The sequence below is a fragment of the Pipra filicauda genome, unplaced genomic scaffold (genome assembly GCF_003945595.2).
Source record: "Pipra filicauda isolate LSUMZ 115617 unplaced genomic scaffold, ASM394559v2 scaffold169_size1572857_pilon, whole genome shotgun sequence".
Taxonomy (NCBI): Eukaryota; Metazoa; Chordata; class Aves; order Passeriformes; family Pipridae; genus Pipra; species Pipra filicauda.
This window is the reverse complement of record NW_024104206.1, coordinates 530,117-1,106,832: the sequence shown is the minus strand read 5'-3', so window position 1 is coordinate 1,106,832 and position 576,716 is coordinate 530,117. Positions and strand designations below refer to the sequence as shown.

The following is a 576,716-nucleotide window of genomic DNA, read 5'->3' as shown; positions in this document are numbered from 1 at the left end:
GCTGGTTCTTCTACCTCTGATTGGTTGCCTTTTAGTGTTTGAAAGAATTAAATCTACCATCACTCGTCCTCTTCCTCTTTATTGTGCCTGTCCTTCATCCCATGTGCTGCTTGGCAAGGAGGCATTCCCCACTGAGCCTTTCTGCATTCTGCAGCTGCAGAGCAGCACCACTACCTGACCTGCTCCATGTGCTTGGACTTGCCAAGCTTTGCATCACATGCTTTAACACACCTCTTGCCACTGTGAATAGAGGGTAGCCCAGCTCCCAGAATCAGAATATAACGCACCACCAGTAGTTCATTCTGGTATTTGAAGGCAAGAACCATCCTCTGGCTTTTTCCAAAGTAACAGCTTCCTTTTTTGTTTTTATTTTCCTTTTCTTTTTTTGTCTGTTGAGGTGGAACCAGTATTGTCCTCATATGTTAAACTGTTCCCATTATATTCTCAGATGGATGTTCAATGCACTTGGCTTAGCTCAAGCCTACACCTTTTACATCCCTGACTTTATATGGTTGCTATTTATCTTGTTTGGTCAATTCTTGTCCTGGCATTAGCTGGCATTTTTCAAAATCCTGTCTCACATACCCAACCCACACTCCTGGGGTGAATTGTCTGGGAGAGCCATGGACTGATCTGCTGGATCTGGGGATTCAGGAGAGGAAAGCCTCTCCAATCTGGATTTTTATCATTGTGAACTAGTCCTTCAATTGGGCCCTGCTCAAAGGCAGATTCACAAAATAAAGTCAGATAGAAAAAGGGCCCACCTAGAGTCAAAAGGCAGAAAGAAAAATAAAATATAAAGAGGAGAAAGATACAATGCAAAAAAATTTGGAAAAATTAGAGTAGATTCATTGTAAAGAGGGAGGGGAAGGGAAAGGGAAGGTGAAAGGGAAAATTACTCAGTAGGCTAATAAATAGTATGTTCTCAGGTTCTAGTTGTCCTTCAGTTAAACTTTTATGATTTTATTTAGAGTTAAGAGAAGGAAGGTGGACTTGTCGGCACATAACAAGCTACCTTTTTGGATCACAGTGACTTCCTTAGATCTTGCAGCCCTAGGGATAATATTTTCTGTATTACTTCTGGGCTATCTCTGTAGCACTCAATTCTGATGTAGCTATGCCACAGCATGCAAAATCTTTAATAACTCCTGTTTCAAAAGGAAGGATTGAAACCTTGGCCTTTCTAAGGTCAATGAAAAAACTCTATTTCACTTCAGTGAGAATTCAGGATTTCATCTCAGACATGGAGTTTGTTCAATACTGAGAGCTCTGTGAACCTCAGGTCATCGCCAAAGCCAAATCTTGGGATTCAGGTGTTTTTTCCCTAGAAACTAATGTAAGTTGGCAGGAGTTTCTCCCATTTCTTATAAGTGGAGAGGCTGCTCCAGGGTTAGTATAAAATAAGCCGCAATTCTTTTTACTTTGAAGAAGAATTTCTCTGTGTGGTGTAGCAGGGGCAGGTTTCACAAAGGTGATTAGAAAACAAGGATTTGTATACAGGACTTTCAATGAGGACGTTATCTCCTCTAATCCGAGAATTCTCTCTTTTTTCCTGGCTTGGGGTGCACAGTGCTTTACAGACAAACACAAAGGCAAAACAGCCATGTGCTCTGAATAACTTACATTCAAATTAGATTGACAACATAATGAAAGCTGAATAATGTTATATTTGGAAGTCATTGATAGAAATCATCCTCAGCTCGTATCTTGAAAGGATAGTAGGATGAGTGGTTATCTATGCCTCTGCTACTCTGCTTCTTTCACAGTCATTTTCTTTTCTCATCTTGCCTGGCACTCTTCAAAAATAGCCTCTTTAAGATATGAAATTTATCTTTATTCTTCAAAAAAAAAATCCTCCTAACTTTCTGGATGGACTCTTATAATGCTCTGATAATGTTTTAGAGTTGGTGTACTCAAATCCTCACTGATTTCCAGGATGGGTCTTAAATCACACATTATATACCCTTATCCACCAATACTCTGCTTTGGATACCCTTATCCACCAATACTCTGCTTTGGATTTACAGTTCCAGTTAAAGTTAGATCTGTGAAGGAAGATGACATCTTGCTGCTGCCCATCCTTTTAAAACACCAAATCGATTTAAGGTTTTAACTTATTGTTATAGTTTATCCTGAACCTTCTGAATCAGTTCATTGAATTTTAGCTGTAGCTATATAAAATTCTATATAGTGAAATTGTTTGGCCATACTGAGAATGTCTATGTCATGATCCATCACTGACACTGACTGCCAGCAATAAAGAAATCCTCCTTTATTCTCCATTCATTTAAGTGGCTCTCTAATACTACTATTGAATACCAGGAGTATATCTTACTAGGTTTTAATTTTTTTATTCTTCTTTTAAGGAGCACTTAATATTTACCTGAGATGCACTTCATTGTTGAGTGTCTTCTGTAGCTGCCAAAAAGAGGCACTGGAAACACCCAACGAAATACAGACTTGTAAGACTGACTGTAGTGGTGAGCAAGATAATGGAAACATTTATAAGGGAGATTACAATTCAGTTAGAAATGTGATTTAGTAAAGGGAAAGCTGCATGGTTCTACTAAAGAAGATCATGTATGACAAATGTATTAGGGTCATTTCAAGGCATCGCTGAATTGATAAATATGAAATCGTTGACATAATTCATCCAGATTTCAGGAAAGTATTTGTTACAGACTGTACAGGAGATCGATTTACAAGGTCAGAAAGCTGAGCATAGGGGACAATGGAATACAAATTGGTTGAGGCACAAGAAACAGATGGTGTCAGTAAAATGAAACAATTCAGGGTGCGATGAGGTACGGATATGCCTGAATACTGAATACCACATGATTCAGGTCCCAAATCATTTGTTGCACTAGGAATGTGGGCATGGGCAGGTCTTCAATGCTTTGCAATGAAGAGATTTGCAAACCTCTCTGGGGTGATTGATTGAAAACAACCGTGAAAATGCAAATCATCGTGGAGAAACACATGCAGTAAATGCACTTCTGAAGTCCTCTATGGACAGCAGAAAAATGCCTAAAATTCACAGGTGATTAACCACTTCTACCTGCTTTTTAACACCATCTGTGCACCTTGTTAAAAACAAAATTGAAACAGATATATTTTCCTAGTGTCAGAATCTGCCCAACCACTGAAGTTGAAAGAAATGACATTGTGCTGTTAGTAAAACCCATGCAAAGCGCACCAGTGTTCTGGGGCTGGAGAGCACACTCTCCATCAGCAGAATGTCCGAGGAAGTGCTTAATAACCAGGCTTGGACTTCTTTGTTCTTACTGTGTGGACTTTTTGTTTCTGGAACAGACTGAGAAACAGAGTAGAACTGAGCACAAAAATGACTGAGCACAGCAAGCTCATAGAAAGGTCCTAAAAACTATCAATGTTCCACCAAAATCTCATTATTTGTGTACACAAATTGGCTCAAACACGAAAAAGCAAGAGGCCACATTACTCATAATACTCCAATAGATGATTGTGTTATTGCTTCTTTTAAAGCAGAAAGGCTAGACATATTAAAGTCTCGATGGGAATTGGGCTCCTCATAGCATTTAAAGTTCCACCATCATCTTCTAGCACTGAAGTTGCTTAAAGCAAGTGATCCTTTTGGACTCCACCTCCAGTGATGAAAGCACCAATTAATTTTATTTATTCTAGTCTTTAAATGTATGTATTTCTGTAAAGCAAAGATGCTTCTACTTAGCAAGAATCATGATATAAAACCTTTCAGTCCACGATGGAGATAATCCTTCATGGAGGAAATAATTCTGACAAAAACACCTATTCAAGGTGAGATATTCAGCTGAGATGTGAGTATTTTTGGCTCCTTATCTTTGGATACAGGTAACCACACCAAATTACTAGTGCACACCCTCAAAACTACACCTTGTGCTCTGACGGTAGGTTTCAGGAATCTAACTTGCAAAAGCAAGTAGATGTAAAACAGGTGGCTAAAGAAACTACCATAGGTACACATAGCATATACAAATTAATTGAAATCCATTTTCATTCATTTCAGTACAGTTGGCTTAAAATTGTGATTCAGAAGCTGTTTCATAATTTTTATTTGTCCCTACCAGCTGCCTCTAGAGGACAAGGCAAGGGCCAGGGAGAGTACACACGTCAGCCTGTGATTTCTGCCCAGTGCTGAATACAAGTCAGAGCCCCCAGCCCTTATTTGATCTAGTTTTATGGAATTGTGCTTGGTACTGACTGTTTGGTGCTTCCACCATTTGTCAGAGCAAATAAATAAACTTACTATCCACATATGACCTCTCACTAGGAGCAGGAGATTATATTTTAAATTGATTCAGTGACCAATAATCACGAAGAAAAAACACCTTTCTTGGTGAAAGGAGCTTATTTTAAAAATAAACAGTAATGAACCAAAAATAAAATAAAAAGGTATGAAATTCAAAGGTAAAACAAGCAGTAACTAATAAATTAAAGGTATAAACCTACTTTCACTGGAATACTAACTTAAAAGATCATAATCTAATCAGTTATATGTATAATCCAAGTGAAATTCTGGAATAACCTTACAATGGTAATAATGACAGAGTTGTTGGTTTGATCCCCATACAGGCTATTCACTTAAGAGTTGGATTCAATGATCTTTTTGGGTCCCTTCCAACTCAGAATATTGTGTAATTCTGTGATTCTGTAATATCTACACCTTGTCCAAAGTAGTTTAAGGGGAAGAATATATTTGCAAAGTGCTCCTAAGCATCCTGGTAGTACTAGATATAAGATCATGTAACATTGAACAATTAGAAGTCACACAAGAAAAGAAGCAGGTGTTGTCTCCAATACAAGAAATCAGCAGAGAAAAAGAAAAGAGACAGTCCCTCTAGGACAGTACCTACTTCAGTGGCTCCTGTGATAATTACAGAGTTCAGTTTCTTTCCATTTGATTCAAACCCAAAGCATAGAAACAGATGCATAAATTTTTTCTTGTTGTACTTTTGTAACTCGGCATTTATGTGAAGAGGGGGAGGTTATATCCTTTCCGCTACAGTCTTATCTGGGATGTGGAAGTAAAGCTTCAGCTCCTTGATCCAGATGCTTTTACCAACTGGAAAAGTTTCTAGGTGAGCCTTCTTTTATCTCCTAAACTTCACTTAGAAAAGGCTGAGGTTGTAGCCCAAAAGTCTGCATAATTTGAGCATAAAACAGAGAAACTTCAGTTCAATGTCTCTGTATGGTGCCAGTGCCCATTCTAAAGCATGCACTCCAGATTTGATGAGAAATTTCCTCATGAATCCAGAAAAATTGCACACCAAAGCTGTATCTACCATCCAACCCATTTTGTTTTTTTCCAGACTGACATTTTCAAATGGAAAATTATTTTCGTATGATATTCTCAACAAGTTCTGTTTCAATTTCATTTTTTTGCTCTTCATCAGTGGGCTTTCTTTCTTTACACCCTCTAAATTGACTAGAAAGCAGAGGATCAAGGTGGCTGTACTTTACGTTCCCCATCTCGTCCTTTTTTTACAGTCTGCTGAGTGTTGACCACATATGTAAAGTGATGGTCTTTGTGCTGAACAGTCTGCTATCGTCACAGCAATAAATGTCTTTGCAATGGTCTGACCGTTTTCGGGGATTTGACATACCCCACCAGTTGAAAAATGAACTTACAAGTCTGAAAAACCACTCATATGTCAAATCTGATGACAGTACTAGGTCACTCTTCAATTTCATAGTAGCAGAAAGTAATCTGAGTACCCCAGCTGGATTTTTTAGTAAAATTAACTACTTTTTATATTTTTCTAGTGCACTCAGAGGAACAGAAATTGAAGTACATGTTTCCTTAATATCCATCAGTTGTGCCTGTCTGAGCCACTTGACAAAATATTTTCTCTGACCTTATATTGGATTTTTAGTTACCTCAATAGCAAGAAAATTTTAAGAAAAATAATAATGATGCAGGAGGGCCATGAGAGGCTTTCCAGTGTCTTGAGAGACTATCTTGACAGGAGGAGTTTGATGCCTCTGGGAAAACAGAATTCATTTACACTAATTCTATATATATAACTGTAATGATAAGGCCTTGAAACAGTCTTTGAGATGTTGCACTTGCTTTCTTTACTGCTGTCTTTTAGTTCCTACTGAGTTGTTCTTATTCTTAGGTTATGGGGAAGAGCCACAGATTCTGCTGGTGAACATTATTCATAATCCCTACACAGTTATCTACTATCTCTATCAGAGACAACAGAGCCAAACTTTTCCAATATAGTCTAGATCAAACCAATTAATTTTATAGATGCTTTTAGAGAACTTAAAGACTTCTTATCCAAGTTGGATTTGAACTGTCCCCAGCATCTTCTGGAGCCTCATCCAGCCTGGTGTCCCTGGGGGACTTCACTGAAGACCATGCTTGGTGTCAGGCTAAGTATGTCCAGAAAAGAGAGTGTTTGAACTGAATAGTTCTGTATAATTGGTGTTTGCTAGCAATATCTGAGGGTTGGTTACCTGCTCTAACACCTGTATCTTCCATCCAACCCATTTTTTGAGCATTTCAGCCCTAAGCAAGCTAGGAAGAACCCAATCAGCTGTTTTCCAATGAAGATTTCTCTATTGCCTGAGGCTAAAGATTTCTCTACGCAGACATATGCCTAAGAGTTAGATGCTGCAACACTACAGGATTTTGGAGAAACCAGGCTTTAAAACAATATTATTCAAAGCACTTGCATACAATGTTATGCATAATATATTACTCCCAGAAAATCTATGCAACAGAACACTCCTGACTTTGGATTTTCAATCACTCAGAAAACCTCAGAGTTAGGAGAGGTTTTTTTTGTTATATGTGTTCACTCATTTAAAAATGATTTTGTTTTCAAACTTGTAGTCTCCCTCTGCCCCACCAATTTACAGCTTTCCCCCCAGTGCTTTCCATGAGCATCCCACCCACCCACTCACTGCACTCCCTCCTCTTGACTGCTGCTTTCCTTTGGTTTTAACCTCCTTTGGCCAGACCTCACTACCAAGCTCCATCCCAGAGCTGGTTTGTGCAGATCACAGTCTGTTCCTGTCTCTTACCCCAAATTCTCTTTTTTCCACTCTCTCTCTATAAGAGAGACTCTACTCTGACCTCCAGTGTTCGGTTGCACCAGCCAAGTTATAAAATAGCTTTAAAAAACAAAAAGAAAAAGAAAATAAAGACTGTCCCCGATTTTAATATTACAGGCAGCATCTAATACACAAAGGAAAGCAATACATTGAAGGTCCAAACCGTTTGGAGAGGAAAAGAGAAACACCATCACTTTAACGATCTTTGTTGATTGCCTAAGATGTGTCCTTCACGGACTTGACTGGCCATGTTGATTGCCTAAGATGTGTCCTTCACGGACTTGACTGGCCACAAAAGGATTCAACATAAGTGAATAACTGCTAAACTGCTTCTGATCTGCAGATCATATTGTCCTGCTGACAGACCATGCATGTGAAGTAGAAGAGCTGATACAGGATAGTGAAACCAGCAATGAACCTGAGAAAATTGAGAAGGCGCGGCTGGAATATAAATGGACAAAAAGCAGCCTCTAAAAAAGGAAAGGCAAAAGCAAAGGATAGAAAACAAATAGGGGAACAGATAAAAGCTAAAAGTAATGGTATCCTCAACAAGCATAGTATACTTCCTCCAAAATGTGTGCATGAGGGTTTGAATGTGTGTTTATCATCAGATTAGCAACAACATAAAATAGAATAATGCTAATATAAATTACCAGAAGTACTCAAATGGATGTGTTATGTATGATAGGTTATATCCTCATTCAGAGGTATTCCTTGATTAAATGGAACCCCGAAACATCCGTAGAGAGTCAGACTGAATCATCCTTCAGTGGACAAGCATTACATGTTTTCATTATATTTCAATTATACAGCCTGTCCAGATCTTAACGATTTACACTGGCTTTTTACTCTTACATTTCTTTAGAGTTAGACATGGATGTAATGATGAAGTTAGTGCAGTAGACAGATGTTGACAAAAATAAGGAGCAAAATTTGCAGTGATCCATTCAGTGGCTTACCTATGGATACAAACTGAGGTTGTTTTCTTTCTTAATGTATGACAAAGACACTGATTTCTAAAAGCTGTGTTTTAAAACTATTGATTAAATCTCTTGCAATTGAAAACTGTTGCTTAAATCTCCTACATATGTCTACCTGAGTAGTTGTATCAACAAGCCACAGTAGCTTGGATCTGACTCTGAATGCATAATTGTCTAGGCCAAAAAAAATGTTTTTTAGAAAGTCTGAATCCTTCTTAATGAAATGTAGAAAATGCTTAGAGAAGTGGAGGGTAGTCTGGTGAAAAGACAGAACTCAAGATACCAAGGAAAAGATTGATCACAAAGCAGAATTGCAGAGAAGGAAGATGAAACACTAGAAGTAGATAACTTTATCTAGTGAACATATAGAGGAAGAAAGCAAAGATAACAGATCTAGAGACAAAGAGAACGGGATGGTAGCTGGAGAGGAAGGTTGAGATTTTTTTGTCTCAGATGTTCAATGACAATACTGTACTCTTCTGATAATGGCAAGGTGATGGTGCAAAAGAAGTTACTGCAGCAGGTAGGAACAGAGCCAAGACATCCTGTTAGTTTTGCAATTAAAACAGTCGACTGGTAGTCCTGAAACCTGCAATTTCGCTCCCTGGTTATGTTTGTAACTTCAGCTTTCCTAGGCAAGTTTCTATCTATAAACTAGGGTGATAGTACTTATTTTCTATCATCTTCTTTACTTGTTTGAGTTATGACAGTAACTGTATCTCAGTACGTTCCTGCCTAGAGGCTGACAGAGTAACCCGGTCCGGACTGGGACCCTTACACAGGAGCACCTCAGGAACCACTGGTAAGTGAGGCAGAGAGGACCAGGAAAGATGATGAAGCTGCCAAAAGTCTTGATATCAGGCACTAGAAGTGATTACTTAAAAATACATATTTGGGTCCTTTTGTTTCCCTTCTGATCGTATCAAGTGTACTCAAGGCACATTTCAGCTTATTTTTCATTTATTCCCTTGAATCTTTCTTTTACTTCAAAAGAAAGTGGTTATTCTCATCCAACAGCTTGGGCTTTCTGAAAAACACCAGCTCTTATCAACCTTTTGATAAAATCATAAGAACTGGAAACATTGAGAGTTCCTTTTGTTTTAATAACCTCTCTTTCATGAATATTTACTTCTCATTTGAATACTTATCATCAATAAAAATTAAAACCTTATGTTTGTGAGGAGGGCGAGCAGATTTGGGATTAAAATGACTGACATGCCTCAATAATATGAGCTGTTTCTGCAAGAGCATTCTGAGTCCAGAGTGCTACACGACCGAAAAAACAGAGGAGAGAAATTCTGCAAATGAGAAACTAGGAAAAAGATTCTGTTTGGTTCATCTACACTACCAGTTGTATAGCTCTAACTATTAACAACACTAAGAAAATGATTGAGTTTCTAAGATCACTAACAATCCTTTTAATCAATGGTTTAAATTATAGTTCTTGTTAATTTTAATTATTTGCTATTTACCTCTGCAAACATGATGCCGTTTTCAGAAATGGTGTTCTGTGAGGACATGCAGGATTGTGATATATCACACATGTGACAACATAAACCACAAAACATATGAACAAAGAGGAAAGACAAATGTACTCTCTATAGCATTAAAGTTACAGAATGCCTAGAGATGAGGAACAGCTAATATAGGAGGATATGGGCTACAAACTGGAGCAAATGTCTATGTTTGATTTATAATTTGCAGATAAAATGTATAAACTTTCTAATTATCAAATTGAAGTTCCATACTAAAGCTAGCTGCTATCCTGGACTTTTTTTTTTTGGTGTTGTTGGTTTTTTGTTTTAATATGGACATAACCATAGGCATTTATTAAACGTGATAATCTTCCATTCAAAGAGACCTCCTACTGAGTTCAGATGTGACCTATGTTTCTTCCCATATAAGCCGTCAAGTAAGCACCGGGAACAGAAAAGTTGTCAGTGGCGAGGCCAACATCCCTTGCTCAAAGGGATGCGAAGTTGTCAAAGGAGGCTCTCGAAGCCAGTTTAGAAAACAAAAGGACACTGTGCCTAGATGCCAGAGCACAAACAAATCTTAACAGTGGGTAAATTGTGGTGAACAATGAGGCATGCATATTTTAACGTGTTGTCTTGTGCTGTTTGTGCTGTTATTTAAAACAAAGAGTACTTGTGAGTTAAACTGCTCAAATGCTCCATGCAATTACACTTTCACTCTGCCTGGAAAACATAAGTCCTGGGGACACTCGCCGTGTTAGGAGTACAATAAAGATCACCTGTTATGTGCCTCAGGGTAGATCTAGTCCATGGGGATGGACGTTGCTTCAGCTCTGGCTGCAGAGGGTATGGCTTGAGCAGAGGGATCAGGAAGGGGGAAGAGCGCCCTGTGGGTGCCGTGCTTCGGTTTTAGTGCTGATGGGAAGTGAATGTCTGTGGTAGTGGGGTGAAAAGGAAGCTAGATCAAGTCCTGGGTCATTACGTTACTTACACCTCCGCGAACTGAGTGAGAACAAAGATCTGTGCCCAACGTGGCCAGTGTTCCACCATCATATTTTGAGAAAATGGTTTTCTATCTCCTTGTCCTGCTGCTATGTCTTACCTTACACACGCAACACAAGCGTGTACATAACTTGCAAGGGGTTTGTTACACATATATAGGAATACAGTCTCCCTGATGTCCGCCGCCTCATCGACCAGTCCTGACGGAGGCCTGGCTGTCCAGAGCCTGGGACGGCAGCAGTGCCCAGCTGTTACACTGGAGGAGCACGTCAGGAGAGGAGGGCCCTTCTCTGGGACACGCACCCGGACGCTCCCGCACAGCCCTCGGCAGGTGCCGCTCGGGCCCCGCCGCTCTGCCCCGCGGACCGGCCTCCCTGCCCGGGCACCAGGGCCCGGCGCTGCCGGCGCTCGGCCGTGCGGAGCTCGGTCCCGGCGGGTCCCGGCGGGCAGGGCCGGTCGCACGGGCGGCCGCAGGCCCCGCCTCTCCCGCGGGCTGCTCGGGAAGGCCGGGGCGGGCGGAGCCGGTCGCCGCCGCGGGCCGCCGGAGCCATGAGCTCCCAGCGCAGCGAGAGCGACTGGCAGGGGCTGCTGAGCGAGGTGAGGCGGCGGGGCGGCCGCGGGCCGGGGTAGAGCGGCGGCAGGGCCCCGTTGCTCCCCGCGCCTCGGGGGAACTGCCGGGCCTCGGGGCTCAGCGGCCGGGAGGGGACCGGCCCGGGCCCAGGGGCGGTGACGGGGGGAGCGGCGGGCGGGAGGCACTGGGCTGTGCCGGGCACGGCTGCCGCTGGCCCTGCCCTGCTGCCGTCCCCGCCCCGCACGGCTGTGAGCGCCGGGAGCAAGGGCCTGAGAACCTCTCCGTGTGTTCCCAGCCCTGGGTCTGCGGAGAGCAGGTTTCAGGCGCTGAGGCTGCTGCTGGCTTGAAATCGCCGAGGATTCACTGACCGAGGCCTCGGGCCGGCGCTGCCGCCAGCCCGGGGGAGCAGCGCAGCCCCGGTGCGGCAGCCAGGCCGGGTGACCGGGCTGTGCCCAGTGCCGTGTGCTCGTGCTTTACTTGAATCGCGTGTGGAAGGGTTCTGAGAGCCACGGGGGACGTTTATAAAACGGGACAAAAGAATGTGATAGTACAGTAGCCATGAGCTTCAACAGGTGGAGGATTTTCAGATTACAAGAATAGAAACTTTATTGTCAAAAGGTAATAAAGATTACCAGGTGTTTAACGGGTACACATTTTCATGTAGGATAAGTTACCAAACTCGAAACCGTTTGAGGTCAGTATAATTTAAAGAAGTGTCACCAAAGTCAAGTCTGTTTAGTAGGAAAACTCATGAAATAGGTTACTGTGCTGATTTTTACATGGCATGTTGCATTTCATTGATTTTGCATTACTATAAAAATAGTATTTTTGTGTTTATATTAGCAAACAAAACTTTTGTGCCAACAGCATGGGCCTAGATAAACCTGACTGTCTGCTGTCCTAGAGACGCAGGTGAATTCCTGTTTTCAGGAGGGCTTTGCCTCCCTTATATTATGTGAGCATAAGGCTTAAGGCCCTGACCAGTCAGAAAGATGTTTGAGTTTAGGGTCTTGAATCTGTCACCTGTCCTGATGATTTCAGTGGGAGTTTGTGTAGGCCCAGATCTGTGCTAGTACACTGCATCTAGCACTGGAGGCTGCTTATGCAAACACACAAAATGATTCAGAAGAAAGTGAAAGGTGCACTCTTAGCCGTATCCTGATCGTGCAGTGTTGCATTTGATGTCTCATTTCTCAAATGGAGTTTTATTTGGGGGTGAGGGTGGTTTCACGTGGCAGTGAAGGGTAAGAGATAAAAGACTTTTTATATAGTTCAACTTAAAAACTTCATCCTGAAATTGAACACTTAGTTTAGGGCTTCCTAATTGTAGCAAAGTTTAATGATTGTGCTAAGCTACAGTATTCTCTCAGATACTTAAGCATACATATAATTTCTTTTTATCTGGAACAATTAGAGGCCTAGTGCTTTATATTCCATTTTTCTGCCCTTTCTCTCTGTTCCCACAGCAGGTTTACAGCCTGTTTTTCTGCTGCTGTCAGATATAGGCTTCTCTCTTTTGCCTTCCTCTTCCCTTGGCTGTTAGTGATTCACTCCATGCAATTTACCCATTAACTCCAACATCCTGATGGGTCTGTGGCTCAAACTTCTGAAGTAACTTGGAATGAGTTTTTCAAATTTTCCATATCCCTGAGCGGTACAGAGCTTCTCAAGACCTCTTAGCTTCAGTGTCTGCTAGGTAATTTTAAGTTTTTTTTCCCTGTGTATTTCATAAACATATTGAAATGCTTTCAAAATACAAGATAACACAGACGAGAAAAGACATGGTAGCTCTAAACAAACCCTCTTCCATTGCTGATGCTGGACAACTAAAACATAAGATGGGGTTAAAAATCTTGGTGTAAAAGGCCAGCAGCTGGTGAGTTCAGATCTGTGGTCACATTCTTTTTCGTTTACACAAGCCCAGTCCTCCAAGTTTGAAAGGTAGGAGTAATTTAAATACTTGTCAAAACAACTGTAATTTTTAAAAGTCTGGTATTGCAGGTGTTAAGAAAAATGGTAGGATGTGGTTTTGGTACTTATATCTACTTGCACAAACACTTATACACACAGCATATATTTTTGTAGGTTGTCTTTTCATTTTTCATTAGATAAAAAGAATACCTTTTTTTTGGTCTGTTGCAGTCTTTTTCTATATTTACTCTTCCTTTTGAGTTTTGTTCCATTTCAGTGCTTTTTGATCTGTACCCTTTCATATGTCTTTCTCTGCTTTTATTATGCTCACCACTATCTTCTTGCTTGTTCTTTTGCCTCCATGTTTCTGTATTTTTCCACTTACTGTGCAGCCACACACATTTCAGGCCTAGTGTGCACCTGGTACTCTGAAAAATCTTTGTACCACATGTACCTTGAACATTCTTTAAACTAACTCTGAATAGGATGGCGTAGGAAGGAATACTGGGACAAAGCCAACTTAGCAAATACTGAAGGACCAGAAAGAGTCATTGTTTCCACTGATCATTTCACAAACTGGGTGCAAAAGAACAGGCTTTAAGAGCAAGAACCCACATAAATTTTACCCGTTCTTTAGGTGAATTCATGTATTGGTGATGGATGGATATATATAAAACGTGAAGTACTCTCTTGGGACACCAGGTAATTTTTTGCTTGGACTTTGGGTTTTTATGTAACATTTATGTCACTGAATGACCCGTGTTTAGGGTATTTCAAAGGTGATGTAAAGTTGCAGGATGAAGACCTGGTCAATAACTGCTTGTTTGACACGAAAGAAACTTGAGTCGTAGCATTTGGAAAAGGAAATGGAAATGCTGAAAGAGTTGACACTGTGACTTACTGCACTCCAGAATTCTCAGGAGCTGTGAGAGAGGTGCTGTGAAGACCTGCATGCTGGGCTTTTGGGCAAAAAAACCAAGTGTTTGCTTTTCATGTTGCCATGTTTCGGTTTGGACTAAGATACTCACAGGAACTCACAACTCTCTGTGTTGTGGAACAAACACAGAGAAATTAATGTAATCCAATGCACAGCATAAAAAACTTTTAAGGGCTGGGCCACATCAGAAAGTAGTGTTATTTTAAACAGTAAATTACAGTAATTCCTACATGACCAGTGAAGATGATGTGGTGTAATATTGTCATCAGGGTAAGACATGGTGTTCTGAGGAGCTGCTTATATCATCAGTGAACGATACCATCCTGCTTCGTGTTTGAGCAGCTGGGAGGCAGCTAGTGAAGCAAGAGCTGGGCAGCAGGAAAAGCAGAGTTGATATGGTGGGATAGAACCAAGGTCACTGCATTTTTCTCAGGTTTTATCAGAGATGAGGACATAAAATGGCAGACAAATGGCCAGCAATTGTGTATTTCTCTGGGTTTGAATGCTTGACTTTCAGATAAGTTGAACAGTTTAATCAGAAGTCAAGGGGAGCAACATTACTGAAACACAATCAACAAACATCCCAAATAATGAGATTGCAATACATTTTGAGACTTTGCAGTTTCCACAACAAAATTGCCTCCAAGAGTATAATGAGGAGAAATTTGATAAAACTTCAGACAATTCAGTAGCAGTTGGATCTCTTGTCCAAAAGGTGGTGAGTAGAGTTTTCCTGGTTTCTCAGCATGGTGGATGATAGGTTTCAAGGCCCAGTGTGGTAGCCCTTCATCATTTAGGAGGACACAAGGCCCTGGAGCGTCAAGAGAACACAGAATATGATCCACAGTGATACTTTTAGTCTCAGAAAATTAGATATTTTCCTTGACATTAATTGCCATTAAATACCAAAGTATAGGGCAGTAATTTGTACAAATTAAAAAACAAAATTCTGATAGGTATTCAGTCTGTTTGTTGGTTTAAAAAAAGAAAGTCTAAAACCTTGACAGTGTTCCAGCCTCATCAGATTATTAGACCATGTCTACAACGTCATTAATGAGATCTACCCAGATTTGTCACTAAAAATAGCAATGGACAAATAGTAAGTGTTCAGTGTAGAGGGTCACCTTGGAGCAGTTACACTCTCCTGTAATGTCAGTCTCTTTTTACTCAATTTCACTAAAGTAGGCTGTAAAGCAGTCCAGGCAGTAATGTAGGATGTCATATATATTCCTTTAATTATTATGATCTTCCTCGTAGCAATTATAATTTGCTTTATTGCAGATAACAGCAAATTGGTAGATGAAAGTCACTAGACTGATATGAAAAGTTGTCTATTGTAGCTTTTAGATTGAAAGTATAGCAGCTGGTTCTTGTTTAACCTTGCTTTTTAAATTCATAGATTATTTTGTAACATTAGTTAAAAAGAAATAAAAGACCATTAGAATGTTTCATAGTAACTATAATGCATAACAGAATTCACTAGTTTGTCCGACTGATAGACAGCATGTGAGAGGTAGGCTTTCCTTCGGTTGCAGAAGAAGAAATCTCTATATGAATGAATGCCAGCAGCATCTACTGAATACTTTTTTCAGACTATTTGAGAAAATTTGCCTTATTCCTTGCATTGCTCCAAAAAGACTGTCACGCTCCTATATTCCTTTTGACAGCATACCAATTGTGTTGCACTTAGTTGTCCATATAAAGGAAATTGTGTATGGGACTCAGTTGTTTTCCATTTCTGGTGTACAGTCATTAGGTTGGTTTATTGCTATGGTTAGGGCCATTATTGCTACATTTTTTTTTAATACTCAGAAACATACATATTGAATAACCTCTGAGGTCTGTCTTTGTAAAATTTGTTTTTCCTTCAAAAATGGTAAGGGGAACTGCAAACATAGCTCTGTTGAATAACCAAGTTCCACAGACATGCATTGGCTTTGTTGTTTTTTGTACCATAAGCCCATGGAAAAAAATTATTACAATATTACTGCATTTATTTGAGAAAATCAGTATATGCAAAAGGCAAAAATGGCTTCCAAAAGTCTTCTACGTGGTCATTTTTATAGTAAAATGCAAACAGTACATTGATGGGAGATGCCAAACCCCTTCTGTCTGTATAGCACATCATCAGTATATAATTCATCAAGTTAAAATATAATTTGAACAAGGAGGACATAATTATTCCTTTTCATTTAGACCCTGAATGCAATTGCCCTCACAATCCTCATATAGTTTGTTATCCACAGCCTAGCAGATAATGGAGAATTCCCTTGGCCCCACCAGTGCTGCTGTGAAAGGTGAAGTGTTCTTTTATGCTCTGAATGTGTCTGTTGTGGAGGGCTGTGACTCATGGCAGAAACAAGACTTGTTTGGTGCTAGGTCTGTATTTCTTGTCTCATAAGTACTGGGTTTTGTAGTCTTATCCACATGCTGTAGTTCACTTGCAACTGTCATACACTCCTTCATACACCAGCAATGGAGGCAATGCTCGGAGGCACCTGCTGGTGCTGTGGGTGTATTAAGGTGACATGTTTGGCTTCTTTCCACTCCCATTGTGTACATTGCATAGGTGTTGGCTGATAGGCCAGCTGCATTCTTCCTGCTGGTTAAAGGAACAGGACAGGCTACTTGGTTCAGGGCTTTAGGCTGTTGGGTTTTTTTGAAGTGATTGTGGGGTTTGCTTTTACTTATTTTTATTTGCAATTACTCTATCAGATTGTTAGTATTTTAAAACAATTTAGTGAAGGCATACTTTAGAATTACTAAGACATTGGATGAAACTGGAAATAGAAGAAGAGAGATTGTCAGAGGTAAATATTTCACTGTAAGGGAAGGAATTATTTTATCAAGTTCGAAGCAGTTTACCATGTCACTATATTCACTTGCTGACAATATTAAAGTTTAGCTTCTGATACCTTTCAGTGCTTTATCAGGGGATTTGACATTTGTGTAAGGTATCAGTAAGGACATAAGTACATAGGTACAGTTGCCTTTGTTGATGCCAAGGCATCATAATCCAGAAAATTTATGGCAGGATTTCAACTTCAGTATTGCCAGAAATAAACTTAAGCCAAGGTGGAAGTGTCCTTTTTGAGAGTTCAAATCCTTCTTGGAATTGCTTTTCTCATTCCCTTCCCACTTTTTTGCAACTAAGCATTTACCATTTTTGGAAAAGGTTGGCTGTACTAATATACCAAACTCACTTTTCCCTTTCTCATTGACTTGAAATGGAGGTTAACAAAGTTAATTCCAAGCAAGTAGTACATACAAATAATGATTTCTGTCCCAAAGAACAGCACTGACTTGAAAGTACGGAAGTGCTGATGCTCTTGCTTTGTGCAAGAGCCCATAATGACAAAGTATTCTTGTCAGAGGATATAATGAAACTATAAATTGTTTTCATGACTGCTGTGGTATTTGGTCTCTTGCAGAGCACATTCAGAAAGTATTTAGTGCCACGTTGTATGTCAGTAACATCAGAAATAGAAATAAATGCTTTAGCGTGAGCAGTGTCCAGTGATGGGTGAGAATAATCTGCTGATTGAACATCACGTTAAGGGAAAGAAGTTACCTGAAAGTTCTGATAGGTAGCATTGAGGATGACATACACGTTACTCTCTTCCTCTCGATGGGGAAAGGCAGCGAAGCACGTCGGACTAATGCAGAACACCTTAGATTTGCAAGTTCTGCTCTGCTTTGTGCATGAGCCCTGCACATGAAAGGCGGTGGCTGGAGGAGAAGGTTCACCTCTCCCTTCCCTCCCCATTTAGGTGTTTGCAGCATTCTTCTGTTGTTTCCTATTCTTTTGCCTCAACAAGCACATGCCTGTAGTATCACACAGTAATTAAGTTTCTTTTACCTGTGTCAATAGGGTGTCACACTGTAATCATTTCAGACTCAAGGTAAATTTGGTTAATGCTCAAGCTACCCCTTCTCCTGTAACATGGTCCCATTTCAGTGTTCAGAGCCCCAAGGACACTGCTGGTAGTGAGGAAGAGGAGGGCAGTGGGAAGTGAAGTGGGAAGGGCTGGTTGCTGCCTGAGAGCTGGGTATTGTGAACACAAGTAGAAAAGGGAGTTTGCAAGTGCTTCTTCCTTCTGGCAGCCTTCCCAGGGCTGCTGGTGAAATTGCAAGGTTCCTCATACTACTGCATGTGAGGAAAAAGAGGAGAAACTCGAATTGCAAAGTTTTTCTAACTCACAGTGGTCAGGTGAATGTGTAGCCTTACAAATTATTTCAGGCTTCCAATATAACAGATATCTTTCCCGTGATTATTGTTAATAAGCTGACTTGTGGCAGACTTTGATCTTGTGCGGAGTCTTCCTCCATTCTTTTAAGAGAACTTGAGCCTCTTGTATGCAGTACTGGCTGGGGTAGAAATGGCTTGTTACATTTATGTTTTTTTTCTCTTTTGCAGTATCTGGTGTGCAAAAGGAAGCTCGAAAGTAAAAAGGAGGCATTGCTAATCCTTTCCAAAGAGCTAGACACCTGTCAACAGGAAAGAGACCAGTACAAGCTTATGGCCAACCAGTTGCGGGAACGACACCAGTCTCTGAAAAAGAAGTATCGGGAGCTGATTGTAGGTTGTTCTTTATGAACACTGTATAATTGGGGGACAAAGTTGAACCTCAAAAAAATGGAAAGAAGTCCATAATAATTGCTGCAAAAATTGTTTAGGTACTTGTTTACAGTAGCCCTGCAGCTGTACAGCCCTGATCATATTATTACTCATTTGTTCTGCATTGATGAGGTAGTGCTTATTATTATATAAGATACAAAAAGACAGTGCGTGCTCTGAAGAAATTACTTTCAGTCATAATTCTATTTAAAAACTGACTGCAGTATTATTATTCCACAGCAACTTAATGTACCATTATGAAAAATAGTTCAACATCAGTTGGTAATGACCTGCTGTTCTAGAAATGTAAACGAATCCTCAACCTTAGAAATCTTTTGGAGTTGAAGTTAGTATTACTGGTATTCATCAGTAGTATTTTAGAAACAATTTTGATAGCATTTTAGTTAAAATACATGTTTTAAAATTTGATCCACAGAGTTAATATAGTTGCTGGTTTGAGAAATAAGTTGCCAATAGAATATGTCCATTTATTTGTAGGATGGGGATCCATCGCTTCCGCCTGAAAAGAGGAAACAGGTAAGATTTATTTTTCAGTTGATGTTATTTATCTGCTACAAAAGTACTTCGCAAAAGAGTAAAAATATTAACTAAGAAATCTGGTAAATCTGGTAATCTGTCTATTGAAAAGCTTAGTCTTTAAGCTGTGACTTCTATTTTCTCTTCATGTTTCACTCTGAAATACCTGAACTATCATTAATTAGAATATATGTCTATTGCTTTCATGTTCACCTGAGACTGAAATTGGTCAGTGTACAGAGATTGCTCTCCTTGTTTTTTATCCTTCTGTATTGAGTCCTAAAATGGATTTGTGACAGGACTTTTCATACTGAAAAGTAATCTGGGAATGCATTGTCTGCATTCCATAATTGTTAATTTATTGTTGTGAGTGCTGTTTTCCATTAAGTATTCTCCCAGGCCACTTGGACTCTATGAGTTATAAATGCTAAAACAATGATAATTGCATTTTATGGTTCCCCTGAAAAACTTTTTGCCTGCTCACATGCATTTTTGTTCCTTGATATTCATGCAGTGTGTCCCTGTTGTGGAATGTTGGTTGTCACACTCTTAAAATCGTCTTAATTTTTAGAGAAAAACACAATGTGTGGAGCAGGGAGATGAGGACAATCTAAAAGAACAAAAGTTGTTGCTGTAATTGCTAGTCCTGAAAGTCTTCTAACTATGTTTAAAACATGGTTATTACATTCTCTTAATGGATCAGTAGCTTTACTTATCATCCTTTTCCTGGGAGTTTGCATACAGTTCTTGCTATTTTCTTAAAATTTAGGGCTTAGGGCTTTGGTTGGTTTAAACTAAACTTCCAGAGGCAATATAATTACTCCTTCAGGCACTTAAACAAATAGCTGCCAAAGAAGTCAGTGGCTCAGTGTAGAATCATTTAACTTCCTCATTATTTAGCATAATTTATTTGCAATTCTGGTATTTCAACAGAATTCTAATAAAAGTTTATGACTAGATATGTTTGTGCATTCTAAGTGTTGCTGAGGAATGTACAACTGAAAGGAAGAAAACCAAGGCACTATATGGATCATTACAGAGACAAGTAGGAAGGGAGATTTGCCATTCCATAGATGTTGTTCTAATTAATCTTTCATCTTCCAAAACAAATAAAACTGACACTTGTTTCTAAAATACGAGCCAGATTCGTTCTAAGTTCAGAAGCTGCAATTATATTAAGTGTTGGAAATTTGGTTTACCATGGCGAGTGCCTGGAAAGCGATTTAATAACCTACCTAGGAGTTTTGGTGGTTTTTTTTCTGAGGAAGTTATGTATTCATGCTAGATAGCAGTGAAAGGAAGAAAATCTTGTCTTCAAATGGGGTCATTGATAGGTTTCCCCCAGGAACAATATATGCTTTAGGTTGTACAGTAATAGACTGTTAGTGCACTTCCTGAGTTTTCATTTTCCTGAGAAGTGTGTCTGTAGCATACAAGGTGGGTAACCTAGAGTAGTTAGGTCAACTCTTTTGAAGAAGAGTATAGTTTTGCTTTGAGAAATGCATCAGAGAATAATAAAAGAAAGTTATGAATATTTTTCCATTATTACCGTACATACATTTTTTTAACATTTTCTCACCTAAGAAAGAGTGAAGTCCTCTTTGCCCTTTTGTTCTTCTTTCATCCCCTTCTTGCCCAGAACCCTAGCTTCCTGCTGGGAGACGTTTGTCATCTCAGTCAGTTTATGACAAGAGATATTGATCCTCCAGTGAATTTTGTGTGACACAAAGGTGCATGTTTTCATGGTCAGGAATGAGAGGAAAACATAATATGCTGACCAATTTGCTATGTGTTGTGTTTGTTTGCCACAGCTGAGAAATTATTGCTGAAATTTCAATCTAGAACTTAAATGTAATAGGTGGGTTGGAATTGCTACTGCCTTCTCCTTCTTGTTTTTATATTTCACCTTTATTGTCAATTATGCTTTGTGACTGCTTAAAGTGTCTTGTTTTCCACACTGTGCTTTCTCATCCTGTTTTGCAACACAGAATCTTCATCTTTTTTGTGAAAATATCATGTAACCAGGCATTTTCTGTTGGCAAGCACCAAACTCAAAATTGTTACTTAAAGGTATCTTAATATGCAGTGCTCTGCAGTGTTTTCCCTCTCAAAGTTGTATTTGCATCTCTGATCTTTTCCAACCTAAACAACTCTATGATTCTGTAGTGATTCTATCCAAAGACTGCTCTGTGTGTATTGCCTTCTGCCAACCAGCAAAGAAAATGAGAAACTGTGCTACTGAAATCTCTTTTCCTACAGTAGGTGTTTAACCATTACTGTTTTTACCACAGCTTGTAAACTGTCAGTGCTTTCCTAGCCCCTTGTGCCAAACACTCTCAATTAAATGCTGTGGTTGAAGGTAGTTTTTTATGTCTTGTGGTGTCAGGTGTAGGGTAATTTTTTGATAAGTAGTGGAGAGGTGAAATGTTTCAGAAAGACAGGAATAACGAAGAGTGTTTTTATGTTAAAATTCACCAGAGATGGTAAGCAACAGACACTCCCCATTTTGAAAGACATGTTAAAATATTGTTCTGTCTACATAGCCTCTGTTGAGCATCCTATATAAATAGAAATTCTGCCATTTTACCATTCTGCAGTGATATATATTTATATGCATTAGCTGTGATTCAGGACATTTTATTTGCAATTTACTAGATGTCTGTTGGCCAGTGTTGCCACACTGGGAAACTTAAAGAAAAAACACATAGTTAAGATTTCTAACTTGATATATATTGCCTATTATTTTCATCTACATTGCTTAAATTTTCAATATACCTTCAGTTTGGGAGAAGCTTTGCCTTTGGAATAACAGATCAGTGAACCTTTGACCTTCTATATGAAATGGAAGTTCTTTTAATACAAATGAGATCTTCTGGATAAACAAAGGTGAAATAAAATGCCTGTTTAGGAAAATGACTGTGCTGGGCCACAGTCCTAAATATGCTTTGCTTAATTTGATCTCAGTGAGACCACTCAGTTGGAGAAAATGGGTTTGCACTGGGCCTGTGTGTCAAGAATAAAGCTGTAATGTATATGTTCACTGGTGAGGCCTTATATTTGTATTTTAAATGTATAAGGAATCAAATTAAATAGAACTAAACATTTCAAGACCACAGAGTGGTTGAGGTGGGAAAGCAGCTCTTGAGATTAACTAGTCAAATCCTCTTGCTCAAACAGTGCCACCTAGAGCAGATTGCCCTGGACCATTTTCAGTCTGGTTTTGATTATCTGCAAGGATGGAGACTCTACAGCCTCCCTGAGCAACCTGTTCCAGCATTTGAGCACTCTCACAGAAAAAAGAGGGAGGGGACGGTGTTCAGATACCTGCAGGTATTGAAGTAGCTAAAATCGCTCTTGAGGACCAGAGCCTGTGAATGTGAAGCTTCTTCCAGTTGTGTAAAGAAGGCCTTATCTACTGCTTCCTGATCTAGAGCAGATACCCAGTACAACAGCATATTGATCTGCCCACAAATCTTGACCCAAAAGCTCTCAGCTGACTTCTGACTTGTCCAAAGGCAGGGCTTCATGCATTCCAGCTACTCTCTCAATAAAGGGCAACACCCTTTCTCACCTTCGTGCTAAAGAGTCTGTATCCCTCCATCACAGCACTCCAGTTTTGTGAGCTGTCGCACCATTACTGCATGATCCCAATGAGGTTGTAACTCTGTAACTGCACACAGTCTTCCCCATGCTGCATGCATTAGAGACCTCTGAGGGCCATCCAAGTGTGCTGGTTCTGTGCTGCTTGAGAGCTTTCCCACAAGGCTGTTCTATGGGAACTTCCTTCTCTACATGCCTATGGTCAAAGGAATTACACTTCAGCTCAGTTTCTTTGTGAATTACTATATCCCTTCTCTTCCCATCGTCCCAGCCTCTTGATTTGTCTACCCTATCCCAAGTTTCCTTATTCCCTCCCACATAATTTCTAGAGTAAAGCTCTCCATATGAAGTTGGTCAGCTTATTGGCAAAGATCCTTTTGCCTCATGTAGTGAAGTGGATCCTGTGTCTCCCAAGCAGCTGTTGAGCCTTAGAGGGGTCCCATGGTCGTAGAACCATCTTTGAGGCTTCTAGTACTGAGTCTCATAACATAATGATGACATAGTCCTAGTACAGAGCACAGCTGGATAACTAATCTCTGGTGAGGCAAAAAGTCTCACCAGAGAACCTACATGCATCGTTCCTGAAGGTCACGATCCTTAATGCTATAGTTATCCATGGGTGTCCCAAGAGGATTCATTCAAAACCAAGACTCTGACTGCTTCGAGGGGCATTGATATCAGAGCAGCATGGTACCCACTCGCTGAGATGTTGGTCAGACAGTTTGTCTACTGCTAATGAGTAAGTCCACGAGCATGACTTTTTGGGGCAAGCGCAACATCAGAAGGACCAGAGGTTCCAGACAGGAGTATGTTATGACATACCATAAACTGACCCATTTTGATCCTTTTCACTTCCAGATTCTAAATCACTGTACTCAGCTGTCACAATTCACTTCTAAAACAAACTTCAGGGATTAATTTATCACTTTTCTTTCTTCCTTTTCTTTTTCTTTCTATCACATCATCATAAAAAATTACTAGTGTGACCATTTCTTGTTAATTAATGAATTCAGGAAGTTTTGCTAGCCTTGTGCTAAGGTGCAAAAGCTGCATTCAGAGTTGTATGAGATAAAATTTTCAGATAAAATACACTACAGGGTAAGCAATCATTTTGTATTTATCTCACAGTTGTGCTGTGATGATTAATGTGATTTCCTCCTCTCTTCAGAGGGATTGAAGATGAAAAACGTTATGCATGTGCCCAGCTTAGGCCTGTGAGCTTTACTCTGGTTTATAGGTGCATGTGTTTGACTCCCATAGTGAGCAGTTGGAAAACAGACATATTGTTTACCCTTGCAACACATAGAGCAATATTCTCATGGATTTCAAAATGTGCCTGCTCCAAAAGCATAGCCGGTAGAGAGAGTTTGTTTTCTGAACACTGAAATTTTCTGTTCCATTGATCAGAGCAGGTGGCAGTACACAAAACCTAGAACTTGTTAGCTATGCTAGCAGTCAGGCTTTGTGAAGTGACACTGTTGTTTCTTCAACAGATAGGTTTTACAGTAAACAGAGAATCATAGAATCATTTAGATTGCAAAAGATCTCCTAAGACCATTGAGTCCGACCATTAACCTAACACTGCCAAGTCCATCACTAAAGTCCAGGAGAGAAAGTTAGGAGAGAAGAAGTGCTTATCCTCATAGATGTGATAGTTCCTCGTCAAAATTTGGAGTGCTGTTCAGACCTGATGTGTACAACAACCTCTCCTCTGGTTGCTGGGTCTTATCTTAATGGACTAGAGAGACACTTTTTCACACCCCTACACCTGAGTACTCTCGACAAATATCCTGTTAATTAATCATTCAGAATGTTTAAGGAATTTTGATTCTTTTTGTGCATTATCTCAAAGTTTAAGGTGCCCTGAGGATCTCAAAGCAGCTAAAATATCTCTGATAAAACAAGCCAATGATGCAATCTTTTCTTCTATTCTACTGCAGTCTTTTTGTAAGCACAAATTAATAATTTCTCTTTGATCGTGTTTGTCTGCCGTCAACAAAAACTTGATGACTATATGGAGTATGAGGGGACAGAAGTATGTTTTTGAACATTCATAGTGAAGGAGCTTCTGCCAGTTTCTCATGACACTGGTGATTCATACTGACAGCGTGGGTTGCCACTTATGTGTATTAACAAGTTGTTTTGCAAAAACTGGCCTCGTAAAGGAGTGTGCAGTTGATGTTATCTTTATTAGGTTTGTCAGGCTCCAGCAAATAGGTCTGTATAGGCAGTGTTTGGCCTTATACAGCACTATCCTAATCTAACACAGTGAAGACTGGTTGAAAAGGAGGGGGAAAGTATTTATTTTATGTGTACTCCTAAAATGGTTATTTGGTTCTATTAATTGGCTCTACAAAAATTCCAGTTGCTGAGTTTCTCGAATATATGTGAGTGTGAGGAAGTCCTTCTTGTTTTGCAGAGCCTTATCAAGTTTTGACTGATGTATTTCTATAGAATCATAGAATCATAGAATCAGTTGGGTTGGAAAAGACCTCCGAGATCATCGAGTCCAACCCTTGGTCCAAATCCAGTCCATTTACTAGATCATGGCACTCAGTGCCACGTCCAATCTGCGTTTAAAAATCTCCAGGGATGGTGAATCCACCACCTCTCTGGGCAGCCCATTCCAATGCCTGATTACTCTCTCTATGGTAGTATTTCTGCCTGGTTCTCAGAGCAGCAGATACTCAGAAGAGTGACTGCTTGGCAAGGCTTTGATTTTTTGCTGTTGTTTTTTGGTGGGAAAATATGAGCCATATCAAGTGTGTTTTGTTTTGTATGCCCAGGACCTGTAATTTCAAAAGTCTTCTTTATGTGGTTTTTCAACTTAAAGAGAAAAATACAACAATTTTGGGATTTTATTGCAAGGAAGCTAGTGCTAGGGCATGTCATCAGTTCCTCTGTCTTGAACAGTTGTAGTTGGTAAGCAAAGCAAGCTTTTCTGTGTTAATTCAGCCATTGCAGTCATATAAATGCATTGGAGGAGAAGCTGCACTTAAATTTGCAATAAGCAACACCCATCAGGTATGCTTAATGTTTCATCAAACTTTTTTTTCTGTCAGCCCTGTAATTCAGTGTTCTTCTTTGTTTGGAGGTGTGGCTGAAACAAACAGAGAAGACTGTAAACTGCAGTATAGGAATGCTTGTTTATATTTAAAAATACTTTTAAACTGTAAAGGTTGGAAGGTTCCCCCTCTTCCTTCCCCCTTGCCAAATTGCTTTTTCAGGCAGTGCCCTATGGGCAAAAAGTCCTTTTTTTTTTTTTTTTTTAAATGTCGGATAAGATTTATGTGCAAGAGAATTGAGAGCTAAATTAAAGACTGTTACTATCCATCATTCTTAAAGTGGTGTGAAGAAAAATAACAGTATGTATGTATAGCTATATTTGCAAAATTGTTAAAGGAGCCAAATTCAAGTGTAGTGCATAATGCCAGCAATGACTATTTGGAGTTACTTTTTTTTTCTCCTTCTTCTTGAGTCATTGGTCAGTAGTGAGCAAAGATCTGTTGCTGCCTGACAGGTGTTCACTGGCTTATGGTAATAAATATTTATATATTTTTTTGGTCAGTAGTTTTGGATGCTCATCTGTAGCGAAATGTAAGGTCCTCTTTCACCTTCTATGCCAAAAAATGTTCTTGGAAATTTTAATAAAGTCTGAGTGGAAAAGGATGAGGTCTAGATCCCATCCCACTGAATCTTTCCCTCTGTGATCTGTTCTGATCTGTGGTGCTTTTTCCCCTATGTAATAAAGGTAGGCACTTCCCACTCAGCGTTCTCACATCAACCTTTTTCTCCTTTCTTCCTAAGTTCTGGTGGGATTGTTGGCTATGGTTGCACTTGCTTTTGGTCAGAAGAAAAAGGAGTATGGGAACAGTTTCCTATGTCTAGCAGTGCGGTGGAGGTTTGGACTGTGCTCAAATCGTGGTTCACTGGGAGGGTGGTCATGCACTTGAAGAGGCTCCCCAGAGAAGTGACCATGGCACCCAGCCAGGAAGAGTTCAGGGGGCATCTGGACAACACTCTTAGTCATATAGCTTAGTTTTAGGTAGCCCTGTGAGGTGGAGGAAGTTGGACTTGATGATCATTAGGGGTCCCTTCCAACTGTTCTATGAGCCTATGATACATACAACCTTCTCATGACGGGTGGATATAAAACAAAATCTTGTCATGCTGCAGAGGCTCCAGAGTACCCGCCAGAAATTGAATGTGGATAGAGCTCTGCAAGATTGTCTGATACGGGAATGAAGCAATGTGTAGTATTTGAAACAGTTGCATTGATAGAGGGTAGGAGAAACAGTTTCCACTGCTGCAGATTGTTGCAGAGGGCAGACAAGATGAGCTGGCAGGAAGGTGTTCATGTCTGGGTTTTTCCGTTTTTACCCAGGGCTCAGAAACCTCTCTTCGTCACTACTTTAGAGTTAGTTTTACATAGTGTGAGTGAAAGAAGTAAAGTCTTTGACAGTTTCAGGAGGTTTTTTTAAGGCTTCACCTTAAATCAAAATAACTGTTGAAGAAATTGAGTCTAGAGAAGCTGAATTTGGCTAATTTTCAGGGAGTTGTTGTCTGTTGCACAAGTAAATGATATGAGCTTTATTGTCTGCTGAAGTAACTTGTCTTGAATTTCTAAGTGAATTTCGTGTTTGTTCTATGAATATTGAAAAGAAGTTGCCAAGTGGAAAAATGAATTGCCTTTGTCCTTGCATAGATTTCTCCCCTTTCCTCAAAAAATAAATAGTTGCAGGTTCGCGAAGCCGGTCCTCCATTGTTAGTTTTATCATCTTGCAACCATATGGTATGTTTTCTTATATATGCCAAAGAAATGGTACCAAGTCCAGGTGTTGTTGAACATATCCTCTTGGCTGGCTCTCTTTAAGCCCAGTAGAGCACTTCTGAAAAATCAAATATTTCTCCTTCTATCCACATCTCACCGAGAGCTTTAATGAGGTCTTGCCAAAACCTTTAAAACTCGGAACAGTCTAAATTATACATTGTATGGAACCTCTAAGCCAGAGAAATGAGTAATTGCTGGAGACTACTTCTGTGACATAGCTTGGTTGTTTTAGTTCAACAGAAGTATAATACAAGCCTTGCAGTAAGGAGCCAGTCTATACTTAGCTCATTGTAATGCTCTTGGCATGCTTAAACAAGGCTGGTTTATTTTGATGTCTAAAATTCTTCATTTAAAGTTTCTTCCAAAATCTCTGTCTCAAGTATAAAGGTTTTTGTCATGTTAAGTCATTTATATGACTGACAAATAAAATTCAGCATAGAATTGCAATCCCAGAGAAATGATTTTAAAGGAAACAAATCGGAGCAGGAAGATTTAGTATAGGCATGGTAATGCCTTTCCTGCAGTTACTGGGAGCCAGGTTTTGACTACAGATGCTAAAATCCTGGTGTTGTGGTTGTAAACACTGATTAGTGAGATTGAGTTCTTTCCAGGTGTTGAAATTACATGTGCTATTGCAGTGTTAGGAGTTGTTCCAATTCATCATAAAAAGGGACTTTATAAATAGAAGTGTTTCAGAGAAGTTTGTGCAAATCATGTTCCTTTTAACTAACTCAGGCTTTATTGAAAGTCAGCTTCCTTAAAAAAATACCTAAAAAATTTCATCTAAGCAGTAGCCATAGATACTTCCGTTTAAATACAATTTCGTGCAAACATGGGTTCATTGTCTTCTTTCTTTTAGAGAGCCTTTAAGAAGTACTTCTAAAACCATTGATTGAATGTGTTCTGAAGATCCTTTATTCATTCGTTGTGTAAATGGCTATTACACATTTGTTTATCATGTACAGAAAAAAATCATTCCACTAAAGCATACTTGAGAAACCTTTTGCATTGCTTGAATGGTTGTTGTCTTGAAAATAAAATTAGAGGCAGCTTAGTTTTTGTCCTGTAGTTGATTATTTATGGAGGAGGGGCATTGCCATTACACTCTTTTTCCAAATTATTTATTTACAGTCTTCACATTTGTCAGTAGTTTTAAAAATGCTTTAAACTGTGGGAGATTTACCTTGCTCTCTTCTGAACTTTTGGTCTCAAAGTATTGGAAGTACAGAATTGGAAGTACAGGCTTGTTGTTCATCAAATAGGATGTGTCAGTTTCTCAAGTTATTTTTCCTATTTAAAAGTTTGAAGCTATTGCTAATTTAGACCAACTGGAATGTGGAGTTGGCTTCTTCATATAGTAGTGTACAAAAATTGCAGTTGATTATAGTTTAATAGTCTAATCCTGCAAATGGTCAGATGCATGCATGGCTATGTTCATGTCAATATCCATCTTAATAGATTCATCCTAATATTTCTCTTAAATATAAAGCAAGACGTGGAAATAACAGTTGTTAGTAGACAAGGGGGCAGATTGCAGTAATGGCTATTAGATACCTTGTTGGTTTGATAGTGTATGAGTTGTAAAGATAAAGCTCACAAAAACATCCCAGGAGACTGTCAAGCGGTAGTGAGAATGACTGGGTAAAAGAGCAAGACTGAAAAAGAGAGAGAGTTATCAGAACAGAGAAATGGGGGAGTTGGAAGAGAAGCACAGCAAGTGGGAAGTAGGGAATCTAAAACTGAATCTAAAATACCATGAAAGAGCTAGGAACAGCCAGTTAATGCACTGGCCTCAAATCCAGGGAGTACGTGGAAGGGTAGCTCAGAGATCCCGACTCATGAGACTTTACCAAGTCATGCTTAGAAGATCTAGAAATTCTTTTTTAATTTCTTTTTATACTTTTGAGATTTATGGCAATGGATGACACACAGAGCTGTCCACAGGCAATGTCTTGAAAGGCTGCACCTTAGCCACTATGATTAGAGCTCTCTGATGATGACATGTTGTCAGCAGGTTTTTCCTGTCTTGAGTCAATGCTTGTGTATTTGTGAGACATTGTTAGGATAAAATACAATAAATTTATCTGTAGTATTTGCTTATTTTCAGATATCATAAGTAGGAAAGGAAGAGATTGCATTTATTTTTTGGTAGAGATCAAGGTGATGGAATTTAATTGTTAGATTATAGACCAGACTGCTTGCCCTGCTAACTTAGTAGGTTAATGCGAATGATAACTTTTGACCTGATTATTTGGAGGATGATGGTGGTGGTGTTTGTTTTTAAGTTCTAGCTTTCACTTCTATTTTTCAAGAATCTGTGCTAGCTAACAACACAAATCAGGTCACATTTGAAGTTTTGTACTACTAGATATCGATGGTACAGGGGCAGGGACTTCGGCTGACATCCTCTTAACTGGCTAGGAATCTGCTCTAAACACGTAAGGAATTTAATTGTGTCATAGTTATTTCTCAGCTGTGCCTTTTGTCTAATTATATGCAAGTTAAAACTATTATTTTGGCAGCTTTGTATAAATATTGTCTAAGTAACTCTGCATTCTGTTCTTCCCACCAGCCAAGATACTGGAACTAGCATAGATGTTTTTGCTCTGTCTTGTTTGGGGTTTGTGTGCTGTGCTGGGAGTCTGTATCTCCACATACTGTTTGTATTTTCTATTAAGGATAAAGGAACCCAGGTGACTTTTGTTTTCTCTCTAATGAAGCATGAAGTCTGGGTACCAACAACAATAAAGTAAAGATTGTTGGCAGTTAAGAAGTAATTCTAGAGTTTCTTTTCAATCACCACTTACACTTCTGACTTATGATTGATATTTACTCCTTTTCTAGGCAAATCTTGCTCAACTACTGAGTGAGGCTCAAGATCGAAATAAACACCTTGGAGAAGAGATTAGAGAGCTTCAGCAGAGACTGGGAGAAGTACAAGGGGACAATAAGGTATTACAAACTTTTTTTACTAGTAAATGGCGTGGAATGTGTAAACTGGGCTGGAATTTTGCATTTGCTTCTTAGGAAAACAAATAAAACAATGGACTACAGAACTTCTACTTTAATTACAATAAATGCTTAGAACAGTAGAACAAAAGAAGCTTGTACGGGATACCAGTAAGTGCAGCTTATTATATGTTTTTGTATGCTGCTTTTGCTCAGTTGTCCTTAGCTATGTATTTTGTACCTAGCCTTACTTTAATGCTCTCAGACTTTCTTTTTCCCTTTCTATTTTTTAAAATATATTTTATTAGTGATATTTCCTCTTACAGATAAGTACAGATAAGCATGTCTTCTTCATCATGCGATAATTTTTAATTTTTTGCACTGTAAATGCAAAATTTTAGTAGATGATAAAACCAGAGCAGCCATAATTTTTCCCTTAAAAAATATGGAGGAGTTGATCACAAACATATATATTGAGCTTTGTATTAAGCCCTCATCCCATTACCCTTACATAACCAATTTATTTCATTGCTATATTTAGCAAGTTATATGGAACATTGCTCAAAATCTGCCATTTGGTATTAATCAAGCTCCTGTTGTCTCCATTAATTGAAATATTTAAACTCAAGCCAAATGTGTGTAACATTCACAGCTGGAGCTTAATGCAAAAGTACATTCAGAGATCAAACTAGTGAGAGGTTGAATTGGAGAGTCGAGGTGTTTAACAAAGTAAAAAATTGAAACAAATAATTAGTTATAACTTCTCTCCCTCGACTACAGTTTTAAAATCATAGGATTTTAAAATGCGAATAAAAATGGTGTGACTTTTAATTAGTCAGATGGAGGGGTTTCTTTCCATTTAAGTTTAGTTATTTTCTTTTATACATAAGTATATTGTGATTATGCAGTTTTATTCATTGTTTTTCACAAAGAACTCCCCTGAATGTGTTCAGGGAGCTGGGAAAGGGTCAAGCAAGACCTGAATTTGTAGTGTGCATGGCATTCAGTGTAACTTGCTCAAGTCTTCAAGGACCAGATTTCCCAGTGTTTATTTTCATTTGCATTTTACTGTTTGAACTGTATTATGGTGTAGAAGTCAGTGCCGTGCAATTCCACAGTACCAAAGGTATGCCATATAGCCTTTCCTAAGCCAGTCCTGAATAGATACAAGGGTTTGTAGGTGCAAACAGAACACAAAGGTAGTAAAACTACAATATATTTAAATATCAAGGTTATGTACCAATTCTAATTCATTATGAGACAATATGATCTTGGTAACATAGAGCCTACTTCTTTGTACTTGAACTGGTGCTGTTTATGTTCACCTTTGTGGGTTAACTTGGTATTAGCTGATCATGCTGGTATTCTCAGCATGAATTTAAATTCATTATCCTCAAAACAAATGGAAAAGTACAAAAAGACTTATTCTGCCCAGTGTGCCCCTCTCTGAAAGGTGCAAAACAGTGCATCGCTAAATAAAGTGTCAGAGGAAAGAGCTGCATCAGACACGGATTAATTTAGACTAGGATTTTCATTTTTGGAACACATTATTCACTTTCCTAGTAAATGAGAAATAGAGCTTATTTTAGAGTCAGGTTGCTGTTTTTCAAAATGCCTAAAAAAGCATTGCCATCTCTCTGAGGGATTTAACACTCTCCTCCTGTGTCAGATTTCTTTCTCTACAAGCTTCAGTGATAAATTTCTAGTCTTGTTCCCAAAGCCATTCTGTTCTGCTCATCAGTTCTCCTGTACTGGCAGCTGGGCTACTTCAGGCACTGGAGTCCGGATAATGTATGGTATATACAAAAACAAAGAACTATAATAATTTGTTTGTTCTTACATTTTTCCCCTGCATCCTTCTCACTGCTTTTTCCAAAGTGAGGGAGGGCATCCTGCCCAGCTGGTCTACGTCAGCCTTACTTCTGGCAAGAGATGAACAAACAGCTGCTTTTGCAGCAAGTGAAGCTGCTTATGGATGAACAATTCTGCCTGTGTCTGAGCAGAGGTGACTCATGCAGGCTTTGTCACAGTGGCAAGAGCTTTGCAGGACTAAAAAAGAAAAAGAACCTCTTTAAATATCACACATCAGCTCTATTGATAAGGAAATGTTTTCATGGCTTGACTTGTTTTTCACCGCCTTAATTTTTGCTACAAGTAGGGTGCAGTCACTTGGATTAGAAGGAGACCTTAAACCAGAGACATTTTACTTGTTGAAATCATGTTAAGTACATCATCAGTTAGGCAATAACAAATTGCTTGCATTTGGTTTAACTGGACTAATTTTTTCCTCTAATTTAACTAAAATTTTTTTGGCACAAATAATAGAACTTCTTCAGACAGTCTCTGGGAGGGTTTGTTGCTGCAGTTTGAAAAATGCAGCAATAGTTAGACTGCAGCGCTCCAGCAACAGATATCTAAGACTATTTATTTTTATGATTGATCACAATCTCACTAGCTGTGACACATGAAAACTCTTCTATGTTTGTGATAGTTATTTGTAAATCTTTTTCCTTCCTAATGTCTTGGCTGCAATGCTTGAAAACAATTACTAAAACGTTAGAAGGAGATAGTTAGGAAATCTAATTCTCTCTTGTAAAAGGGAAAAAATGGAAAGCTCAGGAGAAAGTGGAGACTTCTGCAAGACTAGATGACTCAGTTGCCTTCCTTGAATTCCTACCTACGCAAAGAATGGCTTTTGTAAGCTGCTGAGAGCAGCGCTAAGCAAGAGGAAGGTGCACAGGAAACAATGGCTGCGGTGTTACTGCCAGTTCCTTATTGCCAGGCAGACAATCATTCATGCAGCAACAGTGGGAAATGTTAAATGTGGCGTGTGTGTTTTGGCAGAACTGGGACTTAAGGTAGCACATTTGCATAGTTTTGGTCCACTTTTTAAGATTTTGTAGTCAACGTGGTGAAGACAATTGCTGTCAGTGACTGTGGCTAAACATGGTAGTTTCTGCCTTCCACAAAGAATTTAGTGGTTTTGCTTGTTTCCCTCTTCCTTCTGCATGTTTTATTGATAATTAGGAGTGTCCAACTTCAGCGCAGGCATTGTCTGTGGACTCCTGGACTGCACAGCAGCTATCCCAGTGAAGCTTGTTTAGCTGAAAATTATTAAGAAAAAGCTGTGATATTAAAATAAAAAGACTAGTGGCTTGCAGCACTGGATTGTTTTGATTAACAATCTATGGGTTCTTGACAAACAGGAGCTCTCTCTGTAAGGTGCCATTAATTTAAATCCACTCAGCTGTAAATGCTGTTCACAGAATCCTGAGGTAGTGTTCACCTATTCTCTAGGTGCAAAATGAAGTTGAGCGTTCCTTTCCTCAGTGATTTCTGAATGACAGAAATAAAAATACAGCAGCCAGAGGGCAAGTGTATAAAGTTTGTAACAGAGCACTAATATGAAATAAACCCTTAAACCTCTGGCATAACAGTGTCTCTTTGGGTCACAGCGTTTTCAGGGAAAAATTTTATAGCAGGTGGTGCTGCCTCATGAGACATTCGCAATGCAGAATTAAACGACTTGGCCTGTTCTGCCCTGTCAACTCTCTGATTGGCCAACTGTCTGGAAGAAGCACTCTGTTGTTTTATGGTTTGGTATTTTACTTTATTTTATGTATGTTAATAATGCGGCTTTTACTGGCTGAATTTGGAAAGCGTTCTTTTCATAAGACTTCATGTTCTTTTTCTTTCTTTTTTCTCCCCCCTCAAAATTAGTAGTAAATAAAGTGTTCTCCTTTTATTGGCAGACTGTTTGACCTTGCAAGTTATAATTGCTTGTGGTTATAATTGCATCTCATGCCTCACCCACTCCTGGGCTGGAGAAAAATTGGTCATAGTGCATGAGTGACAGCTCTGATCAGTTCCCAGCCTGGTGTCGAGCATTACACAGAAGTTCTGTTCTGCTGCAGGCACTGGAGGCATTAGTAAAGTGTTATTCCCCTTCCTATTTCCAGTTTTTCTGGACAAGATTGAGACCTTAAAATGTTATTACATTTTTTTTCTTGTGGCCTTTCTAACTAGTGAGAGATTCTAGAAATTAAATTATTGTAGCTGAATTAGATCATGTTACCACACCTTTTGTTCATTAGACTTTTAGCATTTAAAAAAACCAATCCAGTAGCTATGAAGCCATTCCAGGATTTGCTAGTTGCCTTTTTGACTTATTTGATTTGATAAAGAAATTAGTAGGAGTTATATCTCCTAGGATCCATTCAGCCTTACTAACTGTGCAGCGGTTTGGTTTGTATTTTCTTTGTGGGGATAGGGAAATGTAGTTTGCCAAAACAAGTTACTTTTGTGGCCATAGCTTCCCCTGAACAAGTGAACTGCTTATCAGAACATGTTGTACTGGCTTCAGTGACTTGTGCTGAACTGGAGCTGAAATAAGTGAGGAGGATGATTTTGGTAGTCTGTCTTGCATCAGCAGGATTTTAATTGGCACATTGCAGCTATGGTGACTGGCATCCCATAAATACCAAAGACAGATTTTAATGTACAATCTTCTACTTCAGAAGATTGATTTTTTTTTCTATTTCTGCAATATAATGATGTACATTAATTCCTTGGTGCAGTCAAAGATACAGGGAAAGTCAGGCTGGTTACTGTAGTGGGTTTCTCTAGTCTCTATGGAGCTCCTACAAATGAGGCCATGGGGAGGCAACACTTTTGCCTAGATGTACTCAGTATAAACAACTGTAAATGCTGAATGCCTTATAGATTGGTATTTAATACTTCATGGGTTTTGAAAGGTCGTTGCTTTTTGCTTTGGATATTGAACATAAATGTGTAGTAATTCAAATTAGGCTGTTTTCAGCAGTCACAAAGCTCATGAGTTCATTAGCTGTTTGAGCATTTTGGCTGAGTCCTTTTGTTGTCCCATTTTTTGTTTTCGACATAAATTAACTTTTGTGAGTAGATTAAAAAACTAATGCATAAGCAAACGTCTTAGCAGCTGTTAATACAAATTTTGCACTAATGTAGCATAGAGGGGTTTTTAAGTAAAATGAAGCTGGGCAAGCCACTTCATGCTCTTTTATTAAATAGGAAGAATTCTCTGCTGCAGACAGTTTTAATATTTACATATGAAAAGGGCTTTCTGGTAATTCTCTAGTTTTTGTCTGACTGGAATTAGTTCCTGTCACTCCTAAAATACATTGACCATGTGTCTGTGTTTACTTGGTCTCTTATCATTTGTATACTCTAGTGACTGTTGTTGCAGGGTCTGGTTCAATTCCTATCAATGCTTTGACCATTCAACTGGAATTTTTCACTGAGAACAGGATTGAGCCCTCAGCTCAGAAGATTCCCTCTGGTTTAAATAATATCAACTCTTTGGCCTGGAAGAGCTGAAATCTAGGACACCTTTACTCTTTCTAATACAGATGTACTCTGCTGCTGCAGTCTGTGTTCTTTTGCTTACCAAATCCTGGTTTTGTCATGGCAGCTCCTTCGAATGACTATAGCAAAGCAAAGACTTGGAGATGATGAAGTTGGGGCTCGTCACTTCGCAGCACATGAACGGGAAGACCTTGTTCAACAGTTGGAGAAGGCTCGAGAACAGGTAATAATTAAATGGGCATACAGTGTCATGTTTTCCAGAGCTAGTGCAGTAGCAAGTAAATGGCTTCTGTTGTATTTGAAGGGCTGGTAGCTGATTAACATTGCAAATAGTGGGGAAGGTGTTGGGATTTTTACTTAAATAGTCCTTATTGAGCACTAGTTTAAACATGCATACATGGTTAGAGTGAGTACCTAGTCTCAGAAATGCCTTCTCTAGACTATTGATTCTCCTTTTTCGTAGTAATGTCCAACGACAATTTGTGACAATTGAATATTGTCAATTAATGTCAGTGAAAGGGACCCCTTAGTGAAAGCTGTTACAAGTATTCAACACAGTATGCAGTGGCTGATATATCTCCTAAAGATAGTCTCTGAATCAAATTTTCTGTAGAACTGTTGTTAGTCTCATCTTCTTCCTGCCTCTGAGCTATTTCTTCCCCTCTTTGGAAAAATTCTCACATCAGTCCTCCTTTCCCTGCCTCAAGTCTGTATTAATACTATGTACCATGCAGCATCCAATTCATCAGACTCTTTCCCTAATATGGATACATAAGTTTCTGGGCAGTTTGGGCGGGTTATATTCTCTGTTGTTCCCACACTCATTCCTACCTATCAGTTCCACCTTGAATGAGCCATTCTGTGATCCAGGAAAGGTTCATATTTCTGATTTTTCAGTCTTCACTGAACTGCAGCACCGTTTTGCCTTACCAGAAAGGCTGTTGGGCTTCTTCCAGGGTGATCCTCTCTGCTAACTCTGTTCCCAAGCTCATTCTCTTTCTGTTCATCACCTGGCCTCTTTCCGTATGATGGTCTGTTGTCCTTCCTGGCTTATCCGTGTTTTCTGAGGTGTGGATGGAGACTTCTGAATTCGTTGCAGACTTTTCTCACACTCACAGTTTCATCTCCTTGGAAGCTTGAAGCTCTTTGTCCTTGAGTATCTTTCATACTGGACTTCTTCACCCTTCTGCTTGATAGCAGAGCTCACCGTGTAGCCTCCATGCTGGCTTATTTTGTACTTTTTCTGTTCTTCTTCCTATTCTGTGAAACTTCATTGCTCAAGTCCCATATGAGTATAAATTCACACTTACAGACCTTTTTTTCATTTGGCAGATTCTTATTCAGTTGACTTAATTCCTATAGTCCTAGAAATTATATGCTAAGATGAGCTTAATATGTTTGTAGCAGAATTATAGTAGGGATTGATGTTTCTTTTGCTGTTACATTTTAATTGTTTTCTAGAAATTTTGTAAAACAAATCTAACTGGTAAAGTTACTTAACTTAAATTAATGAAATATTACCAAAATAGAGTGAAAGTGAAATAGAGTGAGGTTATGAGCTTTGAAAAGACTTCTGACTGTCCAAAATCAATCCTGTTCAAACATGTGCTTATTGCTGTTTTCAGGCTGGGTGCTATGTAATCTTTTGTTTAAGCTTTAAAAGAGTGATGCAGCTCTCCTTTCTTCTCAGATTGAGACTCTGAGATATGATCTTCAGGCTGCACTGGATGAGTTACATGATGTGAAAGAGGAACGTTCTTTTTACCAAGATAAGTCTGACAGACTAAACCAAGAGCTGAATCATGTCTTAGGAGGGCACGAAAACCGTATCATCGACGTAGATGCTTTATGTATGGAGAACAGGTGAGTGCATTGCAAACCTTACCATTTCCCTAGAAAATACAGTGCATTACTGTAATAGGAGCATCAGGTAGTCAGTCACAACAAAACTTCAGAGAAAATTTATCCAAGAATACACGTTAAGAGATTTTGGTAATTGTTGTTGTTTGTACTGTAACTAAGCAGCAAATATTGAGAAAGTTAGGCTGCAGAAAGTTACCAATATTGTATTTGGCTACAGAGATGTCAGTGATGTTCCCAAATAGAGCTAAACATTGAAAAGGAAGAGACATTCAGACCTTTTTATTCACGTCACTGTATGGCACCAAAAGAAAGAATATTAAAAATTTGTGTCTTGAGAAACTCCTAGTGAGCTGTAATGGGCTAGTCTTGGATTGAAAACAAGGACTTTGAGTACTCTGAGTTAATACTTTCAGACATAATTTTCACCACAGGGAGAGGTGGTCAGTATGATCTACCAACAGAATTTGCTGGTGAAATCACCCACATATTCTTGGCACTTCCTTGGGAAAAGAATATGTTTTATGGTCTCCACTAAGAATGACAGAGAGAAATCACTGACAGAGCCATAGCAGGTACCTCCCTTAATGTCAACAATTACCTTAAACTGAAATAGAACTTGTAAGACACTTTTCATTTACAAAGACTTATGCTTCAGGTAAGAAAGTCTTAATACCAAAGGCATTACTTCCTCCCAGCAGCTTCAGGGTTTTTTTCAGTTTTGTGTGTCCTACGGAATTCTGTATGAATTTAAGCCCCCTGCTCCCCTGAAAGTGGCATGATTTTTTTTTCCTAAAATAATTAAATTGTCACTAACCCTAGCACAGCTGCAGTTGCACTACGTGAAAGAGAATATTTTATAAATCCTTTATACATAAAAAATATATTTTCCTATGTGGAAATAACTGTCTAATCCAAGTGCATAAACTGTATTAGGAAGAACTGTACTGTTTCATTTAACTGTGTACCATTTTTCAACTATATTGTTAAATTTTCTACTTTGTGATTGCCAATGAGAAGTGCCAAGTAAGTGATGGATATTGCAATGCAAAAGTTCTGCACAGCCGAGTCTTTTGTTGACATATATACAAATCTTCATGTGTCCATCTCACAGGCCTTCAAGTACAGAGGACACACATAAATGCTTCCTGACTATTTCCTCTAGACGTAAATATATTCTTTTAGCTTTCCTCCCCAGAAACCTGAGGACCAATATAAAATAGTTGTGCAGCATGCTTGACAAATCTAACAGGAGGGCAGCCTCCTGTTCTGATGCAATTTGTTTCCGTACTTAAAGTTTTATGGGGTCAAGAGCAGTAAGTTTCTGTTATTATATCCCTCACAGAACTGCAGAGGGAAAAGAACTCTCAGTAGTTCAAAGAGAGGACATGCCAAGTAGTAAAGAAGACTGCTTAAGGCGGTACTTGAAGGTAACATGAAGTAAAGGATTACTTCTTTTTCAGGTATCTTCAAGAGAGATTAAAACAACTTCAAGAAGAAGTCAACCTTCTTAAGTCTAGTATTACTAAATATAAGGTAAGATTCTCTCAGTGTATCATCTAAACTGTGCTTCATGGTTCATGGAAGTTATTGTTCATTTTCATGTTATATGTATTTAAAGAGCAAATTTGTGTCTTGCAAGAAAAATCCACCATTGACATTCTGACAATATTATTATGTATATGTATTACGTGCTCAGTCTTCCTCATAGGCTTCTTAGCTGATGGTAGTACAAAGGGATACCTATTAACAGCATTTTGAAAAATTAATTAAATACCTTTTTTAAGTTCTGTGGGGGAACTCTCCTCTTTCCAGGGGCAGGTAATCAGCCTTCCAGCCAATTGGTAGGTGAAAAGTAGTAGATTGTGCAGTGTGTGGTGAATGACTGCAGCTGTGCTGCTGTCACAAGAAAATCTTGTCTCCCTGTCCCCTAATGGCTGTGCTATTTCTTCATGTATCTTAATAATCACTAAGCCTTCATTGTTCTTCTATTCCCAGGTTAAGGTATATGCTGTTTTACATGAAACCTTCAGGACTGAGTTTTGCTCTTCCCTGAAGCTATGCCCTCTTATTTTCTTCTGATTTTGGGGAGTGGGAGGGGAGGGCTACTTGTCAGAGCAGAGAAGGATAACCTTAGGATTGTCAATAGGACTTCTTCATTTAGGTCACTGTAAAGCAGTCACAGCACTCACTGCTTTTTGTGCACGAGCAAAGCTCCTCATAGTACCAACTTCATTTCAGCCTCTGTTCGTGCTTACAACTTGAGTCTCTTGGAGTGTGAGTCAGTTTATTGGTGAGAACTGAGCACCTTCGTGGTCTGGTGGGTTTCACTGAACTGTATTTGAAAGAGCTGGACTTCTGTAGCACTATCATTCTGCTTCTAATTCCTGACAGTCAGTATTTGCTGCTAAAAGGGCTTCTAGAAACTCTGATAGAGGAGTTTGAGCTTTCCCTTTGAAGTCTATCCAAAGAAAGGTGGGGGAAAGTCTGAGTTTGTTTCCAACCAATATTCTCTACAGGATACTGCAGTATGTTCACTGTCGCTATTATTAAAAAATAGGCAAGTCTTAAAAATACATTGTGGGGAGTGGGTGGGAGAGATTACAGTAAAATGATTGCAATGAAACAGAATGAGTCTTTGTAACATTGCAGAGACTGTTTTGGCTGAAGAATAATTCTCTCTAGGAGAGTCATATGCTTATAGCTTCTATGGGTGTAAGCTCTAGGCCCTGCAGCATTGTTCTGAGACCAAAATCCAAAATTCCAGACTCTTTTCTCCTAATGACAGGATTTGTTGGCTACTGTTTTTCTAAATAAGATATTTATTGTTTCCCTAGAATGCACTAGAGAGACGAAAAAATTCAAAGACTCATAGTAGATCCAGTAGCAGTGCTTTGACTGGAGTCCTTTCTGCAAAGCAAGGTATTGCGTAACTGCAGCATGATGTTGCGTATCTCATTGAATTCTTTTCATCTTACCTCCTAATTTCAGTAACTCTTTCCTCACCAATCAAACCAAAAGCTCTCTTCTCTTTCCCTGTTTATTATTATGTGCTAATTCTTGTCCTTCTCTTCATTGACTTGACAATATAAAATTTGCCTCTTGATTACTGCTTCTTCTTTTGTTAATTCTTTTGCCCTTCATTCTCTCCCCCATCAGTTTTACCAAATATTTTCTTTACTCTCTAACCCCCTCTGCAGCTTTGACCCTGACAAATCACTTTATTCATCTCTTTGCTTTGGTAACAATGGCAGTCACAATTCACATTCCAAATAAAAATAGACTGGCTGAGGGGCCTAAAGTCAGGTTTTCTGCTACTGTTTTTGGAAGCTCTTACATTCGTATGTTTTATGAGAAATCTTTGTATCCCATGTTTCTTCATGGGTAGCAAAATGGAGTAATCGCTTTTCCCCGTTTAAAAGAAAATACCAAAATTAGGAAAAGTGGGGAAGAGAAAATTCTTTGAGGCAAACTATATCTTGTGCCCTCCTTTTTAGATGTAGGTATATTCATTCACACACACAAGGTCAGTGGTGTCATGGTAGGTTTAAACTCATTTTTCTGGTTTTGACTTCTCTTTTGTGCTCTTCTCCATGTACTTGCATACATACATATATATATAGAGGGAGAGAGAGACAGAGCCAGGTTCTAGTTACAGAATTTAACAATACTTGTGAAATTCCTGATGTGGCTGAGAGGTACAGACTCTAAGCTGCAGAGGAAGAGTTCACGGGTGACTGTATTTTCACATCACCCTTAAATAACCTGAAGGATATAATAATTCTAAAAAGTAATATAAAAGCTTCCTTGTGGGCTTCAGTTGTAATGTAAGCGGGAAAGAAATGACCAGTTTGGACCAATCTGTAGGGCTGTAAAAGAATGATTTTGTTTCCTTCTGAACACAAATAATTTTCCAAAAGTAGAACTGAGTTAATGTAAGATGTGTCTGCCTATACTTGTTCTGGCTTTTGCTATGAAATAACAATCAGCTTGGAAAGCCACCATCTTTATGCCAGCTAGAAATTATATTTCTGGCCTTTTTCACTTTGTTTGTTAATTGAAAGAAAAATACATGTATTCATTTAAATAATGAGAATAGTTCTTTAATACTAGTCAATGTTTGTGTTGCATCTCTGTGCATAGAGAAGCCAAAACTCATTTGTGTTTTTAACATTATAGTCCAAGAGTTGTTGTCGGAGGATCATGGATGTAGCCTACCAGCCACACCACAGTCCATTTCAGATCTCAAATCACTGGCCACTGCATTGCTGGAAACCATCCATGAAAAAAACATGGTCATACAACATCAAAGACAAACCAACAAGTAGGTGGCATGACTTCTAAGTAAAACAGAACTTACCAAGCTGTGGAAAAGTCATAGGTTGGGGGGAGTTTCAGGGAAAAGGGAAAGAAGATACATTTTCACAGAAAATTCATTGTCGTGGTTAATTGGCGGATTCTTCAGTTTTTAAGACAGGTACGTGATTAGAGAAAAATTACATTTTCAAATTAAAGTCTGAGGTTGACAGAGACATGTCTGCCTCTGCTAGGCAAGGATTGGTTTGCTGCTCAGGTTTAAGATGAACCATAATATCACAGGGGACACTTCTAGCAGGAAGTCTTTAGGGATGGCTAAAGAAAAGCTGCAGGGAGGAAGAACATCCTTGAACTGGAGGAGATTTGTGATAATTGGTTGTTATGTAGGAATTTTTTAATGAACACTGGTGGGGATAATAAATGTTGCACCTAGGAAAGGGTCTGAAAAGGTTAATGTTATATTTTTCTCAAGCTAGCAGCCTGTGTCCTACAAGTGATAGCTGTTGCTCCTACAGTTATTTAACCAAAAGTTGAAGGAGATAAACACAGTTGGATTGCTACTATGTATATTTTTTTTTAATCTGAACTGAACTTTCAAGGAGAGTTTGTTTACTCTTAGCTCTTCTGCTCATCAGCAGAATTCTTTGTGGCTTGTGCAGTTCCTATCATGGTAGAATATAATAATTTTTGACACATTTTCTGACATTCTGATATTATTGTCCTTATACAGTATATGAAAATCAGAGCTAGGAAGTGTTCCTTGATTTTATGCTCAGTTTCCCCCCCTTTCTTCTGTGGTTTTTTTTTTTTTAAAACCCTGAGTCACTACTGGTAATCAGGGATTATTCAGGCTTCTCAAAAGCACATCAGGACCAGATGCCAGCAACAGACAGACACCTTTCATGAAAAGAAGGAGTAGTACTGAAGTAAACTGTATTGCACTAGAATAGATGATTCATTTTGAAAATTGATAACTTAGATACTAGACGGACTCCATTGCATAATTCTTAGTGATGTGGCAACAGAAGTAGAGGAGCAGTTTATAGCTACACTTAATAGCCTTGAGACAGCAAATGCCTTATCAGCTAAAGGGATTCTAAAGCGGTGAAAATGTAGCCCAGATCTATCTGATGGTAGCTCAGTCAATTTGTGTCTGTCTGTCCTGTGATGCAAGAGAAGTTCCTGCACAGAGCAGTGCTAAAGAAGGGCTAATCCCTGCTTACTCACTTCTTACTGCTAATGTAACATCAGAAGAAAAACATCCAGAGAAAACTTTTGTTAATTCCAGGTATAACCAATCTTTGCCTTTTACGTCCTGGTACTTTATCACTTCCTGGTGTTCTATTTTGCGTGCTCTTTCTTTTTTTGCAAAGTTCTTTCATAACTTTGTATTTCTCTTTGATCATGTACAGTCTGTTGCAGCTCTCAAATATCACCGCAATGATGGCTTTGCTTTCTGATGCTAGTCTCTGCTTTCAACTATTGAGTATGAGCTTTCTTGAGATAAGCCTTCACAAGGAGATACAGTTCTTTTGTCTGCGTGCCCAATGGGTCACATATAACCTCGGGAGTAGAGGTTGGATGTATGCACAAACTGGTATTCTCTGCCCAACAGAAGATCAGGTCCCGGAGGGAAGTGACACTCCATGTCTGTCTGAGATCACAAGTGCGCTCAGAACTGTAGTGTCGTAGACAGTTCAAGATGCTTTAGAGGAAAAAAAAAAAGAAAGATAAATCCTGGTCAAGTTGAGTGAAGAGCCTCAAAAACACTCCTATGTGGTATGCTCCTTCTTTTTGTCACATTTGGCTTTAGTTGGATTAAAGAAGCTTGTAAGGACTAGGAGGAATGGGAACCACTACAAGTAGGAGCACCTAAGACATGCAAAAACTAAGGTGAAAAAGGGAAATGCAGAAAGGACGTCAAGGAAAGACATCCTTTATTTGAGATGCATTAACTGTTGTTGGGGGCACTTATTTGCCATGTAAAGAGTTAAAAGTAAAGACTTCTGACTTCTGAAAATGGGCAAGAAACTGCCCATCTATTGGAGAAGGTTGGAGGTGAGAGTGTGGTCAGTGTACAAGATAAATGGATAGGTTCATAAACCGGTACTAGTATGGATGGGTGCTCTTGTTAAAGACATTTCTCCATTCAAAGTAGGAAGTTGAGAAGGAAGTGGGGCTAGAGAGAATTGTAACAACAAAAAGTTTCACATAAATCACAAGGTAGAAATCTTTCTCTTCACAAAGAGCATGTTTGGAGGACACAGTTAGATTTGAAGATTGTTGTTTGAGGAAAGTGAGATTTATTGGGTAAAGAATGTGAGATTTTGGGGTAAATGTTTCATTCAGGGAAGAAGTTCTGCTTTTGATATTTGGGAGTTTTTTGACCTAGTGATGATTTTATTATCAGTAAATGAGACTTTCCAGACCATATGAACTTACTTTCCTCCATACAGTTAAGCTACTCTAAAGTCTAAACCTCTTTTGTTGCTTGCAGATTGAGAGTTGACTATATGAGTTTACACAAGCAGAATGGTGGATTTGTTTTCTGATTAGCTGAAGCAATAACAAGGCTGTGGATTTTTTTAATGTAGATTAGAATTTGGATGCGCTGTTGGTTGACTTTCTACTGTTACACTGTTGTTAAAAACATCCATTGCCACTTGTTCTTGGAAAAGACACACTATTATTATTGCTGCTTTTCTAAAGATGTGGCATGATAAAAGGAGCTGTGGGAGTTTGTGCCGAGGAACAAGTAGACTAAATCCAGCCTTTATCTTTTTAGCCTCAGTTTTCAGAAAAAAAAGTAGTTGTTTGGGAAGAAAACAGATTGTTTTTCCTAGGTGGTTGGTAGCTTCTAATGCTATGTTTAAGGCAGGTCCAGTGTTTTATCTCACAAGTCCATTAGTTTAATTTGAAAAGACAGTTGCAAATTAATTCTATATGCAGTAGTGCGTTGCAAGATTAAGTAGTTACATAAATGCAAAACCAAACAGTCCTAACCCTGTCTAGCAAGTGGATAAAAATCCTTTTTGTTCTGCCAGCAATAAACCATTTATTAGATATTCTTTTTAGTGCAATTTGTTCCTGAAATTCTCAGCACCTATACAAGCCAGATCAGTGTAGAAGCTGCTCTGCTGGTCAGACACGTTGCACTAATTTTAACGTTTCTAACTTGGGCAAGCTCAGACATCACCAAACTTACAAAAAGGATTGTGTCAGTCTGTAACTTGAGTATGTTTCCGTGTGATGTGTAGAGCTAGATATGTGATTGTGACAGACTATTTACAGGCATTTAGGTGATTGTATCAGTATGAGGGTGTATGTCTTCTGTAGCAAGATGTAAATTGAAAGTGAGGTGAATGGAGCTCAGGTGCTGTAAATCACCACAGGTCCCTTCAGATTATGGCCATGTATGTTGGAAACCGTGGGAGAGCCAGAAAGGATCTTCTAAAGTCAGGTGGGAGCATTGCTGCTTTTTCAAGAACAATAGATTTCTGTAAAACTTTATCCTGGAGGGAGGCTTAGACTAACTCCTTTGTTGTATTAAACATATGACCAGAGGACAGTGGAAATAGCTATGAGAACCTGGGTCCACGACATGATCCTTCTGTTTTAGTTGAAGGATCTGGTCCACTGGGTCTAGAGACAAAAAAACAGATTAGGGAATTTGATACTACCAGCCCATGCAGCCCCTTTAAAAATACCTGCCCAGGTAGGCCTACCCAGCTCAGTCTTCCCACAGCAGATATGGAAGTGGCAAATTATCTGGAGGTCAGAGGAGAAAGAAAGAAATGCGAAAAAGCACATTGTGTTCAGAATTGCTTACACATTTATCTTTCAAAATATGTTTCTATAAGAACTTACAGCTTTATTTAGGATTTATTTCTCTCATACCTCTCTTGAGATAATGTTTTTTTGAGGCAAACTAGAATCATACTCATCACTGAGTGTATTTTGCTCTCTTCCTGAATGAAAGGAGCGGGGTTAAGTATTGTCCTCTGCTTTTGCCAACCATTGTTCCGAGACGCAGAATGATCCTTCTATGTGAGAACCTGCAACAAAGGTTAAAAAATAGCTCAGCACCTCTTCTGAGAATTCAGTAGGTATTATCAGGATATATTTTCTCCGAAACCTTTAGAAATAGTGTGGTACAGCTGATAAATGAATTACAAAATTTAAGAGAAGCAAGAGAAAAGTGACTTTGCTCTTGTTGCCTAAATAACAGGAGCAGTAGTAATAACTTGATACAGAGGGTTGAGTTTCCTTGTGTGGTATGGCTAGCTGGAAGGGAGGGTAGCATCCTTCCCCCTTTTTTTATCCTGGAACTACTGGTGGAATTCTTACTAAAATAATAAGGATTTTTTTCTTTTCCTGGCAGAAGTGCTGAACTTCTGACTCATTTGTGGTGACAATCATTAGCCAAATCAATGTTGTTTTGTCAGCTCCCTGCCTGAGCCAACATGCTGTGAAAGAAGTCTTGCATGATCTCTCTGTTCCCTGCCCCTCTAAGCCTGGGGAACTCCATGTCCTTCAGCTGACCCTTGGTGAGGCCTTAGGCAGGAAGGTGGGAATGGGCTCCCTGTGTGCAAGGTGGAGCTCCCGGAAAGCTGCTCTGTGCCTTTCCCTGTCAGCTGTTGCGCTGTGCTGCAGAGCGCAGTTGCTGGATGTCAGGCCATACTCTGGGATATGAAAATAGAGTTATTAAGGCTGAATCTTTCATACCAGATGGAAAGCATTCTGAAAGTGAAATCTAGACTTGAATAATTTTGCTTTTTATTGGAGAAGACAGTAATAGATCCATCATAACCTTGGTAACATACTGGATTACTGAGTTTCAGTGGGGAAATAAACACAACTGCTTCCAAATGTCTTCTCTGCTTTTGAATGTGATGAACTGTTTGCTTTTTAGCTGACATACCCCTGTACCTCTCAGTGCTTTCTTTGATGTTTATTATAAGCTTTCTCTTTCTGTTTTATGTTCCGTCTCTCATCTTGATATTTTTGTAGTCTTTAAAATACTTATAGGCTTTTGTTGTGTCATTGCATAGCCCTCACAGTAGAGATTTCAAAAATACTTAGTCCTTGTTAATCAATTTTTCTAGCCCCTTTGATATTTGCTGGGTTTGCTATTCTTCATGTCCTTCCCAGAATCTGCCATCTTGTCAGTAATGACATTCCCAGTACGCTCAAATGTCTGCGCATAAAGCCCTCGCTGGAGAGCTCCAGTGCAGTATTACACAGCTCTGATGTGCATGGGAAGATACTGTTGCCTTGCTGTGTTGTGATATGCTGCTTCTCAGCATTCAGTTCAAATTTAACTGACTTATCCTGTTGCTGTAATTTGATGAGTAAAACCTGCTGTCCATAATCCGTGCTGTCATGTTTAGAATTGCTGCCTCGTCTAGGTTTCTCAGTCTGTTGAGTATTGTTCGGGATTTATTTAAAGACTTCTGACTCCAGGAGACTTGCTGTGCCTGTGAAACACTTTCAAAAATTCATTGGAGAAAAGAGCTTTCTTTGCAAGATAGAAATCTCTCATTTGATCTGGGGAGAGAATTAAGACTAAAAGTTAAATCCTGCAGGAGAGCTAACTGCAAATAGTATTTGTGTATGAAATCAGATACAAAAGAAGAGATGACCCAAGGAATGCAGTGAAAACTAAGAGAGGGTGATAAAGGCACCAAAGGGCTTAAAGCTTTTTAGTAAAGGAGAAAACAGTTCAATACTAAAAAAATGGTATAGTGGAAAAAGTATTCCTTGCCATTTTAAGCAATCTTAGTGATAGAGAAACCTCTCTGAATAAAGTACTAGGCCAAAATTGTGTCTTGGAACTTCAGAATCAATCTAGATGTTGTCTTGAATTTTCCATATTTTGTCTGTGTAGCTTTTACCTTCTGGGTTTAGCTATAGAGAAATAAAGTGATATTTGCAGGCAAGGAGGTAGAAATACTGTGAGTTGCTATTCTTTGTCTTTACTGAATGGCAAAGATTGAAAGTCCAGTACATCCTAGGCCTTTTTTTTTTTTTTTAAACCATGGGAGAGATTAGACAAATATATTTAATTTTTAACTCTGGGGGAGGTTGTCCATTGCTTTTAGTGAAAAGAGATGACTGTATACAGATTTACTGCGCTAGTTAAGTAGCAAATTAAAAATTCAGCTGTAAGGTGTAAGCAATTGCACTTTGGTTACCTTAGTATAACTACTCTTCTTTTTCTGAAGAATTCTAGGTAATCGAGTGGCAGAACTAGAAAAGAAATTAAGAACTTTGGAAATTGCTGGCTTGTGGAGTCTTCCAGGTTAGTAAAAATTCAAGACAATAGCTTGCATTATTTAGTTTTCAAGGGTATATTTACATTTAAGAAAAGTTTGGCTATAATTTTTTTTAATGATGGTTATTTTGCAAATGTTCTTTTCAGCACATTTGCAAAATTAGAAATGTCTAATATTTATTAAGTTGAAACCAAAAATCACTAAGCTTTTTAACTCTTAAGTCCAATATGCATTGGAAAAAAACTGAAAAATACTGAAAAAAAGGATTTAAGTGTTGGGAATAATCAAATTATTTCCATAGACTGCAGACAAAACAAAAGGAAACTGTTTTATTTAAACATTGTATAAAATATTACACAGGTTATTGACCATTATGTTTTTCAACAAATTTTATTTATTAATTTTGTACTTCTTGTAACTTCCATGGATTTTTTCACTGTTTTTAAAATTTTTTTCTGTAGAATCATAAACTCTTAGAAACTGGAAATGTAAATGGTCATAAATTTTCCAGTCCATCTCTCCAGAACAGGTTTATTCCCAGTAGTGTCTTAAGTATTCTATTTGGTTTTGAATTACTCAAGTAATGGGAGATTAATCTGCTTCCTAATAGACCTCATTGTTAGGAAAATGTGCAATATTTAATTTACATTTACTTTTTTGCTTCTTTTCTTCCCATTACCCCTAATTGTGTCTTCTTTAACCACTGTAAATTATGCTACTCCATTGTTGGTGTTTGCATCATTAGGCTTTGTTGTTTTTACAGCTTCCTATCAGTGCTGCTGGGGGTGGGAGTGAATGTGGTTTAGGCTTCTAGGTTTTTGGCTCTGTGTTTTTTCTACCTAACTTTTACATCTAGAAGAAAACATTTAACAGAGCTGAAGAGCCCCTGGGACAAACCTACGCTGTTCATCTGTTTGGGCTGATGTGGTGTGTTTCCACTTCAGCTTGCCCATTGTGGGCATTCTCAATCACCTCTCTGGAACCGGCTCTCTTCTTGACTCTTTCCAGAACTACAGGTCCCAAATTTGTTTCCATGGATTACTCCTCAGTTAGGCACCTAACAGGCATAGTGTGCTTTAGTGCATTTGTCCCTCCCATATTCTCCAAAAGATGTCAGTGAAATATTTGTCTAAGACCGTGCTAAAGCAGTTTTGTACATTAGTACAGATGTGTATTATAAACTCACTGGTTCAAGGTACCGTAGGGGTTTGTTTGTTTTGGTTTGTTTTTCAAAAATAGTGTTCCGTGAAATTTTTACACTAATAAATGCAGCATTTCTAATCTTTGCAAAATGTATTTTAAAAAATGGAAGTGGAAACTTCTTGCACCACTGTTGATCTGTGTAGGTAAGAAAAGAAATTAATGTTTATATAATAACAACTGTCTTTTTCCTTCCTTTCTTTTGCTGCCTGAAGGCCTGAGCTACAATGTCTCAGTGGGATTTGGGAGTAGGTTCTGCTTAACATATATTTTTAGTGACTGATTTTAGCAGTACGTTAAATATTGTTGCTGCATGTAAATAAATGGAAATGGAAATGTTATCTGAACATTTTTCTATCCAGCAGATTAAGATGTTCAGTCAAATGAGTTAGATGACAACAGGAGAAATAGAGGCTCCTCCACATGACAATTCATTTACATTAAGGAAAATAGTAAGAGAGGATGATCTTAAAAGTTCTAAAGGACTTTTACACTGGATTGCAAGTTCTGTTGAGGCCCAAGGTTTGTTGATTTGTTGCTTGCTTTTTAATTCAGAAGTGCACTTTTATTTCCAAGTGCACACTAATCCCGAGGTGGTCAGAAAGAGCATTGCAACACCTGGTGGGTCACCAGTTCTCTTTTAGAGCATGTAAAGCTTCTGCTCTGTAAAACAGCAGTGTGTAACAAATAGTGTGGGAATACCACAGTGGATTTTGCGGCTGAATGTTGGTTTGGGTGAGGAGCAGAACATGGGGAGTATCTCTTCTAGTTAGTCTTAAATCCAGAGCGAAAAAATATTACTTGGTTGTGATTGGAAGTTTTCATCGTTGAAAAAAAATGCAGATAAAAGCTGATGTTCATTCTAGCACTGAAAGAAATGCACATCATAAATTTCAGGTTTTTAATCTGAAGTTAATGTTCCTACTTGGACATCACTGTTCATATAACATTTATAACATCCACTGTCACCATGATAATAATATCTTCCAAATGGTGTTAATATACTCGATCCTATTGAAGAAAGATTTTGAAGGCTTCTGACTTTTTGTTAGGTGACATATTTGTCATCTGCTTTTTGAGAAATGTATGAATGAACTAAGGGGAAACTAAATCAAGAGGAAGCGCATATTTAATTTTTGAAAAGGTGAAACCAGTATCGTATTTCATTTTCTGTAGAAGTTCTGCCTACCACAGACTTTAGATTCCCCTGCTTGGAAAACGGGCTTTAATTAAATGAATCTCTTATGCGGTTTGTTTTCATTGCTGAAAAGAAAGCAAGCTTGGGCATAGATTTGGCTTTGATTATCTTTTTATGATCCTTCTTGCCTTGAGAAGGGAGCAGAGAATGTGATGTTCACAGAAACGTTTAATTCTTTGTTTTGTCTTGGGTACATTGTGGTTCAGATATGCACACATAATATGTTAAATGTATTCAGTAATAGTATACAGTAAACACCACCTTATTCCTCTCACAATTTGATGTCACTAGACATTCAGATAAGTTATACTGTAATTTTTTTAAATATATCATTTCCAGAAAATTCCAGGTTTCCACTGGAAAAAATTGTTAGAAAAGAACCATCCATGACTCATCCTTTTCCTGTGTGGGATGATAAGAGAGTTTCAGGGCTGCCTCTTGCTCTGCAGTAATCGGCGCGGAGCAGGGGCAAGGGAGAGTTAATGGGCTCAGCAGCTGCTGTGGCTGCAGCCACTTATAGTGGTGTGGGGTGCAGCAGAGGCTATAAGAGGATACCCAACCCTGGAGAAGAAAATGAAAAATTTACTACTACTGAAAACTTCTGTGTGTTTTGAAATCAGTATACTTTTCACTAAAGTTCTTGAAAAATTCATTAGAGGAACATGAAGGTTATGAAATTGAGTTTACAGAGCAGATAGTTGAAATTCCTTGTGTGTAATCCAACTTCAGATCCTGATTCTCAGAATGTAGTGTAGCAGTACCCCTATGTCCCTCCTTCATGAATGGATATGAGTCGCTGTTAATAAATAAATATGCATCAGACTCTTTGAGCCACATCTATTGTTAAGATGTGTGGATACTGAGCTTAGCTTTATTTTCTGTAACCAGATTGGTTTTCAGAGAAAAATGTGAAAGTAAATGTGTTTACTGTGTAAATGCTGGCTGGAAGTCAAGAAATATCTTTTTTGAAGCTTGTCTTGCAATCTTCAGGAACTTCAGCTCAGGCTTTACTTTTTTTATTAAATTAAAAAAAATACTCTGCTTTCTACTTTCCTATTAAAACCTCCCCTCAATATTTTTATTCATCATCTTTTTACTTCCTCTGTTGGATTCTTTTGTATCTTTCTGGATATGTGGCTGCTTTTGACTGGTGTGACTATCTGTTGGGTGTTTTCACTAGTTCTTCCCTGTATGATTTATTTCTTCCAGTACAAAATTCCTTCACTGTTACAGGAAAGTACATTCATCTAGGGGCTTTTGCATTTTGAAATAGCCATCGGATTTGGTTTGCCTTTTTTTTTGTTTTTAAACAATTTTGCCTTACACTGGGGGGGGGGTTCTCCTCTTTGCTGCTAGTTAATATTGTTTTTTATTACTGACTGTGGCAAAGGCAGAATTCTGGTGCATACATCAGGGATCAAAGCTTGACAAGATCCATGTTTCAAAAGCATTAATTGCATTCATATTGCTGCAGTGTATTGCCCAACATAAGGATAACGGTATAAAAACATCATTAATACCTTCAGGATCAATGTATTTGCAGCCAGTGCCTTCAAAAGTAGTTAGGGATTGGGGTCATCCCATTAGACTCCATGGGAACAGCTTCACTTTTATTATTCCCCAGTAGTTACCAGAACTTTCTCAGAGCTGGATTTATTCCAAGTATTTCCTGACCCGGTGCTCTTTTGAAAGTCTTTGTCTTGGATGGGTGATTAGATTAGGATGTTGCATTAAGGTGAAAGGTGCAAACAGATTTAGAGGGGAGAAGTGGTTGTTACATAAATGTCCGTTCTCATGGAGATGAATAGGGCAGTAGCTTGCTGCCTCCCCAGCCATTACTTATGGGTTGGCAGTTGTTCTGGAGGCCACGCAAACACCACACTCAGCTGATCTTGCACATTTCCTGCTGTTTCCTCTCTAGGTTTAAGGTAGTGTCAGTCGCTAAAAACATGACCATCCTAAATAGTGTAGTACTTCCTAAAGGATCTGCAGGTGTTGCTGTTTGTATTGCTAGAATATGTAAAGACTAGGCATCTACAGCAGAGTTCTCAGATGAAGAGTTTCTTGCATTATTTTGTCTGCAAAAGAGCTGGAAAATTGCCCTTTCCCATTTGGTTTAAAACGAAAATGCTCAGAAATGTTTTTGTAATTTTCAGATTAAAATCTCTCCTGTTCCCCAGCAATGTGTACTTGTTTGCTCCCTCAGTTCTTAGTTATGCTAAGCTTTTAGTATTTATTAAGGGAGTATTGTAGAATAATATGTAAGCCTGAAGTGTAAAACGACATGATTATGAACCTTCTTGTATCACATGATGCAGAGTAATACAGAGTAAAGAGTCAGTGCTGAACACCTGCTGGTAATAGCATGCAAATGATCCATTATTCTTTATAAAACTTTTGGTATGATCTGATTATTAATATTTGTAATGGAATGCTAATTGCTTAATAGCATTTGCTGCATACAGCACCTGGTCTTTCGAAATCTGGCCTTTACTCAGCACTGCAGGTAAAAACATAGACCTGTTCTGCATTTGACTTGTATGTTCCAGATCCAGTACAGAGGGGTTTTTCCATGCTCTAAAAAGGATCATTTGAGATGCTTCTCCTGTTCTGTACTTCTGTAGGATATGTTTGGATATCATTAGTGCACAATGGATGTAATTGGTGGATTCTTGGTTCTAACACTGAGATTGTTCCAGGTGGAAAGGATACGATAACATTCAGTGACCCAACCTTGCCCGTGCTGCAGCGCTCCAGGTCACCATTGTCTTTTACTGATAAGCCACAGAAAGCTGAAGTACGAGGTGAGCACCTGGAACGTAAGGAACATGATGAGAGCTGAGCACTCATTTCTTTCCAAATAAAACGTAATAAATTTTCATGCTGGGATAGCAGAAGGCAAATTTTCAGTGGTCACAGAGATTGAATAAATCATCCAAAAGTAAAACAGCCAGGTGGTCCCAGTACAAATAGCAAAGACACAATTGAAAAATTACTGTTGAATAGATTGCACAGGACTAGAGATCAGGCCCTACACCTCAAAGAATTTTCCAGCCAGGTAACCTGATACTGTGAGAAGTTATTCATGCCATCTGTGTTACAGTTAACTGACTCCTGCGCTTTTTCCTTCAGTTAAAATGCAGTGTAGGAAGCAGTCTGTGGAACTGGCTTAGCGCTTTCCTGCATTATAGGTGATATCTAGATGAATGGGTTCCTGATTGTGCCCGGTAAATTGAAATACCCAACTCATTTTCCTGGACAAACTACTTTTTTATAGTCTTGCATGTGTTTTGTTAAAAATCCTTCTCCAATGGCAAGCTTTAACATCGCTCCAAAAACAAGCTTAACTTTAATTTACAGTAGCAGAAGATAGTGTTTTGCTGATAACCTTGATTTTTTTTCCCCTTAGTTTTTCATTATGGATAGGAGATGGATTATTATGCTTGCTTATTGGCGTTTGGATAAGCTCTTTAATGAGCATAACATTTTGGTATGCCCAGATCTTTCTCAGCTAACCATGAAGTATCATAAACAATTTATTTGTTAGTCCTGAAACTAAATAGATGGTGGCTTAATTTTGACTTTATAATCCATGTCATCATCTGATAAAACTTGACAGCCAGACTGATCTTTTTTTATGATCTTGATCAGCTGATATTTTTGCTAAAAATAAGAATTGAAACTATAGTGAATAGCTCTCTGGTGAGTAATAATAACTCATAAATATTTTTTTTGCCTACTTAATTGTTGATTTTTAATTAAATCTGCAGTTACTGAAGGTATTTACTTGGTGGTATTAGGCTCTTTCCTTTAGGTATTTGTCCTAGGTGAGGCTGGTATTACAGTTGTGATTACAGGCTGATCAGACAGGCAGTCTGATCTGCCTGTCACATCTCATCAGACCCTGTTGCTGTTGCTTTGTAACACTGTCAAACCTCTGTGCTGAAGCTTTCCATGCTGTGTTTTCTACTTCAGCTGACTTTTTTTTTATGACAGCCAAATGACTTTTTTTGGTGTTAAATACTGATGACCACATGGTTTTGGTGGGCTTTTTTGTCTTTCGTTTGTTTGGAGTTTGGGGTTTTTTTAAACATGCAAGAATTTAGTGTATCTATAATTGAAAGGAATTTGAAATGTGGGGAAAAGGTTTCCACCCTGAGAAAAAAGGCTGCAGTTTTCACCCCATTCTAAATGATTCACTTTCAAATCTCATCTGCTAAAAACAATGAAAAACAAACCAATGATTCTGTTGAGCTTTCTTTGTGCTACCAGTGCTGGTAAAACTCTGTATGCAGAGTTCCTTCAAGACAATACAAACTTAGAGGGAACAAAACCTGGAAGAGAGGAAAGACTGAGGTCAGGACTGTCGAGTGATTGAAGGACTAGAGTACATGGGGATTGACAGAAAGTCTGAGTGAGGGGGAACCTGCATCTTTCTGAGCAGAGGTCAGAGCACAGGAGTGAGGAAAGGCAGTGAAAGCAAGATGTGATAGAAAGATAGAAAGGTGGATGAGAAATGGGCAGAGTGAGTGTAGGGACTGGATAAACAAAGGGATGTAGAGCAGGACCTGAGAGATAGGGAGGGGAAGAGAGGAGCAGAAGAAAACAACCTTAGAGAGTAAAAGGCAGGTAAGGATTAAACCTGTGGCAGTCAGAGGAAGAATCAGCTCCCAGTAGGTCGTCACCTTCTTTCCTCCTCTCCGTCTCTTGAGCGTAACGAGAGCCAAGGCCGATCCCAGAAATTCTGTCATAAAACTGGAGTAGGTTAATAAATTACTGTTCTGCCTGCCCAAGCAGCTTGGTTTTTTCCTTGCCTGTGTCCCAGTGTAACTAAGAACCTGCAGTGAGAACTCAGACAAAACTTGCTTCTGTGATAATTAAACTGGGCCAACGTTTCTGTGACATAGATGAGCACATATATACTACCAGCCACGCGGGGAAAGCCATAGCTTCAAGCAGTAGGTGGAGCAACAGTAACCTGTTCTGCTATTCCAGATGCTTTTTCTGAAGGGTGTTTGGGGCTGCTATCTTCCCTTAAAAACCTGGAAAGGAAGCGCTGTGTTTTCAGCTGTAGGGCATGTCCTTGTGCTTGGAGTCACACAGCTCTTCTGCATTCAGCATCTCTATGGGAGTGATGCACTGGTGCCTTTTGTACCACTCTGCATAGAGAATGGCTGCTGTTGAGTTTTAAGAGCTTGGGGCATATTGCAATTTTTCATCTATACCGTGTACCTTCAAAATCTGGGGCAGCTTGGCAGCTGGGAAGAACGTAGGAATGCGTTTATCTGCCTTCATTTACCAAGCAAGTACGCTCTTGGTTTAAAGTATTACTGAAATAAAAACAAAACTACTTTTATTTTCCTATTATTGAATGATCAGTTGAGTGAAAACAGTTGATAATCAGAATAGCAATGAAATTCTTTTGTATCTGTAAGTGTTAGACCTGAAGTCACATTGGTCAGATGCAATCTTTTAAACAGTACCACTGATATTTTGTGTCTGTTTGATCCAAGGAATGTTTTTAGCTTTTGAACAAACATACTATCTTTATCAGAACTTCTTATAATGCATTAAGTGTTGCCCTAGCTAGATCTGCAGATAATCAAGAGGGCTTTTGCAGGCTTTTTTTATCCAATCTATCCGCTTACCCTGGTCTCATCAAAGCCTCCTTTAGTCTGTACTTGTTATCATTGTTTCAGTTAATCTAGATGGTGGATGTCTGTAGGATATACTGTGTATTTCCTGTGTGAAATTCCGTAATGACATAGTACAGTCATATAAATTAAACACTGTATTTGTCACCAAATCTCACTTTTTCTGATGCCCAGTGTTGTGGGGTAGATTGTACTTGAGTATCATAGCTGTTAATGAACAGCTACTCAGGGTTTTTTTCTGCTCCGTTGTTGAATGCATTGTCCCTGGGTGCTATTTCAAGCATTCCTGAAGAAAACAGTACTATTTTTCTATGAACTTTTCTCTGATGATTTAGTGCTTAGAAACAATTTATCATCAGCAAATTGCAGCAAGGTGATAGGTTGGTGTTATCCTACTGTAAGAGGGAGGAAACTGAGGCATGCAAAGAATAAGGTAGAGTCCCTGCTAATTTCAAGTGCCAGTTTAAGGTACATGCATTTTGGCTCTTATTTGAGCAGTTTGATATACAACGTGAGCAGAGCAGTCCTGCACATCAAGCTCCTAGTTTTCCAGCTGACTGCTCAGATAATTAGGATTAGATCCAGTGGGTGATCACCTTTTGAAAGTTAATTTATCCCTACCTTTCCCACAGACTTAAATTCCAGGTCTTCAGCACTGCATCCCTAGCTTCCTTAATGGTTGTAAGAGTGTCTATTCCCTTCATGCCAACCCTTGTCTCACTCACTCAGTAGCTCCCAAATTATAAATGAGACAGGTCTGATAGAGACAGTAGGCTGGTCCTCCCTGCAGCTGGGCTGTCCTGTGCCCTGCATGAGGCAGGATCCCTGTGAGAAAAATAGAGTAATTGCTTACATACTAAAATGTAATGCATCTGCATGACAAGAGTCATTTTAAGCTGTCAATGAAGCCATACTTCTGGCCTTTCCTAATTTTTCTTACTTCACTTTGCAAGCTTATTTTCAATGAGGCCTTTTGTTGTCTAATGGTATGAGGACAAATTCTCCCTCTTTCACAAAGTTGTTTGTTTACACATTGCTGTTTTCTCTATTCTGACATTTTGTTCAGTGTTTGCCTTTTGGTATAACGATATATTTAAAATTCTTCCACTGCTGCTTTGTTTCATGCTGTTACCCTAATCAAAATAATCTTTTATGTTAGGAGAAACATTGCAGGACCAATAACAAAACTTCATTATTGGATGAAAGCCTGTGAAAAGCTTCAAATAAATGAAGCTTGTGTTAACCCCTGAAAGTGGTAGTGATGTGGGGATTAATTGTAAGCTGTGCCAAAAATTACCATAGCTAAGTGCCTTCCTTGGAGTTGATATTCCTTTGAAAAAATTTGCCTGACCCTGCTGTTCTACAGTATGGTATTGACTGACTCCTAGAATTGTTGGTGTTGGGGAAAGACAGGCTCCAAAACAGGGCCAGATCCAGCAAGAAACTTAGTGCTGATTGCTTATCATCTAAGAAATGGGCCTGGGAGGGGACAGGGAAGAACTCTTAAAAATTCCTTACTAAAGTAAACATCTCTGTGGTCTGGCATTAGTGGTGACACTCTTCAGATCAGATATATAAAAAATACCTGTAACTGTCTCAAGCATTTCACTGTTCCATTTCTCTTTCAGCAGAACAGAAGGGAGAATGTGATGAAACTTGTGCTGTTGCAAGTGATTCTCCAGCTCCAGAGGGAACAAATTTAAATAACAGAAACAAAAATAAACATTTTTATCCTTCCTTGCCCCAGCTACCTTCTGAGGAAGAAGAAATAAACAGGCTTGGAAGTCAGATAATTAAACTGACAGTTGCGGAACTGGAAGGGAAAAGAGCAGGCACTTCTGCAGGGGAGCAGAACGTGGTAGTTGGAGCAGAGCTTAATGGTTCATCAGAGGGAGAGTTCCCACTTTCCAGCCCTGACCCATCTGACCCCACAGATCCCTCAAACTCTGAGAATGAACAAACAGGTGAAACCGAGGCCCTGGAAGACAATGATGAAACCTCAGAGAGCAACTGTGAAATTCCAAATGAAAGAGGGGATCAAAATAGCAGCTCCGTGGATGTGGTGCATGCTGAAGACCCTGGAAGGCATGGAGGGCTCAGTGTTACAACTGCAGACACAAATAACAGCTTTGAGGAGCTCTCTGAATCTGAAAACAAGAAACCATCTGATGCTGCCAAAAACTGTGAATATTTGGATAACAGTTTTGCTTGAGGTACGAAATCCAGGCCCTTGAGCATCTCACTGTAATCCTTTTGCAATGTCTGTGCTGTTGCAAATATGATCAGTGAAACAGTGTGCCGTAGGGTTGGTTATTTTACATTGAACTGTTAATATTTTTTTTAAAAGATCTCTTTCTGTTAGTTTTGGTTGTAATGTACCAAAACTGTAAATTACCTAAGGGAAAGAATTAGTGACGAGGTTTAGTCATGTTGGGTTTTTGTAATGATTTGAAGTTTCTACATGGATTGATGTAATTTACATTAGTGTAGCAAAGAGGCCAATGATAATGATTTATCATGTTATCACTAGGCTCCTGTAACATGTATGGTCCTAGCGCTGGACTGTGTTTTATGGTTAGAAGTGTCTCTCAAGGGTGATAAATTGAGAAGCATCTTAAGGCTGCAAGGTTTTGCTTCTTTCTCAGACTGCATTCTGGTTCTCTTTACGTATAGTGACTGTAAAAGTACATCCTTGAAATAAGATCACTGTTCCTCTGCAGGGAGTTTCTGAAAGCTATCCCTGCATGTATATAGTTCTCTAATTACAAACCTTTATACCTTTATGTTTTGTCAACTGTACAAAATTTTTCCTTCCCTCTCCCAGCTCATCTCATGAAAATGAAGGGAGTTATTTCACCAGATACTGAGAACCCAATTTAATGAAGCTCTGAAGGAAATATCATCAGAGAAGCCAGAAGTCTTACTGAGTGAAACAGCACTGCTGTTCCAAAGCAAGAAAAACAGCAAGAGGAGAACCAGTGATGCCCTGTCCACCTACTTGGCTCTCTCGGTTACTGGAATTGCATTCCTCAACTTACAGGAGCTGGAACAGCCCTCAAGCTGAGTTAACAGGTGGTAGATTTCAGCCAACTCCATCTGTGTTCTCCTTTCTAAAGGAATCTGTGTCTTTTTTTTTATTTTCCTATGATTTGGAATTAAGGATAACTCTTCCTTTCCTCTTCATTTCACAAGTCTATGGTATGGTAGAAGGATTATTTGCATTGTTGCCACTTTCTTAAACTTCTTCTTTTGAAGATGTTTAGTCATAGGAAAACATTCCTATAATAACTGGGGAAAAGGGAGGCTGCTGTGTCATTCTCTAGCTCAATCCTGATGCTGGAGCTGTGCCACTGTGCTTCTAGGAAGGCAGCAATGAGGGAATACTTAACGTTGAAGTTAGCAGCTGTTGGAGAAGGGGAGGCAGGTCCTTCCTCTCCTGTTTGTAGCACAAGGAATACTCTCAGCAGCTGTGGAGCTTCTATGGGCCAGCAGCCGTCAAGGCAATTTTTCTGCTGGCTTGGGACCTAATTGTCTGTAAATGTTCATTTCTCATTCCTAGAACTTGAAACCAATCAGAGAGAATTAAACCAAATTTAATAAAATACTACTAATAAAAAGGAAAATCCCTCCCAGATTGAGTACTTCTTTGACAAATAACTGCCAGCTGCAAATTTTTACAGCCCACTTGCCAGCTACTGAATAAGGAGAGTTTATATTAGCAGTACTGACAAACTCTTCTGTATGTGGAAGATGAGCTAGCAGGTGTTGCCATAATCAAGGTGTCAGAGTCCATGAACAGTTTGTATTCAGCAGAAGAAAGGCTGTATGTAAATTATTACATATAAATATAAGGGGTGATAGTGGGAAGGTGAAAAATGTGGCTTGTCTCTGTTCTCATGTGTTTTCCCTAGCAGGTGCATTTGTGTAACCCTTTCAGTGTCTGTCTGCAGGATATAAAGCCATACTCCCAGCGCTCCTCAAATATGTTTACTCTCTCCTTAAAGGTTATGGGACATTGCAGCATTCCACTGATGTTAAGCAGCAGCCCTTAGGAACAAAAGCTACTTGTATATTTAGGTGTATTAAGGACATGAAGCAGTAAAAAGTTTTTATTTCATTATCCTCATCACCATTTAAGTTCCTTATTACCTGAAAAAAACCAAGAAGAGTTTAAATATTTGAAAGACTGTTGGGCTGTTCCCAGTAATTGAAACTGACTGCACTATTGACTCCTTTGTGTGACAGTCAGAAGAGAAATAGCTGAAGAAACTGAAATCTCCAAGAGAATGTGGCAGGATTTTTTCCTTTAGTGCCTGAATGTCATGTTACGTAGCATTTTATTCAAGATGTGTTCTTTTCCATCTTTCACAGAGCTAAATATCAATACTCAATATCAATGCTAAATATCAATCAGTCAGAACTGAGGCAAGCAAATAAGGTCAAGATTTCACGTAGTTGAGCTCAGAAATCTTTTACTCGTTCCCTGTCCTGTGTCTTTCCTGACCCAGAGATGGTGAATGAGCATTTTGCTCCTGGTCCCTTAACGGCCAGTTAATGCTATTAGTTAGTGAAGAATTTGGTGTAAAAATTTGAGCAGGTAGAAGCAGTGCTAGACCAACAGCTTTTTAATGCCTCATTTGTTGACTCTTTTCAACTATGTCTTTTCTGTGAGAGCATAGTCATGTACCAACCCAACAATTAGGACATCTTGGTAATTGTCCTCATACCATTCTCTCTCTTAGATGCCATTTTTATCTTTGCAATCACTGAATTCCAGTAAGATGCCTAGATCTCTGAAAACCTCATTTTCAGTGCAATGTCACTGCTGCAATACTGCCCCTCTCCTTCCTGTCCTAGCAAATGTGTATCTTAGCTACGTTTTTAGCCTCCTCCCAGGAACACAAGACTTCAAAGCCAGGACACTTGTAAAAGTGAGATGTTGTTGCTGCTCTAGGTAATTAAATATTCTTGTCAGTAACTTCCTCGGATATTGCTTTAATTGATATCATTGTGCTATTAGAACAATGGGGGTTTTTTTCCCCAGTAAATTTAATTAGTGTTTTGTTGTGGAATGAACATACCTTAGGTTTGAGGGAAATGGTTTTGTTTGTTTTGCTTTGGGGGTTTTTTTAGACCTGTGTTCCCTGTTTCTAGTTCTTTAGAAACGAAGAAATCACAACCACACATATAAGCCTTTTTGGTGTTGGGCTTTGGGGAAGCAAAGTGGGAAGGGACTGTTGTGGCAGGGATATGGCGAAGGTACATTTCACAAACTGATTTTAAGGAGATTGTCTCACCTAAAAGTGAATTCATGCATTATCTGTGGGAAGGATTTCATTTGAAAGTATCATGTTGTGGTTATTGGAAAAACAATGTTCACTGAATTTGTAAAATAAGTGTGTGAAAATGACAGATTAAGAAGCATTCTTTTAGAATGCTGCTTCTTTTGTAAGTGAGACTATTTTTAAGCATATGGGAATTTGTATAATAAAGACTGGAATTTCTTTAATCCCTATGAGCTCAGGAATGTATTTCAAAATCTTAACTGCGATTAAGCTGAAAGTCTGCTACATTTCTAAAAGATAACATTTTGTTTACCAGCTTCTGTTTTGCAGTTTGCTTTCTAAATTATGCAGTTTAATTTATTTGCAAACCTCTTTTTTGTTGCTGCGTGGATTAACAGCACAACATGGTTAAACTGTATTAATACATTTTGTCATCTTTAATAAAAACATTTCCCGATATGCTTGTTCTACCTGCTTGGTTCCTTTTCTCAGTATCAGATGATTCATAGCCATGGGATGGTGTTTTAATATTCTTACTGAGTTGTGTTACATTAAAAAAATAAAGCCTTATTGAGTGAGAGTTTTAATTCTGAAAATTATGCAACAAATCTTTTCACTGTCACTTCTCCCAGCCTAAACTGACTGATTTACTTCCTACGTATTTGTATGAAGTAAAACACTTGGTATTTTTTGGCTTTGAAAATAGTATTTCTCTCTGATCTGCTAACTTTGTCTTGTCTAAGCAGCATTAAAACTTTTGTATACAACTTGGTTACAAACAGGCACAAACTAGAGGCTTGTACAACTGGAATAACAAAATGGATCTAAAGTTCAACACAGAAGTGTCTGTACTTTCCCTCATTTCTAGGGGAAGTCCATTACGAAGGTCTTGCAACACAACACCCAACACTGTTAAAAGCATAAAGACCTTTTTTCTTTTCGGGTTTGCAGCTAAATACAGAATAGCATCTAGTGAGAGGCAAATTCTTGCTTAGTAACTTTTTTTCCTTTAGAATCCCTTAAGAGCCCCTTACAGCACAGACTCTTTAGTCTGTTGACCATATCCATCAGCGCTCTTACTTACACGCATTCAACTCCCAAACTGCATAAAATAGAATCTTTTGTCTTCAAGAAAACACATCACAATGTTGAGTTGATGCTGTTTTTATTGATAGGCTTACAGAAAGGACGCTCTACAAAGTGATATGCATTTCATAGAGGAGCAAGCAGATGGAAACAGGAATCCTTTAGCCATATATCTTAGTGATCAGCGGTGCAGCCTGAGTCACCTTGTGCTGCCCAGGCTGTAGCGGACTTTTAGCCTTCACTTAAGCCTGGTTCTGTGTACGTTTGTTGAGCCCTCTCTTCTTCTTGTCTGTAACCTCAGGCAGTTTCTCTTCCCACAAGTTCTTGTTGCATATCCCAATCACACAGCAGGCCAGACGTTTCCCAGCATTTCCATTTTCCAAACTGGCCTTATTATTGCCCTTGCCCATGTCGTCTTCCTGCTCATGGATCACAACAGATCTGCCCATGATGGAATATGGACCAAAGATCGTGGCAAAGAGATTTGTTTTGTATTTTCTGATTTTGCCTTCCTTAGGAAGAAAGTTGCCAAAATCCCCTGGGTGACGGGGGTGATTCACTCTGAAAGGGTTATAGTGTCCTCCTGTAGAATCACAGCCATTGCTGAGGTCTCCAAGCTCATGGATGTGTATAGCTCTGCTAGATTGATTGTTATCCACTGGAAACCCATCCAAGTAAAAAATAGCTTCCAATCTTCCATATGAGTAATACTGCCTGAATAAGACTTGTCCAGTCACCTGTGGCTTGTCGGCATCTATTTTGGAGCTGGGCTTCATTTCACAAGTGGCATAAACCATCCCATCAGTCTCGTTACCACGTGTTACCGGATAGAGCAAACTCTGCCAGAGGTCATTCACTTGTTTCTGTATCTCACGCAATGACTCTTGGCGTGGATCAGTTTCCTTGTCTGCCAGGACACCGGAAGCAGACAGGGCGAGCCCAGTGACCAGAGAAAGAATCAGAAGCATCTTGGCAATTTAGAGCCTGCAAACGTACAGGAAGGTACAAAGAATTCAGGATGTTTTGCAGCAGTATGGCTGGAGAGAAAGCCATGCAGCCAGTGGGGAGCCGAGTGAAACAGCTGGAACATGGTCCCGGGGGACTGCTGCTCACCAGATCTGTCTAATGTGATGAACTGAAACTAAATCAGAATGCGTGTGTGTTTAAACACCTATAACTTACACCAATGACTAAAAGAAATAGTAGTGATTTTTTAGTTTACATTAGATCTTGATCTTAAAAACTGCCTCTGTTTCCCTGCAGGAAGCAAGCAAGCCAAAATGTTCTTAAATCTGTCTCTGAGTTTGTACTGAGACTTTTCTCCTCTGACAAATTCCAGCAAGACAGTTTGCCAGGAGTTTTTTCTTGGTCCATCTACTTAAACACTAGTTAGGCATTACAAACAAAAAGTAAAAATTCAACGAGTTGATTACCTTGCAGAACCCCTCAGTAGTAGCTCTTCGCCTCTGCTCCCCTAAACCGAGGTGTGATCAGACAGCCAGAGCTGCTTGAAGGTGATGCTTATAGGAACTGCGTGTTTGTGTAGAAATTAGGTAACGCTGGCTCAGGGGAGGCGTCACCAGGAGAACCGTGGGAGGGGATGGAGGCGGGAAAGGAGGGAGGAAGGGAGGGGGAAAAGTTGTAGGCATTTTTGTTTTGGGCAGGGTGAACAGTTTATCCTTTCTTGGTGAGTTTGTTAGTCTGGCTCTCGGTCCTCACCGACATTTCAAAAAAACAAAAGGAAAAAGGAAGGCCATGAAGTTTTGAAATTAATCTGCCTTTTGGTGACTTCATGCACTTATCTAAAACAAGTGAACTTCGGCAGGCAGGGAGGGGAGAGGAAGGAGCTTTATTAAGGCACAGTTGGGCAGTTTCCTCACTTGTGTGCTGGTCGTCATGGAGCTGGTTTACATTTTTAGTTCTTCGTTAGTCAAAAGTGGTGCTTGAGCAACACAGACTGTTCTACATGGATGAACAAAAAAATTTCCGTGTTTTTAAAACCCGAGTTTAAACTGTAGATGTTGAGGTACATGCCAATGATGCCTCTCTGTGAAGTTTTAGGGCTAGTTAGTGTCTGCTGCTTTACTTGCCAAGTTAGCTTCTTCCCTGAGGCCTTTTTTCTTCTTTTCTTTTGGAAACGGCAGTGATTTCTTTCCTCAGAGAGAAGTGAGCAGTACTGAGGCAGTGCAACATCAGACTGAGGTGCAGAGAAATTGCTCAGAAACTGGCTGGAGCGCAGAGAGTTCACGGGTGTTTCCTCATCACATGAACTGAGAAATGCTCTCCTCTCGAGGACATCACCCTGCCTACAGCACTTCCCACTGTTGTAGCTGAAATGTGGATTCTGCTATCACAAGAGCGATTTAACAGGCTGAGGTTTCTGTAGAGAGAAAAGAGTAGTTCTTATTACTCTGGAACAATTCTCAATGCAAGAAATTTGCAAAGAAAATCCTTTTTCCAAGTTCACATCTCCTGCCAGCTGGGTAAGGAATGGGGCTGTCAGCTTCTGGATTGGTAAAATTGTATCTGATAATCTTACTGGTATCATATACCACATCAGACCCAAGATACTCAGTTGTCTGAGAGCCAATTTTTTTTTCTTTCTGTCTGATAGAGTAGAGCTAAAGCAATGTCAACTACCTGGATCATTAGCCAGGGACTAGAAATACAGAGTTAACTTTGTCTTAGAATATTGGGATATTGAATGTGTTACTTTATCTCTGGGCATCAGTTCCTAGTCTGTGAAACAGGACAACTGGTATTTCTTTTCTTCCAAGTATTTATGAGTTGTTCAGATTACTGTGCTCCTGGGCACCATGCAGGGGTCACTGGAAGCAGAACTCTCAGGCCGAGTGCCAGGATTGCCCATTCCCCCAAGCCTAACGCTGCCTCCTTTGCAGCTTTTCCCAAGTTCAATCTCTGGCAGTATCTGAGCTGGGGAAATCCATACTTGCAGCATGGTAATATTGTGAAATTACTTCATTTTAAAGAATTTGAAAGTTTTGTAATCAGATTTTATAAACAGATTCAAAAAATGTTCAGCCACATGCAAAGGGGGATGGTTTAAGTCTGTAAAGTGCAGGAAGCAAGCGTCCAGTCAAGGTACTGTTAGAAAAGCTATCTCTTAGCATCATAAACCAATTTTTAAGGAGACACAACACATGGAAGGAAGAAAGGAGCATTGTTCATTGTTTACTCTTGGAGTCACAAAGTGGTGAACTGCAATTGAGTTTAACACTTCTACAAGGAAATTTCCAAGCCAGCAGTCAGCAATCCAAGAGAATTGTAAAGCTTTAGTTGAAATATAATGCATTTTGAAATAAGAATTAGGGTCAGAATTTTAGCTGGCTAAAATACAGTAATGTTGCTGACTTCAGTGGCATTTGTGCTGTTTTACATCAGCTGGGATTCTGTCCCAGGAAAAACCCACTTGCTGCAAAGCTCTTTTTTGATGTACTGCACACACCGACTGAAACAGAAATGCAGAAGGTGTAAAGGAGATGATCAAAGGGACAGAAAGGACTGCAGCAAAGCTAAATGATGTATTTGTAGTGCTCTGCACTTCAGAGAAAGAAAAGGAAATAGCAGCTGTGAGCCGATGTCTGAAAGATGTATTTTAAAAGGGAGAAGGACTGATAACTACAAAAAATGCAATTGCCAGAGTGATTTGGCATTCAGTCTGGGTCTGAAAGATGGTGGCTAAGTACTAACCAGATGCATCATTAAAGTCTGTTGTTACCTACTACCTCTGTTTTAATTTTCTTGTTACAAAGAGGAGCGAATAATGGGCTTAGCAGCCTTTAAAGCAGACAGCAGTTACTGGGAAGAAAGGCCACAGTAACATGACCATGCACTTGTGTTACAATCACTGCTTAAAAAATAGACATCTGCTTTTGTTCCAGTTCTACAGGATCTTTTGTATCCTGAGTTTCAAACAATGTCCTGGGCTATAAACAAAGTTTCCTGGGCTATACAAGACAGAGTCATCAAAACAACTTCTGCAAGGCTCTCTAGACCACATAAGAAAAAATTGGCTTTACTCATGGGCTTTACAGTGGACTTTATACCAGACTGCTCACAAGCTCTCCATCCATGCTATGACCTTCAGGGTTGGTTGATTGGTTTGTTTTGCGGTGACATCATCCTACAGCATTACGCTGCTGTTTGACTTAACATCATTTGATTTGTCCAGCACAGAGTTAAACATGATGAAGAAAACACTGTGTAGGAAAGCGTCCTTTTATAGCAAGCTGTAGCCTTTTTCGTGTCTCCTGCACTTGGATCTGCTCCCAGGGGATTTTTGATAGAATGAGTTTCCATAAAAACAACACCCAGAGAAGGAAGCTTTTATGTCTTCAGGAGTGGGTGATGGAGGTGACTGCTTTTCTCCACGTATGGCTGAGGCTGGAGCAGCTGAAAGAAAGGGGACATTTGTTACCTGAGGGAAACAGAACCAAGACCTTTGGGCACCTGATCTGCTTCTTCAGCTCATTTCTGGGAGCCAGTTATGTTGGTGGGTCCTCAGGCAGCAGCAGGAGCATCCAGCATTTGTTGATGTGTGAGTTAGAGACTGCGAGTTTTAGGGCACCAAAACTTCCATGCACTGAGTTTGGCGTGGTATCAGATGTGCTCTGTGCACCAGCCCTGTGTGATGGCTGGCATGTCCTGGTACCTGCCTGAGGGTCTGCAGGCAAAGCCTGCAGGGATGGGGTTTGTCTGCAGTGCTATGAGCAGTGCTGCCAAGCTGGGCAGGATTTAGGGAGCAGCAGTGCTGTCAGGGTGGCCATGAAGGTGCAGTGGCTTTGGATATTTACTGCCCGTTGTGTTGTCCAACACAGCCTGTTACTGTTGTGGATCTCCGCTGCTTACAAAGGGCTCCATCCTGGACTGAGCAGTTTTAGAATTTTAGCCTGCATGGTGAGCACAGGGCTGGTACTGGACCATGAGCAGCACCACATCCTGCAAAAATCATGGTGGAGGAACATATTTGCCATTGCTATATGGAGAAAAAAAAAGAGAAAAAAGAAAAGAAAAGAAAAGAAAAGAAAAGAAAAGAAAAGAAAAGAAAAGAAAAGAAAAGAAAAGAAAAGAAAAGAAAAGAAAAGAAAAAAAAAGAGAAAAAAGAAAAGAAAAGAAAAGAAAAGAAAAGAAAAGAAAAGAAAAGAAAAGAAAAGAAAAGAAAAGAAAAGAAAAGAAAAGAAAAGAAAAGAAAAGAAAAGATTTTGCTGTAGCAAATGGAAAATCTGTTGCTGTTGTAGCTTACTCTTCTTGTTTATTCCCATTCCTTTACTTGGTATTTCTATTTAAAAAAATAAAGATATCTAGTGCCTGAGGTAAGCATCCATTTATAACATTCTTGCAAAAGAGCTATAAGCATTTCCAACTTTTCAGGGCATTACCCATAAAAAAAAAATTAAGTTAAATTAATATACCAAAGGGAAACAACACTGTTCTCTCTGGGGAATAATTTCTCTTGAAAATAGAAGCTATGCAACTGTCAAAGTACTTTGCATCAGCCAATTTGAAAAATTCTTGAAATTCTTCCTCTTTAATAGCTTGCAAAGAAGTTAGTTTATGAGAGCGAGGGAAAGATGATCTGTAAGTAAGCTTTTAGAAAAAGCTGCATTCAGAAGCTCGTTCTAAGTCTGTCAACCTAATTTAACAGAATTTAATCTTCACACGTGAATACAAAATATAAATATGTAATCTAAAAGGTAGGGATGGAAGCCAGCTATTAGATATTAGACTATTTAGGTTATTATTTGTGTTTGCATTTATTCCCTGATCCTTTTCAAAATGTTTATCCTTTCCAGTGCATAGCATTAATTTGATGAGGGGTTTGCTGTTTGAGAGGAGACAGTAAATAAACACAAGACTTTCCTCGAGTTCAGTGCCCAATGGCCATAAATGGAAATACCTTGATTCTTTTGTAACTTCGAAGTGCACGTTCCACAAATTGTGCATATTTGCACAGCCTCAACTCCGTGCATACCTTCAAGTTGCAGCTCAGGAGCTGCAGGAAGGCTGCACCAGTAGGTCAGGTATATGAGCAGTGGTTACCTACAAATAACTAAATACAAATCGATTTCTCTTTTTATGACACTTAATAGCAACTGTCTCAGAAGTCTAATGATCATCACAGATGAACCAAGCATGATTTTCATATATTTCTATCCTTAGTGTACTAAAAAGACTAAACCATTGATAACAGGCCAAGTCCTGCCTTCTGCTTGTGTGTGCTTCCATGTTTCTGTTGTCCCTGCCTGGGCTGCTGGGGCAGGAGGTGGCTTTGTGGGTCTGACAGCTGCCAGGTCTTCTTGGGAGCACTCGACTCAAAACCTCCTACTCAAGGAGGAGGCAGCCAGGACTTTCCAGGACCATAAAGGGGAAGCTTGGCCCCTTCCTACAGAAACAAGCCCAGTCCTGCCCCAGGCTCATCCCAGTCCTCAGGAGCACGTCAGCAAGGTGAGAGAGGGCAGGTAAGAGCCACTGCAAGAAGCAGGGATGGACACAGGCTGGAAAGGAGGAATTACAGATACTTCTACAGGCAAAAAGTTTAAGAGTCACAAAGTGGCCTAGTCCTTTTTCACCCATTTCAGTTCAACTTCTATTAGGATTATATGTAAAGGATTAGTCCAGTTTCACTTAAAGAGCAGACAGTATTCCAGAATAAGAGAGTTTAAACTCTTTTGATTTACATATTGCAATACAGATGCACTTTGCTTTATTTCAACAATAGCCTATCCACTATCATGGATACCCAGTGCTGAGGAAGAGTAGGAGGAAAACAAACTGTGCAAAGAAATACAAGTTGTTTTAAAGAATGCTAGGAAAGCAGTGCTGTGTCCACCCTTTCATCACCCTTTTTCTTGTATCTGTGCTACGGTCTGAATGGGATTTAGAGACACTGTATCAAACCATACCAATGTGAATCATGATTAAGCTTGTCTATCCTTTAAAACACTGTAGTGGGTTTTCTTTCGTCTCCCTTTTGGGGAGGGCAAGGGGGGGGGGATTCTGCGAGGGCTCAGTGGACACCTGGCGTTCAGCCAAAGTAAACAGCCACAAACACGTCATTGCTGAAGAATCTGCCATCACCCATGGCTTGACTATCCTTTCTCTTACAGGTCTTCCAGTTCTCTAGCCTAGTTCTCACTGCAGATTAGACCCACTGATTTGGTCGTACCCACTACAGACACAGGGGACAGATTATTCTCTTCTTTACATCAGCCTCATTCAGACTTCAGAATTTAATTCTGAAGTGGCTTTTCCATATTTCAGCTAAACATTTCCAATTCTTTTAAGCTTTCCTCCTAAAATTTGTAGGCTCCTCTGTTGAGTAGATCACCTTTTCCTATGGACTGTGCACCTCTTTCTGGATGAGAAGTGCACGAACATCTCGGTGCACCAGCCAACTAGCAAGGACTACCATCATGCTTGTCATGCAGACTGTATTATTCTCTATATCATAATGTGATCTGTGCCTGAGCCGTTCTGCTGTCTATGCAATTGTTTCCATTTTATATTTCATTAGTTACTATTATTGCCATGTGGAATTTTACCATTGTCTTAATGGAGTTACCTCCCTTTTTTTTTTCATTTCCCCCACCCCTTATTGTTTCTCCAGCTTGTCACAAACATTTTGAATTCTAATCCTCCCCCACAGTGTATTTACAGCACTTCCAGATTGGTGTCAGCTGTGAATTTAATCAGTTTACTTTTTGTTCTGTCATTTGAGTCATTAACAGAAGGGCTGAATAAAGCTGAATAAAGACAAACTTCTGCACTCGAGGCAGGCTGCTCTTCCCATTGGGAACTGACTGGTTTCCAGACTGGGTGCAGATTTCCCACCATCTCTGTACCTGTTTTATACAAGTGTGATCTAGGTTTTTTATCTCAGCTTGTGTGTAAGAATATCATGTGAGATAGTAGTTAAGATATTTAGCAAAGTAAGTGAAGTTCAGATAATCACCTATTTCTTGTCTTCTCTATATACAAGAGTGATTATTCTTCTGTAGAAAGAAAACAAAAACTTCCTGATGTCTTTTATTCATTTCCCTTTCTGGCTTTCAGGTGAATGCAAGAAGTTTGCCTCTTTTAGTGGTTTTTCTGCGGCTGTGACTCCTGGATTAAGCCTCACCTGTCCTCCCAGAATTTTCGGGCTTCATAGGAACCAAAATCATTTACTGGTTCTATCTCAAAGTATCTGCATTACCATTATTCCTCTGGGAGAAGCAAAGTGTCTTTGAAGAGCTGCCTGGCATTAAGTGGTGTCTGAAACCTTATGCATACAAAAACTAATGAAAAGCCACCTTTTAAGTGCACATCCCCACATTGCTTTCTCCCTTCTGCCAAAAGAGTGGATGGGATCCCTTGGATTTTAATGTTACACCAGCTATGAAAGCAAAGATTAGGTTAGTTCATACTAACTAGACTAAATAAATTTCCAAAGGTTCCCATTTCTGACCCTCTTACTTCTTGCAAGCAGCACCTGTTTGTGAAAGTCTCCCAGTTTGTCCACATTCCCCACCACTTCATTAGAATTGCCAATACCGAAGGCACACCTTGCCAAAACCAGGGAAGTTATACCCATTCCTAAGTTTGCATTTTAATGTAGAATCATAGGTGCATGCGAAGTTACTAAATAAAGTGAAAAATGTTGACATTTTATTTACACATTCAGGAGGATCTTGGTACTCCCATGCCACAGACCAGAAGCCCCATTAGCACTTAAATCCTTGCTGACACCTGCAGTCACTGAAGGCTCTGCTCCGCACTAGAGTGAGCTGGAGCTCAGCAGAAGCCGAGGGCAGTCGTGTTCCATGAGGACAAAAGCCCACCTGGCTTTAAGAGCAGAGAGCAGCTCCTGCTCTGATGAGAGCCCAGACGTGGGTGTTGTGTGTGGAGGCAGATGCTGTTGACTGGCATTTGTGAGTGGTGACAGCCCTGGGCTTTTGATGCAGTTGACGCTGAGCAACATCTGGGAGGCTCCTCATCCTTGAACGGTGCAGGAGAGTGCTTGATTTCCTGGAGGCTTTCTTAGAGTGGGTATTTCACCACAGATGATGTGGTATGCTGCAATAAAATGAAATAATAAAAAATATATGGCTTACAGTTTGATATCTATCTTCTTTGAAAATTATGGGGAGCAATTCAGGACCTGAGCATCTGACTACTTATCAAAGCAGTTTGTGGTAAAACTGTTGCATTTTTATCTTTTAGAACAGGAGAAACAGTAAAATTTCAAAAATGCAACTTTTTACAGAGTAAAAATAGTCTTAGTGGTAAAGTGGCTCCCCACCTTTTTAGCCATATTTATCCTTCTGGGTTGATTTTTATAAGCATAACTGAAACACTGGGAGACAGATGAATTTTAACAATGTGTGTTAATTATATCCAATTTTGTTGTCTCAGTGAAAACGCAGACTCCTAAATCCTATTTGCACTCTGAAATTTCATAGGTTCCAGCCCTCATCCGACCTTAACACCTTTTAGTTTTGTGTAGCTTTTGTAAGCCTGTGCACATGTTTAAATCCTCCTGTGGAGACTGGGTTTGGATATCAGATGTTCAGGGATTAGGAACACAAGCATTTTTTACCTCATTTAAAATCATTTTGACATTCTAGTGGAAGTCATTAAGATTGTTTTCTTGAACTCTCAAATGGGCCACAGTATAGGTACACCATTTTTTAGGAAAATTAAATAAAAATATTTTAATTGCTAAATTACCTTTGAGAATGTTAACATAAATATTTTGCACACTCTGAAGTTTCTATCTGAGGTAAATATTTTCACCTGAATTTCTCCCCTGAGAAGATTAGCTCCTAAATAAATAAATAAATAAATAAATAAATAAATGAATAAATGAATAAATGAATGAATGAATGAATGAATAAATAAATAAATAAATAAATAAATAAACAAACTCAGGGGCCATCCTGAGGGAAAGCAAGTAAGGGTATTCACTCCTCTAGAGCACTTCACTGAAGATGGTCTTAGTATTGTTTATATTTACATTTGCTTTATTTTTTTTCTTTCTTTTAACTGTGTAGTGGAAGAAAACTCTCCCCACATGGTACTAGGTTTGAGGATCTCCACCAAGGTGCAGCTTGGATCTGTGGGTTCTGATTTCTGACCAGGTGAATCTCATTAATTCCAGCCCAGCAACACAAAGGATTTGAGCATCTCCAAAGCCGGATGTTTGGCTCTAGAAAAAAAAGAAGATAGATAGAGGCAAAACACATGAAGGCACTATGTTTTTACCAGCTCCAGTGTATGCATTAACAAGCAAGACTGAGAATGCCACCTGCTTACAGGAAGACTTTCAACTCATAGGGCATGGAGTTCTTAATAGTACTCCATTAGATATAATGAGGTGTGCCGGTGCAGATTTCCCCCAGGAAGTTTGTACACATTTGTACAAAATAAGGCTCCTGCTGGGGTGTTTTATGAATGCGGAGTCTTTCAGTTCTGGTTAAATAGGATAACCAGCTGTTTTCCAGGGCACGTGGAGAAATCCTTGGATTTGTTGTTGTTCCTACTCTCAGCATTAGCATGCCTGCAAAAAAAGGAATAAAACCAGAAATATTTTACAGTGGTCTTCTTGAAGGGAAGACAATCCTTTGAATGCATGAGAAACTGCACTAATAGTTGCAGGGGGGAAAAAAAGAGAAAAATCCATCTCTTTGTCCTTTGATTTTGTTACAAACCTTTCTTCCATCTTCAGCCTCCAAGTTTCCCTCCTATGAGTTGTCATCTGTGTTGTCACTTGCAAGACTTTATTCCCAAAACCTGTAGATGTTATTAAATTTGAGGATTATAAGGTTATGTAGTATGTGGTAGAAGCCAGATACAGATTGGATGTTTTTATTAGAGGATTATCAAATTTTGTTAACAGGAGTGCGCCTGAGTAACTCCAGTGGAAGCTCTGCTGTGCTTGTTATGAAACATTTGGTCCTGAAGCAGATGCAGAGTTGCACCTTAGCAAGGTCCAAGTCTGTAACCATGCCAAGGACAGTTCATGTTCATGATGTGTAAAGCTGGATCATTGCAAGTGATGTATAATGCTTTCACTGGGAAAAGTGTAGTGGTTGTGGCAGAAGTATCTCACCATAAAATCCCAAATATCCCAATGCCTTATTTACTTCAGAATCCTTTTCCACTGCTGGTACGCCTTATAGGAAACAAAATAAAATCATCATACAAGGTGTGTACTTCAATGTTAGTTTCAAATACAGTGAAAATATCTGATGCTTTTTGTAGCTTTTTATAAGTTACCTATCCCTACTACATAACACCAAATCTTAAGCAGATTTGTTGCTCCTAAGATATGAGATTATGATGATATGTAACCAACTCTCTAAATGTCGATACCTTAGTGTGCTTGTGAGTGAGGGGCTAACTCAAGCTAGTGAGCTTAAAGCAAGAAATCAGAGGAGAACATTGACACCAAAGAAAATTAAATAATCTGACCCTAGAGTCACCCTTTTCTCACAGTGGTGAACTTGTCTAACTAAGGCCACCCAAGAGCTGCTAAGCAGGTAATTTCTACAGGTTCTTCTTTTAAGAGGAAGGTGAGTCAGGAAATTTTCATAAGCTCTGAACATTTTGCATAAAAGGTTGTACCCTTCTGTGATGGGTTTACACCAGTGGGCAGCTCAGACCCACCCAGCCACTCGCTACACCTCTAACAGGATGGCAGAGATGGCTGGAAGGGCAAAAGCAAGAAAATCCATGGGTTGACATAAAGACAGGTAATGGGAGGTGGGGAGTGGGGACAAAGACAACCTGTGATGAAAAAGCAGTCACTGCTCACCAGCTGACCATTGCCCAGCACTACCTGTAACAGCATCTTTGGAAAATCTTCTCTCTCTGAGTTTATTGCTGAATGTGATGCCATATGGTATGGAATATCTCCTGGGTCAGTTGGCATCAGCTGTCCTGGCTGTGTCCCCTCCAACTCCTTGTGCACTCCCAGCCTCCTCACTGGAAGAGTGGAGTGAGGCAGAAGAGGTCTTAACTTTGTGTCAACACCTCTCAGCAACAGCTAAACCATCCCTGTGTTACCAAGAGTGTTTCAGTCACAAATCCAAACTAAAGGACCAAAAGAACTACTTTGAGGAAAATTAGCTCCATCCCAGCCGGGCCCAATATGCCAGCAAGGCTGGATGCTGGCATAGCCCTGTATTGGAAGGGAAAAAAGAAAACAGGTTTTTGAGTCACAGCTAACGTGGTTTGCAATTCCAAGAGGAAAGTGAAGGGTATCGAGTAAGGAATTTGTTTTGTACTTTCAGGTGCACCTTTCCTTCTGCTACAGAGCTGAATTACTGCTGCTGGGATAATGAAGTCCACTTGATTTGTCTGAGCAGACTCCTAATCACTTAATAAATCACTCAAAAAGTTTTTTGGTAGAGTGGCAAATTATTAACTGGCTGGAGATCCAGCAAGCAGCAGCTGTTTCGTAGTAGAAATTTGACTGGGAGAATTGGCCCAAGAATGCCCACATTCAATGCCAGAAAATTATTTTTCCTAAAGTTTAAAGTTATTCCCCATTTGGATCCACAAGGAAAGGGAAAATCCAGGTCCATGTATATAATTTTAAAGTGTAATTAGTGACATAAATGAACATTTGGTATTTATACTATATTTATGTATTTTCTAGCTGTGGATGTTCCACTCTGAAACCAATCATCAGTTTGAGTTTTTCATAGAATTATAGAATATCCTGAGTTGGAAGGGATCCACGAGGATCGTCAAAGTTCAACATCTGGCCCTGCACAGGACCATCCTCAAGAGCCACATCCTGTGCCTGAGGGTATTGTCCAAACACTTCTTGAACTCTGTCAGGCTTGGTACTGTGACCACTTCCCTGGGGAGCCTGTCCCAGTGCCCAAATACCCTCTGGGTGAAGAACCTTTTCTTAATATCCAAGTTAAACCTCTTGTGAGGTAGTTGTAGACAGCTATGAGGTCTCCACTCAGTGAGGCTATTCAGTTCTCTATAATCCAGTTGTCTGTTTCTGCGGGAAGGATGAGTATCTTTTGTCTTGGTTATGGATATTTGCTCACGTTTTTTACTAGATCTAAGATGGCACAGTAGGATTCTTAGTTTTAATTTTGATTTAATGGATAATTTTTAATTTCAAGATTGCTCTCACAATATCCAACTGGGTAAGGATTTTAAAGTAGCTTTGGGAGAGGTCAACTAGAATTCCACTATGAAAAAAACATCAAGTCAAAAGGTAGATCTCTCTATAAGGTAGAACAGAGGATGCACACTATATGTAATCACATAGTTACATAGTTCCTCATTATAGTCTTGTAGTCTCATTTTTTAGAAAATAGGAGAGAATCTCGATGTTCTGAACATTTCTGGCGTGGTGAGACCACATAGTTTGATAATTGCTGTATTTAGCTTCATCAAAGAACATTGTTGCATCACAACAAGAAATGTGGTCCTAAGATTAAAAGACAGATTTGGATTCTGGAAGTATTTTAGTCAATCTCGTTCTCTTGACATGGAATAAGCCATCTAGCCTCCTCTTACCTCCAATTTTCCCTTCTTCAAAATGTGGATAATGATGACTCACTTCCTCATGGGGGTACTTTGAAGCTTAAATGAATCTGAGAAGTTGTTTCTGACCCTGACAAAATTGATGTCAGAAATTGCAATATTGGAATACTAATCTTTCAAGGCTTAGGAAAATAATTGTCCACAAATGAAAAGCTATTTTCTTAGCAACTTTTTGTCCCTCTCTGTAATATTCCTTGAATTAGTAGAGTCCAAACTTAATACAGGCAACGAAGGAGAGAGTGGACACTGCTTGCTTAAGTAAACAACAGCCAGAGCCCAAATTATTAGTAAATATCAAGGCTTCATTTAGGTTGAATAACGCTGCAATCCAACAAATAAATGAGCCATCAAGTTTGAATTTATGTAGCATACGAAACACATTAAAGCCATCTGACCATGACAAAGGCCTTTTCTGCTGTGAATAATGAGGCCAACATATTAGAATATCCTTTAGACGAGACATTAAACCCAAGGTCCTTTCTGTTTGTCTCTGGTGGCTCCTCAGGTGGAAGTTAAAGACTGTATGGCATTTCACTAAAACCGTAGAAAATCTCTGGCCCCCAGTGGTATTATTACTTTCCCTGTAAGGAAATAAATTAAATTTAAAAATTAGAATAGCCAAGGCTGTGTATGAGTTAAATATCACCAAGCAAAATGCCAGTTTTCCTAGAGGACAATGAGGAAAGTTCTTGTTTCATTGAGAGCAAGGTCAGTGTCCCTGGTATGAATATGGGTCTTCAAAAGTCCTTTGGGGTTTTGGAAATATAAAGCACAGAAAAATGCTTCGTACTTGTCAATAACAAAAACTGTGGTAAAGGAAAATAAATCCAAGTCATATATAATATATTTGCATACATCTATGCTTACATAACTAGACATGCACATTTACGTGTATAATTTCCAAGAAGAAGCAACTTGGAGACAAACAGGAAATATGCCAGGAAAAATTCCTTACTTCACTCAGCCTGTATATGTGTGATTCACTTCCGAAAGTCCATCTCACTTTTCAACTTCTGTTGTATAATCCCAATGATTTTTTTATCACTTGAGGTGCTTTAGCTATGCCTTTAGTTTGACTGAGCCTCAGTGACTATTTATCTACTGAGTGAAAACCAGGCTCTTGTTCCCTGAGCCTGCATCTTATCTGTGTATTTTCACACCAGAGTTTCTTGGCATTAGACACTCATAAGTAAGAGGCACAAGGGGTCACACGAAAAGTAAATTTTAGACTCCTCTCATAGGTGTAGATGTATTATCTTATTGTTATCAAGCTGACTGGACTCACTCATTTGAATTTAAAGGAATTAAAGAGAGAATAATTGTCTTGAAAGAAGCAGGAGAATCAGGCCTAGAGCTGAACCCCCTTAGCATGAAGAGCTGACTGATGAATCTGAGCATCTTTCAATGTTCTGAATGATGAGCCAGTTCTTCTGTCTTGCTGAGAAACATATGGGATGTGAGAAATCAGCTACAAACCCAGCCACGTCTGTCCCATTCGGCATCCTCTCTGCTGGAGGCAGGGAAGTGGTGCCTTATGAGGAAAAATGGTTTGAGGGAAACCTTGGTATTCAGTTAAAGCAAGCTCAGTCTTTGTGAGTCTTATGTGGCTTGAAGCTCCTGTTTTATCCACAGGAATGCCACAGAGACCTGCAGTACTCGCCGAACAGAGATTAATGCTGGCTGGATTAAGGAATCCATTGTACTTCCTTCTATTGATGTGTATCTACTTGAAACTCCTGACACAATGGAAATGTCCCACAGGTCATACCTTTCAGGGCCTTATATTTAAAAAAGGCACCTTCCAAGAGAAGAGAGTGGTAAGAGGAGAGCAATATAAGTATCTAACCATGACACTTCTTCATATTGATTTCCTTGACTTTCATTTCATTCATCCTCATATTAGTGATAGGAAGTCTAGTAATGAGGACTGAAAATACTCGCTGCCTTTTCTGACTCGTCTGACGCGTAGGGGATACGTGTATCCTATGGCAGTTTAGTCTGATGGGATGCATGTAACTGGGTCATGGCAGAAGGAACAGCCACAAAGCTGTGTGGCTGACCCTGCCCCTAACAACCATTGCATGACTCCATTTCACCCCATCATATGAAATCCTGAAAAGGTTAAAAAAAATTGTTCCAGATCTTCCTAGCAACAAATACAATGTGTGCTATCCATGTTACTTGTCTACATGGGGATATATTTAAATATCAAATGGATTTTTAAGCCATGCCTTTTCTTTCATGACAATAATTAAAGATGCTACTCTAATCTAAGGGGCTAGATCCAGCCTGTGCTTTGTGACAGCCACTTTGCATGAGGTAACCACAAACCTTGGAAGTAGCTTGTGTGGTGTTCAGAGCAACAAGTGGAGACTTCTTTGTTGTGGATCTCTCCCAGATGAACACAGAAAAGAATTTGTCCCTTCAAATTTAGCTCACTAACTTCTACAAAAAACTATTTCAGTGATCTGAAAATTTTGTCTAATCTTCTATTTTATCTGTTCTGATATGATTGTGTTCCCTTCCACATAATACCTACAGAGCTTTATTCTATACCTTACAATATTTTGAACATGCAGTATTCAACTCAACAGGATTATTTTTAAAGTTATTGGTTCCTAATCTTCCTTTTTTGTCTCTTTACCTGCTGTCCAAAAAACTGGAGATGGGGTGCTCCCAACAAGGGGTCTGTGATATATGAGTGGATTGTTTGGACTCCATTCAGAAGAGGGTGGTGACAGACATCTGCCCCAAAAGCAATTAACTGCAATGTATTTAGAGAGACAAAATAATTCAACGGTGATTTACCACCTCCAGAAAGGGTTTGTGTTAGAAACAGTGTTATTTATTGTGGATTTTTTTTTTCAGCTGTTTTACTCTCAATTTTCAAGAATTAAGAAAAATAAAAGTTGCAAAATATTTTACCATATAACACAGACGAAATTATGTAGAGGTAATTAATAGGGACATTTGAAGGGAAAACAGGGTCGCACCATTAGCCCCTTCTAAAATGCATCAGAGTTGATGAATTATTTTAATGGGACAGAATGACAAAAAAGGGACTGTTTCACCTAAGCAGGGACAGCTGGTCCCTCTGACAAGGATACATTGCTGTCTTGTGGAGTCTGCCAGCCAGCAAGGCTGAAATAATAGCACTGAGAGAGGTGTGAATGCTCCTGGTTCACCTAAATTGAGAGCTAATATGAAGTCTCATTATGGACACTTTTTATTAACTGCTTCGTGTCTGAAGGCAGAGGGCAGATCAACTGCCCTCCATCATGTCCAGGGAAGGTCTGCTTTGATTTTGAGGATGGTTATGCATCCCAATGCCATGATGCAGGCTGTGCCAAACAACATCGAACTAACAGCTGTCCCTACCAGAGGGTTTTGATCCTATTTCTGTTCCTGAACAATGGGAGCTTGGGACAAAATATCCATTTGAGGACCAAACTGCATGTTTCTCAAAAGCAGAACTGCTCCCTTACCATGGCCTACGGCGCCAGGCAACAGCTCTCTGGGATCTTTACAGGCTGTACCTGTACAGAAATCTCCCCTTGCTGCAAACCACGTGGTGCTTGGCAGCCCTGGCACCCGAGGAGCGGGATTCATCCTTGTGCCCTCGGCTGCCCTCCCACCGCTGCCAGGGTGAGCCACCAGTATGGTGGAGTGGAGGTGCAGGCACAGACCACAGGGACCGAACCATGCACCGGGATTCAAAGCACGACAGGTGGGATTATAGGATTTGGGCAGATAATTGCAGAATTTACTTTCACTGAACATGTTTGTGTGAGAGGGAGAGAGAGGCAGATTAACTTAACTGACGCAGATTTCTCCAGTTATTTGAAAGGTGGTTGTAATGTGACTATTTCTTGCATCTCACCTGCTTCTGAGAACAAAAATTTAAACGTGTCAGCTAGATGGGAATGGGATGGCACAGGAACTAAGGCTGCTGGGGCTTCTTCATTTGTAAATCACACAACCAAGGCTAGTGAGGAATGCAAGGCACCAACCCTTTGTTGATTTTTGTGGACTGGAAACCAGAGACCAGTTCCAGAAGAATTAAGGACCTGATACTACTTCCAGTTAAAACAGTAGTCCAAGTATGAGACCTAAGCCCCATGTTGCAAATCCTCAGTGCTGCTTTTAGCAACTGTCCTGGAAGGGAGAAGACAAGGCAAGCAGGACCTGGAGAGCCAGTGTCTGGTGTTGCCTTTGGAACCAGGCTGAGCAGCACTGTCACAGCAGCATTGGGCTCATCCTGATGCTCAGGTTCAAAAGGAAAAGGTGGGGAGTATCTGCTATCTGCAACACTAAAAAAAAATCAACTCAAAACCAAACCAAAAAAACTATGTGGAAGGGTGAGAGGGTGAGGATGGAAAAGAAGGATAAAAAGCAAGCTAAGAAAAAAACCAAAAGAACAACCATAAACAGAAAACCATGCCAAAACCAAAGCCTTTTGTCCCCTGATCAAAATAACTTTGATCAATGCATCTGTTCTCAGAAGCACCTCATTTTAGAAAGCAGCTAGCTTTCTAACAAATGAAGAATTGCTCTGTGGTTTCTTTCTAAAGCTTAAATTTGGCTTTCTAGAGTAAGATGAAAAGCTAATTTTCTTGAAGTTTAACATATTTGTGTAAACATGTCAGGTGAAATAAATGACATTGATATTCAGTGTGTATATAGGTGGCACCAGCTCCCAAAACTCTCTCTCTTTTTCATCTTAGTGGAACATTAACTTATGCTCCTGAGGGCTATGCAGAATGCAGAGTGAGAATATGAACTTAAAGATAATTTATCATAGCTCTCTCCTTGTATCACTCTCTTTTCCTAAACTTTTCCATATCAGAATACAGAGCAGAGGCAGTTTACTTTTGCCTTAGCTGCCTCTAACTGCACCCATCCAGGCTCTTATTCAAAACAAACCTTTGCATCCTGCAGATTGACTTCTCGGCGTATTCCCTTGGTAAGTAGAGCAGTGAACATTTTACCATTATAGTTGGGTCACAGGAACTTTAAGAATTGGTCTGTTGAATAACTATAGTCGCGGCAAAATATATCCAGAACTGTAGTAGGAACAGAAAACAGCTTTCATGGAAAAGCCTGTCATTCAGTCCAATAGAAGCCAGTGGCAGAGAGGACCAAGGAACACCATTCTTTACTCCTTACTCTAACTAACTGTGAGCAACAGCTCTGGAAAGGTTTGGACTGTCTTTTAATTATGCATTTATATACTGCTGGGTGTGATAGAAGTGTTCTTCTACTAAATAGAAACATAATGTTAATAACAATGTAGATTACGTAGTGCTGGCACCCAGTTTTCCTTTTGCATATTAATATCCATAAATTACTCTGCATGGGTTACTCAAACTTATAATTTACTTTTCAAGTAGAGCTCAGTGCTGCAAGTCACATTTTGCAGAATGGGAAACTGAGGCATACCTTGGTTATGTGACTTTTCTTCCTAATCTACTCTGAGCTAAAGAAAAAATAAGCTGCTGATTTCTACACCACAGTACTGAGCTGCTTTTTCTAGTGTTTTTGGTTTGGTGTTTTTTTTTTGTTTGTTTTGGTTTTTTTGTTTTGTTTTGGTTTTTTTGTTTTGTTTTGTTTGGGGTTTTTTTTGTGTAGGTATAGCAATGTTTTACCTATGGTTAATGTTGCTGATAAGGATCAGCATTGAAGATGTCTGGAGATGGCGTATTACAGAGCTTTTTGAAAAAATAATGTATTTTGAAGTGTAATATATCTTCCTGTATTTTATTTTTCTATTCTATTTTTACAGAGAGAGTAATCAGGCATTGGAATGGGCTGCCCAGAGAGGTGGTGGATTCACCATCCCTGGAGATTTTTAAACGCAGATTGGACGTGGCACTGAGTGCCATGATCTAGTAAATGGACTGGATTTGGACCAAGGGTTGGACTCGATGATCTCGGAGGTCTTTTCCAACCCAATCGATTCTATGATTCTATGATTCTATTCTTTATTTGTATAAGATGTTACAGGTGGGAATAGGAGTAGATGCAGGACAGGTAGAAAACAATGAGTGAGAGGATGCCTGGCCTTTCAAGAGATGTGATTCCGAGTGTTGCAACTTCCTGAAATAATAAAATCCAGAGTTACTGTATATGTGTCTTTAGCTGTGTCTATAAGACAATGAGGCAGAACTTGGCATGGGAGCACACCTTGCAAATTTGCTTCCAAGGCCTTTACTTCCATCCATCAGAGAGCCAAACCATGGAAATAGTCTTTTGAAAAAGCTAGCAGAGCCTGTCATCATACCAGCTGCATGTTTGGAAAAGAAATAGACTGTCACAGTAGACGATGGCATTAGACAGTCTTAGACCTATAGAAACATGCAATATCTGGGCAAAAATAAGCATTACAAAGAGAAGTCTTTGTAATGTAAACTCTGGTTATGCAAGGGGCTGAATGATTATGTGCAGACTGTGGGTACCCACAGTGCTAAGCACTGCTCTTCTACCCATAGCTATACCCATAAGAAAAAAGCCATTTCACAAAAGCTCGCTGGTAAGGAGAACGAAACAAAAGAAACACAAACTCCTTGTGGTCTGGGGAGTGTATGCTGCACAGAGAAGATCACACTGCCAGCTACGTGAGATTGTATCAGATCATGTTGTGAACATGATTCCAATGGTGCGTGATAAAATAAAATGTGGAGAATGTAAGCTCTATGGTTGTCTCAGGAAACAGGCTGTTGACTGCAGAAGGCTTTGAGAATATTCTCAGGAACGTTTGATGATGCATTTGTTCTGTTCTGGCAATTTCTCCTTACTCATATGCTACTGGCCATTATCAGTGGAGGATGCTGACTGGTTTGACTTGAAGTCTGGCTCAGTACAGCCTTGACTGTGTTCGAGAGGAGGTTTTCAGCCTTTAAGAAAACATAGGGAAGCCACAATGTAATGAGACTTTCCAAAAGTAAAACCAGTTTCTGATACTGAATTAATCACTTAAGTGTGTGGTAACCATCCTAAATTAAAGTTGTTGATTTACAAGGTAAAACTGGTGTTTGCATGCAAGGGGAGAGACTAAGAAACAGCCCTCACACCATGTTCTCATCCAAATCTTTAACTGTTTTCTTTAGCCCTGATGTCTAGTTTACCAGGAATCATTTCACTGGCCTAACTAAGAAAGAGCCAGGTGTGTCTCTCTCTCTGTCCAGAGAATAGGGGTGGCAAAGAAGGCAACAGCCACTCAGCTCTATGGTTGCTCCGAGACAGCAGGTGAGGCTATTGCCGCTCTAACAAGAATCCATTAGAGTTGCTGGCTTGTTAGGTCAATCAGTACTATCTATTTACTTATCTATTGTTATGATGGAAATTATATAGGAATTATAACAGGAATATTCATGCATGCATTTTTTTTCCTTCTTCTTTCCCCACTATACTTCCTGTATCATCTTTTTTTTTAACAAGGATGAGATTGGGGCTGTCATAGATTGCTATCTGAGGAACAGTACTCTTAATGGCATGAAGATAAGCCAGAACAATAATCAACAACTTTAGAAGGTAAAACCCAAGTCTTGGAATAGAGCTTGATTTGAGAACTGTCTTGGGACAAGTTAAGTTCACATCAGCTAATGCTTAAAGTATAGTGCCCAGTCTATTGCCAAGATGTAACAAAGACAGCCTTGCACGTGATGTATGCATACAGCTTTAAAGGATCCTTACTATAGATCCTAGTACTATAGACTCTCTTCTAGGCTTTTGATCTCCAGGGTGACAACAATCCACAGCACCTGAATTCTGACTTAGTTTTTCCAAGTGCAGGTGGCAGTTCAAAACTCCATGGAGGTTGCTTAGATGAAGATGGAATATTGGATACTATGGCCAGCTGGCTCTAGGGGCAGTTTCTATGCAAAGAAAGAGGTCAGGTGCAATCTTTTCTCCCTGCAAAGCAATGTAGGTTTTTCTCTGAGGCTTACAACTTCTAGTTATCACACTAAAATTGAGAGTATTTTACCTATGTGTGGCACAAAATTTTGTAGGTCTCAGCTAAGTTACTTCCTGATTGGAATGTACATAAAGATGTGCAAGGAGGCAGCATGAAATCAGACAGTGAGCTGATCAAAGAGACCCTCACTCATTGCCTTGTATGTCCAAGGGTTCTGATACTCCAGTCCTTCTCAGTTTGTCTGTCATAATTAAAAGATTATCTCCTCACTGTCTGCAATGCCTTCTGCTACACAGATATGACAGAATAGGTAGTGATTTGCTCCTTAGCTCCCATACCATGAAATAAAGCAGTAGCTTATGGACTGATGTATTAATTTCAGCCACCACTGCACACATCCAAGGGAGGGAGTTGTACCAGATGTTTTCCGCAGCCCACAGAGTGCAACTGATGCTCAGTCACTCTCTAGTTCACTGACACCTTGAGAGAGGGCAGAAGCACAGCTACCACTAGAAGAGGTCACTGTCACTGGAAAAGGACAGCAAGATAGTCCCTCCAAACATCCTCCAGAATGACACTATATTTGGGTCTTGGTAATATTCTTGGATTTTCAGTGTTTCAGAAACTTGCCTCTGTGCCTCTCCTTTCCTTCTGCAGGACTTCCACCCGCAGGTCAGCCTGGATACTGCAGCTGAAAAGTGACCTGCACTTTGTGGCAAAACTAGCCAGAGCAGGAGGTAGGTTCTACATTTTCAGCAGAAGGCAGGGAGAACTCTGTCTTTACTTTGACAAGGCCCTGCAGAGTCAGGGACAGCTGGTGAGAGGGCCCATGTCTGAGACACAATAATTTCAGCATATGAGAGAAGTGCAGCCCCTGGCTTTGTATTCCACATATCAAGATTCATCTTCTCATGGGCATAACATGAAGTACTCACAGCTATTTTAGCCAGGTGGGCTTCAGAATACAGTAAAAAGCTGGAGAAGGTCACCATTTGCAGATGTGGAAATCAGTTCTATAACTGACAATGTACTTTGCCCATTTCTTATTAATGTCTGTTGATAATTTCCTTCAGACATCAAACGAACAGGGTAAGGACAGAGACTGTGTAGACAAAGAGCATCATTTGCAGAAACATTCACACTGGGCTCATTCTTAGGCTTCAGGGAGGCTTACCTATTAACTTGAAGAAGGTAGGAGAGGCTCTCTTTGCTGACCTATACTATATAAAATAAAACGCAGTTGCTAAAACAGGATGGCTGACTTTGCTGTAAAGGTCCAAGTTTCTCTTCTCTCTTGTTTGATAAATGAGTGTCATCAGAATTTCTGTGCTCTCCTAAACCAATTAGTCATTATTGGATGATCAAAGTATTTATCAAAACTTCGAGTGCAGTGCGATTGATCTTCATTTGGGATGGAAGGGTTTCCTTGCTGGATTTTGGAGAAGGAATCCATCAAACAGAAGCCATCAAACAGAAGGCAGCAGGTATATCCTTGTCAGAAAGATATATTATTATGCAGAATTCCAAAAGGTGCCAAGAAAGGCAGCTCAGTAGCAGAGGTGGCTACTGTCACCTGGCAAAGCTGTTGGGTTTTAGGAGATAGAAAAAACATTTAATCCACCCACCTATATCAAGACTGCCATAGCCTACCTTAGAGGAATTTTAATTAAAGGATTTATACAGCTGTGGAATCCTGAAATCCTCTGAGTAATGTGCAATAGTCTGAGACCTCCCTGGGAACATACAGCTCTTCAGGATTTGCAACATTAAGAACCTACAGAGGAGTTATTCCAACACGATGTGTCTGATCCACCTTATTCAGAAAGTTTAAGATACACAACCTGGATCAAAGTAAGCTAAAATTTATCTTCAAGATTTTGTGGTGATCTAAATGGTTTGTGACTGGACATAGTGCAGAAACTATGTTAACCACTGCTTCCCTATGTGAAAGAGGTAAGTATTTACTCAGGAAAGGCAACTTTGATCCTCAGGACATCAGTTTCCTCTTGCTATTCAGTAAATTCAAATACAAATAAATTAAATCCCCAGCTGAACTGGAAATACAGAACTATCAGTGAGAATGGCATTTGCAATCATCTTCCTTCGTGGGGCAAGTATCACAATCCCAAAGTGTTATACACCAAATAATTTTGACCATACAATGGTTAACAAAGTGTTATACACCAAATAATTTTGACCATACAATGAAGCAGGCAAATTTTTCTTCTAATCAGTCTGTTTCTTTTATTTAATTTCATTTTTTCTTTCCCTACTCATTCTTTATTTAAGTTAAAAGGGGTTGTTTTTTGACTGTTTTTATAAAAATGGGTATAAATTCAGACTAATCTGCTGAATACAGTTTAGTTACTCTGGATTAACAGTGGTATAAATAACAGCAGAGCTTGGCATGGTGTTTCCAAATTAATAAACCCAAATGTTTTTCAACTAATGAAATGGCTTGAATATTATCAAACAGATTTTGCTTTTAATCTGTGAAAGAAAAATGTGTTTGCTTGACCTGTAAAGCAAGTTATGCCAAATTTGATCATGAAACAGTATTTATGACTAATTTTTAACGCACTGAAAACAACTGAAGTGGGAAATGCTGATACACTAGTGTAACTATGACTGCAGAAATGGAACTAATGTAATAACTAAAACGAATGGATATAATGAAAGAATTAACCCACAGAGGCTGGTAATGCCTTAAAATGGTGAGATTTTGAGACTAATGTTTATGGGGTAAATAAAGAAAAAATTAAGCAGCTACAGCATATGGCAGGAGTCTTTGCTGACATTTGCAGAGCATTGTGTTGTGCCAGCACTGCTATAAGGAGTGTCTAAGACCAAGAACATCACAAAGTAATGAATTATGAAGCGTGGTGAAAAACACTTACATGTGTGTAGACACAAATGTGGTCAAGTCCAGCATATTTCTATTGAAATTGGCATCACAGCTGATTTAAAACACAGGTTCTTTTCTTGGTGACACACCATCTCTTCCCACTTGTTATATTTAAAAAAGAACAAAATTCAGTTGGGACATACATTTTTGACAGACAACACAAGTGATGGAGTGCTGACTCTGCATATCTCTGAAAATGGAAGTAATTGTACTGCAAAGTAACAGTGGATAAATGCAGAGAGAAATTACTTCCAATGAGAGTGGTGTTTTGTTCTGCTTTTAAAGTATTCTTCTAATGTTTTTAATAGATCTTCTCAAAAATAAATTATTTAAGGAGGCTTACCTTTAAAATACTACTAGAATTATGGCTAGAAAACACATGAATCATTGTTATTCTGTAGTACAATTAATTTTCATTGCTATGTTTGTGACCTACTTACACAGACCGCAAACAATAATCTCACTGGATAATTAAAAGTGTGTAAATACCATTTGTCCAGTCCCCAATGATTGGGTTTAGAAATCCAATGAGCTCTCTACAGTAAACTTGCAGATAAGAAATCTTCAGTTACATATAGACTTTAATTATCACATACCACTAATGATTCTTAATACTTGCTTTCATATTTTACATTTAGAGAAATACAAACTGTATTGAACATGAAATTAAATATTTTCACCCATAAATTTATTTTTCTAAATGTAGCATTCTGATGCAACAGGATTTGGATACATTATACAAAACAGGCAAATATATTTTTCTTATATTTAATCTTGGATAAAATATTTGTAACATTTTTGGTAAATGAGGTAGATGGTAGATGCATGTGTATATTTCAGGATTGGATCAAAGAAATTAATTTCACAATCAAGAAAATATTTGGCTAACAGCCATCCTGATTCAGTGATTAAATAAATTTAGCAATTAAAAATCATGCATATTAGTTGCATGTATAATAAATTACATCGGGAGTCAAAACAAATGGGAAGTGGTGATACAAATAGACTGAATGTTACAAGCACATAAATTAACAAGAGAAGAAAGAGACAAGGAAAAAATCCATTACAATGAATGATAATTTTTATAAAGTATAGTAAATAATGGCAGAAGTCCCAGCAACGCTAAAAGATTGTAACTAGCTAAAGTTAGTAAATTTGTTAATAATTATGAGGAAAGACAAAGCATTATTTAATTTTTAGGGGCTTCTGTTGGAAAGAAATTGGATTACATACTTGTAAAACATGAGATGCTTTCAAATCTACCAGTTAACTGTGAATACTGCAACCATACTTAGTTGGTATGTTATGTTAATGGATAAATACCTCTTCTGTCCTTAAAAATACCTTCTGAAAGTATTCCAAAGGCCAACCTTGAGTCCTTCTGCATGTTGGTTATTAAATTAAACAAAAAAGAACTCAATTATTTTTAAATATATTATAGATAGTTCCAAAGATTAAAGACCTGTGCTAATAGTGCTAAAATTCCGGGAAACCCAATAAATCCAAATATAAAGTTTGGGGTAAAGCATGCAATGGCCTTCAATATGAGGCCTCAGCAGGGGCTGTCAAGACAGTTGTTTATATGTTACCTTACTGTGCTGTTACCAGAAGTTCATACGGCGTGTTTCATCCTTAACTGCTCATTTTCTTAATCTCCTGTAGTTAGAGCCCAGATACCAAGCAATCACCATGTAACTTGTGTACTTTACCACTTTCTATTTTTTCTTTAAATATCTGGAATCCAGATGCGCTTTCTGTGTGAAATAAGACATTTATTTATCTCCATTTATTTAACACATGAGTTTCAAAACCTACCTTATGATTTGGTACAATTGAAAATCATGCAAACCTTCAGTAGGGAAACTGCTGAGAGCTGCTACTCGCATCTCCTTCTCTACTGCGCATCATCTGCTCCCTCAATTTATACCAGTTTTCTGGTCCTCCCTACTCTCTTTACTCATGGACTAACTATGCATGTTTAAAACAATACTACCAGGCAGGTCCAGGAATATATGCTGAGGCAGATGTGACATTTTAGACACTGATCTTCCCATGTATAAGGTCACCAGCTAAAACCAGCTCAACTGAACAATGATAAAAATTTAATCTCTAAGAGCTTCTGTGTGAAGGGACCAGTGTAGGTATTATTACACTGAACACACTGCAAGCACGTTAAACTATGAATTGGAAAATGAGTTGCTTCAGCTACAGATGGTGTTTTTACGCCAGGTATTATCATAGAAGAGCTGTTCCTTATTTAAGCTTGTATCTTACCTTGTCCTGGAGTAATGTTTGTGTGCACATAAGCCATTAGACCCATCCACGAAACCCTGTATTTGAAATATTTAAGCCCCTAAATCATGTTATTATTATACTATGGAATAATTTGCAAGCTCATCAAAGAGGCTGCAAATTGCATCAGTCTTGGAAGCCAAATCAGTTGTCTCCAGAAGACACACCCTTCTCAGACTGGGGTGGTACAATACAGACATAGTTGTATCTGTGGAAAACTTGTCTTGAAGATAAATTATTTAATTGAAAAAAGCTATGATCTAATACTTCTAACCAATACTAATTTATTTTTTAAAGTGATATTTGTAATTATTCTTATATATGCAAACCAGTCTCTTTGCATAACACACACATACAGAGCTAAACAAAACACAGCAGCCTGAAGTTCTACATCTTTCCCTGACCCACTTTGTCATCTTCAATGTTTCTTTTGTCTCTTTTTGGCCTTCTCCGTTCTCCTTTTTTTCCTTAATAGAAAAATCTTTATCCTTTATCATTCTTTCTTTTTTCTTTCCTCGGTTTTCTTATTCCCTTTTTTGAACTACACCTACATTGTTTCTTTGTTTTTCCAAACCCCACTCTATTCCATGATGTACAGATATCCAGCAGTTGTCTTAGAATTCCGGCTGGCCTATCTACTAGTTGGCATTTGCTTTCATAGAGGGACTGCACAAAATTGCTACTGTATCTGACCCCACAGAAGTGTGTTTCTTCTGCAGTAGTTGTACATCAGTCCCCAGATGCTCAGCAGTGTGATAGAAGCCACATTTTAGAAGCCAATGTAATAAGTCTTGCCATAGTAGGCTCTTAAGGCCGTAGGTTTTTCTTTAGTAAGACTGATGAAAATATGTATATTAGCCTAGAAACTATTAATAACAATTGCAGATTAAAATACAGTAAGTGACTAGGTTTCATCCTGACTCCACAGTCAGGAATCTCTCAGGGTTCCTCATCTCCAGGACATCTGTTACCAGCCACCCCACTCCTATAAATCTCCTTGTTATCCCTGGCTTTCTATCCATCAGTAGAGGTGATGTTTAGGCTCATCTGCACAGCCCTGTCACGGTCAAACCATCGGGAGCTACTACTCCATGTTCTCTGTCTGCTTTTTGGTTCATCATCCCAAGTGTCCAGCTAGCCACAGCTTGTGACACTGCAGAATCAGTCTCTTCCCAGTGCCATTTTCCTTCCTTATTCCCATTCTTTGAAGGCAATAGTGCTCCTACTGGATAAATGCACAAATCCATATCAGTACACTTTTGACACAAGCCAGTAAAATGTTATAAAAAAGCCATGAGCCCTTTATTTTTCTTGATCAGTGATGAAAGTCACAGCATAGTTAGGTGAATTACTAGTTTCCTGCATGACTGTCTTGATCTAACTTTTACAGGGGCATTTACTCACCACTAGAATTTCGGAGAAAAAACTTATGCCAGCTTTCTAAAAAGAACAAGCAGGCTGACCCTGCAAAGATGTTGACAATCCTCCACAATCTAAGCTGAAGTGAATGCTATTCACTGTAAGAATGCTAATTGGCGACCACTTGCTGTTGCCATAGCTCTAGCAAGAGTAAAGATGCAGCCACTGACTTGAGACAGTAAGAGAAAACGTGGAAATTACCATCAGAGACTGTTCTGAGAGCGAAAACTGTCTGCAAGTGACACAGAGAAATCTGAAAAGGGGTTGCATGAAATGAGATTAGTCTTTAGCATGTGTCATGCCTAAAGTGAAAAAAAAAATTTTTGGTATTTTTTCCTGCGTTTGAAGAATTATTTTAGCAACTGAAAAATATTTCTTTACCACTTAGATGACTCAAAATTTGGTAAACAGGTTTTCTTTAAACTGCCTAATTAAATTTGTCTTCGGTAGAATGCAAGCATAATAAATTTCAGCTCTAAAGGTCACATTTTGGAAACTTTATAAGCCACTTAACAACAGAAGCTTAGAAGTAGAATGCTTTCTCAGCCTTTATGACTGCCTTGCAATGCTGTAATAGCACTGGAACAGCAGTATCGCTGTAATTAAATACCCTTCACAAAAGCCTGGAGAAGCGGAAACACTCTGGTCATCTAAGCTGTGTAGTGGAGTACCACCCTGGGGACTGAGATGTGCATAAGGGTTAACTCTTTCTCAGGCACTGTAATGTGGCAGCATAAGCTCCCACAAACACAGCTCAGCCAATAAGCTTGTGTTGATACAATGAGCGAACTAATATATGTTATTCGTCAAAATTTTTGTATTTATGGAAGATGGAATTCTTAAAGCTGTCTGGTAAGGGATTCAGGATACTTAGCTTTAGTCATTTGAGACTGTTACTCTCCACACTCTTCTGTAGTTACACTTCCAAGGGCAGAAACAGTAGGATGGGATGTGTGTTTGTGCCATAGTCAAAATGGCAGCTACAATACACATGGGGCAGAGGAGTGACAGGGGCACACAGAGGCCTCCCACAGGATATAAGCAGTCTCCTAGACAGAATGGAAAAGTTGGCAGACCAGGAACATCCAAAACTCTCCCAGCTGAATCCTCTTGAACCCATCTGTCAGGTTATCACCACCACAGACATTTCACGTTAGAGAAAACAATTACTCAGCTACTGCTCTCTATCTTATTAGTTATAGGTTTTTAAGCATGAATCTGAGAAGAACAGGTACATATCCATAAGCAATATGAGCCTCTGTGGTCTCTAAGAATTCCTTGGTAACAAAAGGACAAGGCAAACTTTGGGAACTGCTCACTCTGATAACTGACATTCTATTCTATGGGAATAAACTTCCATGCAGTCACAAAATCATTACAATGAAAAATATAGAAATACCATGGTTTCTACTGTGTAAAAAAAATAGCTGAGGGATAAATTGTAGACTTTTGTTAAACAGCCATCATTTTGGCTGAAAGCAAGTTTGGTCCTTAACCAAAATTAGAAAAAGCTACATAACCTGCATACTAAACTATGAAAGCAAAGTGTATTAGAATATGGTCTCTGTAGAGACAACATAGAAACAAATTTAGAAAATGGCTAATTTAGAAAACATGTTTAGAAAATTGGCTTTCATATTTCCTTCAGATATACATGTTCATTCTACATATCTCTATCCCACAGTAGCTTGAATCTACTAGTAATATTTGCTTCTGTGATGTTTCCCTTATCGAACCATGATGGAGGTTTCCACTGTTGTGAGCAGAAGTTTTTTAAACCTGAACTTATAAGTGAAGCTAAGAGGTTTATCTGAGAGTTACAACAGTCATACTCTCTGTTTTGGGAATGAATGACATTGTACAATTTATACTGACCAGTGAGTAATATTTGTACTGATTTGTTTCATTGCATTTCATGGCTTGTGTTATATTCTGAGTCCAAATATAAAGTGCAAAGAGTGGGATTATACTAATGTAGTAAGTTTGTTTTTAAATGTTTTTAAAATTAGCATTTGTTGGATTGTTTACAGCTTACCTGTGCCCTTAATGTATTGAACATAGGTTGCAAACTCCAATACACTATCTCTAGATGTCATAGAAATGCAGAAAATTTCCTCATGCCCTCTCGCCCACTGTTCTTACTTCTTATATCTGCCAGATGGTGTGGATCAAATTATTCTAGCACTCTCATTCACACCTGTGAATTTTAAGCACATTAATATAACAGTCTGTGCAGCACTTTGCCTTCTTTTACCGCTGCCTGTGGTGCTGGCCTGTTTGATCACACCACAGAACAAACAAATCTCCTTAATCAGTGTTTTCCTTTTTTTTTTCCTTGGCTGCTTTTTCCTTTCTATTCACTTTTGGAGAATTTCTTTGGAAAGCCTTGTTTTTAGAGGGAGATAAATTTTTCAGTCTGTTTGGTGCTTTTATTTAAAAGCGAATTTAGCTTTAAGAAAAAATGCAAGCATGATAAATCTAAGAAATAGTGCAGTTCCTGTATAAATGAAACTTGCCCTGGACATCTCGAATGTTAGTTATCCACCAGTACTCCACAGCAATTTACATTTCTAGAGTTGAAAGGGTAATATGATTTAAAATCCGTGTACCTTACATTACTAGAACTCTTACTGAGACTGCCCTTGAAGATTCTGAATTATGTAATTCAAATATAGTTACTTTGCCTTAAATGTCAGCGACACCAGCCAAACAATAATTTGATGATGTTGCTTAATTCACTTTCAATGACTGAACTGGTCTTATGTTTTATTTTCAGTTCACAGTCATAAAAATACTGGTCAGAAAGGACCTTCCGAGATCATCTGGTCTAACCTCCTGAGTGACTTGGGACTCTTGCCAGTGCTAGATTAGCTTAGCTGTGGCTTTATCCATGTAAGTCTTGAAAAGCCCCAAGGATGGAAATTTTGCAGTCTCCCTGTTGAAATAATAGTATGAACCTGCTCCAGTGCTTCATTGTCCTCCTAGCAAGTCCAAACCTCCCTTGCTGAGACCTGTTGTCCACTGTCTGTTGATACGGAGTACGGTTTTGCTTCATTACCTTTGTTACTCCCCTTCAAGTGTTGTAGGCTGATAACAGATTTCTGCTCAGCTCTTCTTTGCCAGACTGAACAAGCCCACCTCCTTCATTGCTAACGACTAACCATCCTCCTTGATGCCACAACTCTCTTGGTGGCCCTCAGATGGACCCTCTCCAGTTTCTCCACATCCCCTTCAAAACTGGACACAGATTCTCGGATAAGCTCTGGCCAGCACACCTCACTGACAGTGTCTGAGTGAATCACACTTCACAGCTGACTTAGAAAAACTGGTACTATTTAATACTGTTGGCTACTGAGTTCTTGCAGTAGTTTTCCTATATCAGGACTTTGAAACATGAAGACCTTTAGTTCTTAGAGAACTATGGTGGAATACATAACTTTTAGTACGGTGTTGCCTTTGCTTCTTGACTGTACTGGGGCTGCTTACACATTTCAGGAAGATTATTCCTGTAGGAAGTTTATCTGGTAGCATGAATATGCTGTCCATATTCCTTCTCCAGGGTAAGAAAAGAAGGTAATAAAGGCAATTTGCAGGCTAAGGCACCACCATTTGAGCACCTCTCAAATAAATATTGCACAAACATTAAGTCTTTTGTTTTGTTTACCTCAATAAGTTCTTCAATGGGGATGGGAAAGAACTAAAGCTTTGGGGAATTTGGGGGCGGGGGGAAGTTTGTAATGTTAATTGCAAGAGCTAAATTTAATCATTTTTTTAACATATTTCTCTCACTGAAGACCTATTCAGAAATACAGAATGCACATTGGGAGAGAGCCTTAGTGTCAAAAGCACAAGACAGATAGAGAAATCCCTATTCATGTCCCCTTCAAAATTAGAAGTCCTTGTAATATTCCAGCACAGACCTGGTTTATGGAGCTGCTGAAAACAGCAGCAGATCTATTTGAATTGAGATGACAGCTGATAGAAGAAATAAAAAATACAACACAGCAGCCCAGTGCTGGTAGCCATGTGTGGTACACACCACATTGAGAAATGGGCAGGAAGGAAGAGGCACTAAGAGCAGCACCACCGCAGATTGGGATGTGTTGCATCACAGATGTCTTGAAAGAAAATACTAGGAAACTCAGAAAGCTGCATTCTCTGAACAACAGCAAGGTCAGAGTTCAGGCTAACGCTTAGTTCTGACCTTGCCTCGGTTTAGGGTAATTAGATTTAGGTGTCATTTAAGACTAGGAATTTCTCTCTTCCTATTTCTTCTTTCTTTCTTATTCTCACCTGCCTCAATGACAAAGTCACAGTTGCATTCTACATAGCATCTGGGCTCATCTCCTGGGAGATCTGTGACATTGTACCTAGAACATATGGCCACTTTGCAATTTCCCTGATCGAAGTTTTGCCTGCGACTTTCTGTCTTAATTTGTTCTACATTTTTCTCTTTCCTCCAATGAAATATTAGCTCTGCTTCTCCCTCCTTTGCCGTTTAGAGTTGATTTCTCAACACTGGTAACTTGCAAATCACTTGTAATTGAAAGTAAATGTTTTGTGGGTGTACCTACACAGCCTATGCAAGCATGTGCATGTGTGCAGCACAGAGGCTGACTTCTGAGGACAGGCAGGTCATTCAGCCACTAGCTGTATGTATTTTAGAACATTAGGATAACAGAGGAAAAACGGGTAAGAAAAGGGTCTGAGGTTTGCAATTTCATACCAGTGTGCTGGTGAAGACACACGAGCTTGCACATTAAATGCTTGATGGGGGCTTTAAGCCAAAAGAAGGTGATAGCTTTCCTTTTCCTGAAGTGATTTGTCTTTCAGTCTTACTTTCCATAACTCTTCATCTTCACTTTAAATCTGTATCCCTTCAGAAATTCTGAGAAGAGGCTCTATTCAGAAGGCTGAACTTCCCTTCATCTTTCTTCTGTTTCTGCTTCTCTTCCTCTTGTACCTGTCATCTCTTATGTTCTTCTGTCCCTTTAGCACTACTGTTTTTTCCTTTGGCTTTCTCGTCTTTTATACACCCTGTTCTTTTTCCTTTCCCCTGAGGGAACACAATGTTGGAACTGAGATAAACCTAAAGAAGTGGTATTCCTCTAGGGAGCATCCAGATGATAGGCATGAGCAGAATTAGATGATTTTGTGAACGCAAGTGTGCATAGGACAAACTACATCTCAAAAATTTCATGCTGAAATAAATTAGGATTTTGCATACTGACTCTATGAAACAGCACATTTTTTGGATTAAGTCAGCAGATGTTTTTGAAAGCAGTGACACCAATCTCAATCTTAACTATTGTAGAGTTAGCATAGAAAATTATTTGTTGTTAAGATATAGGAGATTATGAACATGTCTTTCAGCTATTTCTTAGTATTAGCTACTGAGAACATTTTAATTCAATAATATTAATCACTATGGCATTAGCACGCAGTGACATTTCCTCTCAATCAGAATAGAGATGGGAGATGCTGTTGTTTCAAACAAAGCTAAAACAGACCACCTGCAGAACCCATACTGGTTATTGTGCAGTGGTATTCTCAAAGCACAAAGCAGCAAACCTCTCCTAGATCCACCCTGGGGATTAGAAGACATTATTACCCTCAGCTTCCTAGCAATGTCCCTCTGCTGGACTGTTAATACTTTCCTGCTACCCTAATCTTCTAAGAAAGCAATTTATGTAAGTGCTCCCTAAGTCATTTCTGTCCAGAAAGGTTAACTTAAACCAGTGCAAAAATCAGCTCTTTGTTAACACTGTTTATTTGACAGAAGCAGATTAAAGAGCTTAAAAAAACTGCACCTATGGGAGAACTTTAGAGTTAAAGGATGGGTAGGAGGGGTATTAGAACTTTCTGTTGTATGAGTATCTATCAATGGAAAGTCTTGTTCTTGTTCTGTTATCTTAGGTTTATTTTTGAGTGTCCAAATAGATACACTGTTAAAAAGACGAGTACATGACAATCTCATTTGATTTATAATCCTCTACAAGGTCCACAGTGTTTCAGCTAAGGACTTGAAATGTTTCTTCCTACTTTACTGTTCCCACAGATCAACATGCTTTACTGTAGGATACTACACGCTTTTCTTAGAATATGAATGCTTTTCATAGAATATTTGTACCGAAGATGCAGTCCTTACCCCATCACTCTCCCACACAAGGTGCTAAGCAGCACTGCCTTCTCTTAAAGGAAAGAAAATTCTCTAGAATTCTCCAGTATAAATTTGCTCCAAGGTATTAATTAATTTCCACTGGAATCTATGAAAAATAAAGCTAATGTCAAATATCTGAATATTTCTGGAAAAATGCTGAATAAGTGTTTCTAAGAGCAGCCAGTGTTATTCATGTAAATATATCCAAATCAATCAAGATGTCACTTTAATGTAGGATCAGTCATCTGGTATGTAAAAATGCATATTAAAATCTTTGGTCCTGATTGTCCAAAGACATATTCAAGCACTGAACTTTATTCACTATGAGCAGTATCAGACTGCTATGTCATAGACTTTTTCAGGTGATCTGGCAGTTGACAGTGTCCTATCTTCAGTTGCTTGTCTGCGTCCCCATGCTATTCCATCTGTTTTCCTTGTTAGGAAACCAAACAGGCTGAGAAACTCTCTTTACATTGTTGTTGCTAGGTTGCTTTTTAAGACATATCTGTTTCACAGCCTGATGCGCTGCATGATTACCCAAATAACTATGCCATAGCGAGGGAGAGGGTACTGCAGAGATGAGACTGAGCCATCAGCATAGGGAAGGTCAGGGACTGCTTAGTCCTGCAGCACAATCTTGAAAAGCCTCATTTACTCATTAACTATTTGTTGCATGTTAAATATAACATAAGATCGGACTGTGTGTTACATATTGCATGTACCATTGCACAGACAGAAGGTGCTTCAAAGAAAGTGTTTAAATTGCAGAAGAAAGCACTTCTTTATCTGTGATACCCTTAATTCTGCCTCTCCTCTTATTACAGTAGTATTACAGTATAGTACTGCTATAATAGTGGTGTTTCACATTCATATAGTACATGAAAATACTATACACTATACACTAAACTAACTGGTTTTCACATACATAGAAGGCAAAAACAAGTTTGAGCCAGCATTGCTTTATGTTGGCCTTGTGGTCTGAATAACACCCAACAAGCATAGACAAATCCCAGCCATTCTCTTTCCAGGAGGCCTCTCCTACAATAAGGAAATATTCACTGATGATGTAAGATGGAGCCCAGGAAAATGAAGTCTGAAAGCAAGGTGCTGCCTTCAGAACAAGTTATCTTGTCCAGGCCCAAAGAGTCTGAGCAAGGCTATGGCAATAGCATATTCCTCACCATCCTCTTTCCTGGTACTTTCCAGATCTGGGCAGAAAGTAGCACTTATTTAATAAATCCAACCTGCACATGTATAGATCAGCTATCCTACGTGCAGGCCCAGCTACAAGACAAGGAAAGGCCATACATATGGCTCACCTTTGCAAAGGCAGAATTATGTAGAAGACAAGGTCACTACTACTCTAATTACAAAAACAAGCCTAGTAGCACATAAGACAATTCTTATATAAACCTAGGCATGACTGTTGTAATTTTTAAAAATGCTGCAGTTATAGCATTCCCTGTGTTTTCAGCTGAGGCCTAAGTTGCTCTGTCTCTACAAAAAAGGTCACTCATGAGAGCATTGTATTCATTGTGTTTATAAGAAGGAGCAGTACCTTCTCCTTCCCCTTTGAGAACGGTCTTCCTCATTAGAGCGGACATTAGTACATTCACAATGCATCAGTTTATTAAACCCCACATCCCCCAAAATCCCCAAACTTAACCAATGTCTTCTTTCAGCTCTTTGATGATACTTATAATGGTTTTCAGATTATACTAAGGGTGTTATTCTCAGCTGGGAGCCACAGGTAGAAGAATGACACACTAACAAAACAACCTCACTTCTGCAAGGCTGAGGCTTTATGATAAGAAGATGTTAAGAGGAAGGTTACACAGCTGCAGAGGTTTAAGTGCACTTCCAGTGTTTTCATCAGCTGTGATAATTTTTCTGCAAACGGACTTTTAATATAGTTGGAAGAAAAAGACTTGATCATCTGGGGAAAGAATAAGTAAGGCCATTTGTTAAAAAATGGGGCCCACCTGGTCAAGGTATGATTATTAATCTTTATGGTTTGTTACTGATTAGTTCCAGGATATGATGGATTTCTAGTGTGCTTACTTTTCTATGGCTATTATTTTGTAATTTAATCTGGAATTTATTATGAAGGTAAGGATTAGTATTTACCACTTTAGATGTTAGTAGCCCATGAGTTACAGGTTATTAGATCACCTGTCTCACTGCTTGTTAGCCTTTTGTAATCTTAGCTTGTTGAAACTAGAAACACTCTATGTAGATAGCAGAAACTAAGTAAATAAATTTCCTAGTAATGTAGTAGATACTCAGAGTGAAGATGTACCTCTGATAGCTCCAGCTTGCCTAATTTTAGGCATGAATATGAATGTTCCACAGATAGTATTAAAGACAGAACTTAAAAAAAGATTCTTAAGGATCTAATGCAATAGTGAATAAGAGATTATTGTACTCAACACAAAAGAAATGAAAAATGTAGACCAACGTAGTACATCTTTTTCTTTCTGATGATGTAAAAAAATTTGTAAAGAAAATTCAAGAAATAATTAGATCTTTTCAAAAGAAGTGCCAACAGAAAAACTTGCATTGGCTCTTCTTCCAATATTCTAGCACAAGATCAAGCATCAAGCTTGAAATTGTGGTCTTCTCTGGCTTTCAACAGTTCTCTATGAAATAGTTACTACTTCCGAAAAACACCTTATATTTAAGGAGCTTCTGACAAGATTTCAGACTTGGCATAGAGAGCAGTTAGATTGTAAGGAGCTTAAAAGATAACTGCCTTCACTTACAACATATTAGCCCTTAGTTTCAGATGTTTCCGAATGCCACTTCAACCATGAAGACCTAGAAGTTATGAGAACAATGTGTGAATTCTGTGTATAATTCATGTAAATTAGACATATGACTTAATTTACTTGGGGGTGATGGTTTGATTTACACAATTTCTTCCATTTCTATTCAAAGCACATAATGAATACCTGCTCTTGCAGAGTTTCTCTGAGGGGATTAAAGGTGATCATAAGGCCTTAGCAGGTGACTGTGGGGCTCAGAATAGCAGCTGGTTGTCTACAACAATGTATCTCCTTCTAGAGAGTGGGGTTTGTTTTAAAAAGTGATTTTTTTATTCTGGTTAATGTTGTAGTAGATACAAAAGCTGCAATCTCGCTCTCCTTCTCTCTCTTTCTCTCCCTCTTTTTTCTTCTTTATGAAACTTTACTGAAGTTATTTAGACCTTTCTGACCTGCAGACTCAGTCATGGTGGTGTGTTCTGTATGGGATAACATTTAATAACCATTCACAAAATTCAGATGGGTGTCTGTATGGCTGATAAAGTTTGCTGTCATGGCAATAGTGCTGTTGCCATGCTGGCTTCCTACAGTGTACTTCCCAGAGCAATTTAAAGCGCCGATTTATATATACTTGAAGTGTTGCAAAGTTTAGCTTCTGTAATTACAGAGAAGCTGTCTCTTTTCTTCACTGAAGAAATTGAGATCAGTTCATGTATTCATCTTCATATTTTTAAATTTAAAAGATGTGAAAGTCTGACATTTTTACATGCTCTGATTGTGGGTTCTTGTCTCAAGGATTCTTTCTCTGATGATATGACAGAACATGAGGATAATATCCATTTATTCACATGCGGTTGATGGGGAAGGATAGAATGAGAGCTTGTCTGTGACAAGCATTTGCACCTAAGGCTCCTGAATAATTTTCAAAGGGCATTACCCATTTTTATATACATATATACAATTTTAAAACAGTGATTGCAGTTATAATTATCATAAATGCTTAATTTTAATATTTGAATTCATTTGCAGGAAATTTTTCATATAATGTTTTGTAGATTTATACAAAATAGGAGTTAGACTTGTTTTTAAAAAACAAACTACAAAAAAAAAAATTGGCAGAAAAAGCATGGCCATAGCATTGGGAGCACATATAGGCTGTAGCTTAGGGTCTACTGCAAGCCAGCCAGCCATAAAAAAAATATGTACTACAGAGGTTTTAGGGTTCTAACACATAAGCTTTAGCAGATTTAACCTCTCCTACCTGTCTGTCTTACCACCCTGCTCATTATTATGGCTTCCATCGCAGCAGAGGTTTATGGTGTCACTTCACTATAAACATCCCGTTTTAGCTTAAGCCAGTGAAGAAGGTGTGTTTTGACTAAGATGCTACACTGGATAGGTCTCATGCACTTTATAGACTTGGTAATCTCTAGAAAAGGCGTGAAGCAATTAGTCTTGGGCAATAATAACCTAAACTGTGACACTATGCTTCTCTGTCAGAAACCTCACCCGATCCAGGGTGGAAGTTCCAGGGTCTTCGAATTACAGCTTGCTTGAGACCCATGTTTATTCTTCAGGGGAGAAGGCAATGCACAATCAGGAAAAAAAAACAGACACGATGCTATTCTCCTAAGCCATTGTTTCAGTTTTAAATGTTAACGCTCCTTTCAACTCAAATAGCATATTAAATATTATGCCCATAACAAATGTGAAGAAATATTCATCCGAAATTGGATAAGAGGATTTTGATACCAATGAATTTAAAACTAGGGTAAGAAATGGAGAGTAGAAGAGTAGATAGTCAAACGGCAGCTCATACAAATGTCTTGTGTTTCCTTAGCCTAAGATTTTTATTTTTATAGATGGATATAAAAGACTTGGGGAGGGGAATAAAAACCTCTTATTTAACAAATGCCTTTGAAAAGGCAGAAAATATGCTTAAATATGCCCTATTTTACACATTCCTTTCATCCTTTAGGCTTTTGACGTAATGCTTATCACTTTGTCATTATGTCAATTTGTGCTTACCAATCTTTTTTTCTCTTGCCTCATATTTAGGCTGTGATTCTGTGAACACTTACATACATGCTTAGTTTTCCTACTCTTTCCTTGTTAATCCCTTTGAAGTTAAAAGGATTACTTGCATTAGTAAAATAAGGCATGTGTGTGCTTGCAGGATGAAGGTCTTACATTGTAAACCCTTTGGGGTGGGACCAGATCAGATATTATGCAGTCATACGGCTCAAAGCATGGTTGGGTGGAGGATGAGTTCAAGAGTTTGCAAAGTTAACAGTTGTTAACAGACCGAACTGGTTTGTGGGATATCAGTCTGGGGCATAGCGTGCAAGTAGCTGCTCACCCCAACTAGCATAAAATCTTCTTCCCTCCTTTTTTGCATTTGTTGCTGAGCTCTAGCCTAAGATTTCATACCAGCTGAGACACCTGCTCCTTTCTTCCTACCTCCTAAAGCAGAAATTTGCCTGATGTTGGCCATGAGGTAACCTAGAGTAAGACCATAAGTACCTTTATGCTGCTCTGCATAGGGAGGAGCAAGAAAGATCTGTAACAGAGCTGCAGAGTTCGCCAAGCTCCCATTGTTGGACACTTGGGTCGTCTCTAAAGAGCCCAGTAGTAGCTTCTCATCCCAACTAATGCTTTTATCTTCTTCCCCTGTTTTCCTACTTTCGAAGGAGACCTAGCCAGTATTTTTTTTTCCCTCCTAAATGTGTGCTATTCCAGTACTCTATTTCAATGATCACTTGCTTTCTTTTAAGACAGACATAATTTAAAATCCACTTGGGAAGATGTCTAGGAAGTCTTCCCTCAGCTGTATTCAGCCAACACAGGTTTATGCACACTATCACAGCATCACAAAAACTAAGCTTGATATTTGGGATAGAGAGAGTCACTCTGTAACACTTATTCTCTGGAAATCTCTGACATAGATATTCCAGAGTTTTTTGTAATATAAATTGAAAAACTATTTCCAGCTTCACAAGAAAAGCTCGAAATCCAGTTTCCAGGAATATTTATTTTGGTTGATAACTCTAAGCAGAAAAATGTTTTTTTTATTACGCTAGTGTCTAGAACTCCAGTGGAGCTTTGGGTGCCATTTTGTTATATTATCCAAAATTAGGGGCAAAAATGCTCTTCTATTAAAGAATATAATCTACGGACTTGTCTACATGAAATATTTTAGGACTTATACTCAATTCCATCAAATCTTTGGAACATGAAGCTCTGGACAAACACCCACTTGCTGAGCTAGCTGTACTTGTGGAACGGGTCACTGTTACTAGATGATCCTTCCTGACCACTTTCATGTTAGTTAACTGAGCCATTTACGTGAATGCACCCTTGCTCTGACAGTCAAATAGCAGGAGTGAGCGCTCATTCCAGTAGCTGAGCAAAGTTTGTGGTAATCTCTGGCAGAAGGATTGTGAAGAGGGACAGGGAGCAAGGCTTGCAGTGTGCATGTTTTTCAACAAATACACCTAATTGAAGAGAGTTACCAATATGATGGTAGTGCTTTTAATTTCTATCTTAAAATTACTTGTCTATGGTATGAATTTAAATTGCTAGAGGGGTGCTGAAGGACCATGACATAGACTGGGAATGGAGAGGATAGGAATAGAGAACGGAATGTCCAGTGGCTGATATTCTCCAAATAGCTGTCAGAAGTATCAAGAACAGTGCCTCTTGCTTTTCTGGAAGCTCTTAGAGATGGGTTTTATGAGCTGTGCTGAAGTATCAAGTGACTGCACTGGAAAGCGAGGCAGCTGCTGACACTTAGAGGGAGCAGAAATGTCTGAATGAAATTGTGTGGGAGCAGAAGTTGCTCAGTGAGCACTAAGTGTGCTTCTGACCTGAAGGCATGGCCATTAGAAGCATCTCATTATCTGCCTGACTTCATCTTCTCCTGCCCAGGCGCATCTGTGCCTTCAGTCACAGGACAAATGCTTCTTGTGTGGATGGTTAACCCAATTCTTAAAAGGTGCTGGGAGTGGCAGGAGATGGGGCACAGCTCTGGGGCACAAGAAACAACCCTAAGGACCAACTCTTTGGGACCACACTTAAGCTTGCAGACTTCTGCTGGCAGTTAAAGCTGGTTGGAAGTGTGAAAAGTAACTAATTACTGCTGTAACTATTCAAGCAGAACCTAACTTCCATGAGGAAATGGCGCTTGAACTCCTGTCTTGTTTCACTTCAGGAACTGTATTACTAAATGCTATTGTAGCCATGCTCACGCTGAGAAGACTGGGATGCAGTAGGACTGAACAAATCTGCTGGAGTTTGTGTTATTTATGAACTCAGGCTTCCCTTGTGCTGAAATGGTAAACATCGGTAAGTGTGTTTCTGGGTCTTTGAGAGACAGCTAAATTTTCTCATCCTGAAATACACTGCCATGAACACTTCTTGTTGACATTTGGGTAAAGGCTGTATGTGCTTCTACAGCGTGTAGCTTTAATGTGCCTGGTTTTCTAGCACTGCTTTTGCCACAGCTGACTTGTAAAAGGTTGCCTTTTTTCCACACACAAGGCGAGTGTTGCCAGGGAAGTCTCTAATGGTCTAGAACAGAGGTTTTTCATGAGTTATCCTGGCTCAACCCCCCTCTGTGGAAATTCCCGTCCTCCACTCAGGATGGGCTGTGGAGAGGCTGTTTTCCCTCTGCACCCAGCATTGGTGAGGCTGCATCTCCAGTACTACATTCAGTTTTGGGTCCCTCGCTTTAAAAAGGACATTGAGGTGCTGGAGCATGTCCAGTGAAGGGCATAAGGTTCGTCAAAGGTCTGGAGAACATGTCTCATGAGGAACGGCTGAGGGAGCTGGGTTTGTTTAGTCTGAGGAAGGGGAAGCTCGAGGGTGACCTCATCGCTCTCTCCAATCACCTGAAAAGGAGGCTGTGGTGAGGTCGGGGCCGGTCTTACCAACTGTGCCTGCAGTGAGAGGACCAGAGGAAATGGCCTTAAGACAGGGGAGATTCAGATTAGATACAAGAAAATTTTTTACTGTTAGGTGGTCAGGCATTGGAATAGGTGGCCCAGGCAGCTGGTGGAGTCACCATCCTGGAGGTGTTCAAGAGGTGTCTGGATCTGGCGCTGGTGATATGGCTTAGTGGTTTAGGGGTTACGGTGGTAGTGCTGCGTTGATGGTTGGACTGATCTTAAAGGTCTCTTCCAAGCTCGTCGATGCTATGACCCTACGATCCTGCGACGGGGCCTTTCCCAGGAAACCAGCGGGAGCGCGCGGGGCGGGGCGGGGCGGCGCCGTCGGGCGCGCGCCGTCGGGAGGCTTTCGCCAACAGGCCCCTCCGCGCGCGCGCCACCGTCTCGCGCGGCCACGGCGCTTCCTTCCGGCCGCCATTTTGTCGGCCGTGCCTCGCCGCCGCCGCCGCTCGGGGAGGGACCGCGGAGCGCCCGGACCGACCACCCGACCGCCGCCATGTCCAAGCGCCACCGCCTCGACCTGGGGGACGACTACAGCTCCAGCAAGAAACGCACCACCGACGGGTGAGGGGCGGCGCGGCCCGCGGCGGGGAGGGGCCGGTGGGGGGCGGATGGCGGCGGCCCACTCGTCATCCGCGCCCCATCCCCGACTCTGGCCGCCCCTCCGCGGCTGGGGCTTCCCCGGGGCGCAGGACGGCCGCTGTGCGGGGCGGGGAGAGGCCACCGTGCGGGCGGGCCCCTAGCGCCGCGGCTCCCGGAGCGCCGGGCCCGGCCTGGCATCGTCCGGGCCCGCGGGGGGGGGCGGATGGTGGCGGGAGCGGCGGGAGGGCCTCGTGCGGCGGTGCCGGGCGGGGGAAGGGAGGCGGGCGCGGGCCCGGCCGCCTGGGCGGGTGGGCTGGGCTGGGCCGAGCCAGGCGCCCGCGGCGGGGGCGGCGCGATGTGGGTCCTGCGCCCCCGCACCGGGCTTTGTCTGCGGCGCTTCGCCGCCTTTACGTGTCTGTTGCCCCCCCTTCCTTTTATGTTTGTTTACTTCTTCCCCTCTTTGCATTGAGAGGCCTGGCAAACTTGGGCCTAGGGATGAGCACGAGGTTTGTCCAGCCCGTGTGACCTGGTAGGAGCGGTATTCCTTTGTTAGCATCTTACACTCAGTCACCGTCGGGGATGTGTTTGGCTTGAAGTAAAAATCGGTGGTGAGGTGGGTTTTACGATAGGGGTAAGGGAGGGATTTTTTTCCTTAGTTTCGCGAAGGTTAAAGTTTTAGGACTGTACTGGACGCGCTTCAGCACATTTTCGTTAAGGTTAATGAAATTGCAAGAACACAGACAATGCACTGGTACTGTGCTTTTATTCACAGTTGCTTTAGAGCCTTCTCTGCATAATTTTTTATCCTCTAATTGGGCGGGAGGGGGAGGGAACATGGGCGGCTCTTTAAAGTAAATTTCTGAGGTCTCAAGGAGTACAAAAATATACAGTGTTTATCTAGTTTGGCCTTCTTGAAGGAGCACAGAAGGTTTCAGAGAGTTAAACAATTACTAGAGTCCATCGGTGTTGTTTTGGACTAGAGTATTTATCTAAGAAAAATACTTGAGCTTGTTCTGAAAGCTTGCAGTCTGGTGTAGCAGTTAATGTTCACTGATAAGCAGTCTTTGCAAAACTTGCCTTTTCATTTTTTTAAGGTGAGCTTGTAGGCTTAGCCCGTAGAGTTGGATGCATTTTTCTCAGCTGAACAAAATTTATTATTGATCGGCTGTTTCCTGTACGTAGGATCACCATAATCATATATTTCAGAATAAGTGGAGTGAGCTGTTTGTCTCCTTTGATGCGATTTTGTATGATTTGCCAGAGGTTGAAATAGCTCCTCTGAGTCTACAGAAAAGTTGTACATGTGCAGCTTGTCTGTTTGTAGAGATTTTTGTAAAATTTTCAAGTGATTGTGTCAAAACCGGGCATTATTTAAGTGTGATGCGACTGTTACGTCTGGTTGTCAAGATAACCATAGGTCAGTATTTCCTTGTCTATGTGTTCGTGGGTTTTATAGTTTTGGTGTGGTTTTATTTATCATTGTTTTTACTCATTATCAGATGTCGTGCTGAACTGTTAGTCTTACCGCGTTGTGTATCCTATGAGTTCCCACTAGTGGTAGTATTTTTAAACCAGAAAACTTTGACCTTTATGGCGCCTAAAAGCTTGTAGAAGTGGTGGTCCTGTGCCCCTTCTTTGTCCCCTCCTCCTCTGCCAGTAAAAGCATTAAATGGCATAGGACTGAGTACAACTCACTATAAGCATAATTACTGACCATGATTATTTCTTACAGTGCTTGAAATCTTAATTCATGTAGCACTAGGCATACTAAAGTTACGTGGTTGGTTTATTTTAGGGTAGTTTGGTTTTGCAGCTTGTGCAAACCTGTAAGGAAGATGCACAGGGCCTTGTTAACAGCGTGTGTGTACATGTCCTCCTCTGTGTGGAGAGTGCCTTCGTGTAATTTAGGTGGTTTTGGAGCTGGGCTAAACTGAATTAGATCCTTGCATGGTTACCACTTCACATTCAGAATAGTAGTTTATCTTGCATTCAAACTGGACCATGTGACTAAATATAAAGGTTGTATCAAGGTAGTCTCTATTGTTTTAGTCCCTTTTTAATGAACGACTCTATTGCTGTGTGGCTCTACGAGGTAGCAGTGCCAGGCCAACAGGTTTGTAATTGTTGGTGTAACAATCCTGCGACATCCTACGACATCTGTTTTCTTTGGGCTTGAAGTACCATCTGTGAAGTAAAAAACTTCTTGGAAAAATGGAAATTGTACAGAAGATTTTTGGTTACAGTGTGTGAATTACATACATACTATTTTAAAATATGCTAATTTTTTTGCAAATATACTTCAGTTCTTGTGTAACATCAGAGTTATTTAGTGGGATGTATTGTTCAGACTAATTGTACTTTGATTTTTTAATGTATGGAACAGAAACTCTCCTTTAGCTGCATTGCCTTTTTTGCATCAACTGTTGCCGTGTTTAGTAATGGAGAGATAACACTGATGCTCTGTTAGGTGTGTTTAGACTTTCACCGTGATGATCAGTTGTTTACCTTGAGCCCTTTGTTTCCATTTTTAGTTTTTATATGCTTTTTATCCTCTGATTTAGTGATTGCTACAGTGTTTCTTTTGTATTCATGTGTGCATATATTATATATGAGTGAATGGAAGGAAATAAAGGCAGATAGCAGACCAGACTTTTTCACTTAAAAGCAGAGCAAAAAACCCCAGCCACTTTCTGACTCTGGAGGCTGTTATGGCATTCAGGCACAACTCAAATGTTTAAATTATAATTATTTTACTGTTAATTTCCGAGTTGGAGTTCAGTTTTCCCTGTGCAATAATGAAAAGTAACTAAAATGTGGCAGTTTATAAATTAAAAACTGCCAAGTTATATTTTTATAAATTTTAGGGAATTCATATGGCATCATAACTGTCGTTCCTCCTTTCTCTTGTTGACCAAAGGAGTCTGTGTCTGCTAAGTTTCAGTAATAATGGGAGACCGGGAAATAGTTTTAGGAAAAAAAAGTGTTGCTATAAAATGAGTGTTAGAGAGTAATTTTGAAGGCATGTTGTTTGTTGTGTTGTTTCTATGCTGGGATCTGGTTCCCCCTGTTTCTCTTTTGTTTTTTTTAATAGGAAAAAGACTCAATTCTCTTTATTAACACATAAATAGTTTTTTACTTCTGAAGTGGAGATAGAGCTTGATAGGTTCCCTTTCTGTTTGAGCAATTAAATAGCTGTAAGAGTTCAGTGAAGAAACTGAGAAATGGGGGATTAATGGGACATTCGGTGCTGGATTGTATTTGTAGTCCATTTAATCCATTGTTTTGTTCTCGAGGTTGTATTTTTGTTTGTTTTAAGCCCATGGAAATAGCTACCAGCACAGGAGATAACAGTGCTACAAGACCTGATCGAGTTAGAATTCACACTGGTGGAGGGGCTTGTTGTTCACAAGGGCAGTGAAATGCTTGAGCCAACACATGGGAGGGGTTGGCAATATTGTGGATCTGTTCATTTTAGCAGTAGTGCTCCTTCATGTGGGGCTGAAGCATATCTGAAGGTGCACTTGGTGGTCTGCAATGCAGGAGCTTTTGACATCATACTGTCTAAGTAAATGGTTGTGGAATGGTTTTTGTTGTTGTGGGGGTTTTTTATACTTTGACTAGATAGCAGTGAAGGATAAAAATCTTTCAGAAACACACATGGAAAAAAAACCCAAATCAAAAACTGTAAGTAATGTGTCTTAGTCTACCTTCAAAAAGTGTGTTGTTGCATTTTACCCTAACTACACTGTTCTTAAATTGCTTTTATACCTTTATTTACTTTTCTTACTGTCTGACCATGCATGTGTTTATCCCAGTACCTGCAGACATTTGAAAATCTGATGGTAAATAGCTCACTTGCAAGTCCCAAGCTTTGTTCCTGTGTGATACATGTTACTAAGAGTAGCATAATGGAGCCTAGTTCCATCACTTTATTACAGTGGTAACTTTTTCGTAGGGAGAATATGAACCTATTGTTCTGCAATATTTGCCTGCCATTTTACAGTGAGAAGAGATTCTAGCTTTGACTGTGCTAGAAGTACTGTTGAAGCTAGGGTATCTCAGATTCAAGCAAATGCTCTAAAAGGGTCTTCATTTTTAGATAATTCAGTGTCCAGAACTTCAGGAAAATCTATATGCAAGTGAGTTAAGGGACAGTAATCAGAGTGTTTTGTAATCCTTTATTTTCAATGGGTCTGTGTTAAAAGAAATGGTCTTTAAAAAATTGTATTTTGATGGCTTCTGTGGCCATAATATGTTTAAGTATTGAGGAAAAAAAATAAAGCCTGCATTCGTTACATTTAAAAAGAGTAGTGGTTGTTGTTTCCAATGCACAGCACATTTTGAATTAAAATGTATAGAATCAGTACTAATATCATCTTGGTTACTGTATCTTCTCCGTAGGTAGGAATTAGTGTATTATTTCAACAGTTATATTTGAATGCCAACTGCATGTTTTAAACAAAAAAAGCCGTGGAGAGGAGTGTTGGCCAACAGTTTTCTTTGGACAAGCTCTCTACTTTCAGGCATACCTGAGTGTTGGTAAAGGATGAGAGGTTTGGTTTTTTCTGCATACTCCTGGACATGTTTATGTGTGCACTTACTATAAAGCTGGTTTGACTTAGTTTGTCGTTTTGCCTTTTTGGTAGGATTTCAGTTAGTGCACAAAAGGAGCCCAAGCTGAGGGCATCCTCAGTTTTGCAGGCAAAGATGCCACTAATGCTTTAACTCATAATAATTTAAAATGTTATAGGATGATTTTGTAAAGCAGGGCTTGTTTCAAAGTCCTGAATTAGGAATTTTTATTAAAGCACGTGGCTGTAGTTTTTTGGGTCAAACAAGGGATTTTTTTTGCGAGTGTGTGTTTGTAGGAAGAGTGAGATTATGTGCAAGAACAAGTACATGGACTCGCAAAATGAGAAACTCTCACTAAGACTGTGGCCAGAGATTGAAAATAATGCCGTCTTTGTTTCGCAAGTGCAGTGACTTCTTTTACTTAATATTTGGAACAAATAGGAATACATAAAAGCTGTTTAAATGTGTGGTAGGAGGTGATACTGGAGAAGGTACTACACAACTTGGCAGTGTTAGTGTAACAGTTGGACTCTATGATCTTAAGGGTCATTTCCAATCTAAATGAATCTGATCCCATGAACTGTAGTGGCTGATTTTAAGTCTAAGTTCCAGACTCAGCAACCTGTATATCAAAGTTGGTTGAGTCAGAATTGTATTGTAAGACTTGAAAGAAAAAAAAAAAGCTACAAAGTAACTGTGGGATATTAAAATCAAGCTTCTCTTCCATGGCTTGCTTATTATCTTGAGTTAATTTTTTGTAGGTGAGCATAATACCTTGGGTAGGTAGGCAGAAAGACTATGAAGTGTAATGTTATGTTTCTGCAGCAGCAAGTAAGGATGGGAAGAACTGGGAAGTCTAGAATGCACAGCTGATTCTTTATAGTTATTAAATGAAGAGGGTTAAAATGATCCTCTCTCCATGTGATGGCTTTCTTCCTTCTTGCCTGTAATGAGAGGAACTGTGGTAGTGTTTGGGTACAATGAGTATGTCTAATGTATATCTGTATATATCTAGTGTTGAGTGTGCATCATACTGTTGTTACTCTGTGGTGCTTATTGTTCTGGGTAGCTGCCTGCAAGGCTTTTTAAAAGATTTGGTTTGTATCCACTTTGTACTGGGTACCTTTAGAGTTGTGTTGTATTTAAATTCCTCCTCTGCATTTAAATATTCACGTGTCTCATTTTCTGCTGTGTCTCTTAACTCATTTCAGGAAAGATCGTGACCGGGACAGGGACCGTGATGACCGTTCCAAAGACCGCGACAGGGATCGTGACAGAGATAGAGATCGTGACAGAGAAAGGGACAAGGAAAAGGATCTTCGACCTTCATCCAACTCTACATATTATGGGGCTGCTGGGTTACCAGCTATAAAACCAGCAATGATTCCACACAGTATTAACCCTTTCACAAATCTACCACATACACCACGATATTATGACATCCTGAAAAAAAGGCTACAACTTCCTGTCTGGGAATATAAAGAAAGATTCACAGATATTTTGATTAGGCATCAGTCGTTTGTGCTGGTCGGAGAGACTGGGTCTGGTAAAACAACACAGGTGAGTTCTTATCTATATGATACTGCATTTTTTTAAAGATTTAGACTGTTGCTAGGCGTGTGTGTGCATGAAACTTGCTTTGATTTCTTGAAATTCACTGTGTAAGAATACCTCACAAACTGTAAGCAAAACTAATTTGGTGAATGTTTTATTTACTTTAATGAACGTGAAAGTGAGAAGTATCTTACAGCATCTTCCAGCCTTTGAAATGCAATACTGTTCCCTGGCCCTATTTCTGTTCGGTAGAGGGAGATAAGAGGTTTAATGGTGTGACAGAAGTACTAATCCACAAAAATGAAGTGGTGGTTCCAAATAGTTTATTTAGCTGTTTGTGTAGATAGCAGCTGCAAAGTATGAACTTTTAATGTTTTAGGAAGCTTACTGCTGCAGATATAAACTTTAAAGGAGTTGAAATGTCAGATACAGTTTTGACATCTGATTGCATCATATGTTTTGGTGATATTCAAACTTGAGAGGTAAACACTTGTGTTTCCTTGGTACTGAAATTTCTCAGGGGTCATAGAGCTTTTCAGTGCTGTAGTTAAAAATCACTTTTTGTGTGGATTAATGGCTTTTAAAGTCTTTCTCAACACCAAAAATAGTGATAACAGATCTGCAGAGCCTCTTCAATCCTTAAGAAGAATTTTGGGTCAGTAAATAGGGAGGATCTGAGATAACAAGGAATATCTATGTATTTATAGCATGATAGACGTGTTCAAAACTTTATCCTCTGATTTGCTGTTTAAAGTCTGTGTGGAAAAGTGATGTAAAAAAGCTCTTTGTTCTGTAATCTGATAAATTCCCTTTATCTAGGCAGAAAATAAAAACTGAAGGATATTTTAGTCTTTATAAAATGGATTATAGCTAACTTTAAGTCTTAAAGACTAAGAATATTTTTAGTCATAAAATTTTGGATGTCAAGAAAATGCGAAGGAGGTATTAGTACATTGGATACCTTTCACAGCTGTGCCTGAAACATCTGAAGTTACGTGCCCTTCTTGTTGCACATTTTAGGAACTGGTGTCTTGTTTAGAAGGTAATATGACGTTACTTATATTTGTTTTCTAAAGTGTGTAAGCTGAGACTGGGGTTTTACAGAATTCTTCAAAAAGGTTTGATTATGTAGTTTTTTGGAAGATACAGTATTATGAATATTTATGTTAAAAGGTGCTTATCTATATGAAAACAAGGTTACTTGTTGCATGATCTGAAAATTTGAAGATCTAAGGGTTATGTGTTCTTAATATCTATGACTTATACTTCAAATGCATCTTACTGTCATGTCATTCCAAAGGTATAAAGGTTTTCCTGAATTATCCTGCTACTTTAACCCTTGCTTTCTGAAAGGACTTAAGAAACCTAAGACATCTTTCCTAAAAGTGGAATTTAAGCTCCCAAAAGTGCATGAGCTGTCTTGAAAGCTTCCCTGCTTCCTCTGAATTCTCTCTGTGAGCTGGCAGATACATTTTGAAACAATTGAGAGTGTCTCTATAGGAGGAACATATCACTGCCACTTAATGAAAACCTTATTTTGCATGTGAGTGTCACATCCTTTTTGTTATCGAGTGTTGTCTCAAAACTCGTTGGGATGGGGGTTTCTTCTCCTTAGATTCATTGATCAGAGCAAGCTAAATAATGTTCTGTGGTTAGGAAACACTCTAATGCTCAAACTTGCTGGTGTACATGAGTTGTTAATGACAATTTCACACCAATAAAAACAAGCATAATTTGAAAAATAACTATTTCCAAAATTACTATCTTTCCTTCCATGGTGGTAGTAGAAGGCTATATAGTAGTAGATAATCTTCTTGATAGTGAGCTGCTGCCTGTCAAGTCCCTTCCCTGATTATTATCTGCACCACTGCTATGAAAATAGGCTGGAAAAGTTGGGCTAGTTCAGCCTGGCAGAGAGAAGGCTCTGGGGAGGCCTCATGGTCTTTCCATACCTGGAGGGAGTTTGAAGAAAACATGGAGAGTAATTTTTTACATGGACAAATATGCATAAGACATGGTGAAATTAGTTTTAAACTGAAAGAGGGGAGGTTTGGATTTGATGTTATGAGGGAATTCTTCATTGTGAGGGTGATGAGATGCTGGAACAGGTTGCCTGGAAAAGTTGTGAATGCCTTAGCCCTGGAAGTGTTCAAGGCCAGGTTGGATGGGGCTTTGAGCAACCTGGTCTGGTGGGTGGCATCCCTGCCCATGACAGAAGGGTTGGAACCAGATCATGTTTAAGGTCCTTCCAACCCAAACGGTTCTGTGATTATATGCACATTTTCCTTTAATCTTGTAGAGAGCACCCAGGCTTGGAAGTGCTTGGCTTAGACAACGGAAACAACAGAAGATGAAACTTTTCTCACTTGAAAGTTATATTTTAAAATCTCTCTTAATTGAGAAGGTCCTTGTGGTTAAATGATGCTCACTAAAGCTGGTCATCATGCTTTTGATATTGGTAAAATGACTTTTTTTTTTTTAGGGAAAGTCGAGGGTTTTGGTAATTGTATAGGTTTTTTGTGTCAGTGGCATTGAGTCTACTGTACATTAGGTTTCATAAGAACTGGATGATATGAAGTGCTCAGGATATTTCCAGACACGTCTGAAAGTACAAAATGCAGTATGGCACAGTCCTTTTTCCCAGTATTTGTATGTCTTTGAAAGCTGGACAGGGAAAGTATTTGGGTGGTTGTCTAAATCAGCTTAGCACAGTGAAGTCTGTGTAGCCCTTTTCTTTCATTTGACACCAGTGCTGAAGGTTTTGCTGTTTACTGGAAAACCACTTTTAAATTGCTTTTATTTCATTCTGCAGTGACCTGACAGACCTGCTTGTTTAAAACTTATTTCTAGTCTTGCTCTGTTTAAAGTCAAGAAGCTTCACCTAATATGCTTAAAGTTGAGCTGTTACTAGTGACTTGGGAAGCAAACTGCTTTCTCTACACTGCATATTAAAGGAGCCATGTATATGTCACATGGGTTTTACATTACTGCTGTTAGTGTTCAAGAACTGCTATTATTTTTAGTTTTGAATAGGGTTTTCAGAAATTTGAGTTGTTCACAGCAGTCTAATAGTCTCCTGCCATATTTTGTTTCTCTTTGCTTTATTTTTCCTGTGTTTGTAGTGGAAGTATATTCTTCATTTAAAAAAGTCATTAGAACACACTTCTCTGCTTTTGGGTATATTTTGGCGTTCACTTATGTCCATTTTGCTGTGAAAATACAATATTTGAGAAAAAAGTTTCCTCATTCAAATTATACTGCTTTTCCTGTTACTCCTCATTGGTACAATGTATAAGTGCTATGTTTTCTTTTCCTCTGTGAGCTTTTAAGAGAACTTGAAAAGTAATTGCTAAGAAGGAGTGGATTCTTCTTGTTTGTAGGCTTGGAACTAGTAGTGTCTGGAGATATCTTCTCATAAAGTGTCATGCTAAGAACATGTTGAGAATATTCTGTCTTCAACAAACTGTTACTGACCTTAGGAGTTCTTCTGAATAAAACTTCTTGCTGTGGATGATTCTTACAGAAAACTGCTGACTGACAAATAAAACAAGTGCTAATATAGGAAGGAAAGCATAGGAGTTTCATATCCGGTTGATGAAATTTCAAAAGAACAATAATTAACCTAATGACTATAATTATTTGTTCATTTTATTTTTCGTGCCTCCTGGGTTAGACAATTTTTATATATCACTAAAACCGTTATTTTTGTTAAAATATATTAATAAGCATTATGTTTTAAAGACACAAAACATGGTTTGCTTACTGTAAAACTTTAACAACAAACCGTACTATGGATCTCAATTTTTGAGTGTGTTAGCTTTAATTTTGGATGCTTTGGAGCATGTTGGCTGCTGCTAAGTGTCTGTATTAGGTACCAATCTATCAGTGCTTAAATGTACTGTGAACCCATGTGTTTCCCTGATGACTTCAAAGATAGCTATGCACATGTTTAATGTGAGTGGGCTTTATTTAGTGACATTAGGTCAAACTAATTAGTCTGTCTGCTCTCCTACTTGCATCTTTTTGTGCACGCAGTTGGCATCTCCATGGAGTTCTAACCAACTCTTGATCCTGTACAAAGGTTGCGGATTATATCTGGCCATCTGAAGTGTGTTTAGAACTGAATTTTGTTCTTGACAGATCCCGCAGTGGTGTGTTGACTACATGCGCTCGTTACCTGGCCCGAAGAGGGGAGTGGCGTGTACCCAGCCCAGGCGAGTGGCCGCCATGAGCGTGGCACAGCGGGTTGCTGATGAGATGGATGTCATGCTGGGGCAGGAGGTCGGTTACTCCATTCGATTTGAAGATTGCAGTAGTGCAAAAACCATTTTGAAGTAAGTATGGCAACTCTCAGGTAAAGCTATAACATTATACTCGGAGGTGAGAGGATTGCAGGGTAGTGAAAGGTGTGAGCAAAGGTATGAAAGGAGTAATAAGGGAGTGAGTCTATGAATAGGTACTTTCTGTGTGAGTGGGGAAGAGAGCCTGGAACCCATAGCATGAGCTGAGAGAAACCTGAGGTGTGAGGCTTGAGTAGAGTTGGAAACTATTAATTCCTTCTAAAGAAATCACTGCACTCTATGGAAATTAATTTTGAATGATCCAAAAAGAAGGTGATCTGAAGAAGCATTTTATAATTAAGGTGCTATTCAGAATAAAGCCCTTCAGCATGCAGTTTCTCTTTGTTATTATACATTCAGTTGTTTGTCTGTGGTGTCTTCTACTCAGGGTACTTCTGGTGAAGTTCAGTAGTTTATTTCAGTAAGGAGAACTATCCAGAGTGTCAAAACTGGCTGTGGGACACATAATCCATAGCATTTTAGTTATCGACTGCTCTAGATTCCTGTGCTGTGTCGCTGGAACCAGGTGCACTTAATATGTCATTTGCAGTTTACATTCAAAATGCTCACTTAGAAGCACCACATAGTGTAGTTCAAGGATTAATGCTTTTTCTATAAAAGAGGTATTCACTTTTGTTATACAGGTAGTTGAAGGGTAGAGAATAAAGTTAATGTGTAAAAAGAAATTAAACTGAGACAGAAAAGCAAAAAGTGAATGGATGATCTGCAAACAGAAAAGAGTAGCAACTCTTGCAGAAGCAGTATTTCTAGGATTTCAGAGGATGTTTTCCTCCTTTTCCTGTCTCTGATTGTAGGTGTGGAAGTCTGCCAGTAATAGTCTATGAACTAGTTATAAATGTTCCTGAAGTTTGTTTCCTCCTCTTTTTTTTAAGTTTTCCCCCCTTAATCCCAGATTTCACTTATACTCTAAAGTAATTTCTGTTTGAAATCTTAAAATGGCCTTGTTACCTTGTTGGAAATAGTTTACTGATGTTTCTGCTTTTAATTTGTGAGGATTCTGTATCAGACTTACTAAACAAAATGCACATTGAAGTTGTTTCTCTTTGTGTTCAGATATATGACTGACGGTATGTTACTTCGTGAAGCAATGAACGATCCTTTGCTGGAGCGCTATGGTGTTATAATTCTTGATGAGGCCCATGAGAGAACACTGGCTACGGATATCTTGATGGGAGTTCTGAAGGAAGTTGTAAGACAAAGATCTGATTTGAAGGTCAGTAATGATGAAGTCCAAAAGCATCTCCTTTCTAGTTTCAGGCATATTAAATAAAGTATCTGTGTGCTTACCATTAGCTGATTTTTATAATCGTTTTTTGATCTATGATAATCTACATTGGAAGGATAACCTTAGGAAATTCATAATGTGGTTTGTATTGAAGTTACTACGAACAATGTAATTGTAGCTTAACCTTATGTATTGGACTAAGAATTTTTTTGGACCTTTGTAACAAGGGTGCTGTATTCAGGTAATAAAAACATGCTTAATAGTTGATTACTTTCTTACAATTACATATTGCACATGTAACATTTCTCAAATTCTTGTTAACCTCTTGAATAACTTTTTTTTTTTTTTTTTTTTGGTCCTCCAAACCTACAGGTTATAGTTATGAGTGCTACTTTAGATGCTGGCAAGTTTCAGATCTATTTTGATAACTGTCCTCTTCTAACTATCCCGGGTCGCACCCATCCCGTGGAGATATTCTATACTCCAGAACCAGAAAGGGACTACCTTGAGGCTGCCATTCGAACAGTGATCCAAATTCACATGTGTGAAGAAGAAGAGGGAGATCTGTTACTCTTTCTTACTGGACAAGAGGTACTTTCTTCCCATTTTTATCCATTGTTCTATACAATAACTCTTTTAAGTGTCTTGCGTAGACTGAGATTTTTAGTTTCCTTTTGTAGTTTATCATTTAAATGACCTGAGATATTTTCCCCTGCCATACACTCTGGGTCCTTTGACATTGTACATGTCTGTAATATACATATGCTATGCCAGCCCTCTCTAAAATGAAAATTCCCCTTAACTCATGTACTTCAGAAACCTGTAGTGTGATCCCAAGGTTTGTGCTGATGTGAACTCAGAACTTCTGGGGACCTGACAGCATCTTTGGCTTTTACTGAAAAGGTAGTTCTCTGCACTTCTGGATGTGTATTGTACAACTTACCTGAAGAATAACTCTTTGGTTCTGCTACTTAGCTATCGGTATAAGTTTTAATAAGAATGCTTAGGTTTTGTTTTTGTTTTTTTTTATTAATAGCTTTGAGTATTAGGCTGTAGACTTTATGTACCACAAATTCAGGGAGTTATGTCTCAGAAATAGACTTGGTGCCTTGCAAAAGAGGATTGTATAAAAGCACTTAAGCTAAGCTACATCAGGAAATGAGAATTTTTTGACCATCTTAAATACTTTACTTGAAATGAACTGGGGTATTTTTTTAATCCTACTCTGTTGCTTTGAAGCTCTTTTGAGTATCTTAATTAGTAGACTGAGATGGAGAAGAGGTAAAAAACCCATATGAAAAGTTTGCATTATGAAAGTTTGCTGGACTTTGTCAACATAAAGTTTGTTTTAAGCAGGGAAAGAAAGGCAGCTAGCAAAAATCTTTTTCCAACTCATTCTCTTTTCAAAGGATGTGGTACAATTCAGTGTCTTTCATCTAACCATACACAGTTTTAACTATGCCAAGGGAGGAAAGTGGTACAAATAACTTGTGATGCTAGAGGTATCCAGGCTTCTTGAGTAGGTTTGTCAGATATAAAGATGTGTTGCCTCTTAAGACATTTGATTAAAGTATCTTCTGGCAGATCATCTCCTCCCTTGAAAAAACAAGGCAATGGTGGTCCCTGTAAAAGCAAATACTCTGGCCTATAAATTTGTCCTTCTTTGGATTATTGCTGAGTTAAAGTACAGGTAGGGAAACTGTTCAACAGTTGTGGTTTTTGAAGTCTACCTGCTTGGTTTTAGCTTGAATTTGTAGTTCAGACTAGTCAGGCAAGTAAATGTGTGAATTAATGAAACAGCTGTTGCAAATGGGTGGATGAATCAGTGGCAACAGAAAGGAACACTGCTGACCAGCTGTTTCAGCAGATTTTGTTTTCTTACCAGGATGCTGAATCAGGCTGGTCTTTAACCTTTCATGAGGCACAAATACTTGTCCTTCTGATTTATAAATTATGTCCTTGCTGCATCACTTGCTGTGTATTACTCTCAATAACCTGTTGCAACAATTGCAGCCTGGCTCCACACTGAACTGGGCTAGTACCTGCCCGTGCTACAGACTTACTCTGTTGTTTTGTATGAACAGGTTCTTTGATTTCCACTGAGTTAATCTGCAGGACACAATGTATTATAAACAAATGTTAAATAAAATTCTGCACATAGTACATGCTCATATATATATATATATATATAATTATGCATAAATATATTGACCATGTTGTATCACTGAATCACTTAAAACTTGCATTGATAAGATACCATCCTCTGCTCTGGAGTCTACAGTTCTGCAGTCCACATTTCAGTCGATGGTACTGTCCAGGGGCGCTGGAGTTGGCTCTGCCTCAGGCTACTCTGAATTTAGGTGGTTAGCATGAAATTGAAGTCTGGTTTAACTTCTGTAGAGAAACTTTGAAGTGTTTTAACCATTTTGATTAATGACATTTTGGGGCCTCTGCTGAGCTTCACAGAAGTCTGCAGATGTGTCACTGTTGAATCTGAAGTGATGGGACCTACTGTACTCTCAAGAACTGGGAAGTGTGCTCTAGGTACCATTACCACTCTATGCTTTGGGTTCAGGAGGCTCAGTAGCTGGAAATTTATTTATGCTAGGCAGAAATGCTGTATAGTTATTTTGGATTCTTGAAAACAACATGAACAGAGTAAAAGATCTGTGTTGTCATGCCCAAAAAATTAAAAGAAGCTTAAATACATTTGGAAACTAAAGGAATCTTAATTGTATAGGCCTGTTACTGGATGAAGATAAAATTGTTGTTAATGGTGCAGAAATAAGTATTCAATAAAAACTTCCTGAATCCTGAAAGGGGGAAAAGTATGTGATTATGTTGCATGAATTGCTTTTCAGTCCATTAATAACAAAAGAGGATGTTTAAACCCCAAATTTATTAGGAATAAACATTTTGAAACAGGACTTGTCCTACAGTCCCTCTATGGAAGAAAGCTGTTCATCTTAAAACCAGATGAGAAAACACCCTGGTCTATCAGGAAGATTCCAGAATATGGAAATAATGTTCATGTTTCATGCCAATATTCAAAAAATGTATAACCTGGGTAGCTGTAAGCTAGGTTGTCTGATGTCAGTCACAGGCAAAATTGGACACTCTGACACGGATTTCTGTTCGCAAGGGAAAAGAGTAATTACATTTCAGTCAACATGTCTTTCTTAGACAATAGGTGTTGTCAAACTTGTTCTCAGTCATTGAGATTACAAATTTGGTAGTCTAGTTGTGTAGATACACATTTAAGGTTGACTTCGAGTGTCTCAAGGCTGGCTCACCTGCAGATCTGAGAGGCAGCTGGTTTATTGTCTGCTGGAGTTCTGCTAAAACACTATTAGATTTTATGCTCCATTAAGATCAGTAATCTGGGAGTAGCTGTAACATCCTTACAGACAAAACTTGTGGAATGGGGGTGGCAGAAATAATGACACAGAAACTGTATATATATGTCTTACATGTTTTGTTAACATAGCCACTTACAAATGCCAGTTGTGTTCTCTGTCACTCTGATGCCCTTTTCGTTATAAAGCCAAATGCATCATTACACATTTAGGGAGGAGAATCCAGGCTGCATCTGGAGACTTGAAATACAGACCAGCAGTGTTGTTTTTGATGGTAGATAAATATAGTGAAAAATGTTGCTGCAAAGTTCAGTGTTCTAGAAAGGCTTAAAGTGGTTTTGATAAAATTGATGTTGGCATAGGAGAGAGTTGCAAAACATTTTTGATGTTTTGATAGAAAGTTTTGTAATTAAAGGGGTTTATTTTATAGGCACAAATTTTTTTTATCACAGTAAGACTGGTTAAACTGTGGAACTGAAAGAAAATGGAGGATTTCTTACAAGGAAATTGAAGTCAAAATTGACAACTCTTTTAGTCTCAGTGGTAGTGACTGGGTGAGGTTAAGCCAGTCTGTGTACTAGGCTTAACGAGTTGTCTTGTTTAGCCTCACATAGAAAGTATTGAATTGGGTAGCATAAACTGAAAGAAGAGTAATAATACTAATTTTGTTCAAGTGCTAATGGGAGGAAGATTTTTTGCTCTTCGTTCATTTGAGATGATGTCATATATTTCAAAAGATCCTGAATATAGGCATTGTGCTGAGGCAAGCTCAGTGTTGACTTGACAGAGCAGTTGTAGTTATGGTCAAGTGTTGGCTTTTTCCATGTATTACTTTTTTTGTCTGAGTGCATAACTTTACATAGTTTTGTTTCTCTAAATTTGTGTTCAGAGATCTCTCCCAAAGTGATGCAGCTCTTGGTGCCAGTTCTTTTTACTGCTGTGTCCTCGTTTTAGCTTGTAGCAGTCTGCTTTCATTCCCAGAGGAAGAAAGGAAAATTAGGGATGTTCCGTGCAGGTTTAAGGACACAGAAGGCATTTCTAGAAGGTTCATGGCATCCAAGCCAGCTGTGTCTAGCTGTGCCCTGCCTGTGATAGAAGTCAAAAGAGAAGGGGGTGTCTGCCAGATACTTCTGGTTTGTGAAATAATTTTTGTCTATGCATTTGTTTCCCTTGCATACTCATTTTACACAAGGTAAAATTGCCTTACACTTTTTAGGCATCAGTTTCCTTCAGGGTTTTACAGTTATGTCTCCTTGACTCATTTATCCAGGATGAAGCTAAATCTAACTCTGCGTAGTGTAGCAGCTGATGTGCTGTTTAAAAGAGCTTATAGTATGTTTTGATTGGAGCAGTCTTGAAGTTTTGCTTATCCCATGAGATTCTTTAAGTGTACCAAATAGAGGGTCAGCTGAAAAAAGGGTTTCTGAAATAATGTTACCAAGGACCATGTTTGCAACATCACTGAATTCTGTTTTGCATGCCAAATACGTGAATTGTTCCATTAACTCTGCTTAAAATGGCATCACTAGTAACCATCTCTTTGTACAAACGGTTTTTGTAAAGATGAGAAGTTAAGATCTAAAGATGAAGTGGAGACTGACGAGCAAGTTAACTGGCTGTTTGTGTGTACTGCTTTGGCCTGTGAGCCAGAATGAATGCCAGCACTCAAGAGCTTTGGCTCAGGATAATTCACAGTCCGTCATTCGGTAACTGCTGTTTTATTATCAGTGTGATTTGAAGCCTCCCCTGTGGCACCACTGTTGAGTCTTGCACACAAACAAAACGGAAGGAAATTCAGGTTATTGGATTGTTACCTTTGCAAGAATAATGTAACTCAGTAACTTAAGGCCACAGAGATGTTCAAAAGACTGGGAAATGCTGAGAGAACTGGGCTTTTTTGGCCTTGAGAAAAGAAGGCTTGGGGGAGGCTTATCACCATGAGCCAGTATTTAAAGGATGGCTACAATGTAGATGGAGACACTGTTTTTACAAAGAGTCACATGGAAAGTTGAGGGGTAATGAATAAAACTTACTCCTAAGGAGCTTGTGATTAGACACAAGAGGAAAATTTTTCACAATGAGAATAATCAGGCACTGGAATAATCTCAAAGGGGAGATGGTGGATTCCACAACATTGGTCACATGGGATTTGGCTGCATAGGGTTCTGAGCCATATTGTGTAGGCTGTGCTTTTGCCAAGTGTGGCGGTTTAACATCAGCTGGGAATTAACCTCCAAATAAGCCACTCCCCTTCCCTCCTAGCCCCTGTCTAATGCAGGAGGGACAAAGGCGGAGACTGTGGGTTGAGATATACTGAAAGCAAACAGCAATGAAATAAGAAACAGTAAAAGCAACAGTATTAATAACAAAAGCATGAAAAGGAGAAGATGCTTTACACACAAAAGATGTTCACCACCTCGACTCAGTAACATGTGGCTGTCAAGAGGAAAAGAAGATGGGGGACCTTCCTGTGGTGGCTATGCCTGAGACAAAGACGACATGGAGGACACTCTGCAGCTGGTGCTTCCCGAGGCTGAGACAACATAACAGTGACAGACAAACCCCCAAAAAGCTGGATCATCCATGTTGTACCACCCGCTTTTCTGGACCACTGGGCTTGGGCTCGCCACCCCTCTGTTCCTGGATGGCTCTCCTGGGCTGGGCTCAGGCTCACTGCTGCTGCATTCCCAGACTGCACCACTTGCCTCACTGCTGCTTTTTGGAGCCACATCCTTGCTGCGTTTACCACTTTTCTCAGAGCTGTATCCCAGCTGCATTGACTTCCTGGAGCTGCATTATCCAAGGAACAGGAAGGAATGGGCGATAGAGGGACAGAGTCCGAAGCACTGGTCGGTGAGAGCCGGCAGCATTGCCGCAACTCGCAGCTTCCCCAAGGAAGAGAGGGAACAAAATGGTGCACTTTGGGGTGTACTTGCCTTTTTCTTTCCCCTGAAACCATACCCCCCTTCCCCCTTTCCTGCTATGACATGGGTGGTATGGAATAGCAACCCAGGCATGCCCACATGGCTCTAAGCTCCACCCCCTGTGGGCAAACCTAGGACACCCAGGAGAGGTTGGATCACATCATCTTGAGGTCCCTTCCAACCTCACGTTCTGTGATTCTGTGAACTACACTGCTGCTTGTCCTTCTAGTTTCTTTTTATGTTTGTGTTTAGGGTTTTTTTACTACCATTCAATGGAACTAATAAGAATCATGTATTTTTTTCAGTGCAGACTTGTCTCTTATAGATGTGATGAATTAATAATATATGCAACTGCTCCTGTAATTTTTTCTGTTATTCCTGCTAATGGTCAAGTATATTGCTGTCCCTATCTGGAGGATGTCATAATGGAATATAAGCAGCAATCCTGACATTCTAAGAGTTCAGGACTTCTTTTGTCAACAGGTTTCAAACTCAAGAATTTCCTTCTGGTCTGGTAGACTGTTGCGTTTTTAGCTGCACAGAAGCACAGCTTTAGTGAGAGGAATAAAAATTAGTTCATCCAAGGGTTGAGTTTGTTGGGGTTTTTTGGGTTTGGTTTTTTTGGTTGGTTGGTTTTTTTGGTTTGGTTTGGTTTTTTTTTGGCATTAGCCATCAGCTTTCCTTTTCTTTGAAAAGTAGGTTAAGATGGAGTAAAATTCCTGTCAGATTCAGGAGGCATAATTAACCTATTTACTGTTATGTGAAAATATAGATGGCTGCAGTTCTGTTTGTAATAAAGTGGAAGAAAACTGCACACTCTGTTCTTTGTTTTCTAAACAAGACACTGCTAAGCACTGATTCCTATCCAGACTTTGGCCTTGCTGAGATCAGGAAAGTTCACACACAAATGGAAGTTCACGTTAAAATCCTGAAGCTTTTTGGTGTCTTGGAATTACTTTCTGATACTTGAGCTCCTGAATGGAATCAACCTAATTGGATGGGTTTTCTAAATATTGCCTGTTGTCCACCAGTTGTTTGGAAACAAAGCAGCCTGCTCAGGTTTTTTTCTAGAACCAGTCTTCTTAATGACATGATTTTTTTGGCAGGACCACTATGTGAATTAGCTTAAATTTGATTTAATAATAGTCACCTAATAAAATTATTTTCCTGGTTCCAGCTTTTTCTCTTTTGTAACCTGTTTCAGTTTAGCTGTAGGCGCAAAATACAAATCGTTGACTCTCATTTGAATGTTGAGATCACTTTGTTTTTCCTGGTTGAAAAATATTCACCACCCCATTACCTTCTTGATCACTAGTATATCTACAAAAAGAAATATTTTCTCTTTGCTGATTTTTTTCTGTCTCTGGAGCTTTTCCAAGGAAAATCACTTAGGCTGTTGATGGTATGGAAAAATGTTGAGAAGTCCATGTTAGTATTCAGAATGTGCTATTGTGGAGTTCTTAACTGCTGCTTAATTCTAGTTTCCATAGCACTTCAGCTAAATTGTAGTTATTGTCTGTATACTGTACATTTATTTTGATTGGATCAACAAGAAGTTTTTGGAAGTTTTAAAGTACTTAAGACTATCAGGACAATTCTGATGACTAGGTGTTGTGAAGTATAGATGTGTGTGTTGTGGCACTTGCAGCTTGAGATAAATGAGCATTTTAGCTAGCAGTGTAACCTTTCCCCTTTTTGTGGTCTGTTTGCTGTTTACCTTGTGGTAGTCAGCTCTTTTTAGAATGAGTGCATCGATGGACATTTTCATTGGCTACAATTTTACTGAGAAGATTAGTCCTAAGAAATCTTTTTTGTGAGGAACTAGGATCAAGTTCAATTGAGTATCTTCAGTATTAACTAAGCCTCACACTTTGTGCATTTTAGGCCTGCTTTCTTTGATTAACTGTGAAACAGGTCTTTGGGCTGATGTACTGGTCAGTCATGGGTCTAAATGTGGGTTCTTTGATCCTGTGTCTGTTCCTGCTTCCCATACCCTGGTACCCACTATCTCAGGTAGTCAGTGGGATAGTCAGGACTTTGAGGAGCTTTTCAGGCATAATCTAAATGCAAGGCATGTTCACTCTACCTTCCTGTTCTTCCACCTGAGAAGAAAAATTTCCTCTTCTGTGCATGTTGATGGAATAATCCCTCTTCAAGGAAGGGATTTTGTAGTGGATTTGTTCGGAGTAGATAGTGTGCAGATATTTAAAGGTATGTGGTGGGGTTTTGAGGGTTTCTTCGTTTGATTTTTTTTTTTTGTTCCTTTTTTTTTTTGTTTTGCCTTTTTTTTAAAAAAAGCTTTTCATACTTGAGTTAGTTGGGACCATTGAATTAGACTTGCTGAATCTTCAGAGGATTAAATTTAGAATTGTACCTTCAACTATATGTCTCATATCTCTGGATTTAAATGTCTTCATGTGATCCTAACAAATCTTTAACACCTAAAAGAATCCTTAACACTTTCAGACTATTCTTACCACACATATTCCTTCTAGACTGTGTGCTCTGGGATACCAGTTTTGGTCATCATCTGGGTGGTTCTGGTTACAGTCAGATTCATAGAATATCCTGAATTGGAAGGGACCCACTAGGGTCATCAAAGTCCAGCTCCTGGCCCTGCACAGGACAGCCCCAGGGATCACACCCTGTGCCAACCTTGTCCAAATGTTTCTTGGACTGACAGGTTTGTTGCTGTGACCACTTCCAAGTAAATATACTGATAGTACATATACTGAAGTAGATACACTGGTTTATGTCAGTGGTAAATAAAAGGAAACTATTCTTCTTTTTTAAAATTAAGACTACTGCTATTAAAGAATTCTGTTTTACTGTCTTTAGATGAGTGGCAGTGGCTCTTGGTGACTTGCATCCTTCTTGCAAATCTGTAGAGACTAATGGCTGTATTTGTCATCTCTATGTCGAAGTATTTTAATGAATCCTGATTTAGGGGATACTTTGAAACTACATTGGGAAACTCTAGGGAGAAACAGTACTTTTATCTCTTCTGACAGATGATCAGTGGCTCTGAACACACGTGTCCTGTAGAGTGTAGTGCTTTCATTTATCACTGCTTGCGTATATTTTACTGTCTCTTAAGAATATACCTGTCCTGGAGTCTCTAGTCATTACTGTTGAAGATGAAGCATCCTGTCCAGCATCACAGCTTTCACGATTACACAGTATAATCTGCTCAAATTCCACAAGTAGTGTAGTGACCCTCAGACCAGGAACTAAGGTCTGTGCTCTATTTTTGTTTGTATTAAATATTTAACTCCCTTTTCACTGGGAGGCTATTGCTGAACTTAAAAAGGGAGTTTATCAGGAGAACACTGGGTACTGACACCTGTATAATGAAATTCATTCTCTGTTAGTAAACCAGTAATGGACATTGCAGCTCAGTTTCTGGTATACCCCTTGCCTTTTATGAAGATGTGTTGGATTTGTTGGCAAAGTGCATCTTTTAAACGAAAAGGTTTTTGGTAAATATCTGCAATTCATTCAAATTGGGAAGGCAATGCCAGAAATCATTAGGCTTACTCTTAAAAGGGCTCTTGGATACCAGAGAGGAAGAGCCTGCATTTTGCCATGCTTACGTTAATTATATATACTGACCAATACAGAACAAGTATTGTCCGTGCTCTAAAACTTACTCAATGCAGTCGTGTTGAAAACTTAAATGTCTCTTTAAGAATAAGTGAAAGACCCAGATTTGGTGCAGATCTGTCTGAATTTATGGTTTTTAAAAAGGAGACTGCTTTTGCTTTTCAAATTACAGTTTGAAGCAGTAATTTTACAGAGCCTTTAGATTACCATTTCCACGTATTTGCTTTAGGGTCTTAAACATCACCTTCAGGCTAGTGAATTAGTTGTGATAAGGGAGGTCTCCCCTCTTTTCTCATAGTATGTTGTAGCCATTTCTTTGCTTTTGCCTACTATTGCTTCTTGTCATGATAACTTTATTCTCCTATCAGTAGTTCAGCTGGAAGATCAACAGTTGGTCACTGTGTCTCTTAGTTGTACTAGTGGGGGCTCTGTTGTGATTTTTAAGTTGAAGCTAATGAATGGTGTTATTCATTAACCTGAATTTCTGTGCACTTCAATTTTCATTAAATCTTGCCATAATTATAGGTCACCTAGCTGGCTTAAATATAGTTGTTTTAAAACTAAATGGAGTTATAAATGATTGGGCTGTGGTGAACTGTTCTGGATGGTAAGCAGAAAATAGGCTAGAAAATACTAAGGTAAAAAAAGGCATGAAAAATCTTTAATCTTCAGGGTATTTCACTGTCTTTTCTTAAGCTTAGATGGGATTTCAGTTAATTTTAAAGTAAAATCTGAAGTGCAGAATTGAGAGGTTTGGTTTTGAGCATCCATGTTTATACTGTAAAGGTGTTTGTTCTCATTAGGTACAATGAAGCAAATCTTCCACATAATTGCATTAGTGATACGTGACATTAAAGCTTAATTGGCTTATTTTAAATATCTTGCACATCAATTTTTTTCAGATTGTGAAAATTGAAAAGGTCATGAGTGCAGTTTGATATTCCAGGGTGAGAGATTTCAATTTTAGTACAATTTGTAGAAATTTAATTAGGAAACATGACTAAAAGAAAAAGGATGTTGAATACAAATTAGGTTGTTCATTAGAGTATAGAAGCTGAAACATCTTGAAGTATTGTGGAAATTTGATTGCACATTCAGTGAGCACCTTGAAAGATTTTTTTTAAGTAGAAGTTATTGTAATTGTTCTTCACAGTGTACACTTAATCTAATTGTCATAGACACTCTAAAATAAAATGCACTTCCTTTTTCATGGACTTCTCTTTTAAACAATATTTTTGTTTTGTAGGAGATTGATGAAGCCTGCAAGAGGATAAAACGAGAAATTGATGATTTAGGTCCTGAAGTTGGTGACATCAAAATCATTCCATTGTATTCCACCCTTCCTCCACAGCAACAGCAAAGGATATTTGAACCTCCCCCACCAAAAAAACAAAATGGAGCAATAGGAAGAAAGGTAAATACTATGCTGTTTCAGTATTCTGTTCTGTAAGTATCTGCTCACAGATGTGTGGGCAATGAAATAAGAGTTTCAACTGCTTTAGATATAGTTGAACAGCAACAAGTAGAAGTTTTTATCACATTAGAATTTTTAGATAACTTGGAATTTGTTTCTCAGTGCAAATCAAAGTTCTGTCTTCCATCTATATAAGGCCAGGATGTTGTAGTAACAGTTTGATTAATGTTCCTGTGAGAAATATGATTTATGTGGAGGGATGGGATTTTTTCCATAGGTAATTATTTTGAGACGTGCTCTTTTTTTTAAACAAAATGGAACTTCTCTTCAGGGGAGGTAGTTGGGCAGGTTTTCTCTGTTTCTTAAGGTTTTTGAGAAAGGTGCAAGTTACAAGAAGTATGTTGAAGTTAGAGGTTTGTGTTTTCTGTAGTAGTAAATGAGGAATTGAGGTTCTTTCATTGGGCAAAATGGATTGAGAAACTGAAAAACTTGAAATGGCACAGTGAATGTTCTTCATAAAATTAATATGTCAGTGCTCACATAATGCACATTAGAAGCTATGTGGTTGTTTTGCTAAAACTGAACACTGGGAAGGAGTTGTACTAGAGCTTCCTGAAATTAAACAAATGCTCTATGAAACCAGCAATCACAAAGCTAAGATTTTGAAGGTGCATGCTGAATCATACCAGGTGCTCTAGGCAGGGTTTCTTCCTTGATTGTTTGGTTTTTTTGTGCAATAGAATGCATGTAGAATACTAGTGACAACTTTCTAGTGTTCTGGAAGAGTAAATCACTTAATAAACTTAGTGAAATTGTCTTCGTTTTCCTGTTGAAGTTGACTGCAGGAAGCATTCAGTCTGAAATCACGAAACTAATGCTGCATCAAGATTGTATTAGTAAATGACTTGAATGAATGAAATTGCTCTTAAGTAACGAACAAGTGGTGGCTGTGTATTTCATTAAATTTTCATTCATATTTAAAATTGTGCCCTTCAAGATAGGCAGTTTTTGGTTTTCTGCATAAGAGGATAACAAGTGCAGAGTGTAGCTTTTGTTATGTTGAACTGTCAGAGCCAGTACCAGTCTCTGAGAGGAAGACACTCTTGGTGTAGCAGCTATTTCACTACAAGAAAAATTGTTACACCCAAAGGGTACCAACTGTAGACACAATAAATAGGCAGCAGACTCAGACCTATGAATTTACTTTTCCTCTTTGCCTGCTTTGGCTGAAATGTTCTGGCTTCCATGTTTTAGTTTTTATCTTCATAACAAATCTAGCTATCAGTGAAAGTGTGTCTGTGTTGTAAATTTGTTAAAATGTTGGTTTAGTTTCAGTTGGTTTTGGTGATCAAGATCTGTAAAGAAAAACCATGTGTTGCTGTGCCTCCGTATCTTAAAACCAGTCTCCTCTGGGAGTCAAACTTAGGTTTTAGAACTGCTGAAGAGAGAGCTAGCAGGTGGTGTGTATTGTTTCAAAGGCTCTGATGGTCATAAAAATGTAAGTGAAGTGCTTGCAGTGTCTCCTGAGCTTTAACTTTGTGAAAGGAAAGATACTGGAAGTTTTGTGGCATCTTGCAGTAGCCGTGATGGTAACAGCTAGTAGTGACACAGCTTGATAACTTAGCACTTTTTTTTGTTCCTCTTTGGGCTAGGAAAAAGCAGCTATTATTGTGAGAAAGCTTAATATTAGAGATAAAAACTCACAGTTAATCAGAGTATTTAATTGATACTGTGGAGGAATATGAAGATGACTTAACAAAGAACGTTTCTATTCTTATCCCATGTTAAAGGCTCCCTGTCTTATCCCTTCTTTTCAAACTGTTCTAGTTTGTTTCAGCAGTCTTAAGCATTGCTGCTTAATACATATGCAATATAGATGTATTTTTAGATGTAGATGCTATATCTATTTTAATATTGAAAATAAGGTGTTTAAATTTGTCTCAGTAACTGCAAAACTGCAGCTAAAGCTATTTAGGTACAATTTATTATTTTATGTAGTTTAGTGCTAATTTCAGTTGTTTGATTTCCAGGTAACTTTGTACTTGGATTTAGGCTTGAAAGTTGTGGTGTAATTTCATCACTTTTTTTTTTTCTTTTTTTTGAATTCCTTGTGTTTTTACATTAATGAATTTTAGTTTTTTTAAGCGGTTACATTTACAAATAATATCTGTACATAGAACAAAATCCACTGTGTAAATAACTTTTTTCATTCTACCTTTGGAAACTTCGTATGATTCAAGTATAAATTAAGTAAATTCAGGTACAAGTTAAATTGCTGTACCTTTTTGGACTAAGCATACTAACAAGTGTTGAGTTCTTGGTATTGAAGTGTCCTAATAGAAGTCAGTGATTAAAAGCAGGACCAAAATCTTTTGTCACTTCTCTGTAATTGGTGTTTGAAGATTTTGGATATGGACAGTTCTGTACGTTAGCAGATACAGAAAAACCTGGAACCTTTTAGATGAGGTATATTCTGTAACAGCAAGTTGAATGTGGATTGACTGGCCTTTTAACGTGGAAGTGTCAGTTTAATTTGCATATTTATGGCTTGCAAATCTTTTATGAAAATATATTGCAATTTTGCACTGAACTGCATTTATGTTTGCGGCCTTTATTTCTTTATCTGTCTCCGTAATATGTGCAGGTTACATGAGAATGAAATGTGTACAGGATTTTTTTTGTTTGTTTGAGGAATTCTAAGTAGCACATTGTTTCAGGGTGAAACACCGTAATTGCAAATTGACAGTGTTTTTTCCACCAAAGTATTGCTTCCAATATGTCGTAGTATTTGGGCAAGCTTAAACCTTAAGTCTACTTAAGAAGAGACAAGCTGAGTGTAATAAGTAGCTGACTGGCAAAATGATCAGCCAGTGGGAAGGAAAATCAGTGGGATTATCAGTCTAGTCCAGCCACTGGCTTCATTGTAATACTGAACAGAGTGTTTGGGGCCTCTCCAGTTGTAATTGCTCAACTGAAAACAGCGATGACAAAATGCTCTGAAATTAAGACATGAAAGGTAAGTAGTTTTGATGAAGTGCCGAACAAGTTTTGGGTCTTTTCTGAGATAGCTGATTAAATGTGCTAATAATGAGATTCAGTGTAGTTACTGTTGGGATGAGAGCTAATGGTATCTATAGACTGTTACACTGCATCTCTGGACACAAAATTTAAATGGTGGCAAAATTAAGCCTCAGAACTCTGGTATCGCCTTTAATTTTTGCACAAGACTTAGCCTTCAGAAAGTTTATAGAAATTTAAGAATGTAACATTAAAGATCTGTAACAGTGTTTGAACATCTGGAGGCAGAAAAAGACAAAGTTAAAATTAAATACACATTGTTCAGGATTTTAGCTGGATTGTATTGATAACTGCTTTATTGCAAATCAAATAAAAGAAAGTACTGTGGTGGTACTGTATATAACCTCTGATTTAATATTATTTAACCAGTTTGTACTGTTCAGGCTTTCAAAAAAGGTAAAAAGCTGCAATTAACAGATGATGTTAAAGGGATCCAGTGTAATTTGTCATTTTGTACCTGACAAGTGAGAAAAATTTTGAATAGCAGTTTCATAAGTAAAATTTTTGCTCTTCTGTTTCTTTTTCTCAAAATTAACATTTGTTATGTTGTTAATAGACTCATAGGGGAGCAAAAAGAGTGGACAAAATTTGCTCTTTTCACTAGAAGTTCATTGGGTTGATTTCAGATCATCCTGTGAAAGTGTTAAAGTGCAGCTCTGGTCATTACTGGTGCAGTGAAGGAAAGTTTGCTGAAAATTGTTTGTGAAGAGACAAAATCAGAACTCTTCATGTTCACAATGCAGTAGCTTCATTTAATTGTTTGGTTTTTTGGGTTTTCTTGACAGGTGGTTGTGTCCACTAACATTGCTGAGACATCATTAACAATAGATGGTGTTGTGTTTGTGATTGATCCTGGCTTTGCAAAACAGAAGGTAAATGCTATTCTGTCTTCTCTTTCTTTATAGTAGGAAAGATGCTGGAATCTGGTTTGCTCAGGTAGCTGTTCCCTTTGTAGACACCAGGTCTTTTTTCCATTTGAAATCTTAAACTTGGTTGTTGAGTTTTTGTTTTATTTTTAGCTTGCAGGTTTGCATTTAGTCTGCAAATTTTAGATAGAAGAATTTTATTTTAAAAAATAAAAAGAAACGTGAGAACTTAGAATTGGGCCTGGAATGTGGATTTTCTAAATACTTTAGGATGGTTGGTTTTGTACTTTGTGTCTATGCTTGGGAATGCTCAAGTAAAACTAAGAAATTGTATGAAAATAAATTAAAACTGGTGCTAGAAGCCTCCTCTTCTTTTAAGTCACTCCAATAGAAAACTCCAGCACTAAAATAAGAAGAAAGAAATGATACATACTGTTTTATATCAGTATTTATCATGTCCTGTTGCAGCCCTGAAGATTGTAATCGAGCTCGTACTGTGATTCTTGGAACATCATAGGATGTTGAGAGGAACGGAAGTAGTTTTCCTGTAGTCAACCCAATAACTAAAGAAAGAATAAAATGCATATCATAATCATAATTTAGTTTTTTCATTAACTGTAACTTTCTTTACAACTTGGTTTCTTAGACTTTTTAACACCAATACACACTGTCAGCCTTTTAAACTTTGGCAAAATGTGGCAGACATACAGCAGAATGTGAGTACGGTAACAGTGCATCTTCATGCACAAGTTTCCATCACCATTTAGGCTGAGGTTTTTTCACAGGTAGTTCTTATACCAGAAGAATACCTTCTGTAGAAAGAACTAAAGTTTTTGTACAGATTTTATACTTACACCAGAAAGGTGTTAAAACAGGAACCAAGAACATCTTCAGCTGAAACTACTGTCTGATACTGCCTTTTTTTACAGTATATTCCTTTCCATGAGCCCTATTGACTTGGCAGGGCTGCTGTTTTATCTATGACTGCAGTGGAAATTTTACAGTAAATTCCAGCACGTATTTTTTACTGTGGCAGTCTGCATGTAGCCTTGAAATAGTTTTGTTTTGTCATCAGCCTCATTTTTACTGTTCTGTTCAACCTTAATGTTAGATTTTTCTGATCTCTAGAACATGATTATTCAACCTCATAATTACATCAAGACAACTTTTTTTATGGAATTTTTTGAGCAACATGATTGTTTAGCACTCTATAGAACAAATTGGACGTGTTCCTTTTGCCATGAAAATCTTAACCTAAAAATACACACACTTAAGGAGAACAGGGAGGCTGGCAGGAGTTGCTGTTAACAGATGAATAAAAAATGCTGTTCTCTAGACAGTTGTATTTGAAGCTCTCTGTCACTGATCCAGAGCATTTTGTAGCAAGTTTTTTTTCTCCTTTCAGATATATACAACTTGTGATTTCCTAGTCAGAAGCTGTGCTTGACAATACATTTAAAGCAGTCTTTAGTTTTTCAGATAGTTGTCTTATCCATGACCTGTTTATTCTTTTCCTTCTTTCCTGCTCTGCTTCCACTTTCAAATAGGTGTACAACCCTCGTATCAGAGTGGAGTCTCTGCTGGTGACTGCGATCAGTAAAGCTTCTGCTCAGCAGCGAGCTGGCCGTGCTGGCCGTACTCGACCAGGCAAGTGCTTCAGGCTCTACACAGAGAAGGCTTACAAAACTGAAATGCAGGTAAGGTTACTTCTTGTAGATTATAAGCACACCTGATTCAGGTAGTTGAGTGCCATGCTGTTAAACAAAATCAGAATTTGAATGCTTCTGGACTATAAAGGGTTTGGAAGAACAAGCGTTTTGAATTGTCTTTTTTTTCCCCTCCCCCCCAGGACAACACATACCCTGAAATTTTGAGATCTAACTTAGGATCTGTAGTATTACAGCTCAAGAAGCTTGGTATAGATGATTTGGTGCACTTTGATTTTATGGATCCTCCAGGTATCTATTTCCATCTTTCCAATCTTTATTTTTGTGACTATTTTATATAATGACAACATGGAATAAATTCTTTTACCTTTTCTTTTTTTTTTTTTTTTTTTAATTGTAGTCTGTAAGGAATGTCGTTTGTTTATCCTGAAATTTAGTGCTCTGTGTCATATTAAAACAAGCTTTTTGTATTTCTGTCTGTGTAAAAGCTTTTAATGGAACCAAGGAATCTACTGAATGCCCCTTGCCTGTAGAGAATAAGAGAAAATTATGGGCATTAGAAAGTCTATTATTTGAAATTCTTTTACTTATCACCTTGATTACACATTCTAATTGTGTAAAATTGGCTAGTGTTGTTAAAGCTGAGTACATGATTTTGGCTCAAACTATAAAGTTATTGTGTATCTTCTTTCTAAGTGTTAAATGTTCATATATGCTTCCAAAATAACTGGTTTATATTGCTAATTAAAAATGTAGATCAGCCATATATAAATATGTTAGCTAGTTGTTTTTTCCCCCCCTCAAATAAAAATATAACATAGTCTGTAAGCTTTTAAGTAGTTGTGTTTTTCTAGAATTCTAGAAGTTCTGTAAATTCTATAATTGAATACTTGAATTTCTTTCTGTTTTATTTTGTGGGTTAATACAGACTCTGTATGAGAAAGGCAGGATTAAGAGAACATTCTTGCTGGCTTCGTGAAAGACTGTAGATACCTAAAGATGACATGGCTGAGATTTTAGGGCTGTATTGATCTGTTTGGTATGGAACAAGGGAAAGGGTATCTGCTGGGAGAGGAAGTGATATTACTATGATACTGAGTATATCACAATGCCACTGCTGTCTGAATTTTGAAAAGCAGTAATCTCCAAATATTTAAAGCTTGTGATTAAAGCTTTTTTAAATGAATTTTGTTTCCTCCCCCGTACCCGTATTCATTCGCACCTGGGTGTGTGTTACTGAATTTGGTAGCAGTTTTGTGTTTGGATGCTAGTGAATGGAGAACAAAAAAACCAAAAAGATAGCTTATAATAGTCTGTGCTTCCTCATTTTTTGCTGATTCAGAGCAGTTTGGTTAATGTGCCTACTTACATACTTTTTTTCTTTCAGCTCCTGAAACTCTGATGAGAGCCTTAGAGCTTTTAAATTACCTGGCTGCTTTAAATGATGATGGAGACTTGACTGAATTGGGATCCATGATGGCTGAATTTCCACTGGACCCACAGCTGGCTAAAATGGTTATTGCAAGCTGTGACTACAACTGTTCTAATGAGGTCCTATCTATTACTGCCATGTTGTCAGGTAATAGCAGGAAAAGAGATACTAAACAAAATGCAGATCTTCAGTTTGGGGGAAATTTGAGTTTTCCACATAAAAAAAATCATGTATTTCTAATAAAATTAGAATTGTTTTTTAAAACTTCATATATGGGTTCAGTCATTATAGATTTATGTAAAGATCTTGAACCTAATCAGTAGTAATGTTAAGAAATTAAGACACATAAAATGGCTAAAGAGTTTGCTCCTAATATCAGTTAAAAGTGTATATATTTGAGTTGTTGGGTGGGGGGAGGGAATCAGGGTAATGGAACAGAAATTTCTACTCAGGCTCATTGACAGGATCAGAAATGTCAGTTCAGCCGCTTAGTTTAAGGCAGTGACATCTGTTACGTATTGTGCATCCTTCTGCACTGTGATAGATCTCAGTATTCCCAAAGGGATTACAGTCTAATTTATATTAAACCACAAGCTTGTACATGAAGTACACTTTTCAGTCATTAAGTGGCAAAACTGGAGAACAGTCATTACTTTTAAAGGGAAAAAAGAAACTTGGGGCGAGGATGTATCTTTATAAGAATTGACTTAAGTGCACAGCTGTACTTTGCTGCTGTGTCACATGAATAGCTCTGTGTCAGAGCAGAGCTGCTTGCTGAGAGAGCTTGATGGGGAGGAAAATGTTACCACACAAATTTGTTTTTAAGTTCCCGGTTACATAGAACTGATGTTGATTTATGGTTATAGGTCATAGGACAAGCAACAAATGGGGATGTTCTTACTCCTAAGTACTCTTTTGTCTTTGGGGTGTGCTACTTTACCAGTGCTCTCCACAGCACAGGTGTGCTGCTGACATACTTAACTTGGTTGGATAGAGAAAAAAAACCATTTTGACTAAGTGTAAAATCTGTTGCTTCAGTTTAGTCTTACAGTATATATATATGAAAGTTTTTAAGAACAAGATAAAATGTTTGTTGCAGAGTTATGATTGTTCAGACTCAGAGCAGATGGGCAGGGCAGAATCATAATATTTTTTTTAATTAAATGGTAGGCTTAATTGCGGAGGTGGTGGTAGGTTGGTGCCTGTCTTTCTCTTCCCTTCTGCCAATATCTACTACAGAACAAGTCAGTCTAATATTTTTGTCAATGGCCTTCAACTGATTTGCCTTACTCCTCTTCCAGTTTACCTTTTCCCAGGTCATGATAGTGCCTTTTTTTGTTTTAAGGCACAATTAATATAATGATTAATAAGTGGGGGAGGGAATAAAAAATGGATTGAAGATGGTTAATGTGCGTGTTATAACTAACATACTGCTCTTAAAGAAACCCCTCACGTAATCCTGGTATTTGTGAGGACTATTTCCCAAAGCAAGCACTTTTTTTATAAACCAGCAGCATGATTATATGTTTTGGTGCCTAAAGTCCTCATAAAGATTGTCAGGCTTTGGATAGTAATCCATGTATTAAGTTTGGACTGAATGGGAAACTAGGTACCAGAAAGGGAGCAAAAATAGCACTGAATAAATGAGCAGATCAAATGATTGTACTTCATTTTATAAGAGCTTTGGTGTCTTGCTGTGGTATGGAAAGTGCTATTACTTATTCAAAACAGTTAAGACAGTGATAGAATAATTTGGATTTTGCTTTTATTAATCTGAGTTTGAAATTAAAATTATATTATCTCTTTTTTCAAATGCAGGACCCACTATTCAGGGTGTTTATTTCACACCTGCATTTCCATTGTCTTTAATGCATTGGTCTTTGTTGATTTGTTACCATGTGATTCACTATTGCAGTGTGTATTTTTTTTCTCAAGTTCCGTCCAGTATTCAGCTCACATATTTAGTGCTTTGGGGCTTTTATGCAAATTTAAGAATAAAATAAAATAAAACCACATAACACCCCACAAAAAAGCCCTCATCTGATAGATCATATGCAAAGAGGTGTTCTCATGAGATTGCTGGGCTTCAGTTATGCGAAAGCTAATGTAGTCTCAAAGAGATGGAAATAGATAGAGGATTTGTAACATCTTAGCATTAATTTTATTGAAATTTAACCTCTTAAAAATTACATCTACTTTAAACACAACTGATTTTTTTTACGCTGTAGATCTCTGTAAAGTGAATCACAGAATGGGTAGGGTTGGAAGGGATCACAGTGGGTCACCTGGTCCAACCTCCCTGCTCCAACAGACCTCTTTTATAAGTACTTTCAAGATCTCCTGAATTAGTATCAATCTTACAAACTTACTAGAATGTTGACAGACCATGAATTAGGTTGGCTGCAATGCTATTTGTGGTCTTTGCTAGTCTGTATTTGGAAAGGAGGTGGAAAAACATGATTTTTGGACTCAAGTCAGACTGAGTCAGATGTGTTTAAGAGAATAAAATAATAGGAGAAAGCTCATCATGTTGCATTTTTTTAATATGTTTTTTATTTGAAGTAGTGCCAAAGGACAGTTTAACCTTCCACCACTACCGCTACCATCACAACCTTTAGACTTATTAATACCTTCATTCACATGTTTCTGTATACCAGTGCTGATAACAATACCATCTGGGAAGAGACTTGACTAGTGTGTTCTGGCTAGTAGCAGACCTTTGATAATTCAAACTCATGTTTGTTTAGACTGTACTGTGCAGTACAGTTTCAGAACTATCTTCTTTACTCTGTCTGTAGGGGCTTTCTGAAAAAGCAATTTGCAGTTAAAGTGTTTTATTCCATGGGGTACTAGCTCCTGGTAGAGCTATCAGCACTGGATTTGAACTAAGATCTGTTTAGCCTTCCAGCAGGTAATCTTGATGGCCTTCAGACTAGAGATTTTGATGTACTAGCTCCTGGTAGAGCTATCAGCACTGGATTTGAACTAAGATCTGTTTAGCCTTCCAGCAGGTAATCTTGATGGCCTTCAGACTAGAGATTTTGATGCCTACATATAGTTCTATTAAAATAATCAGGTACTCTGTAGCTTTGAAACCCTCTTGTCTTACAGATGTGGTTAGGTGTTGATGTACCAAATCATGGTAGTAAACAGTCCAAGATGCAGTTGGAGGCCATCCTGCCCTGCCCTATGCTCTGTGAACTGACCTAGCTAGGCCTTGTTCCTCTATCTGTGAATGCGTGACTCATCGATATGGGCGTTTGTGTTGGGCCCATACCAACCTTGTTTAGTCCCACAGTGTTTTGTTCGCCCCACGGAAGCAAAGAAAGCAGCAGATGAAGCCAAGATGAGGTTTGCCCACATAGATGGAGATCATTTGACGTTGCTGAATGTCTACCATGCTTTCAAGCAAAGTAAGTCTGTCTGTTTTGGGAAATTATTTATAATGCTTTGTGCTGTCAGCTTTCGTTCCTGGGTTCCAAGGGCAGTTTGGAAGGCTTGGGCTTGGGTTTTATTATTTAAGTTCTACTTGCCTTTGGGGATCAAACAAAACCAAAAAACTACCCAAGAAATCATGTAATGAACTGATGAGCATGGAGACAAGCCAGGCTTTTAAATCAATGCCGAGTAACCTTGGACAGAAGGAAGCAAGTGTTCCTATAATTAAGAAATATTGGAAGTTTATCTGACATTAATTATAAAAAAATCTGCATAATTGTTTAGTGATTTATCAGGGAAAGCAGTGCAGAAATTGGTGTGAATTCAATGCTGTGAATTTGGAGAAGGATATGTTCCTAGAACCAAAACCTTTTTAATCCTAACTTTTTAATATAGTTAGGAATTCTGTAATAAGGCTTTAGAATAGGTGAGAGGCAAAGGGATGATGCATCAACAAGAAGTAACTTGGAGCCATGCAATACATTTATTTAATTTGTGTCCTTTCTGTGTATGGAATTTAGGGAAAATGTGTGGTCCTCCACAGCATAGCTGAAGGATATTTTAGCAGCTTGAAAAAGATAGGAATGAACAGGTAAAACTAGTTCTCTTAAAAAATGACTACCTAAGTGTCACACTTTTTTTACGTGACTTACGCTGGTGGCCAGTAAAAAGATTACTATTAACTGCCAGCGAGGTTAAATTACATGCTCCAGTTGCATTTTCCTGTAAGCAAACAGAAAAGCAACAGTTTTTACCTTGAGTAGAAACCCTGCAGCTTAGTGCTCCTTTCTGTTTCAGTTTTGATTTAGAAAATTTGTATTGAAACCTTCTAACACTGTCATCATGTGGCAATCCAGAGTAAAAGTCCCAACAAATTTATTCCATGTGTTTAAAACAATAGCTGAGAAACTTTTGTTAAACACCTCTAAATTGGAGATGTGTTGCTTGTGTTTTTCTGTCAGCTTTTTAGTTAACAAGGATCCACGATGTCTTGCAAACATTCTGTGTGGGCATGTTTCTGGAAGCTGCTGCTTTCATACTCTGGTTACTGAGGGGTGGAATTATTTTGGGAATCATCTTTTGTTCAGTTTTGCTTTGAAATTGTGAATTGATTTCTGGAATCAGAAGATAAAATACTGTTACTATTTGTATCTAGAACAATATAAGATATTTATGGGTTATCTATGATGCACAGTTCAGGTGGCTCAGAAAGTAACATGCTGTGGTACTTCACTATACAGTAGAATCCTAACTGTACAAGAGCTTCATCATTCATACTTGATTTAACATATATTCTGTAAGATAAAGCACAGAAAGAACTTGGACCTACCTCAAATTACATAACTTTCCTTCTTTTCAATGCAAATTAAGAAAAGTCTCACTCCTAAGGAGTTACCTTAAGTCTTAATTCTTGTTAAGACAGGCTTTGTTGGATTATTAAACTGACAAAGATGAGAAGAGCATTACTTGAAAAGTAACAGAATTGGTAGGGAATGTGAAACATGCAGGTACTTATCCTGATAGCATGGCAGAGACTTGCTGTTTTAGCAATTTCTTCTTAGAGCCTTCAGCAGTAGGAAGGGTAACATGAGAGTACAGAGTTGTGTTACAGTTGCTGTATTTTACCAGCCACCTACATTTACTTAATCTGCTGTGAGGTGCATCACATTAAAAGTCTGTATAGCTCTTAGCTGTTGCCTGAATGTTTAATTTAAGGGGATTTCATTTCTAAAATACAGCAGTTATGTACAATCATCTTGCGTGTTTGCATGCTACAGTTAAAGATTGCAGTGCTCCTTACGTAAAGTTATGTTTTTCACTGCAGGTTTGGAAGACGATTTTTTTACTTACAGGGTGTGATTTTTGAAATGTCCAAAGTTTAGTGGTGTGTGGTATTTCAGCAGAACATCAGTGATTGTGTGTATGTTGTGTTGGTGAGGAGAAAAAAACTGATTTTTTTCTGTCCTGACCACACGCCTCCTGACTAGAAAGCAGTTTTGGCAAGTTACCTAATGTAGGAAATCAGCTGAACAAACTAAAAGCTGCTGTCATCTATAAAAGTTTATGGATATTTTTTCTGGTTCATCTGACTGATCAGTTTGTTAGTTGCTATTTTATTTACATGTTCTAATTTTGATTCATGTTTTCTAATGTTGCAGATCATGAGTCGGTTCAGTGGTGTTATGACAACTTCATTAACTACAGGTCCCTGATGTCTGCAGACAATGTACGCCAACAGCTGTCACGAATCATGGATAGATTTAATTTGCCCCGTAGAAGCACAGACTTTACCAGCCGAGACTATTACATCAACATCAGAAAGGCATTAGTTACTGGGTATTTCATGCAGGTATGTGTGTATTCTCATAGGTAACTTAGTTCAGTGTTTATGTGGCTCATAATGTTAGTATGGTTGTTATAATTTGTCAAAACTTAATGAATGTTACTTAAATTATACATGGCTAACTATATTGCCACCTAGTCTTTGTCAGGTTGCTTGGTTATTACTCAAGTATCACGCTTTTTAAACAAATCTTATTTGGCAAAGAATTTGTAGGCAGTCTTACTAGTATCAAAATATCATTTCTGGCTTGACCAGTCAGGAGATGGCCACTAACTTCTGGGTAGCTGAGGAAGTAACTTAAAAAGTTACTTATAAAGATTTCTAAGTCGTGCAGAATATGTAGTTCTAAATTATTTGCAATGTGATACAAAACAGGGAAGTATAGTAGTATATAAACATTAACTATATGTAATCTTTATAGAAGGAGAGTATTTTCTCTTGCATGCTTTTCCATACTTATATTTCACTTTTAAATTACATGAGTCAGATTACTGGAGTACTGGAGCAGGTCTGTAATATGCTGTTTGAAACTCTTGCCATTTGCCTGACAGGCACCCACATAGCACACCTGAACTGGGGCACAGAGTTGGGCACTGTGTTCGTTTAAATCACCCCTGCCAAGGAAACAGTGCCTTCCCTGGGCTCAGCCAGCCAGTCTGCAACAGACACGTGTTTCTGGGTTTTCAGAATACAAGAATATCGATGTCAGGAACTGCATTTCACTATAATGCAAATACGAGATTAAGGCTGTTGGCTGCTTTTAAATATTAAAGTGGTTCTAAAGCCTGGCTTGCTGTAACCTTTCAGAAAAGCTGGTTAGTCACTGTGTTCGGTGTTGCATTTGGGACATGTTTTCTGCATATTTCTTGGGGAACACTTTAGTGTTCCCACCTACACCTTTAATTCTATAGATGTTTTGAAAGACAATAGTTCTGCCCAACAGTCCATTTTGGGCCCCAAGACATGTTTGAGTGTCACAGCTGTGCTTCTGTTTGGCACCATACCCTATGGCTTCTGTCACTTATTTGGACCTGTGGGGAGGTCATGTACATGGAAGTTGGTGTGCTGTCAAGTTTGTTTTATGTTTGTTTTATGTTACTCGGAGTCTTCCTCAAGAAGAGTTCCTATTAGAAAACACCTATTCCCATGGATGGGGAACTGATCTGTTGGTGCAGGTAGCTTTTTGTTCTCCGTGTCTCAGGAGTGAAAGATTTGACTTTATATTTTTGCTGTGAATAGAGTAGTAGACTCACACAGATGAAAAATAAAGCCTCTTCAGAAGTCTACTTGGGCTTCCATGGTTAATGGGTTGTCTACCACCTCCCTCACCCACAATGCCTAATGGAATTTTTGGGCTGAATCAAGAGATAACTATGGCAGACCTGTTGAAGGTATTTGGAGTGGAAGCCATTTCAATAGTTTCTCTTCTTCTTTAAAGTGTTAGAGTCCATTTTCATTGGTTTCTTTGATTCTTTAACCTCCATGATAGTGTGATACCTCTTTGACCTCATGAATTCCATGTTGCTTTGAGTAACCTTCAGTAGAAAAATTATAAATACTCCAGAGGTGTTATTTACTGGCAGCTGAAGTACTTAAAAGTGTAACCTGTATACGCATTATACCCTCTCTAAGCTGATGCTCAGACTCTGGCATTTTGGGGCTCTTGTTCAGAAAACTCAAGTAATGAAAAGCATACATCATTCTTTGTCCTCTTAGTACAGAATATGTGTGAAATTCCAAGTGTGAGCACTTGCAAAACGTGTGCGCATACCATAGATAGTTTCTGTATGTAAATTACTAAGTCTGTGGACAACACATGGCAGTGATTCTTCAAACTCTCTAAGCTTAAAAATGCAGTATGAAGTGGAAAAAGCAGTAGCAACCATTGCCCTGAAATAGTTCTCATTGGCTGAATTGTTTTATACTTTGGTAATTGCCTACTGTCATAAAACCAGTCATAAAATTGCACTGTAGAATTTTCTGTACTAACCAAGACCTGTGGTTGATGTCAGACAGCACAGGCCTGTATTAACTGTTGTAATAGTACTAATTACATAACCAGTACTAAGTACTGTATGTTTGCCTGCCTTCGATTCGGTGTTAGCGATGGATAAATGTGAAATTTCTGTTGGTGATGAATCATCTCTTTACCCTTCATATTTAAATGCAAACTTGAATTCCAGTAAATTTGCCGTAGACAAAGTGAGTAGTAGAATAGTTTAAAACTGTCAACAGTTCTGTGTATAGTAAGACTTGGGAAAGATAGATATTGACAAGAAGTTAAGTGACTTGTAAAACTTTCATGCTAAATCTAAGATTTCTTACAGTTTTCATTGTGCAAAATTTTTTTAAAATATGTTTCTGTATCACACATCAGAATATGCAAAATATATGTAAAATAGAGCAAGGGTGATGCTTGCTAAATTGCTAAGAAGCTGCTCATTGAAATTAAAATACATGAAAGAAATACTGCTTTTTCAGTACTTCAGTGCCAGACACAGCCTGTCTTAAGAAGGGAGAGGAATTGGCAAATTGTACAACTAATATAATCGTACTTTGGTAATAAAATTCAAGAACTAGGTGTAGATTATTTACGCAACAGAAGTAGGAGAACTAAGCATACTTTATAGAAACACCTAAACAGGCTTAAATACTGTAGCACAGTGTTAGCTCAGGATTGAAGTAAGTCACGGGAGTATGTAACCACTTAATGGTGACTTATCCATGATATTCATGGAAAACTAATCTTAGCTGAAGTAACTGTGTGGTAAAGAGTAAGCAAAAAAAGTTATAGTACAGGAAGTAAGCTAAGGAAACTTTAAATTGAACAGAAAAAGGGAAGCAAATGACAAAATATCTTAAAGATGAGTTATCTTTCTCTTAGTGATTTGTTTGTTTTTTACCAGTTGTCATAAAGAACTTAGATTTTTATCATTGTATTTCCAATCTACTATTGGAGGTAGAAGAAGAATTGATAGTTGAAAATTTACATCAAAATTCAAAGGTGGAAACAAGTCCTGTGATGTTTTCAAATCACAGAATGGGTCAGGTTGGAAGGGACCACAGTGGGTCATCTGGTCCAACCTTCCAACACAAGCAGGGTCATCCCAGAGCACATTGCATAGGTTTGCATCCAGATGGTGCTTAAATATCTCCAGTGAGGGAGACTCCACAACCTCTCTGGGCAGTCTGTTCCAGTGCTTGGTCACCTGCACAGTAAAGAATTTCTTCCTCCTGTTCAGGTGAAACTTCCTGTGCATCAGTTTCTGCTCATTGCCTCTTGTCCTATTGCTTGGCACCACCGAGAAGAGCCTGGCTCCATCCTCTTGACACCTTCCCTTCAGATACTTACAGACATGGATGAGGTCCCCTCTCAGTTGTCTCTTCTTGAGGCTGAACAGGCCCAGCTCCCCCAGCCTTTCCTCGTAAGAGAGATGCTCCAGTCCCTTAATTATCTTTGTTGCCCTCTGATGGACTCAGTCTAGGAGCTCCATGTCTCTTTTGTACTGGGGAGCCCAGAACTGGACACAGAACTCCAGATGCAGGTCACTAGGGCTGAATAGGAGAGGCAAGATCACCTCCCAGGACCTGCTGGCAATGGTCTTCTAATGTACCCTGGGATGCCATTGGCGTTCTTGGACACAAATGTATACAGATCAAACTTGGAACCTTTTCTAGAAGATGTGGCTTAGTCAAACACAGGTTATATCATTGTCACTGCAGAGGATAACTTAATTGACCAATAGTGTACAGAAAATTAGATGTCAGATGATTTGCCACTGGTGCATTTAATGGTATTCATTTTATTCTAAGAGTGCAGAAGAATGGTGTAAAACTTTTTAATAGATTCAGAAACACTCTTGCGTGCACTGCAAGCAGAAACTTCAGAAGTCCAGGCAACTGACAGTGCTGCTCCTTTGGTGCGTGCTAGTATTCTTTTGTCAGAAAGACAGACAAGGAACCATCTAAACTGTCTGTCAGAACTAACCTGCCAAAATTTGTAACCTTAAATATAAAAAGCCTGGATCTTGTGATACTATTTCTGCTTTTGACCTTTTAAATGCATTTGTATTTACAGTGTTAGACATGTTTGACTAAAGACCCCTTATTGGGCCTCTAGGTTCAATGACATGATAGATAATAAATAATCACAAGCATATTTAAAATTTCAGAGGGGAGAATGTGTAATTTTTACTAAAATTGTGACAAGAACTTGAACTAAAACATTTTCCTGTGGTGGCATGTGCCACTGTTGCTGTCTAGGTTTGTCATGTTGATAAAAGCGTTATAATTGTCTCTTAAGTCATCAGCCAGGTGGGCTTTCTGGGGCTGCATAGTAATCTGTTGCAGAGATGAGCTGGCTTGACTCTTGGCCATCCTTTTAGAGTCATGTTTAGGTAGTCTAATTCACAAAAGTTTTAAACTAATGACAGATTCTTTGATGATCTTGGGGTTCAGGTGTGTTCATAATATCTTGCTTACTACCACTGCTTATCAAAAAATGAACCCATTTACTAGACATACTCTGTATCGTCCTGTGGTTTCTGTGGAAGATTGTGGGTTTTTTATACTGTGAAAAACATCACAGAATTGTTGTGGTGGAAGGGCCCTCTGGAGGACACCTGGTCCAACTACCCCTGCATTTGCAGGCACTGGAATTGGTTTTATGCCAGGGTTTCAAAGGAGTGTAAGTATGTATGCTGCCTCCCATGTGTCAGTGTTCGCTCCCTTATGTCACCCTTGGTGCTTGCCTGAGCCTTTCTAAATTCTTTCAGCTCAGTGACCTGGCAGGCCACTTACACCTTCAAAGGGGAAGCAAGAATGGGCTCTATCAGCTGTGCTGAAACAGCTCAGGCCAGGAGGGAGCAGGAAAGTGCAGCAGCTGGCACATCACCATGGCTTGCTGTGGAGCCATAGCTTCACTGTGTTATTTCTCATAGCATTGCTGTTACTGACCCTGAAATTCTTCACTGATGCATGTGGCAACAGGCACACTTCCTAGAAACATCTCAGTAGGATAAATACTGTGGGTCAGTGTTGGCTTGGGATCGAAGTCAGTCACAGTAGTATGTAACCACCTAAAGGTGGCTTAATCCCTGATATCAATGGTCTAAGGAAACATTTTCTTCTTAATTGGTATTATTCCAGTTCTTGTCCTTCCCTGGAAATTCAGAGGTCTTTGTACGTTTCTGTAGCATTTTTCTTTGAGTAGGCTTAATTAGTTATTTTGAAATCTTTTTACTTAGTTCGGAATAATACAGATTAATCAAGAAATACAACTACACTATCATTATAAGTTACATGGAAAAGGAAATTGTATGTATTTGGGAAAGGTAGATTATAAGACTTTGCTACTTCAGTACATCTGAGCGAGACTGAGATGCTAAAGGTAAATTGTATTGAATTTTAACAGCATGCATTTCTAAAATGAAACCTAAATAAATGATTTGTTCTGTCCTTTTCTAGGAAGAACTAGAACAGATAAAGCACTCTGATATTCTTGTATGCATGTGTATTTTGATCTGAAAAATCAAATTGATTTTAAACAGAACATCCTTTGAAAAAAAGCCTAATCCTACAGCATGGTGTGCTGTCTTTGTGCTAGGTCTCTGACAGATGAGTGTCTAGCCTAGTCTGTTTTGCAGCTATACTGCTATTTAATTTTGCAAACATTGTATTGAGTTGGATGAAATTAAGCCTAAATTGTTAAAGACAGTGTGCTGTTAATCTCCATTTAAAGGAATCTCTCTTGGCTTCCCAGACTTGAAATAAAGTAGAAGTGTAATCTCTCAAATCTTGGGTGAAAAGATTTGCAGTCTATTGAAATACTTTGTTCTAGTCCTAAAACATATTCTGGATAATAATGTCATAATATATAAAAGAGAAGCACACTCAAAGTAAGTAATTCCTTACTAAGGAGTTATTCTAACTTAAAATTTGAGGTAGCTGTTGCTTTAGAAGTCCTGAGGTTTTAATCTAATAGGTGGAATTCACTTTTGACTAGGCAAAAAAAAAAAGCTATATGTAGAATTAAAAAAAAAAGGGAAGAAAACAAAGGAGTATGCATCTATATTAAAGGAAACCAGCTGATGATGATCTGATCTAAAATGTGGTTTTTTGACATCTTTCAGCTGTTGTCCATCCTGTTTAATCTTTCTACAGTATTTGTGTGTGTGTAATGAGTGGAGAGGTTATCTTCAATTTCCAGTATCAGAGGGTTAATTTTAGTTACCTGTTCCGTTAGATTAGCTGTTTGTACAGAGGATATCCTTCTAAGGATAACTGTCTGCTTTACCCAGCTCATTAAGATTTGGTATCGGAGCATCTCGGCAAGGTAGGCATTATTCCCTTTCATAGAGCAAGGAGCTTAGTCAGAGACAGGTTAATTGATTTTCACCAAGGTCACAACAGAAGTGTGTTGCTGAACCTACATTTTCCAGCTCTGAAGCTCATGCTGTAACAAGACCTCTCTCATAAAAGGACAACATTGTGGCTTACTGGTCCCACAGTGGCTACTGCAAATTAAATGTTTGAAGCAGATGTCTGTAGTAGACCACAGTTGGCTTTGTGTGATGGTGCAAACCTGTCCAATTCCATTGCAGTACTTGTGTTTGCGTTCCTGTTGTTCCAATAATGATTTTTCTCTTTGGGTGATATCTATTTTTGTATATTGCTTGAATTGTATATTAGAATATACACTTACCATGGCAGTTAGCAAAAACATCTGGCATCTTGATTGTGTCTATAAAAAAACATGAATAGTTGAAGTGGTCAAGTAATGTGCCAAATTTAGAAGGGGTTTGAAAGTTGGGATAGTACGTTTTGTATAGAACACTTAACAATCAGCTTGAAATTGCTTCATTTAAAAATTGCCTGTGGTAATGAAAGAATGTCTTTTTATTTAGGTGGCACATTTGGAGCGAACGGGGCATTACTTAACTGTAAAAGATAACCAGGTGGTGCAGTTGCATCCCTCCACTGTTCTTGATCACAAACCAGAATGGGTGCTGTATAATGAGTTTGTCCTTACAACGAAGAACTACATCCGGACATGTACAGACATCAAGCCAGAATGGTAAGCTGAAGTCTCGCAACAGTCGTGATCTACTGTACAGCTCTTGTGTTTCTTTTTCGTTTTCTTAACTTGAGGTAATTCTTTTCACTCTTTATGAAGCCATATTTACTAAAATGGTTTGAGGAATGGCAGTGGCATGGACTTGAGATGTTGCAGATCACTAAAGGTTTTTGTTGTGGGAGTTGTGTTTAGAACTCATGGTGCCTGGGCTCTGTATGCAGTGCACAGAGAGATGCTTGACTTAAAAACAGTTACTTCGGTGAGCCTGTTTGGAAAGATCCTGTCTGGGGATAAGTCCAAGCACCCACTTGCATACCTGAGTTAAGAGATTCCAGTAGGTGCCTCTGTTTTCAAGATCCAGGACCTCACTTATCTGGCTTCTTTCAGAAGGAGCTGAACAGGATTTTGTGCTTTCTTAAAATACTAAAGAAAGAGGTGGTAATAGTGGTACAAATTGCCTTGTCATGATATTTATTCCTCAACAAGTGTATATCAAGGAAATAGAGGCCTGAACCTCTGCAGACAAGCAGAGATCTGAAGCACCTTGCCTGTCTTTAAGGTTATACTTAAGCTGCCAAGTTGTAAGCTTTGGGGATATGGGAGGGTCTTCAGTTGCTGAAATTTTACTGTTGTGCAGGAAGAGTTTAAAGATTCGCAAGCTGGAAAACGCAGCATATATAGCTTGTAGTATCTTAATGAAAAATGTGGTTCCTTAGAAATCTTTTCTCAACAAACACTGTATAGCGTAAAGCATGTTCATATGGCCTTAGTTGTATTTTTAAGCTTAAAGCAGCTAAGGCTGAACTGTACTTGGACACAAACTGACGTTTGGGTGGACTTCTGTGGCTGGCGGCCTTGGACATTAGGCAGCAGCTCTGGCTGTGTGGGCCACCGTGGCAGGTACTGCAGCAGCAGTGAGGGTCTGTAAGGGGCACATGGCTGCACAGGGCATATCATGAGACTCGTGAGTGCTTTTTGCTTTGGACTTGAGCCCTTGCACAGGATGGCACTGAGATTTTATGTGTGTGTGCATGTGTGTAAAATTCAATTAATCTTAGAATCGCAGAATGAGCTGAAAATAATGGATAACCTTTGTTTCCCCCCTTTGTAGAATTTCTCTAAGATGCATCTTAAAGTTTTGAGTATCAGTAACAAGCTTTTCCTTTTTTGACAGGCTGGTGAAAATTGCCCCTCAATATTATGACATGAGCAATTTTCCACAGTGCGAAGCAAAGAGACAGTTGGATCGCATCATTGCCAAACTTCAGTCCAAGGAATACTCACAGTACTGAATTTATGCTTTGAACTGAAGTTATTCAGAGGACAGCTTTAAGAGATGAAAGGATTCAAAGTTCAAGTTGTGCTCTTCACTTTGGTTCAATAATGGCCTTTATTTGAAAGCTTTTTAATTTTTCTTTACAGTAAATATTCCATTCTGATTTCATAAATTAAACATTTATGCCTCCCTTTTGTGTTGACACTGTAGCTCATACTGGAAAAGCTAATCAATGTTTTGCAGTTTATTGAAAGTAGTTCTATATATAACAATGTTCTAAGCATTTCTTTAGAAATGGTTGAAAATGCTTCTAAAAATGTGATTATCGACCATGGTATGCATGATCGTTGTAATTGTTGACATTCCTTTTAGAAGTTGTGAAATGTTACAACTTGTGCTTCTGTAGACACAATCTTCAGCTTCAGTACAAAGGTACTGACTTCAATAAAGTCTATTTATACTAATTTTGTGCCACAGTATGTCAGTATTTCTATTGTTTTGATTGAAACATGAGAAGCCATTTAGTCTCCCAGTAAACTGCTGTTTGATTGACATGGCAGTAGTTTAATATTTTAATATTAAAAGTGCGGATGTTTAAGCAGCACAGTGATGATGACATCAGCGTAATGCATACAATGTTGATCCCTTGCAAACTTGTTTAAATTATTTAGGAAAAATGAAATGCATGCAGATGTGTTAGGAGAATGCTTTCTTCAAACATAGCCCTAAATATTTCTTGGACAGAACTGTAGTAATGTGTCCTGTAACGTGGAGTGTCTGTGGCGAGTTAGGAATTGCCCTGCTGGGCAGTGTTCAGGGACCATTTAGGATCAACACAAACAATAGCATAAGTGACACTGTAGGTCAGGTCACACTGCACCGTTGTAATTTTGTACGGATTTTTGGTGAAATATGATTTGACAGCATTTTCAATTTGGGAAGGCTAATCCCATGAGGAATTTGTAGTGAAATTTGATCAGAGGGCTGGAGCACCTGAGGAGCTCTATGAGGACAGGCTGAGAGAGTTGGCACTATTTAGCCTTGAGAAGAAAAGGAGGAGACCTTATTGTGGACTTTTAATACTTACAGAGGTTTTGTAAGAATGAGTTGTGGCTTTTTACCAGGGCCTGTAGTGACAGGACATGGGGCAATGGTTTTACTTGAGCAGAGGGTAGGTTAAGATTAGACATAAGGAAGAAATTCGTCACTGTGAAGGCGGTGAGGCGCTGGAACAGGTTTTCCAATGAAGTTGTGGATGCCCAGTCCCTGCAGTGTTCAAGGTCAGTTGGATGGGGCTTTGAGCAACCTGGTCTAGTGGAAGGTGTCCCTGCCCATGGCAGGAGGGTTGGATCTACAAGGTCCCTGCCAACCCAAGTCATTCTGTGTTTTAATGTATTTGATCAGATTTCAGTTTTTCCCTCCCCCTGGAATACACTGAGCTTTGGTCCTTATAGCAAAGAGAAGCTGGATCAGCTCTTGCTAAAACTGGTTCCCCTAGGAAGAGCGCTGTGCGCTGTCATGCTGTAAGGCTGAAGTAAAAATAGGTTATGTTTGGAGAGCTGGTAACTAACCTCAGACGAATCTTAAGTACTGATGTTTGGTGTATCCTATTTAAATACTAGCAATGGACTATAAAATTACTTGGAATGGAATAGTTTGAGGACTTCCTTAAATTCCAACTTTTTTTTTCTAAAATGCCTTTTATATGATGGGGCATAGAGAAGTTTTGAAAACTTTTTGTTAGCAACTAAAACAGTAATTGTGAAGGAAAAAATGTCTGAAGATTAAAATTTGAGTGGGTTTATAATATGCGGTGGGAGTTGGGGAGTCTGTCTCAAGTTTGATAAGTGAGTGAGGGAGTGGAGGATCTCCCCCACCTGAGGCATTGTGGAATGGACTCTCCTGCCCTACAAAATCATTTTCAGTAGGAAGGAGGGAGGTTGACTCTGCATAAAATGTTGAACTGGATGGAGTTTTCTGACTGCAGGTGGAAGAGTTTTTATTTAAAACAGCGATTCTGAACTTCTTAAGCAACTGGATTTCATACTAGCATTCCTAAACATAAAAATGTTGGTTTTGCAAATTCCTGCTCTAGGAGGACTCAGCCTGGTTTTGCCTGACTTGCTTATCCCCCACTGTGAGGGGGCTGCTTTGTGCAGTGCTGAAAACTGGCCGCTCCCCAGGTAAGAGAATGTCTCTAGGATTTGTCTGCAGCTTTCAGCTGAACAGTGTAGAACCAGCTTCTGCACAACTTTCCCTAGGTCTAGCAAGGGCCACAAACAGCCAGTTCTCTGCATGAAACCCCTCAGGGACCCCAGAACCAGCTGACATAAGCTGCCATAGCCTGGGTCCTTGGGGATGGGGGAGCAGATGGCTATGGCTGTGAGTGGAACTTGACACAGGAGAGACTTTGGCCCTTTTTTTTTTTCTTTTTTTCTTTTTTAAAATTGTCATACCCACAAACTCAGCTTGGGCTGTGACAGCTGACCTGGGATCTTTCACTTTGCTCTGTTTTTGCTACCAGGAATGCAAATACTACTGGCCAAACTCATGTCCTCTGGCAGCTGTGCAGCCCTGACACCTTCCAATTAAGCCAGTGACACCTGTGCAATCCACCTGAAGGCCCAGGGGGGCACCGGTGTCATGGGCTGAATTGGAAGGCTGTCGGTGTCCCAGCTGTCACCGGGGACAGAGCAGGCCTGGTGCCCCCTCCCCTCCTGACTGGGAATGCGAGCAATGGGAAACAGCTTACCTGCTGGGACCCTGATGGAATCTGGGGGCTAGTGCTTCAGGAATATACAGAAACCTAGACATCTGGGGAACCTGGTGGGTTTGGTGCTTGCATGGCATTAGTGTATCTCTGAAAAACGCTCCCCTTACCGAAGAACTGACAAAGCATTTTCTCATGGGGACTGCGTGTGTGACACAGAGTCATTCCTTCGCTAAGGCCCGGGGGTGGGAGCGGCTTTGTGCAGGCATGTACAGTCTGTTCTGTGCCCAGTACTGATCTCAAATAACTGAGGGTGTTCAAGGGTTCGGGGAGAAACAACACAAACTCACTTAAATCACTGTGGACACCTTAGACTTGCTGCAAATCTCACTTTTGATGTAATTTTAGAGCCATATAGCAGTGGGAGGGGAGCCAGGTATCTAAGGAGTTACTGGCCCTCTCTGAAGGAGTAGTGACAGGGATAGCAGGGCTTCTTCAAGTAGTGTTTCCTGGGTCTGAAAGGGAAGCTTGTATCAGGAGCCACCTTCTTTGCTGCTGCTGTCTCGGGGGTGGAGCAGATGCATGCAGAGAAGCTTGGATTTTAGAATAGCCCTGGGTTTTCCTGAGTTCACTGTTGAAAGGTAAAACCTCATTCCCATTTTTCTGATGGGAAAACTGTCAAAAAAGGTTGCCCAGAGGAACAAAAGGAAACTAAGAAGGAGGTGTAGGAATAAGGCTGCTTTATCTATGAGCATATGAAGGTCACTGCCTCTCTAAAACTGTTACAGATACCTGCAGTCCTGCCCATCATCAGAGCTCTGGCTGCTTATACTGCACAATGCAGTAAATGGGAGGAAGAGTTGGAAATCAAAAGTTTGCTGGTGTCAAATAGAAATTCAGCTTCCCCTGTTTTTTGTCCTGTGAAATGCCACAACTGACTACAAGACCCTTCCTACTGGCCTGAGGAGCGAGGGATCCCGGATAAAGCACAGAGCTGCCCCCACCAGCTGCAGCCATTTGCTGTTCAGTGTTCCCTGCCCTATTGATGCCACTTCAGAGCATTCAGACTGCTAGCCAGGTGTTGTGAGCATTTTTGTTTTGGAGTACTGAGTAATGGCTCCTTAGGATTAGCTGGTTATCTGCTTTAGATTGGTCTGAAAGGTCTTTGTTTACTTACAGTGATCTTTTTATCAGAGACATTCTGGTGGTTTTTGAAAATATGTGGTTTGTATATAATAAACTATTTATAGTGTGGGACTTCTGAAAATACAGAATGGGTTAGATGATAGAAAAACAGTACTAAGTGAAAGGGGTATATTTTTTGAAAAGAGGAGAGTCTTCCATCGTAATTGTGCTGCTGTGTAATACCTCAAAGCAGTAAAAGGGCTAATAATTGGTGTGATGTAACAAGTGTATTTAGGTTTGTTAGATACAGAGGTAGTTACTAATGGCTGAGTACATGTGGTTTAGGTATGTATCAGCATTATGGAGACATAAAGAAGTGACCAGTTATACTGTTTAGATTTGTAGGGATTTAACAGCAATTAGAATTTTTGTCAGAGAAAAGAAAAAGTGGTGACTCCATGCTTCGCCATGTCCCGATGTCATAAACCCCCCCTGCACTCTTGCTTTTGGGAGATCTCTATGTAGTGCAGTGCAAAAGACAGGCGCTGAAGTTCCTTTAGGGTTTACAGGAGTGTCTCCATTTGTTGTGCTGTGCCCACTCACTGAAGTTGGAGAGCACTGGCACGGGCCAGTGTGGGTTGGTACGTTCTGTATCGCTTGCGTCAGTTTTTCGTGACAGAGCAATGCCACCATTTCTGATCCCCCCCTCCCTTTTCACATCAGGGCCTGTGACACAGCACTGCTTTGTGACGTCTAACTTTCAACCTGCACTGCTACACAGTGCATACTGGGAACTGCTCATTATTTGCCATATTAAAGCAAAAATGCTGAAATTAGCTTTCACTATGTAATTTGAAAAGATACCTTAGCAAAAGTCAAAGGGCAAAGAGTTTTTCTTCCATCCAGTCAAGCTACAATTATTAATTTGTAATCAGATTGCTCTAGTTCATTTTCTGGTAATATATAGCAATAAAAAGCCATACCACACTATGACAGTAGAAAGCAGAGAGTTATATTCTAAAGTACACAGATTTATTCACTTACTGTAATTTGTAAGGAGTAGACATTTATCTTGGTTTCAGAACAGCTGAAGGTTTTAATAATAAACATAAACATATTTTACTATTAGAAGTATAATCTTACTCTGGTACTCTGTTGACCTTTTAAAATTATTTAACTTCATGACTATGTATGTGACATTAGATTTATGTGAAGCAGAGGGAAAAATGATCTACTTGGTCAACCTGGTTCCTTTTTCTACTAGTACTTCTGACCCTGGTAGCTTTGGTTTGGGATATGTATGCTTCCTAGAACTGTTCCTACAACTGGGTGTTATTCCCCAGTAATACAAATGTCAGATATTTTTGATCTTGAAATGAGCAGCTTTAAAACCAGAACGAAACCATTATGAGAGTGTTTGCCCCTCTCTTTGCTTTTCCTTTTGTGAATGACAAGCTTGGGCTGCCTCTAATTTGCACTGATGTGTTTGAGATAAGTGGTTGGCATCAAGGAGATCCAAGCTTCCAGTATCAAGGGATTAAACTAAATATGGTAACAGCAGTAAAATAACATTCCTGTAGCAGTGGTAACAAGACTAATTCTGTGTTATGATTTTGCAGTTTCAACTCAAATATGGTAGTTTCTCAGGAACACTGAATGTATGTTGGACAGATGATAAAATAATTTTCATTTGTGTACATCTCAGCTCTGAGTGGTTCTTCCAGCTGTGAAAGCTATGCAGTAGTTTTGTTGTACAGACAAATAAAACATAGCACAAATTAATGTTGATAATAAATATTTCCTGTGGCTTTAAACATGTATTATTTTGGGTTGGTCGTATTCTTTCAGCTAAAGTAGCCCTCTTGCCTTCCATTTGAATTCAGTGTTTATTTTGTGAGCATATCACATTAATGTTCCCAGCCTCACTGCTTCTAGCAGCATAAACAATAAACACTTAAGAGCATCGAGTACTTACCAGGCTCCACAGAGTGGAAAGCTGCTGGTGGACCTATTTCCTGAATACTTTGTCCATTTAAATATTCAGCTGTGTAGTCAAACCACTTCTGCTTATATTAGTAACCAGTTTTAACCTCAAAAATATCAACCTTTTCAGCTTTATGAAAATGCAGGTGTTTGCTATCAAAATTCATGTACGATTTTAAAGACTTGCAAACTAAATTTGACCTTTCAAACCTTAGAATGCTATCTTTGAGGTTGTTTCATTTTGCATGTTGAATAACAAGTAACTGATAAGCCTGTTCTGTGACAAGGATAGTATTGTTCTTTTAAAGAAATGAATGCCCTGTGAACCTTCCTGAAAGGCTTACAATTTGTTCAGAAAGGCTTAACAATTTGTAGAGCAGCAGCAGCAGGTTCGACGCAGTGTGAGTCACAACATGTTCCTCTGAGCATCTCTCTGTCCAAGGGGGCATTGACAGCTTTGTTCCAATGTGTTACACAATATAATGGAAGTAAAACTCAAATTACTGCTACTTCTTCACACTTTTAACAAACAACTTTATTAAGAGCAGAAATCATATAAGAACTGGCAAGAATTTAAAATTCCAGTCTTGATGTTCACCATAATATCTACCCTGTTTGTTGAAAACAGACATTTAAATTTGTGGACACTTCACAGTTTCTCTCTATAAGCAAGCCAGTGATAAGAGTTTTTGCTCTAAAACTCCTTGTTGGATTTGCTGCTATGTAAATCCGAACACTGTTCAAATGTCTGTTCTTTCCATTCTCAAACACTGTCAAATACGAAGCTGAACAGTAAAGTGGTGGTAGAGTTCTGATTTTTCTGCAGCCTACAGAAACCTGTTTGTCTCTGGAGGAGAACTGTGGAAGGAAAAGTTAATAGGAAAATATTCAATTATATGAAATGGTAATGGCCTACTTCGTGATCTCCTTCATAATCACATTTGTTCTTCACACTATAATTGCCTGCAATGGATATTATTTTTGCAAGTAAAGCTTAAAGATCCAAACGTTTGTAGTCTACTGGCTTGATATGAGACAAATGTTTAGATCTCTCATTAGGTACAGTGAGGTTTCAGAAATTAATTTGCTTTTTTTAGCAGTCTCTTGATCAAACTAATTTGATCATAAAAACAACTCTATCAATGCTATATTTTCTAGACTGAGAACTTCCTAAATTAGGAACAAAGTCGGCAGCAAATCTTTGTTCTTACTACTTACAAAACTTCAACATTAAAAAAAAAGTAAAAATTGCAGAGCCATTGTAATTGCCTTCTCATTGCATTCACTTTAACTGGCTTTATGCAAAATGATTTATCTTTCCCTTGATTTTGGCCAATATGTCAAAGAAAGGACATGTGCTTACAAGCTGCAAAACCATGTCTGGTTCTAATGCCTGCCTAGGTTTTCTCCTAGCAAGGTGGTTTTTTTTTTTTTAATTGGCTCAAGTAAGATGATGTCACAGAAGAAATCCAAAGTTAATGTTCTGTCAAATCCCTTTGAAATATCTATCAATTATTTCTGGGGCTTTGCTGCCTCTTTGTGGTATTTCTTGTGAAAAAATGGAATTCTGTATTGATCAAGACTTTTCTTGGGATTGTGCAAAAGACAGCTAAATGCAATTCCCCCAAGTTGTACAGTGTGTGGCTGGGAGTCTGTCTTCCTCCCTCCTCCACATTTCTCCCCAGATGATACAGCGTACAGTGCCAAAGGAGTTGCCAAATATTGTTTGAATGTCTGTAATACAGTTTGTGATGAGAAGGTGCTACTGCTTTATCAATCAGCTTTGAATAATGTGCTGAACGGTGAAGCCTCCTGTCTTTTTCATTATCTGAGCGATGACAAGAGATCTCATCATACCTTTCAGAGCACCCATTCTTAGATGACATCTTTTCCATGATTGGTAAAATAATGCTGAGTCTACTCCTGTTGTATCACTCAGTATTTTGCTAACGAGCCAAATGTACCCAGAAGCAGGCAGAATAGCTGGGGGGTATTCTCAGATGTGAAGATACTTTACACTAGAGGCAGGGACTCATGCCAACCATCTTGATTCCTGCTAATTTGGGTTATTCTGGGATTCCCCCCCCACCTCTGATTAGTTACTTCATAACTATAATCACAGAAACATAATCACAGGAATGTTATTTTGGAGAAATTATAATCTGATAGGTCTTTAGTAATTTATTTACATTGTTAATTGGTGGTGAGGCTATAAAAGTTATGCACTACCTCATAAGTTCATGCCTGCTGACATTTGAATGGCACGTATTCACTGGTTGTTATTTATAATTTTGGGGGTATTGAACTGATGGAGATTACTCATGTTGAAAAGCTGCTGGAAGGCCTGAACTAGGAATTAAATTATCATAGTGGCTTCATTTTGTTAACAGTCTCATTGAAAATATCTTGCTTGCAGGACAATCAAACTCATCAGTGTTCTGCTCTTCCACTTCAGTAGACAAAGTTTTAATCAGTGGCACACTTGATCTTGCAGAATTCAAGGAAAATAATTTCCTGCATTTTTGAGATGAGCAAAAATTCATGTAATCTAGCTTTAAAACTCCTGGCGCTTTTTTTTTCCTTTTCTTTCTTTTTGAATAATCAGCTTTACTTCATTCAGTTGCCTATTTCACGTAACTTCAATTATCATGATGACCCAATGCTTAGATTGCTGAGATGGAATTAGCTCATGGATGAAGAGTAAGCAACTGAACCTGAACTAAGGCAAGACAAATAATAGACTGATGGTGAGATGAAAACATATTGAAAAATGTACCGTTTTCTCGGTGATTGTATATTTTCAATTGGTCTTTGCATGTAGATGGCTTTAGAGAACCTTGTTACTCATTTCTGATGGTCTCACATAGCAGCACTGACAAAAAATACTTTTCTACTGTCCTCTTTTTCTTGGAGCTGCTATCCTATCAATTATCTTTTTAGCTTTCGAGTGAAGCACAGCAGCATATGGAATCCTCACCATCTAGCAAACTTAGAAAAAAATAGTTACATTCCAGGTCTTGATTTTCTTCTTGAAGACTCTTAACAGCCTAGACTCAGCTCTGGGATGGAGACCAGGAGTGCCAAAGCCATTGAGAGTTATTTCTTGGGTGTAACTGAACTTTTTGAAATAAGGGTAAAACCTGTCTGTGCAGTAATGACAAGATGGTAAACAGATTTCAACAGTAACTAATAATCATCTAGAATCTCAAGACCTCCTGCTTTAAGGACTGTTTCTTTGAGCATTTCTTCTCTCGCCACACGCAGCAAAGACTCCAACACAATACTGTTGCCTTTTTGATGAGAGGAAGAAGGAGCAGATGTTGGTTACCTAGTTTAGTGCACTGTTTGAAAGTATTCAGATATTGCAGTGATATGTACAATCAAGAGAAGTATATTGGACGTAACGGGACTTCAAAAAAATCTGGCTCTGATAAATTCCACAGTTCAGTGGATGGGAAGTGTCCATTTTCTGTATGCAATTTTCATTCAGCAGAACCTTGTGTTTTTTAAATGGTGTGGTGTAACTGAAGTTTAGGAGTGGTATTCCAGGATACTTTAGAAAAGCTGAATTTGATTAATCTTGATCTGTTATGTTAATATTGGAAAATCTGCACCTGTAGCTCCTGTGGTTGAGGCTGATGAATCCAACATGTGGAAGCTGTTCTGGGAGCTCCATGTCTCTCAGGTAGCTTGGAACACATGCTACAAGCTGTGTAGCCATGTGAAGGTGAAAAAAAAATCTGTATTTTATGCAGTGAGAAGCCAGTGAAAAAAAACCCTCAGAACACTGCAAAGATGTTTTAAAGGTGACCATGGTTCCTGTGTTCTCATCCACTTGTAGTTTGATTCTCAGTTATGTTTTGTATTATAGACACGACTTATCTTGAAAGTTAAACGGAAACCTAAAAACTCTGAAATTTCCACTTATTCCTGCTTTAAGTAGGCTTTTGCTCCTCTGGGACCAATTGCTTTTATAAACATTGTCTAACAATGTTGCTTGACTTTTTCAAGGGTCTGGTACTTAAACTATTGATCTCCTCAAATATTAAAAAGATGTAATACATAGCTCCAGAGGTGTTCATAAAGGTAAATGAAAGAATTTGATGATGGAAGGTGCTAAGGAAGCTTTAAAGTATTAGCCTAATAGAAAACCTATCAGTGAACTTTTAAAGCCTTTCCTCTTCAATTTTTATGAACTGTCTTAATTGACTTTTTATGCACTTACGAATAGGCCAAGTAGAAACAGTCTTTTTTTTTTTTTTTTTTTTTTTTTTTTTTACCTTCAAATAAGATACAGGGACAGCTTCTAACATTTTGGAATATCTGATATTATAGACTTTTGCCCTGTGAGGAGAGATCACTGCATAAAGAAAAGAAAGCTGCTCTGGCTTTTGCCTTTAGCAGTGGGGTACTGGTTTACTCTTTGAGCAGTCTCTGCAAAAACCTGGCACTTGGCGAAATCAGATCTATTATTGGCTCCAACAGCAGTCCTTGGCCTCAGTCTCCTCTCTGGGCTTGTCGTGGTTATCCCCAGCCAGCAATAAGGTCCTCGCAGCCACTCGCTCCCTCCTCACCTCCAGTGTGATGGGGGAAGAGCATCGTAAAAGTGAGAAAACTCGGTTGTGGAGATAAAGACAGTTTAACAGGTAGAGCAAAGGCTGTGCACGCAGCCAAAGCAAAACAAGGAATTCATTCACCACTTCCCATGGGCAGGCAGGTATTCATCCATTCCCAAGAAAGCAGGGCTCCATCACATGTAAGAGTGACTTGGGAAGACAAATGCCATCACTCTGAATGTCTCCCCTTCTTGCTTCTTCCCCCAGTTGTATCTGCTGAGCATGATGCCACAGGGTATGGAATATCCTTAGGTCAGCTGGGGTCAGCTCTCCTGGCTGTGTCCCCTCCCAACTCATTGTGCACCCCCAGCCTACTTGCTGGTGGGGTGGGGTGAGGGGCAGAAGAAACCTTATCGCTGTGTCAGCACTGCTCAGCAGTAATGAAAACATCCCTGTGTTATCAACAGTCTTCAGCACAAATCCAAAACACAGCCCCATACCAGCTAATGCGAAGAAAATTAACTGTATCCCAGCCAAAACCAACACGGTGCAACAGCCTCATGGGAATGAAGATATGCTTTCTCTGAGAAGACAAACCAGCCCCATTTAAAAGCTCCATCCTCATTCACTTTATTCCTAAACCAGACAGGTTTGAAGGTAAAAAACTCCCCTCCTCCCCTCCCCCCCCCCCGCAAAACAGTTTGTAGTTTATTTAATAGACTTTGAAAATCTTTAAGCTGAAAACATGTAAGCAAAGAGCAAACCAAATTAAATTCTAGACTGTATTTAATAAGATGCCTTTCTAGCTGCTTTGCCAGCCTTTATCTAGTACTCTGGCACATCCTAACTGCACAGTATTATGCGTCTCTGAAGAAATTTGAGTAATTTTCCTCTGTTCCATCTGCACCAGGCCTCTTTTTTTTCAGCACAGATGGAGTATTAATGGTTATACCGAGATTACTTTTGTTATTCAAACATTTCGTGGCTTCTGCTGTTTCCTCCACCCCTCACCAATCCATTTTTTCCAAGTCCTTTACAGGAGTTTATTTATCTCCACTTTACTCCTTCCTGCCCACAGAACTGAATACACTCTTAGCATCTTTACTATGGAGCTATTAGCACACTGGGATGGGATATTAGACAAGAGCTATTTGTGGATTTTATTATGTTTGGTTACACACTTCTAGTAACAGAAGCAGCATACAAAGTTTTTTTGCTTCACCACCACCGTCGCAGTAACAATGATGTTAGTGTGCTAACTCATGCGATGGACAAATAGATTATTAGCCATTCCCGTAATGGCTGGTTGACTGAAAACATCTACAAATGGTCTGGAGGAGCAACACATAATGCTATAAATAAGTTTTCAGATCTTGTTTTGCTGCCAGCAGAAGTGTGCTCTGCAGAGGCCTTGAATAGGTTCGGAGTAGTTCACAGCTATCAGCAAAGACTACAGCTGGATCTCCATTAGTAACTGATCACTGTGCAATTAAGCTTAACCTCCCACCAGTGATGGCCCCCCAGGGGAACTTTCTGAAATTCAAATGAAGAGATTTTGAGCTAGACCAAATGGTTAACAGCAGGGTGAGGAACAATGTTTGAAGGAAAAAGAAAAAACCCATAATGGGTTAACAACCCATAATCTGTTGTAAGACTTCTAAACAACATGGCACGGGAGACACAGATAGTATATCTGTCACTAGAGGAGAGGGAAGTAGGGTAAAACCTACTGAAGTGAATAGACTCATCAGATACTGGGGGGTGGGAGGGAAAGTGCAAAATTTACGTGAACAGAATAAACAGTTCAGAGATCAGGCTATGCTAGAGTACAGTCCCAATGGAATGCACTAAGACTGAATATGAAGATGAAACATGCAATGTCAAGTTGCTTAAAATTTTAGAAGTAAGATGCTTTGAACAGTGACCCCTCAGACAAAAGGAAATTCAAGAACGATGGTGAAGTGGCAAGGAATTTTATGCCTTAATTGTTGCTGTCTGAAAAGCTGAAATAAAAAAACATGTAAGTTCAGGGAGTGACTGATGAGCAGCCTAAACAGTCTCTGAAAGAAAATACTGAAGTAATTTGAGAAACAAATTCTTGTGGACACTGTGAACACCTTGTTTTTTATGTCGTTTCCATATTCTGTTGCCGGGATCCTTCCTGTTGTTGATCCTTCCTCAACTTCCTGTCCTGGTTTAGGACAGAATGAAAGGCTGTGTGATCTCATATGGGACAGAGATTCCTCTGGATGATGAATTCTTGGCTAGCCTTTTGGACAATGTCAACTCAACATCAAAATGCCGAGTTTCTACTACACTCACGTGTGTTTCACGGTATTCCACGCTCATGCCACAGTTGTTTCCTCAAGAAATGGAGTGGCCAGAGGATTCCATGGCTATTACTAAATGGTGTTTTCTTCCTTGAAGTATCAGGTGAGGGGGAGTGAGGAGCTTCACTGGGCCTTTGATCATTTGTGCCACAGAACTGTGTCTAGTCTTCTCCATCAATGGCTGTAGGCTGTTATAACAACTGGGTGCTGCTCAACAAACTACCTCCCCGCTCAGCTATGCTTTGGAAACAAACACGGAATTTTTTAAATATGAAAAACATATTCCTTTACGAAACAGAACAGTTATTCTGAAAAAAACAACAAAAACCTCCATTATTTGCTTTACATTTATAATTAGCTGAGTTTTGTGATATCAGTGTTAGCTGATGAGGACAATGTCCCCCTTGTCAGAGAATCGCGCTCAAGCTGCTGGGTCTGCAAGCAGAATAAGGAATACTCAAGGAGCAGGGTCAACGTAATCCAATCTATTTCCGCTAATTTCCTGGCAAATACTTTAAAATCACTATATTCAGCATGACCTCGCCGTGTCCGATGAGCAGTGTGACGACGGCTCACGGGCGGTCAAGTGTTCCCTTCCCTCACGGCGGGGGCCCCGGGAGGGAACCCTGGGCCCCGGTGCGGTCCCAGGGCCGCTCCTACGATCACCGACACGCTTAAAAAACCCAAAAAATTTCCGGTTTTCTCCCTCTCCTCGCCGACGGGGTGCTGAGGCAAACACCCCCCGAGAGGAGCAAGCGGGACAGACTGCACCTGGCAGGACGGGCGCTCGCTGAGGGGGTCTGAAGACAAGTTTCCCGCCGGTTTTCCCGCCCCCTTCCCCTCGGGCGCCCGGGCCGGGCTGCGGCGACGGGGCCGAGCCCATGCCCTCCCCGCTGCGAACCCAGTGGCAACTTTGGCGGCGCAACGCGGTGCTGCGCGGCGGGGCCGGGCGCGGGGCGGGGCGGGGAGGCCGGGCCGCGGCCGGGAGGGCGGGCCCGCCCGCGGCGGCGCTGCCCCGGCGCGGCGGGGGAGGACGCGCGTCGCCACTTGCCTGCTCCTTCCCCGCCGCGGTGCGGCCGCAGGTCCCGCAGGCGCCCCCTCGTTCCCGTGCGCAGGGGCTGCGCTGCCGAGCGGGGACGGGCGGGCGGGCGGGGATGGCGAGGGCGCCCGGCGCTGGTGATCCAGTGCCGGGGTCTGTAGCGCGGCCCGTCCCCGGCGGCGGCGGCGGCGGAGTGAGCGCGCGCACGTGACCGGCCCCGGCCCCTCGGTGCCGCCGCGAACGGCCGCGCTCGCACACGCACAGACACGCGGTACCCGCGCCTCCATCCATTCTTCCGTCCTTCCAGCCCCGCTGCCCCGCACGCACCGCGCCGGCCGCCGCCAGCGCGAAGCTGTCGGCACCACTCCGCGGGGGCAGCGCCAGCGGCGGCGGTGGCGGCAGCGACCCCGCAAGAGGCAAGAGTTTGCGAGGGCTGCTCGCGCCTTCCCGAAGAGGTTTTGCGCCCAGAGGATGGCTGGCTGCGGGCTGTCGGAAGACGCTTGCTTCTCCTCCTTCTTTTACAACTACACCTCCTCCTGGGAGACCTCCTACAACCAGGTAAGAGGTGGCCGGTGCTGCGCGCTCGCCGCAGCTGCGCCCGCCCGGGTGCTCGGGGGAGACGAAGGTGGTGCCAGTGTGTGCAGGAAGGGTCTGGAAGTGTTTCTGTTCAGCGTGTATTTGTGTTGTGGGGACGGGAGGATTTGAATTAGCCGAGAAAAGAAATGACAGAAAAGAGCCTTTTCCCTTGAGCCTTTCGGGCCCCTTCCCTCCGCCCCCGCCCCTCCCGTGAGGAAGAGGAGCGTGAGGAGAGCTGAGGAGCGGGAGCTGTAGCCCACGGAGTGGTGCGTGATGTCCGGGAGCAACTCGGGGCTCAGTCGGGCAACTCGAGCGGAGTGCCCCGAGCCTGCCCTCGGCTGCGCTGAGGGACAGCACCGAGGCAGCCGGGCGAGTTTGCCGGGCGGAGGAAGCAGGGTGCGAGTGACAGGCTGCGTGCGAGAGGGACCCCACCGCACCCGTGTCCCCCTCCCTCGGAAATGGCTGCATACGCATTCCGCCCCGTAAAAATTTCGGTTCCTGCCTAGGTGGAAATAGTTCGGCTCGCCCGTCTCTCCTCCTGATTCATTCTCGACCCCCCCCTTCCCGCACTTAACTTTGATGACTGTGCAATGCGGAGCTCGCAGCCGGGTAACGCCGGCCGGGTCCGTCCCTGCCGCCCGCGCCGGGGCTCGGGCAGCGGGGAGCGGCTGGCGAGGCGGTGGGGGAGAGCAGGGGGAAACCAGAATTCGCGCCTCAGAGGTAGAGAGCTATTCTGGGAGCCTCCGAAGCGCCTTTAATTAAATAACTGTTGTAGTCTGCTGCCCCCGCTGCTTGTCTGGTGAAAGTCTACAGGCAACTGTCATTTATAAACTACACCGGTGTTTGTGTGTGCGTGCGTGCGTGGGGAAGGGGGTTTCTGGCGCTGGCGTGACAGGAAAAGTTGGGCAGCGGATGGAAGCGGGCAGCGGAGCGGGCGAGAGGCGCCCCGGGCTGTGTGGGCGGCAGTGCCCGCGGGGGGGCGGGAGAGCCGGGGGGCGAGTGAGGGGGTCACCTCCCCGCTCTCTCCCTGCGGGGGCAGAGCCCGCTGAGCTCAGGGGAAGATGTGCAGTCCACGGTTCAGTCCAGGGGACTGAACCCCCCAAACTAGTAGTTGCCAGTCTGAGGTTGCACCTCACGGCGAGGCATCGGGAAGCCGCGCGTACCTCCTCGCTCCAGGAGTTGCGAACGCCGAGCGGCGAGGAGCGGGACCGCCCTTCGGCAGCGGCCGGGGTCTGTGGGGCTCCGGAGCCCTGACAACCGGCTCGTCCGAAGCAGCCGAATAAATAAATAAATACCAATATCTGTGTCCCGGGTGCGAGCGGACCCCCGCCGGGCCCATCTCGGCAGGCGCCCGCCCCGTGCCGGGCACAGCTGCCGGGTGTGCCGCCCCGGCCGGGGAGAGTCTTCCCGGCAGGGAACAAGTCAGGCTGGCGTGCGCCAAGGACTGGGGGACTCGTGTGGGGACCAGGCGCTTCTCAAACGCAGGGCCAGCGCCGAACCGCTGTCTCCCGGGCGCGCCGGAGCCCCTCTGGCTCGGGGAAGCCGTCCGGGGCCGCCGGTGGCCCCGCACCCGGCGGGGCGGCAGGTGCGCGGGGCCGGCAGCCCGTGGCGGGGCCGGGAGGGCGGCGAGGCTGCCCGGGCGCTCGGCTGCCGGGACTCCCGGCCGGCCGGACTCTCGGCCCCGGCGCTCGGCTGCCCGGCCGCCCGGGGCCGGTTGCGGCGGGAGGTCGCGCCGCGCTCGGCCGCGGCTCGGGGTGGCCGGTGCGACCGAGCCCGCGCCCGGTGTGTGTTCCTCTGCACGTACCGAGGGTACACACCGGTGTCAGGGTGTTTATGTGAGCATAGAACGTGCGTTATCATCCTGCTAAATGCGAGCCCGTGCGAGTCACTGAGATTTAAGAAAGGCTCATGCCTGGTACAAAAGGCAGGCAGTCACAGGAAAGACTCCTTTGAAACCATCAGAGGGAGAAAATGGTTAGGAACACAGACAATAAAATCAGGTTTAAACCAGCTCCTTTATCTAAAGTTAGTTTCATTCTGTAGCGATACAGTTCGGTGAAAGGATAGCATTGTGAAATGATAGGTTCCCTTACATCCCCTTTCAGGAGAGCAAGCCCGTATCACAATGGAAGCAGGAAGAATTGCTGGCAAATCTAGAGTTGATCTATTCTAAATACCAATGTTGAACTGTATCTGAGGGAAAACGCGGGAGATAATTCAGGATGCAGAAGGTCTATTTATAGAAGGACTATACAAACTGTAGGGTATATACACAAAGTAGAATTAAATATGCATGATTAGGAAAGGCGTTTCGAAGGAGAAGGTGTAATCATTACATAGCATTACAACGGGAACAGATGAGCTTGCAAGACTTTCCAGGGTGAAGATGAGAACAATTTTTAAGACACATATTCTTTCTGGTGCTCAAGGCTCCTTTCTATTTTCATCTTTTGCGTATTACGTTAGCATTTACATCAGTCAAATTCACCAGCTGAGGATTAGCAGTAATGTTAGTCTGAATATGAAATAAAAATGAATATGGGATTTTGCTGCAAATAGCTTTTTCTCACAAGTTTTAACACTTAAAAAAGCAGAGTTGGCTTAGATTTGACAGCCAGCCGTATTCGTGTTTGTTTGTTTTTACCTGAATTGCATCCAAAAAAAAAAAAAAGCTTGTAAACTGTTTCTTCTTGCTAAATATAGCAACATAGCCAAAATAGATTTTGTCTTCTATACTCTGTTTAAAACAAAGCAGCAAACAGAAAAACTTTAAAACAAAGTGCTGAGATGAGAAGATGGGTTGACTACTGGAAAAAGAGTTTTTTATTCCTAGATCAATATGATGCACTCTCAACATCTAGTACGAGGTAAAAGGATCCCTTGTATAATATCAATAGTGGCTCAGCCATAGCTTACTAAAAAGAATCTTTTCCTGGCATCTCAAGGCTTTAATAAGAGTATAAGTAAGCAAAATAAGACTTAACAATGGAACCAGTCAGGTTAAAGAGAACAGTGACATCTTCTAGAAGCATAATATACGATCCAGCATCTTTGAAAGAGAGATAGAATGTTTACTTTATAATTCAGGGAGATTGAGAGATGTATTACAACTTTTATATTTTTGGTGCATTATTGCAGTTCATTTTTAAGCACAAGCTTATATGCGTGATTTGTTGGCAGTATTCTTGGAAGGAACTTTTCCATTGCATATTGAAATCCAAAGTGTATTACAGAAAAGCTTGTATTGGAAAAATCGTGTCTAGAAACTTTATAAAGTCTGTTTTGGATCAATTTCTGAGATAGTCTTCCAGAATATGAGGTTCTCTATTAGTTACAAATAAGACTTTGCATTACTAAGGATAATTCCAAAATATTGAGTATTCTCCTGAAGTTTGCTCTCTATTTTTTGTAGTTATTACAGTACAGGGACTTAACCATTATGCTAAATTCTGGACTAGACAAACTTGTAGACTTAAATCTTGAGATTTTTGAACTGTGGTTGCATAAGCTTACCTATGTTGTCTTGCCAATGTGTGTAAACCTGAGGTGAAGCAATATCCATCAGATTTCCTGTTGATTCATTCTGTGATCTGCATTTTTAGACCAGCAATAAACATTCTACTTTTAGTTCTTTACTTTATAAAATAAAGTTTATTAGTTTATTTTTACTGGAACCTTCCTGAGTATATCTTCTGGAAATTCTCTTTACATCTGTTTCTTAATTAGTAGTCATGAGTAAAGAGCAGCAATTCCTAAGTACTGCAGAGAGGGTATTCAGCCTTGCAAGAGCAGTAATATTCTTGGGCATAACCTGTCCATGCTGAACTGGCAGCATTATTTGTATTAATTATTTCTCATTCTCCAGTTCAGAATTGGATACGTTATTGTGTTACTAATCTATGTGGTTGGGAAGTGCTTGAAAATCATTTGAATGTAGTTCATGAATGAAATCCTATGACTAACACATAAATCTGGATACTTATTTTACTTTGACCTCAAAATCCTTGCAGTATAGAAGTAAATCGAGAGGTGTATGCTGCCTGATTGATGCCATTATTTCAGAGATTTTTCCCTGCAACACTCAGCTGTGGACTTATTACCTGGCACCATTTCATTGTCCTGTGTTTTCAAACATGGCAGTACATTATACAACATAGTTTGACAAAATATGTTCTGGAAGTATGAGTATGTCAGTGAAAGACAAAGCTAAGAGCCAGCCTTGTGGCTTGGCTCTTTGTCTTTACATTTGCAGGGACAAAAGTACCCCATTGCAGCCAGAGCTTTCTGCTGGTATTTTTGGGGAGCTGGACTGAGTGTAGTATATTGTTTTTATGCATTTTCTTCTTTTAACTAGAGTAAGTCCAATGGCCACTTCTTTTTGATCCATAGCCACTGAGGCTTTTTGACTTACTTTTGTTTCCATGGCTTCTGGATTTTTTAAATTTATTTTTATTTTTTTTTTTTAAAATTTGAATAATAGAACTCAGAGTCTGTGCAAGTTTGGAAATATGCTAGTTTAGTTCATGTTAATGCACTGCATGTATGTAGCATGTACTAAGTATGAATGTGTATGGAGATGTTGAATGAGAGATACCCACCTGCACAAGATTGGACAGTGCACTTCATGATTTTTGAAGATGTTTTTCTTCAGTGAGAGAGCACTCAGTCAGTAGTTTTACGTTATTTGGCTGTGAAAACCAATGGAATAAAAGCATCATTCTACTTCAGTGACATTTTAGCAGAGCCTGTAACATCTCTGCAAATTTAAAGAATGCTCTCAAAACTAAGTTAGTTAAGAGAAAAAGGCAATCCAGGTTTAGTATTAACAGAAAATGTGTGGTAATTTTAAAAAAAGAGTGAATCTTGGAGTTGAAATTTTTCTGACTTTTCTGTTTCCAAGGGGTGTTCATTCACAAAGCTGAGAAAACAGCAGTAAAAATGAAAGTGAAACTGAAGAGACTTATTTTCTTGACATCCCAGCAGAAGATAAATGATAGCATAATGAGAAAGGTGTAGTTTAATAAAAGCAGGTAATAGACTTTAAAAAAAATATTGTTAAACATGATTCTCTTTCTTTCAGAGATTAATGCCTTAATTGGTCATTCAGCACAGTAACTTTGAAAACTGTATTCCAACAGCAGGCTCGTTTAGCAAAAAAAGCATGGTTTAAACTGGGGAAAAAACGTTTTCTCATGGCCCAGAGCAAACCAGCTAAATAGTTTATACAGTAGAGCACAATGATGCAAGTTTAAAGCACATGCAGAAAACAGTGAAGATATTATTGTCATATCTTAGTTTAGAGGAAAAGCTTATGTGAAAATTGTAAGTTACAGTTACGGCTGTGATGAACTAATGCAGTTTAGTGCTTTATACATAAGATGGGATTTTCAAAAATACAGTTGTGTTCAGGAGAAAATGTCAGTAGTTCTAGCAATGTGTTCTGAAGGAAGAGGGCAGGGAGTTCTTAGCTGGTCAAATGCTCATGTGGTCTAAGCAGAAATGTAAAAGTGCAGGGTTTGCATTGGAATGAGAATGGGGTCATCCACCCTTTGTACTCATCATCAGGGAAGCAGAACCTTCTTCCAGAGAGACCATAGGAAATCAATGAGTACACTTTGCTAGTGTAGAGATAAATGTGTACTGCGGAAGGGTATTAAATATAAAAGGGCAGCAGTAAAATGATTTACTACATGAAGCAGTGGAACTTTCTTTTGGTCACCTAAAAGGCAATTTTCTTTTTTTGATAACATAATTGTATTTTTTTAATACTAATAACTGAAAAAGGCTGGCAAATCAGCTCTTTTACAGGGATTTGAGCCCTAATGTAGTATAATAATGTAATCTAGGAGAGGCTTGTTTACAAATGTCAGATTATTTACAAACATATACTTTTTTAACATATTATCTGGCATTTATAATTTAGACTTTAATGATCTGACCTGACTTACCAAAAGTTAATGGGGTTTTTAATGTTTTTTCCTGAGGCAGTGTGGATGCCTGTGATCCAGTTTGTCTCGCCATGACCAGAAGGTATCACTGAGGGATACCAGCACAACGGATGCACATAGGAGAGAACCTGATGTATGTTTAGGTGTAGAGGCTTAATGAAATGTGGAAGAGCAGGTGCACAGTCCTAATGTGTTGGTGGTTTTTTTAGTTACCTGTGATGTGTCTGTTTGCTGTGTGAGCAAATCTCCGTGTACATTTAAAACTTATAGGACTGTGAAATTGCTAAAAAGGACAGAAACCAAATAATTCTGAAATATTTTTTGTCTTAGACCCTCTGTTCTCTACATGTGACAGTAAAGATTCTCCTTCTGCTACAAAGCTGTGTGTTACTGCCTTGTCTCTAAAGGTAAAATTAAGGTGAAGAGAGATTAATAGCGAGCCTTGCTCTGGATATAGCACTTGTAACACCGTGGTGCTAATTCTGAAAGGAGAAATTGGGTATTTGCAGTTCCGTATGAACTCACTGTGACCCAAAATGATGAGAGGTGTCTAGGCTAGCACTTTTTTTGGAGGGAGGAGTGTGCTGTGTTCATCCCAACTCTGCTGTGCTTTGGTTAGTGTTGTAGGTTGATCTTGTGGCAAATGAATGGAATTCCTTTCGGATAAAGCTGGACTGGGAGATGTGTTCCAGGAGTGCCCCTAATGCATTTGAGCTAGGAATTGATTATCAACTAATGAGATGAGACCAGGACTAGGATGTAGTTAAATAGTCAGCCAAACCCTGAAGTGCATGGTACAAAGCGTGTTGTGTAGATGTCGGATCCTCAGCACCAGCTGTCTGACTCTTCCAGTCTTACTGTTCCACATTGCTTGCTTGTGTAGACAGCCCCTGCATACAGTCAGGTTTGCCTAGCAGAGGGCACGTGGAAGCCCATATTTGGGAAGCTGTTTGGAGACTCGTGGGTAGAATGGGTCACTTGGTATTCATCCTTATGTTGCAATCATAAGGCCATTATTCTTTCCCTCGAAAAGGGATGGTTTGCGTTGGCATGAAGAGGAAAGGTTCGTTTGATCACTTGTAATATAACACATGAGTGAGTAAGAGGCACTGGTACTTCGGCTTGCAAAAGCCCTCCACATTTTTAACCCATTTTATTATTTGCAAGAGCAATTTAGTTCCTAATGTTAACAATGAGTGATTATGATTCTGTACTTCCGTTTACAGCATAAATTAGCATTTTGTTTTCCATTACAGCTTTTGAATGAGGAATTATAATGTATAATTTGCTGCAAATAGATGTTATCATCTCTTTGGATGTGAACAACCACATAAACTTGAGCAAATGATAAAAATGGAATCAATTACTTCTCAAATGGAAGTAGTTTACAAACCTTCACAAACAAAATGGCAATAGTTGCTGGTTATTGTAACAAATAATTAGGGTTTTTTTTAAACAACATTTATTGAATTCTATTGACAATTTAGTAATTGCTTATAGAATATTTAATCACCCCCCTCACAAAATACATGCCACACAATATATACATTTTTTAAACTGCAAATTGCCTCTGTAGTCCTTGTTTGAAGCTTTACTCATGTATATTCACCTGTACAAATGTTCCAGAAGGGGAGCACTGAGCACAAATCATGCTGATGATGATTAGAGAGCTTCACAATATTCTGGAATTAGTAGATTAGGATTGAAATTGTAGAGGAGAGAAGAATGAAGACTATGTGTTGTAGGCTGTATCCAAAGCCTGCTGAAGGTGATGTGAATTTTTCTGCCGCTTTGAACTCGTGACCTACGTCCTGGTTATAAGAAGGATAAAGAAGAGACGAGATGTTATTACAAGTGCTTGAATGAGTGAATGCTGTAAGTCTCTACTGTAGGGGAAGATAATAACTTGTACTTTAATGAGTTTACTAGTTTGAATTTCACAAAACAAGTTTTCACTGTCAGTAGCTGCGATATATTTCTGTATTATACAAAGTTATTCATGCTTGGAAAAATACCACTCCACAGCCAAAACGAATGTGAGAAACAGTCCAGAATCACTCTCATTCTCTTCCCATTGCAGGCTTTCTTCATATCAGTAAAGGACATAATCCAAGCATCATTTTCAACCCCTTCCTTTCAGAGAGGCTGTCTAAATTCTGATGATTTTCTGCATACTGGTTTGCATATATGTTTATTTCTGATCCCCGAAAGCTCTGACTGTAAAGTCACCACCTACACCATCTCCTGTCAACCCGAATTCATCAGCCTTTTTCTCACAGTCATCCTTGGTAACTCCATTGTATCCATCCATTCTGTATGCAGTATAAGCCCTGATTGTATGTACTGTTTTGATTGCCCCTACTGTGTGTTTTACCCTTATGTAAAAATACGAATTAAAGTCCATACTTTGCCTCATTTAATGCCTTAGATTTTAGACCTCTTAATGTCCTTCTAAAGCCTTTGCGTAATTTAGTTGTTCCCTGTTTACTGTTACCACCACCTCTTTTTGTTTATGACTGATGCTAGATGTGATGCTTGCTGGGTTGCTTCTCTCAATAAGCAGTTTTTCTGCTATCCCCACACTTTCCCCTTTGACTTAGCAAAGTCATGAGCCCACTGAGGAAGATTATGTAGGCTTTCATCAATTGTGTCTTGAAAGCCATTGTTGCCTAATTATTAAAAATGGATAATCTTATTTTGTGCTTGGAAAACTATGGAACAAACTGACCAAAACCCATCATCACCCTGCTGCATTTCACTCTATTCATCTGTTGCTTGTTTCTTTAGGATGATGTCTGCTGCCATACTTGGATCAGTCTGTAAATCAGATAAACAATAGCTTCTTATTCTTCTAATAATTGAAAAAAGACTAATGATGTATTTTCTCATTTGCTCCAGTCTACCAAACACTGAAGTAATTGAGGGGGAAAAAAACCAGATAGAATGGGAATAGCATAACTTGCAGTTCACGGTGCTGTGTTCAACCTTAGAGCTTTCTTTTGAGGACATGGAGCTAATTGTTTAGGATGGAACTTTCTCATAATTTTATTTTTGAGGCAACTGTTGGTTGTGAAAATTTACTTGTTTTCTCATTTTGACTATAAGTCTGTCTGTTTGGCTTTTTTTTTTTTTTTTTTCTGAACAAACTGTCTTGGGCTGGAGCAGAAGGGGAATGTTATGACACTGCATATTTGCAGTGAACTTTTTTGAAGTTTAGAATGGGCGTCTGGTGTAATGATTCCTGAAGGGCTGCTGGAACTTGATTTTAGAAAGGTGTGCATAGCTTCATGAAACATATCCACAGTCGTCACAGGCTTCTTGGACTGAGGTTTATTTGATTTGTAAAAACTCACAAACTCACTCCAACAAGATAACTCACTTCAACCGTTTGTTTTCCTTTTTTTTTAATTATTTTTTTTGAGTCCGACAGCACATTGTGACTTGAAGTATCTGCTAAATTTTGACTTTTTATTCCTGAAGCTTATTATATCTGCCTGCTACCTCTCTATGCTCATAGTTTGCTTAGGCCTTGATCCAGCAGACCACTTAATTGCTCAACTGTAAACACTTGAAGTCAAGGGAACTGCTTACAGGTTTAAAATGAATGTGTGGTATATTGAATTGTGGCCTTAAACAGCTGTATCTTAAGGACAGAGAACTTTTCTTCCATCTTGTTTGTCAAGTACTGGCCATGCTTCCAATGCATTAGAAGTATTGATGGTAATTATGGCAGTGGGAGCAAGAAAGCAAGGAGGAGATCAAGGAGACCTGGTAATGGTAAAGGAAACCTGCCAATTGTTCATTGGCAGTTCAGTCTCTTTGTTTGTTGAATGGATTTGCGTATAAAAGATGATTCCTCTTCTCCCAAGCAAAAACCTGTGAATAGGTAGTGCTCTAAAATGCAAAATTATGTGCAGTGACAGAAAGCTATGCATGAAATATACTTGAGGATAGGAAACTCCTTGGATGGTAAACAAGGTTTAAAAAAAAAAAAAGGAAAAATATGGCTGAAAACATGTAATGGTAAGAAAAAAGATTGTAAGTAGGACATGCACACACTTAAATATTTAGCCATGTGAAACAATGAGTTGAATGAACTACTGACCAAATAAATTAGCAAAACAAAAGTAAGGTTGCACTTCTAGCCTTTTTTTGTTTTCATCCAAAAGACTGTTAATTGCTGGAGGATTAAAATAATTCATGTTCAAGGATAGAAAGTGATAACAACGTGCAGAGCTTGGATGCTCCAGCTGTACAAGAAACAGTGAAAAGAATACTTTTCTCTCTGTGTGATGTCAAAGCCAAAAGAGGGGTGGGGGGGAGAAGGAGGGGATTGTGGCTCTTTGATGTCACTTTCAGAATAAAAATAATGCTGCAAAAGAAAGAGCATAATCTTTTTCTATTTATCTAAGTCCTTTTTTTTTTTTCCTGAAGAGTTAGGGCAGCATTGTTAATTGATTTTTCTGACACTCATAATAACAGTTGTATTAAAAATAATTTACAAAGGATTTTTTTTCCAGAAGCTGAGCCCTGCGGAATCTGTTATAGGAAAATGGGTAGAGAGTGGATTATTGTACATCACTGTTCTCACATAATTATAATCTTCTTGATTGGTAAAATGCATGTTGTGCTTTTGCATTGTCCATTTTCAACGAGTGGTGTCTTTCCAATAAGATTTCCTGGTTTAGTAGTAATAGCATCAGTATCTCTCATGCCCTTTCAGTATAAATAAAGGTTGTCCTAACAGCTGCTCAGATTGTGCTGGCATAGTAGCCATCTTTGCTGGAGTGTCAGTTTTTGGCTAGAATATTTTAACACACTGGGGCTTTTCTCTGGTTATGAGTGGTTGAATCATTTCCAGCTGTGAAAACAGATGTGTGGCTTTTTTGGGAAGTAAAGTTAATTAGGGGAGGCTTATGAATTGATTCTTTTTTTTTTTTTTTTTTTTTTTTTATGGCAGGGTTAGAGGATGCCTTTAGAAATGAAGTAGATTTTTTTAATGAATGTGAATCTGGACAGACCAATGCAAACAGCATCATAAGGAAAATTTTGGGCATATCCATGGCAAAAGGAACATTTCCATTGCACAATAACTTTTAAAACAATGATAAAAATGAAAAGAAGAAATACTTACTATTTACACAGATAACTAATAAAGTTATAAAAATAAAAGGCAAATAAAAAGGACTAGTTAATTTTTGTGCATATTGTGTATTGATATTGTTGTTTGGCTGTTTTGTAAGGCAGCTCACAGTCGTTTTAGTTCTGTTTGGGCCAACAGTTCACAGACATCTCATTAAAGTTTTTGTTTTCTTCATCTTTGACTTCTGTCTTTGAAAGGAATTCTCTAGGTGAAAACTGGAAAATATTTGCCGTGTTTCAAACATTCTATTCCCTTTTGTGTTTAGCATAGTGATTTGTACCTTTAACATTGATGTCTGTCTATTTTTAAGTCTGCTGGTAGGCACAACCCAGTTTTGTGGAAAAGGGAGCATTTCATGTGAAGAAACTCTTAGTTTTGTGATATCTTTCTTACTCTTCTTGTTCTTACTTGTTACATAAAATAAATGGCAAGGGATGTAAAAAACAAAACAGCAGTAATTGCTGTTAAAATTAATTAAAAAAATAAGTTTTATTAATTACAAAAATTGCTGTCGAAAATTAAACAAGCAAACTTGTTTAATTTTTTTATTCTTGTTGAAAATAAGCGTCATGGAAATCTATTCATTAGAAAATCCTGTAGCAAGGATGTTGTCCCTGGGCACATGCTGGGGCTGCATAGTGCATGGAGCACTGAAACCCCAGATGTACAGAAGTGTCTGTAGGATTATCAATAAACCTTCATGTCTAAATGAGCTATAAACTCACTGAGCAGCATTCAACTTTTCTAACACTACTGCAACTGTAAATTAACAATGCAAACAGGAAAAAAATAGATTGTTTATACATATATTTTGCATTTTTTTCCCATGGGAAAAATGAATACTTGGAAAGATCATGGAGAGACCATTATAAAAAAATTGTATTTTTTGGAATCACAAACATGTATCCATGAAAGGACTGACCACCTCTTCTCCCATGAGTAGGTTGAACTGTAGGACTTACTTGGTGCTTTGGATACGTTCCTCCTTAGAGAGCCTCAGTGAATGGCTCTGCATGTTTAGGAGGGTGTGTTGCTGATGTGGGATTTGCAGAGAATGAGGAGATGATGTACTTCTCCTGTTTTAAATGTCCAGGAAGTGGGACAGTGGTTTTAGGTGTTTTTTGTAAGGGGCATTGCCCATTATTTAAGCAGAGTGACTGCCTACCTTTGGATTAGTAGTTGTCCAGGATGAAGAATGGATGTGGCAGTGCTACCTGCAGTGCAAGTCTCTAAGGCTTTAACATGTTAGATTCCTGGTTTTGGATATAATTTTGCCAGGTGTTAACTATATGAACTGGGTTTCGCCACAGTTGTATGTTCTCAAGCTATGGTTTGTGTTTGGTTAGTTTTGTTTCTTTGTGGTTTTTTTTTTTTCATGCAGGTATCAATAAACATGATTTTGCTGTCTTCAGGAATGTTATTAGATTAAAAAAGAAAACATGTAAAATTTCATACTATAATGAGTAATTAAATCTTGTCACTAGAGAAGGCAGTATAAAGTGTAGAACTGTTTTTTAGTAGAAGATGTGTTGTTTTTATTTTTTCTTGGTGAAGAATTATTAAGTATAAGACAAAAAGCAAACAAGAGAATAAAAGGACTGGCATATTCAGAATATTTTATAAAAATATTAATTCTTTTGTAGTTTAGAAGATGTAAAGCAAAGTGGCAACAAAAGTCAAAGCTGTATTTGATTAGAAATCAAAAGGTTATTAATAGTGCTGATTACTTCAGCTTAGTTATATCTGCTCTAGTATTACTCTTATTTGTTTGCAACACTAATCAAGCTCAGTGTAAGCCCTTATCTTTGACCAGCCAGAAGAAATCATAAAGGGAAATAATTGTTTAGTGAGAAAGACTTTGATAACAGCATGACTCTTGTGTGGGAGACAAGGAGATAACACTGTCTGAATGAAATGATATAACCAAGGTAACTAAGGTGATAAATTCTTTAGCTGTCCTGTCCTCAGCAGTAAAATATACAGCAAATTAGAAGTGTCTTTTCAAGAATCATTTTAAGAACTGATTGTATTTGTAATTTGCATGTTTCACATTTGCATGTGTGGAGGAAATGGAGGACATTTGGTGTTAGGAATAATACAATTTTGTAAATCCACAAATTTAGCCACAGAGTTTGACCAGATTATTCAGCCCCTACTTACTATCCAGTTATCTCTCTATTGAATTGAAAACTGTGGTTGGTGTTTGAATTTTTACCGAAATATTTTCCAAAATTTAAGTATTTATCTGAAGGAAGGCATCAAGCGTTCAGTAAAGCTTTTGCTACTTACTGTACTGGTTAATCATTCATTGTTTGCTTTCCTTAGAAAGTCCTGTTTTTCAGTACAGTTGTTCAGAATTAATTTTCTAGGCAAAGGTTGTCTTTGTGACTTGACCTGGTAGGTTGGAAAGCCCTTCAGTATCTTTTTGCTTCTACATCTGAAAAATACTTTTACTCAAGACACCAGTGTGTCTTCTTTTTTTAAGCTAACCAGAGTGACCTCTTTAAGACTCTTACTGGAGGACATTTTTTTGCAGACTTAAGTACATTTGCATAACTTCTCTGTTTTCCTTCCAGTTTTTTGATTTCCATTTAGGAAAATCAGATACCAGAAGCATGAGATGGTATTTCAGTATTGGTCTCTACAATGCTGTCAGTACTACAGAGAAGAATTTACTTACCTACTTCTCTTCGTTACATTCAAGGTTCAAATTAAATTCTTTTTGCTGCAGTATCACAATGAGAGTTCACATTGAGTAACTTGTGCACTTCAGTTCAGTACTTATTGTCTTAACTGAGTCATGATTATTCAGGTTATAGTCTCCCATCCTATACATATGTTACATTTTCTGTTCATTGATCTGCACCTCAGTACTTTTTTTATCCAAACAGACTCAAGAGCAAGCAAGCAAGGAAGAGGCAAGTACATGTATTTTAGCATCAGCGATGGTCCGTAGTGGTTTCAGTGTGGTGTAATGTGCAGTCAGGTGTGCTAAGGAAGTTACCATGCCAGTTGTTCACCTTTACTGCCCCTTTGTGTTAGTGTGGCTTTTGTGACAGAAGGCCCTCCATCCCAATTTTCAAGCTTAACTGCACACCAAATTGCTCCCTAACCTGATTCTTTCAAAATGACCTAAATTAATAAAAACATTGAAAAAATTCGACTGTTATGAATCTTAACAACCACAAGCAAACCTGCCTTAATTTTGAAAAAGCTTGAGTACAGTACAGTAGCGATATGCTGTCATGCTGGGTGATCGTCAAGAAGTGATGATGAGCAACTAGAGGTCTGTAGGGGTGGTAACCTGGGTCAGCTGCAGCCTCAAGAGACTCTCTGAATTCAGCCTGTTTGCTGTAAAAGCACTGAATTCGGAGAGGCACTAAGTAAGTAAGAATTAAATGCTTTTTCTTTGAAAGATTCGAGATGGAAACACAACGGGAGCTTCTTGGTTTCAATAGATGTGGATTTTTCCTCTGCAGAGCTATGGATAATGAATGCGTCTTTCTGGAGGTGTGTGTTGAGGTTGTGATTTTTATTTTTTCCCCCACACCTTTTCAAGGAAGTAATGATTTTGAGTGATCAGGTTTTTGAAGGCTCAGCTTCAGACATCGTAAATAGGGTTGACTTTCAACAGCTAATTGTTTAGCCATTACTGAATTTTTGGGCTTTTTGAGCAACTAAATCTTGAACAACAAGAATCAATGTCTCTTGACATGCGTGTCTCTAATATTTAATGTGTGAAGACAGCTTGTAACCACATTGCAGGGAAAGCTATGGAAACCTTGCTAGGCTGGATTATGCAGAGAATTGCCAGTAGTCACAGAAATTGATTACTGTAGCTGATGTCTCTTTTTAATAATGTATTCTTATGATGTTTGTAAATCACAAGCAGGGCTTTGAAGACCTGAATACCTGCTGTATAACTTTTTGAAAACACACCTAGTATGGTCAGTCTCTTATATAGTTCCACAGTGCAGGGCTCTGAACTTCGTGCATAACATCCGTCTGTTCCCCAGTCTGATTTGATGGCATATATTTTGCTTGCAGATTTTTATAAGGTGAAACTGAAGACTGTAACAGGCTGTCCTGATATCTGTGTCAGACTTATGTGAGATAAAACACAGCCTGAAATAATTCCCTGTAAACTGTCAGTGACCACCAAGAGTTTTGATTTGGCAGTGATGACTGTATTTAGAGCTGAGCCCAGGGGACTTAATGTAACAACTGTCAAAGGCTTGTTTTCTGAAGGTGCATGGATGTGAGAAGTAAGGTGCCTTTCAGTAAGACTTCAGTTACATTCTTCTAAAATATATAGTGCTGTGTAGGAATATTTGACATGATTTAAAATTAACTGGCTCAGATAACAAAGGCAACAGCGCTAGGTTGGACTTCCGTCTTCTAGTGAATTATTTACTACAGGTCGGCAAGCATGTTAGTGTTCATTCTGTCTGCTGTGCACATCACAGAATTGTTAGGGTTGGAAGGGACCTCTGAAATAGAAGAGGTATGCATCATAAAATCGTCTAACTCAGAGTTAACTTAAAGAGTGGCAAAATGTGTTTAAAAGAGTCATGTGTAGCTAGTGCTCTGGTAGGGTAGCTCACAGAAATTTCCATTTTAAGAAATTAAACTCAAACGGAAGGGTTATCAACCATTGGAACAGGCTGTCCAGGGAAGTGCTTGAGTCAGCATGCCTGGAGATACTTAAAAGATGTGTAGATGAGGTGCTTAGGGACATGGTTTAATGGTGGGCTTGGCAATGCTGGGTTAGTAGTCAGACTTGATGATCTTAAAGGTCTTTTTCAACCTAAACAATTCTGTGATTCTGTGAAAGTGTTAAACATTGTCTTGCTCTTCCTGTATTTCTTGTTCTCCCCAGCACCTTCCTGTTAAGAAGTAGCACAATATGTGGTATTTAGTATGTGTTTAATCTCTCTTTTGTTTTTAAACAGATCTTCTTCAACTGGTAGCAGCTTTAAGAATTAAGTGAGGAGAATTGTAAAAGTAAAAGTAAATGAGAGAAGCCAATGTAATGATGCTTTATACTTACATATAAGTTTTCTGTTATTTGGAAACTCAAGGGCTGTTGCTTTTGGTTGCCAAATGTTAGGCTGATTGCTTTCAAGGTGAAGCTGTACTGTGCTGCTTTGAACTGATACTGCATGATTAGGGTAATAAGTAAGTGCCACTTAATTGGAACAGGCCTGATCAGAAGACATTCCAGGTAACTGATTTAAGCCAAACAATACTTAATTGCAATGACTGTTGCTTAATGGGCATGGTAATTATGTGCATTGGGGATACCTTCAAATGATTCATTGGTGGTTGGGTCTTTTGTGTCTCCCTCACTGTTGGCTCTTTTTCCTGTTACTCAAAACAGCTTTCAGTGTCTTCGTAAATAGCCATGATTCATTCAGAAAGCAGATAAAAACCATGGTTGGCTTTTAATAAATCTGTGCCAGAGGTTTAAAATAGACTTGTTTAAAATCATGATGCCTCTAAAGATTTTTGAAGACTTTTTTTATTTGCTTTCAAGATTTTGAACTGTTGGGTTTGCTTTTTCAATTTTCTATGAGATCAGGAATGTTAGAAATGGAAATAAGAAAAGACAAGTCACATAATTTCTTGGCTTCTGGATCAGGGCAGACTCTAACATCATGAGACTTAATAAATCATAAAAGTTGATATGTTCTCTGCCCTTGGCAAATCATGGACTTGCTTTAGTTCTGTCATATTTTCTTCTCAGGATTGCTTGTTTTTTTCTGCACAAGCCTACCTGAAGTGTTACGAAATAAACTTTACAACTGAGGAAGCCCCCCTTCTAGTTAAAACTGAACAAAGAAAAAAACAGGTCCTTTACCCACTTTTACTCAAACTTTGGCCTGAGACGTTTGCACTTTCATAATTTAACCTTGCTCTGCCTACCTTCTCTGTTGCTTTATTATATCGTCAGTATGAGGTGCTGATATTTCCAGCTTCAATTGCTTTATTTCTGTCTACTTTTTCCATACACATTTTCATACTTCTACACTGATTTTTTTGCGGCAGACCCAGGTGTTTATATGGAATATTGCGGAGAGATGTAGTATTTTCTGATTAGTCTGGCAGATGATTTTTCTTCTGATGCTAATCTTACTTTTTAATTTTTAATTCCAAAAATCTCATGCTTCCATATTTTTCAGTTTTCTGTCTTGTTTATAAAGTGAACATGTTGGATTAACAGAAGTAAAAGTGTTTCAGTTTAAAAGACTTAAAATATTTCCATTTGTTATTTCTAGAATAACAAGTGCTTTTATGTTCTTCCCCCCTGCCTTACTACTTCCGGCACTTGACTTGTGGGTAGATTTTGACAATGGCTCCTGCAAGAAGTGATTTTCAGTGACAGGAATATGTTTAAGACATTTTCATTATTTAAAAACCAGACGCATTTCTGTCAGCAAATTCTCTGCACATAAGAAAGAAGGACGGTATTTTTATCGTGGACCTCAAGAACACTATATTACAGAAACACAGATCACAGAATATTCTGACTTGGAAGGGACCCACAAGAATCAAGTCCAGCTCTTAAGTGAATGGCCTGTACGGGGATCAAACCCACAACCTCGGCGTTATTAGCACCATGCTCTGACCAACTGAGCTAATCCCTAATTACGTTTCTTCGCTCTGCACCTCTAAAATGGTAGACAGCATTTTCAAAATGTCTCTCTATTTTGGTGCTTTTATTATGCTTCCACCCTGCCTTGAGATTCACAGAAGAGCCTGATTTGCAGTGGATAGAGATGTAGTACTTTCAGAAAGTCTAGGCTTCTTTAAAGTGTCTAAAGGTTGGTACTGTTGTCTTATAGAAATTAAAAATGGAACCAAAATTATTTAAAACACACTTGCAAGACCACTTAGTTTAGTAAATTTGATGTCTCTAAAGCACATTAGTGAGATCTAGACCCTTATTTTGCTAGGAATTGTACTTACTAATATAATCTCTTTTAAGTCAAGGACTTGTATTAAAAAAACCCAAACAAGTAAATTAATAAATAAGAAAATCATAAATCTAATTTAAAACATAAATCCAACATTGCCAATGTAATAGCGTATTATTCTACTTCTCTGATGTATAAATAAACACACATTTTTATCACAGCATGACTTTCACTTCAGTGCAACATAAATGCAATTCTTTCATCAGTAATTTCCACTTATATACACAAATCTTGAAGTAAAAGCAGTCATAAAACATAGCTGAGTTAAATCTGTTGGCCAGTCTACAGAATATATGTACTTCTTTTTGTAACTGATTTTATAGTTTTTCCCTTTTGCTGTACTAAATATTGCTGTTGAGAGCAGTAATTTTAAATATTTGGAGTAAAATTAGGAATAGTTACAATGTTTCTCATTTAGTAACAGATTTTAAAATAAAGGCCAAAATTGTTAGAGAGTTAAAAAGTAAAATAGTTTGTTTTAAGCTAGCAGAACTGTTAAATAGGTTGTAATTTGGTGATTTGGCCAGAGTACAGTTAATGTAGGCAGAGATGGCTGACTTCTGCTGAGGACCTACCCACTGCCTGTATGGGAATTAGAGTTCCTTCACTTGTCGGTGCATTGTGGAGCTGTTTCAATGAAATGCTGCAATTTATTTTTAAGGTTTCCAGACTCTCTATCAAAATCTGTCCCTTATTGGTTGGAGTGTCTGTTGAGACTGGAAGTTACCTGGCTCAGCCTGATGGCTGTGGCTTCTTGTGTAAGGACGCAAGAGGAATGACGTAAGGATGCTCGCGGTGGTGTGAAACCGTGTTACAAGATGTGGTCCCATAGCAAATGCGGTTTTTTGCCTAGCTGTCAGTATTTTAAAGGTCCTTTTGCCTCTCACCCAGAAGGAGGGTGCTTCCATCTCTCTTCTCTTCCTCCTATACCTGGATATTTTATTACTGGTGTGTTGCTGGGGGGGAGTGGCAGCAGCTATGGTTACAGGCCATTGAGGCTGCAGCAGAGGTGCTGTTTTCATCACTGTACTCCATCTTACAATGCAGACAAGCTCGGTGTGTTTCTCACTTGTGCTGTTTCTGATGCAGTTGTTTTGGGATATGAGGCCTTTCATTTTTTCGTAGCCATCATAATCTCTCTCTTTTTATCCTCCCTTGGCATGTCAGAGTGCAGGAAGGAAGAGTGGATGCCCAGAGGACCTTGTAGTGTGAGTGGTACGTGCATGATTTATGTAGTACCTTACAGAGCTGTGTACTCTGAGGTGGAGAGTGCAGGTTACCATGACTTACTTGGTTGAGACCCCTTATTCAGGGGAGAGGTGACTGCATATCTTCATGGGAGATGGTGGGGGAAGAGCAGACAATAGGCTTTCTGTGTTGGTTTCAGCTTGTTTACTGTGGGAATTGTAGCTGAATAGAATCTTTTGAAAGCTTTGTTACGTGAGAGAAGATAAGTGCTCTCATGAAACACTAGTAAGGATGTAAGAAAAGACACAAAGGGCCATGTAAAAAAAAATGGAGAAATGGGCCATCTCTAATATAAGAGACACTACTACTAGATTCTGGTAGTGCTTCTAAAGTCATAAATTGATAATGCTATTAGTGTTAGATGCCGGAACTGCTGTTGGTGTCCAACAGCAGGACTGATTTTCCCACTGGGAGAGAGAGTCCTGCTGTACCTGTGGAGAAAAATGTATTAAAAATATGAAAACCAGTGAATTACGTTGTTGTTTGGAAAATACCGACGTATACTTTACACAATGCCTGCACTATTGCATTTCAAACACCTTCAGATATGTAACCTAGAGCAAATTAGGAGAGTGTATAGTACTGGTTTGTATTAGGCACTCAGATGGTATATAGAAGGGCATAAAAAGGAAGGGAAAGGAAACAGACAAAGGATTTGAGGTATTGATAGCTAAAGGATAAATGAGAGCTGGTTTTCCATCAGGGATGGAAACTCAAGTAGGAGAATGCAGAAAGTGTTTTCTCCTTCAGGGAAGAACAAACTCTGCTTAGTGGTATTGCTTGCTTAAGTAGCAGACCCAGTCATATGTGGGCACCCTCTTAAAATAGGCCATACACAAATGCCAAATGAAAGATAGTACCTGCCTGATAGAGCTTACCCTGCCAATATAATAGAAGATATGATAGGCGAGTGCAGGCAGGTGGGGAGGTGCAAGGAGACATTGAAATGTTGATCTCTAATCTCTGTATTTACTAATGTACTGGTCCTGCTCTGCAAACAGACAGGACAGAGACCTGTGCTCTTGAGGACCTGGTGCTGCAGTTGTTTTCTCTTTGGCGTGGGGGGGTTACTTGGGGAATGTGTCAGAGCTGCTCAGGCTTTTAGGAAAGACACATAAGGAGACTTCTGACAGCCCTGAGACTTAAGTCAGCACCTACCTGTACCAGTGGTACAACTAAGACTTGTATCAATATAATGAACGCCTCAGTAAGGCAAGTAGAATTGGAGAGGTGTCATAGGACAACAGGTGAAATAACAGTTTGAGGTCTCTGTACTCTTAGAGAAGTATTACTTCAGTGACTCTGCTAAGGAGTGTGTAACGACTCACCTGCCGAATCAACTAGCCCTGAAAATGGATGGTGCTGGAGTGTCGGGCCCACACCTGGCCCTGCCGGCAGTGCGAAGCCTGCGGGGGCTAGGCCGTGACGATAGGAGGGCCGCTGCGGTGAGCCTCGAAGCCTGGGGCGCGGGCCTGGGTGGAGCCGCCGCGGGTGGTGGTAGTAGCAAATATTCAAACAAGCGCTTTGAAGGCCAAAGTGGAGCAGGGTTCCATGTGAACAGCAGTTGAACATGGGTCAATCGCCTAAGCGATAGGCGAGAGCCATTCCAAAAGGGCAGGCGATGGCCTCTGTTGCCCCTAGCTGATCGAAAGGGAGTCAGGATCCGGAGTGGCTGGTTAGCTCAGTTGGTTAGAGTGTGGTGCTAATAACGCCAAGGTTGCGGGTTCGATCCCCCTACGGGCCAAGGGATACTTTTAGACCATGGTGAAGCAGGCTGTCCCCCTGAAGTCCATGGAAGGGTGACCCACAGGAGAGCAGACTTGGAAGACCTATTGCCCTATGAGTGGACTTCTTTTCCTGCACTGATGCAGGGGGAGGAGGGAGAACAGGGAAGGAAGGAGGCGTGGTTGGAAAGTGTGTTTAAGACTGTTTTATTTCTCCCTCTTTAGCTCTTATCCTGTTAGTAATAAATTTTAGTACTATCCTCATGTTGAGTTTTGTTTTGCCTGTGTGACTGTGTTTTGCCAGCTCTTAGTGATTTTAGTGAGTGCCTAGAATACGGCCAGGGTCAACCCATGACACTGTACTAATAATTTCTTTGTGGTTATACAACATACTTTAGCTTTAGATGATTGAAGCAGAGCATTCCACAAACATTGTGATTTTAGTATAGTGTATCCGTTTTTTACTTGAACTTATACTTCTATCTTGTTCTAAAACAATGTGTCAAACTTTACAGAAGGTGTCATATATGTCAATAGTTGTGTACTGAAGAAATGCTCTCTGGCTCCCAAAAGAGCAGTCTCTATTAAAACAGGCACCAGGAGGTCACCTCAGGTCATAAGCTGTGTGGAAAACATAAAACCATTCTGACTTTTCCAAAAGTTTTTGTATACAAACAAGTAACAAGGTAAGGTATTCAATATATTTGATTCCGTTTCAGACTTCTGTAAACAAAAAACCTGCAATCCCAATCTAGTAATCTGATAGTATACAAAAAAACCCTGTCAGCATGCATCATCTTCCCCCCCCCGCCCCGGTTCCCCCAATTAGGTACAAAAATCTCAATTTTGTTCATGTTAATATCAGGTAAACTCTGCATTGTGAACCTTACAATGTAGTGTTATGCAAAGAACCAAGTTCATTTTGGGAGATTCTCATATTGCGAAAGGGTGAAAATATAGTTGTGTGTTTGACAGCAGATAATCTGGTAACATTTGGGTAACTTTGTTTACCACTCAGGAGGTCAGTGCAAGCAGCTAAGCTGTTGGTTCCATGTACAAATAAGTAGATCCCACTAAATGACAGTGATAGAGTGTTGCAGATTGGACCTCATTTTTCATTTCCTGCTTGTAGAATAGTTCCATTCAAATCCCTTCTTTTTTAGGATTTGATGTATTGCAACCCATGTATTTTGAAGTTAAATAATGAATATCTGTGAAAATTAGGTATGAGCAAATCAAGTGGAGAGCATTTGGAAAATGTAAAATGGTTTTTAGATTCACAGAATTTATCAACTTTTTGGAATTTTTTTTTTTTACTCCCAAGAATAAGCACTGTATTATGTCCAGGAAACATCAGTTGTGGCAGGGAATGGGAGAGGGAGAGTCAAGGGGAGAAGAACAGGTTTATCTGAATAGAAGTTCTGTGCAGATGCTGAAGAAAACGAAAGATGATGTTGCATGGCAGAGTTAATCTGTTTCAGCAAGTATATATACTGTAGATGGAATAGCAGCTGAATTGCTGTAGAAATTAATTTGCCCCACACAGAATAAGTTGAATAATTTACTAGAATAAACATGCAGGGCCATGATGGGAAGCCATCTATTCAGTGTATCTGTAAAGAGACAAAAAATTAAAGTAGTCTTGTAACATGCTCTTTGCAAGCAGAGGGAAGACATAAAAGGATTTCTTTCATGAAAAAATGTGTATATGATAGGATAGAGAAGTAGAATGGGGAGAAGTCATGCTGCCATCTTGAGCAAATATGGATACTCAGAAAAATGGACTCGCCAGCTCTGGCATCTGATAATATAAAGGAAGAGTTTTTAGTGTTGCTCCTCATATTGATGGATGTTTCTTTTGTCTAGAGGACGGAACTACTGGAACCTTAAGCAATCTGTCCCTGGAGCAATGCAGCTGTGTACTGTTCCTAACCTAGCACCTGTGGCAGTTGTATGTGGGTTCTTTGTGATGGCCACAAAGCTTGTATGGTTCCTACCAATAATACAGTGTTGGAATATAGTGTTCAGTTAGAATAACATCTAATTTTATTTTCCTTCTCAGCGAAGTAATAGAATGTCCTAGGTCTCCAGCAGAAGCCTGACAGAGGGGGAGCAAACTCCTTGTGTATCATCTATGGAATGAGGCCTTTGCCTGCCATCCTGACTGGAGCAACCTGCTAGTGCATTCTGTGGGACTGGGGAGCAGCAGGAGCAGCCTGACAGAGGAGAGGAAACTGTGATGGCTTTCATTTGGTCTGTATCAGAAGATGCTTATGTCTTTTGCAAAGTATTGAATGATTAATTTCCAGTAGGACCAATTGAATCAGTACATTATTAAGGAGATAGAACCCTGATTTCTTTGTTACAGCCTGATGTCACATCAATAAGCACACATGCACAGCTGTCTCCAGTTTTCTCCAGAACATTATGGAAGTGTTATATTGGAATTGGCTGTGCATGTAAAACATACCCTGTGAGACAAAACGTGTTTGTGGTGTTGGAGAGCTTTCCTGGCAGCTGAATTTGGTGAAGTGTATTTACTTGAGGTGGAATGCGTCTTGGGAGATGTTAACCAGGAGTCTCTACACAGCTGTTTGGGCTCCCTTAGTAGCTTCAGAAAAGATGTGTCCATAGAGCGACTGACCCTCAACTGGTGGTTGAATTTTAATGCACTTGTTAAAATGCATTACTTCTACATGGCTGAAGGTGACATAAAATTCATCTTTACTGGTATGATGGCAAATAGTTTCATTACAGTGACTAGTAACTGGGCACTCCTGTGCAGGTAAGCGTGTTTGCCTTCAGACACACTATAACTGGCATATTAGAGATGAGAGCTGATGTTACCAATGTTGGACTGCATGCTAAAAGAGTTGGCAGAAATATTCTCTGAAGTTACAGAGAGATCTTTGTTAATGAACACAGTCTGGTTTTCTGACTTTGTGACGTTTCCCACCATACCAAGTCATTTGAAATTTGGGCTTCCATACAGACAGGTGAAGTAGTTTGTGGTAAGTTGGCAGAAAGGATACTGGGGTATCCAGGTCTTCAAATACTTGATTTCAGTAAGGTAGCTGTGTACCATTTTCCTTCTGCTTGTTTTGCTGTTGAAAGAGGAACAGCCAGATTTCTTCTGCTGCTGATGCCTATAAAATTCTGACTCGCAGAACTGCTTTTCTAACCACTGCTGGGAAATGAGTTCAGTGGGGTGGTTGATGGAGCAGCTGCTCCCTGTGCCTTGCCCATCTGAGAAGATTATTCTGCTGTCAGTTGATTTGCCTTAACTGCCTACCCCAAGTTCTTCCACTGTCCTTACATGGATCATCTTCTGGTGAATTTGCGAAGCCTTATACCTTGGATCCATTAGTGAAGCAGACTTTCTTGTGCACACTTAATTTGTTGTGCCCTCACGAGAACAGTTCTGTGCTACCCACGGCTTATGATTAGTCTGGCTTTTGAAGGCTGATTCAGCAGACATATCTCCTATAGTAGTCTCAAGTGCAGCAAGTATTATGCATATCTGCTGTATCAAATTCCATGGAGCTTGTGGGTGGTTTGAAAATAATGTGAGCTAAGCAGTTTTTGAGCACAGCTTGTTTCTGTAGATGAAGGCACAATAGCTTCTACAAAGTGCATATTTTTAATTTTTTTTGTCATGTACACTAATCAGGAGCTTAGAAGTAGGAAGTTTCAGTGAGAACCACTCTTTCTTTATGATCTGGGTGAACTGAGAGAACTCAGTTTGCAGTGTTCAGGAATTACTGGAAAACATTTAAGTACAAGATTTGTAACGTTTGAAAGACAGTGCCATGACAGAGATGTACAGCAAGTTTTAATAATTTTATATGTGTATAGATCTACACAGGTGTAGTGATTCCACTCTATAGCATGAAGAGCTTAAGGTTTGTCTCAGGTTATACTGAACTTCTCAAAAAAGAGCTAGTAGCCCTGGATAGTGAAGAAATACCTCAAAGTGATTTTTTATTTTAAATTTTAATATGATGGATGATGACATAGTATTTTCTTTTATGTAAGATCAGTGGTTCCACAAAAGGGTGCTTGCATCATAAGTGTTGTGGTAAATGACTTAAAAAAAAAAAAAACAAAAAAACCTGACTTTCTTTTCTAAGTTCAGGTTTGTAGTTTTAGAAGGGGTATTGCTGCTGTTTAGCATTGTTGTCATCACTAGCGTTTACTGCTGAAGGGAAGCTGTTTATCATGTCCTTTCCTATTTTTTTTTTCTTTTTCAAAAAGAAAAGGGAAAGCTTAATGTGCAGACAGCATATTGTTCCCCTCACGTGGAACCTGTGAACAAATAATACCAGTGGCAGGAAGGGCACAACTCACGATAGTATGACAGGGACTTGTCCTACAGCCTCCCCGTGATCTTAATGCAATGAACAGTAGAGGGGAATGCAGCATGGGTAGTGAATCTTGGTAATTTTTCCTTATTTTACATATCCATTAGCTCCATAGCTGCTGAGTCTTTTGAGAGAGGAGCTGAAGGCAGGCGTGGTATAGCCTGAGTAGTGTTCCTGAAGGTAGAGGCACACTGCCAGTGCTCAGTTCTGTATACATCTCTTTTGCTGTCTTGTTAAATGCAGTAGTTTGCATGGAACACCTTGTGCTCCTTCAAAGAATCTACACCTAAGAGTACTTAACAATTCCCTGTGTTACCTTTGCATCCGACTGCAGATGTGTCAGCCTTTCTGCTGAAAGCGACAGAATCTGGAGGTAGTAGAGGGCAGAATTGCAAGCTTGCTTGTGTTTATAATCCAGTTGGTTTGTAATGCTTCTCTGTAACCAGCTGATGTTTCTTCTTTGAGCAACAGTCTTTGATGGGTGTTTGACATTTTTGCTTTTGCTGATGCTGACACCTGACACTACCATTGGCCCTTTGATTGCTTTTGCAAAAATCATGGAGTTGCCTCTAATACACACCATTTTTTGTGAATCTGACATATCTTTTTTTTTTTCCCCGCGTATAGGTGACTTGTGAGAAGAGGCTGTTATTTTAGCACAGGGATGCAAGAGGAATTCAGAAGGAATGCCTGTTACAGCAATGTTGTAGGTGCGTGGATGGGCAGTTCTTAGGAGCAGTAGGGCAGCAACTTTCAGTAGAACAATAGGTGATAAAGCACATGTTAAAGAGGCAGAACAACCTGGCCTCTTGGGCTGAGAAAAGCAAAAGTTGATATTGGAGGGCCGTATTTGGGGGATCAGAATTGTCTGTCAGGGACAAATGTCCCATTAGAGGCATGGCCTGCATAACATAGGAGCAGCACCATGCCCTTTAACATGTACCCTGGTCCTAAAATCAGTTGCCTTTTTGCATACCAAAGGACAATATACTGGCAGAAGAATAAGTTCAGTGTATATAACTGAGGTACCTCCTTAGTTTTGTGAACAGTGTTATTTGATTCAAGAGATGACTGAACCAGCAGAGCAGCAGCTGGCAAGACAGGCCAGGAAGGGCTGAACCCTATGTCTGCTTGAAGGAGGGACAAATACTGTTTCAGTGAAAACAGTTCAGCCTTTTGCTAGGCATTAGAGACAAAAAGTATACGTAGAGGTCTTTGTAATCTGAGCAAACAAGTGCTTGGCCATAACATTATATAAGCATAAACATGAAATCTTTGTAGTGATCTCAGCAGCATACTAACCTAGAGGCTTCTGAAAGTGTTGTCTTTTGATTACTTTCTATTTTGTTAAAAATGGTCAGTCCACTCAAGTTTCTTAAGGATCTGCTTTGTAGAGTAAGTTCTTTCTGAACCAAGAAAGGTGTATTGGCAGTGCCTAATTGCTATATTAATTTGGAGGTGATGGTTATTTCCATATTCTGATGAGTCAGACCCTGGTTATCTGAGTCCGTCTAGCCCAGATACCTCAGTTAGCCAAGTGTTAGTACTGATCACAGAGGTTTGACGTGAAAATATAAGTCTTCAAGTGTTGGTGCACCGGTTATGCTCTTAGCACATAAATCTTTCTGTACATTGGCAGATAAATGAACTTGGTGACCTACTAGGTCTTTTCCATCTCTCTCTTACATGATTGTCCATGTTGAAGCCCTAGAGCATCACCGTTGTTGGCTCCTTCTGAGCCAGCTGGCCTCAGGGAAGGAATCTGTCTGTCAGTGACTAGGAGAGCTCGCCAACTGGCCATGAGTTGTGTGCTGGCTCAGGAGACCCCTCCTTCATACTTTTATAGCCTCCAGAAATGGGCCTCTCTATTACCTGAACCCGTGATTGTTTGGAGATTGCTGGGCTTTCCAATGACCCAGGGATAATAGCCTTGTGCTTTATAGTGTTCTGCTGCCCTTTAAATTTGAAGTGCAGCGAGTGCAAAGTGTGGCAGTACTTGAAATAGCAGGAAGTGGAGTCAGCCGGGGATCTCTGTAGAGGTCAAAAGCAAATGGGGTGCAGTCTCAGCATACCATGCTGCTGGACCAGTGTATCCATTTGCAGCCTTCACAGTAACTTAAATATGCTCTGTCCTATTGCAGCTAAAGGGGAAAGATAACCGTGGCATTACAACTGGCATTCTGCCTGTGAGATGGATCCCATGCGTGGTGTGAGGCTTTCAAGCAGAGGGAGCACATGTCTCCCCTGTCATCAGTGCACTGAGATTAAGATAGTGTGCAGCTCATGAGCTGAGAGTGTGAATTGCCACTGTATGAATATTTATCCTTTGCTCCTCTGGGCCCAACATAACAATGGCTTCTAGGACATTACTACAGTGGAAGAAGAAGCCTTTGAATCCAAAATACCATCTTTTCTTTTTGGTGTTCCAGGCGTTACAGAGGAAAGGGTAAATGTGTGAAGAGATGAATCTCTTGTAAAAAGGGTGAAGAGATAAGTAGGTTAGATAAACAAGAGGATAACAGAAGTAGGAGAACAAACAAATGAAAAATATGTAAAGAACGTGAAGAGAGAAGCTGATATCTGGAGAAATGGCCATATTCTCAGAAATGACTAGGAGTTTTGGGATACTCCCCCAGTCTCACTTTATTTCTCATGAGGATTAAGCTTCTGGGAATATAAACCACTATTGGAAAGGCTCTTCTGGATTCCTGACATACTAGGAGAAGCTTCTCATTGTCACTGAAACTATACAATATTGGGAAATACATATGTGGGTTGCCTGTGTGCTATCCTTATAGGATCCTTAGGGAAGCAAGATGAAGGTGCATTGACAGTAAGGAGCCAGGTGGAATGTGATGTACTTTCAACTTCAAGACCACAGAAGGAAGAGTACTGAGTTTTGAAGTGCCTGGTCGCAAAGGCCTAACAGACAAGTAGCTGTGCAGAGTCAGAATGAAGGTTTATACAGCCTTGTGTGAAGATCTTGGAATCTGATTTACAGATCTGTATTTATTACCCCCCTCCCCTTCCTGTGGTGATGTGTAAGATTCCTTCTGTCAACAGGTGCTCTGAGAATATCTTTCTATGTCTTGTGAGCAACAAAAGCTGTCTGATATGTCTTATATGCCACAATAATATCTAGACTTACTGTGATATGAAGCACTTTTGGATGCTGAGTTCATATTCAAGGAAAACCACAGTCAGCTTACATCAGGGTATGTTAGTGTATGACCGTGTCTTTGAATAGCTAATTTCTGTGCACCACACTCTGTACTGCCCTGATACCTGGTGATTAAATAGCATTCTTTAAAGTGGCACTAATATTGTGCATCTTCTGGCAGAAGTTCTTAAAATCTGCACCGATTGTAGTTGTTCAGTAAGAGGTAAGTATGCCCCTTAGGAGAGCTGCAAGGGAAAACAGCTTATCTGCACACACCTGAAACTGGAAGAGACAATTCACTGGAACTTAATTGGCTGCATGCTGGAAAGACTAATGATGATTCTGCATTCCATTGGCAAAGAAATGAGGTAGATGGCAAAAAAAGCTCTTATTATAGTGCCTGGGTAGTAGAAATTTATGAGAAGCTTGTTCCGCTTTTGCAACCCGTGATGTCATTTCAAAATCTTGCCTTAAGGATTTTAAGAAAGAAAGCTGCAATACTGTATGTAAGCTAAAGAAAAGGACACCTGCACCAAATCTGACAATGACTTAGTTTCTATCATGTCACATCCTAACTACTGCAAATGTTGCTGTAAAAGAGTAATTTAATCTTATTTGCAGCATTTTCATAGTAAAAGGGTGTAGAGTGGGAAAAGGAAGGAGAAGCAGCTATTTCATGTTGATATAATACTGCTAGTAGTAGTGTTTGACTAGCCCTGAGCACTGAGCTTAGATTTCATAAGGTTTTTACTATAACCCTAAAATTTGTCATGCGTCATGTCAGCTATTTCAGATCCCATCCATGTGTATGTCATGTAGAATTGTTTTAGGCAGTTATTAAGAACAGATTTCATCTGTCATTTTGTCATGATATTGTTAGTCATTGGTAACTCTTGTCAAATAGTTTTCGTTTTTTACTTTCTTGAATAACTTGGAGACATCCACAAACTTTGATGTTTGACTTCAAAGTAACGGTCATTTCATCCTTTTCCTGGATCATTTGGTAGTGTGTTGGACAGCAACAGCTATAGATCTAGAACAAGTTTCTACAGGACTTCACTGAATCTCTCCTTTGAAAAAACTACCCTCTTACTTTTCTTAAACCTTATTTCTGCTGACCACCCCTACTACCCCTCTGCCCAGGACACTTCTAGTCTTCATCCAGAGCAATGTCAATGAGGAAATTTTCTTTGAATTCAAGAAGACTTTTTTACAATGATCACTTGTGCCTGCACGTGCAACTGTTTCTTCAGAGATCTCTAGTGTATGAAGAGCACGTGTCCTTCTACAAAACCTGTTTCGGTCTTTCTGCAAGAAGAGAGGTCATTAGATTGTTGGCAGTAAGGGGCATTCAAAAACTGCGATTTCAATGGCAATTAAAAACTAAGATTAATGAAAAACTAATTGTGAAACTGGATTCTGTACTTTTTTGTTACAAAACTCTGGCTTTAAGAAACACACCAAATATTGGGGCATTGACAACAGGAACTCTCCATTAATTTCAGATGCTTATTTTAAAATGTTTTAGTTTTTGACTTGGTATTTGAATGCCAAGTCCAAAATTTCAGCACTAAACCGTTTTCTAGTTGTTCAGCCTCCTGGCTGAAGCAACGGTTACTTTAGTTTACACTTCCCTAGCTTCTGTGTATCTGAGAGGATTTTGTCCATAAGAGTGCATTACCAAGAAAGCTCTATACTAGAGGGCACAAAAAGCATAGAACCTTCTGAATCTGATACAGGAGATGATGGTATGTCATCCTCTAGATATATATTTTTTCCTTCCTCCCATAATTCCACACCTATAAGAGCTACACGGGATTACTTAGGAAGTCTGCATCCATTCAGTATCTGCTGGGGAAGTGGTACCGTGGTTTCTCCATGTTGTTTTGAAGTTGTTTTAGGGGAATCACTTTATTCAGTCTTGTTCTGTTTCAAAAGACAGGAGGTATCTCCCTCCATTCTCTCCTAAATGCTAATGATATTAAAAAAGAAACACAAGCCAACAAACCCAAACAACAACAACAACAAAAAACCCAAACAAACAACCAAAACAAAAAACCCCAAGCAAACAAGGATTGAAAGATAGATCGGATCTACTTAAAGGTGATTTTTTGCTACCTGGCCCTGTTTGTTGAACTACTGACCTGGAACTCAAAGACCTCAGTAGTCCTTTGAGCTGTCTGTCCCCTGTGGATGGAACAGCAGATACCAGTAGCAATGACTGGCGTGCAGGAGGATTTTTTGATGAGAAACTACTGTGCAGTGAAAACTAGTCCTATGAAAATGCGTTCCATGGTAGCAGAGCAGCAATTAATTCCTGTCTCTCCCCACTGGGAGATGACTAATATTTAGGTTATTGCCAGACTTTTAATAAAAAATAAAATGCAAACCCATTCCAAGAGACTGAGGTTCTGATGAGCTTTCTCATTAAATCATATTTTTTATTATTTTACATATTATATATAGGAAGCTGTTTTAATTATTTCGATACCTGCAATTAGAAGCAATGCCATGAGACTACTGTAACATTTGGAGTGGAGATGTACTCAACATTTCTGGCGTTCCAGTGTATTGGCATGTGACTGTCCATGCTGTGCATCAAGGCTGTGCTGAGGATAGGTGGCTAACTAGGTGGGCTGAGGAGTCATTATGTAAGCTAACTTGCCTCTGTGTCGTTTTGTCAATAGAGGTGTTATAAAAATCAGTAGTAAGCTGTTTGGGAACTGGGTCTTTGCCAAACGAAAAGAATTAACACCTTCTTGAATATCAGCAGTAGAAATTGGGTCATCTGAGGAGTTAGCCGTGTGCTCAGATTTAGATGATAACTGTAGTTTATTTAATAAGAGAATGTAAGATAATTGTGAAGAAGGCTGTGGGAGTGAGCATGTTTCTTGCAAATATACAAAAAAGATTAATGTAGGTTTTTTTAGGGAACAAATTGGCTGTCTGCTCCATTTTAAGCATAAGAATGTGCTTTGCTACTGAAATCATTCTTCTTTTTAGCTTCCTTATTTTATACAACTCATCTTTTTGATAACTTGTCTCCTACTCTGGCTGCATCTGAAGTATCACACTGCCTTGCTCAGCTTTTGAAGAGGCGTATCACCTTGGCTGGTGAAATTGCTTCCTGTTTACAGAGGGCGGTGTTACATCCCAAATCATACCAGGACATACTGAAACTTGGTGTCTTGTTTCAGAAAATTAAATGGGAAATTGGTTGTTCCTTAGAGACTCAAGTCATGGGAATAATCCAGAACAGGAAAATGAGGATTTGTAGGTAAAGCAAGGAGAGTTACTGGAGGATGAATCACTCAGTAACTATTGCACAGTGTTGTGGAAATTCTTCATTATGAGAGTGGTGAGGCACTGGAACAAGTTGCCCAGAGAAGTTGTGGATGCCCTGTCCCTGGAAGTGTTCAAGCCCCGGATAGATGGGCCTGGAGCTGTCTTGTTCTAGTGGAAGATGTCCTTGTTCATGGCAGACTTTAAGGTTCCTTCCAAACTAAACCATGCTAAGATTCTGTCTGGTAGTCTTCCTTATTTTAAGTTTTCATTTAAAAAAAATTTTTGACCAGTCATTTATCCCTGTTGCCTTGAGACATTAACTGTCTGAAGAACCACCTGAACATCATTTGAATCTCAGTTTATACTCACACTAGGTATTTCCTGCTTTCCTCAGCATGTACAGAAGCCCTAGAGGGGAGTATTACCCTTCTTGTTGGAGCCTAGCAGTGAGGAGGCAGTCACTGATTTCAGGACTGGGCTGCTCCTGGAATGTTACATGCTGTGGACAGGATGGGAGCAGTCAAGGTAATGCTGCTTGGCACCTGGTGACAAGAGCATCTGTTGTCTGAAGAGTGAAGTTATAAATTACAACTTCAATAATATGAAGGATTCTTCTTCCTTGCTGCTTTAATGCTCAGCCTCTGCTCCTCAACGTAGTGTTTTAGACTTCAAAGTGAAAAGAGTGCTGTCTCTTTACAATGTCTGTATTGGTTTAGCAGACTCAAAACTGTACTGTTGTCAGTTTGAGATCCTAAAGGTGTCGAAGGTATCCTTCATTCGAGAAAATGCAAAATGGTCATAATAAGAACAGTCTTAGAAGCGTAAACAAAAATGTGAGATGTATGTTGCTTCTCAGTGAACGTCTTTTCTTCCTTATCATCAAAGATGTTGTTCAGATGGGATGCCTGGAGATGGAGGGCACCTGCTGCAGTTGGTGGGGAGTCTCCTCTGTCTTGTGTCTTATGCCGTCATCTTGCTTGGGGTTAAGAGATTCTGACTGCATGGTTAACACTTGCCCCTACTTTCTTGAAGTCTGTTGTGATGATTGCGAAAGATTTGTCTCTTTTGTGGCTGATCCGCTATCCTCAAATTTGTATCAAAAGAACTAAAGGTCTTATGGGTGTGACTAATTCAGACTTTTTTTTAAATTGGTCCGAATGTGCAGATACCTAGCTGAGTCCCTTTCCCCAAATCTTAGCACTTCTGTTGAGGCACAGCTGTATTGTGAGCACCAGAACTTTAATTTTAGGGAAGTCATTGTTTTTTAGAAACTTTCAGCGGGGTGGCTAAGGTGGACAGCTATCAGAATAAATAATTATTTTTTTGGTGAAACTTGTGCCTAAAGGTAAAGAAAAGAACTGAACCTTTTCTTTTCCTTTGCTAACCATTATGGGGGGTTGAAAAGTTGGGAAGTTTGAGAAATGTTCTGAATTGTGTGTTTTCAATAAGTTGCATATTGATATCCTAAATTTTAAGTTGTCAACACTGGGCTTTGCTGCTTAAGTCCACGCTGTGCTTACAGATCCTGTGAATCTGTGCTCTGAACAATCTGTTTTTCTAGGAATTTGCATTTACTCTGCCTTCACTCAAATTTTCTGCTACAGAGCTTACATAGGTATTTTAAAATCATGTTAGCTGTGACCCTCCCAAGCACCAGTGCATGTGTATTTACGATGTGGCTGTTTTATTGGTGTGGACAAAATAGATTAATGTCCTGAGTTGGGTATGTCCGCATGGCACAGTGAAATGTGTGCTGACATGTCTGAGCTGGTGCTCCCTTATGGAGACAGTTTAATTACATCAATGTAGTGATTGCACCAGGTGGATATATAGGATTTTACAGTTTAGAATTAGCCTGTTTGTCTCTGCAGAGGGTGGTGCGGTGTTGTAGACGTAGAACTAAGGCTGGTAGAGCTAGGAGTTAAATCTGAATCTCTTGGATTTCAGGCCGGTGTCCAAATTAGTGTGGTGGGATTTTTGGTTTGTTTGTTTCTTTTAACACTTTTTGACTCCTACAGTAGCAGCCAGAAGATTCATTCATTGTCAGAGTTCATCTAATTAAGGCCTTTCCAGGCACTGCAGTGTTGCCCTGTTAACCTTCACAATCAGTGGAAAGATTCAGCTTCTCACATTTTTTGCCAGAAGTGGATCGGATTCTTACTGAGATACAGTGCCCTTTCTGAGTGGTTGCAGTTACAGATAGTAGTAGAGTTGGGGGAAGCAGTAGTGAGGAATTTTCAGAATAGTACATGGTGAAATATGTTAAAGAGTGTGTACAATATAAGGGGCTATTGTCTCTCTTGAAGGGATATGCGAGGTGATCATGTCAACATCTGTACATATGTTGTCTAAAAATTGAGTCAGCATATTGGACTTTTCCAGTGCAGCATGACTATTCAAGGCATATATTTTTTAGATCATTATAAAGCTGCCTGGTGGGATAACACAGGAGAGGGGGAGAAATCCATGCGTGCAAACTAGCTTTGTAACAGTATGAGTGTTTATGGCAAGATTACATCACTTACTTACTAGCTATGGAACTGCTGTGAGCGTCATACCATACCTAAGCTATAATGTATAGTTTAAAGTCCCTACTGGTCATTATTTGGTAGTTAATGCCCGAGGAAACTATATATTATTCCTACTATGAATTATTTCTTTACTGGTTTTGCTTTCCTGTTTTACTGAATATCTGCTGACAACATCCCGAGTCCCTTCAAAGCTGGATTACAGTGGTTGACACAGTGGACAGTTTTATGGCTTTGTTGCATACATGTATGTTTTAGGAGAGTGCACATATACCTACTGCATTATTTATGTGTGTGTTGCAAAAAAGTTCAAGGATAATAGAAATTCTACATTATTCCACAGCTTTTACTACTGATGCACTTTTTGGAAGTATCTTAAGAGAGTTAAACTAATTTTTTTATTTTCTCTTTTTAGCAGTCAGGTATTTGTGATTCTCAGTGATAGTCATATCATATAGCTGGGGTTGTTCAGCTTGGAGAAAAGTGCCTAAAAGTGCCTAAAGAGGTGCTACAAGAAATCCATAGAGGGACTTTTTACAAGGGCATGTAGTGATAGGACAGGGGTAAGGGCTTCAAACTGCAAGAGAGTAGGTTTAGATTAGATCTAAGGAAGAAATTCTTTACGGTGAAGATGCTGAGTCTCTGGAACAGATTGCCTAGAGAAGGTGTGGATGCCCCATCTGAGGAAGTGTTTAAGGCCAGACTGGATGGGGCTTTGAGCAACCTAGTCTAGTGGAAGGTGCCCCTGCCCATGGCAGGAGGTTTAGAACTAGGTGATCTACAAGGTCCCTCCCAACCCAAACCGTTCTATAATACGAAATGTGCACAGTCTCAAAAGATCTATATAAAAGTAAAGCATTTTAAGCCTACTATTTAATTTTTGTAGTTCTATTACTCTTTTTTCCTAAATGTTGTACATTTAATTTTATCAGATTTTCAAAATTTATTTCTGGAAGTTACTTATCTCTGTTGTACAGTTTTGAAACCTCAAGCAATATCATGTGTTGAAATGAGGCTGTTTATTATATATTCTGATTTTCTGTGTGAAAGGATTACTCACAAGAAAGAGATAAGGAAAAAATGGAAGAACATAATGATTTGCTTCCAGATGTGAATTCTTTTCCCCCTCAAGGTATACACGTGAAATGACAGATACTCAACTGAACAGTGGATAAAAAGGTCTTAATATTAGAAAAAAAATGTGACAGGAAATATACCTTACAAGCATAGTCTCTTGGATATTCATCCTTGCTTTCACTTGCCACCCCGAATTAATATTTTAACTTAATAAGATCTACAAGAGTTGTGTAGTTGGTTTTCATTTGTCTTCGTGTACTGCAGTGCTACCGTATAGAAAGCTATATTAATGTTTATAACAGGCAATTTTGTTAAGAACTCCTGTAGAATGTAAATCTGCGTTAATTATTGCCCTTGTTGAAAGTGTAGCGATAAACTATCCTAGATTAACAGTAAATCATCCTGTTTGTTTATATATCTGCTAGACAATTGATAACTATGGCCAGGTTGCTCTGAGTGTGTGTGAAATAAAAAACCGAACTCCAAACACATACTCAGCTTTATTATTAAGTAAAGGACAGTGGGAGACTAAGATGAACTACAGCATATAAAAGGCTTTGCTCCTACTACAAAAGAAGAGCAATTTTATGATGTTTATCGGTAGGTCCAGCTATTTCATAATAGCCCCAGCTAGCCATTGTACACATAATTATGATACATATCTCATAATCTGTATTACCATAACATATTTTTCTTCTACAAGAGAAATTAGATGCATAGTGCTCTGTGGCTCATGATTTTGCCATCTTAAAGAGACGCTTAGTATTTGAGTGATGGTTGAATCACCTATTTTATACTTAAGTACATAATCCCAAGAAGGTTTAAATCAATGTGTTAATTGGTAAGTGATACTGTAATTATATGTATAATCATGGAAATTTTGGATCCAGATTATTTACTTGCTCTCAGGAAATTAATCTACAGAGGTCATATATTAGATTGCTTGTTTATTAAGTGGAACCCCTGTAGTTACAAAGTACTGATTGGCTATAAGCTGAATGAAGCATTCTTACAGCTGTATTCAGCAGGTGTCAACAGTTCAAATCTTTGAGTGCGTATTGATCCAGATTCAAACAGTTCATTAATCTAAGCACACATTATATAGATTTTTCAATGCAATTTTGAAAGAGTTGAAAAATCGTATTGAATGATGAGAGATGATACTCAAATTATGTTTTTATGGCAAATCTCCCTCGTGCTTGTGACATACTGAGATGGGGTTAGATGCTAAAACTGACAGTGTGTCTTGATTTTTATTTTCAGATGTACTTTTCTGGCTTGAGAGTAGCTTCAGTGGGTAAAGTAGTCTTTGCCTGCTGGCAGTGCAAACCATCTGTTTTTCTAGCATCACTTTTGTCACATACAGCCCCTGCTTCCTTTTAATTTGCTTGGACAGAAATAGCGTTGGTACCGCTTAAGAATCCCAGAGACATCCAGGTATTTCTTGTGTTATTTATTGTCCAGGGTCTTTTCTTCTCTCAGTCTGTTTCTTCTTTTGGAATCCTCTGGCAAGGCCATTTAACACAGGTTTAAAAATGGGATGGCTGTAATGAAATCATCTAACTGCTTAAACCTCTAAAGCTAAAGCATATGCTTAGGTGCTTTGTTGTTTCATGGGGAAAAATGCCGTGGAGAGCATGCTAGGAGAAGCATTCAAAGGTATTTGACTAGATTTTTCCCTCATCCACAATGTTGTACCTGAGAACAGAAATCAGTTTGTCATTCAGATTACTTGTCAAATACTATTTTCTCACATATGAGGTTAGTAGGAGAAATAATGTTCGCTTTCTTGATGAATTCTGACTCAGCTTTATCAGTTGGTGCATCTATAGGCTTTTAGTTTGGCAGCTGTAGATTTCACTTGCTTTCTCTTCTCTGCTAATTGCTAGTATCTTTGTTGATGTAGAGAACAAAGAAACAAAAAGGAAGAGATGTTTCTGCTGTTATTAGTGAGACAAAAGAGGGGGAAACATTGTTCAATTTTAAGGGGAAAAAATGCAGTATATAGAAACAGATCAAGGTTTTCAGGAGTTATTATATTTTCTCATTACCGTAATGATAAAGCTAAAGATATACTTCAGTCTTGCTGACCAATTTTGATTAGATTGCTGTAATACCTAGTACCATGTATTAGGATAGCAGGAATGCCTACTTAATCATTTATAAACGATAAGAGGGTTTTATTCTTTTTCTTACTTCTTGCGGTTTTCAATTTTTTTTTGGCAATATTATAGAAGTTATGATACCTCTCTCAGACACTTGTAATTCATATAATATGAATTGCAAAGCTGCAAAGAAGGTAGCAATTGTGCAATAGAGTGCTATAGATCTGATGCAATAAAGATACTGTGCAAAATCTGACCCAATTATCTTGAGGTTTATGCTCCTTTTATACTGGTTATGCTGTTATTTCCTGGTGCTAATAACTAACTTTACAGTAGTTTAATTTCATAGAGTACAACTTGTATTGTACAGCTTGCATATCTAATAAAAATGCAAAATTGCAATAAAGTTTATAAAATAATGGATAAGAATTTTTCAGAAGAGTTGACATGCCTGTCAAGATAATGCTGATAGAATTTCATATGTCTGCAATAGGACACAAAATTAATTACCAAAGAATCTGACATTGTTAGTCCTTTTTATTCAGTTATGTGATAGCTTCAGTGCTCTGGAAAAAAATAATCAAAGCAGAATTTAAAACTGTTCTCAGAATGGCAAGTTTTCATCTAGAAATGTTAATGTATGTTAAACTTTAATTAAAAAGACTGCATATCATATCTTAACCTTTTTTTAATATAGCATAATTATGTATGGTACAGATCCTATTCCAAGGTATTTTATTTTGTTGAAAGACTCTATTTTAATGTAAAGGATTTCTACTTTTCAGCAAATTATTGTCGTCTTGTAATTTTGTAGAGCTGAGCGTACACACAATGGTGCAATCTGCAGTCTTCCATAAAGTCCAAGGGTGTAATTCAGTCACAAAAGTTGGTGACATTTCCAACAAGAAATATAGATTGAGCACTTCATACAAATATAAAATACCAAGGTTCCTTTGTAACCGTTGTGTTTTTAAAGATATTTTGTCCAGATACCCCTACACTGTTGAAAGATGGATGCCTGTAAATTGCAGAGTTCCAAGACCTGTTTTTGCATCAGGCTGCCTTTCCTGTGCCGCTCCTGATTCCTGCAGATGTTTGCATCTAGATAACATCTCCTTTCTCTGTCTTTCACGCCGAACCGAGGCACACAGGATGTCACAAGCAGAAGTGGCTTGGGGCCATGGTGGTGTGCTGGAGGAGAGGCACTTGGTGCCCAGGTGTGCTGTGTCCCCTCGCGGCTGGCGAGCGGAGCCCGCGGAGGCACCGGGCACTAGATGTCACTGTTCTTCCACGGTGGAACGGCCGCCTGTGCATTTTTTGGGCTGTGAGTGTAAAGTAGCTGTAGGTGGCAAAGGTTTGTAAATTTAGTTTGTATAGTGCCGCTTCAGATCATACAGTCATGAACTTTGAGACAAACAGCAGCTGGATTACTAAGCACTTTCTTATGTCATTTAAACATTGAGCATATAGTTGAGAGAGTGGCACCATCAAGCCATTTTTAGCTGGATTGGTGTAAGCCAACTGTGGTCTGCTATTTTTGAACCACCAAAATCTTAACACTCAGGAAAGAAAACAGGTTACTCATCTCCATTTTATTTATCAACAAAGGAATGCCTTTATTTTGAAACAAAGAACTGAATGAGAACTTTACTAGAACTTCATAGGCGAAGGTTGCTGCTACAGTGTATGCTGTAGTTTGTCTCTTCAGCATACACTTGCCCAAAGTAAGCAGTAAAGGGCCAACCCGTGCAATATGCTTTTATGCCTGCATTTAGACCAGAATTTATTTGGGAAGTACCAGTGACAAAAGTGAGTGCAGAAGTTGACCATTAGTGCTGCATATGTTAAATTAAGAACTTAAGAATAGCTTCAGTAACTTCGAAAACCCTGTGTTTTTGTGGATGTCTCTCCATCTGTATATTTAGAAGGTATTTTCTCTAGGTCTGTCCTTCCTTCCATCAGGAGAGGATTTCTGCTAGGAGGGAGTTCTTCTGTCTGGAAATAAAAATATAGCTCTTAACATCCAGTAGCTGAAGTTAGAAAACTGTAACTACTTGTGCTGTATCTTTACATATCAGTTTATTGTCAATTCTAATTACGTCATCATATAGCAACTCTTGTGTCAGCTGACATCTTTAAATCAAGTCAGAATGTTTTTCTAAAAGATACTCATAGCAAGTAGCTTAGAAGGTATGGGCTTTGTGCAGGAATTAATAGGTCAATTTTTGCAGACTGTCTATTACATGAGATCTAAGGCTTTATATCAGTCTTACTCCTTTACCTCCTGATAATCTTAGGTGGTGTGCTGGTGTGTGACCTTTTTACCTTTCCTGTGCCTCTGAGTGGAAGTCTCAGGTAGTATTCTGGTAGGATAGAAGACTGAAAATGATTTGTCTAATGTGGCTAAAATTTCAATCATATTTGTGATGTTTGTCCTCAGAAAAGTAATACTCTATAAAGAGAGTCAAGTTTCTTATTTGTTGTCCCAGTGACTAGTGTACAACAGCTACTTAAATTACAAGAATATTTTTTATTTTTGAATTTGGCAAATGAAACTTGGGCTTATTCTTTTTAACATTTTATCCCAGTTATTAAAGTGGTCGAGCAAACAGATCCATTCAACCCATTTTGGGCTTGCATAGAGGTAACTGAGTTTGTTTAGCAAGCAGTTCTGGTGATGACCTAAAAGGTCCAACTAATTGAATTCTCTTAGCTGGGTCAGCTTTTCAGAGCTCAGAGGAGCAAAAGGCATTTCATCATTAACATCACAGACAGGACTGGATAGTCACAGGATTGTGGTAGAGTCATGTTAGTCGTGTGTAGAGCTGCATCTTCAAGTAGTAAAGGATTCAAGTTAGTTAATTAAAAGTGCAGGGTAGGCAGCTCAGCAGGTCTCCATTTGACAGCTAATGGATTACTAAGGGGATCCCTTTGCAAACTAAAGGAGGGGTTGCTTTCACCACAGACAGATTTAGAAATGAAAGTATCATGTTGTATCCAATTAAATCAGCTCAACACACCCGCTTTAAGTTAAGCCTCTAAGGTACTACTATGTTACAAATTGTATATATGGAGACTATCCATCAACCACTGAATTTTGGTCCACTAGGCGTTGGATTGGCCTGTCCTGCATGCCGCTGACACTGTTAGAGGAAGAATGGATTCAATGTGAAAACTAAATACTGTAATAAGACAAGCTGGAAATTAGTTAGGCCTCCTCTCAGAGGATGTGTAGAGAAACAAATTCTGTAGTATGGATGTAGTATTTAAGTTGGATATCAGGAGAAAATTCTTTACAGAGAGAGTAATCAGGCATTGGAATGGGCTGCCCAGAGAGGTGGTGGATTCACCATCCCTGGAGATTTTTAAATGCAGATTGGACGTGGCACTGAGTGCCATGATCTAGTAAATGGACTGGATTTGGACCAAGGGTTGGACTCGATGATCTCGGAGGTCTTTTCCAACCCAATCGATTCTATGATTCTATGATTCTATTCTATGAGATTTAAACTCAAAGGTGATTGTGGTGTGGCCACCCATGTTGCTGTTCCACTGGTAAGGCCGGCTGCTGTCCTGCATGATCAGGGGATGCCCATTCTGTGGGCTGCACTACTAAAATCTGCACATGGCTGATCAGGATCCATAAGATGCCTATCAGTGGAACCAGCAAAATTGGCCTCATCAGTCTTGCCCAACCTTATTTCCCTCCACAGCCAGGGGTGTTGGTTGCTCAGTGGCCCGTGCAGCAGCACAGAGCTCCGGACCAGTCACAGGTGAAATGCTTACGGTGCCCATAACTTGGAAGCCTCAGATAAGCTGCCACTGTTGCACAGTCATGCTTTATCTGGAAAGGGCATCATGTATATCCTTTTGCAAGATGTTACAGTTTAATGACCTGATTCTTTCTCTCATCCCTCTAGACAACTGTAGGTTAGGGGCAATATTAGAAGCAAAGAATGTATGCCTTGGATCTCAGTTTTGGGCCCCAACTTCCAAGCCTGGTGAAGAGCAGACTTCAGCTTAATAGGGTCAGAGCTGTTAAAATTTTCTGCCCTGTTTCTGTAATAGACAAGTTTTGTTGCAGGTATTTTAAGTAGTGTAAGTCAGGGTAGGGTTGTTAAAGGAGCATTGATCCTGTAAAAGCTTTTCTTTTCATTTATGGCTGGACTTTGAAAAAGTAGAAAGGAATATCTGTGTGGATTCCTCGAACATGTAATGGATTTTTTAGGAATCAGCAAATTCTGGCTTCAGAATCTCTCATGTCTTCCACGTGGGCAAGTCCTACTCCCTGTTTCCTGACTGACCTGAGTTTAGCTGTGACACGTGGCACTTCCTCTCTTGCATAAAGGGGTTTTTCCCCATTCAGAGAGCTATGGGTCAGAAGGAAAGAAAGAGGAGTGTTGTGTTCCAAGCATGGGGAATAAAATACTGCTGATACTTACATGTTGCAAGAGTGGCTAGGAACTACTGAGCTGTGAGATAGCAATCGAGGGACCAACTTCACTCAAACACTTGCTTTTTATTTAACATTTATTTAAATAGTGAAACTCTTTGATTGTTAAATGAGCATTAAAGCAGGCTGAAAACTGGTTTACAGTCTCTGGAAAGCAGCCACACATCATCAGTGTCATAAATTACATCCTTTTTTACCAAGATATTGGCTGCCAGCTGAAAGGTTAGAAATAACTTATTTTATTTTCAAATGCAATTTGCAGTTTATCCACGGAGAGAAATGAGCAAAATGGATGCAGCTGTTTTTTAGATTAAACCCACAGAGTTGTCAGGCTTGGAGTTCCCAGAGAAGTGCAATGCGTTCAGTGTTATCCCTTCGCAACAGGAAACTCCACCTCTTTGTGGCATCCGAGAGTTAGAGGTGGAGGGACATGAGCCTTTAGTGGCAGAGAACTCAGGTTGTCATAATGACAAACCCCCAGATGAAAGCAGTGGAATAACTCAGGACATCAATTCAGCTGTAAAGTGATGTGTTTAGATGATGCAAACACAGTTTGATGATGTAAGAAAAGGTGGAGCATAGTTTTTAAAGACGTTTTTAGTGCTGATGAGCAACAGAAAATTTTATTTGTCTGGTTAAGGTGTGCTGTCTCACTTCAATCTTTGAGGAAATTTCATCTTTTAAGAAAAGGCACCATCTGTTTTGGAAACTGTTGTGCCTCACACAAGTGCCAAAGATATGACTATCTGAAGAACTCCCATGAAGTGCAGAAGTTATGGCATTTTTTCAATATATTTTGTGTTTGGTTTTTTTCAATGCAGTTTATACATTTCTGTAAGTCAGTTTGTCGGGAAAACTGTAATATAGGAGAGTAAAACTTGAATTAATAGATCCTGTGGCTTAGCATTCATGTCAGGTTACCTAAACTTATTTTAAAATGATATATAAAATGATTTTTAAAAACAGTGAGCCCCCTAGGTTGTTTAATTTTCAAATCTATCACTCAAGCTGAGATGGTTTACAGTGCATGTGACATAGCAGAAGAAGGAATACTGTACGTGTGAAGCATGAGGACAAAGATTACTGAGGAAACACTAGAATCAGATATAGGTGGGAATCGCTTTGTGCATAGGAGGTGTTATTTATTTACAGTATAACTCCCTTTGATTTGACAGTGAGACTGGGTCTTACATCCAGAACTCAAGTTAAGGCTGAAATATAATCTACGTGGCATAGATGCATGTTGTGGGTTTGTTTGGTGGTTTGGGTTTTTGGTTTTGGTTTTTTGTTTGTGTTTTTTTGTTTGGTTTTTGGGTTTTTTTTGTCACACAGCTGCATCATTAGTGACATTTTATGTGCAGGACTGCAGCAGTCGCTTACTTCATAAAATGCCTTCTTCTGGCATCTGCCTTTTTAATGTTCAAGGAAAACTCAGGCAATGTCTGCTATCTTGATGTTTTGTGACCTGGGAACAGAGCTTATTGTATAAAAACAGCAAGCAGAAACTGAAGCCTTGCAGTGAGAATGTGCAGTTCAAGTCCAGTTGCATGAATCATTGTTCAATTTTTTTTATAGGGTCACTTACTGCTGCAGATTTTTAAATGGAAAATACAAAATCGTGCAGTCACTCCTGTATAATTTCCCTGCATGTTAGTGGCGTATTCCTTGTGCTCAGGAAATCAATGCCAGTGATGTAATGGGAGTTTCTACATCATAGTGGTATGTCATTCACACGAAGAGAGCATCGTGGGAGCTTGTGAGATTGATGTCCTCTCTAAGAATAGCACTGATTATAGAACAGATTTTCCCATATACAGAGCCATTTTTAATTCACTGCCTACTGCAGCTGCCAGCCTGCGGAGATAATTCCTTCTAGCAGAATAACTCTAGATTATTATAGGGAAATCAAATTTGCATAAAAGCATTTTATCTCTCCCCTTTTTTTTCATGTCAAAGTTACCAAACATTCACTGTCAGTTACTTTTTTGCATGTAGGAAGAACTTTGTTAGAATTACATCTTAAGTGAATTTTGTTAAGATCTTTCTGACTCTTTGTTGTTTTATGTAGTTCAGAATAAATACTAAGCAGCTACAAAGAAGTGTTGTTAGAGAACAAACAAGGTTTTTAGAACACTGAAAATTAAGAGCTGTTTTGCACACCTTGAGGAGCCCAAGCAGCCCTGTTCACATCTACTTATTGTAGATCCCTGTGGCCTGGGCAGATCTTGCAGGATGGGTTTGAAAGTGTGGTGTAGCCAGCCATTGTGTAGCGTGCTGTGCAAATCTGAGTGGGTATTGTGATTTACTGATGAGGAAACTGAGGCACAGATAAGTTAAATGACTTGCTTGGGGTTACAAACTTAGAGCAGAATAGACTTGCAGTCTCCTGAACTGCAAGTGGTTGCCTACCTAGTTGGACTGTTCCCCACGTGCTTGTGTTCTTCTAATTCAAACATATCTTTGAGGTTCAACTGCAAGAGCAAGTTTTTGGGTTTTGGGCTGATATTTTTAATTCACTTTTATAATTAACCATAACTAAGTACTGGGTATTTTAGAATCTGTATATAAGCCATTTTTTCAAAGGTTGAGGGAAATATTGTAGTGAAGTCTTAGGGTGGAGAAAGAAATTTTCCTCCCATTTTGAAATCTAAGGTTGAAATTCTGTTTAATTTATCTATTTGTCTTTGCTTCAGCCTTGTTCCCAGGTGCATGGAGTACCATTTAAAAGTATTGATGTAGTTTGTCTCCTCTTCTGTTAAAATTTCTAGTGTGACTTGTAGAATTCTAAAACTGTACTGCTAAATATTTGAAGAAATCACCAAGGCATCATTCAGTTGCCTGACTTGAGGTGGCTAATGCCATTTGATACCTGCTAGGACAGCCTCTGCTTGCTAGCCCAGAAAGGTGCAGGCATCCCAGATATAGTGTGTTGGATCTAGCTTTGTGGGGATGCTCTCTGATAGGGGATGCCTTTGTGTAGGCAGCTGAGCTGACACGCCAGGTTGACTGCAGAGCTAAATAGTTTTTAAAAAAACAAGTATAACAGCAAGAATGTGGCCTAACATAGTGACCGTGAAGGTAAGATCGTGGCTTGTATCTGTGGCAAAGCAGTCAGAAGACCATTCAGTACATTAGACGAATTTCAGAATTTGCTGCCGTATTTCTTTGAAAAGTCTTTGAAGAGGAGTGGTAGGTGTGAATAGACCCTGGCCACAACTGGGAATTGCTTGGCATGACAGAGCAGAGAGGCTGCATGGGAACTGATGTCTATTCTTTGTGTTGAAAGTCTCATCCTTAGACAGAGTGAAGGCATCTGGAGCCTAAGCTTATCTGGCCATGGCCCAGCGGGACCTTCTACCAGTTAAAAGCCTAAGTGCTGAATGCTCCAGGAAGGTCCACTGTGGTCTTCCAGCACATGCTCTGTAGGAAGTCTCAGTGGTTTGGGTTGGAGTGGCCAGGATCGAGATGAATATTTATGTTGGTAGTTATGAGATCATGAACTGTCATACACAAACAATTAATTAGTGACCTCGATGCCTCTTCTGGCTTCATTGATTTCAGTAGATGGGGCTTATAGAGGTCTTGGTCAGTCTGTGCACTATCAGCGGTAGAAATTATGAATTCCCTTAACAGGGTACAGAGTTATATTTTTCCTGGCAACTGAGGTAGTCTGCTTAAGTACTGTGCTCCCTCTGCTATCAGGTGCTAACGCAGAGTTTATGGTTGTAACAGGCAAAATGACTTTGGAGGATTGTGCTGTAACCTGATAGTTTTTCCCCTACCCTCAGTGTTATAACATGATTTGGTCTTGCCTGTGGATGGAAGTAAATCATATTTTACCCTCACTGCTAAATTGTATTATGGCCCTGACCTTTATAGGTGAGACAAAACTGCATTATAATGTGGTTATAGGACTGCTGTGTTATACAGGGAAAATGTGGTTATCTGAGGGTCTCAAGAGAGTGTCCTAAACCAGCAGATAATTAGGAGTTTGGATAACCAGGAATTTCAGTCTCACAGATGCATTAAGCTAAATCAAAACTCACTGCAGAAGCTGGGGGACAAATGTGAGTCTAGTAAATATGCATTAAAATGTAACATAATATTCAACATGATGAAATGGAATGGAGCAGGCCCTCAGCTCAGCTGCTGTGAGTTGTCATGGCACTGTAGTCAATCTATGACAACTAACACCATCTGGGGTCTTCCTGTCTTCCCAGACTTGCCCTCTAGTGTGTTTTTCCTAGTATGATTAATTCTAAAAATAGAAAAATTAGAAAAGTCAAGCCAACAGGCAGTATAAGATCCCCTTCGACAGAAAAGTAGAGGTAAAAAAATCATGCTAACAACAGCTGGGCTGGGTGGTACGTGGCTGTGGTATATTATGTGAAATGCTGGTTTTGTGTGCCGGGGTTTCAAGCAGTGCAGTTGAGAACCCCTTTGAAGAGAAGAATATGCTAGAAAATACGTACCTCTGCACAGTCCCTGAAGATTATAGCTGACATGTACTGCCTTCTGAATGACCCGTTCTGTGGATTCTCTCTGAAGGGGTGGTCACAGGTGCCTCACAGAGACCATTGGTGGCTGTACTTGCTGCCTTCATGTAGGAGCACTGTGTGCAGGCACTGCTCCCAGCAGCCTTAGTGATCCCCCATCACAACAAACACAGTCAGTGGGAGGGAAAGTGGGGCTGGAGTGGGAGCACAGGTCTGTTCTGTCCCATTTCTCTGATTTTCTCCGAGAGCTTGAGTGCAGCCTTCAAATCTAGGTGTGCATCTCCAGACCCCGCTAATTCGCAGCTAAAGATTGGTTTACCTCGAGTGTTTCTTGCACCTTGTATCTAAGGGTGAGCCTTCACTTTATATGATACGGAGCTGTGTGAGGCACTCTGCAGGATGTCGTGATGATTGCTTACCTAATGTATTCAAGTTACTAAATGAAATCTAAAATTAATTGGAATTCTCACAGCATCTTCAGGGATAAGGGTTTAACAGTGTGCAGACCTTAAATTGTTTGCACAGTTGCGCCTTACAAAAAGGATGTGTAATGTTAGCAAACACCTTCACGTTCCCTTTTGCAGACAGCTTCTGTCTTTCTGCAGCAGAAGCCTGACATTGGGGATTGCCATCCTTCTTCCGTCTTACAAATTGCACATCACTGGATCTTTATAAAAGTGTGTGTATAAGTGTGAGTGTGTTTAGCTGTGTATGTGTGTGTATATAGAGAGAGAATTTTTTTTTGTGTGCGTATACATTATAGTACAGTTGAAAAGTAATTCTTTATGCCAAGGAATTCTCTCTCTCTGCCCTCACCACCATGATGGTTTCCAACTCTAATGGGTTTCCCATTCACCTGAACTGAGTATACAAGTGAATGAAAAGGTGGTTTCATGGGCCCACAAGAAAAGCATATTTCATTTTTAGTGTATGCTAAGGATTGGGCATCGGTATTCAGTTCTGGCTTTCTCCTTCATAACAAAGAAGGATGGAGGCATTTTGCTAACGCTGAAGTTTAGTTTCTGCAGAAGCTTGGTAGTGTATGAGATGACAGAGCATCAGATTCTTCGGCAGTATTTTTTGTTGATGTGAATGAGGCTACCCTGGGTTTACAGAGGATCTAGCTGTGTAAATCCTTCAAACTTACAATTTGCTACATCAAGGGATTTCTGCTGCTTCATCTCATAAGTCATAAGAAATACTGCTGTGATTTTTTTTTTCTCCTAACATTTGAAGCCCCGAATACAAACTCATCTTTCACTCTGACACTGTACCAGGCAGGTCACCATGTGATTGAAATGTAAAATAATATCGTGTAATCAAAATAAATTTCTTATGAACCAGTCAGCTCCCCCCCATCATGTTGACTAACATAATAGAGCCTGCAGTCATATGCTTACAATTTTGATATGGTTCCAGCAGACATCAAAATTTATTATGTCAAAGTTGTTAAAAGAAAAAATTCTGTAAGGAAGCATAATTACTGTCTTTCTGCAGGCTGTATTAGCCTGCATATGATCATTATCTGTAAATAAAAAATAGGTTTGGATAGATTTTATTAAGAAAAGTCCAAATTTCATTTGGGCACATGACAATCTAGACAACATCGTTATGTTCTTATAACAGTCAGGTAAGAGACTGATCAATTGAAGACATAATAAATTAAGGGTATAATACTGTTGCTTGTCAAGGTACTAATAACTAAATAAGATCTGGCTTGCAATTTATCTGGTATATTTATGTTAAGTGGAAATTACACTTATAATTGACTTGCTTTGCAGCTTTTAAAAGAACAGATTAACTTTTAAATTGTGTGTTATTTGCTGTAAATAACAATGATTAGTTTGGTTCAGGCATAGGATGAGGGAACCAACAAACTGGAACAAGAACCCTGTCAGATGAGCAGCACCATCATCCTTTACAGTTTATATTGGCAGTTAAATTAAGAGTTTTTCTGTTCCCCATAGAGAGTTCCTCGTCACTGGGTTTCCAGTAGAGAGTTGGTGTGTTCTTAGCGATGTACGTTTAAGCTTGCCATTATCAGCAGTTTCCTGAAGCAGCTGTACAACACACAGTGTTCTTCTGCATAAGCATTTTGCAGAGAAGGTTACAGAAGCATCCAGAGCCACTCATGAGGAAGCTAACCTTAGGTTAAAGTAAAAGAAGGGCAGAAATGGCTTTTTATTGATGATGCACTGACCCACTGGGTTTAAACTGTGCCTTCTGGTTGACTACTTGCTTTATTTGCAGCCCAAAAGATGAAACTCACTGACCAAACATAACGGTAATCTAGCAGTGAGAGAGGTGAATATAATATGTGGAGTTTTTATCCTTCGACACTTCCGTTATCCTTGTTGGAGTTATAGCTCAGGAGCTTTGCACAATCCAAACAGGTGCTGGTGTTGGAAGAAAGTGCATGGAATTAGAAAACCAATAATTTTTTTTGATTGGTTTGGTTGGTTGGTTTTATGTTGGTTTGTTTTGTTCGTGGTTTTTTTTGTTTTTTTTTTCTTTTTTTGGACAGAAGTCAACTTCTGTTGCAGGTGTAAGTTTTGAAAAATATAAACAAAAAGCAGACTCCGTGTAACTGTACCATCAATTAAGTTGGTTTAATAGCATTTCAACTTGTTGTTAATAAAGCAAACATTTACTAATCTTATCTCTTGTAAGCAGGAAGGAAGTTACAGTGCACAGTAATGCACATTGCTGTCAGGAAAAGTGGCTTATAATATCATATGATATAATTTGCAGTGAAGCAAAACCAGCAAATTGCTATGTGGGAGCACTCTTTATCCTCTTGATTTAACTTCTTCCCCTCCCTTCCCCCTTGCTAGCTTTGTTGTTGCTGTTGTTCATTTCCCTAGGTTTGTGCATCCTTAGCATTTCCTTCTGTAATCTGCTATATCAACAGCCTGGCTGTTCCAAGATCATACTACTGGAGAACTGATGAGATGGGGGATAAATAGTGTGAACTCTTCTTCCCTCGGGTTTTTCTTTGCCTTCTCCCTGGATTGAGCTACTTTGAGGAGCAATCAGCGTTAATGTTTAGTTGTACTTCAGGGAATGCTCTGGTATCATCAAGACTGACAAATGATGGTCTGAGGAGTGAGGGCACATGCTGAAAAATTTAGTTTGCCTGTCATTTTTAAAAAGTTGAATATTACTGATTGATAATGAAATGAACATCTCTTTTGCTGTCTTGTGTGTCTTCTCCTTTTGCCCTCAAATCTTCTTGCACCATTCTCAGTACTGCTCAATGAGAGGAAGGCTCTTTGCTTTTAAGAGGAGCCTAACTCTTGACTGAGTGGAGGCCCTTAACATGATGTGTAGCATCCTAAATAAGCAAACTTCCTGGAGCTGTTACATGCTTAGAACTTCACAAGTCAGCCTGCTAATGTTTAAATATATCTAACTTCAGGATCCTGTTAAAAATTAATGACCAAGAGGGTGCGGGAGGAGTTTGGAGTGCTGGAGTCACAATGGCTGCAGTGTCCCGCTGCTGTTGTGTTGAAGAAAATGAATTGCTGATTAATTCTATAGTTTTGCATGCCGTAGTGATTTCTGAAAATATTCCACACCTCCTTTGTCTGGAACCAATCCCATAGTCTGCTGACATTTGAAAGAGTATACAGCTTATCTGTTGTGAAGTCCACTGAAAAATAATTTACTATTCACATGTTAAATATAGGGGCAGTTGGTCTTTTTATACTACTGCAGTAATTCTGTGAGGAAAATTTCAATGATGAAAATGAAAAAAAGTTAAAATAGTCATAATTTACTGCTGTAGTCTGCAGGGCAGCTGTTTTCTGCCTCTATCTGTATTCTAATAAGTCTTTTAAATGAAGAGATTTATGAGATTATTTTAATTTTGATGTCTTTTTAATGCTTCATGCATTTTAAATACAACCTTTTAATAGTTTTTGAGATTGAAGAATTTAATTTTATTTTATACTGCAGAAATAAATGTATTCTCAGGAGACTGCACCATTATTACAGCTTCTTAAAATTTTTTTAAAAAATTCTAACATGTCTGGCATATACAACTATAGTACCAATCAGCAGCACTACACTTAGCATCAAATGCGAGGCAGTGTTAGAGAGGCACTCTGGCTAGTAAGTATATTTAAAAGGAAAACCAACAAAACTCTGCTTGGTGTGGGCAATAACCTTCTGTTGATAGAGCCACACAGAAAGCTCCTGCTCTAAAGGTAGGATTGAGAATATTCTGAGTGCAGCAAAATAGGTGTGGTTGTGCTGTGTAAGCCACCTGCACATCCCTGCTATCTGCTGCTGCAGCGCTGTGTTGGGGGCGAGCCCTGGAGTGTGCTGTGTGGGTCTGGAGTGGAACAGCCCCAGCCTGGTGTCATCTCTCAGGTGTATGGCTGTGCAGGAATCTGATTCTTCCTTAGCTAGTACAGAGCCCCTCTGCAAAATCTTGGTGCCTTCTGCTTTTGTTTTGGTTGGAAGTTGTTAAAAGCAGGCATACCATGTATTTTACATAAGAGCAAAATAAAAAGGTTTAAGGGCTTTAATGAAGTAGAAGGGAGTGGCAGACTCTTGCCTAGTTTTAGCCATCTGAAAATGAAGTATTAAGCTAGTCACAGATCTTGTCTACTACCACTTAGGTAGTGGGCCTTCCATAGAAGGGTATGGTGCATGATTTAAATGTGGTTGAGAAAAGTAAAGTGGATGAAGACTAGCAAGACCAGCAGCAAGGAGAGAGTGGCAGGTAACACAGAGGCCGGCAGGGCGTGAACAGTGCAGTCCACAGTGACTAGGCTGATTACCTAGTCCTACCTCTGTACTCTTAAAAGCAGTAGCAGGAGTGGCTCTTTGCACCTAGGACCTGTTCCCACAGTCCCCTCAGTATTACAGTGGTTGGCATGTCTAATTATTACATACTAAAATCCAGCTTTGCAACATGAGAAGATCTGCCTGTGCTCTTCAGGCTCCATCAGTTCTCTTTGCTGCAGAGGGCATGGAACTTTGTTTAGCTCCATGCTGGTCCCATGCTTAGCTAACATCCCAGCTAACAACCTGGGAAAGGTGCAAATGCAGCACTTGGAGCCACTGTTGGCATAGTGACCCACACGAATGCTCTTACGTCCGGCATAAGCACTGCTCTTGTCCTCCTAAAATACTTTGGTTGAGATTTGCCAAGGTCCAAGCTGTTAGGCACATGAGAGATCAGGGAAGAACTCTTAAGTATTTTGAAAGAATATCTTCCAAATCATACTTTATACCTTACCTTTCAGGAGAGAATTGGATGAGAACTTAGGAGATCCATTGGGATTTAATAATTAAACCAACTCCATCAAGTTCAGGAAATGTTTTGAACTGCAACTGTTAAAAACTCCCAGAGGAAGGAAGGAAAGGCCATGTATTCTTGTGAAGGGCCAACACATCTGGCCACTGTTGGAAATAAAATGAGATAGACACTTGGCCTGAAGCAACAGACTGGTCTTCTGTGCCGTTCTTATGAGTAGTCTTGTCACTATAAGATGGCTTAGGTTTTTAAGTCAAGAATGTGCAAGGTTTCAAGAGTAAAGATCAGCAATGAGAGCTCAAACTTGAATGAGTAAAATCTGAGAGAAATTTGTATTTACTCTGTGGTGACATTACAGAAATGGGAATTTCTGCATGACTTGGTGCTCACAGCACCTGGGTGTCTTCACATGCATCTGCCCTGTGACAGCAGTTACTTGGATCAATCAGTGACAGCAAAAACACAAATGATTAGGCTTTTAGCGTGAAACACAACTGCTAAGTCAGTCAGCTGAATGTCCCTGGTTTTATACTAATTCCTCTGTTGCAGTATTTCAGGCTTCTGAGATTTCTAGAAGGTTAAAACATAAGGCTTGGAAAAAGTAATCTGGTAATTATCAGAGAAGGAAAAAAAATAGGAAGTGAGTAAAAGCAGGCAGGAGCCAGTATCTGTCTTTCCAGCTGGTTTTCCATATTTTGAGCATTTCTGCCTTGATCTGCCTTGTGTTAGTCAGGCTAAAGCAACAATCTCGGCTGTGCATGCATGTGAGATTTCAACTACCACACTTTAGGTTTGTAATTAAGAAATTAATTAAAATACTGTACAGTTTACTGCACAGTCTATCAAGAGAAGGGCAGTTTACAAGATTTTCCACATGTGTGCTATAAATTGAGTGCTACAGATATATAGTCATATTCACACTGACATTAAAAGTTATCCTCCTCCTGCAGAGGAGTATCATGAAAAATTATTGTGAAGGACTAGTTATAAAGTAATTGTTTCAGCAGAAACTGAACCAGAAGAATGAACATTTCAGCACTGAAAGACTAATGTGAAATCTGAAGCGAGAGGTAGAAAGAGGAGATATAAAAAAACCCAACAAACAACCCTCAAACTTCTGAATTTGCCTGCAGTTTCCTGAGGTTACTGTTGAGCTGGTGTCAACCTTCTGCTGATGCCCCTTCAATTGCAATATGTCAGAATTCAAAAGTACAAGCCTGGAAGTTGTAGTTCAGTGGTAATGTTTTGTACCATTACCAGATCCAGTGATACCATTACCAGTTATGTATTGTAACTCTAGCAATTTCAATGAGTTTAAGTAAGCTGAAGGCACTGAAAAAGACACCTTTTTGCAAATTCCAGGTTGAGACTGATTTCACTTTGATTAAAATTATGGATTTCCCCCTTTTATGTGTTACCAGGAAAAATAATGGAGAAGTACTTGAGGTAATACTTCTTATTAAAGTGGTGCCTCATAATGTTTAAGGTAACTTTTTAGAAAACAATGTGGATGAAAATATTTGCATAAAACTTCATTTCCTGGGTTTCCAATGAAGGTAAGAAAGAAAGGAGGCAAAAAGGAGATTTGTGATTTAGTACTGAATGGAATTAGTGAAACTTTTCTCTCAGTTGCCCTATTAAAAATGTCAGATGTATGTGCCTGCCTTGAGAGATATTGCCAGAAATCATGCTGCAGAGGCTGGAGAAAAAGTGAAATAAAATAGTACCAGTAGGAAGATTTAAATAAAAAAACCCCACAAAGTGTGGCAGACAAAAATCAAATATTATCCTCCTGTATCTTCTTGTTATCAACAGGAATTGAATTAAATTTTGCAGCATAGCAAATTATTGATCTCTTTTTCAAGGAAGCTTCATCAAAGGATTGAAGCTTTTGTAGATTTCTCAAGAAAGGCTAAGTGTGTGAATTGGGATAATCACCTCAAATACAAGGTGGCTCCTACCTTCCCACTTTATCTCAGTAGCAACGCTGTTGAGTGATGCCAGTCCTGGAGAGTGAATTGGAGGAAGCCAATGGATTGTTATAGGAAGGGCATTGGTATTAAACTGAAATCTGCCACCTGTGTGCACAGTCAATTAATGACTGGAATTACTTTTTGTGAGTTACAGCAGTGTGCCATGGGGCAGATTTTTACTTTCTGAGTGAAATCATACTGCAACAAAACACCATCCTCGACTCCTTGAAAATGCCCCTCTGGAGCGTTTGGGAATTGTGCTACTGTCAGTAATGTTGCATAAATGTCCTAAAACAGTCGGGCAGATTGCAACACCCAAGTGGGGGATTCTCTACTTGGCAGCATAGATAAACTAGTCTGCTTTTGTGGAAGTGACATTGATGTATGAGCGGGGAATTGCGAGCTCCTTCTGTGAGGACATTCCTGTGGATACTAGGGTACAGCCAGTTGCCAGAATTGGTTGTTTTATTTGATTAGTCTTTATTTCTACTTGAATATTGAGCTTTTACTGTTCCAGAGCCTATGTACTCACTATTAGAGTTCTCTTCTGTGCACCATCATGATTTCTGTCAATGTTAAGACATACGTGGAAAGGAAACAAACAATAACTGTAAGATCAGATGCATTAGTGTAGACTGCAGAGAGTTAGGAGGGAATAGAGATTGTGTGGATTATTTCATCTTTGGGTCCAGAACTACTGCTCCTTCTCTCACAGGAACAGACACAGAAGGAGGGGTGGCTTAGGAGCAGAATCTTGCTTGTTTTCCTTAAATGCTAGGAAAGCAACCTGGCTGAAGTATCTTTCGGCCCTTAGAACCCCTGGGGAGGTAAGGAGGAAGGACATTACGACATTATGGCTGCCACTGCTGTGGATGCATGGTTCTTACTGGGACAATGCCTTGATTGCTGAAGACTTACATGAATTTAACAATAAATCATAATAAGAAATGCGTAATGCAGGAAATGCTAGAGTATTGTGTGTTTTCTGCAACTTGCAAAGTCCTAAGTGACTTAGTACCTGCATTTTCTCTTCTGTCTTGCTTTCAGTTTGGATCAGTTGGGTGTTTGATTTGCTCTGAAGGCAGGAAAGGTCCAAATGATAAAGTGACCTCATCGAGAGTCTCTTTATTTTGGAATATTTTTGCCTTCCACCAGGGCTCTTACTGGCTCAGATGGTTGCTCATTAAGTGGCAAAAGAGATAGAAGTTGTCAGGATCCATTTATTGTGTATCTCCTTGCCATGAATATGATTCAGAAGCTCCCCTTTGGGTTTGATGAACTTCTTTTGGAGCTTTTTTAAGGCCAAAGTACTCCCAAGAAAATCAAATTCCATCCGACATGATGAAATATAAATGAACACATTAAGCATCAGAAACCTGATAGCTATTTGTGAAACAGTTGAGGAACCTTTGTTAAGTACTACACTCTGCACTACATTATGAGACGTATTTATTTCATGTGCATTTAATAATGCAGTAAAGATGATGCCTGAAACACTGAAGTACAGTGAGGAATTACTATTGTCCTGAAAGCAAGGTAAAGGCACTATGCATGATTGCCCCAGAGGATATGCAAGATATGGAAAATGAAATGAAATAAATAAAAAGTGGCAGATGACTGGGTTCTGGATATTGCTAGGTGAATTTATTAATTGCTAATAGAGCACCAAGCCATGAATTACTCAGTCATTGTCATTGTTTCAATTTTATGACTTTCCTCTTAAATACAGGTTTGTTAGGAAGGAATCAAATGTCACTGGGCAGTGAATTATACAGAAACAAATTTATGCTTGTGAATGCTGATTTTCCATAAGTTATGAGTTTAAAAGGACACCACCAAGGTATTTTTTCATAGTTTCAGCATGACTTTTCTTTGCTGTTGTCTATGATAACCCCTTGTACTCTGGATTAGGAAAGCTGTCATATACATTTCTTCTTTTTGCTTGATCATGTGTGAAAGAAAACCGTCATTGTTAGTTTTCATACGAAAAAGTTCCTATATTTTAGTAAAAAAGCAATAGAATACTGTCTTTGCTTTAACATATTTATGTTAGAACTATCTACAGATGTAACTAGACATAACTACCTTCTTGTCACCTTAAGCATGTTACTGTCTTTGAGAAAGGCTTACCTTGGAAACCTCGGTGTATCCATTGGTCTTCAACACAGTCCTTGTCCTGCTGTAATCATGGAGCTGGCTAGATCATGTCTGGCCTGTCAAAATGAGTTTCATGCTCTGATGGGCTGTGTAAAGTGGTTCTTGTGCTTGTGGATTCTTACCTCGTATTCCATGTTTGATCACTAAAACATACTTTATAATGGTTTAAAACATAAACTAACGAAGAAAACCAAGAAACAGCTTAGCTCCAAGAACTCACGTGTTTGTGCAAATACCTCCAGTGCCTTTGGTTTCACATGAAAGGTCATTTTTACTATATTGAGAGTAAAATAAAGCTAAGAGTCTAAAATAAATTTTCTGGATTAGTCTTGGCATCTTTTTCAAACAGTAAAGGGATAAGTGTGTCTCCTTGGGGTAAGCATGGTAAAACTGGGAACTAAGTACACCTCTGAGTGTTTATGTTAATATTTGGTCTTTAGAACTGTGTGCAGACAACAAGGTTGTAGGTCTTGGCATGCTGCTGTGTATGTTTCTAATACAGGTTCTCATTTAAGCATGATACTGTGTTGTTCACTTAATATGCAATGTCATAAAAGGCAAGATTTTCCTTTTGATTTAGTTTTTCATGCTGTGACCAGGAGCTTAAAATGTAAAACAGTTGTAAATGTAAAGAAAAAAATTTCTACTTTTTCTTTCTGTATCTGGTTTTGGGCATGATCACATTTCTCAAATATTGCTATTTATGCTACTCAGATGTTTGTAGACATCTTAACACCATTTCTAATGCCTGGTTTAGGCCTTGTCTGGCTGAACTATATGCAACCAACTCTTGTATTTTCCTTTTGTATGTCATATTGTAATGCCAAAATAAGGGTAGAATGTGGCCTTTCCTGCACCATCCAGTTGATGTCTACCCTGCCATCAGTCTATTCTCTTCTTGCAACAAAAAGTGTGTTAGTAATCCTGGCCTCCTTTGTGCCAGGCTGTACCTGGGCAGCCACAGGGAGCCCCACCAAACTGATGATCTTTGAGTAGTTGCCAAGAAGCCCAGCATGACTCTGGAAACAGAGAGATTAAAGGCCAGATTGGTAAAGGTGTGAGTGAGGCACCTATGAGCACTTCTAGGCACCTCACAGGAGTTGAGAGATAGGGCTTACGGATACTAAGGTACCTAAATAAATAGTGCCTGTCTGTAAGGTGCTGTTTCCAGATCTTTCATGGCCCAGATCAGAGCCAGGTATGTGACAGAGCCAGAGTGAACCTCTCCCCAGTTTCTTCTTGAAACTGAAATGTTGCTGGATTCACTCTCTTTAGGAGAATTAACTTGTTGTTATAAATTTGGGTATTTAAATGAATGAATATGTAACCTGAATTGGATTCCAGTTGTGTGGGGAACATGAACAGCTTGGAGATGAATAGGACTGAAATTTGGGCAATATGTCTATTAAGTTAATTTGAGGGAGACACAAAGGCTCTTTACCTTTTCTCACTGTTTTCTTTTCTTGAATCTGAGTGGACTGAATTGCAGTATTACTTGGATTGCCATTGTGATCAAGGCAAGCTGTTTTCCAACAGTTTTATATGGCATTTCTCCAAGCTGATTTTGGGATGGAGAAATTCCCTTTTTAGCAGTCAATTCTTTTCCATGATCAGCTGAAAAGCTGATGAGAAAAGGAGAGCCATTAGGTGTGGAGAGCCGGCAGTAGCACCATCCGTACAGAAAATCGCAGGGGTAATATGTAGCTCTCAGAGAAGATATGAATACAATTTTACAGGAATTACAAAAACGTGCGCCTTTCAATATTAGTTAAGTGCTTGTAACTTTTTCTTGTAGCACTTTGTGCCTCAGCATAATTTTCATAAGCAAATCACGTCTGAAATGGCATGAGAACAGGACGTTACAGTATTGTGACTCAGGGTGGAAAGGTGCAGTGCGATTCCTTTCGGGAGTATCTTCACAGGCTGCGTTGTCTGTGTTAGAAATAACCCACCAGTCTCTCCATTGAACACCACCTGAATGTATATGGACAGCTGGTCTGTCCCTGCACTGTGGGAAACCTCTTTAGAGAATCTACTGGATGCTTTGAAAACATGTTTAATCTTGAGGGTTTTATTTTAGTTTAAAGAAGGTGAATGTATCCTGAAGACTTTGGTCTTTGAAGTCTTGTCTTCTAAAAAAAATAATATTTAGCCGAGTCAGTTTTTCAAGTCACCATGTTAGTCATCTTGGTGATTACATAAGGAACACTTCAGGAGCATTTCGCATACCATCAGCCCTTGGCAGGGAATAACAATGAGGGTGAAGTATTAAAAACTGTGTGCTCATAAAGACAAACACGGCTGGATTGTTACATAGAGAGATCATCTCAGTATTTGGTGTTGAATATATCTTTGCATTAATTCAGCTCGTTTCTGAGAACACACTGGAAGAAAACATAATTTGAATTAATTATTTGCGCATATGGCATATGCCTGATGTCAGCTAATGCTGCATTAAGGATAGGCATGCTGGGCACACATTAAATAATAGAGTAAATATTTGTATTGTTTATAATAAACTAGTTCCTTCTGCAGATCTTCTTTCTTTGTGTCTCAGTAAACATTCCCATTGGGCTTATTTACTGTGATTCATATAGAGCAATATGTTAAATGTTATAAAAAGTATGTGTTTAAATCTAAATTCTACTGCAAGACCTCACTGCGTTTTCAGAGCAATTGACGGTTTAGTAACACTTTAAAATAACATTGAAACCGTTATGGCACCTTATTATTATATGGAATGTTTTGTTAGCATTAATCACAAAGGTTCATTTTGTGTCAGAAATGCTGCTATAGAAGTTCCATTGTGATCTAACTGTAATGAAACATACATTTATCTCAGTGCATTTTGAAGTATTTATGTCAAGTGATTATTTTAGGAAAGAGAATTAGATGCCCTAAAGTTGTGCAGCAATGGAAGAAAGAAGGATTCTTAAAAAAAACCCAAAAACCCCAAAAAAACCCCAAAAAACCGACCAACCCAAACAAAACCACCAACCCCCAAACCAACAAACTCTCCTAAAAATAAAATAAAAAATGCTAATATTAAGGACCCTCTGTAAGAAATTTAGACACAAACCCCTACCTTAAGGAACATAAAATTATTTAGTTTTAGAGGATGGGAGAAAGCAAGAGTAGAAGTCCAGAAAGTCAGTTAAATTTGGAGAGAAATCTTAAGTTGAGCTTTATGTTTGCTACTGCTGCTGAAGTCTAATAAGTATTAGACCTTAGGGAGGTCTATTACCAGAATAGGGAGGCTGGAACCATATGGGGTGACATGTGTTTTTCACACTTTGTCTGCCCTGGCTGCAAATGGTTATTCCAAGGTGAGATTTAGGTGGGCCTTGTAGCATTGGCAAGCCTGATGCCATTGTCAGATGCATCCTTTAGCAGATGTCCTGTTGTGTCTGATTTGCAGATGCTTGTGAAGTCTGATGTGCTGAACGTAGAGAAAATGGTCAGGTTGGCTTGCCGTCCTGTCTGAGACAGGACTGATTTGTTGTGTTGTAGATGTAGAGTTCCTCTATACAGAGATAGGAGCCATTTGTTGAGGATTTCCCAAGCTACTGTAGATCCAGAAATATGGTGGATGACCCAAACTGAAAGGAGATAAGTTACTACTAAAGGCAAGTGTCTTTCCCTTGCATCGGCAAGCCAGATAGGTGTGCTGAATGGAGTTGATTAGTAGGGATAGTTCACACTCTCTGAGCTACCTGTCCAGGTGTTCTTCTTCAGCTGGGTGAGCACATATGGCAGAGGGTCAGTGTACCAGCATGTGTTGTCTTTGTTGACAAGGGCTCTCAGGAAAAGAAGACCAAGATCCAGAAGGGGCCTGTCATTTTTCGGAAAAGAGGATTTGGGATCTTTGGCTACAAGATGATTTGGTGGATGTGTTCACACCTCTTACTCTCCTGAAGATCATGATTTTGTGTGAGTGAATGTTGATGTGTGAACTGCCTTCACTGCTCTCTCTCTTATTTTGGTGTGCATATTTTCAAATGTGTAATACCTTAAAATACGTTTATCAGAAAATGCCACCTGGCAGAACATGTGTCTAGATACTGAAACAAAATACCTAAAATGACAATTCCCAAACAGAACAGAAATAAATCCAGCAGTATCATTTACTTATTATCAAAAGAATAGATGTTAAAATAGGAGCAGTGCTATGATGAACTTGACTGCAGACTCTGCAGTCCAGCATTGTAAGTAATTTTTAGAAGCAGTATAACTGTTGAGATCAAACTGAGGTCTTAAAATGTAGAATAGAATCACAGAATCGACCACGTTGGTAAAGACCTCTGAGATCACCAAGTCCAACCCTTGATCCAACACTGTCATGGTTACTAGACCATGGCACTAAGTGCCACATCTTGTCTCAACTTAAAAACCTCCAGGGACGGAGAATCCACCACCTCCCTGGGCAGCCCATTCCAATGCCTGATTACCCTCTCTGTAAAGAATTTCTTCCTAATATCTAACCTAAACCTCCCCTGGCGGAGCTTAAGACCATGCCCTCTTGTCTTACTGACAGTTGTCTGGGAGAAGAGACCAACCCTCACCTGGCTACAACCTCCTTTCAGGGAGTTGTAGAGAGTGATGAGGTTTCCCTTGAGCCTTCTCTTCTCCAGGCTAAACAACCCCAGCTCCCTCAGCCTCTCCTCTTAAGACTTGTGCTTGAGTCCCTTCACCAACCTTGTTGCTCTTCTCTGGACCTGCTCAATATCCTTCCTGAACTGAGGGGCCCGGAACTGGACACAGTAATCGAGGTGTGGCCTCACCAGCACTGAGTACAGAGGAAGAATCACTTCCCTGGTCCTCCTGGCCACTCTGTTCCTGATACAGCCAGGATGCCATTGGCCTTCTTGGCCACCTGGGCACACTGCTGGCTCAATATATATATAAATGAGTGCAGTCTTTCCCTTTTCCGTTTTTGGGTCCCCCCTTTTCCCAGGCTGATACTCTTTCACGTGCCTAAGATCTCCTGCATTCCCAAAAAGCAGTGTAGCCATCAGACTTCCAGTTAATACAAACAACAAAAGGTCCCCGATAAGTTTGGTTTTTACTTTGCAGGCAGAATGAGGAGAGGTATTAGGAGGGGTTTGTGATGTTTACTGTTAATCATTTCATCTTCCCAAGAGCTTTTGAACTGTTGAAGATCCACGGCACACATTTGGCAAGGCAGACATAGTTCAGAATCACTTCTGTAGTCTCTGAATTTTGGAAGAAGAGTTTGCTTTTGCAATATGAAGCCATCTCCAGAGGGTTGCATGTGATGGCTTTTCGGAATTTGCTGCTTCTAATGGTGGAGGAATAAGAAAAAGCATGCTGTGGTACCAGGGAATACGAGTAGGGACTTCTAGGTATGGAAGAGGATGATTGTCCGTGGGTGCCAGAGGCTGATTCAATTTGAGGATAAGTGAAGAACACTGACAGATATGCTGTGTAGAACAATTTCTCTCTATTTCTGTACTTGGTCTGTGGTGAAGTTGATTGTTTTCCAGTTTTTTGATATTTAGCCATGGCTGATATAAGCTTGATGATTATATTGGCTTCCATAATTTATTCTTTATCATCAAAGCATTTTGTTCCCTAGGTTTTGTTCAGAACCTTATTAAAAATCATCCATCAGGGAAGTTGGGAAACATGCCCTTACTTTTAAGAACACATAGAAACAACTGTGTTGGGTCTCCAAGTAAAATGCTGATAGGCAGTTTTGTACATGGAAACGTTAAACACAGAGCAGTCTGTGTGACTGACCTGGCAAGGCACTGATGTGGATAGCCCCTGGTTTCTGTTTTGCTTCACAGCCAGCCAGGCACTTCAGCTCCTCACGCCCATTTGCTAATTTTGCTCACCAGTCAGCTACAGTCAGGCCTGCAGAATAGGCACCTCATCAGTTTGTAAAGGAATCAGTTTGTTATTTAGGGGAAAATGGGGATTAAAATAAAAAAGAATTGATTTTTTTTTCAGTGTCATTTGGGACTGACTTATAATAAGATCCTGCTGCATTAGACAGTCTTTACTTCGATTCTTGGCAGCACTAGTTGGATTAGGAGTGTCTAGCATGCAACTGAAATCTGGAGATTGTGTGCCAGGTATTAAATAGTGGCATAAACCTAGTGAAAAGTGGGAAAGCTCTGTCTGATAAATGACCTGTTACTTTCTTCAAAATGCAGGAATACGTTTTGTTGATTGAGGTTTGGATGTGTTATTGCATTTTCAGTTGAGATGAAATGATTTTTGTAAAATAATTCTCTTAACGCATCAGAAATATAGGCAATCAATTTGTATTGAAATATCACATGTTAAGGCTCTTTTTAATGTTACAAATTACCTATCCTTGGAATATTATCAGCTATCTCTTGAATTATAAAAAATTCATTCTGTGTTATTCTTAATTGGCTAGTTTTGGTTGGGATGTACGACTCTCAAAACATATATATATCTACCATGGACTGTGATACAGTATGTGCTGTTACTGCTTTTCACTGATTAATAATATTTAGTCATTTTTCTCCCATCTGCATTTCTGAGCTCTCTTCACATGCACATCCCAAATGTTGCACACTGGTTCATGTAATGGCTCACAGCTAAGGGCAGCCACAGAAATGGTGATGCTCAGCAGAGATGTTGATGTGCCAGTTTTGTGATGCATCTGGTGAGTGATTTGGCCTCTAGGATAAATTTGAGACATTGCAGGTTGTCTTCAATTCATTCCTGCTCTAATGGCCTTGTATGGGTGCTATCTGCCAACCCACATTTACGGAAGGGTGGTACACTGTGGCTGTTCCTGCTCTTCAACCCAGATCCCGGTCAGGGGCTGCACCAGCCCTCTGTCTTCAGGAGCGTCTTCGCGATGCACTACAGGCGTTGAAACCAAGCCAGTGGGCTGGGAAATGTAATAGCAGACTTTCCAGAGAGTGTGTGCTGGTTCTTAAGACAACCAGATGTGTCTGTATCAAAGCCAGTCATGATGGAAAAGAAATCTGTAGCTATTTTTAAGAACTGAGAACGCGAATATATTTTGAACATAACACAGTAAAAGAGAATAGAAGCAGGAGGTCGTGCACTTCTTTCCTGTAGAACCAATGTGTGTTTGGTGACCACAGAGCTGTGTGCGAGAAGCAGTCATAAGCAGGAGCACTCTAGGATGATTTCCAAATTTTGAAAGAAAAGGAGAAATGTGATTTTGTTGAAGTTTAGCAATTACTTACCATAGTTAATTAATCATATAATTAAGTAAAATGAGACCATATTTCTTGAAATGTGTCAGATAATTATGATACATTTTGGTAATTATGTGTAATAAAATTAATTAAACATATAATTCAAAGAATCAGGAAAATTATTACTTGAAATGATTTATCCCATACGTAGGTCAGAAAGATCTGTTTTGTTTTTCCTGTGCTCAGTCATAACCTTATAATCTGGTCTTTTTGGTTTTTGAAGACATTGCAGATTTCCAGTATTAGCTTTTTGCCTTAATATTAGTTCTTGGTCAGAATTTTTCTTGGGGTTCTTTAATCCTGATAATAGTATTGGTCATCCAGTATGAAAATCCTTGGATGTCTCTTTTTAGATCATTACTCAGAAAACAGTTGTGACTGTTACATTGTGCTGATTCTTGCATATGCAGAGTATTTGTAAAAGAAAAGAAAGGAAAAGGTAGCGAGGGAAACAAATGCTACCCAAGTGTAAACCAGTGTGCTTGAAGCTCAGAGGTGTTTTAATATGTTTTACTGGCATTTGCCTGAAGCATCAAGCACACAAATACTTTCCTTTGGTATGGAGGTCTAAACTGACCTCCCTTTCAAGTTGCAACATTTTTTATAGTTAGTTCTCATTTCCATTACTGCTGGGAGGAAATTCTGCTGCCACTGCAGATGAGATACTCTAAGAAGGGGAAGCGATATAAGAAAACCCTATAAAATCATGCTTGTGATATTAATTTTCCCACCTCAGGCTTAATAATAATTTTATGGTCATTTTTGAAAAGTTTTTTAGCCATAATGTTTTATCTATCTTTATGGCCCCTTACGCTGTATTTAATCAGTGTAATTATAGAAGGATAATTAAATATAATGCTTCTTAGTTCTTAAGATTTTAGCACTATTACTAATAATGTAACTAAAAAACCCCTTGTAAATCTTGATGTCTACACAAAGCAAAATATTTGATATGCCATTAAAAGGAAATGGTGGTGCATTTTTGTTGGTGCGGCAGCACACATTCTAATGCATTAGTTCATTACTGGTTGAAGAGAATTTTTAGCAGCATGAAATCAACTGAGTGAAAAATACTCATTTGTTTTAGGATACTAAGATGTCTCAGACTTTTAAGAAACAGCATAGGTCCCAGTTTAGCAAACTACTTAGGCTTATGATTAAATTAACCTTTAGTGAGTAGAACTCTTGAGTGCTTGTGTTTATGTTACAGGTTAACGTGGCCAAATGGACTGGTTTGGCTGTTTTTGCATATCTTGTAGTACCTTTTGGAAAGGAAGCCTTGAATCTGCTGCCAGTATGATCCATTTTTGTCATGTTTAAATTGAGGTGAAAGAATCCTATGGAGGAGAGGTTGGGGTAAATGGGTGTAAGGGGGTGTGTTTCAGCACTCTCAAACCTGCTTACAGTATGAACAGGATGCAGGATGAATATATGAATTTTGCTCTGAATGTATTCCTTTGTCCATTAAAGTTCACATTCCTGATTTTCCATCAGGTAAGAAACTTCTAGATTGAAAGGCTGAGTAATGCTCTGCTTTGATGAGCATCACAGTTTACTTCCTCTGTTTTCAAATAGATTAAAGTATTATGATATTTTAAAGCGTCCTGTATCAAAAACATAGTCAGTTTGATAGCAGTGTAGAACCATTTCACTATATGCACAGTAATCAGTGCACGCTAATTGTCAAGCTTGTCAGAAGACAGCCAAGACTGAATGTGCTTATCCTTTCCTAGCTCAGAGCTGAGGCATCTTGGCAAGGCTGAGTAAAGATAATGCCTTGATTTTGTCATGCAGCACCACTTGCCTCTGCTCCTCCACAGTATCTGTCAATTAGACACCTCTGCAATCACTGTCTTTGGCATTTCTCTGGGGAACTCTGGGACCAGCTTTTCAATGTAATGGTGCTAGCCCCAGTCATGCCAAAAATTACATGTGTGCTTTTGGATGGTGGATGGTCCTAAATTTTGCACATGCAAGTGTCAAACATGCAAGGTAGGGCCTTAGATTGGCACTGGACTATCTGCTTATGGATAAAGTGGGATAATAATCTTCACTCATGCTGTCATGTTAGCCCTAAGCTGTATTTACACTCAGTGACCAGTGTAAGTGATTCAGAATTGAACTGCCATGCAAATGCGAAAATTAAAAAAGTAAAATTGTGTTGCACATTCATAGCCTGGCAGTGATACCACATGATTTCATGCCTTTGAGAAAAATAGAGGAAATATGTGCTAGAAAAATGTATGTAAACTAGATGGTTCTTCACTGTGAATGTCAGATATGAGTAGCTATTGCTGGCAAAAGTATTTTCCAGTAGCAGTTTCCCAAGGCAGGGAGCACAGGATTCCATTTTCCATTTCATTCTCCTAAAGGAAATATGTCTTCTGTAGGGGAAATGCCTCTTTTTCAGAGAGCCTAAACAGAGCTGGTGTATTGCTACCTCTGCTTCATGTGACAGTGATTAGTACTTCATGGGGTTTTCATAGTGCTGATACTAAGCCAAGTATCATGGTAGCACAAAGTATGAGTGGTAGTAGTATATTGATTTGAAAAGTAGTGCAAGACAGTGTGCAGGGTGGGAATGGTCAGGGTTTTGTGTAACTCATTTTATTAAATCCCTTTTGTTCTCCTTATCCTTGGCAGAAGAGAAGGAACAGCAGAGTTTGAAAGTGCTCAGCCACGTCCTAGGTGGTTTTAAAGCAGACAAGCAGCTGCGACTCTCCTTTCCCTTCCAAGAAGACTCCTGGCACCCTTTTTCCCATGCTCCATTACAAATGCTGCTACTTCCATCTTGGTGCAGCTTCATGGGTTAGGTTGGCCATAGGAGCATCAGTATTCTTGGAAGAGTGAACAAGGTCTGAAAAGCATACAGTGATACTCAAAGGTGGTTTTTAAGAAGCAAAGCAGGTGCCAAAAGCATAGAAGTATCAGCACACAATACCGGTACCAAATATTACAGTGATTGTTTGCTATTCATAGCATTGGATATACATTCCTTTACTATGTTGGAGGTTTCAGTGGGGTGTAAATGTTGCATCTGCCTTGTAACAGTGCTCCTCACAAAATTACATTGCATTTGGTATCTCCATTTTTATACAATTAAGTCAGAGTTCATGGGGGTGCATATTCCCTTGGGTTTAGATTCAGAGTTCCTTGGCCAATATCCCCAGCTGTTTTATTTAAACAACCCCCCAAACTTTTGTTTTTCCAAAGATATGAATATCTCTGTGGTTACTGCTGTGGTACTCGTACAACTTAAGTACTGTTGCTTCTCTTCCATTTTAATGAAATACAAGATGGCAGCTTCTCAGAGATTACTCTTCTTGCAATAAAATGTGTATCACTTTATTTGTTGCTTAAGAAGGTGCTGGTCCTGAATATTTTGCTGGTGGACTCATAAAGAAGACACTGGATATCTTCATACGGTATTAGAACTTTAACGAGTGGAAAGGATGTTAGAAGCCATATTTCACATTTAGAATGTGAAGGCTGTCAGGTTGCCTCTCCTTCCCCCTTCAATTAATTTGTTCCTTATAAAGGATTCTTTGTCTTAAAAGAGTTTCTTTTACAGCACATAGGGGAATTTCTTAAAACAGCAACAAAAATAGGCTAACTAATGAAACAAGTGATTTTTAAAAGGCCAGGTAATTCTTGGATGGTTGAGTTACAACCATGCTTAGCACAGGTGTAATAACGAGACTGCTTTCATTATAAATAAAAGAATTGGTAAGCAAGATGAATTTCTGCCAAGTAGGGAGCTTAGTCCAGCTTTGAGTTTCAGCAGAAGCCTGTAGCCCCTTCTTATTTTTACTAGTGTGATTTGTTTTAATAATGTGCTTTGTTTTTCACTGGCTGAATGAAAGAAGCATTAAGAAGACAATTCATTAGTATGGATTTGCATTTTTGGAACTGTTGGGTAGTAAAGTCCATTAAAAACAAACAAAAAAATCCAATGAAACGCCCAAGGGGACTACCTTTACAAGTTAGTGGTGATGTTCTTCTAATGGCACCAGGACCCTCGTGGCTACAACCAGATTTTTTCTGTTCGTGTACTTGGCTGTCTTAGATGGCAGTAGCTTTTTACTGGTGCTTAAATACATTACAGAATACATAGGTTTGTATTGTATCTCTTCTCTGAAAACCCATTATCAGAAAGCAAAGAATCACAACTCATGACACTGGATTCAAGATAGTAAAGTGACGGTCCTTGTAGAGCAGGAAGGCTTCTCTGGATAATCCCGTAATCTGTGTGGGTGTAAAAACCTTGTATCTAGAACAGTCCCCTCCTCACTGTTTAAGACAAATCTGTTTTAAGTGTTCATGGGCTCTTAGGCTGTTGCCATTCTCTTCTGCAGCTTCAGGCTCAGGACTTAGAATCACAGAGTCATTAAGGTTGGGAAAGACCTCTAAGACCATTGAATACAGCCATTAACCCAGCACTGACTTGTTCACCACTAAGTCAAATCCCCAGTTGCTTATCATCAGCACTGGAGAAGATGCAGTGGATATTCCTTTGGGATATTCTTCCATTCAACCTTATCCCTTTTAATTCAGCAGTATTTATCTCCATCAGTCTTTGTGGGTGAAAAGTTGACTCCTCGTTTTTTGTCCTAGAATTTGCGCACCTTTTCTTGCCCAGTCATTCTGTAGATATTTTCTTACTGCTTCTCAGAAGCAGCTCACCTACCTTTCCAGTAGGATGTAGTCACTGCTCAAAACATGTTGGTACAAGGATCCACACATTGCCTATAAACATTCATTTCTTTGAGTGCTACTCAGTGGCATTTATTTTCTTTTCATTCCACCAAGCCATGTTTTTTACATTTTCCTACTTTCTTCTTTGCTCATACTGCAAGCCATTCTTAAGACAGGCTCATTGCCCCATAATGGCTATTAAAACATGGCTGCTGTTCTGTCATTTCTCACCCTACTGCTTTACCTCCTCGGTAAATCTCCCCTTCTCCTACTTGGCTGTTTGTCTCTCCAAAACTTGCTGCATTTGACTGAAATGCTGCCTTACTTTCAAAGGATGGTTCCATGACTGATGTGGCCTTCATAACAGTCTTGGAAGGTAAAAGGTTGTGATAGATGGACACAGTAAAAAAAGATATTTTTTTTCAGAAAGTGGGAGCATGTTTTTACTGGGCTGTCTCTAATGGTCCATTTACCACAGAGAGAAGAAAGAAGTGGAGATTAGAAGCTGTTCTGCTAAATTAACCCTAGCTGGTCTCAGGTGATTAGTCACTAATACATTTTTGCATGAACACCTTGGGTTGACAAATTCTGACTCGTAGCACCAGGTGGCTAAGAGCTTTTCTACAGAAATACGTGAGCATCAAGTAATATCTGCTCGTGAATTCTTTTTTTAGTTAATAGGAACCGACATCTTCTGCCATCAACTGTAATTCAGGCAAATGATACTCTTTGTGACAGAAGAAATTAAACTATGTTGTACAGCACATGGCCCCAACACAAATTCATGTTTTTCGACATCCCAGATTATATAAGCAACGTCTTTACAGTCAAGTTTTTTAAGGCAGATTAGTTGTTCATGTCAGTGTGTATTTTTTGAGATCTTTGTGATTTCATTACCAATTTTTCTTACCTTCCCAGCATTACTTAGGGCATCTTTTCATAGAGACTGCTGGACAGAAGTTCTGAATTTCATATTTGGTGTTTAATTTGGGAAACTTCTGCATACTTGGCAGTTTGGAAAGTCAGGTGTCTCAGTAAGGAATTGGAAGACTATTTTTAGATAACCATGTTTTGGAAATCTTGCTTGTAATTTTCTTCCATAATAAAATGTGGTCCATTTAATCTGTTCTGCATAATTTCCAATCATGATACTACTCCTTGTGCATAAATAATTAACTAGAATGTCTGAGGTCATTTATATCTTTTGCTCTATGGAACAAACGACATAATGACCACTACGCGGGATTAGGGACAAGATGGCCTTGAAGTTTTAATATTGCTGTATTCTGTTAGCTGACTCAAACCAAGATGCCAATAACGTTGCTAACCTGCAGAGACAACTTTAGATGTTGAAAACAATGCCAGACGGAGTTGTGAAGCTGTCTAAAACCTCTGCCCGGAAGGTGCTGTGTTAACCGGTCACTGGAACAGCTCGTTTAATGAAACCCTTTGGCAGTTTAGGTCTTTATTTCTTTTGTTCCTCCTTTTCTGCCTGAGAATGGGGCAACCAATATTTATCTGCTTGACAGGAATGCTGTGCAGGGTAAGGAATGCCTGTGAAATGCTTTGAAGTTGTGATGTGCAGCAGAGTAACACTTCTATGAATAATATTTTCTGCTTCATTTTTCATGATAACCAATTAATGTATCAAAAAGAGTATAACTTTCAGAATCGTGGTAGTTGATAGAAATGCACAGAATGTTTATCTTTAAGATGTAATAAAGAAAAGTAAATGATGAATATGGCAAAAATCACTTGGAAGAGAAATATGTGTGTGTTCATCTTCCCAAATTAATCAGTAGCTTCCTTAAGATGGAAGATTTGACTATTTCAGGTCTACTTGTCATAATTATGATATCAGCCAAGTTTCAATATTTTGAAGTGTTTCTTAATTAATTTTCTTCTCCACTTTAGACTGGAGGAAAATATATTACTTTGTGGCGTTAGCACTATGCAAAACCACTGCTATATGTTTTAGTTACAGGACTTAACCAAATGTATCATGTAGGTGCTTAGATGGATTGTGTTTCTTCTACTCTGTCTGCTTGGGTATGTAGAACTGAAATGAGTCCAGGTCTGCAGACAGAGGACTGTACAACCCTAAGTAGGCCATAACAACTCAGCAGTACAAAACCCCCTGTAAATGCTATTATCAGCTCTGTGTCTTCTAATGCTAGTTTTAGTGTGGAACCAAAAAAAAATCTTAATTAAGCCCCATGGACAGAGGTAATTGTGATTTAAATTTCTGTTTCTCTCAGCTGTAACTGGGAAAAGGGTCAGTATATTTTTATATGGGTACCACTAAATAAAACGCACTAGACTGTTGATTAACCCTCTGTGACATTGTTTTTGATGCAGCTTTTCTTCTGATTAAGAGGTTGAGTAGGTGACACAGAAAGGCTAGGCCATAAATTAGGGTTTTACTATCTATCTGCCTAGACTTTAAAAGTTCCAGAAGAGTTAAGGAAATGTTTAGCTTAGAAAATTTCAAAATAAAGTATCTAAAATTTTTCAGTGCTGGAGTGTTTTTCTTTGTTTTGATCTCTTACAGGCTTTTTGGCAATTGCTTACAATAGAAGTGTAATATTTGAGGCCAAACAGATGGTATCATTCTCAGTCTAAAGGTTATTTTTTTACTTTAATTTTCAAAATTTTTTGGATAATATTTCTGATTTAACCTGATAAAAAGTTATGGCTGAAGAAGATACTCTTTGTTACTGATATTTTTTGTTTTCAAACTGAAAATCTACTATATGCCTACCTTAATTGTTTAAATTTGTCAGACCTAAAAATTGGTAGGAACTTTCTATTCTTGAATAAGGAAATAAATAGGTCTGAATTTGATCTGTTATGATCTCTAGATTTAACCATTTCAGATCAGTTTTGCTGTTAGGTCAGGTAACAGGCCCATTGCAAATACAAGATTTTGGTGTGCCATTCTCACGATCAGTATGCATAAAGGTGTACATATCTGTATATCTAGCATATTTGTGTGCTTGTGCATATAATTTATTTATTCAGCAGCACTTCAATTTGTTCTAGGATTGTTAAGAACTTCAAGCTTGGTATTGTATGGGTTCAGTAATTTTAACATAAATTATTCCTTGTTTGAAATTAACTCTAGATTTCCACTGGGAAAAGAACAGTATCACCCATTTAGAAAATTAGCCTGGGGTTATACATATGAGAGGAGTCAAACCCTTGAGGAATCACTGTTCAACATTGCAGAGCAATGCTGTGTATTAGGGGACAGATTCAAAAGGAGTTGTAGATTCACAAATCAAGTAAAATTTGAGTGACTTTTTTAATGCTGTCAGCTTCAAAGTCTTGCTTTTCAAAGTCTTTGATGATATCTGTTTGATTACATTGGTTCCCATCTTTTGTACTGCTTTTGGTCTTTCTTGCTCTCACATTGTCAGTAGTGTTGTCATTTTACTGATTGTCAGCTGAGAGTGTCCCTTTCCCCCCCAATATGTATTCTTTATATTTAGAAATTTTACATCATTGCTGTCAGATATTGGTTCCCAAGCTAGATTCATCTGCAGAGTGAACTCTCTTGCCTTTGTGATATTTTTCAATACCTAATTTCTTTTTAAAAAACCCAATCCTGACAGCAAACATAAAATTTTTAGATCTCATGCCAGTTCAGAAAACCTTCATTAAGTAAACTAATTGCAACATAGTGGAATTTTACCTGCCAGGATACCTGGGACATTAATTCCAGAAAAAAAGTGATAATTCTGTGTGTGCCAGTGTTAATGACATTATTTATTGCCTACATTTTTAGTAAATGGAAGTTGGAAAAGTTTTTAAAATGAGAATTGTAAGTTAAAAATCAAAGTGAAGAAAGAATGAACAACGAAACATAGAGAAGAAAATGGACAAAAATGAATAAAAAAGAGAAGGGAGTAAATATTTAGTTCAGCCTTCTAAAAAGGAGCATACTGACTTAGGAAGTGGTGTAGCAGAAATGGGGATAAGGACAGGACAGGTTGTGCAGCAGATCCCAATACTCTTGAGTCAAGCACAGGCAACAGATATGTTTGCTAATAAAAACTGAGAAGTTCTGAGTATTTTTGAAAAGAAGTCTTGTGCCTAAGGGCCTGTTTTTGATGTGCTCAGGGGATTTGGGACCCCATCTCAAACTGGTCACGTATAGGTGTGTAATCCAAATGTTTTCCTTCATTTATGAACTGCTCTGATAGGGGAGGAAAGGCAGAGAAGATGTGGATGAACAAAGCCAGCTTTGTGCCAACTGAGTGTTGTTTTTTAGGAAACAGAGCACTTGCACAGCTTCGTTGTTGCTGGGTCACTACTGCTACAGATCAGAACAAATCCTCATTTTTACACTCTGTCATAAATTTTAATTTTCCAGAATTTGTTTGGTATAGGTGGGAACTTTAGAATTTTGAATGAAAGTGATTTATAAGAATGAAGGTAAAATTAGGGGCAAGATGTTTACTGCTGAGATACTCTGTGGAACAGTGTTTCTTTTCTAATAAGAGTAGGTTTTTAAAAAAAGAGAATGTGTTAAAAAAAACATTCTTTTTCAATGTCTTGATGTGTATGATGAAACTTGAAAACCACTAAAGTGCTAAAGAAATTAAAAAATAAAGATGACATTTCATCTTTAAGCTATCACTAATAGAAAGTAATGCATTGCAATGAAATAAAATAAGGAAAATGTGTGAATAAAATTTTGTGTTTTCTGGATTTCATGATTTTTCTATTCTGTGTCTGGTAACCTAGAGCATTATTTGACTATATATCAAAATTTCCAGTTCATGAACAAGCCTTTGTTGTGAACACATACAAGGTACAAGCTTTTGACGATGCAAAACTTAATGATCCACAGCAAGAAAAGTGAGGGAAAGCAAGCAATAACACATGGCAGTGAATTTACTCATTTCTTCATCGTAAAGATAATCATGGTTCTGATGCAGTGAAACAAGATGATGTTGAGATGCTGTGGTTAATGGGGGCCATATAAAACTGAAGTAGATGGAAGAGAACAGATGGGAACTTGAGGAGGGGAAATAGCCTGTCCAGAGCTCTGCTGGCAACTGTTGTTTGAAATCCATAAGGTTTGGTGCTGTATAGAAATGTAATTTCCTTGGGTTTCCAAGTACTTGGGTGCTATGAATGCGCTCCTTCACCATGTTGTAATAGTGATAGAAAAAGAACTACTTAGAATCATACAATACTTAAGGTTGGAAAAGACCTCCAAGATGGAGTCCAGCTGTTAACACAGCACTTCCATGTTTACCACTAAACCATGTCTCCAAGTGCCACATCTGCTTGCTTTCTGAACACTTCCAAGGTGGAGAATCATAGGATAATTTGGTCTGCAAAAGTCTTCAGGAGATCTCTTGTCCAACCTTACACAGAAGAATGGCCAGGTCAGTGCAGGTTGCTCAGGTACTGACCCAGTTGAACCTTCAAAGCCTCTGAACAACAGATGAAACAACCTTTCAGGGCAGCCCATTCCATTGCTGGACTGTACTTACAGGGAATGTTTTGTACTGTATATCCAGTCTGAACCTCTCTTATTTCACCTTAGGCCTTTTGTCCCATCCTGCTCTGCTGTGAAGAGCCTGACTTCATCTCCTCAGTGACCCTCCTCATCCTCATAGGGGACTGTTGGTAAATGTCCTCAAAACCATCTGTTTTCCAAGCTGAACATGCCTTGTTCCTTCAGCCTCTTCTCACAGGGCAGGTACTCCAGACCCCAGCCAGTACTGAAACTCTCTGCTGAAACTGGCCTTAGTTCATTGATGTGTTTCTTGTATTTGTGGATGAGAGTCATGGTGTTTTGGATGTGGTCTGATGAGTGCTGAGTAGAGAGATCATTCCTTCTCTCTGCTGGCTATAGTCCCATTCACAAGGCCAAGGAAGCTGTTAGCCTTTGCTGCCAAGGCACGCCCCTGGCTCAAGTTCAGCTCAGTATACACTAAGGCTTCCCACCAGGCTGCTTCCCAGTCAGGCCCAGCCTGTATTGTGTGCTCCTTCCCAAATGCAGGATGGGACATTTGTCTTTGTTGAATTTCAGGATGTTCCTGCTGGTTCTGTCTGAAGACAGGTGCAAGATTTGCCTTCTTCCAGTTCTTGGGGACCTGTCCTGCTCCTTTCGAAGGTACCCCTTACAAAGGCAGCAGCCAGTGCTGTGAGCAGCCTTGGATGCAGCCTGCCAGGTCCCATGGACACCTATGGGCTGAGTTCTCCTGAGATACCCAAGTCAGTCCTCATCCACTGCTGGTCATCTCCTTCTCCAACCCTGCTTCTCAGTGTTGAGGCCTGGGGGATATTTTGGTGAACATTGGGGCAAAGAAGGCATGGAGTACGTCAGCCTTATCTGTGTCCATGGTCACGAAGTCACCTGCCTCTGTTACTGTGTTCCCTGAAAATTAGGTAATTATTTTTAAACATTCTAATTAAAAGCATAGGCACTGCCCTGTGACCGAAGGTCACGTCCTCGTGGCCTGGTGTCTTGTTTCTGTTGTTGGGTATTCTGCACTACTTCAGAGGATGGAGGCTGACATTATTGACGGTGGAATAATCTGTCCACTAGGAAACTTTGTTTTTCAACTGCTTTAGAGACCCTCTTCTCCTGTGATGCAGGAAGGTTTTTATCCTTGATGTCCTTTGGACTATTTTTTCATGTCCTTCTTGACAGAGGTAATGTATTCAAGGGGAGTATATGTCATTAATTTACAGTGATGGCAATATAAATGGCAGTATATTAATATTTTTCATATTCTGTATTCCCTTCTCAATACATCATGGCATCCTGTTCACTTTTTTTGACCCCTCATGTGTATTGAGCAAATGTCTTCATTGAAGTGCCCGTGATGAATCTTGCGTCTTTTTTCCTGAGAGGTTATAACTAATTCAGAACCCATCAGTACGTACAAGTGGCTTTAAATTTGTTCCTTCTAGTGTACCCTACTCTGCACTTTTTTCACAGTGAATTTCATCTGCTGTCAGGTTGTCCAATTACCTAGTTTTTTAAAGGTCCTTCTGGAGTTCCTCACAATCCTTTCTAGTCTTGACTACTTTAAATAGTTCTCTGTAGTCAGCAAATTTTGCATTTTTATTACTTATAGCATGTCAGCTTTCAGTTATTAGTAAATATGAATAACTGTGCCTTTCATAGTATTGATCATTTGGAAATGCTTTCTTCCCGCACTGGTTATTTTTTCCTCCTTGTTCCTATTTCCAATCATTTAATTAGTCTGTGGCAGCAATGCACCTGTAAATGACTGGATCACACTGTGAATACTCACAGAGACTCACGGTAGCTAACAGGGGTGGTCTCCAAGGTGTCCTCAATGAAGTGAAGTCGCCTTTGAGACCAAAATCTAATCTTAGGTTCTCTGAATTCCTTTGGAGGTCTTCCCCACCCCTCCAGAATATTTTACTTTCATGACTGCATGTCCAAGTTTTCTAAGTAAATTAATACAAAGAAGCTTCTAGAAAGTCTCTATAATGTTCCTTTCCTCTCTCTTTTCTTCGCTCAGACTGTTATGGATGAGTTCTCAGGGCACTCCTGATGGGATGAGGACACCTTTCTTCTCCTGAGGAAGTCTGCTGCACTCCATATGTTTTGTGACTCATGGCTTCTGTTGTAGATAATAACCAATGGTCGTTCTGATTGAAGAGTAAAAATTGTGTACCTCTAATTAGGTGAAGTGAGCACGCCTTCTCGCCTTTATCCTTGAGGTTGGAAAAATAATACAGCTGTGTTAGTAGCTCTAATCTCTTGATCCTTGGGTGTTTCAGCACTTGTTCAGTGTTTCGTAGCCCACCTTTGGGGTTGGAAACTGCTAGGCTAAAGATACAGTTGAAGGAGCATCTGTTGTGAAAACTTGGTGAGGTTTTGGACACAAAAGGTTTACAATGGTTCAAGGTTATACTGAGCAAGTAATTAGAAGACAGATCTGTTGAGAGTAACAAAATAGGCAAACAGAATCAAGAACGGAATATTTCATCAACTGGAAGTAGTCATAGTGGGGTGAGGACTTTTGAAAGGAGGAAGTATCATATCTTCTTGCTCAGTTCTGGCTTCCCTAGATGTTAAGCACTGAGGACACAGTAAAAAACGGGTAAGAGCTCACCCTGGATCTGCACCAGCCCAGCTGCTCTTACATTCTTAGAAATGATAAAAATTAATCCAAACTCCATGCAGTATACAAAGCATATGATATTGGAACGTTCAAAACAGGATCTTTTTCTTCAGCTTGACCTTCAAATACTGTCTCTGTTTCTGCTGTGAGAGTCATATGATGACAGATGGGTTGTAAGTGGGGTCAAATTTGCAAAAGATTTTGCACCTGAGGAAAGCTCTTGGTCCTGAGGAGAGTAGACAGTTGAATTTGTCAGATTTCACCCTCCTAAATCATCCTGTCTCTGACAATACCAATATGATGGAGAGAGTTGCCCATTTCAAGTAATATTAATTGTGATGAATAGTGATTCCAAGAAAAATTCTAGCTTCCTGGCCAATTGCTTTGTTTAACTCAGCTGTTGATACCCAAGTGGCCTGATAGGCACAGAGGTCTTTCTGGAAGCTGTGTTTCCAGAACCTCTTACTTGTATGGTGTAGTTGACTGTTTTGTGGACTTTGTTCACCCTTGTAATCTCAAGTTTTATACTTCGTATGATGAAGTTTTGATTTGCCTATTGGCTTCTCTTCTCATTACCTTTTTTTTCTTTTTGTGCTTTATTATTTAGTGATACTATTTTGTTCTTGACTTTTTACTTACTTTTAAAATATTTATACCTGTTTCCCATTATGCTAATAAGGTATTTTTTAGTAGATTTCTATGGATTTTGGTTTCCTAGCTCTTCCCTTTAGGCTCTAAACCTAATTTTCTCATTTAGGAAAAAAAACCAAACGTCTCCTTCAAGTTTAATGCACTATCTCTTGATGTGATGACCCCAAGAGGGATCCAATTTAATTACACACTGACCACTGCTACTTAATGGCTTAATCTCACTTCCTGAACCAGTTCCACTGTGTTACAGGAGACACGTATTTTGTGACTTCTGTGAGCTCCGCAGTGAGTTTCCTTAGAAAGAAATAAATATTGAATATTTTTCTTTGCTCTCTAACCTAATTTGACACTTGGACCGGTTGGCAGTTGTGTAGCTGAGAATGTCCATTGTGTCTATTGCAACTGATGCTGTTTGTGGGCACCTCTGGCTGCCAAACACATTTGAATTGCTGCTCTGGCCTCCCCTCCGAATCGAAGGGCAGTGCAGGGCCAGTATTTTCCCACATCAAGCAATGATGGCTTTGTTCTTCTTGTCTTCACGGGGAGGACAAGATGTGAAGTTGGAGTCACAGTGCTCTTGCTCTTTTTATCAAGCTGGTTTTTTTAGCCTCTTGTGTTTAGAAAAGAGAGGTGGTTCTGGTGCTTAAGACTGCGATGCCAAATCTTCCTTCTGCTCTGCGTCAGGGCAGGCTTCTGTCAAACTGAGGCTCTTGTGCAAGTAAGACAGGATTGTTATTTCCAAGATCTGCTGTAAAGATTTACAAAAGGGTTTGAAATATAGATTTCAGATTTCTTCATTTCCTATCCCTGCCCTGGAAGTGTCTCAAATGAGAAGATACTGTTGAATCCACATAAGTCCTATATTTCTGAAGAATGTTTCATCCTGCCCATGTATATTTTTGTCTCTATCTAAGAGGACAGTGGGGCCCTTTCTTTCTGAAAAGCTTTTTTACTATTTGCCTCGATCTCTTGAAGGTTCCTGATAAAACACATTTCTTTTTACAGTGGCTGATACAGTGTGATAAACTCTTGATGCAGTAGTTACTGATGCTTACTTGGGTTTCTGATCTTGAGGTGCAGTCAGAAGGCTAGGAAGGCTGGTGGTCCATAGGTTGGTTGGGCAACGTGAGTCTTCAGTGCCAAAACAGTACAATGTCTCAGCAGATGAATTTCATAATTCTTTATAACACCATTTCTCTCCCCTTTTTGCTAAACCTAAGTGCTATACAATAGTATTTATTAGGTCAGATGATGTACTTTGCTCCAAAACATTAATATGGGAAAAAATGAACAATTGTGATTAAAATTGATTTTTTCCCTTTGAGAAGTTAGAATAAAAAATGGTTACCTGCTCATTTATGAAACAGATTTATTCTGTTGACATGGAGGCTTGTTTGAAATGTAATTGAATTTCTGTTACCTAATGGAAAGTGACAGTTAACAGTATTTATTTTCCATTTGTGTCTCAGTAGATAACATAACACAATTTTGATTTGTAGTTAGCTTTGGAATCTGAGATTGTTCTATCTTTGTAATTGAAAAGATGGGAGCGCGATGGCCTATTACAATTCTGGTTTTGTTTTTTTACACCAGGAGAGGCAACATTAATACAGTAAACAGCATCTATTCCAGCTTAATAGTTGTACTGAGATGTTATTTTTGCATCCTGCCTTTCTCATTAGAAACTGCCACATCATGATCTGGATTGATAATTCTTCCATTTAGACACTCTCTGCAGCAGCTAATTTCTATGAGCAGTGCCTCTTTCCTTGCCCACCTCAAAATAACTTTTTAACCTTTCAGCTAGAACAATTTTCTTAGCCATAAAATTAAAATTATATTTTCATACATTTCTTTTGCAATTTATTTTCATGACATGTATCTTGCTCACTTTGTATGGAAAGTACCATCACTCAGCATGTTGAGGACAGCCCCAGCATCAGGCCCAACCACCATGGGTTCATGAAAAGCGGGTCCTACTTGACCGACCTGGTCTCCTTCTGTGATAAGGTGACCCAATTAGTGGATGAGGGAAAGGCTGTGGATGTTGTCTGGCTGAACTTTCATAAAGTCTTGACACCATTTCTCATGGCATTCTCCTGGGGAATGTGGCTGCTCATGGCTTGGACAGGTGCACTGTTCCCTGGATGGCCCAAGGAGTGGTGGTGAGTGGAGCTATATCTGAGATTGTCTGTTCCTGATTGAAAAGATGGGAGCATAATGGCATAATACAATTCTGGTTTTTTCTGGTGATCATCCCCCTGTACTCGGCACTGGTGAGGCTGCACCTCGAATCCTGTGTTCAGTTTTGGGCCCCTCACAGTAAGAAAGATATTGAGCTGCTGATGCATCTTCAGAGAACAGCACAGAGGCAGCAAAGCTGGGGGAAGAGTCTGGAGCACAAGTCTCATGAGGAGCAGCTGAGAGAGCTGGGGTTGTTTAGCCTGGAGAAAAGGAGGTTCAGGAGGGGCCTTATTGCTCTCTATGACTTACCTGAAAGTAGATGGTAGTAAGGAGGAGATCAGTCTTTTCTCCTGGGTAACAAGTGATTGGACAAGAGGAAAATCCCTCAATTTGCACCAGGTGGGAGTTGAGATTTGGTATTAAAATTTTTTTCTCACCGAAAGGGTGATCAGGCTTTGAAACGGGCTGCCAGGGAAGTGGTGGAATCTGGAAGTGTTCTAAAGGTATGTGGATGTGGCACTTGGGGATATGGTTTAGTAGTGAGCATGGTGATGCTGGGTTAATAGTTTGACTCGATGGTCTTAGAGGTCTTTTCCAACCTTAATGATTCTATGATTCTGTGAAGCCATTGCTTCATCATTAATGTTAAAAGCAATAGGTAACAACTTGGTTTTTATATTGTTACATGCCTTATGCTGCAATTTTCCTGCTGCTTTTTTAGAATTCTGCTTAACCCAAAATGAATAGGCAGCCTCTTGGCTCAAGTGAAGTTATTTCTCTTTGAAGCTAGAGTCTACCCATTCCTACTGGTACTCTTAAGTGTGATGACACTGAAGGTGAAACACTTTCTGGAGAGGCAGTTGTCTGTTCTTTCTGTTGTGGTGATGAAACCTTTACTGTCAAGGCCTGGTCACAATTTACTTGCCTTGTAACTTCCAGAGTTATAACTGAGTCTGTGAAAAAAATCTGAAGTGAGTGTTATGCAACAGGACCAAACTTTGTGGAGGAGCCTATTTTCTCTAAAGTGCAGAAGAATAGTCAAGAAGATTGTTTGATGTCAGATGGTACAAGATGGTGCTTCAAAACAAGAAGATGGCTGTCACAGCACAGCCTCCATTCATCCAACCTGCTTTCCAGATGGGCCAGAAGCAGGACACTAACCACCCATCTTGGTTTATGAGCTTCCAATGCCAATCTTTCTACAGTATTTTAAACTAGTAGGTTTTAAAACAGTAGTTGTGCATTGTCCTGTTGCAGCATTTGGGAAGGGGTATGATTCAGATCATATTTTTGGTATACTCAAGTGTTATGTACTCATGAATTCAAGCTTTTTATAGTGTGTCACATATAACAACTATTAATTATTCTACCACCAGCTTTTTTTCTTTGAGCTGATGAATAAATTAAGAAGTCGGGTTTTTATGAGTCTTCAGTCTTAAGTTGATTCAGGAATAGAAAATAGAAACATGGTTCTGTGGTTTCTGAAGTGGAAACTGAGTAGACCTTATATGTATCAGTAGCATGCTATCAAGAAGGATTGTTTCACTGGGATTATTTTAAGGGATTGTGTGCATGAAAACCACAGAAAATGGATACAGATTTTTGAAAATCCACAAATAGTTCCTGAAAATAGAAAAGCAGTTTTATAGCTCCTGTCTTCAGGTTTTCAAGTTTTAATTCAAATAAAAGTCTATGTTTTCCAAGTGTACTTCATGAAAACCTCAGTGATTTCTGATATGAACTTCGTAGAAGTTGAATTTATTTATTCAATAAATAGATGAAACTATAAATAATAACAGTGCATAAGATACCCTAAATTGACAAAACCCCAAATTAAACCGAGCATGAGACTTGCTGCATTGAATATGAAAAAAAAGTATTTCAATAAGAAGCATGAAATGTGTTGTATTTTCGAAGCAACCTTGAGCTGCTCTGGAGTACTCACAAACCACAGATTTCATCCTTGTCCATTGGTTGGCCTCAAATAGTCATAATTTCAGACTTCCCTTGGTTATTTTGATTATCCAATCTGGGAGAGAAATTTCTACTAATTTTGTTATAGCTGGAATATAAACCGAAGTAATTACCAGAGCATTTTGTGAAATAAGCAACCTTTTGCTGGAAGGATGGCATTTGAGAAGGCTTTATGTGGCAAACTGTGTGTGAAATACACAGCAATGCCGTATGTGAAAAGGAAACAGAGGGTGTATGTATGCTGTTCGTCAGTTGTTTATGTTTAATTGGTATGTTCCTGCAGGAAGCCTGCTGATCTGTGCTGATAATGGTGTAAAACAGAAGTTTTAGACATAAATGTGTGCTTCAAAATAGCTGTATAGCAAAAATGAAAATATGTTTTATAAGTAACTAGATCTGTGGAAAGACTTCCAATATAGAAAAATTAAAAAGCTGGAATCACTTAGTTTTGAGCAGAGATTAATGGTAGGAGCGGTAGGAAATAATGGTAGAAGGAAAGCCTGGAGAGATTCCTTACTTACCTTTCTTCATCATCTAAGAATGGTGAAAGGGGGGAAGCATCCTACTAGAATTGACGTATTTATCCAGGTAATCATTCATCACTGTACAGTTTGACTTGTCAGTGTGCTAATGGTTTTATTTTTATATTGCAGTTGTCAAGGAAGGAAGTGTAATTATTCCCATTTTAAAGGACAATGACTTGTGCAGGACATCAGAAACAGAAGCCTGTTACTGAATCCATGTGCTCACTGCTGGTATGGTTTTATTCTGAGACATAAACATTTCAAGTAAAATTTAATAAATATAAAATAGCTAAAGTTACCACATACAGTGCATGTTTTTGTACCCCAAGCAATGGAGGCGGAGGCCTTGGTTTCCCTGATGATGATAATTGCTGCTTAGCCGAAGAGAAGTGTGTGTGGTGTACACAGACACCTTTGAGGAGCTCTTGCAGTAGAGTGTATAGCACTGGAAACCTGTTATGGCTCAAGATCTTCCTGGAGGGTTCCAAGCTCCTTTTTTGGCACACATCTGTGGTTCTCTGCTGGGTGTCCTCTTGTGTGCTGGGCTTTCAGGGAATTAATCATGGTGAAAGTGGCTCAATCAGTGCCATGGGTTGAGTGGCATTTATAAAGTTTCAAATTATATCTGGTTTACTTATTAAATTGAGATTATTATCTGTACTGTATCCACTACAGATGGGAAAAAACCTACATATGGATGAACTTAATGTGCTCATTGGCCTGTGAATATGTTGTCCCCAGAGATGTTACAAATCCACAGGATGTCCCTTAGTGCAGGATTTTGTACTTAGCCTTGTGAGTAGGCTGTAAAAGCAGAGGTGGAAGAACTTCTTTTGACTTTGCAATTGATGGGGCTTATGTGTATTATTCCTTTTAGCAGGTATGTGGAATCTTGCATTTTGGATGCCCATACCTGATGTAGAATGTGGCGAGAATGTGGCCCACCAGTTAAAATATCAGTTCCTTTCACTTCTGTGCTGTTTACCATAAACAGCTTTGTCAGCTGTAGCATTTTTAGAGTCAGATGAACTGGGCTGCAGATGAGCTCACGTGAGATGATGCCAAGCCCCCAGTCCAGGGATAGATCCCAATCTGGCCATGGGGAGGTGCAGCTCTCGTAGTCCTAAGGTGCTTTCTCATTAGTCTGCCTTCTGCGCTGTTTCTCCCTCCTGGCCCACCTCACACATCTGTTAGGGCAAACTGAAACGGAAGCAGAGGGGAATAAACTCGGAGGTTGGAATGGATATGCTCCCTCCTTACCACTGTTCCTGACTACAACAGAGGGGGCTGCTGTCCTCCCAGCTTCCTGCATTTTCCCTTCAAAAAGACAAGGGGTGATGGTTTTAAACTAAAAGAGGGGATGTTGAGACTAGGTGTAAGGAAGAAATTTTTTATGATGAGTGAGGTAAAACACTGGAACAGGTTGCCCAGAGTGCCCAGGTTGCCCCATCCCTGGAAACATTCCAGGTCAGGTTGGATGGGGCTTTGAGCAACCTGGCCTAGTTGAAGATGTCCCTGCTCATTGCAGGGGGGTTGAATCTATGGTTCTGTATAAACGTGCAGGCTCCCAAAAGTTGTATTTTTTTGTTGTCCTAGAAGTGCCTCAGTTTACATGGTTGAAAAAATTTGTGATAGGGATTCCTGTCTGAGATCTTGCCTATTAAAACCTCTACCCTTCCATTTGTTAAGCTACATACACGGATCTGCATGAAATGAAGGAAAATTTGTGGAAAGGTTTACTAGAGATATTGTTAATAGTAAATGCTTGTACATATAAATGCATTTTATTGCAGAGGTTTCAGTGAGTATTGTGTGCAGTTACGCTTTGAAACACAGTGGTAAGCCATCTTCTGACAGGGCCTGAAGTTTCTACATACATTACATTTGTTCTCTGAAATTTTTATTGTAAGCTCAGCAGCATAAAAGTAGTGCTGGATTCTTGCTCCAGCTTTGATGTGCTGTGCTGAGCTACAAAAAGGTTTGTAAAGGGAGACTTCACTTAACTGTGCTCAGACTGGAAAGCAAAACTGGTGCTCTCCAAGTGTTAGATCCAGATCAGCAAGAGTTTCAGAGCAGAAATAAGGAACTAAGCAGTGGAAAACTCCTTTAAAAAAACCCACAACAGAAACCCCAAACAAATAAATAACTTCTTGTGGACATCACTGTTGGGTACTCCAGCTAGATGGTTTTGAAAGCTAAAGAATTTGTCCAGAGGAATGGAAATAAATGTGGGGAAGTATTAGGAGTAATAATATAAATACAGGAAACTCTAAGTTGCTGCATTCAAACTCTTTAATGCCTTTCAGTGAACTTTCTGATGGTTTATAAACCAAATCATATGTATTTGATACCAAAACCAGCCCTTTTTTCCATGTCTGCAGTGTTTTTGAAATACTTTCTCTACTAATTCCCATATCAAATACATATGCTAAAATGTCCTTAATTTTCTACTGAAATCCCAAATTATGTATTTGGAAGGTGTTTCCCTAATAGCTGTAGGCTGCTAAGAATTGCATCTAGGATTGATATGTATTTCACATTTTTTATATTAAGGGTTTACTTACTGTAAGCTTAACACTGGCTTTACAAGGCACAACATGGAGTTTATTGGCCCAGCATAGAGTTTCACAGAGCAGGAGTATTGTCCGAGCCTAATAATTTTTCTGTTTAAAAACTGATATATTTATTTTTAAATTCCATGTCCTGCATGTGCAGGAGGGACTCAGGTAATTAAAGTACAGAGAAGTTAGTTTGGGTATATAAAACTTTTGATTGTAACCACATGCAATATTGTCTGCCAAACAATATTGTTTGCCAAACCTCACCTATGGCTACAGTGACATGTCTTCATAGGAGAAAAACTGTAAGTATTGCCAGCAATCATTTTTCTTTCAGTTGGGAAAGCAAAGATTTGGTTGAAGGCATGTATTTTTGTTTAAGACCACTGGTGCCTCAAACCGTGAAAATGGCAAAACGTTTGTGATAGTTTCTTTACTATATAATTTAATATAGTTATTTTTCAATACAGGAATATAAGCAAAAAGAGAATACTGGGAAAAAGAAAAAAAACATACTAGAATAATGTGATTTAAACTTTGACAGCGTACCATCATTTTTAGCTGATAATGCTAATGAAAATTTTGGAGACCCTATTCTGCCTACAGAATAATGGAAAATAAGAATGAATATATGCTTTTGACTAATTGCATTGCTCGTAACTCTGTGATTCCATGTAGCAGGAGAGGGTACACTGCATGTCATTCACCAGCTGCTTTTAAAAGTGTAGGAAAAATTCTCAATCTCTTTTGTGTGTGTGAAAACAGAGTTTTAAAATTGTAGGAGATATGTCAGTTTGCCAACCTTTAAGTGAGGGGTAGCTTGTATCAAAGAGCTAAGGACAGTATTTGGCTCTAGATAGTATTTGGCTATAAATGCATTTGTTATTTGAAAACACATCATGGCAAAACAAAATGATGAAAAGGGATTTCATTCATTAGCGTACACGAGGCAGCTCTCAAATACCTGTGTCACAGTTTGATGCTGGCAAGCAGAACTATCTTTACTTAGTTAGGTACCTTTCTCTGAAAATATGTGAATTATTCCTAAACATTATTAGCGGTGAAATTTGACGGAAGTTTGCATTTGTCTGAATGAGAAAAAGCTTTGTACTGGCACATTCAGTAGTTGTGTCTGTACTTCAAGACTGGATATCAAGGTACAGTTATGTATTCAGTCTTCTCTCAAGTTCTTACAAATTGCAGAGATTATTGTGTCAGCAAATTCAGCATTGAATAATATATATCCTGTGTGTTGGTAGACTTGAACAGATGGCAAAAGAGTGGTAAATGCTCTTTCCAGTAAGAAGAACTACCTTAAGGTTAAAATGTTTGTCTATGAAGGGATCTGGGAATTGACCAAAATAAGAGAGAGGCATTAAAATTTATAATAGTTGCAATTTGAAAGAATAAATCAAAGATTATTAGAATTAAATTGTTCTTTTGAGAGTAGTAGAGTGGACAGTAATCTTAAAGTGACCACGTCCGTTGTTGTGGCTGGAGCTCAGCCTGGTCATGCAGGATGTGAGGCTCTGCTTCTCCCTGGCATCCATGTGCCATGGGTACAGTACAGGTGAGCCTGTTCAATTCTAGTTGTGGTTGTTTGAGTATTTGCAGCATTTAAAATAAGTGTTACATTTCTTACGAACTTTTAATTGAAGCACACCACCACAAGGCTTTGTTAAGACAAGAGGCAGGAGTCTTTTCTGTAGCAGATCAGTGGTGCAGAATTAGAAAGGTTTTATAGAACAGGGAAGTTCAGTAACAGGTGTCAGCTTAATACAAAAGGCTGATCCCAGAGTGGTCAGATGGTATCAGGCCATTTAAGTATTCAAGCTGACTTACATTTTGGGATGACAGTATCTTGTTAGTGCTTTGTCAATGGATTTCTTCCCCTTGAGAACAGCAACCATTGGTGAATATGAATATACCAGGATGTTTGTTTTAAATGGTATAGGTGCATAAATTCAAAAAAAAGAATAAAAGTGGTCTAGGATTCTTACAGAAAATATTTCTGAATCTGAGAAGAGCCCACATTGTTCTCCTTCAGGGAAAAAATAACTTTCTTATTTCAGTCAAACTGGATTTGCTCATTCATTTATCTGTTCCAAAACTCTTGACCTGAGCTGTGCAGTCCTGAGATTCAGAACAGCCTACAATATTAATGAAGGAAAACCTTAGAAAATGTTCAAACAATGAAAGTGCATGAAGGTTACTGTGGAGAGTTTAAGGGATGCATGTTGTGTGTGTAAATGTATTGATTATTCATATATTAGATGGCATTAAAGCTTCACAAGTCAGTACCACAAGTCATTGAGCAAAGTTGTAATTTTGGTTTTATTTTGATCTGCATTGAGAAACAAAGGGTATATAATGTAGTGATTGGTTTATTTCCTGGCTAGATGGACTTGATCTTGTGAGATATTTAGTACCTACACATCCCACTGATCTCATAGGTGACAAACATACTTCATGAAATTGCTAGCAATTGAAAGGATATGCTGTGTTCTTACAGTTACTTATGCTGAAGTCAGTGGGATCTTTTAGGTGCTCAGTACTTTTTGAAATCAGGTCACATCTTTAGATTTCTAAATAAAGATTTTCAAAAAGACCTTGGCTCCATGACTCTGTCAGGTCAGAGCCCAAATCTGTTATTCCTTTCTCAGCAGCTTTGAGGATCCTTTCATTGTTACCCTTTTTTTTTTTTTCATTATTTGCTTTCCTCAGTTTCTGGTGAGATCAGCCAATGGCAGCCAAACTATTGCAGGACCAAAGATGTAAGGACTCATCCACCCTTTGTACAACTGTGCGTTTCAGTTCTGTTATTTTCATGCTCTTTCATTTCACTTCTCATATTTGCCCATGTATAGCAATCTTACTTGTCACTGCATGTTCATAAAACAGTTTGTGTGTAATTTAAATTGCCCTCTTTTGTGATCTAATTCTCAAATACTAACAATAATAATTCTTGCGACTGTTTTTAGGTGGGATGTCATATAAACAGCAGTGCTGTTAATACAGTGGCTAGAGATTGAAATCTTTTCCTTAGCATACATTGCTCCTACTTCTTCTGAAAGATTAGGTCATTTTTGCTTTAGGTAACTGTGTTGAATTCCAGCTGAATACCAGACTGTAGCTGAATAACATAAATGAACATCTTTTCCATGCTATCAGCATGTAAAATTCCACAAGTGAGAGTCGACTTTTGAAGATAAACCTGTGCCCCAGTACCATCAGAGTTTTGAAATACTAATTATCTGTGTGTGCATGTGCAGGTCAGATATCTGTGCATGCACATCTGCTATTTGCATGCCTAAGTTAGGCTAGCCTCGTTGCACATGCCTGACTTGGAAAATCTGCCCTGTAGTTATTAGAAGATGTCATACATTTTTCTGGCACGTTATGCAATTCAGGGGGATGAACTCTTCCCCTTGCTACCCAAGACATAAGCACAGACACACACGTGCTCCAGAGGTTTATGTCCCCCGAGGAGAAGTGCTTTATTTTCTTTGTAGGTGTTTTCTGTCTGGGGAGGGACAGGGGATTGAGAGCAGGTGTGAGAAATCAGGTACGTTTTGGCTCCCTTTACCACAGACACAAGAAACAGATGGCATAGGTTGGTGCTTGCTTGACATATGGAGCGAACACACTACTTAGCAAGCTAGAACCTCAGCTGCAGTAGTCAGTGCTTTCTGCTTGCCATTTAGCTGTGAATGCTTATTTGGTATCAAGAGTATCGCATCCTTTCTTCATCTTGTGGTGTTCTCTGCCCTTTTCCCTTTGGCTATCTTTCCTCCTACATCTTACACTCTCTTCTTTGCTGCAGTTTCCTTCTTTATTTTGTTCCTCATCTAAATGTATGCTTAATTTTTGACTGTAGGCATTGCATGGCCATGTTGCTAACGAAAAGAAGTGTGCCTCAAGTTTGCATTCATGTCTGCTTCTAAGGCTAGAGGGTGAAAGAAATCCCAACTTATAAAAAGGATAACAAACATACCTGCTAATATTTGGAACTTAGACACAGGTGTACCAGAGTACAATAGATGGTATCAAAATCTTCCTCTTAAAAATGTTACAGACTTTTAAACTTATCAGCCACTGGAGGAGAAGAAAAGTAAAAGGAGTGAAAATGGTCATAAAGCAAAAAATGTTCATAAAGTAAAATAGAAGTGATTTAAGCTGTGAACTTAAGCTCATTGACTAAATTCTTTTGTAAGTCCACATGTAAAAATCTAAAGATGCGGTAGGATTTTGAGGCAATCCGTTACCTCCAGTGGGAGTTCCATGGCCCTCAGTACCACTTACTGTAAATCAATCTGATTGACTGGAGTCCGAACCATGAGTATTAGTGCCTGAGGCACCCATGGATGAAAAACCTGGACTCTGTTATTACCAGCTGCTTCTCTGCTGAAATAGTGCTGTGATTGGTATGTTGGTGCAAGGGATTGGGCAAGATATTCTCCTGAGGTTCCTGCCTTTCTGCAATCCTTCAATATTTGAAAGAGTTGAGAGAGAGTAGGAGAGAGTGGCCTCAGGCCATAGTGTAGAACTTCATGGGATGCATTTGGTCCTTGGGCCATATTTGCCTGTTTGTTTTTGCTTAAAAGAAAAACCCCAGCAAATCTGGGTATTAATGAATGTCTTAAAATCAAATAACAAAAAGCTGGCAAGGAAATGGTAAGGCAGTGAAGGTTTTGAGCCCAACTCTCCTCCAGCAGTTCTAAATTTGGAAGCATTTCCTGTGGGAAGGACTGACGAGGGTGCAGGAGCTGAGCTCATCAAGGGCTGGCTTTGTGGGTGCAGAACTGAACCCCTTCAACTCATATGCCACTGTTTGCTCCTGGGAGGGCTGGCTCGCCTGTACAGCTTTATCTCCCCGACTGTTAGAGGGGCCCTTTGTACTGTGCACATATGCTGGAGACCTGATTTATAATTAAGAGCAGCTGGCCATGCTGCTGTCCAAAATCATTTCCCCTAGTGAAGGATCAGTGGAGAAAAATGTAGACAGGTTTTAGCCTTTTGTCGAAAGAAAGAAGAGAAGCCTTCATGCTGTGCACGGCCGGGGGAAGTTTATTGCTTGCCTGAAGAACCAAGAGCTGGGGATCTTCCATTTTATGGGTCCCTCCTGTGCTGTACCTGTGGTGAAAAAAAGAAGTTAAAGTTGCCTGAAGGCAGCTTATGGGTATTCCCCGTATAATTATTTAATGTGTGCTCGGGACTACTTCTGCTGTGGTAGACTTCAGAAATGCAAACAGCAGAAAGATGGTAAGGAAACACAAAATAAACAAAAAAAGACTCTTCCCACCCTCTGCTTTTACCCCCATTTCCCCAGGTATGTTTGGTACTTCTCTAGTATGTCTAGTAATTTAATAACCTGAGCATTATTTTTATAATGCTGATGGAAAAAGAATTTTTGTCAAGTCTGATATGGCTAACTGGACTCAAATGGAGTCCATGCATAATGTTGGGTTTTGGTAAGTATACGAGAAGTTAATCTCACACTACATTCCCCCCCCTCAAATATGTATTTTTAGAGTGAGTAAAGCAGGTAAAGTAGTGAGATGTCTAGAAACACTTTTGGGTAGTCCGCTTGGAATGTTGCAATGTTACCTCCCTGAGAGATGGTGGGAGTGCAAAGCCTGTCCTTGTCAGTGCTCTGCTACTCTCCTGGATGTATTTAGACAGACTTATCTTTTTTGCGTTGCTGACTCTGAAGCAGTGCAGAAGATATTGGAAGAGGATGAGGCTGGCAGAGTCCAACTCCTCCAGGGGAAGAGTCCTCTGGGGTGTTGAATTAGAGAAGAGCAGTGGTGGTGGTTGTTGGACTTCTTTGCACCCTTGCCCTTGCCTCCATTGCGTGATTGCTGTGTTCCTGCAGACCAAGCTCTTTGGCCTCCTGTTTCTTTTCTTAGCTAACACAAAACCTGCCACAGGGTATGCAAGCACAGGAGAGGCAGAGGGGAGCTCCTGCTGCCATGGGGCTGGTTACTGCCTGGCTTCAAGGAGGCAGCAGCACGGGGCCTGTGACCTTCAGGGGCTGGTGGAGGATGTGAGGGAACATCATAGGAGGGCAAGTATGGGACAAACCTTTGACCTCCTGAAGGAAGATAACAATAAGCTAGTTTTTAAGAGAAACCTTAGGGACATAGTCATGGGGAATAGGAGGTAGCATCTCCCTAATCAGTGATTCTGTGGAGTGTGTATTTCTGATAAGGAACTGCAGGTTTTTGGAGAAAAGTGAAGACGACTTACCTAATTGTCGCTGTCTCATCTTGGACAGCAGCCTTTCATCTTCTTTTGAGAGTTTTTACTCAGAGTGAATACTATTGCAAGTGAGGTGTGATTTTTAAATTCAACCAGGCATATCCTGTGCCCTCTAACACAGTGACACCATCAAGGGTAGCAGAGTTGACCAGTTTCTGTCTCTGTGGCCTGGACTTCCAAACAGGGGAATTTCACCTACTTTGTGACTGAGTGCACCTATGCACACAGAAACAAATGGTGTGCATGAGATAATGACACTCATAGCAGCCTCAGTACAACTTTCATCTAGAGTGAATTGTGTGTCTAAGTGAAAGAATTTGATTACTCAACAGGGTTAAATCAACATATCTATAGTTTCTATATGTGTGTACACACACACACACACACACACACATATATATAAAAATTTTTTTTGTGGTGTGTGCCACTGATGCCCCCTGGCAGTCACCGGAGCATGATGGTCAGTGACTGTCTCTGGTGTGCTCATTGCCAGGTGGAGGCTGAAAGCTTGGACTGCAGCACAACTCAAGTCAAGCAATAGGTTATGCATTTACTGTAATGTGATTTATGCAGGCCTCCACAGTGGGTATTAGGTTGGCTAAGAACGGATGCTCTCCTTTTTCTGGGCATTCAGCTCTGGCATATAAATATGCTATTCAGGTCTACTAAGTTTTTATAAATTGCTGTTTTTGCCAGAATAGCTAACAGGGCTTATCCAGCAGTGACACTTCAATAGCAGAATGTTTTGTGAATGATTTTAACCTATTTGTTTTCTCTCCCGCTGTGATTCTAAATATTTTTACAAAACTATATTTCAGAGATGTATTCACTTGGAAGGGCTTAGAAAAGGCAAATTAAGAGGTAAATTTGATATTCACTGAGGTAGTCTATTTTCATTAACTTGAAAGTTACGATGCATGTATGACTGTGTTTATATTAAAATGGCATGTTCACAAATACTGCTATAAAGTTCAATTCTTTAATTCGGTTAAAGAAAGGAGTTCTTAAAGGTGCCTGACAAGGAGGCAGCAGTTTGTCCACCTGCTGCTGTACTGTGGAACTAATAGCATTAATAGAAGGATCACTTTCAGCTTGCACAACTAATGTAAAATACTAGATTTGGTAATAATTTAATTCTGAAACAAACAGTCCAATCACTAAGGCACTGTAGCTTTTGTTCATGTGATGGGCAGGCAACAGTTCCTGCTTGTACCTGTCCCTACTGATTATTATTATTATGCGAACTTAAAGTTCCTCTTTATTTTTCCCATTTTCCTAACAACTACATTATGATGTGACATATCTTTTCCAGATATTTTGCTTGAATAAATAAGTAGGATATTAAATTCAACTAGGGTATTAGATTATAAATTAGTTCTGTAACAGCCGTCATAATGTTATTTAGATTTTCAGTTTACGCAGACCTTGTAGCAACTCCCAAGAGCTATGCTACAGAATTAGGGGAAGATGTGAGTTGATGTAAGAAAATTGGTTTTGGTAATATGCTGATGTCAGTAGAGTTTTTCTGTGTGGAAAGATATTTAAATTAATGTTTTTACTTACTCCATTGTACAAACTAAGGATTGGTAATGATTTCAAATTACTCATGAGTTGGTATTTGGACTATGCAAACATGACCATAAATGTCTTTTCCTTAGTAGGGTAATATTTATATTATGAGTTTGTGTATGGGGTTTATTTTTTACCAAACAGATTAACGTGTTCTAATCTTCCCTGTAAAATAACCATTTCACTTGTGTCAAGAGAATGAAAAAATTTAAGAGCATTTTTGGTTAAAAACCCCCCACAGGCTGGATAACAGGTACAGAGCTCTTTGTGCCAAGGAAGAATGCACAGACTTGCTGGTCTTGAATAATTGTATCATGATTAGCAAGCACAGTGACACCATACTGGTGAGAGAGATGTGAAAACATGCACATTTATAAGTACATTTATTAGTCAGATGGATGGTAATGGTAACCTGAAGAGAGAGCTTCTAAATAAAAAGATTTATAGCTGCTTATATCGGTATTCTGTAAATATGGGAATCCATACCCACTGTGATGTTTTATACATTCAGCGAAAGAGTAAAGGTGAAAAATAACTGTGAAAGGAAGTAGATGTCCTCCTAAGCCATTTTCTGAGATGATGGACAGCATTACTGGTAGCGGTCTTAATTAAAATCAAACCAAACAAAACCCACCCTGGTTGCTTTTAATAATGAGGAGTACTGGAGCAAGGGAACAGACTATCTCCTTCTCCAGAGAAAATTGACAGATGGAGAAAATGTATGTGCAGGTATCAGCAAGATTGCCTTGAAACCCCCTCTGCTGCCTGTCACTGAGGTGCTATTTCAGAGTGCTATTTCATCAGGGCTGTAGTGAGGCAAATCAGTACCCAGGCCTGAAAGTTGATGTTGTGCCTCTTCTCCCTTTTCTTTTGCCTCCTCCCAACCCCTGCTGAACAACCCAGAGTGGAAGTCCAAGCCAAGTGGGATGTTGTGATGTTGTTCAGGAAACCTCTTCATGTGTTTGAACAGCAGATTATGATAGCGAAACCTTTGTTTCCTGAAAAATATTGTGGTCTTCCCCATGAAGAGGAGTTGGTAGTGAAGCTACATGTCTTTTGTCCCCAGCTGTGGTTGTGTGTATACCTCTCATAACCTTGGAAGCTATCAGCCCCATCTTACTGCATTCCCATGTGGTGCCAAACGGAAAAATCAGTCTGAATTGGAAGTAATTCTTATGTGATAGGACCTAAGGATTTTTGAAGTAGGAATGAGAGCAGAGTCAGGTTTGACATTTAACTATACAGGTCCTTTTCATTTCATCTGCCCACTGCCCAGAAACGTGGATGTCTTTTGTTGTGGGATCCTACAGGTATCCCAGTCTGTGAGGGCTTTTTCCTGCAGTTCTCACCTTGCTTTTTGGGGTCAATCGTCCTTCTTGAGGAAGCAATTCCCCTCTCATTGGCTGACCACCATGATTTTATAGGTGGTTGCAAAAGCTTAGCCCCTGCTCGAATATAGTACATGTGGTCTTTCTTTGCTTTGGTACATGCTGATTCACTCTGTACACATAAACAAATAGTATGGTTAACGAGAGCTGCCAGCTACACGACCGTTAATGACTGGGCTGCTTATTTAAGTGTCTTAATTCTGAATTCAGGAGCTAAAAATAAGTGGTTTGAGTTTGGTTTTGTTTTTTTTAATGTCAGAAGCATATCCTAATGCTGCACATCAGTTGATAATGCAAGCATGCTCCTGTCTGGTGTTTCTGTGCAAACTCATGAGTCTGGACAGGTTTTTATATGCAAAACATGTCTGGAGTCCATATTCCTTGCCTCATGATGGACATGTGATTTGTCATCTAAATATGTTAGAGTCTGAATGTCTCGTTACTGTGAAACATTTTGCTGATTTTAGAACAACTTGAACAAAGAGGGCCTTCATATTGCACTGCGATGTGTGTCTTTATTGAAAAAGCTCCTCTCCATTGCTGAGGCACTGAAGCGTTTGCATTAAGTGATACAGGAGATGCCATAGTAATTTCATGAGAATTACCCTTTGCAATGAATGTTAGGTTAAACATCTAAGTAAAATCCCTTGAAAATGGCCAGAAGATAAATTAGAGCAGAGCTGTACCTGGGTACAATTACATTACATACCTTCTTTTAAAAATTGTTTTTAATTGATTTGGTGCATAGTCTTTACTTAGTTAATAATGAGTGTTATACCTGTGGCTGTATGACCACTTGTGTGAGTTAGATTTACAGCACTAAAACTCCCTTTATCCAAGAAAACAGTTTCATGAAGGGGCTGTCCCCTTTCACTGCTCTGTTGCTGATAATGTATCTGGACTGTTTTCTGACTAGTGCTTCAGTCTTACACTAATATTGAAGATGTTCTTTAGCAGATAAATGTAGTGTTATCACATCATTTTAGCAACCTAATTTGTTTCTTGCTTGCACACTACAGCAACTTTCATGTCTCAAATCCCTCTTCTCCTCTAGGGCTTCTATAACTGCAAAAATGAAGTTAGGAAGGAGGTGAGCATTAGAGGAGAAGAGGACAAAGATGCAGGATACAAAATTGTGGAGGAAGTAGTTGCAAATAGCTGGAAACTTTTGCCAGTTCAGAATTTCGTCCTATTTTCCCTGTGAGGAAGCTAGAATCTAAACAGTCCTTGTAACTCCCAGTGTACTAGGAATTGCAGATCTTCAGTACCCATCAGTACTGGACATAACCATCATCATTTGAAAGTTGTCATTTTTAGGTAGGTATTAATTTTTAACTTTGGCCCAACTTCTATCTGGTACCTTCCAGTTTGCAGTTGTTGCCATTTTACCAAACATACACCTAAACTGAAATCTAAGGTTAGAGTTTTCAAAGCCCTGTATCTGAAGTTAAACACCTGTATTTGGAAATGTGATGATCAACAGAGAGAGAGAGGTCTTGCCTTAGGAAGAGACACATACACCACAGAACAAAAGGAAGAGGTACAGAACCTGGAAAGAGAGTAAGGGTCTGAGGTGGACAGCCATCATTGTGCACCCAAGTCCTGCCACAGCAAAAGGATGACAGGCCCTCAAGAAGCCAGCTGCAGCCTGAGGTGGATGTTGCACGGCCCCTTTCAAGTAACTTTCTCCACAAAAGTCCTAAGAGGTCACAGTAGCAAGATGATGTCTTTGAAGTTGGCGTCATTACAAGTTGCAATGACTGATTCTGGTTACAAGATTCTGAGCTGTAACGCTTCTGACCCATCGTGCAGATTGGGCAGGGAGTGGATTCCTCTTTGTCCGGGGAAATCGCCTTAAAGGTTTTCTCTTCATAGCCGTGTGTATGAGCATTGCCTCAAATGCCCATTTGGACTCAATGAGGACACGTTTCTTGTCTTCATTGCCCCTTGGATTTTAAAAAAAGCCTTTGAGTTATACATTTAAAAAATTTTCAGGTAATGATCTAGACCTCTAAAAGGAGAATCTAAATGAAAAAAAAGATTGACCTAACAATTAGATAGCTAATGTTTGCATAATTTTAATTATCACATATTGCAATTATTTCTAATTCATTTCAGTATACAAATCACTATTTTATATATGGCATGTTGTTAATATTTACTTCTATAATTACCAATTTGCAATATAAGGCAGCAATTTTATAGTTATTCAGTTATGTATAATTATTATGTCAAATAGGAGATGGCAATTAACACTGAAATGTATTAGATATTATTGTACTAAAATCAGTCTAAGAATATTTGACACATAATTGTCATGTAGTTCATGGACTGCATTTTCCTTCTCTTGTCCCCCTAACCGTGCTTTTAGACGATGTATTTATTTGAGATCCCAAAGGATTTAATCTTGCAGCAATTCCTATTTCACCGTCATATTTACTGAAAGGTTAGAGCTAGAACTAACAAGCAAAATCCAGAGTCTTCTGTAGCTAAATCTTGTGTGAGGTTCAGAGTTTAGGTGCCTTGTTCTATGTAAGCAGAAAGTCTGTGCTTCAGTGGCTGCTTAAAAATGAGATGTTTTAAGTTCCTCTGCTGCCCATAGTTCCAAGTCTTTTGAAAGAGGTGTTCAGAGAGAGTTTTGAGCTGTAATACTGGCAGTGCCTTATCAGGAAGGTGCCAGAGGAACCATGAGCCTGCAGCTGGTGTCGCCGGGTGCTGTGCAGAGCTGAGCGGCCAGGGAGTTGCCCCTGTGTGATGGCAGAGTCAGGCTGAAGGTACCAAAGCTGTTCACAGTGGCCCACAGTGTGACTCTTACATTCCTCTGAGACCACCCAAAGCAGAAAGTACCATGCACTGCACCTTCAAAACTATATTGTTACTGTTGTGTGGAAACTCAGTCAGAAGTTGGGGAAGCTGAGGTCTGGGTCCTCTTCTGGAAGGAGGGAATCAGAGCAGCATCTCCTGTCCCATGGTTTTAGTTACAAGTTACTTAACTTCTTCCTTTGTGAAGCTGGGTTACCCTGCTGTCAAGTGTGAGAGCTGGGAGCCAGGAGAAGGTAAGGCATCTGAGGGGTTGTGGCACTGCTGGGATAAGAGAGACTTGATCTGAGGTGCGTTTGGGACGTCCTCATTCTACTGATAAGAGTGCAAAAGGTGGGAACAAAGCTCTTTTTACCATATAAAAAATTGTAACCTTAAATTATCTAGAGAATCCTTAAGGAGGGGAAAAATCCTGATTCATAGAGAATCCAAATTAGCGCTATCACTTAAACCAACTTTCTTTGTGGCAAAATAGTTCTCTGTGACAATTTCTTTTTTTGCCAGGATTTAAAATCTGGGCAGCTCTAAGCCCTGCTAAACAAAATTCATGGCTGTACATCTTAATAAAGCAAAGAAAAGTGCACAGCATGTCAAACAAATTCCTCCTTGGTGTAAGTGTAAGGCTGCTATAATGGCACACGGCAGCAGGAGATCCAGATAGGGCCCTCGGTGTGTTAGCAGAGCATATTGACTTATATCAGTCCTTTTGCCTGGTTTAAAATTGATCCCCTTAGAAAAGTTAAATATCACCTATGTTTGTAGATTGCTAGACAGCTATTAAGATAATGCTTTTATAAATACAGATGGTGCCCTTATCAAAATTACATGGCAGTAAATAGATGCCAGTAGAAATAATATGACACTTTGATTAGCTAATAAAATGAAGCACAAATAGAATGGGGATGCTAAGTTGCTCTGACAGTTTTCATACTGTCTTATTTATTGCTTATTTAGCTTTGATAAGTTTCTATTACAGTCTTGGCTTCTTAAGCAATTCCTTTGAACTTTTAATTTTTAAACAGTAATCTGTATTTTATTGACTTAGGTGAAAAATCCTCTTTGTCAATAAGCTCTTCATCATGATAGTAAATATTATCATTCTTTTTAAAGTAAATTGATAGGCCAAATTGCATAATGGAAGTTGTGGAGATAAAAGTGGCAAAGGGTGCCAGTTAATGTTACATGAAAATTATTGATTAGAGCAAATTATTGCTGAAAGTTTGGCAAGCAGTATTGGTTCACTGATGTGGTCGATTTTTATGTCACAGTGAAAGACCTGTATCAGTACATTGGATGACAGCAGGAAAATTGTATAGGAGGACTGTTACGCTTTGGGGACGGGCTTGCACTGTAGTCTAAGTACTTAATGTGAGAGACTCAGTTGTTCAAAACTGGAGTAACTCCATCGGCTTCAGTGGGATTGAGACATGGCCTGGTTGCTTTTAAATCTGCTGATCTTGGATGTGAGGGAAATACTGCCTGACATTTGAGGCGTATCAGAAAAATGTGCTCATTGATGCAGTTGTTCTTGGAATGGTTAATGGCAGTGATAATCAAGAAGCGGAGAGCAGCTGAGAAGAGTACAAATGCTATGTGGGTCATTAGATGATCTGACCAGCATAATGCTGACCAATATTTCTGCCTTTTTGGTACTTAACAAAAACTTGACTTGGTAACTTGAAAGCAGACAATTATTATAACCTGCCACAGATTTTAAAATCTTCCTAGAAACTTTCGGTTGCCCCAGCTTTCTCGGAGAGTACAAAGCTTAGTTTTGGTCTTTTGGTGCAAGCAACATGTTGCTAATATTAAGCCTGTGATGTTACAGTGCTCCCAGTAAATGTGGTGAGGCAAATCTCCTCTTCCACTTCTGCAGAGAAATAAAGGTCCTCATGCCTGTGTTCATATGCACAGTATGTTCCTCTGCACCTTGTGAAGCAGTGGTGCTGTAGTTAAACATGACACCCAGTTCTCAATCTTACTCAATAATTATCTTACTCTCAGTCTTACTCAATAATTACTGCTCTGATGGGATCACTCTGCCAGTAGCCAGCCTGTTTGGCACAACTTTCAGGGGATCAACTGTCAGCCAGATGGACAGTGGGAACAAGCATCCCAGCTGTCATGCTCCTCTGAGCCACAGTGAGCATCCCAGTTCTGATTTCTGTAGCCCAACTATAGCTCCACTTGCCCAGGCACAGCACTGTCCTTCTGTCTTTATAGGCCCTACCTACCCCCAGGGCTGGGCTTGGGGAACATAAATCTATCTTCTCAAATTTAGACAGTTGGTCTGAGGAGGTTGCACAACTTGTGTAAAGACTGTGGGCTGCATGGGAAGTTTCCAGCTATTGTATCCTCACTAGGAAATGTCAGTAGAAAAAGGCATCTTAGATTATTTCTCTTAAGCTCCCTGCTGTCAAGGTTCCTTGTGAAGGGGGTTGGTTTGGGACTAAGAATTTTTTAACCCCTGATTAATACTATAGATTTAGCCTAAATGTTGCAAATAGCTCATTGTCAGAGAGCAGGTGGGACACATACTTAGTTGCCAGATGGAAGAAATCCTTTTAGGTGTCCCGGCCTGAACTTTGTGGGCTTGATGGAATCATCTTGTTCGTGCTTTCACCTTTTGTTATAAAAATTTAAAAACCTATTTTCCAAATAAATAAATTTAAGAAATCCCAAACCATAACACCGCCCCCCCTTTGGGTTTCACATCTTTATGGCTATATTGTCAACTTGATGCATGATGTTTTAGCTGTGCAAATGCCTTTAATGCAAGTGGGAATTGTACAGCTAAAGATTTATGTATTGACTTTAGAATAACATTACTTCATCTCTCTTTCTCTCAATTTTTTTTTCTTTTTTCTTTCCCCCTCCTGATTCCCTCCCCAGATTTCCCCACTGCTCTGGAATGAAAACCACAGGCTCCTTCTGTGCTTCTCTTTCTGTTGTGAGAAGCAGGCATGGTGATCCTTTCCTACTCACTGAACAGGCATAAGTCCAAGGGAGTGATATGTGAAGGTAGTGATAATATGTGAGTATTAAGGTTGCAGTGAAAATCCTTTATCTGATCAGTGGTTTACCACCCAAAAAAAAAAAAAAAAAGAAGTGTGAAACAGTGAATACTGCAGAAACCCATCTGAGTGAAAAAAAAAAACTTTTTTTTTTTTTTTTTTTTTTTTAGGATGACTGTGTCAGCCTTTCTGGCTAAAATTTCCTTCACTGCTTATAAGTAATGTGGTTGACACAAACAGATGTACATAAATCTAACATTTCAAGGAAGATCATGCCATATCCTATCTATATGACAGGACAGAATTTGAACAGTCTTGTGCTAGCCTGTGGGCATAATGCAAATTTCCTGGGCTGGAGAGACTTGGTTTTGCTCCAGAATTTCAATTGGTTGTCACCCCATTTTAAAGAAATGGCCTCATTCCATGTGGTTGGTTATGGTGGTTTCCTTCCTTATATCATCAGGAGGGGACAACTAACCTAAGCATGGCATCCTTTGGGACTGTGAACAATAAAAATCTCTTTGTCCCCAGTTTATATTAGAAAGTGCATTCTCTCAATATTCTTTTGTCTGAAGAATTTGCATTGCTTCCCAGTATACAACCTGGGAACACCTTATTGTCCATGTAGAAGGATACGTGGTTGTGTGTCTTCTTTTTTAATTTAAGGGAAAAGGCAGGAATTGTCACCCTTCTGGGGGGTGTGTGATACAGAGCCCCAATCCCGGTCAAAGTGAGACTGCACTGCAGCCCAGGTGGAATTCAAAATACCGTAAGGAAGGCATTTTGCCAAAATCTTTGTCTACAGAATGGCAGAGATTAAAGCCCTTCCAGCTCTGATTGGATTACCAAGGACCAGAAGCACTTTAATCTGCACCACTGTGGCTTTGGGGGAAGCCAGTGATTGAGACGTGTGGCGGGACCATGCTGAAGAATCGGATGGCTGCACTTAGCTCTTTAATCTTCTAGTTCTGTGGCTGTCATAGAAAAATATTTAACTGTTGCAGCAGAGAGAGAGAAATAGGTAGTGAGTAGTTATTTTACTTTTTACCATGTGAACAAAATAAAAATCACACATTCCCCCCTCTAGAGCTGTGGAAGCAACCTGTGTGCAATAGCCTGACTTGGAGCAGCCTGAGTCCCTGCTCAAAACACAGTACTGGGTAAACTGGTGGTTGAGATTAATGTAAGTACATAATAGCCAATACTGCAAAACCAAAGGTCTCTGAAACCTAGTACCATGTCTCAGACCAGCAGCAGATGCCAGTGGAAAAGTATTAAGACAGAGTATATTTAAAGTGACTTTTTTTTCCCCAAGGCTGACAATAGTCAGTATTTTCTGGACACTTCTTGAATAATTTATGTTTAAATGTTCTGTTTTTTGCATAAGAGTGGCTGCAAAACAGAGCTATTCAAGAATGATTCCAAGTATAGGAATGGCCTTTTGGAGAAAGGAGGAACACAGAAGCATGAAATACTAAACCCCAATTTTGGATGGTATACAGGTCAGTAAAGAGATGGGAATAACAGTGGATAGTAAAAGGGGATCTGAGCAATTTCTCTTGCTCAAGTCTCATTCAAGAAAGGACACATTTAGTAAAGTATACAAGATATGGGTGAGATAGTGAAAATTGTCATGAGAGGTGTGAAATGTCTGACCTAGAACATGCTGTCTGACCAGTGGGATACAGGATACTGTGGGACCTAAAGGGTGTCCTTCTCACATATGTAAGGGTCCCCAACACAACTCAGCTTTGTGCACCTGAATTTTTCTGGTGTTTTTGCATCAGACTACCCCATTTCCCAAGAAAGAAGCTGGGGGATGCTGTGATATTGGTGGAGTCTCCAAAACCTGCCAGTAAGGTTGGGTATTTGTTGATCAGCAAATGGCTCCACATAAGGAAAGAACCATCCTGGCTGGCAGTTTCTAGAGCTTAAGGGAAGAGCAAAAGCCTCACCTCTTGTCCAGCTTATAGTGGGGTGGCAGGGCTGGAGAGGAGGCAGGGGGATTCCTGTTGGGAATAGCAATGAAGTGTCTACAGGGCTGAGATGGACTATACTCAAACAAGGAGGGAAGTTGTGGGGCTGTTAGCTTCAGTGGAGCTTAGGCCGTCATAAAAACACAGCTCTAATTAAGACCAGAAGTCATCTTAATTCCCATTATCATTTATCATTAGGAGTCTGGTCCTTCAGTGAACTGGCTGCACAATCAGCCTTTGTAAAAATATGGACACCTTCAATTGGAAGTGTGTCTAAAGCCATGTAAATGTCTTCAATTTTTAAATGATCCTTTAGACTAGGAGAGTAAAGCTCTGTAATCTATATGTTTTATATGCTATTGTGCCAACCTTTCATGGTGAGAAGCTAAATATTTTTGTCATTTTACTTAGTTTATATACGCTGCTCTTGGTTTGCTGGCAGAGTGAAATGTCTGATGTGTCCCACCCCTGATGTCTGCATTTGGATGCAGGATAAAGTGAAATGAGCCTTATAAGCCAAACACTGAGTTCCTTTCCGTTCTTTTATTAGCTTTTACTTGGCAAATTCTAGTGGCTTTTGTATAGAGAACATAACGTTGTAAAAACACTGGATGTTTATGGAAGGCACAGCATAACTTAATAAAGACAGCATACATGTTACGAGAATGGATGCTCTTTCGCTAAGTACAGAAGCTACATATGGTGCTGATAGCAAATGCCATATGTTTGTAGAAGAGGCTACATTCATATGGTGCCTTTTTCTCAGACCTGCTAATCTGTGAAAAATAACAATTCTGTTTAATACTGCTGGGTTTGGCCTCTTGGTTTTGTCTTTTAACTTCTGTGACATATACACAGTTGGAATGAACCTGGAAGCGTAGGTCTGCACTCACTCCTCTTCAAGGCCACTTAATCCCAACAGTACCCATCTGAAAGATCCAGAATGCCCCTTAAGAGCAATCATGGTACTATGGAATTAGACTGTCCTTTGTATTGCGGTTCCTGACACTCCAAATCCTGGGTGCCTGCCTCCCCGGTGACACAGCTTCCAAAGGAGAGCACTCATCCATCACTGGTGTCACCTATGGCCTGCTGGCAGTGATGCTGTCACAGCAGACATATGCTTAAATCTGAGCTCAGGAGAGGTTTCTGGGCTGTGGATGGAGGCAACCACCTTGTGCCTTGTTTCAGGAAGTTTTGGAATGGGATGAGACTTTGTGTATCCTCAGCTTTCCTCTTTGATTCTGTACCCATGGGCTTGATATGAGTCTTCTGAGGATTGTCACACTCCAGTGCTCACTTGAGGTTGCCTTCTATGTGCCCTTGGAGCTGATATGTGTACCTCTGTGTTTCAGATTCCCTTTTGGGACCAACTTTCTAAAAATGCAACCTCCAGCTTAAACCTGGTTAGTTAGAGAGCTGATTAGGTAGCAGCCATACCTCTTATGATTGCTGCTTCCAGGAATATCCCTGGCTCTTTAATCTAAAGATGTTTGGCTTAACTAGATCTCTCTCTCTCTCTGAATGTAGCAGTCATAAATGAACCATGCACAGCCACTGGTAATTCCTGGTATTTTTAAAATTATTATTTTCATTTGTTCATTGAAGAAAAGCATTTGGAAACCATTGCGTAAGTAATTTAGTTGGGCAGGCGTTTTAGCAATAGGCAATAGAGAGTTAATTCTGCATGTTGTCAGCTGCTTTCAGTTTTAAACACATTTCAGATTCAGAAGACAGCCATATAGAAAAGAATGTTATGTTAATGTGACAGCAATCACAGACACTGCTATTGAAAACTCACTGTTGATCTCCCCTCCAAAATTAACATCATAACCTTATGTCAGTGACTCTCTATTATCCTAATACCTGTTTTTGGATTCTGTCCAGTCCCATTAGATATCCCTGTGTTGATTGCTCTGTTACTGGTGAATGTTAATTGCCTCCAAATCTCAGTGGAGTTCAAAAGCTTGGGGGAAAAAGTACTGACTGGTAAAGCTGCTGGTTTTATTAACAGGCAACTAAATAAATCTGTTCAGAGATATGAGTGAAATGCCTGAGACATGAGATATAAACAGCTGATGTTACCTCTTTCTATCTACATCTGTCTGTCATATGTTAGTAATGAGACAACAGGGTAAACCATTCCAACTTTGAACATTGAAATGGTATCAGTAGTGCCTGTCCACAGTCAGTATACTTCAGGAGGCAGTCAGGCTCCGTGTCCCTCCCACTGGGATTCTTATGCGCTCGACATTAAATAATGCCCCTTTTTACATTTTAAGATGCTTTTTAGAGTTAGTGGGACTATTTAATTGAAACGATGATGTCAAAATATGGTTATAGGAAGGCTTGTCACATGTTGTGTAATATTTTTTTCCTCTGCCTCATAAATTTTTTAGAGAGAAACTGCTCTTTTGCTTTGCTTTAAAGGAGAACTGAGATCTTTATTGCTTCTCTGATCTTTTTTGTTTGTTTTAACCACAGAGTTTTAAACAAGATCCCTGCATGCTCCCTTTTTCAACACCAGAAACCTCTAGATGGAAAATCCCCAGTGTAATCCCACTGTGAGTTTGCTTCTTGTAGCATATTTCTGTTTTAGGTATCTCTTCTGGTAGTTTTTACTTTGTAAAAAGGTTGGTACCACTTACAAAGCTGAAATAAGTGATGCAAAGAATATACTGTAATCACATACTGCAGAATAATTACGTATTTTATATCACTAGTTTTCAGTTGGTAGATAATATTTAATCTCCTAGTAGAGATCTCTAATGACTCATTTTAGACACTGACCCTTTAACTTCATTTCAGGAATGAAATATTTCCTAATCCAGTAATTTCTGTCTATGCTATCATGTCACGTAGATAAAGAAAGGCAACTACAGGCACCCACTGCTAGATTGCAGCTGAAGTCAAATGTGTGTTATGGCTGTATGAAATCTGTATTAGGGTAGGTAAAGTGAAGTTGCTATTTTTGTTATTTTAAGTGATTTTTAGGCTGTTATAATGAAAAGCATACCCAATCTTAACTTGTATGCATTGATCTGATAAACATAGTGTGCCCAGATTAACATGAGTTTTTTGAGCAGTGTAAACGTGATTCAATAACCATGCCAGTGGTGAGAATGTGAACAGAACCTAAGAATTTAATTGTGAGGCTCACTGCAGAAGAAAGAAGGTGAGAGAGAGAAGCACAATAATGAATAGTATTTTATTTTTTGTGGAAATGAATTTGATAGGCACGTAATGTTTATTATTAAAATACTGAGCATTTGAATCTTGTCCATGTTTTCACCAGATACAGGTAGCAAATGAGCACAGTGCCAAACACAGTGTGTTTGGAAGGTCTCTAAGGTAGAGATGGTGGGTGTCTGAAATAAGCTTATTTAGCCATACTGAAGCACATAATGAGTAGCATTAAGAACATACCATTCATTTCCAAGCTGAAAATGTTGGTTACTATCTTCTCTAGCTGGTCAGTATCTCTCACTGTGAAAATACACTTTTCTTATGAAGCCCTGTTTCACTGCATCCCTCTACTTCAGTTTGCATTTTGAAGAATTTCAGGAAGAGGAAGGACTCTGCATGTTATGTCTTGTAAACAACTTTGCATTTCATTTTTTGTTTTTAGAGTTCATGATAACACAGACTGTATGCCAAGGCATGAAAAAAGAGATTGAATAAAATATTATTTAGTATTTATTTGGTTTTACCAAGTTAGTACCTTGCTTTGTATATGTAAATGCATTCATGTTTATTATTGCATTGTATTTCTGTATCTGTTCTGTAGCCCTGAAGCACGTGCTTGTCCATGATGTCAGAGGAATTTTGTTTCTCTAAGTGGCATAAAGTGGGGCTGTATATGCTTACGGTAGGTTGTGCATCACAGATCTAGTTCCCACTTTCCTTTGTGGAGTCAAACAGCCCTAACATCTCTGTTTTTCCATGTGCCTTGCTACTGAAAGGTTCCTGGTTGAAATGAATTTCCCATTTCTATCATGGCTGTGCTGGCCAAAGGAGAAAGTGTTGTCTTTGTGTGTGTGCAGCAGGTAAGGTAAGAAGGAGGTACTGCCCATCTCTGCCTGCATTCCTGTGTCATCTCAGCTGGCAGATGTTAGCTCAAGCCAGGGAGTTTCAGGAAAAGCCTGCTCCAGACTAAAAGGGAGGACAGTGGAGCGTGCTACTTGCCCACCACTAGGCCAGGGAGATGTTTGTCTTTAATGCTTAGAAATTGTGTACTTTCCGCTGAGACCAAGCATTGAATTCAAGCACTCTGCAGTGCTATGAACACTTGACTTGGTGCAAAAAATGAAACCAAACCCCAGGTGTGGTAGTTTGGTGTGGGTCAAATTCATCTTAGATGTAAACATCACCACCCTGCACTTGCATAAATAAGAGGTTATGCTAGGGATTAATTTGGCCCACTGACTCTGCTAAGATGAAATTCTTTGTGTGCTTGTGAATTTTGGTGTCAAGAGAGGGGATCACTGTTGCTGGAGAGTATTTAGGATAAATAAGCCAAAAATAGAATAATTTCTGTAGTCTAGGAAACCCCCCCGCAGAATCATAGAAAATAATCAGCTATTGGAAAGAATAAATTTTGTGCTCCTAATTTGCAGAAATGCCAGTAGTTGCTACTGTGCCCAACCACTCACTAATACAATAAAATATAATTACATAATTAAATACAATATAGGATTTCCATAATAGGGAATTTTATTTCCTTGTCACAATATGCAAGTTGCTGTGGTTGAAGCTTAGTTCAACACTATAACTATTATTAGATGCAAACGTATCACGAACTAGGCAGGATTCTCCTACACAGGCATTTCTCAATCTGGGTGAAAATTGTTTGCTGCAGACAGTGGAAGCTTTGTAGGAGGTTGCCTAAGATGCACCTTGTGGATGTATAAGTATCTTATGACAATGTTTTGTTTTGTTAAAACAAAGCTTCTGTCTCCCATTGCTGTTTGTTCAGATTGGTGCCATCTGTCTTTTGCTAAACTCAGAACTTGCTGGAAGCTGTTCTGACATGTAAGCTGTAATACAGTGTCCAAATAATCAGGTACGTAGCATCATCATGAAAAATGTGTCTTTTTGTGTTCAACCATATGCACATAAAGTCAAACATGAAATGCTAGGTTGAGATAAAGAGCCATTTTGGTTATCTGCAGGGCAGCCATTGGTGACAAGTAATGTTGCTTCTGATTTTGTTCTCAATTTATCTTCCAATCCCTTTGTTCCACTCAAGCTTGTGCTTTTGCCCCCTTCCACTCTGATTTGGCTTGCCTTCATTTATTGCAGTTCATCAGTGGCCTAGTCCTCATCTCATTAAAATCAATGGCAGGGCTATTACTGACCTTAGTGATGCAAGAAAAATCCCAGGTCTTGCTTATCCTAATCAGTCAGATCATCATCATTAATTTAATGATCTTAAAATCCATCAAAACACAGCATACTTTTAGTTTACCTGCTGACATACAAAGTGCATAATCCTGAGCCTTCAAGCAGGGGCTTGTGTTCTGAGTTTCTCCCTAGCCCAGCAGATGCCTTGCTTGTATTTTAGCTTTTCTGAAAGTAAGAGTTTGAAGAACTATGAAGACTTTGAGGTTGGCATGTTCTGTTTGTGGGCTGCAGAATCTACTGACTTCTGAGTAATCTGTGTAGATGTGCGTGTAGAGTACTTTCACAGTCATAATCTTGAATAGTTCAAATTTAATTATGATGAGAGATCCTGTATTTCATTTATATGTAAAATTAAAAGAAAATATGCAGAAGCTAATCCTATTCAGAGACTGACTCCAAATAGTTCTGAGCTAAAATGTTTGTAACATAGAAGTCTTATTAAAATTCCTATTTCTACACATTTTAGTAGTAATTTGGTTTAAAAATTGCAAGACTGTAGTTTCATTTGACTGAGAGAAGAATTATGAGACTGTAGACGGACTAACTGCAGTTTTAACAATGCTAAAATCCATTATAAATCAGAAAAGGAGGGAAAAGTACACATGCCATAATAATAATTTATTTGACAGTGCTTTTGAATATACATACAACTCACAGATTATGTGTTTCTAGTACACTAAAAATAAGAAGGCTAAGCACAGGAACATTATTTTTAATATGAGGATGCAGTGCTAAAGAGGAGAGAAGTTTTTGGAATGATAATCAGGCTGCTGGAGCACCATGGAATACTGGCATCTGGTTATGCAGCCTCCTGCACCAGCTGCAGAAAAAAACAAAAAAAAGTCAGAAAAGCAAAGAAAGCCAAGTAATTGGCGTCTCTGTATATTTTTCTTTTTTTTTTTTTTCCCCATCTTCTTACTAGGGGAATCCCCCAAATTTCATACATGTTTCTTGAGTTGTTGCTTTCTGAAGTCCAGTGTCAGAAATACCAAGCTCTAGGATGGATTAGAAAATGTGTGGTCGCTTGGCTGTGTCCTACTGGTATGGTTTGGTGGGGATGTGGAGTGAATGATTGTATGATTGCCTCTTGTCAAACCTGAAGAGTGAAAATGTAGCTATTATCCTGTCTCTGAATTCCTCAAGGGTCACTTAAATCCCAGTGGTCACTACTGGGATGTATTTTGGTAAGGAAATTTTGTATCAGGGCTTAGAAGTACAGCTGTGATACTCAGACTATAGAGGTAATGCTAAATGGATTTCAGACATATGGGAACATAAGTTGGACATTTTTGACGTCTTTATGAAGTGGATTTACAAAATTTGTTTGAGCTTTCCTTTTGGCTGTCAGTGATAGTATATGTCTACCAATAATATGCTTCTTGTCGTAGTCCTTTTTTCAGGTGTAACTCTGGTTCTGAAGTATTAATCTTGGCACCATTGCAGTTACGGATAAGAGTATGATGGGCTTTCCTCAGAATGAGTCACGAAGTATGGTCAAGGTACAGGTTTATCTGGCTTCTTTATCTCTATTTGAAAATTCCATTTAATAAGAGCAATAATAAGTACCAACCAAAAGATAATTGTGCTCATAGTTCAGTTGCAATCGGTTGTCCTGAAGGACCACGCTTTGTAATACTGGTCTGTGCTCTAACTGCTCAGAAATGCACTGTTGTGTGTTATTGCCTAACTGGTTAACTGTAATTGCCTATATTGAGAACTGATCTTAAAAGTTAATCTATGCTGGAGTCAGGGAGATTAATTGGGGCAATCACTATCCCATAGATTTCTAGTAAAGTGACACCCCCTTAAAATGGTTTGTTGCAAGTGCAATGCAGTCTGAAATGAAAGACGGACAACACACGCCTTCCACGTGTGCTCTTTCTTGTCCAAAAGCTTGTCTGTGACTCAGTATACCTTCTCCAAGTTCTCTGGCCACAAGATTTTAGAGGAATTTTGGCTGAGAAAAGGCACAGAAGATTTGAATTACACTTTTCTATGCAAAATCTGCGATCACATTGGTGGGGGTTATGGCTTCTGTCTCTTTCAGATTTGCTTTAACCATGTGTTTTGATTTGAGGGATGTTCTGTTGACTGGCTTATAGCATGTGGTACTGTGAGCCAGCCATGCTTCCACCTAGCTGTGTGCCTGGAGTATCCTTGTAGCAAACTGCTGACCAATTGGGGCCAGCTGGCCAGGCACTGCCTGCTGTAGTTAAGTTGGCAAGCATTGCCCCTAAAATACCTCTTTCTGTGTTTGGTTGAGTACCTTCTGATGCTCTGAAGTTAGCTGTATACCTTTCTCCAGATGCCTCATGGCTTGCCTGCGTGAGCTGAGCAGTGCAAGTGGTGTGGGCAGCAGAGCACGCTCCTCGTGCTGCGCTGTGGTTTGTCCTGTGAGCACCACTAGAATAGATGGTCACAGTTAAAACTTGGGTGTGAAACAGAGTTTCTGAAGATGCGCTGAAAATTTTACATAGATGGGAGACCGCCTTAACACAATTTGAAATCCAGCCCTACTATGTGTTTCCATTGTTGCAGCTGAAGCATGGAGATGTAAAGCTAAAAGATGTTGGATCATGTAGTGCTGGGAGGAGATGGACTCAGTGTACTGTAGTGAAATGTCACATTCCAAAAGGTCCTGAAATTACTAGTCTCCGTGTCACACCACACTACAGTCTCTGTTCACGTGATGTGATTCCTGTTTAAGTGATCTATCCTGAAGCAAGGAAGCCACTTCCTTTATTTATGAGGGTTGCACCGCCATTGCAGTGTAGAGTGGAACATCATTTGATTGCCTTGGTGAGCTTCACTACCTGCTCCTCAGTGGAATAAAAATGTTTAGCTGATTGAGATGACCATGGGAAGCGGACTTGAAACAGCCTCTTGTGCTGGCTTGTGAGCTGTGTAACACGTAACGTGGTCCAGCTGCTGAACTTTATAAGGTTTCTATTTCTGACTTCAACTGCTCTTCATTCTTTAGAAGAACTTCGACCTCACTTCAGAGCTGACAGGATGTAACTAAATATCAGGAAGTGAGGTGCAATCTGGGCCTGGCTGTGGAAAGTTGGAGAGATGGGGATGGCTGGCAGAGATGGCTCAGCATTACTGGGTCGGTCAGTGTACCTGGTGCACAAGACCCATCATCAGACCTCTTGTCAGGGAGTCGTATCGTCTCCACAGCTTATCCACAGGAGCTTCCACTTGTTAAAAGAATTTAGCGAAGGATAAGGGCAAAATTCACGTTGATAAAATGCTGCAGGTTTCTGGCACTGTTGTCTCTTCTCTTTGTTGAAGGTCTGGTTCTTGCTCTCCTTGAAGTGCACAAGCAATTGGGAGTTAGGTCACAGGAAAGGTTGCATGCATCTGTGATGGTAATGTCTGCAACGGACACTGTTGGCCATCTGGTTTGATCCATAATATAAACACACTACTTGAGCTCACCAAAATCAATTCATTGTTGTGCTAGAGGCTCTCTCTTAGGGAAAATGTCTGATACTGAAACTGCTCATGACAGGGAGTGTACCACAGCCTGTGGTAATTGCTCCAGCAGCTAATTACCCACAAAATGTAGTCTGATTTGGTGTGGCTTCATCCTCCTGCCATTAGATCTTCCTTTTATTTTACTTGCAAAGATAGTCTTCACATCCCAGCTACAGATCACCAGTGGACAAAACCATACTGTGTGTCATGAGCGTTGGGACAGAGAGAGAGGCCTGCAGATGGCCAGGGTGTGGGTGGAAATAAGCCTGACCTGAACCCAGGAGACAAAAACCTTTGAATTTTGTGTTGCCTCTGTGCAAACTTTGAATTTTGTGTTACATTATCTTTGTACAGATTTCTGACTTAGGTCTATCTTAAGCTGTTTTAAAGAGTCATCTTGGAATACCGTCCTCTTGGCATGTGTGCAAATATCTTTGGCTTTAACTTAAAGTCTTTGCTAAGCATACATTTTATTATAGGGTTGGAAGCAATATTTCTCAATTACCATTCATTCATTCTTATGAAGGAAAAGTGAATTTCATTTCAATGGACAAAGAAGGCAGTCAGTTTTCCAGGTTTACATTAGACCTAAATCAAAAATCCAGTACAATTCTTGGTGCAAAGAGTAAAAAAATTGTATGGGAGAGCCTGTGTTTTTGAGCTCTACTCTTCTGTTTCACAGAAACAGCAGAGGCTGCAGGTCACGATTCCATAACTCAGTGTCTGGCCTCTTAGTTGTCACACAGCTTCTTCCAAACTTGGACCTGTACTTGGGCGCTTCAAAAACTAATATTGGGGTTTGCCCATCCCAACTAGTCTGTTTGGGTTCCTGGCCCTGTGCAGAGGCTGTGATGTCACAACCACAGCTCACCACTGCCAGGTGCATTTTCAGGCACTCTGCCAGCCAGTGGAGCCACAAGAAGGGACAGCCCAGAGAGAGGGAGAGGAAACCACTGACTTCTGCAAATAAGTCAGTAAGTGAGCAAAAAGAAAGAAGAATGGTGAAGTCCTTGCAGCCCGTTGCAGGCATGAAGAGGTAATGGAGATTCTCCTGCACAACAGTTTTATGATTTACTAAGCAGCCACCAGTGCTCCAAGTGTTGGTGCACTTCATTCATCTCTTAAAAAAAAAAAGGACCAGTGAGCAGACTGCAACCTTTCTGCCAGACTTCAGTCTGATAGAGAAATGCTTCTTTCCAGAGTAGAAAGGCAAATGAAATAAGTAACTGTGGAAAAGCTGAGCTGTAGGTTACAAACCGCATCAGTAAAAAGAATTTCATGGTCAAGGGTCTACAATGAAGAAACTTTCCCTGGGTTCAATTCGTTTTACTCATCCGAGAGGAAGCAAGGGCATCTTGACTGCTTTCAATTGCTATATGGAATATAGGGTGAAAGACAATCTTGAGAGTGGCTTGCTGCTACGTTATTAAGGATGTTGTATCTAATGAGCCCTTGTACTTGCAAGACCTTGAAATGCACCAGTGCCTTGCGTGCTGACTGCCAATGTGAGGTGGGGAAGTCTGCATGGTCCAGGTTTTAATTTTTCACTTTGATTCATGTTCTAAAGGCACCAAAAAGAGAGCTTTGTGTATCTGTAGTTCATTTTTTAGGCCAGCTAAGCTTAATCAGTTCCATGGGCTTCCATAAACTCATCAGGCTGTGATACAAGTTGTGTAATCAGCCATGACTAGATTGTCGCTTGTCTTCAGGTGTATTTAGATTGACTTCTTAGGCGACGTGGATGTTAAATACTGAGTTTTTTCCTTAGCACTCCTAACACCCTTATAAACCTCTTTCCATAGTTTATCCCCCACCTTCTCCCAAGTCTTTACTCTAAATGCAACTGATGTGTTAGCTTCAAAGCCTTGCTTTCGACACCATAGCAGCAAACGTTGCAAATCATAATCTTCAACAGTTACTCCTTTACGCTTTAGGAAGTGCTTCCAAGTGGACAGCACCAACTTTTCCTCTTTAGACATCTGATTCCCCATTATCACAGTCTTTGTTCTTGGCAGCTCACCTTTTCCAGGTGTCAGTAGTTCTCAGGTCCGGACCAGGCAGTCTCCTCACTGCTCTCAGCTACGCCAAGCTCCGTCACCACCATCCGTTGCCCGATGGTCAGTAATGCAGTATCACGTCGAGGGTCACCATATGTCAGTGTAGAGTCGGGACGGCCGATAAAGATACAAGGAGTCAGTTAGGTGCAGAAAAGATGTCTGAATTGTCTTTATTTTCTCATCTGCTTTTTTATACCCCTTGCTAGCAGCAAGCAGTATCCTTATTTTAGGTAAGCAAGCAACAGCGTTTTCATTGGCTAGGATCTATGGACGATACATTTGGCAAAGCTCAAGGCCTTATTGCAGTTCCCACATCCTAGGTCTATCAGCTTTACAGTCTGCCTTTGTTTTCTCCATTAGGACTGCGTACTGACTTCCTTATCATCAAGGATACACTCGAAAGTTTGCCCAGTTGATATCTTCATCCTGGGAGCTAACAGACCCGCTATTAACCCCTTCACATAAACTCATAAGGCTGTGATACAAGTTGTGTAATCAGCCATGACTAGATTGTCGCTTGTCTTTAGGTGTATTTAGATTGACTTCTTAGGCGACTTGGATGTTAAATATTGAGTTTTTTCTGAGTCACATTGTCAGGAGAAAAAGTTATCTTGAACAACTGGTTGGAATGAAACTGTATCGTCTATTAAAATTTAAATGATCATTTCTGAATAAAAGTGACTTTTAAGCTTGCTCCTGGCACCGTGGTAAGTGATCAGTTTATTTCTCTCATGAACATCACTTTTCTGTTGGGAGTCCATGTAGTATAATGTCCATTTAACCCTTTATAGACCCTTCCTGATGTCTCATAACTCATAGAATTCCAATATTATGGTATAAAATCCTCTGATCTAGATACATAAAGGACTGCGTATGTCTTGCTCCTAGCTTCCTATGCTGGCAGATTTTTTTTTTGAGAATGGAAGTGTAATGCTGCTGGCTTTCTATAAAGGCAAGAGAGCTTGCTGATGTCCTAAAACTGATGGACTAGTATCAGGTTGGAGTCTTTAAGTGGTAAGTACAAAACTGTGGTTTTTACCAGGTTTTGATGATACTAGCAAATATATGTAAATAAGGTATAAAATTATCAGCTGCTGTTCAATAAAAAAGCATCATGTTTACCTCAGCCTTGTAGCTACTTTGCCCTCCTACAGGGACTATTTTAATTAGCAGCATGAATTTTGGATAGTTTAATTTATTTTGTGATTGTGTAAAAGTACGCTTTTGGAAGGGTTTATTTATAAACTGCCCAGGTATTTAGCAAAAGTGTTTCAGCAGCATCTGTAAAAATGGAGTGTCATAACACACAACTTTTTGCTCTTTTTTTTTTTGCTGCTCTTTAGCCTTGCCAACAGGGTAGTTTTTGGGTTGTCTTATTTTCATGCTGCTCTTCACTAGTGACAGCAGAGTGAATCAAATGAGGATCAGATAATTAAATGAAAAAAGAAACATTTGCTTAGTTGTCTCCTGAGGAATTTTTCTGTGTAAAATGCTCATAATCATGCCATATGTTGGTGGTGACTTCCATTCCAGCAGATACGGTAGACTTTACAGACTTCAGGATCTGCTCATTGGATTCTGCGGTCAGGTGATTGAAAACACAGCAGAGTTTCCGTAAAGCTCGGTGTTTGTAGCACTGAGTGATAAGTGCCACGAGGCTGCAGTTCTGCACCATTTTGTGTTATGCTGCTGTTCTGTGGAGCTGATAATGTGTAATGTCTTAGAGAGATGAGCCTAGGTACACTCGATCCTTACACGTTTGCATAACCCGCATATGTCCAGTGAGATTCTTGCATGAGAAATGTTAGCAAGGGTTTGAATATTTAGACTGACACAGACATTATTTTGTCTATAATTGAACAAATTCCCTTCCTGTGTTTCAAATACCACAAGTGCCATTGGATTAGTAAATGGGTTTAAACTTTGTAATTAAACTAGGAAATTTATGAAAAATTTCCCTGGGATCTAGTTATACCATGCCAAATACATTTAACTCATAAAGTTTATTTAGCTTTGTTTGCAGGGTGAGTAAAAACAACATTGTAGATGGATGGTGCCACCTTTACAGTGTTTGCAGAGTCAGGAATGTGAGAAGCAGATGGATTAGGTACTTAGGCTTGTATAGTACATGTAGGGTTGTACTCCAGAGACCTTTCATATGGAAAGCTCTTGCTGATCTGTATGAGAGGGTCTGAAGAAAGACTAGAACTACCTATGAAGTTCAGAGCTTTGTCTAGTGAGTGCCAGCATTCCCGGTGCAGAGACACTTCCAACAGGGAGCATTTGGTAGATGTGTGGAAAGGATTTTGGGTTTGAGAATGTTCTCTGCAAGACTCCATGTGGAAAGTTTTGCAAACTGGTACAACCGTTAAGTAATTAAGCTAATCAAGTGTTCCATCGCTGTAATTTCCTGAGAGGACGTACCATACATATGGTGACCCTTTTGAGAGGATAGATAAAAAAGTTACAAAAAATAAGAAACTATCTTTGAACTTCCTGGTTTTCAAAATCACATTTAAAAATATCTCCTACAAAGACATAATCCCCAAATGAATGTGATGTCAGTATGAGAACAAGCTTTTTTGGATGACATCTGATAATCAATACAGTGTAATGAATGAGTTATGTCACTCTCAGTTTCTGTCTCCCTTGCTCTTTCCATAAGTTAGGACTATGGTTTATTAGTAAATGTTTGGATGTTTATTTATAAACATCGAAGTCTTTTCTAAAAAACAGATCATTTTTCTCATAAAAATGACATAGCATGGACAATACTGTGGTTCCTGCTGTTAGAAAAGAGTAATTACCTACAGCCACTCTTATAATATGCTTGCTTGCTAAATGCATAAATCTAATAATGCAACAATACAATGCTACAATGAGCTTCATGAATTGGAAAAAGATAGAATTTAAATGCTTTTGGCACCTGACATACATTTTTCACAGGTCTATAATTTCCTGTATTAGAGCTAGTTGTATCCTTTAATGAATGCAGCTGGAAAGAAGAGTAAAGGATATTTGGAGAGTCACATATTTAGTTTAGGCTACTAGGTACTATTTTGATTTTATAGCTGTCAACCTTATTTGGACAGTTTATTCTTTTTGTAGGGAAGAAATGGAAGCAGAGGATGGCAAATTGTGTTTGGAAATTAAGACTCAATAATGCAAGGTTAAAATTACTGTCCCTGTCCGTTGTCATTGGAAGTGTGTTTCAAGCATCTCAGCATCACTTATATGCATTTTGAGTCTGAGTTTGTAAATGTTAATGAGTACTTGCCTGGCTCCCAGTGCATTTACGAAAAGCAGCAGATTGTATTGTAGCTCACTGCCGTTTCTTTGACCTAAGCATCAGCCATGAAAGTTTAATGGAATGTTCTCTAGTGTACCCAGCAGTCATACAGGTGTGAGCACGAGCCGTTGTTCCCAGAAGGATCAGTTCAGCACTGATGCTGGACTTTCTTATTCCAGACATAGGTTTGGTTTACAGAAGCAGCATCAATGATAAAACGAGCACTATATCCTCAACAACACCAGTTAAAAAATTTTACAGAGCGCTGGAAAAATGTAGTATTTTAAACCCATAGCTGATGTTAAAAGTGACTGTAGAATGTAAGTGAGAGTCTGTGGTTCTAGAGATTGATTTAAGATACTTGGAGAACAGATTCAGCCATTTTGGAAATGTGTTTTGCATGATTCAAGGCTGTATTTGTGATAAAAGGAAGAAGATATCTAGTTCTCTGCTAGACAACACCGTGATCTGTACAAGTTTCTTGCTCCCCAGAGGATCTCCAGCACCTGGGCTGCTCCCCCCTGACCTGAGCCAAACATGCTGCTGTCCAATACGGTGCTCTTGCTTATTCCACGTTTGTTGTTGCCGAAGGGGGAAGCTAGCGGAGAGCAAGTAAGAGGAGCTGGCTGCTGACGGAGCTGAGGCTTGACAAGGCAGAAATGTTTAGAGCAGACGTATCAAAGCAGTGCACATCATTTCTTTTTTGAGAAAACTGCTGTGTCTCACATATCTGTATTTCACAACCTCCCCCAGTTTGAATCTTTCCTAAGTAATTTTGAACCTGTGTTTCTGAAGTGTTGAAAACCTGAGTCCGGTGGAAAAACTTTTCAAGAAAGTCATAATAATCTTGAGAGTTAAGCCTTCTCCTTTCCTTCTGTCATTGTCTGTCCTTCATGTGTGGAGGTCATGTCCATCCTCTGGCCCGATCAAGAGAAATTACTTAAATATTTCATGAGCTGAGTACCCTTTTGTGTTGACCAATTCCATGCAAGCTATCAAATGATTTTGCCTCCCTTTTGTCCTTAGTCTCATTTAATTAGATCTAAGTTTATGTACAATTCAGTCCAACTAGTCTCTCATTGTAAGTTGTGGTTTTTCTTTTTGGCTTACTCTCTACTTCTTCTGTGATTGAAGCTGTGGAATCTTGTAATTCATTTTGTTCCACCATTATTGATTCGGTGGCAACAGTCCAAATGTTGAAAAATATTTTCCAGGTTGTTGTTGCCCTTGATTTCCAAAGACATTGCATACAATGAAGCATGTGGATCAGGAATTGACGTATCCATAGTGTCACCAGGCTTTGAGGGTGCATTTTCAATTGTAAAAGCAGTTTATTGTTAATTAGAGAGACTCCCAAGGGCATCATGATCTCCTGATAGTCTGTGAAGAGTACCTTCAGTACACTGTACTCTGTGAGGGTTTGCCAAGACCATCACTTGCGTAAATCCTGAATTGATTCCCTGCTGAAGAAGAGTTGTTAGAGCCTCCAAGTTACAGTTGTGAATAAGATTAATATTAAATTTTAAACTATACTCTTTTATTAGTGGATTTTGGTTTGTGATTCTTGTAAAAGAAAAAAAACTCAAGTGCTTCACCAAATCTTAACAGATGTATATGCTATGCATATGGCATAAAAGTCCTACCCTTTTAGCTACTGCCTATGCAATGAAAGTATCTGTGTTTCAGTGGCAACCCACAATTTAAGCATATTTCCTTAACTAATTGGACTCTTAAGAGTGTTAACCTTCCTCTGGGAAGATTTTGGATGGCAGGCAATATGACTAACTAGTGAAAGGTTATGGAATTGCATCCCACTGCACATTTGCTCCTGCTTTAATACCGTCTGTCTTATTAATATGTTAAAAGGTTGTGGCTAGAAAACCCAGTGTCTTACCTTTATAGACAAATAGTTCACCTCTCACTCTGCTGTTAGATGTCTGCAGATATCCCAGAAAACAACCTTCTGGGGACCCTCTGCTGTGTTGCATGAGGATGCAATGGCACGGAGTCCATTTTCTTCACTGTCTGGACTGTATTTCCACGGTGCATATTTTGATATCCAGTTTGAATTAGAGTAAAATTACATAATTCATTTTAGCTGTCCCATCTTTAATTTGTAGTACCTCCTTCCTACATTAAAAAAATGTGTTTGTCTATGCTTGTATGTAAAAATAATCTTTATGAAGATGAAGGCTTTTTCTTGCTTCTCTGCCAGTGCTGCTTTGGTGTAATGGAATGATGAACTGTAAATAGAATTGACTTGGAGGCTCAATCAGTTGTTGGTATTTTGTTAATAATAATAATAATAGTACCAGCTGCCCTCCATCAGGTAGTGCGAATATAAATTCTGAGTTGTTATGAATGCCATATAACTTTGTGAAGATTACTAACTCAATTTATCAAATCTGTTTTGTCATACATCAGTCATTTTGACCTGCTGTATGATGAGATGTATTTTTATTAACTAACCTTGTTGTCTGTCGTGCAGACATGAATGGAATGTCTTTTAAAAATCAAGGCAAGCCCTGGACAACTTGTCCTGCATTGTACCTGCAGATGCTTGTCTTGTTTATGTCGTAAACTAGTGAACACCCTCCATAGTTCTCCTGTGTTTTATTTTTGATGAATCTCTTAGAGTATGAATAGCTCAGTGGAGAATTACACAGCTAAGGTGCTAACCCGTACTAGCTTTGTGCAGAACATACTCCATTGCTTCTTCTGCCATTGCATTGCCTTTTAGTTATGTGCTGGACTGAGTTTTAAATCCTGATCCTGACATTCATTGGATTATATGGATCAGCTCTTTTCTGTCTTTCTGATTTACCAAACTATTAAATGCTGAACCTCCATCATTCCTATGTCAGGACAGATTTTGTCTGTCATGAGCATCTAGGTTAGATGTGTTTGAATTTGACTCTTGAGTGTATCCCCTCTGTTTTGAAATGCTCTCCCTGTTGAGCTGTTTGATTAAAAAAAAAAATAACAGGGGATTATGAGTCCCTTTCTTTTGGGGGGAGTTAGGGGTTATTTTGGTTTGGTTTGATTTGCCTGGAGGGAATTCAAAGGGTAAGTTTACAGATTTAAGTGGGGGCTGAAACATTTTTGCTCTGGGAACATTTTGTCTTTTTGTCAGAACAGGCCTTTCTCTCCAAAGCTGACAGTGGTGAAATAAGGTGTTGCATTATCTTTTCCATTAGTTGCAGTGGCCCACTTTGCTCTGCACAGTTCTACGCACAGTTCTGGCAAGCTGTTGATGGAATGTGCTTGGGCGTGGGCAGCTCGCAAATCTTCATGCCAAGAGGCAGTTACAAACTGCCTCTGCGGAAGTGTGGGCCTAGTCTGAGATGAGCTTGATGCCAAGGGTCATGAGCCACTGCTAGCCCCCATTCAGGAGAAGAACACTACAAGGATGCGGTAGATGCTGGGAGAGGCTGAGGAATTCACTGGATGATTGTTCAGGTTTTTCATTGTAGCTCGCTGAAAATGCGCTGAGGTGGTGGTTCCTTGTGGTTCTGGGAAAAAACTCTGCTTTGGGAAAGAGAAAATTGTGATGGACAGCATGAGGAGAAAGTCTGATCTCTTATACTTCTATAGTCATACATATTCATTATTCCTTTTTGTTAACTGTCAGGCCTTAGTGGGTAACAACTTTAAAGTACACAGGGAACTGATAGTTAACCTTCTCCGCATCTCCTCAGTTTCCCTTTCCAGTTCTCCTATCTTGGTGGCTCACAAGACCCCATATTAAAACTTAAAAAGGCTAATCTGTTGTCTTCCTTCTGTCTGTAAATGGAAAGCCCAAGCATTTGTTAGGTCCCCATCCCTGCTGAGTGCATTAAGCAGTAGTGGGAATAAGCTTTGTAACTATCCACCCTGAAAGGAACAGCAGGGCTTTAAGGCAAAAGCCAACCTTGAGACCACTCATGGACTGACTTTGGTTGGCGTGGTTGGCTGTGAAAGCACATTTTTCATTAAAATTAAAATGCTGTCAGACCACCAACTGATAGTAAGTGGGGTTTTTGTTTGTTTAAAAGAGATGAGACATACTATTTTTACTCTGATTCGATCAACATGCTAACAGGAAGTAAGAACATGTGACTGTCATTTTACATCTGTCTTAAGAAATAACACTTCCTTCTCTTAATTAATGAAAGTGGAATTACTGAATGGCCTGCTTATTGGTTCAAGCAGTTACTGAATTTTTATGTACCATATCTGCATGTTCTTATTTGGCTTATCAAATATTCAAAGACATTCGATCATTTTTTTTTTCAAAAGGCAAAGTATTTCTGCCTCTCATTAGACGGACTAACACTGTTTTAAAATAAGTCACTGTGGGCCTCAGGGGAAAGCCAGGTATGTATTTTTAATGGAGTCAGGGAATTACGAGTGTACTAGGTTACACTACAGGAATGGGATTAGTCTGTGCTTGGTTCATCATGAGCTCTAGTGAGATAATTCTGGCCTACAGAAGAACACAGGTACTGTAATTCAAGCTGGTCAATAAACTTGTGAGAACTTGGGACTATTGTAAGCTTTTTCTTCAGTTTTGCAGGGCAATTAAATAGTAGCAATCATGTCAGAACTGGGGGCCCTGGAAAGGTGCAGTCAGTGTTCTGTGACGTACAGTTTTGGTGTGAATTTTATTCTAAAAGGAAGAATGGGAATGGTGGAGACAGAAAGAGTTGAGGTAATGGTGGGAGGCAGGCTTTAGCTGACACTTCACAAATTTAGAAAAATGTGTACTTCAGGTATTGGATGAAACCTCTGGTCTGTGGCTCAGAGTAAGGATTGTCTTTGCTCTCCCATGTTGTATGTGAAATGCCTAATATGAGGGGAGATGGAATCTCATTGATGTTGTGATACATTATTGCTCCCTTTGCAGAGTCCACAGAAGTTCTAGACTGTAAGTTCATGATTTCTTAGTTATTGCAATCATATGGTAGAAACAACTATTTTTTGTTTTCAGCAGCGTTTGTCTTATTCTGTCTTTCACTGGTAAACAACGGCTGTCACAAGTGTTTGTAGTACTTTACATCTACTTGGAACATTTTCTTTGCCTTTTTGTGTTGTACTGTAGAGAAGAATATGAAACTTAAAAATAAGCACTTCCCTGTTTTCAAGGTTGATTACATTGTTTTATGGCTATAATGTCTCCAAATAACCAATGACAGCATTCCCTGTAAGAGAAATCCAAATAACTGAGTGCTGATATATCCAAGAAAAGGAGGGCATTATTTTCAGCATTTTGACTTCATTCTTTTGTGCTTTTCAGTGTGTTTTAATTCTGTCATGCTTCCTTTTTAATGTTATATGCTAATTTAAATAATAGAACTCGTACATAAATACACAGTCATGCAAGAATGACTAAGGATGATAAAATTGGAACAGTGATGCTAAGTGCAGCATTGCAATCAATAGGACTGCAATGGTAATAACACCAATACGTCTAGTTAAAGAGATGTAAATTGCTCTTAATCTGAAAGAAGGTTAGAACCACAGTGGAAGCAAGGAAATGAGTAAGATGCAGTGTGAGAGCTAGCAAAAATGTCTGTGCCCACTCAGAATATGTCTTGCTTTGCAAAGAGCAACCTCAGGGGGCCTTCAGTGGATTGCTGTAAAGTGAGCAGAAGCTCAGGAGAACACAAGAAATGTCCTATGCAGCAGAAAAGCCCTGCTAGTAGCAAAGAAATATTAGAGAAAACTAGTAGGAGGATTTTTCAGGACTGATTTAAGTTAAACTTGGAAACGATGTTCCTCTTTCTGCCACCCAAACTCCTCCTGTGAGCTCAGTGTGGCAAATCACAATTCACAACGGTGCTTCTCGCAAGCAAAAGGTATGGAAATGGGCACAAGGTGGATCAGCCAAGGCAGACCAGACAATCTGCCGTCCTCTCAGCTCCTTCTGCGGGCTGTACCCCATGATGTTCCCACAGCAGACCATTACATTCCGTGCAAAATTAACCCTGCAGAAGAAAGGGAGCTCAAAGACAAATGCTCAGTGGATGAAAGGCAGCTCAAGCTGCCTGTGCAGCTTTAACTTGCCTTCTTGCATCCACTCAAGGTATTTCTGTCCACTTTTTATGCAGAAGCACTCATTGTTCAAAGATCCCTGCAGTTGACTAGGCACTGTGAAGGTACATTAAGGTTAGAGCATTTATCTTAGCTCCATATTCCTCTGCTGAATTCCTCTGCTGGTGTCAGATCTCCAGTGTTGTTCTCATATTTCTTCCAATTTCTTGTGCTTGTTTATTTTTAGTGATGCTTTGAAAATAATAAGAAAGTAGGGACACCTTTTCTCTCTGTTGCCCATTTAGATTGGAAGTTTTAATTAGAATTTTAAAAGTTGGGTTGCTTGAGAACCACATTTAGGTTATTAAATGACCTGCTTCCTATGAATACATACATCAGAAAAAGAATTGCCAAGTTTGTATGAAATTTTGGCTCCCTAGGGAGATGTTTTCCTAACCGTTGTGCTACTTTGGATAGGAGAAAGAAGGTCAAGAATTGCTCTCTGGCATGCAGTGCTGTTTAATGCCTCAGTGCAGCACTAAGTAGAGGATAAGTGAGGCTTTAATAAGCAGCAAAGTTCATTTAGGATGAGAGAAAGTAAGGTTGTGATGCACAATAGTTGGAAAAACATATTTAGTGCAAGAAATAAAGATAACACTGAAGTTGCTAATTCTCATATAATGAGCTGAAGATTTCATATGGAAGTGGGACAGAAGATGTGATTTAGATTTCTGTACAGAGGTCTTTATCTTACAAATGTTATTCTCCAGCAGTCTGTGCTCAAAACTTACAGCTTCAGTCTCAGCACTATGTGAAAAACAGTTCATTGGCCGGATATTAACTGATATCTACTGACATAAACCCTTGAAAACAATGAAGATCTAACTCTGTGCTTTTATCTTAAAGAGTGCAATGAGTTCCCAAAAAACTGACACATTTTATATGCTATAATGAACACATACTCTAAATACCCTTTTTTGCTAATGAAAAAAAATTCTTTACTGCTTGCTCTTTGCAGATGGTAACTTTATTCATGGATCTGGCAAAAATTTTGCTTTAGCTGACATTCACAGAAACCTGCCACTACAAGAGAGGCTGCATGATTTGTTAAAAGACAATTAGGTTTTCTCCTGAAGGTGTTTGTTTGGTATATTATTGAAAGAACATTGTCTTCTATGAATAAAATGAAATGCATATATTTTGTAAATATGTCTGTAAAACAATGTAAAAATTTGAAAGGTTTGGATGGAGTTTTATGCCAGTTTTTCAGACTATATTATGAAGTTTAATGAAATATTAAAAGCTGAGGTGATGAATCATATACAAAGTTCCAGTTCATTGTGAATGGACTGGCACAGGTAGAATATGATTTCATTACAGTTACTATGAAATGCCTACTGTTGGAGTTAAGTATCTGTAACCCTTAAGAAAAGGTTCATCATGCACAAAAGTAGCAGTTAGTAGTAGCCATTCAGCCTTGATGATAGGTAACAACTCTCTTGCTCACTTGAACAGCAGTGAGAAGGAAGAGAAACTCAGTTGCAGAGTTTTACCAGCTGAGTTGTTTGTCTGCCGCTTTGATTCTTGAGTGGGTTTCTGTTCAAGGACTTCAATTTTTTAAAGAACATAAACTCTTATTACTGTGAACTGTTATTTAATAAAGTTACGTCTGGGTCCTTGAATAGCGTACAACCAAAGGAACGTAAAATAGATCCATATTTCTAAAGTCAAAAAGCAGGATTTCTGCTTGAGGAGCTGGTTCTGCACATACTGAAACAATACACAGAAGTTATCACTCTGAAGAAATTAATTTAATTTTTCTCCTAAACAATGTACTTTCTTTTTGCTTTTAACCTTGATCGTTGCATTAATAGATGATAGAGGCACTGATGGGAAAAGCATAAGAAAAGTGCTGAGATGCTAGAATACAGTGGTCTGAGGACACTTATATCAGAGGGCAGATAACCTGTTTGCTTTTATTTGTGAGCTTTCAACCATGAATGTGGAAATGGCACTCCACGATTATCGATCAGTTTACCCCACTGTCTGCCATTAGACAGCGCTTCACTTAGACCTACTGCCAAACAAAGGAGATTGCAAACAGATGCCATGGACAACATGCCTTACATATTGCTTGTTCACTGAGCTAGAATATTGTATTAACTTTGCAAGGCTTCTAATATTTCAAGAATTACAAGTTAAGTGATTTTAAAAATCTCTCACTTAACAGCATTATCATAGAAGGTCTATTTATGGTATCTGCATGAGTAAACTGATAGCAGCCTTGTTGCTTATTGTGCTCCTCTAAATTCATTTTCCTAATAGCTTATTGGAAACTTTGGTGGGGACACAGCTTTTGTGTGGTATCTCATCATTCCTCATACAACCATCTTTCAAGTAATTAAAGCTACTTCATTCTATCAGAAGGTGCAGCTTACCCTGGTATTTTACTGGCATTTGGCAGCCTTCAGTTTTGCAACCTGGTGAGTATGTAACAGGGATTTGGAGGAGCAAATCCTGCACTGACTTTGTATCTTAGATTTGAGACTGGACATCATCTTACGATATCCACTCTTGTGTCATGTAAACTTACCTTGGGGTACTCAAGACTAAGAATCCCTTGCCGAAGAAAGCAAGCAGTGACATAGAAGCCAGTAGTAAGGAGTATGAGCTGTGCAACAGTGGCAAAAGTACTATAGGAAGGGAAGTGATCAAGGGCAGAGAGGCTGGAGTAGCCTGGATCAAAGCAAGATGTCAAGGCAGAGAGAGCAAAATCCTGCAAGAACTTGGATTGTACAGAGCAATGAGAAGGGGACTCAGAAGTGGGGGTGCATCTTACAGTGCAGATTTCCTGTTGACCAGTTGTTTGTTCATGTACCCACAGATTCATGAATCAATGTTTTTAAGCTGAATATAGACTTTTCCTTGCCCTATTTCCAGTTTTGACTGTGGCTGATATTTCCTAACCCTTAGGAAAATAATTTGAAATAATGCTGTTGTTTTCAGACAAGCATGTCATTTGTTTTACCGGTCTGTAGTTGATTAATTTGCAAATGATATTCCCAATAAAGTGCTTAGAAGTAGATAATTACAACTATATTAACAGTTACCGGAGAAGCAGATGGTATTCTGAGGAGCTGCCATGTAGAATTAGTGCTGATGCTCTACTGTAATGTACCATATACCCCAGCAACCCACAAACAACAAACTAAAATCCTGCTGATATTCCAGATTGTAAGTAAATTGTGCTATTGCTTCTCATTCAGTTCTTCTCTGAATTTTTATGTGTGTTTTCTAGATAGCTACAGTGCTCAGTGAGCTGCTCCTTTTTATGTTCAGTCACATAACTCTCCACGTCTGTATTTTGTATTTTCTTGGTATCAAACCCACTAAAATGAAGTTTCTAGGCTGTATGTCAGTGTTTTCTCTATCCTGCTACTAGATACTCTGAAGCACAGACTAACTCTGTGCAAAGAAGGACTTGTAATTTACTAAATTGTTGAAATGAAAATTCCCTGTGAGGTGCTAAGTTGAGGAAATTCCGAAGGAATTGTCGCTGTTCCACGTGTCCACCTGAGCCCATGCTCTCCCTCTCCCCTGTTTATTTTGTTAACCTTCCGACTTTATACCATGGCCTGACAAAACACGACCCTTTTTGTGCTTCTAGCAGTCAAGAAAAAGGCCACGATGTCACCGCAGTTTCTCCTGTGCCTCTGATCCTTGATAGCTTTGGTTTTTAAGCAGGCTGGAGTCACGCAAGTGACAAGAGCACGCACCGGGCTGGCGGTTGCAGCAAAGTCGAGGTTCCTGCCTGGGGCCAGCAGAGTGCCGCTGGCACCCAGAGACAGGTCACTGCAGCCAAATGGCTGGGAGTCTGTTCAGAGCACGGCTTTATTTCCTTATTTAACATATTTGTCATCTACAGGTCTAAATAGAACAGAGAGCTTTTCTTTTTTTTCTTTCCTCTTTTCTTTTTCAAAGGCTCTTCAAAACACTGGAAGTAGTTGCTAAACAGATTTTGGTTCTTCTTTCTTGAGTGCAGGCCTTCGGTGTAACTGTCTCTAAAACAAGCACATAGTAGTGTATCTATGGCATAAATGTCTGTAAGTTCAACACAGGAACCTCTTGGGTAGGAATCAGACAAGAAATTTGGGCTGGTTTGGGTAAGTCACATTTCCCGTTATCTGTTTGGAATTAACCTGCGTTCTATATGGCTGAAATAGGGCTCAGTCTGATGTTATTTTATCCCAGGCTTATCCCAGGTGAAACCTGGAGAGAGGTGGCAGATGTGGTGATCCTGTTTTTAGCCAAGAAAAAGAAAGTTTTTCAGGAGGTTCTTACCATTGTCTGAGTCAGAACCTCCTTAAAAATACATTGTGTTTGCAACCAAGTGCAAATGAAACTAGCTGTGTGTTGTTTTGCTTGTCTGATGTGACAGAAGTGGGCACGTGTGTGTGCTTACAGGTGCATGAGTAGACATGAACAAAAGCAGCTCAGGCATAACAATAGACAGCAGTGGGAAGGCAGGGCAGCCCGAGCAGCATTTGAAATGTAATTCTGAGGGAAAGCTTAAAAAAACCCCAGCCCACAGAAACAAAACACTTGTTAGTGTGATCGAAGGCCCAGAGGAAGGTCTTGGGCTACAGAAGTAGGAAAATATTTAATTCTTGTTTGTTGTTACTAGGGAGTATCTTGCACACTACCCTTGATGAAACAGGATTGCCTTCAAGCCATATGCAATTCCCTAAGCAATATATTTTTGAATGGAAGTTACAGTCAGATCCCGAATATTAGTTAATTGCTTCAGTCAGAACAACAAATGCTGATGCCTTTCATCCTGTGTCTGTATGAAGAATGAGCAGAATTAGTATTGCTGACTTTTGGGACATCTTCAGGAAAATGGGAAAAGGAAGATTTTGTCCAATAAGGTCTCCTGACCCTGGAATGCTCTTTCCCCAGTTTGCATCAAAGTATGTCTCTGGCTTATTTCCCGGCTTTGCTTCTCTTGGTTGAAATGAGAAATTATTGGATTTATTCTAAGGAGGGCAAGGGTGTGACAGGACAGGTTGTTTTTAAGGCTGTGTAGCATGTCCTAAAGGATCCCCTTTTCCACTGTTTCAGCCACTTTACCCAAACACTTTCTGGCAAAATTTCCTTGCAAATACTATATAAAGTTAGCAACTTTCTGAAGTGCTGAAAAACACGCTATTCTGCTCTTTTTAAGAAACACTTTAGACTTCTGGAACAGCTTGTCCTTTGGAGCAGTGGTTTGATAATGGGCAAGGAGGTAGTCTCCTTTGTCAAGGATGTTCTTTTTGTGCTCGTGAAAACAAGCCCATTTTTAAGCAGTTTTTGAATGTTAAAGGAGAAAAAGACCTGGATGTATCCTTTTAAGATTTTATTAGGTTTTTTTTGATGTTAGAATTGAATCTCTCTGCCTATGCCTGGGCTTGGTAAAAGCCATGGTGTGTCTGCACCAGGTGTTGCAAATGTGTAACTGGGGGAGGGCATGTGAGTCTCAGATGGACCTTATTTGTTTGGGCTGAATCAGTCCTGGCGGGTGGCTCCCAGGTTTGAAAGCTGAGAAGGGGCAAGTTGGCTGTGTGAGGTAATGCAGAAAATAAAACTGATGGAAGTGCAAAAAAAGGGGAAAGCTAGACCTTAGTAAATGGGTGGAGGAAGAGATAGGAAGATGGGTCAGTTGGCCAGGGACTTGGGCAGAATGGACCTGGAATGAAAAAGAGAGAAACGTAATAAGGAGTTGGAGGATGATGCTGGGACTGACTTGATGAAGAGCCTAAAAAAAATCGTAGGAGTAAGACTAATAGTTGGAGGTGTTTGGTGAGAATGGGAAATCCTGTATCCAAAGAAAAAGTTACACATGAAACTGGAACTAATAGTCCTGTAGAGTTGTGCAGATGAACGGGGTACTACCTTTTCTCTAAGAGGATCATGCAGGACTGGAACTGGCTGGAAAAGGAAATTGGAGAAGGGGAAGAGATCATTTGGACAAGAGCCTGATGCGAGGGAGGAGGTTCTGTGAACATGGTAAAAAGCACACAAGAAGGATGTGTGAGAGGCTGCAACAGGTAGATTCTGGGACTGGGGTAAGTGTTAAAAGGGAGAGAGGAGAGAGATCATATAGTGGTTTGGGAGTATGCAGCAGGGTCTGGTCAGGTAAAAAGGATGAGTCAGGGAGGGGAGAAGGGAAAAGATGGTTAACAGGATGCAAAAAGATTGGGGGTTGGAGAGTGAGGACAAAGACGGTAGTTAGTCCTAGCAAGGAAACTGGGATTGCTTTGAGAATCATAAGGAATGTAAACTGGGAAGGTCGTACTCATCTATCTTCCGCTGTTCCCAAATACCTCTGAATGCTCCTGGTAAGAGTATTTGTCATCTGTTTTCAACTGTTTGTCCACATCAGTGAGGATAATATATTATTGCTGTCAGTTACTCTACAAGCTGCACAAATCTATGTGGTAGAACTTAACACTTAAAACCCGCACTGAGTAAGTGGGAGGATAGCCACCCTATGCTACAGTTCTGGTGTCTTCTTCTTTTTGGGGGAGAAATAAAGAAAAATGCATGTAAAAACCTGCAATAAAACAATAAGCTTTTGAACTATTAAGAAAGAGGAGAATCAAGGTTATTAATGCCATAGTAATTAGCCCCTTACACATTGTAATAGTCTTGCACCCATGATGCCGTGTTGTTTCCTAGGATTTAGGCATCATGAATTGTGCAGTGCAGATAATGGTAGGTGGATGAGGTGGGATTGCTGCGATCGGGACTGTTGTTGTCCCTTGAAAGAAGTACAGGAGGTTGGTGGTGAATGACAGCTGGTCAGCCTGGTTAGTTATTGGGCCCCTGGAACTGAATTCTGTTGAAACTGGATTCTGTCTCTCCTTCTGTCACAGTTTTCTCGGTAATGCTAAGCCCCTTGAATCAGACTTTTTAAAGATGATCACTAATTGCATCTTTCACATTTTTCTGGAAGCCCAACCTCAGCCCTAGGGCCTGTTTTGCAGAAGAGCATAGCTGTGACTGAAAGCAGTGAGACTCGTGCTTTGAAGATACAAAGCACTGCATAATGTTAAAGACTCTTAAAAATCATGGCCTGGACATCTTAAGGCTGGCTTTCTTAAATTAGTGGGTACATCTGGTTTTAATTTGTCTGTGCCTAAGCTCCCCATGTATAAAGCAGAATAATAGTTCCCTCAACTCTCAGGGATTTGGCGGAGATTAGTGAAGTGTCTGTGAAACCCTCACTAATTTTAGTGATGAGTGCTATAGAAAAGCCCATAAGGAAATTAATAATTTTGTCTTCAGAGCACTATTTGAATAGTTAGCAGGAAACAAGCCGTAAGGCCATACCCTGAACAATGATAAGACAAAATATTGAATACTTGCTTTATTAATTCAACACCATCCATCCTGTGCTGTGAAGGAGAAGTGCACTTAAAAAAATGTTAACAAAATTAGAGTGTATGATAATGTATATGCAAAGGATACCAAATTAAGTTTGCATCAGCAACCATAATTCTTTCATTGCCTAATGTTGGAGGCTTGATTTTATTGCCTGAAGAGCATTCTTTTTAACAAAGAGCGATTTTTTTTGTCTCTCTGTGTGTGATGCAGTTTTTTAATGGGAATGTGACTTCTAGATAGTTTTAAGAATTGTGTACTCAATGCATAATTCCATTTTTAAATATTTCTTGCTTCTTTAAAATGTGGGGAGTTTCTAGCATTGACATTTAGTATCCTTTTTTCCTTCTGCTAAAGGTCCTACCTTATAGCATTTTAATCATGGCCAGTAGCATTTACTAACACAGCTGAGAGCACCGAGGATGCTTGAACAAGGAAGGATGGCAGAATTGTGCCCTCCGTTTTTCATCCAGTTATCAGGAGATATCTTACAACCCATATTGACTTTTCCAAAGATCAGAAAGCTCTTTGCGAGGAAGGGAGGGGAAAGCACAGAGGGTGAATTCAGCCACAACAAGGTTAATGTACTTGCACAAAATTATACATGAAGCCATGAGAGTGCCAAGAATAGTAGCACCCACAAATCCTACTGAGGAGGTTGATCTTGTGAAGTGATGCCCTTCTCGCAAGGTGCCAATCCTCTGGAAGTTGTTAAGTTTAGAGGGCACTTTAGCCCCCAGCAGGATGAGTCTCTTGTTTTCTGCTATATCTCTCTAAGTCTTGATCTTAGTCAATTTTACACTTATAAAGTTGTCTTAGTGCCCTTCTAGGAGCCAGCCTCACGATTTCCTGGGGATTTTGCCTGACCCCATGAGTCTTTTTTAACAGTTGCCAGTTCCAGACAGCAGACATCTGTGGGGTTTGTCTGGGAGGCCAGTAGAACCCCATGCACCACGCCTGACCTGAAAGAGAACAGCTCAGTGCCACCAGGGCAGCATTTTTCAGTGATTCAGCTGATGCCTTTTGTCAGCTGCAAAGTACTGTCAGGTGAAAAAAAATGTTGTGTGGTGTTTTTTTTTAATACAAGGAATGCTTGGAATTTTTAAGTGTGGTATTAGCATCTGCATGATCTGTACAAATTTAAAGGGAGGTGTTAACCTGCTCTTCTTTCCATTTCTATCTCTCTGTCTCAAAATACTCCTTTTTCTATAGATTGATATGTCTCAACTTGCTGGGAAAGTTTCTCCATAAAGACCATAGAAGGTAAGGGACATGGAATAAAGTATCTCTTTACTTTTTTTCCATGGGTACAAGAAACTAAATTTTCAACCTCTCTGTTCAGAAATATTTTTTAAATATCCAGATCAGGAGGATTTGATCTAGTTCGCACTTGGAAAATCCTGATATAAGCAAGGCTGTAGTCTGTTACTGAAGTGCTTAGCCTCAAATTTTTCCAGCTGTTCCATTATGACAGCAGACTTCTGATGGATCATACAATATGAAGATCGTGGTTAATTTTATCTTCATGTGGTTTGTTGCAGTTGGACTGTAAGGCTGTATAAGGCAGATGACAGGGTTGAGTCTGCGTGAAAAAAGGTGTTGGATATACTGTATTTCCACCTGTTGAATGCAGCTTTTTAGATCTGTGGAGCTGCTGTTAGTAAATCTTGCAGTAGAGCATCTATCTAGAATGCATTTTCTTGAAAAAGTCTCAAAATATATAGACAAATGGGAACATTTACAGTGGAACGGTCTCTTGCCTTCTGTGCAATGGTAGATTTTAACCAGCACTGGTCAAGGCCAGCAGCTTTGTAATTCTCCGATCTTTCTTCCTTGCAGCTGCAAAACAACTCTGCAGTTTTGATGTGCCCTCTGTGATTCTCCTCAAATCAGTCTTTATTGAAAGACATCAGTTTTCCATCTTACTGTTTTTTTTTCCCTGAGCAATATCCTGCACTACCCAGTTCCATGGATGTATTAAATGTTGTACTGACACTTTTTGCTCTCACTTTCAGTGTCAGAGAACGCCTGAAATCCTGATCCATATGTCTGCGCAGCCATATGGCCTCTCTAGTATGACCTGTTTCTGCCAGAAACATCAGAAAATGACTGGGAAACTGGTTTCTTTGCATTACTGGTTCTGGGAGTAGGAGGAGGTGAAGCGGCAAGAAGGCTGCCCTCCGTTCCGCCCTTTTCCATGTGGAAAGCAGCCTTGAAACTCTGTCTCCATTAGGAGCAGGCTGCTGATGCAGCTATACCCACACACTGCAACAGCAAAGCAGTCCTGGGTGGACTGCTGGAAATAGCTTGTCCTGGCAAAACCGTGCTTTTTGACAAGATAGCTTATTACAGCAGTGCCCGCCTGTCCCCGCAGAAGTAGCAGCAGCAGCAAAAGCCCAGCTCTGGCTGGATGACTCCTCTGTGCCGCTGCCCTCACCCGCGCAGCCGTGCTGGTCAGGGATCATTCGCCTCGTAGACGTGGAGTGAGACCCTGTGTGCCTCAGGGGGGAACTTTGTTCCCACTTCATCCTCAGCACCTTGGAACCTTCGCTAGCAGCAAAGGCATGGTCAGAGCACAGTTGGAGTTACAGACTCTCTCATCTCCTTTCATGCCTCTTAATTACTTGACTTTCCCTTCTTTCTCCTCCAGCATACAGTGTTCTGTCCCATTTCCAAAGGAATGAGCATGCACTGGCAGAATCACCCTCTTACTGCAGCAGGGGTAACCCTGTGGACCTCACCACAGAAGTGTCAGTGCAGCAGCAGACAACGGCTTGGCCCTGGTCCTGTGAGTGTAGTGTTTCTGTTAGAAGACCCAATGGGAGATTCCTTGGGGAGGTTTGTGTGCTACATAAGAGCACAAGAAATGATCTACAAGGTCAGATACATGGGCTGCCTAGCCCAATAGCCTCTGACAGTGGCTAAAGGAGATGCTGCAAGGATTTGGATAAGAGCCTGGCCAACCATTCCTCTCCTTTCTTTCTACCCCAGCTCCCAGGCATCCTTTGGATGAGTATTAGACAGGAGCTAGGAGCATGCCTGCAAAGCACACATGTCGCAGCATTCATTAGCAGATAAATGAAGGGCAGTATGTGTACTTGGGGGAAAAAGTTTTCCAACTACTATCTAAAATGTAAAATTTTATGACCTGCCTTGCCTCCTTTGGGGTGTAAGAGGAGAAGAATTTCTTCAGATTGGTGGGTATGCAAACGGCTGTATGATGCATTGCTGCAATAGCACATGGAGGAACAGACCAACCACAAGGACTTGTTAAAACAGTATTTACAGGGTTTTTTTCCTCCCCACCCAGAATAACTCCTCATTTTTCTGCAGTAGTGGAAAAGAATTTTTTTTCAAATGTCGTTCTTTTTGAATGGATGGCAGGTCCATGGGACTTTTCCCTTTATATGTTTGCTTGTCACAAAGCTATGTCATGGTTTGAGATAGTCCCAAAATCCTGAGATGTGGGAGGGGGAATGGAGCTAGGGAATTGGATGTTGGGGCTATCTCAAACCATGACAGCTAGTATCCAACTTTTTCTTTCTCCAGATTTTGAGATTCAAAGATAATGTTTGTCAGTCCAGTGGGATAAAAGTAGCATACCTTTATCACTGTCATTATCACCAGTTATAGGAATCACTGAGGCATCTGTCCCCATGGTAGAGAAGTACTACAATATGCCTGTAAAGCATCTGGTTTCTTCAAGAGAAGGAACTAGTTCCTAGTTCCCTCTGCTTCAGTTATACATCTTTTGCTTATGGGTACTTGAATTCGTGTAGTTTAATTGAGGATTACACTCCTGGGGCCATTCCACTGCTCAGCACTTAGTAATGTAGAAGATCCACTGCCAGCTTTGAATTGCAGGCTGATAGTTTTAGTATTTGTGCTCAACCTCATCTCCTCACTCAGAGTGAATTCCAAAGGGGAAGACGGTTGGAAATGCAAGATCTCTGGCCCAGTGAGTTCAGCTGTGGTTTCCATAGTGTTTTTATGGCCCCACTGTGTGTAGCTGTTTCTTCTCTGGCACAGAGAAATGGGTGGAGCCATGCACTGTTTCAGCTGGGTCTCCGGAGTACATCATGTATCCATTCTTGTCCCCATCTTTCAGATGCACACATGCTGCATGCTGCTTGCCTCACTGGATATCGTAAATACTGAAACTTATAATAAAATTAGGAGCACAGATGTTCCTCTTACAACCAGCGCACCCTGTATACAATAATAATAATGAAATATATCCATTGCTGTTCTCTGTGGTGCTAAATTTTCTCTTGTGAGGCATCTTGCTTTAATAATAAAACCACATTTTCTTAAGCAAGGGAGTATCAGATTTACATTGGCAGTAAGTCACTATTTTCAAATAGCACGGAGAGAGATATCCAAGATAACTGCAAGATTTTCTAAGACAGCTGACTGTGCATGGAAACTGCAGCCAGGTGGAGGGGTCTACCAGGTCCACCATTAGTCTTCATTTCTTTCCTTCATCAAAGCAATTAATGGGAGAGGAGTGTCAGCCTAAAGACTTTCTCTCTGCTGCCAAAGAGGAACAGCCTTTGTTGGAAGGCTGGTCAAGGTTTCAAACAATCTATTGCAAACTGATGAAGTTTTTATTTTTCAGCCACAGTTGTAGCCAACAGTTCTGGGCAGGGACCTTTCCTCTACTAACCTGTAATGGAAAGTAGATTGCTCTGAAGAGGTTATAGCCCAAGCCCTGATGCTGCGTGTCAATAAAGATAAGTATGGGTTTAGGAGATTGTCATTGGTGGGCATAACTTTGCATACGTTTTGTTTTCATGTTTTTCCTCGAGGAATACGAGAAATAATAAGAGTGTGGTGCTATAAAGCTCTACATAACTATCTGCTGGCTTTACCCTTGCTTACCCTTGCTACATAAAAGTAGTCCCTTTGACTCCTTTGGGCTAGTTCACAGACTTGCCCCCCTGCTGCCCCGCACTGTTAATTATCCAGAAGGAGAAAAATGCTTGTGGTGACCAGGGCATGGCTGCAGTAAATGTTATCCTTCCAGGTGGAAGAGGGGTCAGACTGTGGTGAAAGAGGAAGAAAAATACAGGAAAAGGATAACAAAAGCTGTAGGGGAAAAATGAAATGAAAAATACAGGGGCAGAAACTTCACCACTAATAATTCTCACCAATTCAACTTTTCTCTAGTAAAGTCCTGTTCATTTACACTGTCTGCATTAAATTTTTCATCTCTGGGATAGCTGGAAAATGGAGGTCAAATTTCATTTTGACCTGCAACCTGATAAAAATGACCTGCAAAAGGTAGATGACAGGCTGCTATTTTATGCACTGGAAAATAGTAAAGATCAGATCCTATCTCCTGTGTGTCCTCTTTTCTGTGCATGTCTGATCCTAGCTCCTATCTGTAGTGTATCACTGGCAAGTGAATGTTGATTTGTTGAATGGCTGGTCAAGGTTTAGAATAAGAAGGATCTATTTGGAACTGGCCTTCTCAATCAGCTTGGGTTGATGAGGCACCTTTTGCCATCTGAAATCTCCACTGAGTCACTAACAAGTCATAAAAATACCAGGTGCATTGATGTGACAGTCAAACAAACTACTTGTTATAGTTCATTTCATCTCCCGAGATGTCTATTAATAGTAATTAATGATTCCTCAGCAGTTGCATTCACTGTGTCTCAACAACTTTCAGGAGGCAGGAAAAATCCTGTTAAAAAGGCAGTGTGCCAACGGAGCTTGTGGATAGCAGGAGGGTGTAAAAGTTAAACTCTATACTGGAGGAAAAAACCACCCAAACAAGCGTTTCTGTAGCACTTGGAGTATTTCGGGATCTACACCAAATAGAGACTGTAAAGGATTAGTCTGGGATTAGGAATCCTTTAAATTTATGAAGTGCTTAACCTTCACTGTGCCTGCGTCTTATGCTGTTTGCAATATTGCGCTGCCACTTTTGCAGGGGAACTCGTAGCAGAGCAGTAGTGCTGCAATGCAGCCTTCTCCACGTTGGGTCTTTTATGATTCAGTACTACTTTTGGTTTGCTTTGTAAAGATCATTGCAAGGGCTTATCTTGTGTAATTGTTTTACTGCCATCTGCATTACAGTATAATTACCTTTCAAAAATGGTAGATCTCTTTGCTAATGTTTAAAGGCAAATAATAGGCAACTAAATTGCAAGGTCTTGGGATGTAGCAGCACATAGGCGGTAATAAAATGTATGCTATATTTACAGCATATACTTCGATCTCTCGTTCGTTATGCTTTTTTTTTTCTTTGGGTTTTTTCCTCCCCTCCCCTTCCCCTAGGAGTGGTAGTTGGTGATTATGGTTTTCTCTTCCTCATATTTTTTCCCCTTGCCTGTCCTCTTTTTACATAGAGTTAATCATAACTCGTGAGGGTTTTTTTTTAGAATTTGTTCTGATCCTTATCTGATAGCTGTCCTACAGTTCAGGAAGGATGGATATTCTGGTATTTTCCTCAACTGTAATGGCAAACAGAAGTGTAGCAAATAAATCTAACAGAGATTGAACTAAATAAAAGAATTTTTTAAAAGGAGATACAGCAATTCCCTATAAATAATGACTACCAGCTTTTTAAGTTTTAAGATGTAGAAATACAATTTTAAATCTGTCTGTTTTCTGCTTGTAGTCTATAAATGCCCTTAGGTTCAAATGATAACTACTTGTCCGATAATATCTTTAAGTTTTCTGTTTCCTGCAATTATGTATCAGGAATTACAGGAGGTGCCTTTACTTACATGTGAGTGCCTGTTCCCTGTCTGCTGCTGTAAATCCTGTATTACCTGAAAGGTTAAAAGATGGAGGTGAGGACATTAAAAACACGTCCAGAAAATGTATATGACAGGAAAAAAAGAAAATACAGCGACAGAGGGGAAATACCATAGATAAAATGATAAGGCAGAGAAATAAAGCATGACAAGACCATGATAGTTTGCATAAGTAATGAGAATTGAATTCGTGGTTTTTAAATTGCTGTTTAAATTCCTATTTGCATGTTTATCGGAAATCTCCTTTGCTTAAGTAAAACTGGCCTATATACATTTTTAAAATCCATTTTTAGCTCTGATTTTGATAAGAGTCTGATCCAGTTAGACAGATGCATGTGTGTGATACTATTTTAATAGTGGCACTTTGCATAGGTCAGTGGCAGCGGTTAAGATGGGTTTCTTGAAGGGCTGGTCCCTGTTTTTCTCAAAGTCAATGGGGAAACATGTCATCCTCATTAAGAGCAGAACTGAGTCCTGAGTGATTTGGAGAGAACCCCAGGAATAAGCCCAAATGGCCCTCTAGATCACTGCAGTACTCTGAGCACCTTTTGCCAGGGTTTGGTGGCCTCAGCTCCCAAGTCAAATGTGCTTAAAGGACTCACTCCTGTTCTTGTGTGTTTCCTGCTGCTGATCCTCCCGGTTCATCTGTGATTAATTGCGCTGGCCGCTGGATGCCCCTGACTCCTCAAATAAGTGCACATGCAAGACCATAATTTTTGGTATTGAAGCCCCCACACTTTTAATGGTGGAATATTGGACTCCTTCATCTTTGCAATTGATACATGCATGAATTTGGCTGCCCTTGTGTGTGTTTTCCCTGTATGCTTGTGACTGCAAGAGAACTCAGGTGCTTGGGTAGTTGCATCTTCCACACGTGTCCCAGCCATCTCCAGCAGACTCCCAGCCTGCCCTCCTAACACTTGCCATCTGGGGAATGGACCATGGCAGCTTTGCTGGGAGGTGACCCAGGCACGGTGGAGTTCAGCATTGTCCCAAAAGACACTGAATGCCTCAGAGGGTCCTGATCACCTGGTAGTCACCATCAGCACTTTCAGGAGATGGAGAAACTCTATGGTGAACAGGAGAGAACTAACATGCTTCTCAATAGGCTCTCCAGCATGTAGGCAAGGACAGCCCTTTCCTCCTCTTTTGGAGCAGTCCTGGGAATTTTCTCCTGCTGGTCTGTACAGTCCTGTGAAGGCTACAGTGGTTTGTGGGGAATGGAGCCACTGCAGATCCAAGTCATGTGTCTGCTCTTTATATGCATTCTTATGGCATCTCTGAAACAGATGCAAATTGAATTTCAAACAAAAGATATCACCACAGCTGCTATAGTGGTGAATGACCCAGTCTTTGAAAACTGACGCTGTAATACGCATTTGCAGGTGTACACTCTGCACTGATAGGCTTTGGGTACAATGTAGCATTCCTAGCAGACAAATAATAACTGAAGATCTGCTGTTAAAATATAAAAATCTTTTTTTCCCTCTTTCTCAACATGCATATATACATTTTTTTCCTCTATATGTATTTTTTGTTATAGAATCAAATGAAATATACTTGACTTTTGCATATACGTGACCTCTTTAATTAATCTCTCTCTCCTGAAATTCTGTTTTCTAATATACTGGTACTATGGAAGAGTCGTATGTCTAATTTACATGTCCAAATTAGTTTCAACTTAGTTATATTGAATGATAATAGATTTCTTTTTCATATAATTAATGTTGTCTGCAAACGTAACGTGGATTAAATTTATCATTGTAAAGATCTTAAGATTTTAATATTTTTGCAGAGGCATAAATACAGTGTAGCTATAATTATTTCATTATGTATGTATAAAAATAGGATACAGGGGAAAGTGCATGCTTTCCTTCACTGATTACTCTTAATGTCTCCCAAATTTCCTGATTTACAATATTCTCCAAGGATGTAGATTTTTCTAATTGAAGTACAGTAATTTGCATATTTTTAGACCTTGTGACACAGTTAATTGATATGTCATTACTTATACGGCACTGAATATATTTTATACATTCACTGCAGAGCAGGCTTAACTTGAGATGCAGTGGCACTTTGCAAGGAACTCGAAACTATTGCATTCGATTTAATCTTTTCCTTTCCTTTCTCACTCCTTCTTTATAAAGGCTAAGCAAAAATGGATGATGTAGTAATTGGTGTAGTTCCTGTTCAAATGTACTCGTTAAAATAATGTTACTGTGTAAATGACAGGATGAGAAAAGTAAGATCAAGTAAACAAAGAAAGGAAGAATAATGGGAGAGACAAGGACAAAGAAGATAAGGTTAAGGCTGGGGGGGAGCTAAATGTCAATAGTATCAGTACTGGTGTTTGAAAACCAAATTGTTCTGTTTTCTTTTACGCTATTCAGTATAAACTTGTTAAATGGTCACTGTGTCTAGGAATATTTTAAATGAGTCTTTTAAATTTAGGAGCACTGTATTTATCACGGATGCCAGCAATGAGCCTAATAGGACTCCAGTATTCAATAAGGGGCAGAGTTTCTCCAGTGGCAACATCTTTATTTCTCCTGGTGCATACCCCTGCAGAACTGAATGCTTTTAATCTTTATTTGCTAACCAGGAAGGTGGCTCAGTCATGTAAAAAGGACTGAAGGGATTATAAGTTTATTTTTTCAGGTTCTGTTTGGAAGGTATGGCTCACTGGCAATGGCAGTCTCATCTCTGGTGGATGCATTATTACACGGCGGTAAGAGGGAATGGGGGCCCTTACTGCAGGGTAAGAATATAGGATCCTCCTCTTTTCCCCGTAAAGAAGATGGGCTGTGTTATGGCAGGTGAACAGCAATGGAGATGTGGGAAGCATTGGGCTGTAATGGGTCGAATCACAGGTGCAAATCAGGAGTGCTGCTGACCTTTCTCTTGACCATCTCTGGAGAGCAAGACTTGTGTACCGCGTCTTTAGACAGTGTCTGGAGGTGCAGCAGGGAGCAGGGTGTGCAAGTTCATGTAGTGGTTGTGGTGCATTCCTGTGCTTTTGACGGTCCCTCAAGTGAATTGCTTTTCTTCCTGGCCCCTTAATGTATATAAGGCTCAAAATGTATGACCCATGTTTATGCTACCTGGATTTTACTGTATAGGACTTATGCTGTGAGTTGCTTATGATCTTTGTTATCTCAGGAATGTCTTGCATGCTCTTTTTTTTTTTTGTTTTGGGAGGATAAGGTTGGGTGTGAGTGCAGAAGACATCACTGGAGTGAGAGTTACTCAGAGAAGCTATTACATTTTCTTAAGAAGTGTGCTATCTTGGCAGGAGTTTCTTCTGAGGCAGCAGTAAAAAAATATATATAAAACTACTGAGCACATCTTTTAAAATGTGCTCTCGTACACTGGAGGCTTCTCGTTTCAAGATACTTCTTTGTGAATCAAGCTCCAGAGACAAATATCAATTCTGAATCCTGGCTACAGAAGTAGAATTCATTCTTGTATCAACTTGCTTTTTTTTTTTTCCCCTTCCCAGCAGAAGGGGTGAGGAAAGGGATGGAATGCCAAAAGTGATTCCTGTCTCTCCCTCTGAATTTGAGGTTCATGCTCTCATCTCAAACCAGAACACTCAAGCAGCTGCAGAGGATGAAAATGGTGGTAGAGCAGCAGCTCGAAACATATATGGGAGCTCTGCCCAAGTTAGCGTTTCATTTGGATCTGATTTTGCTGGAGCCCCAAACCTGCCTGAACTCTGTCTTCCCAGATAGGCAGTGGATCATTTCCTTGCATAAGGACACATTTTACGTCTCCTTGAAAAAACCCCAAAAACTCTAGGGAACTGTGCAGACCAAAGTTGTTGAAATTGAGGGAATCTTCATTTGGCACATTGTGTGGTTTATATGGGGGGGGGTGTTGTTTGTTTGTTTCTTTTGTTTTAATTTAAACAAGCTACGGTGGGCTTCTCCAGGTACTAAACAATCAATAGTAAAAAACCTTTATTCTTGCAGAATCATAGCATGGGAAGAGAGCTTAGGTGTTTTTGGGAAAGTATTAATTTCACGCCTTTAACCATCTATGAGGCAGCTGTTTATATTAAGACAACTGTTTAGGCTCTATGTCTTTGGGGAAGGAGAGGGAGTCTTCAGGACATGCTTGTCACCAGTCTTTGATGCCAAACTGAGGCTGTGACAAGTGATATACATGAGAAAATCACCAGAAGCATTCAGGAGATTTTGCTGTACTGCAAGAACAGTTTTCTCTGCAGATGCAGTTTAAGAATGGTCTGAACATATGATAGTTAAGTGACTTCTTTTTTTTTGTTAAAGGTAAGTTTAACACCAGAAATAACATAAAAATATGCCCCATTAAAAATTTTTTTTCTGGAACTTTTTAGTGGTGATCCAGCAAAGAAGTGTAGCATTTATGAATATTAAAATATTAAATAAATATTAAAATGCAATCTGCTCTGTATTAGCAATAATTAATAAAGACATTCCTTGATTGTGTTAAATAAGATGATTGATTTTGCACTGGGAGAGCATCTTTCTTTACAGGATACTTTTTAACTACTCTGAGAAAATATATTTAAAACAAAAATATGCAGCACTTAAAGAAATATTTTATCAGTTCAAAACATCACTAAGCACCTATAAATTTATACTATAAACACCAACTCTTAAAAAGCAATGTGAAGCCTTTGCATGTTTTTACATTGCTGTGTCTCTCACTTTGCTCATCATACAACTCTCAGGTTTTACTGCCCTTGAAAAAGAGCTGCACTTAAGCATCAATTGTTTACATACAGAGCGCTGTAATTTCATAGACGAGTACATAAGGTGCTGCCGAATTACAGCGGAGCAACGCGTGTATGAGTGCTGCTAATCTCCTGTTCTTTGTGAAGATTTCTGAAGGTTACTGTGCAAATACTAACAACCTCTAGACTTCTGCTTTGTTAATAGGAAGTATTAACACTTGTCTTTCCAGGGAAAGAACTTATATTTTGCTTGTCCGTATTTTGTTGTTGTGTTCACGGATCTCTTGTTAACCTCATTGCAGTTTCCTTTTCAAGAGCATCACTGCAGTTTCCATTGTCTCTGAGCTAACGTTTCCTCCCTCTGACACCAGAGTGCCTCATAATCTGTCTGGGGAGAGGTAGTTTGTACATCCCTAAGGTGCTGTTGCTTCTGGAAGAGTCCCTCATAGTTTCCCATCTCTGCAGGTCCAGGAACGGACATGGATGTTAACTTCTGCAAGTGAAACTTCAAAGGAATTTTAAGAGGGCAGAACATAATTACCTGATCTGAAAATTTGCCAGGACACAGGGTGAAATACCTACTCTTGAGAGTTTTCTACTAAAACTACTAGCCCAGATAAATCCTGGCCCTTCAGAACTCAGTAGTAGTTGTACCCTGGATTTTGCCCTGCAAATCACCTTTAACCTCTTCTCAGTCACGTCTGGATTTGAAATCCTTCATTGTGCAAAGCTACTGGTCTCTTCAGGGTGAGCTGTGTATAAATTTGAGGTATGTGCATGTAATCGATCTCCAAGTAAGGATGAGGAACAGCTTGCCTACAGCTGGAACAAGAATGGTGAAGCATGCACTGGAAAGTAATGCTAGCTGGAAATCAGGGGTGGGAACTTTATGGTCTGGCTGCAAAAGCACAAACAAGTTCAGTGGCTGGAATTTGAAATTTGACCTTGAATAATACACATTTGTTGTGAGCGATGAGGGCAGTTAAATGCCGTGTTCGCTATGAGGTGCAGGGCTTGCCATGGCTTGTGCTTTTGGAGACAAAGTCCTTTTGGAAGAAGTTACTTTCACCCGTGGGAGAGTACCTGTGATCCTTTGGAGCCACAGTGAGCTATGGGTGTGTGTTCTCCTTCAACTCTGTGCTCAGAGCACCTCTTACTCTTTTTCTTTTGGATGCTGTGGGCAGAACTGGGACACCTTCACTGATTTGAGCACATGCATCACTCTGGAAGTCCCACCTCAGGAAAATGGTTATAATGAAGTCTTTTGTGTCAGGACTGCAGCCAATCACCTACAAGGAGAAGGACCTTTTTTTCCCCCCTCACAATTAATTGGTTTTATTAACTTTTTAATAACTGTTTACCTCTAAAGCTTGATGTATTGGAAGTGGGGCTCTGAAACGGGGTAACAATGCTCACTCTGGAGCTGTGTTGTTTGTGTTTGACTGACATTGACTTCGTCTTGTTTATCATAGAATCACAGAATCAGCCGGGTTGGAAAAGACCTCTGAGGTCATCAAGTCCAACCCTTGATCCAACACCGCCATGGTTACTAGACCATGGCACTAAGTGCCACAGCCAGTCTCAATTTAAAAACCTCCAGGGACGGTGAATTCACCACTTCCATGGGCAGCCCATCCCAATGCCTGATTATCCTCTCTGTAAAGAATTTCCTCCTAATATCTAACCTAAACCTCACCTGGCACAGCTTAAGACCATGCCCTTTTGTCTTACTGATAGCTGCCTGGGAGAAGAGACCAACCCCTACCTGGCTACAACCTCCTTTCAAATAGTTGTAGGGAGTTGTGGAGAATGATGCAGTCTCTCTTCTCCAGGATGGAGATGGGAAGAAGTCTGTAAGACAGATGTGAATGTGTGGTCACCTTTCCTGAGTTGATTTTCTGCTGCCAGGTTCTAACCTGATTTCCTCCTATTTGCAAGGTCTTTGGTATTTGATTGAGCTTTAGTTTCTATTTATTGAATGTTTAACTCTGGTCATCTGAGAGCAGAATTGGTATAATTAAACTGAAATTTTGGATTGAGTGTAGAGCATCTGTGTGAAATGTGATAGCCTGTGGGGTAACAGAGATCATGTGGCATAATCTCATGGTCTGTTCTGTCTAGAAACTGTGAAAACTATCTCCTTTCACTTTTATTGTCCAGCTATTTTGATGAATAGATTTCAGTCTAATCTCTTGCAGAGAATTAGAAGGAAAGTTAAATCTTCATACTCTTCGAGTTATTATTAACTGGTCTATAAGCATAAATCTCTTAAACACTTACAGAGAGGCCATGACCCCAAAAAGCTTCATTGTGTGTATCACACATAGATAGACACACACACATGCACGTGAGCAGAGCGCTTCGGCATAATCTTGTTAACAGAGGAGTAAGTGGAAAGATAGGAGAGCTTCTCAAGTGAGTATAGGAGATTATAGGAGAAGAAAGTGGCAGTACCTGCTGGTACTGCGCTATAGTTACAAATGTGAATGATCAGTGGAAACCCTTAACCTGGGAAAGCACATTGTCGTTTTCGCCCTCTGACTATGTTTTTGATATTGTCTTTCTAAGGTTGAGATAAAGGTCAAACCTTAAATACTAACAGGAGACTATTTGCTACCAGGGTAGGTCCATCACTAGGTGCTTATCTATCTTTTGAGTTGCTAACAGATCTGTTTGTCCTACTGGATGAAATAACAAAGTCTTTGTTTATTCTTATACATATAAAGATCCTAATATAAATTAGTTATCCTGAAAATCCCCATTCCTGCTGCTTATTTCCATGCTATTAGAATTGCAGAAAATCTGAAAGTAATATATGTCAATTAATATAAAATGTACAAACAGGTCTTTATTGAAACCCATATTTTTCTTATATCTTGACTGTTTTTAAAAGCATTTGTTTTTATTAAGTAACAAAGTTGCTTTGTTGGGCAGTTCATTAGCTGTAAAAGATTTTATTATTTGCACCAAAAGTCTCTAATAAAATTCTAGCTGCATTGTTTAGAGCTGATCTTTTTCGTAAAGCATTATGCATCAGGTAAATGATAATGGCCAGTCTTCGTGAGTGAAGATTTTTGGGAAAGGTCATTAACCCTTCCAGCCTGCGCAGTGGATTTTTAGGTGAGACACAGCGTGCGCTGAACTGAGCCCACCCTTTAGTCCGGAGGTTCATCTGCCGGGGCCGAGCAAAGCTTGGACAGTGGCAGTGAGGTCCCCAGGATGTAGGTTTGTTTAGAGTGACCTTCTCTTAGGCGGATTGCCTACCAAGGCTGACGAGCTCCACCTGCCCAGGGGGCCGGGAATCGAACCCGGGTCGCAGAGGTGAGAGTCAGGCACTCTAACCACTAGACCACAAGAGGCCCCGCATCAGGTAAATAGGCTGAATGTAAATGTCTACTTTAGGCAGGGTTCATTAATGAGTAGAAAAGATGCAGTTTTGATTAGGAATGAAAAATAAAACAATGAACTATTTCATGGCATAAAAACAATTTACTATTTCAGACTGGCTTGTTCTAAAACCTTATGAATGTTAAATTTTAGATGTAGCCACTGTTATTTTTACCCTACAGTGGACCAGCGTAATCCAGAGTATAGTTTACAATATTCAGTATTATACAAGCATACAGTGCTGAGCAGTAGATCTTAGCCATAAAACTAAAATGCTTGCTGATTTTAAGATCTGCTCTGTGAAATGGCAGCAGATCAGGGCTCTTTCTCTAGTGAATATGAGTATAAGCTGTGACTCAGTTAATTCACTATGTAGATTGGCTCATAAGTTTTCATGGTAAAGATCAGGTGTTGACAAGACCAGGATAAGACCATTGATCCATTTCTCCCCAGTGCTCGAATAATTGTTATTAGTAGTAATTATTTCTTACATTTACATGTAGCTATATATTAATAAGTTTCTTTTATTATGTAGCGAGCAAAAGAAATAATCCTGCCGTTACTACTCTCCCAGTAGATCCTTTGACTCAGAGGGTATCTCATGTTTGTGACATGGATGCAATAGACTTTTATGCCAGTGGTTTTTTTTACAAGGAGCTGATGAGCCTTTATTTTAAACTCAGAGAAATCTTTGTTTCAGTATGAAATGCCTCTGTACCATCTAATATCATGGCAAATGCAGCCAAAGGCTAAAGATAACATTTATATGAGATTTCCAGCACATGACTGCCAGAGTAAAATAGCTAGGGTAAGTATAAATTGACTAAAGGATTTTTCTTCCATTTTCTGCTGCATAGGAGTAGTTTGATATCCCAGAAGGTAGAATAATTTGTTCTGTGTTCTTAGTTTCCTTTATGCAATTAAAGCTTAATCTCCTATGTCACATGTGACAGGCAGTTATCCTTGAATACTTTTGCAGAAGGGGAGTCGGGCACCTGAGATGGCTTTCTGAAAGCCATCAAGTGCTAGCACCACATGAATCCTAGGACAAGCAGAGACCAGAGATGAATCTGGGAGTTCTGTCCCTTAAGCCTCTGATAACCTCTGGTCCTTCTTGATCCGTGATCTAAGGTGGTTGGAGCGAGGTGGGGGTTAGTCTCTTTTCCCGGGTAACAAGTGATAGGATGAGAGGAAACAGCCTCAAGTTGTTCCAGGGGAGATTTAGATCAGATATTAGGAAAAAATTCTTCAATGAGAAGGTTATTAAGCATTGGAACGGTCTGTCCAGGAAAGTGGTTGAGTCATCATCCCTGGAAATAACTCAAAAGACGTGGCATTTAGGGAGATCGTTTAGTGGTGGACTTGGCCATACTGGGTTAATGGTTGGACCTGTTGATTCTCAAGGTCTTTTTCTAACCTGATGATAATGTGACTCTGTGTGTCCCTCTCTCTAAAATAGGAAATGCCCCAGTAAAGGATTGAAAACCTTGCTGATACTCCCACTCAAAACCCCATTGAGACCAAGGACTTCAAAAGCTTCTTGAAAATTTGCTTTGTGCTGCAACCTGAGCATATGTTCAGCTTGCCTATTGGGAAAGAACTTTATCCAGAAACTCAGAAACTGTTTACTTATTCTCTGAGTTGAAGATGTGTCAAAGATAGAGAGAGGTGGACCAGATTTAGGATCTGTCTTCCATCCTGCAGTTCAAGCCTTCTCCTACACCCATGTGGGTTTAAATCCCCTTTCTCAGCATGACACTGCTTCAGGTGAACTTGGCCTGCTGGCTACAATATATAACCAGGGGAAACAAGGAGGTAAATAACCTTTACAGCCTCCACTGTACAAATCCAGCAACTTTTATCACCAAGTGTGCTAACCTTTTGTTAGGGCATGGGCCAAAGTGGCTGCCAAGTAGATAGTCTGTTTTCTGGGTGAAAGAATACATTTTCCTTTTCTCCTCTTCTTGTCATTACTTCACAGAGCAAAACAGATCATTGGGATCTGCTCTAGTCTGTTGGGTATAGGGTATGGTTCCTAATTTTGTTGCAACTCAGTAGTGAAGTTTGTGAAATAGTAGTATATATACTGAGGGCTCTGTGGGGGACTGCAGTGAAGCAGTAGTTACTGCTCATAAAGTTTTTTAATAGGACGTGAGCTCCAGGATTCAAGGGAGAGAACATTAATGTCCTTTGTAGAACGTTGTGGAAAATAAATACTGCGCAGCACCAATCTCTTGGCAGTTTCAAAGGATGTCTAAAGAGGATCATTATGAGACCATTTATGATGTAACATGACTCCATTGCAAGTCTTTGGAGTCTCTGCTGGGATGTTGTTCCTACTACTTGAGATTAGGAGAGGAAAGCAATTTCAATAGAAGTCTGTGGAGACTGTGTGGCAATTACATTGCTGACAATATCAGTATGATTTTAGTGTGAGTCTCTGGAGACCTTAACTTCTCAGTGAAGTGAAATGCATCGTGCCCATACAAATTATATTATTGTTTGAAATAAACCAGAATAAGTTAAAGCTAAGGAAGTACTGGAATAATAGGAGTATTCAAATTTATAAGCCTTGTGGCAAGAAATGCTACCTGCAGCCGTGCCATGACCCCCTGCCACAGTCCTTCATCCCCTGCGTGATTTGTGGGTGACGATTTCTGTGGAAATCCCAGGCAGAAAGAGTGGCTTATTTAGGCATTTGTACTGCTGGGTGACCAGTTTAGAGAGGGAATTGTACAACTGGCTTGTTTTACTGAGCGCCTGCTCTGCCAGTAATGATTTGTGGGGTCTGGAAATTGCAGAAGGTGAAGCTGTCAGAGGCAGCAGTCTGTCAGAAAGAGACTGAGGAAGGAGCTGGGGTTAAAAATGTGGTGATGAATGAGTACAACTTTTAGCCTCATGGCAGTGGTGAAACAATGACTAAACCATGTGGCCTGGACAGTGGTTAAAGTCTGCCGAGCTCAGAGAAGCAGTTTCCAGGTTTTGCTTTTCTAAAAGTATATCAAGAGTGCCCTTGCTCTCGCTGGTGTTTGGCAAAGCTGCTCCCTGGGAGGCTACTGCAGTGCATGGCTGGTTCCTGAAGCAGTAGAGTACCAGCCAAAAAGATACCCTTTGCCCATTGATGCTGGCTGGGAGCTGAGCAGGCCCCCCTGCTTTTCTTGCCCATCGGCTACCCACGACCTTTCTTTCCTCCTCCCTTAAACTGCCGTATGTAGGCTGTGAAGGGAGAGCTGCAGCATTTCCAGAGCTGGAGGAAGGCAGTCTGAAGCAGCCAGGGTAAAGTGCCGCATTTGCATTTTATTGATTCTTACCTATTGATTCCAATGGGATGAAGTGTCTGTGAAAGAGAAGTGACACTTGCAGACAGACGGGAGCTCTGGCATCATAGGCAGGCTGGCCTTGCCTGACAAGAACAAAATGATATAAACAAACACCCCAGATATTTCCTAGTCAAATCTAAGAAGAATCAAGGAAAAGGAGTTCCATTCCTAGGGAGGGATGAGATTTACCAGAAGAAGTTTAGTTTGCATTTGATCACTTCTGCAGATAAAAAGGAGCAAGGAAATTACATGAGCATTTCAGGACAGATTGCCTTGTGCCTGCTACATTTACGGAACCATTTCCCGTAAGCTGGAGGGTGACAAAACGTAAATGTACATCTCCTTACACAGGAGGTGATTCTCATCGAGTGACTTAGATGTGGGAATGAAGAGATATGCTGTAGCCTGACCTTCCAGGTAGGAGAAGGATGTCTGAAGGGGTACTGAATATCCAAAATAATATACTGAGTGCACAGTCTTGCTCAATGTGCTTTATATGAATCATTTTATTGAAAAGGCTAAGCACATACTGAGGAAAATATGCTCAATAGGAGTATTGATCTTATTAAGGGTTTATCTGCAGATATATGTATGTATGTGTTATGTATGTACACACAAACTGAAATAAGCTGCTCTTCTGATTGTGGCCAGTTTATTACTGGCTCGTTAAAAAACATTCCTTCTGTGCTCTATCTCTGTACATGATTTGGAGATGAAAGTGTTACTGAGTCATCTCCTGGGTTCTCTGGGTCCTGGGAGTCAAAAACATGCTGATATAACTCATGGTGCTGAGGTGCTTAAATCCTGGCAACCATCTCTGTGAAGCATCCGCTGCAACCAGGCTGGTGGCCAGTGGTGGGCCCCTTCCTCTCTGGGCAGAGACTGGGGACACAGTTCTTCCCAAGTCTGAAGGGAAGGGAAGAGAAGGGAAGGGCATGGCTCTGATGAGGAGCTTGAGTCCAGTGATGGCAGCTTTAAGAAAACCATGTGAAAGAAGCAACGCTGGGAAGCCTCTTGGCACTGATCTCTTCTCTGTGATGACCAGTGACAGAACCTGAGGGAATGGCCTGAAGTTGTTTCAAGGGGAGGTTTAGGTTGGATATTAGAAAAAGGTTTCTGCATCCAGAGGGTAGTTGGGCACTGGAACAGGCTCTCAAGTGGTCACAGCACCAAGCCTGACAGAGTTCAAGAAGCATTTGGACAATACTCTTGGGCACATGGTGAGACTTTTGGGGATGGTCCTGTGCAGGGCTAAGGGTTGGACTCAATGATCCCTGTGGGTCCCTTCCAACTCAGCAGATTCTGTGATTCTGTGTCCAGTGCCTATGCCGCACCTAACAAACAGAAACCTTAACAAATTGTCTTCTTGCTTCATTTTGTGCCTTATAATTAATTGCTGAGATCCCATATAGAATCAGTCAAACGCCAGGACAGTGACTCTCTGTAAAACCCTACAGAAAACATGACCCCACGGTCAGTTTGTACTAGGCACTGGCTCTGTTCTTTGCTTCTTCCCCTGACCACCAGTGCCCCCAGTGTCTTTGTTTCTCCTTTTGCTCCTCATCTCCCAGCACAGATTTCCCCACAGCTCTTTTTCTGATTGCCAAATACATAATTTTATGGACATTCTTCAGAAGCAGCAACAGAGCTGTCCCTACTTCCTGCTTCTCCTCTCTTCTTAAACAGCCCACTGTTTCAGACACGGTAGGATTTTGAACATGGAATTGGATCTGATTGTAAATAAAAGGGTCACTGACTTTCTTGCTACAAGGAAGAAGGAAATACAAAATACTGTAAAAAGAGAGAGGAAGAAAAAGGAAGATGGGATTTTCTTCATCTGATTGAAGTTATGTTAATCAAAGAGCTGTGACTATGAATGATTTGAATGGTATGTTCCTTCCATCCTGTGAAGTCTTCTGTGCTTAAATTTAAGGATATATTAAATTTTATTAGATACTAACACAAACTCTGCGTGGGGAAACATGTTTCAACACTGTTTTGAAATGTCTTAATTTATTTCTTTAAACTCTTAAATTCCCCTTTTATTCCTGATTACGGATTTCCCATGCTTACTGGTATATAAGCTAACTGAAGGAAAAAATAATGTACAATTTGCAAACCATGACCTTGCTTCTGATCATATCATAGAAGCAAAAAGCAAAAAAAATGAAATAATTTTATCCTGCCTCTTCCCTCTCTCCTTTCCATGAGCAGATGTTAGAGGAGACAGTAGTGAGACAGAATGGTGGAGTCGTGAATTGCTTGTCCAGGAGAGGACTATGCTGCTGCCAATTACTGGGGATGCTGATCTGGTTTGCTCAGGTGTCACCTGGTAGAACACAGGGTGTGACTAACAGCAGTGCTGGGCTGCCACAAATGCCAGCCTTGCTGCTGCATGCTCTGGGGGTCCCTAACAGACAGGGCAGACTCGGGAGGTCAGCCTGCCTGCTTCTGCTTTGATTGTCCCAGGGTACAGAGAGGTTAGGATGGGGCAGCTCTACGTCCTGCCTCTCTGTTCCAGGCCACCCCGTGGATGTCCACTTGCATCCTAGAAATGCCAGTTAGCATCCAAACTGGCCTTGCCTCCATCCCGAGTGCTGGTGTCGCTGAATGATGGCATCCCTTGTTTCCAACTATGGGATGAGTTGTGACTTTCATGCTGTACTGAAAGAAGTGTGCTTAGCATGCTTCTTGGCTTCAGCCAGCAGCGTGTTTCCCACAGAGTCACTGATCTGCTCCATTTTCAGCTGTAAACCTAAGTGATCCCTCTCTTTCTAGTACCATAGGGGACCCAGCATCCGAGGGTAAGATCCCGTCTACACACTAAGGCGCTGTAGTTAAGGATATGCAGTTTGAAAGTGCTTTTGCCTCTAATTATGTCTTTCTTGTTACCCTGCATTCACTCTGAATGCTTTTAAATCATTGTGGCTTTTTGCTTAACTTATTGAAAGAAAACAATAGGCCTATCATTAAATTTAAATGCAAGATACAATTAAAAGCTCAGATCTCTGATGTGGCCCTTTAAAAATCCCTCTGTAGATGGAAGAAGGTTTCTTTTCCATTGGGAACTTTGCATTATTTAGTAGATTTGCCTTGCAGGACAGATCGTTTCAAGCCTTTACGATTATATAGAGGATCAAACATTTCTGTGGCCTGAATTAAAGCAAAATAAGCACCAGTACCATGAAGGTTGTGGTTTCCTGGACAGGATTTTTTCTTTCCTTACCTTCTTGTCCCTGAGCAGATTTGTTTTCCTAAATCCTCTTACTTGACACATTTTTTTCTTCCTGGAGTGCATCTTCGGTCTGGTTCCCTAATGAAGCAGCTCAGCCAACTCACAGACTATGAGAGTTTCAGTTGGCTGTTCCACTGCCTACTCTTATGAGCACCAGGAGTCTGTGCCCCAACCTCTGGCTCCCAGAAACCAGAGAACTTCTTTCTTTTATTCAGATAAGAAAAGCAGTTAATTTCACCCTGTCCTATTCGTATTCTTCAGCTGCTCATTAATGTCTCTCCTTTAGAACAAACTCTGTAAATGTAGAACTTTTTCAACTTTGTAGTTTATTCTTTGGTTGATGGCCTCTGTCTCCAGCTGAGCAGCATGTTTCTAATACTTCTTCAGTCGTCTTGAAAGGATACTGTACTCTTCAGTGCTTATATTGCTTTCCAGGGTGAAGAGGTACAGCTCAAACATATTCAAAATAGAAGTTGTTTCTTGGGGATCAAAGCATTATGCATTTTACATCTTCTACACAGAGCATTTTGGCATATATTGGACTGTTTGGTTTGAAAGAGAATATTCATACAAACTGAAATGTTTTATTTCTGCAGTGACTGAGTCTTTACAAAAGCAGTAGTTCCTTATAAAGTACTTCTCCCCACAGTTTTTTTCAGTGAAATTTTGAATCCTGGCTGCCAACTGTGGTTTCTGGTGCTGGGATGCTGTCTAAGCCACGACGGGCTTGGTGGCAGCCTTACATCCACAAGCTGTAAATGATGTATGAAATGCAAAATCCTTACTTACCCCGCGCATGGGGAGGAGGGAGATGATGCTTTGCTGCTGCTGGTTCTCTGTTCTCTTAGCTGAAACTCGTCAGAGGAGAATCATTAAAAAATAAATACAACAATAAAGAAAATGAGAAGACAGCTGGAAGACATTGCAAAACTGCAGAACAAACAACCAGGAGAGCCAGTTAAGGCCACCTACCACTGTTCGTGGCTGGCTACACGAAATGACTGCCAGGCATACTCCCTTCTTCTCCAACTTGATTCTTTTTATTTTCCCGAGATACTGTGCTTTTGTATCAGCCATAGCACCTGGTTGGATCCATCTACTTATCTTTTCTTTTAATTAAGAAATAATGTCAGTGGGATGAAAATAAAACTTGACAGGAAGAAGATCTCCTATTCTATTATAAAAACAATGTGAAGGTGAAACTGAGATATTTATTTTTGAAAGCAAGAAATCATCTTCTAGTGGCAATATCCTATTACTGGGAGCTTGTCGTTATATTAATGAATGAGAAATGTGTATGATGAAGTGAATGAGAGATCTGACCAGACAACCAGAAACTTAGCTCCTACAGGCAGTGGTGCAACTGAGGTTAGTGGTTGACAGCTATTTTTGGACACCTGTCCTGGCTGACTCCGAGAGTATTTTGTTCTGCATTAACTGGCAGAAGAATTGCCGGAGACCCTGGATAAGTGATGGGGGTGTCAGGTCCTTGTTGCTCTTAACTCCCATTGACTGCAGTGGGGCTGATGATGGTAGACACTCTAAGGCCCAGGAACTGAACCCAAGAGATGTCTGTCAGGCATACAGGCTTCCTTGGTGTTGCCTGTGAAAGGCTGATTGCTTGACAATGGGAACCAAAACCTGCCAACCTCCAGGGAAGAAACACATCTGCATACTCAACTGTTTACTGCAATAGGAGATGCAGAGGAGAATAATTTTTTCCTTAATTTTGCATTCCAGACTATTTACTGATAATTGAAGGGAAAGGTCTTGATCCACTCAAGAAAGCCCTTTGCACTCTCCTCAATACCTCCTCAATATCCTTGGACAAATTGACCTGGACTGTTTTTTTTCCTTAAAGAAAGCAGCTGAAAAAAACCCATCACCACTTCTACAATGTAGGTTTGACCGTGGTGAAATGTTCAAGGGTTTGGGTTGTTCTTTTTTCTTGGATTTTCTACCAGCATGCCCACCCTCAGGAATGGCTGTGGTAGTGGGCTGCAGGTTGGCTTTAGGGGGCAGGTGGGGAGGGAGCAGGAGGAGTTCTACACCTTTCTCACCCCTCTAAACTGAAGTGCTGCCCAAAACTTTGCCAGAGCTGGGCAGCCAGCCAGCAGGGCATAAAGATAGGCAGTGATTAGAGCAGCTGAGTAGGGAACCGTGTGTTCTTGCTCCCAGGAATATGTCTATATTTCTCATTTAAATCACTCTCGGATACAATGAAGAATAAAGCATTTTGATCAGAGTTAGCGATGACCTATTTAACATTTAAACTGGTTGGCACTTATTTGAGCTCGTTTATGAGTCCCTAATGAGTTTAATGAGTTCTCTTGGATATCAGCATTTACTACTAGTATAGGTTTATGATCCTGGATTCAGGAGATGTGAGTGGCTGTTTTTGTGACCTTGGGCAATACCCTGAATGTAGTGGTGCCTCAGTTTCCCATAAAGAGGATGATTGCAGGATACCTTTCATGGCTGCTTGCACTGCAAACTATATGGGACAACCATTTTATTACATTGTGCTTGTGTAATGCCCAGTAGAATGGGCTCCTGGCTTTTTGTAGGGCCTCTAAATGATGCTATTTTAAAAATGAAAGATGATGGTTAAGAAATGCAGCATAGCATGACAGGGACACACATATATATGTAAGGTCTTGTCTTAAAAAAGACAGAAAAATAGCAGTGTCTGTTAGTCAAGATGATGCAGTCCCAGGACAGCACAGCAATTATTTTGTTTGTATTACTCTCTGACCATGTGAGAACCCATACCCGCTTTCCAGATTTTCAAACAGATAAGCAATTTTTTAATTGATGCTTAGCCTGAATATATCTAATGTCAGCCAACTGTTGTTAATAGGAGCTATTATAACATAAAAGTGCTGATATTTTAAATGCAGTTGGTCAATCCCAGCAGGACTATACATTCAGGCCTCTTCCAGAAGGTTGTATTACTCATTTGACACTGGTGCTGAATTTATGTTTTCAGATCCATGCCAGCTATTGAAACTTGACAACTAATTCTGGATAAAACTGATTGGAATTGATAAACCCTCTTTTATTTTGGGGCGAAAATTGGAAGTGGCTGCTAGTCCAAATAGAATCTCTTATCTAGTATGGCACGATGGCATTTAATGAAAAACATTCAAACAAATCTACTCTTGGATTGCCCTGAAGATAGAGAGTTGCAGAGTTGGATGCAATTCAAATCAGTAGTTCTTTATTTTGCATAACTTTGGGGCATGCTGAGACGTTTCATCAGTACCTGATGTCATTAACTCTGGCGGCCACCACCTAAATGTGTTATTCCTCACGTGTATGAAACATTATATTATTGGAGGAATGCTTCAAAGATAAGAAAATACGTTTGTTTGTTTCGTATTCTTTGCATATGCTAATAATGACACCTTAAGTTATTAGGACTCAAACATGTTTTAAATTTCAATGTCATTTTCTCCTGTATAAAAAGCATTACCTCGGGCTTGCACTATTACAGAGACTTGATGTTGGCAATTTGTTTATTTTTAAACACTGACTGTAGCTCAGCTCCTTATTTTTTTTCACGCAATACCCCAAAACAAGCTGAAAGGATGCTCAGAGGTGGTGTACCCGGTCAAGCAAGCTCCTGCTGCTGCAGCTCTGCTTGTTGCCCAGGAGCTGCATTACCATCAGGTTATGACTGTGCTAAAAAGCCATTGTGAAAATTAGCCTAACACTTTGACAACATGTTTGGATGGCCATGGCACCGGGTTTGGCCTGTGCCTTGCTGCCTTGTCATACAGGCAGAGCTGGTGCCAGTGTATCTGTCCCTCCTGTGTGGATGGTTCCTTGGGAACATGGGAGGACTGGAGGTCAGAAGCCAACTTGAGCTCTGTTGGCAGTTTTAAAAATAGGAGGAATATCATCAAGGCTTGAAAAGTGTCATCTTCAGCCCCTTCATGACTGTGTGGTATTGTGGTATGTGAGATGCTCTGGGGCTGCATTATGTTTTCCAGGCAGCCTTTCCATTTCAAGGACTGTCTGCCCAACTTTGCAGGGGGAATGGGCTTTTACAGGATTGGCTTTTTCTGTTTTGACTTTCCACCGTAATTTCTATTCTTCTTCAGTGCTGCAGCCTATTCTGATATATTCGAGGCATTATTTCTTCTTGTAAATACAGATAATTTAGTCATTGCCCCATGTGCTGTCATGGGGTGAACGCTAAGAGGACTAACTAGTTGCGAATCTGCTCTCCTGTCCATGCCTGTGTTGTTTTGGTAGCAGCAAACTTAAACAAAAGTTATTTTAATTTGCACATAAAAACTAAGCTATGGAGAGAAACTTAGCTTTTATGAGGTAATAAAGCACAGAGTCAGCCTCATGCCTGGTGCTTCCAAGCAGGGTGTCTCTGAAGGCATCTCAGCAGGGATAGAGAGAACCATAGCAAGGTTCAAATGTGGAGGCAGCCAGTAGGTAACAACAGGAGTAGGAATGTAGGTGGGATTTAGGCAGCCTGAGTTTGCTTTGGACGGTGACTCAGCTTCTGGGATGGCCTTTGGATAGGTTGATCACCTGGGGCTGAGCAGCATGTCACATATTTCAGCCTGCCTCATCCTTCCCTCTTCGAGACCTCTCTCACTCATATTGACAGTTTGGCCACTGTCCCATTTTCCCAAACCTTGGCAGTGAAGGTGCTTCTCTCAGAAACTGCAGGTAAGCTGTCATGTCCCTCCAGTGTGGCCCCCACCCTCTCTTTTGCCTACTAGAGTGCAAGGGAGAAAAGTTTGACAAATTGTTGTCCACCTAAAGGTTCCCAAGTTCTTTTACTGACTTCTATTTTTAGACTGATTCCCTTTGCTTTTTTTTTCCATTGTGCTGCATTTTGCCAGATTTCTGCCCAGAGGAAATTTTTATAGCTCAATTTTAAAGCCCTTGCAATTGAGGATTTATCCTGGGAATGACACAATCCAACTGGAGTAGCACAAATGGCACAGCTCTGAAATAAAAGGTTATCAAGACTGTAATTTATTTGTTTAGGCCATGCAGAGTACAAAAATGCCACTTATTTTTTCAGCTCCCTGAGTGGGTTGTAGCGCGGTGGCTGCTTTCAGACTGTCTTGCTTTCTCCGTCAGTCGTTTTCTCTACAGCAGGATTTTTCAGGAAGTGCAGTTAAAAACCTGTTTCCCGATATGCCCTCCCCCTGCCACCATCCTTTCCCCCTCAAAATCCCAGCTCAGGCACAGGTTGTTTCCTCCTGTCTCATCCAGGTGACTCAGGGTTGACAAAGGATAATGAACTCTCTTCATGTCTTGTTATCTGGCAAAAGACTGAAATAGTGAAGTAGCAGGCTTAATCTCCAGCAGTTAGGGTGAAAAAGAGAGGAAGGATTGAAACCCACTTAAAATATGTTTCCCTGTTCTAATATACATTTTGAATTTATAGAGAATTGACGTGTGCTGTTTGTTCAAAAGCAGAAAATGCATGTGGTCGGCAGTCGAATTTATCACACTGTGCCAGGTAGTTTTCAGGAGTGATGGATACTGTTTTTCATGAGTCCTTTCTCCTGAGCTCATTCAAGGCCAGCCACAATAAACCCTGTGCTGGTCATTAGCAGTGCCCCCTGCAAAGCTATTCAGTTAGGAGCCTGCAGGTTGAGGCAGGCCGTGTTTTTGTGACCCTTCCTGTCCGACAACTCGATGGAGTAAGCCACAGAAGGATAGCATGCCCCTGGGGGGGTAAAACGGGGCAAGGGCGGATTAGGCTCTAATTGGCAGACAACTGAAGGGCTGTAGGGTGTGACAGAGAGTAGTGATAGTCCCTTGCTAAGTGTGAGGAAGTTGTGGCGTGCTCCGGGTAAAGCCACACAAGAGAAGGAGATAACCCAGCTCTGCAGTGCACATGGCACATGCTAGTGCCACCAGGGACTTCTGAGGGATACCTCCTTTCCTCCCGGTAGGAAGCAGCACATACGTTTTTGCTGGACTGCCGCCCTTGTCAGGAGGTGGAGATGCAGACAGAGTGCACTAGTGCCTGGATGGGGGAAGATGTGCTGCCTGCTCTGGGGGAGGAAGAGGAACTGTGTGTTCAGGATGGCTGGAGCAGTCTGGAGGTGGAGGTGGAGAGGAGAGTGGGTTTCTGTGGGGGCATGCTTCAGCAGGAAATTTTTTTTTCCCCTTTGCTCTGTCTGTAGCAAATGAAAGTTTGGTAGCACCACCAGTGCTTTCCCTACTTCCTGACTTAATCACCAGGATATGCTCCAAGAGTGGGTATTGGAACGGACTTTGGAGGACAAGGACTGCAGTGTTTGCCTTGAACAAGGAGCATGGTAATTAATATGCCACTTTTTGACAAATGGATATTTTGATGAACTGGAAGCAAGTGAGTCAGGGGCCTTTCACCTCTACCAGTGTGGGGTGTTGGCAGCTGGGTGACCACCCAAAGGAAAATCTTCACCTAATGCTTACAGCTGTCAGCCCATCCTACAGCTGACTGAAGGCAGAAGATCTACATCCCCAGTGTTTCTCTTTTTACCTAAAAAATATGGATTTTAGATGATGTGTGGCACTTTGGACTTCTGTTTTGGTCTTCCTGAATCGGGCTGGAAGAGTTGAGGGGGACTGTGATAGACCAGGAAGCTCTGGTTGAGACCTGCAGTCCAGGCTCTTGTGTTGAGCACCATATGCAGGCACATGATGGACATATCTTTTCTCCTATAAACATCCATGGAAATTCTTTGCTACTTTCATCCGCTCCTGAAATAGACCTATTTTGTGTGATATCTAATATTTTTAAATCTTTCTATATAGCCTCCTGGCATTTTTCATTCCTGTGATATAAATTTATAACCAAGAACTTAGTCCAATGCATCAAAATAGAAATGAATAAACTTTCCTTTCTGTTTGTCTGTGTTCTGTAACATGTGAATGAATAGACCAAATCAGAACCTTCCACTGAAAAATGCTTTATCTCACAAGTAGCACCCTCACCCCGCTGCCTACTGCATGGACTCACTAGGAGGGAGGATATCAAGAGTCTTTTTCAGCATGGTTGTAGGCAACCACCACCATGCTTGCACAGGCGGTTTGTTTGCTCTGTGTCAGGTGAAGCAATGCTCCTTGCAGGCTGTTGGACCGCTGTCAGGCTCTTCCCACATGAACAAGTACTGTCACCATCATCTGGGTAGATCTGTGCAGGCTGAGTGCAGGGACGAGCCAGAATACCAGAAGGAGATTTGCTCTGGGGGTCCCAGTAGGAATTTCCTGCTCTCTCAGCAGCTCACAAACCACAGTTCATAGCCACTGTGCTTATACAGGCAGGCCCAATAGCCAGCTATATAAGAGGCTTGGGAAACACTGCATTTATCAGTCTAAAATTTGGCCCTTATGACCACTAATCTTATTCCCTCAACAAGAGGTGAAGCTTGAGAAGAGACATAGCAAACATAAATAATAAAAGGGCTCTTCATCTACCCTGCATTTTTAAAAAGTAATAGTTACTGAAGTCTGTGAGAATATGATAAGTATCAAACACTAATTTTTCCAACAGAATGACAAATGTGTCTGGTTAAAAAAGGGTAACTGGGTAACGTGGAGTACAATAATATCTCAGCAGTCTCCCATTTCTTTTTAAAGAAAAGTACAAACCATAATACATGCAAGCTGGCATACAGTAGGGAAATGACTTTCTCAAAACATATGCTGGCTCCTAAGTAGTGTCTGTAGAAATATTTGAGCAACTAGAAAGCAAATGTAAAATCTTGATTTGGTTGTTTTGATAAGCACATCAATCATTTTATGTTGCTTCAAATTGTAAAGACTTTGAGATTTTTCACTACTTTTAGGATGCTGAGCAGATTACAGAACTGTAGCCCATATCTACTAATCATAGAATACCACATTGGAAGGGTCCTCAAAGATCTTCTGGTCCTACCTGTCTTGGCAAAAGCACAGTCTAGACAAGATAATAATGTAATTTGAAAATAAGTACTAAAGATAAAAATGCTGTCATTGTTTCTGTCACTGGAATAGCTGATCTGTATCCATCCCAATGCTGGAAGATGTCTGCTGGCTGAGTAGGAGGGTTTCTCAGTCTCTGAATGTGTGTATTGCATACTCTAGAAGGGTGATTGAAATGTTTCAGCAAAAGGCAGCAGAAATTCCCACATATAGTAAAGCAATGCTGTTTGCTGTCACAGGGGAGGGCTATAAATGTGGTGTCCTGTATCTGCTTGCTGAGGATTCCTGTATTGTCCCTTCTGATCTGCAAACTACGCATGCATTTCTGTCTCTTCCCCTCAAACTTGCATTTTTGTATGGATATCACACAACAAAAGTTTTGAATTTTGCTGCTACGGATCCAGCTACAAATAGATTTTGCTTTTTGTATATTTTTTTTTCCTATGGAGTAAGGGAGCTGGGTTTGCCCTAGTTTTGTGTATCATTTCTTGGATGGAGTTACAGGCACAGGGGCTATACAGGTGGCCTGCACATGCTCTGAAACCATTTGCTTGGGACTTCCTGACATCCACGTCTGTGACTGTAGAGATTTGTACATCCAGGGCATCTGGCCAAAGTCCTCTTTCTTCACCTGGAAATAAACCTTTAGGTGGAAAAAGAGGTCATGCCTGGGGAAGCTGGGACAGATGATGGCTCTAGATGAAGGTTAAATTGTAGATTTGAAAAAAAAAATCCTAATAATTGCAGAAGTGCTACTGTCCCTACTGCATAAAAATCTGTCCATGAGCTTTTTGGATGTAGGGGGGTGTATGTGTGTGTAGGCATGAAAACTGACATTTCACACTCATCCTGCACTTTGTTTGCTATGAGATTTCCCACAGCCCAAACACAGATGGTTATCCAAGCAAACAATGCACATAGTTATCTGTTCAGTCATTGTTCCTGTGTGGGTCTGAGGTCTTACACAGCCCTTTTTTGTGTACACTTAAAAATTTTAACATTGAGATGAAGAGAGGTACTGGTAAATACAGTGTCACATTGTGAACCAGGCAGTTCAGAGGACCCTACCATCCCAATTTGCTTTCCCTGACTCTCTGTTCCCATGTTCCAATACCAGTAATGAATACAGAATGGAAAACTCAGGCTTGCTGCAGGCTTCTTGGGGCTCCATGTGGGCAAAAGTAGCACCTTTGAGATCCTTCTGCAAAGAATAACATGTAGAGCTGCGATTTGTAGATATTAGGGACAAAAATAATCTATATGATTTCTCTACAGTCACTCACTCTGTATACCAATGCATATAGGCAAAAAAGGGGTTTCTATTTTCTATAAAATGCTTTTGGACACTGAAAAAATGAGGCCTCCACAGTTGCCTGAGTACTGCTGTGTGTTAAGGCTCACATCCTCTTGCTTTGCAAGTGGGATATTTTTCCTTTTTCTGTGCAATGGCTAAAATCTTTACTACGCTGCTGCATTTGCTTTCTATCACATGAATCCAGCCCATTTTTGCTGTTATTGTGGTTTTAAAATATTTTCCTAAGGTGCTTTAAATGCAAAAAAAATATTGATTTTTTAAAGCATTATATTGTCATTTTTCTGTTTTATTAAAAAACAAAACCAGCACCAGCTTAACGTATTTCACAGTTTGCGTCCTGGGATTGAAAGCTCTGCAGATACAGATACGATCACAAAGGAGAAAAAAAAAAGTATTGAAATGTAGAGGATCTGTATTACTAGATGAGTAGAAAATTAGCACAGTAACTATTTCAATGCTACCTTGCCCAGTATATTTTTTACTTTCTGATTGAAGATGAAACAAAGTTCTCTCATCTTGTTTGTGCTGCTGATTTGTTGGATATTTATCGATTTACAGATCATAACACACAATTTTTTTCCCATCTACAGTAAGAATATTCTGTATCTGTCATGCTTTCTGTGAGTAACTGATTTTCCATGATCTGTAAAACTGGTTTGTACCAATAGTCGCTAGTCATCAGCATTTCCAAAGGCTTTCTTGAAAGATATTAATTCTGCAGGGAATCAATGAATTACAACTGAACACTAATATTTTACCAACATATTTTCTGTAAACATGCAGGAAGAGATTTAGATGCAGGTATGTTTCTATTGAATACAGAAATATATTTTTTATCTATTGTATGACCTTAATATACATCCTGGAAAAATCAAAATACCAGATCTTATGGCAAAAAATGAGGTATTCATCATCCTGTTTAGCTCCTGTGCTGTTGAGAGCAGTAACATCACTGGGGTCATTTCCACCCTCTGTTAGGGGCTTGAACACTTCTTGACGGTTCTACTCTGTTCAAGAGGACTAGGATTAAACTAGTATCTGGCAACATAATCTGTCCAGAACAACAGAGTTTTGACACAGCAGAGCTTTAGGATGTGACTTTGGCTTCGCTACTTGGTTTGTCTATCCCTTTGTATGCAAAGCAGCAGCAGCAACAAATAATCCCTTAAGTTGTTTCTGATTTTCTTGCGATTGGGGTAGTTCTTCTGTTTGGCCAGAGACTAAGATCTTCAGACTGTCTGATTTTGCTTGAGTGCTGACCTTGGGAGCTGTTGGTAGGAGTTGCACAGAGTAAAGCATCGTTCTTATTTCATGTACTTAATATGCTGGGGAACAGAGGTAGCTGCAGCTATTTATTACCTGAGAAGTCTCGGTATGTGGGAAACATCCTCGAGGTTGAGGTCTGCTGTCTTTAAGCCTCTTTATGCTGCAAGAGCAATAGAAAATGCCTTAGGGCACCAGAGAAAATTTGATCCACTCTGTTTAGAAGAGTTGCTGTATGGCATCTTAGTAGCCATAGATAAAGTCTCTGCCAAAGTCTACTCATACTCTTTTGTCAGTGATGCTGTTGAGAGCTCAATTAAGTATCGCACCGATCTGTTTCAGTTTATCTTCAAACAATGCTAAATCTATGGAAAAGATGCTGACACATACTGTAGTGTAATTTGTAACTAAAATTTTGATGATTTTTATGACCTGACAAGGCTGTGGTTTTTAATTTAGCTGAAGAAGACACCTATGGCTATGAGTGCGGGGTGTTCATCCTAAATGACTTTTCTGTAATGGGTTTTCTAATAGTGAGTGCAGAAATACAGCTTTCTTGTAGATGCTTACAAGATGCAGTAAACCAGCAAACTGAAATTAATGCCAGGTTCCAGCCTCTGCATCCATATGACTGCAGTTCCACATGTCTCTAAAACTCTTCTAATAACAGCCAATTTTTTCTCTAAACAAGTGAGTAAGAAGCATTATTGGCAAATGCTTTCTTGTAACAGTATTCTGTTGGAATTTTTCATTCTGTACAATGGTCATTTCAGGAAAGTACTAAATTGAACCATTTGTTTCTTCTTTGGAGTGTTTCAGATCTGGCTGGAGCATTTGCTTTTTTGTATGTTGTTTTGAAAGATATTGTACTGATGAATTAGTAGTGAAACATACGGATTCTTAAGCCCCTCAGGTCTCAAAACTCCCTTTTCCCATCCCTGAGCACATGATGAGTTTCAAGTTAAAGGACGTAATCCTATCAGGTGCTAAGCTTGATGCCTCACAGCAGGAGGTTGTCCCCTATTTTACAAGATGTTAGCTGATTAGATAAAGATTTGGTCTAAAGGTGGTTCAGGGTTTTTTGTGTATTTTTGTCTTATTCTGGTGTGTTATGAAAAAGCTTCCTACTGTGTTTTGTGGAAGGACTTTGGGGAGGAGTGTGGCACAAAATGGGGGGGTGCTGCCCATGAAGGAGGGGAAGAAGGTGCAATGGGGAGACGTGAGGGGACATTGACAGAGAATGCAGACCAAGGCAGTGGGAAGATGTACCAGCAGTCAGGACATCAGCATGCAGGCAGGGTCAAAACTGCACAGCTTCTGAAGTGAAGATGAATTGCTTGAACTTAATGTGGAGAGGAGATCTCAGTAAGAGAGAAGTGTCAGGGATATTAGAAATGATTTTTGTTTTGTTCCCCTAGGTGACTTCACTTCTTATCCCTTTTTCATTATTTCAGGTAATTGGCTATCAAATGATCTCAATTTTGGGATAGTCTAATTTGTTGTGACAGCTGTGAGGTCTGTGTGATTCACCTCCTCCATTTTAAGGCTTTGGAATTGTTCACATAATTTGGTTTTGTGTTTGCTCATAACTGACTTTGTTTCACATCTATCAGTCCATCTGCTCCTCTCTTGTAGCTGTCTACCCATCAGTTCTTTCCTTGGAGCTCACTCTGCAGAGGACTTATATTAATTTTAAATATTTTGAAAGGAAACAGTCACCTTTTAGAGGCTGCCTTGCTGGTGTAATGTTGATGTAGCAGCACGCAAGAACAAGGGATGTATTTTCTGTCAAATTCCTCTGGTCCTCTAATGCCTTTTTTCTCTTGACCTATCTTACAGTTCCTAGTTCAGCATTTTTTAGTGCCTGTAGTGGCACATCCAGAAAACCCAACAACCTGTCTTGCTCTGGACAGACTGTACAAAGGAGTGTTAAGTAGCAGCAGCTTGCTTTCTTTCCAGAAGATTGCATTAGTCATCAGATGATGCTTTCTTGTCACAGTTGTTCCAAGAATCAGTGCATCAATAACTAGGGATGTGCAAATTCCATGGGTCACATTTTCATTCTCAATTGCATAATGTGAAATGGGTAATATATACCATTGATCAGCTGGCTTTTATAGACTGGCCTGGCTTATGATGCAGCTTCCTTGCTAGAGCCTGGTCCTGACAACTTCTTTCAGAGTTCAAGGTCCTTGTTTTAAGTTTTTAAGCTTCTCTATGGATATCTTCCTAATAGATCTCTATCTCCAATTTTTTAAAATTAAATAGTATGGCTCATAAAAGTAAAATTGCAGGAGTATGTACAGGTGCGAGACATGGGAGGGAAGGAATTGAACTGTCTCTGAATTGTACGTGGATCCTCTTTGTCTGGGTTTCATAAGCAAGTTCATGTTTCTCATCCCTTTTTAACAAAGAGAATGCTGTATTCTGCTCCCAGCATTCATGGACTGCTGTTGAGATGACACCAACTATTGTCTCAGTAATCCTAAAGTAATCCTTTAGACCAGAAAATGGTCTAAATAATTTAGTAGCTTCTCTTTTGTATTAATAAGGCTGAAAGATATCGGTGCCTATGAGGTTAAAATGGCATATGGGTTACCTTCCAGTTGTGCATTTTTTTTTCTTCAGATTTTTTCCGACTTTTTCTCTGATAATCAGGCTATTGAAAAAACAACCTGGAGTACCTGGCAGCTACAGAAGCCATTTTGATTCCTTTCATCATATTGATAATTAGGATGCAAGAGTTAAAGCTCCCCACTACTGTGCTTTTGCTAGGTCATATTGTCATTCATACAGTGTGTCTTTAAGTATTTTACATAACTAATTGGTAATAAAACAATATTGGAATATAGAAATTGTCACAGAGTTCATTAGACAGTAAGAGAGAGCAATAAAAAGAGAGCCTTGTAACCTACTGTAAAAAATGTACTCTTAGCCTGTGTTAATTTTTTTTACTGTTACCTCCTGCTTTTCCAGGAAGACAGAATTCCTCTGAGGAAAAGCTGTTACCTCCTAACACTTGCCAGCGAAACTTAGGACAAGTGGCAGATTTCCCTCAGCAGATTCAAGTATACATCTAAGAACATAAAGTTAAGAGACACTGAACAGAGGCCATGTAGTACCTTGTAGGTTAAAAGAGCAATTTTAAAATCAATACTTTTATTTAACTGGCAACTAAGGTAGTAGTTTCAGACTGGGTGAAATATGTGAAGAGGAAACCCTTTTCACAAGGAATGTTTTCAGGTTATCAGCACTGGAGTGCTCTGCAGGGTTGTGTTGGACATGCATGACGCATGGGAATTGCAAATAAACTCATCTTGATGTGACAAAATCATGCATAATTATTTTGAAACCCGAGGGAGTTGAAATGGCCCCAACTCAGTGATGTCCCATCAGTGATAGACAGGCAGCTGCAGAATTTATAATGGCTCATTTTCCTCAAAGATGAGAAGGAAACTTAAAATAACCTCTTCTGCTGCAGCTCTCGTACATTTGCACTTCTAATTAAATGGGACAGAGAAATGGCAAGCCTCTTGAAGTAGTGGGCAGGCACAAACTCTGGCCTGTGCCTACCCAGGTTTTGCTCTTCCTTGGGTTGTATGTTCCAGCCTCCTATATGGTGGAATCACTGCGAGCCTCTGTGCAAGTGTAGGAGTTACTGGAGGTAAGGGGAAGCCTGCCAAGAGGCTTGCAAGCCTTCACTGTCCTATTATTATTCCTATTGTTAAAATTAGGAGAAGAAATCACAGATCCATTGTGTACATTTGTCTACAACTGCCATCAAACAAATAGTTGACAACCAACTCTGAAATAGTGGGATTGATTGAGGAGGATTGTTTCCCACCATAGCTCCCTAATCTCTCAGAAAACCTCCTTCCTTCTCTAAGTAGTTTTCAGAATTTTTACCATATGGAAAAAGAATCCAGTTACACCCTGATAAGGATACACAACACCCCCCCAAAAAATGAATCAATGTATCGATCTCCGTAGGGTGCACCGAATTCTAAGTGATCTGTCAAGAAACACAGAAGATAAATCAGCCATCTCAGTTGCAATTCTTTTTATTGCAAGAAGCAACAAGTAGGAAAACTCTTCATAACAATTATTCTCTAAGAAAATGAGAAGTCAAAAAAGGTGACACGTGAGGTCAGGAAGCAGAAAAGATAAATTCAAAGCAGAATTTCTTGGCTTTAATCGTATTTACCAGGAAAGATTAAACACCAAGTAAGGAGAAAAAAAAATCCTTAATTGTTATCTAAACCTAAACATAGGGCAAGAGGCTGCAGATCTTTCTCTTCCACCAAGGCAACTTCTGCTTCCTGTATATCATGAATTTGGTTATTCACTGGCATGAACTGAGTTACTCAGAGAAGAAGACCAAGATTTTCACAACTGAGGCTCTATCTGATCCATTTGGCTCCTGAGGCTCAGGTAGTGCTGCCTTTGCCCCTTGTGCCTGGATGGTGTTTGCCTTGGCATGTGATGTACCTGTTCTGTTGCATGGCTGGAAATCAGTTCATGCTAGCAGGTGGGGGAGGGAAATGTATTTTTTCATGTTTGAAGGGGAAAAATTGTTGAGGAAGAGGGGGAAATGGGAAGGTAGATAGTTCCTGGAAATTGTAAAGATGTTCCTGTTTAAAGAAGATTAGAGAAATAATATCAAGTTTTTTAAAAGCAGTTGCAGTTGCAGTGCTTGGTAGCATAAGACAAAAAGTTCAATTTTTTGAAAATTGCCTTGGCTCAGCTTCCCAGGCCCCCAAAATCAGAACTCCTCCAATCACTCACTGCTTTTGAAAACCTGACCCTTTTTATTTAGGTGGCATTAAAAGAAGTGAAATAGAACATAAAAAAGTATGGTAACACGCAGAAAAACATAAGATGAAAAAAAGCTGAACAAAAAAATCTCAATGTATTTGCTTGACATACTAAAATAGTTCTGTTTTCTTGAAAATGTTTATTGGAAAATGCATTACAAAACCTTGTAACAGCTGGAATATGGTGATCTAATTGCCGTTTCAATAGCGCTGTGAACATGCAAACATATTTCCCATGCAAAATGTCAAAAAGGCAGCAATCAAAGTGAGGCTTTAAGCTTCAAAACAAAGACACAATGAGCTGATTTGTAAACATTTATTTCTAAGGTTACATTTAAAACCAAAATAGAACAGCATAGGTTTGGAGACAGAGCAACAAATCTTTTTATAAAGCACAAGGTCTGAAGAGAAAGAGTAGTTTACTGAAAGATACTTGGGCTGCATCAAGATTTCATTCCCAGTGATGCTGCAGCTCCCTGAAACCATGTATTTCTTCCCATTCAAATGAGGAGCAAATCTTATGAGTGGGATTTTTGCCACTAGAAGGATGCAAAGAGAGTGGGAGATTCTTTCTGTGCAGAACAGGAGTTGCTGTTTACCTTCATTTGCACTACTACACCCCTTCTGTAGACATCGTTGGCTTGTCCTGGGACTTGTGTCAATGGCAATGTTGTCTTCCACTACAGTTGTTGAGTGAGGCAGGTGTGGAGTCAGTGCTAAAGAAGGTTACAGGGTTTGGGGTGACCTTACAGTCCTAGGACAAACTGGTTCAGTGACTGGTTCTTGCTCACTTTGTCTTCTGGCAGGACAGATGGCAACTTACAGGTACATTGTGAGTTGGTTGTAGTTGTAGCATCCAAGTGCACGTGGGGTAACAAAAATGCCGAAGTCCAAGGATAGCCATATGTAATGGCCCTTCTTGTGGTCCTTTTTGCTAAAAGAGCAGTGTCTTACACTGGTGTGGTTAGTGTAACTCCACGGACACTGCTTGACTTACACGAGTGTGAAATCAGAACCAGTTAAAAGGAACACACCCACTCTGCACCAAACTATGCCAGCAGCATACGATGAAAATCCTCCTAAATATGTACTTGATAAAGAAATAAATTAGTTTGAGGAGTACATTTACTTTTCACCAAGGCCATCCATTTGTAAGATTCTTACTGTATTATGCTTGCAAATAACATTTATTTCTGTAGTGTAAATATGCAAGAGTTCATTTTAATAAAAAGTAAGCCCTAAAATAAGATAAACCCCAGGACTAGACTTCCATTGAAGATTTAAAGTGCATTCATCTGCTGTTTTTCTATATAAATATTCATTGGTTTAATGCTCTCAGGTGTTGGAACTTTTAATCTACATTCAGATGGAGGTACTTTAATCAGAGAGTTCATAAAAGTCTCTAACTTTTTTCATAAAAAATAGAGTAGTAGATATAACAGAGGCTTGAAAAAACTTAACCCCCCCCTAAACTGCAGCTCTAGAAGGGAAAAAAACGTAAACAACAAATGGCATTTTGTGCCATAATATCAATATTCTATTAAAAATAAATCTCTCACTGTTAGACTGAAGAGTCTCAAACAACCTGTCACTTTTACTGCAGTCTTCAGAGATGACTGATAATGGGTAAAAAATCCCATAGCATCTGTTTACCATGTACTCACACAAACTGTTAGGAATGTTTTTAAATGTCAGCAGTAATGTATGCATGTATTAGCTATCACAGAGCAGCAGCTCAACAAAGACAGCATCACTGCCACACTGGGGGCTCGTGCTCTAAATTAGGGAGGTCAAGTGGTGGAGATGGAAGCCAAGTGTGTCTGAAACCGTATTGTTTGCCTTCTGAAAACTGGAAGAAATTGTGCAGTCAGCTGCAGTAACAGTGCCGACGTACAGTTTGTACACTTTGAAAATAGCTAAGTGGGATTATGGTAAATCTTTCAATTGCAAGAAGGTTAATCGTGAAAGGCACCGAATTTAAGGTCAGTAGGATGCGCGTGGGGGGTAATGTGGTTTAGGCTGTCTTTTACATTAGCAAGGTATCACATTTCATTTGGGAACCTAAGCATTCATGAAGTGTGGAGTGTCATACAGGTGCAGCTGCTGACTAAACAGCGTCTGTGTGACAGCATTGTTAGCAGCGCTGTATTACTTGACAATTCTGCACTATTTAACTATGGAGATATGCTACAGGGTATTTTGTCCTGGCAAAGTCATCGTGCTACAAGCCACTTTTCACGCTGAAATTAATAAATCAGTTTCCTCCCACCTTCCCAGGACTCCGTCATTGAAATCTCTCTTTTCTTTTTAATGTGTGCACGTTTTGTCTTGTTTGTCACCAAGAGCGTACATTGTTGGACATTGGTTCTGCAGTCAAAATGTGTGAAGAGGGTTTTGCTAAATCATGAAGTAAATATGTATTTGTGCCTTAAGCTTGCATCCTTCTGAAATGCAGGAAGCCTGGGCCTGTCTTGAAAGTTGTTAGGGGGCTGGGTATTAAGCAAAGTGACAGTAAAGCAGATTGCAGAGATAAATTAATCCGTACCACTGCCTTTTTCAGTCCTTCCCCGACAAGTAGCTGGTTCAGCAGACATTGGTGTTGACACTGCTGAATTTGTGAGGATCTGTGGAGACTGTGGTGGGTCCGATTGCATGGCCAGGCCCCCATGTGTTGGTGTGGAAAGCCCATTAGAGGGTGTAGTGTGGATACAGCGATCCTCGTGCTTAAGGTAATCCAGGGGAGCAGGGCAGAGTGATGTGCTATTTGAATGCAGAGCACACTTGCTGCTTTGCTAATTCCCCCATCCCATAGTGGGCATTTTGGAGCTGCCCATAAATATATGCCCTATACAGTATATGGCCTTTGCTGAGTGAAGGGAACCCTACTGAGCATTCGTTGCAGAGCCTCCTGCCCTGACATTTGTTTTATGTAGGTATAGTCCATGATGGTTGATAGGCAGTTTCCACAGAGTCATAGTGGCCTTTAAATCTGGCAGTTTAAAAAAAAAAAAAAAAAAAAAAAAAAATCAAAAAAGAGCAGAGATAGATCAAGGACATAATGTTCTTGATGAAACAGACTTGAAATCCCTAAACAACAAAGAGTGGATTTTTTTCTTCTTTAATTATCTAGATCATTTGGCCAGCTGTGAGCCATGAACCCAGCTGGTCAGCTGTGGGTGTGAAAGGGAGCTCTGCCGGGTTGCTTTGTTAGTGTAACTCTTTAGTCCACATGAAAAACTAACATAAATATTTCCTTCCTTGCGAAAAAAGATTCTTTGGACTCAGGGGTGTCTGGGATGGTCAGGCAGAAAAGTCCCTTAAGAGGTAGTCTCACCGCATCGATCAGCAAGATCCGGATTCACCTTAGCGAGGGAAGCAGCTCTGGGGGCTGGCCAGCTGCTCACTCGGGTGGTTTAGTTGGATCTTAGCAGAGCTGTGATCCAATTCTCTTAGCTTCCGCAGTGGGTAATTGCAGTTGAATTAAAGCCTCGAGAAAGTAATTATGAGAGGCATTGTGGAACACCCTGCTAACCCAGCAGTAAATTAAACCACAGACTGGGAACAACTGGAGATAGTGAGATTAGAGCTTGCTTTTGGAATTTTTTTCACTTGTGGTAAGTGTATGTCTGTCTTCTTTCTACTTCTAAGGCTGAATGTTGGCCCTTGGAGCAGTAGGCTGGAGCCGCTCCAGTGATCAGCTGAGAAGAGACACTCTGTGGTTGGAAAAAGGTTCTGAAACTAGATAGGGAAAAATATGTTGGTCGTAGAGCTGGAGAAAAGTCCTGTAAAGCAGATATGGGAGACCAAAGTTGAACACACAGCGAAAGACATGGTTTGAAAAACTGCAAGTTTCCTTGCCTGCTTTATTTTATACATGCGTAATATAATAAGTATGTAATATAATACAGATATTTAAAGTTAGAATATTGCAAGACAGAAGAACCTAATTTTAGAAAAACTGCTTTAAATTACTTGTGCACAAGAAAACCTTGAAGGATGATTGTGAAACAGTTAATAGTGGGAGTAAACAGCAATTTCAGAGGGCCAGTTTCTGTAGCTTTTGTTCATGTAGCTGGATCAGAAAGTATTGACAGGCTTTTTCATTTTTTACTGTTGAATATTTAATTCCCAACTAGCTTGAAGGTTGTCTTTTTAGGCATCAAAGAAGATACCACTGCAAAATTATGGTTGAGTTATTTCCCCAAGTTATTCATCATTTTTGAATATTGTGCAAAATATATTCTAAGGAGCAGAGAGCTGTCTTTTGACCTTTTAGAAAACTATAATTTTTGTATGCCTTTCTTTATTAATGCCCTAATGTAATACAAAATATACTCTTATTTTTATATGACTTTTAACCCATTCCATGCTTGGAACTTACTTTGATGCACTGATTTTCCCCAGCTGAGGACTGGATCCAGTTCAGACTCAGCTTTTTTAGGCAATTGTATCAATTGTGCAATCATTCTTAAATTGAATTGTCAGCTGTAATTTTGGCAGATAAAACCCCCTTGATAAAGCCCAAATAGGAACATGGTGCATCAGTGAGCAAAGCACAAAATGGGGCTCCTCCTTTGCTTCTTGGGATTAGAATAGCATCCCTGAAACAGCAGAAGTCTGTTGGGATATCAGAGCAATTTACATGTCCTTTCAGCTTTACTGCAGGCTCTTCATGGCTGGCCAGTCTTTCATTGTGAGCCCCTTGAGTTTGGAAAGTCCCTCAGACCAAATCAGAAATAACTGCTGCTAATATAGATGTTCCTATATTTGGGGTTTCAGCACAGCTCTCTTCTCAGGGCATGTCTGCACAGCAGTGATAAATTGTAGACAGCCTCCTTTCCCACATCACACTCTTCTTTCTTGCTTGCATTAATGTATTTGCAGCTGAACCGAAGTCTGGAATGTGTAAGTAGTGATAACTCTTTATGTTTCTTTAAAACATTTTCCGTGGCCTCTCATCTGGATATTTGAGGTGGTCATAACTCTAATTCCAGAAAGAGATGAGAGTAGCCAAATGCTCAGAGGCTGAATGTATTTTGTACTGGTTTCCCTAGTGCTTCCTTGGTCTGTGAGAGTCTGTGTGAGAGGCAGCAGGGGAAGGGTTGTATGTCCCCTGCAAATTTTTCTCTGCTTGTTTTTTACTTACATAAACTGAGCACAGGGCCGTATATGTAATTCATATGCAGGCACACATTTCTATGCATATATACCACAGGAGTTTATGAAGTGGGAAGAATCTGCAGCACAGTCTGGGATTGCAGATACTGTCATTGAGCTGGAATTTGGGACATATGTAAATCCCCACAGTGAGCACTCAGTTTTGCCTCCCTATGTTTCGATGTTTCGTAACAACTCTAGATGTGTGTTTGACATGGCTGTTGTCCCTTAACAGTAGTTTCCAAGCAGTGAAACGAATGCATAAGCAGCTCTGTTTCTTCACTTACCTCTTGCTTTGTGAGGGTTCTGTGTAGTTCACCACCGTCCTACATCCAAGGTCCTTTTCAGGTAGGAATGAATTAAACATGTTGATGGCTGTATAGTGGTATCCTGCTTTCGTTCAGGGGTAGGAAGACTAGGGCAGAAGAAGCTGTCATGCAGGTGATTGCAAAAGCTTTTCTCCGTGTTTTAGCCCAAAGGTAAACAAAACACCTGCTGAAAATTGGATCTGTTTTGGAAACTGGAGGTACCTTCCTCAGTTGTTGCTGAAAATCTTGCCTTGAATGAGTTTCCCACACTCACTATAAACCCTGAGTATCTTTTTCTGTGGAGAGTATAGCACCTAGCACTGTGTTATCTAACTGCTGATAATATACTTAGAACCTCTGTTTCATTATTCTTGGTTGCATGTTTCAACCAAAAGGCTGATTTCCTTATTCCTCTTCTACAAAAGCAGACACTTTGGAAGTGGCTTGCATTTTATATCCTGTTTGGATGGTTCCAGGAGGAACCTTAAATCCCCCCCAGTGTTTGGCCAAAGCTTTGTACAGCATGATACGATTTCACAAGAGCTGCCTGTAAGTGGTATTTCTTAGCATAAATTTTTAAAAGGAAGTGAAAATAGCTTCGAAAAGCAGACATCACAGAGGTACATTAAAAGAGTAACAATGAAAATAATTGCAGTCCTCTAGATTTAGGCATGGTAAGAGGCCTTCTCTGAATATCTGAGACATCACTGTCTTGAAAATAAATGTCTCAGAGTTAGTGATCTCTGTTTAACTTTTGACTTACTAACAGGCGGGTTGTGTAGCCCTATGGAGTGTGCCAATTTACAGCTCCATACCACTATTTCCTGATCAGATATTGTTCCCTGCATCTCCCTTGGGACTCCTGTATTAGTACATCACAAGGATGATGCAAAATTTTGGTCTCAATTAAGCTGAAGTAAATCCGCAGTACTTTGCCTGACTGCTTGGGAGTTTGTCTGGATTTTCTATTTGTTTTTTTGTATAGTTCTGATTTTGCTTAGAGAAGACTATGGGAAGCAGTCTGTTTTGGCTTAGACCTCGCTTTCTTCTCCTATCCTTTTACTTCAAATGTAAGACATGAACTTGGGTTCAGTGGCAGTGCCATACTCAACTTTCTGGAGGCACATTTCTTCATCTTCAATCTATCAACCTTTCTGTCTATTGCCATGTGACATATGGTGCTGATTCTTACTAAATAACAGTGATTTACAGTTTGTAAATGTCTAACTTAATTCTACATTATTTAGAAATCAATACTAATTTGAATTGATTATATTTCTAAACCCTTAGATTTTTTTTATTTTTTTTTTTCAAGAAAAGGGCTGACTCTGGCACTGATAAGTGATGATCACATTTCTTCACTAAAACTCCTTGGAAGTCTTCCTCTGGTTGCCCACATATAACAATAGTCCCATTCTAAAATGCTCGTGTTTCCTTGTTATTAGAACAAAATTTGCAGTTTTGATATTGCTGGCGGTGGTTTGACTGATGCAATGCTAATGACTGCAATGGATACAGTTCTGATTTGCCTTGAGATTGTAAAAAGCAGGACTGGTCCCTAGATGGAAGAAAATTAAAAGTCCGGAGCTCAGTTCTTGCCTGCTCTGCATAATGTATGGTTGCTTGCAGGATGGGTGCAAAATTTAAGATTCAAGTGAGTGGGCAGTCAGATTTTTCTGTTTTTTAAAAGTGAGATGGTGGGTGGGTGAGGAGTAGCTACTCGAGCTTCATCCCCAGCTTTGCCTGTGGCATCCTTGGAGATGATAGCATTTTCATTTCCAGCCTGCAAAATAGGGTGAATAATACAACATACTTAAATCAAAGTGTTGTTGAAAAGATTCATTATTTCTGAGTACACTGAAGCTAAATGCAAGTACTAATAACTGGAATTTGTAAAATGTTAGTTTTAGAGCCCTGTGGATGTGTAGCTGATTGATTGGCACTGAACAGATGACTATTTAGAGATCTGGAACTTCTTCCCTGTTAAGATACCAACTGTTGTCACGAAGGACTAAAGAATTTTGGTGTCATCAAGTACAAAGGAAAATTTATGGTTCAGTAAAACCAGAGGATGAATTTGTTACTTTCAGGGTAGGAACATAAAGAATTTGCATCGAGTAATTGCAGAAAGAAAGTTTTAGTAAGTTTTCCATTCTCAGTGCTTTTTTGTCATTGTGTCTAGCAGAAGCTCTCTTGGGTGTATCCTAGACTGTGGTTGCTAGTCCCCTTCCTAAGCAAAAGAGCTCTTGTAAACTGAGTGGCCAGAGCCCCATCCCTAGCTCTGCCTGCTTCAGCTGTGGAGCAATGGTCCCCTTCAAGGACAACATTGAGCAAAAAGGAAAAGGAAATACATTTAGCCAAGTAATTTCTTATCAGCTCATTCAAGTGGTACAGGATCCTAAAAAGACATGACTCAACCCCTGCATTGGACCCATGACTTCCTTTTCTTTCCTTGGGAGGGTTAATGGCCTCTGGTTAGAAGTCTTTCTTGTCCCCACAGCCTGATTCTCTTCTACAATTTTTCCATCTTTTTTTGCCTTTGATAAGGAAAATCCCAAGCATTAGCCCTGCCTCTTGGTTTCTGTATCGAGAACCATCAAGAGGCAATGGAGCTACTTGCTGGAGCACAGAAAAAAACAGAATTCATGATTTCTCTCTTGTTATCTGTAGCAAGCAGAAATGTGCTCTTACAAAATGGGGGTTCAACTTCACAGAGCAGGCTCTGATCCAACATGATAAAATACATGTTGTCTACTGGATAACAGGCATTTCACATTCAGATAAGGGCATGTTTGCAACGTGTCGCGAGCACACCTAACAAAAATACTGGAGATGCACTGATTTAAATTTTCTTAAGTGTGAATACCAGATGTGGCTCAAAAACTTGGCCAATTCTTGAAAATCCTGCTGTCAGTTTGGTGGGTTATGTATATATTATGCTTATATGAAACTGCTAGGACCTTTCTGTACTTTTTTTGCAAAGTTCTAAATACTTGGTTTTGTTCCCTTTTTACCCACATATCTTTATTTGTCAGGATTTCTATTGTTGCCTTGGATTACTGAGTACCTTGAAAGAGACTTATTTATGATATTACCAAGAAAAATGGAAGCAAATTTAATGTAAGCAATATCACAAGAACATTCTCACAAGATTTCATTTAAGTTTGTATGGATTCAAAGAGTTTCCTTTGCTCAGATGGTGTTTGCATTCTGTGGTGACCGATGACCAAGCCAAAGCTCAGTTCTGTACTCTGGAGCTGCTCTTCTCAGCATTTAGTTCTCTCAATATGGTTATTTCTCTTCTCAATATGGTTGTTTCTCCTTTAGCTTCCTAAAGCATTTTGTTTTAAGGGTTTAAGTAATTTTAAATCTGCATGTTTGTCTGAAATAACAGACGGTTGAGTGCAAAAGCAGAAGAATAAAGCTGTTGTTAAAATTCTGGAAGCGCAGCACTGTCTGTTCTTTCTTCAGTGAATCCACAGGACTCCTCCTCAATTTACCCAGAGCCTGGCACAAGAAACATAGTGTGTTATCACATTTGTCTATACATTAAGTTCAGTGTCACAGATAATGTCTTATTTGTATTAGAGATATTACAGTGATGAGCTAAGATGTGTGGTGAACTTCTCAGTTCTGAAAACATTTTGTAACATTTTTTTCCTTCAGGAAAAGGAATATCTTGTGGTCAAAAATATAGGGAGGGCATGTTCACAAATACTGCTGCAGAAATAAATCTGCCATAATCTTTACTGGAGAAAGTATTATCTAATGGTTCTGTTATTAAACTAAAACCACCCTGAAAGATTATATGACAGTTAAATTAAAATATGTACTCTATGCATCTATTTAAGTTAAAGCAGCATGCAATGAAATCCTTCGTAAATGAATATCTGACAGACACACATTGACTGTAGAAGGTTACATTCCTTATAGGTCATCACTGCTGCCACACGAGAGATTTGTTCTAGCAAGAGCAGGATGAGGATGACTTTCTTGTTCATCTTGGATATTTGTTACACCAAGTGGGTATTTTCCGTGTTGGGAGGCAGTATTCCTGGCATGTTAGGAAACAAAACTGAGTGAAAACATATTATGTTGGCAGGACTTGCGTTTAATCTGCCACATGAAAAAGTGTGTTTGTGGGGGCGGACTTTTGTTATTACCTACCTCATACTTGTCAGTGGTTGCTGAAGCAGTATCAATCACTGAATTGAAAAAAAGATTTTTGGCAGTTTTTACATATACGGTTTGTCTGGGGTCGGTGTGCAAGACAGGTCAAACTCCAAGGCACTAGACCTGGGAGGTGCAGGTTTAACAGAAAGCCATGGCCTAGACAGGGTGGAAAGCCCGGGGTGCTGCGGCTGTTGGGTTGTGTGCGTTGGCCTGCTGTTTAGTCTTCAGCCCATACTGCTGGAGCAGCGTGGCGTTGAAGCTGGCTTAGTTTGAACTTGCCAAGGCAGTCATGCGAGCACAACTGAAGAATCGGGTACTCTTAAAAGTGTGACGAGGACCTTTTAACTTTAGAGCGCTTTGACTATTGTAAGCATTAATCCAATGGAACACAGCACTTATTCTGGTTTTCTGTGATCTTCAGTGCCCCTTTGCTCTCAGAACCTTGTAGATTGGCACAAGATTTTTAGCTGTGTAGAGCCCCAGGCTAAGGGGTTCCCCTATGGACATTTTATACCAGCATAACCCTTGTGTAAGAAAAGTTGTATTTGGAAAAGGAAAATAAAATGTCTGGTTTCAGTCATTGACTTCTTGTTAAATGCCCATATCCTCTGTGGAGGGTAATTTCTTTCAGGCTGTCGTTATTGGGGTGCCCTGAGTCTGGCCATAGCTAAGCAGTAGCAACCCAGTTCCAGTGAAGTGAGCAGTAAGGCTCATTAATCTTTTTACAGCAGTTACTGGGTCTTTGAAAGACAGCAGTAATGCAAAAATAAAAAATAATTCATAGACAATATCTTGGGGGAGGGGTGGACCATAAATAACCTTGGTGAAATATAAGGACCATTATCCTGAGTCAGATTCCAACTGGAAGTGAGTCAAAATATTTTGACAAAGTGCAGCTGCATCTCTAAGCAGGAAAGTTCAGAGATGTCCTGTCAGATTTGTGGCCCAGTGTATTTCTAGACATTCCTCTCCAAGATGATACTTTGAGAATGAGGTAGTAATACCAATTGTCTGGATATGAAATGACAATATTTGACATCACTTCTGCTAATATTGCCTGCCAGAAAGGGACATGGGGGAATGATCTCTCTATCTATCTAGAGCTAGAATCGAAATCCTGATTGATCAGCCTTGTTCCCTTTGCAATTTCTGTTAGCTGCCCTTAGAGTTTGCTTCTCTCTCATACTTGATTTCATAGGTTGCTGTTTGATCTTACATGTTAAATTTATCATTTTACTATGACTTTATGATCACAAAATCCCCCTTACTGTGTTTGAAGCACCCACAGGCATAAAGCTACGGAGTCTTGAAAAAATGTGGTTAATAAAATTTGTATAGCTTTGTCTGCTGAAGGTCTAATATTTTTTTGAGGGGAGAGGGGAGTTATTTTGCGAAAAACATGGCTTTATTTTGACCCATGTTTTGCAATTTTTTCTAATAGCCTGACTCTTGCCTGTATCTATAGAATTGAAATGCGATGTTGAGCAAGCATTCACAAGGATCTGGTTTTGTCAGGAGTCATTTTCCTTCTTCAGAAAAAACATGTGGGACTTAGACACTTATGTGGCAAGACTGTTCGTTTATAGCTGTGTAATCTGAACCTGGGCACTAAGGGAAGTTGATAAAGAAACATAGCACAAAGCCCTCAGGGCTTGAGGTCTCCACATTGTGTTGTGATTTCATAAAACTTGCTAAATTTTGAGGAGACATGCAAAAAACAAGAGTTTGTGGGAGTTTTTTTATGCATACCTATCAAAATAGGCCACATAGGTGTGCCATTAACAATTGGCTTTTTGTTGTTTAACTTTCAGTAAACTGGGAAAAGCCAAAAAATGAGGCAATATTTGTGTGAAGGATTAATACTCTTTTATTAGATCAACCGATTTAACTAGAAAAAAAGCAGATTTGGCTAGAAAAAAAGCAGAAAATCTCTCAGGTATAAAGAAGAATCAGCACACATTAAGTGTGTCTCAGTCTAACTTAGGAAAATTCCATTACTTTGAGAAAAATGCACAATTTGTACAAAAGAGGATATAGGTGATAGACCAGTCATTTGTCCACATGGAAACAGAAACACAGAGATGAATGTTAAATCCAGTACACTACTATTTCTAATCCTGTCTTCATATAATTTCTTCTATAGTTCTTCCATAATGCTGCTCAAAATGTATATTAAAAGCATTTACATTTTTGACCCGTGCTGTTTTTGTTGGAAATCCATTCTAGAATGCTGTGTTCTGAAGCTAACAAGCTTTCTTGTTTACAGATGAAGTAGTACTTGACTACTTTCTACTACAGTTATTTTCTATATATTAACCTTCTAACATTCCTTTTCTGCACCCACTGAGGTTTATTCACCTCTCAGGAACCAGCAGTTGGAGCTGTGCTCAGGCTTCCAGAAAAGGTCTCACCAGAGCCATGTATGAATCTTCTTGCCCTTCTCCTTGATCAGTCTCTTGCTTCCCTTATAGTTATTCTCTCAAACTCATCTTCTCCATTTTAACTAAGGGTTTCCCATGTAGGTAATAGATACATTGCTGAAGTCCAGAGAGATAAGGTCACTATGTTCTCTTGAAAGTTAATCATACCAGAGGAAGCTATTAGTTTGGTTTAGTCTGCTCTTGATAAATCCACATTGATTTTCATGCCATTTGCCATTTGTTTACACCTCCGTTAGGTATCCCCTCATGGAAGAGTTGTTCTAAAGCCTCACATGTTGTAAGATGAGATAAACAGGCTCATATTTGCATGAATCACTCTCCCCTTCTGAAGTATGTCAGTCATTTTATCAGCTAATCTTTAGCCATATAGTTCCATCCTGATTTAACCATTTGTTCAGATGCCCAGCCTATAATTTGGTGTGCTAGTTCTTTCAGAAGATGTAAGCTGTGATCATCTTGTTCTTCTGACTTGAAGGAACTACGGAAATGGAGTGTTGCTTCCACTTAGGATTTGATTATTTCCATTTTTATACTCATAACTGCTTTTGCCTGTATCACCATCAGCAACAACATCTTTACTGTAATTTAGTTTCTCTGGCAGAGTTTGCTACTCTTTCATCTGTCACTGCACTGTTGCCCAGCCTAGTCCAAGATATTTACTGAATTTAACCATTAAAGGTGGAATCCTAGAAAAGAGTTACTAGTTAACCCATTTTCATGAAAATTAATGGTAAAACCCTTGCCGTGCTCCCCCTGAAATTTTGCTGGAGTCTTACATTGCTTTCTGAGGGAAAACAGGTGGCAGAGGTGACAGGCATAACATATCAATATATCTTTGAAAATAGAATAGGCTTCAAATTTATACTGCCCCAAATAAAAATTTAATTTTTCTGCAGAAATACATTTTGTCTTGTGGGTTTTTTGTTTTATTTTTTTTGTTTTGGTTTTGTTGGTGTTTTTTTAGGGGAAAAAAGCATCAGCTCTTATTTTTAGAGGAAAAACATCCACCCAGATAATGTTGGCCTGCTTGTAGAATGATGGGAGCTGCAGATGGCATAAATATATACTGTTTGTCAACCTAAGAGATTGTTTCACTGTAAACCTCTGCTTAGCAGGCTGCATTTTGCAGATGATATTTAAAGTACCTGCTTTCTGAGGCTGGAAATAGGCACTTAGACTATTACCTCTGTAAAAGCAGAGTCAAATCTTACATCACTTACCTGGGACTACTTGCATGAGACTTGTAGGACTGGTCCCTCAGCTTACAAAGGTACATGCTTTGAACTCGCTCTTCATTAGCAAACACAGAATTTACCTGGCAATAAAAGGTGTCTTTGTATCACATATAGTTACAATAATGTTTATTTAAATATTATCTGATTCCCTCAGCACTTTTATTATTTACTAGTAGAAAAAACTACACCATTACTTTTCTTCTGAATTTTTTAAAAATGACAATAATGCAATTAAATTACTGAATTCATTTATATTTAATTGTGCTTTTGGTTTTAATGTGCTATTGGAGGACATTTCTTTCTGTGACTGTTAGTTTTCCATGCAACGTAAGAAAATCTAAAGCTATATTAAGGAAATATATTACATTGGCAAGACAAAGTCTCATTAGTGTTATTTATGGCATGCTGAAACCTCATTAGGAGAAGGTATGCTGGATTCAAAAGTGCATTACTGAGAATGGGTTTTTTGGGGGGTAGGAGAGAAATTGCTTTTATTGTGTTTCTTTATCACATACAGTGTAGTTAGTGGACATGTAGGTTTCCTAAAGCATAAAATAAATTAAGATAGAAGAAAAAGAGTAATTAATCTAAGTAGTAAGTATAACCTCATTATAGATTGGGAATAGCTTGCACATGGTCACAAGGAGTTTCTGTTTACTGTTCACCTTAGTTTCAACTAACCATTAATTTTTAACTTCTTTCACTGAAGGTAAAAAGTGATATTTTTCAGCATGGTAGTTTGCATCTTAAGCAGTAATAATGTGCTTTTAGTGCACTTCAAACCAGGGATGAGTGAAACTCAAGGTGCCGAGTCACAAATAGCCCTATTTAGGTAGTAGCATTTGCTCTAATGAGAGCTATATATCCAGTCCTGCGTAAATATTGTTTGGTAGGCGTACAAGAAAACCATTATTTGTAAGTAAATGAGAACAAAAGGAGAGTCCCTGAATTGTCAATCTTGGGAGAAAGTCATTCTGTGTGGGCAGTATCCTTCCCCAGGCTGGCGCTGCTGCTGTTTCGTCCCAGAGATTTGAGCAACCCCAGAATGAAATGGTTCTGTTCCTGCAGCCCTCCCGCCAGCCCCCTGCCACCAGCACAAACCAGGTGCCAGCAGTTAGTTCTCCTTCTCGTCTGCTCCCTCCTGCTGCTGGTCACTGTCACCACTGCTGCACAGCTGACAAATTTCCTTACGGTGGTGCTTCACCGGGCTGCCTCCTGACAGCTGCGGTACCTGCTCGCCACGCACATTGTTTTGACTTCTTACGCCAAATCCACTTACTGCTAACGCTGCACACAGCTGCACTGATGGCTCTGGGTATTCAGGCTCCCTGTGCTCAGCCTGTTGTTATAATGTGAGTACCTGCAGGGCTCTTCAATAATAAAACATCTATTTTTCTACTAATAGTCCTTCATACAGCCGCTCCATGTGCGGTATCCGTGTTGGCATCCATAGCGTTTATGAATGTGGCTTGTGGTAGAAGCTGGGTGGTGACCATGTCCAGAAGATGCACAAACAAGTTAGAAAGAGCTGGCAGTATTGCTATTTAACAAATCCAGGCACAGTCCTGAAAACATTTTCAGCAAAAGAAATCTGTAAGAACGTTCGTAGAGCAAAGCTGTGTGTGAGGCCAGGGATCTGAGCCACCCCGATGCCTAAGGTAGAAGACAGTTAGTGTTAGTGACATCCACTTGCAAGGTTAAAGAGGAGATCTGATGGCTGTGGAGGAGGACAGGGGGGCAAACACCTCCATGTTACCTCTAGCTGTAAGTAAGCAGCACATCTGATTTAGGCAAATTAAGAATTCAAAGTAATCTTACTCAAGTCCATGTGGGTATTCTGAAGTTTTGACTTCAGAATTTTTATCCTCTGCCATTTGGGATGATACTGGTAACTTCCTTGATGTGGAGAATGTTAGTCTGTCCTTCTGTCATTAAAATCATTGTTTTAAAACTTGCCTTTAATAATAGTTCTTAATGGCACTACAATATAAGGGTAGGGCATGCTAAATATAGAAGACTCCAGACACATCTGTGATGAGCCTAGGAAAGCTTTATGTGATTAAGAAGAACACTTCTGTCATGGCTACTTGTTTTTTACATGTATTACTGTGAAAGGGGGAAGCAAAGAAACCACATAGGCCAGTCAGAGTGCTTGCACTGCTAGCTGGATTTCCCAATGTCCCTTTGGAAGGAAAAGGGACAAGTCAGGATTCCTTTTGCATTTGTTTTTGGAGCATTTGCATCCTCAAATAAGTAAAAAAGGAGTAATTTTCAAGTGCGGCCAAATTCCTGGCAGACTGTGAGACTTCCACAATAGTCATCACATTGAGGGCTGGCGTCACATGGAGATGTACTGGCAGTACTTGCACGGAGGCCTACTTCGGAAAGAAAAGCAGGCAAATTTCATTCCAGTTCCACTCTATAGAGGACATGAGAAGAAGATGACAATGAATTTGATTTTTGTTCTCTTCACTTTTCACAAAATGAGGGTGTCTCCTACAGCCGTACACAAAGGCTGTAAGAACTTGCACCTGTCACTAGGAAACCTGCCTCAAGATTTGATACCATGTATTACTTGAAAGATTTATACCATTTTCCCTTCGTCTGTTCTGTATGTTGTTAGTGTTACTTACCTTCTATTATCAGGAATAGAGCAGGCTATTTGTTGCCCAAGCGTCTGTGATGATATGTGAGAAATAAATCTGAAGACACTTGGAAGTTCTCCACCACGTCGGCATTGATTGGGTGGAGAAACAGAAGATTATTAGTTTGCAGGAATGGCTGCTTTTTATTATAATGCTTAAATAAAAGCAGCATAATAAATCACAGAGAAGAATAGAATGTGTGCCTTGAACACGGCACAGCAGTCGTTGCCCTTTTAAAAATGGGAAATGAAAAACAGCCATTGGTGACCTTACTGAGCTCTTCAGGTTTGTTAAGCAGAAAGTAGTTGAGTTGGAGAAAAACACCTTTCTTAGTTACTGTAATTTTTGTTTTGAAGAATAATTTTCAAATAATTTAAAAGCAATCTAAGCTCAACCAAGGATCTGGGGAAGAAGGGAAAATAGCCGTACTGGGACTCCCATGAAGCTCAATGCCCTCCAGAGGGATGTAGGAGAAAACAGTGAACCTTCCCCAGAGAATAAAGCAGGATAGGTGGATTTGATAAAAATAAAGCTGGAATACTTGGCCAGTGATGCTAAGTTTATATTTGCACCCAGGAAAACTCCCAACCGGTTTCACCATGGATCCCATGGCAGTTGCTGGGTTGGATTATGAGGGGTTGTCTTCCTTTGAAAGGGTTGGGTTTAATTGTTACCTTTGGAGTGACAACCCAGTGCGCTTCCACTGAGCACCAGGCATAGAAACCTTTGCTGCTCCTCACCACAACCAATAATTATTTAATTGTTAAATCCAGGGGGCATACTTGTTAGATTGGCAAGAGTGAGCAGTGACTTCATAAGAGAGATTTAGAGAGTTGGGTTGGTTTTTTTGTTAATTAATGGTTTACCATTGCATTTTCAGCTTATTTTCTCTATTTTTAGTAGCTGTATGACCTAAAATTGTATCATGGGTGAAAAAAAAGGGTTTTCCTTTAGTCTTCTCCTTTTAGCTAAGCAGATCCTTGCAGTCAGGTCTTCTAATTTGTATGGAATCATAAAAATTAGAAACAAGAGAGACATGTTAGTCCTAGTGGAGGATTATTCTTTTCTTATAGACACCATTCTTTTTGTAGATTAGTTTTATATGATTCTGTTGCTAAGATCAATAATATTCAAGAAGATGGTTTTGGTATATAATTGTAAAGATGACCATATAGATGGTTGCAAGATCAAAGTCAGTGTCATTCATTTGTCTTCCAAAGGTCCCAGTATCAGCACTCTGCATTTAAATCCAGAAGTGGGTCTGAGTATAATACATTTAGTTGCCTATAATGGACTTAGAAATAATTTTGTGCTGGTTTTCAAAGGGGCTTGGTTGAGATGGACTTCTTGGGTCCCTCACTACATCTGCTGATGGCCCCCGAAATCTGCAGCTGCTGCAGGTCAGAGACTGCTACATAGAAGCTCCTTTTAGCACGTGTTATTTAGTAATGTAATATCTTATACAAAGGCAAGTTATTCAAGCTGTAAATGGAAGAACTGAATTGCCCCATAAATTTGAGACTTATTGATGTGAGTTGCTTCTAATATTTCTATAGGGAAAAATCCACTTATTGATCACTCGGGGCACTGTCTTACTTCTGACATTAATTTAGTTGTAGATTAGGTTGGAATGTATTACTTTCATAAAGATCTTGAGTGGCTGGAGTCATGCAGTGAAACTGAAGCACAAATACCAGCAGACTGTATGGCTCGTGACACCGCCTGAAATAGCAAAGCAGCACCAGTGAGCTGGCGTGCTTTCAGTTCGGCTTCCACTGAGAAGGCTTATTACAATAACAAACAACAGGTAGGGCTTTAGCAAAATAGGTCTCTGATTTGAGCTGCTAAGGGATCATCTGCAAAAGTCTCCCTCTAGGTGCTTTAGGATGAGCAAGGAGGCTTCAGCAAAGGATTTGGTCTAGTTTATGTCCAGCACTGGAATAAGCGTCACAAGAGATTAACAGAGCGAGTGTGTGAAGCCAGCTATAATCTTGGTGGGTTGGCTAGATGCCAGGTGCCCACCAAGCTCCTCTATCACCCCCTCCTCAGCTGGACCAGGGCAAGAAAGTATAACCCTCCTTTCCTCAGTGGCACAGGGGTATGGGGAATGGAGGGACTGTGGTCAGTTCATCACACTGTGCCGGTTCTTCCTCTTTTCCTCTTCCCCTGCTTCAGCATGGGGTCCCTCCCATGGGAGGCAGTCCTCCATGAGCTTCTTCAAGTTCTGGGCTGCAGTTCTTCACAAACTGCTCTAGTGTGGGTCCCTTCCACTGGGTGCAGTCCTTCAGGAAAAGGTTACTCCAGCGTGGGTCCCCCATGGGGTCCCCAGTCCTGCCAGCAAACCTGCTCCAGTGTGAGCTACGCTCTCCACTGTTCACAGGTCCTGCCAGGAGCCTGCTCCAGTGTGTGCTTTCCACAGGGTCACAGACTCCTTTGGGTGCATCTACCTGCTCTGGTGTGGGGTCCTCCACGGGCTGCAGGTGGATCTCTGCACCCCTGTGGACTTCCATGGGCTGCAGGGGCATAGATGCTTCACCATGGTCTTCAGCACAGGCTGCAGGGGAATCTGTGCTCCGGTGCCTGGAGCACTCCTCCCCCTCCTTCTTCACTGACCTTGGTGTTTGCAGGGCTGTTCTTCTCACAGATTCTCTCTCTGGCTACCGTTACACAGCAGTTTTTACCCCTTCTTAACTGTGTTAACCCAAAGGTGCTACCACCATGGTTCATGGTCTCAACCTTGGCCAGCAGTGCGTCTGTCCTGGAGCCGGCTGGCACTGCCTTTGTCGGATATGGGGGAAGCTTCTGGCAGCTTTTCAGAGCAGCCAGCCCTAGAACCTCCCCACTACCAAAACTTTGACATGCAAACCCCATACAATGGGAAGTATTAGCATTGTCCAGAAATGCTATCAGTGCCAGAACAGATCTCCTTAGAGAGGTCAGGAAAGGGCAGAGTGAAATTAAGGCCATTTTGCTGCATTCGCTGAAATCCATGGCTGTGCTAGGATGGCAGGAGTGGGGAGTGGAGTGCTCCTGGGTTTGGTCAACCTCTCCTAAATCTTGATGACAAATCTGCTTTGCTAAAGTCCTATGAGAAATGCTGATAAGCGTTCTTAATGTAGCAGTAGGTACCAACATCCTCTTGTGTATTCTCTGTACTGGTTCTGGTTTACTGAGAAATGAGGCAACATCTTCATTTTGATCCATCCTGCCCACGCAAAGGAAGGGCAAATCTCCCACAGTCCACTGCAGTGTGATACATGGCATATGCTCGTGTTCCTCTCTGATGATGAAGGGTTCCTCTCTTCACAAATTGAAAATGTTACCTTCTGCTCTCTGGAGTAGGAGAGTTGATTCCCTTAGCTCTGATGTTCCTAATGGGGGTCCTCCAAGTCCTACCAGAGGAGGATCATGAACTTGAAGGCAATTGCATGGACTCGTGTTCAGCTTCTTTTGGCCGTACCTGAGATTTTGGCATCTGTCTTGCTTGCACGTTGGAAAGATTTAACTGGCAGATAATAAATGGATGTTTAGGTGAGAAAGGTACAAACAGAGGAATGGGATTAATTTCTGATGTTTACCTCTCAGTCTCTATGTACTGAGGATTATAAATGCAATAAAGCTTTAACTGTTGTCAACCTTGAGAATGCCCTGACCCTGAGCAGACATCCCCAATATAGCCTACATCAAGAACAATAACTGCCTGCCCAGGTAAAGCAACAGGATCCAGCGTTGATCTGTAAGGCCATGGGAATTGCTACACCTCTTTAGCGCTCTAGTGCATCTAGAGTGGAGGGAGCCTGGTCCCTCAAAGTGGCTTGCACCAGCTGTTTTCAGCCAGGGGTGGAGAAGCATTAGGAGAGCATCAGGGCAATCAGACATATCAGTCCTGCACTGCATCTGAAGTGAACCGTCGGCTTCCCAGGCTGGCTCATACTGGGAAGCACGTATCTTTGTTAGTGGTATCTGCATTAAGTTTGGATTGCTTACTATTACAGTTTCACTAACATTTGTAGAAAGTTGATACATTCTTTCCCTCAGGCACTTCTTTCAGCACTGAGTTCCACTCTAATTACATATTTCTCAAAAAACATTTGGTTTTGTTGGTTTGAATCTGCCACCTTTGGCTTCTGTTGTATGTCCTTGCCTTCTTTTGAGAGTCAGAAAGAATGGACCCACTGCCTTTTTACCATTCTGTTCCCTAGAAACTTGTATTATTTCCTGTGCTAATAATTTTTCTTCTTTAAATTAAAAAGAAAAAATGAACCCTTTCCTTTCTTTTCACATTTCATAGGAGGGATTTTCTGTGTTTTATTTTCATTGCCCTTCTTTGACCTACTTCTGCAAAGTGGAATGAAGAGTACTGTATAGTCTTCAACAGGCGGTTGGAAGACGTGTAAGTGTATTTCCATTAAATGTGATCTCAGATTTTTCTGCATGCATCCTAGCATGTATGGACTATTTTCATTGTTAAAAGAAAAAGATAATGTATTTATGGCAGGTCATGATTTATGTGTGACTGCGTGTGACACTGGGTTTTTGTAAACTGGGTCCCATTAAAAGCAGAAATATGTCCCTTGAGGAAATAATATGCTGCATTAAAGGCAGACCCACAGCTGTGACAAAACTTTGTGAACCCAAGTCTTCTGTTTTCTCTTCTACTATGGTGACTATACAGCAGTGTTTCCATTGGGTGTCTGGCCTAGCATGCTACAGAAGCTGGAATCCAGAACATGCTGCAGAAGTTGGGATCCAGAACACAAAGGCAAAATATCTGCAAACTCATTAAACTGTGCAGGACACTGCCCCAACAGGGGTCCTAACAAGGAGGTGGAAGGACTGCTGGAATACGCAGAATGCATCCTCAGTGGGTGATAAGGGATTTAGTATACTTTTAACCATTCCTGATTTTAGTATTTGTATTATATTACTATAATATTGTATCGATATCAGAAATAGGGTATTGAAAACAAGGTTGGAGCACAGTGCAAGCACATTACAGTAAGATGGCCACTGTCTTTTTGACTCAAGCCCAGAAAAACAAACAGAATTCAGGATGAAGAGGAACACTTTTGAGTTAGTATTTCATTTGCAACTTGTGTGAAAGCAATTTAGTTATTCTCTTCCTGCTATTCCTTTCTGTCCTCGTCTTTCTCAGTGGTGCTGTTTAAGGACAGAGTTTTCAGCCTTAACCCTGAATTGCCTTCCTTTGGGATTTCAAGTAAGAGGCTGGATATCGCTTTAATGTGGTGGGTTTTGTAGTTTAATTTATTTTTGTTGGTAAAGAATATTCATCACTCATTTAATTCAGAAGGTATCTATTGATTCCTTTCTCCTCATTTGGTATTTTCTGACATTTTATAGCCCTCGCTATTGATTTATACAAAATCCGTAGTCCAAACGTCCCAAGGAGTGCTTTATTCACTTGTCATTTGCTGTTTTTCTTAACTAATAAATTTAACAGCCATGTACATCAAGTCTGTTAAGATCTTGTGGTGCTGCTTTCAAAGAGATGACAGTCTGGCACGAACAAATGAGTAATTCTTTCAGGCAGGAGCTTAAAAGTTGCAAGATAGGCAAGACAGAGAAACAAGCTCCTCCTTGAGTGGTTAGCAGACAAAGCAAGCTCCTCTACTCAAAGGACATTTAGGTTAAGGTAGGGAAAATACAGCTCTGCTTCAGCCTGTGGAATGTCACACATTATGGTGCTCTAACGGCAACTTTATTTTTAGCTTGTCAACAGGTAATCAATTTAATTGGCACATGCAGCAATACATGTGAGAGCAGGTACATCTGAACTCATAGAATCACAGAATATGCTGAGTTGTAAGGGACCCACAAGGATCACTGAGTCCAACCCTTAGCCCTGCCCAGCACCATCCCCAAAGTCACACCATGTGCGTGAGAGTATCATCCAAACACTTCTTGAACTCTGTCAGGCTTGGTGCTGTGACCACTTCCCTGGGGACCCTGTTCCAGCGCCCAACCACCCTCTGGGTGAAGAACCTTTTTCCAATATCCAACCTAAGCCTCCCCAGACACAACTTCAGGCCATTCCCTCAGGTCCTGTCACTGGTCACCACAAAGAAGAGATCAGTGCCTGCCCCTCCTCTTCCCCTCACAAGGAAGTTGTAACTGCAATGAGGTCTTCCCTCGGTCTCCTCCAGGCTGAACAGACAAGTGACCTCAGCCACTCCTCATGCGGCTTGCTCTCAAGGCCCTTCACCATCTTTGTTGCCCTCCTTTGGATGCTCTCTAATGGATGTGCTGATCTGCCACACCATCACCTTGCCAGGTGCTGTAGTTCTGCAGGGCTGCAGCAGCATGCAGGGACTCCACTGGCATCTGAAACCTCCACTGGGGATAGTCTGATCTGTAGTCCCAGAAGTGAGCAGGGGATTTCATGAGCCCAAGTCCCAATAAAGGTCAGTGACATTAGGTCTCCTTTCTCACTGGTACCATCTAAGTTAAGTTCTAAGTTTGGGAATGAGATATGAGCTTTGTGTGATCTCAGATATATGGGAGAAGATGCTGGAGTCCTTTGGAACAGGGGCAAGGGGGAAAGCAGGATCTGTAGAGCTCTGAGTGCTTAGGAGGTACCCAAACACAGTATTGTGCTGTGGGTGGTTTGGTTTTGGCCATGTACACTGCACAGTATGTGGGAATGGTGTTTAGAGAGACAAGCTGACTGTGAACTCAGTCCAGAAGTATACTGACTTTGCATGGACCCAGGGGAAGGGAATTCCTCTGTACCAACTGGGCCACTTGGACATTAGGTATATAAGTCTTAAAGTCACCCTCTCTTCCTCCCACTGTTGACAAAGGCATGTCCATGGGGTGGTGGTTTGTGTCAGCCTGTGATAAGTACCTGGGCTAAATTCAGATGACCTGCTCTCTATAGGTACCTTCCTTCTCTCTCCTTTACTAAAGGGACCTGACTCAGGTATGGACAGATGGCATTTAGCTTTAACGTTCAGGTGAGATGAATGTCATCACCGAAAACTGTCCTTGCCTCATTTTGTTTGGGACATATCCTGAGTACAGCAAGTTTGACAACAATTCCCCTGGACTGCTCTTTACTATCTCTGGACTATTATGCAGGTTCCTAAAGGGAGCCTGGATGATGAATAAGAACGCTGTGTGAATAGCTTTAATATAGACTGTGTAGGAAGTTATGTAGCTGTGGCTTGGATTTAGTTCAGGGACAACTTAAATTTTACCCTCAGTAACCACTGTATACTTAAAAGTAAGAGGTACTTCAGGATTTTTCCTTTTTGTGTATTATCATGCAATGCTCCTTATCCTGGATTGTATTTAAAGACATTTCTAAGTTCTTCCTCTTAAATCTCTTAGAAAGTGCTAGAGGAATCTTTTTGGTATAAGTTTTGTGCCTTCATGAGTTAAGGTGCCAGCCCTGGGTTTACCACTGAAAACACGCTGTGTGCTAAAGACTTGCGATCTAAGAGGCAGAAATACATAAAAATGTTCTGCACTGAGAGATCCCAAGGATCTCTTAGTAAGTTTGCTAGTTCACACCATCATCCTCTGATGAGAAAACTGAGAAATAAAGGTTATTGCAAGGCTATGATGGGTATGTGTGGCAGGAAAACAAAACTGTAGCAAGAATTTGATGCATACCAGGTACTGGACTTCAGGGGTAAATTCATGTGGAACTAGTAACAGAGATCAGAGTGCAATGTTAGGGAGAAGGAAATGAAAGGTGGGCATATCTAGGACTGTTAGGAGAACTTAACACTTTGAAAGAAGTATGTTGAAATGTGATGGGCCCGTGTTGTGCTGTGTCTGAGCTGACCTCACCACAGGTTTTGAAGGAGATAGTGAAAATTGCTTATATTTATCCTTGTATCCCTCCAATAACAGTATCAGTCTACTGGTATCCAGCATGATGCTGAGTCTTCTCAGAGTGGAGTTTAGAGCTCCAGTAAAGACCCTTCTTGTACTGAGGTCACCAGGACACACCCAAACCCTTTTCTGCTTCATTGTCGTTCCTGATTGTGCCACTGCAGAGCAGATGGCTGAGGAGGAGCTCCAGCCCACCCTGCCATGATGGAGATGTATCCTCCTGACCATATCCAACATAGCACTACTGTGCTTAGGTGGCTAGGTATGGAAGAGCTGTGTAAGTGTGAGAAGCCAGTCCTTGCCCAGAAGTAGCACCCATTTCACAGTTCAAGTGTTTTGAAAAATTAGGATATGTCTGGGTAGCAGTTCAGTATTCAAAAAACCCTTCTTTTTTTCTCACTTTGTTTCTTCACAGTGCTGGCAGCTATACAGTGGCATCACAGTAATAAATTGTGGATATATTAAAAAAAAATTAGCCTATTGTTAGAGTTGAATCCAGTCCTTGGGATGGACTTCTGTAGCATCCCTGTTACCTTGTGCTGATAAATCTGTTCTCACACTATTTCTCACTATTGGAGATGGAATTGCAGCAAAAGCCTTTTAGATTCAAAGCTGTAATATCCAGAGATGTTTTGTTTAGGGTAGTGTAAAATCAAGTATGTTGTATGAACTTCAAGCAAGGTACATTTGAGCTGAGTGCTGGATTAGGGAGAATGATATATGGAGCTTCTTTAACTATGTGGAGTTAGATTTGATTCTTAGCAAATAAATGACAGATTCACACGTAGGGGAAAATTGAAGTTCTCATCTATATATTGTTTTTATTATGTTTTCTTTGCTTCAGGCTCTAACATATCAAAGACACTGTGGGTGAAAAAAGAAGTTTGATTTCCATCAATAAATGTCTTCATATTCTTGCAGGTCATGTACAATTTTGGCTATTTCATGGTAGTGAAAAAGACAAGGGAAAGTCATGAAATAACTCATTGCAATCCAGAGCAACTTAGATTGGAAGCATTGCTAATATTTACAATTATCGCCAAGCCCTTTCTGCGCGCTATCCATCTTAGATTTAGAATTATGCTCCTGACCCAGCATGAATGTGTCGGTATGTTGGTTTGCATCTGTCTGTGCCATATGCAGAGTAAGACAAGAATTCCTCCTGCTTTGTTTTTAAATTTTTTTATTGTACCCCTCCAAAATCAGACCAGCTGTTGCCTAGATGCTGCCTTTTGCAAATGCCAGCACTCCTAAAATGTGAGTTTATCTCATCTCAAGGATTTGTTATCCATATTTTGTTGTCATCTAGGAGGAAGGTTTCGGCATTGGCAGTACCATGGGCCCTTTGTCACCCTGCTAATGTGAATCAGGCAGTCCTTTGCTGCTGGACAGTGGGTGGATAGTGTTAGGCATGGGGTGTTAGCCACTGAGGCCGGGTCAGTGGCTTTGGATTATCTTTGCCGGGTGCCTCTGTTTGAATAAGTAAAAATTAATGTTTTTCACTTAGACAGCAGAATTGGAATACCTTATGAAAGGAAAGTCCCTTTGCATCTCTTTTGTTGCCAGCCTGATGCTCCCTCTGTGTCTGTGCAAGCATCTGGCTCCTTTCTGGCATTTGTACTGCTTTACCTTGTGCTCCTGGGTCTAAAAATAAAATATCCATACATGTAAGAGGAGCCGGCGTTCACGCTCACTCCTGGTGTGTAACACAAGTCCAAAAGTCACACTGAATGCCACAGAGACTCACACTGCCTGAGCTCTGATTGTTTAACTAAAAGGAGAAAGGAGAGGAAAAAAACCAACGGAGGAGAAATTCGGAGCTGCAGGAGGGAGGCTCACAATGTTGCCACAATGTGGAGCAATGTATGCTGAGTACTGCTTGGCACACTTAGTCTTATGGCGAGGACATTTTCAGGCTGTGGAAGACTCAAAATTTGTGACAATAGGTCTATGTGAAACCTGAGGAAAGTGGAAATGTTTCCAGCAGCCTAGAAGGAAGGTGCAAAGGAGGGGGCTTTTGTTTGTATTTCAGCAGCCCTGTGCAGAGGTCTGGCTCAGGCCAGGGAGAATGGCTGGGGGTCTGCAAATCCTAAGGAAGAAAAACGAACTGAAAAATTAATCCTTTTTTTTTTTTTTTTGTCTGCATAGTAAATATACAGTGTGAATGGTAGAAAGTCAACACTTCAAAAAAATCTCATCCTAATAGTCATAAACTTCATGAATTCTAAAGCTATCACGGTATGGGGTTTTTTCACAGGAAAGAGTTGTTTCAGCTAAAAGAGCGCTTAAAAATTAATACTTTGATTTTGTATTGAAGCAGTACTTCCAAACAAGAGTTTGTTCCTTGCTACTGACTGAAACTTTGATTTCCAAATACAATGAGCTCAATTTTCTCAGCTAATCTGTGATAAATGCTATAATGAGGTAAAAGGGTAAACTCTGCGGTTGTTTTTTTTGTTTGTTTGTTTGGTAAAAAAAGCTAGACAATGTTTTAAGGAATTGATGGAGAGACTAAGCCATCTCTTGATGAGATGAAAGATGGTGGTGCTCAGTGAAGGAGTGATAAAAAACATCATAAAGAGAGCCTAGCCATGCTCCGGGTATGTGGCAGACATCTCTCAGTGCAATGCACAGAGAGCAAGCTCAAGCAATTTTTTTAAATGTCTTACATTGGAACTAATTTTTTCTGGTTTGGGGTTGAAATACTTGTGTCCTGCTGAACCCATTTCTGCATTGCTGAACCTGTGCTCTGGAAGAGCTCAGCAGCCAGTATGGTAATGAGCCCATTTCTATCAAAATGGCCTGTATTATTATTCATGTTTATTGGCTGCAGAGCGGTTCAGGAAGCACTTTTCAAACAGATACGCTGAAATATTTTCTTTTACACAGACCCAGCAGCTATTTGTATTTCCTTTGCTTGAATCCACACCCCCAATGCAGTCTTAATTATAGTGACACCAAATGAGACAATTATTGCAATATGTGAAAAAAACACTTTTGGGAAAGGCTTTGGATAGTATTAGCAGTTCTGCTATACTTTACATCTAATTAGGGCTGTTCCACAATGTCACCAGCCCTCTGTCATTACCCTGCGAACTCCCTGGCTGCAGCGATGCATTTGCTGGACCAGCGGGAACGTGTCAGACCACGGTCACACTCCCCCAAATCTTTTCACGTGTGGATCCTTCATGTCGACCCTTTCCCTCTCCTCCCATCCCTTCTCTCCCTTGCCTCCCCCCCACCCGTGGTGTGACATTTTCTTCATGACAGTCTGTCACCGAACTGCACTTGCTGCTGCCTCGGTAAAGGCTTACAAAGAGAGTGTAACAGCCAGTGGCCAATCGAGTTTGTGCAAGCTCCATCAGCTATGGATGAAACATCCACGAGAGAGAATAAGGACTTAGAAGAAAACTGGATAAAAGGGCTGCGACGGGAAGCTAGCTGGCAGGTTAGTGATACAAAAGACATATGCTTGCAAGTGGATTAAATCTCAGTGCTAAAAATCTCTGAACTTTTTAAGCTGAGCATAGGTGAAACATATATGTTTATTTGTTACAATGCCTGGAAGCATATTCCTGTGAGAGCAGTTATCATTATCTTCTTATTTTCTTGGAAGACGTAGTTCTAAGATTCGAAAGCTGTCTATTCCAAATTGTAGGACAAGTAAATAGTTTTATAAATCTGCAGATGTTACTAAATGCACACTTGCTTAATAAAGGTCCTTGCAATAACAAGTTGCAGGTGCATGCTGTAATATCAAAGGAAATACGTGCCTTGTATCTGTATATATGCAAGTTTATTCCATTTAAAAATAATAATACACCACCTGTCACCCTGTTACTTAATTCTGTCTTAGAAACTGTTACAATGGGTTTCTTTTAGCTTCTTTTAATGAGGCAACATCTTTAAATGCACAATGCTTGTTTTCTTTATCGTGCTGGACTCACAATAGATATGTATGCAATTCAATCCAAAGGGAGGCAGTTTTCATTAAAGTGTGCAGAGCAATAGGGTTTACATTATGCAGTACCTTTCTGGAGTTTGCAGAATTAGATACCGTTTCAGACCTGCTAAGCCCCACTGAGTGGTTGTGATTGCTCTTTACATTACATCCTGAGCATCGTCTGTGCACTTTTTTATGCTCTATTGCATTTTAATTAGTCAATCAACAATATTCAAGAGTTGTGTAACGAAGTGATTTTTTTTTCCCCCTTACTGCTTCTTACAAGGAGTTTTAAAAGATTATTATTACTATTTTTGTTGTCATTCTTAATTATTACTGTATTTTGGCTATGCCATTATACCAAATTCAGATAAAGTGGTGATTTGATTTGTTCCTGTCAGGTGAAGCTGTGGAAGAGTCCCATCTTGGTAAGAGTTACTCTAGCAGTCTAAATGCTACAAGGGAATGCTCCCTTTCCCCAGACGAAAAGGTGGTTTAGTTTCGTCCCCTTCCCATAACTTTATTCTGGAGAAGGAAATACAAATGTCTTTTCTGAGGAGTGTAATACTCTGTGTAATACTGCTTGTGGCTTGTGTCATGGTGCCTTTCTGATCATCTATCTATATCACAGGCAAAACTAAGTATAAAATCGAGATGTCATGAATATCAAAGCCAAACGATCCCTTCTCTCTATGTCACTGTGAAAGCAGGTGTGTGGAGGTGATGCAGAACAGGTGGTTACAATGCAGGCACAGCATGGGAGACCACCACTGCCCCAAAGAATTGGGCTCCACAAGTATGTGAAGGAGTGGAAGACCTGAAGGCAATGAGCGAAAAGCAGGAGAGCTGGGGCTGTGGGTGCATCTGCAGCTAGCTTGTACACCCACTAAATGATCTGGAAATGTGTTCTTCTGCTGTCCTGGTTTGTGCTGTTTCTGCCAGGTCAGATGAGTGAAGAGTGAGTTGGGAAAACATGGAAGCAATTTTCCTGTAGTTCCTGGCTGCAAACCAAGCATGCCGTGGCAAGAATTAATTTCCAGTCAGATGGCTCTGCCTCCTTTTTGGGTCAGGGAGTGTTGCACCGCTACACAGTAGTGGTGGCAGCACAGTGAGGGAAGAATTTGCGTGTGCTGTAGGTGCCATACCTACAGCCCTGAGATGGACAAAAGGTGGAACCTTATCTCTGAGGAGACAATGTCCCCTGCTACCTCTGCATGGGTGCGCAAATGTCTCTCTTCTTCCCGGGCAGAAATGCTATCTCGATGAGCTTCCCTTCAGGTGGAGCATGGGGATGGAAGTTGTAGATGTTTTGCTCTGGGGACTTCAACCCTGTTACATCTGAAGGAGATTTTCAAAGAAGCTCCTGGGAAAGGGTTATCCAGTTCTCACTCTGATTGTAACTCATCCCATATTTCTTCACGCTGCAAGGTCCCAGGGTAGGGCAGAGTATCAGTCTTAAAAGGAGCTGATTTTAGAGTGAGCGCTGCAGAGCCAGAGCTCCTCTTCAGTCCTGTCTGCTGGGGAGCTCCAAGGTGATGGCGTACATCCTTTCTTCTTAAATGGGCCAATTTTTTTTAGCACTAGGGTCTTATATCCATATTTAGTCTCCTAAATAAGTGTCCTGGTTTTCCGAAGTGCTGAGTATCCTGGGAAGCCAACAGGCATTTCAGTTTTCTTGGGCTTCAACATGTGAGACCTGTGCTTTGCAGTGTATGGTGGTGGGTACCTGTGGGATGGTCCTGGGGTCGGAGGCAGGCTGTGGTGCCACGTGGCAAATGTGGTGGAGTGGGCAGTGTGCGAGTCTCCCCCTTGTAGCAAGAGACGGGGAAATTCTGACTTTGCACTTCAAAAAATCAGGCCGCTTATTTAGCAGGCTAAATATAGGTTAAGCAGGCAAGCTTGAGCATCCTGCTTTAAAAATCCTGGCGATACTCGTCATCTATCCTACCTTTCAGCCAGCACACTCATCATGCTGTGAGAGGTCTGTGCGGTAGCCCCATGCACATGAATAAACATCAGCTTACTAGTGAAAGAAGGAAGAAGCTTACAGTATTTCTTTCAAAGAGATATACAGTATGGAAATGGATTGCATTCTCTCTCCAAAAGGAGTCAGTTTTCTATTACGTAAAAAAAAAAGTGGTGCTAAAATGATAATTCTGTTTTTATCACTGAACTTCAATTTTTTATCTTCTGTTGTTCTCATCATCTCAGACTTTGCTGTGTATCTATTTTTGATTTTTCATGGAGAAAGGTGGGCTTTCTTGCTCCTCTTAGCAGACCTTCAGAACAGGTTTTCAAAACCTCCTATAATCCCATTTCCTGATGTTTCCTTGGGAACAGCTTCTGACATCCGACAGATCTATAGCTGTCACAAAGCTAGCACAGTTTTACCACAGGCCAGGCACATATTTGGGTGACCACAACTGTGCTGATAGACTAAAGGTTAAGAAATCTATAAGGGTGTGGATGTCAATATTTAAAGACAAAAAGTCCTGCATATTTATAGAAACAAATGGATTTTCCTTCACATTTACCCATCCAGGGAAAGTTGTGCTCTCTGAGATGACAGAGTAACTCCAGTTGGTTTAAAAAGGAATTTTTCTTTTGCAAGTGAGAGCGAACAGTAATCCAGAATGTCCTGAGAAAGGAACAGTGCACCAATCCGAGCAACTTGTCGGAGCCATGAATCCCTCTGCTGGCATACTGAGATCTTGAAAGCCACAATTTTCTTCCTAATTGATGGCTCAATCAGAATATGGCCTCTGTCTCAAGCTTACATTAAGCTTTGTCCTTGGTGTGCTGAGTTACTGTATAGCTTGAAATACACTGCCTGTATTGCAGAGGGAGGGGTATAGAGCAAGAATGATTTAAGTCATTTCAGAATAATTTGGGATCTTCCAACAAGATAGGCATGCAGTGATGGAAAACAGGCATTTTGTCAGAGCCTTCAGCAGTTTGATGATTGTTTCCTGCAGAATAATAAAAGGAGACGTGTCTTGCCATTTTCATTTAATTTTTAGTTCTTATGTACATTTGTGGGGAGCAGAAGTAATTTGACTGAAATGAGAGCTTATCAGGCTTTAGCGAGGCTGGGAGACAGCAACACACAGTATAAAATGCAAGAGACACAATAACCTCTCCTCTCTTTATCGTGTGGCCCATTAAGTTAATATTAATTGTAGAAGAACACTGGCTAATTACTGTATATATATGTGGATTATATGTGCAGGCATGTCTCTGTGGGGGCATGTTGTGGTAGTGCTGAAGACTGAACGTTTTGGAACAGAAGATTTAGAAATCCCTGCCTGAAGTAGTATGTAAAATTTTCATGTTATTTCCAGTTCTGTCTAGAGTAGTCATTTTTAAACCTTTTAAATTTTCCAGTTCCTTATTCAATAATTTTAAAAGTATTTATCTCTCTCAGATCTACTAAAACAATGCAAAATGTTAAGAGATCAAAATGTTGGGATATTGTTTCTTCCTTGTTTCACAAGGACATAAATCCCATTCTGTGATGATGGAAACACAAGGAAAAGAACCTGTAGATTAATTTAGTTTTAAAATTTTTGTGTCTGCTGATAACAGTGCTGGTGGCACTGTTGTTCTGTGTTGGTGGCAGCCAAAACAGCTCTAGTAAACACCTGGTGATCCAGGCATGGAACATGATCTGCTACTTGTATTATTCCACAGGTCTTCCTGTGTTACTTCATGATACTGGATGTGAAAGTAATGGAAAATCTTAACATTGCAAGATTCAGGTGCAGTCTATCCAATAGCACCATTGTACTGTGTTTGCTGTGAATACTGAATTCCTTCAAATAGTGAAGTTGAAGTTTTTTGGTTTGGGGTTTTTTTTGTTTGGTTTTTTGCACAAGTGAGGAAAGGAGACAGTTCAGTTATCTTAGACTGATAACTTCTGAAGCTGTTTATTTTTTATTGTTCTACTGAGTAGTGAATTTTCAAGACAATCATCATAAAAGGATCTACCACTGGGTTAATTGTTAACTTTACAAGTGTATTTTGTTGCCAGTTTAGATATTTAAGGTCCATGACTGCAGGCTTTGCGGGCAGGCAGCAGGTTCCCCAGGGGTGGCTGGGCTGGCTGGACCTCCATCCCCTCCATCCCCTCCATCCCCAGGGGTTACTATGACAAAAGATATTGTGGAGGCTTCGCAATAATGAGTAACTGAGCCAAGGCTCAGTTAATATCAAACTGGAAATTCTTTATCAGTTCTGCCTGGAGCTGCTGTTTTGGCTGTTGTTTTATTTGATTTCATATATTTAATACATATACATCATACTTCAAAGTATGATACTGACGTAGGGAACTCTTTTCTAGGAGTACTCGGGAGAAAATGAGGCTTATTTCTAAGGTAGAGGCTGTTAATGAATGACAGTGCAGTTATGATTTGGGGTTGTTAGACTCCAGTGCTGGTATTTGACCATCTGTGATGTTATATGGGCGACCTCTGACCCTCCATGTCACATGTTATGGCATGTAATACTATTAGGCACTGGCCTTTGGGAGGGGTGGATGTGCTGATCCCTTTTCAGAGTGCTGACAGTGATGAGTTCATCCTCGGGTTTGAGGGTTAGGCCCTGTACTGCGAGGACAAAATTATTTGCCTTATTTTCATCATGCCTGAGGAAATGTTCTCTCCTTGATGCTCCTCATCAAGTGGAGTAGAAGGGGAATATTCCCTCGCGAGACGAGACTGTGTCAGTCCTTCTGAAAGCTGGGATCAGGCATGTAGCCGTAAAAAGAGAGACATAGATGCACCAGCATAGCACGAGGTGTCTTTTTGATAATAAAATACCTAATTAGCGTAAAGAGAGATAGGACCGATGTGTGATATTGTATGGACTGTAGTTTTAGAAATCAAACGCCTTAAAACTGAACCAAGGGAGAGGTTCTACCAACCTCGACTATTTAATACCCTGTGAAATGCACTGTGCATGCTGTGCTTAGCTTGCTGCTGCTCAGTACTTTAAGCCTGTTCATAACCATTCACACAGCACTTAAGATCTAAAGATACACTCATCCTTTGATAGGACAAGGTCAATTATTCTCAATTTATTGCCAGTACCAAAGTGTTTATGTGGTTTTATTTGTAAGCTAGGTTTATGTTTTTCTAACATTAAAGACATTGATAGTAAAAAAGAACATTTCATTTAAAGATTACTTGTTCTGTGACATATTTATATTAAAAAGGTGCATGCATATATTCGTATGAATGATATAAACTCTATATTTTGGTTTTGGCAGGACACTACTTACCTGCTTTTTAACCTGCTAATAGAATTTTGTGCTGTCCTGAGGTATGGATGTGAAGTGTGGTGATGTGCAGACATCTGGGTCTGAGAATAACGTTCTTTAACTAGCCACCTTTTTTCACCGGGTAATTGGGTTTGGTCTTACAATAATTCAGGCTTTGTGTTTCTCCCCTGCACTACTAGGATGAGCATCCAGAGCCACCTTTAATACTTTCATCCTTTAATGTCAGTGGTGTTCCAGAACAATCTATAGATGGGAAGCTCTATTCCTGCAAAGTCTAGGGAGGCAGGAGTGAATCCATTCCTGTGTAATGAAGCACTTAAGCCTGTGCCTAAGAGAGGCCTGTGCCTAAGAGAAGCCTTTGTTAACTGTCTGGCCTGATAAAAATAGGATAGGATGGAAGAGAATGGGAGCAGAGTGGAGGGGACAGGAGGGGAGGGGAGGAAGAGGAAGAGTCAGTTGAAATGGAACTACAACCATCATCTAGTCCAACTGCCTGACTAATTCAGAGCTGACTGAAAGTTAAAGCATGTTGTTAAGAGCATTGTCCAAATGCCTCTTAAACGTTGACAGGCCTGGGGCATTGATCACCTCTGTAGGAAGACTGTTCCAGGGTTTGACCATCCTCTTGGTAAAGAAATGCTTCCTAATGTCCAGTCAGAATGTCCCCTGGCACAGCTTTGCACCGATCCCTCATGTTCTATCACTGGATCCCAGGGAGAAGAGATCAGCACTGCTCTTTCCACTTCCCGTCTTCAGGAAGCTGTACAGAGCAATGAGCTGCTGGTTTGCTGATAGAAACCTGGGGGCTTCCTGCCTTACACTCCGCTGGAGGTTTTGTTCTTTACTTACTCAGATATTATAAAAATTTTTATTTTTGGCAAAGGGCTTATTTGACAACTGACAAAAATAAACAACATTTTTGACTGACGTGTATGAATCACTTCTCTATTTATTATTCTCTCAAAATCTCTAAGGAAACATCTGGATTAAGAAAGTATTTCTCAGACTTAAATATTTTACATATAAACCATATTTACTAATTCATATGAAAGCACTGGTTGCCATCATGTACCCACCTCTCTGGTGTTATCACAGTTTAAATGTTCCCTGAAGGCTTTGCACTATGACTGGTCTGCTTAGTGTCAGACTCAGGGCAATTATATTCCAGCTCTGGAGGCAGATAGTTGGCGCCTTAGAAAAAACGTTCACCTCCTTCTTCCTAGGTTATCCCAGGCAGAGTTTAACCTGTTTACATCTCTGCTAATTTAGTCCCTTACTTGCATAAAAAACTACTGCCAGGCATGCTTGAAAGAGGTGAACAAATTATCTTCAAATGAAAAAAAAACATTTCTAGTTGTGTGACTGATCTTTAAAATATGTTCCAGCATATTTCAGATGGGGATGTTTGGCCAACGTGCAGCTCAGATTTCACGAAACTTCTGGAACTCATGCATGTTCTTATAAAAAAAATACTGTTTGCTTTGTTTTTTCCAAATACTTCTGACTGCTGAATCATACGTCTCTCTCAATCCTGTCTCCCATGACTGTATGGCACAGAATTCAGCACTTGTCTTGCTGTGGCTCTTGGCTCATCCTTTCTGTTCTGCTGGGGGATTTTCACAAGCCCTGAATCTCACTCTAAGCTGGGAAGGAGGGCAGATGGTCAGCAAGGTACCATTGGCACCTGCTTCTCCTTCTAGCAGATCCCAGCATGCTGCTGTTGGCTGACCCCAGCCCCCATCCACGCCCAGGGCTGGGGCTCAGGAAAGCAGTGCCCTCTGGCATGACTCAGCCACCACTAAAGTGATAAGTAGCTGGGGGCTCCTCCAGGTGCCTCCACTTCATCCTTCCTTCTCCCCATACATGTTTTGCCAGATAGTAGAAAACAGTAAATTTGGCTTTTCTGGTTCTGAGAAGAATCCTCTTTTCTAATATTACTGGATTTAGGAACAGTCATTGGCTGACATCAAGAATTACATGGCTTAACTAAGATGTCCTACTCAGCCCTTGGTCTTCAATAGGGATGCTGCACAGTTGTTCTACACAAGCTGTTGCAGACTTCCTTGATCACTTTAATTGGAGAACAGGAGATCTTCAGCATTTTAAATAGCTGACAGAAGGGTCTATTCTCAACCCCTTCCCTCTAGCTAAACCTGTGATGTGTGAACCCTGTCTCTAGGACACAGACAGTGCTGTACTTTTGAACTTTTACCATATTATCCACTCTGCTTTGCCCTAAGCTGGTTTTCTGGAAAATGAGATGGATTTTGCTTCTTGGCAAAAATAACTATAGAGAGCTGGGATATCCAAATGAGCTGATACATCTTTTGTTAGAGCTATTTTATTACTGAACAATTTCTTTTTTTTTTTGGACGCTCATAATGTAGGTGCAGTTGTATATTTAATCTATTTGGTTTTTATGGTAAAGTCATCAAATACTGTATCTTTTTATATCCTGATTTAGAATTAATTTCAAAATAATGTAATGAAGGAGGTGATACTTCATATTCCACATTTTTATTTTTTGTAGGAAATTAAAAGTATTTGGGAAATAGATTTTTCAACTAATAACATGAATTATAGAAGCTGATAAATGTGAGATTAATAGCTAAGAAAACAGTCATTTCAGATGGATAATTTAGATTTGTATCATTTATTAATCATAAAAAGTAAACCTGCTGTATAACTAATTTTAGTTTTATCAAGAAGACGAATTGTTCCAGCTAATGAATGTATAGATATTCTATGCCAAAGGCATTCGTAGGAATCTGTTAATCATTTAACTGTGTCATGGCATATGCTTTGTCTTCATAAACCAATTAAAACATATAACTTCCTCCACTGAAATGCATGTTGGTCTTCAGGGCCTACAGCAAATTAGCACAGCATTTGTCTTAAAATACGCTTCAGTATTGCAGATACAAAATTTAATGGGGGTAGTGTCTCCAGGTAGGGAACATCACCAGGCTGCCTGCACCACTGCCTTGGGAAGGAGGTGCCGTTTGCAGCATTTCAGGGAGCTGATCCTACAAATACTAGTCACATAAGCTAAGTGGAGGGCTTGTGAATGGTCTCATCTTAATGAGCTGGGCTGCTTCCCTGCTTAGGTTGAAGTGTGGGCATAAACATATGAAAATGTGGCTTAAATACAGAACTGCCTTGATGGAGAAAGCCCTTGGCAGTGACAAACATAGGTGGTTATTTAGAGCAGGTCAAGGAGATAAGCTTAGACCTGGGGATGGTCGTAATGGATTTCAAGAGAGATATGACTCTTAATCTGGGGGGAGGAACTGTAGGAGTGATGGGAAAAAAGGCACTTTGTTGAAAGGCGTTGGTTCTGCAGGTCTGCACGCACCTCAGTAGTGCTACAGCAGGGTTGGGAAAGGAAAGGGCATGCTGAAGGTCTGCTTCTCCTGAAAATGTGGGAGGCAGCTTTCAGGATTTTGGCCTATTTCATGCCTCTCCTAAAGAAAGATTTGGTTTATCCTTTGCCATGTTCAAGAAAAGTCTTGGCTTTTCTTCTGATGTAGGAGACCCTGTGATTGCTGATTTGCAGACCCTTCCTGTTCAGCAGCACAGCGGCCTCTCAGGCTTCCTACCCCTGGTGCAAGTGTGCCCTGCCACCTGCTGCTGAGCGCTGGCTTTTCCCTCCTTGCAGCCTGGGCTCCCTCAGAGAGCACATCAGCAGCCTGTAGTGAAGGTGACGATACACTGCTGAGAATCCTGGAATGGTTTGAGTTGGAGGGGACCTTTAAAGACTGTCCAGTCCAATCCCACTATCATGGGCAGGGACACCTTTCACTAGACCAGGTCGCTCAAAGTCCCATCCAACCTGGCTTTGAACACTTCTGGTGATGGGACATCCACAACATCGCTGGGCAACCTGTTCCAGCGCCTCACCACCGTCGTAAAACATTTCTTCCTTATGTCCAGTCTAGACCCACCCTCTTCTAATTTAGCTACAGTAATTATGCCAGACCTGCTTCTTTCAGCTGTGCAGAGCAACCTGCTTTCACAGGCCTGCTGCTGGTACTTTCAAGAAGGGGGGATTAAGCTGTGACACCCAGTGTGATTTCTGCGTGGTCTCACCTGGAATTTCACTGTGCTTCAGGTCCCTTCGTGCCAAGTGGAGCTCCCCGCTTCCCACCCGTTCCTTGTCTGTCTCATATATGTAGGAAAATCTCTTTTCTATTTAAAATTTTTGAGATGAGGACTGTGTGTTGTGTTAGACTCATGTAAGAAATTACCTCACTGGGACTTACTCTTGGCAAGGGTTTAGAGATGCTGCTGTAATACAAATAACAGCGCTGATTGCTGCTGGCGATTTTCCTGAGGTGCCATATGCAGTTGAAGTGAAGCTAGAGGTTAGAGGGTAATAATTGCACTCAGGGTTATTTTTAGTCCATCCTCGAAGAGACAGAGAATTTTTTAAAATGGATTTTTATATTTAAGGAAATTACAGCTTTCTGGAAAAACTTCAGAGCTGTGACAAAAAACTGAGAGATGAGAGTGTTTAAATTTGTGCACTGGATTTCTATATTCTGGTCATTCAAAGCTGTTTGTTTTGTCTCCTTTATTCCTGCTGGTGAGGTGAATAAAAGAAAAGTGTGAATGTGTTTAGGTTTTATTCACAGCATTGTTGTAATGTCAAAGCAAATACAGATAGAGACAGACAGAAAACCGACGATGGATAAATCAAAAGACAGCAGGCACTCAAATATTGAGCTCTAGCTAATCCAGCTCTAAAACACATTTTGTTTGGCTGGTTAACGACCTGTATGTTGCTGTACCACCTATACTGTGTTATTTTATTTATATCTTTAATACATTATCGGTAGGCGACATTATGGGTGAAGCACTGTTGCTAAAAGAGAAGGAAAAATTATAGTTATTGCTATAATAAACAGCTTGAGAATATCTTTTTAAGAAGATTGCAGTAATACAGAAGGAAATAGCATGAGATTGCAACATCAATTATTTAGAACAATGTCGTTATATTCATTTTTTTCCCCTATTTCTTTTCTCAGAGATAAAGTTCAGTCTTTACAGCATCAGGTTTCTGGAGGCATGAAATGCCTGCTTGGGTCAAAAGTCCGTAGCTTTCTGATGAACCAGGTCTTGAGACTAAGTGGGAGCATGTCCTTGAACGGATGAGGCAGAGATTCTCCAGAGGTGGAGGTGAGGGGGTGCCTGAGCACTCCCAGCATTGCACTTGTGCAGCTCGTCCAGCTGTAGCTCTGCTGGATGGGAGAGGTGCCAGTGGCCTTAGGTTTTCTGGGACTTTGAGGAAAATAGTAATTTTAGGCCATCTTGCCCTAGTTTTAGCAGGCTTCTGGGAATAAGAAAGGGAAAATGGATCTTTGTAAAGACTTAAAGAATGTTACTGAGAGGGAGGGGATGAAATCGGGTCCTTATGGAACACTGAATGTGGTTTATAAATGGAGTGAGGAAATGTAAGTCATTGTGCACTTCTAAATTTGGGACTTTTGTATGGATATTACTTAACTGAAGACAGAAACCTTACCTGAAAAAAAAATGCAATTGTGCCAGGCAGGTAAGATTGCTCGGGTTTCATTAGAAGCAAAGGCAAAGGTAATAAGCAATCAAAAGAATAAAAACATTTTCCTTTTTTTCCCCTTTCTTTTTAATTCTGTCCACATGCAAGCATTACTTCAGAAAATAAAGTGAGGAGGTGCTACTAACCATGCGGGTTGAGAACATCACACCTCTTGCTTATATTGATGTTCGAAACAATGCTATGAACAACCCACTCAGCAATAGTTTTCTGTGCAAATAAAATTTTCAGTGACACGAACCTCGTAAAAATAAATGATATTTGATATAAATGCTGAGTGAATACACAGAAGCTGTGAATACAGTTAGGATAGCTGCCACTGCTTAAAGGTCAGTAAAGCATAGCATTAAATGGCACATTTTGTGCTCCCAGACACGTAACCCATGATAAATTTTATGCAGTACATTTCTGAAATATCTACAGACACATTTTCGTCAATAATTCACAATCCTTTAAAAGCTTTTTTTGCCTTTTGACAATCAATAGCAGGACGTAGTGTCTATAAAAGTTGCCGGTACTGGACTTCCACGGTCAGTTTAATTGGAGGACAGATGATGTTGAACTCCCATAGCAGCTGATCTGTCCTCAAGCCCTTCCTTCCATCTAAACTTACAACATGCAAGCTCAGTCAACAGGATACCTTTAGCCTAGTGCTTAGACCATTTTCTCCAGGGGAGGTTTTTATTACTTGTTGTCTCCCTTTGCAAGGTGATGGGTTTCTAAAGCAAGCGTAGGAGGACTCAGAATGAGTATTAGTATGAGATATTTAGTGGGAAATGTCATCCCTACGACACGACTTTTTCCTGCTTCTGTTTGCTAGTGTAAAGTCAGCAGAAGTAAATTAGCTGGCAGATTTCAATGGAGAATGTTACCTGTGTCCTCTGCCAGATAGCGTGTGGAGTGCCAAATTAGAATTGATTTCTCAATAAAATTGAGTTCAGCCTCCTCAACATAATCTAAGACAAAATGACAAAATCTCTCTCACTCACTTTTTAATATTATTATTTTTGGTCAGTTTTATTCTTGGATATTTTTGCTGCCCTAATTGCTTTTTATTATCTTCTTCCTTGAATCTTTTCTGTTTTCCAGGAGAGCAAAACCTCATCTGCTTTTAGAAGCAATTCAGGAGTAAAGTAAAAGGGAAAGGACATCTACACATCACCTCCCTCACCCCTCCTCACACTCCTAAGACTCTTCTGGCAGCCGAGCCAGGAGCTCAAGTTCTCTCTCCGTGCTGTGACTCAGATGCTGAGAGCACAACAAGCTGTTTACAGTCCCATCCTCATTTCTCCTTCCCACTCACAGCATGTTGCTTTGGGAACCACCAACCAACCTAATTAAAACAAATTTTTCCTATTGTGGTAGCAATTCCCCAAATGCTCCGCCTCGCCAGAATCATGCTGTGTCTGCTCAGTTTGCTACCTCCATCCAGCTCCTGAAGATGCTCATCTTACTGTAAAGGAAATCAATGCCTTCTAATGTGGCATTAATTCTTAAATTCAGTGCATTTATCACACATATTTTTAGGGAACCAGAGGTAATATATGGAAGTGAAAAAATGTCTTCTTTTTAGAAGACTTGCAGAGTAAGTGACTTCTGAAACATTAGCAGTGCCTGTTACATGACTGGATAGGAAAGCTATTCAGAATTAAATAAGGCAGGGGTTTAGATGGGGAGGCACAGGTGGCATCTACACAAGATGGCAGCATTGTAAGGATTGCAAAAGATCTGGAAGTGTAACCACCACTTGGAATTTGCTGGCTTGATTTCTGTTGCAGAAAAGGCACTGCACCCAGTTGTTATGCCTAGCCTAGCCTTACAGCCTTGCAAGGACAGCAAGATTTCAGGATTTCATGACAACTGACCTCTTTCTTCAGTGACCAGGACCTGTTTCTCACCCCATGTGAACCCCAGCAGGAGAGGTCAGTGAGGGTGAATGGCTGCGGCTGTTCATATCAGTCTTCCGGAGCACTGAAGTCTTCCATTCCTCAGCTCATTCTCTGAAAATCAAAGTGTAGCATGGCTTTGGAAAGCACAGGTGTTCATCTGGTTTCACTTGCGTGCCTGTTGTTGTCTAGGATTGGGTAGCATATGTTTATGCCAATCCTGTTTTAGCAAAGACAGAATTTATGAGAAGTGCTGAGCAACAGAGTAGGCTAGTGGAGTTCCTCAAAATACTTCTCTTTTTCAGCTGTTCATCTTTTCAGCTTTTTGTCCGTGCCTTCTAGTTCCACCACTTTCTAGCTTTATTATTCCATCAGGATGCATGGACCAGCCACCTTTACATCCCTTCTTTTGCCCATTTTTGGAGAGCTTCATGCACATTCTCCCTGGCTGTAGGAGTAAGAACGTGACTCCAGATTATTTTTTTTCTTTTTTTCCATGTAAGATTTGTAGTTCTTGAAGTATTCAATGTCCTTTCTGTTATTTAATCGTCCAAGCCAATACTAGTATATAGCTGTCTCCCATGCTAGGCTCTCTCTTCTCTTTCCCTTTCCCTCTTCGCATGCTATGGTCTCTGTTCCCACCTGTATCCTGCCTACTTCTGTCTGCATAACCACACCTAGAGCATAAATCTGGCCTTACAGATATTTATTACTGAATCTTTGAAAGAACTGGAAATACACAACACTTTTTGCTACAGTTTTACTTATTTGTAGAATAGATTTTTCTAGTAAGAACCAGAAATTAACTCCATTGATTTCGCATGGTGCAACGTAGGTATCAAGCCCCCAAGTGGCTGCCAAAAGAGAGTGAGTGCTCAGGCTATGAGCTTTCAAGCATCTGAGAGCAGTGGCAAACACTGGGCCATATGCTTAATTTTAAAAGCATGCCAGCAATTCAGTGGAGATGGGTAAGACTAGTAATACACTTAATCTTCATCATATTCTAAACTATGCATAGGTTGGTAGAGCATCTGAGTTGCTTGCTCTCCCAAGCCAAAAGCTGTGATGGAGTAGGAAGTGGGATAACTGAAATATGAGACTTTTATTGGAAGGGAGGATTGCTGTTTCCAACTGCTCCCCGATTCAGAATATGGTAGTGAGAATTTCATTCAAAGGGGTGGTTGTGTCTCCTGAGTGTGTATGCAGACTGGCTGGTGGGTCATGTGGGTGAAGGCTGTGCTTTCTTCTCAGGTGAAAGGGCTGAGATGTAAGAGTTCTCATCCACATCTGGAAGATGCTGTAGCAGAAATTTTTGTGCTCACCAGCACCTATCAGTTACCTTTTGTCCAAGGTCTCCCTTAATCAGTTTAGTCAAATGATAGGAAAGACCAAGTGTTGGTTTAGTGTATCCATTAGCAGGCTCAGAGGTCCCCTCATCCCAAGAGTTTTGGTCTTGCAGTCTCTCCTGAATATCGGCACAGGTTTGAGACTTGCCCTGTTTTCATTCTTTCCTTACTGGCCGGAGAAAATAAATGGATTAACTAACACTTTTGAGAGGAGTCTTCCTGGCAGTTGTTGAGTCTCAAAATGTCGATTCTCAAGGCTGACTTCACAAGGGATTTAGTCCTATCTTTTGCCAGCAGGTTGAAATTACCCTCTATGATTATTGTATCCAAAAAAAAAAAAAAAAAGTGAGAAAGAAAAAGAACAAAAAACATTGAGGAGAACAGGGATTTGTAAAGGTGGGTTTTGGTGACTGAGAGCTTATCCCACAGAGAGTTTATTGTGGGATGTGTAGGGTACAGCAACAGAGAAAATGAAAAGTGCTAGGTCATCCCGTCCTCTTCTCAGGCATACGCATATCCCCTTGGTAGCACAGGTTTATTTGCAGGAATGCTTTGTCCCTGAGTCACGCTGGTTGGGGAGAGGCTGTTACATATGCAAGAAGAAAAAGAAAATATTCTCGGGTGCTTTGTCTTCTAGAATTTTCACCATTTCCCCAAACTAGCTATTTTTGGTGAGTAGGTTTGAACATGCCAAGCAGTATATACACCATGTGCTAAGCATTATTATTATTATTTAGTGTTTTATGTACTATTAATGTATTTTTTAGTAAATAATGGTATTTTCAACTCTTCCTGTGGGAAGCTATTGTACATTCTCATAGATTTCAATGTCAGTTTTACTGATAGCTTATATTTTCCTTTCCTTAATTGCTGCCTTTTACTATTTCTTGTGTCCTCTTGTACCTAATTATAAATGTTACAACGTCAATTTAGGAAAAATATCAGGGGAGGTTTCACAAGGGTCAGTGCTGATCACAATATTGTTTAATACTTTCCTAAACAATATATAGAGCAATACAATTTGCAGATGATGCCAAATTAAGAGGGATCATAAACACAGTGGAAGGCAGAGAGAGAGATAACAAAAGGATATTGAGAGTTTAAAGAACTGTGCAAAAATTAACAAGATGAGATTTAATTTAGATAAAATACAAGGTCATACACTATGGGAGAAAAATACCAACTACATAATGGAAGATGCTGGTTAGAAAACAGCAATAATGGTGATATATTTTACATTTATGTAGCTTCTTTCATCTTACAGAGTCCCAAAGAGCTTTACAAATTAAATAAATTAATGTAGAAACTACACATAAGGATTATTTTATTCTCCACAGAGACACCTCCTGTATTCATGCAGAATATGACAGCTATTCAGCTGAACTCTGCAGTGGTGTGCAACAGTTCAGGACAAAATATTACAGGTCCCCTTGAAATGGCAGTAAAAGTTAACAGAAGCCAGCATTTGTGCAGCAGGGCACTGCTTAAAACTGTTCCTCTGATGAAAACTGCCAGAGTTTTGTTTTTTTTTTTTCCCAAGCTGCAGATGATCAAGATCTCAGTTTTACATCTGTCTTTACCTTTACTGCAGTAATGCAGAGATGAGCCCACTGACTCACAATGAACACTGGCTGCAAGAGAACTCATTGTGTGAGACCCCTGGGGAGAGCTGTGGGGTGTTTTTTACTGGAGCAGACAAATACATATGACCTGTGTATTAAAAAGTATATAACATTATCTGTAGTTAGTTGAGGGCTATTCATTTTCACGTGGATACGGAAGTTTGACTGGAGGCAAACTGCAACCTCAGATCATTTCCTGGGTGACAACTAGTTGCATGTGCCTTATCAAAGGATGGCTCTCTAATTAGGAATGACTTGGATACATTTCAGGCATCACTTTTGTTGTGGTTTGGTGCTGGCTGGATGCCAGGTGCCCACCAAAGACCCTTGATCACTGCCCTTCTCAGCTGGACAGGGGACGGAAAATACAACAAGTGGCTCCTGGGTCAAGATAAGAACAGGTAGAAGCCACTCACCAGTTACTGTCATGGACAAAACAGACTCAAGTCAGGGAAATTGGCTTAATTTATTACCAATCAAATCAGAGTAGGATAATGAGAAATAAAACCAAATCTTAAAACCAACGTTCCCCCATCCCTTCCTTCTTCCTGGGGTCAGCTTCACTCCCACATTCTCTACCTTCTCCTCACAGTGGCACGGGGGGCAGGGAATGGAGGTTGTAGTTAGTTCATCAGATATTTTTCTCTGCTGCTCCTTCCTCTTCAGGGTTGAACTCCTCACACTCTTCCCAACTCCAACATGGGCTCCCTCCCATGGGAAACGGTCCTCTTAACTTTTTCAAGTACTTCACAGACTGCAGTTCTTTACAAACTGCTCTAGTGTGGGTCCCTTCCATAGGATGCAGTCCTTCAGGAACAGGATGTTCCAGTGTGGGTCCCCCGTGGGGTCCCCGGTCCTGCCAGCTGTGCTCTCCACTGTTCACAGGTCCTGCCAGGAGCCTGCTCCAGTGTGGGCTTTCCACAGCATCACAGACTCCTTTGGGCATCCACCTACTCTGGCTTGGGGTCCTCCATGGGCTGTGGCTGGATCTCTGCACCTTTGTGGACCTCCATGGTCTTCAGCATGGTCTAAAGGGGAATCCATGCCCTAGTGCCTGGAACAACTCCTCCTCCTCCTCCTTCACTGTTCTTTCAGAGATCTGTTTCTCTCACATATTCTCATTCCTGTCTTCCCATTGCTGTTGCACAGCAGTTTTTACCCCCTTCGTAACTATGTTACCTCAAAGGTGCTACCACTGTTGCTGATGGAGTCGGCTTTGGTCAGTGCTGGGTCCATCTTTGAGGTGTCTGGCATTGGCTCTGTTGGATATGGGGTGAACTTCTGGCAGCTTTTTAGAGCAGCCCGCTCTGTAGCCCCCTCCACTACCAAAAGTTTGCCATGCAAACCCCATACAACTTTGTTCTAGCAGGAAGGCTTTTTTTATAGCAGTGGTCTGCATGTGTGTATGTGTGTGTCCCACTGAATACAGGTTTAGTGCTTTTACCTGACTACTCCAAATTGAGAATTCATTTGTCAGATTTGCCTTTCTGCTTTGTTTCTCTCTGCAATGACACATGGCAACATGTGGCTAAAAGGCAGAGCAATGAGAAAAATACAGTTTTCTGAAAAGATTTTGCAATGCCTGTTTGAACCTGTATATCTTGAATCTGCTATTTTTGATTTTTATTTTCTGGTCAGTAAATAAAACAGAAATTCTCTTCTTCCCCTCCTAGCATCTCAAATATTTTCTGTGCTCATTTGGCAAGGGGAAGTTCCTACACTCTTGACTATTATGGGGTCCAGCTAAGTGCTTGGATATGTAACTGTCTGTTCCGTATGACCATGCAAAATGAATTTAGGTTGGCATCTCAATTTTGGAGTTTTTTTACATTTAGATTCCAGCAGTTGCTTAGTATTTTTGGCGAGCATCACTGGCGGGGCCAGCTGCTATCACAGACCTACCCAGAGGGTGGAATTCACAGGGACTGATTTTCCACCAGCCTGCCCCTTGTGTCACTACTCATGGCTGTGCAAACTGCCACCATTGTTCTTCTGCAGCAGTTTCACATCTATTTTGCACAGGGATGAGTGGCTATAGAGGGTGCAAGCTGGTGGAAAATTTACCTTGTGTTCTCTGCTCCATCCTAACTGAGGCACAAACCAGCACCCTCATGGTCTGTTGACTGTAAATCTCTTACTTTTAGATGAGCCTTGTAAGAAGGAGCCTTGCCGTGGCTAAGCTAGTGTGAATCACACTAAGCTTACTTCAGCTAAAATAAACTCCCTTTTTCTTTCTAAATACAGCCCTCTTCCTGGTTGGGTGTTTGTCTATGTGCAGCCTCTTGGCATCCCCACGCTGCCAGGCTCCACAAGTCTTGGAAAAACTGCTTTGGGGTTACTGCTCCCAGCCACCATAGGGATGCTGGCTTGGAGCAAAAAGATTTCAAAATAGGAGTTTCAAATAAGTGATCTTGGGAAGGAGGATCTGGGAACTAGTGTGTTTTGCTTTTGAAGTATATTAGTTCTGTATTTAAAATCCTTGCAACTGTGCCTGTGTATGGAGTAGCTCAAGGTTTGCTCAGCTTTGGAGAGAGCAAGCATCACCTTTAAAAACTAAAATGTGGTTTTGAAGAGCTTTGGAGGGAGCTGTCAAGCCAGCATCTCATTTGCTTTTTATTGTGTCTGAGCAGTAGTTAAAACTGGAAAGGGAAGAGACCAAGCAGCTGAAGGACAGATTTTCTCTCCCCCGGTGATATAGAAGTGCCTACTTCAGTCTGCTGCCATTTTGCTTGAGAGAGCTGGTGCACTTGAGTTATGGTGACATCTATTAGAATTCAATTAGTGGTAGTTCACTGACCCAAATTAACATTCTTTGTTAAGCTCAAGTCAGTGTATATGTATGCTATTTCCAGGCCAAACGGACCTGCATAGAAAAGAGGCTCCGAATCTCTGAGCTTGTTGGCAGTGTCATAGTGGCTGAATTCAGAGTACAAGCTTATCTAATGCCAGCACTTTAGGCTGGCTAATAGAATTGCACATGTGTGTGGTTTGTAATTAAACTGCCTGGAGCTCTGACTCGAGGTGAGTAGGGAGAAGAAGGACAATGGAGGACACGCCAGGGGCCTCCCTGCAACCCCTCTGCTCCTTTCCTCCATCCTGGGGCAGAGGCAGTGGAAGTGGTGGATCTCCACTGGGAAAGGCATCCTGGCATGTGCAGTCGGTTGGAATGTTTTTGTCTCAGTTTGCTTCTTATTTCAAGACTTTCACAGGCTCCAGACAGCATCAGATCTGGCCAGGTCCTAGATTGGATGTTGTTGGCTTTGGTGCTGGGGCTACATTAACCCACCTCTCTCATTCACTAAACTTTTCAAGTGCCCAGTCCATTGCTGGGTTTGTCAGAGTGACTTTGGCAGTGCCTTACACAGTCAGGCCTGATGTCATAGAAATAATACCACTGCAGTCAGTAATGCAGTTCAGAATCAGGAGAATGAACTGAAGGAAATTCCCACTTTGTTGCTTTTATCATAATCAAGTCACTGTTCAGTAAGTTGAAATATTCCAGAGATGTCTATGTGGTTGTGCTTCCCCTAGAGTTTATTTTTTTTGTTTTAAAAGCCCACTGCACAATATTTACCTATGTTTGCAACTTGGGTTTGTTTTGGGTTTTTTTTAATGTGCTTGTATGGCTTTATCCCTCTAAGAATGACTGAATAGCTGGCTATGACCAACAGTGATTTCATTTGGAAAAAAAAAAAAACATGACTTATTAGCAAACAGTTGTTAATTATTGATTTTTAAAGGGGGAAAAAGTCTTTTTAAAATATTTTTTCACAGACTCTACTTCCATGCTGACATTTACACTAAGACGTTGGGCAGAGACTTGTTAGTCTGGACCTGTTCCCATGTGTCACTTTGACTAGTTTAAACTGTCACCAAGCATCTTAGAACAGTCAGCTTCATGTGTCTTGTGGATATCAGTCATTATAGTTCACATTTTCATTTTAATGACGACTGATGTAGATGTCAGGGAGTGTTGAGGCATTTGCACACTGAACTTAGGGATATTTTCTCTTATTTAATAGGGTTTTGTCTCAAGATACGGTTAACTATTATAAAACTAAATTACTCCTTGTGCAAGTGAATGTTTCCCTTGTGTGTGGATTTGAATTTGATCTGTAGAGAGCAAGTGCTTTTTGTGATGTAGTGATTTTCCTTCATTATCTGTGCCTGTTTTCTGTTTGGTAACTTAGATATACACATTTCAAATTTAAATACACCAATCTCTATGAAAAAACAGCTAAATACATGTCAGCATCCATAGAGAACATCTTTCTGATTCTGACTCTGCCTGGTACAAGGTAAAACTTCAGAAAATCTGTTTCCAATATAATTGAAGGCATTTACTTATCCAGCAGCACAGATGGCACTTGAAATGCTGAATAATAATTGTTGAGAGCCACGGTAAACGATAGTGCAAATGTAAAAGCAGGCACAGGCATTATAAATGTCTGTGTGGGTTGCAGTACTTGTATAGGCAGGTGATAAAATTTGCATGTGCAAACTCTGTTTTACCTTTGAAATGATCAGCTAATGCTCTTACTGTGCAGGTATTGGGAGCAGAGGGTAGGGCAGCTGGTTGCAGAGGTGAGGAATGAAGTGTCCAGGACATACTATTAACTCAGATTCCTCATAGCCCTGCTTGGAAGTAGGGGAATATGCTTTGTAACCATGGGTGTTCTAACCTTTAAAATGCTAAAATTGAATTGCATTTTTGTTCCATCAAGCCTTACCTGTATAGGATGCAAAATATCTGACCTACTCACAACAGTTTGTTCAGCCTTCATAAGCCTTCTACAGGTTCTGGTGGCATGTTGAGGTTTGGTAGAAATAGTCATCCAGCCCAAATCAGTGTTGAATTCGGCTGACTATCCCTCAGCTTGTGCTTTTTTTTTTTTTTTAGTATATGTGGATACTTGAAAAAAACCCTGCATCTGATTCCTCGTAGAGCCGCTCCTGAAATGTAGAAGTGCTGCAAGTTTTGCAGTGCTGTGGTGTAGTGCTCAGAGGAATCTTGCTGTAGCAGGAGCTCAGCGGTGGACAGAGGGGCTGGAAGAGGTCTGATCTACCCACCCATTCAGTTGCTTCGAGGTTCTCTTTGAGCTCATGTGGAAGAGTTGGGCTGTGGTCATAACAAGGCACCACAGGGACTGAATGCCTCTGTGTTCCTTCCTGCAAGCCCAGAGACCCTTTGGGCAGCCTTTGCCCCAGGTAGCAAGAGAAGACAAGAAGTGGAGAGGAGGTTATGGAAGTATGAGGAAGCTATAAACACATGGGGAAGCAATAAACACGTGGGGAAGCATGATGGATGTCAGTACCAGTTCACCAGCAGCTTAACTCTTTGACAGTTTTTTAGTGGGCATCATGGTAAAGGAGAGCTTTAAGTGATAATGTGCTGGCATTCATGATAGACCGAATCTCTGTTGATGCTGTGCACTGCATCAACACAGAGAGCCTTTGCCGCAAACTTAACTATGCAAAACCCCACAACATTAATGATGAGCAGTGTCTTTGTGTTTTGTTTTTTTTCTTTCTGATATCAGGTCATATTTTTTTCCATCTTTTTAGGATTAAAATAAAAATAGGTCTTGCTGCAAAGACAGCATCATTCACAGATTGTAGCTGACCATTGCACTCAGCAGCACCACATTAGCTCTATCTGTTCACACCTCTGTTTCCTCTAAGTTTGGCCAGGCTACCTCAAAAGCTGTGAAAGCCTCCTTCTTCTGTTTGAGCTGCTTACTGCTTTACTGCTGCCATCTGGTATGGGATCCCTTTCATCTGTGGATTCCCCATATCAGTGCTAGCAGCCAAAATTCAAATCTGCAGTTGGAGGTTTTATTCCTTCTGCTGTCCTCCCTCCTTTTCTGAGGCAAGGACAGAGGATCTCTCTGCCACGGATTTCTGTTTGACCTACACATAGACACGTAGATCCTTGGCCAGTGGCATGACTGTGGTGATGTAACAGAGCTTGATTGTAAAATGAAGGTATTTGGAAAGTCTCAAAAATGTTTATTTTAAAGCATTTATTTACAAATATTTTGGGGAATTTTTTTGCATTATGGTTTGATTAGGGATGAAGTTTGCTTTCTTTACTTTATAAATAAAACATCTCTAATATGTTTTTATCTCCATATCTCATACCTCTGCAAATTCCCATCAATAGAGAAGAGGGTGGAAGTTTGAATTAGTGGAATTAACACTCTTTGCAAGACATTTCTGCTCCTAGTTTCAGTCAAGTTTGGACTGAAAATATACTATAATACTATGCAATAACAAAGGAAACACACATTCTGGGGCAGAACATATTTTGTGGATTTACATGTGATATTAAAAATCACTGTCCATAGAGTAAGTGAAATAACATTTTAGTACTCTGTTGGCTACGTTCTTTTCAAGGGTCGATACAGAGTGGCATTTGCTCTGTGATGCAGAAAATAATCTGTTAAAGAAAAAAGATACATACATCTGTAACTTACACCAAAAAGAAGCCTTTAGAGTAGCAAAGAACAATAGTATGTGGCATTGAGCCTGGAGAAGAGTTGAGACTGGAGAAATGTTGAGAAAGTTTTAAATGAAAATTAAAATAAAGGAGAAGCAGTCAACTTCCTTCATCATCAGAAACTCCAGTGATAATGGAATAGTTCATGCATTTTTCTGTTTTACTTGAGTTCAAAGTTCTCTTCAGAATTTAGTTTTTGCACCAAAGTTCAACAGTTTCAAGAGCATTTTAATGCCTTGTGTTGTTGTAATTAGTCTGCATTTTAAGTTTATTAGTGGCCTGACTAATGTACTCTTAAGAGGCTTTATTTGGAAAAAAGTCAATATATGAAGCCAATAGAGCTCTTGAGAGTTTGTGCCACATACACGCTCACACATAGAAAATCATGTTATCAATTTTCATTTGACTTTTAATCAATTACAGTGACAAAGAGATGATTTGAAGTCAATTTTCTGTTGGTGCTAAATTAGTGTTTGATCACAGATGTTTACTCTGGTGACTGCTTTCTTTTGCAAAAGCGTTGTAGACTAAGTTGCATAGATTGATGCCTCTCATTTTCAGGTGATTAGCAGATTTTTCTCTTATTTTGCTGCTTTTAGCAGCATGAGGGATGTGCTTCTGCTGGAATATGACTGTATGGGAACCTTTTAAGATAAACATGGAATTTAGTAATGAAGCCTGGCATTGACTTAGGAGTGCCGCTCTTTGAATGGAGATGCTCCTTCTCAGTGATCCAGCGCTAAATCAGTTCTCAGAACAGCAGACTTCTCCATCCCATCTGTTTAGATTTGTAAAATCTTTTACTAACAATAGCTTTTGACCAGAAGAACATTTTGCTTCCTACTTATTGTTAAGGAACAGAATGCAAAGAAGGAAAGAAGAAAAAACTATAAAAAAAAAATGTGAAAAATAAGTTCTTTGCAAGAGAGTCAGAGAATCAATCCTGAAAGCATTTCTATTTTTTTTATGCCCCTTCTTTATTTATCAGCTGTTTAAAATAGATAGGCCAAGACTTTTCATTCTCTATTCATAGGAGAGTGATTCCTGGGACCACATAGCAGGCATGTATGGAAAACTACTCTGTCTTCTTTTGGATTCCCTGGATGGTATTCAGAATGTTGTTTTGATGCTTAAAATCACATAAACCCAAGCTTAAGACAAGATTTTGAAGTGGTCAGTGCCCTCAAATGCAGCCAGATTTTCTAACAGCGCAGTTCTTATTTAAATTCTGGTATGAGTTGCCAGAGAGCAGGTGCTAAATGCTGGGATTTTTCATTCATTTGAAGTCCGAGTGTCATACTGAGAGATGCAGGACACTGAACATCACTGAGAATCCAGCCACAGAAAAGTGCAGCATAAAATGCAAACCGTAGCACACACAACCCAAACCCATCATACAAATCAACCTAAATCATCAAAGCAATAGATCAAACAAATGCCTCAAAATTCAGTCTCTCTCTCCTGTCATTCTCCCCAAATGCTTTGCATAATACCCTGAAGATCAGCAAACAGATTTTGCCTGGTATAGTGAGTATTTTGCAGTATAGTGAGGATTGAATTTTACTGAGGGACCATGGAATAAAAGAACCCACCAGAAACCTTGGCTGTGCTAAACTGGAAGTTGTAATACTGGTGCAAAGAGAATATAGAGGGTTGTTTTCAGTTAGATTTTTGGTCACTTATTGTTAATTGTACTTACAGCTCACTGATTTAACAACCTCTTCCACTAATAATACCTGAATCATGAGTGTATCAGTTGAAAACCACAGGTCATATTCCTAATCTACAGCTGCCTGAAAATTGATAGTTCTGATAAATAAATTTTTAAAGCCTCGTAACGAAACTTCTAGTTCATTAAAATATTAAAGGGTTAAGTCCCTTGAATTGCTAACTCCAAAAGAAGTATTTCAGCTTGTGCTCTTTGGGATTTGACTTTCCTTCTCCTTCCATCACAAAAAAAAAGGTACTAAAGAAAATAGAAAAGTAGGAAACAAAGCTGGAAAATGGACAGTTAACTGCTCATTTCAAGTTGAAATTATGGAAGAATTCTACACAACCGAGAATTACTTGCTTTTTTTCAATCATTCATAAAAAGTTACCTCAGTGAATGATGATAGCAAAGTTCAGTATTTAAAAGACAATGTCTTCAGGCTGAAAGAGGTGGAAATGTGTTGCCTTGGCCGTATCTGTGCCTTCATTGTCTAAGAATAGAAGCTAGGGAGCTAATCAGATCTTTGTGCAGTGCTGGTTTTATTTTACAAGCCTCCCTTTCAATGTAAGCCCAACATGCTATACTCAAGTCCTTCGTACGCTGTTTTCTTACAACATTTTACTAAGTTTTTGCATTTAATGGAATAGTCTGAGGGTCTGATTCACTTCCTGCTTGACATTAGTATCTCTCTCTTGATTTTTAAGCTCAGTTTCTATTAAAGTAAATAAAAACTGTTTGTATCTAAGAAGGAGAAATGGAACCTGGAGTATTGGGGTTTTTTGGCTCCAGTTGTATTTTACAGGTTAATGTGTCTTTTGGGAAATATCATATGTGGCAACTCTGTCTCCAGTAATTGTTCAGTAGAAGACAACTCTTCCAGTAGTAAATTGCAGTCTGCTTGTGGGCCAGGATTTTTCTGCAAGAGTGGATAAAAGCTGCTTGCCTTGTCTTACTTTCTTTCTTCTACTTTACTACAGGAGAGAGTGCTCTCAGAGATGTCCAGAAGGGATCTTTTTCACCATCCTTTCTTCTGTTTTCCATTGGTCTTGTCAGTTTTGGACTAGAACATGAAGAATGGGTTGGGCAGTCAGGCTGAATCTGCTCTATTGGGAAGGGTCTGGTTAAGACCAGAGAATGAAGGGTTTTGTAAAACCTTCCAAAAATGTCATTATGCATGAATCTATAAATCTCTAAGTATCAAACGAGCCTCATATATAATACTACTTAGTAGCAGAAGAAAGAACATTTAAATGCTGTCAGAAATTAATGATGAGGAATGCATGGAAAGCTTCACAACATAAAGGCATCACATTCTTTGCTTCTTCATCTTTGTATTGGAATAAATATTCAAACTAAATTTAACCAGTGTGATTTGGAGGCAGTATGGCTTCAGGATTTCCACCAGGTTTTAGCCTTTCCAGTTGGCCTTGTTGCTGGAATTGTTAGTGAGGTGAAGAATCGCTTGCTCCGTGCAGGAAACTGCCCAGAGACGGAGGGACAGAAGGACACCACAGGGAAAGGCACAGCTCTGGGTGCTAATGTTTCCTCTGCATCTTGAATTAATTCTCACCTGCCTTTCCAGCAGGCAGTGAAGGACCCTTCATGGCAATCAGATCTGTAGTGAGGCTTCTGTGTACTTGCCCCTCTTAGCAGCCTGGCACACAAGAAAGGGATATTTAACTTGAAAAATTGTTTATTTTATAGAATTTCCAACCAGTGTAATGTTTATTAAAACAGCCATTAAATTCGCTGCATACCACATGAAATTCAGCTTGATAATGATAGTGCTGCTATTGTGATTATGTAAACACAAAGCTGTTGATTTACAAAGAAATAAATTCAGGTCTGTGCAAGAAATACAGGTCTTGAAAGCTAGTGCTGGAGTTGGTGCGGGGAGCGGCAACAGGCTCTACAAACTTTCCGCTTGAGGTTCCTTGACTGATTTCAAGCTGAATCAGTTACCACAACCCAGTAGCAGTTTGGATAAAATGAAGATATGGTCTTAAGTCCATTTCCTACTGTATCCATAGCTCCAATGAGGCAGCCTTCAGTGGAAGTGTCCAGAGGGATGTTTAGCATAAAACAGGGATGGGGCTGAACGTCCCCCTTGCAGCAGGGACATTGTTCACAGGCACAGGGAGAGACGTCTGATTAGTGCTGCATAGGTTCCCTAGGTACATTTGGTTGTGAGACTCAGGATTGCCATTCCCACAGGGAGCCAGAAAGCTGTGAGCCCACGTGGTAAGGCTTGAAATGGCACTGGGGATGACTACCAGTGAATTTACAAAACACTGGGTGGTACACCTAGTGATTGAGACTGGAGATACTAATGCTTTAAAAATGACAATTTCACATTTTTGTAGTGCCATTTTATTGTATTTTCATTAGAAAAATAAAAGATCACTATCCTGGCAGGATGTTGCATTGCCAGTCCTCTTTAGGACTCCATCTCTAGCTATTTATTGCTTTTAGTTTTATCTCCTGCTGAAATTCATGTGAGAGCAAATAGACACATCCTGGGTAAAAGTTAGATGTAGCACATGCCACAGTGAATGGATGCCTTTTAATTTTGGAGATTACATCAATCACATGAATGTTATTTGGACTAGCATGTGTGTTTGGAGAAAGCAGGCCATGAATATTTAAAAGGACAGACCACAGATGAGAAACCTTCAGGAGGCTGTCACTCTAACAGGTATTGCATGTACCACAACATCTCCATAGTACTGCAACTGAACCAGTAGCCACCTTTGTAAGCCAAATTATTTGTGTTAGGTTAGTTATATGCAAATATTACGCAGCCCTTGGTTCTCCACTCTGGTCTATTAATTAACCCTGCTCTGTTAATCCTTACTCCTATTCTGCCTTTAAATCTACTGTCTTTCTACCCTCACAGGAAGAGGTCTGCCCAGGTGCAAGCACAGGGTGAATGCCCAGCTGAGGGTTGGGTTCCGAGCAGAGGCTGCCTGTTTTGCCATGCAGGGGCCAGCCATGTCCCTTGAGGACCATCAAGCCCCCAACTCTACTGCCACCGTTTTTATGGGTGACATACAGGTTGTTTCATGGTTGACACAGTCATTTGGGGAAGGAGTCTTGCTGTATCTTGGCACAGAAAACAATGAGGTGTGTTTCCATGTGCCATGAGCAAAGGTTTGGAGCATCAAGGCACAGCAAAATAGCTGTGAGCTTGCAGCTGGAGAGCTCATGCCAGAGCTGTGCTATGAAGCTCAGATCTGATTGCCAACCAGCCAGATTGACCTTCAACATATAGACATGGTCCAAATAGCTAAATCTAGTTGAATCTTTGCTTGGACCAACAGCGCGAGCTCTTTATGTCATCTGAAGCATCCTAATCCCGGGTCTTCCTTGTTTTCTTCCTTTTATATTTTTAAAGTGTTTTTGTGACTAGTTAGTTTTGCTCTTCATTTTTGCTGAACCACTGCTTCAGCCACTACTTCATCCCATCTACAGGCCTGTCAGCCTGACCTTGGTGCCTGGCAGAGTTATGGAGCAGATTATCCTGTGTGAAATCACACAGCAGCTACAGGATGGACAAGGGATCAGACCCAGCCAACATGGGTTTAGGAGGGGCAGATCCTGTTTGACCAACCTAATCTCCTTTTACAATCAGGTGACCCACCTGGTGGATGAGGGAAAGGCTGTGGATGTGGTCTATCTGGACTTCAGCAAAGCCTTTGACACTGTCTCCCATAGCATACTCCTGGAAAAGCTGGCTGCCCACGGCTTGGACAGGGGCACTCTGTGCTGGATCAGGAACTGGCTCGAGGGCCGGGCCCAGAGAGTGCTGGTGAATGGAGCTGCATCCAGTTGGCGGCCGGTCACCAGTGGTGTTCCCCAGGGGTCAGTGCTGGGCCCAATCCTTTTTAACATCTTTATCGATGATTTAGATGAGGGGATTGAGTCCATCATCAGCAAATTTGCAGATGACACCAAGTTGGGAGGGAGTGTCGACCTGCCGGAAGGCAGGAGGGCTCTGCAGAGGGATCTGGATAGACTGGAGAGATGGGCTGACTCCAATGGAATGAAGTTCAACAAGGCCAAGTGCCGGGTCCTGCACTTTGGCCACAACAACCCCCTGCAGCGCTACAGGCTGGGCACAGAGTGGCTGGAGAGCAGCCAGGCAGAAAGGGACCTGGGGGTGCTGATTGACAGCAGGCTGAACATGAGCCAGCAGTGTGCCCAGGTGGCCAAGAAGGCCAATGGCATCCTGGCCTGGATCAGGAACGGTGTGGCCAGCAGGAGCAGGGAAGTGATCCTTCCCCTGTACTCTGCGTTGGTGAGGCCACACCTTGAGTATTGTGTTCAGCTCTGGGCCCCTCAGTTCAGGAAGGATATTGAGGTGCTGGAGCGGGTCCAGAGAAGAGCAATGAAGCTGGTGAAGGGACTTGAGCACAGGTCCTATGGGGAGAGGCTGAGGGAGCTGGGGTTGTTTAGTCTGGAGAAGAGAAGGCTTAGAGGTGACCTCATCACTCTCTTCAACTACCTGAAGGGAGGTTGTAGCCAGGCGGGGGTTGGTCTCTTCTCCCAGGCAACCAACAATAGGACAAGGGGACATGGGCTCAAGCTCTGCCAGGGGAGGTTTAGGTTAGATGTTAGGAAGAAATTCTTTACAGAGAGGGTAATCAGGCATTGGAACGGCCTGCCCAGAGAGGTGGTGGATTCACCATCCCTGGAGGTTTTTAAAAAGAGATTGGACGTGACCCTTAGTGGCATGATATAGGAATTGGAGTTGGATAAGGGGTTGGACTTGGTGATCTTGGAGGTCTTTTCCAACCCAATCTATTCTATGATTCTATGATTCTATACCATCTGCACTGTATTTTTCTTAGCTGCTTTGCCTGTAACTATGTGCAGGAGAAAATACCCATCTGTTAAAGGCTGAGGTATTAGACTGAGGGAGAGACAGTTTTAAATAGATATTACAGGCATGTCAAACTTTAAGTTAAACAGAGAAGATCAGACAAAAAAATGTCCCAGGAAAATCTGGGTGACATTTTATTCTTGTCAAAACATGAAAAATTATCAGAAGAGGAGTGGAAGGAAAAGGCTGTTTAATTTAAGAATCTCCCATTCTAGTTAGATTTCTGTTGTACTCTCAAAATACAATGATTTAACCATGACACAAAGATGATGATGTGCAATCGACTGTATCAACAGTTTCACAGATGTTTATTTGAAGTTTAATGTTAATGAAATGCAGAGATGTGCCTTGTACCTTCTTGGTTTAGTTTTGGGGGTTTTGGTTTGTTTTTTTCTCTTCTCAAGTCCTAGGTTTCACATTTAGTCTTTCTAATAGTGGAATTATTTTATCTCATTAAGTATGAAGAGAAGTCTTCGGAAAGTGATTTAAAAAATAACTGCAGTAGGAATCCTGTGTTTGAGAGGGGCCGGGGCAGAACAAGCAGAGAGGTTAAAAAGGGGTGAGCCTGTAGGACAAAAGATCTCTGTTGGGGTCTATTGGAAAATCTTATGCTGCAGTTTATGGCCTGGCAAGTTTAAACTCCCTTGTCACCAGGACTGAATTTATCATTATTAAAATATTAGGTAGCATGTCATTACCTTTGTAGCTGTGTGGGATAATTGCAGGCTCCATACTTTAAGGAAACAAACTGAGGAAAAGACTGTTTACATACACTAAGAACATGCACAGATTAGCTTCAGCTGGCCTGTTTATACTGTCAGCCTGTATTATACTGGAGATTAGATAAATGTACATAAATATTAGGCATAACAAATATTTGGTGGTGTTTCTCTGTCCTTGCATTATGCTCCACGTAGCCCATTACAGCACTTGCCTGGGAAGGCCGGGGGCACAGGTGTGTTTAACTCCTTTAGGTCACCTGGGGTAAGAGACTGCCCAAGCACAATGGTTTCTTAATAAGCCACAATTTTTGGTGGCTTATTTCCATCTGGATATTCAGGTCGGAAACTGCTGCAGCTTGAAAACCATGAATCAGGATGAATCTGGATATGATTGAGTTATTGTTCTTGTTTTATTTGTAGTTACCAGTTTGCATTGCCGAGTTAAGACCATTTTGTTACTTGTCTTGTGCAAGTAACCAATCCATTTACACTCTCAACTGGGAATAATAAAACCTTAAACATCTTCATGGTCAGCACTGTCTATTTAAATATTTAGCATTATATTTTGTAATTTCCTTCTCTGTATTTTTGTATTTAATTGTATTGATTTTTCTTCATTTTTAATGACATCAGAAGGAAAAAAAGAGGACAAATACAGTCTGTTTGTCTCAGTGGCTGAATATGAGAGCTGGACAGCCTGGAGTCAGCGGGGATGGATTCTTTTGTCTCTCCTTGGGAGTCAGGTGTCCCCTGCTGGGAAGATGCATCCTAAGGGCCTTGGTGCAGTTAGACATGGGTAAGCTAGAACAGGGCTTGGAGTTTGGGATATCTTTTCCCGGTTTTGTTGTTTCTCAAGGTTTCTCCCATGAAGGATGATGATGATTGCTCATCATGAAATACACAGTTTAAAATTTGTCCTGTGTCTGTTTTTCCATCCATACATTTTGAAACAGGTTACAGAAGTTTATGAATTTTTAGCTCATGCAAGGCAGCGCACAGAAAGCTAGATTTCATTATTTAAAAAATGGTCTGTATTTTTGGTGGTCTAGTTGTAGACATCTGTTGCAACTTTTTCAGAGGCCCAAATGTGCCCCAACTGCTGTTGTTTTGACATTCAACACTTATAATAATAACTACTATTTTATTAATCCAACACTTCATTCAGTGTCTGCCGCAGCAAACAAATCCTGGGAGGTCAGAGCCGGTGCTATGAAACCCCTGTGATATGTGGGGAATTCTCTGGAGTCCAGGAGCACCAACAGGCAGAGTTGCAGGGTAATGGCCTGGAAAAGGGGAGGAAATATACCTCATGGAGAACGAAAAGCAAGAAATTACTGAACAAATGATATTCCAGAGAATTGAGAATATAATTTCAGGTGCTGCATTTGAACAGACTTGTTTGAGTATTTGCACGTCAAAATGAATGAGTAAACAAATTTGTGAATTCTAGACCTTGATAGTCTTTAGCCATCCTTAATATGAAGACCTGTGAAATATTTCTACTGGATATATTAACCTAGTCATAGAAACCACATCTTCATTAAGACCACAACTAATAGTCTCAGCTTTGGTAGTAATCATTCCTAAAATCCTTAGAAATGGAAATTAAGAGGGATCTGTGGACCACAGCTTGGAAAGCGATATTTCAAGCACCCTAGCTAATTACAGAGCTGGCAACTGCTGAATCTCTAGAAACATTTCTAATCGGGAAACTTTCTATTGCCTAAATAAATAATAAATACATCTGCGCTGCATAAGGATTTTCTTATGGGAGCTGTGGGACTGTCCTTGTTGCTTTACACTATGAAACCTCACTGGCTTTTATTCATATACCTGGAAAGAGAGCTGATTTCAAACTGGAATCAAGCCTCCTCCCAGGTCCTGCAGTCTGGTTGTGGCCATCATCTGGCTGGTTGTTCTTCCTTGCCCTAATGTTTGTTACATATCCGTCATCCATCCAGTTCTTCTTTCTGCTTCCTTTTTCATCTGTCTCTTTTCCTGACTCTCACTATACCTAATAACTGTACAATGAGAAAAAAGCAGTATGATGCTCCGTGATGTAAATCGGTGCTTTTAATAGAATTTTCCTGCTGAGGCTTCTTTTGTTTGTTTACTTGAACTGTGTCTGTATTGAGTATTCTTTCTCTGGAGGTTGTCCAAGTAGATTTTTTTTCATGGCTATTTAATAGAGTTTGCTGTACATTTCTATATATATATTTTAAAGTGCAAGACAGAAAGCATACAGAGCTTTAAATGGAATTACCTTATCAATAGTTGATTCTGAACCTTCAAAAATGTGGTATTTTGTCTTGTCATGTTAGCAGCTTGTTGCTATAGATAGGGAGGATGACCCATGCTGTGATCATCCAAAAGAGATAATGGAAGGATCTTCTGAAGATGATGTCAATATCCCTGATGTTATTTACAAAGGGATTTCAAAATGGACAGTGTGATGTATTTCTCTGAATACAATTACACTTATACTATCCCAATACAAGGCAGAGAAATACATGTCCGAGAGTATGTGTGTTCACCTACTGCTTCAAAGGGAGTAGAAGGATGAGGCAACTAGTGACAGTGAAAAATTCAGTTACTGAGGCATGAAAGGAGAGTCTGAAGGTAACTGCTGTTAGTGCACAGAACAGACTTTTGGGAATCGTGACATCACAGCCTGTTTTCACTGCATCATGAGCCCAGTGGAAGGACAGAGCTTGAAATAAGTCTGACATATTTTTGTAGTATAGAGGGATATACTAAATCTGCTAAATGGGATTTCAGGGGACAGAGTGCAGAATATTAAAAATATCACCCAAATAACAACTTCTACAGGTGTTTCCATTTGTACTGAACCTGTAAAATCCAGAAGCTCCTTCTGACTGTAAAATTAATAATGGGCAAAGTCAATGCTAAATGGCCTCAAGAAAAAAAAGCACAAAAATCTTACAAAAAGTCAGGATCGATAGGATACCTCTTGCAGTACGATATTGAACCTTCTTTCCCCTTCCCCCAAAATAACATTGTCAGTTATACAGAAAAGCTTTTACTTACTCCTGCTAATGGAAAACTGATAACGATCTTTGAATAATAGGGCTTTAGAAATAGCAGTTCCTGGGTCCTTATACCAGCTTTACCAGTCAATACTGTAGTTTTCTTTTTGAGAAGCAGCAGTCTTGGAGGCAGGGAAGGAATTGGTGCCCCCCAATGTATCTCAAAGGGGTTTTTTTGTGGTTTTGGTTTTTTTTGTTTGTTTTCATTTTGGGTTGTGTTTTTTGTTTTGGTTTTTTACCTGTTTGTTTGTGGGTTTTTTGTGGGGTTTTTGTGTGGGTTTTTTGGGTTTTTTTTGTTGTTTTGTATTGTTGGGGTTTTTTGTTTGTTTTTTTTTTGTTTGGTTTGGGGTTTTTGGGGTTTTTTGTTGTTTTTTTTTTTTTAAATCTCAGATGAATTATTAAATGCAAATTCAGCAATGCAAAAGAGGAAAAAACAGATTGGTTTCCTTTTGAGTTTGCTGATTAGTCAATTGCTTAGTTCATGGAGGATGCCACTTGTGTCAAGTTTCTGTATACTTTCACAGAACTGGAGCACGATACTTACTGTATCTCAAGTGAATGATTTTTCAATTAGCCTGCAGTTCCTTGGCTGTATTCCCTTTGTAGTCCTACATGGTGATGTAGAGTAAAGGTTTAAGATCTTTTGGACAATTTATGATATTTGGAAAGGCTATTTGTCAAGAAACAATATCTGCGACAACTTTTATGTTCAATTTTAGTCCTGGGTCTTTTGTTTGCTTTTATGGCATTCTTTTTGACGTGTTAAAGTTAACTTGAGGGTATTGTTTAAAATGAGAGGGGAAGGGAGAAGAAGAAAAAAAGCCAGTGTTAAAAGATCGAGATATCAGGGAGCACATGACTGTTTTTATGATGGAGGTGCAGATGGGAGGGAACTGTGAGATGGTTTACTCTGACAGCCAAACCGGCAAAGAAAGGAAAGATCAGAAACATTTGAAAATGAGATCATACAGCATGTGAACTATAAAGACATCTCACCCATGTTTTTTTTATGAGAAGTCTTACTGACATTTGAAAAGCAGGGACCGGTTCCCTAGTCTTAAGGTTGACTGACATTTAGGGGCAGCGTTAGGCATGATTTCCTTCCCCTCTCTTTAAATTGAAGTTTTCAAAAATCGGGGTGAGGGAGAAGCCTGGTTACACCTTGCAAAGCATTCAGATCTGTGTAGAAATATGAAAAAAGTAACCTGTGACATTTTAAACACTTTGCTCAATCTTGGTTTTTTCTACATCTTATAGAGGCATGGATACAGAGCTCACTGCCATGGGGAGGGAGAGAACCTGAAAATGGTTTAATTTCAGGTATTTATCCCAGCAGCTCAAACTCAATTGCACAGAATTATTGAAATCAGGGAAATTAGGGGTAGTCTAAAAGTACTGCAGAACAAGCTGCTACTCTAGAAGACCAGGGAAGCTTGTTTTATCTTTGTCCCAGATGCAAGCAGGCAGCCAGGCTTGTACCAGGCAGAGGTTCAGAAGCAGCTGCACTTGCTGGCATAGGTGGGCAATACCAGCACCAGCAAAGGGCATTCAGCGGGTACCACTGAGATCCACAGGGCAAGTGCTTTCCTTCAATCACTGTGCCAGTACCATCACTTAGAAAGCATTCACCTTCCTGTGTTTTTCTTTACCGTCTTCCTGTGCTCTGAGAAGCTCAGGACACTTCCCCTGAAAGGGCAGTACCCCATGGGGTGATCTATAAAGCTACCTCTGTTTCTTGGCATCTTTGCTGAGGCTGAACATCAGTCACAAAAAGCTTAAGCAGCTCCAACAGACTGGATGTAAAGTCTGCATTTACCCCTGAGCTGTGTTTCTTCCTTCCAGCAAAGTCTGAGCTGCAGTATCAGGGTACTCTTAATTATAGAAACCAAACCTGCTTCCTTGTGAGGTTTTAAAGCTGTTCTCTAAGTATCTTCTTTCTTTGACCCCCAAGCCAAGTTAAACTAGTCATGTAAGAACTTAACAAAGAGCTTGATCTGGACATCCTGGGTAATCAAAGGCAAGGTCCTATGGAGCTGCTGAGGCTGAAAAGTAGCAAAATGTTCTGTAGTGGTTTGAAATGAGTTTCTGGAAGAGCGGCATCACTCTGCAGCTGGCCCTGCTTTTGGGAGTGATGACAGTCAGATATAGTCAGGCACAGTAGCTGGTTTAGGGTAATAAAGAGCATCACTGGAGGACATTAGTATTTAGGTGGGCTCCTGCTAAAACTGTAAAAAGAGTAGTGATGTAAGTGACATAAAAATTCCTATATTGTAATTTGAGTAGCATAGAAGGGTGACTAATGAACTGCATTGCTTTTATAGCTAAGCAGACTGGGGATCAGATGGGTTCTAATACATCCCCACAATGCAATTATCGTGGGAGGAATTTATGTCACATTTTTTTATTTCATTTTCAGTGTCATGTATTGCACACGTATGTGTGAATACAGGCTTCTTGCGTGATGAGGAACAAAAGCTAAGCAGTTGAGTTTAATATAGATTGTATATATGTATCTCATTCTAATCTAGAAATTTTTCTATGTGTATGTTTAAAAAGCACCAGTTAACAACTGAGTAAGCCTTTTTTGCCAAAACAAATCATTTGAGCGTTTCTGTTTCTCTTATCTTTTTAAAATAAACATCAGAAATACAGAGCAGGATTCTCTGCTGCTCCAGCAGTAGCCAGCATGGAGTGGGAGGACCATCAGGGAACTATTTAAGACACCCTGTTTCTCAAGCAAGTACTACTCACGAAACCAAATAAATGATAGTAGTGTCAGGGCTTCTCTGTTGTAGAAGCAGCCAGCTGCAGTCCTATTGGACACCGTCAGTTTGCAAAATCCAGGGGCACCCTTCCCCTCTCTCACTCCATGATTTCCTTCTCATTACTGCTCCCAGATTTCATCAGTCCTTCCATCATGTAGAAGTTTCCTCCTTTCCTTTGAAGCAGCTGGGGTTCATCTAGAGAGAGAGATATGTTAGCCCAGTACTGACTGTGTCCACTATACCTTTCATGTGCCTATTGTCAGGCATAGCACTTCCTCTCGTAAAGGGCTCTCTGGAGGATGCCCACAGTAGCACCAGCAGTGAGCAGGACTAAGACCTGGTGCAATGGGACTGAGCTGTGAGGCTGATAGCCTCAGGGTGCATCGTCTGGCAAGCTCTGCATCTCCCAGGGCAGTGATGAAGCCAGGGAATGTGTTAACTCTTTGGTAGATCTCTCTCATTGCTGCACCGTTTTTCAAGCATAGAGTAAGAGCTGGGGTTCCAGTCTGGAAGTATTTTCCAGGTTTCTGGTGGGTATTTAATGATGTTGGACTGTGTGGGGCAGTATTAGTAAGAGTCTTGAGAAACCTCTAAAGCCTTATAATCTGTATTCAAAACCTAGCAAGCGGAGAAAAATATTTTGGATAAAACACTTTTTTAGTGAGTGCTTTAAACCTAAAGCCCTTGACCTCATCTTCTGGAAGTTTTGTGACCCTTCATTTCTTCAGGAAAATCCTTTTTTCCCCTGTTCTCATGCCTGGGTTATAGGACTCTAAAATAACTGCTTTGCTTTTAGAAGGCTGCTTAGAAAGAGAAGGTTTTGTCCCATGGAAATACAGCAGCAGTGACTAGCAAATCTCATAAAGCTTTGCTAGACAAAAAGACCAGTGGGTAATCCAGTAACAGTGTGAAAGAGATTTATTCTGGAACACACACACTGCAGAAGAAAGCATCCAGGTTCCTCTCTTCACCTTGTGTTGTGAAAATGTAAAACAAAGGGAGGATTGAGCCAAGGGTGTGCATTCCTAGTGCCTCAGCATTATTCTTTGGCTTGCCATGGGTCCACAGGGCTGCCACAGCACTGTGAAAGCTGGAGTAGAAAGCCTGTTGTTGTGTAGGGGTGAATCCCACTTCCAGCGTTCATCTACCTCTTCCCCTGAGATAGTTGCTGAAACAGTTATTTTCTTGCTTTAATGTGAGCAATGGCTGAGACACAGCTCTTACCTCCAGCTTAGAGATGATGACTTCAACAGTTTTGAAAGGAAAGATGGCAAACCTGGGTCCATCTCACCATGGAGCAGTCTTTATGTCCCTGAGTAGTCAGTGGAGAGAATGTGGTACTTGCACAGCTGTCTTTAGGTCTTCAGCTGGAAAGAATCACACTCTGCAGCCGGCTCTCCTTGGTTTAGTGGGAGCCCCCAGTTTCCCTCATCCTGACTCAGGTAGGTCAGCCAAGTCCTCCGATTGAGAGGATGAAGCAAGGCCTGAGAGAGGGGAACAAGCAAAAATCAAGTGATCCAGCAAAACTTCCAGTGAAAATTGAGCCATGCTTACTTCCACTGTCCTTTTCTTAACTGATCTTTGGACTTACTTCTTCCATACCAGTATACTGGAGGTACTGAGTTAGGATGAGAAAAGATTTGGTCCATCACCAAGCACTAATTTTGAGATAATTAATACTTGGCTCCACAGTAGCACTTTACAACCATGACTGGAAGATCACTGACGAAAAGTCCAGGCATGGCATCATCTAATTATTGCTTCTTTTGTATGTGCCAAGGACTTAATAATTTGTTACTTTTTCTAGGGGAAGAGGAAGTGATTACAGGTTTCTTATGGGAATCAGAGGTACCACTGGGCTACCATTAGCAGTGCCATGGGTATGAAGGGCAAATTAAGCTTGGTGATCCTGCCAGGCTTACATTCAACAAAGTCTGGTTCAGGATTTATAAATTATTCTCTGGTGACAGACATAAAGTAGCCCTCTTAACAACAAGCCTTTATGTATTTTCTGCCCTTCTGTTCTTGTCCTTTCCATCAGTTCTGTCTCTTAATGTTTTTGCCAGGACATCTTGGTAGCTCTTTCTCAGTTGAGCTCAGTGAATCCGTTACTTCCTTGATTTCAGTCTCCTCTTCGGTGTTCAACTCTGTTTTATTGCTCTGTTGCCAAAAAGGAAAAGACACCTTACCCAGGTGTGTTACCCAATCCCTCATCGCAACTTGAAAACCTGTACTCCAGGTTTCTAATATAAATGATCTATCTGGTCAGCTGGGGAAGATTGAGTCCATGTGAGAGCATGGCTCCATCACTGGCATTCTCTCCCCTAGGCCAGAAAGTTGCACTTCTGTTAGTCTCATACCAGAATGTGGCTCATCCCCAGTGCTTCAGCTGGGTGCCAGGCTACTTGAGGAGCAGCACTCTGGTTGAAATGCTGCATTGAAGCACCTTGTCCTCGTGGCTGGGGGACAAGTGGAAGTGGATATATTGCAGAGAAAGAATTTATTTTTTTTTTTTTTTTTTGTGATGAAGAAGATATATTCCTGTTGTCCTGGTAGTATTTTGTCTTTGACCAGAGCAAGTGCAAATGTCAAGCTCTGTGTGTAAGAGCCACGGGGTAAGCACACAGTGACTTCTCTATTCAGGCAAATGGTCACTCCCCTGACAGTTTAGTCAAAGGTATTCAGGGTGCCACATGTCTAAGAGGCAAATTATAAAACTAAGCTGTATTCTTGAATATGAGAAGACACAGAAACAAAAAGCCAAGTGCTGGGTTTCATACTGGATAGCTCATTAACTTAAAACCAGAGTACGAATGTAAATTATAACCCTTGTTATTACTCATAACTACAGTTCAGACGATAACTTGGCAGTTTGCCCACGACTCTTTTATAAACCAGTAACCTCCAGAATAAATTATACATCATACATAATACATAATTGTCCTTTAAAAGGCAATAATTGTTCTAAAAGGTAGAGTTTGCAGCATGTTCCACATGAAATGTATGCCACAAAGCCAGCACAGTTGCTCGGGCTCTACGTTTCTGGGTAACCTCTGGGCTCTGTGGCACTGGGGTTTCAAGCTGTTGTCCCAAACCTGCAATGTCCCAGTACTATTTCACAAAACCAGTCTGTAATATCTTCTGGTGTTCTCCTGAGGTGGGAATCTCTGTGCTTCCTGCAACTTGGGCTATGGCAGATGCCCTCACCTTTCTTTGATTTCTTCTTGATGAATCCTGATGTAGAGAGCACATGTCAGCCTGGAAGGGCTGATATTGTGGGATAATGATTGGATTTAAAATAGAGTTTCATTTCTGTCCAGTCAACCTAAATCCTTTGTTCTCCCAGGGTGAGACACTTGTACTCAGTTATGCTTTGTAGGGGACATCAGGACAAAGCCCACAGCAGAAAACACACCATAAGAAACAGCCTCTCCACAGTCTCAACACCTCTTCGTGTACACAAGATTCTGCATAGGTTCCTTTTATTCTTATTATTATTATACACATTTAGGGAAAAAATCCCACACCCCAAATCATTTTGAAAAAACATGCTTTGTCATGGTTCTTGTTTCATATGTTTTTGGTTTGCAGTTTTATAATGTTAATGTTGGGTTGCCAGTACAAGGCTTTGTTCCTACGATCAAACTACTGATTAATTCTCTTTGCTTTTAGGTTTTTTTGTAAGATAGACAGCAAGAAGGTTATGTGTACTTTGTCTTTTTTTTCCCTGTGTTTATTTGTCTGCACAAGACACATTACAGGAAACCTTTCACACGGGAGTTGCTCTGTCGCTATAATAATTGATACCGGAAAGTTATGTGAAGGTCTTGTTGTGCTAAACAAACTAGCTTTTTCTCAGAATGGGAAGATAAATGGTGGGACCTGAAAAAGAAAACCCTTTAAAAATGACCTATGGTATAAGATATATAAACTACAGGAAAAGTACCCACATATTTTTATCATTGGAAAGAAAGGTCGCTATTTTTCTGCCACAGTAACAGAATAATAATATGTTCAGTTAGCAAAAACTCGTACAGGCAAATGTTAAGATGCTAATAGATGTTGCAAGCCAGAACTTGAACAGAGAATTCTGCTTTCCTAATGTGGGTTTGCTGCCCTTCAAATGATTAGATTCTGTCAATCAAAGACTGTTTTCACATATAAAGCTATTATAGTCTGATCTTCCTCATTTCTGAAGGGCAACCAAACTTGAATGCTCTTGGTGATAAAATACTGGTTGCTTTATGCCCTGATTTTATAGATGAGTGTTAAAACAAATTTAGTCTTAAACTTTCTGTGGAAATAATTTGAAATGCAATTTGCTATGCATGTATTCATCTTCTCTCCTCTTGCTCTTCAGATTTTTCCATTGATATATTGATCATAGTGGATAAAAAAGGTTATCTCACACCAATTTCCACCATGGCCCATTCACCATCCAGTCTTCCATCTGAGCTTTACTCTAAGCTATCTAAATTAAGAGTCTGCAATAAAACACATCTTTGCTCCTGAGCTAGAAGCCTAAATTTAGTGTATGTAAGAGAGGTCTTGGAACTGGTTTACTCTGGTGGTGTAGGACTTGTAGGCTGTCTGTGTTTATAATATCCTGCTAGCCCAGGTCTCGAAGTGATGTGGAAGTCCGACCTCTTTGATGGTCAACACTGCCTCCCCCATTCTGGCTCGGAGAGGACTCTAAGTCAGTTGGCTTTGTGTTCATGGGAATTTGCCAATGGTAAGGGGAGGCAGAGTGGGAGGGAACCCTAGGGGCTGAATGGCATGGCAGCATGACCCCATGCATGGCTTCATGGCAACATGACTCCATCTCCTTGCAGCTGGCTGGGCTGGGGCTCTCACCGGGGCTCACGGTGGTGCAGTAACAAGAGGTGACCGCAAGGGGTAGTTGGTGGAGTGAGCTGAAGAACCACAAGCAAAACACACAAAACCCCATGAGGCGGAATAATTTTGTTTTAAGCAAACATGAGTTAAAAATCTCAGTGTTTCCCATTACACTGTTGTGTTTTTTTCTGTGTGAAACTCTGCATGATAATAATGTTCTTGTGTCAACCTGTGGTATTTCCTGTTGAGATTTCTTAATGGTGTTTATTAATTTAATTAAAGAAATAGAAATTATTTAAAGGCATAAGCACGGAGACAAAAGTAAGGTTGAAGAATCTATTTGAGCTCTGTGTTCCCTGCCTTTTTGAGCACTTGATTTCAACATCTGTATTGCAACAACACGAACAGTATTTTTGGGAGCTGTGTGTGTTTTAGAAAGATAATTACAGATACATCAGGCATTACTCTTGCTTCCTCAGGTCCAAAACTCTTGTTGGCTTTGGTGTTGAAACTCTTAAGTGTCTTGTCTTTTGGGGGCAGGCCACTATTTCAGGGTAGAAATAACAGTTACCTGATGAGGTTTTTGGAAGGTTTACATCTGTTGTGTTACAAATAGGATAAAATTCTGCACTCTAGTCACTTAAAACTTGCTCTTTTTGAGCACATCTGGCAAACTTGCCTGCTAAAATATTGCTGAAGAGGTAAAAGGTTGCAGACACGGATGGAAAAAGTCCACTTCTTCCTTAAAATAATAATCATGGCTTTTAGCTGTGGTACAGTGGTCTAAACAGCCTGCTTTTGTCAACAGTGGGTGTCAAGGACCCCATACTGTGCTGGGTTGTTGACCAGGAGACTAGAGTTGTCTCCTGGCTGGCTGGATGCAGAGCAGCCTTATAGCCCACCCACTACCTTACTCTGAATTTACCTGAGTGCTGGAAAATTGGGAAAAACTTTCCTCCTGGATGCAACCTCCTGCTGTGCTGTCTAAGCCTTGGATGGCTGATGTGCTTCTGGTGGAGGCATGTTACCCCTTGCAGTCCAATACTGGTTGATTGTGTTGCTGACTCATTTATCTCAGTCCCATACCCACCTAGATCCATGGCTCCAAATAACTGCCTTTTTGATTTGCCCCACAAAGTTTTGTCTTCTGTCTTCTCTTCCTCCTTCATGTCTCTTGCAGAACACTGTGTGCATTGGGGTTTTTTACATAAGTTGTTTGCAGGATGCTTAGCTGCCTGCTCCGATGCCTTCCCTTCCTAGAGGTACATCAGCAAGTGCCAGTTACCATGTCCTTGTTAGCCAGAAGATGTCAAATAATAAGTAGCTTCCACCCACTCAGCACAGTGCTTCCCAAACTGGTAATTAGAAATAACTTGGCTTTTCCTTGCTTCATCTGCGGGGAAACACTCCTGGTTAGCCTGTGATTTTGAGCTCGGTCTGTGTTGCAGCACAGCCCGGCTTCACTGATGGTATCGCTCCCGTCAGGTTGTAACAGAGTTATGGCATCTCCTTCCCTTGTGTGGAGTGCCCGTGTCTGTGCGCCGCAGGCTCGTTAAAGCTGATGCCCAGCAGGAGCAGTTTATGGTTTTGTAATGGCTTTTATGTTGTTGTCTCATGGAGTTAGGTCTGTCTGAAGACAACCAGAGTTTAGAGCAGTTAAAGCTTCTGATGGAGATTACCATAATTACAAGTGATCAACATTCAGTGCTTTCCCCCCTCCCCCCTCCCTCCCAGTACAGCTTGTCTCGGGTCAGGCTGCAGAGAGGCCACTTGGAGAAAGTGCCTTCATGGTAACATCCATGATCTGACACTGTGCCCAAAGGGTGACATCACTGCCTACCTGCAAGACCATCAGGTTTAAGTTATTGCTGTATTTCCACCAAAGGCAACCGAATTGGCACTGTGCTTGTCAGTGCTGTTACTGATACTCCTTACCTTCACCTGTTCGTTTGCATTTTAATCATAGTTTACGTAATTGTGATTCTTGTTTTGTTTAAGTGATATTCCCCACAGGATTGCTTAAGAATGCACCTACAGAAATCCTACTTAGCAATTTTCCCTCAATCACATCCCTTCCAGCACTTGCTAATATATTTTGAGGTAATAGCCAAATGTTATGATAGTGAAAAAAGGGTTAAAAGTGAGAAATACAAGTACATCCTGGATAGATGAATCCATTTTTCCGCTAATTAATAGCATGCTTCTAACAATGGAAAGCTATTAAAACATGAAGGTATGTTTTGTGAATCACATTTATCAACCACTATACATGCTGAAATTCCATTATTTATTCTGTGTTTTTAACATAGCATATGGATTTTTTCATTCAAATGTGGAAAGTAGCAACAAAAACCTTTTTTTGCCTCCATTTAAGTATATATTCATGCAAAAATGAAAATGTAATAAGAACTGTACATTCTTATGTCAACAGTAACCTTTAAATGGTGTTCTTTAGATAAAACTGTGAATATTGGAAAAGAAAAAAGAAAGATAAGTGGTTCCCGTATTCATCTTAGTCCAAAATCTATTCTACCCACTGCTGGTTGCTGGCATTGTTTGATGGTATGACAGAGTAACAGAGAATCAGATTATCAGAAAAGGAGATTCCCAATTTAATAGTTACTTGCAGAAATCAAAGTAGTTTTTCCTTTATCTTAACATCTCAAAAATAAATAGCTGCTAAATTTCAAATCGTGTAGCCTTCCTGATTTATCATCATATCATGGATGCACTTGGCTGTCTAACATCAGGGAATCCAATAACTCCCGTCACATACGAAGAAAAGAAAAAATCCTATTGGATAATGGTTTGCATTCTCCCCTACAGTGATTTATTTCTGTCACAAGACTTAATTTTATCACGAGGCAGATGCTTCATCTATATCAATGCAGTACATTCCTGCATTCATTTGTTTCACACCAAAATTGTACCTGATCTATTTTCCAATGCATTTTGGCTTATTTAGTACACGGAGTGATTAGATGGTGTTTAATCACATGTGTAATTTCCAGTCTTCATAATTCTCAAGCATAATAAAGCGAGGCCCATGTAAAGAAGCATAATATTAAATTAAATTGCAGAGAGTAGCAGTTAGAGATGCAGCTGGTGTTAACGTTTCGATCTCTAGCGTGTCACGGCAGAGCATGTCAAGTGGAATAAGCAGAGCTTACTCAGGTTGATCAGGTGATCAGCCCAAAGAGAGTATGCCAAACTTTGCCTTGCATTAATTTCTCTCAGGCTATAATGAAAAAAATAGTCATCGTGCCTTCTCCTTTGAAATCTGCAGCTCCCTCAAGTGCAGAAAGCCTGTCCCGTGTGTTTTAATGAGAAATGCGTGTCCTATCAACACTTTCCCCCACCCCTCCGTCTGCCACTTAATACAGATTATACTCTCCCGAATAATCATCTTTATTTGGCGGGGCAGCTGAGGTCCACAGGTTGGGATCCTCTGCCAAGTGTCATTACACCGTGGGAGTGGGCTGTGGCTGCTTAGGTGGCCTTATCCGCGGCACTGCCAGCCTGGAGAGCCGAGCTGCCTCCCTGGGACACGGAGTGGTCCCAGGGAAGGGCTGTCAGACTGCTGAACTTCTCAATCAGCAGAGGATATATGTGATTCCTGTTCTGACATTCTGCCTGGAGGACCATCTATTGTCAGCTGCCATTGACAAGTGACAGCAGAGCTGTGACTTCCAGGAAGTTTATCATCTTCTTCTCCCTCCTTTCTTTGCTTCCCTTCTCTTTTTATAAATAACCCTTGACCGACTGCCCTTTCCTTTGGTATGGAGTGTGGACAAGTAAAGGTAGGAGCAATGGAAAGTTTCCCAATTTTACAATTCAGTGGTAGCACTGTGAGGGAGTGAATATATGGGGAAAGAGACTGAGGTAATGACAATTCTCAAAACAGCTGTTGTACGATTCAGCTTCACTACTTCAGTTAATTAATCAGCACCTTGCTGGCAACTCTGGGGGAGATACTCGTTAGATACTGGTAGCAAACAGACAATGCTTTCATATCAAGTGTGTTCAACAACATCTAATACAGCGATAACTTCCACAAAAGAGGTCAGGGAATACAGAGGCTCATAAAAGCGCTCACGAAACAGCATTTAATATCCTGGTATATATGAATGTGCTACATATGCTGCCTACTTTGTTACAGCTCTCTGGCTTAAAACACTGTGGACTAACAACAGCAAACTTTCATGTGTTCAGCAGAGATATTTATCTGAGATAATATTCTTATAGATATGTTTATATAAGTGCTGTGTATGAGGGCCCACTATTCATTGCTGCATTCGTGTAGGATTTCAGAGACCTTACGTTCTAAATGATTCTATTCTCTTTTTTGCTGCAGGATGAAAAAAATGGGAAAACTTAAATCCTTCATGCAAAGCTATCTTGTAGAAAGTCAAAATGTGGTTAAGATAAAAAAACTCAGTTGGGAGAATGCTGAGTCTACATGTTGTCTCTGAGATTTCCCTCTTTCCTCTTCAGCTTAAAAGGAGATACTTTGCATCCTACCTACTAAGTTGATAAGAGCATTCATATTTTATGAGGAATAATGCACAGAAACCTTAAACCACTGAAATTACATATCTACATTTGTAGTATATTTTATATTTTAGTACAGTCCTAAAATTTAATGAATATTAGCTTGAAGTTCAAGACAAAACTAGCTTAAAAAAAATGTAACAGCCCTGTTAGGACAAACATTTCCTTCTGCCGTGCTGATTTACTGGTAAATTGCAATTCGATGCATTGTAGTTCCTTTTCTGAGACCTCTTCTCTTGCTCTGTTCACTTTTCTGATTTAACCCTCTTGTAGGTTAGGCAGTAAATTGCAATGAAAGTGACGCACTTAAGAGACCGAAATTTATTTGCTGTCAAATGTTCCAAACATGCTCACTTTAATTTTTCGGTTGACTTTATTGATTTATTAAGAATGATAATAGCCTGCATATCACTTCATATGCATAACTTTCAGATAAATCTTCAATATTACTGGCGCATAGTCGTGACCATTGTGGAAGGGAGTGAATGCGTTTAAATATTTAATGTGGTGTTTGTGGAGTTCAGCACCAGGTGGTTTTATGGGTTTTGGGGTCGTTCTGGGTCCGCCCGATGCTCTGTGGAGCTGCAGGTAGTGGCATAAACTCAGGTAGGACTCTTTGATGCAGTTGTAGGAGTCACCAGCTCTCTGGAACGGGGCTCCGAGTTGTATTAAGCAATTTATGTGGACAATTTATCCAGTCTGCTGCCATGTACTGATGTAGACAATTATAGCTCCAGCTCTTTAATGAAACGTACATTATGGTAGAAAGAATATCATAGTTTCTATTATACTCAGGGGAACTATAAAGAGAAATGTCCTTTTTTAAATTAGCTTTACGGCACTGAAGCTTTTATGTATTTACATGCAAGTACACTATTAACCCAAACTACTTGTTTTGAACTCTCTCTGTTGTCAGCTCTTGGGAAGTGTCACAGGCTGGTAGAAAAACTTCTTTTGTGCCTACCTTTAAGCACTGCTGGCCTTTCATGTTAATGGGAGTCTGCTAAAACTTCCACTTTGCTGCAGTCATTCAGACGACAGTGAGAACAGGATGCTGTCTTAATCTTCCCTAATCTGTAGCAAAAACCTGAGATAAAAAAGGACTTTTGTCTAATCCGGCCTCTCAGGTATGGTTTACTTTAGATTTGAGCTATAAATATCTTTCTTTACTTTGTTCTTCTGAGAAGCAAACTGTTGAAAGTGGGGCACGGATTCATTCTTCAGCTGCCCATTTGAGAAAGAGAGAAAGAGCCTTTACAATTTGTAAAAGAGAAAAATAAAGACAAGGCTTTTGATGTGTGTCCTCCATTTGGTGAATGCACCCTGTTGTAGAGCTGCCTGTTGCTGAGGCAGCCGTGGACATGAGGCACCCAGTGCTGACTGCTGTTGAGCATCAGGAAGGTTCAACCTCTTGTTTCAGGTGTTGAAGACAGGTCCATCTATACCTGAAGGAATTGTCTCCATAAACCTTGGTTTCAACATTTTAGAAATATATTTGTGCATTTGCGCTTAATCATTCTTATCTAGTAAAAATAAAAATTGCACTATGAAATGAAGAAATGGGGTGGGAGAGAGACTATGCTTGGAATGAAATAAAATGACCAGCTTTGCTTTTGATTTCTGTCAACTCACTATTTCATCTGCATTTTCTCTGTTTATATACTTCACATGTCTCAGATATTCTTAAATTGCAGTAGTTCTTCAGCAGCAGGCCAATCCAAACAGAAGTGAACTCAACAGATTGTTTTCCTTTGTTGCCTGTAATGATGCCAGATGAAATACCTGCTCCACTACAGTCCAGTTTCTTAAGTGCTGTTTCTTGTCTGAGGACAGAATTTGGAAAGGAGGAGTAGTTAAAAAGTGAATGCCACAGATACTAATTGGAATGACTTGATACGAGTAACTATAAAATTAATGGAATGTCTGAAGGCTTTCAATTATTCCTGGTTTCTTTTGCAAACTTGGGGGGGGGTTAGAAATGTATGTACGAAAATTGCTGCACAGAATTTACATGATATCCCAAACCAGGCTTCAACAAGACTTTTCATAAATCATTATTCCCTCATAGCAGCGTTATCATCATCTCCATATCCAGATGAGGGGTCTGTTTAAGATTGTCACTGGGCTAAGAAAAAGTAAACTTATGTTGTCTACCTGGGCATGGCTTTTGCACATCATTTACCACCCCCACCAATCATAGCAATCCTTGTTCAGTCTGATTCAATGTTCCTTTCATTTGTTTTGAAAACCTACTGAGAAAAAAGCCACTCCTTTTGAGGAAAAAAAAAGTGTCAGAGCCCTGCAAATAGGTTAATTCTGAAATCTGTAATGTTTTCCATGTACTTACGCAGGGAAAAGGTAAAGGGTGGATTTTATAATCCCTTGAAACCATGTGTGTATATCATAGATATAAAATGGGAGAGAAAAGGTTGAATTTGGATCTATAGTCATTCGGAGTCAGAGAGTAATGATGACAATGTCATCTGGTAATGAGGGGCTAATGGGGCTAAACTTCATCAATTAAATCCTTTCTCTTTTATAGATTCATAGATTATAATGCCAGAAAGGAATACTGTGATAATCTAGTCTGACCTCGTTTTACAACATATACTATGAAACTTCCCTGAAATAATTCTTGTTTGAACAAGAGCATTTATTTCAGAAATAAAGCATCCAACCTTGATTTAAAATTGCCATGGTTGGAAATGCCTGAGAAACCTTGATAAATTGTTGGAATGGTTAATTATATCTCTCTGTTAAAGGGGCCCACCTTCTCTCTCCTCTGAATTTTTCTCTCTTCAGAGAAGTGGAGAAGTGTGATCTTTGTGTGCTGTGGATGTGATGGGGTGTAGGCCACTTGGGAGTTTCTCATCTTCAAATATGTCAAATCTGATTTCCTTTTATGACAAGGTAACCCACCTAGCTGATCAAGGGAAACCAGTTGACATAATCTTTCTGGATTTCGGAAAAGCTTTCAATGCTGTCTCTCACAGGATCCTTCTGGACAAAATGTCTAGCCCACAGCTGGATAAACACATCATGCAGTGGGTGAGCAGTTGGCTCACGGGTCGAGCACAGAGAGTAATAGTGAATGGGGTAACATCAGACTGGCGACCTGTCACTAGTGAGGTTCCACAGGGCTCCATCTTTGGCCTGTGCTCTTCAACATCTTCATAAACGACTTGGACACAGGACTGGAAGGGATACTAAGCAAGTTTGCACATGACACAAAACTGGGAGGAGCTGTTGACTCCCTTGAAGGCAGGGAGGCCCTGCAGGGAGACCTTGACAAATCAGAGGACTGGGTAATCACCAGCCATATGAAGTTCAACACGGGAAACTGCTAGATTCTGCACCTGGGATGGGGCAACCCCAGATGTTCATACAGATTGGGGAATGAGAGGCTGGAAAGCAGTGCTGTGGAAAGGGACCTGGAGGTCCTGGTTGATGGCAAGTTGAATATGAATCAGCAGTGCCCTGGCAGTCAGGAGGGCAACCATGTCCTGGGGGGCATCAGGCAAAGCATCGCCAGGCAGTCAAGGGAGGGGATTGTCCTGCTCTGCTCTGCACTGGTGTGGCCTCATCTTGAATATTGTGTGCAGTGTTGGGTGCCACAATATAAGAAAGATATTAAGCTCTTAGAGAGTGTCCAAAGGAGGGCAATGAAGATGGTGAAGGGCCTTGAGGGGAAGCTGTATGAGGAGGGGCTGAGGTCACTTGGTCTGTTCAGCCTGGAGAAGAGGAGACTGAGGGGAGACCTCATTGCAGTTACAACTTCCTCATGAGGGGAAGAGGAGGGACAGGCACTGATCTCTTCTCTGTGGTGACCAGTGACAGAACCTGAAGGCAATGGCCTAAAGTTGTGTTAGTGGAGGTTTAGGTTGGATATTAGAGAAAGATTCTTCACCCAGAGGGTGGTTGGGCACTGGAACAGGCTCCCCAGGGAAGTGGTCACAGCACCAAGCCTGACAGAGTTCAAGAAGCATTTGGACAATACTATCAGGCACATGATGTGATTCCTAGGCCTGTATTGTGCAAGGCCAGGAATTTGACTTTGATGGTCCTTGTGAGTCCCTTTCAACTTAAAATATTTTGTGATTCCATGATTCAAATAAGCACTTCAAAGCAGTGGGGACATCAACTGTCCCTGCATATCAGGATGTGTTGCTATCAACTAAGTAACAGCCAGTGAGTTGTTCCTTGGTGTGAAGGACACAATTTGCATCCTGGGACTTACCTGTGCTTTACAGGTCTGCCAGTGATAGTAACGGGGGCAAAATTCTCTTGGAACAGATATTGTTCAGAGTTGCATTGCTTGACTGTCTTTCTCCTGCCATGCTGTCTGTCTCTGCTCTTTGCTTTGAGAACCAGACTTTGCTTTGAGAGTCAGTTTTACACTGGGATATAGAGCAGAAATGGAGCAGAGTTCAGAGGGATTTACTAGCCTTTGCAACTGTGTTTCTAAACTAGGCACTTCTTCATATTCATCTCCTTGCACTTTCTCCCAGTAGTTTCCCTGCCAAGTGGCATCCTTTTGATGTGACTGGGATACAGTAAGCATTCCATTGTAGTTAGGAGGGAACACTGAGAAGAGAACACTGAGCAAACTAGCTCTATGACATGTGCATCTCTGTCCTCAACCCAACTTTTGCCAGCTGCCTCTTCAGGAGGAAGGAATGAGATGGGTTTCAGGGTCCTGTTGGAAGTAGAGAAGGGCATGTCAGCATGAGGGGTAAATCATGGATGTAGCAAAGTTCTCCATCATAAGCCTTTCTGCCCAGCCCATGCTTGAGCTGGCCTCAACCGCAGCGTGTTCCTGTTGTGGATATGCAGTGCCCATGTAAGAAGTACTCATCTAGAAAATGGAATTAGAAAGGTTTTCTGAGAGCCCAGAAGAAAAATTACTTCAGTTAGTAATTAATGGTATTTGCACACGGTTAGCATTTTAATATCATGCAAGATTTTGCAGGCACTAGAAAGTCCTGCACTACTGATTTGGATGTCTTGTGAATGAGGGACATAAAAATAAGAGGAATCACATGTGGGAATGCGAGATCCTGGAATGGAAAGCCATTCCATTATGACATTTCTTACCAGTATTACCTTCCTAGATTTTCGTGTGGCTCATTCCAGTGTCTCACCATTTTCTGCCCATTTTCTTCGAGGAGAAAATCTTTTGTATTGAACAGAGTATTTTTCCTGTAGTTTTGTGAAAAATAGTTGTTACTTTTCCAATTGGGATAACTTGTGAAATCCATTTAATTAGCAGGCTGATAGCATTGTGACTGTACACTCTGTGGGATTCAGAGTCTCCATTTCATGCAGTGAGAAACAAAGACCCTCCATTTGATGGCTGGAGATGCTCAGTTTAGTCCCACAAGGGCTGACCCATCCGACAACAGTCTGTCATTTCATTTTTCCTGAGAATAGGAATTCTTAGAGAATAAGGATTGCTTCTGGCCAGGAATTAGGGCAGCCCTTAAAACTAGTCAAACAAGGATATTCAGTTTACATTATAAGTGAAATGTGTATTTATGCCTTTTCTGTAAGCTGAAAAGCCTCAAGTATCTCAGGAGGAGTTTATGGCCTTTCATCATTTTCATTGATCAGAATCAACATTAATCTGGTAAATTAATCTGAGAACTCCTCCACCTCTCACCATCACAAAACAAAACTCCTCTAGTCCTGTCCTCCAGCATTTTCATCAGATTTTTTTGTCTGAGAATAGAAGGTAGAGAACACAGAAGTGCCAGGCATCTACAGCTCTTAGGTGAGAGTGCTTCTGCAGCAAACATTTCCCAAAGAGCTTCCCATGTCAGTGGTACCTACACAGCTCCACGAAGTTGGTATCACCAAAACACTGGCCTGTGAACCTCTGCTGTTCCTGAAATATCTGTTACTGCTCCTCAGCTGGAGCTCTGTCTCCAGAGAGGCCAGCTGGGCTCCTGCTGCTCTGAAAGGGCAGATAAATTGGGTTCTTGAAGGCAGATGGCAGTTTCTTATGGATAATGTAGTATTCCAGTAATTACTGTAGGAAAATGATGTAAGCTAATGTGTATTAGTTCTGCTACTGTAATCTAAAATGTATTAATATTGTGGCAGTACTATTCCATTTAATGGTTACATTAATACATATGCTGTGGATATGATGGTACACTTGCATTTATATTGCGTATTTTACCACAATATTTACAATAGTATTACTTACAAAATTATGGACAAAGTTGCCTGATTTCATGGGTGGGTCCTACCACAAATAGTAGATTTCATGGCTTGTTATAGATTATTAGGAAAGTCATATGTGGGAATCATTAATATAGCTTAAGTAGTTATCAATACAAATTTTATGAACAATAAAACCAAACACCAGTCTCTCAGCATTAAAGCTATTAGGATACATATTATAGCATTTGTATTGAAGTTTCTGACCGCTCTTTTTTTCCTAGGTATCAAGTTCAGTCAGTTGTGAGAGCACTCAAATAGTGAAAACTACAGTGGGTAGCATACCTTTCATGAGAACCCAGGCATGATTACACAAGTACTTCTTGCCAACAGAAGTAGACCAAAACATGAAACAAAATAGTCCTTTTAAGTTATGTCCAAAAATACTATTATAAATGCAACCCATGGTTAGTGTGTTGTACTTCCATATGCTCTAAGTATAGTATGTTGTTACAGCTCTGCCCAACTCTCAGGGAAATAAAGCAGCCCTAGTTTTCTTAAATATTAGGATCTTTGGCTTGATTTGTCACATGCCTGTAAGTCTCTGATTTGAGTTCTTCAGCCGTGAGGGTACCCATTATACAGCCTCCTGTATGTTCTTCCCTGCTGGTACCCACTCCAGACAGCAGCTGAAGTACTGGTCCAGTCAGCAGTACGTGGAGGCTCCACTTTGCTCACTCTATTTCAGAGGCATAAAATGCACTGCACTGGGAGGAAACAAATCCAATCATAATTCTTACTGCTATTTTCTGATCTCTCAGTTTGTTTTTCTGTTATCTAGAGCTATATTGCATATTTTAGGCTATAACACTGGCAAGATCTGTTTAAAGACAATTAAAATGCAAAATTTAAGGTTGCATGGGAGTATAATTTTATATGATTTACTGTCTGGGTTTTGCCAAGCACTCCACTGTCACCAGCATAACATTTGGTAAATAACTGAATTTAAGGAGTATACTAGCCACAAGGTGTTATCAACACTAGTTTTTTTTTCTTTATCTGCTTTGAACAAGCTTTTTCATATATTGGAAATTTGTTAAAGAACAGAAGAGAGCTTTCACAAAAGGACTTAGCATTTAACATTTTCACACACTATTGAATTGTTAAACTTCAAAGATTTTTTCTTCTGATTGCTAAGCCTTAATTAAAGCGGATTGCAAAATACTAAGTGTACAGTGAGCGAGAGATTTGCAGGAGATATTTGGAATCAGAAAATCTCAGCGATGGTTTAGTTACATTTTCTTCTGACCTCTGAGCACAGAAGTTGCATCAGCTGAGGCTCTGAGAGTAAATCCTGACAGCATTAAAGTCAGTAGCAAATTCACTCAATCTCTGGAAAATAGGCCCTACAATTACAGACTTAAGAAGCTCAATCTACTTACTTTGTCCAAGAGGAGGATGTGAGATGATGGGATGATGGTCTACAAGGTATTACCTGAAGACGATACCTTCGATAGCAGATAGCTCCTTAATCGAGGCGAAAAAGGCAAGATGAGATGCCAGGGTTAAAAGATGATCCCAACAAATTCAGAGGAGAAATTTGCCACACTTCCTCAGGAGTCAGATCCCAAGCTTCTTGAACAATGTTGCTTGGGAGGGGAATTAATTCCCTGCTGGGAGCTTTTAAGTCAGATTACAACTTCAGAGCCTTGTTTTCCCCAGGGGGTGGGGGACCCTGCTGGGATCCTGGTGCCAGGACCTGTGGAAAGTCTCAGAGTAGTCAGAAGTTTGCTCCCAAGGAGTTTTATCAGTTTTGGCCCTGCAACTTCCAGCCCCATCAAGCCTCACCGAGGCAGTGCCAGGGACATGTGGGTACGTGTCCCACATGCTAGTCACAAGAGAAGTGACAGGGAGTAGCTGGAAAAGCAAACTTTACAAGCAGGTGGGTGAGACCAACCTAGGTTTGGGTTAAGCTGCCCAAAGCTTGATGGTCCCAAAACCTGCCTATTATCAAGGGCCAGAAGACAGCAGTTACTGCACTTTGGTGAGTGACATCACTTCTGAAAGAAAAAAATCAGAATTCCTCCAGGATTAGAATTTCCTCCCCAAAGACTGCTTGGATGGGTGTGGGGGTTAATGCTTTCCACCCAGTCCCTCACCACCCTTCCCTCCTGTGCAAGTTTCGAGCTGGCTTCCCGCCAAGTCCCCGAAACTCGACAACAAGGACCTGCTTCCCAGAGAGGGAAGAGAAAAGAAACGACTTAAGCAGCCAAAGCTATAGCAAAAATATATATATATTTTACATATGAGACAGATATATACAATGAGAATACTATACACCACAACTCCAGAAATCCCAAACAGTTCCCCAAAAAGGGAAGAGGGGAAGGGAGAAGGGAGAAGGACAAAAAGGGACAAAGACCGAGCAAGTCAACCAGCCAACTGAAGGTAAATTAGCAAAATCTCACCACTTCCCTTCGAACAGGCAGGATGGCTGGACACGGCCCAGGGCTCTCCCCTCACGCGTGGCAGATAACAGCAGTCACTGTAGGCCTCAGCTCCGGACAAGCCAGACCGAGACAGGGACCCACCGTTCTCGAACCTCGCCGGGAAGGAAGAGGGCGAGATCCCTCCTGCTGGCTTTATTTATACCTCAAGTTACGTACAGGAATAGCATGGAATACTTCCATGATCACTTTCCTAGTTCCTTCCTGGTTACAAGCTGGTCTCCAGGAAGGCCTAGAGTGAAACCATCACACCTCCTGAGAAGCATGCCCTCTGCCCCGTGCCCCATGGGGACATGGGGGCCAGGCTCTCCACACTGTGTCTCTCACATGTTTCCTGGGACTTGATGTGACTCACCAGGACTGCAGCAGGAATGGGATGAGGGGAAGTTGTCCTGGCATACAACCTCATTTGCAGTAAAAAATGGTTTTCTGTAATGACACAGGTTATTATTCAGAAGATAAAGTGAAAGGAGGTTAGGACTCAGTCATAATTGTGTGTTTGGTGTTGTGTGTACTGTACACAGAGGATGATGTACCTGAATTACGTATCCCCAAAGGCTCCCTGACAAATACTCTGTGAGAGCCCTCAATAGAAAAAAAACTAACCCAAACCCACTCTCTACTAAACCTGCCATTAAAAGACCAATCCTATAAGCCCTATTTTTTTCTTTAAATAGTTCTGGGGTATTTTATCCAGCCATATTTTCTCAGACTTTGGGGTTCTTTACAACAGGCTTTAGATCTGAGAATTCAAGTCAAAAAGTCATTGTATTTAAAGACCGATGGGCATAGCTTTAAGGAAAACTATTGCAAATACTCTTTTTTTTTTCCTCCTTATCCAAGGTCTATTCATCTCATGTAAATGTTTCAGAAGCAGTTTTACTCTGCCTTAAGGCATTTCAATTAATGCTCAGATACATGCTGGTAAAAGCTTTACCTTATGTTTTTTTACTCTGAATTCCCTAGTATTCAGCAACAGGTTTAGGACATCAATAGGTAGCAACGACTAACATGAAAAAGTGAATTAAATCTTTTTCTCCTGAGAGACTTCACATTTTCCACATTGTTTTAGGAATGCTGTGCTCCCTCCTTACTGTCAGAGATAGGTCTTTCTTACAGGGGCTCGACAGGGTTTCCCACAGGCATATTACTGCGCTTACAGCTTGACAGCTATCATGGCAAAAATAAAATCTACATTTTAATGACATTGTGATTATCATTAAAACTGGGGACAAGTCCATTCTTAACTTACTGTGATGCACCAAAGTGTTGAGATGGTATTTGTGATATGCAGTGGTATTTCGAAAGCAATTGTGATACGCTGTGAGTGGAGTTTGCAGCTGACAGCAGTGACCTGACAGATGTAAGATAGTTTAAATAGACTTTTACTTATTGCAATTATTCAGTGATGAAATTGTACAATTAGTTGTAAATCCCTGGGATTACTCCCTTCCTTCTCTAAAAGGGAACAAAAAAAACTTTTCATGGCCTTTCAGGTTTCTGCTGTTTAACACTTAAAAGATCACTTTAAAATGACATGACATGCATTGATGGCTTTCATGTGATATGAAAAGTTGGTTTTATCATTGATTCCTTTTAATATGTTAAGAATAATATTTATCCAGTTTACATTTGTGGAGCAAAGTCTGTTCTAGTTGATTGGAGAAGAGGCTTTTTCATGTGCAACACCGTGGAGTTTAAATGATGTGTTTACAGGCAGCAGGAGAATTTTCTCTAATGATTCTGTAATAGTGCAGTATTACTGTAACAATACTTCTGTATATTTCTGAAATAGTGATATTTTCACATAGATTATTCCAATAATACCAGGTTCAGTCTTCACCACAAACCATCCAGTAGATTGACTAACATTTCTGATTGTGGGACAGTGTGAAAAGGCTGATGCTATTTAAAAGCAGATAAAAGAGAAAAACCTGAAGCCCAAGCAAACATAGTTTAGTGATTTTCTGCAGTGGCTTCACGGCCTCTCGATACTCCCCAGTTGTCTTTTATTCTGCTTTCCAGTCTAGTGTGCTACTTTTAGGCTGAGATTGATATTCCTGATTTGCATGTGGTTTATTTTATTAGTAGAATAATAACATACACATATATATGATCTGGAAAGAGAGGAAGAAAAATTCCTCATGAAACCTGTGGTAGAGAACGTGATGTGTACCTCAGGAAAATATCTAGATTGTATCTCATCCTCATGATTTAGGCACACAGTGAACCAATCGTCCTGAAGTAAATACGTACATTATGAACAAAGAGAGGTCCGTGTAATTTAAGTTCATAATCCCTAATTAATTAGATTCCTAATCCAGATTTCTCTCTGCGCAGGCTTTCAAAGGCATCTACTTCTCTTTGTTGATTACAGAGGAAATTTCCACCCTCATCTCCAAAAACCTGATGGATTAGGTTGAGCAATAGTGGTGAAGAAAGCCTGGAAACTGGAGTGACTAGGAGCAATAGGATGAAATTTGTTTCCAAATAGGGAATGTTACAATTTGCAGAATTGTCTGTATGTATGGACTTAAGATAGAAAGGGGAGACTTTTTGGAAGCAGCAGAAAGAAGAAAAATAAAGGGAACATTTCCACACTCAGATTGCACAAGGCTGTTCATAACCATCACTCATACACACTCACTTCAGTTTAGCTACTGCTAAATAATTTCATTGTGATGCCTATTTCCAGTGGAACTTCTACAACTTAATCAGTATTCCTTGACCACTGAAAGTTTAAAGGCAGAAAACTTTCTCAAAAAATGTCTGTACTAGAGGTACTTCAGTTCTGCAAAACAGCAGTGTCTTCAAAACTTAACTTCAAAAGTCTGGTTCCTGCCTGGATTCCTGGTTTGTTTGGAATCCAGTTAGCTAATCAAAAATGTGCAACATTTTCTCTTGACTAAGTTGCAGCAGCTGTATAAATATCAAGCTGTTATTCTGGGTAATCAAACAATGGGAAAGTTGTTTATACTGTGTTATTGTTAATTAATATACATGGAGGAGTACTTTAAATATATATGCAAACATACATTAATCATGTTTTAAAGGCAAATGTGGGAAGAACAGAGCTTGTAAGGTAGCCATGTAGATGTAGAAACCATTAATGTTTCCGATATCCTGTGGTAGGAAGAAATATATTAAAAATTGATTTTTGGGTTCTGCCTTTTTCTTGGTAACATTTACAATAAAGGATATAGCAGAAAGTAGCCTTTAAATTGATATTTCAAAGCTTTTTATGTTTGGGATATGTTTTTCGGTATTGTTAATGGGTTTGTATAGCAGAGTAAAAAAAGGTCAGCTTCTGAATATGACGGTTTTATTCTTCCATTAAAAAAAAGAGGAGAGTTTAACATTCATTAATTATTTAAATATCAACCAAAATATTTGACATACTGCTACAGTAAGAGGTATTCTTAAAACAAGGCTCAGAAAAGTGTGCCGTCCTTTAAATAACGTGAATGCAGCACAGGAGGGTGTACAGCATTAACTCTCTCTCACCTTGCTTGCTGCTGTATCTGCACACTGCGTGCAGTGAGTGAGGAGACGTGTATTTATGGGACTTTCATCGCCATGATTCAGTCTTCACCCTTTTACACTTTTATAATTGAAGAGCCTCTCTTCATCCAAGAAAAGTGAACTATAACGCGTTTCGTAGCTTCTCCCAGTTAAAAGCCACACTGTATTGAGCAAGCAGCTCTGTCAGGTTGTTTTCTTTTAAAAGATGCTTTGGAAAATAGCGGTCCTTCCCAGCTTTCAGGTACGTCTGAAACACGACTCTGAGGTACCGCAGCAGTATGGACTTGCTCTAGACACAGTCTCATTAATCAAATCCTAGCTCTAACACTTTTTTTTTAATATAACTTTCTCAAATAACATGCATTTTTTGAATAATTTCATAAAACTAATGTTGTCAGGTGCTAAGATTTACAGTGTTTTGTTCTAATTCAGCAGAACTCTTCAGGGATATGGTTCTGTATTTTTTTTTTTTTGCAAGTATTTTTTAAACCTTCAATACAGTCATAATGTTTTGAAGTGCTAATTGCCAAACCTCCTAAAGTGTATAAAGAATGACATTTCATACAGCATCATTGATCATATTTTTAGGGAGTCTGTTGATGGATTAATAAACCATTGTAACCTTCTGTGCAAAAAAAAATGTTGATAATAAATGGACTGTAATCTAAAAAGCCTACTGCTAAGTGAATTGAAGTTGCAGCAGTAACTGAAAAACTGAATAATTATAGTATCGCAAAGACAAAACCCCGATGTCGAAGTTTACTTTCCCAGTTAAGTGTTTGCAAAGAGCTGCTCATGGAGGTCAGGAGCGCATTGTCCTTTGGCTGTCCCCACTGTTTGGCTTGCCAGTGAGGCACTCAGGGTGGGTGGCACTGAGTCTGGGCAGTCCATCCAACCTGGAAAGAGCCTTTCTACAAATACTTATTGAAATTGTTCTAACGGATGCCATTCAGTGCACTGTGGCAAACTTTTTAGTGCCTTTTTGATGTTGGCATAGCAGCTGTAATACATGAAAAGTAAAAATTTACATGGTAAGTGAAATAATATATAAAGATTAATCAGTAATTTAACATCAGGTACCAAACATAAAGGTGTCATTTAGCACTGATTTATATTTTTGCAAACTTAAAGTCTTGTTCCTTGAAGTTTGATCACCACAAAAACATATGGATTTATTTTAATTATTTAATCATGATTAAAATAATTATTCATTCCTATTTGCATTTTTATTTAATTCATTTAAGTTAGAGAGCAGGTTAAAGACAGAAGAAGAAAGGATTATGATAGTCTTCTACATGCACACTGGGGTCAAGTCAACTTTCTCATCAAGCCGTAACGTGCTAGGACATTCCTCCCTGGTTTTACCTCCCAGCTTGTGTCTCATCAGCCGTGCAAGTGGTATTTTTATAAGGGGTTTCGAGCCATTGTTCTCACACAGTATGTACAGGATCTGGTGGATTGCCTGTGAGATGCCATATCCCATATTAAATGCCTCAAACTTCAAGCCTTCCCATGACAGTTCTGCATCTGCCTTATTTTTCACATTTGTTTTTAATGTTTTTAAGAAGTAAAGTTATGCTGTAGAGTGGTATTGCTAACGTAATTCAGTGTCAGCCACATGACATAGAATCACACAGAAATAACTATCTGGACCCTTTGTACACTCACATACGTGCGTACACGTGTACATGTACATATTCATGTACATATCTGTGTATAGCAATGTTTTGCATTCTGGTCCCACCCTGTGGTACCATCATACCACCATATCCATATCAGTCCTGTTGTGCTGTGAGAAAGAGCCAGACCTATTTGATCCCACTCTCCTACTATGCTGATCTCTGTAGCGCTGCTCTCTCTTCTCTTTGGGCTGGCTGGGATGAACACAAGTCAGCAGGATACAGCCTGCAGGTGACCCTGTCACGGGTGATGATAGTGACCCAAGGGTGAATGTACAGAGCAACTGCAGATACAGAGCAGCCCTTTTTGAACTGGGACTTCCCTATGAAAGGAAGGACACAGGGAAAACCACGAATTTTTAGACCCTTACTTTTATCGTAATTGATGTTTCCATCTTATTCTTCTGTTCCTCTAAGTTATGACATTGTGTCCAAAACGACATTATGATATTCCCTCAAAATGTCATGGCATGAATGAGTAGTTTCTGCTGAGCGAATCCCCAAAGGGACAATTTGAACTCTCTCTGCTCCTGCTATTGAATCCCATTCAATTAAATGTGGAAATCCACAGTCAGTTAAATGTGGAAGAGGAAAGCTTCATGGGATCTTGCCTGAAAGGCAGCTGTTAGCAGTAGGAAAACATTGAAGTCAGCACTCTTTAGTGGTGTTTCTTTTGTAAGACATACATTAAAAGAGCTGAAATCTCTTGAGATGCTTCTGATAAGCACTGATATTAAATGCCATCGTCCTATCATGCTTCTTTAAAGGTAAGCATTATTAATAGAGCACTGTGTTTTTTCATTGTGCTTCAGCTGTCTTAATTCTTTGGTTTCTTTTGCTGACTGCTGTGTTCAATGTACCTATTTTCTGAAATCAGAGTAGCTTTCTTCACTTTAAAAAAACCAACTCTTCCACTTAACATGTTAGATGGCTTTGGTTACTTTAGTATCTGTGCTTTCATAAAGAATTTGTTGGTGCTGCTGCTGTTATTATCATCATCATCATTGTCATCTTAGTCACCATAATCATCATCCTGAGACCTGATGGTGTCCAGTTTTGCTGCAAGTCCTTTACCCTAGAACTTTTCTGGAAGGCGCCTGTATTTTGCTCTTCTGTGGCTGAAGCCTGTACATCTTTTCTAGGCCCTGATTTATCAAGCTGGTGTGATCTCAGCTAGCCTCCACGAAGAACTTTAATATGCGCAATATTTGAAACAATCCTCATTTTCAGACCATGAGCACACTAAATAGGACATTTTTTTGTGTTTTCTTTTTCTTTGCTTACTCTAGATCTCTGCGCCATCCGCTGCAGTTCTCTGCACTACCCTCCAATCACTTCCATGTAAATCTTACAAGGAGCACGTAAAGGCTTGGTTGAGCACCTTTCTCAAGAAATTAAAATGCTATCAATGGAAGTTATTGGTTCATTGTTCAGCATTTCCACATGCAGTCAATAATAGTTCATGTTTTCAAACAAAACTGCAAAATAATAACTGCCATTGTCTCATTTATAGTCGGCTGGAAATCTGTAGTGAATTACACTTCAACTGGAAAATGGAGATTATTGAAAGAACAGTATACTTGGTGGACCATCAGTGCTAGTTGCCAGCTTGTGTTTATCCATGAATGCTTCTAACTTGCATATATTCTGTTCCTATAAACTATTCTGTGAAGTCTCTGTATCAAGTAGATAAATGCTGTTATTATAATTTTGATAAATTATAATTTATCAAAAACTTTTGCTGAGAGAAACTCTCTTCAGACTTAGATTTCAGTTTTCCAAGGTTAGATTTCAGTTTTCCAAGGGTAGACCAAAGTGAGGACCAGTGTTTCAGTTATTCAACTAAACCATCCATGATAGCAAATTAAACAGTGGTGCTTTACATCGATGGAGCACGCACTTCCTTTTGTCTGAGAGAATGTGTGTTGGGAAAGGTTGTCTTTACATTCAATTAAGGCAGAAATGTTTCATGCTTACAGGTGGGTATTTTCATCCATGTGGAGTATATACCAAGTTATTGAAATGTATGTGAAATACTACTGTGTAGTGAGAATGCAGTTCTGTTCAACCAAAGAAAAGAGTGCATGAAATTTTAGTATAGACGGCTGGCTTTATCTTTAAGGAACATTAAAATGGACATCAAAAACTATAGTAATGTAGCGGGTTTAAAAAAAAAACTAGCAAGGAGAAGCACATGAATTTCTGTGACAACCAATTTCATAGCAAAAACTTTGCAAGAGAAAATTATGTATGTCCAATACTGATAAGACGTTGTGAGTGTACATTTTCAGATGTGGTTCTCTTAGTATTCCACCCATCCACGACAGCACTCCAAGAATAGTAAGCACAGTCACCAGCCTTCTCTCCATGAAAGAGGAATATATATAGGGCATGAAACAAAACTTCAGCATACAGAACTGCCACTGCAAAGTTAAGGACCTGACATTGAAAGGAATTTGTAAAATTCCCTTCCCTGGCTCAGCCCGCCACTGACAAGCCCTGTCCTGCTGCGTGCCATTTCCGTTTCCAGTGGGTTATATATTCGCTGTGTCTTCTTTCAGTACTGCTAGACCTTAATGCGTGAGGTGGTCAGCAGTGAGTAAAAACGTATCTATTTAAGGCAGCCACTAACACCTACTAGTCTTAAATTCATTTGCTGGACACAGTGTATTTAAATTTTAGCAAAGGTGCTTTTTATCACTGAGCTTTGATTTCCCTGCCTGAGATGTTGGCAAAGGGCAGCAGAAATACGAGTCAGGCTTACAGTCGGTGACATGAAAGAGAGAAGAGCTGGGGCTCGGACCTGTTCCTGATGGCAGCATGTCCTGAGCAGCTGCAGTGTGTTTCAGCTGAGCTGTAGCCTGGCGGTATTCAGGGCTCCTTTCAACAGCACCAGTCTGAGAAAAGTAAGCAAAATATTAGCTCTCTGTGCATTGCTGTCTTTGCCCCTGAAATAACAATCCAGCCTTCTTTTTCCATGAGTTATTTCTCAAATCATGTAAAGAATGGCCCTTAGTAAAAAGCATTTGCATGTATGTAGACAGAGTGATTTTGAGAAGGGTTTTCTTAGGTGTTTATTTTAGACATAGGCTTACTTATGACATTCTCATGTGACATTCCTGGAGGCTTGATATTTGTGATCTTCACATAGTAATAACGTTCACTGTGGTAGGTAAAACATAGCTATAATAATTATGCTTTACTGATGTTTGATGACAGGATGTTGTTTCTTTTTGTTTCCAAATAAAATCATGAGGAAAGAAAAGAACGGTACCCTGCTGCCAGGGAGGGAAGGAGTGCCTGGCATGACATGGGCTGGCTGTGGTAAAGAGGCCAGCTCATGGCTGCTGCTGCTGCTTTGCTGAGAATGGATTTGTGTGCTGAATGTGCTGTCAAGAGCCTGCCCAAAAAAACCTAGGAGTTCCCATTTCTGTGTCAGCATCAGGCCCTCTGTCTATAAAGCATACAATATGCAGACAGATGTGGGGATCAGTGACAGCATCATTCTTTTTGTGGTCTTCATATGGATAGAAAAAGGCAGGTCAGAAAACTAATTACTTTTTATTTAATGGCTTCTTGATGTTGAGGGCTTATAGGATCACAGAAGGAAAAAGTGTTAAAATCCCATGGACTGAAACCATCACTTCTGTATGGTCTGCCCTTTCATACCAACCCCATTCAGAGATGTTACATACAAGTACATATATTCAGAGCCACTGCTCCCTTTGCCTCACACAAATGGCATTTCATTTTATTGAGATGTAGATAAATGTGAAGGGGGAGAGTATTCTGTTTTTTCAGGCCCGCCCTTAATACTATTAAATAATAGTGTAATTAAAGGCTCCAGCAATTTGCCATCTCTTTTCACATAGAATTACTTCAGATGTCTGGCATACACACTCACCCTGTTGTTCAAAGCCATTACAGTCCATACAGTCAATAATCTGCAAATTAAAAATTCAATAAGTAGACGCATTAAAAATTGCTTGGTTCCAATTTAGTCCATACTCCCGATTCAGTCTGCTTAGTGCTGGAAGGCAGTTTCTGAGAAGCAGGGGATGGTGCCATTGTTTCAGGATGCCTCAGCTTATGCCTAACCACGTCGTAGCTGCAGAACAAGGGCTCACTTCAGGCTGTAGGGAATCTATAGCTATTATATGAATAGAGAACATAATCAATGGGCATACATGGCAATTTCTCTCCTACAACCAGGCTATCCAGGTAGCTTGGCATGCTGGTAGGGTTGGTGCTGATCCATGCATAAATAAAAGGGGAAGTGTATGTCTTACAGAGTTATCAACAGCCCTGCCAGGTGTGCCTAAAGCAGACTTCCCTGCTAAGGCTGCTCCAGCCCAGCCTCTGTCCATCTCGATCGGGAAGGGGTGTGGCTGAAAGTCTTCCATTCTGAGAATCACTCAGTGCAGATTATTGAAGGATTCTGATGTTAAGTCTTCACAGATTCTCGTTTGTTTGTTTGTTTGTTTGAATTCAGCCTGTCATTACAGGTTTCAGGGTAGAGAGGTAGAAGGGTTGCAAACCATCATGCTTAATGTTCTTGCTTCCAGTTGTTTTGCTGCTGTTTCAAGATCTAGTTTCTAGTAGGAGATTTTTGTATAAAAACCCAAACCATCAGTCTTGCAAACGTTACTTTTCAGTGAGTAGTTCCCACTAGGGAGAGGCCACTGTAGTCCAAAATTTATGTGTTCAAGCATCTCTGAGCCTACCCCTGGTGGGAAGAAGCTTCTTACCTTTGCAGTGGTCGGGTTGTTAACGTTGAGCACAGTGAAGGTAGTTTTCCTTTCAAACAAAATACATCACTAGGTACTACCTAAAAAGCTTTAGCTACACTCTGGAGACTCCGTGTTGTGTGCAGTCTTTGGGAGAAGTTCAGTAGGCACAGGTTACTTGGCCCATTTTAAAGGACATTTAAAGCTGGCAAAATGATTGCTCCTAAAAAAGCTCTGTTTGTGAATGGCCTTCTGTCTTCACTAGGGTTCCTGTTCTACCCACCAGAAGTGTTATTTTCCACAGCTTTATCTATCTCCACCTTTTCCACTGATGTGAAAGGAGCTTCTTCACTGCAGCAATTGTCTCCTTTGAATCCCTGTCAGTCTTTGCCTTTTACGCGAGAGATGCCATCCGACTGCACAGCATGCTTGGGAAGATGTATAGCCCCAGATGGTTGTGTCCAGCACAGGCTTCACTTGACAGCAAAGGTGAAAAAAAAAAAAAACACTACCAAAGCTACCAGTTGACATTAGTTTTAATCATGAATGATCAATGCAAAAATATTTTAGACCTTTACCCACACATGATATTAAGGGCAGTTTTATCTTGAATTCCGATTCATTAATGCAGTGTTGCACAAGTGCTTTATATGTCTCTTTTATCTCTGGTGAAACATTTACAGGGAGGTTTTTTTTTTCTCTCTTCATTGTGGCAAAAGGCAGAAAGACCATGAAACGGGAATTTCCTTCGGGTACCAGGATGTAAGGGCAAGGCAGTCACAAGCCCAGTGACAGAGGAGACTGTTGACCTTGTACTTGAAGGGACCCCCGCCAGGTGCAGGAGCAGAGCCCTGTGTGCTTTACCTGTGTGCTCTGTTTCTGTCCCAGCTGTACAGGGTGATGAGCAAGTTTGGGGATGCCTGAAAAATAAATTGCATCAGTCTACTATGCATAATACGCCCTAAAGTGTGAGTAAAATTTTTATTCAGTGTTGAGGAAGGGATAGTAGTGATAAATTTTCATTCTGGTAGGTTTGAGCCTGAGCAAACCTGATCTTTTGGAGGCTAAAAGGAGTTGGATCTGATAAGGACGTGCAACACTACAGCATGCTGGTGGTCCTGGGTTCCTCTCCCAAGTGCATTTAGCCAAGCAGAACTTAGCCTGTTTATCCTGATAATTAGAATCTAGTTTTCTATTTAATATTTACTAATAACACCGTGTACTCACAGGGTCTTCCAACCAAGCACTTGACAAACCTTAATGGAATAAACCTCATAGCACTCTGGGGAGGGAAGCGAATACCATTTTGTTTATCATGCTGAAAGAGTAAGATGATGTAATTGTACCTCCCTGAGTTTATTTATTCCTTGTCTCCCATTATCTGTCTGATAAGAAACACTAACTAGCAAAAAAATCAATTGTTTTAGAAATCCTTCTGGTAGTTTAACTATAAGACTAGTAACCGATTTAGACAGAAGCATAATTAGTGTAAATATTTCCAGTAACTCCCTCTGATGAAAGGTATTGCATTTAGATATTCACATTTGGATATTCAATTGTAGGACATGCAGCTGAATAGTAAAGATGTTTTCTCTACAAAAACTGTGTTGAGATTGAGTGGGGCACCAAGAGCGCATAAAGCAATGCTGTAGGGCCAGGTGAGAGGTGCTGCAGCAGATGGGAGCAGCCAAGACAGATCAAGTATTGGGCGGACGATGCAAAGGGCACCAAAATGTCGTGCCATGATTCTGATTGGGAGAGTAAGGAGAGTGTAATGACAAGGTTGTATGTGCAGAGGCAATGGGGAAATCTCTATCAGGCACTGCCCATGCAACCAACTTTAGGAATAGTTGAAAGAATTGCTGAATAAAAGGCAGGAGGCGACTTGTATGGGTGATGTGTACTGCTCATGTGAGTTGCTTTTCTCCATTATCAGTACATACTGGGCTTTACAGGCTGGAATTACTTACCGTACCCTCAAAGTCTATCATCTGCCCAAGGAATTGCTGGAATTAACACTGTGCTTTATGCAACTGAAAAAAAAAAAAAGTACTTGGTTTATATGAAGCTGGGACAGGATTTTATTAGTCCTAATTTGAAGGTAATGCACTAATGGCAGTATTTGTCAGATGGGTTTTTGTAGTGTGAAAGCTGGTAGGAACTGTGGGAAAAGAATCCAGGACTGGGGCTTGTTTTCACATTCCAGCCCCAGAGTGCCTTCTGATACAGCACAGCAGCTGAAATGTATAAGGGAAACACATTTTACTTCTTCTGGCTCAGAACAGCAGCAGCAATTTGGCAAATGGGCCTGACATTCCAATCCTGCTGCATTTTAAATGACCAGGTGTCCACTCACTTGCCTGCCTTGTTCGTTGTCAAAAAGTGGAGCTTCTTGCTCACTGTGGAGTTCATTCTCTGTGACCGCATGGTGTGTGATACCTCCCCTTGAGTCAACATGATGGCATTTACTTTTCCTCTCTGATAAGACAGTGGAGGAAGACTTCTTCATATTGCATATTTTCTTCCTGTCAGTCTGCCCAACAGATACTGCCAACGTTGGGCCACGAGCTACAGCAGTTTTGGGTTTTGGACACATCCCCACAACAAACCGGTGAGGTATCTTCTCATTAGAGCTCCTGAGATTTCTTCATGACCCCTGTGTGTCAAGATGAAAATACCCATAGGTTTGCATTTCAACAGAAATATCTGCTAACTTTTAAACCATATTTTTAAATATCCACATATGAATGAAAGTATTGCAATAAAACATCAGATAGAAAAATTTATTTTCTTCCTCCATTTCTTTCTTTGTTTTTCCTTCTTTCTTTTCTTTCTTTCTCTTTCTTTCTTTTTCTCTTTTTTTCTTCCTTTCTTTTCTTCTTCCTTTCTTTCTCTCTTTGGACTCTATCTTCTTCAGATGAGAAAGCCTAACTAGCGTGCTGGACTATCTGTTAATTATAGGGACTATCTGTAGACTGCTGCATTAAAGATCTAACTCTGAACTAGAAATGCATATATATATTCATATGATAGAAATACATCAGTACTTCTAAAAATGCCATTATAGAATTGAAACTAAATCACCATGATATTTTCGTTCATTCTTAATAGTATATCTGAAATATTTGTTGAGACTTCTTTAACTCTAGTAGGCATTGGTTCAGACCCTAAACAAGGCAACCTCAAGGATTTCTGCATTTTTTTTGCAGCCCTCTTTATATTATAATAATAATGCTACTAATACTTACAATAATTTTAAGAACAGGAATAGTAACATCTGTTAATCTATGCTTTAAAGTACTTCCCCATGACATTTAAAAATTCTAAGTATAATTTAGTTTGATATTTTTATGCCATCGTAAGTAATTTTTATTCATTCTAAACACAATTCTAGTTGTAAAAATAAGTTTTGTTTAGTATACTCTGCAGATAAGAAAATGTATTTCCATGGTTGTAAGGTGTAAAAAAAATTAGCAGTTCTTAATAGAAACATAAATGTTATCTAGTCTTTTCAATACAATTAGCAAGTATCAGCAAAAAATCCTAGCCTTGGATTTGTTTCCCATTCCAGATAATTCATTACAAGCACTGCCTAATAAATTTAGCAATTTGAAATTGATTTATGCTGAACCTTTGTGGTATTAACATTCTTTTTTTATAATTACGAGCGAAAGGAGCATAACCTTTTCCTAATATATGGAAAAGAGATAGGCGATGTTTCAGAAAAAATCGTATGTCATTGTTTTTACTTTTTTCTCTGTTGTTAGCCATGCTCTCGGTTCTTCAGCTAATGCTGATGCACAGTGACACATAGTGAAAGTACCAAGACTGCAGCAAAACTATGTGCTTCTGTCTCATTGTTGGGAATACAACACATGGTCTTTTGGCACACTCTGTAATTACTGAAGGAGCCTACAGATCCCTGCAGGGTTTTGGGGGTCTTTATTAATACAAAATTAACAAAATCCTTCGTACTCCCTACTTTTAAATGTTGACACAGACAAATAAGGTCTGATTTTAAACTACTCTGAGCAGCACTGGTTACGTGTCTTTGTTTCTCAGAACTATTTTCAACATGATAATTCTCATTATGAAATATGAAGTACATTAAGATAGAAGGGACTTATATTTCATTCTACCTGTGAAAGCTACGAAGTACATGCTGTTGTTCTGGATTGGTCCTGATGCTGAAGTAATGTCAAATCAAAGATTTTTTTTTTTCCCCTCTGGATTGATGGTATCCCTTACACTTTAAATTCCCTTTAATATAGTTAGAGGAGTTGACACTTAAATCCCCAAACAACCTATGTGCAGCTGCGCCGTCTATTTAAAGGGCAACTCTTCTGCCTGGCCCCATCCAACCTGTGGTCTGCCAAGGTCTGGGCAAGTGGAGCTGTGTAATGGAGCTGCTATGTGGGATCAGGAAACAAAAGCTGTTCAGGAAATGGTATAGAGTTGTTATTCTGTCTTAAAAAAAAAAAAAAAAATTTTTAATACTCCTGAAAACTAGACCATGAGCAAGGTTTTCCTCTTAACAGCAGATGAGCTTTTTTTTGTTTTTTTTTCTTGGCAAAGTACCACCTCTACATCCCAAAATTGTTGAAAAACATCCAGTACCAAACAACTAAGTGAGGAGCTTCATAAGAAGAATGTTTTTTTTCTGCAGAAAATGTAAGTTGAAAAAAGAGTTTTCTGATCAATAATTCTATTTCTACAAAAGGATAACTTTCTATGAATCCATTTTTAATAGGCTGTAAGAAACCCCCCACCCTGGTTCTCTAAGAGGCACCCATCTCAGCACTGGAAAGCAGCTGCTGCTTGCAACTGATGTTAAAAAAGATCTTACCTTATTTCACCTGGGTGCTGTGTGAGGTCCTGAAAATACCTACAGGTGCCTTATCCTCCTTTCCCAGATTTCCTCTGCAGTTTGGGAGCCCCTGCAGAGATAAATTGTGTGCCATGCATAAGGGCAGAAATCCAGAAGAGCATTTAATTCAAGTGTGTGAATAATCTTATTGAAGTAATTTGAAGTAATCATATGCTCAAAGTTAAGTGTGTGCTTAAAAGCTTTGCTAGGCTGGGGCATGGCCTGTGCCCCTTCCCCAAACACCACACAAAATCAGATCTGTGGCCAGAGATCTACCACATCAAGCAGGATTGTCTTCTGAACTTGAATCTGGTCAGCTGTTTATACTGTAGCTGCTTGTATTTCATGCCACGTGAAATACTCCAAAATACTGCAGAGAAGGTTCTCAAGAGGTTAAAAAATATAAAATGTGAAAGATGTAGTAAGTGAAGATTGCAAATATGACACAATTGATAAGAGTAATTAAAGGAATTATTAATGCTAAAACCAAATATGTTTTGTGTTATACAAGCATATGCCTGAGACTTGCCTGTTAACAAAACTGCAATACACAGAAACAGTGAAAAATCCCTGTACACTAAAAAACTGCTAGAGTGAAAAAATTAAACTTGTCCTTTTTTTGCTTTGTCCATGTTCAGTATAGTCGGTTTGTTCTAAAGAGCACCCCTTTTCTGTTTTTGTGTCCTGCGTTCTTTGGTTTTGTTTTTGATTGTCGTTTTTTGAGAAAGTAAATGTCCTGGATAGTGTGACAGAAGATATTATCACACAGGTAATATACATTACATTTAGAAGCTGATAAAGTGGATTTGGATTTCCTTTGCTCTGCTCCAGTGTTGATGATGTTTCAGAAAATGTAATATAAAGGGACTTTCTATCTTTTTATAATTTTAGCTATTTAAGACCACTATCAAAACCTGGTTTTGAATGAATGTATATGAGTCAGGAACATGCATGATATTAATAACTCTCTCTTCCCTGTACTGCAAGAGAAATAGGCTGTGTTATACCACAGTTTGTGAACTATACTTTATATGTTTGAAATGCTATTATTTGCCCAGTTAATTCAGTTTTAACTGTCCATTCAATTTCAAAATATAAGTGAGTTCTGTTTACCCAATTTCTTACTGGGTGGATGTTGTGGTATATGCAGCATATATTTATGGTTTAAAAGATTGATTGTTCAGCAAACTTACTGCATAATAATCCTTACTTCATTGTTATACTGTAAGTGGTTAAAGCCAAGTGTACATGAATATATAATGTGTTCCTCCAGTTTTGTAGCACAGAAATACATTATAGTGGTGAGCGACTAAGACATTTATTCCAAAGGAAATGCAGAGAGTGATTTAGAAATGCCAATAACAATAATGCAATTACAGTTGCAAAACATCTTAGTTGACCAAACAAATCTTTTCTAAATGCACCTAGAATATTTCTTTAGCACATTTAATTAAGTATATATTCAGCATATTTAGTTTAGGACCCAATTAAGCACCAGAAGCATAGTGGTATAAAATACAGCCCTTGCCTCCCAGGCACTCCGGCTTAAATTCAGCAACAGTTGCATTTGGAGCTATAATACTGCTGCAAAGATGGGAAAGACAATACAAGCACAAGAGGCCATATTGCAAAGTGGCATTGGTATCTACAGTAATTATAGCAATCATTCAGATGTTCTAGCAGTCGATAGAGCTGAACTTTAGACAGGTTGCAGCTCTTAATTTATTAATGCAATATTTTTTCCTTATGAATTTCTCAAGTCAATCTTTTCCTTGCACATGTGAAATTAGTTGTGTTAGAGTCTGTACAAGTTTTTAGGAATGGATCCTAGTGCAGTATTTACAACCATCTCTGCGTCTCTGGTTTGTATATCAGTGTGTCAAGATGTCTCAGAGGCAAAGAGCAGAACACAAACAGGAAAAGTGACAGTGACATGAAGTTACATCTCTCCAAACAGTAAATCATGATGCTGAAGAAGCGGAAGACTTTGACAATAAGGTCTAAACAGAAGGATGTTTTGACCTACAGTATAACACCAGATTAATGACTCAGTGATACTAACTGGCCCTATTTCCAGTGGCCGATAAAAAGCTGCTGTTGATGTTTGTCCAGATCCTATCCTGTGCAGTCTGGGTGCCAGGCAGGACGAGGCAGGGAGCAGTGCTCGACATGCGTGCCAGCAGTGACTGTCACTTGGGAGGACAAGGGGCACCATCCAGGTTCCCTTACTGCGGGGGTCCCGTGCTCACAGGCATTGCCAGCTACCAGGCAATGTTCATATGTGCCTGCCGGTACTTTCCAAGGCATTTGCACATATGCCAGGAAATCGCTTGTCTTCTCCTATAAAGAAAAGCAGCACTGCATGTGCCTGGCTGCATGTTTCTGTCTGGCTGCCCTCGCTCACGGTCCAGTAGAGCAGCTCCTCAAGCTCGGGGATTTTCACAGCTTCATCTTCCCCTTGCATTGTTGTGAGTAGTAAAGCTATCAGTTTTCTCATGCTGTCCTTGATGTGGCATAAAGCTTTATCTCAGGGTTAGAGGAGCAAGGTGCCTTTGTGGTGGGTGGTGCTTGTGGAACAAAGTCCCTTCTGGAACTGATGGGAGGGCTATCGCTTGAGTTCAGGAGCAGGTGCCAACACTGGGCATGGTGTAACTAATGGCAGAGGCTCTGCCATAGAAGCAGAATCTGCAGTGATATCTTTTGCGACTACCATAATTTGTATGTGTTTTCAGGGTGGGCATATGGTTCACCTTTCTGAGATTTTTTTTTCGTTGTTGACTGATGATCCCTGTTACAGCAGCATGTCCTTAAACTCCAGTGTGTACCTGAGGTTAAGGTTAGGCAAACAATGGAAAAATGCTAAAAGGAAAAACCTCTGAATGTCTCGTAAAGGATTTCTTGCCCTTGAAAAATTGATAGGCTGTCATTTAACCTTGTGGCACCTCTTCAAGCTGTCAATCAGATGCTGAACATTTGAGACTTGTGAAGTATGATACGGAGTAACAAAATGGTATCTGCTCATTCAAAATTGTGAGTATTGAATTAATCTCTTGAAGTATGTTGATAACAGATGGAATAAAAGATCATATGGCACAGCTCACATAGGGTAAGGTTAACCCCAATGTCCTGCTCAGTGTCCCTTGTCTCGTTTAATGCCACTGCTAATTAACTGGCATGAGTGTTTGCAGCCGTATGTGGGATGTTGCTGAAAGCCTGCTGACTTTTGGCATACCTTGACACAATTGCTACATATACAGTACTGCCTGGTTTGGTTTACTTTAGTTTTGTGCTGGGGACCCTTAGCAATAGGCTCTTAAATGCACTTGTGGGTCACTGCATGTGCTTGCAAGTGAGGGTGGTTCAGTTGCCTCATCAGAAAGCTGGTGAGGTGCTTTGCTTTTCGATCTCTGTATCTGCTTCTCTGGCAGCAGCAGAACCGGTCAGATCAGGCTGAAGAAAATAATGCTACTAATGCAAAGATGCTGGTCTTCTCCCCAAGTTTTCCTTCACATTTTGCACTTCATGTAGATGTTTATCAGAGTTTGAAATAAGAACTGTGGCACAGGACCCCTCCCTTGTTATAAACAGGAGGATGGTATTTCATGGTAGCACAGCTGTGGTTTAAGTTCAGTAGGTTCCATAGTAAACTTTTTCCTCCAAAGCTACATTTAGGTTCAGGGTAAAATTATTTTTTTTTTCTGGCTAAACAAAGGAAAATCTTTCTGTCTTTGTTTGTCTAAGTACTTCCATTTTAATATATCTGTGTCATTGAGTCAGTAAGTGCCAAGTACATTTATGAGTCTGTGTATCCAAGGATAACTGGAACATCCCATAGATTCTCTCCCATATCTGTTCTGTTATTTCTATGGCATATTAAATGATGTGACTCCATCAAAAGTACTATGTACAACAGGTCATCTGTGTGCACAGATGATAAATTCAGTTCAGAATGAGTACCAAGAAGATCAGAGGAATGGAGAGCCTGTCTTGTGAGGGAGACTTAAAGAGCTTGGCTTGGATAGCCTAGCAAAACAAAGGCAGAAAGAGGATCCGATTGCTTACCATAAATACTTTAGAGGGATAAACACTAGGGAGAGAAAGGACTGTTCAAGCTACAAAACAATGTTTTCACAAGAATAAATGGATAATATAAACTAGCTACGAGTAAAGGCAGGTTGAAAATTGGAGAAAGATCAGATCATGAACGGAGTGAAGTTCTGGAAGAGCCTGCTTCTGAGGGTAGCAGGGGACTTAAGGGAGTTGGTGATCGTTTTCCAAGAGGAACTGCACCACATTGTAGCCTGGGACACCAGGGGCTTGGATTTGACATCTGAGAAGATCATTCTCGTTCCTGAGTCCCTGTATCCCTATTTAATGCAAGGTTTGTCTTGTACAGATATGCTGGCAGGGCTCTTTCCCCCCTCATCTATCTAAGAGGGGTACATACAAGGCTGTGGCTTGCTTTTCTCTCTGAGCATCATGCTGGTGAGATTAGAATCAGGACTTAAGATACAAGAATAAGTAATGCCGTGATCTTTCAGAGGATGTTTTATTTTCATCTCCATTTCTTTTCTCAAACGTGTGTGATGCACAGAGATTTTGCTCCTTTGTATGCCAGTGTTACTGTTTTGTCAGCTTTTTGGCATGCAGGATTAGGAAAGGAATTGTCCTAGTGTTAAACAGTAGACCCAGGGACTGGGAAATACTCCTGCTCTCTACGTGTAGCAGTAGAAGGCTATTCTTCAACCTGAAGGGGCTATAGAAGGTAACACATTATGTTGGCAATTGTTGCAGCGAACGCTGCATGGTCTGGCAAGAGGCTCAGCTTGATGTGGGCAAAAAGTGAATTTCTCCTTTGTGCCTACATCCTTAGCTCCCTTGTGATGAAAATAGAAGCTGCTTTAATCTTCCTGAGGCTGACGGAAAGATATCTTGCAGACTGCAAGTCAGCAGTTGCCCACACAATTGTTTGGCAAAATCTATTTTTAAAAGTCCATAAATTCCCCAACCAGACAAATGGGGATCTAATGAAAAAATATCGTCACTAATGTACTACCCTTTTAAAGAAAGACAATACTCTTCCCTCTTCTCCTTTTCTTTTGTGAAAAACCTGCCTATTTTAAAATGTGAATGCCAAGTGCCTCTGAAGAGTGCATCAGGCCAGGTGCTGCCCCTCCACTCTTGCTTCATTGGTGATTTGCAGACCCTGTTGATGGCCATGGGCTTGAGATGCTCCCTCCTGCTGTGAAGGTTTGCGGGAGCAGGATGGCAGGGGACTGCCAGCACCAAGATCCCTGCAGCGACACCTTGGCAGATCGCATGCGAGCAGCCTTCTTGGGCGTGCGTCAGCAGGGCTGGAAATACCAACTAGGAAATCAGGTTAAGCCTCTTCGCGGTTGTTGTTCCCCTGCGCATACCCTCCTTTCCTGCTCACTGGAGTGCGCTACGTGGGTAGCTTTTGCTGACTGTGGAGTCTGCCTCACAATTTTTTTCACTTATTAAAGTTGCAGACTCAGAATGAGTTAAAATTGCCTGTCTCTACCACCATTCAAAAACCTGGAAGATGTAAGAATATACTGTGCACCCCCAGTAAACACCCTTTGAAAACATAGCCCTGGGCTTTGATCTACGGGCTTGTGTTATTTTTCCTATATTTTAAATCATTCACAAGTGGTTTTCAGGCTGACCTGATGGTCTTTTATGCAGAAAATTGTACAGACTACCTGAAGTGAATCTGTAGTGCAGAGTTTATTTAACTCTCTACCTTTACATGTAAGAATTTCATATATGAAAGGGTTATTTGTGCATGAATGAGCTTGCACTTCAAACTTAGGCTGTTTATGTAAATAGCCAAATCTTACTGTACCTCTTCAGTGTGAAGTCTCCTTTTTGAATGAACAACCCCCCCCAAAAAAACAAACAAACAAAAAACCCAAACCAAAACAAAAAAACCCAAACCACAACAGAAAACCTAAAACCAACAACCCGGAATGAGAAGTGATTATGATAGAATTATGGTTTTCAATGTGTATTATTATATGTGCCTACATTTAGATTCCCAAAGGGACCAATTTACTAATATTAAGTATTCTTGCAGTAAATGGGATGTGGTAAAGAGAGACCTGCATATATTTTATTTTTTTTAAAACTTAAGAGTTGAATTTCAAATGAATAACAGTAGCACTGGAGTTCCAAATAGTGGGACTTTTTCTAACCCTCTTATTAATTAGGAATTATCATAAGGCAAAATATCTGCATTAATTTGCCAAAGGGAGAATAAAGATTGGTGTATTGCAGTACTCACAAACTTGTTCTCGTGGTGCTGCAATGCACAAAACTTCTAATAAATTGGGGAAAATTATGAATTTGACAACAGGCAATTAATGCTAATCTTTCCCTTTGCAGGGGTATGTTTTATGCTCGTGGTGTAAGAGCAGAGTTATTAGCTCTTCTACTTTGCCTTAATCCATACTACGTGAAGCATCCTGCAGTATGTTGTAGTAGTCTGTAAAATGTCTCCTCAGTACAATGCTTGTGGCACACAAACACCAAGTAGATGGATTTGGGGATGACCCTGTAGATAGCAGACAGTAAGACTGCTTCCTTACTTTTGCTGTTGTCTTTGTAAACTTGTCATCAGCAATGAGAAGATGCTGTCAGAATAGGTTGCATTGTATTCTTGAGCAGCTCTTTGTTGTGAGCCTGAAATTTGGATGGATGTGATTCATTTTCTGAGTAAAAGAGCTAAACACTTGCTGAAGCAAATGGCAGTTTTTTATAAAGCTAATTATTCAAATTTTTCTTCATATATAATTAAAATCATGTTAAACTATTGCAGAAAAAGAAGCCCTATAATTTCTTGTGGTTATAATGGTGTCTGGTTAGCAAACTCTTGTTCTTCTGAATACCCCATGCATGTAATAGAGCATGGGACACAGAGTTATTTGTGAAATTCTCTCGATGCAGAGCTGACACATAACATAAAAATAAATAGCTTAATGTGTTTGTGTGCATAGTGAGTGAGGATTAATTTTTTTAAGTCCCTTTTGTTTCTATTTTTAATTTCTGAGCTGTTTCATATTGGAATAGGCCCAGGCACAATGGGACACTGCAATAATATTTAGGCATTGAGTATTTGCAGCTTTGGTTTGATTTCTATTGCCATTTTAATTGGTAGGATTAATTGGTACTTATGCACACATAAGTATCAGATTTTGGTTTTGGTTCCTTCCTTCCTTCCTTCCTTCCTCCCTCCCTCTTTCCCTTCCTTCCTTCCTCCCTGCCTCCCTCCCTCCCTCCCTTTCTCCCTTCCTTCTTCCTCCCTTTCTCCCTCCCTTCTTCCTTCCACCCTTTGTCTATCTCTCCATCTCTTCCCCCCACTGCAGAGTATTTAGTAAACAAATTCTATTTTTTTCTTTGTGTATATGTAGATACAAGGTGTAAAGACACAAGTGTGAGTTCACACATCAGTGCTGAGTGACAAAATCCAGTGCTTCCTGACGTGAGATACGGGATTACCAGGAGACAATAGCCACATTGTTTGGAGCAGAGGTTAAGGAGCTGGTTTAGCATTATTGTCAAGCTCTACACTGAAATTAATTTCAAAATTAATTATGTTTGCTCCTACTATTCCTTCTTGTACTTGTCAATCTTGCTGCATCTTTTGTGTATGTTTTTAGATATATATAAATTTATTATGTGTTTTTTCTTCTCCTGTCCCATCAAACATCTTCACTAAAAGCCAAGTCCTGCTTCACTAGATAGAAGTGTCAATATGCCAAAGGTCAATATTTTTGTACTGCTTTCATCTCTGGTTTCAGTAGCAGAAACAATAGGTATCCACATTTGTTTGTTTACCCTTATAGGCCACTGTAAAGCAGTGGCCTCCTGTATGTCTGACATGAAGTGATTCGAGGTTTGTGTTACTTCCATCACCCAGTGGTCACTAGACCATCCAGCGGGCACAGCAAATCGTGCTTTTGGTCTAGCCCAAATAGCTGAACTGGACCCAGGGGATCTTGTCACGAACAGTGGGAAGAGGAAATTGCCTGTAGCAGCTTAGAGAGAAGGAAAAAAGTCTAGATGAGATTTCAGATGATGTTGCTTGGTTTCTGGAGTGCTTGCAGTTTTATGAGTACATACAAGCAAATATAAAAGTTCTCATGTGCCTACACATACATCCAAATGCCCCATGGCACATATGGGTAATTTCTGCTGTGTTCAAGACACCAGGGTATATCCACAGTTCTCAGCTTTCATTCTGTTGGATTCTGATGTGCCAAGTCCAGTGGAAAGCTCCTACAGGACTGTGCCGATTCTACTGGAACAATGAGGAGGCAGAAGTGGTCTTCAGAAAACAACCTTATGTAAGCCCAAGTAGTCCCTTAGCCCACAAGCTTCTCAGAGGAATATTCTGGACATGAGCTTTTCAGTGAGGGAATAGGAAGGTTTTAAAGGTGTAAGAGGCAGACACAGCCCATTAGGTCTCCCTAGATGAGTAGCTCTCTGCACAGTACACTGAAGTGGCTGAGGAATGAGAGTGGAGATTTCTGTAGCAAATCAGAGAGTTTCTCTGCCAGCAGCTAAATCCCATATGGGAGCATCAGCTGCACTTCCAGACAGGAGTGGAGTCCTGTGGCTGCTGGAGAGATAGTGTTAGTTCCAGCCTTAAGATTGCTGCAACTCCCCACAGGGCTTTCCAACCAAGAATAAATCTGTTATTCCCTGACACAAACTGCTGAAGCTGGGTCTTCCCCATCTGCACAGTGCCCCTTTTTCCCCTGAACAGAAATAAGGCGACTCTTGCCTTCCAGAGCTCCTACGGTTCAAGCAGGAACTGATATTTTCCACTGGGTTAGGTTCTGTGAGCTTCGCCTATTCTTTTTACTGTATTCTGCTCTCCAGAACCACTGAGGAAATGGAGGACATTCTTTCCACCTGGATACTGCATATATATAGTAGGGTCCAGGACTGCTTGTTGAGTTTTCACCTGCAATGTTACTTTGCATTTGTTAGCAATCTGATTTGTGCTGCATCTTAAAAGTCACTGCAGTGCTCACTGTGAAGGTGCCCCATAGACGTTGATACTGCAATTTTTAAGGAGCAAAGATCATTACATTTTAAAATGTTCATTTAGGATTCTGATTTAAAGCCAGAAGAAAAACCTAAAAGAATCTAAGTTAAAGCAGGAATAGTTCCATGCTAGAATAGCTGCAAATAGTAAATTATACACTTAGTTACATTTGATTGAGGGAGTTTATTGCTCATGTGAGCAAAGTGTCTAGCCCCAGGCATTGTGCAGGTAGTTACTGCGCAAGCATACCACCTGCAGCCATGCCAGAATACCCAAACCCCCTGATACCACAATGTTCGCTGTCCTGAATAGGAATTGGAGGTCATGCCAGATTGCATTGCAGTGCAGTGAAGTGGACTAGAAAGAGGCCACCCACCTCATTTGCACTTGTGCCTTACAGTAATAGGTGCTTGAATGTCAGTGGGTGGTGATAAAGGCTCATTTACTCACCCCCGACGCTGTGCGCACCCCTTTCTGCACGTGTGGTGCAGATAAAGTCTGGGAGATTGCCCACTGTACTGAGGCCTCCATGTTATTTTTACATCTTTTTTTTTTTATTATTATTTAATCTTGTATGCTCCAGTTGAGCTACATTAATGGATTAGAATACAGCGTGATCTTAGGAGAATTCCACTACAATGGATAGATAGTTGGATGGACCGACAGACAGATGCAAGTTTAAAGCACAAGAGGATTTGCATATTTAGTTCTGCTTTACAGCCTCCTTTAGAGAGTGGGATTAATGATCTGCTAAATTATCACAGTTGAGAGTCTTCAGCATTAGGGTGAATGCATATCCTGCTAGAGCTAGTTTTACAACTTTTCCAGAGACATTTACAAATCTTACTGGGGGCAAGGAAGGGAGGGGGGCGGGGGATATCTAGTTGTTGACAAAGCAGCTGGTGACTAAAGGAGAAAAGAGAAAAATCAGAAAATCGTCCCTTTTCTGGCAGGTCTAAGAGCCTTTCCATCACCCACTGCATGCATTTAGAGCAAGAGTAGGAAAAGTGTTCTCCAAGGACTGTTTGCTTTTTGAGTACTTGAGATGCTATGTTAAGCACTTAACTGCAAGTCAGCTTAGAGAAATGTCTTCCAAAAACATTTATTTGAAAAGGGAAAAAAAGCTCATAAAGGCAAGTGAACTTTAGATGCCTAGCACACCTTTTGGTCTCTGACTTTAAAGATTTTAAAACTGTGGTTGAGTAAGGTGTGCTGCAGAGGATCTGGGGCAAATGCCACTACTGACTTAGCCAGCACCAGCCTCATAAAGTTCCCTTTGATCTAGCCATTAAAGGAAAGAACATTACTTGGCACATTTCTTGGTTACACATATTGCATTCTTTGGTCCCATTAAATAATAATGAATAATAAATGGCATAGTTTGGAACAAAATTCTGCACAGCTCAGTAAGAGAAGAGGACTAACATACCTTCCGCCTCTCATAGATGGAGATGTGAGTGCATCCCAGAGCCCTGCTTAGGGTTAGAGGACTCAAAAAAGCAGGGAACCATTTCCAGCCATTTCACTGTTGTGTAACACCAGTTCTGACGTGCTAGTAGAAGAGAAAACACACTCAGGCTTCAGTTAGGTAGAAACAAGAGTGCTAGCTTCTGAGATGACACTAGCAGACTCCCCACCATATCCTAGAGGTGATTCTTCACAAGAACAATGCAGGAACTGAGGCCAACTAATTTTAGGAAACAAATTCATGTTCCTAGATTTGTCCAATTTAATTTAAGGACTTGAGAGCATGGTTGGTTTTGGTTCTCTATGCAGTGAAGAGAACGACACAGATACATCTATAAAGTGATTCAGGTTTTAACTGAGCCAAGAGGTGCCAGTTTATGTCCACTGACTGTAGGCAACCTAGCCTCTATATATAAATACGTCTTAACGTGAGCGCCCCTTTCTTCTCTTCCTTAAATCCAATACCCAGGAGAGGAGGTATTTAGATAACACTTGAGACCTACAAGTGCTAGGGAAGAAATGTACTTCTGTTGTGCAGGTTTTCTCTCTTTGCTGAAAGTGTCTTGCTGAGTGAGTGAGAGACTGATCATCAGTCTTGGCAAGCCAGGGCCTGATCCAGCCACCACTATACATTGTCTTCAGGACAGGGTCTGTGTGAGCAGCATTTGCAGCTGGCCTGTGCTGACTGTTGGCAGATGGATACAAACACTTGCCCTTTTTTTCCTTTTTTTTGGAATGCCCTGGCTTCACCAAGCTTGTTTGACACCATCCTTTTTGGCTTAGTGGGGACTCATACGGGAATATGTCAGGTGGCCATTGGCATTTTAATGTAACAGAGATGAACACTTGCTGAACACTTAGCAGTAAGATTCAAAATCCAGATCTCCTCAAGGAGGATCCATATCTGCCTCCTCAGGGGGCAAAATTTACTGGTTTAGGAGGTACAGATGGAATGTGCTGCAGTTTATAAGGGAAGAGATAATTCAGGAAAATAAAGCAAAATACATTTTGGCACAGTTTTTCTATTTTCTTTTAACCTCTCTTGAATGCTATGTTTCCCCTTTTTCTTGCCTTTTTCTTTTTTTTTTTTTTTTGCTTTTGTTTCACTCTTTTTACTTTTTTTCCCTTGAATTCCCTTCCTTCACACAGCAGTTCCTTTCTATATTTCCTTTTTCTCCCTTTGTGCTCTTCCCAAGCTGATCTTCTGCACTAGCCTGCTCAGCTCTTCTCATTTCTGGGCGGTCCAGCTGTCCCCCCTGCCTTCTCCAGAGAGCTGCTCCAAACAGTGCGGCCAGGCTGGCAGCTGCTGGAGCTCTGCAGTGTTACTGAGGTGCACCCTAGTAGAGCCTGAGAGTGGAGCCGTAGGACACGAGCAGTCTTGTGCCACTGGAGCACTGGCAGGATAACATAATACTTGTCAGGAAAGATGTCTTCACACCTCTTGTAACTCCACAACAGATTTCCCTTCACCTTTTCTATAAACAGGGTATTTGTACCATTTCCGTGGTTTGCTCAGCACCAGCTCATAGCCTCCTGCTGGATTGGGCTTCATGTTATTAATTATTTGTATTTATTTAGCCTTCTGGAACACCAAGGCACGATTGTGCAGGAAACTTTACACCCGCAAACAAAAAAAGGCATCTCTCTAGCCTAAAAAAGAAAACAGCAGACAGCTATTTGGGGAGATCACATTAACTCCCCCTGGGCTGACGTGGCTGCTGAGTAGGAGCTGTGGTGCATAAGATACAGAGGAAGTTGTTTCCTTTCTCTGGGTCTGGCCGTGGGCACCTTGTGAATGCTGGATCTCTTGCATTTTCTTGCATTTTCATTGTTTTTGATGTCTTTCAAGGCATGCAACAACTAGTTTTGGCCTTGTTTTTTAAACCGTGATTTCTTGCACCAATTTCTCCGTTTCTAATATTTCTAATATATATATTTCTAATATATATATTTCTATATATATATTTCTAATATTTCCTTTCCCTCTTTGCCCACTTTTGCCCTCCCTGCTGCAGATCCTCATAGCCTTGCTGCTTTTCCTTGTGGCACCTCCTTCCCTTCAAGTACCACTCCCCTGCTTTTGCTCCCCCTCCTGCTCCCCAGCTAGGGTTAGTCCTCCTGCTTTGCCTCTCCCCAGCCTCTCTGCTCTTCTGTTTGGCTGCCTGCAACAGAGGAGGCAGGGGAGAGGCAGGAAGTAGTGGTAAAAAAAGGAAAAGTCACCCCGCATGCCCCCTACCAGAAGTGCCTCCCTTACCCTGCAGCCAGCTTAGAAAAAATGGAGGGAGATGTCCAGAGGGTGCCCCAGCAGCAGAACCTCCTGTCTGCAGAGGACGGGCTGTGGGGTGCTTGGGGGTGCCAGCGGTTTTCCACCACCGATGCAGAGAAGTCACTCTGACGTCAGTGCACCTTGTGCTGGTATAAAACTATCTAAGCCAAAGTTCAGGTGAAGGGCAGCCATGTAGCCAGAAAGTCATGTGGCTCTCATGTTGGTTAGTATGTCACTTTGAACAGCTCTTATCTGATATTATTATGACTAACCCAGCGCTGACAGCATGGAACAGATTACAGAAGCCATGTGATGATTATTTAAGGCATCGCTGAGTATAACACGCAGCTAATATTAACCCCTTCTTTCCAGAGCAGCTTTGTCGCCCTGTGAGTGATGCCCGAAGCAGGCACCTGCTCTACCCTGCCCTGCCCTGCCTGGGAGTGCTCCTTCACTGCACTTACCTTTGGTGCCATGTTTCACACAAGGCTATTTTTGAATCATTCCTCTGTTTTAATGTGGTCTTACAGATCAGAGCACTTCTGCAGGCTATGGTTGCTTCCCCCCCCTTTTTCTTTTTTTTTTTTTTTTTTTTTTTTTTTTTTTTTTTTTTTTTTTTTTTTTTTTTTTTTTTTTTTTCAAAAAATGAAGGATCAGTTGTGACAGGTGCCTGTATTTTATATTTCCTGTGGTAGCACGTGCCAATAAAATTCAGAAGCCTTTTTGTTCTGTTATGGTTGATCTTTTAAAGTTATTGAGAATGACGCTGAAGTCATAGCTGGCAAAATAGACCTCACTGTTCTACATAAATGTCAGCAGTGCCAAGGCAATACATTCTGAGAGGTAACAATTCGTGTGCTGACGGGGAAGGCGAGGTGTGCACACATACTGTACCCTTTAAACAGGCTGACACCTGCACCGGGCATTTCAAAAACAATGCCAAAAATGCAGCATTATATAAAGCCTGACAGTGGCCCTGACTGTTCAACCACTTTGACAAATGTGTTAAATGCCCTTTTTTGAGGGTCCCAGATGAAAAAGCTTGGGTTCCTGGTGAAGGACTGTGGTCTCTGGCAGGCTGAGGCAGCTGGGGCCATGGCATCTCTCCTTCATGAGGTAAGTCAAAGGTGCAAAGAATTTAAATTCCGCACCTGGAAATTCTGGTCACATGAGTGGCATTACTCATGTGGTAGTGTGGAGGGTAACGTTAACACCAGTGGCCTCTGGAGCAAAAAGGGAAACACTGGTGGGCTCTAGTTCACACTCATGGACCTCATGTGGGTCCATGTGCTGCTGGGTGGGAGGCACTCTCTCCCCCCTTGGGAGCTGCCTGCTGGCACCCTGTGCCCCCCAGCAGCATCCATGGGCAGGGACCAGGGGGACATAAAGTTTAGGTATTGGGATCAGCTTTCTTTTGCACGAAGGGAAGATGCAGGAGTGTGAAATTTGTGTTAGCACTGTTGTGAAAGCCTTTCCCAGGGCTGTAAAGCCAGAGGAGGTTTGGCCGCTGGTTTGGTTGGGAGCCAGGTGTTGGGAGAAATTGTGCTGCTCCCATGGCCCTGTATATGCAACTATATTTCTCTTCCTCTCATGTCTGCAAAACCTGAGAAAATAAGTGAGAAAGGTGGAGAAAGTCTGGAGAAGGAAAACCAGGTACCAACCCTTCCCTCCATTTTAAACTCAGGGCCAAACCCAACTGGGATCACAAGCACTACAAAACATGGTTGAGACTAATTACAACTGAGACTCAAAAGGCCCATAAGCTTTTGGAAAGGGGCTCAAAAGTCCCTCAGATGTAGCCATGAACACTCTTTGTTTAAATTAAAAGAAAAAAAAAGGAGGGAAACAAAAGAGAAACAAAAATTCCCTTGGCTCTACCACCAGCCCATGCATAAGTGAGTATGTTGGCAGAGAGTTTCCATGTGGGATTTGTATTGCTTGAGAAGGAAAGGGGGGAAATGACACACTGGAAAAGTGCAAGGATTCCTGTGCTGGTGAGGGGATTTATTTCCTCTTCCAGCAAAACTGCAAAAGTTAGAGCTGCTGAGGTAGGAAAAAGAGAACAAGTGGTTGAACTGTGTAATAGTAATACTCATAGTAGCAGTGATAGTACTGATTCCCTGTGAGCTTTGGAGTGTGCTTGAGCCCAGCTCTCAACACGCTGAAACATGCTGGTCACTTCACCCTGCCTATCGTGTATCGGAGTTGCTCCGTCTGTAAAACATGACTGATAAATTGCTAATGTGCAGATTCGTGATGTGCTCAGATCATTAATATTTTTCTTGCTTGGAGATACTTTATTAGAAAGCACATGCAGTGCTAAATCATTACTTTTTTCTTTTCTTGAGCTGAATTACTTTCAGAAAAAAACTATTTTTCTGCAGATGCTCTATGAAGTGTTTGTCCTAATGCTCATTTATTGTGAGTGGCACTGATGGAGCAGGTGCTGGTATGAAGCAGATGTATCTGTGTAATAGTTTACTTTGATGGCTCCTTTAAGAGGCTTCATAATCTTTATATTTTACCATTGGGTTTGGAATTTTATGCTCCTTTAACAGGTGTATTACCTTGATCAGATGTTTTCATTTTAAACTATTGACTTATGAGCACATGGCCTGCAGGGATTGATGTGCAGCAAATTGATTCCTTTTAAAAGATTTATTCTTATATTCTCTTTTTATTTAGTGTAGGAGTTCACTAGAAAACATAAATGATTGATAGTGACAGTTCATGAGTAAAACTGAAAGTGTCCTGCAATTAAAACTTTTGTTTCCCTTAGTTTTAATACTAGAAAGAAATCAGTAAGGATGGGAATACACATAGAAAAATCCAGTCTAAAATCAGAGTTTCGTTTTCTGGTTTAACATTTAACAAAACCAGCTTTTAAAACATTTCTTCTCCACTCACAGCTACTATTGTTTCTGTGTACTTTTATCATTCAAAGAGTTCAAGCTATTTGAAGAGCATGTGTACAAAGATTACCTTAAAATGACTCATTGTAAAAGCTCCCTACCTGATGAATTTGTCCTATTGGAACCAACATCTATTTTAATAGAATCCACTAAAAAAACTCAATCCATTCAGCCTCTGAGATGGAATGCAACAGCAGAGTCCTGCCATGAAAATAGCTTGTGTAATCAGTGGAATATAAATGGCAACAGCATCTTGTACTCCCTTTTATGATGGTGGAAAGAGAAGGAATTCAGTGGGCAGCCATATGACCAGGTCCTGCATGACTGAGGAGCTCACATTTTTGCATTGTGTTGTAGCACAGTATCTCTTGTGTCTAAGAGAAGGTAAATTGTTCCTATGCCTTGTGACCAGAATCTCTGTCTAGAGTAAGAAGCAGAATAAAGGACCATTATTTTAGCAGAGGCATTAGAAATCTGTGTGACTGCTGGAAGCATTGATTAACAAAATATTTTCTCATAATGGCTAATACCCTTCTGAAAATAAGAGTAGGGAAGCTGCTTGAAACAAAAAACTGCATATATGTCTGAGCAGCTTACAGTTTTAAAGCACTGCCCATGCTGACAGAAGAGGCAAGGATATGACAATTACTGAAAGTTTAGTTCAAGAATAAATTTAAAGCAGTTTTATTCTATGAGTGAGCCTTCTACATGAATGCATGACTTGTGTTGGTGCCAAATGTGGGTGGCATTTGTTAGACTCTGGTTGGAGTCCAGTCTGCATTGCTGCATGAAATGAGTGTGATGAGGTCAGGTCAGTCCTTGCTGAATGATAATCCACATCATAAAGCTACTGTAAATGATTCAGCATGGTTTAGTATTATTTTCAGCCAGTGCCCAGGAGAGGCCAGGACTGAGCTAGCATTAAGAATGAATTGTCCATGCTTCCCACTCTTATATAACTGAGGGTGAAAGTCACAGGAAAGTACGTTAGGAAAATGAGCACAGCCTTTTTTCATAATACAGATTACTTGTCTTCCTTAAACAAAGGTTGTGAACCAGGGTGGAGGGATTGGATATGGTCCGCAAATGTGTTTGGTTTTCAGGATCTCAGAACTTCCTAGAGAAACTGAGTTATGATTCTGCAAGTTGACAGAACTTTTAGGAAAGTTGCTGAATACCCTCTACTTCCACAGTGACCAGGGTAATTTGCCCCATTTTTGTAAGCAGTTTGCATGTTTAGTTTGCACCTTTTAATTTCTAAGTGGATATAATGTTTTAGTTTATTGCTGGCAATTTGGCTGCAGACAGGTTTTTGCTGCAATTGGTGGCCACTGTGATTTTTTTTACAGCCATTTTTTTTTACTTTGATGTCTTACTAAGGCACCTTTGCAACATTAATTTGATTAAATTGCAGTTTGAGTTCATACCAAATTGCCATGTTCTTCTGTTGTCACCCACTAAAGGGGCTGAATAAGTTCCTCATGTAGATACATAGGTAGTTTTTTCATGTGTTTGTAGAAGGCTACTAAAAGGAAGGCTGGGATACAGGACTTCAGAAAGGGACAGACCAAAAGAAAAGAAAGAAAATTTGCAAAAGTCAGAAACCATAATTCCTAATTGTCTAAATTCATTTTTTAGCAATTACATTCAAGCTGGCCTGATGTCTGTGTGATTGCTCCACTTAATTCTGTAAAAAACATTAATATTGTGGGGTTTTACTCATGTACTAGGACAAAAATAAACCAGATCTCTGTGTGCTTCAGACTTGGCTAGCGAGTCCAGCCAAGAACAGATGAAAACTCTGCCAAGAACTTTTTCATTGAAGAGTTTTCTTGAAGCTTTAAGAGGGGAGGATCAGAGCTTTGCAGACAAAATTGCTGATTCCTGCTCAGGGTGCTACTCTCTTTCCTGCATTCAGGACTATCCTGCAAACATGGGCGGGGCATCTGGCAAACCTAGGCTGGGTTCAGTGGCTGTGTTTGTGCGTACTGCTCATGCATGAGGACCATTTGACTTGGGACTGACTTAAAGCAATACCTGCTGGATTTTGTACATGTAGTTTTAAGAATTTTGAAACCTTGGTGTTTTGCATTGCTGTAAAATTGTTTCAGCCTGTCCCTGTGTGGTAGGAGGTCGCAGCATTGTTCATGTTACTATCTCATGATGGAGTTTACTCAATCAGCTATAATGTTGTACTAGTGCAGGCCCCACACTTGAGCTCTTCTTGCCTCATAGAAAGGTCAGTACTTTTTTTTCCCCCTAGTTCTTCAGCAGTTACATTCTTCTTACAAGTACAAATGTGTTCCTTTATTTAAAGACTTTTTCTCTCCTTTAGGAGCGTACAGTTATTTCAGAGGGGACTGTGTCCTAAAAGAAGAGGAAAAAAATGTTTGTTTCTAGTTTGGGTCTTTTTTCACTCTTTTATATAAAGAAATGCCATGAAAAAGCCATGAAGATAGAGTTCATTATGTTAATCCCATCTCTAAAAGCACTGCTGTGCTGCGGGCCTTTGTTGTCAATAAAATGTCAACCAATGGCATGTACAGCATGTTGTGCAGACTTCGAAATGCCGCAGCTGTAGGACTGTGGTGTGTTTTCTACACAAGAGCTGAGAAATATGGGAGGGATTAATATTGAGTGCAAGCCCAAGTGTTAATACAGAAAACCAAAGCAAGGAAAAAACCAAAGCTTACAAAGAGTTTTCTTCAGCATATTTTTAAAAATTGGTTGTCATTCTTCATACTTTAAAAGACATCTGTTCACATTTCATAGTCTACCCATAGTTTATCCAGGAAAGCTGGTATACTATTTTGCTTTCTCACAGGGGCAATATCTTTCCATGTGTTCAAGCCAGTGTAGAGCCTAGTAGTTTCAAAGAAGAGCAAAATCTAAAAAATTGGGACCTTTTGGTGCTATAACATAGTTAACGTGTATCATGTTCGTGATAATATGTGAGTCCTGTGAAATACCAGAAAGCAACTTGCCTATTTTAACTCCAAGAAAGAAGATTTTTGTTCAGCACTGACCCATTTCATGAAATTGTGGATTTTGTGTTTTAAAGGACCCGATGCTTTCTCAGTACAACTGTGACCAGTTTGCAGGTCTCCTCTCCTGTTGTATCTGTGCCTGGTTGCAGGAAGGTGAGCCAAATGCATTAATAATATGACCCTCACCACCAGAAAGCAACGCAGAAAATACTACTTTCCTGGAAATGTATTTTGTAGGTGTGGTACACAGACTAAAGGACAGCACCATCTTTCATTCTCCCAAGCAGTGAAACAGAAATATTTTCCAGAGTCCGATCATGGGGTAAGGAGAGGAAGGAGCAGGTAAACTACTCCTGTCCTAACACTGAAATAAGTATCACACCTTGTTTCTCAGATGTAGTATTCAGAAATTTTTCATATTTTCTTGGAGGAGTCATTTCTGCTTTCCACACAGCACTGGTACAGTGCTAGTCAGAAGTGTGTTTTAATGCCAGGTCTATGTTACAGATCAGTTTCTACTGATTTTCAAGAAAAACTAAATACATTGGAATGAAGAGTGCAACAACACATACTGTGCTAGTAACACTTTTGAGACCAGTGATTTAGTTTAGGATATGGGATGGGGGTTGTCACGTGGAAGTAAGAGGTATGAGGGATGATGGTTGTAATTTCAGGTCATGTAGGAAGTTCTAACCTAATACCTGACCATAGCATGTTCATCTCCATGCCACTTTCATATTGGTTTCAGTGACCTGATGGCAGAAGGAAGAGACACGTTGTTATTGTTTGATACATGTGAGCCCCTGTGGCCTTCCCACTGTATTTGCCTGGATGGAGCTTTGCCATCTGCATGGCGGGCCAGGCTCTCTGCTGTGCAACTCTATGCACCTCTCCCTGGAGCAGCTTTGTTAGGTTTCATATAATTACAATTGATGTCTCTCAAAAAATATTGCATGTTATGTTTTATGTTCCTTTTTTACACCTTGTGATAGGGTTTCTTTCAGCAAATCACCATGTGCAAAATGTGGAAAGATTGCAGCTGTAAAATTAATTTCATTTGTATTTAGCCAGGTGTTGTTATTAAGAGGCAACTGAAATCTAGCATCATAAATCCTCTTCCAGAAAAAAAAAAAAAAAAAGGAAAAATTAGTATCTGCATTCAGTGTTTCTCTTTTCTTCCAGGCTCTTTTTTATTGTTTCACTCAACATGCTGATGGTGCCAGGTTCCTTACAGCCATTCTCATTTTGTCTCTCGCTCATTTGTTTGCTGATTCAGTAGCTACAATAGTGTACCCTCCCTCCTCCCCTCCTTTCTTACTTCCTTTTTCTCCTTCTCCAATATGGAGGTAAACAACTTGAAAAGTACTTTCAGCAGCACATAAAAAGGTTACACTTGCAACTGGCTCTGCATCCAGGGATTCTGTGACAAGGTGTTTTATCAAACCTCATTTTTTTCAGTGTGGGGACATCTCTTTTTATGTGCAATATGAACATGTTGTCTTTATGTATGGGCTGGGGGCGTTACAGGTAGCTCTGAAACAACCTGCACTTAGAGAAAAGTAATTTTCTACTCAGAGGAGAATCTGGGTTTAACACGGGGAGCCAGGGCTGTTGTCAGGGCTTTGGTAAGTGGTGTGGTCTGTGGGACTAAGTTAAGCAACAGTGCAGGACTTTCTAAGAGTAGGTATGAGGATGAAGAGGTGCTACTTTTGCACAGAGCCCTTGTGACTCAACTGACATTTCTACTTGGAAGAATTCCCTTTCTAACGGTGAGAAATATTTTAGTTTGTCTGCTTGGCCCTCTGTGATATGTTCCTACCTCACACTAATGCCAGTCGTATCAGATCGTTCTAATTATAAATGTGACAGCTCTGAGAATTTGGATTTTAAAATCCTGGAGGGTTTATGCAACATTTTGCGACTCCAAACCAAAAAAAGTTACTAGTAGGCTTAACCAAATTAGAAGGTGGTGTTTTAGCCACAAAAGCACCTAGTCCACACCCAAATTTGAGCCAAGGAGTATGTCTGGTATATATGTGAGAGAGAAACGAAAGTATCCTATGCCTTCAGATTAGTATCAGCAGGGTCCCCTGTTTCCAACCATGCTCATTTGCTCTAAGTCATGAAATTATTAATGGAGAAATTTTCTTGTAAAATAGAGCAGCAGTTCTGATTTACATGACTTCTGTGCATTTGCAAGTATTTCCCCCCCCTATGGCTAGAGCTGTATTAACAGGTTTTGTTCCAATAAGCGAACTAACACGCATGTATTAAGCAGAGGTCTCGGGGAATCCAGTCTCTGCAACAGCTCTGGCATTCCCTCCTGTTTATTTATTTGCACTGATGAAGATGCCTCTCCTCTGTGCCATCTTTTTGCCCCCCAGCTTAGCTACTAAGCAGCCTCTTTGGTGTCTGCAGTGAATCAGCACTTCTGGCAGGCTCGTCGTGCTCTGCCTCCAAGCACGACTCTGGTGCGGCACACAGACAGACCCCTCTTGGTCTGGTTCAGTGCCGAAGGAGCAGGGCTCGGCCCTTAAGGCAGAAGTTTTCCTGCAGTTTTACAAAACAGCAAATAGTAGATCAAAAAGTCGCGCTGAATTTTACTTTCCTTTAGGAAGAGAAGCTTTCTGCTGATGGTGATCCAAGGGATATTTGCAGCCCCATTTAAAGCACTGTGTGGGCATTTGGATAGTTTGCAGTAAGTGTAATAAGTATACTAAGAAGTAAAAGAAATTTAAGCTAGGCACACTGCACTTTGAAAAGATGAACCTTATAAGATTCACAGATGTTTGAGAATTTTGAGAAATTCTCTGTAATAACTGCAGAAAATAAACAAAAATCCAATAGACACAAGATCTCTCTCTCTCCTCTCCAAGTGCGTTTGCAAATCCTTTTTTAGGTCATGCTACCTAAAAAAAGGAAAGGAAGAGAAGTGAGTCCTATTTATTTCATTACAAGGCCAATTTTCACACACAGGAAGGTCTCTCACTCCAAAGAAAACCCCACAGAAGATACTTTGAGCCTTTGGTAATGTGTCCCAAATTATTCATATCTTCTTTGGTCTGGCAATACAGAGCAAGAGGGTGTTTGTAGACCCATTGCCTGAGTGAATAACACTTGAAACCACAGCTAATCTCACTGAACAAGTTGGTGAATATAGTGTTGAATTAAGAACTCAGAGCATGGCCCATGGGAAAGGATAAATCCTTCTTCGCTCTAGTGTGTGGTAAGGCTGTTATTGATGGGGTTGCAGAAGGGCAGGATCAGGCTCAGTGTTTTGCTTTGAATGCATTTTTCTTAAATGGTAAGGGAAATTAAAATAATTTACTTCCAAAAATTGTATTCTCATAACCAGTACAGTAGCAAGATGCAGCAGGATTTGGAGGTTGTGACCTTTATTTTTGTTGTTTTATTGTTGAATAGTTTTTTCTCCTTATGTTCAAATCTAAATTCAAATCTTGGCTGAAATCCTTCATGTGAGTTTTCATGTGTGGTTCTGTAGGCATTGTTTTCCTTGACTTCCATTGGCATAAATAGTTAAATAACTGAGGAAACTGTAACTATCTCGCATTACTTCTCTTCATCAGATAATTGGTGCTTTGCAGGCCTAATATGCAATATGTTTTGATTACTGCTTTTGTTATATTAAGGAGTTTATTTTTACTGTACATCAAATTTACTATAGATTAGTCTCCTGTATGCAGTTCATTACATGTCTTAGATGTGGTTTTCAAAGTGATGTCAACCTTTCCAACCTGCTTGGGAACTGAATTCTGCAGAAAATTATAATACAATATATGCATGTGAGGCCTGTCATCTTGAGTGAGACATGGAGACACTGGGGACCTCCAGGGTTCAACATGAGCTCCTGTTATTGGCTCTGAAGCGCCAACGCTCTGAAGGTGGTCTCAAGCAGACCCTCCTCCTTCTGTAGGTCGTGCAGAGGGAGTGCCCCACAGCATAGGTTGGTCAGTGGAGTGCTGCACATCCGAGGGCATTCCCGTGCGTCCATTTTGGGCCGTGTGTGCTGAAGTGTGTTCACCTCAGCTGTGCAGTGAGTTGTATGAAAGAATGTATACAGGTGTTGGCACTTTGGGTCATATGAATAGAAATGGAGCCTGTATTTTCAAAAGTGGTCCATTGTCTTGGAGATTAATGGGAAACTTGATCATCCAGTTAGTGCTGCATACCCTGTGAATACACTGTGTATTCCACATCTAGTAGTATGGGTATGTTTTTTAAGGTGATGGTTGTGGAGAGGATTATGTTTTTTTCAGTTTGCTTTATTAAGCCAATTAGAAATGTTCAAGACTAGGAGGTGTTTTTCCAGGTCTTACGATCCCATTAGTTAAAAAACACAGGGAAAAGTCAAGCAAGCAAGCAGAGTACAGAATAAACTGTTTAAATAAAATACAGTAACTAACTTTTGGTCAAGTAGCATCTTGCCGAGCAGTCTGATTATTGACTACCCAGGCAGTTCTGCTGATATGACCAACATAAATTCATCTTTGCTTCTTTTTTTACTGATGCTAATGCCAAAGAAACAGAGGAGCTCTAGGAAAGGAGAGCTGGATTCAATTCTGCTTCATGAATCACATATTGAATTGTCAGGAAAGGAACAAATTCTGCCCCAATTGCCACTATAACTATGATAGGTTGTACTCATGTGCCTCAGGGCAGAATATGGTCTGAAATGAAATAGATGAGGTCAAAATCTGTTTTCATTGATCACAGAGAAGGCAGTGAAGCTGTAGAGGCAAATGTGACAGCAAAATATTGTCAGCAAGGACATTCCTCTTGCCAGTGATGCATCATGGCAAAAAGAAGGCTGTTTGATTTTCAAGCTCCATGATGTCTTGGTCGGGTTGATAAAAAAAACCAATCATTCTGTAAGCAAGTAAATTGAACTGAAAGTAAGACACAGTGATTGACACTGAGTTGCAAGATGCCATTTATATAAAGTCTTTTTGCACTGAAAAAGAAAGGAGCGTTTTGGTTTTGTTGCAGAAAGTATTAATTTTTATTTTCTTTTTGCTTATATTTTTAGGATCTTGCAAAAGGGAGACCAGGAATGTGGTTCCAGGAATAATCTTCTTTTATTCCATCAGATACATTCTGCAGCCCATTCCATAAAGATGACAATAATAAAAAAGCAAGGGACACAATATAAGAAACAACTTTCTTTCTGTTAGGGCGGATGGCTTTATAGAATAGATACTGAAGCAGCAAAGAACTGAAAGTGGTTTCTGAGAAGTGTTGACCTCCTTTCGTGCCACTTACTGTGAATTAAAGCTGTGACTGAGAACTAGTTTGGGCATGTGGTACAGCACTTACAGCAACTGCTGCCAAGGAACAAGATTTGTGTTTCTAAGGAAATGCAACAAAAGAAAATGGTTTAAGAGGCAGTGGCTGTCACTGTGTAAAAAAAAAGTATCTATTTATGTACAGATAGAAAGAAAGGCCGAATTGGGTTATTCTATATGCAGGTTAGTGTACGTGTGAACTCTTGTAATGTGAGATTCAAAATCAAACTACTGTGGATTGTGCAGGGTTTAGCATATCTCACACTGTTAGAGTTTACAAAGTTGAGCTATCTAAAAGCAGTTGTGACGTACTCTGTGCCTGTGACTGACTGTTGTTTGTCATTCTTACAGGCATTATTAGTAACAGTGACCTGCTATAAGGGATACATTTAGAGCAAGGAAACTGAGGTTTTGTGGCTTTTTGGAGCTCCTTTCTTATGAAACCAAAAGGCAAGTATCTTCAGCACTTCTAAACCAAGGCTGCCAAACAGTATCACTTACCACTACCTTTAAGGTTATAAATATCTTAGGACATGACATCCACTCACTGATTTGTAGCAAAGATGTTATGAGAATTGTTCATGCACTGAAGATTCATTAAGGGCTGAAAACTGTAGCAAAACACCGAGGGAAAAATATCGCTATATTTACACACTGTCTTAACTCCTTTTATTCTCCCCTCCCGGCTTGGAAAGGGAACCACCTGTCTCCTTTGCTGATGTCAGACTGCTGCCTGGAGACATGGTGCTATTGAAAGCACACGATACTGTACATATTTACACCAAGCTCGTATCTGATTGAGACTGGGCTATGAGACCTGTGAGTTCACAAGTTTCTTCATCATACTCTCATGCATTAAACATGTATTTGAACTCTGGCTTGAAAGCCGTGTGATCTTAGATAGACATATTTACGTAATAGTTAAATGAATGATCATGCGCTCTCCAGCTCCTTTTCCATGCAAATGCAGAGGAAATTGAATATTATATTATTTCAGTGAGATGTCCTCAATAACAAATTACTGTTTAAAATAACCAATATTTGTATGTATATCAATTGCCTAGCAGTTATTTTTGTCTGCTATTTGCATGATATGGAAAAGAGTTTTTCTAGCAAACGTTTTAAGCTACTTGGTGCTGCTTTCCTTTTGGAATGATCACAAGGGTGCACATTTAGGGATGTATTTTCCATCTGTTTTTTTGAAGCTGGCAAAGCACATAATTTGGAATAGAAAAGAAGTCTGAAAGTACCCATATTTGAACTGGTTTGGGCCATTCTAGGAATTCTTATTCTATAGCAGTTGGTAAAAGTGAAGGACTATATTGTGCCCTTGGATGCAATATGCAGGCAGGGCTCAAGGCCATAGAGAGCCCTGTGTGAGTGCCCAGGGGCTCACTAGGGCCCCTGAAAGTTTTACTGCTCAGTTCCCGATGCAAGAACCTGAAATGATCAGAGGGGCTCTGTGTTTAATGCAGTCCTGTGGTGTGCAGGTTGGTTTGAGATGGGTCCATTTGCAAAGGCCTGGGCTTACAGCCTTGAGTGACGTGCCTGATGGAGCGATCCACTGAGTCTTCTGTGTCCATGGATGGGGCTGCCAGTGCAACCAAGCTGTGGGCTTGCTCAAACATCTCTGTGACTTTTGCCAGAAGGTGGGATGGTCAAAAGCCAAAACCAAGCTTTGCTACAGGTCTATGACCCATGCAAGGCTTGAGGCCTGAGCTTCCATGCACTCATATGATGGTGATTCTTTTCAGAGCAAGGATCTTCACCTGGTGAGCCACAGCTCACCCACACTCCCTCTGCTCATCCAGAAGGTTTGCCTTAACTCTTCACACCAGCTCACCCTTTTCATGGGACTGCTTGTTGTATGTAGTGAATAAGGATGACAGAATATGGCCCTGTTGCTCTGGCCATGGTTGGATCAAGCTGGGCACCATTCAGTGCAGTAATTTCTCTTAGATGGGCATTTTGAAAGCACCAAAATACTTGGGGACACTAGAGCTCCTGGGAATACATGGGAGTGGGAGCAGCTGGGTAAAAAAGGCTCCAAGAAATATGAACTGTTGCTGCAAAACTCTTTAACTATGGGGAGTAGAGCAGATATTGAGACTTTATAATAGTAGTGTGCCTGGGGTCTCAGGTTGCCCAAATTAAGTTCTGACAAAAGAACTGTATTTCATTTTGCTGTGGTCTAGAGTAGGTCTAGTCAACACCACAGCTATTGAACTGCTTATGTCTCCTGAGCAGTTCAAGTGCAGTTCCTGGGATGTGGAGATGCTTTTTTTCTATCAACTGGATGTGATTTTTTGGCTGAAGGCTGGTAGGTCCCAGTGGAAAAACCTGTATCAGCGCGTGCTGCTGAAGACAGCACTGCTGGGTCACTGTGGGAGCAGCTTATTGCCAGTGCACACCAAACTCATGGTGGTACAGGGGCAGTGTCCTGGTTTTGTCAGTATCTCATCCTCCAAGACCTCCTTACTCTTGTGTGTTTATTTTTTTCTTATGTAATATATTTATTGTAGTTCTTTGCTGTATGTTAGGGATTTTTTTTTAATGGAGATTGAAAGGTAAGGAGAAAGTGGCCTTCCCTATCCTAGAAACAGAGAAGTTACAGCTAGAAATGAAGTCCTGGGTCATCTGTTTCATGCTCATGTGCTAGCACCATTTTTTTTTGTATACTAAACCACACAATGTTGTAATATATGATTGATATTAATTAGGTTTCTGCAAAGTACTGCACACCTCAACTTGAACTGAACCAGAAATAAATATATTGCCATATATTAACATTTTATTAGTTGAGAAGAAGAATAGGATGAAGGCACCTATGTGAAATCCAAAGTGTGAGCTTCAGATTGAATTAATGCCAGCAGCGCCTTGAAATTAATTTGGTTACTATGGGTACAGAATAAGAAATAGTATACCATAATGGAACTATGTTTACTGATTCATTTCTGGCATTAAAAACTGAAACCACATTATATATGCAACAACAGCCTTTTCTTTCTTGGAAGAAATTGGGTACATTTTAGTAATTAAAGTAAATGTTGCCCTCTGAAAAGTGCCAGTACTCCACTGGAAGAAGAGCACTGTTCTTTTAGAGGATCTGCCCCATCACAGGCTGCAGAGCTGCAATACACCGAATGAGAGCTAAACCCCAAAGAAAATACTACCAACCCAGGAAGCTTCCAGTCTTCCACAGCTTCTCATTAAATATATCTTTTGTGACATGATAACATCTGTTTCGTGTACCATTCAACTGTATTGGTCAAATGTCAGTTTTCTATCCTCGTGCCACTTCCTATCTCATCAGTATGTAGGAAAAGAACAAGTTTTGCATCTTAAGATGTCGCAAGCTGAGTAATAATAAAATAATGCAATGGAAATACCATACATTCAGAAAGCAATTATTTTAAGGGGTTTCAGTTTTGACATGGCTAGATTAAGTATGAAGCTTTTTGTTTTTATACTTACTGTCAAGAATGTTGTTAAATACTGATACCACCTCCTAAGAGAACAACTTTTAAATACCAAAATGAAAAGGATAAGCATTAAATATTTTGGTAGATATATTGTGCCATAATGTCTACTGCCTTGTTCTTAATACAAAGCACAGTAGGGCTTAATTAAAAAGTGATTGTACGATCTATCACAAACCTGCATTAGGGATATGGATGCCAAGAAAATTAAGTTGAATAGGTGGTGATAATGAAATCTATATTTTATTGAGTAGTTTTTATTCCTATACCTTTGTTTGCTATTCTTGCCTCCCTGTCAGCAGTAAGACATTTTCCATCCAAAATGCTTTGAAGGAATTTGTTTAGTCTGATGCTGCTTTGTTCCATTATTTGATCAGTATAAGTTATTTTGTTAATTTTTTGACAGAGTAAAATGCCTTGACAAAACTTCTGACTCTGTCAGAGCAGAGCATGACAGTAAACAAAGAAAAGCAAGTCCTTATGAGCTTGTTCCTGCTAGGAGTAGCTAGCTAACAACTGGTACAAGGGTGATTTTCTGTTTCATGTAAGCAAAAGTCAAACTCACTCAGAGCCTCCAGGGCAGCCCCACAACCTGGTTTAGTACAGATTTTGCCTATTCCAGCTCCTAGTGGAGCTTCAGAACCTGCTAAGTAGAGTACTTAGCATTAGAGAACATCAAAATACATTCAATGAAGCATAATACCAAGTGAAGAATATCTACAATAAAAGTAAGTATTCGTACAGCCTGGGCCAAAATCTCCCATGTTATAACTTAAATGCTATTGATTTTTCAGGTTCCACTGACCTGAGGTTGCTGGGACTGTGCTTGGGATGAATCTGATCTATACCGTTAAGGCCAAGCAGAATCACAATTTAGAAAGTGTAATGCAAAGAAATAGTTACCATGTATTCTGCTGTCTTGTAATTCTACATCAGTCATCAAGAGTTCACTGCACTGTTGGAAAGTCTCTTCTTTAGATGGGTAGAAGTGTGTCTGCAAGCACTGTAGAAAACAATAAGACAAAAGACCTTATTGTGCCCCTTCATATTTTTAAGAGTGGTGTGCTGCAAACCAGACAGCCTGTGCTTTCTGAGCAGAGCTGCTGGGGCAGAGCTTCATTTTCACGTCCCCACTTACTAGGTTCAGTGTTGTTGGTGTCCTTGTTGTGGCAAAAAATCAAACAGCCAATAGGGAAGGCTGGTTTTGACGATCTTGCTGCTTGTGTGTTCTGAAGGGACACAAATCACATATTGCAACACACTGCACATTGTAACTTGCAGCTTGTCTCATGCTTGGGTGTAATATGCAACATGAGATAATGTGCTAGAGGAGAAGACAGGCACAGCACAAGGCTCTTGAAAGCCATGAGAGGCACTGAAAGCTTGCGTTCCTGGTATGCAGCAGTATAGATATTTGAAAGGTTAGGTTCGGTCTATTTTTAGGTAGCCTTCACATTGGAACTGCTCTAAGAATGAAGGAGATATAAAGATTGCATGTGTCTCTCCTGATTTATCAGAGACTTTTGACAAAATGCATTAAAAAAGGCTTTCCTCCGAATTGGAGATATTTTTTTCTGAAGTATAGCTGTGCTTCTTATTTAGAACGGGAGTCTTTATGATCTTGATTAAAATGCCAGTGCTGTCTATTTCACTCCAAGATCAGCATTTTCAGATTTTAGCAAACTTAAAGAAATATGACTTTCCCACTTATTGTTTGGGAAGATTTATTCACTTGTGTAAATGAATTTTAAAAAATTGGCAAGGCTTTTTATCTCATATAAAATAAATCTGAAGATAAATGATCTTTTTCCACTAACATCACCTATCATTAAAGTGGCTAAATGAAAATCAAAATGTGTTGCTATTTAGTGCCTGCTTGCCTTTTTACGGGAGATGAAATTGAGCATGTTTACTGGGCAGGAATTGTCAGCAATGCTTCGATTTATAGCATTGTCCAGGATATAAATTAACAAGCGCCATGTGTTTCCACCAGTCTCCCTGGAAGATGGTAGCCCTGTCTCCCCAAAACGTACATCTCCAGCTGGCTGTGCATGCTCCTACCTCGCCTTAAAGAAAACTGCAAACAATGTAAAATTGTGTTGCATTGAACTGAAGTGCAAACATTTTTCCCTGTCTCTGTAAACAGGAGTGCATGTGAGAATGAAACAGGTGGAGGTCTACCTCCAAAAAACCCCCAGGGATGTGTCACACTCATTTCTCAAGTCTATGCAATCTTTGTTTAATGAATTGGTAATAATATTATGATGAAGTACTCTTTGGTGTTGGTTCACTGTTTTTTTTTCCAAGCTTTTTTTTGCATAGCAACTTGAAACATAAATTAAAATAATCCTCCATTCAGACAGTTTCTTATTTTTACTTGGTTCTTTGTTCCTCAGAGAGGAAGGAGGAGCCTGCAGTGGGCAAAAAGGAAAGGTGCACTCTGGTGAAGTCTCTATTTCAGTGTGAATCCTACATGCTTTTGTTTAAATGCGTTGCCCTGGCTTGCTCTTCTGCTCAAAAGAGCGGAAACAACAAATAATGTTTAATTGTGTCAGATTGTCAGGGAATTTTACGATGGTAGGGTCCATTAAGGACAAACATTAAGTAACAAACTTGCCTTATTTGTTGATAGACATGAAATAATGAAACTACAGACTTTTGGGGAGGAGCCATGAATCTTCACTGGTAACCACTTACAAAATAATAACTAACCAGTGTCCCAAAAGAATAACTAACCAGTGCAGCAAATACTAAATTTCTTGGGAACGAAGATGTCAAAAAAGGTGGTAGTTGACACAATCTTTGTGCTTTATCCCTGTTCCATTCACAGGGGAAAGCTGGAGAAGCCTGAGTAGAACAAAAATTTAAAAAAAAAAAAGGGTGGAAGTGTGCGGAGGAGTTTCTGCTTTGAACTGCCTTGGTCCTACCTTCTGTGATAAGGTCTGATTCAAAGCTTGCCTAAATCCATTAAAAGATTTTCATTCCCTTCCAAAGTATTTAGAGCAGTCACCCCTTCCAGCTACTTTAACCCCTCTTTTGTTTTACTGCATTTTCTCATACAGATAAATAGCCAAGTGATTTGGATAGAATAAAATTAAAATACAATAGTAACTCACCCAAACCTTTCTATGTCTAGCAGTTCTCCCATTCCATCTCTGCACAGGCTTGTTTGGGCTTGAGTCAGAGGTGGAAGCACTGACAAATTTCTTGTCAAAAGCGTCGGCTGGAGGAGGGTCAGCCTCCAAAGTTTTATAGCTGCACTTTGTATAGCTAATAAGCCCTGGGCTAAATGCTTATCTTCCTTTATTTTGGTTATCTGATTTGGGGATGGAGGGAGGATGACATCTCTTGCCATTTGTGCAACTTTTTTAGATTAATATTGCAGCTCTAAGAAAAATGAATAATTGGACTTTTGAGCAGAGAGTGGAACCACAAACCCATAGGGATTCCTCTAGCACTAGTCACTAGTTTGCATATTGCAAGTTAACTGCAATTCATGAAGTGTTCTGGCTAAAAATAACTTCAGGGCTCAATTTTGTCTGGCAGAAACTACTAGTTAAGAGGTCAGCTGAAGCTGATCCTTCAGAAGCCTTGTCTGCGTGAAACTGTTGCTTTGCGCTCACTGTTGTGATGAGGTGACCCAGTCTCCTCTTGGCTTGTCCTTGGCTGACTCAGGAAAACAGGGTGCAGCAGCTCTTGGTGGCTGGCGAAGGGGACCTCTGCTGCAGCCTGGAACCTTCAGAGGCCAAGTAGCGAGCGCTGGCTGCTGCGCAAGTGAAGCTCTGTTGCCCGCTCACAGGAGTTTCTGCGGAAGCTCGCCCTTCTCCACAGCCAGGCATAACTCTATAAAGAGTGACTTGATGCATAAGCATATTTTTAAAAAAATCAAAACACACCAACAACTCCAGATCTTTTGTGTGATATTTTCATTTTTTGTTTGCCTAAAATCGTTGCAGAGAAAATCTGACCAATGTTACTGAAATCCTGTCAGATGCCTACAGTTCAGAATTATTTCCATATTATATTTTGTTTTAGTATGAAAAATGCCAAGAGCTAGGCCCAAGAAAAACGGCTGACTCAGTTCCACTGAGCTCTCTCTGAAGAAAGTCATATTTGAAGATGAGAGATGTGTTGGTAACGCTGTCTGTCATCTCTAGTTTATTAAAAAAAATTGCTAGGAGGCACTAAAACTGTCCACTGCCTTTCCTTCTGTTCCTTCACTCAAAGGTGCTTCATTCATGTCGACTTTACCATAGCGTTTTTGTGTAAAACAAGATTTGATTTTAGAGTATTTAAAGGTTGCTGTTCTCTCCAGTGCTGCGCTGAAGCCTTGCGTGCGCTCCACTGCAATCGCTTTACAAGCCATTTTAGAGAGGAGGTAGGCTGTGTTATGGAAATAGGAGAGGTTTTTCTTCCACTAGCTACTGCGAGCCTTGGTGTGGATCTGGCAGGGAGTGTGCTCTCCTGCGCTGCTGTGGCAACCTGGGCACCACAAGTTCCCTCCAGGCTGGGTGACTGAATGGCCAGGTGGCAAAGCAAGCCCCCAGCACAGTGTGACAGCTGGGTGGCTACCTCAGTGAAGGATGGTAACTTTGGAATGGGCTTGGCTCCCACCAGATTGCTTACGATTGCATCAGGGAATCTCTTGTGTACCCTAAAGTGTCAAGTCCATGGTGATTGTTTATGGGATCATCCTCTTCATGCTCTTCAGATCCCTCTCAGAAAAAGTTCGTAATAACTAGATTGGCGTTAACGATGAACGAGTCAGGGAACAAGGGCTCCAGGGTAGTACTCTGGGTGCCTGGGAAATACAGTGCAAGGTGGATGGTAATAGGGGTAATGAGAATTATCTGGCTGGGGAGGCAGAGCTCTGCATAGAGTTACACATATGAGGTGTATCCCTGAAGCTTCTCTGGGTTCTGCCCTTTGTGGCTAAAGCTGGAGAAGACAATTGCCCGTGCCTAGAAAGGGTGTGAGCATCCCAGCAAGGCTGGCAGTGGGAGAGGAAGGGCACAACTTCTGAGTGCAGAGCAGATGCTCCCAGCCCCTGAACAGGAATGCCAGAAAAGAGTTCCCTGGGTCTGATAACATCAGACGTGAGCAGGTTTTGATCTCTTCCAGTGACTTGAACATGTGGAAGGATAGAGGGATAAAAAGAACTTTATGATTTCTTTTGTTCCAAGGAAATATCAGCAGTGAGGTGAGTAAAGGAGAGATGATAAAGATCTGCAACGGTCTGTGATTTTGATGTGGTCCTGCCTGCTCTGCCAACCTGCAAGAAGGTGCAAAACTGGAATCTATCTCCTTGTCTTGCCTGGGTGTCTGTGCTCAAACAGCATAAAAGCCTCCCCAGGAAACTGGTGTGTTTACACGACTCTGTTTCTCAAACATATAGGGGCCATAAATTTAAATATAGATGCTTTTTTACAGATTAGTCTTTCTATGAAGCAGTAACACCTGAGTGTTCATGCTGCTTATAGCAGGCCTGACAAGCTGGATTTTCCTGTAAATCATAGCAAATGTGGGTCCTGTAGAACATGGGCTCCAAATGTTGGGGGGAAACAAGTGGCAAATGTTTTTTTTTATGTAATCAGCTTGAGTGGTTTGCTTTTCTTGTTTTTAGTAATGAGTAAGTGAAATATGCTTGTGAAGTGTAATGTTCAGAGAGGTATAAGAAAAATTATAAGAAGATTTCTTATAGTGGGTACCTGTGCTCCTCTTGCTTCACTTAGGCACTCCTGGAAGGTTTTACTACAATCAACCAGTTACAAAGAGTTGCATATCTGCAAGCCTGGTTAACACCAATAATCTGGTAATCTGCAATAATAGTAAATAGTCACAGTCAGGTCCAGTTGCACGTGAACAAGCGAGTGATTTACCTTGGCATTCAGTGCTCTTTATTTGAGCCCTCAGTCTGTGGAAGCAGATGTGGCAAAATTCAGCCTGGTGTCCGTGATGTCAGTAACGCATCACCATTTGGAGAAAGTTACTTTGGATTCTCAAATATATAGCTCCTCAGACAGCAGCCTGTGACCCAGAGCTGGGCCAGGAATTAATTTGGCCCTGATCTCTTGAGCTTTCCAGAGAGCTGGTACAGAGCACTATCGTGGGTTTTCTTTGTTAAAAAAAATCTCAGGTCATAACTGCCCTAGCAAAACTGCAGAGGGCACACTGCTTTATTCCACCGTAGAATTACTGCACCAATGAACCCAGAAGTTCAAGGAGTTTGACTCACTGGCTTATGCTATTGAAGGTATATTCTGGGTAGGATGAACTTGATAAATAAGGAAAAGAAGATGAGAAGGGGAAAAAAAAAGGAGCAAACAAATAGGATAGAAGTGGAACAGAGAGAATGGACTGGAAAACAAATACAGTACTGTGCAAAAAATAAGAGTTAAGATGCACAGAAGGAAGATTTCTAATAAAAAATTAATAGGGTACATATACTTTATATAGAACACCATTCACGCTAACACACCTTTGGAGTGCAGATTCCTCTTTTATACACAGCATTGTCTGATCTTTTGCTGTAAGGCCATTCACTCTTGGAAGGTTGAGCAGAAAGGGTTGAACTGATGTGAGAACTGGTTTGCAAACCTCATCTGGCTGAAACTCCAGCACTGTTTTTATAAACAAGTTTGGTAGTCCTTTTTCCACTGGAAAAGTAGCAAGGAAAGAAAATCTTTATTCCTTGGTGCCATAATGAAGGGACTAAGTTTTGGATTTTGAAATCATGAGGGCTCCAAAATCAGTAGCTTCTTCAAGAAACCAAAATTACAGGGAATAAAAACATGACCATAGTTAGAAAATGTGAGTGAAAGAAGAGAAAGAGATAAAATCAATTCTGAATCCAGGAAAAAGTCAAGGACAGAGGGCTTGAAGGCTTCAGTCTTTGATTTCCATTGCCTGTTGTTGCAGGCAGGCATACCTTCCAGTCCTGTTGGAAATGTATCAGGATTTGCGCATTTGTGCCCAAATGCTGTTAGAAGGCTTAGCAGAACTTTCTTGAATTATGACCCTTAAAGAAGAAAACGCAAAATTTGGGAATTGCTGAGACTCAGTACAGAGTAACCTAAAAACAGAGGAAATATACAAGGATTGAGGAAGTTGTTTGATGATGGACTTTTCAACAGGGCAGATTGGATCGAACAGACCCGCAGACTTTACCAGCTAAAGGAGCGTTTTCTTTGTATGTGTTTGTTATGGAACCAAATATCCTATGTGTGTGCTTAGATATTGCCCCACAAAAGATGATTGTGCAATTCTTTAGTGTTGTCAAAACAGAGGGACGAGCATTGCTAAAGCTACTAGGGAATGTTTAGAAGACAAGGTTTCCTTTGAGGAAGCAGCTTAGGTGCTGGCCGGGTTTCACAGGTTTCATTTACATATGCGGAGGCTGCGCCATTTCCAAACTACACGAGCGCTGCAGCTGCTTTCCTTGCTTTTCTCCTCTCAGAAGCACTATGCTCAAAACCCACATTAAAACATGTGAAAAAAAGATCCTAGTGGGTAAATTTATACTATGGCTGGCGTTAGACACTTCAGTTAAAAAAAAAAAATTCTTCCTAAGCAATGGGGAACCCTTGTTGAAATCTCACAGTCTTTTGTAGTTGGAATCGTGCTTGGCATCCCTTCCAGGTAACGCTGGCACTGCCAGAAAAGTTCAAGCTATAATGTGGCCATAGAAAAGCTCGGGGGGACTCTAATTATTACCTATTGGTCGCACTGTCCACAGTGCACTAAAAAAGTTCTTCAATCTCTAAAGCTTGTATGGTGAGAGCACCGCTAAGGTCACAGTTTTTATTTATCAGTTAACTTGCTAATTTGAAGGGAAAGCATTGAAGTGGAAATGTAGAAAATAGAAACAACATGAGCAGGTCAAAATATCCAAAACAGCAATATGAAATGTTCCAGTGTAAATACATTTCTATAAAAGGTGTGAATGAAACTTCAAAAAAAAAAAAGATGATGGATTTGGCACAGTCAATGAACACAATTATAAGTAGGTATTGAAGGAGAATATTCCACCAACCATGGATCCACAGATAATAATTAATAAGAACCAACTCCACTCCAGGCAGGCAGGTGCCCAGCATTATTTCACAGTTGACTGTTCGGGGGGTAGAGGTACTCACCTTTGCCACAGATCTTAATAATTTACTGCAGTTTTATCATTAAATCAGCATATAATTGGGAAGGAAATTAGGTTTTTTTCGTCATGAGAGCAAAGCAATACCGTTAATTTAATTATTTGTAGGAAAGGCTTTCCGTAGTCATTTGGTATTTTGCTGTGTTTTTTTTTTTTTTAATTAAGTAAAGTAAGAACAATGCCATTTTTGTCATCTGTGCTTGGTGAAAATATGACAGTGTGATGTGATTTGCAACTTAAGCACAAGCTGGGAAAAATATACATTTTATCAGGACTGGCAATAATGAATTACAAGGGAACAAAAATAAGCAAAGAATATATCTGAGACCTCCTACCATTTCTGAAGTTTCCAATGTCTGTGAGAAAAAGGCTATTTCAAGAATTGTGCTTCTTATTTATTTTTTTCTCTCAGCAAAATTGCCATACTCTTGTATAATAATTGAATTCGTTTAGCCTTTGGAATACCCGAGTTTGCAAATAACAATGAAAATGAATATTTCATGACATGGAGAATGATCAGTTATAGTTTTGTAACTTTGACTGGTAGCCCAGCACGACAGAGCCAGTGCTTACATTTCACGAGACTTTTTGCACCCAGGTAATTAAAAAAACTGCAGCTTAAGACAATAAGCAGGCAGGTGGGGATAGTTAAACATGACCTGTATTTGTGGGTTTTCTTTCCCTGTTGTGGGCAACGTTTTGCAGTTCCGTTTGGTACATGGAGTTTGTTGTGTATGCAGTGCAAAGGGGCATCATAAACCAGTTGCACCTGCAGCAGCCCCTGTTGTCTGGCAAAGACTTTGATGAGAAGACGTGTCTTTTAACTGTGTGTCTGGATTTTCACACAACAAGAGATTTTTTTTTATTTATTTATTTTCAATGAACCAATGCTGAGTCCAGGTCAGAAGGGTCGGGGTGTGGTGTTTGTACGGAAATGTTCCGAGGCAGCTTATAGGGAGAGGCGGGTGTGGGTCAGGGTGGTCCTGGGCAGGATTGAGGCAGTTGCTTGTAACAGCTATGGTTTCTTGGGGAATATACTGAGAAAGAGAAGTGATTAAAATGCAGCTCAAAAATACTGTAATCTAGCTGGGAACAGGATCAGGCTCCCCCCTAGGAGCAGGTGAGATAACTGTAGGAATGTTTTTTATAGATGCTTACTCCATTCCAGAGAAATGCTGGGGTGGGGGTGAGGGGTGTTGCCGATGCATTTGATGTGGAAAAACTAACTTGAGTTGCAATTATCCCTGAGAAACCATTAACCTAACCAAAACATTTGGCAAGGTGCAAAATCCCCGAGTGCAAAAAAATGTTGGAAGGTGGTGTAACTTTTGCTGAACTGTGGGATAGCCTCTCCAAAGGGAACAGTGCCGAGGAGCGGGTGCAGGCACTGGAAAGGTTGAGCTTGGGCTACTCGCATGCAGGCTGTAGCTCGGCTGGAAGTCACTTCACTTTTTCTTTATAATAAGCACAGCTCAGCCTATTGTGTGCCGGGGTGTGGGGGGAAGACAAAGAAAGCGAGCCAAGAAATTAAAGAAGATGGGGAGGGATAGGAACTGTGCTACAGCAGGAGCAGTGTTTCAGGGGTGTGGCGTGGAAATCTGCCTTGAATCGCAGCGTGGTGCTGCGGCCGCCGAGGTCTGAGCGGGTTTTGCAAAGATTTACTTCACTTCAGTCTGGGTCTGCCCCTGGCTGACGTCACGGGCTGGAGCAGCGGCACCAGAAGGCTGGATGAGTGACAGCCCAGCCTACTTTTTAATAGCTTTGTCATGTGACGGGGAACAGTAGTAAGACAGGTGCCTTCGATTCACTCTCAGAGAGGGTCTCATTGCCTGCATGAGTGTCTGCTGCCTGCCTGCCTGCCTCTGGACTGTAGTTTGCCAGCTTTCCTGCCGTTGCTCCGCAGCTGGATGGCGTGGGACATGTGCAACCAGGACTCTGTATGGAGTGATCTCGAGGTGAGGGGTGCACGGCGTGGGTGGCGTGTGGGGTGCCGGCGGTGGCGGGGAGGGTGGGCTGGTCAGGGAACTGGCAGGGCGGCCGAGGCAGCATACTTTGCAAACAAGTCCATATCTTATCTTAACTCCAGTAAGTTTGCTATTTTAAGGTTACTCTGCGATGCCTTGAGCAAATCAAAGCTGAGCTCCTGTCATCAGTATACTATCTCCTGCAGTTGGAAACTATTTTCATGTGCCTCTGGCTCGCTCTCCCGTCATATGCAATATTTATGCTCTAAGATATTGATATGAATCGGTGTCTGAAGTGGCATTTCCAGTGGCGTTTAGTGGCCTGGTTGGAAAAATGCCATGTTTATTTAGAATAAGAGTAACATTTCTTTAAAAAAGAAAAGTAATTAAAATTAACCATTGGCTTTAAATTTTAATTGCTTCTTTCACTGTGCTCTGTCAAAGGTTTTTTCCTTGTTTATCAGCGGCAGAATACAAAATACACACAGGAATGAATACCCTGTTGTTTGGCTTTAGATGCTTTTTAAAAGAGATTTCTGGAAGGAGACGTTTCCCTGCTTCTTGTGGTATTGGAATACTGACACTGTAGCTAATGCCCCGTAGAGCAGGGTTTGCAGTCAATTCGAATAGTCCAACAAATGGTTAAATCCCACTGTACAGCAGAGACAACAGGATGAACCATGAGAATAGAGTTTATGCAGGACTGTGTGAACTGCTGCTGCTGCTGCCGCTGCTGCTGCTGCTGCTTGTGTAAAAATAGACGGCAATACATCAAATCCACAGCTTCTGCTGGCTACAATTCATAAAGGAAAAAATAAAAAAAAAAGGCAAGCAACCCCGTGGTAATCTCTGGAGTATAATGTGAGGTTTGAGGATTTCTGCATGTTCGCATTTGGCAAAATGGAGCATTACCTGAAAGTTCAGGCAACTTGTGAAGCGAGGCAAACTTTCTTTGGACCCCATGGAGAGGAATCCCAAATACAGACCTGCTCAAAGGAACTAATCCTCTGGCTTCGGGCTTGGAATAAGTGCTTAAAATGGTCCCCTCGGGCAATGGGGAAGGGAAAAACAGGTTACAGGCGATGCTTTTTAACTAAGATGTTCATGCTGTAGAGAGCTACCCATCTAAAGTAAAAACATTCCCATGTTCTCCAGGATATTTTTCCTATCTGGCAGAGCATGTATGTGGATTCTCAAGTCATTTTGTCATGTTTTAAATATTTGCAGCTTGCCATTGTATCTGCTGATTTCTGTTTGCATATTGTAATTGGTCTTATCTTGTTTTGATTTCTTGGTAAAGTGGAATAGATATGGATAATTCATATGTCCTGTAGCTATTATGAGTCAAGTCTGTAAGTGGATGACTTTCTGGCTCCAAAGTCCTAATTGTTTCTGAGTAGCTGGAGTATCCTGTGGGTTGTTGTCTGGCTTGTAGCATGGGTCTCAGCTGCCGTAGCTTCATTTTTCCATCATGTATTATTCCTAATGCTGCTAGGAGCTGATTGAGGAACCAGCTTATGTGGAAATACTGAAGATTTATTTTAATCACTAGAGTTCCAGCAGTAATTTCAAGCTAGTAACAGAATAGATAATTTATGTCAATGACTTTTTCATAGTGCAGAGGAAAAAAAAAAGGAAGGAAAAAAAGGGTTTGATCTTAATATTAATTGTGTGGTGGATGGATTAACTGTGGGTAGGATTTTGCCAGTGTGCTCCTGCGTTGCACTTCCTGTAGCAATACTAGTGCCTGCGTGCTGCTTTGGCTCAGGGGATCACCTTTACTGAGCTAAAATAATGCAGGCACAGGTACTGGAGGCAGCTTTCATTTTTTGAATCATTAATGTTTGCTGTCAATGTAAAATGTATTATATTCTTGCTCTCATAATGACAGGACGGCGTGTTGCTCAATAAAGGCCTGCATCACTGTAGCTGATCAGCGTCCCCAGTGCTTCACAGCTTAATGAAGGTGATGTACAGTAAGGTTGCAAAGATTGATAGAGAGAATCCACATGACACACATTTTGTCAAGTCTCTCTCTTTCCTGAGTTCATCCCCTTGGCACTTTGAAAAACTTGTTAAAAATAAAATGCAGATTATATTTTCATTAATATAATTAATAGGGCACAAGTCCAGTCTTCTTTTTTTTTTTTTTTTAAATTTACGTTCAAAGGCACAAAAACATCCAAAAGGTTAATGAAGAATTATACTTAATTATAATGATTCATTACCATCAGTGCAGTTGAGCTAATTTATTGTTTGCGCCTGAACTAAGAGAAAAAAGGTCTGTTGGAGTGAAATAACGCACAGTAATTAGCCTTTTGTGTTTAGTGACTGCTTTATCATCCTAAATGTTACTGTAAAATTAAGGCTATAGTTATGGAATAACTATCATATCAAATAACTGTGGGAAGACAGTAAAATGTGTGTTAGCAATGCAGGTGCACCTGTTACAGATGTATAGGCAAACAGTAAATATCAGCGTGTCAGATGAGGACAGTTTTAGGACTTGGAGTGTTAAATCTGGCATCATCCAAAGGCCAAATATAAATTAATAACAGGAACACTTGCTGCTAATGTGTCTCAGATTAGAAGCATAATGTCATATTGAGAAACATTGATTTTATTATCATGTCAACATTGGCAAGGCATATATACTTCATTTCAGCAGTTACATTTCTTAGGTGACATTGCAGTCACTACAGGTAAATGAAAGCTGTGATGAGCAGGAATTTTTTTTGTTAATACCATTGTTTATATTGCTTCAGAAGCCCACTGTAGGAACTTAAAAATGCAGATTACCAAAAGTAAACATGTTTAAGTAGGTGGTTCACAGAGTGAAGCTATTTTTATAAATGAAAGCAGTAAGAGATCAGCAGGATACTTTAGAAGTCTGTGGCATCAGTTATAAGCTACTGACCTCCACCACACAAACCTGAGAATGATGCTGAGAATCTACCTTTTCAGTCAAAAACTAGATTATCCTTTAATGAGATCAGAGATTTCGGCCAAGCATCAAAAAAGGTCATCTCTGTATTATAAGATTGCTGCCAGAAGGTTGTGTCTCGCACGAAAAAAAGGAAGCCTTCTAATTATTTTCTTTTTTTTTTTTCCTTATGCCCAAAATAATGGTAAAAGAATTGTGTGCAGTTAAGATTACTTAAGTGGGGTTTTGACTTCTTAAAGTTCTGCAGCTCCTTAAATAATAGGAAGAAAAACAACTGCTATTTCAGAGCTTTGTTTTGCAGCCTCTCAGCTTCCTTGCCCCTTGGCCTATTCCGTGATTATCTCGTAGTGTCCTGGTAGACGTAGAAGTTGTCTGGTAAATTATAGCTCGCACCAGCTGCACCAAGTCTTTGTGCCAACAGACAAAATCTTTGCTCACGGCTGCGCTGCTGCATCCAGCCCGCACACTGCAGACGCTCCGAGCTTCCCAGGGACAAAAAACTCAATGAAATGCACCTTCAGCAGCTCTCGCTTCCATTCTTGTGAAAGGCGGTCCTTGTGAGAGTGACATAACTGGTATTGAGCAATTCACATCCATGGACACTGTGTTAGTGCCCTACAGACATCTGCCTTCAGAAAATGGAGCTTTCTGCATTGACTTCAGTCCAAATAGAAGTTGGGAAATCATTCAAACCACCCAGTCAACTGACCGGAGTCGAGAAGGTCCTGCTGTTGGCCATCCTTAACACATTGCTAGAAATACTCAGGGTGGATGTCCTTAGGCTCAGTTGACTTTAGATGGCTTTTAACCATTCAGCGCCTGGTGCTTTTGCAGCGTTACGTGTGCTTTGCAGTATACCCGTATCGATGTAGGTGTTCGGAGGGGAGTTACGAGGATACATGGTACAGTGCAGTAGGAATTGCTTAATTGAGCAGCATTGACATATGGAACTCAGCTATTTGCCAAACTGTAACTACGTGTTTTCCATAATTAGGAAATGGTTTTGGTGGATACTCTGACATTTCGACTGCCGTGCTAAAGTTATTAATTTTTTCATCCTTAGTAGGTCAGTCAATACCCTATCTAGCTTCATACTAGCATATGAAAGGATACGGATTCCAGGTTTGTTTGTATTTATCCCCGCTCTCTTCTAAGTTGTGCAGACAAAACATTTTGCAGTGCTGAAGAGGATTCGTGGGACTTTGTTTACTGCCTCAATCAAAATGTTTCACAGACCCTCTACTTTAGGATTACTGAATAAGAGGATGCCATAAGACGAAAACCCATTTGATTCTCTCACTACATGTACCTCTCTCTAGGGACATTTAGGGAACTGTCTAGGATAGTAGATGTGTTTGCGCCAAGCAGGTGAAAGGCTGTGTGAACTGACTGTGCCTGTCACCCAGAGGAGAATATCAGGATATTTCAAGCTGCGCTTTGGTTGCCAGGACCCTGATATGTAACTGTGTGGCTGTGGTCTATGCACTGGGAACAGAGCACAGCAGCATCACTAACCCGTGCATTTTTATGCCCATATGGTAGCCACCATCATGACTGACCGCAAGGATTGTGGTAAAGTTCTGTAGAAGTGAAAGTGTGACTATCTCCAGCTTGAGCTAGCCCCCAGGGCTGAAGGCTGTAACAGGCTGTGCCTCTTTAACCTGAATGCATCAGGAAATGCGTGACAGACCTTGCCCAGAGGTATTCATCTGTAACTTGTACCTGCACTGGTTTGCTCTGAAGCAGGAGAATAAGGACATGCTTTGGCCTCTGCTGTTGGATTTAAAGCTTTGAACACGATTGTTATCAAATAGTGTAGGGAGAAGGAAAGTTGTTGTCCCTGGACAGAGATGTGACAGAGAAGGCAGCTTATGCCCTACTGTTTCCTCATCCCCTTTGCATACCTGTATAGTACTAGCCATGATCAAAAATTTAAGTGTTTTTTTTCCAGAATAAAAGATCAATCCTAGTGACCCTGTGCCATAGCTAAATTCAGGTTTAATTCTTATCACATGGTATTAAAGTTAATAGATTCCTGGTAATTAATGAAACTATTTCTGTGTTGCTGTATCCTGCAGTGTGCTGCTCTGGTTGGTGAAGACCAGCCTCTTTGCCCAGATCTCCCAGAACTTGACCTCTCTGAACTCGATGTGAACGACCTGGATGCGGACAGCTTTCTGGGGGGACTCAAGTGGTATAGCGACCAGTCAGAGATCATCTCCAATCAGTACAGCAATGAACCCGCCAATATATTTGAGGTAAGGCAAGGTGATGCAAAGTCCTTGCTTGCTTTTTTTCTGATTTTTTTTTTTGTTACCCTGGTGGACAACAGTTTTACAATTTTTCCCCCATTAAGAGACAATAAATGTGGTGATGTGTTAAGGGTTCTGATTGGTTCCTTTGATCTGCACGATCAGAACTAGGCCTGCGATCTGGAGGGGTGGGGGGGGTGAAGCCTTGAAAGGATTTAAATGGAACTTTGGATTTTTGAAAGAAAACAGCTAAACAGTGCCTAGAGTACACTGCCCTGTGGTGTCACAGTGAGGAGTTGCACAGTTGTAAGCTACAAAGCAAAAGTCGAAAGTTGTTTGTTGTCTTCTACTTGAATTCCTCGTCAAGAAGCAGAGTGCAGCACAGCAGCTAATTGATGAGTAGCTAGAACATTTCTAGTAAAGGTTTTTACCACTCAGAACCTTACTGTGCAAGGTTCTTTTGCACACAAATTGAGAGGTCCTCATTGATGATGTATAAGAGAGAAAAAGGGTGGATTTGGCAGAGAAGTCGTAGATCTCCTGGTGGAGAGCAGTCTAAAAGTAAAAGTCGAAGAGTGCTAGAGAGATTTAAATCTTTTCTTTCCAATTCTGCCTTGGGGATCAGGGTGTATGAGAGGAAGGTTACTGTCCCTTTATCTCTGTCTCCAGTCTTCTTTCTTTTGTTGTGTAAAGCCTTCATAATTCTCCGCCTCATGGTTTCCGGCAGCTGTGCCCCTCTTAAACCCTAACCTCCTTCCCTCTTTGGTAATAGGAAAGGCTATAGATCGTCCACTGACCGGGAAATTGGACAATAAATTGATTATCTGGCAGGAAGACCTTGTGCAAAAGCAAGCTACGGGTGCTGCCTCTCACATGGCAGGTACCACAGCTCCAGGAAGTACAGCTGGTCCACTGGCTCAAGGAAGCCCTGAATTATCATGGTGGAGTTTAAAGGCTGGAAAAAATTAACTGAAACAACATCATAAGATGCTTACTTAGGGTGATGTCCTGAATAAAATCCTTTTTTTGCAGCTCTGAACCCACAGTGATCTCCCTGATGCAGATAAAGTTGCACTGGATTTATACCAGTGTAACTGATAGCAGAAAGTGGCCTTCTCTATTCAGTTTCTGTGATTTACATCCAAGTAACTTGAAATTAATTTTATTCAAATCAAAATAGGCCTGCAAAGCCTTGTGCTTAGGCCCTCTTTTTTCTTTAGTTGTATAGTGTTCTGCACCTTGTTTTACAAAGTTTCCAAACCCCGTGTTGTTCTTGAATTGCAGTTGTACTGCCCCAGGCAGGGTACGGCCTGCTGGTGACTAGGTTTGGATGGTCGGTGGCAGAGAGGCAGGGGGGCAGAGACCACACTTGCAGCTAGTGTGGTGCAGACTGGTTTTGCTTTTTTTATAATGGAAGAGACATATTTTTCCACAGTTATCAAAAACGAAATGCAGAGGCATTTTCCTTTAGGAAAAATCAGTTGAAGATGCAGACTTTCAAAGTGTAAGTTCCAGATAAGTAATACGAGTAAGTATTTACCAATTCTAAGCACACAAATCATTCCAATAAAACCAGTAGAACATGAGCACAGACTTGTTGCTTGTCCCATGTGTTGTTGCTTGGCTGTTCTGATGGCCACAGCTGCAGAGTACAAAGTTGTCTCAGACAGGTAGTGACCATTCTCCTACATGCCCTGTATAGGAATTGTCACTTCTTATATGAAATAATTCCTGTTCTGAAAATCAAAGCATGTTGCAAACAACAGGACAACCAGATAGGCTTGTAGTTAACCTTGGGGGTTGGTGACATGAGGTACTGGTCACTAGGGGTAACCTTGCATGGGCACATTTGGGTATGTCAAAGATGAGGTGCCCCAGTGTGAAGAAACAGGAGAATGGGAAATGCAGCTAGGGGAAGGCACCTAGGCAGCAAGTAATAGGTCAGAAATAATAGTTCGGAAATGAAATATGCTACTTCTCTCCTAACACACGAATTCTGTTGTTTTCTTTGTGAATGCCTGGATTTCTTCACACCAATCGACTTCTGCTGCAGGCTGCATCGCTGTCTCTGACCTCACAGCTTGGCCCATACTTACCTGTAGGCACAAATTGTGCCCTAATGGTATTTTACAACACTGCAGTGCAAAACTAGGCTATTTTCAGCGTCATAGTGTGTTGCATTTACATTTCTTGGTTGCCTGGCCTCGGAAGATGGGAATGAAACAGTTATTTTCACCTCCCATACGTTAACCCTGTCCCCATTCTCCATCATGCAGCTGGATACCTTACACTATTTCTTGCCTCTGCCGCTCTGTAATGTGACGACTGGGGGTGCTCAAGATCAGAAGAAGATGTCTTCTTCCTCCAGAGACTTATCTCACATGTCTGTGAGGAACTATTTGTTTTAGCTGAGAGAATGGAAGTTTTGTGCAGTTTTCCATTTGGTAATCTCTAGATTTTTCCATATTGATCCTCACTGGCTTTTTTTAAAAGAAAATAATTTCTTTTTTTACCTTTTTTTGCTTCTTTTTTTCTCTTTTATCATTGTGGGAGTAGTATGTTTTATCTAACTTAAACTTCCAGATGATGTGTTGTCATACAAAAATAGAAATACAGCCTGTTTGGAGTGGAAGGGAAAGAACCAGAATGATGAACAAATGCTGGGAAGTACAAGAGCAGAATTACTTGCACAAGCTGTACAGTGTTAATTGCCAAACCTAACCTTGACTGAAACACAGTCTTCATTGAGGTAGTAATGCAGTACATGTCGCATTGTCTAGGTGAGGGATGGTATGAAGTTCCTGAGTGTCTCTGGTGCACTTTTTTTAAGAAAGACTTGTATTTCAGAAAGTGAATTTTTGGTCTTACTGCAAATCATGTTCCTGAAAGCTCACTTGAGCCAAGCACCCACAAGCTTAGACACTCCCAGTGGCTCACAGACTAGAAATCATTAATAGTTATGGTAGCAACCAGAAACCAAGTGAGATAAAGGTCCAATTAGTCTAGATAGTTTGTAAGTGTTGAGTATAAATCCCTGCTCTCATCTGCTTAGGTGTGATGAGATACTGGCCTTCACTCCAGCGTTAAAACACACCAGTATTTTGCAGACACACCTAATTTATCACTGTATTATTCTGCTCACACGCCAGTGTAACTGATACTAGTCCCGAATCAAACCTGGACTGTCTGCCCCAGTGCAGAGGCTCTTCTTATCAATGTTTCTACTTATGTACATTATTAATTAGTTGATTTCTTTCTGTTCACAGCTTGATCACTTATTCTTTTTACCTAGTATTCTTTGCCTGTTGCTCTGACTATTGGAAAGATAAAATGAAGGAGTTCTTGCCCCTCAGGGTACTGTCTATTGACACAAGTTTATGCAAGTAAATAGTTAATGAGTCACCCAAGACCAGTTATTTAGATGGTTCACTGCACCATTCACTTTTATGATTTGCTTTTGTGAAGAACTAGACTTAAAAAAAATTGCAAAAAATTGATTTGGCTACTTTTAGAAAATCAAAATGGTTAGTTTTTCATTCTCAAAGCCAATGCTATGTGAAATTGTGAACAAACGTACAACTTAATGTGTCACGAGTGAGAAAGCTTTTTTTGTTCACGAAAATTTTTTGTTGTTCCTTGAGGCTTCTTCATATACTATACCATATCATGTAAGATTAGCCACATTTAAAATTATTTATGACCCATGCCTAGCATTATGGAGAGAGAAGATATCTGCGGTGGGTGTATCTCTTTGTTGGCATTGTTTGCAAATAACTCAACTGATGTTAAGAGAAAATGCAGCCCGTTAACTACCTGTTAAAAGTATAATGAACCTGTGTAAAATCATAAATCTTATACTTGGAAAAACCCATTTTTTAGCCTTTAAAAAGACTTCAGAAAACCCATATTACTTGCCCTTCTGCAGATTTCATTTATTTACATAATTTGTTTACATAATTCTGTGTTCCAGAGAGATGCTCACTGTATTTGATTAGTTTGCTTTTAATTGTTCTGTATGGGTGTAGCACAGGTTACTTTTTAAGGCCATTCTGTGTGCCATGTATTTGGAAAGCCTAAAAAGACAACTATGTAGACTGCCAAAAAGTGCTTGTATTACAAGCAGTGAGAATGTGAGGAGAAAAAGAAATGCACAATGAAATGCAGACTGTCTTGCTCTTGGCAGCAGGAAAATTCATGGAGATAAATGATTTCTTATTTATTTGGAAGGGTTTGTATCAGGAAGATGATGAGTGTTGAGGGGAGCCTTAAACATCACCAAGGCATTGGTTCAGATTATAAGCTCCCTCATGTTCTGTGGTGCTGCCAGCCTCTTTCACCGTTGCAGGTTATTCATTCAAGGTTTGCAGCCAGATTGATTAATGAATGACCAGATCTTGCGTAAAATGACTTGGCCTGACTTTTAAACAACCACCAATGTTTTCTTTGCCAGTCTTGTGACTGGTGTTAATGGGTTTCCAGAGAACTGAGCCTATAGAGACTTTCTGTAGTGGCCTTCCCTAGCATTTTTTCCACTTTTTAATTTTCTCCAAAACTAGTAGCCCAGGGCAGGCAGTTCAAGGAGATATAATCTCAGGGAAAAAAAGACATGGTAGTCAAATCCTTGATGGCTGATGCCCTTCAGTGCCAAATCAGCATGATTTATCATAGCCATCTATTCAGCACAACAGAGGCTGGAGGTGAGCTGCATGGTGTACCTCACACAATATGCATAACTAGAGCTCTGAACTTTGAAGGAAAGCCTCAGAGCTATTTGCAAAGTGCTGGTGCTTAGTGAATACTAAATTACATTTAGGAAATAGTCTACTGCTACCAGTTATACTTCATTTTTATTCTTGACACAGACACCTAAATCAGAGAACAGTAACATTTCAGAGATTATGGTAGCAGTTTGGGTATGTTCCAACACTATAATAGGATCAGAATTTTAAGGCCTTTTTTATTATTACCAATAGTCACTTAGTTTCTACTGCAGCGTACTTTGTAGGGAATTACAGCTTTTACTAAAAAGATTAAAATGCTATTATGCAAATGATTGCAGTATGTTATTATGTTTACAAATTAACATCCATGGCTCAACACACAAATTAACTAACTATTCCATCTATATTATTAAGGATTTAATAAAGTAACTGTTGATAAAAATGAGGAGCTTGAAACACTTAATAGGAACTGATCATGATTTAACATAGAACTTAAACATTGTGTTTAATGTTCTAGATGGCATAATGGCAGAATAAAGCTCGTCAAAGCACTTAAAAGGACGGAGATTGTGTGCACGACATAGCAGCCTGTCTGAGAACTTAGAGGGCACAAACGAAATAGCTCTGGGCAGTAACATAGAGCATATCGGTGAATCTGGAAGCAACACAGGGCCATCGCACATCAACATGTAGTTTCCTGCTCTAATAAGTAGTTTTTCTGAAATTTGGATTCATACGCATTGAGTGTTTTACATGATAGGCACACGTAGTGTACTTGGGAACTTGTGTCCCTCTAAAATGCATCCTGTAATGAAATGTTTCTATGGCAAATGGGATTTCGTCGCAGAGAGTATTGCTGTATGGCAAAAAAGGGGAAGGCTGAGTTCAGGCTGAGATGACTTTACAAACAGTGCTGCAAATTGCTATTCCTAACAGTTCATAAGAGATCATAAAAGCAAACAGATAAGAGCAACTGAGGTCCTAGAGAAATGAATGTACAGTATGTGGTTATGGGATAGATTTAGTAGGGAAACAGACAACGTTGTGGGTTTAATACAACAATAAACATAAAAGGCTAAAGATGCAGATTTGGGATAGGAAACTTTATAAGAACAGTAAAAGGTAACTATGTATCATAAAAATCACTTGTGAGACTAGGAGAGAGACCCTCAGTTCCAGGGAAAAAAAATAGCAGACGCTTGGTAAAAGCATTATATTCCTGATGGAGCAATGTCACGTTTCTTGTGTGTTTGTATGCATTACCTTTTCCAGTGTCTCTGGCCTGACTTAGGTCTCTACATCTGCTAAATAGAAGACCAGCACAATAACATCTTGTCTGTGTGGGATGATATATGTAAACTATAATCTATGATTAGCTATGCTGACATTTAAAAAGGCTCAAGCAGTAAGTGGAATTTATTTTACTTGAACCAGCTGCTATGTAATTGGGAAGAGTTTATGCAAATGCTCTGTATCTAGTGTTAGCAAGGTGTGCTGCTGCTCCATTTTCTTTCCCACTTGGACAAACTACAAACTGTCTAAACACATCTCTGTTTTAATGCAAGAACCTGGCATGTTGGTTGAAACCTTCAGGCAGGAAAGAAGTCCCAAATGAGCAAAAAAAATTGCTTTGAGAGCTTATTGTTTGATGTATGAGGCCACCAAGACCATTCCCCAGGCGCACAATCAAGAAAATGCAACTGATCCCCTTCACAGTCCCATTGAGGAGTCATTTCACCTGGAGCAGCTTTAGCTTGAGATACTCACTGTGCTGCTGTTCTGTAGAGCACCTGTCCTTTTTCTAAGAGGGAAGAGTAGCACTCACCAGAACAGTAGTGAGCTAATTAGGTCATTAGGCGGATGTCTTGGCCTGTGTTAAAACCAGCCCTTGAGGACACTGTGTTACACTGTGTTCCCAGTGGCTACATAGCTAAATACAAACTGGTGTCAGCTGCCATACAAACAAAAATGTAATAGCCTCCTTTCACAGAGGTCATCTTAAATCCACTTTGGTCACAGTCACATTCCACATCTGTTTTAGTGAGATGCAGCTTCTTAAGGTGGCATTTGGACTTCATAAGCACACAAACAACTGAGCTATAAATTGCTACTGCTGGAGTTATTTTGAATAAGTGTATACTGTTTCATATTTATAATGGTGAGGCTTCATAATATTCGCAGTGAATATATAACACAGATCAGTTCAACAAGCATGAAATTGTATGTTGTCAACTTGTCACATAAATAGAGCCGTATTCGAGCTTACCATAATGTTGAACTAAATATTTTCTCCCTGGAACTGCAGAGAGGGTCACAAAAATGTGGGACGGTAGCTCTGTCTTTTGTTAGAAAAACACTCCCAAACTTATTGCTAGTGGGAAGTAAATATTTCTGATACAATTTGTTTGGGTTTTTTCTTGTCCATTTACTTAACAACAGCAATAGAAAGTTTGCCTTTCTTAGACAAATGCTGATTGACCAAACTGTTAAATTTATTTCCATTAATGGGTTTTTTCTAGTGTAACCTTTTTTTTTTTTATTGTTGCTATTTTTGCACTATGCATCATTGCTAATTGCTGCTAAACAGTCCATCTTAACCCTGGCATGCTCTTCCACTGCTGCCCCATCCCACTTAACATTAACTCTGGCCCATGCCATTACAGAAGGATAAAATCATCACAAGGCTTCATTTAGGAATTCTTTTCTCTTTGGTGCCACTAACCTATTGTGCATGTGTAGGTCAGGAGGAGGAAATTGCATGGAGTATGTTTGTTGCAGGGAGAAAATTTGGGTATTGAATCATGTCAGACTGTTTTTTTCCCCATGAACAGATTAAATATAGAAAGAAGAGCGTATGTGTGTCTGTGAAAACTTATCCACTTGTAGCTCTTGTTGTACTACAGTAGTTAATACTCAGATACTCTGGAAATTTGCAGCCTTTCTGGAGGAATGCCCCCTGCCAGCTTTATAGGCCTCTTTTTCTCCAGTGTCTGATTTTTATTTCAGTAACTTTGTGCAGGTGCGTACAGGATCCTAATGCCTGCGTTTGCAAGTGATGGGCTACAGCATTGGCAGGCGTGGAGCTCTGACTGTGTGTGCTTGCACACTCAGCCATGGAGGCTGGGTTCAGGTCTCGGTGGAAATCATCCCCTTTGCAATGCATAGCTGGTTGCTTTGGCTGAATTTTCCATTCTGACACAATGAAGCAACAGTCTTGCTTCGTAATGATTGAGAAATTAATTAGCACTTTGCAGTGGTGATGAGTCTGAAGGGCCATGATTGGAGTTTGCTTTTTACCATATGCAGTAATCACTGGGTTTTGTTTATGAAAGCACAAACCCAAAACCTATTGAGATTTTGGTGTTGTCATGAAGCGTGAGCTGTGTGATGCACTGGAATAATACTTTCATTTCCTCACACACATCTGTGCTTTTGTGCTTTACTGTGAGTAAAACAATGGGGTGCTGGTCCATAATTGGTACTTCTAATCACTAAGACGATAATCAGAAGAACAGAGTATTTTCTGTGAGGAGCCGCGGTGGCAGCCTCAGGCAAGTGTTGTTGACTTCTTGATTTATGACAGCTTTGAGTTGCCTGAACTGCTCGCAGCCATCCAGCTCATCACATAAAGTTCAGGAGGATCATCCCTTCTAAGCACATTGCAGGGTTAGAGGTGCCAAATGGACAGAGAGAACTTCTTACACCTCTGTTTTGTTTGCTGCCAGGACTGCTCCTTGAAGGCTCAGTGATATTAAATCTAGAGATTTGGAGGGGCAGTCCATCAAATGGTCTGAGGGACTGCAGATCTCTCCTACAGGAGCTGCACTTGCATGAAAATAGAGAAATTGGGTGGAAAAGTTTCTCACCATGAGATTGCTTGTAAGGAGGTGCAGTAATGGTTATCTGGAGGATTGATTTGGTCAGAGGAACATTCTGCTTCTACATGACCTGCTAGAAGAAACAATGGGATTTTCTCCTGGAATGGTAGTTTTTCCTGGAGGACAAAAAATTCTGAAAGTACTCCAAAACCTTTGCAAAAAAACCCAGTTGTTTTTTCCCCATGTTGCTGTTTAAGCAGTGACATAATGATTCAGGAGCTGCATCAGAGACTGCAGGAAATAAAAGTTATGGAAGTGAGACTTCTCACTGAGAATTTTACTTCGGTGGGAATGCTGTAGGCTTGCGCATTTCCACAGAGCAGTCAGTGACCACAAGTAAAAAGCAGGTATGATGAGAGTTTTACAAGTCTTGCAGTATTCAGAATTTTTTTTCCTTTTATATATGTATCATTTGACTAGCTGGATCTAGCTATAATGTTCTGTACTCTGCCAGGCCCTGTGTATTGAGACTCAGGGAAGCAGATCTTAAGTCTATTAGTGTCCACTTCAGGAAGGTTTCTTGGTGAGGTGTGGGCAGCCAGGTAGTGCTGGTGACAGTGTGGGTGGTAAAGGATGAAGAATGAACTTGTAGCATGGAAGGGTTTTACAGAATCACAGAATGGTTGAAGTGAGAAGGGGTCTCAGGAAATCATTTGGTTCAAGCCCACCAGGCAGGATTACATGGAGCAGGAAGTTGACGAATTATTCCTGTGTTCCTCTGCTGCTGGTTCTCCTCTCCTTAAAATGACTTTATTAGTACTGGTAATGAGTTCCTGATCCCATTTGGGAAATCTTTCACTATTGTCTTAAGCAGCTATGGAATTTCCTTGAGGCATGGCTGTATATAGCAAGAAGCCCATTGTAGTGGTTTGACCCCAGGCAGCCCCCAAGCCCCACACAGCTGCCTGCTTACTCCCCCACCAGCAGGACAGGGAGAGAACTGGGAGGGTGAAAGCCAGAAAACTCATGGGTTGAGATAAAGACAGTTTAATAAGGAAAGCAAAAGCCACTCACACAAGCAACGAAAAAACAAGGAATTAATTCACTGCTTCCCATGGGCAGGCAGGTGTTCAGCCATCTCCAGGAGAGCAGGGCCCCATCACGCGTAATGGTGACTTGGGAAGACAAATGCCATCACTGCAAACCTCTCCTTCCTTCTTCTTCCCCCCAGCTTTATATACTGAGCATGACTCTGGTCAGTTTGGGTCACCTGTCCTGGCTGTGTCTCCTCCCAACCTCCCATGCACTCCCAGGGTCATTGCCAGCATGGCTGTATGGAAAGTAGAAAAGGCCTTGGCTCTGTGTAAGCCCTGCTCAGCAATGACATAAACATCTTTATGTTATCAACCCTGTGTTCAGCAGAAATCCAAAACACAGCCCCATACCAGCACTGTGAAGAAAGCTAACTCTACCCCAGCCAAAACCAGCACACTTTTTATTGCCAAGTTCTAGTTTTCAGAGGAAGTTGAGTGCCAGTCAAGAGTGTTCTCAGTCTGGCTTTGGTTTTCATGTCAGATTTTCAAATAAGGAAACCTACTTGTGCTAATCTTAGCTTCCACAGGTACCAAGCTTGTCCATTTTCACAGGCTTGTTGTTGGACCAGTGAAATTGTAAAGCTGTCAGCTTGAAATGGATCCATGTACAATTATTTTAATAAACAAAACCTAAGTGCATGGTTACTGACCTCTGCTTGGTGTGCCCTGTTAGGCATTTGACCATCTGGGCATGCACAAAAGGAGCAATAGGCTTTTATTTTTACCTTTCTGAGGGAAACATATGCATTTTTTAAATTCTTTTTCTGGTTGTATGTTTGCTTTACTTTTTTTCTCCCACAAGAACCAGTGTGGATTTTCTTGGCTGTATTGACTGTCCTTAAAAGCCCAACTATCAGTCTTCACATAAGTATGAAGATATCAGGCAAGACATTGGCAATTGTCACTTCAGTTGCATCTGGAGAAAAGCCAAAATAACTTGTGGATTTTTTTTCTGAGACATAAGAAAATATCACACAGTCCTTAACACTGCAGAGACATTCATCCATTTCCAGTGAAAGGGTGTCAAAGTGCTTCTGCTTGTGTGTGATGGGAGTGTTGCCATCTCTTGTCATTTTCTTTGCTGTTGATCCCACTCTCATACAGAAAGGGTCAGGTCAGATGCTTCTCTGAAGACCAAGTCTCCCATTTGCAGCAGGAAATCTCTCGGGCAGAGAGGATAATGTTACAAAACAGAGGCTAATATTACAAAACAGCTCTGCTGCCTCTGGCGCAGTCTAGAGCATCACAGACCAGTAACTCCTATCATGTCACTCTTGCGGCACCTTATTATCTCTGTTTTTCTGTAAATCCGATCTGAGACTGTCATTACCAGTTTCAGGTAGGTGAACACCATCTGGGTGAAATAACCATGTGCCAGTGATGGGCTGGAGGGGGCTCTTGTTAGTTAATCATCCCTACCTTCCCTTTGATGAGTTAATTTGTCTGTTGAGCCATGGAGGAGCCCCCAAGAGCTCCCAGGAGCCCCTTGTTAAAATTCTGCCGACAAATGGGAAGATAGGGATGATTTCACTCTTTTTGCTGGAGCCTGTGCTATCTATGATATTGCTAAATCATCCATAATGCATAACTTTCTATGCAATCTTTTTGTTACAGTTCTGGAGGCACATTACTTCTTTGTGCATTTACTTTTTAAACATTGTCACTGGATACATAACCCTCCTGAAAATCTCATCCCATGAATTAAAGTTCATTTCAGTACTTCCATGTGGCTTTTAGTAGCTGGCATGCCCAGTTCCTTGGCTGTCATGCTGGGCCATACTCTTTTTTTTTTTTCTTTCAGTTACTAAACACTGCCTTTATTTACTTGTCTTGTGGTAATGCCCAAAAACCCTGTAGTAGGGGGAGAGTCTCTTTGTCTGTACCAGTGACCAACCCATCTCAGTTTTATGGTGTGCACTTTGAAGTCCTAGGAAAGAGCAAAGATAGTGAAAGAAGAAAAGAGCCGGTCCTTGAGGCTTATGAGTGAAGATAAACTCAAGTTATTTTCCCTTCAAAGACCCGTGGGCACTGCTGTGTAGCCAGACTTGTCTTCTCCCAGGCAACTGGAGGCAGTTATGACCTGCTGAGCTTGCCCAGCCCAGGAAATAAAGTTCTAACCTACAACACAGTTCAGCGTTGCAGTTGTGTCAGTGTGATTCAGGACTACCAAACCCAAGGAGAAGCTGCCTTAAGTAGTATGACCCAACATGGAGACTTATTTATCTCCAGACCTAAGAAAAGGAAGAAAATTGAATTAATTTTTTTTTTAAAAACTCAACAAAACAAAAAAACACAGAAGACTAGGAAGCTACGAAATGCTATCATTTGGCAGATGCTCTGCTCCCTTTGTAGCTAGGTTTATTAGCTCTGATAGAGTGCTCTTCAGCCAGATCATGGTGAGCTCTTGCAAGGCCATAAGTATGCTTCTGCATAGTGCTGATGGGTGCTGTGGATGGATTTATTAGCTTTCGCTAAATATTGATATTTCTCCTAGTCTGTGTTCTGAGAGACAACAAACCTCTCCCATAGGAACACAGGAAAAAAGTGATGGCAGGATACTGGAGTAGATCTGGAAGAGTGAGTTGGGATCTCACTGGGCTATGAGTTCTGTCTAAAGATGACTGTAATGTACCAAACAGGTTCCTGCAGAGTTAGTTAGTCAACTTCTCTGAGTTTGGAAGGATTATTTGGCTGTGTCCTGTACAGACACAAATGATTTCCAGGAATCTGTGATCTGCTGTGACTACAATCGTGTTAGGGTCACCGAATCAGTTCAAGTCCAGTATGATCAGAGTAATAAACCACAGAGGGCCAGTTATCTGCTGGACCAGATATATACCCTTCTCCTGGCACTTGCAGTTCTGTGAACACCATCCAGATGCACTTAAACTGCCTCTCCATGGACTCCATCTGGACCCAAGAGAGCTTGTTAGGGGCAGCCCCATCTGTGAGGAGGTGGTTTTTCTCTTTCAGGATCTCTCACAAGATTAGAATTGTGAAATTTATGAGTTTTAGATCCAAAGCTAAGGAATGAAAGAGACATATCTCTAAACTTAAGCTTGTAGTAGTTCCTATTTCCTAAACCGTGTTTTTGAAAATTATGGGTATATGTTCTTAAAGATGTGCCTTGGCCCAACAGGTATGTCAAAAACTCCCTAATAAATTGCTTTTGTGGGTACTGGCCTTTCCTATTAGTCTAACTTGAGACACCCAGGAATGCTGCCTTCTCAAGCCTGTTACTTCAAGTTGCACTATGCACATAGCAGGAATTGCAAGCTGTTCTCTTCCACTTGATCTCCCATTATTCCCTCCTTTGTGATCACTCCAGCTTGCCCACCATTACTAGAATGTTAGCTATTTGCCACAGCTTCTGTCAGCTTGGATTTTTCCCCAAGTCAAATTCACAGAGATGACAAAAATCACTCATGTCTCTTGTCCTTCCGTACACCTGCTTCTGGGAGCGCAATGACAGATACCAGTTTTATTGTGTGCCAATGTTACCACTCTGTTTACAGCAGATTTAAGAGTTTACATTAGGCCACAGTGTTATCTTCCAGTCTTCCTAATTCTATCTGCTGGCAATCCCAGCTATGTGGTTGGGGTAGACACCCCTGTCCTAAAGGAATTTGTGTCAATTTCTGCAGGGACAAATCCTCCCTGTGCTAAACCGCTTTGCAGTATTTGCTCAAACTCAAATTTTGACAAAGACGTTCTGTCCACATCCACCAGAAGAGATTGCCTTTTTTTTTTTCAGATGCACTTGGAGGTAGATGTGTTGGAAGCTGCCTGTACCTGCCTGATAACTGAGACCGAGCATCTATATAGCACACTCCATGCCCTTTTCTAATTTGTCTTTGAACGACAAATATGTCTTCACTGAGTCAGCAAAAGAAGAGATCCTACAGTAGAATTCATTGCCCTTCTCTCCCTTTTAACAGAGTGGCTAGGTTTTCCCAATTCCTCCCCAAAGTCTGTCTTTAAAAGAACTTTTATAAAGACATCCCTCAAATATATTGTCCAGAACTCCATTATATTCTCTAGTCATTTCCAGTCAAGTCTCATAATGTGCTGTTATTTCTTTAGAATCCCTCCCTAACCATGCTGGTGTATTCCAAAAAAAAAAAAAAAAATTCAAATCTTTGTGAGAATCAAAGATGCACGGATTTGGAGATAGTCCACATTAGTGCTCATCACTATTGTCCTTAGAGAGTCAAATTTAAGAGTTGTATGTACATGACCTCAAAAAAGAAAAGCAGATTTCATTACAAACTTCTGCATTTCATAAGGAAACCAAGCACAAGTTAGCAGAGGTTCTGCTGGGAGGCTTTGCAATGAGAAATTGGTCAATTTTTTCATGGCTTCAGTTTTCATTGAAAGTGCTCTACTCAGTTCTAAAATGGAATCTTTTTTAACTCTGAAACTGCCAGCTGGTAAGCAAAACGTTTCTTATGGGCAAGGCCTTAGCAAACTAAGTGTGTGTGTTTGAGAAAGATGACAGGACAGTAGGGTGGTATAATAACACGCTTATAGCAAAGGAGTCAAAATGCTCATAGACTTGGAATGGAAACCTAGAAAATATTTAAATGTTTGAATCCATCTGAATTCTTTCTGTGCAAAGGAAATGCATCTCCTGTTGCATTGTTTGTACACTGCAAAATTCTTGAAGATATCTTCCTCCTGCTTTATGAATACTTTTACATTTGGTTATGTGCAGGTGTCCTTTCTGGTCCTTAAAGCTACACAACAAGTGAAGGATCAGGCCCACTTGACTGGTGTTTTACTTCTCTTAAATCCAGTAATTTTTTTGCATCAAGGCATAATTATACCTAGAGATATTAGACAAACCCACTAATTCAGACTCTGTAACTCTTGACTGTCTTCCCAAATTGCGTTCCATGATTTGGTTAGATTATGTCTTATCTCTAACCTTCTTGCTTCAATAAACACACAGTATCTAACTTGTCTTCTCCCACCTTATACACAAGGAAAATCATCAGCACTTAATCTGTTGCTGGCATTAATGGCACAATTCCTCATCATAATTCCAGTTCACTCTGCCTGATATCCCATAAATGCCTTTGAGAAAGGATCTTAGCCCTGATCCTGTGCCAAAGACACTTTCTTCCATCTTCACTGCTGTCTGACTTACTACAGACTTTGTACCGACCTTTGCAGGGTGATACACTTTTACATATGAAAGTCCTCAAACACGTGCCACATCTCAGGCTGTCGCTTCAGCTCAGGAGGTCCCTAGCAACAGATCCCTGATCTTGAGCTATTACTATAGCAAGAAAGCGTAATCTCTTCACTAGCAAAGAAAAGAATGAAAAGAGGTTACGGTAAGAAGTGGAGCAGCAACACAACAGCTTTTCAACTCTCTCTGTCTGGCAGGTGGTCGCACATTGCAGACACCTCGTGTGCTGCCCTCCTGTAGACTCTGCTCCTTGGAACCCATGTGTTGTACAGCTGCCATCATAGCAACCTGACAGGGATGACCAGGGACTGCTTTTGTGATTATTTTTGATTTTAAGTGCCATCCACATTCTAAAGTAAAATATTGTCCTACTTTGCTTATAGTAATTTGGGAATCTTTGAGATGAAGCCGTACTGAACGCTCAGTTCACTTTCTCCTTCTTACATTTCCTTGGGACAAACCTATCTGTGATTATTTATATGGGTAAAGACTTATCCAACCAGCTTTGGATGTTTTCTGGGTTTTTTTATTCCCAAAGTAAGTTACTCAAGTAGAGGACCCCACTCAAGCAATATGTTTTGTGGATCCTTTGTTTTTCCAAGACACTTGCTGAGTTGCTTTTATAACCCCTTCCTACTGTGTTTTGGGGGATTGGCACAGCTTTTTGTGTTAAACTAGGTGGTCTCCATGCTCACTTTTGAACTCAGTCATGACTGTGTTCCTTCCCAGTAGCCCAGAATTGCCTCTTTAGCAGTGATGTTCTCCCTAACATCTGCTACATCATACAAGTGTCCTGTGTCTTTCTGGTATGGAATTACATCTCACACATCAGTCTTGTTCTGTTGTGGCCATTCACTACTGTCTCTATGTTAACTTTCTCTGGAAAACTCCATTCTGGAATGCTAGTAAGCAAATATGACGGTGACTTTTTCTGTGCAAAAAGTGGCAAAATCCCCAAGTTCCATGAATGCACAAAATGAGCTTCCTCTTAGTTATGTTCTGTGACTCCAACACTTTTGACAACCATTTTTCCGTCCTCTTCTGACAACTAGAGGCTCATTTGAAAGTGCTTTGGGATGGGGAATGTGTGCACTGTTGATGTCAGTAAAATGTTGTCCCTTGCTTGGAAGAGGAGGCTGATGTTCCTAGTTGGAGTCCTGCCCTCCACTATGTCTGTGAGCACTCTCTGGCCTGGAGAAGTTGACTAATCTATGAGCATCAAATCCCTTTCTATAAAGCAAGGATTATAATCCTCCTTTCCTAATCTTGTCTACTTGAACTGTGAGTACTTTCTGCAGACACTTTCCCTTGTGTTGTGACTGGAGATCATTCAGTGCAATAGGGCTTTTGCCTTGGTAGTGCTAGAATATCACTTAACCAGGAAGAATTTAAATTGCAGGAGGTGGATAGTAATGTTAATCATCATAGGGAAGATGAAGCATTATTTTTGCTGTGTCACAGTGGAAGGAAAGGCTGAGAATAGGTGCCTAAAATCACTAAGTGCATACTTTCAAAGACAGGGCTTGCTCAGCAGCCAGGTGACAACAGACATGTTGTTTATTTGACAGAGAGGCTGTGAACTTAGCTCTTGACTCAAAAAGAAAACTTACTTCCCAAATGAAGTTATATGGAGGGTTTTAATGGCAGTTGCAAGACATGTGAAAGGGTTATGCCACTATGCATGAGCTGATAAAGGCACTGGGTGAGGGAATCTGGAATTCTACCACTAAGCATAACACATTTATCTCTCTTAAGAAAGTCAAAGAAAAATAGTGTCTGAGAGGACAGGCTCTGCTGGCTCTAAGGCAGCTGGATGTGATATCTGCCCAGTAAAGGAAGACATTCCTGTTCAGCTGCATGGATGGGTTTTTTCTCCAGAAGGCCTTACTCCAGGTGAGGTTTTTAAATTATATTAAAAGTGATTAATACTAAAAAGTTGCAGTAAGACCAGGGAAGGAAAAAGTACTGGAAAACATACTAAAATATGTGCCTGAATCAGTTTCTATTTGGTACTCTGGTTACGGCAGTCATCCAGATGCCAAGACTGGCGTGGTACCGGGGACATCATGTGGAGGGCAGTGGGCAGGAATCAGTGTGCAGAGGCATTTGCTGCTGGAATCCTCTGATGTTCCTGATCTGAGCTTGTACAGCGAGTACCCACAATGGTGTTATCTGCAGAAGTGCAGAGTTGAGGCAACAACAGCAGCAGGGGTGTTACACCGCATGACCGGTTTCTGCGGTGATGTCTTTCAGACTGGCTGTAGCACGAGTGAAATGTGTGTAAGGTCGGAGAACATTTGTGCTTTGCTTTGAAGTTTCTTTTTTTTTTTTTTTTTTTTTTTTTTTTTTTTTTTTTTTTTTTTGTGATGGTTTTCAGTGAGGAGCAGATGAACAGGTATCCTACTTAAGAGTACTTTAAGAGAAACTGCTTGTAGCCCAAAAAAACCGCAAAAGCCCAGTTTATATATTTTAAAGATGAGGTGGCTTCCTTAAACATTGTAGGGTCTTGCAGTTTTACCCCTGAGAAAACACTGCTAGCTCCGCAGTTCAGCTGGCAGGGATCTGTGTCAGACCGTGGAGCTTTAGTCATATGCACGAGTCCTCTTATGGTACCAAAAATCATTCAGTTTTCTTCTGAAGTCACGGACGGGAGCTAAAATTGTCTTACTCAGATATGCATTTTGGAATTTCAGAATTAAATGTAATAAAGTAGATTTTTATTTTTACTCTCTTTTGATGAGACATGCAATGAGAGAGTGAGGATGCTGTGTTAGAGCATCTTTTGATTTGCTATTTGCTATGTGTTAAACATTTATATTTCAAAGAAGCGTTTGTACCTATACTGAGTGTTTGGCAAATCCAACAGCTCATTAGATGTTAACAATAGCAACACTGCTAAATACAAAGGATTCATAGGCAAAGTACCCCTCAGGCTATATCTCTGAGAGAAAAAGTGGCAAATAGAATCAGAAACTAATTAAATAGTCAGCTAAAGCGAGCATAACTTAAAAAAGCTCTAAAACTACCAAAAATGGAAACATATTACAGTTATCTGCATTCACAGTGCAGAACAAGTTTGGTAGTATTTAAGATAATTCTCTAGTGCCTGCTATTTTTAGTCCAAGGGTAAGCTTCTGTAAGAGCCTTTCAGAGTTGCATCCCTTTAACCTGGCCTAACAAGCTAAGCCAGTAAGCTGTCTGATTTCCGTCTTACAGGAGGCAAAGAGATAGCTAAAACAAACCATTTGTGGTGCAAACGCTCAACCTATCTTGTCTTAAGAGCTTTCTCTGTATGGATTTTTTTTTTTTCCAAATGTCTCAGTATTAAGCTTGCTTGTCAGAGACCAAATTGTCAGGCTTTGCTGTTTGGAAACGGTGGAAGCACAGGAATGAAAGGAAGATTTTATACAGCCAGCCTAAGGGAAATAAACATTTCTGCATTGCCAATGATCAAACCTGATTGAGGCAGTTTAACCTATTGCTATTGATGCATCTGAGAAAAAAGCAATGTATTTGGTTTTTCTAGGGGAAGGAAGGGCAGACATAAATGGCCTGATTTCCTTCTCATTTACACTTTGTTTGTCCTTGTTTAACTCCATTGACTTTGCTGGGTGATGCTTGGTTTGTGCTGCTCTAATCCAAGGGAAACCAAGCTGTAGTCAGTGTTATGCTCCTTTTGCCACTGGCACTTGGATTTACGGCACTCTTTATCATCAAAACAGGGGGCAAGGCCATATGCAGCTGTAAAACACTGTGGTGCTCCTTGCACACTGGTGGTTTGGTGCTTCAGGTGGATAAGACTTTGCAGTATGACTCATTTACAGATAGCTAGCTCTTTCTTACTGGAAATACTATATGGTGGTGTGCCCTTTCCTCCCTCTTCATGTGAAAAATGAAAGGCAAGTGCATTTATTTTCTTGTTTTCCCCCTTCTCTTCCTCACTCCTTTCCCTTCCTTTCTCCCTGGTGGTGTGTGTAATCCTTGTGTACGTTTACAAAACAGAATTTAATTGCTACCTAAACGTGAGTAGTCCCACACGCTCCTCTCAGCCAGCTGAGCAAGGCTTAGACACTTTCATCTTGGGTTGTTTCCAATCCACAGCTCCCTTCCCCTCTTTCTTCCCCCTCATTTTGGATGCTGATAGAGCAGGAGACAATACCTCGATACAAAGGGAGGCCATCTGAGCCAGGAAATCGTAGGCTTTGCTGAAACCAGTGATCTGCAGGGTCCTATCTCTGGTTTAGTATTCAAATGGTTTCAATTTACTCATTATTCCTGGGGTTAGGCACGTCCCATGGGGTTTTGGCTGTGCACCTAGCAGCTACACAGGCTCAAATTACAACTCGTGTTAACTTCAGCAGGGATAACTTTTAAATTGAAGATGCACTTGACATGAACAAATAATGTCAGTGTATTTCCAGTAGGGAATGTGAGCACAGCGTGTACCACATTGTAGGCAAGATGAACCCAAGCCACTTTTAAACTCAGTGTCTTCCTCATAGCAATATAGTGCTCAGCACTTGCTTGCCTGTGGCTGGACTGCCATTAGTCCTGGGACAGGGCAGTACAGATACACAGTGCTGGAGCTGCTGCTCTCAGCTTCAGCATCAACATACACAGAGCGCAGAGGACCAGGTCCCCAGCTAGTGTAAATCTGCATAGCTCTGTTAAAACCTATGGAGAGACCCTGATTTATAGCAGCTGAACATCTGGACCTAAGTTCTTTTTCTTAAGGTTACAAGCAGGATTAAATAGTACTACCCCAAATTATTTATTATAGGTGCTCTGGCAGCATCTCAAAGCCTGATGGTAAAACGGGACACTGTTGTGAAAGCAGTTATGTGAACGCATAACAAAAAGACAGTCCCTGTCTAAAGAAACTTATGGCCTAATTATTAATGTTATTTAGTGCTTTGGTAAGTACAGCTGGACTTGACTGCCTGTTCTTTGTCATTTTTTAAGAGGTTAAAAAAAGTATGCCCAGGTTGATTTTCACCGTTTCTGATGAAAAAGAGACTGGTTAACATCAGTACCTCACAAAACAAATTGGAATTTTGTACATCGTACAGATGGAGAGCTGGTGATCAGGAATATGGAGACTTTTAAAGGATGAGCAGAGAATGAGCAATAAATTAAGTTTTGACTAAGAAGTAAATAGAAGAGAGGCAACTACAGGAGGAACTGTAGTGTGCAGCACAATATGCATGCACTACCTAACTCTGCTAGACTGGTTGAGGGTAAATGAACATGGTAGCGTTAGTGTAAACTAGCAAATTAGTTTTACATTTTATTGTCAACCCCATTTTATCACCGTTGTCTGTGAAGACTAGTGAACTGCAGGAAACTTAGAATCAAGCCAACGGTGCACACATGCTCTAGAGGAGACTGTGCAACAGATAGACCTTCTAGGATGTTTATTTTTTTAAGTGTTTTCCATTTTAAAATCACCATTTCTACTTTAGAATTCTATTTGCATGCACAAAATTACATTAAAAGAACATTAAACTCTTAGCACTGAGTGACAAATCAAGAAAATACATAGTTAAGGATATTATAAGACATATACGAATCCAGATGTTTCACTTTGGAAAGTGCAGATGCATATCCTCATCCTGAAGAGTATTCTAGGTGGTTGTAGGGGTTTAACAGGATGTACTGTTCAATCACTGTTTTTTAAGGCGAGGACTTACTTGCCTACTGGGACAGGCTTCCATTTTATTTTCATGAGACTGTAAAGGCTCCTTGAAAAGCCTGGCAAAATGCACTTGTGACCTGTGCTGTTAAACCCTGTACCTGATAGCATCTTCTTTACTGTGGCACCTCCACATTCTCACTTGGTGCTTCATCATAAAGGAGCCATTGTTGGTTTCAGCCTAGGACACTCACAGTACAGGTACCTGAGGTTTATTTTATCTAGCTAAGCCATCTCTCTAAATAGTATGTGTGTCACTCATCACGTCTGCTAGTACATATGAGGAGGATGTTTAAGCCATTGCTGTGACACCTAAAGGCAGCAGTATAGCTATATAGGAAATGCATCTTTAGTCTTGTAAACAAGATTTTGTGTTGTGTCCGATTAAACTCTTTTAGCCAACTCAGACCAGATAGCAGCCATCCAGTTAAATTACAGTAAAAGATGATGGGAAGCGCAGATATATTAATGATGTATATATCCGTATATATATCAAAATATACATCATATATATGATGCATATATATGATGGATATATCCTCTCATGACCCATTCATGCTGCAGCTGTAAGAAAAATCAGTGTTTCTCTTCCTGTCAGACATGACTTGTGTTTGTCATACATGTTCAACAGGCATGGTGGTAGATTTGATGAAGCTGAACATGCTGACAAATTAAAACATCATAAAAAACATTTAATAAAGTTTATATTTTACAAATGCTGATTTCCTGGTCAAATTAAATTTCAGTTTTCTAATAGTAAAAGCACCAGATAGAAGTGCCTTATTTTACAGTTTAAAAAGGAATTTTTGATTTTGTATTTCATTTGCAGAAAAAACAATCTCTGCATAATTGAACAAAATTAAAAAAATATATGTAAACTCTTCTCTGCTGTATTATATATAATTTTACCCTTAAATTTATATTTCTTTAGAGTCATAAATCTCAAGACAGAAGTAGGGACGATTATAGACATCCTGACACATGCAATATAATTAAAACTAAAGCAAATGCAACACTGAAATAGAGAATGAACAAAAGCGACAAAATTGTGCTTCATAGTTTACCAAGGAAGGGTCTATACTACCATTCAAGTGCAGTTTTTAGAGATATTTGTCATTATCAAGAGGACAAACAGGTTTTTTACATCAATTACATGTGTGAAATCATCACTTCAAAATATATGTAGCCTTTTTTTCACCAGGATATGCCATGCTGCCTAACAAAGGTATATGAATGTTGAAAAATTTTATGTCAGTGCATAGAGAGATTAGTGTGGTCATGGACCGTAAATCAAGTAAATAAATAAATCTGAGCAAGCAGTGCTTGACTATTTGGACTGAAATACTGCTGACACTATCACTGAAAGCTCTGCAATGGGGACAGTCCCAAATGTCTTCCCTGCCTTATGCTGTAGCCTGTAGCCTTCTTTCCCCTTCTTCCCTCTTTTTACAATACCCACTCCCCATTAGAGCTTGTCTGTACTGAGACCCCAAGAACTATAATTCTCTACCTTCCTGTATATTTTAGGTGCATAATAATAATTAAAATCTCTGTCTGGGTTGGTGCTCAGGACCTTATTACGTGCATGAACGACTGCCTGTGAATGGGGAAGGGAGGATGGGTAAGAGATGCTGTTTGCTGCTCCAGGGGGGAACCTTCTGGGTGGTGAGCTCGGAGGGCAACCTGCCTGACCTCTCACACCCTGGGCAGTGAGCTACTCATGTGAGTCAGGCTAAATGTCCTACATACCCCTTCCCCAGCAGCAGCTCACCTGCTCCTCTGCTTGCCTGTGCTTCCCCACCGGTGCTGGCAGGCAGCAAACGTCACCTCCACAGTAGCTCCTCTGGCTGTCTTGCACAGTGGAGCAAAACTCCCAGCCTTTCTTTTTTCTGTGGCTCTTCATCAGGCTCTTCCTTCCCTTTGCACTTCTGCACTTTCCCTGCTCTTGTTTTTACACACCAGAAACGCGGAGTTTTGTGCTTTGCTGGGGAGCTCAACCCAAATATAACCCACTGAGGGCTGGACAAGACATGCCAGGTCTTCCCTTGGTGCAGTTCCCCCTGCACCCATGAAGATCAGGTGGCCTTCCCTGGCACTGGGCAAGACAGCATGAGTAAGTCCATGGTGTGCCTCAGCATTACAAGCATACAGGTCCTGTTAAGAGGTTTGGCGATGCTTTTACAGTGTCAAGTCCTTTGAAGTTAACCCCCCCACACACATTGAGCTAACCCAGTACAAAACATGGGTAGAGTATTTAATAATCAGCAAATTAGCCTATGTAGTCAGTAAATGTTGAGACCCAAACTGATGATGATTTGCTTTCAAGTGTTTTTTTCAATATCAAGAATTTTGATCTCAGGATCAAGTATAAATTGAATAGAGTGACCTTTTGATACTGAGTCAAATTGACTGCATTTCCAAAGATTCTGTGGTTTCACTTACCATAAATATTTAATATTGGGTTAGAGTTACGATTCCAGCAATATCTTATCACTGGTCCCCTTAACACAGTCAATGGCACAATAGCTTGCTCTCAGATTATTTTTTCTTTTCTCTTTTCCCCAAAATCAAAGATTACTATGATAGAGGGGAAGGATGCAGTTTACACAAATGAAATTGTAATGTCTTGCAAAAAGTGTATGAATTTTGGTCAGAAGATTTAAGATATGGGTTGCTAGCTGGATCCTCAAGTTTGTGAGATGAGTAAGTCAATTAGTAGCTCTTCAGTTTATTAGAAACTTAATTGCCAGGCTATAATGGAAACTTCTGAACTGCAACGACTTGTTAGAAGCAATAAAAAAAGTGACTTTGTGGTAGAAGAATATTTAGTAGGCTCTTTTAAACTGACATGTTTAGTTTAGAGCAGAAAGGTTAGATTTTTTACTTGAAAAGATAGTCCATCTCACAGGAGCTATGGCTGTATTACTTTGGGTGATCAAGGGCACGATGTTAAAGAAAAACCTCTTTGCAAATGACCTGTGCTGTGGTTTTGTGTTGTGATGCTTTGATACGAAATACTTGACAGAAGTTTTACAATGTCAGGTGAGCATGTCTCTCAGAGAGAAAGCAACCTGAGTTCAGTTACCAAGATTAAACATAAGAACTTTTTGAGAAATAAACAACATGTTGAGTATATTAATATTAACGATTATGATGATGATGATGATAATAATAATAATAATATTTTTGTTACTCTTATGTTGTTATACCCTGAAGAAGGGAAGGGGGAAATGGATGCTACAGGTGCTCCCATCTCCTTCAGCCTGCAGACTCTGTGCACATCCTTCCAGTGGTGCCATAATGTCCCTGGGAGTGATGCTGGGGGTTTTGTTCCCCTCCAGGAACCTAACTCTGGAAGTTAAGCATTGCAGCTTCTGCATTATGTAGAATCACACTGTTTATTTAACATTGTTTGGGAGGAGAACAGAATGGTAGAGCACATTGCTTCAGATCTGTACAGTATCTCCAGGAATCCAGCTGGAGCGAAGTTTTTACCTAAATACGGGGATGTGGTTGGTCCTACAGGTGAGATATATCCATGATCTGTATGCTGGGCAGTGGGACTGCTGAAAGCAGAAGTCAAGCTCTGGATTCAAGTGATATTTGCTTGCAGGTGCATGTGAAAAGTATGAATATAGCTGTCTCCTTCAAGAAAAGAAGATCTCTTGTTTCCTTTCCATACCCTAAAGGCATTTGCACAGGGGTGGTGATAATTAATCCCCATATTTCTACTTCATATAAAGAAACCTGGCTGTAATTTTCTCCTAGTGGGACTCCATTTTGTTTTTAAAGATAATTGATAGCTCTGGACTTAAGCATTTCAATTATGGGAGTGTCTCTTGGGAACCAGACTAACAGACCTTGGAAAAACGTTCTAATGCAAATGCATCATGTGAATTTTTACTGTAAGACAGCACAGGATGCCTAAGGATTTGCAAAGCAGTTGCACAGTAAAATAAAAGCTGAGATACTTCTCAAAATATATTGTGGCATCTGACTAGTTGTGAGCTGGTAAGGTGGAACAAGTGGTTCTCCACATGGACCACTAATTCATGTTTGGTGCTGGGTATGGCCAGCTCTAAGCTGAGGAGAAGGAGGCAGTTACCTTGGACGGCACACAGAAAAGGCAGAAAAATCACCATGACAGCACTCTCTGTGCCAGTGCCATGGCAGGTTGGCTCCTTCTGCTCCAGAGGAGGGAAAACTTGGGCTGTAATTCTTCCCTTTCACTGTCCTTGACCTCCATTCTCATTTTTGTCTGTCAGGAGTAGGAATACCAGCACACTTCCTACCCTCCCTGTGCTTCTGTCCAGCCTGTGGCTGCTTATCCTCATGTGGCAAAGCTTGGTTTGTGGGACCAGGGCTGAGATACCATCTGCCCCTACTCCTGCCTGTTTGTGGACAGGAGGTGCTCAGGGCCTGGGTGGTGTTGATGAACTTTTTGGTGTCTTTGCATCCTTATGTGCAAAAAGGGGTGAATCTGTACCCCTCATTTCTCCTAGTAGTATGAATCTTAAGGACATTCATATTCCAAAATTTGTCATTAAGGAATTAAATCCTGTTGGAAGTCCCAGATGTACTCAGAAGTCAATTTTGTGCGTTTGAAAGTAGTGTCATAATGTATTAGTATTTTTAGATCGCTCAGATATTTTCAGCTGGAGGAAAATCTTTTATTTTCTTTGTTAATTGTGCTATGAATAGATCACAGGCTACTAAGGAGAAATGAGTCAATAATGTTGAAATGGTGATCCCTTGTGAGTTCTGGTGTACACCTGGCTGCTCTGAATTGCTTACCAAGCTGGGCTGCTGGAGCAGTGACAGCTTCTGCCAGCTGTGGATCTGTCCCAAAGTTTCCTGGGCTTTTTTTGAAGACGTGGCAAGCTGCCACTGCTCCCAGCTCCTCGGGGTTGTGGATTAATAACGCAGTTTAGACCCCGATCTTTCAGTATGAATCACAACGGGCCTCTGCACTATTCACATTGTCAGTAAAGAAACTTCAGAGCGTCATCATTCATTATCTGATTTCACTCCTTGAGATACAGTTAGCAAAAGTTGTGCGCGTACTAATCACAAATGAAAGGCAGAGGGGAGTCAAACAGAGGGAAGATGTTGGAGATACTATTAACATTTTGAAAAGATTTTTTAAAGATGGGCTTGACCCTTTTCTGGGGTGAATCAGGATACCCATGATGATGGCAGGAGCTACAGTCCTGAGTCAGGACATCTGCACGCTGGCTTCAAGGGTTTTGAGAAGAGATCACAGAATCACAGAATGGGCCAGGTTGGAAGGGACCACAGTGGGTCGTGTGGTCCAACCTCCTTGCTCAAGCAGGGTCATCGTAGATCACATTGCAGAGGATTGCAGCCAGATGGTGCTTAAATATCTCCAATGAGGGAAACTCCACAACCTCTGTGGGCAGTCTGTTCCAGTGCGCAGTCACCCACACGGTAAAGAATTTCTTCCTCATATTCAGATGGAACTTCCTGTGCATCAGTTTCTTCCCTTTGCCTCTTGTCCTATTGCTTGGCACCACCGAGAAGAGCCTGGCTCCATCGTCTTGACACCTTCCCTTCAGATACTTATAGACATTGATGAGGTCCCCTCTCAGTTGTCTCTTCATGAGGCTGAACAGGCCTTTCTTCATAAGAGATGCTTCAGGCCCTGCATTGGACGGGCTCCAGGAGCTCCGTATCCCTCCTGTACTGAGGAGCTCAGAACTGGTGCACCTCACTAGGGCTGAGCAGAGAGGCAGGATCACCTCCCTCCACCTGCTGGCAATGCTCTTCCTACTGTACCCCAGGATACCATTGATCATCTTGGACACAAGGTCACACTGCTGACTCGTGGACAGCTTGTTGTCCACCAGGACCCCCAAGTCCTTTTCCACAGAGCTGCTTTCCATCAGGTCAGCCCCCAGCCTGTCCCGGTGCATGAGGTTACTCTTCCCCAGGTGCAGGACTCTGCAGAAGTCTTAGTTGAATTTCAGACAGTTCTTCTCTGCCCATCTCTCCAGCCTGTTGAGGTCCTTCTGAAGGGCTGCACATCACTGTGGGATATTGGCCACTCCTCCCCGCGTTGTGTGATCAGTGAACTTGCTGAGGAGGCATCTGCCCCTTCATCCAGGTCACTGATGAATAAATTAGACAGTACTGGGCCCGATATTGAACCTTGAGGAACAGCACTAGTGACAGGCCTCCAACTAGACCCTGTGCCACTAATTACGGTGCTCTGGAGTCTGCCATTCATCCAGTTCTCAATCCATCCCACTGTTCACTCATCCAACCCACACTTCCTGAGTTTGCCTATGTGGATATTGTGAGAGACAGTGTCAAAAGCCTTCCTGAAGTCAAGGTAGGCAACATCCACTGCTCTCCCCTCATCCACCCAGGTAGTTGTTTCATAATAAAAGGCAATCAGGTCCATCAAGCATGATTTACCTTTAGTGAATCCATGCTGACTACTTCTGATCACCTTCTTGTCATCCATGTGGATAGAGATGGCCTCCAGAATGAGGTGCTGCATCACCTGTCCAGGGGTTGAGGTGAGGCTGATTGGCCGGTAATTCCCTGCATCCTCCTTCTTGCCCTTTTTGAAGATTGAGGTGACATTTGCTTTCTTCCAGTCCTCAGGCACCTCTCCTGATCACCATGACCTCTCAAAGATGACCGTAAGTGGCCTCGCTATAGTGTCTGCCAGCTCTCTCAGCACTTGTGGATGCATCCCATCAGGCTCATGGACTTGTGAATGTCAAATTTGCCTAGGTGTTCTTGAACCCAGTCTGATGGTAATGACAGTGGTTTCGTAATGTTGCATGATCTTTTTTAAAGGAAGAAAATTTAAAGAAAAATCACAACATGCTCACTACATGCACCCTAAAGGGATGCATGTGAAAGACAAGGTGGATGAGCCTCTGTTACAGCTCAGTCTTTGGCGTCTGTGGCCTCTATGGATTGCTGACAAGGAACAGGTATTACAGATTAAAATGCTAACCACAAGGTGAACCCAGCTCCATCAATAGTCAGAATAAGCAAAAGAGAAAGAATCATCAGGGGCAGAAGATTTAAATACCTTTGTGTGGGTAAATTATCAACTCATTTCACTGGCCGAAGAGAGAATATCTCTGGAGACGTTTTACTGAAGGCAGAAACCCAATTAGATTGTTACACAACTATTAAAGTGTTTTCAGAGAGAGAATTTAGTGCTGTAGAAATATTAAAGGATTAGAGCAAAGCATGTAAAAGCAGAGAATAGCCCAGTTAGAAACTTCTCATGGTCTTTAGACGCCTAGATCACTCATGTTTGAGGATTGGTTGGTGTTCTGGCAGTTTACCCCTCTTGAATTCGCCAGTACAGAGTGACACCAATACCAAATTTTATTTTGTTTCAGACTTAATGGCATTCTGGATACACTGGAAAATTTTGATGTCAGAAACATGGAAGCATATGCATTTTGTGACATACTTGGGTTCCTTGCCTCTTTCGTCTGGGTGAAAATTTACAGAGATCAAAAAACTTCTGGCCCCAACATGTTTATGTTGAGTTAACAACCATCGATGTTAAGAACTTCATCCACTGTGACTGGGAAGTGATTCATAACTGCTTCTGCATTAAAAAGAGCCAGTAGTTAGCAAGATACAGTCATTATAAATTGTTTTCGTAAGAGTTTAATAACTGCATGTATTTGCCATGTAGCTTTACATTTGAGATTATCCTCCACCCCTTTTACTTACACACTATAGTTCATTTAGGTGGTCTAAATACTTAAGATTTACTCCTTTAGATGGAAGCAAACCCTTTCAGTGAGATCCTGCTTCAAGTTAGGGATATGGTGCAGTGAGTTCCAGAGAGCATACAGTGCATCCTCTGACCTCGGCATAGATGGAAGGTGCTCAGCTGTTTCTGACTCACTGTGCCTGTGTGATGAGCAGGTTGGATGCCAGTCTGAAATGTGAACTTCTGCAGTGACAGTCCTGAAACTGTGAAAGAGCCTGCATTTGGCCATGGAGTTGCTTCTCCCCAGTGCTGTCAACACCAGGACTCAGGCTGTAATAGCAAAGGAGAAAGCTGCTGCTTCAGTGATTATTGCTCAGTTGTTGATGTACCTGACCATCTCTCCCTCCACATCTCCCTTCAGCACCATTTCTGCTGTATCTGATAGTTGTGTTTCCTTATAAACAGTAATTTAGGACAATTAGGAGCAATACCATAGTTAAACCTTTAAAAGGCTATCTAGCAATGTCATTTTCTTTACTAATGTGTTCCTACTTCCATGTCGTTTGTGAATAGACATGTGTTAGCCAGCTAGTGTGCTTCATCTGTGGTGACTTTGATTTATTTGCTCTGTAAATTGGGACTGAAGCAATAATGGAAAGTGACATTAATTGTTTAACAGAGTCCTCTTTGTCACATCCTCTGCTTTCTCTGGGGTGTCTGAATGTTGAAACTTGTACAAAACTAATTGAAATTGCTGTGATGAGGATCGGTGTCCACTCAACTTTCTGTTCTTGAATGTCAGCACACTTGAATGTCTGTTTAAAGCATGAGAGCTGAGCAGCTAACAGCAAATATCAGGATTTCTTCTGGCATGCTATTATTAAAGAAGGCATTCCTTGTTAGAAATAGTAACACTTCCAGCTTAGTTGTCAGCTTTATAAGATGCAGGGCTCAGCAGTGTGCCCCACCAGCTAGACTTGCTGAAGAAGTTCCTGGTGTGAGGCTTGGGGTCACACATCCAGACCCCCTCACGGCCACCCCAGGCCCAAGGGCTGGCTCTCACACCATTTATCCCACTGCCTGCAAGGGGCTTGAAATGCCATTGGGAAGAAACACTGGCACTTAAAATGCTTTTTTGCCCAATAATGCTTTTTCTTACTATTCTAGAAGGGGCACCATAATTTTCCTCTTTTCCTCTCAGAAAGTGGCTGTGAAAAGCTGCATGTGAGTTTTATTCGCAAGGTGGCTCCCCTCTGTCATTTCCATCCTCTGCACTCTGAATAATCACATCTCTGTGCATGCGTCTGCTTGGTATGGTGGAAATCACCTGATACGGGAACTTGGACACTTTTTCTCAGTGGCCAAAAAGCCTTTTGGCCTTTTAAGTAAGTGCTTCTCCTTAGCAGTAGCTTGCCTGAGTATTTATTTGTTTCTTGGAGATGTTGCTGTAAGCACCAGTACAGTTTGTGCTCTGCCTTAGCTTTCTAGCTCAAAGACAGCTTTTATGTTAGAAGCCGTGAGGTGTGATTTGGCAGAGAAGCCTGGCAGGAGCAATTATCTGTGTGGTTTACGATCATCTCTGTTTGGAGTCTGCTAGATAAAAGTATTACTGAAAAAAGTCATGCTAAGGGGATACCCAGATTCACTTGATGATTTTAATTTTTTTTTTTGTAGTGTAACTTGGCAATGTTTTGTTGTTGCCTTTTCTAACTTCTTTTTTTTTCATGCTTGTGTCTTACTGATGCCATTTGTCTGGCTAGTTCACTTCTAAACTTTGAGATTTGAACTTAGCTGAAGTCCTTTCACAGGGTGAACATGGAGCATGATGGAATCAGTGAAAGGCTTTTCATTTACTTTAATAGTACTAGGATCAGCCTAGGAATCCCAGATAATTGATCTTTCAAGATCGATTTCCAATCTTTCTGAAAAATAAATATAATGATTTTTACACAGTTCTATTTCTCAGTACTCAAAAAATCTCTACCTTAATATACAGCAGGGACTATATTTCATTAAAAAATTGGAAGGCACTTAAATTTACTCAATTTGACAAAAAGAACTGTTGTTGCTGAAATAAGATATAAATTAACATTACAGCCACATCTGATTAGGAATTAATCTACTTTTTATAACTGCGGTCTGAATTAGATAAATGCATACATTGAGCACGCAAATGACGTAATTCAAAAGGACAACTTCAAAGGTAACTGGCCTAGTACATATCTTTAAAAGAAACCCAAACAGCCTGCCATTTATAATATGAGTCCTGCTGGCTATTCTTATGCAAGAATACTCAGGAATGAGAAGCTGTTCATTTGGGTTTGGAGCAAGGATTTGCAGAAGTGTGGAAAGGAAACCCTTTCTCACTTACACTGAACCTCGTATGTGAACAAGGTTTTCCATATTTCACCGGTGATTCATTTTGGTTTCCTGACTAGATGTCTGATTCTTGCAATTTTGTCAGGTCAATTAGCTGGTGTTCAATGTTGAAAAGAGAAAGAAAGAGACAGCCTGGGCTGACACCATCATTAGGTGTCAGTATCTTAGGCATATCCTGTAATACAATCCCTGGGTGATTACTTATCGTTTTTAACACTTGATAAAAAAAAGAATTGTGGAAGAAAAGCAAACTAGCAATACACCACAGGTGCAAAGTGATTTCTCTGGAACAGAGAGGATCATTTTATTGCACCTAATTACATCTTCTGAGATTCTGTTGCAGGTTACTGTTTCAAGGGCTGATTTAACTAAGTGTTGTCTGCTTGTTCACATACAGAGGCATCGTTTTTGTTCCTTTTCTCTTCTCACCTTGTTCCTCTTTTTGTTTTGTCCTGTCCCACAGAAGATAGATGAAGAGAGCGAAGCAAACTTGCTAGCTGTTCTCACTGAAACACTGGACAGCATCCCTGTGGATGAGGATGGATTGCCTTCATTTGATGCATTGACAGATGGAGATGTGACCAACGAAAATGCCGCTAGCCCTTCTCCAATGCCCGACGGCACCCCTCCAACTCAGGAGGCAGAAGAGCCGTCTCTAGTAAGAACCCTTCCTACTGTTTAACAGGAATTGGATGTGCCTCTGGCTACCCGCTGCATGGGTATGATGTAGTCACAGTAAGGTCTGGACTTTTCATTTAGACTGGAGAGGAAAATCAAGTAAAGAACTGAAAATTAAGCGGGGGGAAAAAAACCCCATCAAATAGTCAAATAGCTATATGATGATTAATATAGCAATCTATTAAAATGCTGTTGAAAATATTGTTTTTGAGACATGCTAATGGGGCTGACACTTTTGCTTATCATTCTATTGGTATAAGCCAGGGTAATGGCTCTTAATTTATATTTCATTTCTTGGGGCTCTTTTTGTTATGTGTGTTTAGATGTCATTTTTGGTGATCTGTAAAGAAAGGCCCAATGAGTCTGGTGGGATGCGGGGCTAATTTTGGGCTTTTAACATTGATTTGGCCAGTAAGCACCAGCTTAGTGCTAACCAGGGCAAAACTGAATCTTGGGTGAGGATGTGGGTGAAACATTATACACATTTTGCTCAATAAATCTAGTTTGAGACCTGATTCTGTTTCTGCTGAAAGCCTCTTATCACTGGGAGCAGAGCCAGATACCTGCATCTTGACACTGTATCCATTAGTCTGTTAAAATTAATGTCTCTGTCTAGATCAGAGGCCTCTTCTGTCAAACAGATCACCAAGAATTTCATTTTGCCATGGATTCAGAAATCCAAGATTCCTGTCATTTCTGCTTGCCTTGCAGTATACTGCAGTAAAGGGAGCAGAAATGTGCTGCCGAGCCAGAAGAAATTGAAATCTGTTTACTCTTGAGGAATATCAAGTCCTGCTTTCTAGTTTATTGTTAAAATTGATATAGCTAATTTTAAGTAACAATTCAAAAAATGTAGATAAGTCATTTTAATCCATAAAGATGCATAACTTTACTCTTTTCCTTCCACTTCCCTTTCCCTGATGTGTTTGTAGCTTAAGAAGCTCTTGCTGGCTCCAGCCAACACTCAGCTAAATTACAATGAATGCAGTGGTCTCGGCACACAAAACCATGCAAACACTAATCACAGGATCAGAACAAGCCCTGTGGTTGTTAAGGTACAAACTTAATCTTTATAATAAGGAAAAAAAAAGTGTAACAAGGTCTTCTATGCTTTCAGCAACAAAATAAGCAGTAGATCTGAATGTATTGCATTAATCTGCCTACTGTCTTGTAACTGCTTTTAAAAAAATGTGAACGGATTATAGGCTGGGTTCCAGAAAATCACCTGAGCTCCTTTATGCTCTGAATATTTCATTTATGCTTTTTCTCTTGGCAGAGTTCAGTTGTAGTCCCACCGTCTGTTACTCTTGCCTGCTTTATTGATACACAGAGTAGGAGGGGGCGCGATAAAATTTGCTGGTGGGCTGGTGTTGTTTATGAGTGACTCCAGGAGGCGGGACTGCCGTTTTACCAGCTGTCTGAGCTAAGACAAATGACACTTTATTCTTGGCAAAAAATGTATATTAGACGTTAATTGGGTAGAATGGGGGGCTCTGACATAATTCTGTTAGCAGGCAGTATTAAACAATGTTTGTCTTGCCATTCACTGTAACTGAAAACGGACTGTTTAGGGGTACTTAAGAGAGTTGTGAATACTGGGTCAAGCAATCAGCAGCAAATTAAGGTTTAAACCAGCTTATTTTTTTGTTCACAGTAAAGGCGCTGTAGGGTCTTGTTAGTTACATGTTGCTGAGTAGGAACATTGCAATGTAGGAGAAATGAAATAAAAAGCTGCATAAATGTCATTTAGGAATTTTAAATGTAATTTTCTTTCCTTGTTCTGCAAACAGTTATTCACAGCTCATAGATCTAGTACACTTAGACTGAACACTTCATTGAAAATCTCATCTCTTCAGAAAACCTATATCCATTCTGATAAGGTTCAGCTCACTAATTTTAGTTTTTATTTTATTTTATTTTATTTTATTACGCCCTGTTTTTAAGACTGAGAATTCATGGAGCAATAAAGCAAAGAGCATTTGTCAACAGCAAAAGCCTCAAAGACGTCCCTGCTCTGAACTTCTCAAATATCTGACTACGAATGATGACCCTCCTCAGACCAAACCAGCAGAGAACAGGAACAGCAGCAAAGAGAAATGCACCTCCAAAAGGAAGCCCCATCTGCAGTCTCAGACAAATCATCTGCAAGGTAGGTGTGGGACTGCAGAATACAGCTTTGGTACCAGCAGGGAAGCTGAAATACTGTGGTTGGGAATACCCTTGATACTACTTCTGTTCTTTGGATTAGTGTTGTAAATCCAGAATCTCTTCTGTGTAAAAACAATTTTAAAACAGTATAATGGAGTTAGAATTAGTTAGGTAGATTTAGTTTTTAGACAATTTTAATCCTTTATTTATTGCCCCCAGGCTCAGAAAAAGAATCTCGGGTAAAAAAGTTAAACAAATACCACATGGTAATATACCAAGCTAGCTGGAGATACTTTTTCACAGAGAACTGTACCACTAAGAAATCATTATACCCCTAAACAAGCTGGGCAGGCCAGTTCATTAGTGTGTTTCTTTCTTTTTTGCTAGTGTAAAACTGAAGGCATTGTTAACCTGCCACATAGTCCTAAAGAGACAATAAATAGTGCTCTCACTGCTACAGAGAAAGCAATAAATGTGTCATTCCTGTTAAAGCTGGAATGCCAGTTTGTAACTTTATTTTATAAATAGTTGAAAGTTTAGCTGCCATCCTGATCTTTCTCTCTCGTTTTTGGATTCTTTATGGCCAAAACTAAACCCTTGTGTTGACTTTTAGTATCCCTCGACGCGTAAAGAACTGGTCTATATTACAAGTAGTGTCTATGACAGAGATGCAAGAACTTAAAGCCTCCTCTCTCACTTTCTCTCCCCCTCTTCCCCTGTCTGTTTTCCCAAGATAAAGGAAAGCTGTAAAAGCTTACGAGCCCAAAGGGAGCTTTTTTAAAGTTACTTTTACTTTAAAATACATCTATGTGTTTATGTTGGCCTGGCATCTGGAAGCCCAGGTGCCTATCTCAGTCACATCAGTGCAAATCCTGGATAACTCCACTAAAGTCAATGGAAGTTATCTGGCTGCAACAGAGATCAGGATATGACCCTAAATGTGTTGTTCTGGTATTTTTAAAGCAGCAGTTGTAAACTGTGTATGGTTTTTCTTCTTTTCCCCTCCCTCCTATCTGCATTTTCAGCATCCATCAATTCTACTTTTTCATTCTGCACTAGAAAGTATAAGCAAACTTAATAATCTTCCCTTCCCGCCGCTGAGTCTCGTTCTTGCAGCTGTACATTCTGGCATCCTAAGTGTCAGAATTTCTCCATTATGTACTCAAATTATCTGAACAATATTAATTCTAAGAAAGAAAGCCAAGTGCCCCTAGAGCTTCTTGATGCCAACTACCACTCACTCCTTCTGGATGGCTTTGGCAGTATGCTTCACAGCAGAATCCAGACTGAACTGTACATGTAAAACCTGGGACTGTTACTGCTGCAGTGCTATGGAAACACAGAACTGCCAGAAGTTACAGGGGGCTTTACTAACACTGTTGGATGCTAAGGTGGTAGGTGATAAAGTATGTCATGTATAACATGCTATATACACGTGTATGTTATACACATATAGATGTGTGTGCACACATAAATACGGATTAAAAAGTCTTTATATTCAGATCAGAGCTGCTTTTGTTCCCCAGCTGAGGCAACTGTGTAGATTCAGTACAAAGAGTCAGGGGATGCAGAGTTGTGGAAAGGAGGAGAGGTTAGGAAAGTCCAAAGGGACATATAGCTGACTTACCAGTGTTTAACAGATGACTGTGATTTTAGTAGTATTGCAGGTGGAATTGCAGGTAGAGAGAAATTACTCTCTTCTTTAATTCCTGCACTTCAATTTACAGGCTTCTAAAATGTTGTTTTCTTCAGCAAATTTGCCTCATACACCAATATATAACTTCAATATCAATGGATTTGCATATAATACAAATATAAGAATGTAAGCTTTCAGCTTGGACAATCAATTCATGCAGAATCAACCTTGCAAATTTAACTGACATTTGCAGACCTGCAGTTATTGGTTTCATACATATAATCAAAAGTACAAGAAAATTGTCTCCTTCTGTTTTAAAAATAATCAGGATCTGATATTTTCTTTCAGTTATGAAAAGCTCACAAAGGATAAGTCAAACGTTATTTTCCTTTAGGGTTACTGTTGCAAGCATACTGCAAACCCACGGGAATGTCCACAAACGCATTCATGCCAAAGATCATCTGTGGTTTTGCACTGAAATTTGCCCATGAGGAAACTTAGTTCTTTTGAACCTGAATGTTTTCAATTTACAGGGATAAGCAACTTGATGTGAACCCTTTTTAATAAGAAAAAAACCACACCACAGTAGACCTTTGAACTCTAATAAACAGGCGCCGTGGAAAATGATAGTGTCTTGGCTAAATATTTACAGTATCAGTAGCTGTATGGGAGGATGAATCCTTTACAGGAAGAGTGTTTGGTCAAGCCCTTGCCTAGCAGTAAGAAAACTAATGGGTGTTTTGGTATGCGAATTTCTCAGTGGGATTGCTCAGTGATATCTGCCTAAAATTAATACATGCAAGTGCGAGATAATGCCTTGGTTCTGTGCCCATCTCTGACAGATTTGCACTGTGCCTCAGTGCTTCAGAATTTAATATGTGTATATTCTGATGTGGGACTACTCTGTGGGGCTAATAAGAGCTAGAATGAGACTTTTTGGAGGCTCTTACACATTCAGCTTCTTAAAAAAGCCTAAACTGGGTAAAGGCATGTAGATTTTTATCCTAAAAAAAAAAAAAAAGAAACCTTTGTATATAAGTTTATTCCAGAGCCTTACGCACAAAGATGAGTCACGTTACGTTCAGTTTTGTCATCACACCTGGTTTTATACGCAAATCAGTGGCCATGATGGATCAAACAAATAACTCATTGAGGTGCATCTCCATACCCTGACAGTGACTTCTGAGGAAGGTGAACCCCAGGTGAACACTTGAGCTTCCATTTCTAACTTTCATTTGGGGAGGAGGAGAAACAATATGCAGCCCTTCAGAACTGGGTTGATTTTTTTAAAAAATGTACTATTACTTCAGGAATGCTCTAGAGCTTATAAAGGTAATCAATTTGCATATAAAATCCTTTCATGTTAATGGGAACTCCAAGTCTAGAATGAATATGAAATATGCAGTAGTGACACTCTGGACAAAAGATCTGCAGTGCAGGAGTGTTCAAGGGGAACATTTTGTCTTAATTAATCTGCAGAAGAGAACCCCTGCTGTTGTTCTTGCTACAATGCTCTTTATATTTAAAACATCTATCTAACTTCTGAAAAGTAAAATTTGCAAGTAATATAATTTTTAATTTTAAACATTTTACTGGCAGTTAAAGGAATTGTAGTTGCATGACAATATCCTAATTCTTGGCTTGCTTTAGGAAAATACAATTTTGCGTGAATAAAAGCTACAAAGACTTGTATTTTTATAGCCAGAGCTTTGTTTTTTGTGTATGTTGGGATTGTAGTGCTGAGAGCTTCAACCCCATTTTTAACCATCTGTGACTATGTCCATGGCTTGTCATAGTTTGCAGGATAATTTTCAGAAATTTGGACTATAACTGGTTGGACTCTGGCCTCACAGAAACAACCTATTCTCAGTGCTATATATAAAACTGTATATTGTAGAAGTAAAATTAACTGAATATTCATAGCGTTCTGTTACTTTGTAGTTATTCTGCTGCTCCTGTTTCCAAATAAAACGTGAACTGTAGTCTAAATTAACTCGAAGAGAAATAACATTTTCACAGTGTATCCTGTAGAGTTCTTCATTGATTTTTAAGATGTACCACTCTTCTTCTGAAAGGTTCTTGGCATTTGGATTGTGTACTGCATTTCAGAGGTACAGTAATTGATGTAAATAATTGTTGAAATTTAAGTGCCCTTTTGGTACTAGTAATAAGGAATCAGGATGAGTCTCTTTATTTATCTATGTAAGATATAAAAAATGGCAATTGAATATCAAAGTTCAGCCCTAACTGACTACCACAGGATTCCAGTGCCAAAATAAAAAGAAATGTTTATAGTATTCATTACAGAGTGTTTAAATATGCCATAATTGTTTCCTTTTTTCCTTTAGCCAAACCAACAAGTTTATCACTTCCATTGACACCTGAGTCACCAAAGTAAGTACTAAAAAATGCAAACATTTATAAAAGGGAGGGGGGTTCAGTAGATTTTGGCTACAGCAACTCCATTTCAGCTTGTTTTTATAAATGTGCCCTGTCTTCCAGTGATCCCAAGGGTTCCCCATTTGAGAACAAGACTATTGAACAAACCTTAAGTGTGGAACTCTCTGGAACTGCAGGTGAGAAATGCAGAGTGCTGACTCTTCCTTTAAGCATGGCTCGTGTGTGTTTGTTCACTGTAATATACCACAGGTACACTGAGATCTCACAGTGTCTCCAGTAGATTAACTTCAGTTTAGCACTGACTTTTTACACAGTTACCTGAGAAGAAATGTGTTTGAAAATATGTCTCCAAAATTACACAGGAGAGCATAATTTCTGAGAAAATATGAATGAAACCATTTATCTCTTATACTTCTTCATTTCCCCATAGATTTGTGTACTGCTGAGCACCATCTTTCAAAGACAAACCCCACAGCACGGTGTAATAGATGTTACAGATGTAAAAGTTATGCCATCCAGTCTGTCTCCAGGCTGGTCTAGGGCTGTACATGACTACATGTTTCAGGGCTTTGTCAATTCTAGATTAATATGTCACAAATAACAGCTTTCTCCTCTACCACTGAAAAACTATTCCATAGCTTAGAGGGAATTTTTAAAACTGGTATTAATTTTGTGTTCCTCCTTTTTCTTTATTTCTTCCATTAACACACTTCACACAACCTCCCTTTATCCTTTTCTTCCTTTCTGATCCCTGGATTTGTACCTTTTGAAGATTTGTAGGATTTTTATCATGTAGTGGTTTAGTTCATGCATCATCCATTTAATCACTCATTTAATTCATCTGCTCTTTTTTCTGCTGAAGTCAATTCCTGCAGACTTAGATCTGTTTTATGGCTTTCTTCTGAACTCTCTTTTGCCTCTGTTTTCCTGAAGTGTCCAGAGTCAAGCACAAGAGAACACATTCAGCTCCACCTGAGCTGTTGCCAAGACTGTTTTGTAATATTGAAAAATATGTGTAATATTGAAAAAGAAGAGATGTTCTTGGAATGTGTTTCTCTCAGGATAACAGTGGATTGTAAATTATAAGATCATTATGATATATGAGCATTAGGGGGGGAGGGGTGCATTGCAAAATATGTCTTCGGGTACCAAAAATCAGCTTCATGGCCCTAAATTCAGTGTCAGCGGGCTGGGTTTGTGTATGTACACTGGGCTTTCACCTCCCAACAACCATCACTTCACTTTTTCTGAAACTTTTTTATTAGTTCAGCGTTAAAACCTGCACACTTTTCTCTGCTGTGTCCTGGAAACCTGCAGTCTTAATCATTCTTCTCATGGCAAAAGGAAACGTCCCTCCAATGCACCTTCTGTTTGCAAAACTAACATGACTAACATGGCAAAATTCACTGTATGCAGGAGGGTAATCCTATTCAGTACCAGTAGACCAGAAGCATGGAGAAGCCTCTTTTATCATTACTGGAGAGCAAGTCTGCACAAGGGTGCCCATTTGTAAGCACATGGGTAAGTCAGTGTTTAGTGCTGCCAACAGGAAGGGGCAGACGAGGTGACTACAGCAGAGTGGTACAAGCAGCCGTTGAAATCACTGAAGGAAGCAGTGTTTTCTCCCAGCCAAAAAGTCAGCAGCCTGCTCTTCCCATCAGCTGACTAGACAGAAATTGGGAGTCAGTCTGACCCCTGGATAGTCCTCTAGTATTGCGTCCATAATGGCAATGGGAATGGTCTTGGTATTACCAAATTCATTCCGCTCCATCAGCTGTGCACAGAGGAGGAAACAAAACAGCTTTGTAGTTCCTTGGACAATATAACCAGGAGAACTGGCGCATTATAAAAAGCATCAGAAGCTGTGAAAAACAGCACAACTGGATGCATATCCAGTGAACAGGAATGCTGTACTGTGATTCCATGATTTTTTTTCCCTCTGGAAGTAAATAGAAGTTAGCTAGAAAATAAACTGATGATATTCAGGAAAAGTAAGAGTTGGTAGAATGTATGTGGCCAGGGAGCTGGGGCAGTGTTACCAAGCAGTGTACATGATGGTGGCTCTTGGACTTCATGTTGCACTTGCTCTGGTCTTCACAACCTGGTGAGGAGGTTTCAGGTGATCACTTAGTAGCTCTGTTAATCTCTGCCTACACATACACATAGATTTTTATTTTTATATTTATATAAATCTATAAAAAGATGCATGTCTTACTTTTTAACTCATTTGTATTGCAGTAGTGTCTTATGTCCTGAGTCTGCTTGTGCCAGAAGCAAAGTACATAAGAGAAACAACCTGGAGTACCAAAGAATTTATAGCATATGTATGTAAATCATGGCAGAACTGGGACCCACTTCAGTTAAAAAAAACAACTAAAAAAAAAATAGTGGCATTAGTGATTGATAATACCTTGAAGTTCTTTAGTGAGACCCTGGCAACTCCAAATTATATCCAGATAACCGCATTGCTCATTGTCCTTATATGGGGCAGCTTGCACTGTACAAGCACTATTTATTATAATTTAAATAGGAGTTGCCTTGATCTCACTACTGAATTGAAAAGACCATTAACAGTGCTGCTTGCACTATCGAAGCACAAAGTATTTTAATATAAATAGCAGCTCCCTTGATCTCTCTGCTGAAAACAACATTGCTTCCCTCACTGATGAATTAACTATAGAGTAGAAAAATAAATAAATAAAAGCATTTCCCACATGAGCCATCAATCTTCGTCACACACACATTTTGGATTCATGTATCTAAAGTCAAACTGAAACTGTTCTATTGCCAAAGCTATATCTTGCTTTATAGCAGATTCATTACTAGTCATGAATGTAATTCTGTCCTCCCTAAAACTTGTCAAAACATTGATTTGTCAAGTTACAAGGAACAAATATTTTTTAAAGTGTTTTCACACCACACATAGGAATTCTTTGAATATGCTTTAAGTGAGTGGCCTACGATACAGGAATAAGTCAATTGCTATCTAAAATCCCAACTCCTGAAGCTGATTTCTAGTGTTATTCTAGGGAAAATGGACCAGAACATCATGATATGGAGGGAGTCCTAGGCGGTGATAATGTAGTGAATGAACTTCCTGTGTCAGGTGAGCCTCATTCTGAGTAGGAGGCTCAGAAGAGGTTCATCTCTCTTTATTTCCACAGGCAGCTGCTTTGTCAGCACCTTGCTAAGAGGCTATGGGCATGAACCTCTCTAATGTTTTCCAGAAACATGGGATTATTCTGTGTGACCTCTTTGCCCTTTGTTGCTAGTCAGGTTGAGGGGGCACCTGCAAGCCCAGGAACTAGGAGGATGACTCACCTTCTTGAAGTTGGCAGTGTTTCTCATGGCAATCAAAGCCTCCTCAATGATTGTTTTAAAATTTTGATTGTATTAGACTTTGTGCCGAATTTCTGAATGCCAGATGTTAGATGGCGTGGCTTCTAATTTATCTCTCTCTGTTATCTCAGTGTCTTCTTAAACTGTCCACTCCTAAATACTCAAAGCCACCATTTAAGTACGTGGAGTTGGTTTACATGCCAAGGCTATTTCTGCCCTCTTGGTGAAAAGTCTCTCATTTGCACACAGTTCCCTGTAATTTATCGTAGTATAAAACTCCTCACCAGTCTTGGGTGCAAAATTTGATTTCTCCAAAAAGATGACAGAAAAGGCTGTATGAACACAATCGACTTGAATTGCAATTCTTGAGCATCCTTGAGGATACTAATACCTGCAATTTGCCCACCTCTAGATTTGTATTACCTCTTATTTGTGAGAACAAATACTTAAAATCTGCCATATAAGAACTTCTTTGGCCTCAGAATGATTTCTGATAAAATGAGATGTGAGATATAGAGAGTTGTCCAGAGGGAATAAATTCTAGTAAATTATTTGATATTTTCAGTCATCTGTGTTTATTCTGTGCAGCGCTGACAACAGGATTAAACTGAATACTCAACAAGCATGTAGTTTTTTATTATATGATGATTATTTAATTTTATTGTATTTTCCTGGCTTCTGCAATCTCGTGCCTCACAAAAGCTCTTCTTCTACTGAATTGAACTGTTATCTTGTGTTCAGTGTTTTAAGTAACCTTAAATAATGTTTCCCTTGACAATCCGTTTTCAAACTTAAAAGGTATGAAAGAATTCATTTTCGATGCCTCTCAAAAGCCCAGTGCACATGTAGAAAGGTTCCAGGGCTGCGTTCCCCAAAAGACATTAATTATCAGCTCCCTCAAAGCACAACAAATGTCATCAAACATTTGATGCTAAGTTACAGCAGAGATATAGAAATATCTGTGTCTGTGTAAAACAGCATTGCAGATCAGTCCTAAGAAGTCCAGATGTCACGTTTAATGCAAAGGCACTCCCCTATTTCCTGCTTTTCAACCTAGCTGAGCTAAATGAGTTACTAATGGGTTTTTTGTAGTGGAGTTTTGGAATGTATCAAACGTAATTTCGCTCTCCTGAAGACTTTCCTGGAAGGAAGTCACGTGGCCAAGGTGGCAGAGTTGGCACACATGCAAACACCTTTTGCTGCACAGACATGGGGAGGATGGCGCTGCTTTGGCAGCAGTGCTGACAGTTTGATGTATGCTGTTTTCAAGCAGAAGATCACTGAGTGAGTTCGTCGTATATAGACAGAGCAAGGCAAAGTGCAAACGTACCATTTACCAAAGCTATTCAATTAAGGAAAAGTCCCTACAAAGAAAATGGTTTCATAGCATGTCATGAAAAAATACTTGCCTTTTACTTTAAAAAGAAAAAAGGCTGTTTAGGGGGGGATGATTGTAGAGTATGTACCACTTCTAACAGATTTGCTGTGCAGAAGTACATAAGTGTGAGTGATGTAGAGGTACTTGTTTATTATAGAGCACATTTCAATGCAGTAATCATAAATATTGCTAAGGTTGTGCTCTGTTGAAATATGACCTACATACTCTTGATTGTTTGTGTTACGTGATTTGTCTGACACCCATTACATTCTGGGTAATGGCAGCCATTTGTTGCTGTGCACAGCAGGCTCTTTTGACAAAAGAAAATAGGCAGCAATAAAAAAGCTATAGTCTGAATTACATTCTGCACAGCGCTGCACTGCTGAGAGTTTGTGCAAGTGTGTTAACAATGCTCTGAACTGCCTCTTGTCAGCCTTCAGCCCGTAATGGCCATCTGTCCTTCTATAAATCTGTCAAAACCTGCTAAGTTCAAGAGAGAGTACGGAATATACCTTGTACTGTCAACGCTAAAATGTACACATTGGGGGACAATCGGTGAGTGTGAAATAATCCAATAGTTATAGGATATTGCAATGCCACTGATGTGGGATCATGGCCCTTGGTGAAGATTACCAGGGGTTAGAGTGAAGATGAACAAGTGTGCAGCCAACTGATTTTCTCAGAATTCACAGTTTGAAGATTGGTCATGGGACACATTGGAGATGAACTCCGTAGAGGTGACATGAATTCAAATCTTTGCTCCCTCCTCCATCCCCCAGTGTAGGTTTGTTCAAAAGTTAAATGAACATTTTCCAACTTTTATCTGTTTCTACTTGCCTGTGCACTTCCTGCTTCTGCTGAAAACCAGGAAAAAAGCCAGAATGCCACGAGGAAGCCCTTTGTTAGGCTGTCCCCAGCCCAGTTCTGCCAACAAGAGAAGTGCCAGTAAATTTAGCTCAGTCTGTACTTTTGTGAGGGGTTTTTTGGTAGGATTTGGGGTTTTTTTTCCCTTTCTCTGAAGATTGTTGGACTCCTTGTCAGGTTTCTGGAAATTGTTGTACTCTGTGTTTTGCTTGCTTCCTGGCGGGACAAGCTTTAAAGAAGTGGTTTGAAACAATATTTTATTTTGAATATTGGATTATCTCTGGGGTTTCTTCGCATGAAATTCTTAAATATGCATGTTCATTGTGGAGTGATTGTATTTTTACTTCATTCTTTCTTTAAAAGTACATCCAAAAAAACAGTGACTAACCCCAGAGGTTCTCGTGATCTGTATAGTTTCATAAGTAAAAGTGTCAGTTCTAAGCTTTTTATCTATAAAGTTGCAGTATTTGTTCTGCAGTATTTGTTCAATCTGAGCCTGAAGTTTTAACCTGGAAATTACTACTGCAGAATTTTGAAGAGGACTCTTCTCTTCATTTTACCAAAAATTCATTTCGTAGTCAAAAATATTTGTCAGTCTGGAGGTGGATAAGGTGTGAAACACATATGGTTGTCTCAAGTGAATTTTTGGGAAGAAAGAAAAAAAATTGAGGACTCATAGGAAATCGTTTAATGGGGATGACTTTGCACAAAATTTTTTTATTATTAAATTCAAATTTGAGGTAACTACAGTTTTAGGTGTCATAATCTTTTCCTCAGTTTCCTTGACCTTTGTGGCATTAGGCAAAGTCTTCACATAGCCTTGGGTAGCTCATAAACATTTTTTCCAAACATTCAGACAAAATCAAGCGTCTCTCTCACATCAAGTATTCATGCCTTAGTACTCCTATCTTCTTATTTTCTGGAAGAAATTCATTGCAGCTAATGCAGTGGGACTCCCAGTCTCCATTTACGCTCCTTAGGGAGCACTATGCATTGATGGACGCTTTTCCTTCTTTACAGCAAAACACTATAAAACATGTTCCATTTGCATTGATCTGCTGAGCTCTGTTGCATGTTTAAAAATACAAAACAAAGCTCTATAGGCATGTTTGAAACACACATTTCCTGTAACTGTGTCTGCCCTCTCTTCATTCTTGCTAAGGAAGTAATGGAAAGCTCATTGCTTGGGCTAGAAGAAGAAATCTTGGATAGCGTGAGCCTCTGGGATGCTTAAGGATGGTCTGGATTATCTAGAACTCCCTAATCTCCTTCTAATTTGTTAAATTTTAAGCATATATTACTAAATTACATTAGTATCAGTTGGACAGAAGCAAATTTTTCAAACGTAATGTAATACCTGAAAAGAAATTATTTCCTAAACAGCGTCTACTGTTTGCTGTTACTCTGCCCTGGTGTCCAGGGTTATCCTTTTGTAAAGTCTGAAGAAATTCTATGATTTCTACAGAAAATATTAGAAGTTCTGTTCTATCCTTATAAAAATAACTGGAATGTACTGCTTCAGTTCCTAGGCTTTACTGGAATGGGCTGTAGAACTTCCTGCAGTTTTGTCTCACCACAATGATATAATCTATTTGTTATATAAACAATCCTGGTAGTTAGCAATATCTTTAGTCTTTGAATACTTACCTGTTTCCTTTGAACTCTGTACTACATGACTCTCACTAATATTTAGTTCTAAATGCAATGGTTCATTACAGTTGTGGTTGTACTATTGTTCATTTGGGTTTAAGTTGCAAAACCGTATTTCAGGCAAAATGTACTAGTTATGCTTATAAGAATGTATTCTACATACATTGGTAATGGTTTTCTATGTTAATGAACTGTGGAGACAAAGAGTCATTGCTGTTGAGTTGTAAGGTGGCTCTGTTTCCTTACATTCAAGTTCTGCGTCCTTTGGTAATTCTCATTTATTTCTCTTGGTCTTGCTTTTGTCCAGATTCTTGTCTGCTAAGTTCTTTATGTTTTTGATGGTGCCAGTCTTTTGACTTTTCATTTTTACATCAAAATCTGCTTCATATTTAACAAAAACGTCTTTTGGTTTTTCTCTCTTAATCTTTTCTTTCAAAATCTACAGAGAGAGGGGTGGATGTCATGGAGGGAGGGGAGGGGCAGAAATGATGCTGAAGATTAATGGCAATGCATTGGTATTGTTCCTATTGTTGTCACCAGACCTTTGGTGTCTCACACCCTAAATACTTTTATTCCCAGTATTAGTGGTTTTAAAGTGACATAGAATGAGTCTTGCTCTGTATCTATTTTAAGAAGCACATGAGCCACCTTTATAAACACTGTGTGTGTGCTTAAAAACATTCTGTTCCTCCTTTTAATCCCCGTAGGCCTAACTCCACCTACGACCCCTCCTCATAAAGCCAACCAAGATAATCCTTTTAGGACTTCACCTAAGCCGAAGTCATCATGCAAGACTGTTGTACCACCTTCAAAAAAGCCCCGCTATAGTGAGTCTTCTGGTTCTCAAGGAAATAACCCGATCAAGAAGGGTCCAGAACAGTCTGAGCTGTATGCACAGCTTAGCAAGACTACAGTACTGTCCAGTGGACATGAGGAGAGAAAGACAAAACGGCCCAGTTTGCGGCTGTTTGGTGACCATGACTACTGTCAATCTGTGAATTCAAAATCAGAAATACACATTAAAATATCCCAGGAACTTCAGGACTCAAGACAACTAGAATTTAAGGATTCTTCACCTGGGTGGCAGTGTCAGATTTGTTCTTCTTTAGAACAAGACCAGTATTTCAAGAAAGAGACTTTACAGACAAATAAGCAGGGATCCCATGGTAATAACAGAAAACAGCTCCAAGACCAGGAAATTCGGGCTGAACTGAATAAGCATTTTGGTCACCCCAGCCAAGCTGTTTTTGATGAAGAAGCAGATAAGACCAGAGAACTAAGGGACAGTGATTACAGTAACGAACAATTCTCCAAACTACCTATGTTTATAAATTCAGGACTAGCAATGGATGGTCTGTTTGATGACAGTGAAGATGAAAGTGATAAACTATGCTACCCTTGGGATGGGACACAAGCCTATTCATTATTTGATGTATCACCTTCTTGCTCTTCTTTTAACTCTCCATGCAGAGATTCAGTGTCTCCACCCAAATCCTTATTTTCTCAAAGATCCCAAAGGACACGGTCTAGATCAAGGTCCTTTCCTCAACGCAGGTCTTGTTCCCGTTCTCCATATTCCCGATCGAGATCAAGGTCGCCCTGTAGTAGATCCTCTTCCAGGTATGGTATAGCAAATTCATGTATGATTATTGTAGTTAATAAGGAGAACAGCAAAAACGTAAAGGAACTAAAAGGAAGGAAAGGAAAAAAGCAAGAAATAACTTATTCCAGTGCAACTCATTCTATTGCTTCTGAGCTGATTAACTCTAAAGGTTACGGGTTTGCTACAGAAACACTTGTTGACAATATCCTTTAATTTGCCAAGTTTACACTTTCTGAGTGAAGCCAGCCAGGTCAGAGGCAGAGCAACTCATGAGAGATGTACACAACTAACCTTTCCCATTATCTGTGAGCTGCCTGGTGCCAATCTAGCTGCAGCCTCTATCAGATGAAGTTGGCAGTGGCTGACTGACTGCTCTGTGTTAGCTTCAATAAGGAACATTACAGAAAGGCTGAGGAGAGGAAATCACTTGAGGCCCCTTAGTTGACTAGGGGATCACAGACCGTCACTGGAAAATCCCACTGGTAGCTTAGAAGAAATTGTAAAGTTCAGGGAAGAGGTAGAAAATAGTGTCAGTAGACTCAAACGGAATGACAGAGGTGAATGTGTTTCTTCCTGCAGATCTTGTTGCTATTATGAGTCCAGCCACTGTAGACACCAAGCATGCCGAAGTTCTCCCTTACGTGCAAGATCGCGGTCCAGATCACCGTACAGTCGCAGACCCAGGTAGTGCCTTTGGCCTGCATTTGTTTTACTTTGCAGCTGATTCTCAAGAGATAATCGTAGAACCATTAAGGCTGGAAAAGACCTCCGAGATTATTGAGTCCAATCTTTGACCAAAGACCAGTATGTCAACTAAATCATACCGCTGAGTGCTACATCCAGTCGTTTCTTGAACACTTCAGGAATGGTGTCTCCAACACTTTCCTGGGCAGCCCATTCCAATGTCTAATTACCCTTTCACTGGAGAAATTCTTCCTCATATCCAACTTGAAGCTCCCCTGGTGCAGCTTGAGGCCATTTCCTCTTGTCCTGTTGCTAATTACCTAGGATAATAAAGCCTTCCAAAAATTGTATTTTTAATTTTACAGTCACAAATGCAGATGCTTGATTTAATGACTAAGTTATGTTTCCTAGATATGACAGCTATGAGGAATATCAGCATGAAAAGCTGAAGAGGGAAGAATACCGCAAAGAGTATGAAAAACGGGAATCTGAAAGGGCCAAACAAAGGGAGAGACAAAAGCAGAAAGCAATTGTAAGCACTGTGAAGATAACTTTCATATTGAAATAGATTTGTTTCTTTTCACGGATTCTAATGCTAAAATTCACAGTTTATTTGCTTTCTTTTTATAAAAATACAAAAACTTGATTATGTGTATTTCTTAGTATTTCTAGTTTTAAAAAAATATGTGTTTTCATAACAATTTCTGTTTTGATGTCACAGTACTAATTTTTTAGGTTCTATAAATTGCAGCTCACCAAATTTTTCACAGTGAACAGATACAGAGAACTTACTAGAAAAAGGGTTAATCCCAGATAGCACAAAAGTAGAATTGAACTAGCCTATTTCTTATACAGATCTACCAGTGACCTGCCTTTTATATTATGTATCACCTACCAGACCTAGCAAGGAGTCAGTTTACCAATTGCTGAACTCTCATAGTGGCTGTAATTGTCTATACAGAGAGAGCAGATGACAGAACTCAAAATTGGGATCACATGACTTTAATTGTGATTTTTTTTCAGCACATATGAGTCAGTTCAATTTTGAGTTATTTTTAGCAAAATAAATAGTCTAAAGACACGATGCAATTTTAAAGATGTCATTTGACACTGTCCCTCTCCTAATGAATATGTATTATTTAATTATTTTGTTCATAAGTGTTCTCTATGAAACAACTGAAATATATGAAACAACTGAAATACCCGAGGTGAAGGAAATACCATAGGGGGTTAAGCAACTCTCTTGGCTGTTGTAGCACCAGGACAGAAGAATGACTATTAAATGAGCGGGAGGCTTTTACCCCCTTTTAGCTCCCCATTGGCAACTGCATTTTGATAAATTAAACTGGGAGCTGCTTTGAATCTGGACTCCTCTTGTAGTTGCTAAGGTTTGGTTACAGTTTGCTTTTCTGTGTCCTGCTCTTTCCATTCAGTTGTACCTACACTGCTGTTCTGATGACTGTTGGATGAACTGGTGCAGACTGGGACAATTAATCTTTGTTTCCAGATTTTCCCTTAGTGCTCTGTGCAGAGGTCACCGAAACGAATAGGTCTTTTTGCCAGTGCCATTAGTGGGCTTTGTAGCAAAAGGTGATTTGTCACACGCTCGGCAGCATTTCTGCAGAACTGGGAGTGTGTAGAGACTGACAGAGACTGGCGTAGTCTACAGCAATGAGAAGTTCTGGGAGGGAGCAGACACCTTTATGGTCTGATTTTTGTCTCTGCTGCTGTTGTTCTTAGTGAGCTCCAGCAAATCATTTCACTCTGCTTCAGATGCCCTATCTACAAAGTGTGGGTGATAGGTGTATTTTGTAAAGCACAAGATTTAGAGCTATAACACTCTCTGCTGTGCTGCTCTGAAACTCAGTGAAGGCAATGGAATAATTTTGCTTGGCTTCAGACAGGGCCATATTTAAGTCAGTTGTTGCAGTTAGTTTTAAAATATCTGGCTTCCGTCTGCTTAGGGGTGAACACTACCTTCCAGCAATCATAACTTACACTGGCTGTTCTCTCTTAAATCTAACACAAATTAGAGATTCAAGTAGACCTCTGTCATGGGTGTATCTTGCTACTTCTCAATTACTGTACCTTACCCATATAAATAAACATGAATCCTGCTGAGGAGGTAGAAAATTTGATTTAGTTTAAAACAAACAAATATTTGGCAAGCAGGTAATCAAGAGAAAAGGAAAGAAAGGAAACTTAAAAAGCTGCAGATATGCTGCATCATAGCTTCCTGCATTAAAATTTTTAGACATTTCAAAACCAAGGTTGAATTTATTTTCTTTCCATAGCGAACATTTTCATGATAATTAACTTAATTAATGGAATTATTTATTAATAAACATAAATAAAACAAATCTAAAAATAAATATCAATAAACAGAACATGGCAAAAATCTAAAATCCAGTCATCTGTGTAGGAGCTGCAGGAAATGTAGATCAAATCCTATTAACTCCTTTTTCCAAAGTCTACCAGCACTTTAAAAATCTGTATTGAATCGTGCTAGTTTATACCCTCTGCAAATAAGCAGGGATTAGGGGACAGCAAAGAAAGGGAAGCCCTGATCTCATGAAGTAAGTGATAAAATTTGCATTATTTCTAGCATTCTCTGCTCCTTTTCTTACTCCTTCTGGTTTATGGGTCTCTTTTGTATTACTATTTTCTTTCTTGAGGGACTCAACTCATTTATCCTTCAGTCACAAGAATCTCTTTTCTGTCTTTCCTCTTTCCACAGTCCCATAAATTTAGATTTCTTTTCTCTCTGTATTGGGGAATTTTTTATTTTGTTCCTTGCCAATTCTCTTGCTGCCAGAACTGATTTATTGCCACATACCTCCAGATACTGTTAAAAGAGTGCCCCAAAGATTGGGTAGTACTAATGCCTCAGTTGTTACACAGGACTGGTGACTTTTCTTCTTGAGAAGCAGCTTGCTATGATCTCAGAAGTCAGTTGTAGAAATTCTGCGCAGTAGAAAGGGAAGTTGTGACTGAGCTACAAGTCATCAGGTATCCTTGACTCAGTATCTAAAATTAGTCTCCATGTGACAACAGGCATGGGAAACAGAAAAAAGAAATGAGAAAAAAAATCACATATTTTAGTCTGTCAAAATCATATGAGAAGCAGTGCCCTCTGATTGTGCAAGCAGGTGTGCAGACATTGACAGAATGCTGAGGAGGCTTGTTTTAGAAGCCTGTGCTCATGCTATGTGGCACAGGCATGTTTAAAACTACTGCCCCTTCAGTCTTGCACACACCACCTTCACTGCAGTAGCTTCAGATCAGCTAGAAGCGTAGGCTAGCATTTTCCTGTGTTGATTCCGGAATTCCTATCTTGTCTTACGGCTATATACAGGTGATTTGATTTCAAAAGGTACTGTGATATTCTTCTTTCCTCCTGTCTAGTTCCTGGAGATTCAGTTCCGTTTTTGTGGATTGAGGTCTTAATTTTGAGCAGTCATGCTTGAAAAATATGGGCTGAGCCCACAAAGTATTTTCCATTTAGAGAGTAAGAAAAATATTTTTGTCATTAATTAATTAATTAATTCATTCATTCATTCATTTATACTTTTGATTGCGATTCCTTTGCTAACTGAGGAAATGTTAGAATAGTTTAGTTTGATCTTGATTTATTTCACAGGGTCCCCATTTTGTTTTATAATGGGTCCTCACTGAATAAGGATGGTCTGCCAACAAGACTTGCTTAAGTGTGTAATGCTAACCAGACACATTCACCATGAAACTTGAGGAGCACTACAGGACAGGACAATCTACTTGATGCTTTGTAGAAACTAGGATCCAACCCCCAACCAAAGCAGATCACAGTGATTTGCCAAGTGGTCTGATGACCCTTTTTTTCTTCCAATACGCCCCGGGAAATTTCTGAGTTGTGGGGGCTTATACTGCAGCAGTTCATTAGACCACGCAGAAAATACTTTTCAAAGCATGGCATCAGGAATAGTTATCACATTCCAATTCTGGAGTCACCAGTTCATGATTCCTCATTGACATGGTGCACCAGGGCAGGGAGGTTAAACTGTTTGGTGAGCAGCTGGGTGTTGTGGCCACGATACTGACTTAGAGTCACATCCTCCATGCAGCTGCTGCCAAGAGGTATAACAAAATCAACTTTTATACTTGAGTAGAAAATTACTATTAATATTACTACTTTTCATTTCTAAATACTGACAGCCTCAGTGAGACAAGTATCAAGAGTCCCAGTCCCAGAAAGCTTACAGACATAAGAAGATAAATGCGCTGTGAGACCGCTGCAGCGGAAAGAAACACACAGTTTCAAAGCAAATAAATTGCTCTAAAACAGGAAGGCAGGAGAAAGGTGGTTTCATAAATGAGTGCTTGCCTTTTCTAAAGTCTAAAACCTATAATGGAGTGCATTTCCACTAATGAAGGATTCAATGTACATCGTGTATTTAGGTTGGATTTATTTGTTTTTGCTTGTCTTGATGGCCTTGATCCTAGGTACTCTAATTTTGCTATATGAGTTTATGAATAAGTATCAAATGGATTACCTAAACCTTGAGGTTTACTGGTCCATCTTTTTTTTTTCTAGCAGTCACCATGGAGTGTGGCTGAACGGTTCAGCCTTCAGGTAGCCCCACAGCAGCACTTGATAATCTCTTGTTTTGTTCTCTTTTTGTTCCAGTTTTTGTGATTTTTACTTTTGCCATTCATACTTCCCAAAAGTTACACTTATTCTTTACTGAATCTGAAGAAAATTTTTCTTACTATTATTTGTAAATCAGAATCTTAAGCTTAAATGGCTTTTTTCCATCCATAGCATTTCTATTTTTAGAACTCTGTCCAGACATTCCCACTGCATTTTTAAAATGGTATTTGGCCCTCAGCTCTAGGGTAAAAGTCTTCATGGCTTTCTACTGGAAGAGAAGTCACATGTCATGGAAGGCAACACAGGCATGGGGCTTGCACCCAGCCAGCCACCTCTGTTGTAGCAAGAAGTAGAGCCTCTGACAAGCCCGTAGCAGAACCTATAGCTTTAAAACGCTCCTGGATTTCTTCTCTCAGCTTCACATAAAGCATTACCTGGCTTCTGGAGAATTAGGTATGCAGACAAAAAGTGGTAGTGAAAATGGGAACAGCAGCACTATGCTGTGCCACTGAAGAGTGGCTGCCTTCAGTTCCCATGGGCTCTGCTTAGCAGCACCACAGGCAGGCAAAGCAAACTGTTGGGGGAAAAAGCCAAAAAAGCAAGTGAAAACTAAATACATCTAATAGCCTGTGGTTAGTTCCTTATGAAATAAAAACTTAATAAGGAAGGACAAAGAAAATATAGTTTTGGAGGAAGCCTTTGCAAGACAAAAAAGATCCCTAGCATCGGTGAATGTTTTGGAGGATGAGTGGTCCCTTTATTAACCCTTAGATATGTAAGGTATATCCTAGTCCTGTTTCTCAAGTTTTGGTATTCTAATGCTTTAGTATTTTCATTTGAGACTTAAAATACTGCTTTTCAGTCTGAGATTTTCTACCACATCTTCCTATTAAAATGTTTTTACTGCAAAGAAGAAAGAGCAAGATTATCTAGAAGGAACTTTAGATAAACCAAAAGAAGACAGACATGTTGGGCCTGAGGGAGTTGACTGGACTATTCTTTCTTTTTTTTTTCTCGTCAAGGCAATGAACTATGCTTAAATTTTGTGATGCAAAATAAATCATCTGCACTTTTGGGAGGGAAATATGAATAGTATCTTCTGAAGTTTCCTGCAGGTTCCCTCTGCCTATATTAAATTGTAAGCAAAGGCTGTTCCTCACAGTTCTCTAGATTTTCAATTCATCTATCATCTCTTAACAAGTGCTGTTTACTTAATATGCACATATAGGGTTATGCATGTAACTTATTATCCAATAAAGGTCTTTAACATTTAGAGGTATGTTGTAATCTTGTTAGGCCTCTATAGTTCTTATTATTAATGGAAATAAAGACAGGCATCTCTATGAATACATATACATTCTTCATAGCTGCTTTAAATAAACGAAAGTTAACCAAGACAAAGGCAGTGCTGTATGGATCCTGTGTTCTCCGGTATGTTATTCCATCATGGCACTCTGCTTAAAAAATACTTGAATACATCTTCTCACGTGTGCACACTGGAGGACATATGGTGCATTTCAGCTTTAAATTTGAATTTTCTTAATTTTGCAGGTTTAACTTATTCCCTTAATGGTAGTTTTAACAGGTTTCTTTTTTTTTTTTTTTTTTTTTTTTTTTTTTTAGTTTTGGTTTATTACAGTTGTTTTAAAGGGTTTTTAGAGATATAAAGGTTATTAGAGGGATAGAAGAAGGAAAACTTGCACAGGCATGCACACAGACTTATGGAAGAATGTGCAATAAGATATTTCCATCACACTGTAATATAACAATCTCCATGTCAGTGAGTGAAACATTATGTTTTTTCAGTTGAGATGTATTATCTCAGCTAAAGTATATTAGACAGTCTGCTGTGTTATGTTCTGCTCCATCTGGTCAGTCATTTAGGTTCAATAGCAAGTATCAATGGAATTGTTTCTTATCAAGTGTTTCAGTGCGGTTAAATCCTTGATTTGGTAAAACAGTCTGAAAAAGTAATTACTATGCATATGCAGATTTTCCTGTTTTTGAAGTTTATGGCACCCAACCATAGTGAAAGTAAGCAGAATTAGAATGGGGAAAATGGAAGAAATGCAGATTTCCCTTGCTTGCACTCTGCAGTCCCTGGTTTGCAGAAGCCCTACCCAAACTCCTTTGTCAGGAAGGTCAGAGCTCTGGACTGGGACACAGCAGAGACAGAGATAAAAAGCAGCAGCAGCTGTCTGTAAAGTACCCTTGTACCCTAAATGTATGGCCTCCCATGTGCACACTTCCTTCTTTTAGCCATTCTAACTTCTCCAAACTGCATTGATACGGCAGAAAACAAGGGCAGCTTTTGGACCCTGCACTTGAGAAGGCATAACATTTAAAAATTAAACTGTCTGTCCCAGCAGGGTTACAGAAGACTAGTAAAGCACTCACCTTGGTTCCTTACATAATCAAAAGAGGCAGTAGTTTCAAGCAATTAAATGATATACTTACTTGATTCCACTGATCAGGAACAGCATATATATATACTTTGATAGAACAACCAAGGACTCTGCTGGGCTGACCAAGGAGCTGTAAAGGACCCAGGTGATTCTTGTGCCATTCCTTAGTGGGCAGGGCTTTTGGGTAGGAATATTTGATTCTTGGATCTTTGTTTTCTGCAGCTTTAAACTTCCATTTCTCAGGAGCTTCCATTTCTCTGGATCTGAGCCGCTGAGATTTGCAAGGCCAGGAAAAGAGTCGACAAAAATAGTTGACTGAGTGTGCTAGTGAGAAAGAGTTTTTGTTGGGAGACAGATATATTAGTGTTAGCTTCCTGCTGCAGGAATTGTTTATTTATTTTGTATTAAATAGTTCCTGGGAGCCAAGTGCTCTCCTGGGAGCAGGGAACCAAGATTTTTGGCAACCGTAACTAAGAGTTCTGATGGTCCCTTTATCTCAAATGAGTACTCAAACAAGTAAAGAGGAGACATCAGGATAATTTTCGTTTTTATATGTGTTTTGGTCTGATCTCAGTCCTATTGTCCATGGTCCAAGAATGACTAGTGCTTTATGCCTCAGTAGGGACTCATGGGAAAGATATATTTTGTGCTATATCTGAATTGTAACACTATAAACTACCTGTCTCTTCAGGCTAGAATGTTTCTGAGCAGGAATGCAAGTCTATATTTAGGTCCCTAGAGCCTTTTGCATTGCACAGTTGAGGTGCCATTAGCCTTTAGGCACCTCCAGGTTACGATAGTCATGAATTCTCAGCAGTCAGTAGAGCTCCTTCAGCATTCGGCACCTAAATTCTGCTCAAGTCTCAGGTGCCAAAGCTGATGGTTTAAACTGACGTTGCTCCACTGACAGATTTACACCAGCTGAGAATGTGGTGGTGGTTCGATTTATGGGACTAATGTGCGGGTGTTTAAGGGATGAGCAGTAGGGCTGGTAGTGCCAGGGTTCCTCAGGCCAGAGGCAATCGGAGATAGGAAGGCTGAGCACCCAAGCCAGGTATAGCTTCTTTGCCCTGATTACCTTTAGGTCAGTGTTTTTAAGATCTCTTTTTGCCTTTTGCTTTTCTTTCAGCTCACTAAATGGCTCTACTCTCAGCAAAGTGTTCATCCTAGAATTCATGAAGTGACTCTTAACAGGGTTTCCTAGTCCTTCCCTAATTCTGCTGAGCATTTGCACTAAGGGAGAAAGGATATGACTGTGACTCCATTGTTTTAAAAGATCTGATGCTTTGTTCCAAGGGTTGAAAGAACATGCAAATGACAACCTGGCCTGTGAAAATCAGGGACTTCAGTCAGGTGTGTTTTTTTCTGAATAAACCAACAGGCAATGGTGACTGCAAGGTATATTTTACTGTCCTGCCTTCCCCTCAGAAATACGTATTTTAATAAAAGTCATCTTTTGGACCCAATCCTGGTTTTGGCTGGGATAGAGTTAATTTTCTTCTTAGTAGCTGGTTCAGGACTGTGTTTTGGATTGATCGTGAGCATGATGTTGATAACACATGTATGTTTTAATTGCTGCTAAATAGTGCTTACTCTAAATCAAGAACTTTCCAGTTTCCCATGCTCTGCCGGTGAGCAGGTGCACAGGAAGCAGGGAAGGAGCACGGCCAGGACAGCTGACCTGAACTGGCCAAAGGGATATTCCATACCATATGGCATCATTCCCAGTATATAAACCAGGGAGAGTTGGCCGGGAGAGGCAGATCAGTGCTCAGGGATGGACTGGATGTTGGTCAGTGGGGGGTGAGCAACTGTAGTGTGCAGCACATTTTTCTCTTGGGTTTTATTCCTCCATCTCTCTCCTTTTCCTTACTATTATTATTATATTTTTCTTTGTTTCAATTATTAAGCTGACCTTATCTCAACACACGAGTTTTACTTTTTCTGATTCTTCTCCCCATCCCACCAGAGAGTGGGGAATGAGCTAGTGGCTGTGTAGTACTTAGTTATTGGCTGAGGTTAAAACATGACAACCCTTGAAAGTTTTCCCTCTGTTTTAAGGTATGGATTATGGTGGAACGGGATTGCAGGGTGAATCAGCTATTGAGTCATCTGGGTTTATAATGTTATGTTTGTAATACATTTTGTTATGTTTATAGTACTTTTATGCAGTTATTGTGTTACTTTATGCTACTCTGCAACTAAGATGGGTTTTGCTCCATATTGTGTAGATGGCAAGAGAAAGAGAACTCCTAGTTTGGAAGAGTTTGCAGTCCTGGAGGGGAAGTGGTAGAAGGGGTGAAAGGGAAGAAGGTGAATGGGATACAAAGGGAACCATCTGTCAGTGTACAGAGAACAGTACCAGCAAGCAGCGAACCCTTCCAGGAGCACACCACCTAACAAATGGTAGTGTCATGTAAATGCCTTAGATGCTTTCCAGGAGAGAACTATTTCATTTACTTGCAAGATGCAGTAGGTCTTCCACAAGAGACTATTTCTATGATTATGCATCCTCTGCACATCTTTCTATGTATTTGCATGCATATATGTCTAGGTTCATGACTATTACACATTTGTTAAAAATATGCCTTCCCTGTTGCTCTTCATCAACAGGAGGAACATCGTGTGATTTATCTGGGTAAAATCAGACCTGACACAACCCGAACAGAACTGAGGGACCGTTTTGAAGTTTTTGGTGAAATTGAGGAGTGCACAGTAAATTTGCGGGATGATGGGTAGGAACTTTTGAGATTACTTCTTGTTTGGGACCTGCCATATGTAAAAAATTATGGCAGTAAGATTATTGGTATGGGAGTTACCAATAAAAGTGCTGTGACAGATGACATGCTGAGTTCAAAACCTTATTTATTTTCTTTCATCCTTATTTATTAATCTTGCTAGTTGAGATTTCCTGTCCCAGAAATAAGTATTTAGCTGTATGACAGGACAATCATGCTGATAAATGGGTGCAGTACTTCTGGCATTTCCACTGCTGGGTCTCCTGCAAGTTTGCTTTCAGGAAGGGGTTACACTAATATGTGTTAACTCTTTTCAGCTTTTGTTCACAACTGTATTTTTCAATTTCAGAGACAGCTATGGTTTCATCACCTACCGCTATACTTGTGACGCCTTCGCTGCTCTTGAAAACGGATACACTTTGCGCAGGTCAAATGAACCTGACTTTGAGCTGTACTTCTGTGGACGCAAGCAATTTTGCAAGTCTAACTATGCAGACCTAGGTAGGTATTTTGGTCTATGTGAATTAAAGTACATAACTGGAATCTTGTAACTCATGAGAATTTAGGATTTGCTACTTTTTTGTTTACTGCTTGTATTATTTAAATGATGGGGGGGAAGGTGTTGAAGGAAGTGGTTTTCACTTTCTGTAAAAAGTTTAAAAGTTAACTAATCTGAGCTGGCTTCTTTCAAATATTCCAGACTGTGAAAATTCTTTTAAAGCCCACTTCCACCATTATAAAAATAAGTGCTCAATATTCAGTAATACATTTCTATGTTGAAATGATAGCACCACAGAAAACTCTCACATGCTTTGCTATTTATTGCTATAACTGCTTGGTTCCAATACCTCATTTATTTATATGATTGACAAACAGAGAACAAAGGAAATACCTTACCACAAAAACTTCATTTTGATTCTTACTTTGCCATGAGTTCTGTGGTAGATGTGTGGAACTTGCCAAGGGCACTTCTTAAACACAATTCATAGATACTCAAGTTTGAAAGTGAGAAGGGTTTGTGACCAAATCTGACCCTTAGTGTGGTAAAAGCCACTGATCTCAACTGGTGATTCTAAAATTGTGCATAAACATCGATGTATGAAAGTGTCTCCTTGAAGGGATTTCAAGTAATGATATAAGAGTATCCAGCCTGTGGAGAGCTTTGCAAATCTCATAGTGTTTGCGGTCGCACTGAAGTGGGGTATTATCCATACCAGTCTCCAGACCCCAAGATGCTGTGGTAACTCCAGGCTCAAGTGTACATACTGGCTGTGCTAACACATCTAGGTCTGTCCAAGTCCTGCCTGGGCAAAAACATGTGGTTCTGTCCTATGCTCTGGGTCAGGGTGTGATGCTTCCCCTTGCAAGGATTTTTGGAGATGTTCAAAGTTTTGCAGAAGTAATACTGATGTTAAGTATATTCATGAAGAGACCACGTAGACTACCAAAACAGCCTCTGTAATATTATAATATATGATAAACTCAACTCTTATTTAATTACCTTTTAAAATGTAAAGTATTCATTAAATGTTAAATCTTTCCTAATACCTGTATAAATAGACTAAAGGCATGGGAGATACTCTTTTCTGAATAACATATCAAGGCACATTTTGCTGTTGAATCTGTATTAATCAGATATTGTGGGTTTTTTATGAATAAATGACCACAGTCATTAAAATCTCTCATAACCCTGTAACAGAGTGCTAATGAAATCTTGTATGTGCTGCCCTCGGCTTTGTACAATGCAGGAAGTGCATACAGATATATTTTTTCTAACCAATTGATGTCTTTTCAAAATAAATTATAAAGATGATACGCATTGTTCACAATGAATATGCTATAATTCACTTCAGTGACTAAACAGATAATGTAAAGCTAAGAAAAGGCAATTGACTGCTGAAGAAATATAGCGTTGATGTTGAAAATATAAAAGGTAGCAAGGCATTTGTCGAAATGTAGGCTGATAAAAACAGTAGAACCAGATTTAAGTCTTGCCTTGATTTGTCTTATCTTCAGCAATGGAAGCCAAGGTCATCTTTGTATCTCAGAAAATCTGGGGTTTTAAAATAAGTTGTCTGAAGGGAACCCTCTTGAACATTATTCATCATTGGGAGTATTCCTTGTCAGGTCTCTCCATAGTGAGTGGGATTCCCAAAGTGTCTGTGAGCAGGCTATTTTCACTTTGTCCTGCTGCCAGCTTGAGCTTCTGTACTTCAGACTGCATTCTCTGTGTTTTGCAGAGTATCTGATAGAGCAACATAAGGAAATGGCAGGATGAACTTTAAAATTCATGAGCTGGTACCAGGACAGAGAGAATTAATCAGTCTTGGGTTGAGTACAGAAGAAAGAAAACACTTGAAAACAGTAGTCAGAAGTTTAACACCTCTCCTCTGTGAGAAGCTATTGTCTTAACAGAACTTGTAATGAACATTTAATGCACAGTGTGTCTTATAGTGGTAGATGGGGAGTTCTGATTAATTCAACACAAGAAGTGGAAAGAAAAGGGCACTCTCATAAAGGAGTTGTGACACAGGAACTGAGGAGAGTCAGTGTTAAGCAGGGTTTACTCCAAATAATTGGAGTCCTAGAGCTGTGTGGCCACAAAAGTACAGTCCCTCCTCTGTGCTAGGAACATAGTGATGTCTGTGTCTGAGCAACTGGCAAAGCTGGAGCAGGTATCACAGATCACCGGAGCTTGACTGTTATTGCTGCTGTGGCTTATCACATACAATGCAGAAAGCCCACCTGCTTGTACAGCCGTGCAGAGGCCCTGCCCAGAATAGCTCTGAACGAGCAAACCCCACAAAATGAGTGGAAGCAAAACCAGAGATTCAGGGAGGTGTACTGACCTGCAGAAGACCCCAAGGCAGGGCAGGCAGAAGCAACCATGTCCTCTGTGTGCTGCTCGCAGGCTGCCTTGGCTTTCTGCAGAACTGTCCCCCTATTACCTTTTTCGGGAGAATTAAGTTTTGGATATTGCATGTTGAGAAACAGCCATTGCAAGACAACAGTGGAGTTTTGGGTAAGGCATCTGTCAAGGTTATTTGGACTACTTCAAGACCTATACATAGCAGTGTGTTGTGCTCAGGTCCTTGAGGAAACCATTTTGAGTTAACCTGTTCTAGATGTACATGCGATTAATGGTTCCCCCCCAGTACTTATGATATGTACTGCTTCTGTTAAGTTCTGCTTCTTACCAGAAATCTCTGTGCATGCACAAAGCTTCTCCAATGATCATTTCTATGCTTTTATCATCCCATAACGTTGTGGTTGTAAGTGCATTGTTTCTTCAGTGCCTTGAGTGTAACGATGTACAGAGAAAATAAGTATTTGCTAGTGGTTCTTGCCTATTATCTAAACTTGCGTCCTTTGGGTTTCAGATTCAAACTCAGATGATTTTGATCCTGCTTCCACTAAAAGCAAGTATGACTCCATGGATTTTGATAGTTTACTTAAAGAGGCACAGCGGAGCCTGCGTAGGTAACATGCATGTCATCCGAAGAAAACAAGGGGATGGTGAATACCTCACGGACATCACGTCCTTCAATAATGGACAACTAAAAAGTCGTACTTAGGAATTTCTCCTACTTTACACTCTCTGTTCAAAACCATGGTTTACATGAACACAGCTGCTCGACGAGTGGAGGAGCAAGACGGCTGTCCAGTAAGCACACACATGTCCATGGGTGTCAGCTTTGCTTTCGCGGGTGATCGGTGGCGGGGGAGCCGGGCGTTCCTTGCGAGTTCAAGGCAAATCACGAGACATGGCAGCAGTTCCACAGAGATATGCGTACAACAATGAACTGCAAAACCTGTACATATTGCATTTTAACAAAAAAGAACAAAAACAAACAGAAAAAATACCCAATGTGAGAACTATGGCTGCTGATGTCTGGGAATCAGACACTGCTTTTTTGTTTTGTTTTTTTTAAAGAAGCTTCTTCTCAAAACACAGTGATAATATGACAATCCAGAAGAAACCACAGGTCCCAGAAGCCTACAATCTGTTTTAGCTTTGTTTTAATATTGTTCTTTTTTTTTTGGTTGGGGTTTTCTTTGTGGTTTTTTTTTTGTTGTTTTTTGGGGGATTTTTTAATCCTTGCAGAAAAGAAAATGAAAGGCTCAAGCTTCCCTAACATTTTGAAGTTTCATCTTTTAATTCTGACACCCATGTAAATGTCTACAACATTGATCTTCCACAGCAAAATTTTCAAAGCCTTGTTAATGGTCAAATGTGCAGCTTGTTCAGCGATTTATTCTAATGAGCGGACGTGGTGTTACATTATTAATGAGAGTTGGATATAACTATCTGGGTGTGTGCGCAGATAGTTTATTTGCTACATTCTTTAAAGTAGTTGAGTATTTACAAATGTTAAATGGATTATTTTTATTTATGTACATACTGTATGACGATGTTCTTTTTTGTTACAGCTATGCACTGTAAATGCAGCCTTCTTTTCAAAAACTGCTGAATTTTTCTTAAACAAGAATATTCAAATGTAATTATAGGAAGTGAATCAATTATTGTACACTAACATATGTAGAAAGCTGAACTTATGCTTATATATATTTGATTGTAAAAAAAAAAGAAAAACGTGTGGGTGAGGGCGTGAGTGTGTATATGTGTGCGCGCGTGTATCTGAGTGCAAAAATCAATTACACAAATTCATCCCTTCTTTGGTGAGCTTATATAAGAATTTTGTCAAGAATTGTTCTAGCCCAAAAGGTATTAACCACTTCTGCAGTAGTTTTCCACATTTTTCTCATTGCTTGATTTTCTTTTGCAGTTTTATACACTGAATTTGTTAGGGGAATGAAATTTTCTCATCTAAATTTTTCTAGAAGATATCATAATTTTATGTAAAGTCTCTCAAATGGATAATCATTAAGAAATGTTTTTATTTTATGTATCAACAGTAGTTTTGAAACTAGAGGTCAAAAATCTTTTTAAAATGCTATTTTGTTTTAATTTTTGTGATTTTAATTTGATAAAAATGTGCTGAGGTACTAAGTACAGTATGATTTTTACAATAATTCTGTGTCTAAACACTGTTCTTGAAGCCAGTAATCTTTTCATTGGCAGTTTAATGATGGTATTTATCTATATTTTTTACAGTTACACATCCTGTATAAATACCAATCCTTCATTCCTTTGTTTACTAAAGAGACATATTTATCAGTTACAATTATCCTATTTATTATAAATTATGAGATGACTAAAAGAATAAAAAGGCCAGTGGAAATTTTATACCTAGGATGCATGATGGTTGTCAGTTTGGGGTAAGCAAGTGCTTCGTTTGGCAATTCCGCTTTTGCAGGAGCAGTGGGTGGTTTGGTTTTTTTTTTCCTTTTTTTACTATGCACTAGCATGGCCTCAGATGTGCCCATGACATTGTTGCTGATGACATTGCTTCTGTTAAATTAAATAGAAACTTCAGGAAAGAAAAGAACCGCAAGAGTAAACTGCTACTATTCTGAGCATCAGAATTTCATCTGAACTCAGAGTGTCTACACTGAATCAGCAAAGTTTGATATTTGCTTGTGAATGTATAGATTTGTTATTCTATTACTGTTTGGCATTCATGACTACTCTGAAAGGTATGGCACACCTAACTATTTAATCTACTTTCCCACTCCAAATCTTAGAAAACTGATTCCACTCCCATGCCAGTGCAGTTGATTTTGATGGCTGCATTCATTTTATCACCAGCATATTGTGTTCTGAGAGATTCCACTGTCTGTCCTGTTGGATGCTTGCTTGATTTTTTGGCTTCTTATTTCTCAGTAGATAGATAGCAATAAAACAAAAAAAAAGAAAAGAACTTTTCTGGAGGTTCTGTGTTACAAATGTAACATTCTTTAATCTGCATAATTCTTGTTGTTGCTCTGTAGGTTAAAAATGCAGGTATTTTAACTTTGTGTGAATGCCAAACTAAACGTTTACAATTTTCCTTTCTGGATTTTGAGTATCTTCTGTTGTAAAGAAAAATATTAAAAGCAATAAATTATTTTTAAGAAATCAGTATTTAGTATATCATATTATGTGTTCAAGGACCAGATCCATTACCTATTTTGCCTTTACATTTCTGTGATTAAATTTGAAAACATTCTCTTTTGCCTTCGATTGCTGACATTAATAAATTGGTGTGGGGCTTTTCGGGGGGATTATTTATTTTTCACCAGGCATAATGATGAGTCAATTTTTTTTTTTTTTTCACTGGCCTGGCAAACATTCTCATCTTGAAGATGGCTTTCCTCTGTGGATTTACAAATTACATATGAAATTAATAGAGCTAGGATTGTTGAATAAAGCTATTTGGATCCTTCGTAGGCACTGTGGTAGGAAACCCATCAAAATATCAACTTGGTGTTTCCTTTTCTTTTTTTCTTCCCCAAGAACATTTCAAATTAGCACGTGTACCACATTGTCACCGGAGGCAAATTGCAGCATAGCTCTGTGTGTCTTTTAGATGAAGATTGTACTGTTGCTTTCATGCTGTGGTAAGTACCACATCCACAATACAGGTAGCAGAACTGGTACTTAGAAACTGTGGTCTTTCCTAGAACTGTAACAAAGTAATTCCTACAGAATGGAAAGTGATCTAAATACTAATCCAAACAGAGGGATCCTAAAGTTTAAGAAAAATACCTGAGTTAGACTACTCTGAAAAGCAGCTGTGCTGCCATCACCAAAAGCAGGACTGAGAGAAAAATTTGTGCCTCTGGGGCGTAACACTTGGGTCAGTTGAAAAAAAAAAATCACAAAGCGCCCACAACTTCTTATCATCCCTTTAGATGTAAGCTTACAGTAGGTAATGATTATGTGTCCTTTTTGATGGCTGTAATGAGAACTTCAATCACTGTAGTATAAGATCTGATCTATAAATGACCTAGAATAGCCATGTAATATAATGTGATGATTCTAAATTTGTACCTATGTGACAGACATTTTCAATAATGTGAAACACTGACCTTATGGAGCTACTGTAAGATTTGTACAGTATAGGTGAACATGTAAAGCTGTTGGTTAGACTATGCTGAACAGGGAAAGTGAGATACTAGTTAAGCCCAAGCTGGGCTATTTTCCACCTGCCGATTCTACATGTACTTTTGTGGTTTAAGTCATTGTATGAAAATTCCTGTGATTTTTTTTTCTTTTTTTTAATGTGCAGTACACATCAGCCTCACTGAGCTAATAAAGGGAAACAAATGTTTCAAAGCCATTTCTGTTTCTCTTTTTTATCACAGGTGACAGGTTTTTTCCCCCTACAACAGGTTGTGTACTGGATTTTCTATTACTCTTTCTAGTGGTTGTAATTGATTTGAGATAGTAGTCCAGAGCACACCTGAATTACTGCACTTTGGGCAGGGGACAGAACTGCCAATTTTAAATACATTTAATGGTAAAAAGATGCTGCATGCCTTTCTGCCGTGAGTACCCAAGGCTGTTGAAGAGCCAACATAAAATATGTAGGAAAACCTTTGAAGAATCCTCAGTGGAGTTTAAGAGTTGCTGGTTTGAGTTAGGAAGGGGTGGGGAATGTAAGGGCTTTTCTATCCGGCCATATTTGGATCTAAGTTGTGGAGGTACTAGGATCTGACAAGTGCAAAATGATTGGTATCTTCCATCCTGAGGTGATAAATATCTGTACTAGGATAAAGCACATCATGAGAGCCTTTCACCAGCCTCTCTGTCTCAGCAGATATTCGAGGAGGACCAGACAGGTAGGTAGCTGGAAAGCATGGCTTTTCTGAATCCTTTGTGGACGGTACAGTGTGTAGCATGGTGTGTTTCCACACCAGCATTGCCACTGGGCAGGCAACAGATAGGCCAGGGGATGCCAAAGGGTGTTCACAACCCGTCATTTACATGCACTGAAAAAGAGGAAGAAACTGGTTTTCTTTGGTTTGCCCAGGGTTCATTCACATGTAGCCAATTTATGGCTGTAGGCCTATCCTGTTGTGTCCACAGCCTTCTCTGGGGTTTTACAGCACAACCCTGTGTGACAACCTTCTCATCTGATGTGTGCCTCAGCAGGTACCCAGAGAGTGGTGCGAGGAACAGCTCAGGGCAGCCTGCACAGTTGGAGGGCAGCCCGACTGTGGTCTGTAAGTACAGGACTACTGAATTCAGTTGAAAAAATTGCCTTTCTCAGGATGACTAGCCTCCACCTCATCTCTGTTCCTAACACTGTGTTTAATTTATGCAATGTTTAGCTTTTGCATTTTTACCGTTTACTAATCCAAGAAGTTGTGCTTGGTTTTCACAAGGGTGGTAGAGCAAAGTTCCTCACTGTGTGGGATTTGCGTTGTTGACTCACTGCTCCTGATCAAATTAATGCTCAAAACGTAGTCGGCCAAATCATTCCTGATGTACTTCATCAATCTTGCTGCTGTTCCACAAGGCATGAATTTAGCCCAATATTTCTCCAGTTACTAGGCCTTTTAATTTGAGTTGTTTATTCATTTCATATTTTTGCATAGCACTTTGATGCTTGCAAAAAAAAGAAAGCATTCTATTAGATTTCCAGGAAACTATTGCTTCCTACCTTCCATCTCCTTGTTTTACATCATTAAGGTTTATTGCATAAAATCAGGCTGTTCCATTGCCTGTTATCCCAGGTCACCATTTTTCCCCAGTGAATGCTGCAAGCTGAGCACCTGAAATCAGATTCAGGCACCTCAATGAGTGGCCTGATTTTCAGAAATGCTGAGCATCTCGCAGCTCCCATCGTCTTCAATTAGACCTGCTGGCTCTCAGCACTTTTAAAATCAAGCCACATATTTAGAGCCCAAATTCAGCACAGCATTTACATTTGTGCTTAAGTCTGTCCTGATTCAGCAAAGCACTTAAGCATGAGTGTCTTTAGATCCATTGAAGTCAAGTGCTCGGCTGCTTTGAATAAAAATAGACTCCTGGATTGGGGCCTAAGAATCCAAATACAGACACCAACACCTAATTTTAGTCTCCTTTGGAAAACTTCTGCCTCTCCTATCTTTAACCTTTAATGCTTACAGAAACACAAAAACTCCTGTCAGGTCATAAGGGAAAGAGAGGGAGGTTTAGAGAAGAGAAGTGGAAGTGATGGACAAACTTCTTCCTTGTGGAAAATGTTTTGAAAACTTTAAATCCAACTCTTGCAAGATGCCTTGATTCATTGCTATTATTTCATGTTGCACTTCCAGAATCTCATTCAAGATTAATGTGCAGTTATTCTATTGTCCTTCACCATTAATTAATAAACTGCTATATTAAACTTTAACCAGTGCCAACTTCTGCTTTTCCGTGAATCACATTCTCACCATTGATATTCCATGTTCACAAGCAAACTAATCTATAAATCAATTTTCTCTACTTTATCAAACAGCAGAAAGTAATAAAGAAGGTCACAAATAGTACAGTAGTTCCTTGGAGGTTTGTAACATCATAATTTAAAGCTCAGAAAGATTGAATCAAAAGTTGAATTAATCCCTAAGGGAAAAGATTCTATATAGATTCTATTGATAGACGTAGGGCAGCCTGTCTTCATTGGGAGCTGGTATATTTGTTAATACTTCAGGGCAAAGGAGACTAGTCTTCTCAGCAAAGAAGAAAATGAAATCCTCCATGAGAAGAAGGGAATATGTCCTCTGCGCTTCCCGTTGCTGTGCTGTTCTAACACCTCTCTGCTGGGAAAAAGAGAAAGCCAGCTCATCCTTTGCTGCACGATGTGCTCTGCTGAGCGGCTGGTGTCTGTGCAAAGCAATTACGGAAACTGAATGGAATATATGTATAAATTTTAAATGTTGCAATTGATTGGTGCTCATTCCTCAACTGATGCTTTTATTGTCGAACAATCTCAACCCAAAATCTTAGCAGGCTATGAACCCAAAGCAAAGTGAAGGGTTGTTTTTTTCAGTGACAAATTTTGGTGAAGTTACAAATATTTATTCTGCAGCTGGAAGCATATTCCTCAAAACATGTTTAGCTTTTGAGGTTCCTCCGAATTATTGCAGCTTCCTTTTAACATGCTTCTGGAATCATGATTTTGCAAAGGCATTTCTGATTCTCTTTTATAAAAATAATCTATAACCTTAGTGACGTGACTGGACCTGATGAATTAAGCTCTTCCAAATTCAAGTGGAATTAATGGGGAGAAAAAGACTCCCATATAAAGGGAAATAATTTTTTAAAAAATTACTAATGGGCTCAGTTGAAAAAGTTATATACACAGGTGTGGTATACAGTGAGATCTGTGGTATACAGTGATCTGGTATACAGTGAGATGAAATGTACCATTTTGGAATGCATGCATGATGAAGTACAGGATGATAGAAGGATTTGTGCTTGCATACTGACTATTTTCTTGTGGTATTTGCTAGTAGAGAGGAACTGAACTGGCCTGTGATGAAGGCAACTGAACAGAAAAAAGGTACAATTCCAGCCTCTCCAAAATCAGTGATGAAACTCCAACCCTTGTCAGCCTTTTGCATTAACCCTGACTTGTGCAAATAGTGGACAGTGATCAAATGTAACTAATCTCATGTGCCTTATTTGCGTCATGATAGATTGTCCGCCAGATGTAATGTAAATGAAAGCCAAAGCTAAGTATGAAGAAAAATTTGTCCTAAAGAGCAGAGTATGTAAGTTGCTGTTAGGACTCTTAATCAAATAAAATATTTCCTACAGTTTATTTTTGACAATGTGCATTTCATTCTCTATTAAATTAGTACTTGATAAAGTAATAAAATTACTGCATCCATAAAGTTACTGCACTATACCTTCAAGAGATCTTCTCGTTGTCCTTGGATTATTGACTTTGGCATTATGAAAAACGCACATTGGTGCCTTGAACTAATTCTTTCCTGCTGTATTTGCAACTCAGGCCCATGCTTGTTTATGCAATGTGTTGGCAGTAAATTTATTTAAAAAAAAAAAAAAATCAGCCACACAATTGAAAACTAACAGAGTCCTTTCTGGTTTTAACCATTTACTGGTACAGTGCCACAGCTAACCCTAGTTTTCTATTGCATGAATAATTTATTGTCTTAGCTAAGCATGCCCTGGGTTATACACTCCTGCCAGCAGTATGGAGTGGTGAGTGCTGTTGCTGAATAATGATTAATTACTCGCCCTTCTGAAGGAGCCTGGTTTTGTAAACTGGTCACACAGCATGTTACGTGGATTGTGTCTGCTATACAAAAGGTTACTTGCAATCACATAATGAGACATAATGATGCACATCACAACAATTCTTTGGTACAAATCTGCACACAATGGAATTTAGATAGAAACCCATTTATTTACGTACCTTGTTTGCCAGAGGGTACAAAACGTCACTGCATTGCTGAAGTGCTGCCATTGCTCATTCTGCAATGCTGACATTTTGGGTGAGAATAATGTGGTGGCTTCTTCAGGAACCTCCAGCTGCAGCTTTGCAGAGTTGCCCTGTAACAACCTGCTGGCAAACTCTGGGAGGGACTTGGCTCCCACGGCGTGAGGGCTGTATGAGTGGGATGGTTTGCTGACATCTGTCCAAACTCTCGATAGGAAGCTGGGATGCAGTTCCTCCCTGCAAGGTGAAGAGTTCACCTGCAGTATGGGGTGGGCATCCCTGCATGTGCTTTTACCTGTCTACCTTAGGAAGGGTGAACAGGGAATCAAAGTTTTGCCATATATTGTACTTCATTGTGTGGTCAAAGGAAGAAGGGCATTCAGAAGTATCATTCTAAAACCTAGAGCCACAGCTTTTCTGAACCTTAGGGGGGGAAACAATCTAGTTGTTCTCAGCTCCTGCTCTCTGGAAAACAAGAAGTGCTTGGCCACAGCTGTCTCAGGGCTCTTGGGACCACTGCTGGCAGCACTGCTCTCAGAGCAGTAATGTCTGGTCCTGCCTGCCCTCAGCCAGAGTCACTTGACTGTCCAGACAGGAATTCTTCAGTACTTTTAATTTGTCTGTGTGACACTAAGGCCCTGCTGGTCTAGCTCCTCAGCTTCCTGCAACTCAAGCTGCAGAAGTTTGAGGTACTAGAGATAAGACATGGGGCTTGGTAGGCAATGGGCCTTCTGTTCTGGAGAGAATGGGAAAGCCTGGATGTGCACCTCTGACCCATGACAACATGGCAAAGCTGGCTGCAGCAACCCATACCATCTTCTTTCCTTGTGCAGTGACCTGGATTGCCCAGCAGCCTCACAAAAGCTCTGTCCTGATCTGGTCAGGCAGGATGATTTGAACACAGGAGCTGCATTTGAACAGGCAGGGACATGTGTGGTTTGAGAACCATACTTTGGGTGCTGCTGTGCTACTGTTATGTGACACAGTGTTCAGGAACTCCTTGACATCTTTTAGTTGACCTGCTCATTTTGTCCACTGTTGTCTCAAGAAGGACAAAATGTTACGGTGTTATAGCACAAGGGCATCACTATAGGAGAAGATGAGGTACCCTATAAAACTTGTGTTTTCCTATAACTGATGTGGACTTTGCTTATGTGGTACAAGTTTCTACTCCATATATGTGGCAATAAATAAACTGTGACCAAATCAACAGCAGTCTCTGATACAATGATGGAGCTAGAGAAGGTTGTTGGGGGTAAGACCAGCAAATGGCACCGTGCTGCTACCAACGTAGCTGGTATTTCTCCTAACATTTCCACAACCTTTAGCTTTGCCTGCTAGCAAGGTCATGGCCTCAGTGACCACTTTGCCCTCCAATATATGACAGTTATGCAAACCATGCTAGAATGCTATGTGCCCTTTCAGTGAGCACAAGGCAACCAAGAGACCCTTTTGAGTTTCCGGGGCCCCAGCAGAGTGTGCTGGCACCCTGGTGTGAGAGTGGCCATAGCACCATGGGGGACACCATTTGTGTAATGGCTGTTCTACACTGATTCATCAGCTGGAATAATTCTGCAACTAACAAATATAAGTTTTCTTCCACAAATAGTTCCTTGAGCGGTAGATCATGTGCAGTCTCATTTACTGCAGCACTATCCTGTGTGGATCCTCTGATTTGTTGTAATCTCTTTGAGGTGGCTCTGTGATGGCAATAATGAAGAATGCTTCTGTCTCTGCTTTTTCCCTTGATTTCATGAATTAAATTGTAGTGTGCTAGATCGCACTATGCTGAAGGCTTCTACCTGCTGGGGAATGGGAGCTAGGAGGAAACAACACAGGTGGGAGAATCATGTGTGCAATGGGAGCAGGATGAAAACAGCAGAGCCAGGAGGCAGAAGCACCTGAGTCTCATCCCCTCAGGAAGTGGGGGGGAAGAAAACCCAGTCAAATCCTCCACTTTGATGGCTTGACAGTATTGGTATTATTTCCTAACCACCCAAATGTTATCCCTCTAAAAAATACGGTGTCAGTAGTTTCAGATTTGGACCTCTGCATAATTGCAACTGGGCAACTGTAGTGAGATTTATGTGAAAACCTTAATGACAATAGAGAGGAAATGGACATGAAGCATCGAGCATGAAGCCTCACACCTCTGAAGCTGCACAGAGAGGCATATCAAACATATATCACAATCCCACCAGCTCTTGCTTTTGCTATTACTAAGCTGTTGACATTGTATGAAAGCTGATACATAATTGAAAAACCTATATTCATTTAAAAATGTAAAAGGCATAGCAATAATAAGACTGCTCGGTAGCAAACCTCCTACAATGTCTCTTCCTAGCAGAAGGAGCTTTGCAGGTAGCTATTCATGCTTTTACTCCAAATCTCATGGCACTGGTCTTGCTCTACAATGTTGGGTCTGATGAGATTGGATGAGGTTAAGCTGCCACAAATAGCTGCTCACTGGCAGTTTTTTCCCTCACTTGCTGAACAATGCCAGACTCACTATATGTCTGGGAGGCAAAGAATACAGTTATACTAGACAAATGGAATAGGAACCAACAACAAAGTGAATCCTGTGGTGTCATATACATTTTTTATTCACATTGCACATAAATCTCATCCACGCTCATGGGAGAACTTTAGCATCCCCTTAAACTCCCATTTATTCTCCATCCCTCTCACTCTTTGCACTGTTAAGAAACAGATTTATTTTCTGAAAACTACTCTTAATCACTGTGCAAATAGCAATGGAACATTTATACTCCAAGTAATAAATAGATGATTCGCATCTTAATATGAGACTGGAGATTATTCTGACTTATTTGTGTTTATTGCATCTAACACACAGATGCTTTTCTCCATTTCTAATAGAAATGTTAATTATGGGATTTCATTATTCCTATTTAGACTTAGGGTTGGTGTTTTTTTTCTTTGCCACAATGTACATGGGACAGTCCTACAAGACAGGAAATTAATATATTCAGTACTCCAAAATGCTTAAGGTAGAGAAAAAGAAAGTTAGATTTAATAATCTAAAATTCTGTGGAAAATGCAGAGTAATAGAGAGCATGGAAATCCGCCTGTTATTCTGGTTAGTGGAGTAGCAAGAGAAATCAGTCATAGCTTTTGATGATAATGAGAACATAGTGAAACGGAAGTATGGTCGGTGCCTGAGTTTATGTCCTTTGCCACAGAAAGGTAATATTGCCAATTCAAACACCTCTGAATATGGGAAAGTGGATTGTCAAGTCTTGTTAGAGTGACTCTTCTTGGAAGATCAGGAAATGTTTTCTCTTTCTCCTCTTTTGTAATAAATGTCTTTATTACAATAAACTGCCAAGGGCAGTATTTAGTCCTTGGAAGTATTTATTTCTTGTGTGCAGAGAGAAACATTGAGCAATATTTTCATTGTTCTATTTTGCTCACACAGGTTCAGGTAATGCCAATGAAAATATTCCTTTGGTCAAACTGCAAGTCATACGGATCTTTGGTTCCTTTACAATGGCTGTAAGACTTGTTTAACATTTCATCTTTTAAGGTATGTTTATCCTTCAGAAACCTTTTTTGTCATGCCTGTTCTTCAGCCAACATATGCACATGCCTGCATACATAACCAGATAATCATGATTGTATATGAATATATACATATCATTACCCTGATACATAAAATATGTACGTGCATATAGACCCCTCATCTGGGATTTGTCACCAGGAAACTCATCTGTTGCAATAAAACATAAACTTCAATAATAGTTCTCTCTTCAAACAAGGCCATAGGCTATATCTACATCCTTATGTTGCAGGAGAATTGCTTCCTGCAGGCCAGCAAGAAGCTCTGATTCCATTTGCTCCCTGGCTGACATTATTACAAAAAAGCCTTCCTGGCAGGATCACCGTCACAAGTGTAGTCAAAGGGAATACCTTCTGCTCTGTGGTCATGGCAGCTCACTGGTGTCCACAGTATTGTTTGTAAACGGGTAGGAAATATGCAGTACCTGCTTAACTCATGGTAATTTGAGCAGTTCTAATCATTCATCTCAAAACAGTTTTCTATAGTTTTGCAGTTATGGTAACTGAATTCAGGGCTGCCTAAAAAACAAATTGTTGTTCCTTAAAATGTTGTTTAGAAACAGATTTGTGTGCTCTATAAGCTGTTAGTAATGGGCAGACTGAGACCCTCAGAGTTTAACCCAATAAGCCCATGAACAGCTAAAAGATGGAAAGCAGTAGTGCCTGTGTTTCACTCACACTGAACTAGCGTTTATTGAGGTCTCTCTGCAGGTATCCTTAGTTCCTAAGACTGTAGGGTCCAAAGCACTTCCACACCATCTTTGCTTCTTCCCAGGAATGGAAACCGACCTGTTGATCCAAAGAGTCGTGGTCTTGACATGATGCTGGCATTATCAGGGACTACTTCAACAGGAAGGAAATTGTCATTTCCTTAAATCTGTGCAGTGGGTTGACCCTGGCTGAACACCAGGTACTCACCAAAGCCACTCTATTGCTCCCTTCTGCAACTGGACAGGGGAGAGAAAATATAACGAAGGGTTCATGAGCTGAGATAAGGACCAGGGGAGGTCATTCACTGGTTACTGTCACAGGCAAAACAGGCTCAAAGTGGGGATATTATTTAAATTTGTTACTAACAAAATCAGAGCAGGATAATGAGAAGTAAAATAAATCTTAAAAACACCTCCTCCCCACCCATCCCTCCTTCCTGAGCTCTACCTCCTGACCCCCAGGGGCACGAGGAGACAGGAAATGGAGTTTACAGTCAGTTCATCACAGGTTGTTCCTGCCACTCTTCAGGGAGAGGAGTCTTTCCCCTGCTCCAGCATGGGATCACTCTCGTGGGAGACAGTCCTTCATGAACTTCTCCAATGTGAGTCCCTGCCATGGGCTACAGTTCTTCACAAAACTGCTGCCATGTGGGTCACTTCTCCATGTGGTGCAGTCCTTCAGGCACAGGCTGTTCCATTATTGGTCCCTCCCCACAGGGCCACAAGATCTAACACGAAAACCCGCTCCAGTGTGTGCTCCTTTCTCCATGGTTCTGCAGGTCCCTGCCAGGACCCTGCTCCAGCATGGGCCTCCCACAGGTCACAACCTCCTTGGACATCCACCTGCTCTGTCATGGAACTCCTCCATGGGCTGCAGGTGGGTCTCTGAACCCCTGTGGGCCTCCATGGGCTGCAGGGGCACAGCTGCTTCACCATGGTCTGCACCATGGGCTGCAGGGGAACCTCAGCTCTGGCTCCTGGAACACCTCCTCCCCCTCCTTCTCCACTGACCTCAGTGTCTGCAGAGTTGTTCACATGTTCTCACTCTGCTCTTCTCTGGCTGCAATTTCATCTGCTCAATAACTTTTTTCTTTCTTAACTATGTTATCACAGAGGCATTACTATCATTCCTGATTGGCTCGCCTTGGCCAGCAGCACGTCTGTCCTGGAGCCAGCTGGCACTGGCTCTGCCAGACACGGGGAAAGCTTCTGGTAGCTTCTCACTGAAGCCACCCCTGTATTTCCCCCACTACCAAAACCTGACCACACAAACCCAATACAATCTGTGATGGTGTATCAGTCACTACAAGATATGGAACTGGTAATAGATATTTTTAGCTAATAAACTGCTATGAACCCCTATATCCATTTATACAGGATCATATCTGCCAACTGAACAAGGGTTTGGTTTTTTCCCCCATTTTCATAAGTTCATTCTGTGATTAAATTTATAGCTGGCTGCAATATATTTTAAATGTCATTTCCAGTCCCTGGTCATAAACCAGGAAACAGTCTCAGTCAACCCATTCAGTTCACACTCAATTCACAGTAATGGCGCTGTAAGAATTTGTTTCAACTCCTGTATTGAAGAATACAAATATTTATTTTGTTTGTTTGTTTATTTATTGCAGCACAGTTTGGTACTTTTCAAAAGCATCTCTAAACTGAAATAGTTCACTTAGGTGCAACACCTAAGGTGGCTTCTCAGCACAGCCAGGTCACCTCAAATCACTACAGCTTTGCAGAAAATGATGGGAGCATGTTGGCTTCTGCAGGGGCACCCAGGACACCCACACCAACAGTTACTCTAAAGTCTGAATTTTGCACTGTGTCACATACGGGCTCAGCACTAAAAACTCCCAGTCCATTTTTGGGTGTTACTACCATGACTCTTCAGAGGTAAGTATCAAAATGTCATTTCTGTTGATATCTGACTTTGTATTTACAACATATGGCACTATCCTATTTATTTAATAAAATCTACTCCCATTTAAGAAATCTTTCTATTCAGATCTGTAAAGGGAGATAATTGCTCAGTTCTACTGATTGTCTGTTATTAAGGGAAAAAGTATTTAAAGATTTGAAGATACCCCTGCTGCACTCTTCAATGGCTTTACAATCTCTTCCTTGTGTTTTTATCACTTCAGCATTGCACTAGATTTCCTTTAGCTTTTGATGAAATCACCTCCTTGATGAAATCGCTGAAAAACCAGGCTCTGTGAAAGTGCTTTATCTAAGATCCCAAAGACAAGTTTGTTCCAAAGATGTTCATGCTTTGCAGTCTACGTATTTAGACATCTCTGGTGATACTACAAAGTCTTTGCAAATGCTCATATTGTTTTTCCAGGCTTTGGGTTACTTTTCTAGAGATATGTTTCTTTGTGAATTAAGTGCTCTTTGAGGATAAAATGTTCATCAGAAGTCTTCAGAGTTACAATATCATCATTTTCATCATATTACTTTGAAAAGATATAATTTATATATTTTTTTTTAAACATACTTTCCTAGGGCATATTTAACAAAGGGCTTTTCCTGACTCCTTGTTAAACTTCATAGCAATCATATATTGGGGCAGAGCAGAGCCTTCAGCCAGCCCATTTGGCTGAATATCTGAAATTAAAAACCTTTTCTGAATTAATTTTTGGCATCCTTTTGTGGTCATAAATTGTTTTACTTTCCCTCACTTTGTACTTTCCTTAGTATGCAGTGCTCCATTCCAACAATATGTAGATAAAATGCAGATATAAAAATGGAGGCAATTAACAAAGTAAATAAAAATAAAACTACTGGTCTAGTGGTGCATACTAACAGTATATAAGTATATGTATACACACATAGGTATATCTAAACACATGCATATGTGTACAAATGTGTGTATATATCTGTACACTGCAAATATTCCCAGCTTGAATAAGGAGAACAAATTCTGGAAGGAGCTGCCTAATACCTTTCATAGGAACAACCCCAGCTGACCCTTGAGGATGGTCTGATAGATATGAATTGCTACTGGCATTATGCTATTGGAGAAACAGGGCTACTTTGCCAAAAAATGAATCCATTTAGTCATAAACACTACAGCTAAGTTGATTCAGGGTTTATCTAAAAAAGCTCAGCAGGTTTGGTGTAAAATGAAAGGCAGAATTTTAATTTGGATGGCAATTGTTTTTCAGTACTGCTAATTTGTACTAAACATCCTGATTTACATAAGCAAACAAAGGCCAAATATTAGGCCAAGGAGCACAATCAAAACTAAGGTTCAGTTATGGGGGAAAACAGGCCGCTGGAACACAATTCACTAAAACCAGCTTTTTCAGCTTTTGCCAACTTTCGGTCCCCAAGCATTTTCCCGTGGAGGTGTGGACACCTCTGACATTAAACCTAACCCAGTACTTGCATACTTAGGTTCCTTAATTGTCCTTCACAGATCTGGTGAAAGTAACTTAAGAGATTCCTGGACCATAGGCTGAGAAAACCTGCAGTGCTCCCTCTGCTCATTTCTCCCTCACTTGGCTTTTCTTTCCTGTATGACATCCATCTCCATCTTTGGGGTCACAAGAGCTTCCTATTCCTCCTGGTTTTTGCCTAGATTTACCTACAGGCACTTTGTTGCTCTCATCTAATGCTCCTCTTTTGTACCCATCTTGTAACACAGCCCCTGATGGAGCAGGTGGGGTTGTTTTTCCTGAAGAACAGACAGATTTTGCAGTCTGGTCCAATTCAAGTCACTGTGACTTCTGGATTCATTTTGTACCTTAAGCTGGGAACTGAACTTATACCGCTGATGGATAAAAATTTCCACTGTAAGCATGTGCATTTGCACATATCTGTGTTGACAGTTATTCAAAGTGTCCCCCAAAGAAGCCCCCCATAGAACTGATGGACCCATAGAACTCTGCTCCTACTCAACCCTGCAGCTCCAGTTACCGCAAGCCCCCACTGCTTTCGGTCGCATGGTCAAAACTGATGCCAAAAGGCAGCCCATCGACAGATTTCTGTAACCCGCCTCTTCCCAGATCAAAAAAAAAATAAAAAGGAAACTTTCATTTTAAAAAAAAGGGGTTTTTTCTTCAATTGTTTTTGAGCGCTTGGTGTGGTAAAACTGGAATTCTGATGGAGAAAAATTGAGAATCAGCTATTATCTCAATGAGACTTTTTCTTTAATGAATAAAAAGAGAAATAATCTTTAAAGCAATATCTAAAATTATGTTACTCCTGTTTCAGTTAAGTTCATAAAAATGCAACCTACAGCTAATACGTATTCACAATAAAGTCGCTTAATTCATTTTCTTGAATTAAGAAACTGTAATTCCCACATATTGAATTTATCAATCTTGGCAGTGAATTAAGGATATATATAATATAATCCTGATTTGCCAAGTTTATTTTCTAGAAATCTGAGTTTACCCTGCATCATTTCTTCTTATTATATTACATTTTTCAATGTTACATCATTGTCATCTATTAACATACTATCTGAAAGACTAGAGTACACAGAACTTTCAATTATGCTAAAAATATTGGTTCCTTTTTTATCAAAATATACTCTTATTTGAAGGACTGTCTGGCTATACACTTCCAGAGCGAATAGCTTGTACCTTGGCTATAGTACACCTGGTTTTAGCTATACAAGAACTAGTCTAATTGGGTGTCCAATACTTGCCCCCAGCCAGTGAACTTTTTGTGCCATAGCCCAACCTTTAAAACCCATGCAGCTTTTACAGTGTTTAAGAGGGAATGGTTGTCACTTGAGGTGTTGAATTCTCTTAATTAACTATGTAGGAAAGACAGAGGCTGATTTAGAGACCTAAAATTTGGATGGATGGATGAAATCAGATGTAATGACATCTGTTCTGGGGGTGTACCTCATCTTGGCCTCTAGAAGTAGCTGCATTTATCATTACCTGAAGCGAAAAACACATGATCATTTATTTAATAAACATATGTATGAGTGCTCTATGTGCTGAATAAATACAACTTAATAGCTTGCTCATTCTTAAAGAAGCGAAGGAAGCTTAGTTTTGTAAGCAGAGTCCCAACGAAGAGCATTACTCTTTCTCCTCTTCCTCAGTATCTCAGAGGATGATGACACCAATTAATTATTCTTTGAGGAACTAAGGGACATTTCCAAGTCAACTGCCCTTGTCCTTATGGGGGACTTCAACTTGCCAAAAATTAACTGGGAGCATCAAACAGCTGGTACAACCCGGGCCAGAAGATTCCTAAAAAACCTGGATGACAACTCCTAAGGGAGCTGACTTGGAAAGATGGTCTCCTTGATCTGCTGCTTGTCAACAGAGTGGGTCTCATGAGAAAAGTGGCGATTGGTGGCCTTCTTGGCTACAGTGACCACTAAGGAATCGAGTTTAAAATCTCTGTTGACAGGAGAAAAAGTGCCAGCAAAACCTCAAGTCTGGACATGAGGGGAGCAGACTTCAGGCTGCTCAGGGAATTAGTAAGTAAGGTCTCCTGGGAAAATGTTTTTGCAGGTGCTGGGGTCCATCAGTACTGGTGACTTTTCAAAGACCACCTCCTAAGGGCACAGGAGCAGGCCATTCCCAAATGTGAGAAGTCAAACAGGTGAGGCAGGAGGCTGGCTTGGCTGAGTAGGGATTTTCTCTTGGAAACAGTGAAAAAAAGGAAGGTGGAAGGTGGAAGCAAGTTCAAGGAACATGGGAAGAATACAAAGATGCTGCTTGCCACTGTAGGGAGAAAATTTGTGCAGGCAAAGCTCAGCTGGAGTTGAAGCTGGCCAGAAATGTAGGAAACGAGAAAAAGATTTTTTTTTTTCAAAGGCCTTAATGGCAATAAGCAGTATAGAAATATCATCAACTCGTTACAGGATGAGGACGGTCACCTTACAAATAGGGACAGAGAGAAGGCAGAGGTGTTTAATACTTTCTTTGCCTCTGTCTTCAACATGGATGATGGACCAAGGAGGTCTGAGTGCCTTGAGCTGGAGGACCATGACTGCGAGAATGATCAACTCCCATTTAACTCTGAAATTGTGTGGGATCTACTGCTCCAGCTGGATCCCTACAAATCTATGGAACTTGATGGGATTCATCCAAGAATCCTCAAAGAGCTGCTGATTTCATTGCAAAATATCTCTTGATGATTTTTGAGCAGTCTTGGGAATCTGGAGAGATCTCAGCTGACTGGAAGCTGGCGAACATTGTCCCAGTTTTCAAGAAGGGCAAGAAATTGTGTTGAGAAGGTTTGGGTTAGATACTAGAAAAGGTTCTTCACACAGATGGTGGTTGGGTGCTGGAACAGGCTCCCCACAGAGGTGGTCACAGCACCAAGCCTGACAGAGTTCAAGAAGCATTTGGATGATACTCTCAGGCACGTGGTGTGACTCTTGGGGATGGTCCTGTGCAGGACCAGGAGTTGGGCTCGATGGTCCTTGCAGGTCCCTTCCAACTCAGCATGTTCTGTGTTCTGTTATTCTGTGGCATCACTTCTTTCTTGTAGCAATGTGAGCACTGAGCAAACTGCAGCTGGATTACTGCAGCAAAAAGCTTGTGGCTGAAAGAGTCTGAAACACAGAAATGCAGTCCCAAGTCCTCTCTTCTGCCCAGACTCCAGCATAGACTTTAGTTATTTCATTGCACCAAGCTATGATGCAGGTTTGTGAGAGAAAGAAATAAAATTTTAAAATCTCACCAAAATCCCAGGCACTCCTTTGCAGTCATATAGAGGTGCCAAAAGTATGCAATTTTTTTCCTTATTATTCTGTAACTGAACAGAATTAATGTATGTGGTGATTTACTATCTCTGAAGAGTCATGTCCTTTTTATTATTAAAACCTAAGCAATAAAAATGCTTCAAAGTGCAAATCCTTTTAAAAAAATAGGTTTCTAGCTCTAGCAAAATAAAAGTCAGACTTTCAAAAGAAAATCAGATGTCTCCTTAAATTAATTAGACAAACACTTCCTGACACTGGTACATGTTAACATCCTGTAAATTACACTCCTATATCATTTTACCTTACCGTTGTACTTACTGCTTAGATCAAGGTTTAAATATATGATTTATATAATGAACCATTAAGATTTCCTAACCTTGCTGCGCTCTACCATTCTTGCTTATTGAACAGTAATAAAATTAGCCAAAGGGAACTGGAGGTTATGCTAGTAACTTTGTCAAAGAAAAGCAGTTGCCACGAGGTCCATTTCTTGCTCAGGCTACGTGTCCTTTTCCCGGTGGCAATCATACACTGCACTGTGACCCCAAAGACTGTTTGCTATTTCTTTTTCACACATGCCTATGCAGGAGCATGGATTCTCTCGAGTGGGCTGTAGTTTGCCCCTGGCCTTTTAGGCATTCTTTCAAAACCTGTTCTTGCAATAGTAACCAATTAAACTAGTTACTAAGAAAGAAGCATGTTTCAGCACTTAAGTTAATTGAACTGTTACAAACTAAATATGATTCCAAATTGTTTCTGTATTCCAAATCACTTCATGCATGCAGATAAAATGAAAAAATTACTAAATCGTTTTGAAATGTGCAAATCAGGCATACAATACTGACATTTAGATCTGTGACCTGATCACAATGTAGTAAGTACCTCTGAAAACTTTGCGGATTTTAAAGCTGTCATGTGAAACCCTTGAACCACTGCCTGATGTGATATTCAATAAGTGGAAGTCAGGCTGCAATCAAATTGTGGAACTGTCTGCATCAGGGTTTTACTACCAATTTACCCAGAAAATAATCTATCCCTCATTCATTTCACGGGCCAAGTAAGAAAGAACGAATGGCTTAATGCATAAAACACATGCTTTATTCTTTGGGACCTTAGTTTGAGTTCAATTTGTGGTCCTAACTAAAATGAGCAGCTCAATCCCCAATGAACAGTAGTCTATATCGTTGAACTACCACACGCGATTAGGCACAATTGGCTGTCTCTGCTTAGGAGAAGTTGAAGAGTGATTTAGCACGGAGACTAAATCACTTCTTTCAGCTTTAAAGTGTGGTGGCCCTTTCTGGGACTCTATGACCAAACAAAAAAAAAACAACGAACTGAAAACCAAGAACCCCCCAAAACATATTGTTTCTTTACTTCAGCATTTCTTTAGTACAACAAAAATAAAGGATAGGAAAAACCTTGTAATAAAAGCCATATGGTAGCCCTAATTTGAAGCTATTCTCTTTCATTAAGAAATTAGTAACTACCATAACTGGCAGAGTGATGGTGGAAGTGCTGGTACATGGAATGAATGGATGCTGCTAAAAAGAGAAGAGGAAAAAAGATGCTGAAGAAGAAAAGCAGTGATGCTGGAAGCTGGCAAAAGCTTTCCTCCCTGAATGCTGGAGCACGAGAAATGCTTGCTGGGTAATACATCTATCTAGTTACATGTCATATATGACCACACCACTGAAGGGTTTAACTGTCCTGGGATTTAAATGTGTCACTACTGGGATAAGCTGCAATTGTACAAAACAGAGTAGTGTAAACTATTTGCCAATGGTGTGAGTGGTGGGCTCTAGCAGAGAGGTGATTTGAGAATATCAAGGTTTGCACTGGAGCACAGGAAGGAGAGGGTGATAGCTGAATAGGTTGTGTGAGCAGCAGACCGAGCTCAGCAAGGGGTGAAGGGAGCTGTAGAACTGCTAAGCAGGGGATTATAGGGAAGTTGAAGGGGAAAAAGAGCCCTGCATCAGTGTACTGTAAAGAGAGAATTAAATTAAGTCACTGGATCTATTTCACAATACCCCAGCAGAGGATATTGGTTAGTATTATGGAGAAGAGAGATTTAGTATCTGTACCTAGAACCCTCCTAAAATGTAAGGATCAGAATAAGTCTCTGCTATATTATTAGGTATAAACAGGCTCTGTTAAATACTGCAAAAGCCTTAGTGTGGTACTCCACTTTGAGAAATGGGACATGGTAGCTTGGCAGTGGGATTCATGGGCATGGCTTTCAGTATCTGACCTGGTGCAACCAAGGTGACCTCTTGAGCTCTAGCTGGTCAGAGCATCCCCATATATCATACAGACGGGAGGCATAGTGGGTAGTGGAGAAAAATCTCAGCCCTTACACTACAAACTTCAACTCTATGTACTAACATTAGACCTCAGAGGAAATTCACAAGCTTTTATTTTTAACAGTGATTTTTTTTAGCTGTTCTCAGGAATTCCATTAATTTTCGTTATAAACTATACTTGCCTCTTTCATCTCAGGAAGAAAAGACTATGACTGGGGGTATGCAACAGCTCTCCCTTTTTAGTTGCTGGAAATAAGTTAATAAATGCAGTCACAATTCAGGATACCATTCTCATTCCTTATTGATGCCAACTATACTCTAACAATGAATTTCAAAGTGCTGCTGATGTAAACTCTACCTGAAGCCTGTTTGATCTCAGATAAGCATCTTCATCCCATTCTTCATTTCAAGAAAAAAAATCTTACCGCACAGAAACATATTCATGTGCTTTGGGTTCAGTTCAAGATAAGCCGTGCTTTGCAGAAAACCTAATTAATATCAATCACAAGGAAGGTAGAAATTGGAAGGAAATGTTCTTTCATTTCTTGATAAACAGATCACCCATGATACATACACAAATGGACATACCAATTTGCTTTATTGTGCAAGTATCTCCCTGTAGGGAGGATTTTTTAGGGAATAAAGAGGTAGTTGCACTTTTGTTCTAGTGTACATGACAGTAACTTTGTTCTGTTAAGTGGGAGTTGAATAAGTGTAAGTCAGACCAGAATAACACCCTGTAATGGTGGGTTTAGTGCCTTTTAAAAGAGTGTTTACTCCCAACAACCAAAATAATAATTATTAATGATAGCTTATAAATACACCTTTTAATGATGCTATAATTTATTTCAGGCATTTCTTCTCTTCTTTCTCCTTCCAAAAGGAAAGCCATGGCTTATGACCTAGGAGACCTTATGGGCTTAGAATAGAACCTTTATGGACAAATATTCATACTTGAAAAAATCTTGAAAAATCAGAAAAACTAACTTCTGTCACAAGTCCGCATAATATAATAGCAATTCAGCTTACCTTTGAGGAATTTTGCTGTTGACCAGCACCCTTTGGCATCTATGGATTTTAGTCTTGGATCTAGTCATATAGCACCGGCTATGTAGTGACTTCCAAATGATGTAGGACTTGCTGTAGATCTGATTCACAAAATTCTCTTGTCCAAAGAAGAGTTCTACCTTTATCAGTGCTCTAGGTCATTTTGGCAAATGGAGGGTTTGGAGGAAAGGTCACTAATCTTTAGAGAGGTCTCTGCCTTGGCTATCAATCCACCTCTAAAGTCCTTGATGTTAACATTTCAAGTGACAGTGTGGTATATACCAAGCTTGGGAAGAAATACAAGCATCAGATAGTTTAGTTTTATCAAGGCATTGACTCAACAAAGAATTTATATGTCTAAAATATCATTCTATTTGGCCCCAAGTGAATATAAAAATAAGATATTCCATTTTATTACTTCCTTTGAGCTTCCCAGTACTTTCAGCTTTGTTCTAGCTTGCCCTCAGCTGTCTTTTTGTGATGCAACTTTTTTAGCTGCAACATTTGGGGTTTGCCCACACAAAAGCAACCAAAACACCAACAAAAAGAACCAAAGGACTCAACTGTTAATATACTAAATATTTAAAGAAAAGGTCCAAACAATGGATTATTGGAATGACTGGTATATGACAGCTGAGGAAGCCCCTCTTCTCCCCTTAACGCTTGATATTATGTACGTGCACACATTCTTTAAGGTATTTCAGATTATGTCCCTCCACAGCCTCTCCTTTCCTCATTTAGTGATATGCTGTGTTTGCCTTTGCGAATGATTTCTTTTTGGCATCTTGTGGCAATACTGAGGAAGTTTCTGATGCAGTGAGTCACTTCAAGGACACAGAATCTGTGACCCACACTGAAAGGACCAATCCTTTCATTGCAAGGGGGAAAAGTAAGAGGATATAAAAGAGCTGGAAAAGCTGACTTTAACAGCTTTGAAGGGGAAATAAATGTGAAGAACAGAAAGCATTGACTAAAGATGAAGTTCCAGACCTTAGACTAATTCCTAATTCAGCATGTAAACCATTGGTGAGCTGCTATTTAGCCAGTGGTCTGTAAGCTCTTGGTGGTCCATACAAGCAATTCTTGTCATTGGTTGTTGGCAGACATCATTAGCAGACTGCAAGTCAGTCCTTAGGTGTTTCTGAAAATCAATACATCTCTAATGGGAAAAAAAAAAAGATTAAGAGGCACCACACTAGTTAATCTTGCTTTCTCCTCTTTTTTTTTTTTTTTCATTTCTTAGTGTTTATCTGCATTGACACTGGGATATGACCTTTCCAGTCTGCCTTAAACTGCAGAGTCTGCCTAGCAGTCTAGCTGCATCAGTGCCATCTTACTGTCAAAATACATCCTCAGATACTTGTTTTCTTGAACCCTGCATGCATATCTTCTCCTGAAGCTTCTCTAGCTGAAAGATAGCTAGGATATGTCTGTGTGGTATGTCTGTAGTAATAAACCTTAGCTACAGCATGGACCTACTTCACAGAATGCATTTGGGTATTGTATTAAGCTGTAAATAATACAGGAAGCATTCAAGGAGATGGATTTATGTTGCTATTTTTCAAGTAACGGTGGCTTTGAGGCATAGTATATGTATCTGTCAAGATAATACACACAGCTCTGCAGTTAACTATTTACAAAGGATTAAAGTTTAGCTCCTTATAAGATCTTCTCTCTGATGCTTCTGCATTTGCTACCTAATACTATGAGAAAAGTCTGTACAAATTATGAAGGGAATGTAGGAATTCATGCAGATCTGAAATATTCTGTTCAAAGGTGGATGTAATGGGTATCTGGGATTGAAAAAGCAGTCCAGACAAAAACATTTCTTACATATTGTAAGAAACAAAGTGATAGCAAACCTTTATTGGAGTTCAGGAGTTATTTAGACACATTTCTTTATTTTGGTTGGATTTCATAAGTCAAGAGAACCATAAGGCTGTAATAGTACAGCTCGCATTTCTACCAGCACTTGAGAAGAAACACTCTTGCCCTGCCAAAAAAAACGATAGACTATCTAAGGAGAAAAGCCTTTTTGAGGGTTTGGACTATATAAAAGCTACAGGGAATCAGTATGAAGCTAACAGGTAAGTATTGCCAATTTGCTATTTTTTAACTTTGTCTCTCTACTATTTTGACTGTTTATTGTCCTCAGCATCCTTTTAGCAGCATGTGATTCTTTGAATGAAAGAAAGCAGAGACTACATGGCTACTCCTCTGCATCTGTGTTTCTAAGTTAGCTGCTCTTTATTTTCTAATTGGGAACCATGTTAGCATATGGGCTCACCTTTGGTAAACAATATTGTCATTCTGCACATATCTACTGAATAGCTAAGAATTTGGAAGCAATAATGACTTTATTAAAAACAAAACGGAAACACTGAAATGGCATTTAAAATTAGAAAGATGACTTTTTTTTTAAATAAAGAATAAAAAAATTCTAAAAGTTGTAGAAGATCATAGCATATGTCCTTTCAGCTGAAATCACAGAGATGTTGTAACCTCAAGGAGAGAATATATTAAAAACTGGAAAAAATCAAAACAGGTCAGGTGACCAAATTTTTTCCTATTTAAATAAACCCAGAAAAGCGGCAACTGGACTAAGAACTGCTACCACTTAAAAAATTCTAGAAGCCTAAAAAAATAAGAGTCTGTGGCTTCAAGCATGGATTTGGCATATCACAAACTTTATGGAAGAATGATAATCAATTAGAATCATAGAATCATAGCATAGGCTCATTTAGATTGAAAAGGACCTTTAAGATCGAGTCCAATTGTAAACCCTACAATGCCAAGTCCACCTCTAAACTTTTCCCCAAGTACCACATCTAAACGTCTTTTAAATAGCTCCAGAGACGATGACTCAACCACTTCCCTGGGCAGTTTGTTCTAAAGCTTGATAACCCTTTCTGTGACGCAATTTTGCCTAGTAACTGCCCTAAACCTCCCCCATGCAACTTGAGGCCATTGTCCTGTTACTGTTACCTGGTAGAAGAGACCAACCCCCACCTGGCTATAACCTCCTTTCTGTAGATAAAGTCCCTCCTGAGCCTCCTTTTCTCCAGGCTAAACAACCCCAACTCCCTTAGCCACTCCTCATAAGACCTGTGCTCTAACTGTGTATTGCCAGAGGGAAAAGTCTGCATGAAAGCATTTCTTGGAGGGCAAGTAGTGATGCAACATATGACATAGCGTTCAAAGAGTTAAATTTTCTGAATAATTTAAGCATATCAACAGATAGTATGGATTCTGTACAGACGTTAATTCTGCATCTACACAGAAAATGCCTGCACTGCCTGTTGACATCAGCCACCTGTTCAGGTTAGTTATAATACCTCATTGTGACAAACAGCACGATCGAAGAGGCTATTATGATAGGATACTCCAGTTGTAAATTAGGATGTAAATTAAGATGTCACAGACACAATATGATGCCAAGGTTAAGTTTTTTGATGTAATGAATGATTGTTTAATGGAGAAACAGCCAGGAGTCCCAGAGGAGAAAAGCATCTCTGTACTACTAGAAGATCTGGTTCATATAAGGCAGCACAGAACTTATGATGTATCTGTATTCAAAAGGCTTGCTTGAACAGCAAAATCCAACAGAAAGTGAAAATTGAAAGTGGATATTTAAAAAATGGAAACTTCACATTTTTCTCATTTACTATTTTAGCTGTGAATGCAGCGTTAGGAACTCTTCTTGTTGCCCTTGGTGTCCCTTGCAAGCATTAGCTCCAGGTGAGCTTTAACTTTCCTGACACCATCCTTACATGTACAGGTATTTCATAGTCCTTCCATAAACTGAGAAACAAAGAGAAATAAGAAACAAGTAGACATCAGAAATGAATCTATGGCAAAATGGGAAAATGGCCTATGATTCACAGCATATGCATAAAAAGGAGTAAAAATTAAATTAACTTAAATTTGCTGAGGATTTTAAGCTATTCAGTTTAAGGAAGACCAAAACAATGACAGACTGTTGCCAAGGGATTCTACAAAGTCAAACTACTGAGCAGTAAAATGGAAGATATATTTGAAGTTTATAAATGCAATTTGGCATGTGTTCAGAAAAAATATATAGACATTATATTCATTATGTTAGCTCAATGATCTGTATTGGTCAAGCAAATAAGATGAGTAGCAGAAAGCACTAAGAGGAAGATAGCAGCAGCAAACTTCATTATATCATTGTTTAAACTATTGTGACCACAACTTCAATATTACATAGAGTTCTCTATCTTCAGTTTTGAAATGTACATCATAGCATTTAAAAGGCTGGAAAGAGGAAAGATCATGAGTGAACCAGCTTCTGTATGAAAAATTACTAAAATGGACAACAACACATCATCCTGGAGATATAGTAGAGACAGATGTGATGGATATGAGGAAAACATAAATGGAAAGAGAAGACAGATAAAAAGCTATTATTCACTGAGTATTATAATACCCAAAGTAAAGGACATAAAGTCTAACTGCCTTAGGTGTCTCAAATACAAAAAGAGGAGGAATTTCAGTATGCTTTGAACAGTCAAACTGGGGACTTCATTGTCACAGGAGGTCAGCGTTGTTGATGCCAAATTTTGCATGTGTTCAGAAAACACCTGAAAAACTCCTGGAAAGAAATCATCCAGAATTCTTAACAGGAGTATACACATGAAAAACCAAAGCTGAAGATCACTAGAAGGTGGATAACTTTACTGAGGGAAATAACACTGTCTAGACATTTCCATCTAGCTTATTCTATCCTGACACTCCTCACTAGATTTTATATGCCCAAGGCACACACATACACAGATCAGCTCTACATTTGTGTGTGATGCCCTTATTCCACAGAACAGAAGCAATGCTCAGTCTTTTCAGTTGGCCCAGTTGGCCTGTTGTGACAGAAGTATCCACTGATTTGATAACCTGAAAGAGGCTAAAACAGGCACTAAGATAAAGAAAGATGTGTTCCTAATGGCCATTGGGCTGTCCATCTTGAAATCATCCCAGGAGTGCCAAATGTATATGGCTGGGGAGAAACAGAAATAAATAATAGAGGGAAATTAGTTTTCAATTGCTCATTTAGAATTGCTGGTTTCAATCAATGACAATTTTAAGGCATTAAACACATTCCAGAGTAACTCGTCAAAAAAAAAAAACCAACAAAACCCCTGCAGTTGCTGACATTCTCTGAGTTTTTTTAATAAGATCAGGGTCAGTGATGGGAAATAAGCAGGAAGATGAATAGGATGTCAAAATTAAATTGAGTTCCAGAAGAGTTATCTTAAGTTCCCAGAAAAATAGAAACTCACGAAACTTTGTCTCAATCTAAGTGGGATATGTGTATTTTAGCTCAGAAGGTAGAAAGAAGGCTGATGACTGTCTTTAGAGGTATTAACAACCCATGCTATTTTAGCAGCTTGAAAAACACCTTCCTCCTTTGAATTCTGGAACAGAGAAGGTTCCGCTTACTTTAAATTCTAATGATTTGTGCTGCACCAAGCTCTTTCATTTTTATACAGGAAACCCAGATTAATTGTTTCAACCATCTGACTATCCATTACAATCAGAGGATGTACTTCTTGTTAAAGTTTCAGAACTGTTGAATAAAATACCATTTTAACAACCCATATGTCTGTGTTTTTGTTTTGGTCTCTTTTGCTAAATATTGTAGCACTTTATCTTCTGGACTGTAAGTACACTATTGGCCAGACGGTCATTAATCATTATTGTTGTCAATGAACAAAAATCCAGGAGGAGAAAAAAATTGAATGCCTAGGACTACAGAGCAGTTCAGGTTTCTGAATGACCACGCTGATTAATAATGTTATGTTCATTTGGGAATTTGTCTATGCACCATAGACCATTTGTCTATGAATTCTGTTCAGGTCTGTGATCTTGCTATATATTTACACCATTGTTTAAGATACCCTGCCTACTTCCTCCTTGGGCTCAAGGAGGTAGAATAGTGAGTTTATAGTGAATAAGAGCATTAAAACTGTTATAAAAAACAGCTCTTCACCAACCAAAACTGTGGAATGCATTAATCACAGCAAAAAAAGCTTTCTCTAGTTGCCTGTGGATGAAAATCTAGAGTTTTAAGGACTAGAAAACCCTTGAAGCAAACAAAAAGACCATATGAAGGCAGGGTACGTAAAAATAAGACAAGCAGGAAGTCACATAGGAATAGATTTAACATGGAAGTTAAGAAGTGTCAAACTAACAGGACCACTGGAGAAAGTGAAATAAATAAAACACAGCATTTTAAGGACTCTCTCTGAGCTGGGTAATGCATTCCATCAGGATGAACCTGGAATTCAAAAGGTCAGTAAGATCTTTGGGATTCTGAGGCAGAGGGTGGAGATGGAGGTATTGCATGTTCTGAATAAAACTATATATTTCTTGGTCTGTGTGAAATACATAAGAATAATGTAGTGAACCCTGCCTATTTGCTTAGAGTAGCTTGAAGACAATAGACTAACAGTGAAATTGCCCTCAAGAATGGAGATGTGGGAAAGGGTGTTTTTAATCTGTTTAGAAACTCTCTTTTGTAAGAGACAGTCTTCTATTTACAGGTAAAGCAAGAAATACATAATGTTGTATTTAATAAGAGTACTGAATGAATTAGATCCACAAATTATGGCTGGAGGCAATCCGGGTACAAAGGAAAGCTTACAAGTCCAGAGACTCAACTTGTAGGTACATCGCAGCAGCCTGATGGAATCCAGTGAAGTGACTAGATGAGCTTCAAAAAAAAATGTTTGAGCTCATTTCTTAACCAAGTTCACAATATAAATGCTAGATCTTTTGTCTCTTCTGCCATATTCCAACTACTGGTTTAACTGCGCAGTTGCTATAAGTACCTAGTAGATTGGTTTTATAGTTACACTTATATATATCAAATTAGTGCTGTTTTCTCCCCTGCAAACTTGGGATTTTAATTTAGATTCTGCTCTTAGCTGAAGACCAGCATTTAATGTCTCTTTAATCTACAGTACAGTCTCTTAACTAAATGTCATTTCACACCTTCTTGATTCTCCAATAAGGTGTTCTTGCCTTACTACTCTCTAAAAAGCATTGTTGTAGGAACTTACAGCATCATTAGTTTCTATGCTTAAACATGGGAAATGATATATAAGAACTAAGCTTTATCATTCTTAATGTTTTCATATGCTTGCAGGGAACTGAAAGTCCACAGGGGATAGAAATAAAAATGGAAATATAGTAACATTTTACTAATATAACAGTGGCTATGAGAGAATGAATGTTATGCTCCTGAGCCCAGGGAATGCTCTTGAAGGAAAAGACTGACTCACCTGGAATCAGAAACCAGAAAGCACCTGCATGCGTTATCTGGACACAAAAGAAAAGGCTGGACACCCTCACTATGCCTTATATCTCTGAACTAGAATCCCAGGACATGAGACTACCTCTTTGATAACATCAACTCAGATGTACCAGGCTCTATGATGAGGGTGGGAGGGGGAGAGGTGTGTGTTAGTTGGGTATTGGATGTGAGTCCTTGTGTGTCTTGTCACACAGTGAGGGATTGGTGGTGGGGTAAGACTGCTGGTAAGAAATGCATGAGTGCAAGGATGCATATTCATCCACAACCACTCTAGTCAGTGACTGCAGCATGCTATTCCTCCTTTTTCCTGTGGAATGGGCTGCTGGTCTTCTCCTCCAATTTGAATGCAATGGCACAGTGACATCTGTACAGATTTTTATATATATAAATGTAAATCTGTATATATATATATACATATATGAGTCTCTGAATCAGAGCTGTAGGCATCAGGCAGTTGCACTTTGTATTTACTCTAGGCCTGATGGAATAAAGTATTAAAATGACTGATAAGTTTTCTGTTATGGTTTTTAAAGAAAAGTTAGATATTCTGGGTGGCAGTGCGGGAAGTTTATTTACTTCAGTAATTTAAAACCTAATGACTTTCATGGTTAATCCTGTTTCCTTTGCTGCTGCTTTATCTCTTTTGATAATGATGTAAGCTTGAATGCAAGTGTGAAGGGCATAAGTTTATACCTGGAAAATCACCAAGGTACTCTATTTGATCATGCAGATCTGTCTCACAAAGACCTGAAACATTGTGAGGGCCTATGTGCTACATTTATTCCAGTGACAACATCCATTTCTTTCCTGATGCTCTCATTGAAAATGAAAATTGCCTGTTTCCTAGTCCTAGAAATACATAATTTCCTGTATATTTCTTCCCCTTACTTATTTCAATCCCTTCTAATCTAGCTCAGCATTATATGTATCAGCACTGGTGACAACTCAAGGAAGTGAATTTAGAGTGGTTCGCTGCACTGAAGGCCTGACTCCTTCACTGTTGACATCAGAGACAAAATTCAATGATTTCATTAGTACACGGAATCTGCTAAATAACTAAAGTCAGAATACAGAGAATGAAAATGGTCAAACTTTTGGAAGAAATGATTCAAGATACTTGATTACAAATTTAGAAGAAAGTCATAAGAGGAATACAGAACTCTGGAGAAAACTGTTGTTCTTCAGTAGATGTATCCTGATTTCCCAGCAAGTGTTCTCAGTGAAATACTGGTGGGATGAAGAGTTCCTTCATGTTTCACTATTCTCTTTGGCTCATGAATGTCAAGGGCAGTTTGTGTTTCTTTCTGGGAATGAAATGTCCTCAGAAGTAGCTGGGCCATATGACACAACCATGACTCATTTCTTGATTCAGCTGAGTTCAGAAAGAATAATAGAAGAGGACAGATAAAGCTTGGGCACGAAACAGCTCACAATTTCAGGTGGTTTGTTTGCTCTCTAAATGAAGTGGGCAAAATTCTGAATCTCAAAGAAAAAGTAGACTATGATAGCAACTTACACAAACACTGCAAAGTCAAAATTTCTCTGTAAAGCTGTCACTCAGAGGAAAAAAAATAATTTTTCACCCACTTAATAACTTGCATGTAAGTGAATAGAATTCCAATTTTTTTGTATTGTGTTGCTTCTCTATTGAATTAAGTCTTTGTCCTATTTAAAAGCCCCATCTTGTTCTCTCAATCTCTAAAGCAGTTATTCAGCAGTCGACCAACACAACAGAATTCGTCCATGCTGAATGTTCTTTTCCATTTTTGTGTTGTATCCTAGGCTCTTATTATAATGGCACTGCTATCAGAACTATAGACAAAAGCGTCAATATTTTTATGCCAACCCCTGTTTTATTAGTAGATGTTTGTAACAAGACCATTCTAATTTGTATAATCAAGATGAAGCTAAATACACTTATTCTCCATCCTGACAATAATTTTCTCTAAAAGTATGCTTTATTTGCTCAATCACTTTTAAAGATGGACAACCAAATGCTAAAAAAGCACTGAAGTTGGAAACACTATGTTGCTGCTCCTCAGGTAAGAAGGGACAAGAAAAAACATAAGAGACCGTGTAGATATTTAACTCATGTTTTGACACAACACACTGGAGACCAGGGAAATCCTTGTCATGGCTGAAAGAATTACTTGTCTCCAGGATGTTTATTTTGACCTTGGTCTGCAAAGCAAGAGGCTATTCGTAGCCACGGATGTATTTATCTTTCATTTAAATAAATGCGTATGCAATTTGTATTTTACATTGTACACTACTTTGGGGCTTGGGTTTTGTTCATTTTTTCCCCCTTTTTCCTCCTGATGAGTGCATAGAACATTAATGACAATTGTGTCTATATCATGTCTATTTTCAGGAAAAGTGTTTGCTACTGACCATGGCTATGAGTGTGAAGGGAAAAGATAAGCTTGTAGGAAGCATTGCCTCATTTACATACTATTTTTAGCACAGACCAATTCTTTCATCTTTGTAATGACTTCACTTCTTGCACAAGGTGAATTAAAAATAGAACTTGTTTCTCCCTTGGTAGTATATGGCAATGAACTGTACTGCAGATGTCCAACTTTCAGATCTGTTGAGTTTTGAAGTCTGGAGCTCTTGACATTTACAGACCTCACAGGCTCTCTTAAAATAGTCTTGAAAATCCAACTAACGACCCAAAGATTGCTTAAATTCCACTTACTACTAGGGTAGATTTTCCTAGAACCAGGTATATCTTTCAATTCTGAAATCAGTAGCCCAGGGTAAATCATTAGCATAGTTTTAGCTTACAGTGATGCCTACAGATGTGAGCATAACAGTGAGGGCTACAAAAGAACTGTCGTCTGCCCTCTCTTCTGTTTCCTTGTCCCTTGCCTGCACTCACTACTCCTGTACCCACTAGGTTAGATGGGTTTTGCCCTTTCCTGTGCGTGGATTTATCTACTAACCAGAGGCAGATAGCTACATTTCTGCTGACTTTGTTTTTTCTTGAGCCAGTGAGCTGAGTCTGTTCAGATAAGCTCTGATGGTAAATGATGGGCACACACATCCAGGAGCATCAAGACAGAAGAAAAGGGGGTGTGTGAATATTTAGGGAGGAACTCCCCTTTCTTCTGTTGTGAGACTGTCTCGAACTATTTCAATGAGCTGTACCCTGTGTAATCAGCAATATAGCAAAAGCATAACTGCTGCCATTTCCCCTACATGCTGTGCCAGAATTGAGGTTCAGTGATCTTTCTGTAACCAGTATTTGAAATATTTTCTTGCTCAACATCATAGTTCATAGCCTGCTTGTGAAACTGACTTGTTGGTATTGCCTCCCAGGGGAGCTCTGGGGCAGTCTGATTATCATCGTGCCGTGCAAGCTGCACGATACAGCTGGTGCTGCTCCTGGACCCATATAGCTTAGCATCTCTTATAGGCAGCTTGTTATAAAACACTCAAATGGCTGCTCAAATCCTTGAGCTGGAGGAGCACATAGACCTCCCAGATGAATTCTTCACTGTTGTTTTTTTTCAGTGGGCAGAAGAGGAGGGGGCTTATGCATGAAATTTCAGTCCTGGAAAAATGCACACCAGGTGAAATTTGCATTTATTCATATTTTTCATCTGAATTTTGCACTAAAAATCCCCAAATGAATAGGAGTATCAACCTCTGTTCACAGTCCTGCTCTTTTTGCCTTCCCATGGTAGTAAATTTGACTCCTACTAATGGCAGGTGAAACTGCTCTTCATGGAATAAGAGACTGTTTAAAATCTTTAGCTCCTTTCTTGATGGATTGGTGCAGCCATTTGTGAATGCATAAGTTCCATTTACATTTTTAATTCATAACTCCATGCAATTTTTTACTATATGCCGTTGCTTTACCACAAGTAAATAAATAAATAAATCCCTCATTTTGGTAGGCTGATAAGAGTGAATCATCCCAGTCTTATCCTGTTCCCCTGATGATGCCAGTAACCCTTTTCTGCACCTATTGTTATATGACCTCATTTTCTTGGTCATGGATATCTGAAAATGTACCTCACTTTCTGGATGACAATTTCCCAGAATTATAGTTCCCATAAAATTAGGAAACAACTTTAAAACATGAAAACTTTCCTATTTCTGCCTTTATTAAGGTCACAGGAACCCATATTTAGACATTAGTTCTGAAATACATCTCAGTGTCAGTTCGTGAAGATATATATTCAGCAATATAGACACAATCTTTTTTTCCCTATTTTGTTCCTTTTTTTCCTAAACGACGAACTCTGAGTTTGTTCATGGGTTCATGCAGTAAAACACTGATCTGCAGTAATTTGTGATTTCGGTTAGTTTATTCCAACCAGAGCCCACCGTTCTGTCTTTGGCTTCCTATTGCTCAGTGAGGGTATCGTGTTTTGTCCCTTCCCAAGAAACCGATTACAAGTGCAGAGTGCAGCACCTTTAATGTGATCAAAGGTCCTGGTTGCTTGTTATGGGCTTGACAGTGCAAAACATTACCAAAATACCAAACAGAATTGGTAGTATCTTTAATGCCTTACCTTTTACACTGGTGTTTGTTTATTTTGTGTTTATCAACATTTCCAGTTGTCTCATACAATCTTCTTTAATGCTTAGTGTCTCAGTAAATATGATTTTCTTTCAAGAAGTTATGGTCTCTCTTTTAAGTTAACATTCAGTGACAGTATTTAACTGTTCATTGCTGCTCGGTAAATCCAATCAATCAAGTACTGTCTCTATTCTGTCATTGTACTTTCTTCCAGTGAAAAGTTTGAGGATACATTATTTTTGGGTCAAAAAATTCAGAATATAAACTCTGCAGAAACAGCTAATTGATTGACATAGTGGAATGCTCTGTAATAGTAGAATTTTTCCCAGGAAAAAATCTTCTACTTCTAAAATCACAAAACACATAAATTTAAAATAAACACCAAAATAAAAAAGGATAAGTAAAGGAATTAGGTTAATTATCACACAATTACAATAATGGAAAGATAAAAACTAATCAGACATGGAGAACAGCTTGTATAACCATTAATCAGGCTATGGTAAACCATTCCTTAACTCTGACTTAAGAGATCCATCATGGGATTCATAGCAGCCAGTTAACTAATGCTTAAACAACTCCACAGTAATTTAAAGCTTTGGCAAATGGCATCACTCAACCAAGCCATCACTCTCAGTTCCAACAGTTATTTTTAACTGGTATGAAGTTATGCTAACTCTCTCCGCCCTTTCCCTGCCTAAACTGCAAAGGCTAATAAGTCTTCACTGGCTGTCCTTTAACTGAAGTCCAGGCAGATGACATTGACTCTTTGTTAGTTTTCCTGGAAAAAAAAAAATCTCAACTGAAGACCAGTATCAAATGAATTTGGAACAATCTCCCTTGGCTGAAGCTGCATTTAATCTCTTTACAAAGATATAAATATTTATATTATTTTCTCACCTTCAATTATTTTTATTTTAAATGTTTTTAAAAAAATTGTGTATTATTAAGACCAGTCTAACAGCTGGTAGCTATCCAACTAATTTTTTTCTGCATCCTCACTGACTAATAATCAGCCAAACTAGGTGAAGGAGGCAAGTTACATAAGAGTGGTAAAAAGTTGACTAAAGTGAACATGTCCCTGGTAAGTGTTGAAGAGATAGTGGCAGGCAGGAGTGAGGCTACTGCTGGAGCATTACATGGCTGGAAAAAATGGCTGTATATTTGTTTAGTATTTTTACTTCTAACCTGAGCATCAAGAGTGGGAACAAACTAAAAACTATGCTGGTGACACAAACCTAGGTGGCACTGCCTTTGTAGAGGAGGATGAATATATGTGGAACAGCTGAATAACTGAGGATTGAAGTAAAAAGAAATGGATGAAATTTAATAGTACAAAGTTCAAGGTCATGCAGTTACAGTCCAACAAGAATTTCTGCCAAGAACTGTAACCTATATTTTGGAAACAGCTGAAGAGAAGGAAAAGGCTTGAGGCTACTGTCTGGCTATAGGTGAGTAGGAAAATGGAATTCCTTCTGTGTTTTTTTTTGGCAGTAATGCCTCTTTCTGGGCGTCTCTTCCCACATCTCACAAGGCACACATTCCTGTCTCCGGGCCACAGATTACTGCCTTCTCTCTCGTTGCTGATGCAACAGGATCACCCAACTGGGATCACTCTGCAAAGTACACAATGGGAAAAAAAGAGAGGTTGGAAGCTGTTTGAAGTGAAGTAAGTGCATAACGTCCAGTGCATATATGGAGCACACGCTGTGGTGGCTGTTGTGCACAGTCCTGGTAAAACATGAGCAAGAAAGATTAAGGTAAAGTGGAAGAGGTGCATGGGAAGACTAAGAGACGTTTTTGGGGCACACAGCTCTTGTCTTAGTAGAAGACATAAAAACTTCCTGGCTAGTTTCGCTTAGCAAAACAGAGCTCCAGAAAGCCTTCATTGCCATAAATGTATGGGAGCACAAGGGAAAGGATAGATAAAATGAAGAGAAAAACTACTTAAACATTTGGAAAATGCTACTGTGACATCAGACAGATTCAAAGCAGAAATTATTTAACACAGGTATATTTTGCCCTGTGAATCAGAATCAGGTTTCTCACCACTAGATCAGTAAATTGGGGAGCTCTAGTCTAGAACTGTCTGGTGGAACGGAAAAACTATTACTGTCATAGTGGAGATTGATTTGCTACAAAAAGTTATTTGATATGCAGCCTGTAATGGTAGGGACATGAGTGTCTTAGGAGGCTTTCAGTCCTATGTTCCTGGGCAGTAGAAAGTGTTCTGCTGTAGGCAATATGCAGAGGACTGATCTGTAACAAGTACCTGACAAGAGCATTTGTGCTTTAAAAGTTTGGAACTGTTTTTTTGCTTTCAAATACATATATTTTTCTGCAGACGTGAAGTCCAGGGAACAAGAACTGACTGAGAAACAGCTGAAATGTTTAATATATGGCTGTTTACAAGTGACATAGGTAAATAATGACACAATAATTTTCTATAATCCATTAATTTTTAATTTTTTTTTTTCCCTAGAACATCAGGTATTTAGGAAATCTGAAAAAGCAGTCAATCTAAACAAACTCTCTTCTACAACTGACAAGGCAGCACAAAAGAGCTTACATGGAGAAAATGAGATGTCTTGCACTGATTCTGACACCCTGCTGCCTCCTTCCCAGCCCCAGCCAGTGACCAGTGTCAGTACTAATGAGGGGGAGATGGCAGTCAGTGGGCCTTGTTGTAGCTGCTCGTACTTCTTGTAGCATCACTGATGACCTCTCCAGAGCACATCTCTGAATACTCAAACTATTAGCTCATGCAGCATTTCTGGGGATTGCATTCCCAGACAATTTCCTCGGACACTGCTGCTCCTGCTAATGAGAAAGAAAGCGGTAGGCTTGGCCACCATGCCACCTGGAAAAAGGGAGGGCTGGGAAGAGGAGTTGCAGAGGAAGATGACAGTCTGGTGTTATTCCAGGAGTGCGGTATGTTAAGGGTCAGCATGTGTAATTGTCTTATTACATCTCATGATTAAAGCTTTTGAAAAAGTTAAAGATCAGTTATTGAATAGAAAAGGCTGCAAAGGAAAGAGCGTCATTCTTCATTACATAGGCTTGAGATGAGATCCAAATCAGACCTGCCACATATATTCACTCAGTTGCACATGCTTGTAGCCAGAAGAATGACAGCTTGATAACTACCTACATGTCACTCAGTCTCTTTACCCCAAATAAACTTTTGCTTCTGTGGTATACTTTGCTTCAAAGCAATGCTGACAAGGATTTATTGAATTAACCTAAATGGCTTTAAGCCCCAATTCATGCTGGTGCAGCATGTCTCTATCAGGGGTTTGCACTGGTATAACTAATTGATTTAGTTACAGATGGGAAAATTTTCTTAACAAGAGAAGGCCTAAACTGCTGGCCAGGCTGCCTTTGTTGTTTGCAAGTAATCTCCCTCAGCCTGTTGTTAGCATAAATCTGCTCTATTTTGGATTCCCGTAGAGCTAATTTACACAGGAGCCACACAGTAGCATGGTTTACATTTCTTGCTCCTTTTCAAAACGGACTGTAGGATCTTAAAGAAAAAAAGACTTTTCCTGAGTTGTCTGCATTTCTGTGAGTATTTCATTCTCTCTGTCTCAGTCGTCATGTATATGGTGGAAGAGCAATTCATTTGAAAAATGAGCTGTTTCCAATTGAGGGCAGAGTGTTCAGTTCTGCTCCTGAAGTGGCTGTGCTGGACACACAGCACCTTTTGGATCACATTTCTGATATAAAGTATTATATTAACAAATATGACAGGGGCCTCCTTTGGCTATCCTGTAATACTTGATATGAATTTTCTCTTGTTGATCTCAAGGCTAAGTTTATCTGCTACCGTGCCCATGTGGTCTCAGCTGAAAACCTGTGCACGTGTGAAACCAACATGATGAAATTCAAGTTGACGTTCACAGAAAATGCACATGTTCTCACCTGACTGAAATTAAATTGAATATGAAAACAACCTTTTGGTGGAGAATTAGATATGAGGTCCAAGTTCAGGTAAATCAAGTTTGGAAGCTTGTAATATACAGGTGTAGAAGCTGGGACAACTGCATCTTGGCCCTATTTATGTATTACACACATTTGTAACCATAATGATAAACCTTTTCTATTTATTTTAAAAGACACTGAATTAATTTTTTTTAGTCTGCTTATGTACTTTCAAATCTAATAACTTTTTCAGGGGAACAGTGCTGAAATCTGGAGACAGCGATACAACTCCAGCAATTGCTATCACTTCTCAGTGTGAACAGTGGTTTAGGAAACTTTTAATATAGGATAGTATAGAGCAGTAACAGCTCATTTGATTCTGTTTGTTACCTCTCCATAAATTGGGGGTTTGTTTGGTTTTTTTTCGTTATCAGCTTGATTCCTCTTCAGTTCCTAGTCTCTTGAATTGTTCCAGTAGTTATGAAGTAGAGGTACAACTTAACGGGCCCAAAGGATTCATATTAATTTAGGGAGTATATAAACATTACAGTCTTTGCCACAGGAAGAACAGTATTTTCCTTGAGAACATTTATGCTGTTCGTGTATTCAAATGGTATCCATTTTGCAGTCTAATCCTACAAAGAAATGGTTGGAAAGTGGGGCACTACAAAAGCTGATAAAGAGAGATTTGTAGGTGAGTTTCAACATAATAATATTTTATTTGCAAAAATCATTAACCTATGATTCTAAAACAGTTTTAAACTGTTCATAGAATTGAAAAATAAAGGGTTTTCAAAAGAAGATAAACATAGATAGGATATTTTTTACTATGCTAAATAATCTTGTTGCTGCCTTTTCACTCAAACCAATTCAAAAGAAAACACTGTTTCCATATCAAGAACAAATAATTTCATTCTCCGAAGTATATTGTTATGGCACTATACCTTTTTCCTCTTTATAGTAAAAAGGTAGACATGAATAAGTAATGTAATTTTCAAGGAGAGATGTTACTGCAGCCCAGAAATGTGAACTTTTATAATACAATTTTGCATGTTGCAAAGACTTTTGAAAATTAGCTAAGGAATAGTTGACAACTGAGAAGAAATTGGGAGGTATCTTGGCTTACTTTCCAGGCTGTGACTAAAAGTCCACATGTACCCTTTCCACACACAGTTTTCACAGTATGGTTAAATTTTTACACTGCATTTCTAAAATAATTTTTTAAAAATTGTTTCTAAATAGACTATGAAAGAACTTAAAAAAATTATTAATTTGCCAATGAAAATCTTTATATATATATATAACTCAGAATTAAATTATCTCTGCAAATTCAGTCAAAAATGATGATCACTCAAATATTATCTGGATACAAATACAGATTTTTTTCGTTGCAAGAAATGTCCTAACATTTCTAACAATGCTGATCATTTTTCAATGCTTATGTGGTTTGTAGTACAGGTTTTTCACTGTATTAGGAAGGTCTCTGCTACTTGACAAAGTGCAAGGCTTTGCTGTGCAACAGTCAGAATTCAGGCATGAAGGAGCAGAATTCATGGTAATAGGCATCGCTGTTCCTTAGAGACTAAACGATGCAGTTAGGCTCCAAGGATGGGATTTACAACAATCGCCGTGATATGGGAAAGATTTAAGGCAGGCGAGACCATAAGCCGTATTTCCATCCATCTTTCATGATACCGTGATTTTTTCAAATCTTCTGTGTCTCAGCTCTTTTTGTCTGCTCTCACTTTCTTTGTTTTTCCTGATTTCCACATTTGTTGTTTTCCTTAAACCTCTGTTTTATATATTCAGTGCTGAGCAACACAGTGAGGAGACTTTGTTCCTGTACATCTCCCACTCTTTCCCTAAGCACCAAATATTATGTTATACAGTACCGGTCTGATGTGAGTGAAGGATCAATGATCTCATGGAATCAATGGCAAATGCTGCTTTTGGATGCCCACATTTCTCACGCCCATCTTTTCTGCTTTTTTGACACAAGAAACTCCTGTCATTTCCGTAAAAAAAGGAACACTACAGTTAATTAAACAGGCACCAGAAAGCACTTGAAGAGTGAGTTTGTGCTATGATGCTTCAAACTCCTTGATGACCTTACAGTGCCTCTGTCTTTGAAATAAATTTTAGCCTCTGAGGATGTGCGGAAATGGGTGTCAATGTGTAGAAGGTTGAAGGAAACAGGAGCTAGAAGAAATCTTCCTGTTCTCTAGTGGAACACCCAAAGATGAGTTTCATGCTTTCCTAGGGCCAGGGAAGCAGAGAGGAGATGCAATGAAATCACTGAAGACATCTGTACCAGGATCTTAACTCAGGTTTTCCAAAGCCCACTGTAGTGTCTGCTCCAATTCACCGTGTTCTCACAACTTTTTGGTGCAACAGAGACTGTCACTTTTAAACTATGGGCTACAGATTTCCTAACCTATACTTCTCTGGGCACCCAAAAAAATAGCTAAATAAATGACGTATAGAACCATCATCAGAATAACAATAACATTTGTTGACTACGTGAGTCAGATATATACTGTGGAGGTCAATTTACCAAGGAGGTTATTGGTAGCTCCCATTCTGACCTACAGGCTGCACATCTAAACTGCAATGTCTCTAGCTGCTATATCAATACATGCCACATATTTTAATACACACTGTATCTTCTAGAATAACATATTGATGTGAACCATATTATATATTGCTTATGTTCTATAAAACATAATGTGAAATATACTATTTCAATAAACAAGGTAAAGTGACACTAAATGAAAAATAGAGGATTTATACTTGTTTAAAATTCACACAATGGCTGTGTCCTTGAGGAGCCAATAATGACTATATTGATAAAGATTAGTTCATAAATAAAATGAAAAGAATCCAGACACATAAAGCAAAGAGGCTAGAGAGTGGCTCGCTGGAGTCTGAACTCACCTGTCCCTTTCTTCCAAACTCAAAGTTAATGAGAGTAAACTAGGTTGGTGCTTTTTCATCACCTCTTTTCAGGTCAGTGTCAAGGACTATTAATAATCTCTCAGAACACATTTTATAGAAGAAATATCTGACCAATGTGGAAATTAAAAAGGACCCTCTTTCCACCTCAGGCATGTGTGGAGAGAGAGCACAAGAGAGCAGACCAGCTGGTCAGTAAGTGGTTGGCTGAACAGCTGATGTGAGAAGAAGTCATCACAAGAGCAAGAACAGGTCCTGGATGCCTCTGGAATGAGATGAGAAAGTAGTTTTCTTCATATACATACTCTCATCCTACGAAGACTCTTTATGTGTTAATTTCATATCAATGAGTAGCCCTACTGACTTCATTAGAACTACTTACGAGTTTAAGATTAATCACATGCTTATGTTTTCCCCTGCTGAAGATACATTTTCAGGAAAATTGTTCTTAAGAACATTTTTCACCTTACATTAATGCACTGCCTCAGATGTGAGGCATGTAATATTACTTACTGGCCACGCACAAATCACACAACAAATCACCCAGCATTGGACCTGTCTTTGTGGGAACCACATCAACACCTGGGTCTGCAGCCTTTGGCTGAAGATGCAGAAGAACACACACTGGAGCCAGGGAATAGCAAGGGGAGGAGGTGAAAGTAGCAGGAAACTGAAAAACTAATTATTTACAATAATAAAAATACCTATAGATGATAGCAGTCTAACTTCTAAGTGCCTGACTTCTGAATAGAATCTAAACCCCTCTCATATTGATATAAATTTCTTGTTGTTCTTGAACGTGTCAAGTTGAGGCAGGAAGGAGGTAACACCCAGCAGCGTGACCCCTTCCCTCCTCTGATACCCACTGCTTCATTCCAAGCGATGAATGAGCAAGTGCCTTCTTCCACTGGGGATCATAAACCTGGAATCCCTTCTCCTAACAGCAGTCTTCTGTAACTATTTCTTCAAAGAATTGACCCAGCTCTCTCTTCTCTTTTAATGTTCAGGCAGGGAGTGGTGGTTTCCTCAATTCCTATTAGAGATCAGAGCACTCGCTGAGGAAGCGAGACACCTAGGCTCAAAACCTTTCTCAGTATGAAATGGCTCAAACACACATCTCTCTAATTAGTGGGGAACGTGCAAAAAAGCCTCTTGAAATTCTTTTAGAACTTCAGGGTTTGGCTGAAAGCTCTGTAGCATACTTACCAGAGGTGGTGTGGGCTGTGCCCCCCAACAGTCACTGTATGCAGGATCCTGACTGAGTGATCTAACTAGCAGACCGGTTTGCAAGTAGGAGTTACTAAGGAGAGGTGTAGCTGGGGCTTTTAATTGCAGTGGAGTGTTTGGTGAGAGATAGGCATTCACTGTCCCAGGACAAGCACTTGCAAGCATACCTGGGAAAACAAATGCTTGGAGAGCATGCAGATGAAGTAGGGATATGCCTGATAATTCTGGATCCTTCAATAGACCTTTGGTGGGTTTAGAGTCCCAAGTTTAGAGATGTTGCTGTACCGGATCTTCCCAACATAAAGCTCAGATGGTCAGAAAAACTGGCAAAATGTATTCAAATGAAAATATTTTTTAATTTATTCCCCCCTCTTCTCCTTCTTTCATTTTTATATCCTCTTATGAATTTGAACTCTTTCACAGAATTTGTCTCTGGAGGGCTTCTCTATCTCTCCTTAGGTTCCTCAGATTTAGAGAGACACATAAAAACTATTTTAACTTCTACGCTGGGATTAATGGTTCCAGCCTGTCTAGCTGCTGGGGTAAATCAGAACAATTTCTCTCTACACCAAATACTGGTGGTTTTTCATAGACATGCTTAAGCCCCTTCATTTAATGTGACTTGCAGTACATGCTGTGTACTAGTAGCAGTTAGCTAAGGAGAGGAGGATACAAATAATGACCAAAAGGCTCAGTAAGACCCACTTTCAAATATCTTGCAACCATATCCCCAGACTGAGAGCAGATCTGCTTTGCCTATTATAAATGTTATACTATTTGGATGGACTCTTTAAATCCTGCCATTTTTTGCATTTAAAAATAAAAGGATAAACAAAAACACATCTGGTCTGCAAATGTGCATGCCATGTTTGAGCTTGATGCGATTTCTTAATAGTTGTAAACATTGAAAATCAGGGTTCATAAGGGAAATGCCTACTCAGCTGATTGTGGTGCAACTGGTGCAGCTATAACAGGCATCAGACACTCCTGGAATAGCAGATAACTGTGTATGGCTACACAGGCGTAGATGGAAAGAAAAGCCAGATGGTGTACTTAACTGCACTTAAAATGATTATGTGTGTGTCAATAATGAATGCCCAAATCGGTTTCTGCCATAAAAAAGCTATACATGCATACTAGTAGAACAAATGCAGTTCTATAGGAAAAAAAAAGTGTGGATTCCATCACTGTAACAGTGTTTATTATGGTGATCAGTTATTTTCTATTTGCTGTGGGTTTTTAAAGTCTTAAAGATTAAGTAATTTACAACACAGTAACAAAAATAAGTAAATCATAGGGGTAATTCTGACAAATAGAAAACTAATATTTATAGCCAATTTTCTTAAAAATGCAAATTACATCTGTTGCTCAGATTGCTGGGAAAAGTTGTTGGATCCTACAGTCTCAAAAATACCTACCTTCCTTGGACTTCATAATGAAATTCTGGCAAGGTCAGCTGAGTTCATCATTGCAAGGTATATTAAGTTGTTTATGCGTGAAAGTTAGGCCTTCTGGTAATCGATGGAGTCTCTACTGTCGACCACAGCATCACACCTATAAATAGATATTTCATATAAGACTTTAAAATAATTTTGTCTTTCTGTATGGAATTTAATGTTCTAGCAGCTTTTCAGTTTTAGAAAAAGGATTTTCTCAACTTAGTTAAGTATGACAATTAAAGAATATATTTCCCTCTACTTCCTCCATATGCTTGCTCCCTCTTTCTCCCTCTCTCCCTCTGTAATGGAGAGATTGTGAACCCCTCACACTGAGTGTTATTCACTGTTAGCAACCCCACTGATTTCAGCAGGAAAGCTGTTGGAGCAAGCCAATAATCAGTTTGAGCAAAGTTAGCAAAATCTGGCTGTAAATAAACACCAAATTCTGTCAAACTCAATCATATCAATCAAATTTGTCTCAGTATCTTACTTGTCTACATTCAACTGGCACAGTATGCAATGACAGCCCAAACACATTGGCTAAGGCCAATTTATTACGTGTTTCCTCTCATGATCTTTCTCTCCGCATGGAGTGCCACGCTGACATATCATCCTAATGCTTCCATTTCTGGAATGAGTAGAGTATCCTCTGGCTGGAGTAATAGCAACTTAGGTTGTGATGACACTCATAGAGTTTAGGCTCTCAAATCTCTAAAGTACTTTTGAAAATTGTATGCAATATTTATTACCCCTCCAAATTGCAATTCAGTGGAGTAGCAGAAGAGAATTGGACTGCCTTTCATTACAGTTTCCTGACCTTTTATCTAATGTAAAAACCTATTTTTAATTGCTGGTATCTCTGCCAAACCTTAAGAATTGCCTTGTATGCCTTAAATGAGCCCCACTGGGTGCGAGCATTATGACATTGTCTAATTACACAGTCACATTTGAATTTTGTTCTAAACTACTTGTGCTTCAGTCTCTGCATAGGACAGAAGGAGCTTAGCTGAAAAGTAAATATTCAATTTTAGTTCTCTTCCCATTGCCCAATATGTCCCCCATGCCTTATTTACTGCACAGTGTCCAAACCCTGCTTTGAAGATAATTACTCTGTCCCTTCCAGGTTTTTCCGTGGTGCCTGTTGCTACAGTACCTGAACATTTTAAAAACTTTAATGAATTTATATGCACAAAACCCCACTGAGGTGAGAAGTAGCATTATTCCATTTTGTAAATGCTGAACTGAGACACAGAGAGTTGAAAATAACCCCAGTCTTCTAATATGTCAGATTTGAGGTGATGACTTCTGAATTTTTTGTGTGTTACTTTATATATTAAAAATTGCACTGCACTACTTGTATACCAGAGGTGTCGAATCAGTCACTTGGGAGATCAGGAGTGAACAAATGACACAAACAGAAGACTTAATAAATCACTTGCCCAGTTCATATGACAGTGACATAAATTCAGCTTTCCAGATCATTGTTCCATTGTCTTAACTTGAGACCACCTTTCTCTTCCTGAAAACTTTGCCCAAGAAAGCAATTTTTACAGCAAAGATGCATAGGTCCTATAGGCAACATGCACTACTATACAGCAAGGCAGGTCTAAATTCTTCCTCCAGCAGGGCAGAAGGAAACACTGCCAGCTCTGCAGGTCAGCTGCTGATGGGGTTATCTGAGGAGAGCTCAGTGAGGACAAGGCTGTGGCAGAGATGGTAAATAAGTGTTTCGCTCTGATGCTCACTGTAGGAAGACTGGGGGGAGCGCCAAACCCTTTGAGAGGATTCAGCAAGAGATTGCCTGAAACAGAAGAAACTATGGAAGAAGTAATTGAATAAAGAGAGAAAATAAACACTAAGAAATCACTGAGACTGTTTGATACTAACCCAAAAGTCCTAAGAGAATTAAAGGATGAAATAATTGAATTATTGATGGTGGTATGTCACCTTTCCCTTAAGGTTTCACTCACTTCTGAGGAGAGGAGAATGGTAAATGCAGCACAAAATTTTAAAGACGTCTCTAGGGAAGGTGTCCAGCCCTGTGAGCCTCATGTCTGCACTTGGTAAATTAACAGAAGACACGATAAAAGATAGAATTAGTGGAAATCTGGATAAATCTGAAAGATTGATCTGAAATATAAGATAAACTGAAAGATAAAACATAGTTTCTACAAAGGCTAGTCCTGGCCTTTAAACACAATGGAATAGTCTTCAGGGGACAATGAGGAAATCATTAAGGATGAGTCTGAATTTTCAGGAGATTTTTGACAAAGTCCCTCATCATAGAATTTTAAGGAAATGAAACTGCCATGGTATAAGAGACAAGGTCCTAGCTTGGATGAATACTAGGCACAGAAACCCAAACAGAAGACAGGACTAAATGTTTGGTTTTCAAAATGAAAGAAGGGCTTTTCTAGGAGCTGTGCTATGCAACAGGTTTGTAAGTGACCTGGAAAGCACAGGAAACAGCAAGGTGACCAAACTGTCTGAGCTGAGGGAGTCAGGCCCCAGGTTGACTACAAAAAATTGCAGAATGGGCTTATGAAACTAGAAAGTAAGATGGTTCGTAACATTCAGTATAGATAAAGTAGCGCAGATGGGAAAGAATAATCCTAAATTTACATACTAAATAATTTCCTCTGATATGCCTGTGTCAAGAGTGAAACCTTGAGTCTTGTCACAGAGAGCTCCAGAAAAAAATCAGTTCACTCTCCAGCAATTATGAGAAAAACAAGTTGCATCTTCCTGTGAAATTAGGAAAGGAGTGAAAAGCAAAACAGGAAAGCAGCATTGCAGCCCTGTAGCTATGGTCCAGTTGCATGCTGAATACTGTGTATTGTTCTTTTTTCCCTTGTTCCAGAAGCGTATGGTTGGACAGAGGAAGATCTGAAGAAGGGAATTGGAAGTGATGAGAGACCTGTGGCAGCGTCTGTACCAGGAAAGATGAAACAGAGTGGTTTTCTTCTTACTGGAAAAGAGAGGACATAAGGGGGGGAAGAGAAATCTTTGAAGTTCATTAATGCTGTAGGGAAGTCAATGGGAATTGACTGCTCACTCTCTCTTCCAGTACAGAACTCAAGGGGTCGTGACATGTTTTCACTCATAGGTAACAGACCTGTAAAGCTCCTCACTGAAGGATGCTACGTGACTTAGAAACCTCAAGGAGACGTTGGGAAAGCACTTGGAAGAGGTAAGTGCTGTGGGTGACAGAGAAACTACACAAGGATTGCCCCTTGCTGAGAATGGCAGAGCTGAGTGACTGCTGGGGGAGAGACAGGCTGTGCTCGCCCTGCGTGACACATTACCCGGGGTGCCTCCACCTTTGGCACCCTCAGCTGGAAGCTGGGTACCACGCTGGCAGGACTCTGCTCCACAGCTGCACAACTGCTCGGATACCTTATCTTGCTGCAAAGAAGGCAACAGTCTCGGGTGTGTGGTCAGGTATCATAATGCATAATGCAAAGAAGCTGAATTAGGTCATATCCTCTCTTCTGATTATAGGATAGAAGAACGTCTGATTACAGCATCTGGGAACTGCTACAAAACAGGCTTACAAAATCAATGCCTTGTTATATTTTGAAAATGAACTGAAGCTGAGAAATGAAACCCACACATTTAGAGATGGTGAAGCTGATGAGAACATTTTGAATTTCTCCATTTGAAACAAATACAATGAAAGCTAGGGATCTGTTCAGGGATACTACTGCATTTGAGAAATGCTCAAATCCACACTGCACACAGGGCACAGTGGGAAAAGGCATGGAGTAATCCAGACCTGAGTTTTAATTCAAGAGAGAAAGTAGACATCAATCATTAGCAGTAAGTAAATTGGACCTGGCACCTTAAGTGCTTTAAACATCCAAAGTTAAGCCTGAAATGGTATCCTGATTCTTAAAGGAAGATAGTAAATTACTTGCTGAACAAATGGGTGACATAGTCAAAATGATGAACGTTCCTGAATCCTGAGGAACGTGTGGAGTCTGGGAGTAAGCAGTTAGGGCAGGTGTGAATTGCAGTTTCCAAGTAAACATCATACAAAATACAAGCAGTGTAAGAGACACAGCTGTAAAAAAAACCAGTCTTTATTTTGGGGCAGTCTTAGTTTAGCATTGTAAGTGAAATCACAATTCTCAGGCAATTCACCTTATATAAATTTTGCTATTATCACTTGTGTATGCATGGAAAAACATGAACCCAAGTAACTAATAATATAAAACAATCTTCCCTCTTAAAACTGAGATGAAATTAAACTAGATATATTTTCCTTTAAAAGAATCTCTTTTTATTATCTTCAGAGTGTTTTTCTGATAGTGAAATGAGTGATAAGATGGTTCTAGATGAAAAGGAAAGTCTTTTAATTTACTAAGGAAAAACCCCAGAAGGCTGCTGTGACTGGCAATATTAAAACTTACCCTTCTGTAATTGACTTATGTCTAATCTAACTTATTTTCTCAGCATTAGTGTTGGTCATGAAAGTGAAACAATATTACTGGCTCTGAGAAATATCAAAGATCTGATTTCTTTTTTTTTTAGGAAAATAAACTGGATGGCTGGGAGGCAAAAAAGAATTTTGCTTGTACAAAGAATAAACCAGTACAGATATTTTAAAGTAATTTTTGAGACTGACCTCAGGTTGCTCCACAGGAGGGCAATTGACCTCAGTTTGAAGATTAACCCCAAGCTGCCATCCTGTTCTATTTAACAGTGCATGGCTGCACCAAAACAACTAATTTGCAATGAAGAGGTCTAACAAGAACTGGTCTGCAAATAACTCATCTCTCCTGGATTTGTCCCTCCTTCTTGCACTAAGAAAGAGGGGAGGAAAAGAGCAAAATGGCCTGCTGTTGGGAACAGGGAAATTTGGCACAGGTGTTGGTAGATATCTGCCTGCACATTTTGAGGTATTTGAGGTACAGCAATTTGAAGAAGAGCTGACTGTGCACCTAGGGGTCAGTCCCTTGCTGGTCACTGGGAACTGGCTTTTGTAGATTTTTAAAGAAGTTCGAAGACTGAGAGTCATTAGACATAGCATAATGATATCTTGTAGAGGAGATCATGTTTCATCAGATAGATTGACTACGAATGCTTTTTCTTACACCAGTCATTGTGGTTTCCAGTTGGAATTAC

At 40.0% G+C, this 576,716-nt stretch overlaps 5 protein-coding genes, 3 long non-coding RNA genes and 1 other non-coding gene across 18 annotated transcripts; 6 read left to right on the top strand and 3 right to left on the bottom strand.

Annotated features, from left to right (window-relative positions):
* Window positions 1–10,802: 10,802 nt before the first annotated feature.
* CCDC149 (coiled-coil domain containing 149) lies at window positions 10,803–62,193 on the top strand. Of its 5 annotated transcripts, none has more exons than XM_027713763.2 (14): window positions 10,803–11,134; window positions 18,374–18,535; window positions 19,073–19,111; window positions 30,387–30,494; window positions 35,941–36,057; window positions 37,525–37,697; window positions 39,158–39,230; window positions 40,532–40,616; window positions 41,874–42,018; window positions 48,236–48,312; window positions 49,702–49,734; window positions 53,384–53,488; window positions 57,970–58,551; window positions 59,163–62,193. In XM_027713763.2, the coding sequence occupies exons 1-13, from the start codon at window positions 11,087–11,089 to the stop codon at window positions 58,548–58,550; spliced, it is 1,746 nt and encodes a 581-aa protein (XP_027569564.1). In that variant the 5' UTR covers window positions 10,803–11,086; the 3' UTR covers window position 58,551; window positions 59,163–62,193. The 5 variants fall into 5 exon arrangements, with proteins under 5 accessions (XP_027569564.1, XP_027569563.1, XP_027569566.1 ...); XM_027713762.2 differs by having other exon boundaries at window positions 57,967–58,551; XM_027713765.2 differs by lacking the exon at window positions 49,702–49,734 and having other exon boundaries at window positions 10,804–11,134; window positions 57,967–58,551.
* Window positions 62,194–62,771: 578 nt separating this feature from the next.
* On the bottom strand, window positions 62,772–64,265 carry SOD3 (superoxide dismutase 3). The gene is made up of 2 exons (XM_027713811.2): window positions 64,143–64,265; window positions 62,772–63,693 (listed from the first exon to the last, which is right to left on the bottom strand). The coding sequence occupies exon 2, from the start codon at window positions 63,675–63,677 to the stop codon at window positions 62,952–62,954; it is 726 nt and encodes a 241-aa protein (XP_027569612.1). The 5' UTR covers window positions 63,678–63,693; window positions 64,143–64,265; the 3' UTR covers window positions 62,772–62,951.
* A 40,837-nt stretch (window positions 64,266–105,102) lies between these two features.
* DHX15 (DEAH-box helicase 15) lies at window positions 105,103–149,911 on the top strand. The gene is made up of 14 exons (XM_027713755.2): window positions 105,103–105,244; window positions 111,046–111,394; window positions 115,529–115,722; window positions 116,803–116,962; window positions 117,347–117,565; window positions 128,104–128,271; window positions 132,135–132,221; window positions 133,763–133,912; window positions 134,065–134,173; window positions 135,270–135,461; window positions 138,605–138,727; window positions 140,912–141,102; window positions 148,002–148,171; window positions 149,346–149,911. Exons 1-14 carry the CDS (start codon window positions 105,177–105,179, stop codon window positions 149,461–149,463), a joined length of 2,298 nt encoding a protein of 765 aa, XP_027569556.1. The 5' UTR covers window positions 105,103–105,176; the 3' UTR covers window positions 149,464–149,911.
* Window positions 149,912–154,188: 4,277 nt separating this feature from the next.
* Window positions 154,189–164,240, bottom strand: LOC120322919 (translation initiation factor IF-2-like). The gene is made up of 2 exons (XM_039379485.1): window positions 163,203–164,240; window positions 154,189–156,123 (listed from the first exon to the last, which is right to left on the bottom strand). Exons 1-2 carry the CDS (start codon window positions 164,238–164,240, stop codon window positions 155,872–155,874), a joined length of 1,290 nt encoding a protein of 429 aa, XP_039235419.1. The 3' UTR covers window positions 154,189–155,871.
* PPARGC1A (PPARG coactivator 1 alpha) lies at window positions 163,174–531,779 on the top strand. 3 transcript variants are annotated; one of them, XM_027713758.2, is made up of 13 exons: window positions 163,174–163,748; window positions 467,621–467,800; window positions 498,870–499,064; window positions 500,017–500,139; window positions 501,029–501,233; window positions 505,217–505,262; window positions 505,371–505,444; window positions 513,207–514,119; window positions 514,682–514,786; window positions 515,198–515,318; window positions 524,432–524,553; window positions 524,906–525,057; window positions 527,937–531,779. In XM_027713758.2, the coding sequence occupies exons 1-13, from the start codon at window positions 163,662–163,664 to the stop codon at window positions 528,038–528,040; spliced, it is 2,427 nt and encodes an 808-aa protein (XP_027569559.1). In that variant the 5' UTR covers window positions 163,174–163,661; the 3' UTR covers window positions 528,041–531,779. The 3 variants fall into 3 exon arrangements, with proteins under 3 accessions (XP_027569559.1, XP_027569560.1, XP_027569562.1); XM_027713759.2 differs by lacking the exon at window positions 163,174–163,748 and adding an exon at window positions 462,449–462,589; XM_027713761.2 differs by lacking the exons at window positions 163,174–163,748; window positions 467,621–467,800 and having other exon boundaries at window positions 499,041–499,125.
* Window positions 184,753–184,826, top strand: TRNAI-AAU. The gene has a single exon. It is a non-coding gene; the product is annotated as a tRNA-Ile (tRNA).
* LOC120322916 lies at window positions 186,884–245,345 on the top strand. The gene is made up of 3 exons (XR_005562883.1): window positions 186,884–187,059; window positions 189,795–189,877; window positions 245,177–245,345. It is a non-coding gene; the product is annotated as an uncharacterized LOC120322916 (long non-coding RNA).
* On the top strand, window positions 274,423–448,858 carry LOC113984064. Of its 2 annotated transcripts, none has more exons than XR_005562882.1 (5): window positions 274,423–274,552; window positions 424,707–424,802; window positions 443,778–443,856; window positions 446,318–446,401; window positions 448,751–448,858. It is a non-coding gene; the product is annotated as an uncharacterized LOC113984064 (long non-coding RNA). The 2 variants fall into 2 exon arrangements; XR_003539388.2 differs by lacking the exon at window positions 446,318–446,401 and adding an exon at window positions 443,941–444,025 and having other exon boundaries at window positions 448,751–448,769.
* On the bottom strand, window positions 401,581–409,875 carry LOC113984061. 3 transcript variants are annotated; one of them, XR_005562880.1, is made up of 3 exons: window positions 409,139–409,875; window positions 405,772–406,733; window positions 401,581–403,357 (listed from the first exon to the last, which is right to left on the bottom strand). It is a non-coding gene; the product is annotated as an uncharacterized LOC113984061 (long non-coding RNA). The 3 variants fall into 3 exon arrangements; XR_005562881.1 differs by lacking the exon at window positions 409,139–409,875 and having other exon boundaries at window positions 405,772–406,230; window positions 406,638–407,185; XR_003539385.2 differs by lacking the exon at window positions 409,139–409,875 and having other exon boundaries at window positions 405,772–407,185.
* Window positions 531,780–576,716: the final 44,937 nt, after the last annotated feature.

What these genes read in the sequence shown, in the direction of transcription:
- CCDC149 (XM_027713762.2), top strand. Translation starts at nt 11,087, where the DNA reads ATGAGCTCCCAGCGCAGCGAGAGCGACTGGCAGGGGCTGCTGAGCGAG. An exon ending in CATCAAAGACAAACCAACAA is followed by an intron (nt 42,019 to 48,235) that starts GTAGGTGGCATG and finishes CTTTTTCTGAAG; the next exon opens with AATTCTAGGTAATCGAGTGG. An exon ending in ACAGAAAGCTGAAGTACGAG is followed by an intron (nt 53,489 to 57,966) that starts GTGAGCACCTGG and finishes TTTCTCTTTCAG; the next exon opens with CAGAACAGAAGGGAGAATGT.
- SOD3 (XM_027713811.2), bottom strand. Translation starts at nt 63,677, where the DNA reads ATGCTTCTGATTCTTTCTCTGGTCACTGGGCTCGCCCTGTCTGCTTCC.
- DHX15 (XM_027713755.2), top strand. Translation starts at nt 105,177, where the DNA reads ATGTCCAAGCGCCACCGCCTCGACCTGGGGGACGACTACAGCTCCAGC. An exon ending in GGTCTGGTAAAACAACACAG is followed by an intron (nt 111,395 to 115,528) that starts GTGAGTTCTTAT and finishes TGTTCTTGACAG; the next exon opens with ATCCCGCAGTGGTGTGTTGA. An exon ending in TGATTTTATGGATCCTCCAG is followed by an intron (nt 134,174 to 135,269) that starts GTATCTATTTCC and finishes TTTTTCTTTCAG; the next exon opens with CTCCTGAAACTCTGATGAGA.
- PPARGC1A (XM_027713758.2), top strand. Translation starts at nt 163,662, where the DNA reads ATGGCTGGCTGCGGGCTGTCGGAAGACGCTTGCTTCTCCTCCTTCTTT. An exon ending in GGAACTCTCTGGAACTGCAG is followed by an intron (nt 505,445 to 513,206) that starts GTGAGAAATGCA and finishes TAATCCCCGTAG; the next exon opens with GCCTAACTCCACCTACGACC. An exon ending in GTCTAACTATGCAGACCTAG is followed by an intron (nt 525,058 to 527,936) that starts GTAGGTATTTTG and finishes TTTGGGTTTCAG; the next exon opens with ATTCAAACTCAGATGATTTT.
- LOC120322919 (XM_039379485.1), bottom strand. Translation starts at nt 164,240, where the DNA reads ATGCGTATGCAGCCATTTCCGAGGGAGGGGGACACGGGTGCGGTGGGG. An exon ending in CCGCGGCGGGGAAGGAGCAG is followed by an intron (nt 156,124 to 163,202) that starts GCAAGTGGCGAC and finishes TTCCTTCCACAG; the next exon opens with TTCTCCTCCAGAGACAAACA.